This window comes from Hippopotamus amphibius, chromosome 5 (genome assembly GCF_030028045.1).
Source record: "Hippopotamus amphibius kiboko isolate mHipAmp2 chromosome 5, mHipAmp2.hap2, whole genome shotgun sequence".
In the NCBI taxonomy this organism is placed as follows: Eukaryota; Metazoa; Chordata; class Mammalia; order Artiodactyla; family Hippopotamidae; genus Hippopotamus; species Hippopotamus amphibius.
The window spans coordinates 151,329,130-151,905,845 of record NC_080190.1 but is presented as its reverse complement, the minus strand read 5'-3'; the positions used below and the strand labels follow the sequence as shown (position 1 = coordinate 151,905,845).

At 36.7% G+C, this 576,716-nt stretch overlaps 1 protein-coding gene across 8 annotated transcripts; it reads left to right on the top strand.

The window, feature by feature from the left end:
* The first annotated feature begins 244,202 nt into the window (after positions 1-244,202).
* TRPS1 (transcriptional repressor GATA binding 1) lies at positions 244,203-495,135 on the top strand. Of its 8 annotated transcripts, none has more exons than XM_057734831.1 (8): positions 244,203-244,341; positions 245,068-245,163; positions 289,629-289,788; positions 292,861-293,789; positions 306,903-308,029; positions 324,334-324,937; positions 487,003-487,125; positions 490,192-495,135. In XM_057734831.1, exons 3-8 carry the CDS (start codon positions 289,752-289,754, stop codon positions 491,251-491,253), a joined length of 3,882 nt encoding a protein of 1,293 aa, XP_057590814.1. In that variant the 5' UTR covers positions 244,203-244,341; positions 245,068-245,163; positions 289,629-289,751; the 3' UTR covers positions 491,254-495,135. The 8 variants fall into 8 exon arrangements, 7 of the variants coding, with proteins under 7 accessions (XP_057590814.1, XP_057590819.1, XP_057590816.1 ...); XR_009053706.1 differs by lacking the exon at positions 244,203-244,341 and having other exon boundaries at positions 244,651-245,163; positions 490,192-493,888; positions 494,406-495,135; XM_057734833.1 differs by lacking the exon at positions 244,203-244,341 and adding an exon at positions 287,339-287,392 and having other exon boundaries at positions 244,651-245,163.
* The last annotated feature ends 81,581 nt before the right edge of the window (positions 495,136-576,716 follow it).

Sequence of the window (576,716 nt, the reverse complement as noted above, 5' to 3'; positions counted from 1 at the left end):
ATGAACAATATGGAATTGAACGGTGCCTATAACATTTTAACTCTGTGAAGCAAACCTTGAGCTGATTAGCCCATCCTACCTGAATCGTTACTCATTACTACACATAGAAAGTAACCCTCATATTCCTAATTTGCACATCCAAACATCCTAGGTTACAGAATAAGAGATAATCGTATTTGACTGATGGGAGAGAAAAAGGCAAAATGAGATAGGTATCAGAAGAAATGATACTAGTGAATTAATTGAAGCATCAAATTAGTTCTATATTTCTATATTCCTTTAGTAATTATCGTACATAATTTTATATTTTGAAGTCAGTGGAGAACACACAAAAAGATAAACTAAGTAATAAAGGGTATAAGCAAAGTTTCCACAAAGGACTTTACACATAAAATAGATGGAAAAAAGAAGCTCATGGTTTATTCCACAGTAGTAAAGCCAACAGTGAAAAAAAAATAGAGCCCCAGAAAAAAATCTCAAAGAATTTTCTATTGGATGCCATGTTGTAGATAAACTACTAGAGATAAAATGTAAGATATTTCTAAAGCATTCGTTTCTAAGCTAATAGTCAACCCCCCCCCATTTAACAAGTATAAAACCAAACCCTACAATTTTATCCTCATAGTTGGTCATCAGTACTCAATATGGTAGGAAAAGGAAAGCATGGGCTTTGGAGTCAGTTAGACTTGAGGTGTGCATTGCGGGTTATTACTCACTAGCTGCATGAACTTTAGCAACTACCTAATCTTCCTAGTTTTGAAAACATGTATGTACACGATGAATATATAGGAGCTACGTCAAAGTATGTGAGAGGCTAAATCATGATGATCCGTAGACAAGCCTACCTGGAGTACTGGACTAGAGTTGGCACTTCAGTGTTAGTCCTTTCTCTTTTCTCTGTCTCTCAAGCCATTTTTCTTCCAAAATATAAATATGCTCTGAAGAGAAAGGGCATTCTTTTCACCAACAGAGCCAGTCTAGGTCCTTCGAAAGACCTTTTTTTAGCCATCCACTTAGTAACGTTTTCTCTTCTTGCATGTGTACATGTGCATGTGTGCATGTGTACATGTGCATGTGTGCATGTGTGTACTGGTGTGTGTGTGTGTTTGTGTGTGTGTGTGCATGCAGGTGGACAGCTGCCTGTCTCTGTATTTGTTCTTGCTGGCTGTGGGTAAAGAAAGTTTGGGGCAAAGCAGAGTCTATTTTATGCCTAAATTGTCCTAAAGTTCAGTAGGTGACTCATTATTTAATCCTGGCTTAATAGCCTACGTAGGTCCTGAGAGGCAGAACTCAAAGAAAATGAAGCAAGTGATTCATTGAAGTGACATTACTGTATTTATATGTTTCAGTTTCATTATGATGAACTACATGGCACATTTGACTGGAAATCTTGACTAGAGTCCCTCCTTGACAACACTACTGATTTGTCCTCTGACTATAACTGAGGTGTGCCCATTTCTTATGTTCAAAATAGAAATCAGAATAGTTGCTCTCTTCCCCACAGCAAGTTTTCACGTATAAATGCCAGTGATATTGTAAGGTGGAGGTCCATGATACAAATTTAAAATAACATTTTGAGCATTTCCAATGTACTATAAAAACCACCCATCTCTCTTTCTGTGTACTGCCTCCCTCTAATATGTTATTCTAGAAATATGGTGAACATGTCTTTTTTTTGGAAAAAGAAAAATAAGAATAAAAAGGTAAAAAAATAATGCTGATATATAGACAGAAGCTTGAACTGGGGAAGACAAAAACAGTATTTTGGGGGAATGATATGCTTTGATTTAATCACACCTGAGCTTGGTGCCAAACCACAAAAATAAGTGACAGTGTCACATAGTGTTTGGAAGGGTTGACAGCATATATGAACATCAAAATCAGCATCATAGAAGCACCGGGCCATTTTCCATGTTATTGCCAAGGCTGGTGAAGGAAAACAGAGCAGAAATGGCTCACATTGGAAATAAATTTCTCCATTGTGTTCAACCTGTGATGAAACACATACAGTCAGTCAGTATCCAATTACACAGCATATTCTTTGGGGAAATATTAATCATAAAATAGCTATAGGGGTCATGTATGGGAACTCCTTAGAAATGAGTATCAGTCCTAATAAAGGATTAAAGAAACAGACTTGATTGGAAGCTCTATGAAGGCAGAGGATCTTAATTCTGCTTTTCATCATGGTCCCAGCACAATGTCTGACCCATAATAGGGAATCAATGAATATGTGTTGAGGACATAAGCAGCATTAAACAGGAGGTAACTTTCAGACTCTTACTATGAAGGAGCTGGTATTCCTACATAAAATTATAATACACATAAATTGAAGGACATTAACTGAGAGGGTTTCACTCTAACATAGTTACCCCACTCATTATAGCTAGAGGAGATGACAAATGAAAGTCTGATGAATCCATTTCAAACAGCTCCCTTCCTCTCTGGCCCATGAGGTCCCCAATATCACCCTATTGTGGTCTCATGTTAGATGACTTCAGTTATAGCACTCTCCCTGAAGAACTTAATTTAATTGACAGCTACTCCTCTCTTCAGCCAGTGGGAGACCGCAGAATCTTAAACTATATCTGTTCATTGAGTCACTTAACAGAGAGAAACTGACCAGAGAAGCTTGCCCTTGCATAGCTCTCTCAGAAACTTTCATCAATAACAATGACCATGGACTTCCCTGGTGGCATAGTGGTTAAGAATCTGCCTGCCAATGCAGGCGACATGGGTTCGATCCCTGGTCCAGGAAAATTCCACATGCCACGGAACAACGAAGCCCATGCACCACAGCTACTGAGCTTGTGCTCTAGAGCCCGTAGCCACAACTACTGAGCCCTCGTGCCACAACTACTGGAGACCGTGTGCCTAGAGACCATGCTCCACAACAAGAGAAGCCATGGCAATAAGAAGCCTGTGCTCTGCAACGAAGAGCAGCCCCCACTTGCTACAACTAGAGAAAGCCTGCTCGTAGCAACTAAGACCCAAAGCAGCCAAAAATAAATAAATTAATTAAAAACTAATAATAATGACAATGACCACCATTTATTTAGCATCTACTATGCATCACATACTTTCCCAAGAGCTGTACATAAGTGGTGCTTTTAACCCTAAAATAACTTTACAATTTGGATTGTATTTTTGTCTCATTTAAAAAATCAAAACAGAGAAATACAAAGGTGAAGGAACTTGTCCAAAGTCGGTCAGTTCTTAAAAGACAGAATCAGAATTTGAACCAAAGTTTATCACTAGATTAATTCAGGGCTTAAAATCACCTGTCTTTTATTTGAGAATCTCTGACAGGCACATCTCTTGGGACAATGAAATCCTCTTCATCTCAACAAATTGCAGCTTTTCTCTTAGACTTAACACCCTCTTGAACTACCTGTCCTTCAATTTTCATTTTATTCAGGATGCCTTCATTATAATGAAAACAACCCTACTGAACTAATCAAACTGAAAAAAGAATTAAATTTAAGTGCTCCAAACTCTGCTCCATCATGACTTGAATTATTGCTGACTCTTCATGAATGTCTCATGAGTTTCCAGAGTCAAGTATGGTAAGTTAGTGCTTCAACTCTCTGTCTCAGGCACAATTCGAAACAGTGCTAATAGCATCAGGGCTCACCTCCACTTTCATCCTCCCTTTTCTGTGTCTAGTTGATGTCATTCTCAGACTGGCTCCCTCCCTATTGCAAGGCACATGACCACTGGAAAGGGGCTGCCTCTCTTGCTTTGGTTCATTTGAGAAACATGACATAACTCTAGCTCTCTCCTCCTGGGTCTATATCTGGACCTATCAGTTGTGACCTACGTAGCAATCTCATCAGAACCACATGGAGCATGGGGGAAAAGAAACAGTTTCTTTAGGGAAGAAGGGGACAAGGCAGACAGACAATACAGCTTCAGTCATAGTCTTATCAGGAAGGATGTTTAGGTAATAAAACTTTTTAGATACTCCAATGAAAGGAAAAAGAAAGTGATACACAATATTTCATTCTAAAGTCAAATTAGAAAGATGCAGGATAAGTCTCTGTTTTTGTCTTCTGCAATCCCTCTGTTCAAGGAAAAAATAGATAGCTGGTGACATATTTTCTGCTATCAAAGAAGGGGTCTTATAACACTCCACTAGTTTTTCTAGCAAAGTACTGTGCATTCAGCCCTTACTTAATACACAAGGAAGAAAAGAAAAAAGGAGGAGAGGGAAGGAAGGGAAAAGAATAGAAAACAAGAAAAGGAAGTATAGAAAAAATAGGAAAAAAAAAGAATAAAAAGAGGGTAAAACAGAAGTTATATTGCCTTATGAAACCACTGAAATTTGGCAGGAAGCATAATAACAAGAAATATATAGATGTATACAGATGGGGAATTTTAATCTACACTTATCCTTGTTGACTAGATTTTATGTAATCATAGTTTTATTTTTAAGATTAAATTTTAAGTCATTTGATAGCGTTTTCAGCTCTTCCAGGGAGTCAATAATGAGTGTTAAATTGGATTACCTACATACATCCCTTGTATCCTCTCTTCATTCTAGCTCATCAGCTGGCAAGCAATTGCAAAAGCCCAGCCAGGACCCCAAGCTCTGAACAGGAGTTGTCTTATACTCTATATTTACCCTGCTTCTTCTTAGGGTACAAACTAAGAAGTGTCACTTTGAGAAAATGTTTTCTAAAAGTCCAAACTTATCTGAACCTATAAGAACCTAAAAAAAGTCTTGGGCTGGGCTTATGGTTTGAGGTTTGAATTAAAGCTTAGGTTATTCTTATTTTATCTGCACTAGTTTTCCATCAGTAATTATACTGTTTCTGTATCTCTGTCTTTCAAAGGAGGACATTATCATGGGTTTGGATACAGTAAGAATAAACTAACCAAATGTTCTGCCCATATGTCAAAATGAACCTGGGCTAAACATGTCTACAGGTTCAAAACTCTTTAACTACATGCACCACGTATATATTTGGTTCACTTTGGTTGGTTTCCATTTCTTAGTTTCCGCAAGCTATATTTATATACCAGTAAAATACTGGTAAGATACCAGGATCTCTCAAATCCCAATATTACATACATAGCTAATCATAGGATAAGGTCACCAGTGCATTTACTTCAAAAAAGAGTATCTTCTGGATTCTTTCTTGGTGAATGAACTCAACATCTCAATTAAAATCTGTTACACTCACAACTCTTTCCAAGTGAAGCAGTCCTATCTGGGCTTCTACTAAAGGGGAGAATTTATGGGACTGTATTTTGCATTAGTTATTACATCCTTACCTCTACCTCCTTTCTACAGCCATTAGAACAAGACTGGGTAGTTGACCCTAAGACAGCCAATTTATAGACTATCTACATACCTGTGGGGTGTCTTGCTATGGTAGATGCTAGTGAAGAGATTATTTTCTTGGGAACTTAAATCGAGTAATATGGAAATAATCAATGAGTTAGCATGGAGTAATAAAATAATGGTCAGCAGTACTGACTGCTTCCAATAGAGTAGTTATTTTACTAGCATTTTCTCTTTTTATTAAATTTAAATGTTACTTTTTAATTTTATCCTATAGATCATGAACTGAAAATTTAATGAAATAAAGTCTGTTACATATGTCTGAGGTGTTGACTATCTGCAGAGCTTGCATTCAAATCCAGATCTACATCAGTACAGAACCCATGATCCTTATTATTATGCTATATTGTGAGCTGGAATTGTAAGGAAGCAGAAACAATGAAGAAGCAGATGTTTAAAAACAATATGCAGCAGAGGAAAAAAAATATGCCAATAGGTATTGAGGGAAAAATGAAGCTACAGGGTAGAAAGTCATGTTAATTTAATGATGGGCACTATCTTAAAAAGTCCAGATTAAATGTTCCTAGGTCTCCTGAAACTAAAATCTATATCCTGTTCTCATGAGGAAGGATCCTTCTGTGGCTTTCCTGCGGGGTGATGGTAAGATTCTATCCCTTAATTGTTCCTCTGAAGAGTTTCTAAGAAAAGTACCTCCATCTTTTTTTTTAATTGAAGTATAGTTGATTTACAATGTTGTGTTAATCTCTGCTGTACAACAAAGTGACTCAGTTATACATATATATATATGTATGTATATACATATATATTCTTTTTTCATATTCTTTTCCATTCTGGTTTATCACAAGATATTGAATATAGTTCCCTATGCTATATCAAAGGACTTCATTGTTTCTCCATCTTCCATATACTAATTTGTATCTGCTAATCCCAAACTCCCAATCCTTCCCTCCCCATAAGTTCCCCCATCTTGAGCTATCTTGAGTGACAGAATCCAGTGTTTCTAAAGGAAGGAAGCTAATTCAAACAGCAGACTGTTACCTTAGCAAGTCCTACTTGTCCATGAATAAGTTTGCATATTAATGAGTAAGTAAGTAACTATGTACAGCACAGTTTAGTCATAATAATTTCTCTCTTGAGTAATTAGAGGAGAGAGATTCTGCTTTTATGTAAGGAGGATTGTGTGATACTTCAGTCTGTGTAATTTAGTCATTCATTTGGAGCTGCCTGTCTACTTAGACTTACATTAGAGGGTAAGAGACTGCATTGAAAGGAATATCCTTAAACACATAAGAACATTTCAGATATATTTCAAAATATGTTAAATAGGATAGAGAATGAAATTAACAAGGTAACAGAAGTATTTTGTGATCATATAGTAGAAAAGAGACGTTCTTATAGATCAGTACTGATCTTTGAAAGAATGACAGAATGTGAAAAGTAAGGACAATGTAGCAAGCTTCTCATGAAAAGAGTATTGATTTATTTGGGGTATAAAACTGTCTTTTGATTCATGAAAAAATGATGACAATACTCAGACTCATTTTTGTAATATGTGAATTTGACAAAATAAAAGATTGTTAATTTCATGTTGTTTTCCAATTTATTTATTTGTTGAAGTATTTTGTCTTAGGTAGAATCCCAAAGTTCAGGAATCACTGGTGTAGAAGATGATTATGATAGCAAAGTTGATGGGAAGTTTTGGAGATTAAGAAGGAAATATGTAAATGAAGAGGGAATAATGGCTTCCACTGGAGTCACTCTCTGGAAATAATATATTTTTTTAAATAGATAAGAAGAAGACCTTTGAAAAGTTAGAGGCCAAGAACTTTTAAATTTAAAATCTTTTTTTCGTATACACCCAAACTTTGAGCTACCTATCTATAATGATTTATAAGATTTTTTGAGGTCTTCTTCAGATTGATTGTATTTAGTTATATTCCACATGAGTAAATAACTAAGTGATCAGTAAGGCAACACCCGTAAAGTAAACTTCTAGGGTTATTTTCTTTAAAAAGACAGGGCTAATCTTACCACAAGAGCTCATTGGCAGAATAGAGAAATATTGCCACTCCCCACTTCTTGTTGAAGTAAATATTTCAACAAGATTGATACCCATTTAAAAACAAAGACCATGAACTCCGGCAAGTGGAAGCCACTAAACCTTTTGATACATGTTTCAGACAGTTCCAGCCAAGCCTCTGAATTGTCCCAAGTCTGGGCATCAAGTTGAAGCTCAGAGAGGAAGAGGGCCTGGTTCTAAATGCAGGAGAGAATAGGAACGGGTTTAGATTTCAAAAGTACCCAGTAAGCTCTGTGGTTCTTAAAGGGCATATTTTCTCAATGCAAAAAGACACTTTTCTACCGGTTTTAAGGGGTGTTTGGATTCCAGTTATTTTCAGGTAGCTGATTTTTGCTTTGCTATTTGCCCATTCTTGTTTTTTAACCAGTTTTAAGTAGCATCCCTTGTCATCCCTTTTGTTCCTTTTCCTCATTCACCTTTCTTCTGATGTTTTAATTTATACCTCCTATAACAGACAGAATGAATGAGATATCTGATATGATTATGATTCTCACAACATTATCTTTATTGAGAAGAAAGGAACCAGACAAAATGATCCAAAATTGCATTTGAAAGGCTAACACTTATAGTCTTGGAAATAGGCATTTCACAAATAAAATTCACTTCTGACTTTATTCTGAATACAAGTTAATAATTCAGATAGGACTAAATTTGAAATTGATAGTTCAATCATATTGGTCACTGAGGCAACATTTGAGCCCTGTGATTGTCTTTTGTCATGTCTGCAAGAAAAGTGAAGTCTTAATTCTGGTCTGCCTTCTCATGGGGTATAAGCATCATTGGAACAGGGACTAACGACCCATAGAAGTCACTATAGTATTTGAGCCTGCACTTTAGTTTCCTTTAGGAAACAATTTCTCTATTCGACTCAACACTACATGTGACTGACTAGGAAAAGGAGAACCTGGTGAAGAGTTAGGTGCTACAGAGGCATAGACCTGTCTTTCAGAAGTAAGATCTAGAAGGATGAAGACTAAAAAGGAAGTCTGTTTTTCAGATGACTAGGACAGGTGATGTTGTTACGAGGAATATTTAAAAGTAAGTTACCTTATTATTAAATTGAAAAGGAAAATTATGGTAAAACCAAAAAGATAAAAAAATCTTATGTGTCTGAATTATCTAGGTGGTTTATATGTAGCAAATTTTTTGAATGTGTATATGTTTATCTGTTTGCCTATCTATCTATCATCTATCTATCATCCATCTATCTATCTCTTATATCTAATATAAATTTTGGTTTTGAAAACATGTACTAAGCTTGGAGAATTACTAAGCTTGGAGAATTACTAAGCTTGGGTCAATTCAAGCTGACCCTTGAACAACACAGATTTAAGCTGTATGGGTCGACTATTCCTGGATTATTTTTCTATAAATACTATTACAGTACTTCATAATTGAGATTGGTTGAATCTACCCACCGATCCAGAATCACGGATAAGGAGGGCAGACTACAAAGTTGTACTCAAATTTTCAATTGTGCGCAGAGTCAGTCCCCCTAAATCTCACTTGTTCCAAGATCAGCTGTCATAGAGTTTCCATTGTTGTGGTGGGAAGCAAATGAACAGGGAGTTGAGGGGGGAAGACCAGGAGGGAACAGTGTCAAGCATTTTGTCCTACAAATCGTGTGCTCCATCCCCCACCAGCCCAGCTGCCCAGCAGGATCCATGTTTCCGAGCTCCATCCGCAGAGCCGTGAGAATGAGTAGCGTGAAGGCTGTGTCTCACTTTCAGTGGCTGCGCCTCCTTCACCCTCTCAGCTCTGCCTCTGACCTCATGTGGATGGTCCTGACAACTTTGGGAGCCTCCTGTGGAAGATGGAGGAGCCAAAAGTGCAGAAGGGCTTGGAGGAGAGCCACCTGCTGATTAGAAACAGACATTTGGACCCCACATAAGCAATACATTAACTTCAATCATACAGGTCTCTTCGGAAGCATACCTAGCTCTACCGTAATCCATATCTGAGGCATCTTTTACTTGAAATTAGAGCTGGCTTGATTCAGGATTGAAAGTGAACATTCAGAATAAATCGCCCCTAAAATCAGAGAACATTTTGCCACCAGAATCCCTGCAACAGTGACATTTCTTGCCATCTGTGGTCCCCATGCCTATTTCTCTGAAGTTAGCAACGCTACACTCTGCATTCCACGCAACAAAACAGGTAGGAGTTTTGTGCTGTTGAAATGTCAAAACATAGTTTACATTTTATATTTTTACTAATAGCAGTGTGTAATGTGCAGAGAAATCTTGTGTTCCTGGGGTGCTGTTGATACCTTTTCTTTGTCTTTGAAACTTAAACTTTTTTGTTTTCTGTAAGTTTACTATTTCATTTGATTCTCCTGTTCTAGTAAATTTACAATGAAATTGTGAAAATCAAAAGAAAAAAGTAGCAATGGATTTACTACTGTCTACTAATAATGCATGACATCAACTATGCCAAACCATCAGACCAGTAATGATATAAAATTCTAGAGTTAGGAAGACAGTTACCTGAATTGTGGTTTCTATTGACATGCTGTTTTATTTCCACAAAGACTGCAATGAGAATAATGTGATTCTCAACTTGAGAAGTATTATATTCCCATGAAATTAGTACATTCTAATAGCTTACTTTGGGAATGGAAACTTCTGGGTTAGATGATGAATATTGGCCATATTGTGCATTTGTAAGTTAAACTAAGAAGTCTCACTCTTGAGTGCAGTATCAAAGTATCAAGTCAATTTGATCGGACAGTAAGTCATTCTCTCATCTTTTCTTCCTTCCTGGCAACATGTCTTTCTTTTTCTCAGTGCAATCACTTCCCATATTGCTCACTTTTAATGAACCAAAACCCTTAGCACAGCAGTTGTCCCTGGTCCAAGTTTAAATCACTTCACTTTTCTTCCCTCTCTTCCCAAATGGACTTCCTTGTAAAAACTTGTATTACCTCAAAGCCAGATGTTAGGACAACTGTTTGATATGGGAGAGAGTTAGAATGGTGCAGTAGTTCAGAATCTGGGATTAGACCTCAATTTCCTCTTATTAGTAGGTAACATTGGGGTCAGTCTTGATCCTCAAGGAAGGATCAGGAAGTGTCTCAGGAAGCATGACCAGTTAACAACTACTCACACCTCAGCATTTAGCATAATTTTCTTCAGCAGACTTCTAGTGACTTCCTGAAACTGCTTAGTGCAGTTCTTAAGTCATAGGAGACACTTAATATATTGTTGAATGAATAAATAAATTAAAATCTCCTAAGTGAGAGACTGAGAAAGACAGGCCACTGGTGGGGGAGGGGGGGATGTTTAGGAAAATAGGTCGTAAGTGAAAATAGAAGTATATTTAAAATATGTTGGCCCAGAGATGTGAAGACTACAGGGAACATCATCTCTGTCTTTAAAATTTGGAAGGCTGCGGTTTCATTGCCTTATATTTAGTCAATTATCAAATGGTAGCCAACGGCTTCTTATAGGTTCAGAGGATACAAAGGAAGAGACACAAAGTTCCTGACCACATAGAGCTCAAAACATAGTGGAGGCAGTACAGATATTAACAAATAACAGCAGGCTGTGGTGGGTGGCATATGGTGCAGAAGACGTTCATCTAACTCAAGGTAAATAGACTCTAGAAAGTGTCCTCAGGCAGCATAATGCCTGAGTTAAATCTGAAAGCTGTGCACAAAGGGAAGTAAAGAAGTTGACAGAGATGCCCTCTGGTAAACATGCTCAGTTTGCATCGTGGGTCTCCAAGTCCATGTAAACTGGCTGCAGAAAGAAGAGGAATGTATTGGCTCCCAGAATTGAAGAGTTGAGGTATCTGGTGGAGACTTCAAGAACGGTTAGGTCAGGAGACTCAAATATTATCTTCATCTCTCTCTCTCTCTCTCTCTCTCCTGCCTCTGCTGCTTACTTGGTTGACATTCTCTCTCTCAATTTTTATTCGTGGAGGCGGGAGACAACCACTGGTAGTTGCAGATGCCTCCTGGTTACCGTCTCCCGTGTCCTAGCAGAATGAGAAAACTGTGCCTTCCTAAGAGCACCAGTAAGGCCCTAGAGTCAAGCCACATTGGTCTCGCTTGTAACATGCCCATTTCCTAACAAGTCAGTATGACCACAGAGATAAACTGCTCTGCTGAGATGTCTTGGGTCCTTTGTCTACCTCTGGAATCTAGGGTGAGGTCAAACCCATCAATTCACCTGGCTAAAAAAATGAGAGTTTGTGTCAGTGACAAAATTGGGGGAGAAGCTACTGCTAGAACAAGGCAGGGATAAACATCAGACAGGCAAAAACCATGTTTATCTCACGTACACACATGCACGCGTGTGCGCGCGCGCACACACACACACACACACACACACACACAGAAAAGCATATACCAATGGGCCTTCGACATCTCCTGCATATGTATCTGTCTCCTATAACAAGCATCATTAAATATTTTCATGTTATTTATATATGTTATACATATCCTCCACATTATACCACATATCCATGCACATAAGCACACATGCACATGGCAAATCATAAATTTTAAAACATGATGAAACATTACCAATAACAGAGATGCTTTTAAAATGTCATAAATGTCATTATACATTTTGGTTGAATCCACACTAGCCAAGGCGCTTTATACTTTAATTGTTCACTAGCTGTAATATTTCTGGCTCCCTCCTGCATGGCCTACAACTATCTTTATCAGGTGTGATGGGCAGGGCTCATACTCTACATGGCTATGAGCATCCATTTGTAGGGCTCACTACTCTTTTTAAAACTGGAAAAAACCTTAAAGATCACATTGTTTATCCTCTTATTCCATAAATAAGAAATTAAGTCCAGAAAGTTTCAATACTGTGTAAAATTTACAGACTTGACGGTGAACCAGTTTCCTTAAGTGAAACACCAAATGGTACTTCTCAAATAGAAAAATAATTCCAAACCAAACCATCTCCCTCACCACTTTCTGCATGTGAAAACCAGAGAAAAGTAAAGAAGAACCAGGTGCCCCCTTTTCTGCCAATATGAAAATTCTTCATTATGAAACACCTAAAATACTATAAAACACAAAAAATAATTCATTTCGTTATTTTAAAGCAAAAGAAGACTTTATTTTCTAGTTTCATTATGAGTTAGAAAAGGCTGTGTTTATTTTAGGGGTTCTATTCAATAATGATTTATGGGGAAACTTAACCATGTTGAAAAACAAAGACCGGTACCTAATTTGTCTCTGCAAATTCTTGAAGAAATGTGACAAGATTTTTGTATGATAGAGTCTATTTCTCCTTTAAATATCAGCTAAAATATTTTTCTGTTATTTAATGGGTGAATAATTAAAATGCAGCATTTGGTTTCTGTGTTTCAAATCCTAATCAGAACATTTTATGGGACTAACTCAAATAAGGCTCCACACAGAGCTGTCGTTGCCCATGTGTCGTTAGCCACGCGAGAGAAGATTCAGCATAGTAATTTACATTCATTTACATTTATTCCAACGTAAAGTAGGAAAATAAAGGGGAAAAAGAGTAACGATCGTTGTTGGATAGTGTAAGTAGAAACAATAATAGATGGGATGTCGGTAAGAGAAATCAAAAAAATAAACCAAATATCTATTTTTCATGCTAATTTATACATGTGAAAGTTTTGCCATTTAACATGGGTATCATACTACCAATAATATTTTACTATTAAAAATTTAGTGATCTATTTTCATTTTCTCCTGAACATATTTTTGAGCTTGAGAAACTGTCAGTGAAAATATCAGATAGATATCCCCTCTAACTCTAAACATAGAATGAAATCTTAGATCTGTTTTATGTCTTGTGAATGCCTCTAATTCTTAAATCTCTGGGTTATAATCTATCCTACTAATATTTCTCCCTCTTTCTGGAAGTCATTTTAATGTTCATAATTGCCACAGATAATAGGTGTAATGTGATGTAATAAATAATCTGATGTTTTTATTCAGGGGGTTACTTCATCCTTGTTCAGAAATGAACCGTTATGCTTTGCAATGTGGTTTGAAGAGATTCTCCTTCTTTAGTCATTTATCTTTGACTTGAGTTTACACACAATATCAAAAGAAAAAAAATCCCTGTAGGCATTCACAGTTATATTTTACTCCAATTACAGAATTCTTCGGCAGTATACTCTGAAACTTTAACTTTCCGAAATGGATGTTTTTGGGGTAGATTAAGGTGACAGCTATAACGCTGCGTACGACTTTGTAGTGTTTAAAAATTCTTCCCCACGAGATAAGCCTGAAGCTGAATTTCAGCCAAGAGTCTGTAATTGCCTGAAAGTGTGATGTTTTCCATTTGTTTCTTTAAAGTTTCTTCCATTTTACCCACAGAGACAGTGTTTTCCTATTCCAAGCCTCATCTTTTCCGTAATGTTTTCCTACCCTAAAGAGATGTTAGAGAGTTTGTCTCAGAGAAGGCTAATATGTTATGACTGGGGATCAGCCAGCTAATCAGGATCTAATTACCTGTTAGATGTCTTTATAGAGCTTTTGGAGAAATATGATTGCTGCAGGTAAGCCATTTCTAGACAAGATGAACCCCCATGAATTATTAGGAAACAATACAAGCCTAATGTGTTCTTTTTTAAATTAATTAATTGGTTTATTTATTTATTGGCTGCATTGGGTCTTCGTTGCTGCACATGGGCTGTCTCTAGTTGCCATAAGCAGGGGCTACTCCTCATTGTGGTGGACGGGCTCCTCATTGCCATGGCTTCTCTTGTTGCGGAGCATGGGCTCTAGGTGCGCGGGCTTCAGTAGTTGTGGCACAGGGGCTCAACAGTTGTGGCTTACAGGCTCTACAGCACAGGTTCAGTAGTTGTGGTGCACAGGCTTAGTTGCTCTGCAGCATGTGGGATCTTCCTGGAGCAAGGATCAAACCCATGTCCCCTGCATTGGCAGGTGAATTCTTAACTGCTGCGCCACCTAGGAAGTCCTCTAATGTGTTCTTAAAAGCCAAGTTGGAAGAAATGAAACAAAAGATAATAATTGTGTTGAGAAAGTCAGCTGTAGTTCATAATAATGATTTTGTAAACCGCTTTATTGAGGTATATTTTTCATATCATAAAAAACACCCATTTCAAGTGTATAATCTTCAGTACCTTTACTGAGTGGTACCATCATCACCATAGATCAGTTTTAGAACATTTTCAGCTCCTCAAGAAGATCTCTCATGACCATCGACAGTTGGTCCCCTTTGCCACCCCCAGGTAGCCAGGAATCTATTACTTTCTGTATCCAGAAACTTGCTTTTTCTGTACATGTTATATAAATGGAATCATACAATAGATGATCTCTTGTGTGTGGCTTCTGTCACTTAGGAATGTTTCTGAGATTCATCCATGATGCAGCATCTGTCATTCTTATTTTTTTAATTGATGCATAGTAGTCCATTGCATGCGATGATTTTTAATGGTGTTGACTCTAAAACTATGTTTTTCACAGTGTCTCAAAAGCTATAAATGTTGGTGGATGAGTTAACCCGTATCTCCAACAATCGCTTAACACAAGAGGTCCTATGACTAAAGAGGGCTTGAAAACCATTGGGATGCTGCACATTTCATTCACAGAATAACTCAACAAATATTTATTGAGGACCTATTATGTAGGTGGTCCTACTGCCCACAGTAGTAGGGAATAAGGAAGGTATTGTCTCTGTGCTTATGCCCTCACCTACCCCCCAATTATGGCCCTTCAGGGGAGGTGGGCTTTAAACAAATATGTTTTGGTTAAAATTGAGATAAATGGTATTATATAAAAATAGAGGGCACTGCAAGAATGAGTAATGGAGGCATCTAGCTTCATCTGAGACTCAGAAAAGATTTCCCTGTGGGAGTTATATTTAAGCTGAGATTTGAAGGACAAAATATTTGGACAGGTTTACTAAAAATAAAAAAGAGGTTTTTTTTTTTTTCCCTCAAAGAACAGACTTGAGAAAGATTGATGCATTCAGGGAGCTGAAAGGATGCCAAGGTGGCAGAAGTGCAGCGATGGAAGTAGTGAGGGGATGAACAGGAGGCAGGAAGGTGCTCGAGAAGTGGCAGAAGCCAGGTTGCACAGGGCTTCAGGGCTACTGTAAGGATCTGGGATTTTATTTTGAGGGCAAAGTATGCCATTGAAGTGTTTAAAGCAAGAAAGTGATACGATCGCACCTGTGTTTTCCAAAAAAATTACTCTGGATGTTGCGTGAAGAATGGGTATTTAAACAACCACAGTATTGGAACAAATTGGTAGAATGAGCTCACTATTAAGGGTTTTTGTATGTCATTTGTTCCTTGATAATTAATTTATACCCACCCCCTAGAACTGTGCCTGCAACCTAATGGAGCTCTTCGAGGTGTTTATCCAAAAGACCTGAAATCAGGATCTTGAAGAGGTATCTGCATTCCAGTGTTCACTGTAGCTCTATTCACATCAGCCAGTATTGGGAAACAATCTAAATATCTGTCAATGAATGAATGCATAAAGAAAATGTGGCAGTTGCTTCTCACTAGCTATCTATTTTACAGTTGGTAGTGTATAAATGTGAGTACTACTCTTTCACTTTGTCCCAGCTGCATAACACAGGGAGATCAACTCTATGATTGGTGATGACCTAGAGGGGTGGGATAGGGAAGGTGGGAGGGAGGCTTAAGAGGGAGGGGATATGGAGATATATGTATAAATATAGCTGATTTGCTTTGTTGTACAGCGGAAACTGGCACAACAGTGTAAAGCTATTATATTCCAGTAAGGATTGAAAGGAAAAAAAATAAATTTAAAAAAATGAAAAGAAAATGTGGCATATCCATATAATGGAATGTTATTCAGACTTCATAAAGAAGGAAATCCTGCCAAATGTGAAATAAGCGAATCACAGAAGGACAGATATTGCATGATTCTATTTATATGAGGGATCTAAAATAGTCAAACTCATAGAAGCAGAGAATAGAATAATGGTTGCCAGGGACAGGGGGGTGGGAGGAGGGGGAAATGGGAGATGCTATTCAAAGGCTACAAAATTTCAGTTATACAACATGAATTCGTTCTATACATTTACATCATTTTGCCTATAGTTAACAATACCGTATGGTACACTTAAATATTTGTTAAGAGGGTAGATCTCACGTTAAATTGTTCTTACAAAAATAAAACAATATTGTTGAATGAATGAATGAATGATATAGGCAACATCCTTGAATTTAGGAACGGTGGTTTACTTTTCTTATAAATTAGAAAGGATCCTTGATGACCTCAATAATGAGGCTGTTCTCGATCATTTGCTTGCAAATATGTTTTATTGCGTCAGAGAGAAATAGGAGCTAGCATGCCAAAAGCAATGAATAACCCTGAGTTTGAGCAGAGAATACCTCCCTCTTCCATCACGTGTCACAACAGGAAAAACAGTGGGGATTCTGAGGTAGCGCATAGTCACTCTACCTCACACAGGATAATGCTAACTTCTGTTCAATTAGAAGTGCAAACCCATTCTAACCACAAAACAAAACAAACCGACAAAACAAACCATTAATTATTTAAGGAAGCATACACAAAATCAATCAGACTTTTCTTCATGTCAGAATGGTTCTGGGCTTCTGACTCTGGCTACTGTGAAACTGTATGGAGGAATGTTATTACATCATGACCGCTCCACGCCTGCTGAGTGACGTCTTCCCTCATCAATTCTAAAATTGGTTCTTTCATCTCCAAACTGCGAAATGTAAATACATTTCCCTCTGCTCTGGATCATGTGGTTGCTGGAAACAGATTCTGAAACCCACTGCTGACATATTTACCAGGAACACTAGTTATACTGTGTTCTCAAAGCAGTGAACTAACGTCTTAGGACAGCAAACCTGCGACAACCTGCATTATTCGTGACAGTTTCTCTTTTATTTTAATTTTTTAAAAGTCTCTACTTTTGACACTTCCATGAACTATTTTAGAATTTATTGTGTGAAAAGTCTTAGCTACCTACTTGCCTCCATTCATCAAAAACTTGGAATCTGTTTATCCCAGGCATGAAGTGTCCCTTTGGATTTTGACTAATGGATTACCAATGCTAATAAACATTTGGGGCAAACCAAGAAAAAGTGGTGGGATGTTTTTTAGACTCACTTCTGAGAACCTGTTAAAAATAAATGGAATCATTTAATGATTGAATGTGCTTGTTTACATTTCAAAGCTGATTAACTTAAATTTAATCTTTGTTTTCTTTCATTAGGTTCAGTGGAAGTTCTCCATCATTACTTTAATTAGATGCATTAATAAGGTTTTAAGACACCTCTGCACAGAATTATATGCAAATTCAGGAGGATGTACCCATAACTGGCGAGGTATAAGTCCCATTTCTAATGTGCTAACTGAAAGCCAGTTACATTTTTTTAGTCCTTTTTATATTCTTTTTAATGTATGTATGTGAGTGTTTGCTAGAATCAGTAAGAAATCTTAGTCCCTTTTAGTTCTCATTTGGATCTCTAAAATCTACCAAAGCTCCCAGGAGAAACTTGAGATTTTTATCTACATTTCCTATAATGAACCTAACATTACGGTGCTGAAAATAAAGACAAAAAATTAAGCAAGCATGGATTTGCTCCTGCAGGAGAGAAAGAAGGCTGCATACATCTCATAAAATTTCTTTTTAAATATATTCCCATTTCTTATTTACCTCAAAGGGACATAAAAGAGAACTTGACATTCATTTTGGAATCAGCTGTCTCTTTAGAACTGGATGAATACTTAGAAGTTTTTGAATTGGAAACCATGGTTATCCCATCTGAGATTCCGAGAGGCGGTGGATTCTTTGACTTAAAATTAAAGATAGGTGTGAAAACTTTGCACGGCTACATTTGCTGTCTGAATTACGTTATATTTGACCAATCACTAATGCAGGAATTCATATGCTTGCCTATGGAAATGATAGAGATATGTGAAAGGCATTTCAGTATTCAATGTCTTAAAGTTTGTCTTGAGCCTTAAAGGAGCTTCTAACTTTCCTTTTATTGGTGACAATTGTAGATGCATCGATGTAATTTTCTTCCATTTGAGAATTACCTTTTTCTTACACACCTGCATAACAGAACTTGAGCACATAAACTGAGATTTATAAATATGTAATTGGTAGCATACATCAGCATGAACTATAAGGTTCTTTCTTAAGAAGCATTATAGAATAAATGACTCCTATTAAAATGGTCTAATTAGTTTTAAGTATTTAACCAGCATCAACAGAGAGATTCAAAACCCAGCCTACCTAGACTGCATATTAGCTTATAATGACTTAGGAGTAATCAGCTTTCCCAGATGGCTTCACAAGAAGAGAGGAAATAAAAATAAAACAGTTTTAGAACCAGGTAACTAATTATACACAGATTATTTGTAAACAGCTTCTCTCTTTTGAACAAAAGAAATAAGCTTAGCTGAACTGAACTGAGGCTATCACTGCCAAACCCACAACAACACCATTTTCTTAGAAGAATAGTCCTATATTACGGATGTAGTGATGAGTGAGACACCATGCTGGGCACTGATCAAAAACAAACTATTTGCTCTAGCTAAGGGGCAGCTGGGATGGAGTTTGTATCTTTTTTTTTTGAAGAACAGAGGCCTTTGTCTAAATTCTGAGTGTGGTGCTGGATTGCAAACAACTGCATTCTTCCCCACATCCTTTCTAGTAGCTACAGCTTTTCAAGGAGGTCTTTGCTTCTGTCATTCTTCCCTGATTTGAAGTGTTCTTGGAATCCGTAATAAATGCAGTTGGAGAAATCGTCTGAAAATTTTGTGCCACCTTTCATATCTTCCTTGGCAATGCTCTCAGCTTCAAAGCTATTTCTGGAGTAAAATCAGACCCATGTTTGCTTTGAAGCTAACTGTATATTCTGTGAGTCAGTTTTGTTGCTCATCATTATATTAATTGATGCTTTGGAGTGGTCAGTAGTGGCTATTGTATGTCAGGTATGAGTTAGTGCTTGACCCTGGCTTTCACTTATTCATCACAAAACCCCTATAGATATTAATATTCACATTTTAGAGATATGAAGACTCAGACTTGCAGAGGTTAAGAATACACCCAAGTTAAACAGCTAATAAGTAGGAAGGCAGGAATGGATCCTTTCTGCCTGACTCCTGTTTACCCTGCTCTTAATCATTATACTACAGAAGAGAAAACATTTTCATGATCCTTACTTCTTCTATGAAAAAAACAAAAAATTGGCTGCATACCAAAGAGTTAAAACCTTTCTCCCTTCATTGTGCCCAGAATGTGCTCTGTAATCAACAATCATGTTTGTCCTCCTCCAAAATCTGGTTCATGGAGTTGCTTTGCTTATCCACATCCTGGTTCAAAGGTGATGTCTTATTTACCTGAAATTCCTTCCAAAGGAAAACTTTTGAAATGCAGCCTTGGGAGAGGTCATCTTCCACATACAATTGATTCTGCTGGGCACCAAGACTAGCAAAGTACACTATGATGATCTAGAACAACAGAAGCCTTTTAGGCATATATGCCCGACTTTGAATTCCAGCTCTGCTATACAGAACAATGCGTTTAACTAAGACTCAGTTTACTCAGTCTGGAAAATTCTAAGTGGAAATTAGTGTGTGTACATAATCTGGCACGGGATGTTTATTTCATGTCACCAACTCCATTTCTCTCCTTTGTTCTTCCTCCATACCATTCTTTCCCTGTTATTTTCCTTTTCTCTCCTATCTCTTCATTTCTCAACCTCGTTTTTTTTTTTCCTTCTCATCTTTTATTTAATATGGGGGAAGGCAGGAAAAGTGGTTTCTGAATTCTCTGGAAGTAATTCTATTTTACTACTATCTATTTAACTGCTTACTATGGTCTCATAGCATAACCAGCCTTGGAATTTTCATCTCCATAGTTTTGAAAGATAATAGATACCTGAAAAATGACCCCTAAATGGCGTGTGGTGAAAACAGATTCTACATTTCAGAGTAAATATTGAGTTTTGTCATTTTTTTCCTAACAAAATTGCATGAGAGCAATTTTCACTTCATTTGTGACTTTTGTGGAATGATCGTAATGAGAATTAGAATGTTCTATGGCCTCATTAATTTTCCCAAGGCATTCCTTAATGTCTTGCTGTACTAGTTGTATTTTTTGGAATTTTCTAGCATGTGACTATGCTTTTTCCTGTTCTCTTTCTCAACTGATAACTGGTAGGGATGGATCCACATTTTGCAGAGTGCTTTGAGAAAAAGAATACAATATTATAAAAATAAAATGGTTAAAACGTGAATACTTATTTAGAGTGAGTGAAGGAATCACAATAAATTATAAATTATAAAAATCTGATAGGTATCTCAAACATCATGAAATCCAGAAAAATAACTATTTTTTTTGTTAACTGCTTGACATATATCTGTAATAATTTTTTTAGACATTTGGCTGCAAACTTTTTGATTGCCTTTTTATTTGACAATAATTTTGTCTTCTGTAGTGAATATATTTGATTCTTTCCTCTAGCATGACAGATATTGTTTTCTATTATTGATAGTTTAGAAGATTTTGTTTCAGCTCCATTACTTTATATTGCTAATGTCGAATACCATTTAAGACATATGTTAAATTTTGGAAAAACTTCTAATAAGTTTTTGTTTTCATATATAAGCTGTAAGTTTTTAATAATGTTCCATAGACTAGCTTCTGGCCCCAGCCAATTGTTTTTATTTGGGACTGTTTGCCCTGTGTTATCGAATATCTTAAGAAAACTTTTAAATGCACATTTTAAGTGAAATTTCCTGACTTTTAAATGTTTACGTGGATAAACAAAAGGTGTCTGTTGGTTTACACTTAGGAAAATGAAAACATCACATTTTTATTTAATTTTTACTTCATATTATATTTATTTTTAATTTTATTTATTTTAATTTTTATTTTTATTGTTGGCATTTGGAGTTCTCTAGTTTTTCTATACCTAGACACTAACAGTTTTTTTAATTATATTACTTTGTACCAGTATGTAATTTACAATGCTCACATTGTCACTTTATACGTTTATAATACTCATATTTTGATGTCCAAAAGCAAATGTAGAGGGGAATCTAGAGGAGTGAAATATTATTAAGTTGGAACATGACCAACATAATCACCCACAGGAAAGGACACAGCTGGAGAAGAGCAGAGTGAAGACCTGTAAAGCATGGAGCAAGAGTTAGGATGCTATTAGCCTGTGCCTGAGAACAGTTCCAGAATTCCACACCCATTTATGAAGAATAGCAAACCAAAAGGAATGCTATTAACATGATAAAGTGTATCTACCAAAAATTGAATACCAAACAGCATACTGAATGTTAAAATACTGAAAGCTTCTCCCTGATATTACGAAGCAGGTAAGGATATTTTCTATCACCTTTTCTAGTCAACAACGTATGATGGATTTTCAAGAGCAAGCCCCATTCAATTCCCTTTTCCTCATTCTTTTCCAGGTTTTCTTCTGTATATTCTGAAGCGACTAAAGGCACATGTTATCTATGACTATCTCAGGGTTCCATATAAGCTTTCATTTGAAAGAAGGCTTTCTCAATCCAAAAGACAAAAATTTTCAAAACTATTGCTCCAACTGCCATTATTATAATGTATGCCTTTTCCATTGGAGCTAATTTCTCCAGTTGTTTTTATTTCTTTTGCTGGAATCCTCTCCTCTTTTTCTATATCCCTCTTAAATTTTAGTAATCAAATGCTCCAGTAGTGCCCCAAGTAATTACATAAACCAGCATGATTCAAAAACTCTATATTTTGAAATTACCTTGAAAATAATAATATTGTCTTCTTAATATTATATGTAGTCCATCCACTGAAGTTACCATCTCTTTCTCTCTCTCTGTCTCAGCTTTAATAAAGGGTGAAGAATATATAAATGATAAGTAAAATGTCTTCATTCTTTGCATTCCCTAGTTATCCACTGCAGCATAACAAATTACCCAAAAAGGTAGTGGCTAAACACAACAAACACTCATTAGCTCACAGTATCTGTGGGTTAGGAATTTGGAAGCGGCTTAGCTGGTTGGTTCTCATGAGACTGCAGTCCAGGTGTTGCCCTGGGCTGCAGTCACCTAAGGACTTGACTAAACCCAAAGGGTCTGCTTCCAGGATCACTCACATGGCTATTGGCTGGAAGCCTTAGTTCCCTGAGGGTCTCTTCAACACAGGGCAGCTGGTTCCCCCAAAGCCACTGATACAAGAAAGAGAGCAAAACTAGAAAGCCAGAGAAAGCCTATAACCTAGTCTTAAAAGGGACATGACATCATTGTTACTGTGCCCTGCCCTTTTGGTCACACAGCCCAACCCCAGTATGATTTAGAAGGAAATTACACAAAAGGCTGAATACCAGGTTGCCTGCTGCACCTGACAAAGGGAGTTCCCTTCATGTTTCATTTGAAATGCTCATTTTGTCTTGGAAACAGTCAAAACTAAGACAGATAAACCCTCCAAATTTGTTACAATTTATATCCACAGTCAGCGAGCCATTTTCATCAATTTTTAACAGTGATTTTCCATTTAGTAAAATAGGGCAATGCTTATTTTACATTTAAATATGTGTCTAAGTGTATCTAGCCAATTTTTAAAATCTTTTCTTTTTTTTTAATTTTATTTATTTTTTTTATTATTTTTTGGGGGGTACACCGAGTTCAATCATCTGTCTTTATACACATATCCCCGTATTCCCTCCCTTCCTTGACTCCCCCCCCTCGAGTCCCCCCCACCCTCCCCACCCCAGTCCTCTAAGGCATCCTCCGTCTTCGTGTTGGACTCCCTTTGTTACACAACAACTTCCCACCAACTATCTATTTTACAGTTGGTAGTATACATATGTCCGTGCTACTCTCTCGCTTCGTCTCAGCTTCCCCCTCACCCCCCGCCCCCTCCCATACCTCGAGTTCTCTAGTCCATTCTCTGCATCTGCGTCCCTGTTCCTGTCACTGAGTTCATCAGTACCATCCTCAGACTCCGTACATGTGAGTCAGCATACAACACTTGTCCCTCTCCCTCCGACTTACCTCACTCTGCATGACAGATTGTAGTTCTATCCACCTCATTACATATAGCTCCAAATCTTTTCTTTTAACATGGATGGATTTGATATCAGATTCCAAGTAATTTATTTTTACTTTGACATTAAAAGAGAAATGGATGAAAGTTTTGTATTTTTTCAGAATAAGTAAAATTTGTAGTAGATGGTAAGGAAAAATTTGTCACTTTGCAATCAAAATGAAACAAACAAAATCCAGACTTATTTTGAGTGAGTTAACTCAACCTAAGCCTATAGCCCAGCTACTGACTTGGACATAATTAAGTGCTAATCGCATGGGTGTGCTATTTTGTGAGGCAGTAAACCAGTTTCCTGAGTGGATAAACAAGGAGGTTGAAAGCCAAGGAGCTTAACCTATCAAGGAACTGCAATTTTCTTGTAGAAAAAGAGCAGACCTACCTGTTTTTGCTATTAGACTAAGAGTGAAAATTTCCCCAAAGTGAAAGAATGGGTCATTTTCAAAACTGACTAAGGAGAGGAGGCATTGCTGAATGTAGAAAAGTGTTTCATATGCCCACAGCCTCTACTTTGAGTACCTTCTGTAGAATTCAACAATAAATATATTTGTCTACTTGTCAAAGACTTTCTACCTATAAGTCGTCTTTTACACAAACACTCAAACTCATAAGCATTAGAGTTGAAATGAGCTAGAGAGTTCATCAGGTCTACCACCAGGTCCCCATCCCACTCACACTAAGAATTTTATAGATAAGCAAAACAAGACTCCAAGAGATTAAGTAACTTGTCCGCAGCCATGTATCTAATATAGAAGAGGATTATCATATACACACTACTATATATAAAATATACAACCAACACGGAGCTATTGTGTAGCACAGGGAACTATACTCAATAGTATATAATAATCTATAAGGGAAAAGAATCTGAAAAAGAATATGTATACATATATATATATATATATCTGCATCACTTTGCTGTACATTGGAAACTAACACAACATTGTAAATCAAGTATACTTCAATAAAAAAAATAAAATTACAGTAGCATCCCAACTCTACCCTAAAGAAAAAAAAGAGTTGTTAAAATTCAAGTTCCGTGTTCCAACTGGCTTGAAACTGAATCTTAGTTATGCACACACTATTTGATGCTGGGAGATTTAAATTCTGTGAATTTCAATTTGTTCATCAGTAAGCCAAGAAAATAATCCCACCCCACTCATAATTTCTATAAATATGGGGCAGGTAGTGGGGATACACTGACCTCAAAGTATTCTTGTCTATGATGGAGATACAGGCAAGTGCTATGAGAATACAGACCCCCAATCCAATTTGTCACAGGTAGTCACATATGAACTCTGCATAGGAATGGAAGATAGTAGTTGAGGAGAGAGCACAACATGTATGTGCAAAGGTCTAGAGAGAGATGACAGTGAGCATGGCGTGGCAAGGAATGGCAACACTGAATGAGACTGGAATACATATGGTGAGATGGGGAGTTGTAAGGACTAACAGAAAATTAATGTAAAGGGTTTAGCATGGTGTCCAGCCTGTGATAAACAATTGGTAAATGATAGTTGCTGTCACTAATTTTAATATTCTCATTACAATATTTAACATTAAAAGTACACTTGGAAATCCAGATTCCCAGTTGAACTTACCTCTGATTTCCAGTGTCTTTTTTTTTTTCCAGTATATCAGTGATTTATCGGAGGTGCTTTTCCAGTGACAAATATCTGTTGCTTGCCTGCTCTTTGCCAGGCCCTGTTCTGTTCTAAGCACTGGGAATTCAGCAAAGAAAAAAGCAGAGTCTATGTTATAATGAAGAGAAATGGATTTAAAAATAACAAACAGGGAAATAGAAAAATAAATAAAATTTCAGTCAGAAGAGTGCCATGGAGAGAATGTAAGTAGAGGGATGATGAGACTGGGATGTGACAGAGCAAGAGCGGACTGTGGGGAGGCCATGGCTCTTCAGCTAAAGGTAATCAGGAAGGACTGACTGAGGAGGTGGCACATGAACCGAGACCTGAGGTTGAGATGAAGTCAGCCAGACACAAGCCTAGAAGAAGAAGATTTCAGGCAGACGCCCTGGTTGCAATCCAGCCAGACTTGAGAAAAGAAGACCTTGCCTGAAAGTGAGGGGGAGATTGAAGGGAATTAGGAGTCAGAGAGATAAAGTTTAGAGGATATGAAGGGGTCCCGAGTGGTAAGGTGATTGGGTTTTACTTTACGTATATTGGTGAGCTTTAACCAGAGGCACGCTGTGATCTGATTTATACTTTTTTTTCTTTTTAGAACTTTTATTGAGATACAGTTAACATACAATAAACTGCATATATTTAGAGCATACAATTTGGTATCCCAATCTCCCAATTCATTCCCCCCCAACCCTCCCCGCCTTCCCCACTTGGTGTCCATGTGTTTGTTCTCTACATCTGTGTCTCTATTTCTGCCTTGCAAACCGGTTTATTCGTACCATTTTTCTATAGTCTGCATGTATCTGTTAATATACGGTATTTGTTTTTCTCTTTCTGACTCACTTCACTCTGTATGACAGTCTCCAAGTCCATCCATGTCTCTAGAAATGTCCCAGTTTCCTTGCTTTTTACAGCTGAGTAATATTCCATTGTATATATGTACCACATCTTTTTTATCCATTTATCTGTTGATGGACATTTAAGTTGCTTCCATGTCCTGGCTATTGTAAATAGTGCTGCAATGAACATTGGAGTGCATGTGTCTTTTTGAATTATGGTGTTCTCTGGGTATATCCCCAGCAGTGGGATTGCTGGGTCATATGGTAACTCTATTTTAATTTTGCAAGGAACCTCCATATGTTCTCCACAGTAGCTGTATCAATTTACATTCCCACCAACAGTGCAAGAGCATTCCCTTTTCTCCACACCCTCTCCAGCATTCACTGTTTGATTTATACTTTAAAATACAGTTTCTCAACAGTGTCACTATCTGCATTTGGGACTAGATAGATAATTCTTCATTGTGGAGATGGGACTGGCATGTGGAATTATAGGATCTTTATAGCAGCCCTGGGCTCTATCCACCGGCTGTCAACAGCAACCCCCAAGTTGTGAAAATCACAATATGCTCCAGAGATTGCTGAATGACCCAAAATGGGCAAAATTTCTCCCACTTGAGAACCACTGCCTTAACATTATACTTTGTGATGCGGTCTCTTGTAAGGAGAATTGGCTGAGGAAGTGGAGCTGGGGAAGGACAGTGTATGCAGAGACTACCAGGAGATCAGTGCAGCCGTCCAGGGAGAAAAAAGGGCATGATGGTGGAGGGGTAGAGACTGTGAGGGGAGTGGGATGTAGGAGATATATATATATATGTTGTATATACATATATGCATCTCCCACCCACCCCACACTGCATGGCATGTGGAACTTCCACCACTGGGGATGGAACCCATCCCCACTGCAGTGGAAGCACAGAGTCTTAACCACTAGACCACCGGAGAAGTCCGGGGATATACTTTGGATATATTTTGGATAGTTAGAAAGTATTTGGAGGTCAAATGGACACAACTTGGGTGACAAGTCAGCCATACATCTTAATTCACCCAAGAGTGACCGAGTTTGTCTGATTTTCCTGGAGTAATTATTAATAGTTCCTCCTTTCAGTTTCAAAAGTGTCCTCATTCAGACAATAAATTACCTGCTTATGCTAGTAATAGTTGAGTGTCAGGCCTGAGATGTCTACTGTGATTTCCACGTTATCTTGTCCATTTAAGGGCCTTTCATTTTCAGTTTTTTCTCACCTGGTGAAATAGAGAGAATGTAACAAATAAATATTTATATAGAGCAAGAAATAGAGTAATTCAGAGGAAGATAAATGGGAATAATGAACACACTAATCTAGTCATTTTCAGTGTGTTAAATATAGCTTTATAGTTTAAATTGCCATTCATTTCTGGGCTTTTTATAGATAGCATCAGGGTAAAGAGAATGAGGTGCATGTAATAGCAATGTATATATTTGTTGAATCCATTTAACGTATCAGAGAGGGTTTTTTTTTTTTTTGGTTCCACAAGTTATGTAAGATACACATATACTTAGAGATTTTACCATATGCTAACTCAATATATGGAATGTAAAAAAATGGTACTGAGGAACCCAGTGACAGGGCAAGAATAAAGATGCAGATGTAGAGAACGGACTTGAAGACACAGGGTGGGGAGCGAAGGGGAAGCTGGGACAAAATGAGAGAGTAGCATTGACATATATGCACTACCAAATGTAAAATAGATAGCTAGTGGGGAAGCTGCTGCATAACACAGGGAGACCAACTCGATGATTGGTGATGATTTAGAGGGGTGGGATAGGGAGGGTGGCAGGGAGTCCCCGGAAGGAGGGGATATGGGGATATATGTGTAAATACAGCTGATTCACTCTGTTGTACAGCAAAAACTGGCACAACAGTGTAAAGTAATTTTACTCCAATTTAAGAAAATGTGGATTTGTAAAACATTTTTAAAAAATTTATCAATTAAAACCATGTATAATCTTCTCAATCTTTCTGTCTGTGGCTAAGCAGTTGCTGGGGCCCCATGCTACTTTTAATCATGTTCAGGAGGTGTTAGTCCTCGTGTGCAATAAGAAGGACACTTTGCCAGCAGTACTTTTACAATTGATGCATTTGAGGGACCCAGAAAAGAAGAGACGAGAAAGGAAAGTCAAGAGAAAGAAAATGAATGTCTAGGCTCAAATCCATCTCCATTAGGGGAAATAAATGAATGAACAACAAGAAAACACACACACCCCAGGGACCGTATGTAAGAAATATGTCATGTCCAGGACAGAATGTTACTGCCATGTTCAGAAACACCTCTGGTGATTTTCCCCCCATTACTGTGTATTAAAGTATTATATGTGAGGAAAGGCTCCTAATTTAATCTCTACTTTTTGAAGTAGCCCTATAAATTTGCTGCTATTACCATCTTCATTTTCAGACAAAGCACCTGAGATTCGTGTTCTGGAGGACTTTATGAAAAAATAACATGACTCCTGACAAAATTCCCATCTAGGCTCCTCTAGCTCCAAAGTCTTTCTTCCATTTTCCTCCTTGCATCGTGATATTTGTGAGGAAATGTCTGTTTTGTAGTTGGGAACCTGAAGTTCAGAGTAAATGAGATGATTTGCCCAAGGTCCCAAAGAAGCTGGTACAGCAGGGGCTTGATGGGAAGTCATCTGATTCTTATTCCAGTTTATACATAAGGTTTGGATGCTGAGAAAGTTAAAACCCAGTGAGTTACTCTAGCACTTTCAACAGACTCGCATAATTTATCAGATTGATTTTTCTCAAATAGTCTCAGTATATTAAGAAAAATATTTTTATACAAACTGAAAGAAGAGGAATCATTTCAATGTCCCAACAGAAATACTAAAGGAGTGCTCATATGCAAATAGTGTATGTTCCATAGCTTGAAGCACAAGTTGAAGATTTATAGAAAACTCAGCTAACTGTATGATGATTAAACATATGAACTTTGGAATCTGAGCAGCCGGAGGTGAAATCCTGGTCTGCCTTTTTATGACTGTATCTCAGTTTGCTTATGTTCAAAATAATTATAAAACAATATTTATATGAAAGGATTGTATTGAGGGCTAAATTAGATTTTAAACAGTAAGTACTCACCAGATAGTAGCCTATACTATTTACTAAGTGTAGCCTATTTGACTACCTAGTTTTAGTGCTTTTGATGATGAAAGGGATTTTTTGGAGACATCTTGACAATGTATTCCCTGCATCTTCCCTTTTAGGTTTAAGGGAAACAATGACTGTAGACCCTTTTGGAATAATTAATACACAGATCTTCCTTTCTCCCTTTAGAATCATAGATATTTGGGGATCTCAGGAAACTTAAAAGATAATATATTGTTACTCTTTTATTTACAAGAAAGTAGCCTATGAAGTTTAGAGTATAAAGACCTGCCCAGAGACACACAGAGCATGGAACACTGGGACAGGAACCAGGTTCTTGCCCCCTTGTTCTATGTTCTCTCCCAACAAATGCCATATTATTCCTGTATAATGTGTCCAGCTTATTTATTTCTCCAATCTATTCATTTGGTTTCAACAAAATGCATTAGAGCATAAACATTTCTTTTTATTGCTGTGGTAGATGGAGTTCAAAGGTAACTCAAATTTTAGAACTGTCACTTTTTTATTTTGGCTAGCCAACCTTTCCCAGGTTACCTGTAAATATGTCAGGAAGCTAAATATATATCTCGATAGTAGGTTGGCCTAGGGGAGATTTAGTTCATTCTAATTGGCCAAGCACTTTCAATTTATTTCTACTAAACAGGCCTTTGATATGGAGAGATTTATTGCTCCTCTTTTTTCCATCTAGAAGATAAATACAGTCTTAGATCAGAAGGGGCTTCTTGTAAACTCAAGAAGGTTTCCAGATTGATGGGTTTTTATTTGTCCTAACTTGTACCGGGCTTTAGCTCTGACCCATTCAGTATGTTTCAAATATATTTTATATTTTATTTTTACATCTTCCTTAAGATGACTGACCTGTGTCTCTGTTTGTTTCTTCACTAATGTGTATGAACCGCTTATTGTTTAAACCAGAGGATTAAGTGGGGAGTCTGTATTGCTTAACAAAATTTGCCAGAAGCTGAGTAGGCCAGCTTGCTTCCGTTTACGGAAAGCGTGTGTTTTTCAGTTCATTCTGGGAAAACTTCTGAACCCATACAAAAGAACCACTTGCTGTCTTGGACTTTGGACACCACAAAGGACTATTCAATTAGAGATTCCGTTCAGTTATAACTGAAAACAGTGTTGGGTAAGAAGATGCTCATTTGCAAATGAGAAGTTGGGTAGTATTCTCTTGATAATCCCTTCTTGATCAGTTCTGTATGTGCCCCATTTTTTAAATTTCTTTCTTTATTATTTTGTTTTATTCATAAAGGCTAATTATAATTCAGTCCCACACTAACAGAGATCTTTTGAAGAATCCCTTTTCTCCCCAAGGGTCTTGACCAACTGGGTTTCCACTGTCCTCTACACCCATTTCATGTTTAAAGTTGCATTCCCATAGCAGCTTCTTCATATCTCTCCATCTTCCCATCAATGATGTGGCCTAGAAAAGACTCCAGATAATTAATTATTATCTCTCCCTCCCAGGTACTGCAGTTCTAACTAATGTGAACTCTGGTGAAGACAAGCACAGTCAAAAATACCCACCTCTATCTCTCCAACTTCACCTCTGCTATGTATAAATTAGCATATACTCTACTTCAGACCATAAGAGCCTGACTAAAGTTGTTATTCACCTGTTCAACGGACCAAACATTTGCTTTGTACATAGCATCATGAATGCAAAGATGAACAAAACATGGTCCATTTAACGGAGGAAACACGTAGCTTACTAAGGCTGGAGATAAAGCTAGAGGAATCTGGAAATCCACAGATGTTTGTGACACACAGCAATTTAGTTCTTACCCAAAATAAGATGACCATGTTTAAGAAATATAAAGATTGGGAGATGAGGCAATAGGCTTCTTATAATTTCTTCTTTTTTTTTTTTTTTGGCCATGCTGCCCAGCACGTGGGATCTTAGTTGCCCAACCAGGGATTGAACCAGCGCCTCCTGCATTGGAAGCACAGAGTCTTAACCACTGGACCACCAGGGAAGTCCCAGGCTTCTTATAATTTCTTAAAGCCCTTCCCCTTCATATATATGGTGGAGCCAAAGGCTTCTACTTGTCAGGGGTCCAATGACCACAGAAAGATTTGCTATTTCACATCTTATAGCAAGAATTTTTAGACAATTTATATCTTTCAACATCTTTCAGCACAGTAGATTTTTAAAAGATTTCATAGTTTACTAGACCTGATGAAGAACAGGAAAATAAAATATGGATTAAATCTTTTAAGTGACTTTCTGAGTCCTTTTCTTACTAAAAGAAAAATTAGCAAATGGTTTTTGAATTGCTTCTAATTCATCAAACATTGATGAGCACTTGTGATGAATTTTGTTGTACATTTTACTTAGCATGAATAGGAATTTGAAAATTAATTTGAGTTTTGCTTATAAAATGACTGCAAAAAGCTTTCTGAATGTGCTAGTAATCAGGGCATTTATTGATGATTCTTAGTAGTAAATGATGGTAACTTAACTTGTTCTAGTGTAGGTGTAAGGATTTATTTATTCAACTGATCAAAATGCAGGCAGGGCCTATATAGGTCTTAGAGACGATTAGGTCTACAGGCAAAATTTTCCTCCCAATTTCAGACTTCTTTTTTGAAAAGTAGTGCCAGAAATATTTGATATAGTTGTTGTGGTGATGATTTTCCAGGTGAATACATATTTTAAAAAAGATCAGATTACACACTTTAGATATGGGCAGTTTAATGTACCTTGATTATATCTCAACATATTTGTAAAAAGAAAGCAAAGAAGGAAGGAAGGGAAGAAAAGAAGGAAAGAAAGGAAGGGAGGAAGGGAAAAAAAGAAAAACAGGGAAAGTCCAAAACATTATTTCCCAATTTTGCCCTCCAAAGAGAGTGAGACCTGCATCCTTTGGCCAAAATCCCAAGAGCTCTAACTGGTCCAGCTTTGATCAAGAGCCATTGCTAGGTCATCATTGTGACCAGCCAGATGAAATCTCTGAGAAGACAGCCACTCCAATCCCACCCTCATGGTTAGGAAACTATTTCTCCCTCCTTCTCCTCCACCCCCCAAAACGGAAGTGCTGTTATGAGCAGAAAAAATAATATTTATGCCCCATGTTTGAATCTATGATTTTTATGGGCAAAATATGCAAAGTAAATGCCATGTCAGCAGCATTAAAGACAAGTTTTACTTAGGGGAAGGTTAGCAAGTTATATCCTTTTTTTTAATATCTATGTAAAAAATAACAAGTGATTTACAGATTTCTTTCTCTAATCAGAACCTCAAGTGTTTACCCTTTACAGTTGGACTGTGTAAGTAAAAGAAAGAGCAGCATTTAGGATCTTTATTTAATTTTACAATTGAGTATGGGAAAAACCAGTTCGAGAGTCCTACTCTTCTTTATAAATAATGTCACCTCTCCCTTTCCTCTCCCTTTTCCATTTCTTTTTTGATAGCCAGAAGCTTTAGTAGGCAAACATCATCAGACTTGTGTGAAGTGGAACTCTTCTAGATTCTCTTTCTTACTCAACTCCAAGATGCCTAATTGTAAAGATTTTTTTTTTTTTTGGACAAAGGAAAAACCGTCTACTAAAATTTCAGTGTTGCAAGGTGAAGAGAATTAATATTTAATAAATTTCTGCTCTCTTTATTACTATCGCTGAGCAATTTATCTATACGATCACATTTCCTACACTCTCTGAGATAAATATTATCCCAATTTCATGTAAGAAATGTGAGGCCTAGACAATTTATATGCTTATGAATTGATAGATTCAAATTCAGGTTTATCACCAAATCTCAGATTGTTTCATCTAATAAACAGAGAATAATTACAAGCATTCCATTTCAGATATAAAGGATTGTGTTGTCGGAGAGTCTGATGTGTAGCCTACTTTAAAAGACTCAGTTTAACAAATATATAGCAAAGTCCTGATTTATGCCAGGCACTAGGCTAGGTCCTTAGATAAAAAATGGAGTAAGACATTCTTCACCCTTCAGGAGCTCATAATCTTTGGCACGGGGCACACTGAGACTCATTTGAATATATCAAATGATAACACTCTCTTCACCTAAGAGAGGCACAAACAAGTGAACATCAAAAGGTCTAATCTTGAGAAACTCTATTCTTATTGTAAAAATAAATGTATATATATCCACTTTCCATTTCTGTTTTGATTTTTAACCTCCTACTGAATAAAATGTTTTCTGAATGACGAGGGCCCTGGTTTAGCAAATATCTTTGTTCTATTCATTTCAAGAGTAAAGGGTTCTCTTATAAAATGGATAAAAGAGTTTGAAAACTTTTTTTGTGATTCAAATCTTTCTCTTAAATGTTTTGTCACTTCAGAGAAATTTTTGCTTCTGAAGTGCTCTTTCTTTAATATTATATTAACTTACATATTTTTTTAACAATTTTAAACAAAAGCTGTCTTAAATGAAAACACAAAAATATATGGATTTCAAACAAACAATTTTACCAGAAATGTCTACTCTATTAGATTTGTGACAAATCTGGTTAAGACCTTCTAAGACTTGTATTATTGGTTTCAGAAGGAAACAATTTTTTATTACTATAAACTAGCAAAGCTATTTTTATGATCTCTGCTTGCCCCAACATAAAAATCAGTTGTTGGCAAAGCTCAGCTGGCTTTAGATGGTCCCTATGTAATTTAGGAAGTTTCCATGACACTCAGAATATCTCCTTGGAAGTTTAGTTCCACAATTAGAGATTTACTTTTATGGCTTAAGATTTCTTAACTCTTATTAAAATGTAAATATAACAGAGAAAGTAACATCTTAAACTTTGCCAGTCCAATATATACTTCAGCTAAACATATGCCTATTCTCTGATACTCAATTGCTTTAGTAAATGTACAACCAACAGAAATATTTATATATGTTCACAGAACTAAGATGTTCTAATAGCACTACTTGTAAGAGCACCAAATGAAAACTACTTAAATAATTATCAGTAGAACTGGCTTATTCCACAATGGAAAATATAATAATGAGAATGAACTGCAACTATTACAATATTGGTGAATCTCACAAACATAATGTCGAGTGAAAGAAGCTAGGCACAAAAAAAGAATATATGGTTTCATGTATATAAAGTTTAAAAAGATGTCAAAGTAATCATGGATGTTAGAATAGGAAAAGTGGTTACTCTTTGTGGAGATGGATTAATTACTGGAAGTGGATAAGTGGGAGCTTCTAGAGGCTGGTAATGTCCTATTTCTTGATCTGAATACTCATTATATATGTGTGTGTTTAATTTGTGAAAGAAAAGAAACATTGAGCTGTACCTTTTTGATTTGTGAACTTGTATATATCAATAAAATACAAAAAGAAAAACAAAAATACAAAGCTTTGCCAGTCATTATAATTTAATACCAATGAACTGAGCATTTATTTTGGTGTTTACTAAGGTGTATGCCAGAATCAAAATGTCTGAATACAAGGTCAGAATACAAGAGAAAAGTGATGCAGAAAGGGAAGGTTATGGGATGCTGTATGTATACAGACATAAAGTTGAAGTAAGAAAATGGGGATAGTGACTTGTCAAAAGGGTTCATTTCACTGTGATTCAGCTTTGAGCTCTTAGAGGATGAAAATTTATTTTAAAATAGGCACTCTCCTCAAAAACACTCCAATGTTCTATTTCCTGTCTGTCTGTCCCCCTCTCTCTCTCTGTTTCTTTTTGTTGTTGATGGATAATAATCAATAAGGCAATGTATAGTAGGAATAGAAAAGAGTTTTATTTGAGCCAAACTGAGGAGGATAGCCTGGGAGACACCAATTCAAGAAGTACTTGGGTTGTGTTGCATAGGACTACAAAATAGGGGAAGCTTATAAAGGCAAAACCACCAAATTACATAAATTGTTCATCACGAATTAGGATTAGAGCTGGCAAGAAGTAGGGTGCTTGTTAAGTAAGGGTTGGTTGGGATCCAAAATGGTTGCATAGTTACAGGGGGAGACTTTGAGACTAGCATGGCAGCTGGCAGCTAGCAGATATTGTTTTGAGAACAGCTGGTGGTGGCCTTGAGTCTGATACAGTTCAGAAAATTCAGATTCTTGTTAGTATAGGAACAGATCTGAAACCGCAGCCACAATGGCCACCCAGCTCCATGCTGAATGCCTGAAACATGGTTGCTCCATTTTGATTTTTTAAATGCATTCTTTTTTTCAATGGTTAAAGCAGATGTGCAATGCATGTTTAATAGGCCATGAACAGGCTGTTTTGGTTAGCCTAAAATTTAAGTCAAAACATGTACGATATAAGCCAGAATGACTTCCCCATACCTTAATGTGTGAAAAATTCTCCCATCACTGTGCGTGTGTGTGTGTGTGTGTGTGTGTGTGTATGTGAAAGCGAGAGAGAATTCTCCATCTAGGGGAAAAGTTCTTTGCCTCTAGTTGATTACATGGCAATTCTGTATTCTGTAGGTACTGCATTAAGGTTGCCATTTGGCTGCTTCTTGGTGCAGGTCTGTCTACCCAAACACAGCTCTTTCCAGTACAGTAATTAATGTCTTAGTTTTGAACAACTTTACAACCCCAAAGCACCCTTAAATAATCCTCACATAACTAACCTCAAAAAAAAAAAAAAAAAAAAAAAGGGAAGCAAAAAAATCAACTCAGGCTGTTCAATATCCATTCCTCAATGCAGGCAGGACAAACCTAGGCCACAGAAGCAATTGGGTCCACAGGTAAAAATTCTCTCCCCTTTTACACTATTTCTTTTGAAAATCAAGGCAGAAAATGTTTAGTATCATGATTGCAGTGAAAATTCTGGTTTAGTTCTAATTCTTATTTTGTTGTATACTTCCTGCTGTGTGTTTATGTATGCAACACCAGTCCTAATTATAGCTGATGCAACTCTTCTGTGGGCAGGGGACATTTGGTAGAAGCAAGATGCTATGCTTAACCCTTAGAATGATACATTTTGCTCTTTGATCTCTTAATAATCAAAGGTTTCTGTTGCTTCCATTCAACAAATTCTAGCTGAAGGGTAGCAGGAAGAGATCTAGCTCCTTGTTCACTTAATATAAATATTTTTCCATGTCACTAACTAGACTTAGAACTATTTTTAATGAGTAAATTTTATTCCAAATCCCAGGTTTGCCTTACTTTATTTAACTGAAACTCTATTGTTGTATCCAATTTTAATATCTAAAATTATTTTCATTTTTGCTTCTATAAAAATCTACACATGTATGTTTCACACACATTTATGGTTATTTCTTTAGAACAAATTTTTAGAAGTAGAATTACTGAATCAAGAGTTATGTGCACCTAAGACATTTGATATGTACTATTAAATTGATCAGGGACATTTTTATTATTCTTCAAGTTTTCCAAAGGGATTCATTTGGCTTTAAAAGAACATTATCAGTCATAATTGAATTCTCAAGTGCTTTTCTATATTGAATAGAAAAAGTTAACAAAAATGTTTTTTAAAGATACAGACTGTGACATGGAAACATACTGTAAAGTAAGAATCCTCAAAGATAAAATAGGTAATAGTTCACGTAGATAGATTCATAAATGATTGAATCACTGAAATTGATGTGTGCAGCTTAACAGCAATCAGTATCAATCTATAAGTAGTCTATAGTGGTATGCCACAAGAGACTATTCAGTTCTGTCTTGTCCAAGGTTAAATTAATGATTTGCCTAAGCTTGTGTGTTTGCATATTGTTTGCATGTTTGGTTTACATTGTTTGGGGATAATAACCTAAACTTTTGGAAGATCAAATTCTAGAGAGACTCAACAGACTAGAATGGTGGATAAAACTTAACATGAAATTCAACTATGATAAATTTGTGAATTATGATCAATAGGAATATATTAGCACATATGAAACAATGAGGAGCTTTATTTTACTAAAGCTGTATAAGAGGTCATTGTGAGATAGATAATAAAGTTTTTATGATTTGAGGTTTTATTACTAGATGTATAGTCTCTAGAATGAGGGAGGTGATATAGAAAATCTATTCTATGCACCTCTCACCGAGGACATTAGCAGCCTAGAATTTATTCAGAGATGAGCATTGTCTTAGCATAAGTCCCTAGAAAATATGTTTATGTTTTATTGAGTGATGCAATCTCTGGGCAACAAGAGTTAGGGAAAATGAGAAGAGAGGCAGGGAAAGAGGGAAACCTTACCAAGCCATCCGGAGCCTCACAAGAAAAACAGCCAGTTGCTTAGTCATATGGGATGTCTTTAGAGAGCTACACACAACAATCAGTAAGGGAGAGAAAGATGAACTTACTTGTGGTTCCTTCCCATCTCTTGTTTGTATTGGATTAAAAATTGTCCACAGACTCGCAGACATAGAGATCAGACTTGTGGTTGCCAAGGGGGAGAGGGGAAGGTAGAGGGGTAGACTGGGAGTTTGGGGTTAGTGGATGCAAACTATTACATACAGAATGCATAAACAATAAGATCCTACTGTAGAGCACAGGGAACTATATTCAATATCCAGCGAAAAACCACAACAGAAAAGAATATAAAAAAATTAGGTATATTTGTGTATAACTGAGTCACTTTGCCGTACAGCAGAAATAGGCACAACATTGTAAATCAACTACACTTCAATTAAAAAAAAAATTATTCTACAAAACCATTAAATGTCCTGCATTTCCAAACTGAATTTACCAAATGCTCCAGGCAGCCACTAAGGAAGCCAGAGACTCCATAGGCCTGGTTGCCTTGGCTTGGACTCTGGAGCTGCTGGAACTCTTATTGCAGTGGATGACACCACTGCTGAAGCCCAGACCCAGGGGGAGGAGGAGAGAGGTGGAAATCTTAGGAGATAAGACAATGGTGACGGGGATGGGGGCTCTCCATTGAGCAAATATCTCAGGCCCCGGGAACAGGCTAGTCAAAGTAAACATGTGGAGACACTGGATCCTACATAATCCACTACTTGATATAATTCACTACTTGAGCCACTCAGATGCATTTTCACCCTTTATCACATCCATATTCCACAAAAGAACTAGATGTTCTCACTTCTTCATGAGATGAGGGGTACAAGAACCTTCTAGGAAGATAGCGACTAGTAGAAATCTCTTAAAAAGACTTGAGAAAGTTTAGCCCACCAAGCCACAGCCTTTCACTGCTATGGCTGTACCTGGGACTCTAACACTTATTGTCATCCTCCTTTATTATTCTTCCTGGAATTTCTCACCTTCAGCCAGGATTTTGGCTGGTCTTGATTTCTTGCCAGGTAGAATGGCACAAACCTTCCTTTTCAGAGGCTGTCAATGACCCAGTCATAGTTATCATTGGGCCTGGAAACAAGAGTTCCCCTAGTGTATATTCTGGGCTCCAGACACAATTTGTTCTGCTCCCATTGTGTAGCAGCAACCTGTTTCTTCGTGTTAATCAGAATTTAGTATCCCAGCCAATACAAAATTGCCTGTCTTCGTCTACTGATTCATTGGTCATGGCGTGTAGAAGTGGCCAGGTGATAGTCTCAACTCCTGCATCAATGGGGTCATTGCTGTGTCCTCCTATGGAAGTATCCTTCTTGGGAACTGGACTCCTAACTGCAGGAATGGGATACACCAGTTGTACAAGTGGATCCCTGAGAATGATGGTGACAGGCACTGATTATCTCCTGTTTTTACCACTTGGTTCCTAGACCCATATATTGGTCTAACAAATACTTTGGTTATTTGGGACATAGCACCACAAAAAACCCACAGTTGGTTGCTAGTCATACATGACATCTTGAGGCTGAGAGACTGGGGGCGGCTTTTTCCCCTCTCCTGCCTCTTATTGGTCAGATTGCCTCACAGGATGTTCATTCTTAGCACTTCTGAGGTTTATTACCAAGCCTCTCCAGGCATGCTGAGGGAGTCGGAGTCTCTAAGGGTCCAGTAGCATAGGACCTGGGCCTTGGAGCTAACGCAGATGATAAGGAGAATTAGAGTATGCCATATGAGGAACTTCTGGAAGTACTAAGGTTATCAACTCAGAGGGTGGAATACTTAATTATTTTCACTAATTTAATATGTTCAGTCATAAACTTGGCAACTTTGGCTGAAGACTTTTTTTTGCAGACAAATAAATGTTTAATCGCATACACATCAGTTGATCATAGAGTAAAATGTCATCTCCGCTTTGCTTGATCTCTCTTTTTTTTTAATTTTTGTTTATTTTTTTATTGGAGTATAATTGTTTTACAATGTTGTACAGTTTCCGCTATACAACAAAGTGAAGCGGCTGTATTTACACATATATCCCCAAATCTCTTCCCTCTTGAGCCTCCCTCCCCTCCTCCCTATCCCACCCCTCTAGGTCATCACCAAGCATTGAGTTGATCTCCCTATGTTATGCAGCAGCTTCCCACTAGCTATCTATTTTACATTTGGTAGTGTGTATATGTCAATGCTACTCTCTCCTTTCGTCCCAGATTCCCCTCCCCCACCCCCCTGCCATGTGTCCTCAAGACCATTTTCTACATCTGCGTCTTTATTATTGTCCTGTCACTGGGTTCATCAGTACCATTTTTTTTTTTTAGATTCCATGTATATGTGTTAGCATACAGTATTTGTTTTTCTCTTTCTATCTTACTTCACTCTGTATGACAGGCTCTAGGTCCATCCACCTCCCTACAAATAACTCAATTTTGTTCCTTTTTGTGGCTAATATTCCATTGTATATATGTGCCACATATTCTTTATCCATTCATATGTTGATGGACATTTAGGTTGCTTCCATGTCCTGGCTATTGTAAACAGTGCTGCAATGAACATTGTGGCACATGTATCTTTTTGAATTATGGTTTTCTCAGGGTATATGCCCAGTAGTGAGATTGCTGAGTCACATGGTAATTCTATTTTTAGTTTTTTAAGGAACCTCCATACTGTTCTCCATAGTGGCTCTATCAATTTACATTCCCACCAATAGTGCAAGAGCATTCCCTTTTCTCCACACCCTCTCCAGCATTTATTGTTTCTAGATTTTTTGATGATGGCCATTCTGACTGGTGTGAGGTGATAACTCATTGTGGCTTTGACTTGCATTTCTCTAATGATTAGCGATGTTGAGCATCTTTTCATGTGTTTGTTAGCCATCTGCATGTCTTCTTTGGAGAAATGTCTATTCAGGTCTTCTGCCCACTTTTGGATTGGGTTGTTTGTTTTTTTGATATCGAGCTGCATGAGCTGCTTGTATATTTTGGAGATTAATCCTTTGTCAGTTGCTTCTTTGGAAAATATCTTCTCCCATTCTGAGAGTTGTCTTTTTGTCTCGTTTATAGTTTCTTTTGCTGTGCAAAAGCTTTTAAGTTTCATTAGGTCCCATTTGTTCATTTTTGTTTTTATTTCCATTATTCTAGGAGGTGAGTCAAAAAGGATCTTGCTTTGATTTATATTACAGAGTTGAAGAATCTTATAGGAGAATTTCAATAGTACATTGAGGCAAGTAGATAGACATTAACATTTTGTTCAAACATATGAGACTGTGATTCTTAGGATAGTAAAGCTCTATTTATTAGGTAATTTTTCAACAGTTTCAAACAACCTAGAAAACCTAAATGTACTTAGAATATCTTTGGAATATAGCCACCGCCAGTTAAATCCATTCCTGTTTAGTGAGATTGGATATCTGATTTTTTTCTTCCTGGGACATGGAAGAAACCAGATCACGAGTGGAAACCTGACTGGGGCCACCGGTTGAAAAGTGATACGTGACTCTAGGCAACCTCACCATTAGGACCAGCAGTCTTGGGCCACTCAGTATGGAAGTAACCAATTCCTGTAACCTTCACAATATGACCTAAAGGCACCATGATAAAATTAAATTTATGTTTGATTGACTTTGTTTCCATGTGATAATGAATACTGCAATATACTATAGAAGAGTCTTTTTACCATATTTAGTTAAAATAAAATTATTTTGTGGAAAATATTAATTCAGCTTATTTTTAGAGCAGTTACTTATAGAGCATTTACTTTGGATGCATCCCTGTAGTTGTCATATGCAGAACAGGAGATAGTACCTGTACCATAAGTATTTGTTTATTGATTGTGGATTTATTTATGGCAAGGTCTGATCCACAGTAATGTTCTTTTTCAAATAAAGACTAACTTACAAAGCAAAAAAAACACATATTTTTCTGCCTGTATATGATCTTAAAAGTGCTCTAAAATTGTAAGACCTAATTCTAAAAGTTGTCTACCACTGTAATGTTTATCTGCTTCTGTATAACTCATCACACAAGAACTTAGTGGCTCAACAGAACAACAATCATTTTATTATCTCTCATGGTTCCTGTGGCTCAGAGATTCTGGCAGGAGTCTCAGCTGGGCAGTTCTTACTCAAAATTTCTCATGTGGTTACAGTCAGACAATGGCTAAAGCTGGAACAGCAGAGCTGAAAGGGAGCAGAATAGCTGGGAATTGTCTCGGCATCTCTCCCTCTCTTCATGTAATTTTGGACCTTTTCATGTGGTCTCTTTGCATGTGGTAGTTTGGGCTTCCTTATGGCATGGAGGTCTTAGGATAGCAGGATTGCCTATATTGCATTTGAAGACTTCTGTGATGACTTAGCCTTAGAAGTCACAGAGGGTGGCTTCTGCCATAATCTATTGGTCAAAATCGTCATAAAAAAGCCACCCAGTTTCAAGAGCAGCCAGTTGATTCTACTCCTGATGGGAAGAGTGTCAAAGTTACATGGTAAGAAGAGATTGTGGATATTGTTGCAGCCATCTTTGGAAAACGCAGTCTACTACAACCATGCTCAAGTCATGAAAACTAAAAATTATCTGCTGAATTATAGGGATAATAACGTATCTATGAAAGTTGGTGTACCTCGTTGCATTCTGTAGAAAAACACTAATATGCCTTTAAAAATTAAAATAGTGCCTTTAAAAATGTGACAATACTACCCAATTTAACCTACATGTGTATGATGCTCGTAATTCCAGATGTTGGGGATTAAAAAGGCAAGGAACAATTAAGACCTGATACCCTTTTACTTCTCCCTTTATGTTCCCAAGTAGAGCATCAAATAGAGTTCCTTTTACAGAAAATGGAACTTAATCACATATTTTGATCATGACAGGTGAATCCGAAAAGCAGCGAAGAACTCTTGGCAATCTTTCATATTATGTAGTCAGAGTGATGACAAGGACGTCCAAAACAGGGGGCCTATGAACTAAATCGCTCATGAAGGAAGAATCTGCACGACAGTGTGTCAGGAGGCTGTATGGGTTTCTCATAAGCTGCTGGGTTACAAACTCACCAAAGCAATCTCAGAGATTCCTCTGGGGGGTACTTATATCTAAAAAAAGCAAAAGGAAAAAGACGACAAAGAGTTACCCAAACTGTAGGTTATTTGGGAATAAAAACATTAGTAAACATCCTTGGGTCTAACCATCTGACTGAATTCAGTTAAGGGATCAGATCAGTATCTTGGTTTTAATATCTCATCTTTCACTGTAACATGCCTAGCCCTTAAGACGTGTTTTCTTTCAGTTTCTCAAATTTGACTAGCATTCTGACTTTTCAGCTATTATGGATTTTTATGGATTCAAAAGTAATAAGAAAAAAGAATTTTCACTTCATTCCATTCCATTATTTTTGTGTTCACACAACAGATTTTTAGTAATGGAAAGAGGGTTTCTTTTTCTTTTTCATCTATGAATAAGGCTGTAGTCTCCAGTTTGAGATCCTATCAGTTTTCCCTTAGGATCAAAACATGTAAACAAACATATTGCTTCATTTAAGGGGAAAAGATGTAAATAAAGCACACAAAGAATTGGGGAACTTGACGGACTCATTCTAGACTGCTTATTTCTGTGAGGAAGATAATGTTGACTATGTGCAAATATTTTTTGAAGGATATTTTTCAAAGTTGTATTTGGGGGCTGACTCTACGAGTATAGTTATTTTGAAAATTTGATTTTTTGTTCCATTTCAGTAAAGGGAATCTCAGCCTTGATATGAACCAGTAAGTAAAAAATTAATTTGTAATGTAGATTTCTAAAATAAATCACTGGAAATCCCAGGTGTCAAAATGGGAGAATTATGACTTTGTAATGTAGCTCTAGCATTAAGGAATGATTCTTAAGGCATTTTCAATCTGCAACACCTTTTTTAAAAATTAGTAAGAAAAATGACCTCTCTTCTAATTCGTTTTCCCAACACTGATGTATTTGACTTAGCAGTGTCTGGGTCTAAATTAAGATTAGTCTCTAAAGTACCTTTTCGTGAAGGAAAATTATAATGATTTTATTACTCTTTTACATGAACTGAGAAAGGGAATTTTGCAAGCATGAAGAGGTTCTTAGAGGGGGTAATGGAGGAAAAAGAAAGAATGAAAAATGAAGGTAAAATCAAGATCCTTTTCCATTGCATTGTTTAGCTTCCCTCATCCCAGAAAGAAGGAAGGCTATTTGCTCACTTGGTTAATCTCATTTTTCCATTATCAATCCACGGGGTGTGTTTTCCACCAGTTTGAAGTTGGAGTTGCAAAATGGACTCTGGAGTAACATGAGAGAGAACAAACAAAAGGGGCTATTCTCTCCTCCCTGCCTGTGTGTCACTCCCATTAATGTCAGCAGGGATTGTGTACTCACATGTAGGAAAATGTCTGTTTGCAACTGGAATGGCTGCATTACTCTCCCCCTTACCACCATTTCTATTCATTGAAAATGGAAAGGATTCATACAGGGTATGTTTGTGTTTGCTTCAAAACGGCATTCCCTTTAGAATGGGCCACTAATGTTGTAAACCTAATTATGTTCTTTTCTCCCCCCCTACATACTAAAGTAATACAGCTAGCTTTCACTATTCAGTCTTGGCTTTTCTGTGCTCTACCACCTAAACTTGAAAAAAAAAAACAAGCAAAGCAACTGTTCAACTTCTAGCTCATTTACATTATTTTTTTAAGGCAAGCAATATAGTTGAGTGACGTTAAGCCCAACAGATTGTAAATGGAACCCAAAGTACCTTGTTAAGACACACTGTGTTTGCTGTCCACTTAAGCACTTCTTGTTGCTGGTAGTTTTCCCAAAATGATCTGGGAGTAAGTGATGTAGCCAGTGGTACTTATGCCATGGAAATAGCTGTGACCTATATTTTCATGCTTCAGAGTAATCCTTATTCTGCTTAGGGTGCTGATATTCTCTACTCACTCTTGCCTCGTTCTTTCAAAGTAGGTCCTCTTGGCATAAAACAAAGCAAGCTCTCTGCTAACATAGAAGCTGCAGATTTGTAAGCCTGCTGCAAAGATCTCTAACTTATCTTTGAGCCAAAAAAAAAAAAAAGTTGGTGTGATTAACATAATGCTAAATCTGTTGGACCTCTTGCATGCTTCAGTTTCTATCAGTGCCCCTCAATAAGGCTAAAATTATACAGTCAGGGGTTTGTTTACTTTAAAGCTGCTTGCAAAATATCAGGAGACTTTTCAAAGCATTAGCAACCAATTTAAGAGAAAATGAGTGGTAGAGGGGTCAGGGGGAAATATTTACTTTGGAAGGTCAATTGAATATTTGAAGAGAGTAACGGGTTTGGCTTCTAGGGTCATGTTAATGTATCTAGTTGTCTATTTGATCCTAAATAATTAAGCTGTAGAAGCAGGAGGTCACAAAGTTGTAGATTAGGTCCCCAGCAGGGACCATGCCTTGACATGGTTTGAACAAAAGAAGGGCTGTGTCTTGTATGTAAAGTATGGTTTGTTGCTAGGGCTGATCCTGCTGTCCCGGATCCTTAGTCTGGGCAACCAGACAAGAGATCAGAGCAATCACATCCTTCTCTGTAAAGCCATATGGGCAACGTTTGTCCTGTGATCCGTATTTTATCTGCTACTGCCACAAATGATACTGATTCTATAGATGTGGCTGCTTCAGGGAGATGTACAACCTGGTGGCTTCTGAAAGCTGTGTATCACCAGTCTTTGAGTCACACACACATTTCGACACAGTTGGCTTTCTTGAAATTGAAGTACAACCCTTAATTATGTTAGTTAATTGCAATTACTGCACTTGAATTTTATCCATGATAAATGAGCACTGGCATCTATGAAATTAACTTTTTTTTGTAGAAGAATTTGTGTTTTTTAAAGTGATTGTGTTATCTGCAAGAATGTTTATGTTATAAAAATAAGGGGGTGGGAGGTGGGCAAGTGTACTTTTCCAGTGGTGATCTTACTATATTTATGGCAGCTATAATCCTCACAGATGGACGGCTGAGTTTTTCCTTTTACACATCACACTCTATGAATTGAGTGGTCACAAACTTAATAATGATGAAAATAAACAAAATGCCGTACTTTCTATTTTGGTATTAATTTAATTATGTTTTAAAATGTACCAGAGCCAAAATCTTCTTTTCTTGCATTATCCAATTTAAAAGTCAACTGTTCAATTGGGAGTTAAATAATTTTTCAGTCTCTATCCCTTGATTAAAGTCAACTGAAACCAAAGGTTTGTTTAGTTCACAGATTTGATTTTTAAAATTAAAATCATATTTTCTGGGTGGGATTTTCCTTGCTGTTTCTATGCTATGTACCTTACTGGTTCTTTTGGGAAAGTGCAGGAAGAAATTTAAGAGTGTTTTCAGATACGAATTGTTCATGAACTCACCGTGTATCTTAAAGGAAAAAAAAAGTACATTCCTTTGCAAACTGATATTTCTGCTCAAATTTTATATATTATAGAGCTTCAAGTAAGAACTGGATTAACTCACCAAATTTTCAGTACTTTTGGGTTAGTAAACTCCAACTATGTGAAGTTCAAATTTGTGTTAATGAGTATCATCCTGGTTAGATTGGGGTATTTGGTTTTATGTAAAACAGAAAACAAAATCTCTACTGACCTCAATTGAATTCAGGTGAACAAAAGGAATTATATGGGGTTGAACGGAATGATCTTAAATTGTTTCCTCTTTTACCTCCTAGGAATTGCACTCGAAAGTGTTTCTGAGATGTTTGTATTTTAGGTATCATCCTCACCAAAAATATGTTAAGTTTTATAACAGCAGTTATTGTCATCACATAATGCAGCAAAAGAGAACTGTCAGCTAGCCTGGCTCTGGTATAATCATAATATAAAATATATTTTACATTTAATAAAGGTAAATTATGTGTGGAAAGGTAAAGCAACCTATAATTAATAGGAACTTGGCTTGCAATAGCCAAAACACATCAAAGCTCTGTTCTTTATTGACTAATGTATGTGCTCTGGGCAATCCCCACCCCCATTAGTTGGGATCTTTTAAGTTTAATAGTATAAGATGTCCATGGAAAGATTTTTTTTTTTAATAAAATGTCTGCTTGTGGCTAAATTCTGTAGGTGCCCAATGATTATTCTAGTAAGATTTTAACATACGAGAGAAAGAGAGCAGTGCATGTGTGTGTGCGCATGTATGTCACAATTTCGCACTCCTTAATTGCAAGATGAAACAGGGGCACAGATGCCTTTTATTATCAGTGATTAAGAAAACACACACGTCTCCTTGAAGGAAAATTTTGTTTGTAAATGAAAATTAGCCCCATGCACTCTGCATTTGGCACTCCTTATGCCAAGGAGGGGGGGAGATATATTTTAGATATTAAGAAGAATTATGTATTTATTACTTTTGAACACTCTCTCCTGTAAATTATCAGGCTAGAGTGCTTCTTTAGCCTGAATTATTCCTGTTTGTTTTTAAAGCACTTTAAAAGGGTTTTCATTAAGACAAGGTATTGAAAGCTTCAAGACTGGAAGAAAATTGTATCCCTCTTATAGGAAGCAATAAAAAAAAAAAATCCTTTGCCTGCTTTGAAATACATTCTAATGGAGATTGGAGAACCAGACCAGAAGTTATTACAACCGTCTTTTTTAAAATGGAAATTAAGCTGAAACTGCTCATTTTATTGTTATTCTGGTTCTAGTTGCTGCTGTTGTTGTTTTGATAGAGTGGAATCTTCCTTTAGCTCAGCCCAATGGAGAACTGCGTTTGCTGAGTATCCTTGTTACCTTTCAAAAACAGGGATTTGATGAGTTATGCTGCAAGCGGGGGTTTGGAGGAGTTTCTCGGCTGGCATATATTCCCTTTTTTAGAAACTGTGTGACTAAAGGTTGGCATAATTAGAAGTTGCGCTGAAAGTGCTCACAGATCCCAGATTCTTCCTTGCTTCCCTAACAGACTTTTGCTTCAGTTCTGCCCAAGGAATCCATCTATTACAATTACTCTTACTAGAACACAAAAATACGTTCCCCATTTTCACTCTGTCGATCTATTTTAGATAGATCTGCTCCATCTTTTACTTTTACTTTTTTATTTTGTGTAACATCTTTCTTAAGCTTTGCTTTATTTTTAATATCACTCCAGGTCAACAGAACTAAGAATATATCACGTGTATGTGAAATTATCTACATAATCTCTAGCAGAGTCATCACATTTGGTCACAGACCTATTTGATTTTGTTTTCTCTCAGTGCTATTTTCTTCCAGATGATAATCTCTGCATATGTCTGAATAATGCCTTACTGCTTACTGAAGAACTTCAAAAAGCACTGAGAGCAAGGCTTCAATTTCTGTGTATCATCACAGGGCAAGGGATTATTGTAATCCCCATTTTATAGACGAACCATTTGAGGTTTAAGTAATTTGGCCAATGCCTGGGAGTCAGTTAGACACGAAGCCAGAGTAAAACTCCCAGTGTATGATTTTGATCTTAGATGAACTTCTGTGTCTCTGAGAAGCGAGCTTGTTTTGCAGTTTTCTAACATGAAAGAACGAGGTTATTTGGTGTGACTTCTATCTGTAAAAGGCGGAACTGACCTCATAATGTTAGATCATTTCCTAACCCAGTTTTAATTCTCCTAAAGCTGCTGATATAATTGCAAGCTTCTCTTTCAGTTTGCACTTGAGTTTTCTTATTAATCAAAAAACAGCTTAAGTTAGACTTTTGCAAGGGCCAAATATACCACTGCCAAAAATTCTATCAGTGGAAGAAGTGCTGAGTATGTAGTTTTTTTCCCCCCTTGTTGTTTAATTAAATGTTTGGATAATAATGTCTGCATTATCATTCTCCCTAAAAGGTAATATGTATAGTGTAGAATGTGCTTAGGATTTTTCTTAAGTAATGGCTTCAGGATTTCTAGACTAATAATATAAGCACATCGTCCAGACCTCAGGATCTCTATGCTGAAAGCTGACTCTGCCATTCTAGAAATATTCATTTTTAAAGACTGTTTGCTATATTGCAGTAATAGCAGAATGTATAAGCCTGTGACATAGGTGATTTTCATAATGAGGAAAAAAAAAACATGTAATTGAAAGAGTTGAAGAGTTCGTTCAAGCTTTTAATTAAAAAAATAATAGTTTTGAAACTTTATAGGAAAATAGTCTGGGATTTCTAATGTCAGTTACAAGTTTCCAAATCATAAAATGGTTTTTCAAACAGAAGAAAAATTAATCAAAGTAGTAAAATTAAGACAGTCCTGGAAAAAATAAAACACTTTCATTTTAATCCACCTTGAAAATGAAGATTAAGATTAATAGACTAAATAAAAGCTTTTTCTTCTGTGTGGGACTTAGGATGTTACATAGTTGACCTAAAGATTCTCATTTATAACTCTAACTGCTTTCAACCTTCCGAATAATTTTCCTTTCAGTCTAAAACTTTCCATCGTTACTCTCAGGCCAATAGTAACTTTTTGTATTTTAAAAAATATTTAAGAAAGAAATTAATAACACTATTTTGGTGATTCTTAAAGGGGAACTGACGTATCCTCTTACATTTAAAATACTGTCCAAATAATTCAAAATACACCCTCACATGTCAAACTTTCCTAAGATTTTTAATTCAACACAGAATTATTGCTCTTTGAAACTTTAAACATATAACAAATACATTTAGGTGCTAGAAATGTTTTTAATATATAAAGTATATAGTATTTCTAAGAATCTCTAATCTGTTGATTTTAGAAACATACACTTAAACACTGTACATTCCATAATTCCATAGTACCAGAACAGAGGATGTTACAAATCTAAAAGACAGTATTGCCTAAAGGTAACGTAATTGGAGAAAAATCGTAATTGTATTTTGCCAACTTGATTTTCTCTGATTAAAAAGAAAAACTTTAAAGTTGAAACAGTAAACATTAAAGGCAATTTTACATTGCTAGCTTTAAGTGAATAATATGTAAATCAGACTTGGAAAAAAATCTTTGGTAATTCAGTCACATGTAATATTCTTTTAATATTATTGCAAGACAACAAAATGAAAGACAGAAGGTAATAGTTGTAATGTATTTGAGATTCAAATAAATAGTGTAGTTGCTATATTCATGTTCTCATTTTATGCAAAACTACTTTGAAACAATGCGTATATCCTATTTAAATAAAGCTCAATCAGGCACTTGATCACTGCATAGAAATTAAGCAGAGAAAATAATCGGTAATTAAAATGCAAGTTCCAAGGGGAAATACCTTTCAGAAGAAAGTCACAGAAGCACCTGATTCTAAAAATGCCAGGCAGTTTTCATAACCGTGAGTGCCATTTCTTAGCAGGTGGAAGTACAGTTTTTCTCACAGCATGTGTCTGTCAATAGCTTCATTATAAAGCTGGTAATATAATGCAAATTTTTTAAAAAAAACTATTAGAATAATCTCTCACTCATTCTGGTAGCCACCATTTTAATCACGGCAAATTATTATCCTTCTTTAGTGATACAACTCTCAGTTCTTCAGCTTTCTTCAAAAATTAGTGACTTTTGTAATATGTTTCTGTGAAATCCTGAAGCCAGACAGACATCCTATATACTTCTTAAAGTATAAAAAGACACTTTACAAGAATGTATGTGTTACAGAGCCGTCTAACAGGATTCATAACAATAGGAATAGAACAAAATAGTTCAGTTTTGATAAAAGTGGCCCTTTTAGTCTATCTAGTATATATGAAAACAATTTAAGATTTGCATTAAGGCAATAAAACAACAGACAATAACATTCCCTTCATTATTGTTGTAAAGTGATTGAAAAGATAAAATAAAACATCTGCCTCTTAATTTAGTCAGAATTTTATCTAAAATATTTTCTAAGCAGGTGAGTTTAAAATGGACTCTACCTACAATTTCATTTTGTGTTTAATCTTGCTTCCCATGACTAATGACTTTATTATTGGAAATCTGCAGTTCGTTGTTAGTTTCTCCTAACCCCAAAATAAACCTTGAGAGCTTTGCCCGTTTGCTTTAACATTCCCCTGGTTTGTTCTAGGGAACTTTGCATTGCACTTATCTTAGTCACTGCCCCAAAGCCTTAACCCTTCTGGTATATGAAACCTACTTTTATGCCCTCCCTTCCTAATGCTTCTAGTTCTTCTCATTTTAGCATTTTGGGAACATCTATAAAGGCTCTGTAAGTACCAAGTACAGTTAGTTGTGGCCCATTGTTCATGGGGGCCAAGTGGAAACTTCTTCCCCCAAATCCTTGCTAAACATCTATTGTAAGGATTTAAATGCATAAACCACTTTGCAGTCTACATTTGTGCTTCTGACTGTAAACCTATTATACAGATAGAACAAAGGCCCGTGTATTGGATGAAGAAATTACAATGTCCATGTTGAAATTCACCTAAGAATTATCAGTCCTGGTGCCCCCTCCTCTATACTAAGCACTGCACCCTGTGCTGTATATGCATGTTCTCCTGCATGTCTTGCAATACACAAAGTCTTTGCAGTTTTCCTCATGCCCTCTTTTTCTTGCCCATCTCACAGCTGATCCCTCAGCAAATCCTGTCTGTTCTACTTTCAAAATATATCCAGAATGTGGCTGTTTCTCACCACCTCCACGGCTAGCATCCTGGTTCAAGCCACCACAGTCTCTCACCTGGAATATCACAATAATCTCTAAGGGGTCTCCCTGCCTGTATTCTCTCCACCACAGTCCCTTCTCACCACAGCATCCAGAGTGATCTTGTCAAAACACAGGTCAGATCATATCACTCATTTGCTCACCGCCCTCGGTTGCCTGTTCATTTTACTCCAAGTAAAAACCACAATTATGTCTCTGCCTTAGTAGATCCCACACCACACTCCATTCCCCTGACCTTTTCCAATACACCAGGCTCTCTCTTAACTCAGTCTCTGCCTCTGGTCTTCTCTTTTTCTTAAAGATCTTTCCTCAGATATCATCTTGTAGTGATTCCTCAACTGGGCTCCCCACCTACAAGGCAGTCATTTTCCCCATCTTGATTCTGCTTGTCATTCTTAATGCTTTAGTTTCTTCTCTATAGCACTTAATACTCTCTAATGTATCGCACACTTTGCTATATACATTTTAACATATATTAATCATGGCTGAGCTCTGCCTATCCCAGTAGAATGTAAACTACATAAAGGCAGTGGAAGACGCCCAATAAATATTTACTGAATGAATGAATAAACACCTGTATGAGATAAGCAACATTATCACTACCTGTACTTTAGCAATATATAAATGTGATGCTTAGAGTGATCAAATAATTTGTCTCAGGCCACAAAACCAAGTGCTCTTAACTACTGCTCTGTTCAGCCTGTCAAACCAGAACAGTAATTCTTGAGTCTGTTGCTTTTCCCACTTTGCCATATAATTTCCTACATGGCCTGTCCCTGTAAGACATGAGTCCAGACAAATATAAAAGTGTGAGATAGCACTCTAGCTGTGCTGAATATAATGGCTTGCAGAGAGCAGGTATGTAGTGCATATTTGAGAGACTGAGCTAAAAGGAAGAATTAAGAATTATCATTTGGGTGTTTGCAACCTCTGTGAGAGTTAAGGGGTAGTTATCATCAAATGACTCCATTTCTTTCTAGCTGGGTAACTGGGGGATGTTCCTTTATTTCCCTGTGCTTCACTTGCGCATGTATGAAGCAGGCATAGTGGGAAGGAGTGGATGAGGTTATGGGCAGTACTTAACACAGTGCCCAGCACATAGTAGACACTCGGTGAGTTACCTTTCCACTTGCTGTTAGCATCATTATGGTTATTGTTATTATTTTAGGTTAAAGAAAATAGACTCCCTACTGTGGGCTGTATATGATCTCACTTCTGCCCAACACTCAATTCATTTCTTCTCCTCTCTCCCCAGCCACCAGGCTTTCTCGCTCTTTCTTGAACCCCTCATTTCCAGCTCAAGGCCCATCCACCAGCTGTTCCTCCAAGATTAAAAAACACCATTGCTGCCTTTTCACTCTTGAAGTCTCAACAAAATGTCTCCTAGCTTCTGAGTGTGGCTTCTTTGAGTGACCCAAACTAAAGAAACTCATATCTCCCAGCAATCACTCGCTTCTGATTCTTTTTTCCATATTAGATGTTACTTAATTTTCTTTTCTTTTTTTTTTATTGTCCATCTGTCCACCAGTATAGAAAATACAAGAGGACAATGATCTTATTTCTCTTCTTTACCACATTTCCTTAGTATCTAAAGCAGTGCCTAAAAAATATATTATAGGTGTTCAGTAAATATTAGTGGAATAAATAAATGCATGAGTAAATAAATAAGTAAATTAGGGTGCCTGGTTCAGAGTAGGACATTCGGATGTAGTAGGGCATGAAAACACATCTGACATATAATAGTCTAGGAGGTAGAAATGAGGGCTCTCAGGGTAGGACAACCCTTGAACAAAGACGTACATTTTGTTTAACCTCAGGTACAAATATTGTATGAAGCTCTTCAGATGCATCCCTTATATTTCCTTACAGCATTAAAACATGGTATTCAGAAATGGTACAGTTGCAGAAGATTTTGAGGCTTGGTTCCCATCTGTCTTGAAGGGTATGATTTTGGTCCGTGGCCCACTTTCACTGGGCTCTTTTCCCTAATATAGCCAGCATATCTTTTGACCCCCTAATTACTGAAGAGAATCTGAATCCCAATGCTTTTGAAGTACCTACAGGTAATGTGAATCATTAGAAGCATATGTCATAAAAACTGAAGACATTTTTCAAATTGCTTAAATTATAATAATTAATTTAATATGCTTCATATGTTTGGACTATATTTAGTTTCAAGCCATATGCTTTCTTACATGAAATGGAGTTCCAGATTTTTCTATTGCTTTTAAAGTACAGTATTCAAACTGGAATTTGTCCAGCACATCAAGAGTTAACTTGCCTATACTAGAGAAACATGTCTAATATCTGTAACAAGTATTGAGAATTAAAAAAAACAAAAACAAATAAGCAAACAAATGAAAACTTGTCTTTAAAAAGAAGACGCACTTCGAGGGATACCACATCCCAAGTCAGTTACTGCTACATTTGTGAATACTCACCGCATTCAGCAGCCTAAGCTTTCTGTTCAGAGGCCTGGGCCACCAACTCTGCTAAAAATATTGATATCGAAGCCTAAGATATGTTAATGTCACAGGTTCTTAGCTCTATTCTTCAGACATCTTTTGTTTTCCTCCCAAAGAATCTGTTTTACGAAAGAGCTTCCAATTTAAGTTTTATTTTTTGTCCTTAGGTCTTTCTAGTTTCTCTCCATCCTGTCAGAGGTGAGTTAGTTGTTTTAAAGTTTATCATTGCCTTTGTTTTTTATTTTGCTCAGTTTGCTTTTCCACTGTTACCATCCCAAGGCCATGTATTGACAGCAGTTAAACTGTGCCATTTGTGGCTTTCAAGATGAACCAGATACAAGGCAAAGATTGCTGGCAATTTTCACAGTGGCAAGTAAAAGATTTTATGACATAAATATAACCTGAAGTAGAAATATTCATCAACTAGCACTGACTTCTCAGACTTCAAATGCTTTTTTTCTTTTAAGAGAGTATTTAATTTGTGGCTAATCTGGCAAATGCTAAGCAGATTCATTTTAATTTGCTCTCCCTACTGCTTTCAACAATTATTGAGTAACTGGGCTGATGATGGCATGAAATGAAGAAAGACTCCTACTTTGTGAAAAGACAAGTCATGATTACAGGTATTATTAATTATTTAAATTCTACTGTGTCAGTTCTTTGACTTTCATAGACTTATATGTAGAGAAACAATGACTTCATTTTAGAAAACAATTTTAGAGATGGAATTTGTTTTCACCCTGATTCAGGATTTCCAGGGATTCTCTATTTTATTTAAGAGGAAAAACCTGTTTGTTTCAATTTGCATACTTTGGGTTACATCACTGATGTAATAACCTGTTCCACTGTCTATTGTCAAACAGTTGTGCATGAAATCACCCTGATATTAATCTAGGGAGACACTGGCAACCAGAACTTACCACCACCTGCATAGCTATATTTTGAAAGGTTCTTATTCCAAATACATGTGAATACTTGTGTGGATTTTTTTGTTTTGTTTTTGTTTTGTTTTGGTTTGTTTTTTGGTTTGTTTTTGGTTTTTTTATACAGACAAGTAGTTTTGCCACATGTGTAAATCCCAGGGATTCTAGTTGACAACATATGATATTCCCTATTCGATGTTTGTAAACTCAAATTAGCTGCAGAAAGAGTGATTTCCAGGCCAGTGTGTAACTCTGTTAACCAGCTGCGTGGACAGGATTGGCTATCTGCTTCTGGACTTGCTTTAGCTAATGTCCACTGGAACATGAGAAGAAACATAAATAATTTTTCTTTTTGCAAAGACTGCTTCATTACAGGCCAGCTGTAACCTTAATGATCAACAGCTGTAAGTACACAGCAGCCAAAAGCAGAGAATTAAAGCATAATGGAGATTTAGGAAATAGATGAATTGACAGGTGTTGGAAGGATGAATTATTGCTTAAAGTAATATATGATTTAAAGTAGAATATTCTGGTAAAATGGTTACAGGAAGAACATTCCTAGTAGCAAAAAAAAAAAAGAAGCTGCTAGTAAACCATACTTCAGCATTAAGAATTGGTCCTTATTCGAGGCGGGGGGTGAGTCAAGGAAGGGAGGGAATACGGGGATATGTGTATAAAAACAGATGATTGAACTTGGTGTACCCCCCAAAAAATAATAAATTAATTAAAAAAAAAAAAAAGAATTGGTCCTTGGTCCTCAGTCCTTAATGATTTAATCACACTTAACTCTCACGCACTGTTTTTCACAAACACTATGCCAACTTGGTTGGTGACTGACAACCCATGAGGGTAGATTTTTATTTTAGTCTACGTGCATTTGGGGAAAAATGTGTACTTCCTCTTACTTTTGAATTATTGAGTATTTTTTGGAAAAAAAGTTTCTGATCCATTTTATTTTCAAAGTTTTATTTACTAATTAGTTACACATTTTTCTGTTCAGAATATTAATATTAGAGACATAGCTTTAAAAGCTCTCATTTTTCTCAGTTAAAAGCCAAATTAATAATTTTATGACATCCCTCCGGATACTGAAGAGCTCTGCTTCAGCAAATTTCGAATATTACTAAACACTTTTATGACACATTTAAAATTTTGCTGGGCATTCTTTCTACTGTACTAATTATTTAATTAAAGGAATTGGGTACAGAATATCAAGTAATAAAAGCATTGTTTCCAAGAATTAATTTTAGCTGTACAAATGATTCTTTCTGATTTTAAAAATGTGATCTACCCATAGGTTCTCCAATTCATTTGATTTTTTAAAAGATAATTGTCTTTGTGAACATTCAATATGCAATTCTGTGTACTCCTTAAATTCTCAATAAATATTATCGGGGAGTTATTTTATGTATTATTCAAGTTCTTGCAATAAATTCTGTTCTGTAATTTTAAAGAGCCATTTGTAAATAACTATTTAGATGATCACTTTAGGTATAAAGTATTAACATTTAGGGAGAAGTTAAGAAGTAGGACAGAGAATGGCAGGGAAACACTTTGCTAATCAACTCACTGTTCATTTTTATTCTTGGAACTGCCAGAAAATGATTTATATGTATATTTTCTTGTAAAACCACAATTCATTAACTCCTCTGAGACCTGTAGCTCTGGAAATTTAAGTTACATTAAAGCTGCAGCACCTGCTTGAACTTCAATAGATTTCATCGCTAGATTCTCAGTCTCTTTTGGCAAACCTTCCGCCAGGAGAAATGCCAGCCCTGCCTTCTGACACCCTAGTGATGCCATGCTACTGTTTTATAGCATTTTAAGGACATAGTAAATACTAGAACCTCCATGGCAGCAATGGGATCAGATTGCATGAATACTCTCTTTACGGTGATGGTGACAATGATAGCATTCTCCAGAACTACCCCCCTCCAAAAAAATAGCATTCTCCTCCTCCTCATTGAAATTGTGTTCTTCTTTTATTGAAAACCTTTTTCTCTTCACTTATTTTTGCTAACCAAATTTTACAATAAAAGGTATGAAAGGAGGCACACTATACATAAATTAACATATGTTGAAAGCATATCCTTTTACCTCCCCTAACTCTTGTCTATATAACAATGAGGCTTATAATGCCCTCCTTGTTCTTGCCATTAAAAAAAGTTTACAATTCATGCTGCAGAATTTTCTGGTAAAGCCTCTGGCAAATGCATAGAGTAAATCAGCCCTGCCCTTGCCGAAGTTTTAATTTGCATGCCTGTGTCTCTGGAAACATTCCGGAGCCTTCTAAGAAAGCATTCCAGTGTCTGCCTCTGTAAGAGTCCATATGGCAAATGCCTCTGAGATCACAGAACTTTTCTTATTTAAGGCCAAACATACCCCCCTTTATGTTTGGAGTTCTCAGTAGGAGCATAACAAAGATTCTGGAAATTATGGGGAGAATAAAGGCAAAGTGGAGTCAAGAGAACGAAGACAAAAACCTATATGTGCTGATTAAGCATCACTCACGTAATGCACATCTTGGAACAAGGCACACTTCTTGCTCTTGGCTTCAGGAAATGAGAATGGAGTGGGCATACATCAGATGATGGAGTTGATTAGGTTAGCAGTTCAATTAAAATGTTTAAATGTGCCCTCCGATACACACTGATTTTACATTTATTTTACTCAGGGGGGAATCTACCATGAATGTTCTTTAAAATGAAAGAGGTAGGGATTTTAAGAGCATTTGATTTTTTGAATGGAGCACTTTTAAATGTTCTGAGTGTGCAAACAAAACTTTCAAGTGTGTGCTTCCTCAGCTCAGCCCTAAATGTAAAAGGCAGTCATACTTCTGGAAAAAATAAATCACATCAGCTTGGTCTCTGAAATGCACAATTACAATTTGGAAATCACATTTAGGACCATGTCCTAATGATGAAGGAACTTAAAGGGAATAATAAAAGGGAAGATATTTCTAAGCGAGTCTTTTTCCCCTGAAGACATTGGCGGTATCCATTCATTGCACAAGCATTCATCCAGTGTTTGCTCTCTGCTCTGCACTCCACAACGTCCGTGCTGGGGGGAAAGAGAAAATTACACCATAGTTCATCCCTTTAAACAGTCTAGTGGGGGAGACAGACATGTAATAGATGATTGTAAAACCACAAAGGGAGTGCATGACAGAGATGGCTACAGAGTTAAATTCCTCTTCCCACCACCACCACCACTAGCCTGATGGGGTCAAGGGTCTTGTGAAAAATAACCAGTGAACTGAGTCTTAAGGCTAGGAGTTAGCCACATAAATTGGTCTGGGATTGGGATGGCAAAGGAGGAGCATGAGTATGGTTTGAAGGGGAGTAAGAAAGAGCCTGGAATGCCCTCTTAACCACTCAGACTACTGCACAGCTGAGGTGTTAAAGGTCAGGGATGGAGTGAAGAAGGCTGGTGTTTAAGAGGTGAGCAGGCACGAACTAGGTGATGTAGGATTTTTTTTACTCTGTCTAGATGTCCCAGACTTCACTGTTTTTGTCATAGCTCTGCATCTCCTGAAATATATTCTTTCCATTTATCCTTCTTTTTACGTCAGTAAATTTATTTTAAAAGGAGACTTTCTGTATGTTGATCTCAGAATCATGAATTTAAAGGGGAGTGACTGAAAGTGTGCTGGATGACAGCCATGAGGAGGTTTTCAGGTGGGATGGAACGGGGGACATAGGCGTGGAGGGAGGTTAACACGTCCTGGTGTTGGTGATAGGGACCCAGGACAGTGCTAGCCAAGCAGCTGACCCTGGGGTCTGGCAGAAAGAGGAGCCTCAACTGCTCAAGCCACAGAGACAATCTTTTCAGGGAAAACTCGGTTCCGGTTCAGGGCAAAGGAAAAATGAGTCCTCTGCCAACATTGGGAGACTGTAGTAGAAGCTGTTAAATAAAAATTAGGTGTTTCAGAGGCAAGAAGCAAGGGAGGGTGGTCTACAGTCAGAGTTCCAAGTGAGGACATTTATGACAGGTGGGGACTAGAGAGGATGGCAGTCTTTGTGGGGAGCAGAAGGTATCAGCGAGAGCTGTGGACAGTGACCCAACTCCAATGGCCAAGTTTTTGCCCACTTATGTCCATTGCAGAACTGGTTGAGCCACTGGAGGCCCAGGGTGGTATCAGAGTAGAGGTGCGATGGTGTATTTTTTTTTAAATTTTTATAGGAGTATAGTTAATTTAAAATGTTGTGTTAGTTTCTGCTGTACAGCAAAGTAAATCAGTTACATATATACATATATCCACTCTTTTTCAGATTCTTTTCCCATATAGGTCAGTACAGAGTATTGAGAAGAGTTCCCTGTGCTATACAGTAGGTCCTTATTAGTTATCTGTTTTATTTATAGTAGTGTGTCTATGTCAATCCCAATCTCCCAGTTTATCCCTCCCCACCCTTCCCCCGCCCCCGTAACCATAAGTTAATTTTCTACATCTGCGACTCTATTTCTGTTTTGTAAATAAGTTCATTTATACTATTTTTTTTAGATTCCACATATAAATGATATCATATGATATTTTCAATGGTGGTTTTTCATTGCCCTTTATCAGCCCTCTCCCTGAGTCCAAGCTATAAGGGAACTTAATTCTATTATTAAGATTGCAATGTTGACTTGGCTTTTTACTTGTGTGATCTTGTAGCTCAGTTTCCTCAGCATAAAAATGGATATAATCACACTTACTTCACAGAGTTGAAGCACTTGTTAAATGAGATGATGCATATAAAGTGCTAATCAGAGTGTGTGCCCAGATTTTAGCTAGTGTTATATGGAACTTGAATCACTTGGAATAGAATGCTTCATTCCATGTTCAGTATTGCTTAATGAAGTTTTAGTGGAATATCTTTATAGAGAAATACTTAGGGCATATATTACTCTTGGGTCAGATACAGAATGCTTAAAACATTCCAGAAGTATACTGGGTTTTTTTTGTTTGTTTGTTTTTTGTGTTTATCTTTTTCTATTCCAGGCACTTAAAATTATCTATTCCAGGCACTTAGAATTATCTTTGAAAAATCAATCAATGGGACAAGCTATCTTCATGGCAATTAATTTTGACACAAGATAGAGTGTTTTATATGTACACCCATGCCTGCTTGGCAAGAGCTCCTTTTTGGTATGTTAAATACCCTTTTGCTACTACGGCAATATGACTACCATTTCACCTCTGGGGAAATACTCATTTTTTCACTCTTTGCATGACTTCCTATACAGAGTCCCTCCCAAGACCTGTTCTTGTATTACTTATATATATAAAGGAATGCTTTCCGTCACTCAGAAATACAGTAAAGCCCTCAATATTTTTCCAGGAGCCAGCTCCTAAAGATGTCTTAATGGGAACAAACTATTGGACAAGGAATGGATATTACAGATAAGGAGGATAAAAATTAGTGATGGCTGAATCCAAACGGTAATATTAAGGGAGTTATGGGACCACAAAATAGAAAGACGGATTCTCCAGGTTTCCTTGTGCTCATACCCAACATTTCCTTGCCTGTCTCAAGTTTCTCTGCTATCCTTATTCCAATTATAAAATTATTTGGCCAAATGTGAAGGGGTGAATAAGATAGAAAGTATTTTCTGGAAGCTCAGGAAGCAATGCCATTGGCTCCTGGAGTGACTGCCAGGCTTTTAGCTACCACCCTATGTATCAAATCCAAGGAAAGATACAGGAGTTGGTGGAACAGTGCACTCAACTCATCCGTGTTTCAGAGAATGCTACAATACAACCTGGGTTTCCAGAAATTATGTCTATGCAGATTCTTACTATTCTCTGAACTGGCACCTAAAAAGTAGTAAGATTTATTCTCTTTGTTTCCATCCCTTTCTTTTCAAACTTTTGATATCAAATACTTAAAGCCTTCTCAGGATTTTCTGTTGGGAAGAAAGGTGATCTGATCAATTAATTCACATTGAAATAACTGTGACTACATGAGTTTATTCTCTTTGGGGTATATTTAAGGTCTTGTTTAAAACAAAAGAAAAATATCTTTAATAATAAACCTTTAGAGAAATTGTATTGCAAGGGAAATTTCAGCCATCCTTAATTTTCACCTTCTCTGCCTATCCATAGTATCTATTTACTTTCCAATAGCCTTTCCCACATGGTCCTTCACCTATCTGTAGATAATCCTAAAGGCAATATTAAGTTTATTTCTTTCTTTTCATTTGCTACTTGATTTATGTGAAAATTATACTTAAAAGCATTTTTTCCTCGTAGTTACACCATGAGAGCAGTTATGCTAGATTGTAGGCAAAAATAAAACTATTCGTTTCAGCCCCATTCATTTTCACCTATTGTTTCTCTTAAATTCATTTCCTCAAATTTCCTCCTTTAAGTCTAATCGCATCTCATCTTCCAAGGTAATGAAGGGAAAACAAAATACAGAAAAGGGAAAAAACATTCTCACCCAAAGTTACTTGTATCTGAAAAATGAAACAGCAAAATATGTTTGATTTAATCTCAACATCAAAAATTGAATATTTGTTCAACATTTATACAATTTTATAAGCACTTGTTGATAGTGACTATAAAAATGTCACATCATGAAGACCTGTAGGCAGTATTCTTCATGAAAAAGAGAAACTAGATCGCAGAGTGGTTTTATCCTATATGGAGAAGTTAGAAGAACTTTCAGAGGAGAAAGGTATGTCCATAATCTGTTTGCCAAGTTATAGCTGCCATGTTGAAAAAGAGTGGAAATACCATCTCACTGAGGCTTAAACACCAGCTGTGTCTCTTTTAGCTAAATTCTCTAAATCACACATGAACAACAATAAAAAAAATCTTGACAAGTATCCCATCCTTCACAATGGCATTAAATAGGCGTTTTGGTGGGGTTTTAGTTCCCTAAATGCAGGCATCAGCAGCACCATCAGCTGTAATGTTCATGTTAAATGAATCCAAATAAATTTATTTCAAAGGTTTAATGGGATGCAGGGCAGGTACATGTTGGGAGACAAGATGGGGCACCCAGACCAGAATTTACACAGGAGGAAAATTAGAGAGAGATTCATATGTCCAATAATAGTTCAACTAAATCACGATTTCCCAGAGTAGGGGTCTAAGGCCAACATTGTAGATAAGTGCTCGCTACGTGGGTTTTAATGCCTTTATCTTACTCCAGTGTAGACCCAGAATCTACCACTTCTCATAACTACCCTCTGTTTTAAACAATCATCACGTCTTCCTGGACTATTGCAATGATCTCCTAACTTGTGTTCTTGGCCTCTTTTACTGAATCCTCAAAACAGCAGCCAGAGTGACCTGACATAACACAAATCCGATTGTGTCACCCTTCTACTCAACACATTGCAAAGGCCATCCGTCTTGCTCAGAGTAATACCTCACAGCCCACGCAGGACCTAGGAGAGGCTCTGTGTGTGCTGGTCCTTCATTAACTCTCTGACCAAGTCTCCTATTTCCTCCCCCACTTTTACTCAGCTACAACCACTCCGGCTTCCTCGTTGCTTCCTCTGTGCTCTCCAATTCAGAGCCTTTGTATTGGCTGTTCCTTTTGTTGGGAGCTGCACTGTCCACTAGAACCTTCTACAGTGATGGACTTGTCCCACCTCTGTGCTGTCCAAAATGCTATCCACAGGAGCCTAGGATTCACTGTATTTGTACAACGTGTATTTAGTGCCATTTTCCCTTAGCTACATTACTCATTCCTTTCCTCTTTGGGGTCTTTAATGCCACTTTACCTAAAATTTCAGCATCCCCTTTCTCCTCATTTTCTATCCCCTTCCCTGATGTATTTTTTTCATCTTAGTTTATCACTGTCTATTATACTCAGTGTGTATTAGTTATCTCTTTGCTGCGTGTTTGCCTCACTACCATGTAAGCTGCACAAAAGCAGGGAATTCTTTTTCTTGTTTTGTATTGGGGTTTTTTGTTTGTTGCATTCCCAAGAACCTAGAACAGTGTCTGGCACAGAGCAGTTTGCCCCCAAATATTGTTACTTGAATGAATAAATGACTATAAAATAATACTTTATAAAACAGACATCATAACATTTGTGTTGGTAGTGACAGTTGCTGGGGGTATTGGGGGGAAATAATAGAATAATTCCATGCCTCTGAAATTCCCTATGCTTCTGAGTTTTGCACTATCCAAGCTCAGGGAGGAACTGCTGTAATTCTAGGCACTAGATGTTCCTGATGCTATGAGTTACTGCATAGGCCTGTGTACTGCTCCTGTGTAAATTTTGCTCTAGCTGGGAATCTGGGAATACTGTCTTTCTTTCTCCAACTATTTATATGCCAATTAAAAAAAAAACTTTCAGTTTGGGTCAAAAAAAATTCCCATTACTAAAACCAAAAAAAAAAAAAAAATCCTTTAAATTTATTCTATTGAAGTGTAGTTCATTTACAACGCTGTGTTAATAATAATAAAAAAATAAAAACAAAGAAAATGACTCCATGATCACTTATTATCTTAAAAAAATCAAACCAACTCCCTCAGCTGCAACCACCTGAAAGTCTGTTATCTAACAGTATTATGTTCCCTTACGCTACACGACATAAGAAGATAGAAATCTAATTGACAAAAGCATACCTCTCTCACAAAAGTGCATAGAACTTTACTATATCCAATAAAAGTGCTGAATAACTTCCAAAAAGCCTGAAATAATACATAAATAAAAAATTCAAAATAATTCCTTTGGCCTTAACCATCTTAGCCCTCAGATGGTGGTTTTAAGAAGGATGGAAGAATATCAGTAACACACTATAAATTTCATCTGATGCTGGAAGTTATCTTGCTAAGGGAATATTAGGGGACAGAGCTTAAGATCAATTTTATTTAACTGAATATTGAATACAGTACCCTTTTTTTCTGGTTTTGGGAGAAGGTGCTTTAAAATGTACTGAATGTGCCCATGATTCTAATAGAATGGGAGGGCAGCTGTCTGTCTGCACTTTTAACCACTCCCATCCCACCCTGCCCCCCACCCAGGAAAAAAATAAAGTCTGACACACATCATCAAGCTATTTCTCCATGATTACCTGCAGGTTAAACACTACCTTCTGAAGCAGATGGTCAATTGACAGTCTAATAGAAGGAATTGTTATCCTTCCTCTCATCCATTTGAATATGCTTTGGATACTCTCGGTGCCAGCAAATTGCTACAGGTTCAAATAGTGCCCTGTGTATCATCGAGAAACTGAATAATTGAGACTGTCAGACAGCCTCTTTTCCCATCCTTTTCCTTTGTAAAGGAAAATTGTTCTACTTTTATATAATTAACGTTCAAGAACACAGCACAAGGGAATACCATGATGGGATCTTACAACTCCATCAAAATTAAAATCATAACAATATGTAAGATAAAGAATTAGCAATAAATGTAGAGTCCCCAGAGTGAAAAAAAAAAAAAACAACAAAATTCTGTTTTCACAAGTGGGCATGCTCTAGCATGAACCCCAATCCTTTTTGTTAGCCAAAAAAACAAAAACAAAAAGTTAACTTGGATTTTTAGTGGAAACTGTCACAAAGGTGAACTGTCCACCACGGTTCTATCACAGAACTGCAATTTTGTGTTGAAACTTATCTTTGGGAAATTTGTACTTATTAAAAATGGAAAATGCATACAGATGCAATGTCATTTATTTTCATACTGAAGCTTAAATATTTTTAGATTCTATAGACAGATGTAATGATGTGGAATGAGCAAAGAAAAAAAAGTCTGAGTTCAAGTTCAGTTACGCTGCTGACTGGCTACGTCATCTTTGGCAAGTTTGAATTTTGGTTCCTTCATCTTCCTACTTTATATTGTTAATTTAGAGGTTGAATGTAAAGTAGATAATGTATCTGGGACATTATAGATGCTCATAACTTATAGATATCATCATTATTATTATTATCAGTATTAGATTGTGCAAGTGGTATAATTACAACTAAAACATATTTAAGAGGATGAATTCATAGAGAAATAAGGAAAAGGTTCCACATCAAAGTGTCAACAGCAGTTAGTTGTATTTATGTGATAAAGAAGCCTTTTTTCTAGTTTCCTTCCCATGTATTTCTGAATTTTATTTAATAAATTTAATTTCACTGTTAATGAAAACAGTTGTTTCCATTTTCATACTAAAAATTCCTCCTATGCTTATCGGTATGCTCTACCAGGAAAAGATAATCCAAATTATACAATGGTTTATACAAAATATGGAAGTGCTTTTTTAAACATTTTATATTTGAGAAATGTTCAACTTAATTTGCCAATATAATTGTCCCCTTAACAGTTTTTAAATCCCTGTGAATCTGAAAGAAAACTAGTTTCAACTTATCAATTAACATTTTATAAGAATTATTTGATGAGGAAATGTTCTGAAATTTTTATAAACTTTTCTTCTTTGAAATGGGAAGTTCCTTTTCACCAAGACTGAACAAATGTCTATTCTGAAAACCACAAGATTTGAATAGAAATTCTGGGCAAACCATTCTTCCTATTCTAGTTTCTGCCTCACATCATAGCAACTTAAACTTTCCACTAACAGCAACTTTTCAATGAAACTGTATAGATTCACACACCTGAGAAAACTTCAGCCAGGGCTTAACATCACTTCATTTTTGTAAGTTTAGGAACCAAGAGTAATCATTTTTTAGTAGAAAACTTTCCATAGTGTGTGTGTGTGTGTGTGTGTGTGTGTATATATATATATATATATATGTATGTATATATATTCTTGAATGCATCCTGTCTCATAACATGATGGTCCCAGAAAAACTTTCTGCATTGATTTCTTTTGGATCTTTTTTGGTCATTTTTCTTTACTCACTTATCCACCCCTTCTCTTTAACTTGGTTTATTTTTCTTTGTTTGTTTTTCCTTTGTATAAGATATTACAGAGTGTCTTTGAGCTTGAAAGAAAAAAAAAATGGAAAGAAATGATGGAAGGAAAAAAGGCAGGAAAAGAAGAAAAAAGAGAAAGAAATCTAGGACACAAACTTTTCTTACTTCTTTCTGTTTGTGATTATCTCAGCCTTGAATGGCTGGCTAGCAAAGAGTCACATGCATATGAGAAAGCCTCAGCACAAAGATTCAGTGAAAAATTGCACAGGAGGTGAGGAAAAATGACTATTTTCTTTTACCCATACAGTAAAAAGACAAACAGGACTTCTTCAAATGTAAATCTCCTCAACTCCACTAATGATTATGAGACAGCTGTCTTCTTTGAAAAGACGCCTCCCCCTGGAAGCATCATTCCTCTCTCTGTGGCTTTCAGAACACAAGGAAGTCTTGTTTGGCCAATTGTTCAACCTTTACATCATTCTGAGACACCACGTAGCATTCTTACCCCTTCCTCCCAGAAGGTGGCAGATCGCTTATTAAGCACATAGAAGGGGGTGTATTTTTCCCTCCTCACTCCATTTATCTTTCCTTGAGAGAAAAATCTAAATGTCCCTAGTCACCTTGAGTCTTCCATAAAATGCAAAGAGCTTTGCAAATATCCTCCACAGAACCCTCTGATTTCATTCACAATGCGACACGAGAGCTCAAAGTAGTACTTTATCTGTCATTAATCCCACGGCAGCACGTAGCAATCATTAAGGGGGTTACTTACCAGCTTTCTCACCAATGCATATACAGAAAGGAGTAGAAAGGAAAGTTGGCAGGGTCCATGACAAACAATGACTGTGGCTGGGAATTGAGACCCAGCTACTCCGACTGTTGGAAAGACACGTCCCTCGTGTCAACACACAGCCCACGGGGCAGAGGTAATTTTACCATTTTATGATCTACTGTACTTGGCATCTGTTCTGGCACTGGAGACTGTGTCTATTTTGGGGGATCAGTTGTATATTCCCAGATTGCCATTTTCCTCTGCCTTGTGCTCTGTTAAATATTCTACAGTATATTATCACTTCATTTGACTTCAGTTCTTTCCTCTGACAGTGGTGCGGGCAGTCTGGACTCAGAGTCACTTCCTCTCTCAAACTCAATCTGTCTAAATGTCAAAAAGGAAAAAAAAAAAAAAGTAGAACTCTTTACAATCCCAGCAATCTGGCATTTCTGAGGAAATATTTGATAGGTGTTGCGTTTCTGAAGCTCTATTTGCTAGAGGCAGGGGCGGGGAGGGGGGACACTTGGGGTTGAGAACACTGTTGCTTTCATAGTCAGCTTTTCTGGAAAAGTGATATTTTGTTCTTAAAAACCCCAGTCACAAAAGCAGAGGCTGTGTTGACATAAAGTTTTCTTGTTTGTTTGTTTAGGACAGCTCTTCTTCTTCCAACCTTTACTCACAGATCTGAGCGATCTGGCGACAAATTTGGGCAAATGACTTGGACCACAATTTGGTAACACTCACAAAGCTGAGAATTTTCTGTGATTTCTTGCTTCTCTCCCCCACTCCCCTCCTGGGTTCTCTCTTTATCCCTCTCTCCTTTTCTCTCTTTGTATTTCCATGCTGAAAGATTGTCAAATCTAGTGACATAAAAGGACAAATCCCAGAAAAGACCTCCTGGAAGGTTTTGCCGCTTGCCTTTAGGGACAAGTGCTGGCATGAAATATTTTCAGGCTGTTTTGGACCATCCTAATTAAAGGCTATCAGAAATAAAATTAGAGATGACTTCGCTAGGTCAGCAGAATCCAGGGATCACATATTCCTCTGCAGTGGAATGGCTGGGATTAGTGAAATGTTTTACCTAAAAGGACATCTATTGAGTAACTTTCAGGAATGCTCCTGTGCTTGGAAGTGGCCATGGATTGACGAATAATGCAGAATAACTCAAGCCACACAGAGACAGGGTGTGCCTGTTGCACCACAGATTTCTTAACTTTTAGAGTCAGGGTAGCTTTTCATTCCTTTAGTTTCAGTTGGAAAAGAAAAAAAAAAAAGGAGGAGGAGTCGTCAGGATAGTCTGAAAGCAAGAAAAAGCAAGAATACTGTGAAGGAGAGAAGAGAGCAAGGGAAATAATTCTGGTTGAGAGTCCACAACCTATGTCAGGCACCCAGCTAGGTGTTCAATAGACAATAACTCATGTAACTTTCAGGCTCTCTTTGCGAGACGTTTCTCTCTCCATTTTCAAACTGGAGAAACTGAGGCTCAGCCAGAAACAACCGTTTGCCTAAGATTACAACATTAATAGGTAGCAGAGCCAGGATTTTATTTTGTTCCTCTTTATTGCCAAAGTCCATGCACTTCCCGTAACTCTAGACTGAGATCTCAAATCGGTGTTGACCAGGCTTTTTTCTCTTCTTCTACTTTCTTTAGAGACTTGCCTGCTTTCTAAGACTTGAAGCAGATTGTTAACCTTCAAAATCATTGTCTACTCATCTGACTAGCATGCATGCAAGGCAAAAGGAAAATTTATCCTGGGTTAGGAAAATCATCACTGATTTCATTTTCTCGTTCCTGAGGACAAAGGCATGTTGGTTAAAAAAAAAAAAAAGAAAAAAAGGAATAGGATAATAAATATTTTCAATTCATTTTTAATTTGAAAAAATGTGAAATACTTGTAAACTTTAAGCTATTCTGCGTGGAAGGACATTACCATTACTGTAGTCACGTATTACGAGGCATTGAAGAAGAAAGCAGCTCATAAAAATATCAGCCAAAATTATGTATTAGGTTTCAGGAGATTACCACCCTAGCTTTGAAAATAAATAAAACTATTTTTACTGTATGTTTAAAAATATATTGCCATGAAATACTCAGGATCAAATACTCAGGATCACCTGAGTTCCATTTCTGACAAAAAAGAACCTGATTTTTTTTAATGTCATCCAAATATGTTTTTGAATCAATAAAACTTCCAAGACAGAATTTCCTATTTTTCAAGTTTGGCAGAGTTTTGGTAAGGGATTCAGGGTCTCCTCCCACCCTTCCGATGTGGGGTTATTTTCCAGAAGAGCTGCCAATTGTTCAGCTATCTTCTTGGACGAAACAGAGTTGTCTGGTTCCCCTGCTGCCTTATGAGTTATTCCTTAACTCGACAGGAATAAGCCTGTTCCCTTAGACTCACATGGCACAGGCTGGATACGTGAGCCTGATTTTTTGGCTCTTTCATCAGAACTCTTCCTCTGTGGGCAAGCCTGTGTTCTGGTCGGCTCTTCTTTTATCAGAGGCACTTTCTGCCTACATGTGCCTGGGTCCATGGCTAAGCTTAGGAGTGATGGAGGTAGACAGTCATGGGGAGGTCTGACCCTCATGTTCCACACACTCTGTGACCAAAAACAAAAAAAAAATGTTTTTAAAAAGCTCCAATACCAGAGACCTTTAATCCAGTCTGGCTACAACATGAAGGACAAGCCAAGAGCAATTTACCCCCTGTTACTCTTTCCTTTCACTCTGATTAAATGTGGTCTCTTTGAATACTCTTGAGTGGTAACTTCTAATACCACACCTACACTTTTTTTTTTTAATTAAAAGAAAAAATAAAATGCCTGAAGGAACAAAAAGCCCTAGGGCTTCTGACAAAATAATTTCAGAAGGCAAATGATAGCTACAGACCCCAATCACTATCATAAAGTTAGACTGTACAAACAGAAAAAAATATGACTAGAACTTTGAATTCTTCCTGACAATATGATGTGATAAGTTTTGGACAATCTTGGGAGCAGGCATGCTCAATCATATACACACACAGATACGCATACATAAATAACATGTGTGTGCGTATTTGATGTGTATAATGTAATACGCTTAAGATGAATCTATTTAGGAGGAGAATTGTAAGTTTATTTAGGGAATATATGTACTCTGCAATTGAGTGGGGATTATGTTTTCCTAAAGCCACTGGTAGGAACATAAAGTTGCTTTATCAAACTATCATCAAACAAAAAAAGCTGCCTTCTTTATCTCTATGTCACTCAGCCAAAAAGTAGTAAAGAATTCCGTTTTGGTTGCATCTTAGGAGTTTACAAACAAACCGAAGGGGCAGGGCCTCCCCGACATTTCCATTTTAAACCTTTATTTTTTTCAGTGTGCATGTTGAAATGCGAAGACCGTAAGAATAGAAATTTATATTCCTGGTATAAGTGTGATTGATATCATTCCAGTGGTATTTTTGTTTTATTTCCACCGATCACTTGGATTTCTCTAGAAAAGCCACACTTCATTCACTAAATAGCCTCTAGCAAGGAGAACAAGAAAAGGAACATAGTTTTCTATCAGATTCACAGAAGAGGGTTCCTTTCAGGGAAGAAAGAACCCTGAAGTGTTTGCCAAGAATGTGAAATTCCTGGTGTATCTAGAGTTCAAGTGTCTTCTTGGTGATGCTTATGTAGGGAAAGGATTTGAAGTAAAAAGAAAGATTTTTTTTAAGTAGTATATATTCCAAGGGAGCTAGACTGAGAAACTGAACAGCCTCAATGATCTATGGAAAACTTAGATATACCTAAGGATTGTCACTGACCTCAGCTATTCCTGAAACCTGGATTAAGCCATTTGTAGTGGAAATCTAATTGCTTTTCATTCACTTCATTTATTTGCTAGCATCTACTAGCTGCCACAAACTGGGTTTTGTGCTAGGGATACAGGAACAGAGTCCCTGCTCTCACAAAGTTCATAAGCTAGTGGAAGAGAAAGCAATTAAACACAACACAATTAGAAGAGATAGGTAGTAAGAGAGAGATGCAATGAAAGGACTAAGTCTGGTGGGGTTTGCAGGGGGTAATCAAAGTACACTTTCTGAATAGCATGACACTGCCACTGAATGCACTAGGAAGAAAGTAGAAGGGAAAATGTGTTCCAAATCTGAGCAGGAGGAAAAAATTATAAAACCTCAAGCCACTTATTAGCTATTTATTAGCTACCTGCTGGGGACAATGTGAGATTCTAAGCAGTAGAAAGGAATCAAATCTATTCCTTACATATGCCAGTATTTGGAGTTTATCCCCAAAGGATTTTTATTGAAAGATTTTAAATAAGAGAGTGGCATGGTTAGATCCTTTTCCTTCCTTCTGTGATCAGAGACAGGTTGCTATGAGGCTTGGGGATAAGAGTTTGTACAATGGCACTAGTTCATCATATCCATTGTTCAAAGCAGATCCACCAAAGTGGTGCAGACCTGCATGTGGTTTTTGTGTCAGGATCATTGATTATCAGACAGAAACACAAAACAAAACAAAACAATTCTGCTCAGGAATTATTCATGGGTGGCTGTGGAGGAATCACATGTGCTCTACACTCTTTCAGCTTAGATTACTCTGCAGCCTCATTGATCATTTATCTCTGACTTTCTTTTGGCAACAAAGACCAGTTCCGTTTCCTCTGAGTCTGACTCAGGACAAATATCTCATCTCTCATGATACCTAGGTAAAGCCAAAAGTTAAAATGATTTTTCAGGAAAAATAAACTTTTCATGTAAGCTTCTTTTCTAATTATATTTATCATTTCATTAACAGAGTGAACATAATGACTCATCTGTATCTATTTCTTTTCCTGTTTGGGGAAGAAAAGGTGGGACACGTCTTACTTAAAAAGGCTTCAGGCAAAGACAGTTCCACTTTTGGCAGTCAGCCTGCTATTGCTTTAATAGAACACATCATTCACATTTCTTTCCTTATCACTACCAGTCTAAGCAAGCATTTGTTGCTAATATAAATTAATATTTAAATTTTTTTTCAAGTATACTTATTTTTCATAAATCTGTGTGGTGGGCTGTGCTGGTTTTTAGAATGGAATCCTCTATATGATCATTTTAAATTTGTAAATTAATCCATGAGGTGGAATATAGCACAACCTTTCAAAGTGCCCCTTGATGAACAATGTTACTTCTTATGTTTATTTTCTGTCCCAGAAAATATATTTTCTTCATTTTTTAAAAAAAAAACCCATAAAGACTTTCTGATCAAGTCAGTACCCTCTGAAAGGATATCAAAGTAATTGGGAAAGTGTGATTATGTTTGAAGGTAGAAAGTTACCTTCTAAAAGTCAGATATTCTCAGTAGCCATACTTTTTAATCAGTTTTACAAGCCATCCTCATTTGCATCAGATTGCAAAATACTGGTATCCTGTTTGCTTCATGAACCAAATATGATGATTCTTTTTTCTGAATCCTGTTTTTTTTTTTGTTTTTTTTTTCCCCCTCTGAGTCTCTCCTATGCATTTACACTACCCCTATTGATTGTTTCTTCCCCTTTTCAACTAGTTTATAATGTCATTGTCCACCTAGCAAAAATAGCTAGAATTTGTAAGACTCCATGCTAGGAACTGGGCACATATTATTTCATTTAATCCTCACATTAACCCTGAAAGACGGGTGTTACCTCTCCATTTCTTTACAAAGAAAATGAAGTTCAGGAAAGTTTAGCAATTTGCCCCTAGTCATAAAAACAGACAGGTTTACCTGAGTCCAAAGCTGATATGCTCCCTCTTCTAACACTCGATTTCCTAAAGCATGATCACTTAAACCTTGACATTTTCATGATCAAGAGATCTTCATTAACTCATCATATTGAATCTAAACTCCTCTTTGATTTTAAAAAACCTTTCCTAATTTGCTTCAGTTGAACTCAATAAACAGTAACTGAGGGCAGACTGTGTACCAGGCGCTGTTCAGGATACTAAAGATGAAAGGAAGGATGACATGTTTACTCTTCACATGCAAAGTTATTGGCCATCACTCCCTGAGCTCTTCACCTATTCTGTCAAATCAATATCCTTCTTGTGCTTCACTCTGGCCACGTTCTCGCTCACTCTCATACTGTTGTTTTTGTTTTTTTGGTTTTTTTTTGCCTCGTTGAACATTTTATTAACATGCCATTTTAATTTATAGGATAGGATTTCTCAAACTGTTCTCTTTAAGATATTAATAGGTGCTTTTAGAAAGAAAGAAAAAGAAGAAAGTTAATTTGGATACATTTGGCAAATGCTGTCAAATATTAACTTCTACTGGTTACTAACAATGATAACGACCCTACAAAATTCTCTGAAAAACCTGAAAGTAAAGAATTCATAAATTTGTTTAAGCCAGTCTTTTCCATAGTTTTTGTCCACAGAACACATTTTTCTTCCCAAATTCTTAAATTTTATTGCATTCAGAGTAGAAAATTCTTATGGTGCTTTCTCTCATTCTTCTTAAAATTTCGTTTAATCTTTTGAGTAAGTAACCCATATGGTTCAAAAATCAGAACAGTGAGAAAACATTACATGCAGATTTTTCTTTTCCATCCTGTTCTTGACCATCATTAGCCACTTTTTTCAATGCTTGTGTTTCTTTCTTTAAACACAAGGAAATCAAAACACAGATATATATTTTATTTATCCTTTTCTTAAAAAATAGCACAATATATTACATTGTATTCTCTGTATCCTGTAATGAGTTTTCTTTTGTATTTTCAAAGCATAGGTTTCTTGTGGGGCCTGATTTAAATCTCACTTCTTCAATGAGGCTTACCCGATCCTCGCTGAAATAGCTGGTGCCTCGTGGTTTAAACTCTCAGTATCTTCTTGTTTCCTATCTGATCTTTTGATCTCACCAGTGAGATGATAAGCTGTGTTGAACATGGGAATCAGAGGCACTCCTTTTTCCACTTCTCCCATACCACCAAGCCTGAAGTAATTGCTGAGTTAATCATCCTGTCTACACATTAGCAGGTGGGAGAGAAAGCCACAGAGACCTGTTGGAATCTGACTCATTGCCTAGAATTATGGGAACTTTCTCTCCACATTGCTGCGTACAAAGTCTTGTCCAGTATAATGAATCACAGAATATCACTGAATTAATTCTTCCCCAATGTGAGAAAATAAAACATCAAAAATATTAAAAAATATTATAAATCATAAGAGTAAGCATCACAAAATGTGGGCCATGTTCCTAGCTGTAACATTCCCAGCCCTTATATAAGCCAATAAACATTGTCTGCACCTATAGAACGAAAATAATTATGTATAGCTATTGAAGTTGATACTTGTAAGGCCAAGAATTAAAGTTCTTAAGATTTAAGTTACTTGAAAAACAACAACAACAACTCTTGGAATCCTCATTATTATACTGTTTTGAATCAAGCAGCTTTTTCGGAGAAATCCATGAAGATGATGGCTGGTGAGATAAATAAAGCATATTGCAATTAGATTCAAGTTCAGCAAGCAATGAATGAGTGCCCACCTTGGCAAAGCCACATGCAAAACTTGAGGAGATAAAGCTTGAACAAGACAGACTCCCTGTCTTCTACGAGTTACAGTCACAGTGCCTCCAACTGACATTAGATATTTTGTGATGAGTTGTAGAGGGGCAGAAATTGTGGCGGGCACTTGGACAGATGCCTGGGGGAGAGAAGTCTTCACATTTAGTCCCATAGAACAGACCTCATGTAGAGGACTTGAGAAAGGTTTAGGAATATTAAAATTTTATGAAACAAATAGTAGTAAAATGATGAGATGGATAACCTTGATACAGCTATGATAGTTTTACTTTCCCTCTCTCCCTTTCAATGCATTGAAACTCTGGTAAAAGTTACTCCTTGATGGACACCCCTGTTGGCAAAAAATCAAGTTTCCACGTAGACCAGGGAAAATGCTTTTCAGATTTTCTGATAATGCTATTAATTGAAATCTCAATTCTAAGTACAGAATCAAGCATCATTCCAATATCCTGCCAGGATTGCCCTTCATAGAATAAGAGAGAAGGCAGTCATGTAACTAAGCCTCAGGTTAGAGCTAGATCATATTCACCGCCAGGAGTTTCTATGTAGGATATGGGAAGACTGGCAAGATAAGCCCTTCCTCTTTTGGCCACGGGGTTCCTGATGTGCCCCTGAGGTTTCCCCGTATTAAATGGCCAATACTTTTCATTGCTTTTAAAGACACACACGATGCCCATTCCTTGTTTCTTTGCTCAGTACATTAAAAGCAAGAGGTTTTCTTCTCCTTCTAGATTGTCAAGAGAAATGAATTTAATTGACTCTAAAGAGGGCCAGAAATAAGCCTTTTAGTAATTGAGTTCTGCCATTTTTGCCTGGAAAGAGGGATTATACCCTTTCCTGTGGCTGCAAAGTAGATGTTATGCTTGAGAAGAAGTTTCAGCCATTTCAAAACATGGCTTTTCTTTCTCGGTGACCCTTCTGCACTCTCCTGTTAAGATTCTGAAATAAGGAAGTTAACAGGCTCAAAGAGCCCACTGTTTCCTATTTCTATTTCCAGTAATAGCTCTCAGGGCTACTTTGTCACCAAGACCCACAGAATTGAATGTGATTGCAGCAAAAGGTACTATGAGTAGAAAATGAATTCCTTATGTTGAAAAGAGAAAAATGTGTGGGTGCTTTAGGAAAGAGGCTGTAGACAGTGATAGACTTTTCAACAACATATTACAAAGGGATGGCTAAACTGACAGATGATTAGATGATTGACATAATTTTTGAGAGTAATAAAGCTGAATTTTCCAATTTATTATGGCTTTCATGCATTTTCCTTTTAAACTGCTGGTTATAATGCTTACCCCCAATTCTTATGTGCAATCTATTCTGATGTGTTTTGTCAGCAAAAATTCATAAAGCAATATGAACTCACATAAAGTTGACTTACCTTGTCATTTTCTTCCAGGAAATAAAAGTCCTTGGCTTGAATCTTGACCGATGATTCTTACAAACAAAAGGCACTCATGGCTACTCAGTCAAAATTGAAATGGAGATGTCATTTGAGATTTGGATGCTCAGTGACCTAATGAATTCAGAGAAAACGATTAGGAATTTGAACAATTATGTGTCATCGTGTGCCTTATATTTTAGCCTATAACATATTTCTAGGCTACCTTGTTTTACCCTTCTGCCATAACCAATATTTTTAAAATTTGAGGAGCGTATTCAGTGTAGTTGCATCCTACACAATGATTAGGTTAGAAATCCAGCTTGTAAAAGTCAATAATTACATGTAGAAAAGTTGCCAGTTAAAACCTCTTAAGTTACCCATGAAGTATAATAAAATATGTATCGTTTATACAAACAACCTCATACAATATGTGCACATATGTAATGTGTACAGTAAAGCACAGTATTTAATAGCAAATGCATTTTTTATAATTGTGGTAAAATATACATAACAAAATTTACCATTTTAACCATTTTTAAATGTATGGGTTAGTGACATTAAGTGCAGTCACATAGTTGTGCAAACATGACCACCGCCCATCTCCAGAATTCTTTTCATCTTCCAAAACTAGAACTATCTACCCTTTAAACACTGACTCCCAACACTCAAATGCCAGCAACCATCATTCAACTTTCTGTCTCTGTGAATTTGATTATTCTAGGTGGCTCGTGTAAGTGGAATCATACAGGATTTGTCTTTTTGTGACTGGCTTATTTTACTTAGCATAATGTCTCTAAGATTCAACCACATTACAGCAGATGTCAGAATTTCCTTCCTTTTTAAGGCCAAATAATATTCTGTTGTATGTGTATACCACATTTTGTTTATCCATTTATTTGTTGATGAACTTGGTTTACTTCTATCTTTTAGCTATTATGAATTGTGCGGTTATAAATCTGTGTGTATAAATATCTGAGTCCCTGTTCTCAATTCTTTCGCATATATACCCAGAACTGAAATTGCTGGATGGATCATATAGTGATTCTGGGGTTTTTGTTTTGTTTGTTTTTGTTTGTTTGTTTTTTCATTTTATTTACTTATTTATTATTTTTGGGGGGGTACACCAAGTTCAGTCATCTGTTTTTATACACATATCCCGGTATTCCCTCCCTCCCAGTGATTCTATTTTTAATTTAAGATAGCACCAGTCTGTTTTCCATAGCTGTATCATGTTACAGTCCCACCAGCACTGCACAGAGTTTCAATTTTTCCACATCTTCATCAACACTTGTTATTTTCTGGTTTTGTTTTGTTTTGTTTTTATAATAGCCATTCTAATGGCTGTGAAGTGGTATCTCATTGTGGTTTTGATTTGCATTTCCCTAATGATTAGTGATATTGAACATCTTTTTATGGGCTAATTGGCCATTTGTATATCTTTTTTGGAGAAAAATATCTTTAAGTCTTTTGCCCATTTTTTAATCAAGTTGTTTTTTGTTGTTGAATTGTAGGAAAATGGATGCATTTTTAATTACATTATATACATTTGAACAAGTTGAATGCATACGATTCCATTACAGTACATTCCAGGGAATGCTGAGTCAGTGGAATTTGAGATATGATGAGTTACTATTACACAGCCAATGCTTTGACAATATACTGGATGTTGTCAGTCGTAGAGAAAAAACAATGAGGGAAGAAGATATTTAAGTAGAAGAGGAGACAGGCAAAAACCACTGAACTGCTCATTTAGGCAAACTTTGCTGATCACCATGTTAGCTCTGATGGGTAAGTTACAAATTTAGGAAGTGAGTGACTCATTGTTCCATTCCTCATGATTGTGTTACAAGTGGTGTTGCATGCACTCACCTACTTACCATCAGTGAGCACCCGAACATATCGGGTCGGCTGGGTGAGTGTTTCAAAGTTGTTGAGCAGGGCTGACTTCTCCGTTGCTAGGCTGTGCCTCAGACTGTCTTCACAGAGCAGGTCACTGTGACCTCCAGTGTTCTGGTTCCACCTCTGAGATCTCTCCTCTAGCTCTGGAAGTCCTGCCAAACCCGCTTGACAGTAAAAAGCCTACAACAGATTAGTCTGCTGCCACCGCCGCTGCTACTGGTGCTGCTGTGGTTTCCTAGCTGTGTCCTCCTCACCTTTGTCTGGCCCCAACTTGTCGGTTCACATGTTTCTTCTGCCCACCCTGCCCATGCTCTCCTCACTTCAGCATCCCCTACAGCAGTGCTTGCAAAACCCGCCGTCATCCATCCGGAGCTCGTGTCACAAATCATGGGAACCTGTTGCAGCAGGCACTGTTGGGAACTGGGCTGTGTTCCAAAAACTGGTTGTCAGGGCTCCTTGTTACTGTTTAAGATTAAATGAGGCTCGGGGATGCTGCTGATGAAATTGTTTAGAAAGCTGGATGTGGTGCCTCTGGAATAGGTCTAGGTCCTATCATCATTAGAAGGATGGGAGGGACTTGCCTTTCAAGTCTAGGCGGATGCACATTTGCAGGGATGCCCCGAGGATGTTCTACTTTAAACACATGCAGGGCAAATCCCATTTTGAAATCTCCAAGAGGTTGTTTATTTTGCCAACACTAAGAAGGTTCTTCACTGATACACAGACAATTTTTTTGTTTAACCACATGGAAGTCTTACAGCTTTTTTCAGTTGTATCAGATACTTGAAACACTCTTCACCATATATGCCTTTTTTTATTCAACAGGCAGTTCCTGAGCACTGAGCGTGAACCAGGCACTGAGCTAGTGAAAAGGGAGCAAGGCATCTGGATGGGGGAGACTATGTGCTTTGGAGCCATACCACGTGCTTACCTTACACCCCAGCTCTGCCACTCAGTAGAGGAACTCAGGGCAAGTGTCCCCGCCCCATTAGTACTCATTAGCCTCATTTGTAAAATGGTGAAAGTGATAGTACCCTTCATTAACATAGCAAGGATTATTGGATATTGATGTGTGTAAACTGCTTAGCACAATGTCTGGCTCAGAGTAGACATTCAATACATGACATGATACTATCGCTGTTATTCTTGAATCAAGAGGTGGAAAATAAGGTTTTTACCCTCAAGTAATGCATCAGCTAGTAAGGAGACAAGCATATAATCAATTACAAGATAATCTAAGTACTATAAGGAAGATGGTGAGATAGAAGCTCTAAGGCGGGGGGAGGGGCTAATTAATTCTGTCTGGAAGCAGGGAGTATGGAAGTTTTGTAGACGGCATCTCAAAGGAGATTTTACTTGGGCTAGAACTTACACAAAAAAGATTTTGACAAATCTTTTAATGTTTTAAGGTTTTTTCTTTTTGTACTTAATGTGTTTCTCAAAATGTCCCTTCAGCCTACAATATCCTTTCTCTCTTCCATTCCCAAGCCCACATTTTATCAGTCCTCTATCCTTCAAAGGCTCTGCTCAAATGTCAAATCTTTCTTGATTCCTTCCCTGATGAATGAATAAATTAAATATCACTTGATATTTAATTTATTGTATGCTGGGGCCTAAAAATAATTTTTCTTTCAGAGAAATTTATTTTGGCCAGAGAATTGCTGTAATGGAATATAACCTGTATTAACATGAGTGCCATCAATCACTCTCTGAGATGAATATGATAAACATTTCCATTTTTGATCCAATTAAAGCTAGTGGAGCTAGAAAAAACCATATGGACTCCCTTTCTTTTTTTAAGTGGTATAAATTTTCAAGGCATAACTACCCAACTGATTCAGAGACAATAATATGCCAGTAGAGTTTGGATACAATCTGCTGATGTAACATAAAGGTCTTAGAACAATAAACGGAACCCATAATATAAGGAACTGATGGCATCAGGATTATTAGATCCATCAGGACATTTAGTAACAACCAAATGAAAGAAAACCACAACCCAGCAAGCCAGAGGCATATTAGTTGTTCCTTTCTGCTAAATAGTTCCAACTAGAGAATCTTCAGTGATAACGAAAATAATCAGTAAAGTTTACTGTGTAAACAACCAAGGCAAATTGTACCTATAATAATTCCAGAAAAATAAAACCCAGGAGGCAGTACAGAACATACACCCACATTTTTATCTCCCACCAAGTATTGCCCAAGTCCTAGCGCTGAGAATGTAAATATCAGCTATGACGGACACAGGACCATCATTCAGACATGAAATGATAAGCCTGTACCATAAAGATTCTAGCAAAAAGGCATGAGAATCTGCTGTATCTCATGTTTGGCAGCGAAGACGAAGATGTGACAGAAAGATGGAGAGTTGGGTTGTTGGGGTTAAATTAGTCATAAGAGGCAGAACTGACATTTTTGCATAGCAAATGAGTAATAAATGAATGATAGGTTGAATTTTACAGAAATCACAAATTGGATATCTGATTCTAAATGCAGTCTATTGACGTAGTTTGGCGCATCAAATATTTAAATTAATTTTTAAGTAGAAGATTTCACATGAAAATCCAGATTTCTCTTTTCACTAAAAAATTGGAAACTTGGGCACTCCATATGCAGATGTTTGTAATGCTCTTGCCCTCACTTCCTTTAAATCTTAAAAGTCTAACTTCGCAGATCACCTTACTTGCAGTCATCTAACTCTTCACTCAAACATTGCACCCCACACCCTCCTTATCACCCTTCTGTGTTTTGTTTTTCTCCATAGCGCTTGTGATCTTTAGTATGGTGCTTAATTTACTCATTTATGAAAGCTCCAGGTGGACGTGGATTTTGTTGGATTTGTTCAATGTCTATTTTTCTCAATTTTTTTCAGTGTCTAAAATATGAACATAGTATACAGTCAATAAATATGTATTAAATAAGTCCAGTAACACTGGGCCTATATTCTGCATATAATAACTGCTACAATCTAAATAGGAGCTGCTTTCAATGGGCAGGTTCCACAGAGCCCAACTCACCATCAATCCCCAGTCCTCACAGCTTAGCCCTCTGTAAGCACATAGTTTAAAAACACCAGCTTCATTCTAATCATACAGAATTCCTACAAGATTAAATGAACATACAAAATAAGTTTTCAAATACAATATACAAGACCTTGTGTCAAATGCTTTTGCATACATCAACATCTGTTTTACAAGAGAGATACCTGAGGTTCTGGTAGGGAAAATCAGTTGCATAAAAAAGGAGACCTGAGATTTCAACCATGATTATCTGCTCTCAAAGCTGTGTTCTTAACCCCTGTGGGTCTTGGAATTTATTAAGACATAACACGAGTATTTTTATCTATGGCAAAGAGAGATTGAAATGTCTTTATAAAACCAAGGCTTTATTCATCCTAAATCTAAGAAAAGCAAAAATACCAGCTCTAAGGGGAAAAAAAAAAAAAGAAGTGTTTCAGGAGATTACTCAAATATCCTTTAGTAACATCAGAAATAATGTTTGAAGTGAGGAATGGAACAAAGACACCAGATTTGTTTTCTGGAGGAATGGGCAGTTAATGGAAACATCTGCAGATTCTTCCAGTAAATTGTAAATCCACCCACCAGCTCCAGTTCAATGCAGAGCAATTGCAGAGACCTGGCCGAACTTGGTGATTCTTAGCTCCACTGTGGAAAAAGACTCCAGCTGGGTGATTTGACTGCCGATCATGCTCTGATTGGTGCTCTCACCTGATAAATGAGAAAATATCAAATGTTGCATCCCTGTTTACTCTTCATGAGTTATGTGACTTTGGACACATCTCCTCATTTTTTATTTTCCTTTGACATAAGCTTGGCTGTGGGAAAATTTCTGTTTCCCTGTGGGCCTCATCAGTTGTGAAAAAGGACAAGGGGACAATAACACTTCCTGCAGTCTTTGACTATAAATCCAGAGAGGATTTATCCACAGCCACCTCACCCCAAAACCCCATAGTAATACTTTCTGCTTCTGTTCACACTTGCTTTGCAAAATCCAACCCCAGGTAACATAGCTCTGATCACGCAAAGGAAAAGGTTGAGCTATCACTCCTTTCATTCAAGAATGGCCTTGGAGGTTGTGGATGAAAAACAACAGAAAAAAAGTAAATGGGCATCCCCAACAATATTTTGTTGTGTTGCTGCCGTCATTGCAAAGCTTGGCTCAAGTGCATGCAAATATGATAAATTGATATTCAGAGAATACAGCCACCCTTCGGTTTTCCTCCTCTCCATTTCCGTCCTAAACATGGCCCGAGATAAGAACTATTGCCTCCCTCTCATCTTCTTGCTTGACGGCTGGACCTTACAATCCCATCTCAGTTGCCCATTCTGCTCTTGAGTGAGGGTAATACTCATATTTCTGCATCCTCCCTTATATGAATGATATTGATATGAAACGAAATTAAAAAATCATCTTGTTGGTAACTCCCAAAACCTGTTTTTCTTTTTTATCTGGTTAATTGGTTATTTGGGAGGGCCAACTTTTGTTTTTTTAATTCTTTTTTGATTATACTTTTTTCAATGTTTCTTAAATACCACGATGGTGTATATGTTTTTGGCTTAAAGTATTACACAAGTCTGATGAGATATAGAAAAATGTGAAGTTAGCCCCTTTGTTATTAAACAATTCAGGTCCTGGCATGAAATGCCCCAGGCGTCAGCCACAGGAAACCTGGCATGACAGAACCTGTGGTCCTGGACAGCACAGCTCCAAAGGAAGTGCTCCGTGTGGTGTTTGTGCAAACAAGTGGTACCCCTCAGGTGATGCTAAGATGTTAAGACTGTTTAAAAAGGAGTTTTAGAAAACTTCTGCTTGATAGCAATCAAGTATATGCAGAAGCTATATAATCCCAGAATCCTGATTTTAACGTCTAAAAAAAACCCCCAAAAACCCAAAAAACAAACAAAAACAGGGAAGGGAGAGGTAATTTACTAGGATTTCTTAATCAAAATGAATAACTTCTTGGTTGAATGGCACCAAAACTTGTCAAATTGGGGTCAAATGTAAAATGCCCTGATCTTAGAACACTGAATTCTGATCCAAACAGTTCAGAGGCACCGTGAGAGAGAATCAAAAGTTAGCATCCACAGTATTAATACAAAACATATTTAAAGACGTTCTTTATCCATCGTGGTATGGAACGTTTGTTAGTTCATTAATCGAACATGTTTTTTAGAGGTGAGTTGATTTTGATATGTACCTTTTCCATGTGATGAAGAGAAGAAAGAGGGCTTTTCCAACAGAAATATTTTTATATGCAGTCTAAGTAGGTATCCTCATGAAAATTTTCCTCAATTCTGGAATGTCTAGGCCCTCACTGTGTTTGAAGATTGCCGCCGAGTGCGGAATTTGTTTTTTGCCCCTCTCCCGGCTGCCCTACATACTGAGATCATGAGGTACGCTGCTCTTTGGAAAGGAAAAGTAAATATTGGGTTGCTCTAACTGAGGTCATAGTGTCTCCATGTCTAGACATCACTAGTAACTGGTGCCTTCTAGACCTGCTGTGCTTTTCACGGATTTATAAATGTATGAATTGCTTTGTATTTGGTTGCAGAAAATGTACTGCACTTCCAGACAAGTTTGAAAATTGTGTTTCAAATCTTTCCGATAAGTCTCTGCTTGAGCTATTTTTCCCTCCACCTAAAGCAAACGGCTCTACGTAATGAATCGGTGGACAATACGATGGCCATTTTCCATATTTTCAAACTCACCAAACAAATCATTTTTACTTTTTGTAAACTAGCTATATTTTTATTCCATTGGAGCAGTATCTTTCCTCAATGGCTCAGAATTTAAATGAAAGAGAGAGTAGAAAAAGAAATTTCTACTAAAAATAGTATGAAAAACAATTGCCTGTTGTAGGAAAAAAAATGAAAGGAAATTATTTTTTCATTGTACACTTTTTTCTTCTTGTAGATGGACCATTTGCTTTGGTTCTTTTACTGCCTCACTATGTCACAATATATAAGAAAAGTGAAGTATGAGAAAAGACACAGTCATACACATATGTTTTTAAAGATAGTCCAGGGAAATAAGTCCTTATGAAAAAGCCTGAACAATTTTACAAATGGTATGACTTTCGAATTCTGTATAGTTACTTTTTTAAACTTACCAAATAATCACAAATGCAGATCTATATATGCACTTCGGCAAACAGAAAATAATTTATTACTTGTTACACCAATGTCCAAATAAAATTTAGGCTGTGTGTGTGTGTGTGCCTGGTAGGGAAAAAAAAAAATGTGTTCTAAAAAATACTCTGTGAGCCTTTGCGAATATTTCAAGACACACAGCATTTTTTTCAGCTTCTTTTTATTTTGAGCATAAGATATTCCACAATCTTTATGTCTCCAATTGATCCACATTATGTTATTTACAGAAACACATTATAATATATTCTTTGACGTTTGATTCCTGGTGATGTTTCAGTTATTTGTGTTTTTAAAATGAAAATAAGATATTAGGAGCCTACAAAACCATCAAAAAATCTACTTATACTTGCTATCAAAATTTTTTAAATTATATTGATTCATCTAAAGCTAACTGTTCTCTATAGAAATCTCTTACCCAGTGATTCTGCTTCGTTGGTTTTGCTTTGGGGGAAGAGCAAATCTACCTTCATGCCACCAGCATCATCATCATCATCATCATCATCATAGTCTTGTCAAATTGTAGTATTATTTTATTAACCAAACATTAATACAGATGAGTATTACCCTTGCCTAAGTTTCAGGAGGGCCAAACCCTAGTAATGAAGATACTTCCAGCTGGCTTTCTTCTCTATGTGCGCAGTGATTTTTGCTTTCTTGAAGGGACAGGGTGGTGTACTTAGTATCCCTATGGTGTTTCATTTACTGTTTCACATCCTTTTCCCTCTTGTTTGATGTCTATCCCCACTTTCTCTTCTTGCCCCATTTCTACTTGCCCTTCAGTCTGTCTCCTTAGAAAGCCTTCCCTTCACCCTCCTATTCCTGTCAAATCCCCTCAGTGTTTCCTACGACATTTTGTACTCTCTATTAGAGTACTGGGCATATTTTATTATATCAAGTTATTTCTGTCTCTTTCTTCTCTCTGTGAGTTTTCTAAAAGCAGAGACCTCCAGAGCCTTGCCCAGCTCGTCAATAAGTGTGAATTAATTAACCAATTAATATGTATTAAGTGAATGTTTTTAAGCTAGTTAGCATTTTGAAAGACAATTAATTTCACTCCATAAGTTATACAAAGTAAATTAAAGTTGGAACAAAGGATTGAATGTTGATAATACTCTAATGAAAATATCAATGTAAGAATCAGTAAAGAAATGTTTTTCTTAGCAGTTGAATTTGCCCCTAAGAAATGACCGTTTTTGTTGATAGCTGCGTGGGATAAGACCCTAAGAGCAAGACTGAGTAATAATAGTTATTTGCTGAGATTTAGGGAATCAAGTTCAGTTAAATTAAGAGCTTTTGTGTCCTAACTCAGAGTAGGTATGAAAAATTGGAGCAAGCACTGAATTTTTTCAGAAAATAGAAAGGATTTCAGATACTGGAAAAAAAATAAAAAGAAGGAAAGAAGAAAGAAGAGGTTTTTGACATACACAAAGGAAATTGGTGGAAGAATAGGAATATCTATAGAAATACTAAGTTTTGCCATGTGAACAAATGTTCTCTTCTTTTTCTCCATATGAAATCATTAGCAAAAATCATTATTTCTCTTGAGCATATCGTGCACTTGAATCTATATTTTGAGGGGTGAAATGCAATCATGAATCCAGTTTCAAGACTGGTATAAGACAAGACCACACCATATCTATGTTTACCCTGGTCAACCTAAGAAGCATGTTTAATGATTTTGTGGAAGCATAGAAATGCTTTGGAGTCTAAAAGAATAGGAAAAAATAAAGAATAATACTAGCATATTCAATTGTAAAAACTTTAAAATATTATATCATAGAAAACTATATATAAAATTTAAATTCACCAAGAAAATAATTGTAGGACAGGGTTAATTCATCTGTAAGAGCTCATAAAAATTCGTAAGAAAACATCAAGACACTAATATGGTAGAAAAATAAAATAAAAAAAGATGAAGAGACAGTTGATAATTAGTAAACAAACATATGGGAAAATGCTCAAACTTACTGGTTGTTTAAAAGAATGTAAATTGAAAAAAATAACAAGTACCTTTTTATATTATTAAATAAGTAACATTTTTAAGTAACATTTTAACCTTATGTGAACATAGATGTTTGCAAAGTAATATACATGCATTCTTTGCTATTGGCAGTTTAAATTGAACAACTTTTTCAGGAAAAAAAAATGTTACTTTATGTTTCAAAAGCCATAAATATGTTCATATTCTTTAACCTAGTATTTCTGGAATTTATCCCAAGAAAACCATTGAAAAGGCAGAAAATGTCATGTGGATAAAGTTATTCATGACAGAGCAGATTAAAGCTGTTGATTTTAAAAAGCAATGATATTTTAAATGCTTTAAAATTTTTTCTTTACATTATTCTAGTGTTGTATTTGAAGTTTTTTTAAAAAAAACCTTAAAGCTTATGTTTTTTAAAACAAGATTCTTCATTTTCTTTCTATCAAAAAATAATCAAGATCATTTTATTTTATTATGCAGATTTTGCTCAAAAATAGAGTGAACAAATACTATACCAATTTAAATATATCTTAGAAAATAGAACTTTGGTTTCAGAATTGTCATGATGTTGAAAAATACTTTAATTGCTATTTCTTCCATTTAATTCATTTATAGTATTGTTCTGCTTTTAAACAGAACAAGATTGGTTTTACAGTACAATGCTGAGACATTTCTAATGATATTTAGGATGGACAAGCCTTTTAAGAATCTATTTTTTATGATCAAAGAGTAACACATATTCACTGCAGTAAATTTAGGGAAAAAAAGAGAAATGAATGAAGAAAAAAATTAAATCTTCAGCCTCCTATCACCCCAAGATAAACATTATTAATGTTTTGGCCTCTATTCATTCTGTATCTGTGAACAAGAATAGACTCATAATGTGCAAAAATGTTTTGTAAACCTTTCTTTGCCTTTACATAACATGATGCCTGTTTGCATTTTGTTAAATATTCTATTGCATCATAATTTTTAATCCCTGGGTTGTATCTAAACCTGCCTTATTTAATTCAATATCAAGTGGTGAATTAGATCTGTTCTTCTAAAAGCAGAATGGAAAAAGGGAAAGTCATGCAAATGCCTCATAAAGAAAGATAAAATAATAGTAATGAAAACGTTTTAATAAAGAACACTTTTGTTCGCTCAGTCCCCTATAAGTCTGCTTTACGGAGCAGATGTCAAATGTTTTTGTTTTATTGTGATTTTTACCATAGCTCAAAAGTCAATATTCTGCTGTCAGATGTGAGCTTACATGTGAAGAATAGGAAAGGAACTTAACTAGGAAGCATGAAGCTCAGGGAATTGAATTTGCATCTAATTCACTAGGCATACATGTTTACATGACCTTTAGAAAAAGGAATTAAACCAGTTTTTCACTAGCTCTAGGCAATCCAAGTTAAAGAGGCGATTGAATCAAGAATCTGAAATACTCCTTACAAGATAGCCAGGCTAACAGAAAATTACTTTAATTCAAATATATTTCACTCTTAAATTCATAGTCGCATTAACGTGGTACTTTGAGCCTAGCAAGAAATTGGGTGTAACTTTTAGTTCTAGCTGAGTTGTTCTATGCACCATAGATTATTTTACTAAGTACAAAACAATCCTACTTCTCCCCCCAAATTCAAAAGCAAGATTTTAAAGTCCCATTTTGAAGCACCCAGATTTTCTTTTGGCACTATTTTAAATCAATTCCATAACTGTGATTAGAAATAATGTCTAGTATAAAATTGATATAAAATCAGGAAGCATAGGTTAGGGGCCAGCTTCATCATTAAATATCAATATGACATAAAGAAGTAACAATCTTTGTAAGACTTACTTTTATCACCTGTAAAAAAAAAATTGGGTTATGTAATCTCTGAGATTCCATTTAGCTCTAACACTTTGGTGTTCTAGTCTGCATTCCCCATCCTTTTTGAAAAGATAGCAAAGTGGTATCAGTATCTTGCAAGGGACCTGCTGCACTTTGCAATATTGGGATAAAATAACTAAATCTCACCTCGTTCTCAGGCTTCCTTACTAATCCTAAGGAATATATGACTAAATATGTACTGAATGAAATGAATGTATGAGTAAAATATATGTAGGGCAAAAAGAGGATTGGATTAGTATGCCAGTGCAGTATTATCTATTGCCGGCGTTGTATAAAGCACAGCTTTCTCTCTCTCTCTCTCTCTCTATATATATATATATATGTATATATATATAATTGATGTATAGTTGATTTACAATATTGTGTCAATATCTTCTGTACAGCAGACTGACTCAGTTATATAGATATTCTTTTTTGTATTTTCCATTATGGTTTATTACAGTATATTGAATATAGTTCCCTGTGCTGTGCAGTAGGACCTTGTTGTCTTTCCATTCTATATATAATAGTTTGCATTTGCTAATCCCAAACTCCTAACCCAACCCTCCCCCACCCCTCCTCCCCTTTGACAACCACAAGTCTATTCTGTGTGTCAAGCACACCTATATTAAGCAGGCATACAGTTCTCTTTCCTTTACTATATACCAGCTCCTGTATACAAAAGATTCTGACATTATAAGAAAGGCAGCAAAAAAGAGGACGGATTAGGGTCCAAACAGATGAGACGGGAATAAATGTTCCAGTTGTTAAAAGTTATTCTAGTATTTGTCCTTTTTATAAAAAATTCTATCTTAATTTCCTTTAAACATTTTACTTGGGAGAGCTGAAGAGATATGATCAGTGGACAGGGAAGGATACCAATTTGGAGAGAATTCAGAAAAGACAAAAACAACAAGCTCCATGGATTTCAGGAAACAACTGATTAAAAGAATTACATGTAGCCTGAGCAGAGACTGAGAATTTAATGATGTTTTTGTTACATAGAATTAAATTCATGCACTTGGGTAAGAGGGATGGGCAGGGAGGCAAAGCTAATGAAATTAATGTGAGTCCTGATATTTGAATCCATAGAACTGGATGAGATCACCTAGTAACTGATTGTAGGTAGATACAGATACAGATCTGTCACCGTCAACTGTTGCCTTTGGAGAGTGTGTGTGTGTACATCCATATATGTGTGTATGTATATATATATAATTTTAAAATGCAGATGTTTATGGACTAAAAAGTGAAAAATCATTATTCACTTCATATATTTCCTCCACATCTGACTCTTCTCATCACTTCACCCTGCCAAAGCCTTCACCCTTATTATTTTATAGAAATTTTAAAGGTTTACCCATTCAAATGTATCATTCCCTTCCCATGTAACTTTTTTTTGTCACTTTAATTAAGAAGACCTTTCCCACGGTGAGATCATAAAAATATTCTCTAATGTATTTTTCCAAACTTCCAGCTTTGTTTTGTCATTATTGTTGTTATTGTTTTACTGTTAGATATTGAATATATTTTTGTATATGCTATAGGGTATGGGCTTAACTTTATTTTACAGAAACATTCAATTGTTCTAACAAAGTTATTGCCCATCTTTTCCCCACTAACTTAAATAGTGTCTTTATCATTGTGTTGGAGAGTTGCTCTTTTTGTCACATCCAGCCATCTATTAACAATAGCTCCACCTTCTAGGGGAGGCACTGTCAATCATTGCTTCCACATGGTTCTCACGGGCTGTCAATGATATAATTCCATCTGCTGAGACAAGAAGGATAGTCAAGTCACCAATCCAGGTCAGTCCAAGTGTGTCTGGAATTCGAATTCTAAGAGCTGACACACCATGATGATAGATAATAAATAGAGCCAACGACCTACATTTTGCCAAAGTCAATGACCATGCTTAGCCTTTTCTCATTCAGTCTCCCGGCAACACATGACATATTTGACCACTCCTTCCTGAAATCCTTTTCCCTAGTCTTCCACATCACTGAATCTAGTTGGATTCCCACCTGTCTCAGTGGCAGCCCTATCTCAGCTCCTGTGCTCACTTCCCATCCTCTGTTATCTTCTGCATGTTACCTAGGGCTCTGAACTTGGCCCTCATCCCTGATCTATCCCCTCTTTCTGAAATGATCTTACTTATATAATTCAGAAATTTATTCTTTGCTATCACTAGAATATAGTTTCTGGGAAGGCAGAATTTTGTCTGTCTTGTTCACTGTTCTATCTGCAGCACCTAATATAAGTACCTGACACATGATAAGTGATCAAAGCATGTTTGCTGAATACCTGAAAAAGAATAAAGCTCATTAAGAAGCTGTATTTTAAAGTATACATCCTTCAACATATATATCCCTCATGCGTCTTCTGAGTATCACATACTGTATTAGACAGTGGGGCTATCAAATGACATAGAATATCATCTCTATACTTGAAGACATTATAGTTTAGTCAGTGGTCACCATAGACAGAGTCTTGAACATTATGGGAAAACCTCAGAATCAGGTGGGAAAAAGATAGGTGAGAAACTTTTCAGTAAAATATAGCCAAGATATATCCTCTGAGATTACTACGGAAAGGAAAACAAGTTAAGTCTTTTGCACCAAGATAAAAGGCAGTATCTGAGAGAAAGCTTTATCTGGAACTGTAACCATAGATGGAAGCCTCTGATGCTAAGTTCCATGACTATAGTCTCACCATTTTGGCAGCCATTAGCAAGAATGTGCCAAATGACCTAACTGGGAGGGAAAAAACCCATTCCTAAAAACACCCAAATCACATAACACTTCATTACTCAAAGATAACATCTTCAGTCATACTTTAAGTAGTAAATCAGCAAAATTATAGCAACAGGCTGGCAATATATTCAAGAACTAGAGTACAATCTGTCTTGACTGAATTTTCATTATGGACTTCAACATTAAATATATGACAATATTCATATATAGAAGTTTGAACTCTTGGTCCTAATAAGTCATTTTAAGGGCAATAAGAAGAGAATACAAACTATGCAGTACACCAGACATTGACAAAGAGCTTTACTAGGTCCTTCTACCATTCGGCTTTTGGTGTCATTTCATGTCCAGGCCAGTTACCCTTTTCACACTTACCTTCTCTTTAATCCAAGTCTCTAGAGACTCAGCCAACTTCTTCCTACTCTTTAAAACAGTTCCCATTATATGCTAAGTTGTGGGGAAATATCCTATTCACAAGAGCAACAACAGATCTACAATATCAAGGACTAAACATAACAAATATGGAAGGAAACACAACCTGAAGGAAAAAAAACAGTTTAATAAGGAGTATGAAAAAATATCTGAATCTATGGGAAAGCAAACAGACCATGGTTACATGATCTGACTTAGGTAACTGTCAATTCTTCCAAAATTAATTTATATATATTATTTGAAATTATTTGAAATTCTAATCAAACTGGCAATGATATTAATTTTTGGAACTTGAAAATTTTTTAAATTAATTAATTAATTTATTTATTGCTTGGCAGTGTTGGGTGTTTGATGCTGTGTGCAGGCTTTCACTAGTTGTAGCAAGAGGGGGCTACTCTTCATTGCAGTGTGCAGGCTTCTTATTGTGGTGGCTTCTCTTGTTGTGGAGCATGGACTTTAGGCACAGGGGCTTCAGTAGTTGCAGCACGTGGGCTCAGTAGTTGTGGCTCGCGGACTTAGTTGCTCTGCGGCATGTGGGAATCTCTCCAGACCAGGGCTCAAACACATGTCCCCTGCATTTGTCAGTCAGATTCTCAACCACTGTGCCACCAGGGAAGTCCTTGGAACCTGGAATTTTAAGTTCATCTGGAAGACTAGGTGAAAAAAATAATTTTGGAAGAACTTTTTTTTAAAAAGAGGAATGAAAGGGCATTTGTTCTCCAGCAAACAAAATTTTGTATTAATGTAAATTATATAAAATTGGTTTTGGAGTAGATGGAAGGATCTAAGGAATAGGCTGGAGAATACAAAATATGACCCATATGTGTAGAAATTAGCATATAATTATACGTTCAAGTTCATTGGTTGGAAGCAACAGCCATGAGAAGTGATTAATTCAGAGATTTTCTGAGTAACCCATGGAATGGAGGGTGTTTTAAATAAATAGGCCCCAAGAAATACAGGAAGAAGGGAAGCTCTGGGATTTTCAGTATTAAAACAAAACAAACACAAACCACAGCAACAAAAACAACAACAACAAAACCTCATGGGGTATCTCTAAGTGGTGCCATTATAGATCTTTGGTGACCACAATAAGGTCAGTGAAGTGGAAGAAAAAACACTAGGTTGGTATTGGTTGAATTAAAAATGGAAGGGGAGAAAAAGAGAGATGATAAATATAGACAACTATTTGGAGGACTCCCATTATGAAGAGTTACAGAAAAAAATGGATAGTAACCAAAGGAGACAGTGGGTCAAGGAAAGTTCTTTATTTTGTTTTGTTTTTTAAGATGTGTAATATTAAGACATGTTTGTACGTTAACGTGAATGAGCCAGTTCAGAAAGAGACATTGATAATGCTCGAGAGAAAGAGTTCCGTTATAGGAACAAGTTCCTTGGGAAGGGAAAGTGGAAGTCAAGGTTTTTAACAAGAGAGAGGACGTTTCTTTTATTTTAATCAGAAGCATGTAGAGTATATGGATTCTGATGCAAAACAGTAGTAGAATCAATAGCGGAAAGATAAAGTGGTTCTATTTTCTTCTGTGAAATATACAATTAAGTTATCACCTGAGAGTGAATCAGGAATGGGAGAGTGGAGACTTAAAAAGAGAGAGAAGGATGAAATAGTCACCCCAGATTGGAAACGTGAAAGCAAGTGAAGGGAGTTAAATGCAGTAAGATCTCCAGACAGTGCAGTAACGTGCCAAGTGAGAGCAATCAGTACAGATACATGTTTAGGGTTTTTTTCCCTTAGTATTTAGCTTCTCGCGTACAGCAATGAGAACAGAGATAGTTAGATTTAGCACATAAATAGTTAGGCTTGGATGTTTTCCAGTCCAGATGAGAGGAGAGTGTTTAAAGGAAATCAAGGTTATTTGCAAAGAGATGAATCACAGAATTTAGGCTGGGTAAAGTGGGGAATGAGGATGTGAGGAGAATGATGTGGGGAAAACATAGTCCAGTCCATAGATTGGAGGTGGCAATGAGGTATCAGACTTGCTGGAGGAAGAAGACTGGAGAAAGTGAGACAGGAAGAGTAGTAGAGAAAGCCAAAGGGTAGATATTTGACTTAAGAGATTTTCAGTTTGCTCCACTTTTTCATGTTGTTAGGAAAAGGGAAGGGCAACTTGAGTGGGTGGCTGAGATCATCGGAACTAAAAGGTCACTAATTAAAGAGGTCAGAGAGATGGGTGGGACGGAGACTGTGAACCTTCATGTCACCAGTTACAGTACTAGTGGCAGTGGTGCTGAGGGACTCAGTGAGCTGGATGCTGATGAAACTAATCAATGAATAAGGATGACCTAGAAGGAGTCCGTGGTAACGTACTTCAAAGAAGTTTTGAAGGAAGAAGCAGGAAAGAGAGTGTGGGAGCAGTGATATGAAGGAAGGGGGACACCCATGCACATGAAGCCTCGAGGGATATAAGGGTAGGACACAAATCAAACTCTGCTTAAAAGTCATGAAAAGAGCATCTTCAAAGCACAACCATGTTTCAGTTAAAGCAACAGGATGAAGGGAATGTGCATAAAATACATAGGAGATTAAAGTGGTTTATTGAGGATGGAACATGAGCTCCAGAAGGCCCAGTGGCAGAATCTGGCCAGGGAGAGAGGTGTTCTAATTAATACCCGACAGAAAGGTGTGAGGATGAGTGGCCACACCATGACCAGGCACAGAGGATGAGGTGAAAGGCATTGGCCTAAAGTACCAGGCCATGAGTATCTCAGGGTGGTCTGCCTGTGCCAGAGATGAAGAACTGAGGCAGAATGGGGCATGTAGAAACATTTTTCTTTCATTTCTCACTAGGAATTCAGTTTGGGATTTTTAGATTTGTCTTTGAATGAATTCACTGTAGGCAGCACTTACTAATCTACTTAAAATGATCATTTTTATTATAAAAATGTTCACGTTTACAGTTTAAAACTTCAAATAACATGAAAGGTCGTATGGTGAAATGTAAATGCCTCCTTTTATTCCAACTCACCCTCAGGTATACGTCCTTAAAGTAACTAGTGTTAACTGTTTCTTTATGTGTTTTTTCAGAAATAGTAAATCCAGAACCACAAATATAGTTATCCATATTATCCTATACTTCCTTTTTTCCCTTTAGTTGAATAAGATGAAATTTCTTTAATTCCTCTAACAGCATACATTACCATTCCGTTATGAGATATACCCTATAAAAAGGTATATGTAATATTACCATACTGGCCACTGTTATTCTTAAAGACTTAGAAGCATCGGGGATAATTCTGATTGAGACTGTCAATCAAGTAAAGAACTGAGAGCAAATAAATGAATGAAAATACTGCCTTTCAGCAAGCATCTCACCTACATCAGTGACTTGCCAAATTTCCCTGATACCGTCACGTATTAAACAAAGAATCAAAGCCATGATCAGGGCCAGTGGTACCGCCACTCAGAAGGAAGCACTTGCACTGATGTTAATGAAACTATGTTTTTTTCTTAATTATTGAGAATGGGAATGATGACTCATCTGTGAACTGGGATCACTTTATCTCCTAGTTTATCTCCTAGTGCGCTAAGAAATGGTACACTATTTATCCTCTCCCTAAGAATAATTTCTGTGTGTCTTATTTAGCTAAATTTGTATACTTTAGTTACGTATTCATTGCAGGGCAAAGCAATAAGAAAAATAAAAACAGACACTTCACGGTGAAAGTGCATCTGGCACTTTCTAGAACCAATGTTTCTACAAACCAGTTTTTACTGAGATACTCCCCTTTTTAAAGAATAGATGCAGTCCTGAAAAATTGATTTAAACGTGAAACTGTTTTTCCCATTGAATTTTATACAAAATGAAAAATAGTTTGCCTCATAAAATCCATAAATCTGTTGATTTTTAAAATATATTTTTTAGAGCAGTTTTAGGTTAAAGCCAAATTGAGAGGACGGCACAGAGATTTCTCCTAAGCCCCTGCTCCCACACGTGCAAAATGTCCCCCATAATCAACATTATCCATCACAGCCATACATTTGCTATAACAGATGAACATACATTGACATTAATCATACAAGTTTAATCACCTCCCAAAGTTCCCACCTCCTAACTCCATCACATTGGGCATTAGGATTTCAACCTATAAATTGGGAGAGATGAGGGAGAACAAACTTTTAAATACACGGCACCCCTCCTGAAGTCTATATGGGTGCTTTCTGTTATATTAGAAAAATAAATTCCTTTTTAAAAATTTTTATTGGGGTATAGTTGATTTACAATGTTGTGTTAGTTTCTGCTGTACAGCCAAGTGAATCAGTTATACATATACATATATCCACTCTTTTTTTAGATTCTTTTCCCATATAGGTCATTACAGAGTATTGATTAGAGTTCCCTGTGCTGTACAGCAGGTGCTTGTTAGTTATCTATTTTATATATAGTAGTGTGTATGTGTCGATCTCAATCTCCCAATTTTTTCCTCCCCCGCTTACCCCTTGGTAACCATAAGTTTGTTTTGTACATCTGTGACTCTACTTCTGTTTTGTAAATAAATTCATTTGTACCCTTTTTTTAGACTCCACATATAAGCAATATCAAATTATATTTGCCTTTCTCTGTCTGACTTACTTTATTCAGGATGACAGTCTCTAGGTCCATCCATGTTGCTGCAAGTGGCATTATTTCATTCGTTTTTACGGCGGAGTAATATTCCGTTGTATATATGTACCACCTTTTCTTTATCCATTCCTCTGTTGATGGACATTTAGCTTGCTTCCATTTCCTGGCAATTGTAAATAGTGCTGCGATGAACACTGAAATTCCTTTTTTTTAAAAACTCATCGGGCTTTCCTGGTGATTCAGTGGTTAAGAATCTGCTTGCCAATGCAGGGAACATGGATTTGATCCCTGGGCCAGGAAGATCCAACTTGCCTCAGAGCAACTAAACCCGGGCGCTACAACTACTGAGCCTGTGCTCTAGATCCCATGAGCCACAACTATTGAGCCCACGTGCCACAACTACTGAAGCCTAGAGCCCATGATCTGCAGCAAGAGAAGCCACCACAAAGAGAAGCCTGTGCACCACAATGAAGAGTAGCCCCCACTTGGGGCAACCAGAGAAAGCCCGTGCATAGCAACAAAGACCCAACGCAGGCAATAAATAAATAAATTATAAATTAATTAATTAAAAATAAAAAATTAAAAAATAAAAACTTGTTAACATTGTTATCATTTGTTTTCAGCCACTTTGAGCAGGGCTTTCTGTCACTTGTAACTTAAGTATTCGTATTGATGAAAGGAAGATGTGGGGAATTTTGATCTTCTTTAGCACAAACCCATAGTGCTCAGTGGTAAAGGAGCAACCTGGAGAAGCAGATAGAAATCAGGCTTATAAGGCCACCTGGGGCCACATTGGTATTTAGGGTTGTGTTGTTAGTACAGTAGGAATTTGTCCAAAAGTTGGGAATTGGGAAGTGATGTAATTGGTATGGAGGAGAGTGGAGAGAGACAAATGTGGCTACAGGGAGACCACACTCTAAATAATCCATGTGATGGATGCCAAAGGCGTAAACCGAGTGGTGGTAGTGGAGATGGGGAGAATTAGATGGTCATAGAATATTTTGTAGAAAGATTTATAGGCCATAAATCGTAGACTTCTCCAGCTTCAACATTTACCATTTATTTGACCAAATGGCACAATTGCTTGTCTTCATGCAATATGCTTCCTTTATGTTCTAAAGATATATATTTTTTCCATTTCCATTTTTATGGGGCCTTGGATATAGCACTTGAATATTGTGGGTCATTCTTTTTTCCCCTCCCATTAGCATCCCCTGCTCCTTCATCACACCTTCCCTTCTCCAAAGGAATAAGATACATAAAATAACAGTCGATGAAATTTGGACTCATTCTCTTAATAGTCAGCCAATATTATTTCTTAATTGCTGCAATGGTTTTTTTTTTGTTTGTTTGTTTTTTAATTCAGCAGTGTGTTTAAGGAGATAAGTTAATCCAGCTGCCAGGATGACATGAAGGGAGACATAAAAGTTATTGCTTTGGGTGCTGCTTCAGGCAACCCTCTTTCATTTTTCTTTACTGTCTCCCTATCTGTCAGAAAGGGGAAAAATATCTTTGCTGTTCGCTGATCTCTTGCACTGTCATACACAACTAACCAAGAAATAATATTTTTCTAGGTAATGTACTTTCATGTTTGATTTGATGGAATTTCATGAAGTCTTGACATGGTTTTGAAGTTCTCTTTAAAGATTTGGTGACTTTTGCGTTTCCTGAACTCCATCCGCCTTACAGAAATGCCTTCTTTCAAACTTCCCAAAAAATCTTCAGTAGCGTTTATTGCTTTACTCTCCCTAAAACCAAATAGGCCAACAGTGTACAAGTCAATGGCTTGGTAAATTATAAAGTGTGGAAATATACAGATTTGCCTCACTTTATAGAAAGACGTGTTTCTGAAAAGTTAACCAGTTTTGTAATCAATCCAGTCCTATTTTCAGAACTCTAGGAAGTGGACTATTTAAGGGAACTCAGCAGCTAATCTTTTTTGTGTGTGGAAGCTGTATCCTTTTGTAATGCAAATATTCATAACAGAATTTACCTGCTTTATTATCTAAAAGTTTTTTTGTGTGTTTTTTGGTGTTTTTATTTTATTTTATTTTTTTTGTTTGTTTGTTTTTTTGGCTGCCTTGGGTCTTCGTTGCTGCACATGGCTTTCTCTGGTTGTGGCAAATGGGGCTACTCTTCCTTTCCAGTGTGGGGGCTTCTCAGTGCAGTGGCTTCTCTTGTCGCAGAGCATGGGCTCTAGGCGAGTTGGCTGTAATAGTTGTGGCATGTGGGCTCAATAGTTGTTGCTCATGGGCTCTAGAGCACAGGCTCAGTAGTTCTAGCGCTCAAACTTAGTTGCTCCTTGGCATGTGGGATCTTCCCAGACCAGGGATCGAACCCGTGTCCCCTGCACTGGCAGGTGGATTCTTAACCACAGTGCCACCCAGGAAGTCCTAGCTAAAAGTTTTGTATTTGGTTTAGATTTTTATGAACAGCACGTTTATGTTATTACTTTTCAATGACTAGTAATTATAATGACAAAAAACTCTTTCTCATCAGGCACACAAACTTAGTACCAAGGTATAATTTCCCAAGAAAAGAACATTTCATACATACTTCTGTGCTTTCTAAAAGAACATTTCTACACTAAATTATCAATGTGGTGAAAATATCAATAATATTAACATCAATAATAAGCATAAATAGCTAATTAAGATTTTATTTGTCTAATACAACCACTTGTTTTTCACTCTTGTGAGTCTCTTCATTAAGCTATTACCACCCCTAAACAAATGAAACATTTTTAAAAATTTGTGTTTTTTTTTAAATTTCATATGCTATATATTTGAAAGCAGAAATCCAGATTCTTGACAACACATCCGTGTATGTATACCATAATCAAGGTACCATGTCATTATTTAGATAACAAATGTCTGGAATGGAAAGAAAACAGACATATGGAGAAAAAGAAAGTCTTGTGCACAGTTATATGTTACAGGAATCTGTTTGTCATATCAAAGGTTTTGAAGCATCCCATAGTGGGAAGTGGAGGTACCAAGGAAGGGTTTCTTGTGCCAGAAGAGAGCTTCTGCTCTACCAGGCACAAGAAGCCCCTTCAGAGCAAAGGATAAAGAGTGGTCATCGTAGATCAGGGAAAAGAGAATGTATGATCAAGGGAACATGATGTGAACCCATGATTTTGGAATCACTAAAATAAAGAAGAAAGTGCTGGATAACATGGGTCTCAAAAGAAAATAAGTGAAGGGCTAGAGAAGCATTTACATGAGCATGTTGCTACCATAATAAAAATTCTCAAGCCTTCTACTGTGGCATGGGGATAGGGTCCCTAAAAGGCTAAAACAAAACTTTAGAACATTAAAGCATTGATTATTTAAGATATTTCTGCTGAATATTTTCCTTCAAGAGTGAAATTTCAGGATCTTGGGCTAGAATAAGCAAAATAAAGAGAAATTCAAGTGATGATAAAATCATTCTAATAGTACGTATCTAATAAGTCAACTAAGAATGAGTCTAGTACTCACCCCTCATAAAAGGATCATGTTTTCCTAACACAAATGATATGGATGTTCTTTCTAGTGAGAAGACACTGAGGAGCTCTCAGGGATCCTCATCCTGAATCCCCTCTATCTTCTGATATGTGATCAATTTCTTAGGCTGTGCTGCATTTGCCCCAAGAACCATTTCTTTTGCTTCCACTGAGCATTTCCAAATGCCTCCAGCACTCAGATGGCTTCATCTTGCTAAGTCTAGGCAAGGCCTGTGGAACTTTAACATTTCATAAACTGGAATTTAAAACAAGAATGTATATCTGTTTAAAAAGTCATTTTAGACACGTGTACAATGTCTTATTTCAGTTAACTTAATGGATGCCCTCCAACAATACCAGATATCTATCTCCAAAGTGCTTCTGTTAATTGCCTTGAGCAAATTGTTTGACTCTACACGTCAGTACATTGTTTTCTCTTATTCTTTGGCTATCTTCTTTAAGAGCTTAAATAGTCATTCATTATATATTTATTAGAAGGCGCTGTTAATATGGTTAATAGACACTGAGGTAAAAGGATTCATAGAATGTAAATCTTGCTTCCAGGAGCTATGGTCTAGTAGGAAAAATAGGAAAGCAAAACAAGCAAAGAGCAAGGACACAGACAATACAGTAGGATAAGTGTCATGATGGCCGTAAGTACAGGGTGCAGATGACCTGCGAAAGCAACTGCAATTTTCTGTGGAAATTACTTTTAGACTTGCGAAACCATCATATATATCATCGCATGTTGAGTGGCAATGACGTTCAGTCATTAATTGCACTGTTCATTTCCATTTGAGGGGAAAAAAGAAGTAAAACTGAAAAGAAGGAGGATGGGTAAATGTAACCGGTGAACGTATTAGAAAAATGTCCCTTCATTATTCTTAACCAGGCAGTCCCTTCAGTACTCAAGTGGGATGGTTTGCAGAGATTGTGGTGACACTTATCAGATGTAATAAGTAATATCCAGGGTTGCTTCTAAAGGATCATATTGAGATAAGAAAATAACAAACAGTGAATGTAGATAGGGATAAAAGTCTTACTTTCATGCAATTAAGTTTTAATGTGGAGCAAATAAAGACCAGATACTATACTTAGTACATTCATGTTCATACTTTTATGTGTTTATGCTATGCTTCTCTACAAATGCTCAAAATGACTTTTGAAATTTCATTAGCAGAGGGAAGGATATTGCCAACATGACGAAACTGATGTGGTTTTGGATTAGATATGCTTAAACAGATTTAATGTTTGAACATGATAGGGAAATTATCGATTATGAGGCAAGAGTAGACATAGAGCCAATCACCTTAATTTTGTAAATAGAATAATATGAAAATATTGGTTTAGTTGGTTTGTACACACAACAAACAAAGGAAGTTGGTTTTCACAATGCTTGTCTCAGTGACCTAAAACTCCAGAAAGTTAAATCCAACTAAATACAGAATATGTATAAAATATTCACCCTGGGAATGGAAAAAAGTCTCTTATCTGTTGACTAGCCATATGAACTGCAGTGAGATTGAGAACTTTCATGTAGGGAAAACTCTAGGAAAAAAAATTTTTTGTCATCTTAGGAAAACACAATGCTTGTAAACCACATTTTTATTCTTTTTCACTCTTTCACTCCATCACAGGTCTTGATATGATGTAACACATTTTGTTAATTGATTTTTTTCTTCTATCTTTATCTCTCCTACTTACATTATCTGGATATTTAATTATTTTTCACTAGTGTGAACCACCTTTTAAGACAGGAGAATGAGCTCGCGATACCAGCTTTATATATGGTTTGACTTGTTCTAGAATAATCCACTTACTTGATTTGTTAAAGCCATGATACTACGATCCTTCCAGACTTAACTTTCATATTTACTAGCCATGTAAAAGAGATGCTGTTCCCTTAGTGGGAAAGGCTACCCTACAGAATGACTTCACCTCGGCCCCCCTCCCCATGGAATGCTGTAACACACACTTCCCTCAGAGGGAAAGCAATTCAAAGGTAAACAATCAGCTACCTCTCCCAGACATCTGACACATTATGTACAAAGTACCCTCAGTCCTGGAGGCTATTTTGTCAGCTTCAATCTTTAAAGTATATAGCATAAAGATTTAAAAGAGCCACCCGACAAGGGCGTGGACATGCCTCAACCTTCACTTGGCTACATTTCAAAGAAACTGCACTGGCCATCTGAGCAGCCCTGCTTTATAGTATACAGAGAAGACAAATCTTCTGATCAAGGGGGAAAAAAAAATCTACCGGACTAGAAAACATCATGGCCAGCAATGATTGTGTAACACACAGCGCACCGGAGCAGTACTGAGCAGTACTCGTCCACATAATATGAAAATGGGGTGACGTTGCTGGTTTGTTTTGTTCATTTCTTTGTTTTTTGGTTTTGGGTTTTTCTTAATCCGTTTTTTGTATCTGTAGAAGCCGAGTCTGGTTGTGATCTTTGGGGACCATGTGGTGATGTGTCATCAAGCAGTGTATCCTTTGGATAGTTTGATAAAGTTCTGTCCTTAGTAGGTTGATATCTCATTTTCTTACATCAAAACACAGTTTTATATTTTAAAATTATCCTTACTTGTAACAGTTGCGTTTTGAGTGTTTATATCAGTTTGTGCCAATTTACACAAGTCTCAAGAAAACAGTTATTGGTCTAGAAGCTGGTTTCTTAGGAATTTTTAAAAAATTTTATTTGTGTGTCAGCAGTGTTTTTGGTGATCTTTATTATGTAATTGGGCATTTATGGTTACCTCTATAGATTTTTACCAATGAAGAAACATTTTGGAGTAAGTTGTTCTTAAATAGGAAGAATCACATGAAACTACACAAGAGTATGGCGTTAGTCTCCAGCTCTCCAACAAAGCGAGCCTTGTCAACCTTCAGCAGGTATGGCCAAGCAATGTTTTGGTCCCACTAGGGTCCTCATGTGTGTCCTACTAAGTTCCTGTTTCATGCTGTTTCATCTATGTTATAATGACTGCTTCTTACTTCAAGGCCTTATGTATAAGTTTTGGTTTTAGCACATGCACTTGCTTAAAAAAAGTATTTAAATGTGAAATCTTCATCAACTGATGTCAATGGAAAGCTTAGCATTCTGCAAGGCATTTGAAAAGCCAGCCATTTGATGAGTACTTGCTTCGTTTCTCTTTGTGTGTTCAGAGATCTCCTCCTTAAGAGCTGTATAGTAATCCTTTGTGATGTAGGCAATGGAATAGATGCTTTGAACTCCTTTTGCCCAAAAGATTATTTCCAACTTAATGTCTACACTGAAAAGAGCTGCTCTATAGGTCCATCACCCCACTGCAAGCCCACAAAACTAGCAGGGAGATGACATTCAAAGAAATAATAACACAATTTCTTCATTGGATGCAGAGAGGTGCATTAAAAAAGATGTTGGTTTGGGGACTTCCCTGGTGGTGCAGTGGTTATGAATCCACCTGTCAATGCAAGGGACATGGGTTTGAGCCTTGGTCCAGGAAAATCCCACATGCCACAGAGCAGCTAAGCGCACGTGCTACATCTACTGAGCCTCTGCTCTGGAACCTGCAAGCCGCAACTACTGAGCACATGTGCCACAACTACTGAAGCCCGAGCTCCTAGAGCCCATGCTCCACAACAAGAGAAGCCACTGCAATGAGAAGTCCACACACCACAATGAAGAGTAGCCCCCACTCACTGCAACTAGAGAAAGCCCATACACAGCAATGAAGACCCAATGCAGCCAATAAATAAATAAATTAATTAATTAATTAATTATTTTAAAAGATGTCGATTTTGAAGGCTTAGACTTGGTTCAAATTGCAGCTCCTCACTTATTATCTGTGTCATCTTCAGCAATGCATGATTTAGATTTTTGGGCTCCTATTTCATAGGGATTGTGAAACATAATGCCAAAATAGCTGGCACAGTAAACAGTTTTGAAATACATGGCATTTGGGGTAGTGACTTGAGAATTGGAAAATTGGCAATAAGTGAAACATAAACTCTAACTACCCAAGAATGAAAGATGAAATGGAAACACTGCTTTGGTCTGCCGCTTAGCTAAGGTGCCTCTCATGAAAGCACGTGTGCTAGACAAGTGTTGTCCCTCAAGGGTGTTGGTCCTCAAATGCCTAAGGCTGGGTTGGAAGAATCCGTAATTCCTGACATGCATGATTCCCTTCCACCACTGTGGCTCATCTATTCTCCTGCCATCTGTGTTCAGGTGGGTTCTAGTACTACATGTCTAGGAAAAAAATTGGAGGCGTAGGTAGAGTTTATCTTTTGTCCACCCTGACTCAACCACTTCTTTGCTTTTGCCCAATTAGTCCCCTTGTCATGCCTCTCCAACATTTCCTTATCTACCTAATATATCCCCTTCAAATACTGTTTGGTTTTGTGATTCTTCATTTATGGACTTAAAAAAAACATTTTAGTTGCAAAAGGAGAATTATCAACAATAGCCCATTGGTTCTTCACCCCATTCTCAACCCCTCCACTATTTCCTATCTGTCCTTTTGTCACAATTTTTATCCACTTTCAATTTGCATTCTTAAACTTCTGTTGAACAGACATATATGTCAGTTACTAAGGCATACAGACCAAAATCAAACCAGTGCCCTGACCTCAAAAAGCTCATGTTAAATGTGACACCAAATGGTTAAAATCCATTCATGGATATTATAATGTATTTATTCAGAAAACATATACTGAATGACTGCAAGGTGCCAATTTCTCATTTTACCACTGGTAAGCGAAATGATTGCTTTCCATCATGGATTTATAATATACTGGGGGGGGGGGAGGGGAGATAAAAACTAATTATACAAATGATTATATTATTGCAAATTCTGATTAAGTGATGTAAAGAAATAACAAATAGTTTAGAGAGACTAACAAGGGAAGAGAAAAGTTAATTTCGCCTATCACGTGGTCTGGTAGGAATACATACAGACAAATGGTCATATATTTATATATACAGGAATACAGACAGGCAGATGAAGTTGGGAACTTTCACCTTTTCACCGAAAGGAAGCATTTTACAGCTTCTTTGCAGCATTGCCAGAAGAACTACTTTTGTGCTTTGGGGCCATTATTAAGTAAAATAAGGGTTTCTTGAACACAGGCACTGGCTTTGATAGTTGATTCTGTTTTCTTTATCCACTTTGATCATCTGCCTTAAAATGTAATAATTATACTCTGTTAATATTTAATATAATTTTTGATATAGTTAGATATTGGTCAATTATTTTATTAATAGTTTTCTGTTTGTTCCTCTGTGTTTTGGTACCTTGCTTTCCCTTCTCATGTCTTATTTGAGATGATTGAAATATTTTTTACAATTCCATTCTAATATATCAATTGCCTTTTTAACCTGTATTTCTTTGTATCTTTTTAATGATTGCTCCAGGGATTAAAATATACAACCTTAACTTTTCACAGTCTAACTACAATAAATATTGTATCATGCCAAATAAAATATAGGGAATTTGTTTATTCTCTCCCTTTGAAACCTTTTATTCTAAAGTTGTCAAATGTAATCAATTTAATGTATTACAATCCCTAAAAGAAAATATAAATTTTGTTGTAATTCTATGAAATTTAAATAAACTTAGAATGAATATACATAATTTAATACTTACACAGATATTTTGCTACCCCAAAGCATTTTGTTCTTCTATAAAGATCAAACGTTCCTTCTTGTTTCATTTTCTTCAGACTAAAGATCTTTTCTCATCTCTTATATTGTCAATCTGCTGTTGACAAACTGTTTAATTTTCTATTATTTGAAAATGTGTTTTTTTTGCCTTAATTATTGATGGATATTTTGGGGAGCTAAACATTTCTGAGTTGATAGATTTGTTTTTTTTTCCTTCAACATTTAAAAAATGTTGGTCCACTGTCTTCTGACTTACATAGTTTCAAATGAGAAGTCTTCACCCATTTAAATCATTTTTTTTTCTCCTATATATATCTTTGGTTTTTCTCCTGGATTCTTCTAAGAATTTCTTTTTATCTTTAATTTTTATCAGGTTGAGTATGATGTGCTTAAGTTGGCTTCTTTTTATTCAACCTGTTTGGGGTATGCTAAGTTTCTTAATGTTGTAAATGTATGTCTGCTATCAAATTTTGGAAGTTTTTGGCCATCGTATATTTAACTATTTTTTCCTGCTCTTTGCTTTCTTTTCTCTTTCTAGGACTCCAGTCACGCACATTATAACTTTTGATATTGTTCCACTGGCATTTTAGACTCTTTATTTTTTCAATATTTTTCTCCTTTTATTTCAGATTAAATAATTGTTAATGATCTCTTGTCAAGTTTACTGACACTTCAGCACTTTTATTATCTTATTAAGGCCATCCTATGAATTTTTAATTTAAGACAGAGTGTATTTCATTTCTGAAGTTTCCATTGGACTATTTTTTCATATCTTCTATTTTTCTGCACAGTTTCTAATATTTCATTCATTACCAACATATTTTTTTCATCTAATTGATGATAATTCTATCAGCTGCTTTAAAGTCCTTGTCTGATAATTCCAATATCTGATTCATCTTGCCTGTCGCCTCAGTTGATTGTCTCTTCTTTTCAGGACATTTTACATTTTCCTGGTTCTTTGTGAGGGGAATAATATTGTATTGTTTCCCAGACATTGTGAATGTTATGCTATGGAGAATCAGAATTTGAATTTTGTTAGATTCCTCTGAAGAGGGTTGGCATTTTGTTTCAGCAGACATTTTTCTTGCTTACACCTAAAGTACCAAGTCTCACTCTCACTTCCATTGAGTCAATTCCTATCTCGGTTACTACTGTTGTCCTAATTTGAGGTGCTTGAACTCTGCCTTGAACAGGTGTGTTTTGAGATATATAATGGAATATTACTCAGCCATAAAAAATGAAATACTGCCATTTGCAGCAACACGGATAGACCTAGAAAATATTATGCTTAGGGAAATAAGTCAGAAAAGAAAAATATTGTATGATATGACTTATATGTGGTAAATGATACAAATGAGTGTATATGCAAAACAGAAACAGACTCATAGTTATAGAAAACAACCTGTGGTTACCAAAGGGGAGAGGGGAAGAGGGAGGAAAAATTAGGGGTAAGAGGTTAAGAGATACAAACTATTACATATAAAATAGATAAGTAACAAGATACAATGTATAGCACAGGGCACTATACCCAATTTCCTTATAATAATTTATAATGGAATATAATCTGCAAAAATACTGAATTACTCTGCTGTATACCTGAATCTAACACAATATTGTAAGTCAACTGTATTTCAATTTAAAAAAACATATTTAGAAGGAAGAAAGATGGTGGCAAAGTAGAAGGACATGGAATGCATCCCTCTCCACAGATGCATCAGGAATACATCAAAAGACAGTAATTCCCACAGAGAACTAGCTGAACACCAGCAGAAAACCTCGGACACCAGAAAGGACTGCAACGATCCCAACATAACTGGGTAGGAAAGAGGGGAAAAAAAAAAAAAGGAGAAAGAGGAGGAGAAGAAAGGAAAGGCACGGGTCCCACACCCTGGGGTGGGGGAGCTGAAACAGAGGGGAGATTGCCGAATTCAGGGGAATGTCCTTTATCTGATGGGGAAACCCCTTCTCCAATGGGGAATTTCCCTGGGTCAGAAGGGAGGCATTTGGGACTGTTCAAAGAGGGTGAAGCGGCTGATCTGTGGCAGATGGGAAAGAGTGAGAAACATATGGAGGGTCCACACCACTGCTCAGTGTGTCCAGACTGAGACATGGGTTCACAGCTGAACAGGGGGTCTGGGAGCTGGAACATGGGAATCAGAAAACTGGTTCAGGGTGAGAAACATTGTTGGCAGTGGGGAGACAGACTGAGGGGAAAGGAGGGAAGAAATCTGTAGCAGAGTATGCCTACAGTGGAAAGCTGGGTGGTCATGGTGGTGGCTCAATACTGCTGACTCACAAGCAGAGGGGAGTAGCCACGGTTGTAGTCTCTCTCTTGGCACCTGTGATGGACAAAGGTAGGCCTCCTCTGGGCCTGGCTATCGCAGTCAGGGATAACATATGCCCCTGGGTGGGGCTGGGCTAGAGTGCCTGCAGCCAAGAGCCAAAAGTCCGCAGAGGGGCCCAGCTCTGGAGACATTCTGTTTACACCTGAGCTACCGGCTTCCCTCTGCAACAGGCAGCGCCACCACCATTGCCACCCAGGCAACCGTGACCCAGGCAGGGCGCCACAGCGGAGTCATACACAGTGTGGAGGAGCTGTGGTTGTAGTCGCTCTCTCAGCCTGAGCTGCTGGCTTCCCTCTGCAACAGGCACGACCACTGCCACCTGGGATCCTGTGACCCAGGCAGGGTGCTACTGCTCACTTGCTCCCAGGGGAAGGAGCCACTATTGTAACTTCTCTCTCCCCACATGCCGGCGCTTACAGAGGAACAATAAAGGCAGTTCTGCAGGTCGCAGAGTAATACATAAAGCCCAAGGTGGGTAGAAGGACACTTACAACTGAGACCCGAAGGAAATAGAAATATTATTATTAATTCTACTGATCGGGTCCATTCTGGGGTCAGTTCTAGCCTTTTTTTTTTTAATTAATTATGATCTTAGTCCTAAGGGACCTACATGTTTTATAACATATTTTTTATTCTATTTTTTCTTCTATTTTTATTTTTAGCCTTTTTACATCTTTCTATTTCTAGCTAAGTTTTTTGTAGTGCAGACTTTATCTCTCCTACGTTTTTTTCTTCTCTTTTATACATTTCTATTTTTTCTTTTCATATTTCCAGTGACACTATGCTCTTCTGTTGCCCGCTCTTCTATTCTTTTTTAGTTTATTCTACCTTAATATACTTATAATCAATATTATTGGTCTGCTCTGTTTCCTTGCATGATTCTCCAGATGACACACTGCTTTGGTTTTTACTATTAGGTTTGGTCTTTATCTTCGTTCTGATTATAACTGTCTGATTTTGTTTTGGGAATCTTCAGTCTGTTTGTTGTACTCTTGCTCTTTATTATATTTGATCCTAGCTTTCAAAATTTCTCTGGATATATGTTTGTGTGTGTATGGTGTTTCTTTTTTTTTCTTAATTAATTACAATCTTAGTCCTAAGGGATCTACATGTATTATAACATTTTTTTATTCTTTTATTATATTTTTCTTCTATTTTTATTTTTAGCCTTTTTATATATTTCTATTTCTAGCTAAGTTTTTTGTAGAGCTTACTTTACCTCTCCTAACTTTTTTCCTTCTCTATCTTTTATACATTTTTTTCTCTTTTCTTTTCATATTTCCAGTCACACTACACTCTTCTGTTGCCATGTCTTCTATCCTTTTTTAGTTCATTTTATCTTAATATACTTATAAGCAATATTATCGCTCTGCTCTGTTTCCTTGCTTTATTCTCCAGATGAAACACTACTTTGGTTTTTATTATTAGGTTTGGTCTTTCTTTGAGTTCTAATTATAATTGTCTGATTTTGTTTGGGGAATCTTCAGTCTTATCTGGTTGTACTCTTGCTCTTTATTATATTTGATCCTAGCATTCAAAATTTCCCTGGATTTGTGTTTGCGTGTGTGTGCTTTTTTTTGTTTTATTTCATTTTTGTTTTCTGTTTTCAATTTTTGCTGGTTTTCTCTTGGATTGTCTGATTGCATACTGGGGTTCTTCTGTCAGGTTTTTCTAGTGCCTTAAGTTCTATTGCATTCGGTATTTGTGTGTCTTGTGCATGTATGTATTTCCTTCATTTAGTATTTATTTGACTCAACACTCTGCCATTACTCTGGGGCTTGGACAGTCTTTTTTAAACCACTTTATTGCTGGGAGAAGCAACCTCTGAAGTCTGGACTACTCGAACATAAGTCAAATAGGAGGCTCTGGGGAGGGAGCACTGAATCCAGCATTAGGGAGTCCTCAGACACAGGGAAGACCATTAGGGAGTCCTCAGACACAGGGAAGATTAACTGTAGAGAATTCTCACAGAGCCCTGTATCAGAGTCTAAGACCCGGCTTCGTCTGACTGTCTGCAACTGCCAGTGCTGGACACCTCACACCAAACTACAAGTAAGACAGGAACACAAACCCATCCATCAGCACACAGACTACCTAAAGCCATATTAACCTCATAGATACCCTAAAACACACCACCTGACGTGGCCCTGCTCATCAGAGAAAAGACACAGAGCCACACATCGGAAAGCAGGCACCAGACCCTCCAACCAGGAAGCCTACTCAAGACACTGGACAAACCCCACCCCAGGGGGCAGAGAGCAGAAACAAGAGGAATTACTACTATGCAGCTTAGGGAAAGGAGACAGTAAATCCTATAAATTAGACAAAATGAGAAGACAAAGAAACACCATGCAGGCAAAGGAGCAGGAAAAAAACCCACAAGACCAAATAAGTGAAGAGGAAATAGGAAAATTGCCAGAAGAAGAATTCAGAGTAATGATAGTAAAGATGATCCAAAATCTCAATAACAAAATAGAGAAAATACAAGAAACAATTCATAAGGACTCAGAAGAACTAAAGAGCAAACAGTAATAAACAACAAAATAACTGAAATTAAAAATACTCTAGATGGTATAAAGAGCAGAATAACTGAAGCAGAAGAACGAGTAAGTGAGTTGGAAGATAGAATGGGGGAAATAACTGCCACAGAGCAGGAAAGAGAAAAAAGAACTTAAAAAATGGAAGAAAGTCTCAGAGATCTTGGTGACAACATTAAGTGCACCAACATTCGAATCATAGACATCCCAGAAGAAGAAAAAAAGAAAGTGTCTGCGAAAATATTTGAAGAGCTTATAGTGGAAAACTTCCCCAACATGGAAAAGGAAATAATTAATCAAGTCCAAGAAGCACAGAGAGTCCCATACAGAATAAACCTAAAGAGAAATACTCCAAGGCACATATTATTCAAACTAATGAAAATTAAACACAAAGAAAAAATATTAAAACCAGCAAGAGAAAAGCAACAAATAACATATAAGGGAAAATCCATAAGGATAACAGCTAATCTTTCTGCAGAAACTCTGCAGGCCAGAAGGGAGGGTAGGGTATCCTGAAAGTTCTGAAAGAGAAAAACCTACAGCTAAGAATACTCTACCCAGCAAGAATCTCACTCAGATTTGATGGAGAAATCAAAAGCTTTCCAGGCAAGCACAAGTTAAGAGAATTCAGCACCACCAAACCAGCCTTACAACAATTGCTTAAAGAACTTTTCTAAGTAGGAAACACAAGAGAAGGAAAAGACCTACAAAAACAAACTCAAAACAATAAAGAAAATGGTAACAGAAACATACATGTCAATAATCACCTTAAATGTAAGTGGATTAAATGCTCCAACCAAAACACACAGACCGGCTGAATGGACACAAAAACAAGACCCTTATATATGCTACCTACAAGAAACCCACTTCAGACCAAGAGACAGATATAGACTGAAAGTAAGGGGATGGAAAAAGATACTCCATGCAAATGGAAATCGACAGAAAGCTGGAGTAGCAATACTCATATCAGACAAATTAGACTTGAAAGTAAACACTATTACAAGAGACAAGGAAGGAAACTCCATAATGATCAAGGGATCTATCCAAGAAGAACATATAACAATTGTAAATATCTATGCACCCAATATACGTGCACCTCAATAATTAAGGCAAATGCTAACAGCCCTAAAAGGGGAAATCGACAGTAACACAATAATAGTAGGAGACTTGAACACCCCACTTACATCAATGGACAGATCATCCAAACAGAAAATAAATAAGGACACACAAGCCTTAAATGACACATTAGAGCATCTCGACTTAACTGATATTTATAGGACATTCCATCCAAAGACGACAGAATACTCTTTCTTCTCAAGTGCACACGGAACATTCTCCAGGATACATCACATCTTGGGTCACAAATCAAGCCTTGGTAAATCCAAGAAAATTGAAATCATATCAAGCATCTTCTCTGACCACAACTCCATGATCCTAGATATCAATTACAGGAAAAAAACTGTAAAAAATACAACCACATGGAGGCTAAACAATACACTATTAAACAACCAAGAAATCACTAAAGAAATCAAAGAGGAAATCAATAAATGCCTAGAAACAAATGACAATGAAAACACAATAACCGAAAACCTATGGGACGCAGCAAAAGCAGTTCTAAGAGGGAAGTTTATAGCAATACAGTCCTACCTCAAGAAACAAGAAAAATATCAAATAAACAACCTAACCTACACCTAAACCAAGCAGAAAAAGAACAACAAAAAACCCCAAAGTGAGCAGAAGGAAAGAAATCATAAAGATCAGATCAGAAATAAATGAAAAAGAAATGAAGGAAACAACAGCAAAGATCAATTAAGCTAAAAGCTGGTTCTTTGAGAAGATAATGAAAATTGATAAACCATTAGCCAGATTCATCAGGAATAAAGGGAGAAGACGCAAATCAACAGAATTAGAAATGAAAAAGAAGTAACAACAGACACTGCAGAAAAACAAAAGATCATGAGAGACTACTACAAGGATCTATATGCCAATAAATTAGATAACCTGGAAGAAATGGATACAGTCTTAGAAAACTACAATCTTCCAAGACTGAACCAGGAAGAAATAGAAACTATGAACAGACCAATCACAAGTATGGAAATTGAGACTGTGATTAAAAATCTCCGAACAAACAAAAGCCCAGGGACAGATGGCTTCACAGGCAAATTCTATCAAACATTTCGAGAAGAGCTAACACCTATCCTTCTCAAGCTCTTCCAAAATATAGCAGAAGGAGGAAAACTCCCAAACTCATTCTACAAGGCCACCATCACCCTGATACCAAAAGCAGGCAAAGATGTCACACACAAAAAAATTACAGGCCAATGTCACTGATGAATATACATGCAAAAATCCTCTACAAAATACTAGCTAACAGAATCCAACAGCACATTGAAAAGATCATACACCATGATCAAGTGGGGTTTATCCCTAGAATGCAAGGATTCTTCAATACACACAAATCCATCAATGTGATACATCATATCAACAAACTGAAGGGTAAAAACCACATGATCATCTCAATAGACACAGAAAAAGCTTTTGACAATATTCAACATCCATTTATGATAAAAACTCTCCACAAAATGGGCATAGAAGGAAATTACCTCAACGTAATAAAAGCCATATATGAGAAAACAAAAGCCAACATTGTTCTAAATGGTGAAAAACTGAAAGCATTCCCTCTAAAAACAGGAACAAGACAAGGATGCCCTCTCTCACCATTATTATTCAACATGATATTGGAAATTTTAGCCACAGCAATCAGATAAGAAAATGAAATAAAAGAAATCCAAATTGGAAAAGGAGAAGTAAAATTGTTACTCTTTGCAGATGACATGATATTATACATAGAAAACCCTAAAGATTGTACCAGAAAACTGCTAGCTCTATCAATGAATTTAGTAAAGTAGCAGGATATAAAATTAATGCACAGAAATCTCTTGCATTCCTATACACTAACAACGAAAAAGCAGAAAGAAATTAAGGAAACTCTTGCATTTACCACTGCAACAAAAAGAATCAAATACCGAGGAATAAACCTGCCTAAGGAGGCAAAAGACCTGTATGCAGAAAACTTTAAGACACTGATGAAAGAAATCAAACATGATACAAACAGATGGAGAGACATGCCATGTTCTTGGATTGGAAGAATCAACATTGTGAAAATGACTATACTACCCAAAGCAATTTACAGATTCAACTCAACCCCTATCAAATTACCAATGGCATTTTTCACAGAACTAGAACAAGAAATCTTACGATTTGTATGGAAACGCAAAAGACCCCAAATGGCCAAAGCAATCTTGAGAAGGAAATCCAGAGTTGATAGAATTAGGCTTCCTGACTTCAAAGTATACTACAAAGCCACACTGATCAAGACAGTACGGTACTGGCACAAAAATAGAAAGGAAGATCAATGAAACAGAATAGAGAACCCAGAGGTAAAGCCAAGCACATATGGTCACCTTATCTTTGACAAAGGAGGCAAGAATATACAATGGAAAGAAGACAGCCTCTTCAATAAGTGGTGCTGGGAAAATTGGACAGCAACATGTAAAAGAATGAACTTAGAACATTTCCTAACACAATACACAAAAATAAACTCAAAATGGATTAAAGACCTACATGTAAGGCCAGACACTATAAAACTCCTAGAGGAAAACAGGCAGAACACTCTATGACATACATCAAAGCAAATCCTTTTGGACCCATCTCCTAGAATAATGGAAATAAAATCAAGAATAAACAAAAGGGACATAATGAAACTTAAAACTTTTGCACGGTGAAAGAAACCATAAATAAGACAAGAAGACGACCCTCAGAATGGGATAAAATACTTGCCAAGGAAGCAACTTCCAAAGGATTAATCTCTAAAATATATAAGCAACTTGTGCAGCTTAATACCAAAAAAGCAAATAACCCAATCCACAAACGGGCGCAAGACCTAAATAGACATTTCTCCAAAGAAGACATACAGATGGCCAACAAACACATGAAAAGATGCTCAACATCACTAATCATTAGAGAAATGCAAGTCACAGTCACAATGAGGTATCACCTCACACCAGTCAGAATGACCATCATCACAAAATCTAGAAACAATAAATGTTGGAGAGGGTGTGGAGAAAAGGGAACTCTCCTGCACTATTGGTGGGAATGTAAGTTGGTACAGCCACTATGGAAAACAGTTTGGAGGTTCCTTAAAAAACTACAAATAGAACTACCATATGATCCAGTAATCCCACTACTGGGCATATACCCAGAGAAAACCATAATCCAAAAAGAAACATGTACCATAATGGTCATTGCAGCACTATTTACAATAACCAGGACATGGAAGCAACCTAAATGCCCATCAACAGATGAATGGATAAAGAAGATGTGGCACATATATACAATGGAATATTACTTAGGCATAAAAAGGAATGAAATGGAACTATATGTAATGAGGTGGATAGAACTAGAGACTGTCATACAGAGCGAAGTAAGCCAGAAAGAAAAACAAATACCATGTGCTAACCCATATATATGGAATCTAAAAAAAAATGGTACTGATGAACCCAGTGAGAGGTTAAGAATAAAGGTGTAGAAGCAGAGAATGGACTGGAGGACACAGGGTTGGGGGATGGGGAATGCAAACGGGAAACTGGGAGGAAGTGAGAGAGTAGCATAGACATATATACACTACCAACTGTAAAATAGATAACTAGTGAGAAGTTGCTGTATAACAAAGGAAGATCAACTGGATGATGGGTGATGCCTTAGAGGGCCAAGACAGGGAGTGTGGGAGGGAGTTGCGGGAGGGAGGGGATATGGGGATATATGTCTAAATACAGCTGTTTCACTTTGGTGTACCTCAAAAGCTGGTACAAGAATGTAAAGCAATTATATTCCAATAAAGAGCTTTAAAAAAATAAAAATAAACATATTTAATGGTGAGGGATAAATTCAGAGTATGGAATTAACAAATACACATTACTATATATAAAACAGATAAACAATAAGGATTTACTGTATAGCATAGGGAACTATATCCAATATCTTGTAATAACCTGTAGTGAAAAAGAATCCAAAAATATACGTAACTGAGTCAATTTGCTATATACCTGAAACTAGCACAATATAGTAAATCAACTGTATTTCAATAAAAAATGCATATTCAGTAAATATCTCATTTGAGCTATTGTGATTTTCACTCTTAGATGTTCCTCCTGTTTATTTATACAGCCTCCATATTTCTATTTACTCTGTTTTCCTTTAAATACTACAATTTGATTACAATCGCTGGTTAATGCTTTGTCTACTAATTTTCCCTTCGCTATTATTTTTATCTGTTTCTAATGACTGATTTTTTCACCTACTTATGGGTTGCATTTTCCTGCTTCTGGAATGGCTGACAATCTTTCACTGGATGCTGAACACTGTGAATTTTTAATGTTACCTTTCTGGATTTTTGTCATCTTTCTTTAATGGCTGTTGGCTTTGTTCTGAGAGACAGTTAAGTACTCACATTTTGATTTGATCTTTTGAGGCTAATTTTGATTCCTAGGCTTTGTTTGTGTGGGTGTCAAGAAGCCTTTACTGTTGGGATAATTTAGCCTCACTACAAGAACGAGCCCTTTTACAGTTTCCACTAAATTTCCAGTTGACCATGAAGGAATTTCATTCTGACTGGTGGGGACTTAATGATTCTCAGTCCGGTGTGAGCTTCTGAGAACAATTCATCTCACAGAAGACCAGTTGTAATGTTGCACAGTCTTATGGATTTCTGCCATCCACATACGCATATTTTTATTCCAGAGATTATGGAAATATTTTTCATGATTCCCTCCTCCCCAGAACTATGCTGCACAACTTCTCACTGGCTCAGACTTGATGACTTCTCAATTTCCAGGCTTCTTCTCAACTCAGCAAGACCTCTACTTTTTACTTAGGATTCCAACTTCCTGTTCCATAGCACAGAATGTGTCCCCAGTCAGGACAACGTGATCTTAAGTTTTACCTCATTTCCCCTTTTCTTTCAGGGATTAAAGTACTGCATTGCCTGTGTTTCAAAGTCTGAAAAGAATTATTTTATATATTTTGTCCAAGTTTCCTGTTTTTTAAAACGGAAAGTTAAATATGGTTCCTGTCCCTCCATTACCCCTTTAGAGCTTTTAACACATATTTACTGCAGAAGATAAGAGGTGTAGCAAACATGAAGATATAAAGAGGAGAGATGGTGTTTGTTGAGATACTACAAACCCCGTAGTTGGTCATTAGCATCATATCTCATTCAAACTGCAAAACAGAAAGATAATTGCTTAAATACATTTATTGATTGATTTCCTGGTATATTTTACTTAAAAGTTTATTAACAAAGAGTACAAACTCCAAGAATCTTCATGTTTGGCCAGGAGGTCAGTTTTACATCCCTATGATGCTAGAAGAAGAAACGTCAAGATATCAATTATCATACCTAATAAATAATATAGATGGCATTCCATACATATCTTTGATTGTCTGATGGCTGAGCAGTCAAGAATTAATTGATTTTGTTTTCTGTCTTAATAATTTATTGTAGCTTGAGATACTGGACTTAATTTAATGAAGAATAACATATAATTGTTATCTAATATCCAGCTCCATTTTGCACCTGCACACACCAAAAAAACAAAAACAAAAACAAAACAACAACAAAAAAGCAATTTCTTCAGGCCTTTTTTAAAGGTCTTAACAAGTTTTGTAAGGTAAATATGAATAAATGTGAATAGTTTCAATCACATGTACAAATATAAAGGTAACATACTATTGTGCTTTTATTTATTATAAATAGGATCATATTATAAATTTATTGGATAACCCTATGCTCACATCAAACATAAAATGCATGACTTTAGAGTGAAATTAAACTATTTTAAGCTGTATATTTTATATGAACTTTGGAATTATTACCAGATATTTTTATTTTTCAAGGTCAACTTAGACGTTAGCAAACCATGGCTCACAGGCCAAATACAGTCCATTCGCTATCTTTGTAAATAAAGTCCTGTCGGAACATACACATTCCCATTTATTTATGTATCTTTGGATGCTTTCATGCTATGACAGCAGAGTCCAGTAGTTGTAGCAGAAGCTGTAAGGCCTACAAAGCCTAAATAACGAGGTACTTACTGAACAGGAAAAAAAAAATGTATGTGGTGATAGAGGGAAGAGATTAGAAAATGGGAAGGGAATGGTGGGAAATGAGTTGAAAGAGATGGAAAGGGAATATGAAGAGAATTGTGTCCACATGGTTACAATACATATTACTCTTTGATCCTGTGCCTCACTTAAAGTTAAAAATTTAAAGATAATTTTTAGCATCTGGAAGAGAATCTAGAGAGCATTTAGACTTTTAATAAACTCCCCCAAATCCTACTGACTTCCTTCTCTCATGTGAAATAGGACTGTAATCATTTTCTTACCAGATTAATATAAGGCCAAGATGAAATAAAGAGTTTATGTGAAAATGTTTTCTAAACTCTAGTGTTGACCACCAGCAGGCACTTGATATATGTTTGGTGTATGCATAAAAGTTTTCTAGACCCCCTGGTTTTACAGAAGAGGAAACCAAGGCAGGGAGATTCGATGGACTGGGCAAGATCTCCCTGATTATTTTGCGGTGTTCGTAGAAATCAATCCAAGTCTTTCCAAGTATTTCCTCTTTCAACACCATTTACACTGGAGCCCTAGATCTCCTTCTTCTGGATTCCTCTCCCCATTGCTTAACTTCAGGCTAAAAAGGGTTTTCTCAATCCTACTCAACCTCCTATCCAGCTCATAAAAACATAGATATATTCATAGACATTTGACTTGAAACACCCATGGTCTGGGATTTTGCTTTTAATTTTTCTTTTTTTATATCTTTCAATCAGATTTGGGGTTTTTGTTTTATCTAGTTTTTTCCTTTCTTCATATCCTAGGGAATGAAATGGACAGGAAAAACATATCCTGTGGTACCCACATCTTATATAATAACATAGCATAATTAAGATGGAAACTGACACAAAGTTACAATGGATCTCAGCTGGAATAGAAACATATAGGTATGTATGCATACACTTCTACACTGGGATACATACATGCATCGATGGAAAATAGATGCTTAAATACTATTTTACTTCCTGGAAGTGACGAAGGATTAGTACTGCCCAAAAGTCAGTATCAGATCTAAATATGGCTTTTCTTAAAGTATAAAAGAAAGGCATAAGACCACTTTCTGTTAAACTATACAATGTATCTCCAGGTATACTTTCAACCATTAGAAGCATACAGAAAAATCCAACTGAAATACAACACCACCCACACCAAGGGCATTCGAAATGTTTCTCCCAGGGCAAAGGATATTTTAGTCATCTTTAGTATCTTCAGTATCTATAACCTCTATGGTGCCTGGGGCTCCTTGTAGACACTCAGTTGTTTAGCAAATGAGTATTTTCCTCCCTTGAATGATTCCTTCATTTCACTCTCCTGCAGGAATAAAAAAAATACTATATTAGTGAACAAAAGACTTTAAAATTACGTCTTTCAAGCGAACTCTTTAAAATCTTTACAGAAGTTCAAAAACATTTTAAATCATTTTAATTTGTTGTGTTCTTTCTGTACTGGGTGCCAAAGGCATGAGGCTGCCTGCCTATGCTTGCTTCAGGTAGAGGCAACTTGAATCCATCTCGTGGAGTACGCCAGGAGAGGTGAGAGGAAGTGAGAGATGGAGGTATTTCAGAACCAGATTGTACTTGGACTTGTCACAGATCTCTTTGGGAGGAGCATGGCAGCTCCAACTCTCTCCTTGCTATGGGAACAACAATAAGAGAGGAATGTCCTGACAGTTTGTGGGTGGGTGGACTCTGCCAGACCTGAAGAACCCACAGTGTTCTCCACTTGAGCCCAATTCTGTCTGAATCACTTTTGTTCCTGGGAGCAGCTGTCTTTCTCTTGGTAAAAGATAGTCACATATCCATACTTACTAAACAATAGAGGCTTGCCAGTCACTCAAAAATTATTTAGATTCCTATTTTTGGCATTAGTTGATAAGCACTTACCCCTGCAAAATAGTCAGCAGTGAGGGGTCTGCATGTGTAGAATACTGTTGAAAAGAAAACCTGTATGAAAGAGGAAGGGCTAGTATTTGGCAGTGTTATGCATGGTGTTTTTTTTTTTTTTAAGTTTTTATCTTCTGAAATTTAGGGCAAAAATAAAAAGCACAGAGAAAAAGCAGCATGAGACAAGACTTAGGAAGCTTTACAATGTAAACAGGGACAAATGGTAATACTACATCCATAAAATGAGATGCATAAGCAAAAGAGTTATCTGTTCTAAGGAAAAGCAAGTTGATTTACTTCTCTCACTTTGGAAGTATTTACTACAAGAAAATTCATGTAACAACTTTATTATTGAATGAATAATATACATTAAATTTTAATTTTATTAGAAGTATGACAAAAATTTGGATTTTGGAAAAATAGCTATCAGCCATCATCCACCAACCCAATTTTATTTTTGTGTATCATTTTAGAGTCCATGTGTACAAGTAACCATATTCTTGTCAGTAACAAATATTAAATACATATATGCTATGTAATTTTTCCATAATTCATTGAGTATGCATTTAAATCTGAACCATTTTGATGAAAAAAACTCTATATGGCATGCTTCAGGGTATTAAAAATGTTGACCGTGTTTTTCAAAATTTCATTGACAATGAATACTCCCTACCTTTCTGTACCGACGTCAAAATGCCTTTACACAGTCATCATTTATTTTGATTTATCAAATATCAGAGGGGAAAATAAATGAGTGTGTTTCTTAAGGCCATCTCATTGGTAGGTGTGGTTGGTATTCCCTGGCATGGATTTTCTAGTAGGTGGCCTGCCAAAGTCTTAAGGCTAAAAGTAATTATATCCAATGTAAGTTAGTTATTCTTTGTCAATTAAAAGTGTCTTTTCAAAGAAGGATTTGAATCTACATACATAAAAACTATTTCAAGAACAGAAGTACAAGAAGTACAAGTTAAATGATTTATTCAATGTTCAAACACAGAGTGAAAGTCAGAAAGTATTGAGCGACAGTAAGTGAAAAATACGTTGGAGTTATAAAGGCGTTTCTAGGTAAGGAATTTTACCTGTTTACATTGAAAATAGGTTGGCAGCAGCATAGTAGTTACTGAGCATTGCCTTTTTCTTGTATTTTGTTATCTTTTCCTCTACTGTATTCACTATATCCTAAGGAAAAAAATGTCATTGTATTGCAACTGTGTATTCAACTATACCTTTTATATAATATTACTTAATTTAGCTAAGTGATAATTTTTCCCAGTGTTGACTAAAACATTTCTCAAACTCTGGTTGTCAGATTGGAACATCCCCTGGTAGCACAATGATAATATGCTTTCAGTTAAATCATATGAAGTTGGGTAATATAGAAATATATTACTATATATTTAATAAGACATAGAAACCTATTTATTTTAAATTAGTATTACTTTGATAGCACTAAATTTTTGCTAAGGACATCATGACCTTCTCAAGGGTTTTGGTTTAATCCAACTAAGATTTAATAACAGCTCTTTGAACTTTCATTTTTATCATCTCCTTTCCAAGTATTTTGTTTAAAGTACATTGGTAAATTTCTTTAACTCATAACTGTAATATAGTTTCTGACATGTGCTAAGCCAGGGATGGTTCCCTTTCTGGATCTTTACAATTTGTGTAAGTTACATGTATTATGCCCTTGATATGATACAATTATCACTCTAATTAGATGCAGATGTGACTGACAATTATGGATATAGTTTCTCTTACTTTCATATCTAGTTTTAACGTGTCCCCAAATAATATGCTCCCCCTCTAAAAAAAAAAAGAAAGAAAAGAAAAGAGACCTGCAACCTTCTTTGTTAGGAAATTTCTACCTAAATGTTATAACACTATAAGGTTCTCAATCCCAATAGGATTAAAAATAAAGAGATGAACTAGACTTGTGAATCTAAGTCTTCTCTTTAAGGCCACAAAACACCCCTCTCCCCTCTTCTTTGTGTTCACACCCTTGAACTATTTGCAGGCAGTTATCACGTTCCCACTTAGTCCTTGCTTAGCCAAGCTATACATACTCTTTTAATCTTTTCTCATGCAGTAAATCAAACTCTTCCTTCTGATGTTCTCTGAACTCTTTCCAATACTTCCATATATATTTTAAAAGAGCATTCTAGTGTTGACAGTATGTCCATTGTTTCTTATTTTAGAAAGCTTTTCATGGGGCCAGAGCAACAAAGTGAATTCTTTATATAGAGTTTATTTCAGAGAGGACATGTAAATAATAGCATAATTATTACAAATTATCACTTGCCCACTTGACGATGGAGCATTGTCCCAATTTCACTTACTTTTCTACCTTTTTGGGTTATAGGAGAGATGACTTTAAAAGTCACAGTTATTTGGTAAATTCTTTTTTTTTCTCCAAATGTAAGTGAAGATGGGTTCTATAATATTTAATAATGCCTTCCAAATGTCCCTTGGTTAAGTTTTTTTTTATCCAATTTTACAGATGAAGGTCTAGTTTAGAAATGATATTTCATGTGCATTTATCTTTGCCTCCTCACATTTTATGCAGACTTGTCAGTGGTGTGGTTTTACAATGAGCTCAACATACTGTACCTTGATCCATTTAGAGAATTTGAAATTCTTTATCTAACTTTGCAGAGGAATCAAAGATTTTTATTTTACTGTACTTCACATTTTATGAAATGGAACATACAAATTTCTCTACTTTCTGCCTCCTTCCTTCCCCAGAGAAATCCAAACTTTTCCAATAATGCTTATGTAACCCAGCATCTCTAATACCATTTCAAAACATGGGCTAAAGAGCTGTTGGTCCAGTTTTCATGTCTGTGTTTGTTAATCATCCTTAATAATTTGATGTGAAGAGAGATGAGTGAGCATAACAAGGAGACAGGAGTGGACTCTCGCGTGTGAATATGGTGTTAGTGAGTGGGAGGCTGGAACTTTCCTATTCCTAAAAGAACTAATTTCGTGGATATAAAAAGACAGTGGTTCTCCAAGCCCTCTGCCTGAAGATATATAATTGTTATTATCATCATTACTACTCCATATTTGCCCAGAAAGAAGGTTGAACCAAAGAGCTGAAATCACTTGACAAAATATCTGTTGTTGAAAACGATTGCCCCAAATCTCTGCAATAGGCACAAAAGCATTGCAGACCTCATCTTACCAGCTCACTATTACTCAAAGGTATTGATAGTTTAGTACTATCAGAATGAGAGATGTATTGATAATCGAAGTTAAAACCTAAGAAAAGATAAATAGAGTAGGATTGACTGGTAAGAGAAGAGTAAACAGTTTGAAACAACGTAATTGGAAACATTAAAAAGGGCCACAGTAGCTGGTGTGTGTTTCCTTGAGTGTGATGGTGTGGCCAGGGAGCAGTTGCCCGATGACAGTTTCCATCAAATTGCAGATTTTTGGTACAGGAAAGTAAGATATTCAATTTACTCTCTGAAATTCTCAGTTTTTATCAAAATGTTTTCATTATATAGGCATAAACACAATCATATTTTTCCATAGCTCTAAAATGTGTAAAAAGACTCTAAAAATATTTTATGGAATGAAATCCCATTTCTTCAGTGAGCTGAGCCAATGAACAAAACTTACTTAGAATGTTGGGATAATTACTCATAAATATCTTCTCACTAGTCAAACAAAAGTTTTCATATAAATGCGTACAAATTTAACTAGGTAGCTATGAGCATTTCCTCTGACTTTCAGGTGGCATTTTTTTTTTCCCCATAAGCAGATTATTTGAGAACAGGGCCCACATACTTTTCAGGGAGGAATATTCTTCATTCATTTCTTTCCCTTTCTCCTTCCCTTCTTTTTCCTCCCTCCGTCTCTCCCTCCGTCCCTCCCTCCTTCTTTCCTCCCTCTCTCCATTTCTTTCTTCCTCCCTGTTTAAGGAAGAAAAGCATTATGTCCTAAACAAACTTTACAAGATATTTTATGCACAATGTACCTAAACATGAAATGCATGCACGTGAAAGTCACAAGTTTGAAGTGGAGGAGAGGAGTCCTGCTAAGATTGTCTCTTATCCTGCAGTTTGTTAATTTTGTTTTCCTTTAAAAATATAAAAGCATTTTTCTTGGCCAATTACAATCCATTTTGCAAGCATAACTGCACATTAAGAAGTAAATATAGTAAAAAAAAAAAAAAAGTAAACATAATAAAGATATAAAGAGCAGTATGGGGGTCAGTTTTTAACCTAAACAAGTAAATATAAGGAAATAGAATTCAGGTAGCAGCATGTAACTTTTTAGACACTACATGGTCTAAAGCATAATCTATGACTTTGACAAGAGTTGAAAGAATTAAATTGTTCTCAAAAGCAAACACGGATCCAATGATCATGTTCTTTCCTTGTTCACATTCTTCTCCCTGAAAATAGACACTTTGGTGTCACTTCTCTCTGAAAACCAAAGCATTGCTATTGAAATGGAAATAAACTCCAATTGTGTGTCTGAATTAGGAAAAGATTTGGACCTTGTGGATGAGAAAGTGGTCAGTGGCTTTAATTTCCTGCTTGACCTCCATTCAAGAGTGAGCTTCTCTCTCCAAGCCTCGTCTTCTGCTTTTGGAGCCATGGCTGAAGGCAAGTGTGGGTCTTCCTGAGCCATGGAGCGGAGTAGCATTTCCCTCAGCCTCTTTCCAGACTCTCTAAAGTCCCACAGCCCATGCCCCTAAGAATTTCACTGCCATTTCCACTCAGCTGGAAAGGACTCTTTCCTGAGGGGAAGAATTCTAACAACATCTCAGGGACGCTGAGTGGAAAGACTATCAAAAAAACAGACTTTGGTTGCTCTTCCCAGCTATTCTTTTTTTTTTTTTTTATTTTTTTTATTTTATTTATTTTTTTGGGGGTACACCAGGTTCAATCAACTGTTTTTATACACATATCCCCATATTCCTTCCCTTCCTTGACGCCCCCCCCTCGAGTCCCCCCCACCCTCCCTGCCCCAGTCCTCTAAGGCATCTTCCATCCTCGAGTTGGACTCCCTTTGTTATACAACAACTTCCCGCTGACTATTTTACAGTTGGTAGTATATATATGTCTGTGCTACTCTCTCGCTTCTTCTCAGTTTCCCCTTCACCCCCCGCCCCCTCCCATACCTCGAGTTCTCCAGTCCATTCTCTGTATCTGCTTCCTTGTTCTTGTCACTGAGTTCATCAGTACCATTTTTAGATTCCGTATATGTGAGTTAGCATACAATATTTGTCCTTCTCTTTCTGACTTACTTCACTATGTATGACAGATTGTAGTTCTATCCACCTCATTACATATAGCTCCATCTCATCCCTTTTTATAGCTGAGTAATATTCCATTGTATATATATGCCACATCTTCTGTATCCATTCATTTGTTGATGGGCATTTAGGTTGCTTCCATGTCCTGGCTATTGTAAATAGTGCTGCAATAAACATTATGGTACAAGTTTCTTTTGGGATTATGGTTTTCTTTGGGTATATGCCCAGGTGTGGGATGACTGGATCATATGGTAGTTCTATTTGTAGTTTTTTAAGGAACCTCCAAATTGTTTTCCATAGTGGCTGTACCAATTTACAGTCCCACCAACAGTGCAGGAGAGTTCCCTTTTCTCCACACCCTCTCCAACATTTGTTGTTTCCAGACTTTGTGATGATGGCCATTCTGATTGGTGTGAGGTGATACCTCATTGTGGCTTTGACTTGCATTTCTCTGATGATGAGTGATGTTGAGCATCTTTTCATGTGTTTGTTGGCCATCTGTATGTCTTCTTTAGAGAAATGTCTATTTAGGTCTTCTGCCCATTTGTGGATTGGGTTATTTGCTTTTTTGGTATGAAGCTGCATGAGCTGCTTGTATATTTTGGAGGTTAATCCTTTGTCCATTGTTTCATAGGCAATTATTTTTTCCCATTCTGAGGGTTGCCTTTTAGTCTTGTTTATGGTTTCTTTTGCTGTGCAAAAGCTTTTAAGTTTCATGAGGTCCCATTCGTTTATTCTTGATTTTATTTCCATGATTCTAGGAGGTGGGTCAAAAAGGATGTTGCTTTGATGTATGTCAAAGAGTGTTCTGCCTATGTTTTCCTCTAGGAGTTTTATAGTGTCTGGCCTTACATGTAGGTCTTTAATCCATTTGGAGTTGATTTTTGTGTGTGGTGTTAGGAAGTGTTCTAATTTCATTCTTTTACATGCTGCTGTCCAATTTTCCCAGCACCACTTACTAAAGAGGCTGTCTTTTTTTCCATTGTATACTCGTGCCTCCTTTGTCAAAGATAAGGTGCCCATATGTGTTTGGGCTGAATTCTGAGTTCTCTATTCTATTCCATTGATCTTCCTTTCTATTTTTGTGCCAGTACCATACTGTCTTGATCACTATGGCCTTGTAGTATAGTTTGAAGTCAGGAAGCCTGATTCCACCAACTCCATTTTTCCTTCTCAAGATTGCTTTGGCTATTCGGGGTCTTTTGCATTTCCATACAAATCGTAAGATTTCTTGCTCTAGTTCTGTGAAAAATGCCATTGGTAATTTGATCGGGATTGCATTAAATCTGTAAATTGCTTTGGGTAGTACAGTCATTTTCACGATGTTGATTCTTCCAATCCAGGAACATGGTATGTCCCTCCATCTGTTTGTGTCATCTTTGATTTCTTTCATCAATGTCTTAAAGTTTTCTGCATACAGATCTTTTGCCTCCTTAGGCAGGTTTATTCCTAGGTATTTTATTCTTTTGGTTGCAATGGTGAATGGGAGAGTTTCCTTAATTTCTCTTTCTGCTCTTCCGTTGTTAGTGTATAGGAATGCAAGAGATTTCTGTGCATTAATTTTGTATCCTGCTACTTTACTAAACTCATCAATGAGTGCTAGCAGTTTTCTGGTAGAGTCTTTAGGGTTTTCTATATATAATATCATGTCATCTGCAAAGAGTGACAATTTTACTTCTTCTTTTCCAATTTGGATTCCTTTGATTTCTTTTTCTTCTCTGATTGCTGTGGCTAAAACTTCCAAAACTATGTTGAATAATAGTGGTGAGAGTGGACACCCTTGTCTTGTTCCTGTTCTTAGAGGGAATTCTTCCAGTTTTTCTCCATTGAGAGCAATGTTGGCTTTTGGTTTGTCATATATGGCTTTTATGATGTTGAGGTAATTTCCTTCTATGCCCATTTTCTGGAGAGCTTTTATCATAAATGGATGTTGAACTTTGTCAAAAGCTTTTTCTGCATCTATTGAAATGATCATATGGTTTTTATCCTTCAATTTGTTGATATGATGTATCACGTTGATTGATTTGCGTATATTGAAGAATCCTTGCATCCCAGGGATAAACCCCACTTGATCTCTACTTCGCCGCCATCTTGAGATCTCTTTTTTTTTTTTTAAGCTCTTTATTGGAATATAATTGCTTTACACTGTTGTGCCAGTTTTTGCTGTACAACAAAGTGAAACAGCTGTATTTATACATATATCCCCATATCCCCTCCCTCTCGCAACTCCTTCCTATCTTCCATATCCCAGCCCTCTAAGTCATCACCCACCATTGAATTGGTCTCCTTGTGTTATGCAGCAGCTTCCCACTAGCTATCTATTTTACATTTGGTAGTGTAAATATGTCAAAGCTACTCTCCCACTTCGTCCCGGCTTCCCCTTCGCCCTCCCCACTCCAGGTCCTCAAGTCCGTTCTCTACATCTGCCTCTTTATTCTTGCCCTGTCACTGGTTTCATCAGTCACATTTGTTTTAGATTCCATATATATGCGTAAGCATACAGTATTTGTTTTTCTCTTTCTGGATTACTTCACTCTGTATGACAGTCTCTAGTTCCATCCACCTCACTACAAATAACTCAATTTCATTTCTTTTTATGGCTGAGTAATATTCCATTGTATATGTGTGCCATATCTTCTTTATCCATTCATCTGTTGATGGGCGTTTAGGTTGCTTCCATGGCCTGGCTATCATAAATAGTGCTGCAATGAACATTGTGGTACATGTTTCTTTTTGGATTACGGCTTTCTCTGGGTATATGCCCAGTAGTGGGATTGCTGGCTCGTATGGTAATTCTATTTTTAGCTTTTTAAAGAAACTCCATACTGTTTTCCATAGTGGCTGTACCAATTTACATTCCCACCAACAGTGCAGGAGGGTTCCCTTTTCTCGGCACCCTCTCCAGCATTTATTGTTTCTAGATTTTTTTGATGATGGCCATTCTGACCAGTGTGAGGTGATACCTCATTGCGGCTTTGACTTGCATTTCTCCTCAGCCATTCTTTATTAACGGTCACCAGCTATCAGAGGGGCTAACATTCTCTGAGCATTTAGCAGGGTCAGGCACTTGGCACCACAGTGGTTCTACCTGGCCTCCTAGCAGAAGGTGGGAGTTGAGAAAACCTTTATCCTTAAACTTCCCATCGGTGGGATTTGCTGTTTGTGCTCCCACACTCACAGGGGCAAACTGAACTCAATAATCTTTAACATTTAAAGATATTAGATAATAATATAATAACACTGTCAAATGCAATAAGCTTCAACTTTATTTTTATTTATTTATTTTTGGCCACCCTGCACAGCATGCAGGATGTGGGATTTTAGTTCCCAACCTGGGATCAAAGCCACGCCCCCTGAATTGGAAGCTCAAAGTCTTAACCACTGGACCACCAGGGAAGTCCCTTTGACTTTATTTTTAGGTGTCCTCTTTACTCAAGTTTGAAAGAAAGCAGAGAATGTAAATCCCTTTGAAGAGAACAGTCCCTCTACTATGCAAGGAATCAAGTCACATTAACATTCACTGTAACTCTGCTGCTACCTGATAATAGATGAAAAATGGTTTTGAAAGAATATCAGTAAAAAATATTTAAGGTTTCTTGCTCAGCTTAATTGTACATGCAGGACCTGACCTCTAAATCTATAATGGAAATGTTACTTTTATTTTGGTTTTCTTTCTTTAGAGAAAAATAATTTTGTTCTTTCAAAGATTCCCAAATGTAAAGCATATTGATTAAATGTGAACCTTTACCCATCATAAAATAGTACACATACAAAAAAGGAAAAAGATAGGATGAGGTTTCCTCAGTTTTTATGGATGTGTTTATTCTTAACTAATTTCTCTTGGGGATTTTGTTTCTTGGTCTTAGAAAAGTTGATTTTGTGGAATTTAGTTCATGTAGGCTTCTCAAAAAGATACCTGTCTAGTATATCCTTCACAATTGGCAGAGAATGAGACTCATACCCTTTCTTAGAAATACAATTCATGTCTCTAATCAGTAAGTTTTATTAAGAGGCTTACCTAAAGAACACACTCATAAAAAGACAAATCTATTCTCATTTGGCTACTTTGAGGGGAAATAATAAGTTCATTTGTCTTTGTTCCTTACAAGTATTTGAATATTATTAAATGTCAACTATCAGCCTCCTCCAGGTTACATGACCAACATTCTTTTTTGCTCACTTTGCCATTCACATTTGCTTAGAGTCCAGAAAAAAACTGAAACATCCTTAGAGCATAATAGTGAATTTGAAAAAAAAAAAAAAACTTTATGAAATGATTTGTTGTTAGAAATTAGACTGTTGCTGAGTTTATAGGATTTACCTATTCAGTAAACATGTCCAGAATACTTACCATATGCCAGGCATTTTGCAAGGCTCTAGGCATAAAATGTCATGACAGTTGTACCGCAAAAAATTACACTAGAATCTAAGGAATATTATAACAGAAACGTATATGACGTGCTATGAGAATATAGGGAGAGGGCTCAGTCCAGAAGAGCTGGAAATATTTTCACACAGCAAATGGCAATTGAAATTTAGTGGTAGCTCTCCACAAGACGTGAGCCTCATATGTGAAGGTAGAAATTCTAAAATACTATAGTTAATAAGAAGTGGTTCAATAAGCTGAAACATAGGCCAAGAATGTAGAAGTTTTGGGAGTTGGGACCACAAGTTTATAATGAAGACTTTGGTTGAGGATTATATACCTTGCAAAGCATTTGGACTTTATTGTGTTGGTTCAATAATGTATGTATTCATTCAAAAAAATCTTTTAACAAATATGTACTGAGTACATACTATGTGGTGGTAATGTAGTAAACACTGGAGGCACTGCTGGGAATAAAACAGAAATTCATGTTGTTTAAGCATTTACATTTTATGGGTGAAGACAGTACTAAGTCAAGTAGACAATATAATTTTAAAATAATAATATTAATATATTTGTAGTATGAAATGTGGTTTTTAGTTATTGTGTTATAAAGAAAATTAAACTACTGTAAGGAGAAAGGAAGTGACGTGAAATGGGAAGAGTGAATACAGAAGTTTCTTAAGAAAGATAACATGTAAAAGTTTATCCATTTGAAGGGAAGTAGTGAGCCTTGCAAAGGTTCTGAGTAAAGAGTATTGAGGGCAGAGGAAAACACGTTCAGGGACTGAGGAATGAATTTCTTAGATGATGAGGGACCATCGTTGAAACTGAAATAGGATGAACCTCGAAGGATAGGGCACTAACACACATTCAGAAACCCTGCTGTTAACAGGAAGATGAATGAAAATATATTCTTCTTTGTTAGGAAAAATAGCTTTCCATAACAGAATTAAAATCCTTTTAAACTGTTAACTCTAAATTCCTTTTTAGACTCATTGTTTCTTGCCTAAAATGAAGACTTTGGGATATGGATATTTTAGAAAAGACTAATTTAAATACTGAACATTTGCCTACATTTTCAGACCTTAACGTTTGCATTGGGACCTATGCATAAATGTTCATGGTCAGTATGGGTGAATATTCCCCATTTTTGACTTGGGAAAACTAGGATTTCACCGAGATTAGAACAATTGCAGATGAAATCTTGATAAGGTAAATAATGACAACAGAGTTCAAGATGTCTGGGGTTTCCTATTCTTTTGTTTTTCCTATGAAAACATGCTGCTCCTCTTACTATCATTCTCAGCATTTGTTAGTAAGTCTTGATGTTAAAATACAGAGTATTATTGGGAGACTGGGGATTTTTAAGGGTTGTTTCTGACAGCAGCTTAAAGCTTGCCTCTGTGCTGTGAATTGGATTTAGCTTCAGTTTCCGTTCTTGCTCGTGTACCTCTGGAGACATGACAAAGACAAACAGATTGACTGAAGGGACATCAGAGGCCAAGATGAGTTACCAAAGGGAGCATCTTTAGTTTCCCAGGCTCACAGCAGATTTTCAATGCAAAAGAGACTTTCACTCGCTACTTTCCCAGAGCTTTCTTTTCTAACAAGGACACTTGCTTTCTCTGTTCTGATGCTTTATGGGGTTTTTTTTTGTGGGGGGGGGGGTGGAATTCATGTGCAGGGGACGATATTTACCATGTTAAACATCCTTAGGTTTGCATTGCCTGTGATTTTATGACTAACCTTCTCATCTGTCACCTGACATTTGCCAATGAATTTCTGTTCATAACTAAAGCCTTAGACAAAGACTTGACAAATCCTCCCCACAGCAGCACCCTATCCTAAATAAAACAAGCGATGGTTTCCCATATGTTTTATGAAGTGGCACGCAAGCTGTTTAATTACAGCGTGTCTTGGGAGAAGAATTTGAAACTTCAGATTCAGAGAAAATGCCTTCCTTTTCTAGAGCAAAATGACTCCCCAGAATTCCCGTGGTCTCCAACTATACTCAAGGCAGGGAAAGATGCATCGCTGCTTCCTTGTACTGTCACAGGTAAATAAGGGAAAGGAATAGTAGCAGGTATGTTAGAAACCAATTCAGGAGTGAGCAAGGGAGCGACGGTGGCGTGTTGACTCTTGCGTGTCAGTGTTTCACGGCAATTTATGTTGAGTTCAGCCAAACGTTTTCTTCCTCTCTTCTCACTCCAAGGGCAAGCTGTAAATCTCATCTTAGCACCTTACTTCTGGTTAATGCTGGAAGCATTTTATCAATAAGTTGTAGACAAATCTATATTTGTGTTTTATGAGTTGGTTGAGTTTACACTGTCATAGGAGAGTTATTGCCACTGATGGTTTAAAATATTTGCTTTGGAAATAGCAGAGTTTGAAGAATCCAAGTTCTCACTGACAAGGAGCAGAAGAGGACGAATGATGGAGGAGTCAGAGACAGTTTGCTCTGCTCCAGGCACTTTGCTACTGTTTGTATTATACTTCCCATGGTTCTCCAGCCTGGAAATGAGAGGGATGCCTGCCTGTCAGGGAGAATGAACTTGGGCTTTAAGATAGAAAGTATGGCATTATTTTTCTACTTAGAAAGTGTTTTGAATTTGTTTTTAAAATTTTAATTAGATAAATAGAAAAACTAAGAAAGAGTTGGATTTAAGCAGTCTGTGGGACAAAAGCATCCCATGAAGAACTGTTAACCTCCTTGACAACAATAGAGAGGAGAGGAAAACTGTGAAAATACTCTTTCTTAGTACCTTCTGCTTCCTTGTTCAATGCTGAGATCATTTAAGGATTTGTGATAACAAATGTGGTCTTTAGCTCTCTCTTTCTTTCAAATACATGTATTTAAACCACACTGTGTACCATTCATTCCGCAAGTATGTGTTGGGTGTATAATATACCATGTAATATAACAATGCCAAGCAGTATCTTAGGCATTGGGAACGTAAAGATAACCCACATAGACATTGTCCTCATTGTTCCATAGCTTATAAGCAAGTGGCTAATTACTTAAAATGATCAAATACTCTCCTCTTGGGTCTGGAAGAGAGGGATTCAGGAAAAGGGAAAAAAAATTGTAGTGTAATGGTGAATTTGAAAAAGTATTAAATAAGTAATCATGACAAATAGACCTCAAAAATAATACAAGTGATTAAAAATATTGGCAAAACAAATGGCCACTCAAAAAAGATATATAAATATAATATCTACCTGACTCTGAAGTAAATGGTATTTATGTGGTCATGTGCATGCAAACACTGATTACTAATTTAATTAAAATATTGCTATAAGCATAAGAAGAAGAAGGGGAAGAGAGATGAAGTTTGGTATAAGTGATCTAAATTCTCATCTATCAAAAAGAAGTAAAAAATACCAAAATTTATACATCAAGGAATGACAAGTATATTACTTACAAATATGGAGATACATTCCAGAAAAGAACATCTAAAGAATTAAATGTTTTTTCTGTCTCAGGGACAGGACTAGAGAGAAGGCAGGGGGTATTACTTCTATAATAAGTCTGTGGTAACAAAATTGATTTTTAAAAATATGTTCACATATTGCTTTAACTAAAATTAAAATAATATTAAAACTGTGCAATCTTCCTTAGACCTCTCTCATAGCTTTTGTGAGTCTGTAAGTTTATTAATGTCGAACAGGTTTGTCGAATACAATTGATGAACTCGTCACAGAATATTCCAAGTGGTATAACCCTTTTCCATATCCCATGCTACTTATCAATTCAGTCATTTATAATAAAACTAGGAGCAAGGCCATAGGATTTCAATGGCCTTCTTATCTGTCAAGTGGTTGACAATTATAAATCAGCTTTTTGGAAGGAGAGATGACAGGCAAAAGATCACAAATATTAGAGGTGATCTAACTATGTATATGTCCTAGGACTAGAGAGAAGACTTTGAGAAGGAAATTGGGGTGGTAACTATTTCTCCAACTCTTCCTTCATAAATTGCAAATCACTTTATACTCCCTAGGGAAATGTTTTTGGAATATAGGCAACAGTTCTATTGCCCCTCACTATAACTTTGGTGATGATGTATGGTAAGAATAAATGTTCAAAATTATAGAAAAAATACATATACACATAAGCAGATTTGAAAGCTATCCTGCATTTTCCTATTGAACCAAAATCACAAAAGTGCTTCCTACCTCAACAACTGTTAAAATGATGCAAAAGGAAACAAACGAGCAAAAAATCTTAACTACAGAATAAAAGAGATACTTAAATGCAGATCTTTATCATTTATTGAAGAAGAAACTTAAACAGTAGATGATCAGTTCAATTTCAGAATTAAGGCTTGTTGCTCAGACTTTGAAATCCGACGGGTCTCAATTCAAATCCTGGTTCCACCTGGAGCAAATTAGTTCATTTAGCCTCAGTTTCCACATCTGCAAAGTGGGGAATAAAATGACAGTACTATAGTTTTGTGAGGCTTACGCAAAACAATGCCTATAAATCACATGCTGACCAAACACAGCAAACCATGTCTAAGCACAGGCAGACCTCGCAGATATTGTAGGTTCTGTTCCAGACCACTGTAATAAAATGAATATCGCGATAAAGCAAGTCCAGTGAATTTTTTGGTTTCCCAATGCATATAAAAGCTGTGTTTCACTATACTGTAGTCGATTAAGTGTGCAATAGCATAATGTCTAAAAAACAATGTACATACCTTAATTTAAAAGTAATTTATTGCCCAAAAATGCTAACCATCATCTGAGCCTTCAGTGAGTCATAATTTATTTTGCTGGTGGAAGGTTTGAAATATTGTGAGGATTACCAAAATGTGACACAGAAACACAAAGTGAGCATATGCTGTTGGAAAAAATGGTGCTGATAGACTTACCCAATGCAGGGTAGCAACAAACCTTCAATTTGTAAAAAATAAAATATTTACAAAGCACAATAAAGCAAAGAACACTCAAATGAGGTATGCCTGTATAGGGGTTTTCCTTAATTATTACTGTCAAGTCACACTATAGCGCATAGTGCAGTTTTTGGTAATAATGATAACTGCCACTCAGTGACTATCCCATTTGTACTGTGTTTTACATGAAGGTCACTAATCCTCAGGAAACCCTACAGGATTATCACCCATTTGACACGGAGAGGACATAGGCGCACAGAGGGAAAAAGGAACTTGCGCTGGGTCACACAGTTAATGTGTACCAAACATGGAATTTGAATCCAGAAATGTTTGACTCCAAAAACCCAGGCATTTTACATTACTGTTGTACATCACCAAGAATGTTGTATTTCTATCAGGAGATCAGAATTATTAAATAAAAGTGCTACATTCAAAACAGGTAGAAGTCCCTTGGAAATGCGAACAAGCTTCTAACTATGTTTAATATTAGCAACATTAATGCAACAATGCTGTTTTACAGGGGCAATTTTAAATCTGTGTCCATCCAAATTAATTAAAACAGCACCTGTCTCCTTAAAAAGAAAAATTAGGACCAATACATTGAGCTGTATATGGGAATTACTTATTTGAGCATTAAGATAAAATTTAAAGTCTACTAATATGAGTCTTTAGCAGTGTAATATATTACACAGGTATGCAGGGCTTCTGACAGCAAAGTAATTTACATACATTATTTTAATAATCCTCATAATTTTTCTGCTTGGGAAGGTAAGTAGCAATTATTTCTCAGATTTTTCAGATAGTGAAACAAAAGCAAAGGGGAGGAAAATCTTTTATATATATATCTCTCTCAATAGATCTCAAATTTTATTTTTAACTTTGGGAGCATTTGCTGTATTTGAGGATGATTATAATAAAATATGTCTCTATTTTAAGTGGGAAAATAGTAATGACTAACCTTAGAGGTATTCTCTGAGTTATAACAAAAATTGAGAAGAAGCAAATCAATTTGTGCGTTCTTCCTATAACTGCAAAAAATACCCAGGGTACTCTGGCAACTGTTTCAATCAAATTAATGACAACTCTTATCAAATAAGTCATTTTTGGACATCAACATTTAAATTGACTTGAAATGCAAGTGCTAGAACCAACACCTGAAAAGCAATTAGCCATCAGATTCTGCATCTACCTCATACTGTAAGATGCAAAGCAAGAATATTTCCTTGGGATGTTTGTTTGTGATACCAGGATCACAGCCCTCAAGTAAAAACTTGAACTATAGGGGGGCAAAAAGTCAGCATGGAACTACCACTAGTTTTATTTGAAAACTCATCATATGGTTTTTATGAGTTTTCAAACAAACTAGAAAGATGAAAACAAAATGGAAGCAAGGAAATCTGATATCCCTCATGAGTCAAATTCTGTTTGTCTGATTGTGCCAAGTTGTGCTTTACTGCATCTGTGATGAGTAAATGGCAATTTAAGTGCACTAATTGGTTGCAGAATTCTCCTATCAGCAGTTTGGTTAACAATAAGATTTAAATTAGTTGTCTGAATAGTGAATGTTGTTACAATTTGATAGAAGAGTTGTCTTTTTGTTAATTTTGCTTTGGTGAAATACAGAAAATTTCAATTTTATGGGAGAAAAGCTATAAAAACTGATTGGTGCATTACCTATGAAAGAAAATATAGGAAATAATAAAACTTTGCACAAAAGAAGAATATGGAAGTAGTCTCAACTTGTTCACCTATCCTATAAATATTTGATGAGCACCTACTATGTGCCAGGTACAGTATTGGATAAAATGATGGGCAAAGATAGACATAGTCCCTATGCTTATTACAGTTTTGAGGAGGGAACAGACATGCATCAAATAGTTACACATAAATGTAAAACTAGAAATGAGCTAAATGTTATGAAGATGTGTTATGAGAGTATATAATGGAGAATTTGACAATTTAGGAAAGGCAGAGAACGCTTCCACTGGAGAAGTGATGACTGCATGTAATCTGAAGGATAAGTGGGAACTGAGTGGACAGCAGGAGGAAAAAACCAATTTGAGCAAAGGGAAGACTATGTACAAGGGCCCCTTGGGAGTTAGCTCAGTGTATATAAAGACTGAATGAAGTTCAGTGTGCCTGAAGTAAAGGCAGAGTGGAAAGGTTATATTGTACAATTATATCACATATAATTCATGTTAAGAGCTGAAAATTTTGTTTCCGGCCCCAATGAAGTAATGGGGACTAGATACACCCTCCTACCTTAAAGAGTGATAAAAGAGATGAAAATATATGAAACGGTGATTTTTCAGATATTGCTCAACAGGCAATGCAACACAAGAATTACTACAGGAAGGGAAACAGATCAGATGGGTGCTGTGTGCCCCACCTACTGCCTAGAGAGGGTATCCAGGCTACAATGCACAGACGGAAAACCAAAACAGAGCCTGCAGGATTCTGAGTTGAAGAGACCAAGTTGAGAAACTGGGGACAGCAGAGTAGAGAAGAAAAGAAAGATACACAGAAAGGGGAGAGACACACAGCGAGATAATTTAAAAATCTACAGAAATCTGAAAAAAGTACCTGACAGCAAGAAAGAACTGCCAGAAAAGACCAGACTGGACCATACTGAAAAATCATACAAAGCCCAGAATACCACTTAAAATAGTACAAAATTTGAAGCACGAGCACTTATATAAAAATCTAAAGGAATATATTCAGAATCTCTGTGCTGTAAACTACAAAAAATGAGTAAAGAAAATTTTAAAAGATCTAAATAAGTGGGAAGATGTATCTGTTTTGTGGACTGGAAGACAATATTAATAAGATGCCAACTTGCTTTATTTATTCAACACTATCCCAATCAAAATCCCAGAAAAGTTTTATCTAGTGATCAATAAGATGATTTTAAATTTTAAATGAACAAAGGAACTAGAATAACTAAAAAAAAATTCTGAATTGGAAGGAAAATTTGGAGAACTCATGCTCCTTGATATCAAGACATTATAAATCTACAATATGACAATGTGATATGGTGAAAGAATAGGTGCAAAGATCAGTGGAACAAAATAGAAAGTCCAGAAATAAACCCATGAAAGTGTAGTCTAATTGAAATTTTACAAATTTTCAAAAGTCATTATAATACAGAAAGAATAGTCTTTTCAACAAATAGTCCTGGAACCATTAGGCATCCATTTGTAGAAAAAGTAACTTCAACACTTGCCCCACATATTATACAAAAATTAACTCAAAATGTATCAAAAAACTAAATGTAAAACGAAACTATTAAACTTTTTAGATACAACTCCAAAAGTACAATCTATAAAAGGAATCATGACCCATGGATTAAGGAAGAAATCAAAAAGGAAATTAAAAAGTATTTTGGACTGAATGAAATGAAAATGAGAGCATGACATATAAAATTCACAGGATGTCATACTTAAAAGAGAAATGTATAGCACTAAACATCTATAATAGAATGAAAAAATGTTTCTAATTAATGACCTAATATTCTATACTAAGAAACTAGAAAAATAAGAGGAAATTAAAGAGAAAAAAGGAAAGAGAGATATAAAGGGAAATAATAAAAGATCAGAAAGTAAAGAAATAAAAAACATAAAACCAATAGAAAAAAAATCAGTGAAACCAAAAGCTATTCTTTGAGAAGCTCAATAAGATTGATAAGGTTCTATCCAGACTGATCAATAAATAAGAGAATATACCAATAACCAATAAAAGAAATGAGAGAAGGGGACATTATTATAAATAAACATAAAAAAGATAATAAGAGAATATAATGAATAATTTAGGCCAATACATTTGACAACTTAAATGAAATGAACGAATTGCTCAAAGGCACAATCTATATATACTAAATAAATTGAATATATTGTCCAATACCTTCCCACAAAAACAAACAAACAAAAAAACAAAAACTTTAGGCCCAAATGGCTTTCTAGATGGATTCTGCCAACTATTTAAGGAATAAATTATGCCAATTCTACACAAACTCTTGCAAACATTAAAAAGTAAGGAATAGGGAATATTTCTCAATGCATTCTATCAGGTCGGCATTATGCTGTCAAAATTAATGATATTACAAGGAAAGAAGCCTACAAACCAGTATCCCTCATGAACATAGATGTAAAAATTTCTAACAAAAATTTGAACAAATTTACTCTAGTAAGAGTACTATATCAGTGGGGTTTATTCCCCCCAAGAATGCAAAGTTGGTTTAACATTCAAAAACACAAATCATGCCATATAACAGACTAAAAAGAAAAAAGTGTAATTATTTCAGTGGATGCAGAAAAAAGAAAACATTTGATAGAATTCAGTGTCCGTCCATAATAAACACTTTTAAGAAAAAAAAAAAATTAAGAAAACTGAGAATAATAGGGAATTTCCTCAACCTGATAAAGGGTATCATCAGAAGTCCTACAGCTACTGTGGTGAAAGATTAAATGCTTTCCCTTGAAGATCAAGAAAACCAGAGAATATCCAATCTTACCATCTCTATTCAACATTGTATCAGAAGTTCTAACCAGTGACATAAGACAAATAGAAAAGAAGTAAAATTGTCTTTATTCTCAGAAGACATGATTGTCTGCATAGAAAATCCTAAGAAATATAGCAAAAGTAAAACAAAAACAAAAACAAAAATGGCTGCTAGAACTGTTGATTTTATCAGATTTGCTTGATACAAGATCAATATCCAAAACCAACTGTATTTTTATTGTTCTTATATTGAAACAGTTGCTATGATAGCAATTAAATCACAGACTCTAACACTGAAATTCATTCCACTTGAAGCCATGTTTTACATGCACTGTATATTGTATACTTATTATATGTCTGAGTTAGAGTAGGTGATTTTATTTTATTTTTACATCTCCATGACTCAGTATCTTGTAGTTGGAAGTTTGTAGATGGGGTGATTTTAATACTGCCCTTAGACCTGGGTCAGAGAGATTTCTGCCCTGGAGCCCATCTCCAGTTGTACCTCTTCCCACACTGGGGAGCAAAGAGGACATGGCCCTCCTGGAGCCCTTGCTCCCACTTCCAGACCACACTTTGGGTACAACACCCTGCCCCAAATGGTCACTGAGTGGGCTTCTGCCCTGGGTCTGTCTTTCCAAGGGTGGACTGTACCATAGTATGAATTCTTCAAGGCCACTGGGTTGGCCCTGGGTTTCCCTTTGCTGTGGGCTGTTCAGATGTTGGACCTACAGGCTCAAGTGTCTGTGTGCACAGGCACAGACCCTCATGGTGTGGAAGGAAGATAATGGTGAGATAAGGGTGGGGAGGATGAGAATGGGCCAGCCAGGGACATAGGCCAGCTCTTCATGGTCTCCAAGGTTTCCAAGGCTTCTAAGAATCCTACATTCAAACCTGGCCTTCTGGATGTTGAGAAGTGTATTTATCAAGGGATGTGGCTAGAACATATTTTACTTTAACCATTTCTTGAAACTTTTAAATGTTTGGATCCATGGCAAGTGGGCCACATTTATACTCTTTTTCCAGGCTCTGCAAACATTTGAAGCAGACCTGTCTTTGAAGAGTAAAGCTTTAGTTGAGTAACTACTATATACCTAACACTCTAGTAGGAGTTCTCAATGATCTCTACTCTTCTGACATTTCTTGACTAATCATTTTGATTTCTCACGTACACCACAATCTCAGGTTAAGTAGTTCATTACCTCATAGTCAAACAGTTCATTTCTCTTCACCTTTTTCCATCAACAGCTCTTGTTTTTCTAAGTCATCTTCTTTCATTGTGGATTATGTTACCGTTGTTGATCTAGTAGACATTCCATTTATTTCTCTCTATGTAGTTTTCCGTTTTTTTTTTTTTTTCTCAACAGGTGCTGTTCTTTGTAAGAGAATCGTGGGGTATTTTTTCTCACTTCAATCCTGTCTCTAAACCACCAGGTTCTTTCTAATTGAAACAAGAATACAGATTTTGTTATAAGGAATAAAAATGAGTTCAGGATTTGAAAAGAAATACAGGCTGATCATATTGTCGAAAATATTTATACCTGTCGCACTGATGCATCGTCTGGCTTCTAGCAAATCAATTACAATTTATTCTGTTTATTAAAAATGGCGTAACCAGGATTAAAAACGTTTTAGCACATTGAATCCAAGATGAGCCTGTTCTGTCACATATTCTATGTGCTAACTTCTGAGAAAAGCTATTACTAATAACTCCTCAGGGGTGCATTTGAAATGTCACTTTTTCCTTTGCTATTCTCTGTCTTGTAAGTGATACTTTTGCTTAACTTTGGCTTTCTTTGGCATTGACAGTTGAAGAAAATCATCCTAATTAAAAAGTTTGGCTTTCGAGGTGAAAGAGACTGTCTCTTGGATTTCACTGAGCCTCTTTAATTGAAATATGTAAATATTTTGAGATGATGTGCCTCATTTCTGTATTTTTATTATTTGCTTTAATTTCTGTCTGTATATACCATGTTTACAGTAATAAATAATCTGGCTTTATAAGTTTGTATTAATGTCTGCATAAAGCTACCAAAAGCAGCTGCTACCCTCATCTCATTTTATCTTTTCAAACTCCTCTATCGCTTCGCATTTGTATAAATCAGTTTAACTTTCCTTACAAGTCGTGCCTTGAATGTGATGCAGGGCTTCTTAGTGATTTAAAATTTGCCATTTAGGATCAATTACTTCTTCTTTTATGTTTACCTTGAAGCTAGAGAGTATGTGTTAAAAAAAAAAAAAAAAGACATACATTTAAGAAACGTTAATAATCTTCTACAAATTTTCTCCCACCAAGCTGCAGAAGGAACAAGGTATGCCTTAACTATCATCACCATCATCATTAGCATAATGTTTGGTTTATAAATTATTTGTAAAAGAAAATCATTTCTTAGAACAAGAATCAGATATGAATCAATACTGTGGAATGGAGTGGAGAAAAAAGAATAAGTAAATCAACCTGAGCGCTGTAGGATCTATAGTTTGTAAAATATTCAGCCTGCAGACGGTTTTTTGAAAGTGAGGGCCCATCCAGTTTTAAGTATCTGAAAGCCAGAAGATTGTGTTTTTACCCGGGAAAATCTGCATCGTTCCACCTGGTTCGGGTATATTTTTACTTAAGCAGGCCAGCATTTATTTTTCCGGAGAGAAAGTGATAGATGGTGGCTTCCTGCTTCCATATGTGCTCTTCTGGGCCAGGCACAATCCAGTTGACTGGAAAAGGAGAATGTGACCAGTCCTCCCATCCCACTATTCACCCGCTGGCAGGGCTCAAGGCCTGGTGCCAAGGCTCTGGCAGGTTTAAGACTATTTCCTGGCAGCCATTGGCTTTGAGAGGCCATATGACTCTGCTTCTGTCTGCCTGGATTTTGTTCTGAATTTCTTAAGGGCTTGCTTCTGAGCAGCATCTCGGCGGCAGCAGGAGCCCTGGGATTCAGCGAAGCCATGTTAGCCAGGAACTTTGGAGCCCTGAGCTGCCCCAGGCTCCTGCCAGCCGCTTGCTTCAGGGCTTCAAAGGAGGGCTCAGCTGGAGGACCCAGGATGCTTTGCTGCGGCTGCCACAGCCCCTCTTTGAAGCACCATGGTAGCCAACAGAGAGGATTCTGTGTTACGTACAGTATGACCCTGGAGGTGCCAGCCAGCTGCTGTGACTCAGCTAAAAACAGGGAACTCGCTGTAAGAGAGAGGGCGTAAAGGGGAGAGATGACTGAGGGGGAGGGAAGAGAGGAAAAGCAGCAGGAGTTTATGATGCCCGGAGTTTGTCAAAGGGCTCAAAACACATTTCTGAAAGAGCTTTCTGGATGGGCCAAAGGAAACCCATCTCTGTGTCTCAAATGTGCTTGGGCTACATAATGTTTAATGGCCTTGGTATCTAATGAAAACAGGCGGCAGAAGGATTACAGCAAACCAAGAAAATAAATTCTCTGTCCTCCGGCCCTCAGGTGCCCTGAGGAAGTGTGTACTAATTGGCCCTTCCAGATTTCATTTTTGATCAAACACACTGATGGGAAGAAACCCAATCACTCTGTGTATAAACTTTTCTTTCTTTTTTTTCCTCTTTTTTTCTTTTTGCTTTTTTTTTATGATGTCCTTAGACCAGGAGAGGTTACTGTCTGAATTGATAATCTCAGAAGCAACTCTGAATCCAAATTATCAAGAAAATAATGCAATATGGGGGAAATGTACTTATGAAATATTCTATTATGCCACTCCCCTTGCCTCTGGACAGTTGTTTAAGGAGAAAAATTGATGCTCAGCTAAAGATAGGTCTTAAACAGCAATTTCAGTTTTATTTTGTGAAACATTTGCTAGGGTACATTGCTCAGTTCAAAGATGGAAATTTATAGACATCTAGAATATAAGATGCAAAATGCACCTTGGCTGAGAAAACAAAGGCAGGCTTGAAAAGTGCTAGAGAGGAATCATCACAGCAAGAAAGGAACAAGATTTGATTCAATCAGCATTTTAAAGCAAAGACCAAGGTACTTTCTCCTTAACGTCCCATATGAAGAAGGCGTCTCTGAGATGATGCAATGATCAGTCTGGTTGGACAGAGAAGAAAATCAAGTTTGTGTCTTTTATCCACCAGTCTTGAGGTTGTGAGTGAGAAAGAAGCTTAGGGTTAAGACACCAGAATAATCAAGTTTGCTCATGACAAGCAAGAAGGCGCGTACAGCCCATCAGCTCAGGCCTGGGTGTGTCCTATCCTGGCAGAGTTTCTAAGGTGATAAAACCTTGAGCAAGTGGTGACAGCAATCCTCTGGGAAAAACTTGGTCTCCAGAATTTCCCCAATGATTTCTTTCTAGTCGGTTCTGCTCTCATGAAACATGTCAAATAGATAGCTGAGGAAGAGAGACTCAAACCAGGTGTAAGGCTTGGATTTGTTGTGTTATTTTTTGTTTTACCTGTCCATGCCGGCTGCATAGATAAGCAGATAGGTTTGATTCAAGAAGAATAATTTTCTTCTCAGATCTAATTCACACATAAGCTTATGAAAACTGGATCCTCAAAAGGAACTTAATGGGATTTCTCAGACACTTTATTTTTTTTTAAGCTCTTTATTGGAATATACTTGCTTTACATTCTAGTACCAGCTTTTGAGGTACACCAAAGTGAATTAGCTTTAATTAAACATATATCCCCATATCCCCTCCCTCCCGTGATTCCCTCCCACCCTCCCTATTCTGGCCCTCTAAGGCATCACCCATCATCGAGTTGATCTCCCTTTGTTATACAGCAACTTCCCACTAGCTAGCTATTTTACAGTTGGTAGTGTAAATGTCTATACTACTCTCTCCGTCCCAGCTTCCCCTTCACCCCTTGCCCCTCCAACCCCCGTCCTCCAGTCCTTTCTCTGCATCTGCATCCTTATTCTTGCCCCGTCACTGGGTTCATCAGTACCATTTTTTTTTTTTTTTTAGATTCCATATATATGAGTTAGCATACGGTATTTGTTTTTCTCTTTCTGGCTTACTTCACCCTGTATGACAGTCTCTAGGTCTATCCACCTCATTACGTATAGCTCCATTTCATTCCTTTTTATGCCTGAATAATATTCCATTCTATATATGTGCCACATCTTTATCCATTCACCTGTTGATGGGCATTTAGGTTGCTTCCATGTCCTCGCTATTGTAAATAGTGCTACAAAGAACATTATGGTACATGTTTCTTTTTGGATTATGGTTTTCTCTGGGTATATGCCCAGTAATGGGATTACTGGATCATATGGTAGTTCCATTTTTAGTTTTGTAAGGAACCTCCAAACTGTTTTCCATAGTGGCTATACCAATTTACATTCCCACCAATAGTGCAGGAGGGTTCCCTTTTCTCCACACCCTCTCCAACATTTATTGTTTCTAGATTTTTTGATGATGGCCATTCTGACTGGTGTGAGGTGATACCTCATTGTGGCTTTGACTTGCATTTCTCTGATGATTAGTGATGTTGAGCATCTTTTCATGTGTTTGTTGGCCATCTGTATGTCTTCTTTGGAGAAATGTCTATTTAGGTCTTCTGCCCATTTGTGGATTGGGTTATTTGCTTTTTTGGTATTAAGCTGCATGAGCTGTTTGTAAATTTTGGAGGTTAATCCTTTGTCCGTTGCTTTGTTGGCAACTATTTTATCCCATACTGCGGGTCGTCTTCTTGTCTTGTTTATGGTTTCTTTCGCTGTGCAAAAGCTTTTAAGTTTCATGAGGTCCCATTTGTTTATTCTTGATTTTATTTCCATTATTCTAGGAGGTGGTCAAAAAGGACCGTGCTTTGATGTATGTCATAGAGTGCTCTGCCTATGTTTTCCTCTAGGAGTTTTATAGTGTCTGGCCTTACATGTAGGTCTTTAATCCATTTTGAGTTTATTTTTGTGTATTGTGTTAGGAAGTGTTCTAAGTTCATTCTTTTACGTGTTGCTGTCCAATTTTCCTAGCACCACTTATTGAAGAGGCTGTCTTCTTTCCATTGTATATTCTTGCCTCCTTTGTCAAAGATAAGGTGACCATATGTTCTTGGCTTTACCTCTGGGTTCTCTATTCTGTTCCACTGATCTTCCTTTCTATTTTTGTGCCAGTACCGTACTGTCTTGATCACCGTGACCTTGTAGTATACTTTGAAGTCAGGAAGCCTAATTCTATCAACTCTGCCTTTCCTTCTCAAGATTGCTTTGTCCATTTGGGGTCTTTTGTGTTTCCATACAAATCGTAAGATTTCTTGTTCTAGTTCTGTGAAAAATGCCATTGGTAATTTGATAGGGATTGAGTTGAATCTGTAAATTGCTTTGAGTAGTATAGTCATTTTCACAATGTTGATTCTTCCAATCCAAGAACATGGCATGTCTCTCCATCTGTTTGTATCATGTTTGATTTCTTTCATCAGTGTCTTAAAGTTTTCTACATACAGGTCTTTTGCCTCCTTAGGCAGGTTTATTCCTCGGTATTTGATTCTTTTTGTTGCAGTGGTAAATGCGAGAGTTTCCTTAATTTCTCTTTCTGCTTTTTCATTGTTAGTGTATAGGAATGCAAGAGATTTCTGTGCATTAATTTTATATCCTGCTGCTTTACTAAATTCATTGATAAGAGTTAGCAGTTTTCTGGTACACTCTTTAGGATTTTCTGTATATAATATCATGTCACCTGCAAAGAGTGACAATTTTACTTCTCCTTTTCCAATTTGGATTCCTTTTATTTCATTTTCTTATCTGATTGCTCTGGCTAATACTTCCAAAACTATCTTGAATAATAGTGGTGAGAGTGGCTACCCTTGTCTTGTTCCTGTTTTTAGAGGGAATGCTTTCAGTTTTTCACCATTTAGAACAATGTTGGCTTTTGTTTTCTCATATATGGCTTTTATTACGTTGAGGTAATTTCCTTCTATGCCCATTTTGTGGAGAGTTTTTATCATAAATGGATGTTGAATATTGTCAAAAGCTTTTTCTGTGTCTATTGAGATGATCATATGGTTTTTATCCTTCAGTTTGTTGATATGATGTATCACATTGATGGATTTGTGTGTATTGAAGAATCCTTGCATTCCAGGGATAAACCCCACTTGATCATGGTGTATGATCTTTTCAATGTGCTATTGGATTCTGTTAGCTAGTATTTTGTAGAGGATTTTTGCATGTATATTCATCAGTGACATTGGCCTGTAATTTTTTTGTGTGTGACATCTTTGCCTGCTTTTGGTATCAGGGTGATGGTGGCCTTGTAGAATGAGTTTGGGAGTCTTCCTCCTTCTGCTATATTTTGGAAGAGTTTGAGAAGGATAGGTGATAGCTCTTCTCTAAATGTTTGATAGAATTTGCCTGTGAAGCCATCTGTCCCTGGGCTTTTGTTTGTTCGGAGATTTTTAATCACAGTCTCAATTTCCGTACTTGTGATTGGTCTGTTCATAGTTTCTATTTCTTCCTGGTTCAGTCTTGGAAGATTGTAGTTTTCTAAGACTGTATCCATTTCTTCCAGGTTATCCAATTTATTGGCATATAGATCCTTGTAGTAGTCTCTCATGATTTTTTGTATTTCTGCGGTGTCTGTTGCTACTTCTCCTTTTTCATTTCTAATGCTGTTGATTTGCGTCTTCTCCCTTTTTCCTGATGAGTCTGGCTAATGGTTTATCAAATTTGATTATCTTCTCAAAGAACCAGCTTTTAGCTTAATTGATCTTTGCTGTTGTTTCCTTCATTTCTTTTTCATTTATTTCTGCTCTGATCTTTATGATTTCTTTCCTTCTGCTCACTTTGGAGTTTCTTCGTTCTTCTTTCTCTAATTGTTTTAGGTGTAAGGTTAGGTTGTTTATTTGATATTTTTCTTGTTTCTTGAGGTAGGACTGTAATGCTATAATCTTCCCTCTTAGAACTGCTTTTGCTGCGTCCCATAGGTTTTCGGTTATTGTGTTTTCATTGTCATTTGTTTCTAGGTATTTATTGATTTCTTCTTTGATTTCTTTGGTGATTTCTTGGTTGTTTAATAGTGTATTGTTTAGCCTCCATGTGGTTGTATTTTTTACAGTTTTTTTCCTGTAATTGATATCTAGGCTCATGGAGTTGTGGTCAGAGAAGATGCTTGATATGATTTCAATTTTCTTGGATTTACTGAGGCTTGATTTGTGACCCAAGATGTGATGTATCCTGGAGAATGTTCTGTGTGCACTTGAGAAGAAAGAGTATTCTGTCATCTTTGGATGGAATGTCCTATAAATATCAAAGTCGAGATGCTCTAATGTGTCATTTTAGGCTTGTGTGTCCTTATTTATTTTCTGTTTGGATGATCTGTCCATTGATGTAAGTGGGGTGTTCAAGTCTCCTACTATTATTATGTTACTGTCGATTTCCCCTTTTATGGCTGTTAGCATTTGCCTTAATTATTGAGGTGCATGTATATTGGGTGCATAGATATTTACAATTGTTATATGTTCTTCTTGGATGGATCCCTTGATCATTATGGAGTTTCCTTCCTTGTCTCTTGTAATAGCCTTTAGTTTAAAGTCTAATTTGTCTGATATGAGTATTGCTACTCCAGCTTTCTGTCGATTTCCATTTGCATGGAGTATCTTTTTCCATCCCCTTACTTTCAGTCTATATGTATCCCTTGGTCTGAAGTGGGTTTCTTGTAGGTAGCATATATAAGGGTCTTGTTTTTGTGTCCATTTAGCCAGTCTGTGTGTTTTGTTTGGAGCATTTAATCCACTTACATTTAAGGTGATTATTGACATGTATGTTTCTGTTACCATTTTCTTAAATGTTTTGTGTTTGTCCTTGTAGGTCTTTTCCTTCTCTTGTGTTTCCTACTTAGAAAAATTCCTTAAGCAATTGTTGTAAGGCTGATTTGGTGGTATCAAAATCTCTTCACCTTTGCTTGTCTGTAAAGCTTTTGATTTCTCCGTTGAATCTGAATGAGATTCTTGCTGGGTAGAGTATACTTGGCTATAGATTTTTTTCTTTCAGGACTTTCAGTATATCCTGCCATTCCCTTCTGGCCTGCAGAGTTTCTGCAGAAAGATCAGCTGTTATCCTTATGGATTATCCCTTATATGTTATTTGTTGCTTTTCTCTTTCTGCTTTTAATATTTTTTCTTGTTTAACTTTCATTTAGTTTGATTAATACATGCCTCGGAGTATTTCTCCTTGGATTTATTCTGAATGGGACTCTCTGCGCTTCTTGGAGTTGATTAATTATTTCCTTTTCCACTATAAGCTCCTCAAATATTTTCTCAGACACTTTCTTTTTTTCTTCTTCTGGGATGTCTATGATTCGCATGTTGGTGCACTTCTTGTTGTCACCAAGATTTCTGAGACTGTCTTCCATTTTTTGTATTCTTTTTCCTCTTTCCTGCTCTGTGGCAGTTATTTCCCCCATTGTATCTTCCAAGTCACTTATTCGTTCTTCTGCCTCAGTTATCCTGCTGTTTATACCATCTAGATTATATTTAATTTTACTTACTTTGTTGTCTATTACTGTTTGTTTGCTCTTATGTTCTTCTGAGTCCTTGTTAACTGTTTCTTATATTTTCTCTATTTTGTTATTGAGATTTTGGATCATCCTTACTATCATTACTCTGAATTCTTCTTCTGGCAATTTTCCTATTTCCTCTTCACTTATTTGGTCTTGTGGGTTTTTTCCTGCTCCTTTGCCTGCATGGTGTTTCTTTGTTTTCTCATTTTGTCTAATTTATAGGATTTGCTGTCTCCTTTCCCTATGTGCCTAGTAGTAATTCCTCTTGTTTCTGCCCTTTGCCCCTGTGGTGCAGTTTGTCCAGTGTCTTGAGTAGGCTTCCTGGTGGGAGGGTTTGCTGCCTGCTTTCCAGTGTGTGGCTCTGTGTCTTTTCTCTCCAATGAGCAGGGCTGTGTCAAGTGGTGTGTTTTAGAGTATTTGTAAGGTTAATATGGCTTTAGGTAGTCTGTGTGCTGATGGGTGGGTTTGTGTTCCTTTCTTCTTTGTAGTTTGGTGTGAGGGGTTCAGCACTGGCAGTTGCAGACAGTCAGACCAAGCCCGGTGTTAGACTCTGATGCAGGGCTCTGTGAGAGTTCTCTGCATTTAATCTTCCCTGTGTCTGAGGACTCCCTAGTAGTCTAGCATCCTGCATTCAGTGCTCCCTCCCCAGAGCCTCCTACTTGACTTCTGATTGAGTAGTCCAGACTTCAGAGGTTGCTTGTCGCAGCAATAAAGAGGTTTGAAGAATACTGTCCAAGCCCCAGAGTAATGGCAGAGTGTTGAGTGAAATAAATACTAAATGAAGGAAATACATACATGCACAAGACACACAAATACCGAATGCAATAGAACTTAAGGCACTAGAAAGACCTGACAGAAGAACCCCAGTATGCAATCAGACAATCAAAGAGAAAACCAACAGAATTTCAAACCAAAAAAAAAAAAAAAAAAATACCACACACACACAAACACAAATCCAGGGAGATTTTGAAAGCCAGGATCAAAGATAATAAAGAGCAAGAGTGCCACCAGACAGACTGAAGATTCTCAGAACAAAATCAGACAATTATAATTAGAACTAGAATAAAGACAAAACCTAACAGTAAAAACTAAAGCAGTGTTTCATCTAGAAAATAAAGCCAGGAAACAGAGCAGACCGATAATATTGCTTATAAGTATATTAAGATAAAATGAACTAAATAAGGATAGAAGACAGGGCAACAGAAGAGTATAGTGTGACTGGAAATATGAAAAGGAAAAGAAAAGAGAGGAAAAAATAGAAATTTATAAAATAGAAGGAAAGAAGATCGGAGAGATAAAGTTAGCACTACAAAAAAACTTAGCTAGAAATAGAAATATGTTAAAAGTCTAAAAATAAAAATAGAAGAGAAAATAGAATAAAAGAATAAAAAAAATGTTATAATACATGTAGATCCCTTAGGACTAAGATTGTAATTAATTTAAAAAAATACACATACACACAAACATATCCAGGGAAATTTTGAAAGCTAGGATCAAATATAATAAAGAGCGAGAGTACAATCAGACAGATTCCCAAAACAAAATCAGACAATTATGATCAGAATGAAGGTAAAGACCAAACCTAATAATAAAAACCAAAGCAGTGTGTCATCTGGAGAATCAAGCAAGGAAACAGAGCAGACTTATAATATTGATTATAAGTATATTAAGGTAAAATAAACTAAAAAAGAATAGAAGAGAGGGCAACAGAAGAGCATAGTGTGACTGGAAATATGAAAAGAAAGAGAAAAAAATAGAAATGTATAAAAGATAGAAATGAAAAGAAGGTAGGAGAGATACAGTCAGCACTACAAAAAAGTTAGCTAGAAATAGAAATACATAAAAAGGCTAAAAATAAAAATAGAATAAAAATAGAAAAAAAATATGTTATAAAATGTGTAGATCCCTTAGGACTAAGAATATAATTAATTAAAAAAAAAAAAAAAAAAAAAACTAGAACTGACCCCAGAATGGACCAGTTCAATAGAATCAATAATAATATTTCTGTTTCCTTGGGGTCCCAGCTGTAAGTGTCCTTCTACCCACCTTGGGCTTTTTGCATTACTCTGAGACCAGCAGAGCTTCCTTTATTGTTCATCTGTAAGCGCCAGTGTGTGGGAAGAAAGGGGGTACAATAGTGGCTCCTTCCCCTGGGAGTGAGTGTGCAGTACGGCCCTGCCTGGGTTGCTGCAGCTCAGGCGGCTCTGGTGGTGCCTGTTGCAGAGTGACACTGGCAGCTCAGGCCGAGAGAGCAACTACAACTGCGGCTCCTCCTCCCTGCATACGATGCCACTGTGGCACCCTGCCTGGATCACAGCAGCTCAGGTGGCTGTGGTGGTGCCTGTTGCAGAGGGATGCTGGTGGCTCAAGTGTAAACATAATGTCTCCAGAGCTGGGCCACTCTGCAGACCTTTGGCTCTCAGCTGCAGGCACTCTAGGCCAGCCCCACCTGGGGGCCTTTGTTATCCCTGACTGAGTTAGTCAGACCCAGAGGGTTCCTTCCTTTGTCCATCACAGTTGCCGAGAGAGAGACTACACCCGCGCTCCTCCCCGCTGCTTGTGAGTCAGCAGTATCAAGGTGCCGCCATGGCCGCCCAGCTTTCCGCAATAGGCATTCTCTGCTGCGGATTTAGTCACTCCTGTCCTCTCAGTCCATCTCCCCACTGCCAACAATGTTTCTCACCCTGAACCAGTTCTCCAGTTCCCATGTTCCAGCTCCCAGACCCCCTGTTCAGCTGTGAACCCACGTCTCAGTCCAGACACACTGAGCCATGCTGCGGACACTCCGTGTGTTTCTCATTCTTTGCCGTCTGCCACAGATCAGCCACTTCACCCTCTTTGAACAGTCCCAAATGCCTCCCTTCTGAGGGAGACAGAAATTCACCACTGGAGAAGGGGTTTCCCCATCAGATAAGGGACGTTTCCCCGAACTCAGCAATCTCCCCTCTGTTTCAGATCCCCCTGCCCCAGGGTGTGCGACCTGTCAATTTACTTTCTTCTCTTCCTCTTTCTCCTTTTTTTTTTTCCCCTGTCCTACCCAGTTATGTTGAGATCTTTGCAGTCCTTTCTGGTGTCTGAGGTCGTCTGCTGGTGTTCAGCTGGTTCTCTATGGGAGTTATTGCATCTTTTGGTGTATTCCTGATGCATCTGTGGAGAGGGATGCATTCCATGTCCTTCTACTTTGCCACCATCTTTCTTCCTGACACTTTATTTTTATTGTGGAGTATATTGTCTTGATAAGGGGCATATGCTAAGAAAAGGAGAAGAAAAGCATTTATTTTCTTTTTCACAGGGGCTCTCTTTTAAAATTCTGTTTCTGTGTGGGAAGGAATGAGTATCTCCTCAGTAGGCCTTCTAATGAGAGCTTAAAGCAAACTGAGATTAAGAGAGGACAAATTAGAGGTAAGAATGGAAGCCTCATTTCTGCTGAACCGCAAAAGATTAAAAATAGCTTCAACAGGAAAATGATATGAAAAGAAGGATATGATCAGAATAGCAGAGAAGGTTGTGAGGGAGCAACATAGAATGGGTAGAATTAGGAATTCCTCTAATTCAAAGAGTTAAAGAAAGCATCTGGTGGCATCTTCCCAAATGGCCCACCATCTTGCCATTGAAATAAGAAAGCCATGAGAAGAAATGAAGATGAGGATGAAAGGCTGGATGATATTGCTGACAAACTGGATTGATGGTAGCCCCAGGTGAGAAGGGGAGGATCAGTTGGCTGGATTTTAATACTTATTCATATGGTTTATGTGACTCATTTATTCCAAGTCCCATTGACTACAATGTAGTCCTTGCCTGATTCTGGATATTCGGTGTGTGGTTTACTAAGCAACTGCCACTCCTAGTAATTTATTTGGAAATGTTAGGACCCTGTACTGAATTGAATGGCAGTCCTTCCAGAGTGTCACCTACAACCTGTGACTATGACCTTCTATGGAGAAAGGTCTTTGCAGATATCATTGTGAAGGATATTGAGATGAGCTCATCCTGGGTTAAGATGGCCACTAAATCCAACAGCACATGTCCCTATGAGCAAAGAAAAGGGGGAAAGGATGCACAGAAGGGAAAGCCATGTGAACACTGAGGCCGAGATTGAACTTACACAACTATAGGCCAAGGAATGCCAGCAGCTTCCAGAAACTAAGAGAGAGGCAGGAACAGACTTTCCTCAGAGCCTCCAGGAGAAAACCACCCTGCCAACACCTTGATTTCAGACTCCTGGAAATGGTGAGAGAACACATTTGTTGTTTCCAGCTAGCCAGTTGGTGGTCATCTGCTATGGCAGCCCTAGGATACTAAGACAGACTCTCTTCAAAACCAGCATCGCAGGACTGGCTGTGCTGAACGTGAGATGGAGTGAAAAAGCAAAATAGATTGATTTGAGCTGATTATAATACATGTCTATGTGAATTGCTCCAGAAATTGAAGATGGATTGGTAAATCAGCTCAAGCCGTGTGTCAACTGAGCACTTACCATGTGCTGAGCACCGTGCTAGGAGGTCAGACAATAACCAGCTCTCTTGCCCTTAGGAATTTGATAGTCTAGTTGTACACAGAAAGTTTTTACAGATTACCAAAATCCCCTGGGAGATGGAAATTCATGTTTGGCCGGGGCGGGGGGCGGGGTGGGGGTGGGTACCAGCACATTGGGAATTACCAGTTCTGATATTCAACATTGATGAGACCAAGTTTCATCCTGAGAACCCCACATTGTGTCTGGAGTATTCTGGGAGGAGAAATGTGTTAATTGGATAAATGAATAAATGGGTGCATTTCTTCTTGCTCAGAAGGTAAGGGCCCCAGGTAAGATGTCAACAGCAGATGGTAAATACTAGGTGGGATTCGTCAAAGCCACAAAGTACCGAGGGGATTTTGGGATCAGCCCCAGAATTGCTCTTTATAGGTCTCTTGATTGGCACTCAGAGCTGTTTTCAAGGTTGTGGTTCCTCAACTGCTCTATCAGTACTTTAAAACTCCCCTGATTTCTTGACCCTCACTCAATTAATTGTGTTCTGAATGAACATCGGCTCCAAGGTGCCATGCGATTTCCAATGTTTAGTTTGGAAAGGACCCATGAGCACGATGGGGGAGGCGTCTCTAGAGGCTCCGAGTCTGGGAAGTCTGCTCTTTTCACAGCCGGCACTGCTGTTGGTTTTGCCTGCTGGCATACAGGAATTGGCTTTTACATTTCTTAATTTAGACACTAGCAGTATGGAGACATATATGTGTATACATTATACTTTTTTTTTTTTCCTGTCTGAGGAGAGCAGTGTTTTCTGTTGCACAAATACAGACTGCCGGCAGCCAGTAGGCACACAGAGCAACACACAACCCACAGATGCATCACTTCGTGGCATGAGGCTGGGCCCAGGGAGCTCAAGATCTTTTCTGTGATTGCTTTAGACTGTTCCTTTGTTTGTTTGTTTGCTTTTAAATCTGATTAGCAACCAGGATGTTTAAATAATAATTATGCTCATTCCATAGCAGGGGAGGTGAACCTCTTCTTTCTGGTGTTTTCAAGTGTTTGAGAAGCAACATGTTATCAGAATCCCCAATCCATGTAGCAAGTGATATAACAAACAGTGTAGCTGATAATATAGCTACACTATGTGCCAAGTGTTATGCTAAGTGCTTCAAGAACGCTTCATATCTACTTTAACAAAACGTTAAAGTCAGAGATAGTAGCCATCTCATTTTAGCAGAGGAGAGACCAGAAGCAGAGAGGCTGTCACTTTCCAAATTCACCTAATATCACAGGTCAGTTTCCCTAGAAGCAGAGCCGGAAGTAGTCACTTATTTAGGGGAAGACGGGAGCCTCATCTAGAGACCACCATCACTCTGATCCCACCCAGGCTCTGGCTCTCAGGAGTCTTCGCCTTTTTGCCAAAGGCAATTCTCTGAAGCATAGGGTGGTTGTGACCACAGTGGACAGCCGATCGTCACAGCAGGTGGCTTGCGTGCAAAGGCTGGATAAAGGGAATCTCAACTGGGCAATCACAGCATCCACTACTAGTTAACACGTGGAGGAACTTGGCTTCCAATCCTGTTTGACTCTAAAACCCAGGCTTTTAATAGTGTGCTAAACTGTAAACACAAAATTTCTTAACAGGGTTAAAAAGTGCCATGTTTTTTATCAGTCTCCAGCTTCCCGAGAAAATGCAATCTCTTATCGTTGTTACTCCCAGGGAAGATGTCAATAAAATCTCATACCTTTTCTTTCACAGTTGAAAATGACATACTCTCAGAGCTCTTCTAGGTGCTGCAGAATCTAGTGCCCACTCCTGGCCCCAAAGCTACTTGCCTTCCCTCTGGCTTACTCACAGCTTGTGCCTCCCACTTCCCTTTGGCCCCCAAGTTCATAATGAAGAACAGAGCCTGGGCAACGGCTGCATTTGGACATGTGTATCCCTGCTCCTCGCAACCAGCAATAAACAAGAAAGAGTAAGGAGAGAGAAAAACTTAACACCATGCTGTATCTAAACAAGCAATCCCAGATGGCATCCTTTATGCCTTCTGCCTCTGATAAGAAAAGATTGAGCAAAGAAAATAAGCAGCAGCTGACAAGCCATACCCAGCATTAAGACCAACAGGAAGAACAGACCCCAGGTCTGTGTTCTGTCCTCAGTCATGGCTCAGCACCCAACCCAGAGGCCTGCCCATCTTCAAACACCTTCAGCTGTGCGCTCTTTCATGGAACCAACAGTCATGGAAGCTTACGGGCCAAAGGATTTTTCTTTCTAGTTCAACACTCAGCCTGTTGTTGAAGACCGAGGCATGGAAGCAGGAAGGTCATTTACTTAAGGGTATTTTGTTGTTAAAAAGATGGAGAAGAAAGGAAGTTCACAGGCTCCTGACCTGGTCACTATTTTTCCTGAAACTCAACGTTGACTTCTCTTTAAATGTGTGTCATTCATATATGACACATTCATATATTCATATATGTATTTATATGTGTGTGTGTGTGTATATATATTCCTTGAAGAACATTTCCTGCACTTCAGTTTTTCCATTGGCAAACTGAAGATAGTAATTGTATCATGGAGGTTTGGGAAGCATTAAATGAGAGAGTCCATGTGAAGAGCTTAGCAAAATACCTGACACACAGTAAAAAATCAATGAAGTTAACACTTGCTAACATCTGTCTATTGACTCAGGTAAAAATATTGAATACCTTCTTTGTGCCGGGGACTGGGATAACTCCACACAACACGGTGTCTATCCTTCTGCAAAACAACTCAGTCCAGTTGTTTTCAAATGCCATCTTGGAATTAAACCTAACCTATGACACTTCACTATTTCAACATGGACATTGTTTATGTAAAGTACAATAGGACATGAATTTTAACAGACTCCTTCCAAAACCTAAGTCAGCAATAATGTTCATTAGTAAGAGCATGATGTTTAGATGATTCAAGAGACATGTTATAAAATGATGTGGAATACCTCAGTGTTGCCACTAGACAACCCATTTTATCCTAACCAACCAACTATTGAGGATAGTTTTTATTTTCACAATTCGATAGATGCGAAGTACTCAGAGACAGTGCTGAAATGATGCAAGAATTTTAATGAAAACCCTAGAACCAAAGGTCAAAGGCAATAGTGTAGCTTTTCACACACACGCGAAACCCAACTGGATTTGACATTCTCCCCTTCCTTACAATTCCAGATGATGGCTGAATGTTCCATCTCAGCAAGAGACACTGAGATTAGAAAAAAGAAGAATTTTCTGATAGTCAAATTCCAGAAAGCAAAGGTTAGCAAGTCATAGATGACACAAATGCATCCTTTGAAAATGCAAAAATGTAGCAACTCTTTAAAAAGAGCTTATGATAATGGAATGGAAATGAGTCAGAAATATGCAAATTAAATTCACTTGAAATATATACGTCTTTAAAAATTAAGTGATAAATTGCTTTGTCAAATGCTTTTGTGCATGATTTACCACCCGCACACCCCCATATTTAAATTCGAGTTTAAGATGCTTTTCTTAACCATGAACACATTTTCAGGAGTGACTGGGAAGGTCAGAGGGGAGGTGTTCTTAAAAATGTGAGAAGACATGGCAGAATTCTTTGTTCTGCATGAAAGGAAAAAGAAAAATGAGGGTAGTATAGCACAAGTAGAGGTAAACTAATACAACATCACAGAAATGTTAGTAAATTGGGAGGAGAGAAATGAAGGACTTACATGCTATAATGAGCCCAGTGTGAGATATTCCTTAAAAAGAGGGAGCTCACCTCATCCAACACGCTCTTCTTAGTGATTAACATAGAGCTTAGCACATGGTCCGTTCATGAAAATGCTTATTGAATACATCAATGTGCATTTTCCCCGAAATCCTCACGCACACCTTCACTGTAAGTTGTCATCAGAGATGAGCCTTAACTCTTCTAGGTACTAGGAAATGACAGTGCATTTGGTTGAGATGCTGTTCACTTTTAAAAACCTACAACAGGGACTTCCCTGGTGGCACAGCGGTTGAGAATCCGCCTGTGAATGCAGGGGGCACGGGTTCGATCCCTGGTCTGGGAATATCCCACATGCCACAGAGAAACTAAGCCCACAAGCCACAACTACTGAGCCCGTGTGCTGCAACTACTGAAGCCCAGACACCTAGAGGAGAAGCCATTGCAATGAGAAGCCCGCACACTTTAAGGAAGAGTAGCTTCTGCTCACCGCAACTAGAGAAAGCTGGCATGCAGCAATGAAGACCCAATGCGAGACAAAAATAACAAAAACAAAACTAACCTACAACATCTGATTATTTCTAGGAAGAGCTACAATCAAGCCAAGAGCAACAGTGAATCAGGGAAACTAGGGTACAGCCAAAGATGTCTAGAACTCAGAACTCAGGCTAAGACTGAAAAGAAATTGAGGAAGTCAAAGTTAAAAGTTAAGCTTCCCAAACCTAGAAAAAAAAACACCATGTCCCCAGGCTGACTGAGAGCAGAGAATGAAAAAGCCGGCACCTAGCCAGAGACAGGTGTGGCACTGAAATCCCTCTTCAAATTGCATTCATTGTCTATGCCAGTTTTTGTATATCAATTATACCTCAACAAAGCTACTTTAAAAAGTGAAGGGGACCATGCAGTGAATGGAAGCAAGGTGCCCAGTCAAGAGAGCAGGTTCAGACTTATGGCTCCGGAAACATAGCAGCCTGGAACTCAGCAAAGCCCTGACTCAGACTGGAAGCCAGGGATGACATTCCTGCTGTAGCAGGCATGGATGATGGCAAAAGGAGAGAACAGAACAGGGCCCATGGCCTCAAAGTCAGCTGAAAGATGGCAACTGCCTTTACTGGGCTGTTTCTGACCCAGGCTCTATTGAAAGCTATTGTGGAACCACAGTCAGCAGAGCTTAAAGACTCCTTGAAAACTGATACACATTTTTCCAACTATCTGTAATAATGCGTTGCTGCTCATCTGAAATGAAAGTGAGTGATGCAGGGCTTTCCAGTCTCTCCTCCTTCCTCCCACTGATTTCCTTGTCTGCACTATGAATGTGGGAATAAATGAAATGAATTTTCTTCTGCATAATTTCTCTCTGTTTGCTTAAGCAGTGATCACACATCTTTGATTTTTGTCACTGAACTTTCAGAGAACTTAGCATACACTGAGTTCACAATGTCAGTCACAAGAACGATTGACAAACGTATTTTCTCACCATTCTCGAACCACTTTGCGAAGGTAATTTCTGGGGAAAAAAAAAAGGAATGTACAACAACAGATACTCAGCAGTTATTTCAAAGAGTGTAAGACAGGAAGAACCTCTCCAGACAGCCAAACCAATTGCTGGCCCCATCTAAGCGTTCATTTGTAATTGCAATTCACGGGGGATTTCCCCTAGAATTCCTCAAGGAAAATGGCAATTCATTGTACCTTGTTCCCTGTGCTATTAGAAGGTTCTTATGATCCAAGGAAATTTGACTCTCTGGAGTTCATCATGTGTGATACTATTTCTACCCTTTGTAAGAACAACATTTTTATACATGTAAACCTTTAAAATATTTGAAGACATTTACCCAATCAGATAAACACAAATCCCCAGCCCTGAATCATTTCTTCTGCATGCTATAATACCCAAGTTTGCATATGTCATGATTTTCATGTCTCTCAATATTCTGGTTACTACCTTTGAGTATAATCAGTCTGTCAGCACCCTTCTGAAAAATGTGTCACCCAGAAATAAGCTCAATTTTCCAGGTCTGACCTAATCTGTGCAGAGAATTTTACGTGCTTTCCTTCCAGACATCGTCTTTGATGCAACTTGTGATTTCGTTAATTCTTCTGGCTGTGCGTTACCTGACTCACTGAGTTTCCAATCAAGCTAAATCTTGAGGTATTTTTTATATGTGCTTCTAGGTAACAACATTTGTTCTAATCCCTCAGTTTGAACAAAAGAATGAATGAATACAAACAAAAATGCAAAGATCTTGGAAATGATATATCTTTCTTACTGATAGCAGCTTAGCTATTAGATGGCATTCGAGCAGGAAGAGAATAGGGAAAGATTATTTTTAGAGTTAAAGCTGATTTTTTTTTTAAACATAAGTGTAGGCTAATCTTGAGTTTCAAGTTCATTCAAGAAATTATCTGGTTCACGTTTATGTGTTGCATCTATAGTGGCTCTGACTTTTAATTTATACGTGACCTCATTTAGATAACTATTTTAGACAAACCACTATCTTCAACTAGTAATATTATCCAGGCCACAAAATGTCTTTACAAGCTAGATTTCCCATTTGTTAAATGGTTTTTAAGAGTTTTTAAGCACCACTGGGAATCTGTAAGTCATTCAAAATTTCGTTGCTAGCCTTGAACACCATATAAAGTTTAAACCAAATTAGTATAAAGCAAGTGGTTTAAAAATGATTTGGGATTTTCTGACATGCTTTTGCTTAAAAACAGATTTGTTGCTTTGCTTGCAAAAAAATCATTTTCTTGAACTTTGAAGAACATTAAGAAATCAGTACCTTACATTTTTATTTTATATCATATTACTTTTCCCATTTTTGCTGGAAAAAAAAAAAGGTTGAGGAATCAAGATGGAAGTCTACTTTATTGTTTGTAAATTAAGTGAAAGGAAGTATCAAATGAAATGAATGACTAAAAATACCAAGTCTTAAGAGAAATCTGTAAAACCCTGAACGTGTGGAGGACAGCTGATATTTCCTCTTCCTGCATTTCATGAGATGCATATTTGGATCTAGAAGAAAAAAGAAAGGGGCATACAGAGAAGACAGCTTGGGACAAATGCTCACAGCTCAACATGACAAGCCTCTAGGAATTTTTATTAACACATTCACAATAAGAGTTGCATGCAAAACAATTCCTTTGGTTAACCTCGATATCAGAAATTTGGAAAGATCTCTCTGTCTCCCCTGGCCATAAAGCGATGCAACTCACCTCTACGCCCCAAGGAGGAACAAACATGGATGTTTCAACTAGAAGCCATCAGTCCCTTGGAGCTCTGTCCGTCAGTCATGCGCAGGTGAGCAAGGGGAAGGGTCTTCAGGTGAGCACCCCTACGATGGCCACCAGAAACATTTTACAATGACATCATTGTAGAAGTACGTGTTCATAAATACATTTGCATCCTTATATATGTATAAAGCAGTACACTCGTATCTACACATGCAGATAATTATACATCTCTAGGTTCAATCTGACAAAATAGGTCTATTGTGTGAGAACAAGCCATAGGAAATCTGCCTGACAGTTACAAGTATCAGGGAAGGCCTAGTGCTACATAATGAATCACTGTTGTTGAAAGAAATAGCACAAAACAGCTATTATTTCCTAGATGAAGGTGAGGCTATTCTGGCTCTTTGGGTGATTGTAAATAAATCTTTTGCAATGTCCTGGAACCCGATCAGCCAACAAGAGAAAGAACAGTTGTGAAGTTTCTAAGCTGTTTGACCACAGCCTGAGCTGAGAAGGGAAAATATTCTCCTTGAAAATCTTCTTCCTTTTACCTTCCGCATTTACAGGGCCTGGAACCAAAGTGGAACACCGCCCCTACTCCCTTTTTTCTCCTTATAAATGGAACAGAAGTGTTGTGCTCTTTACTGGGAAAAGTTCTCCAAAGGGTTCAAGTTTTCCTTTCATTTGATTGCAAGCAACACCTTAATCTGGTGCCAGGCGGCAGATGCAGTGTGATCCCAGGCTCAAACAGGAAAAGGTAGTGGGCCAAGTGGTACGAAGCCTCAGGGACATAAGAGAGCTGCAAAAATGTTGAAACAGCCTTCTCTGATGAACGGGCAAGATATGTGGAGAACGCACGGAGCCCAGCCACAGAAGCACATTCGTCTTGGGTGGAGTCTTTGGTAGTAAAAGGAGGGGTAGATGCTGACTGTCCTTGGCTTAGGATTTGAGTGGAAAGAGAGAAATGTCTATTGTTCCTTGTAATTTGTGGATCAAAACAGCTGGAAAAGAAGGGAAAGGAAAGCAGGCAGGAAAAAATGCCCATGTTGGGATCTGCTATTTAAAAAAAAAAAAGGACAACTTAGAGCAACACTGATTGGGAAAATAACTCTATGCTTGAAAAAGTTTGAATTTCCATGCCTGTGTCAACTCAAAAGTCCACTTCCCAGCCCAGTGGATCACTGATCACTGCAAGTTTCAGGGTCCCATGGAAACATGCATGTGTTGCTAAGCCATCTCTGGCTGGTATGTGTCATATTCTAGACCCATGCTCTCTAGCACAGTAGCCACCAGATACACATAGCTCTTTGAATTTAACTTGATTAAAAGTAAATATATTTTTAAAAAATTAGTTCCTTAGCCACATTAAAAACATTCAAGGGTTCAGTAGCTACGTGTGGCTATGGCTCTCATATTGGACAACCCAGAATATTTTCCTCATGGCAGAAAATTCTATCGGACTGCACTCTTCTAGAATATTGACAAGATTTGTGAATTTCTCACAGATTTCCTTGGTGAGGTATACAAGGAGAAACACCACCTGAAATGGTACCCTGAAGTTACTCTTGTGTGGAAAACTTGATGCTCCATGAGAAAAAATTCCCTTTAAAAAATATTCCATCCGCTATGCCCAGCTGAGAAAATAGGAATAACCATGAAGTTTCTGAGAAGTCCCATGGTAAAAAGCTAGCTTGTCATTGATTAACCCAAGTCCTTCCAGGATGACTTAAACACATGACCTCTATTTACAAGACATTTATTAACTTTTCGCAGAACTTGAGTTCCATGAAGCACATCTTGAAGACTTTTGCCCTGAAAGGAGATCAAGCCAAGCCTGTGCTGTCACCTGCCCACCTAGGATCACAGCAGACATTTAGGACATCCCCAAACCAGAGCAAATTGCCCAGCAAATTGACTGGGTGGGGTTTATGCTTTATGATTTTAGGGAAATCAAGTCGGCAGGTATAAATTAGAAAAGCTCAGTGGTGAACATGAAATCATGTACTTCTTAAATGTCATTCCTGGAGAGACTGACCAGATACACATTGCCCTTTCTAAAATAGGTTGCTGATTATCTACCTGAAATCGAGTCTATCATATAATCTACCCTGGCTTTATCTCCCATAATCCTGTGACATGGAGTTCTCGTATTTCATAAAATTTACTGAGCCAAGCTTGTCAAGTGGAATTCCTCGTTGGATTTCTCTGTATACATGAGCTCCAACATTCTTAATCTACTCGGCTGACAGAGACTTAAAATTTCCTAAGAAAAATAGAAACACAGTTTGTAAGCAGGCCATATGTTCTCAGTTCACTGACCCAGTGCCGGTGGCAGGGGGTGTGAGATGGGGGTTGCTGGAAGGGAGATCGTGAAGTTCGTGCTGCTGAAGTGCTTTGCTGTACTCCATGGAGCAGAACCAGGATTCCTTCTTATTCCCTCAAGTTTCTTTTCTTTTCTTCCCTCCTCTTCTTTTCTCTCTTTTCTTCCTTTCTTTTCTCGGCTTCAGTTTCTTTTCCTCTTCCATTGAGTTGGTCTGATGGTGTCATTGATCTCCAAAGGCTCTTATTATCCAGGCTAGCCTCCTCCAAGAGTACGTCAATGAAAATAAATAGCTGCCTAGTATCTCTCCTCTAAAAAGCATCCTCAGTTCCCCCTTAGAATGTTACACCCTGGCAGGTATGCTGTGCCGTCTGAACAGAGAATTATAAAGTGAAATTAATGCGATATGGATTTCTGGGTTTTCCTCTCTGATGTCTTCTCACCTGAGGGATTTGTTCTTTCTTGAGGATCATCAAGTGTAATGAGTGTTAATGCTAAAAAAAACAAAAAGAAAGAAAAAAAACCTCTGCTGCTCATACTAATGCCACTAACATGAGGATTCCTGTTTAGAACCATGTTCTTCAAGCCTCAGACTAAAAGCTTATTCAAGATGACAGCAGTATTCAGGTTAATAATATATTTGAACACTTTAACTTTAAAATGTAACATGGATTATGTCGTCAAAAGTCAGTGATGTATAGTAAGAGGAAGCTAAGTTAGAAGGTTTATGCTCATTGGCTAAATTTGTCTAGTGTTTATATTTGCTATACAAGTTGTGAGATTAGAAGGGTAATCATTTAACTTTTTTATAAGGAATTTTTATAACAATACAGAGTATTTGTACATTACCTATTGCTATAAATCAGCCAGAACCCAAGAGAAGATGTTTGAAAATATTCAATCTTTTTCAGTGGAAAGGAATCAAAGTTTACAAATAAAATCCCAGCAAAAAAATATCATTTTGGACAATATTATAATAAGGTCATTTCCCATGTGTTTTTTAAAAAATATTACACAAGTCTAAATATACACTGACAGTACAGTTCCTACATCATCACTTTAGTGCTTCATTCCGGGGCACTAATTCAATAGAACCTCTCTTCCATGAGTTGAAGAATTTTGTACTTTGGCAATATAAATAGCGCTACAATATAACTGGTTCACAAATCTTATTCATCTGTTGAAGACATGACCTGGATAGCTCTGCAATAAAAGCAAGCATAACAAAACTGTTTTGCTGGGGAAAAAAAACCCCATGGGCCAGCGAATATAAAAGAAAGCTGAAGAAGTAAATATGGTGTTGGTGCTAACCCAAAATTATGTGAGTAAATGTCATCTAAGTGGCTCTATTTTCTACTTTGGAGGCTCTCATGCTTGATGGTGAGTCCAAGCATCTTTTATCCACTTAATAAGTAGAAGCAGAATGAGTTTGCTGAATTCCTTAATGAACTAATTTCAGAATAGCCCTGAATTACACCAATCTTTTTGCTTCTACAGATTGCACCTGCCTTTGTTGTTTTGGTGACTCCCAGCATAGGGTTTTACTGTACAAAGCCCTGGAGGAGCGTTCTTGTGAGAGCAGGTTTTCTGCAATCTCCATGCACCTAGATTCTAGGAAATAGTACCCCACTCTGGCCCTCGCTTCCCATGAATCCTAGCTCTCCTCTAACCTGAAATACCTTCATCTGAGCTTTATGTTCCATGAAAGGAACGAAATTGAAAGAAAGCAGGAAATGAGAATTAGATGCTATTTTGTCCTTTCTGTTCTCAAGTCAGAAGTACAATTTATTGAAAAGAGGTTCTACTATTTCAACCTCATATATCTCCATTTCTGTCAATACATTTAGGCTCACACATATTCATTTCGGCGATTCCTCCTGTAAAAGCTTTGTTTAGATCATAGAACCTTCACTCACTCTTGCACGATCCTCAATTTGGCTCTTTTTACCTGCTCTCCATTGTGAATGTTAAGAAAACACTAAAGCATCGACCTACAGCAAATAATTAGTATAATGGAAATACATGTATCTGTAATAGTAGCCAAAAGGAATAAAAGTAAGAGAAAACACATGTCTTCTAGACTTTGCTAATTTCCTATGTGTGGGGCATTTTCACTGCACTCTTCAGAACAGTGTTTTCTATCAGTCCCAGATTAAAAATTAAGATGTTGGACATCTAATTACTAAAGGGCCTCTGCTTTATTGCCCCCCTGAGGAGTATTTATTGTTCCCCTTCTATGTGTTTTCCTTGTACTCTGTTTACATGACTACAGAGCCTTCTTTACATTCTATTACGTTTGTTTGTCTTTCTGCAGAGAGATGGTAAATTTAAAAGGCAGGGACCTTACTCATCTTTGTCTCCATCTTCTAGGATAATACCTGGAACACAGTAGACATTATGCTAAATAAATATTAGTTTGCATTTAATTTTTCCCAGTAGAGGTGTGTGTGTACGCACACACGCACATGTATGATAGCAACATTCAGGTGAGTGGTAATTTATTTTGAGTACTTACATGCACACAGACATATGTTGATCATTCATATTCATTTTGTACCCTCACACATATGGACACAGGGCAAAGGCAAAGTGATATATAAATACCATGTGTGTATAAAAATTAAACTTCAATTTCCAGCTACCAGGAGAAGTTATGTTTTATTTTCTCTAAGATACAGCATACTCTGCTTCCATGTAAATTCGCCTAAATCATGACCATCAATTTGATTCTTTACCTCCTTAAAAATTTCTGTTGAGTTCTCACAACCTACATATTAAAATCTAGATACTTTCATATTCTTTTCGGTTTAAATTTTTCCACTTCATTCGCCGTTATTTCTGTCATTCACTGATCCATGCCCCGACCTTGTTTGCTCACAACTCCAACTCTGCGCCTTTGCTCCTGCAGGACCAAAACCCAGAATATTTTGTTTCCATCTTTGTATGTCCAGATGTTACCTCTCCTGCATGGATCAGGTGAAATGCCATCACTACCTTCTGGAAGGTTTCTTGATCCACTAATGAAAAGTTAATTTCTCACCGCTCACCATCTGTAGCCTTTGCATCTCCTCTGAACTCTGACAGCATGTGTGTTGCCAGCTTATTGATCATATTGAACCAGCCTTTATTGAATATCCACGATAGTCAAGCACAGTTGAAGTGTCAAGGGTGTGCTTGTCTAATCAACGCACTCAGGGTTCTCTTTGGGAGAGACATAGCAAATGTTGGGTGGATGTACTCTAAAAGGATGTTCTTAATTTACAGTTTTATATGACCAAAAGAACAATTCAGAAGAAAGTAAACTACATAACGAGTCTATGCACAAGTTTACTATCAACCCAATTTGTACATAATATATGCTCTTCATTTACTATCTATTAACAATCTATTATATCTGAGACATATACAAAATATTTAGTGAATTATGAATAATATGCAGGCTCTGTGTGATTATAATTTAAGATGGATACGGGTAAAGTCTTTAGCCAGAAGTCACTAGGCTAAATTATCTGTTCACTTCATCCGTCAGCCTGATTTGTTTATTGCCAACCTCAGATAGCTACTTGTCCACCTCAAAGGGATCTGCATTCTCCCAGACTTTTCTTTGTTTCAGCGGCAATATTAGAATTTCCAAAATGCCCACTCTAATCTTCTCCATCTCTTTCTTAATTTTTAAATGTGAAGGGTTTTCATTGTGCTAACTACTCACCATTTCCTTAAGCAGTTGCTACAGGAGTAAGAGGTGAGGTAATGGTAGGTTTTCCATCTGAATCTCTCAGCATTTTGGCCTCTCAGACACTCCCAGTCCTGGTCTTAGTGACTTTCCCCATCCTAGGTTAATATGTTAAAAGACCCAGCTCCTGGGCACCCATGTTCCCACTGTTGGCCTGGAGGGTCTATTTCTAAGAAAGGGGAGCTGCATTAGCTATCCAAGGTGTGCACACATCTCAGCTCTAATTCAGGATCCATGTTTCCCATGTGATGGTTGCCCTTGGATACTGCACTGTTTCTTAGCCCAGGCTTCAGAGAGCAAAAGGGTTGACGAGGAAGTGACAGTGATTTGAAATGACTGCAGACAAGCCTCACTAGGGGAAAACATAAGATAACCACACTAAGGACATCCGTGTGAAGCAGGTGGAGCTGTAAATTCCACAATCTTGATTTCTATGCCAGAGGAGAGGAAAGCATCCTGGGAATAACTAGAGAGGAGAAACAATAAAAACTTTTGGTAGTTTTCTTAAATGTCTGAGCTGAGAGAAGGCAGAAAAGGATGCGATAAAAGAACACACCTACTACATTCAAGCATTTATCCCCAAAACTGCAGGAAGCTTTTTTTGCCCCGTAAGACTAACGAGCTGCACTTTTGTTAACAGTGTTGGTCTGGTTTCCAAAAGAAAGATTGGTGCTCAATAAACACTCGACAAAAATTGTTTCTTCCTTCTTATGTCTTTATTATGCCTACTCAAGATGGTATTTAATGAGAAACCCTTGCCTAGTTTTCTAAATTCTGGGAGGACCTCCTTTGATTGACATCATCTACACTTTTCCGTACAACAATGGCTGTAGTTCAGGATCTGTAAAAGATGTGGGTCCCTTGTGTGACCCCTCAGAATACACATATACACACACACACACACACACACACATGCAAATATTAGATTACCTTCTGTGACAGTTGGAAGGAAGCTGTTGGTGCCTCCACAGGAATTAGAAGGGTAAAATAATATATTCCTGGCAAAAAGCTAACAAAACCCTTTTTCATCTATGGTTGTATTGTGTCTCCCACTACAAGCGTCCCCAAGCATACCCTAGTCCTATGTTCAGTCCAGTGAGCATTTTAACTGCTGTTAACTAGTCTTACATTAAGGGCGACTTCAGACATTATTCATCCAACTGTATTACAAGAAACTTGAAGGACGGTTCTGCTGTCTTCATATCCCCTCATCACTCACCCTACACAGAGTAAGAACTTAATGAATAGTTTTTTAGTTACAATTATAGCCATAGTCTAATTCTTTCAAATTCTTCTTATTCAGGAGTTTCTTATACTGGACTGGTTTATTTGAGCTAGCATGTGTGCTCTCGTGTGCCAGCGGTGCAAAAGATACCATACTGACAGAGTGTTTCTTTAAACAGTTCTTTCATCCACCCTTTTTGTGGTCACCTTATGGCAACTCATCATACTGAATGGTTATTTACAAATCTTGAGACTGCTTTCTACTTGGTCCAACCAGTAAAACTATATTAGCATGAAAGTTGTTTGCACGCCAGTGGATTAGTTATATACCATATTTTAATTAGTCATCTTTTATCATTTATGTCTTGGAGGTGTCCTGACATAGGTGTCCTTGAGGCAGGGAGGGAGAAAGGAAGGAAGGGAGGGGGGAAGAGAGAAAAAAAGAATAAAGTGAGAAAAGGAGAGAAGGAGAAAATAGGAGGAAAGAAAGAAAGAGTGAGAAGGAAACCCTTTGTGATCTAATAGTCCCATCATATTTTATAACCAAATCTGATTATATACAGAAGGGCATGCCTAAAGAAATAAAGAGAAACTTAAAGATCCTCAGAACTTGGTCAATTAATTCTGCAGACTGTTTGACCAACTTTGCCTCAAAGATGTTTACATGTTAGAGTGAGCAGTTTGGTCATTGGTATTCAATCTACTGGGGCATGACCAGATCATTGCAAAAGATTTCTCTGAATGTTGATGTCGGTGTCAACTTGGAAATTAATAGTTAACAAAATTATGCCACTATTGCTATGAATTAACTTGTATCTTGCAGGACCTGAATAAGGTCTGTCCCTGGAAGGAAGCAGTCACTTTCATTCTTAAGTATTTATAACTGTTTTTAGTATCGGGCATTGAAAGGGTTTTCTTTGGCATCCCCCAGCACCTCTCAGGGTAACAACTCTACCAAATACTTTCAGGCACAACACAGATTGTAAAGAATGGTTGTTAAGTCCTGTCTCTCCTTTGTATGGCTCACATTCTAAATAGCAAGTACACAGAAGTTTCCCTAATCACTTTCCAAGAAGTTCATTTCCCCTCTTTCCTAAGATTATTTGGCTTTGTGTTCTGCTTTTCCTATTTCAGTGAAGAGAAACTTACCATAGTTTTCAGACTGGTTAGGGATGAAGGTTAAATATTCCTGTCTCTTAATGTTTCAGCAAACATGGGAGGGTCAGGAATTCAATTAGTCATCAAGCATTTATATCAGCCATCCGCCATGTTGCTAGATCTTAGCACAATTTAAATGACGTCCAAATTCTCTTCTTCACTTAAGGCTCAGGTCAAGAGCCACCTCTTCCAGGAAGCCTTCCTGACTTATTGACTGCTTTCCATGTTCTTTTTCACTATCATGAAATCCCATAGCACTTTTTGTTTCTTCCATATTTGTTGGCCTTTGATTTTCAGCTGCCATATGTTATTCCCTGGTTCTTTTTCTATATCTAAGATTTCCTCCCCTATAAGAGTATAATGTCCCTGGGGGATATGTATAGATATTTAACTATAAAACTATATAAATGATTTGTCTCATAAAGAAACCTGAACCTAGTCATCCAAGTGAGAGTCCTCACCTTCCAGGTAGCCACTGTGCTATGGTATTCTTGTATTGCAAGGAAATTGCCACTGCTCAAAAATATATGGGGACCTGCCCTAAGAATCTATGACCAAGCAGATTCTTTGGAATATTCCCTAAGATGACAAATCTTTGACTTTTAAAGGTGGATTTGGGTTTTGGAATTATCCAGGAGTCATTTGAAGCCTGGAATTACGAATCGTCCAGTGATTAAGAAGGTGTCACAGTTTCTAGTGAGGAATGAAGTAAGACTCTAAAACACAGGCACTGGCTTTTTTTGGGTGTTATTTATAAACCAGCTGTGATGGCAATGCCAGGGGTGTAGTGCTACATGCTTTAAAGAATGACACTTCATTATTCTAAGTGTATTTCTTCCAAAGGTGACTCATTCGAAGGAGATGGTTCTAACTTTGAACAAAATTCCTGGTCATTTGGTTAAAAAGAGAAATTGGTCCTATTGCTTCATACTCGTATATCCTAGTTTTTCTGTGTATATTTCTAGCCCAGTGTTTAGTAGTAGGTGGTAAATAGAAACTACTACACATTCTGGAGCCAGATTGCCTGGGCTTGAGGTATGCCTTTGCTGTTTCCCAACTGAGTGACCTTGGACAGGTATCCTAACCTCTCTGTGTCTCAGTTTCCTCACCTCTAAAATGATATGGTTCATTTGTATCATTTTTTTAGATTCCACATATAAGTGATATCATATGATATATGTCTTTCTCTGTCTGACTTACTTTACTCAGAATAACAATCTCTAGGTGCATCCATTTCACTGCAAATGGCATTATTTCATTCTTTGTTATGGCTGAGTAATATTCTGTTGTATATATGTACCGCATCTTCTTTATCCATTCCTCCGTTGATGACTTTTAGATTGCCTCCATGTCCTGGCGATTGTAAATAGTGCTGTAACTAATAAGAACCTACTGTATAGCACAGGCAACTCTACTGAATACTCTGTAATGACCTATATAGGAATAGAATCTAAAAAAGAATGGAAGAGACTGTCATACAGAGTGAAATGAGTCAGAAAGAGGAAAATAAATATCGTGTACTAACACATATATGCGGAATATAGAAAAATGTTACAAATCAAGCGGTTTGCAAGGCAGAAATAGAGACACAGATGTAGAGAACAAACATATGGACACCAAGTGGGGAAAGTGTGTGTGTGGGGGGTGGGGGGGATTGGGTGGAATGAATTGGGAGATCGGGATTGCTGTATATACATTACTAAGAAAAAAGATATCAAATTGTACACTTTAAATATGTGCAGTTTATTGTATGTCAGTTGTATCTCAATAAAAGTTCTTAAAGAAAAAAAATTAAAAAAATAAAAAAGAGTGGATATATGTATATGTATAACTGATTCACTTTGCTGTACAGCAGAAACTAACACAGCACTGTAAATCAAGAATACGCCAATAAAAATTAATTAAAAAATAAAATAATAAAATAAAATAAAATGGTATGGGCTTCTGTGAAAATTAAATGAGTTTACATATGCGAAGTGCTTAGAAGTGAGCCTGGCACATTGTATTCAGTAGTATATTAGTTATTCAATTAGAATTGACTAATTGGTATTAGCTATTATTATTTTCTTGTTCTTTTTAAATGATAATCATCATTTTAACTCAAAGTTGAAATCACATTTTTAAAAGTCACTTTCTACAAACGTGATCTTTTTCAACTTATATACTGGAGGACATTCAATAATATTCTCTCCAGAGGGTCATTACTTACTACCTGTGCCACTGGGTCTGACCTAACATTCTAAAGCAGGAGAACCATCAGCCTGAAGATATCATGAGTCAGAAAATCTTCGCATCACCCTGGGTGATATCTGGTCTCAGCATAAAGCAGCACACTATACAAAGTAGGAGGTAGAAAGGAACTTGGAAAGAGGCAAAATAAAATATCTGGGTTCTGGACCAAGGTACCATACATGTCAAATGGCTTTGAAATATCCGGCTGCCTCCTTAATATTCCTTCCAACATTCTACCTTTTAAGACCACAGCTCTTAGTTACTCTGCTATGTAGAAGTGCAAGACACTTCTACTACCCATCTATCCCTTGGCTTACCTCAAGCATCACAAAGGAATTAGAGGCTATAATTCTCAGCTCTCCAGTGCAGGGGTAAATGTTCCTTTCCTCATAGATCATGAAACACCAAGGACAAGCAAATCCTCTTTCTCTTTCTCATGGCCTCAGATAGCTGACCATGTGAGCAGGAAGACCCTCTGACTCTCCACAGATGGGGCAGCTGCTCCCGCTTCCCGCCACCTGCAAGTGGGTGGCCTTAAGCTGACTACCCATTAGTGTTGCAAACATGTATTGTGTTGAGTCCATCATCCTGTTTAACTTGGCATCACCTACAACCACTCCAACATTTTGTGAATGAGATGACTGCCAAATCGGTATGCTTCGGATTCAGTTACACTTAACCCATTATCTCTAAGTGCTTTCACGGTGCTTGTACTGATGATGAACCCGGCCTTCAATCTTTTTTTTTAAAATAAGACTGTCTAAGTTTTCTCTTTCTGTCGAGGAGATTGAAAGCCACGAGTCTTTCCAAAAACTTTTCAGGATCTGCAGTGGCATTTTCAGTGGGAAATTGGCAAGGGCTTATGTGTGAATGAAGACAAAGAAAGCCAGTGAGCAGTCAAAGCTCTGCAGTTGAGCGTCTGCTTGTCCACATGTCAGAGAAGAAATGTGCAAATCTTCCTTCAACTCCTAACAGAGTATGTCTGCCTGAAGCTCATGAGGTCTGATGCATTTCAGGAATTTAAACAGTGGAGGGAGAAGGGAAAAAAAAAAAACCACCCAAAGTATTAATGCAAACTTGCCTGGAAATATCATTCCTTTAACAACTGTGTGTAGTCACACCCTTCCTCTACTGCCTCCAACAGAAAATGGAAGATATGACATAGGTTGTGTCTACATGGTGCCAAGCATCTGGGTTAAATTCGATCTTGATGTTTTGATCTCATATGGACATAGGGTTATTTTTTTTAACACCATCTGCAAAGCTGACATAATCTATGTCAGCTAGGATAGTACAATCACCAGCCTGCAGAGAGTTTTACCAGATCATAAAATTTTCACCAGCCTTTCTCTCAACGACTACTGTTTTATCATCATTTTAAAAATAAAATTCATTTAATCACTTCCTAGTATAGGAAGCTGCTAATGGTTTTTGTTGAGATGGCTGTTTTAGGAGCAAGATGCATAATCACCTCGACCAGAAGAATCGGCTTTGGACAATGTTCGAATGGCCAAACAGTAGATTCTGGGATGATTAGCCAAGTTTTCAGTTATCAGCTCTGCTTTGGAGTTCTTGACAAGTCTCAAAAAAAGAAAAATACTAAGACATTAAAAGAGGTAATGATGTAAAGTAGAAAGAACATGGACTCCAGATTAAGATAAACTGGTATATGAATGCTAGTTCTGCCTTGTGGTATCTTGAAAGTTATTTAATCTCCTTAGCCATAGTTTTCCCATCTGCAAAATGGGGTTATCATAATATTATATAATAAGTTAGAGTCATTGTATGACCATCAGATTAAACGGCAGGTGCTCAAAAAACATAGTAGCCATAGTCTTTTATTTTTTTTCTTATTAAAAATGACAATATTATAAGCAAAAAGACAAATGTAACTACTCTTAAATTCCTTATCTGCTATTAGTGGTGGGCTCAAAAGATGCAAAAGACACATGGAAGAAAAAGCACTAGATAGGGTGAATTTTCAGTCAATCAATCTTCCAGAACTTGCTGTGTTGACCTTGGACAGGTCAGTTTCCTTGTTTGGGCTTCATATTATTTGTTCTCAATCATGAACAGGTTAGATCTGCTATTATCAATGTTTCAAAGGTTTTAATAGAGCTGGAGCTAGAATGGGGATGTGAATATAATTTCTCCTCTATCTTACTTTTGGATTTGATTGTGCTTAAATCAGTATTAGATACTGAAACAGGTAGAAGTAAAGGGCAACCGTGCTGAGACTTTGACATTAGTCAACATTACGACAATATTCAGTATTGCTCGGATACTTTTGTTTGTACCAAGTGACTTTATTTTAAAATCCTACCCTATGACTTCCTGTCTTCACACTAGCTTTTATGATCTGATTTCAGTTCACTAGCTTCACTGATATCCTGTGTGGAGAAGTCAACACTTTCACTCTTCTCCACCTCTTACTTGGCCCCTTGAAAAGATAGGGGAACGAGGTGGCAACTTCTAGTTTATGCAGATGTGTGTGTGTGAGTTTCAAGGAATTTCATTCTTTTTCTCCACTCGAGTGTGTTTTTCTAATGTTTTGTCTCGTGCGTGTTCACAGAGGGCAGAAATGATTAGCTTTCATAATTTTTTTTTAACAAGGGAGGATGCATCCGTTGGAAATCTGTTCTGTTATCAAAGGTAGAGGATTTACTGCATCTGAGTGGCAGAACTTCTCGTCGATTGTGTATATTTCCTATCAACTGCTTCCATGACTTCAGTCGCCAGGTACTTGATTCTTGTGTTTTGGTATCAGCATCACTGTGCTGGGATTTCTCCTCCCTCCTGTGAATTAGGGGGTGTTTTTAAGTCTATGTTTAGAAATGTCCAAACATGTTTTCTCTGACTGATATTATAATAATTCCCTGAAGAAAGGCACCATTTTTGGCTTTTTAACACTTTACTTGTTTTGATCTATCATAAAGAAACTATATTTCTTCCTTACCTTCATCAGCTTTTAAACACATTTAAGATACCAGATTGAGTGAAATAATGTGAAATATGCCACAGAAATGTGGTTTATATGAGTGATCATTTTCTTAAGCATGGGTCTTATGTGTAAAAGCATGACTAGAACTAAATTTTCTAGGCGCCAATACAACATAAGTCATTTATATGGATTAAGTAGCGAATCCATGTTTGTAAAACCAAAGAATGAGAAACAATAAAATATAAAAAATATAGAAAGTTAAATTTAAAGTCTAGAGGACTATCTCTAAGAACATCAAAAATGATTCTTGAATGTCCATATATAAAGAATGTCTGTCTACAACATGAAGTCCTAAACAAGACACTTTAAAAAGTAATTATTGAAAAAGTAATGGAGTATAAAGGCCACAGATAGAATTTAGAAGAATTCCCTACCTTAGAAGAAAAGGCAGTCTGTTACTCCAGAAGGAGAAAATAATGCAAAGTAGAGTCGTTCTCAAGAGACTAGAACTGAAGATGTTCGGCAAACTGAAGACTGACGAATCTCTAGAGTTAGTGAAATATTTACTATCATATTTTTTGCAATCATTGAAAGTTTCCAAGATGTGACTATAGCCATTTGCCTTATATCTACATTAGTCAGAAGAGTAGATCTAGCATACATGTTACCGTTGCACCGTACATTTTAATTCCTACATCATCATCAGTTTTCTTTCTCTTCAAACATGGCTAAAGACTTTAAAAGCATCTAATATTTTTCTGTGCTTTATTATGAACTGTGTTTTCATATTCTACTTTCTACTACCGTATTTTTATCCTATGCTTTTTATGTTGATTTCCTCTAGACTAACAACACCAACTTTTTGTTAGACTAAGCTCCTGAGACTCTTAAACCCCCAAGTATCAGTAAGATAACAGATAAGAGTTTACTTTTTTTCTTAGGAAAGAAGCCCAGGCAGCAGCTTTAAGTCAACAGAGTCCCTGCTCCCTGCACCGTCACTCAGGGAAAGTAACTAAGACTAACACTGCCATTTTTAACATGTGGCTTCCGTTATAGACTTCTCCATTATAGTCAAGAGTCAGGAGTATGGTAGCCCATATCGCTTCTGCTCACATTCCATTGGGATGACCTCAATCATATGGCCACATCTGGATTCAAAGAAGGCTGGGAAATATGGTCCAGCTCTGTGCCCAGGAAGAAAGGTAAGGCTTATTTTGGTCCTCCACCTACCAGTATTTACCCACCACATCATTCTCCTCCCCATACTTCTCTTTTATAGCATGAATAGTTATTCTTCTCCATCTTTCTTCACTTTCACATTATTTCTAGCTCAGATCTCATTCAATTTGGAGGTTTAAAATTGAGAAGAAATTCAACCCAGAAAATACTAAAAAGCTAATCTTGAGGTGGTTGTCTGGCGTAAATGAATTTTTTGTTTGTCATCAATAAAATGGATTAAAATAACAAACATCTCCACAAAATTTATGTGAGAAAAAGTGTAATATGGTTCTCATAATAATAAATACTAAATCTTAATAGTTGCTGAATTGATCACTCAATACAGGTAACTAGTAGATCTATTAAAACAACTTCCCTTTATAGTTAGAGAGAAATCTAGGGGTTATCCAATGTTCTTTTACACTTTATTTTGAAGCCTTTAAATATATTCAAATTCAGCAATAAAATGACATAATAGTTCTTATTTTGATATATTTGTTAAGAAGCTGCACAGTATGTACTAAATGCTTAGTAAATCTTGGACATTATTATTATTTTATAATCAGGCAATTATTTTTCCTGTCCTATTACTTGTCTTCTTTATAAATGGGTGCCAAATAGCTTAATTGAAATTAATATAGCAAGAGGGAAGCAGGTTTTAAAGCAAGAGGTAAGAACTTGCCTTTTTTAGCGGGGAGGGGGACATCTCTGAGATTTAGTTATCTCACTTTTTAGATGGAAGAAAATGCCTCTTCCGCAAGCCTGGCAGGGATACTTTGAAATCAAATGAGGTTTTGCATGTGAAAGGACTCTGAAAACCCAAACCTAGTGGCTTTCTGACTTTTATAAATTTAGTTATTTGCAACCGACCCCAGGGGTCCTTAAGGTGAATATGTTTCTAATTCTGTTTAAACACAAATTTGAATCCACGTTTCCTAACTAAAAAAGGTTCTGCTATTTTAAAAAGCATATTTAGCTACTGCCAGGATGGGGTACCTAAATCTCATAGCTAGTAAATATTTCTGAAGATAGGATGTAATAAGAGTGAGGAAGAGGGGAGAAAGGGGACTAACCCAGAGTGTCCCTCTTGCATTTCAAATGCAATCACAGATATTAATATCCTTGCATGGGGATGATGAAGAGAGATCCCCAGGGGAACTGGAATCCTGTGGTCCTGAGTCCACAGGTCCTAACCACTGTCCTCTGTGGTTAGAGAGTTGGGAAGGTGCAGTGCTGGCATGAGTCAGTCAGTCAGAAAGGCTGAAGGAAAGGGGAAGAAGTGGCCAAGGCATCAGTTGGCTTATTGGTCAGAAACACACCCACAAACCCTGAAGGCATCACTTAAAAATCATCACTTATTGCCTACTGCTTTTTACAGGGTACTTTATAAGCTATAGAGGTATCTATGGATTTAGGAATTTGAATCCCTCTGAAGAACTCTTTTGTAAATATAAAGGGCTCTAAGGTCATCCTGAAGCTTTAAATGACCCACAGTTCCTGTATTTAGAGCACACTTTAAAAAATAGTGTGGAATAAGAAGCCATTAAAAGACAAATCTTCATGTCATTTATCACATGCTAAATGATTTGGAGAAATATTTCCGTCCTCCATTCCAGTATATGCCTGCTTCTTTTTTAAACTGCTTCACCTACTATCACAGAACATTGTTTATTGAGCTGCTCCTTAGCTATGCAGCTGGAATGATAGTTGGTTTCTTAAGAAGGTGAGATTGGAAAGTTGCTGATGAAATCGCAAGGACACCAAGAGGCTTATTTGGCTTTGCCCAATTCACTCTTTATTAGTGGATGTCTTACAATCAGAACTAATCTAGTCTATAGAGAGGGCTTGTGTTGCTGCAACATTTGCCGTGCACATGCTGGAGAGAACACAATACATAGTAGGTTAATTAAAATTTTACTAAATAAACTGATGGTCCAATTTTACAATTCTGATTCTCAGACTCTTGTCTGGTTTCTACCCACTGGCATAGTAATCTGGTTTATGTCACTAGCAATTTCTCTTGAAAACCTGGATTTCCAATGAATCTATATAAATTTATGATGTAACTGTAGTACTTTTCCTCAGGCATTGATAAATGACTCTATTTTCGTAGATTCTACTTTGTTTAAAATTATTCACTTTCCTTAGAAGGATTTCAGGTTGCCAAATTTCAAGTCCCCATATTTTGCTCTTGAAAACTATTTGCTCGTGACCAGTGGACACAAAGTCAAAATAGAATACACATGACCTCTTGCTTATGAGTTGGTTACATGTCTCATTGAAGCATGATATAAGACGATTGCTTAGCTAGCCTTCATGAATATGAAAGGAGCTAGCAAGACTGGAAATGGTTTAGGAGACTGTACCAAGGACAGGAAGAGAAATGCATTGGTAGCAAAAGGAAGCTGGCCAGGATTTATGACGATTATTCTAGAGTTGTTTTTTCCCAACTCAGTGAGATCTTTGAGAAAGTCATGATGCACTACTACAAAGCCCTACGTCCTCCTGTCACTTCATACCCGTCTCCTGTATTTAGCCTAAGCCATCTCTTGCCTGGTCATCTTGTGGTTCCTCCAGCACACTAACCTGGAGTCCCTTTGACTTTGACATTCCCTTTCCTGAAAAGTCTGACCTTGTTCTTGTGGTTTGCTGCTCGCTTCATTCAGATCCCTAGTCTAACATCTCACTTTGAAAAGTCCTGCCTCTTCACTCTGCCTAAAACAGCCCCTTCCCTCTCTCTACCACTCTCTTCTTTATTCTTCTTGAAACAATTTCTCTTTATCTGACTGAAATTAACTTTTATTTTTATTGGTTTATTATTTTATGGTTCGTCTCCTCCTCTAGAATCTGAGCTCCATAGAGGCAGAGAGTTTGTCATATTCCCTACTCTACCCTCATGGTCCCGAGAAGTTCCTAGGACAGAAGAGATGCTCAGTAAGTGTGCATTGAATGAAGGAATCAATGAATGAATGACATTTTGAAGCCATAAAGCTCAAATCCTAGATTACTTGAGATCTGACATTGTGTCCTGGTCCTTAAAGTGAGGACAAGACTTCTTCTGTTTCTAAAATACTATGAGAATCAAGTAGAATTATGTATGTAGAAGGACTTATAAACCATAAAGCACTACATAAAAGTTAGTGACTGCCACTGCTCAAGCACTGTGGTATGATGCAAAATTAGCTGACCCTGAGTTCAAGGTCAGACTGCTAATGGGGGCTTTGCCATTTCATATGGCATGTGCCTTTGAATAAGTATGTAACCCTCTACACCTCATTTTCCCTCTCTACTGTGTGCGAATAAGGTGAGGTAATGTATATGCTTGCTCTTGATCTGTAAAGAGATACAGGACTATATCATAGTACCACTTGCCTGTATAGAGCAGAACCGCTCCCCTCACTGTGTTTATCCAAGGCCTCCCATGTTCACATATATACATGAAAAGGTATGCAGATGAGGGGGAAAGGTAAGCAACTTATCCTGTTGCCAGGCTGATGCTTTCCCAGAGGTGGAAAGAGAACTTGCTAAACGGATGAAGGTAAAATCCATAAATAAAGTCAAATTATCAGATAAATTTATATGCTACTGATGTCACCACGATGCCAAAACGTAACCTATTTCGTGATGACACTTTGTCTCTAAATTTGTTTTAGGTTAAATTCTAAGGTTAACCAATTCCCTGGAATTCTTCAGCTGCAAAGAGCCTGTGATGATCCTTGACCACTTTGGTTCAGGTTCAGCCATGCATGCATTGAACCTTCTTCAGATTATTTGCTCGTGCTTAAAGCACTGCATTAATCAGAGAAGGAGGCTTCAATCTTGGGCTTGTTCTCAGGGGCTCTGCAGCATTGTGTTGCCTTTGATGAAAAGCTTAAAAGGCAGAGAACAGGAAATCCACTCTGATTTCATTGTTTGCTTTGAACAGTTCTTTCTTCTTAGGAACAATGCTGGTTTGCCTAAAATGGCTAATAATCACTACTATTTATTGGACATTAATTCTGTGCCAGGCACTGCACAAAGTAGTTTCTATACATCTTTACATTTCATTCTCACACCAGTGCTCTGAAGGAGATTTTATTATCCCCATTCTACAGAAGAAGACACTGAGACTGAGAGACTCAGTGAAGTAAAAACAGTTCTGCTGTGGTCACCTAGTGAGAGGAGCAGAGCTAGGGAGAAACCACGTGAATCTGGCTTGCAGGTTTATTCTCCTAACCACTAAGCTGGAACCACTAGATGCCGAGGCCTGGAAGGAGTGTGGAAGAGAGGAAGGGAAGCATTTCACATGTCCCAGAACAGTTTTTAAGACTTCTCAAATGGTAGACTACCAACTCCATCCATTGACATTGGAAAACCAACACTTCCATTTCTCATCTGGTGTCTTTGTATATCATTACTTATTTTGTTCTCTGAAAATTTGATTACCTGATTTTGTACAATGAAAATACATCACCTTGGAATAATTGATTCAGAGAGATCATTTTGAAGTATGGACATAGTGCCTGGCATTGGCTGGATTTCAGGCAATGTATGTCATAGCCAGTTAACTAGAGTTATGCATATTTGATGTTAGCATTGTGGTTCCAGTGTGGGCTTCAGAATCAAGCTTGACCAGCTCCAAGCCCGTGATCTATGATTCTGAGCAGTTGTGGAATCTCTCTGATGCTCAGTGTCTTCATCATTTAAATGAGGGTGATGATAACTTCTATGTCATAGGCTTATTTTGAGAGTTAAGTAAGATAATGCATCTTTGATGTGAGGATTAGTTGAAATCAAGTGTGTTAAGCATTCAATACAGAAGTAGCACTCTTTTGATAAATGTCAACAGCAGTAATTTTTTTTATAAAATAGAAAAATTTTTTGCAGAATCAGGACTATCAGATGTATTTTCATGTACAGTATAAATAAGTATATACAAGTTGTTTAACCTATATATTTCCAAAAAAGATTTGAGATTGCTAGATCGATATTTTACCCAGTGACTGGCCTCTAAACAGGTCACTGCCTTTGAATATTGGGAAAGAAAAATTAATCTTTGTAGCCTGAAATCAACCTACAATTCCTTCCAGCATTTTCTCATTACTCTCAAAAACAAAAACCAAAGTCTCTGCTCCAGATTAACTAATTACTCTCAATCTCTAAAACTTATTAGCATTTTCCAGCCTAGCTTTCCTATCAAATTCTCTGCCCTCATTTATTTATTCTTCAAAGCAAGCAGCCACTCCAAAATCTCCTCTCTTTTCTCTCCCTCTGAACACTGCCAATACTAATGGACTATCTACTCAATTGGAGTTTATCATTTTTCACCTGATTTTATTAGTTGGATTTTCTTGTGGTTTTATGTGTCTTCTCTGACCAGCTAGACAGTAAGCAAACTGTCCTATAACTTCTTTGTACCATTCACATTGTGGAATTTAAGTTTTATAAATATTTATTCATTATTAAACTCTCATGTAAAATAATTGACAAGCAGTAGGTAAGGAATGAGTTCTCCTTGTCGCGGTGGCTTGGGCCAGAATCCAGGCACTTGGATAATATTTGCACTCCAGTATCCCAACTTTTGAGGAGTCAGATTTTAGTCAAACAGCTAGATTTCTTGTTGAGCAGTGCTATGTAAATAACTTTATCTTCATTTGTTGAGTTAGTTCATTATTCATTTTCAAATATCAGCCGTTGACAATTTCCAAATCAGTCAATTCTTGCAGCTATCAGGTAGACAGATTGCTCACAGGATCAAATGCTGGTGTGCCCCATTTAGTTACTACTGTATTTAATCTCATAGTTTACAGGAAGATATATAATAGCTGTTGATAAGATAATAATTTGGTAACTAAAAATAGATGCTTGCTCTGTTCAACTAGCATATCACTTTGTCCCAGGCAATGTTTTCAACAAAGAAATAAAACGAGTTTTAGACTCTTGAGAAACCTGTTTTTACACACCCACAGCTGATTCATGAAAATCCTTAAACCAATAGCCGTTTTATCAAGCTTTAAGTGCCTAAGAATTATTTCAATTATGTTGAGGTTTTCAAAAGTGACTCTTCAATTTTAATATTCTTGGTTGATTTGGTAAATGCTGAGAGCATAATTTAAATTTTGTCATGATGTTTTCAGGTAACTTAATAGAATAGATAATTCAAAAGTAGGTTCCATGCAGGCACATAAATCCACCCTTATTCTCACCTCTAAAAAGAGAAATGTGGTATTTGGGGGATTTCCTGAGATCAAATATTTTGCTGTGTTCCAGCCAGGCACTTCAGTGACAGCAAAGGTATTGACAGACTCTCAGTCAATCAACAATGGTTGAGTCTAGACAAAACTTGAGGAAACTGTGGGAGCGCCAGCACATTTTGGTCCTTACAAGAGTTGTTTACATAGCTCCAACCTTCTACAAAGACACAAGAACTTTTTCAAGGACCCCTTATTCAGACCACTACTACCTGGATACAAAACCTTGAACAGCCACCCATGGGACCAAAGAAGTTTTGGAAACCAAGGTGGGTATTCCTGATATGTTCCCACACTTCTGAAAATCCCTCTTTAATAGTATTCACTGCAATGTGTGATATTGCTTATTGGATTGTCAGTCTTTTATGCCAGGCTGCGAGCTCTCTGAAGAAATAGTCATGTTTATTTTGCTCTCTATTCTACCCCTTGCATCTCCAAGGCAGCTGGCACATGAGAAGTCCTTAGCAAATATTTGTGGAAGAAAAGACGCAGACAGGGTAAGAAGAAAATAGTGATGTGTGGGGTTAGCAGAGCCTGTTTTAGACAAAAGTGGAGAAGCTTTGTTCCATGGTCGACCTCCACTGTTCCTGTGTTTGTCGCATTTCAGGCTTCTTTTTCCCACTTCTCAACCCTGCCCTCCTATCCACCATGGCACTCCAATGAATGGGTCCTGCTCTGTACTCACAAAATAGGTAATTTTAGTGACTCAGGCTACTCAGTGTTATACCATCCCTGCAGCCTTTATTCTTAATCTCTAACCCCAAAGTGTCAATCATTAACAATGGTGTAGAGCAGAGTGGGTAGAACAGAGATTTCCCAGCACCAGATACAATCAGCTCTGCTTACTGTAAGACCGGCTATCCCATGTAGGCAAAACTTCTACATTCATTCATTCAATCCATGAGTCATTCGTTTAACCAATACTTTTTTAACCAGTATTTATTGAGCATCTGTTGTACGCTAAGCTTACTGCTGGACAAGGCCATCGTACTCTGAAAAGAAAATAGCAAACTTCTAAGGAAATGACCAAATTTCTCTTCAGGGTCCTCTTTTGTCTTCTTGAACCAGTTTTCAAGAGGTGAGGGTATAAGAGAGATCAATATTTATCCAGTCATTGGCTGAAAAGATACAAGCAAATCTTAGGCTGCTTTCAGTCTTCAAGTAAATAAGCATCACTTAAGGAAGGAGAGCCAGTTTTCCAGGCAACCCTGACTCTTCTTCACTGAGTCATCCAACAAACCTGCACTGAGCACTGGTCTCTGGGGCACCCACTGTCCTAGGCCCCGGGACATGCAGATGAAAGAGCTCCCTCCCTGAGAAGGTCACAGTCTAGCGACAGACAAGAACAGACAAAGTAACACTTATAATAAATACAGTGAGATAAGTACAGGGCAGACGTCAGCAGAGGGTTCTATGGCAACCCAAAGGAGAGGCACACAACTAAGCCTGAGGCAGCAGGTAAGGCTTCCCAGGGAATATGACACGAGGAAAGAGGGAGCAAGCCAGGTGAGAGGGTGTGGAGGGTAAGGGCTTTTTCAACAAAGGAAGCAGCAAACTCAAAGGCTCAGAGGGAAGAGAGAGCAAAACACTTGTGGGAGTGTACACTTCATTCACTAAAGTAGAGACTTACCCTGGTGGCAAAGAAAACAGCTGAAATGAGGTAGCCCAGTAAGGATGGATTATGAAGAACCTATCTGGGGAGCCACCAAAGGTGTTAGAAAGCTTATGATGTTATGAAAGCAGGCTTTTAGAAAGTCTATTCTGATAGGGTAGATTAGAGGGAAATGGGAGGAGAGGGTCTAAAGAGGTGAGTATTTTTATTTATTTGTATGCTTTTATGTTTTATACTTACTGTTGCTCTCAAAAAAGATTTTAGACTCCTAAAAAGACATACAGCACAGTGACATAAATTATTAAGTAGTTTTAGAAATAAGACAAGGGGGAAATAAAGGCAGGGATATGAAATGGGATAGAACAAAAAAAGTATACCAGGCACTTATAATTACCATCTAAAGGGGGCAAATTTGGCTCTCGGCTTCCTATGAGCCAACGATTTATTATATCTGTGAGATAAACATGTTGATCAAGTTGTCCTGGTGCTATGATTTGAATGAATATCTACTAAGGAGTCATATACAGGAAGTCAGGAACAATCTTACCTTTTGTTAAACCTTAAGATCCATGAGTATAGGGATTTTTTTTTTAATTGCTCTATCTTCAATGACTTGAAGAGTGATATATATCCAGGGAGGGATCAATAAATATTTCCTGAATACATGAATGAGATTAAATAAGCAATTATGAGTTAGAGTGTTCTCTCTCCAAAAGTGAGATGAAAGCTGGGTGAAAGTAGACCAGTATAGACTAAATCTATGGGATCTCTCAACCATTTAATCTATCAGAGAGATTAATGTTTCAACCACAATCATTCCCTGAAAAGAGAATTGTAAAACCAAACTTTCTGATTATTCTGAAATCTATCCAACCTTGCCACCTTGAGAGGAAAAGGAGAGAATGTAGACAATTTTCAATCTATCTTAATGAGCAGCATTTTCATGAGGATTTTTAGAGTGAACCAAGCAGGAGTTTTATAGAGATACTTCAAATAATGCTCTAAATTTAGGATTAACATATTGTACCAAGAAGCAACTTGAGAAAAATGAAGTATGGGTTATCTACTTCATTCTCTAATAATCTGGCATAATCTAAGAATAGCTTTTACAAGAGCTTCATGAATTTCTTCTAAAAAACTTCATGAATTCCTCTAGAAATATTATTTCTCCTTGCCAAGCCATGCCAAGTATCAGGGAGTAGGGAGTTTAGAATTAGACTCTCTGACAAGTATCTACTAGGCAGCCATTTGGTTTGTCCAATTCAGGTTAAAGCCCTTAGCCAAACTGTAGATGAAGCTGATAACATTTGAGACTACTGTAAAGCTTAACTAGGATAGTTGTCGGATATGAGGAAACTCTTTTTCTATCCAGAAATAAGCAAAAGGAATAACGTCAGGTAAACATCACTGAAAAATACTCACATATATGTTCTAACACAAAATTCTACATCATATGACATGACCAGAGTTACAGTCTGAAGAATGTAAAAGGTGGGATGTCAAGTCACTCTCCTAGGTCCTTAAAATATATTAGTAAAATACCCACAGGACACTTAGATTTGCATAATGTAACTTTCATATTTACCCTTGACACTGAGGTAACTGTATAGGTGACCTGATCAGTGGATTTATTGGTAACAAAAAAGTTAAAAGTTGTCAAATGTTGATTTAAATGATGGCTTTTATTTTTAAATAATGACCCATGGCCTCTTTTGGGGGCAAATGTTATCCAGCAGGACCAGTTTTTTTTTAAGGCCAACCTAGATCATGGTAATAAAAGTGCATCATATGCTTAAAAAAGGGTATTCACCATTTATTGACAAAGAAAATGGACACGCATCCTGATGATTAAAATAATATAAGGCTACATGACTAGAACATCAGAAAGAACTCATGCAAGTACAAGATCTGGAGGTTTAGGTTTCATTAGCTTTGTGGATAATTTGTTTCTCCTGGAGGGTCTCTTCACTAAGGGAGAGAATATAGAATGAGAAGATTTTCAGGGTCAGTGATAAAATAAATTTTAGATATGTCAAATTCTGGTGAGTCATCAAGATGAAAATGTCCAGTAACTAATTGGATATATAAATCTTGCCCTTAAAAGAGAAGTCTGGGTTGGAAATAGATAATTTAGAAGTGATCATTTAGATTTAAATCTGTGGCAATGACAGAGAGAAATCTGAACCTAGTTATTAAATATAGAAGATAATTTTGCTCTGTGAGAGAGTCACAGGTCTTCTTTTCAACTGCTTAGCTCTAAAGCGACCACAAACATTAGTAATTTATTAAAAGCAGTTTGAAGATTGAAGATTGTTACGTAAGTACTCTCAATTCCTGATACCATGTCAGGCAAAATTGGAGGTGACATTCTCAAACTCCGGTTTCATCATCTATGGTAATGAAGTGAAACAAATCAAAGGAGGGAAAAGCGTTTCTGAGAATGAGTAATTGGTGCAATAAAATTTATAGGTTAAAGGAAGGCTCAGTTCCGTGAAGACTGAGTTAACAACAAGTTTAAACAATGGAATGATGTATCATGGCATGTTTCTTATATTTGGATATGTTGGAAAGGTTGATAAACCTCCTCAGAAGACCTTGATTTGGGAATTCTGAGAGACAGAGTTGAGCTAGGACAAAATCATTGAGTCAGCAGAATGTGGTTTTTAGACCCCTTTCCACCAGCCCTTGCAGCCTCCCCTTTCCCCACACCATCTCCCAAGTCTCAAGGTCTTATTACTGGTCTAGGTGCCTCGAGTTTCCAAACAAAATGATCTGATAACCTTAGTCATTTCAGTGGATTCATTCATGCATTTATTTATTCAGCAAATGTGTATTGAGTACCTATCTACTCTGTCTCTGTGCTAGACATTGTCCTGTGTCTCAGAATATGTTGGTCAACAGATAGATAAAGAAATAAATAGATATAGGTGATTTGATGGATGATAAGAGAGAGAGAAGAGAGGGAGGGAGGAAGGAAGGAAGGGAGGGGAGGAGAGAGGGGGAAGGAAAGAATATCAGCCAGGATAAGTGATATATTAAGCAAGGATTAAAAAAGCTGAGAGATTTGAGAAGGATATTATTTTAGATATAATTTTCACAAGTGGGGATATTTGTACCTATGAAATGAGCAGAATGACATGATGGAGACAGTAATACAAAGAAAGAAAGAAAAAAACCTATTAAGACAAAGCGAATAGCAGGTGTGTGGCAGATTGTATTCTCCAAAGATGGCCAAGATAATATGTCCCATCCAATATGCTCTGCTTACATTGTGCCATTGACACTCCTGACTCCAGCAATGGACGCCGGTGAAAGTGATGCTAAGAACTTTCAAGACTAGATCATAAAATTGCTTTGCAATTTTCTCCTGTTCTCTTGGGATGCTTGCTTTTATTACTCAGTTTCCACGCTGTGAAGAAGCCCAGGCCACACAGAGAAAAAAAACAGGTGTTCTAGCCAACAGCCTCAAGTGAGTCCCCAGCCGATAGCCAGCATCAATCACCAGACATGTGCTTCGAGATGCTTCTAGGTGATACTAGAGTCACTCCCAACCTTTGAGTCTTTCCAGCTGAAGATCAGACGTCTTGGAGCATAAACAAATTGTCCCAGCTGTGTCCTGCACAGATCTGTGATCTGCAGAGCTTACGAGCATAAGATGGTTGTTTTGGGACCACCAACTTTGGAAGTGGTTGTAATGCAGCAATAGGTAACTGGAACTAAGTCCTAAAGTCCATAGGTGGGGATAAGCACTGGATATTCAATAAACACATGAGGGCTACCGTGTGATTGAGCAGAATAGCTGTGGACTGGGTGTAGGGATGAGATGGAGAGCCTGGTAGGACAGAGCACCGAAGGTCTTTCAAGATATAGGAAGGAGTTTAAATTTCTTTTTTTCTAAGTGTGATGAGGCCGCATAATCTTGTTCCTGTTAATCTTTTGAACTCTTAGTTTCATCATCAAATTAAGGAATGAAAATAATACCTACTGCTTGACAGGATTGATGCAAGGCTCAAATGATCTCATGTGTGTGAAATCACTCAGGAAAACAAAAAGCATTCCAGGCTTTAAAAAGTTTGGAATAATATGACATACAAAATTAGCTGTATTTTTAAGCAGAGAAATTTAAATACATCAAATTCTCTTTTCAAAGTAACTTTCCATTAACCGATTACACCATGCCTGCCAATATGGGATTATTGGCCAACTTGAAACATATACCAATATGTCTCACACCTGATTTCAAGCTGATGGGCAAATAAATGTGACAATATATCTGATAGATGAATGGAAAATAACACTTGCAAATCCTGCTAGGGGTGATGGTATTTATATAGAGAGAGGGAAGACATGAACTAATGTTTTGAACTCTTTTCTTTGAAAGCCACCACACCTCTCAGAAACCCAAGGAATATGGAAGCCAGTGAACTCTTCATTACTAGCTGGGCTTTTGACCCAAACTCCATGTAGAATTTCAGTGATCTAGGTTGGATTATCAGAATTCCGTTTTATTTTTACTAGATTGGCTAATGCAGATGAGGACCAAAGCCAACTATACAGGACTCTTTCCCCAAAGCCAACAACCAGGAAGAGAATTGATAGCAGTGGGATGGTGACGGATTGAGGAAGAGATGCACCTATAGTTGGATTCCTCTTGCAGAGAGAGAGAGTGAGAGAGTGCCCTGGGCCTAGACCTAGCTTGCCAGCTTCAGAAAACAAACACAGAGAGAAAGAGAAATGGCTGGAGATTGTCTCACTGGTGAGCAGCTCAGGATTCCTCACCACTCTCCCTAGGTTAAGGAATAACAAACCTGTTATCAATCAATAATAACTGTAATAATAATAACATTTATTTAATGCCTACTGCTTTGTGTGCAACACATCTAATATTTCCAATGATTTACAGATATCCAAGTAATCACTAATAATATTACTATCACCATTTTTCAGGTAAGGAAAATGAGGCTTAAAGTGGCTAAGTATTATCCAAGTCAGTTCAGCTAGTGGGTTTTGGAGCTAAGATTTGAACTCCAGTCTATTCTGACACCAATGCCCATAGTCTTAACATCTAAGATATATTTTGTTCCTAATTTCTAAAGGGAAACCACACTCAGTATATTCCAACTTTAGGTACTATGGAAGTCCTTCCCCTTTGGCATTGTGCGTCAATCTGTATAGTCACTCCTATTCCTTGGGCTTGGGGTAAAGTGCCTGAAAGTTGACTACCTCCTGTTGAGGGCAGGAGGAGTAGAGAAGTTGGGTAATGAGAAGGAAGCTTCACCAATGGCATTCAAAGACTGAGACATTGAAGTTATCAAACTTAGCCACATGAAACTACTCCAGTTTCATCATCATTGGTATAGTTGATATATTCTTTGAAATTTTAAAAGCATAATCTACTTTAGGGAAAAATAAGTTTTTTATATATATATTCTACATTCTATATTCCATAATCAAACCCGAAACAATACAGGCAGTTGTCTATGTGAAATGATTTTATACCTTTACTTTAAAAAACTTCCCCTCCTTGGTCCCTAGTGCCTGAAATCCTATCATTAGATGCTCATTCCTTGGGAAGCATTGTCAGACAGTCAGATGATGGAAACTTTTATTTTTCTTCTAGAAGTCTGACTTTGAAGACACAGTCTTCATGAATCATCTAATTCATTATATGTGATAATAATGGACATTCTGACTAGTACATGTTCCAACACAGAACTGGGTGCAGAGATCAGATAAAAGGCAGGCAGGCAGACCGTCACAAAAGAGCTTTCAAACCCATTTAATGATCAGTTTCTAAATATTTTACAGCTTCAGGTACTGCCAAATTGGGCAAAAAAAGAAGATAGTTAGAAGACATTGTAGCAGAGATCTCTGTCCTTTTTCCTGTACATATTCCCATGATTGAGCTCTTTTTGGCTTCAAATAGTATCAATGGATTATGTTTAAGTAGGAGTTAATCTTCCTTCCTTCCTTCCTTCCTTCCTTCCTTCCTCCCTCTCTCTCTCTTCTTTCTTTCTCTCTCTCGTTTTTCTTTGTTTCTTTCTTTCTTTCTTTCTTTTTCTTTTTTTCTACTGTTGAGCAATTCCTCTGAAACGCTCTCTTCTCTTGGCACTTGTGACATGATTCTCTGCTGATATTCCCCCTACTTCTCTTGCCACTCCCCTCACTTTCCTTTGTCAGCTCCTTCTTCTCTATCTGGTGCTCCTTAGGTCTCAGCTTTCAGTCCTCTTTAGCCTCAATCTCCACATACATCCTAGGTACTTTCATCCACTCCCATGTCTTTGAATGTATCTATAAAAGAGCAACCCCCACATTTATATTTCCAGCCTGCATTTCTCTTTGTAACTTCAGACTAGTGTAAGTGACAGCGTATTTGAAATATCTACTTGCATATTTCAAATGTAACATGTTTAAAAAACCAACTCTTTGATCTTCAGCATTCCTTTCCCCCAAAGGCTCTTCCTTTAGTGTTAACCTTCTCCGTAAATGACACTTCCATTCCCCAAGACACTCTTGCCAGGGGTCTGACCTGCAGGCTCCCTTTCCTACACCCCTATAAACAATCATCAATTCCTTTTGTTTCTACACGTGAAACATATTTATAATTCATCTTCTTAAATCCATCTTCACTGCCTGTGTCCTAGTCCCAATACATCATCTCTTCCCTAGATTACAGATTCCTATTAAATTTAGGGATGATTCCATGACAGGCTCCCTATAGCCATTCTCTAATACAACCCCTTCCGTTGAACTTAGAGTGATATCGAAAGTCTGTAGAAGGGAATGAAAAGTCTATAAGGAACACTGGGTCTGACAGGGGTCTTCTCAGTTTATTTCCTCACTCCTAAGAATGAGACCAAGGAAAACAATTGTTTTTTTCTTCCTCTGGGCATTTTTGAGTCTGGATGTGACAAATGGACCTGTGAGCGGCCATTTAGCAAATGTAAAGGAAACAAACATGAGAGCAAAGTTGAAACTCTGAATCTGGCAGAATCAAGAGATGGAAAGAAAACACTGATGAAGCTGTTGAAGCTCATACCCTGATACTCTGGTGAAGCTCATTCTATCTCTAGGATTGTTTATGTGAAATGATAAATGTACTTATCATTTAAACCAGTTTGAGAGGTTTTGCTACTATAGCTGAAACATCCTAACTGATAGAAGATAGACCAAGAAATCACTTTAAACCTATTATAATTATAATCTAAATGAGAGACTACAAGAGAGAAGAAAGATGGATTACATGTTGAAGAGATTTAATCAACAGAACTGAGATATAGAGGAAAGAATTAACATGGGGGAGAAACATGAACACAAAGTAAGAGGGAAAATGTGATAATCACCAAAAAGTGCAAACAAAAGACTATGGGAATTCAAGGGGGAGAGCTCATTTCTCAGAAATAGGCATTAGGAAATGCTTTATAAAATACAGATATATGAGATAGAACTTAACAGAAAATAGAATTTTGACAGGCACCAAGGTGAAGAGATAGCTGCAAGCATAAAAAAATGTATAAAGGGAACATTCCAGATGGGGAGAGTAAAGAAGAAATGTAATACATTCATAGGGAAAAAAATATTGAAAAGTACCCTGACGTTTGCATTTAGAAGTTCAATGCACTATCCATTGTGGGACAGAGCCCCAAAGTTTGAGTTTAATGTGGTGGATGATTATATCTACTGAAGGTACATTATATTTGCTGCTAAAAAATATTTCTGATACCTTTCCAGGAAAGATTCTCTTACAAAGGTGCTAATTCTGGGTTGTATTCTGAATTTGGTGGTCTGCTAAAACAGAATTAAGAATAAATTAATCTATTGTTAGTAATTTTTAATAGATACTCATTATTTCCTTGGTAGATGAGGTAAATAGTTATTTAATATTTGTAACCATTTCCAAGTTCAAGGTGACAATAAATACTATTAATTTTCCCTTACTACTGGTGTTAATTTTCTGAAAAAATTGTGATGCAGGAAGTTAAGATCTTATTTTTTTAATAGGATTAGTAGGGCCAAGATAATGAAAAGACATGTGATGCCCTTTCAAATCTTTAATTAAAATTAAATAATAAAGGTAGCATATTAAAGAGATCAATGAAATGTTGCACTTACTGGGTTAATAACAATGGATCTGAAGCACATTGAACTATATGGGATTATCAATATTTGGTCATTTGACCTACAAAATTTATCTTTCAAACAGTGTAACCTCATACCCTATTGACAAATTCTTATTTATTAACAAGGATATTATAGTTTTAAAATATACTGGTGAATTTATTCTGATTTGTAGTAAATTATTTTCATCTTAAGAGAGTTATAAGTGCTAGTGATTAAGGGCATGAACTCTGAAATTAGAGTGTCTGGATTAAACCCTGGCTCCAACCCCCACATATGCCAGTTTTGAACAAGTTACTTGACTTTTCTGTGCCTTAGTTGCCTATTCTGTAAAATGAGTACAAAAATAGTATTTACTTCATAGGATTATTCATGAGGAATAATAATTACACCTAAAGTATACAGAGCAATGCCAGGTACATGGTAAATCCTCAACAACTGTTAAATAGTAGTCACAGTAGTACTACTAGTAGTAGTATTCTTCATTTAATATTCAAAACTTTAATGAATTAGTTATTGGTTCCTATCAACTGAGTCCTATTCTTTGTTATTTTTCCCAAGATAATAGGATAAAAATAGCATCAGTCACTTGTATTTAATCTATTAAATATTACTAAATTGGAAGTTTCCCATCTCTTTCCTCAAAGGGGAGCTTTAAGTGGCCTCATTCCACACATGGGTGACAGAATGCAAAAGGTCATACAGTCTGTCCTTCTTAAACAGTCTCAATTTTCAACCTCTTCCAACACTAGACAATGCTTGCATAGTCAGGTTAACTTCATTTTATCTTCATTTGTTTCTTTCTATGATATATTGAAAAAGAAAATTATATTTCCCTCCTTTCTGGACTCTTTTCCCGTTCAGTTCACCATTTCAAATCTGACTTTTTCTGATGAGCCTGACCAAAGCGTCACTTGCAACTCACATGTAATGGAACTGTACATTTCACATTTGCAGTAAAATTTTGCAGAAATACATTAGCAAGCGCTAGTATTTTATATGAGGGAAATCAAAGTTTGGCTTCAGGAAAGGATTATATATATATTTTTTAACAAATATCTTTTTTAAAGGTTTTAAGTAATAGAACCCTTAGAAGCTCATAATAGTCATGTAATTTAATGTACTCAATTAAGGCTTTAAATAGGTGGACTTTGTTCTATTCAGGACTTCAACTGATTAGATAAGGCCCATCACATTATGTAGGGTAATCTGCTTTACTCAAATGTCATCTATTTAAATGTAAATCTCACCCAAAAGCACCCTTACAAAAACATTCAAAATAATGTTTGAATGAATAGTTGGGCACTGTGTCCAGTCAAGGTGACACATAACATGCACCATCACCTTTACCCAGAAATATAAATTTATGTGTTTAAAGACAACTGACCAGCTGGTCAGTTCCTCTACAAAGTGGCTTTTACCATGATTGGTTTTTTCTTTACAGGGTTTTTAACCTACCTTGTCTGATAAGAAACCTATATTTATAGGTATAATCAACATGGATTCAATTCTTTGACTCAGGTTCACATTAAACAAATTCACAGATTGTGTGAATACAGTAATGTTTGTGTACACAAAATTCCAATGTGTCCTTTGATGATGAAGGAAAACTATGAAGCCAAGACAAATGAGTGAGTCCACAAGTATTTATTGAAGGCTGCCATGGTCCTGATACCATGTGGATGCTGAGGAATGTAATAATGAACACCACAAGCTTGAGTCCTGCCCAAGGGCAGCTTGCAGTCTAACTGGATGTATTGCAGTGTGCCAGGCTATATAGTATCCGTCCTTTATGTGTTGTACTAGTTTTCTATTGATGTGTGACAACCGACCACAAACGTAGTGACTCAAAACAATGCCCATTTTTTAGCTTACATTTTTGTGGGTCAGAAGTATGGCCTGGTATAGCTGGATTCTCCACTTTGAGTATCACAAGGTTGCAATCAGGTATCAGTCAATCTGAGTTCTTTTTTGTAGACTCTGGAAAAAATCTGCTTCCAAGCTCATTCTTGCTGGCAGAATTTAGTTCCTGGAGGTTGTAGGACTAAGGTTCTTGCCTTCTTTCTGGCTTTCAGACAGGGGGCACTCTCAGCTCCTAGAGAATTCCTTTCAGGATCAGTTGTACCTCAAAAGCATAGCATACTCTTCATCTATCGATCTATCTATTTATCATCTATCTGTCTATCTCTTTACCTCTACCTTTACCTCTATCTCTATCTCTATCCCTATCTCTGTCTCTATCTCTATCTCTATCTCTATCTCTATCTCTATCTCTGTCTCTATCTCTATCTCTATCTCTATCTATATATCTGTCTCTATCTCTATATCTGTCTCTATCTCTCTGTTGTTTCTGAGAGTCCTTCTTACAATAAAGCAGGATTTCTCAACTTCTGCACCATTGACATTTGAGGCAAGATAATTCTTTGTTGTGAAGGGGTTGTCCTGTATATTGAGGATTTTTAGCAGCATTTCTGACCTTTTCTGATTAAATGCCAGTAACAGCCCCCTTGCTTCAGCTGTAACATCCAAAACTGTCTCCTACCACTGTCAAGTATCTCCTGGGGGATGAATAGTTCCCACTGAGAAGAACTGCCTCAGGGCAGCCAAGGATCAGATAGCTGTAGAATAAAGTGAGTTATGTGAACTTAAAAAATTCCACTCAGTCTATCCATGTTGCTGCAAGTAGCATTATTTCATTATTTTTATGGCTGAGTAATATTCCATTGTATATATATACCACGTGTTCTTTATCCATTCCTCTGTTGATGGACATTTATGTTGCTTCCATGTCCTGGCTATTGTAAGTAGTACTGCAGGACTTCCTAGATGGTGCAGTGGTTAAGAATTGCCTGCCAATGCAGGGGACATGGGTTTGATCCCTGCCCCAGGAAGATATCACATGCCGTGGAGCAACTAAGCCCATGCACCACAACTATTGAGCCTGTGTTCAGAGCCCGTGAGCTACAACTATTGAGCCCATGTGCCACAACTGTTGAAGCCCGCGTGCCTAGATCCCATGCTTCACAACAAGAGAGGCCACCACAGTGAGGAGCCTGTGCACCACAATGAAGAGTGGCCCCCACTCACCACATCTAGAGAAAGCCCATGTGCAGCAACAAAGACTCAATGCAGCCAATAATTAAATATATAAATAAATTTATTAAGAAACAATTAAACAGTGCTGCAATGAACATTGGTGTGCATGTATCTTTTCGAATTATAGTTTTCTCTGGATATATGCCCAGGAGTGGGATTCCTGGGTCATATAGTAGCTCTATTTTTTGTTTTTTAAGGAATCTCCATACTGTTCTCCATAGTGGCTGTACTTAGTGAAGTAAGTCAGGCAGAGAAAGACAAATATCATATGATATCGCTTATATGTGGAAACAAAAAAAGGGGGTACAAATGGACTTATCCAGATGTGGAAAATAAACTTGTGATTACCAGGGTGTAAGGGGGGAGCGATAAATTGGAAGATTGGGATTGACATATACACACTACTATACATAAAATAGACAACTAGTAGGAACTTACTGTACAGCACAGGGAACTCTACTCTCTACTTCGTAATGGCCCATATGGGAAAAGAAACTAAAAAAGAGTGGATATATGTGTATGTATAACTGATTCACTTTGCTGTACACCTGAAACTAACACAACATTATAAATCAAGTATACTTCAATAAAAATTAAAATTATTCCTCTCAACTAAGGCAGCTTTAAATTTTCTCACCCTATGCTATGGGGATAGCCTTGGCGAGGAACCTGTAATCAAGTTCCCTTAACCAAGACAGTGTTCTTTCCTGACAGTGCTTGGTGATGCTTCTTGATGTTTCTGATCACTGTGTCTCTCTCCCAGTCTATTCCATTGATTATATTCCTACTTATTAAATTAAAACTGTGTCCACCGTCTCTGGGATTACCTCATGCTCACCCTGACTGAAACTTTATCTCCTACCTCTTTAATTTCATCCTAAGAGACCTCTCCACTTGGTTTACCTTGGTTTGCTTCTACTGAACACAGTCAATCATCACACTTGGATTTAGTTTGATTCAAAGGACAAACATTTTCAAATTCTTACAATATGAGGAGAGGGAAGGTTTCTCATATTTTATATGTAACATCCATTTCTTTTTCTTTTTTCTTTCTTTTTTCTATAATTTAAGCTATGTTTCTTAAATGTATTTTTCTTTTTTCCCCACTAGACAAAGGGCTCTCTGGAGGCAAGGACTTTACCTTTTTCACTCCACACTAAAATTACATAGACTTACATAGTGCGTGCCTTGTAGTAGTAGTGGTCCATGGATATTTATTGAATTAAAGAAATGTGTGTCCGTGTAAGCACTCACATATACCTATATATTGAGACATGCACGTACATAAAACATTCTGAAGAAACTTTAACATTTCTGTTATCACAGAATATTCTGGCTTCATCTTTAAAGTAAGATGTCTAAAAATATACACTTAATATGTGTTGTTGTTGTTTCTGTTTGATGGGGAAAAAGGACATCTGATGGAGGCTTTTAGAGTTAATAACATGGGTGAGGGATGCTGTACTGACTTCAATGTTTAAATTCATAGCAATGGAGTTATTTTCAAAATTGGGTTAAGTCAGGGAGGCAAGCCATGTCTATCATAGCATTTCTCTCCAATACCCAGCAGGCGTATATCATTTTTTTTTTTTTTACTTTTCTAATGAAAATAAAATAAAATTTAGAAGTACATGCTTTATTTAACCAAGTGACACAAATAGCTTGAATATCTTCCTTGTAGCAGTTTTTTAAGTGCAATTGTTATTATAGTTGAATTGTTATGATACATTCAGGTATCATGATTAACAAGTACTATAAATGATACATTTTAAACCATAGCATAAATCTGTAGAAGTGAAGTAAAACCTCTCATAATTTCTTCACTCCCTTTCAAAAGTCAAACAGTTTTCTCCCCAAAAGGTAGAGCATGTGGTGCCAACTGCGATCTTATGTTATGTTACTTATTCTCTTATGCCTTGGGGAGCGCATCTCTAAAATAATGATCAGATCATTTACTGAACAAGGTTGTCGCGCCTCACACATAACAAGTGGTTAATAAGTCCTAATTTTGTTCTCTGTTGGCACTTTTAAAGGAATACCCCCTTGTTATATACCATAAAGAAAAAAAAGGGGAGGTTGCCACTTAAATTGTGAGACAATGCTATCCTTTCGTATGGTATAGACTGTAAGACATACCCTAGTTCCTGAATGTTAAAATGTGAAAAACAGTGTGTTTTATAATGAAAGATCTATATATATGTAATGTTACTTAGAAAGGAGTTGTTCACTCATTCATTCATCCAGAAGACTTTTCCTGAGCACTAATTGCAAATGGTCAAGATAAAATTTAGGTTTAGTTTCCTTTAGATTGCAAAGTTATTACTGCACTTTAGCAAGAGGTTGGAATAAAAGCTATCATTTTAACATGGTACTAGTATTAATTAACCACTTCTTTAATGATTGACTCATTTTCCCTTTCTGTGAACAAATATCCGAGCCAGGCTTTGGCTTAGGTGTGCAGGACAGATAGATGACAAGGAATTGACTATGTGCTGAAGGCATTCACAGTCCAGAAAGGAGACAGACAAGAAAACAACTAATTACAATACAATGGAATCGACTCACTGTCAGGAGAGCACAGGGAAGGGAGCAAATCCCGTGCCTGCCCCAATATACGGTGACCCAAATGTAAGGTGATTTCCCTCATTTTCACAATAGAAAGGAAAAAAGAAAGAAAATAACTAAACAATGTTTTTGACCAACTTGAATTAATAATATTTTAAGATGTTGATGAATTCGTTAAGAACAATTTCCACTATTTAATTTGTTGACCAGATTATAAAATCTCTTTAAAATAAGATATAAATTTAGCTGTCCTGTTTTTACACCATTCACATAGTCCATGAAGCAATTGTTTTCAAACTCTTCCTAGCACTTTGACATCAATGCCTTTATCAGTACTAGAGCTGCTCCTTGACCCATCAATCTGTTTTGTTTTGTTTTGTTTGGAGCTTGCCATCTTCATTTTATCTAAATTGTTAGAAGTATAGCATTTGTTTAATCTTGGTATCATCATTGAAAATTTTATCCAAAGTCTCAAGTGCCTATGTAAATAAATAATGAAATCACTTAGAAACTATATATCCATTACAAATAATATTTTTGTGATCTCCACACTGTAACGACTTCCTATATTATATTTTTAAGTGATTGTTAAAAGACTATTTTCAATAATATAATTTTTCAGGTATGATATCACACAGGACAAAAATAATTTTTAAATCTGTGTAACTGTATTAGTCAGCTTTTATTACCCAGTTTCATCGGGGGCAACTTTAAGAACCACTGCAACGAAGAGCAGCCCCCGCTCTCTGCAACTAGAGAAAGCCTGTATGCAGCATCGAAGACCCAACGCAGCCAATTAATTAATTAATTTTTAAAAAAGAACGAACCAATAGCAGTTATTTCTGCTTAATATGACTTTCCCCAAAGAAATTGTTATTCAAAATAGAAATGCAAATAATTCCCCGTAATAGAAAATACTTTTTAAAGAATTAAGGTGCCCCTCCTCTTTTTGGAAAGATGATTTTGAGCAGGAAACTCACTTTACATTCAGACATATATGATACACCTGAGACCATCAGAGGAAAATTTTATCTTTGGAGGATCTGTGACCAAGTCAGGACTTGAAGGATTGGTTGGGTATTCCTAAGAACAGAATGAAAGAAAGAGAGGAAGAAATAAGTCTATTCCATGCAGAAGGGGAATGCAGACTCAAACATAGCATTGTTAGGAAAAGATAGTTGTATTCAGCTAAAGCACAAAGTACAATGTAGATGAGAAATGGGGCATAAAACTAGAGAAGTGTGTTGATCATGTAGAGCTAATGAATTTCACTTTTATTTTAAAGGCAATAGGGACTCTTACAAGGTTTCTAAACAAACAAATGATAACATTAGATTTTCTTTTAGGTACATAAAATAGCTAAATGCCAGTGACCTCACACTAAAAGAAATTTATAATGAAATAGGTATAATGAAAGCTAGGCCTATGTAAAATGAATTTGCTCGCCACACCCATCATTTTTTGTTTCTGTACCCATTTCCCCCTCTATATCATACTCATTTTATTCCCTACTACTTACCCAGCATCCCCATACACTCTGCTGCTTCTTCCTCTATCAAAAACTTCTCTTGGAGAAAGATAGGAAACCTGTCATGGACGTCTCATTTAAGCCCACAGATGTCATGAAGAAGCTCTATTATCACTATTTTACAGACAACAAAACTGTGCCTTACAGAGGTTAGGTTTTAGAGCTAGAATTTCAGAAACAGGTCTCTGGGAACGCACATCCTTGTTCTTAAACATGGCATAATATACGGGTCTAAAACTGTTCTGACTTTGTTGTGCAAGACTGGGGAATTTACAGTCCAACCAGGGAAGAAAAACTAACAGGTAGGGAAACAAAGAAGGAAGAAGTCAAGGGTGTATATAATTTAGTAGTACATTCAATTGGAGAAATAAAGAGATCTTTGGGAGATTGAAGAGTCATGAAAAAAGGACCTTGAACATAGAACCTAGATAGGCAATGAGCAGAGGTCATGGGAAATCTGACAGTGGGAAGTGCAAGAACAGACACATGGATCTAGAATGTTCAGGATCATAAAGAGTGACTAAAACAGGGAGAGGTTCCAGTTACAGGAAATGAGATTGGATATGGGTAAAGGGTTTATGTATGAAAGACTCTGATGTCAGATAGAGCTTACACCAGATGTGCTAGTCCTTGTATGTTATGATATGCTGTAGGTTTTGATATGATGAAAAAGATAAATATCAGAAGACTCCTCTGGCAGCCATACGGAGGATGGATTAAGTTCGGGAAGGGCCAGGAGAGAACCAATAACAGGAGGTTACAGTAATCCAGGTGTGGAATGATGACAGCCTGGACTTTCTTTATCCATTATGTAAAACTCATGGCAACAGTCATGTCTCTGAAGCTTTTCAGAAAATAATACAAAAACATGGCCTTGCCAACTTGGCGATTACCAGTTTCACTGGGCAGAGGCCATGGACCAGTGAGTCACTGGAGACATTTTAAACAATGCATTCAGACAGTCTCACTTTGTATTCAGCTGCAGTATACCTGGAAGGTAGGGCAAGGTTATCATCAAAAACTGTGCTGAATAATTCTGTGATGCATAAACCAGCCACTCAACCTATAAAACAACAGCCTATGACCCAACCAGCAAATGGAATTATATGTTGAGGAAAAAAAAAGTCATCTACTGTTCTACATTCACGTCAATAGTTTCCACTAATTGAAAAAAGGTTGAGTTTATCAAGATTTAGAGAAAACAACAGTTTCCGTGGTCACTCTCAAATTACAGGGAAAATCCCTCAATTTGCTGTCAAAGACAATGTCTTTAATTTAGGAAAATGGAAGAAAAAATGTTAATGTTGTGAAGCACTTCAAATGTTTTTGGATTCACATTCTTTTTCTACTTGCTTTTTCAGAATGTTTCTGCCTGTGTGCTCTGTTTACTAATGTGGACAGTGTAATAAAGGCTCCCAGGATAGCGGTGCTGCTTCCTATTGGTATTCTAGAGGGTAGACAGAATCTACTTTAGGAGCCTATATGGATAAGCACTTGAATTTATTTAGATGCTCCTGGCATTTCAGAGAACTTAGTGCTTCTCCCTGCTTTATCCCTTTAGATCTTATAGGAGAGGCAGAACCTACGCTTGCCTAAAATAATTCACTGAGGAGCAAGAATAGTTCTAGGAGTGACGCCCATGGTTTAGTGAGTGAGGTCTCCTGAATTATTGTCTCATCAGATATGGAATCTGCACTCTGCTGTTAGTTTGCGGTCATTCTGGGAGAAAGGAGATGGAGTCACATGACCTCTGAGGATTGCAACAGGGGCAACTAGGAGAGGAAGTGGGGAACCTGAGTACTCCAGCCACAATATTTGTTCAATACAGACCAGCGCTGTCCAACAGAAATGTCACAGGAGCCAAGATGTGAGCTACATATGTAATTTTAAATTTCCTTGTACCCACATTAAAAAAGTAAAAATAAACAGGCAAAATTTGTTTTAATAATATATTTCATTTACACTAATATATTCAAACTATCATCATTTCAACAAGTAATCAATATAGACATTATTTATGTATAGTCTGTGTTCTATTTTGTGCGAAATCCGGTATCTATTTTACATCTTCAGCACATCTCAATTTGGACTAGCCACATTTGAATTGTGTAATAACTACATGTGGTCAGTGGTTACTCTGATATACCCTGACCCTTCACAAAACTGCTTGAACCAGGAAAGGTGTTCTCATTCAGAAATAAGCATGGGATGTCACTGAGATAAGTTCATCAGAGTTGAAGAAGAAAAAAGAGAAGGTGGGAAAAAAACTCAATTTTACAATCACTCTAACCCAGTGTTGAAGTTTATTCTCACTAGGAAATTCTCTCCTTGTGTGAAATGCAGACAGAGAGTTTGCAAATGAGGACACAATAACAAAGGTGAATACTGATTGATGGTAAAGGGTTCGCTGACTTCCAACAAAATGAGCAGAACAAAGACAATATAGTAAGATTTCTATAAAGTCAAATTTCTTTAAGTCAGAATGCTTCCTTTTATTTTGATTGTCTGTTTTTCCTCTTTTGTGTGTCAAGGCCATCTCTCCTATTAAATAATGGTAACATTGCAGGTAGATGTGTTTTTAATGTCTCCCATGGCAAAATAAATTTTGGCAAATGTATATTGACTCTGAACTTTAAAAATGTCTCTTGGAAATATGAAAATCATGAAAATCAGTCTAGAGACAGCTGTTAAAGGCAATAGAGACCTATTTTGGGAATCAGAAGTTCAAGTCCTGTTTCTGCTAAAAAACACCTTCAATGGGCCTATTCCAATTTTGTTATAATTGTTCATTTGTATTATATTTTAAATTGCACGTATAAGTGAAAATATACAGTATTTGTCTTCCTCTGTCTGACTTATTTCCCTAAACATAATACCCTCCAGGTCCATCCATGTTGTTGCAAATGGCAGACTCACAGATACAGAGGACAAACTAGCAGTTCAGCGGTTCAGCAGGGAGAGGAGTTGAGGGAGGGGCAAGATAGTAAAAGGGGATTAAGAAGTACAGACTACTATGTATAAAAGAAATAAGATAAAAGAATGTAATGTACAGCACAGCGAATATAGCCAATATTTTATAATAACTTTGTATGGAGTACAATCTGTAACAGTATTGAATCTATGTCATATACCTGAAACTAATATAATATTGTAAGTCAACTATATTCAATAAATAAATTCCTCCATTAATCAATCAATTAATTAATTAAAACAAAACCAAAACACATTCAATGATCTGAATCCACTCACTGAGACTTTCTGGTCCTCACATATTCATTCGTAAAATGAGAGATGTGGACCAGGTTACCACTAAGCTAGATTATACCTATGAAAGTTTTTGCTTTTATGACTCAGCTAAGATCTTTTAGTAGGGCAGTAGCAAGTTACTGAAGGTAGACAGTGGCTCCTGAAACAGAACTGGTGCATATTTCAACCAGAGGCAAATTATGTGATCCCTTTTTCAGAAACTCTTCCTTGAATGCCTATGAAAGAAAATGTGCTACATAAATAAATGATTATCAAAGGAAAGATTTGCTTCTAAAATACAACCTGTATGTACCTGGTGATGTAGACATGTAATACCTTCTGAGTCATGCCCACAGAGCTGCCGAATCTCCTGACATGACTAATACACCTTCCCCAATCCTTATGTGAAGCTACATTATGGTTTTGTCAGTGAAACTGATTGATACTTGGCTTTATCATTTTAATACTTCTATAAAATACCTGTTTAACCTGTTCTAATCTGCTGGTGAGTAGGAGTTGAAATAGTTTCCAATAAGTAAACTGAAATACTTCTCTCGATTTACTACCTAGAGTTAGAAGGAAAGGAATTGAGTTCAGATATAATATTATTTGAATATATTGTATAAAAATAAAACTGAAAATTATCCACTGTACAATAGTATTGATATTTCGCTCAAGTTAATGATGTTAAATATTAAGTCCCTGTAGAAATCTGCATAGTTTTAAGTTGGAATTCTGCTACCTTGCACTTACTGGACTTTGGTAGTACTAACCAGGATCAGTCTTCCACGCTAAAGCTTTCAAACCGATCTTTTGTTTTTAAGTGTCTTGAAAATGTGCTGGAGCCCATTTTTAACAGGCAGAATTAGCTTTATAGAGCGTGTGTGGGAGGTGGACTTACTTTTTGTTGCTTAAAGTTTGTGTGTGGATATTATTTATGACTCCAGTTCCTTTCCGTCTATGTTTTTCATGACAGCAAATAATGAGTGAATAAACGAATAAACAAAAATAGGAGTAAATTTTAAAAAAGATTGTCCCCAATCAGGGTTCACGCCCCCAAACAAATTCTAAGTGCGTCAAACTTCTGTAAAAAAAAATAAATGGAAAATATAATAATTAAAAGTGAGGGTTTTTGCAATAAAACTCTCTAAACTTTAACCTTCCTAGTCTGATGTTTACTTATTAGAGAGCACATTTCCCAATATAGACCTTTAGCTACCAAAGAGATAAATTTAGCTTGATTTCTATTTACCTTATATATATTTAGATCTTAAATGAGTCAGGTTCAACAATTTTTAAATAAAAAGTTTCCATGATTTCAGAAAGTGAGAAAGTTCCATGTAATAGTTGAGAAATGTCATTTACTAAAAAACAGGCTGATTACATTATATTTTTCCTCTTCACATTGGAGAAATAAATGAGTCTGGCCTTCCCACTGAGTAAGAATTCCATTATTTGGGAATAACATATGCTTATTATCTGAGAAAAATAGCTAAATTCTAATCATTTTAAATAAAGATGAAAATAGACAATTCAGTTCACATAATATAATTTTTCTCTGTCACACTAAATTTTTGGTGGATGAATGTAATAGATTATATATATGCATATATAGCTAAATACTATAGAAATTATGCTATTTTCTGAAAATTAAATATCTACATTTTAAATAAACCAGATTTTTTTCCCCTGAGTTACTTAAAGCAATGCCTCAATATATTTAGAATAGAACTAAATGTATGTTTCTAATGTGCCTTTTTAAATCTGAACAGATGATTCCTTTCATCTGAACAGTTGAAGATAATGAAGTCTTTTTTACAACAATAAATCTCTTCTTTGCAAGTATTTGTCCACCAGTAATGAGCAAGTTAGGCTATCTTAGCATTTGTTGAAAAATTCCACTTTCTCTTAAGCATATGAATTATGTTATTGAATCTGGAATTAATCTTACTGAAGTAGTCACATTCAGTCCTTTGTGGAAACAAGAATAAGAATAAAATATTCAATAGAACTGATTGTTTCCTTGGTTCTGCACTTAAAACTGTGTTGTCTAATACATAGCAGGACACCAAACTGTTCAACCAATAAACATTTTTTGATGAGCTTTTGTTCATGCATTTGTTCCTTCATTTGTCCTGCAAATATTTTTTGAGTCCCTACTATGTATCAGTCATTGTGTTGGACACACAGAACACATTAGTGAAGAAGACCTTAGACGGCCTCCGTCTGCATAGAGCCTACAGTCTAACATGGGGAGAGCCACGTCAAATGAGATGGATGTTATTAAAGATGAGGATGTGGAGAAGATTATGAAAGACATAGGAAAATTGAAATGAGAGTTTATAACAACTCTTTCTGATCTGAGAGGCAAAGAGAAAAAAGAGGAAGTGACATGTAAGCTAAAAGGTGGAGAATGGGTGTGAGTTAATGTTAGGTTGGAAGAAGAAAAGAGGGAAGAGACAGAGCATTTTAGGCAAGAAAACCAATCATGAGTTGAAGGTCCTCAATCCTGAGAGATGTTGGACATTTGAGGGGTAGGATGAGCATATGGAAGAACAATATAGGATGAGGTCTCCAAGAGCTAATCAGGAGGTTGATGGATCTTAGGGGCCATGATATGGGCTTTGTATTTTATCCCAAGTGCAATGGGAAGCCAGAGAAAGGTGTTAAACAGGAAAAACCAATCTCAGGGTGGAAGTGTGGAGAACGATTTGGTGGAAGTCAAGAAAGAAACAGAGAGACTTATGAAGTTATTGTAGTAGTCTCAGCAATAGTGTGGATTAGGAGCATGGCTGTGAATATTGAGAGATAGCGGAAGATCTTAGATAATTAGAATATCAACCAGTAGGACCTGGCTATTAGCTTAGCTATGTGGATAGAGATAGACTCCTAGATTTCGGGCTCGGACAACTGGGAAGATGGTGGATTTGGGGGGAAACTGGGCCAGGAAGACAAATTCAGGGAAATTCAGATGAACTCACTTTGAGCATGTTGCTTTTAAGGTGCCTGTGAGACACTCAATTGTCGATGACAAGTAAGCATTTGAAAACATGATCTGGGGCTCAGAAAAGAGGTCTGAGCTGGAGATATAAATTTCAGATTTGCTTTTATGGATGGTAATTGAAACCATGTGAGTATATGAGATTGCCTAAGGAGGTTGTGTATAGAATTAGCAGGAAAGAAGTTACAGGATGGAGCTCTGAGAAACCCCACTACCTAAAAGATGAAGAGGAGCAAGAAGAACCTGAGAAGCAGTAGTCTGAGTCATAGAAAGAAAAGCAAGAGAGGAGCCCACAGAAAAGGGCCTTTGGAGCAGAAAATTGATCCAAAGTGTTGAATTCTGTTGAGAGGTCAATTCAGGTATGTGCTGTGAAGAAGAAATTGTGCTGAGGACTTTGGGGAATACAGAGATGACAAGGCATGGACCTCACCCTCAAAGAGCTAACTAACCGGTGGGGGAAATGGGCATGTAATTAACTTTCGATGGAGTAGAACACAGAAGTGATTGCTAGGTTACATGCAGACACTTGGAGAATAAAGAAAAATTGATGTTATTGTCTAAATGCTTTTGCAAAGTTGGTTTTAAAAATGGTATACAAAAAGCATTGTTGAGGTATTCACTTTAACAACGGCATTAAGAAAAACACTGTTCTACTTTATGTATGTGCTGTTTGGATGGTACAAAGCAATCATGTATGACAAAGGAGAAAGAAATACTTTCCTGGTCAGGAATCTGAGAGTTTTTGACGTGGCTCAATAACTCAGCTACATACTAGCTTATTCAAGGAAAAGGTTCAGGATCTGTTTCTTTTGGAATTGGTTTTGCCACATCCCGGCCACTTCACAGAGATCCAGAAATTTGGTCTTAAAGAAGATTGGACCTTAAGGCAAAGGAAGATATTGTTCTTTCCTCTTCAGGGTGACAAAATGGCCCATCTGTTAAAATGCTCAGCAGTAGCTGGGACAAATGTCATAGGAACTTAGTAATTCAAAATTGGAGATAATTTGGACACACCGTAATTCAATTATTACTTCAACTATCATTAATTATCTAAAAGTTGTTCCCAAATGTCTACACATTTTGTATGTATGTTTCTCACTTTATCTTACAGTTCAAAATTTAAACTTTCAAAAGAAACAAATTCAAAAGTTCTTTTCAGTAAATACTTATATTAGCTATTTCCTTTAAATAATGATCTCTCCTATGAATTTAACATTCGTTTTCATTCATTTTCACCTGTATTTTACCAAAATTTCTGACAGTTAAGCGTGTTTTATTTGTTTTTGTTGTTGTTTTAGGAATACCTTAGTTCTATGAATGAGACATTGTTATCATATTCTTATTAATACTTTTTAATGTCATACTAGAAAATGCTTTGTGCTTAAAAGCAATGATTACATTTCCTTAAAACACTTTAATTTAGAATATTCATTAATAAACTAGAAGTTCTCTTTATTTTTATGATAAGTTGCTGAAGCTTTACAGACAGTAATTAAAATTATCAATTTAATTTAAATACCTTGAAAGACTTTGTCTTGGACATTGATTTTATAGGCAAAAGCCCTTTTGATAACCCTGATGATATTAAGATGCTCTTCTAGCCTATAACCCCCCCATTTGCTTTCTTAAGTATGTCACTAAAGAGTTATCATTATAATCGGAAAATATTTAAAGTTTTGAAAGAAACATAAAAATATACTGGTTGCCTTGGGCATTGTGAATTACTTCACACAAACTGTAGGAATCTCAAACAAATTGGACAAGCCTTTATATTTATAGGTGTATGTATTGAATCAAGTTGTAGTTCTGTATATTTTGATGAGAGTTCACATCGTAGGTGGCATTTAAGGCTCTTTTGACAGGAACAAACCAGGAATTAAAATTTATTTCCTTCCTAATATATTCTAAGAGAGTATCCTTCTTGTTTCTCTGGGAAATTTTTTATTGACGTTTCAGAGTATCTGTCATGAGAGTTTATATTTATCAGCTTGCTTAGGCTTTTAAATTTAATCCCTAGCAATTTTGTCATCAGAAAATAGCCATATTCATAACAACCCACTTTGGGTTTAATTCGCATGTCAGAGATTCAACACATGTGGTTTCCCTTGGACTCTACTGGTTTTGACTCAATATATAAAGAGTTGAAGAAATGCAGGTGCTAGACATTAAGCTGCATTCACCAAAGGATGCTGGAAGAAGCCAGGGGAAGGGGAAGCAGCAGGAAGTAGTGTGGATGGATGATTCAATTTTTGTTTAAAAAATAGAGAGAGGAAAGGATGCATGTAAACATGCATGTGCATAGGGCAGTAAGATTAGAGATGATTTTTTTTAAACCTTCTCTATATGTTCTATTGTGCTTGAATTGTTTTTACTAAAACATAGTCAATAAAAAATCTATACTGTTTTCATTCGGGAGAAAATGATTTAGACAGTTATTGAGAGGGAAATCCTTTATATATCAAATTTGAATATTTAATTATTAAGGGCAATTTTGAGAAAGAAGTAGCATTAATATATTTCTTTAGCATTAATATTCTGTTCTTACGTTTTAACATTTAAAATGACGAACGTAAACCTGAGTTGTATTGCAACTCTGAGTCTTTAAATAAGACACTCAAATAGAGCCTGCGTATGGATTTTACAGATTTTAGTTTCCAGATTTTGGATTTGAGGATGCACACTTTCCTCCATAAAGTTGAATGAAATTTCTGCAGTGTTCACTGGTGTGCACAGAACATCATTTCCAAAACTGAACTCTCCCTTCCACACAGACATCTTAGAATATTCTTCGAGTATTCCCAAATTAATCTAATCAATCCCCATCACTCTGTAATACTCCTCCTGCCTTTTTTCCCATTCCTTTTTACCTTTTGCTTATCACTGTTGCTCTTGAGCATTCTTAGGAAAACATTTGGATGGACTGGAAAGAAATTCAAGTTAGACAGCTTGGACTTGAGTCACATCTCAGCCACTTACCAAGTGAATAACCTTGAGTATCAATTAACCTTTCATGTAATTGTCTCAACTTCCTCATCTGCAAAGCAGGAATAAGAGCACCTGCCTTAAGTGCCTCATTGGGCGGTTGTGGGGATCAAATTATAGGATATATGTACACTATAAAGTGGTGTACAAGGAAAAGGTATTACCATGATCATTAATATTATTTTTAGTAGGTTCAGGAAGGCTAACAATGATCATGTGTTATTCTTTGGCTGTCTGTATCTCAGACCGTAAAAGGTAAAGCACTGAGAATTTTGAAAATTACCATTTTAGGAGAATAGATAGAAGGTCACAATTGTCTGGACCATAAAGTAACAGGGAGGTTGGAGAGAAATATGAAATATGTAAATTGAATGCATGTTTGTAAGTATGAGAAAATTGAGTTGCATGCTAACTGAATCTGTGTTTATTCCCCTTTGAGTGTGGAAATTGCAGAGACAAATTTTCTTGAGTCTATCTCAAAAGTCCTTGTGTTACATAATTTATTTCTTTTTCTATATCTTAATTTGTAAAATGAAGTTAATAATATCTAACAATAGGATTTTATGGGGGTAGTGCTTTATGGTATAAAAGAAGGACTTGGTCTCATGAAAATTTCAGTAGATTCAACCCAGCAAATATCAATTAATTAGTGATATTGTACTTGACAGGTAGAGAAACCATTAAAACATAAGATGTACTCTTCAGCCAAACACATATTCTGAAAAGTAGATAATATATACAAATAAATATGATGTGAATTAAAAAGGCAAGTACATAATGGGGGTAAAAACAAATTGCCATGGGATTCAAAGGAGGGAAGAATCATATTTGGTTGCATTAAAATCCAGAATCTTTATAGGAAGGCAGAGGGAGTGTGAGATATTGATGTGAGTAGTCTGGTTTGGCTGCCAGAAAGGGTTGTCCTAGTGACATATGACATAGACCTCAAAGGACTGTGATAAGGAAGAAGGCAAAATTCATTCATTCACTTCTTTGAAATCCATTGTGAGCATATTGTTGCCCATGCATTGTGCCAGGACCTGAGAATATGATGGGGAAGCAACTGTATATGGGCTGTCATTAGGGAGTGAGGCCAGGAGAGGGGAGCACAAGGCACCCCATTCAGTCTGGTGGGAGCTGCAAGGAGAGAGGCTGTGGTCATAGGATGTGTCCAGGGAATAAGGATATGTTGAAGAGGACACAGAATGACCAGTTAAAGATGAAAAGGCATTTTTGAACCTAGAGATAAAATATCCAGGAGCCAGTTTTGAAAGTTGCATCTGACAATAGAGTTCAGAATGAATTGAGGTGATTTTAAATGTCCAGGTGCATATTGAGGACTTCATGTGAACGTAATACATTTAATGTATATTTTTTCCTTTAATCCTCACAATGGTACTTAGAGGGAGGTGTCCTGATTCCAATTTTAAAGATGAGGAAACTAAAGTTCAGTGACGTCAAATGACTTCTTCAAAGCTATGGAGTCGATAACTGGCAGTGCTAGGATTTCAACCCTGGCATTGACGCTGAAGTCTGTGATCTTGAAACTCTGCCCTACGCTGAATCCCAAGGAGAAGGAAGTGAGCAGATAGAAACAGGCCGTCATTCTTGACCCTCGGCACTGACCAGGTGGAGCCATTCCATCTGGTTGACTCATTTTCACAGTGGGGATTTGATGAGAAACTATGCAAGACATTCACACGTTATTCATTTATTCATCCCTTTGACATAATTCTTACTATGCCCAGTGTGGTGCCAGGTATTTAGATATGAGTTGAATAAGAATCTTTGCCTTCAAAGACCTTAAAATCAAAAGAGGGGAAATATGAGTCTACAGGCTCATTTGGGGCACTGAGGTAAATGCTATGGTAGGAGTCAAGGAGAGGATCTGTAGGAAGAAACAAGAGAAGCCCCTGATCCAGTGCAAAGAAAGTCAGGGAAGGCAAGTGGAGGAGCAGCCTCCAACATGAAATGGGAAAGATAACCGGGTGCTGGCCGAGGAGAAAGCAGTGAAGGCCAGGGAGACGGACAAGGAGGCCGAGAATGTGTGGGTTACTGGTGGGCCTGTGAGCAGGTTAGTACAGCTACCTAGTAGGGTTATCCTGGTGGTGGTGAGAGAGGTGAGTTCTAGAGAGAGAATCTAGATCTTTCTGGGGCTGGATCATGAAAAGCTGCTCAAACTTTTGGAAAAATGACCCCTACACATTACTAGTGTGGGTGCAAATATAGCCAAGTCTTTAAACAATGTACTACAAATGCTTTAGAATTGTCATACCCTTTGATTTCATAGTTATGATATTTCTGGGAAATTCCATTAAAGGAAATAATTTGATATGTAGACATAGACTTATGCCCAAAAGTTATTCACTGAAGTTTCACTTAGAATACCAAATTTTATAAAAACCTAAATGCTTAACAACAGAGGGACAATTCAGCCAGTTATGGTACGTCAGTATGAATATGATACAGCATTGCTGTACTGTTTTAAGAGAGTTGAACCTCATTACTTGTGGATTCCATTTTTTTTAATTTTTATTTTATATTGGATATAGTTGATTAACAGTGATGCTAATTATTGCTGCTCACAGGTGTACAGTACGGTGATTCAGTTACACCCACACAAAGTATACGAAAGTATCCATTCTTTTTCAAATTCTTTTCCCATTTAGGTTATTACAGAATATTGAGCCAAGTTCCCTGTGCTATTCAGTAGATCCTTGTTGGTAATCTATTTTTAGTATAGTAATGTGTACTTGTCAGTCCCATAGATTCCTTGTTTTTAAATTGGCTAACTCACTAAACTTTATTTGTAAGCCCCAAATCAATAGTCATGCACTTTACAGTTGTTTGTAGATACGCAGAGAACAGCAAAAAAGTTGAGTCACCAGAGACATACATTCCCAGCTGAGGTTAACAAGGTAAGGTCCTGCCTTCTCCTTTCAACCCTCATACAGTAAACAAGGATTCTTTACACTTAATGTCCTTTATACTTAATGCCACATGTTATACATTTTTGTGCCTTTTTTCCCTTGGTGATTTTGCTATTTAAAATGGCCTCCCGGGCTTCCTAGATGGCGCAGTGGTTAAGAATCCGCCTGCCGATGCAGAGGACGTGGGTTTGATCCCTGCTCTAGGAAGATCCCACATGCCGCTGAGCAACTAAGCTCATGCGCCCCCCCAAAAAATAAATAAATAAAAATAAAAGAATAAAATAAAATGGCCTCCCAAGAGTAGAGCTGAGTTGCTGTCTAGTGTTCCTTGTTTTTTTTTTTGGCCTCAAGGCGCTGGGCTTATGGGATCTTAGTTCCCCAACCAGGGATCGAACCCGTGGCCCCTGCAGTGGAAGTACAGGGTCCTAACCACTGGGCTGCCAGGGAATTCCCTCTAGTGATCCTTAACACAAGAAGGCTGTGGTGTGACTTACAGAGAAATTTCACGTGTTAGATAAGATTCATTCAGACGTGAGTTACAGAGCTCTTGGCTGTGAGTTCAATGTCAACGACTCAACAACATATATTGAATAGGGTGTCTTTAAACAGAAACACACTTAACACAAGGTTATGTATTGATCAGCTGCTGAAGATGCTGTGACTAGAGCTTCTCAGGAATCTAACCCCGTATTTCCCCAAGGAGTAATGGCTCAGGATTCACTAATTCACCGTTAACAGCAACTCCAGGAACATAACCAGCTCAAACAGTGACTGCATATATGCACATACACACATATGTGTATATGTAGGTATACCCACACCTATGTGTGTGTATATACACAGACACACATTACTCAGATATTAATTATATATCTTTTTGCATTATAGGAGAGTAATTTTCTAATCATTTTTTATGATAGTCTATATGCCTTATGCCCCTAATTCAGAACAAAGCAAGATTGGAAACACAAGTAGAGGATCTGCTTTGTTTTAGTGACATAAATTCATAGTGATAGAATAATGCAACTAAAGAGCAGCAAACTTAGATATTTAATTCTGCTTGAGTTGAATGGCGTGGGACTAGCTAGAAGGTTCGTTTCATATTGTGTTTGGAGGAAATCGAGGGCTGGAGTCAATATGCCTTTAACCTCCCCCTGTGAAGAAGGCTGAGACACCGTCACATCATAAGCTCCTTCTCCTTAATCCTCAGCCTCCTCTATAAATTACCTCAGCCTCTGCTGATGTCACGAAGCTGAGTTGATGAATATCTCCACTACAAAGCTGTTTATATCTCTTGGACAAAGTCCATGCGGGAAGGGTGATTTGCTGAAGGGGTAATTTGGAATATTTTAAAGATAACGGAGAGGAAAATCTTTTTTGCCTTGGTGCATGCCTAGCAAAGGCCTCTGAGAGATTTGGCTCGAAAATAAAATCATTTGACTGGGATAAAGCCAAGAAAACACATATACACACAGTTTATGATGGCTGCACGCGAAACACAAGCCATGGCCCGTGGTCGCAGGATTAACTGAAGGATTCCTTCCAGGTCCAACCACATGGGCACAGGCAACAGAAGGAGATTCAGTGAGTTCTTCTAACCATCTCCTTAGGATTCTTCATTCTTGTTTAAGCAGGAAATGCCATGATGGCAGCTCTACAGTTAAGACCAGGATGGCCGGATCTGGATTAACCATGGAGAATTTTGGCAAGGAAACCACACTGTTTAAGAGCCTATACTGGGTCCATGCACAGTATAGCTCAAAGGAATCAAATAAATCGACTTCCTTTTTATTCTCCTCTTTTGTGGGAGTGCACCAGTTTGGAGGCCGAATTTGGGGAAGCCTGTTCCTGGGAGCAGATATCCGAGGGGAGATTCCCTCTGTCTTTTCTATTCCAAGTATTAGCATAATTCCTCAAGCACAGACTCTCTAAGATACCTTGAGTTATTTATTAATATTTAAAGAGGTTATTTGGCATGAAGCATGGAGTATAATTCTTAAAAGGAGCTGACAGCAGAATACATTTGTTAACTAGAAAGACATATCTAAACTTTGCCAAAAGAAATACTGTGTGCGTCGAGCACTCTTGGTGGGGAGGGTTGCTTTTCCTATGGACGTGTTTGTGTATGTCTGTCTGTGATTTTTTTGTTTCTCCTCAGTTTCCACTTACACATTCCACCCTTGTGTCTCGGACCCATTTTTGAACAAAATACTAATGATAAAGGAAAGACAGACTTGCAATGGCCATGAAGACTACCCCCCACCACCCAGCCACATCTGCTCCCAGGGCAATGTCTTCTTCTGGTTTAGGATTTAATAGTAGACCACCCCTACTGTCCTCCCATCCAACTTGTTTATATTTTGTGCATTTTCTTCATTTTAATGAGGTGATGAATAAATGCGCTTTACAAGGAAAAAGGGACTGTCAGGGCTAGAGACTGGAGCGCTCTGTTCATTCATACGGTAGGTAAGGTACAAACAGGCAAAATGCAACTCTGTCTGTCAGTAATCACACATTCGGCCTGGGGGGAAAACTCAGTTAAGTGAAGGTAGTTAATTTTTCCTCCTGGCTGCTTCATTCCTGGGCCTCTTCAGAAGGGGAGTTAGAGTTCTGGTTACTGATTTCTTTCTTTCCCCAGACCACTGACTAACACACTTTGTTTCTCCTGCAAGCTTCAGAATACCAAGATTTTCAGCAATCGGTGTAAATTCTGAAGTGTGCCAATAGCAAGTAAAGACAATTCAATATTCTAATTGTTTGAAAATGCTCTGAGAGCTATCAGAACTATCAAAATTAAATACAATTTAAAGTCTAATGTCTACGGATTCATGCTTGGGTGCCAAAGCCGTAAAAATAAAAGCAAGGAAGTGATTACTATAAAAATCAGGATGGTGGTTACATTTGAAGGGAGGAAACAGCTACAGTTAGGAGGAGGTACGTGGAGGGGCTTTTGAGTAGCTGGCAAAGTTCAGATTTTTGACCTGGGTGGTGGGTATTAAGAAGGTGTTGACTTTATAATAATTCACTAGGTTCTGTAGAAAGTTAAGTAAAATTCAGGATTGTTGGTGCCATTGGTGGAGAGACGGGACCAGCCTGAGAGGTACTTCTGGGATGCTGGCATTACACTGTTTCTTGATCAGAGTCATGGATATGTGAGTTTGTTCAGTTTGTAAAACTTCTTCCAGCTGACTACTTAGGTACGGTAGTTTTTATGGAAATTATATTTCAATCAAAGTGTAAAAATCAAAACTAGATTTCTCAAAAGACTTTAAAACAGTTATTAAGATTTCACCCCAACTCTGTTTCTACCTCCAGTAAATCTCTTAGTGATTAACAAAAATTCTTTCAATTTTCCTGAACTTTTCAGTGGAAAAGTCGAACCAACTACCAGGAATACAAGCTGTGCTCCCATTGCGGGGCTGGGGCGGGGGGGGGGGGGGGGGGGTGGGGGGGGGTGGGGGGGGGGTGGGGGGGGGTGGGGGGGTGGCGGAGTGTGGAATTTAGAAGGTGGATTTAGAGAAAAACAGTTTATCTAGGAAGTGCCATAAGACTTCCTGAGGCTACGACTTTCTATAAATACAAAACAACACTGAACAACTCAAGGCAGCAGGTCAAAATAAATATATAGTAGCTTCTCAAACTTTGACCTTGTATGTGTTAGGATAACCAAACAGCACTCAATGAGAGTGTTTTGATTTGTTTTTCAGTTTGCTGATAGAATTTTTTTTCTTTCTCTTGGTCTGTAAGGTCCTGTTAGGACTGAAGCCAACAGAGACATTTTGGTAGCTGAATTAATTTTTTTTTTCATCTATTGAGAATGCTCTTCACTGAAAGTCAAGTCAAAGTCCATTTGGGATGTAATCTAATCTTTTTAATAGCTGATAAACGGAAATGAATAGCTTCTTGGATGCAACAGAGTTGGAGCAGGTTTGAACAGCTGGCATTCTCCTTTTTTTACATGTCCATGCAAAGATAAACAGCTCTTCGAAAATATGGTATGGCTAGAGAATCAAACAAGCAGATTAGTAACCATGTTCTGATTTTTCCTCCAGCATGTTGCATGATGTTTTTTTGCAGATAGGTTTGTAAAAACGAAGAAACAGTTTTGAAAATCCTAGTTAAAAAAAAAAAAAATGACTGCATTAGAATGCTCTGCTGAAGACGAAGTTAGTGGATGCAAAGACTGTCGAAATGATAACAATAAAGAGTGTGGGAAGACTTTCCCTGGCGTCGTGAAAATTAACGTGGGCAGATTGCCTTTAATCATCACCTAAACTGACAAAAAGAAAGGGCAAGGATTTCTGAGTGACGAGAGGAAGGTGCTCTTTTTCTAAACCAGGATTACCATATAGTTCCCCAGGAAAAGCCCGGGTGAAGGTAAAGGAAATACAGTTTAGTGTAACATCCCTTAATTATTTACAGATGTTTATGAAATTCCTAGTTGTCTCATCTGTTCGGCAGGGGGAGAAACATAAATGGAAAAACAGGGATCGTATCCCTCTGTCTGCTATCAATTAAATCATCAAAACAAAATTATCATTCAAATTACAATGTATCATTTCACTTTTAGAATGTATGGGGGAAAACCATCTATGAAACAGAAATCTGTAAACCATCAAAGCAACAAAGCGACATTAAAGTTCAATAAGCAGTTTGTTCATGCATGTTTTAATCTAGTTAAAAAATGGAAACCATGTTCACGTGGTCAAAATAACACTTGCGTCAAAGGAGTCTTTGAGGTTCAATCCAGTGAGACAGGCAAACGATTTTTGTGAAACCCCAAAATATTTTCAAGAGGAGAAAGAGTTCCCTAGAGATCTGAATACGGTGGCATTAGTGGAATTTTAATGTGGGAAAGTATCTAGCAATAAGGCAAGCTTGTTAGAGGGAGAAAATATCAAATGTTCAACATCTAAATGTGTTTCTTCAATGATTATGTAATTGAGAACTGTTTTTTATTTTCTATTAATACTTACATTCTATTGTTTCCTATCATGCATATGCTAAGCTTGCTTTGTATTAAGTCCTGTTATTGTCTTGCCATGTTAAAGTAATTATCTCTCTACAAAAGAGATTTATTACCTTCATGAATCTGACCATACTCACATCTTAAATAAATTAATGAACTGACAAACAAAGAGTGCCCCATCATTCTAAGTAGCTGACAACATTTAAAAAGCAGTCACACTGCAGTGGCAAACATTTTAAAGAGATGGGCACTTTTGAAAGAGTAAAGGAAATATATTCATTTCGGCGAGTATCCTAATTGGATCTAATAAAAGTTAATCAAAGATCAATGCTACTACTCCATTTTTCTAGAATATGGTTTTGTTAGAGATCCTTGAGTTATTTTCTACCAAAAGACCATGTCACCCTGGTGTTTCTCAAGAAGCAGTTTTCTGGATTGGCTTAGTAACTTTATCCAAAACATACTGACCAGTTTGATTTAGTAATTTGAGACCAGGTATGTGGAATTTATTAAAGATGAAAAAAGATTATTTATTTATGGACATGTGTAAAGAATTGGCAAAGAAAACAAACATAGATATGTTTAAGCAAAAATAGTCTTCTCCAATAAAAGCTTTAAAAAAAGACTGCATTTCTTTAAAAAGACTACATTGTCATATTTTCAATCTGAAATGTAAGTTGACAAATCCTTAGGACTGCCAAATTATCTCTTACTCACCTAAGGAATAAAAAAGGGTCCATTTTTCCTTGTTTAGCCACATTGTTCTTCTGAATTTTTAAAAATAATTGCGGGAGGAAAATAAAACTGAAAATTTGTGACTGAAGAATTACCTCAACCTGATTTTATCACAATTGAACTATAAGAGATAGGCACAGAATTTTCTCTGAGCCAGATTAGATTACTGCTATGTTACTTTTCTTTCACATAGATACCAAAGGGTATTATTTTCTTACTAAATCTTAAGTGGATAAAATGGATACAGTAAACAGTTAAAATATCACAGGGTCAGGGATGTCTCATTTCTGCATTTAAGAAACGTCATAGGAAGCAGGAACAGTGTTTACTTCTGGGCCTCATGGATCACGAGTTTTAAAAAATTATTGAGACAAGTGGGCTCTGCTAGGTGCACAAGTAAGCAATTCCCAAACATTCATTTTTACAGTTTGACAATCATCTTTTTCTTCATGAATATGCCTCTTAGGAAAGATTTGGATACTTGATTCCAAGAGAACTTCTAAAGAAAATGTCACGAAAAACAGTAATTCCTCCAGCACACAAATGTCTTCACTGTTGTCATTTCTTGAGGATGCTAAAGGTATTTTTAACTTCCCAGATTATATTTGAGAGTTCTAAAATGTATTTGTAGAACTAGTTAACATAGCAGACCCACATTTCAGAGGCTAACTTTTCTAGTAAACAAAACGCTCACATCCCCCAGTGAAGTATACATCCTACATTTTTCTAAGCCACTTGACACAATTTTTAAGTTTTTATTCCAATAGATTATCAAGGCATTTTTGATTCATTAATAGTGAAGTGATGTTGGTTTTCTTTCCTTAAAATTCAAAACTAAATGCTTAGCTTGAAAAAAGAAAACCAAATTTCCGTAAATTTAATTTAAAAGAGTAATGTTCGTAAAGATATAAAACATATTCACTGCTCATATATACTTATTACATCTTTTTATAAGCCCAGGACACTAGGTCTTAAAGTGTAAATTTGTAATGTGTTCTATGCATTAAAACATAAGTAACTATTGCTTGCAATTAGGACGCACTGCAGTAGTTACTACCTGCTCTACGTATCCTTGTATTTTATCATCATCATATCATACAGAAAATTTTCCGGACACTTGTGTGCTAAGTGCATTATGTGCATCATTTCATCTCTTTATTTAGCTCCCACTTCCAGGAACGTCTCATAAAATCAGCACCTGATCAGCGATGTCTTAATGTGAAGGTGGCTCTTGGTGGGAAGATTTCACCTAACAGAATTGGTCAACATATTTAACCTCACTATTTGAATTAGCGGAAAAAACAACTCAATAATTTTGTTCCCTGTTTTTTCCAGTGCGCAGTGGAAAAGGAGATATTGGTGGGAGGAGGGGGTGGGGAAGAAAGAGGGTAAAGATAACTGCATTGGGAGCAGTAGGAGAGTGGTCTTTATTTAGGCTGGAGGGAATACAATTATTTTCAAATATGATACTTATTTTCATTATAAATTTCTCCTTACATGTAGAAGAATGCAATTCATTGTGAATGCTATTTTCAGTGAGTGTTCAACAACTGTACTACTGTAAAATTCAAACATACACAATACCCTGTATTCTGAGGCCTGTTTTAGAACTGCCATGTATTTCCCTCCCAACTAAAAGTTACTTCTTTAGAAAGGAAATCCTCCAATGGTAGCAATATTTTCTTTAAACTGTGTATTTCAGTTTTGATTCTGCTGTGTAACTTTAGGAGAAAGGCAGCACCTGAAAAACATTCAAACTCCATTTTATCTTTCATGTCATTTGATACTATTCCACACTTCCAGGAATTCATTTTTGTTTTTTATGTTCTTTCACAGATGAAATAATTTTAAGCTGAATTGAGCTTAATTTTAACCTTTCTGCCAAAAAATAGAGCTTTTTAATCTCCCCAAGTCAACTTTTTAAACATGCTGATTTCATATTTCTTAGGTAATTTAGAAGTGGCAATTTATGGATGAAAATTTATTACCGAGGATAGGTTTTCTGTTACTAAAATTTCCTGATATTAATCTCAGTACAAATAATTTTCTAAGAATCCCTTTTTTCCTTCTTCCCTGTTTCATTTTTATCAACTATTTTGTCTCATAATGATACTCCATAAATATTCTTGGGTAAAAGGTGCCGTGTGAATGCAAATACGCTTTCATGAAACTCTCCTCTACCAAAGTGAGGTGGGGGAACATTCATTATTCTGCATGTCTTGGAAGAGGATCATTTCCAGAAGTGACGTGATGCCAGTGGCAGGAGTTCACGCGAACACTGGGCTCTCACGCATTCCCCATTTCAGCACTCCACTAAGAATGCTTTCTAATAAGTCCACCTTTGCCAGTCCCTTTCCATATATAACTTGGTTTTAACATCCTTTAGCATTGTTGTCACCTTTCATGAGTTCAGGGTAAATATAAAGTTGTGTGCTTCCAAACTAGTCTGATTCTGTCCTGTAGCAGAATTTAAACTCTACCTGGACCACTCATTTTAAAGAGGCTGTCATTAAGAAGATGTTTTTCCTTTGTAAAAGTTTCAAATGGGCCCAGCATGGTTATTTAAATCCTACAATGCAGTATGAATCTTTTTTTTTTTTAAATGCCATCTACAGAAGAAAAGGAAAGAAAAAAAGAGAAAGAAAGAGAAAGAAGGAAAGAAAGAAAGAAAGAAAGAAAGAAAGAAAGAAAGAGAAAGAAAAGAAAGAAAGAAAGAAAAAGAAAGAAAGAAAGAAAGAAAGAAAGAAAGAAAGAAAGAAAGAAAGAAAGAAAGAAAGAAAGAAAAGAAAGAAAAGCTGTTCCTTTAAGATACAGAAGATCTTTGGGGGCAGTCCTCACCCATTCAAAAGAATGTAGGTGTGGAGAATTAAACACTGTTTCACCTGGAAAATTAGAGGAACTAAATCCTTAAATTGTAGGAGCAAATTATATAATATATTTTTTCTATCACAAAAAAAATATGCGAGTCAGAAAGTAAACTGTTCAACAGAAACTGGTTTACGTTTGTAACTTATTTATTAATTCTTCTAAGAGTATCACCTATTTGTTAAGTCAACTGAACCAATCCCGAAATGCATTAACTTAAAGGGAACATTGGATATCACAGTAATTTAATAAGGTTCATTTTTCTGTAAACTAAGTTATTCAACGTTATGGTTTCTCATAGGGAGAAACTTTTAAAATCAGCTGAATTTGCCTACATGCAAACAGTTTTGAGGATAAAACAGTTATTTAAAAACAAGAGAAATTCAGTCTGCTTGCAGAGAAGCAAGTGTAGCATATTTTTTTCCTTCTTCTAATCTTTCCACAGGTCATCAATCATGAATTTTCCCTGGTATGTTGCCGAAGCAGGGAGTGAAATGTGCAGCTGTGGGTCTACCAATAGGAGGGTTTCCCGTACCTGCACATTTTAATAAGTCATCTAAACACAGCCAGAAGGAAACCCAAACTTTGTTTTTTTACCTCATCTGTGATTGTAGCTGACATCAGAGTGTTTTGGCTGAATGTATTATTCACTTCAAATAAGACGCCTGCATGTTTAAAATGAGAAGACATAGTTTAAAATTAATAACATTAATAAATTTATAAATTAACAAAGTCAATTATATATTTTGGACATTGCTATAAGTTTTATTTTTCATCCTTTTTTTAAACATCTCAGTCCCATTAACTCTGTGGCTTTACCTAGTACTTTCTGTGTTTTGATGTCTTCTCCTCTTCATACTTGGCATTTATAATTATAAATTCGTTCATCAAAGCAATATGACTGGCAGGTAATGTGATATACTTTTGCATGTTTCCAGATAGTAAAAAATTAGGGTATTTATCTAAGGTTCGTGAATAAAATGTGCTACAAAGACAGACAAGACTTGAAAGCAACCAGTTTCTAATTAATTTCTTGAATCATTCTCTGCCACTGTTTCTGAAAGTGGTCCAAGCCTTCAAAGCTTATGCTACATTTTTCCACTAAAAATGTGATGGCAAATTCATAGTCTGCCTTCAAGAGGCTGGTACACTTTTTAAAAGCGGAAAGTGGAAAATTTAAACATGTTCGGTTTAACTCAGCAAACAATCACGGAGCATCTGTAATATGCAAGCGTTATCCCAGGCACAGCAGAGTACAAAGGTGATGAAGATATGGTCCTTCACCTTAAGGAGCTTATGATATATAAAACCAGGAAATAAACACATGGAAAGAAATATCCAGGAGCATATGGGGAATATCATAATGAAAAGTAAAGATGTTGCAGATCCGAGAAGACTTCCTGAAGGAAGGGGCCCTTGAGATGACTCTTGTATTATTGGTGTATTAAAATCTGTGAGATGTTATGGGATGGCTCTGGAGAGGTTCCCAGGTGGGTGCTAGGTCTTTAGAGGAAGAAACATGGATTTTCTGCAGTGCCTGAGAAGGGCTTTAAGCAGCAGCCATAGATTGTTTTCCAGCTCACTCTAGAGTCAACATAAAGGGTGGCTGACGTAAGAGGACAAATATGGAGGCGATGTACCCACTGCCATGTTTAAAATAGATAAACCAACAAGGACCTACTGTATAGCACAGGGGAGGCTGCTCAATATTGTGTAATAACCTAAATGGGAAAAGAATTTGAAAAAGAATAGATACATGTATATGTGTAACTGAATGACTTGGCTGTACACCTGAAACTAACACAACATTGTTAATCAACTTTGCTCCAATATAAAATAAAAGTTAAAAAAAAAAAAGTTGAGTGAGGAGATGATTCCAAAGTATGATCTGCAGACAGCAGCACGGGCATAACCTCCTCCCGCTCCACCCAGATCCTAACGAATCAGAATCTCTTTGATCGGGATCCCCTGGTTATTTATGTGCTCACTGAAGTTTAAGAAGCACTGATCTAGACTGATGTGGGACTAGGGGATGGGTTAGAGTTTGAGAGCTATTAAGAAGGAGGAGCCCAAGTCTGAAAGGGATGAGAGGCATTGCTGGGGTCTTGCGTGCCTTCCACTGGAGGCTCACACACTAATGAACCATAAGCATGAGTGTAAATGATCTGGCTTGTGTTCAAAGGCTGGAGAAACAGCTCAAACACATTACAAAGCACGGGCAGAGTAAAGAACAGGTGACAAAGAGGATATGGGAGAAGACATTTTTAAATTTTAGCAAAGCAGAATGTGAGATAACTGGGAAATTCAAAGGGAAATGTCTGTTAGGAGTTTTGATTTACGTATCTGTAGATCTGAGGAAAGGTCAGGATAAAGCTAAAGATATGGGATCATCAATCCATTTTTGGTTGTTAAAATCATAATCCGGGGACATAATCACATGGGGGGACTATGTTGACTTAGAAGAGCAGGGGATGCAGAGTTCCTGAGGACAACCCCGACTGAGAGAACAAAACTAAGAGAGAGAAGTCAAAGATTCCTGAGAACATCCAGGAGCCCAGGGAAAGGAGTATTTCAAGAGTCTGTGTTCAACAAATTCCAATGCAGCAGGGTTCCAGGAAGATTTATGTCTACGGGACTTGGCAATCGTTTTAGTTCGAAAGCTGGAATATTAATTTCTTAAGGAGACTCAAATTCACAGTCTTCAGCTAGCTAGCTCATATTACTTTTATAAGTGAAAGAGAAATCATTACTGAGTCCGAGTCAAAAATGCAGTCTATGTTGGTGGTTTTATCCAGTATTTAATTTTCTTCCTGACATTGAAAATTATATCGGGTTTCAGTGGGATTCTCTAAGATGACACTTGAAGATCTAGGTGCGATGTAGCACCGGTAGCCCTAAAATCCTTTGGGGAGTGAGTCACACTCTAAAAGTTAATTTCCTGGCAGATTAGCTGGTAGTGCAATGTTAGTTGTAGTTAGTGTGATCCTGAATATGGGATTTGAAATCAGGCATGTCTGTGGTCAAAACCCATTGGTGTCAATTCCTAGCTATGCTGTATGTTTTCTCAATCTCATTTTGCTCATCTGGAAAATGGGATGAATAATGTCTGTGGAATCACTTAATTATTTAAGGGAGAGAGAGGGGGAAAGAGGAAAAAGAAGTCCTGCGATTTGGCAGGCTCACTCATCCCCTCCTTCCCACCCCTATAGAATCACATTTATGTTGTGACTACTACCAAAAGGTAAGTATAATGATCTCATCTTGAAATTATTTGGAAAATTATAGCTTGGATGATTATCAGGGGGGCAACATAATAGCTGCAATGCTATTTAATATTTGTAATATCAGAAATATTACAGATATTAAGATTTAGAGACCTGGATGGAAATTTCAGGTTCCTAACTAACTAGGTGAGCAATAGTCACTTATCTAACATATATGTAGCACACTCATTGTAAATCAGTTCTTTGGTAGGAAAGACAGAATGTAAATTCCATGAGGGAAAGAATGGCGTTGTTTTAATTCGTTGCTATAACTTAGCATATAGTAAGAACACTCAAATACCTATATTTACCTGGGTCATTAAGAATTTTAAATTTTTGTTGTAGGTCTGAATTATTGTACAGCTCAATTTTATAAAATGGTATCTAGGGTTTTTTTCTGCTCTAAGACTCCGTAATCACAGTCAGGGACAAAATAAAAGAGATAGACAACTGTATGTATAAATCAGAGCAGAAACAATGAAACTGTTCCTATAGTTCATATAATTTTTATTAGGTTGTTGGGACTGGGCTGCCATTGATAGCCCATGTAAAGAGCATTCAGCTTATATTTTTGTGTACCTACTGTGTGCTAAGCACTGAGAACTGGTAAACAACCTTGATATAGGCTTTGCCCCCATGTGATCTATAGATCACCTTTTCTTCTATTTCCCTGTACCCCATGGCATTACATGTGAGATGGCTGGTCAGGAGTTAGCCTGCAGTTTATAACCATGGTACAGAATTAAACTAATCTATGCTAGAGCTAGTCCCATTCCACTGATTGTTACCAAGAGACAGTGGTTTGCAAAAGGTGCATTAATACTAGAATAATTTCTTCCTGACAACTACAGTTGTTTGAGATAAATAAAACAGAGTACAGTCTACCATTGTAGCAATCAGCAACCTGACCAAGTAGGGAGAAAGTATGCAGGCAGGCAGAGAAGGAAAAAGAGAAGTAAATAAAACCACACAGAGGTAGAATCACAAGGGCAGTGAAAGAGCAAGGGTGACATAAGTCATGTTGACAGCCTACTTGGACAGAGCCTGATCCAGAAGAATGTCTTTGCAAGCAACGGGTTTAAATCCCATGGGCTGTTGGTGAATGTTTAGTTGTATTTCCTGGTGTCTGGTGATAACCCCTTGCATACAACCCAGGAAGATATTCATCACTATGTATATAAGCCTTTCCACAATTTATCAGTCCTGCTTTATTTTGCAGACAGTATTTCACATATGTTTAGAAATACCATCTCATAGCTATTCCTACTGGTTGTGTTACTATTTGTATAATTTTGTTACACAGTGACGATTTTTAAAGTGTTTTTAAAATTTTTGTTTAATTTTGAAATGTGATTCCATTTCTTATTTCTATAGGTTTCCCATTTTTAGGGTAATGACTGAGTAATTACATTTAATTTGTCTAGATTTTCTCTTGAAAGATGTTAACAGTAATTCTCTAACCTGAGAAATTAATATTAATAATATTACTCTTGTTTTTGATATACAAACATATTGTGTGCATTTGTAATTTATCTGTAACAAGTTGAAGTTTTTCAACTATTTTGTCTGAAAATACACTGTTTTGGCAGATGTTTATATACAAAAATAAAGTCACATTTCTCTGAAGCATTAGCACTTTATAGCAAAACTCAAAATGTTTTTATATATATGGTTTAAAAAGTGATGTAGTGAAAGTGCCTATTTGTATGCGTAGCTGCTAATTAATGTTTCCTTAGACTGAGAGTAATACATAAAAGTGTACATATTGACATGTATTTAATACAGGCAAACCTGTGTAAATAAATCTATTTAGCCATATGTTAAACAATCAATACATATTATCTCCTAAATACTAAAAAGGGAAACCCAAAATACCCTGTAACCTGTTTACAAAGTATTTTAAGGCCCTGAAAACACTGGTTCTTCCAGGATCATGAAACCTGAGCACCAGGTAGATTCCCATGTTTTACAGGACCACATATCCATTATTGCCCTCATAGAACTTCAACCAACCATTATAAAATCTGCAAAGTTTAGAAAAACAAATTTTCCTTCTTGCAGGATTTTTTCAAAAGAGGACTTTTAAACATAGAAAGTAAAAATCACAAAAATGGGCATATTTGCTAATAAAATCCAAGAACTTGATTTTAAATCAAATTTTATTATTTGATTTGAAAACAAACCTTTCTCCTGATTTTATAGCAACTTTAACTTTCAAAATAAAATTAAAGGAAACTATAGTGATCCTCACATCACTTAAAAGGAACAAAGTGAAATTCAGATTTCATCTTGAATTGAGCCCATGTGATTTTATGTGAGGGAGCTCTCAATTGCCATAGTATAAGAAAATCTCTATACACTGATTAATATTATTAAGACTTTCAATTACTGACGATCAGAGTGCTGAAATTAAAAATAGATTTTTGTTGTTCTTGCTAATGTTACCATTTTATTTCAGAACACGAACAAGGAAGGGTTATCCTCATTGCTTAAGAAAGATGTTGTAATGTTAACAGGCAACAAAAAAATAAGCAGAACTACTCAACTTCTTTTTTTCCAGCTTTTCTATCAAGGAGCTTGATCTTCAAACTGGAAAAGTTAGAACAAACATCGTTAAGAGGGAATTGAATTCCAGAATAGATGAGGAGATAGCAGAAAGTACCTAGCACTTCAAATGAGTTCGTCTCCTTATGAATAACATCCTATGTCAAGTCTCCTTATGAATAACATCCCATGGTGCTGAAAGAACTAGCAGATGTGGTGATGAAACCAGTGTCAGTAATATTTAAGAAATCATGGACAACAGAAAAGGTGCCAAAAGAGTGGAGACATGAAAATATCCCAGATCTCTAAAAGGGGTAAAAGCAAAGTGCATCAACTACATGTTGGCAAACTTGTCAGCCCCCAGTCAAATTCAAGATTATGTTATCAAATAGATGGCTTATACGTAAGTAAGAAAAATAACTCATTAATTACTAGAAGTCTTCATGGGTAACCTAAAAACAAATATTGCCCAGCTCACCTCATTTCTGAATTTCATTACAATGCGCTATTAAATAAAATGATTGTCAAAAACCATAACTCAAACCAAAGCAGTGGGGTATTTTAGGTGATAAAGTTATTTACTAGTTCAGGAGAGTTAAAAATGTATATATCAAGAGCTGCCTGAAAAGGACTTGTGGTTTTTAATTGCCAACATGCTGTGTTAGGCAGCTGTGTGACAGACAGTGATGCTAAAATGGTGACAACATGGTAGGGTCTATTAATTTTGGGTGAAGGAAAACTATTACCATTGCACTTACAGCTAATCAGAGCTCATCGTGACACTTCTTGTTTTCAGTTTGGGGGGCACCAACATTTGGAGAATATTGCCAAAGTGAAGCCTGTCCAAACAAGAGTGAAAAAGCTGATGAAGGGCACTTAGGAGTAGCAAACCACCGAAGGACTTAAAAAGATCGAAAGAGTCATTTTCAATGATGTAAGTGGGACACGGTCGTGAATAGATTGTTTTGAGCAGATCCAGAGTCCGTAGGCAGGAACAATTGGTGGATGTTGCAGGAAACCAGGGAAGAGGTTTCTTTCAATTAGAAATACCAAAAAATGATTCTGCCTATCTTATGAAGCAATCATTTTCCTGTCTCTCTCTGGGAGTGTTCAGGGAGAGACTGAATAGAACAAAGGGATTTCTACATTGCTTGGGCAATTGGTCAAGTTTTTAGATTCTTTTCAATTCTATGATTATTTGATTCTAAGTATTTCTCACTACTGCTTAGTATTCTTTGGATATTAAAAAAAACAGTAAAAGAAACAGAGACAAAATATCTTGAATGGTCTCCAAATATTTAGAAAATGTTGATTGAATATAGTAGTTTTTCATTAACATGAAGAAATGCATTCAGATGTCATTATACAAGATATCCCAGAAAAAGTTTTATTTTAGCTTTCTTCTTTGGCATAGGCACAACGTTTATGTCATCTTAACGATGAATATATGTTTTGCCATTTTATCTGATTTGTTGTTATAAAAGAAACATAAGCTGTACACTTACACGAGCTCAGCATCATTTTCTCTTTACTGATTTAGTTAAATACAGGTTGCAAGACTGCTAAGTGAGCCTTTTGTGCTAAAAATTTATGACTGAGAAAGTAGAGTCCCAACCAAAGAAGACTAACTGTAGCCACAGCTCCTGACAGGATTGAAATAATTTGATAATGTGAAAAGTACAACCATATTTACTCTGTTTCCATGAGCTACTCAAATTCAGCCTGTATAGTAAGATATGTCTACACAAGTGGCATACCTATAAAATTTTTCGACTCCTGACTCAGGAAATTTGCATGTTGGTTAAAGATAAAATCTTTGAAACGTATATTCAAATAAATGAGCTATGTGCAAAAAAAGAAACTGTCTCTAAAATGGAGCACTCTCTTGAAAAATGCTAATACCTCAGTGCATATTTCAGAGGGAATAGGAAGTTTTAAGATATGGAAAAAATTTAATTTTCCAGTTAGAAATACGTGAAGGTTCTCCTTCAAAATTAGAGAGAGCAGTTCTATTGTCTTACAAATCTTGCTCACTACACCATAAATATTTAATATACTTAACTATGGACTGATAACATCAAGGAATACTTTTGAACATATGCAAAACATAAGCAATTTAGCTAACATGACTTTACATATTCATTATATAAATTTCAATCCTTGTTCAAATTGTGAAGTAATTTAATCATCATAATGAAGTACTTACAGGAGAATTACTCTATTGGCAAAAGTTACTATATGTAGTTGAATTTTGAAAATAATGTTGTACAGCAAACCTCATATATAATACATCACATTATAACAAGAATTCATATATGCCAAAAGGCAAATTAAGACCCACCCACCCATTTCAACCCCTAAGCCTATATGAACTATGCACAAAAAAGAAAAAACTTGATGTACCTCTTTAGCCCTTGTTTTGGGCAATACTCCTAAATCCTATATCCAAACATTGTAAGCGATTTCATGGTATTTCAAAAATGAGAGGAGTTACTACATATATAATTTTAAAATTAAAATAATCAAATAGATAGGAACAGAAGAGCAAAAATCTTAAGGTATAAAATCTTAGAAAACAGAATAAAAATGTAAGAACAAATTAGTTTTAGGAAAAACATAGCATTGCTTAGAAGAATACCAAATGAGATAAAACATAAGATGAAACATTTATATTTTAGAAAAGCATTAATTTTCCCTTCCAAATAAAACTTGCTGAATTAGTTAAGCATCAGAAAAAAATATATGAAAGAAAAAGAGGACAAAACACAAAAAAATGTTCAGAGTATATTTTGTTCTATAAAGGTATTTAAAGGGGATTACAAGTATATTTTCTTTTAGCATCTTAAAGTTTGAAGAAGGGCATCTATATTAATGGAGTTTGCAGTTGGATGCCAACATTATATTAAATTGTCAACACTAAGAAGTGTGGTAAAATATGAATGCTCCTAAGGAACTGGAAATGGTTACAGAAATAATGATATAAATTAAAAAAATATAAAGCACAATGTCTATGGAAAATTATTGAAAATGTACTATTCTGCGGTGAACCTGAAAGATACTTAAGAATTCTCATAGATCATTGGTTCCCTTCCTTGGGTCATGACCCAGATTAAGGTTGCTGAGGGTCTACAGAAGGGTCAGGAAGGATCCTCAGGGGGAAAATGTGTTCCCTGACCTCCTGGATAAACAGAGAATGGCACAGGGGAAGGAGGTGTATTTTGGTTTTCTATCCGCCCCTCCCCACTGTTCCCTCCACCCAAGGAAAAAGGAAATAAAGGGAGGAAAAATAGGGTGCTGAGAAGTCTTTCTCTGGGCCATCAAAGCTGGCAACCAGTATTTACAGATCAACATCACACAAATACCTTCTTTTCTAGAGCTTCTTTTCTGTCATCCACAATCCTCACTGCCTACCTGGGACTCAGGGAAGCCAATGACCCACAATGTTTTATTGCAATAATCCTTGTTATGTATTAATCTCCATACAGCAAATAGGTGGAACTCTTTTAGTAACTTTTTTAGTCTGGCCAATGAATCCATAATGATGATCAATTTATAGTTTCCTTAAGAGAAAATTGAGAAGCAGAGTAGTAGATGATAGAAATTGAGGGAAAATAGTTGGTTCACAAAGAAATATACTGAAGTCCGAAAAGGAAGCAGTGTTTTTTTCTTTCTGGGATTCAAACAAGGAAATGCGGAGCAAATTTGATTTTTCTGAATGAGAGCCAAAAACAACTAAAGTAATGAAGAAGCTCCAAGGATACGTTGGAGGAGAAAAAATGTGTCAGTTAAGCTGCAGAAAGAGGAGCCTGCAAACAAATGAGTGTGGCAGGCAGTTCAGGTGACTGGTAAGAAGACCACTGTAACTAACACTAAAAATTTAGTTTGAGTAGATGGAGAACTATTTCCAAAAGATGCATCTAAACATCTAAGCTTGGATATAGGCTTTTAAAATGATGGATGGCACATTCATTTCTTCATAAGATGCAGCTAAAACAATAACTTAGTACTATACTTTCAGAAATGAACCGCATAATCAATTGCTATTTCTCTAACAGCTAAGACTTCTGTTCTCTTCACACTGAAGAAAGAGGTAATTTCAACCTGATCATTTTCAGCTCTGAAATTTCACTTTGGGTGCACACTGCCAACTTGTAGACCATCTCGGGGGTTTGCACACTGTAATCAGGGTTGCACTGTTCAACATCCTTTTCCTAGAACAATAAAGCCCTCTGTACCTTTTCAACTTGTCACGTTTTCACTGCATTATAGAATTTAAGCAAGCTTTGAAGATGAAAAAGACTGTACACAATGCTTAAGTGTTACTATTATTATGATGATGATGATACGGTCTACAAGATGTACAAGGGCATTTTGGGATGAATGTACTATGAGTCACAAAGTTGCAACTGAAGACAGCTGTTTGATTGCTCCTTGAGAGAGTGGAGTTGAACAAGCCTGAATATGGATGATTTCATCTGGCTTTATAAGACTAAACAGAGCACAGGCAGTTAGTTGGATAATATATCTCCAAGGGAAAGGAGAGTGTGTGTTATTCATCTCTCTGCTGTAGCATATATCATGCTCTTGCTTATAAATGCCAGATAGGATTTCTGTTTCCGAAAGGTCAGATTATCTTTAGCGTGGTGACCTCACTCTTTGGTCATAACACATAAGCTTGCATTTTGTTGTTATCTTTAAACTTGAGTTGTTTTTCATTTTCTTGTTTTCTTTTATTTCTTGCCACTCTATTATCATTCTTGTGTATTGATATTTTCCTTTACTGTTTTCTCCTCCCATGGGAATGAAGAAAAAAGTTACTTAGAACCTTGGCTAGTATTTATGAGCTCTCTTGCTACTGTAAAGTATGGAGGCAAAATATGAATTAAAAACCTACAACCCACGTCATGATTCAAGACATAAAGAAATGAAGAGTGAAATAATTATATAAGGTTATATAACAAGAAATGCCAAGGCTATCATGTGGTCAATTACCATATGAGTCATTTAGACCCAAAGGACTAGAGATTTAGGCATAGAATTTATAACAATATATTAACCTGGACTAGTAAAAGTTGTAACAAAGAAATGGGGCTTTCCTAAAGTCATAGTGTTAGGAAGACAAGAGTAGGAATGACATTTTAGACTGGGATGCTGAGACAAGTCATAGAGGTGGAAAGGAAGAGGTATTTTTCATGGAATGGTATGCTTGGGATAAAGAGCCTATGGAGAATTTCTGGGGGAAAAAATTGGGAAGTTTGCTGGAGAATGATTTAGACAGATGATGAGTCCAGATTAAGAGATGAAATTTCATTCTGAAAGCCTAGGACAGTAAATATCATGGTGTCATATCTGATTTATTGTTTGATCTATAGATAGATTGATTTGTAGAGGATGACCTGAAATTTGTGTTAACAAAGACTATGAATTGGCTCTAGGAAAGATTTTCAAGATTCAGTTGGAGAGAGTGTTATGAACGTGGACTTAAATGTAATGGCCATATGGATGCAGAATACACACTAGTGTTAACCCATCTGTGGGCGAAGCAATATGGAGTCACTGAAGATTTTGATAAGAAGAGTAACTGGTCTAAAGGGCTTAAAAATATTTCTTTAATAAATATGTAAATCTGGATTAGAGAAAGAAGACAATGGAGCAAACCAATAAGGCATGAGATAGAGGGGAAATGGGTGTAAGGAAGGAAAACCGATAGGAACAAATGACATGATAAAGGAAAAAAATCAATAAAGTCCGATGACTGGCTGTTTATATGGGATTCGGTTGAGAACGAATCAAAGACAAATACAGTTTTGAGCTTGGGTGACTGAGAGATTTTGTCTAATAACTTAAGAATGTACTTTTTCTTGTCATATGCCTGTCTGCCTTGTGGAAACTGGATCTGTGGAATCTGGGTCATTGAGCAAATGAATTGTTTATCCTGACTGAGTAATACTCAAAAATAGAGTGGAAGGAATAGGGGGAATGGTTGATTGATAGACTTGGAAAAAAAGAAAAACATTTCTAAGATAGAGGTGATATAATTGTTGATAATATTTGACTGGGAATTAAAAAAAAAGAATACATGATTTTCAGTGGCTTATATTGTATTAAGTGAAGGGTGAATGTATACTCTCTTGACCAAAATGCATTACAGGGGTTGAGTGCGTAAGTTCCTAAAAGGCATAGACCACATAAACTTTTGATAACAAACAGAAGTGGGAACTCTTTGGAGATCTCCAAATTAATGATTTCGCTGAAAAGAAAAGTATTCACTTGATTTTTTTGTCCAGAGGTGGTCCGATGGACTATGTGAAAATGAGATGTTTCATCTTCAGATCACACAGCTCATAAAAATATGGTTTTTCAAATCAGAAAGTTTTCTTAGTAGGACATGACACTTTGGGTAGTACATAAGCTAAGTTAGGCACCAAAATACAACATTTGGGAAGACTATCAATGAAGAATTGGTCAAAAAATACTCACCAAGAAGAGCAGTGAAACTAATTCTTCTTCCTCAAAATGTATCATTGACTCTACCTTATATGCAGCACTGTCTCAAGTGAAAATATCCAAGGTATAAAAGGTCAAAATTAGTGGCCAAATACTATTGTTTTGCTATAGAAACATTCATCAAAGTTTTAGTCACACACTCCCATAATATGCTTAAATGAATTTTATTTGTAAGAATTTGTTTTAGGAGAAGTTGTGGGAAAGCTATTTGTGTTAATTCACATTTTTGTTTTAATTTGCTAACTTTTGAAAGATGTCTTTCAAATCATGGATGTAAAGCTGTGCCACGTGATATACAGCTTAAAGTCAAATGCTGAAAGAGATAACCTACTTCTCCAAACGCTTGACATATCTAAGAATGGCTTGAACTCGTGTGACATATACTAACCTAGAAATGGATGGAGGAAAATATCATAGCACAGGAACTAAATATGGTCTGTTACTTTTTTTTTTTTTAACTAAATGGCTGTGTGAACTTGAGAAAATTACTAAATTTCTCTTGGTTTTCGTGCCCTTAACTGTGATGGGACGAGATTAGACTCTACGCTCTCTCATGGAACTAAATTTTGTGAGGTTTTACTATATGGAATCTATGTAGGTGACCACGTAGGCTGAACAGAAACCCATGAACTTTGATTTTGAACCTTACCAACAGGAGAAAGTCAGGAGCTAGTGGCTGACTGCTTTTTATGTGCTGCTACATTCCTTCACTAATACATAGAGAAAAAATCTGAGAGGAATAGTAAATGTCGACTTGATTATAGAGCCCTAGCAACTCTGCAGGATCAAGGTTAGCCGCCTCAGAAGGTATGAAATTATATAGCCCTGCCCAGTTCCTCCAAGTGTCTTCAAAATAGTCTTGGTTCCCATGGGCACTTTCATGCCATGCTGGTAAGTTATAATCAGTGCTTTTTTTCTGGAGACGATTTGGGCAATATGAACCAGAATATAAAATGTGTACACCCTGTTTCCCAGCAATTGCCCTTCTAAGAATTTCACCTAGGAAGATAACCGTACATGTGTGAAATGTTTATGACAGTGTGGTTTATAATGTGAAAAATTGGGAACAATCTAAAATTTAAGAGATGAACACTCTACGTAGCCATTAAAAATAATGATGTAAATACAATGGAAAAATATGGACATTTTATCAAGTATAAAAGGAAATTAAAGACCCAGATGCCTAATATACCATTTATGAACAATTTTGTATATATATAATGTATATATGTTATATATACATATACATATATATATATAAATGAATTGGCAGGATTTCAAAAAATTTTAAATTCTTTTTTGAAACTTTCCAATAGTGCTTGAATTTTTTACAATCAATATGTATCACTATTCAAAACCAGTAAAATGAATAAAGAATAATATTGTCTGCTAATGAGCTGGAAAGGAATACAGAAGAGAACCTGAGTAACATCTACACCTGTGATGAGCATGCTTTTTGGATCATGGGGAAATTGTGAAATATTAAAACTGGGAATACCCTTTTTTTGTTTTTAGAAAACTCTTCAGTATTAGGAATTACAATGTCTGTATCTGCACTTAAGTATTTGTTAAATCATTGTAACTAAAGGATTTCCCTTTTTTTCTGGCTTGAAGCCTCTGAAGTTATGTACCGATTGAGTATTATACTATATGATAACTTTGCTCTAGCTTTGAAGGGCAAAATTTTGTTGTGATTTTTTTAAGTTAGTATGTTTTGTCTTTCCTTGATAATCCTTGTGGGATGCTTCTTTTGCCTGTTCAAGATTTGAACCCACTCTCACTATGTGAATCTTTGTAAGGAGTAAAGGAAAGCCTCTCCTTACAGAAGCTAATCATGTGAGATACTTGCTTTTATGGTATCCTTAGAGAGAAGGCACAGCCTCCCCCATCAGACACTCCTGTATCAGACTTTAACTAAGGGACTATAACTGCAAGAAGAGGGAAGTAAGGAGGGATACTCTTTCTTCCTTGGAGGCAGAAAGAGTGGTGATGGCTACATGGGCAAGATTCTGGGGGCAAAGGTGCCAGCTATGCTAATGTCACACCTTAGGATCAGTGGTGTAGCAGAGATTTTTTTTTTCAGTCTAGTGCTGAAGATAGTTTCAAGTGTTATTTCTGAAAGCTAAGCTTTGAGTTGGTTTTCAAGCTCTCCCAATGACTGAGCTACTGGGAACACTTGTAATAAATTTATTTACTTCTTAATCAACCAGTCAGCTTGCAACTGAGGACTCTACCTGATACATTCATACTTCTCTGCTTCCCATCATCAAATGTACACACATACCTGTTACCAGAGGGCATGGATGTCCTCCCCTATTCAAGGAAAAGGATAAGCTACAGATGCCATCTGTCACCATCTTAAGGACTTGGCTTCTTATCTTATGCCCTCTTTTACCTGCTTTATCAATCTCTCCCTCTTCACAGAATCTTTCCCTGTGAACATGCAGACATGTTGGCAGATCTGCCATCTTTAAAAAAGATGTCTTGCCCTCACCCATATTTTCGAGTAACCAAGCATCTTGCTCTTTAATTGCCAAACATCCTAAAAAGGTTATCTGTTCACATTGCTTCCAGTTCCTCACCTCTGACTCATTCCCAGTTCTCTCCATGATGCTTTTGGTTCTCATCATTCCACTGAAACAGATCGTGACAAGGTCTCCAACAACTGACATACAATCTAACTTACATAACTCAACCTTTTAGTTTTCCCTTTCTTGCAATATTTTCATTCCTCTTGGATTGTTTGCACCTTGGGTTGTTTTTGTCCCAATCTCCTTTGCTGGTTGAAAAGAAATGTTTGCCCCTAGTTGATCTCTATAGTCTCAGTCCTTGGTGCTCATCTTTTCTATAATTTTTCCAGAAATAATGTGATCTATTTCAATGGCTTGAAATGTCACTTGTGTATGGATGATGATAATGATGAGATATGTGTCTATATCTATCAATATAGATCTAGATACATATGTATTCTTTCCTTTCCGGATCTCTTTACTGTGAGTTCTAGATGTCATATATCCTCTTGAAAATCACACTTGCCCCACTAAAACCTACTCCTTCCCTAGCCTTCTCCAGCCTAGTAAATGGCACCATCATCACCCTATTTGTTCAACTAGATAAACTAGAAGGCATCCTTGCATCCTCCTTTCCTCTTATTTCTCATACTCAATCCATCAGAAACACCTACTGATTCTGCATGTGAATTAACTCTCAAGTCTTCTCACTTCTCTGGCCTCTTTGGGCACTACCCTTATCTCTTACTTAAGTACTAAGTACCCTGATAGTCCTATAACCACTCATGCTTCAATTCTTGGCTCCAATGGCTTTTCTCTATAAGATCATAAGCTCTATGACAGAAGGGTTCTTGTTGGTCTTGAATTCCTTGCACTCAGTCCAGTGTCTTATAAATAGTAGGTGTTTGGTAAATATGTATTTAATGAAAAAAAAATTCATCAATCAATTGATTAGCTTCAGCTGGCAGCAAGTTGAGCACTAACTTGTTCCAGAAAGCTGAGGGACAATCAGCAGATGGTGATATGAATTGGATTTGGATGCTTTATAAATCAAACTAAAATCCCCATTGTCACAGCTGCCAACTAATGAACTTGAATGGTAAAATGGAATATTCAAATTAGGTGGACTGAGAGGTACATTCATGTTAATGATATTGCAATTTATCTCATTTGCAAAGGAAATTTCTCTTAAAATAATTTAATATATCCAACTACTATTAATTAACTGATTGATATGACAAATAATTACTGAGCACCTATTATATGCCAGTTACTGTTACCAATGCAGGAATCCAGCAGCAAACCACACAGAAAAAAACCCCCACACTTACAAAGCTTATAACTTATTTAGGGAGACAGACAAGTCAGGAAAATAAGTAAAATTCACAGTGTATCATATACTGACAAACATGGAGAAAAAAGAATAAAGCAAGAAAAGAGGGTGTAGCATGTGGAGAGGGATTTAACATTTTGAGTGGCCAGGGAAGGCCTTGCTGGGGAGCTGACTTTTAGGTAGATTCTTGGATGAAGTGAGGGAGAGAGCCGTGGGGATATTCATGGGAAAAGCATTCCAAACAGAGGGAACAGCAGGTGCAAAGGCCCTGAGGAAGTAATGTATTTTCATATTAAATGAAAATCAAAGAGGCCAGTGCTAGAGTGGAGAGAACAAAGGTGAGGGTAATAAGAAATTAATTGAGAGGCAAATTGGGGAGTGGTGGTGGGATTCTTTCAGTGTTACAGCGAGGGCTCTGGATTGAAGGCAGAATGATGTGGGAAGCTATTAGAACACTTTGAATAGAGGTGTGTTACGTGATCTGGCTCAAGTTTTAACTGGATCACAAAATATATTTCACTTTGATTATCTTGCAAAGTTAGTTGAGTGATGCCAATATAAACCAGGTTCAAAATTATCTTAATTACAGAGCTTGTACAAATATTCATTACAGTCATGTACTTCAGAGCATGTTAGTTATATGATTTTCTGATACTTTGGCCCAAGCAAAAAAATAAAGACCCAATAAAGACAATGAAATAATACTCAAGAGCACTTATAGTACTTGCATTTCTTTATTTTAGAAAAATTAATTCTAAAAAGAAAAAGTCACTTGATAAACACAATGTGTATATGATTGACTAATTTTTAGTGAATCTAAAGATTATTTTTAGCCTAGTAATTATACAACATCACTAAGTATAAAATATAATATGAAATATCTTAATTAATTTTTTAGGGACACTCTGGGGCCAGACTGCTTACTTTTAAATCCTAGCTCTGTCACCCACCAGCCATGAAATCTTGGGCAAGTAATTTCTCTCTATGCCTCAATTTCCTTATCTCTAAAATGTGAATAATAATAATAACTCCTTCAAAGTGTTGTCTTGAGAGTAAAGGACTTAATGCAGTGCCTGACACAGAGTAAATGTTCTATAATAATAATTTTTATCATCATTATTATTATTACAATTGCTTATTTTAAAGTTGTTGCATTTAAGAGGGAAACAATCACATGAACGAATCTTGAAAGACACCTTGAGGTCTAACATTTTATGATTTTTTTGGACTAGAGTAAGATTATGTTGCATCTGGCCTCACACCACAGTTTTATTTTTTATAAACGATATTTCATGGATAAAATGGAAAATACAGATTAGAAGATTAGAACAATTCAAATATTTTACTCATTTAACAAATTTTTTAGGTTTGGCATAACATCTGGAGCCTAACTCTCTTGTGCTTTTAGTGTTTCAAACATTGTCACAGAATAACCTTGTTTTAATATGTGCTGTGTTTACAGGTAAACATAAAGTAGACACCATCAGAGCCACCTTGCATGGAGTTCAGTAATAATGAAATACAGCGTAAGGGGTTGGTATTTAATCCCTATTAAAAATGATAACAGAAAGATCATTTGAGTCTGTCTCCCTTAGATATCTTTCGGACAATAACCTTCTTTTAGTGCTGAAAGCTTATAGATGTGATATATGTAATCATCATTCACACACTTAGGCTAACACTAAATGTAAACCTCTTGCACCAAACAGATTTTTTTTCTTTTCTGTTATCGTTTATTACAAGGTACTGAATATAGTTCCCTGTGCAATACAGTAAGGCCTTGTTTATCTATTTTATGTATAATAGCTTGTATCTGCTAATCCCAAACTCCTAATTTATCCCTCCCCCTGCCCTTTCCTCTTTGATAACCATAATTTTGTTTCCTATGCACCAAACAGATTTTAATCTTGTCCCTCATCATTCTGTGACACTAATAGCTTAATATCAAAACTCCATCCCCACATGTGAATTTGAATTCCTTGGTCATCTTCTTATGGAGACTTTCAAATACCAAAGATTATCAAAATATTACAATAAACTTTTTGCATAGTTTGTGTCTTACTTCCTTCAGCATATTTTGAATGGTATTATACAAAAAAACCAATATTAATTGTTTTATTTAATTGTTTCTATTAATTCAATAATAGTAACTTGTGAAGTCAAGGACACAAGTATCAGGGTGAGTCAAAAATTATCTGCACTCTGGCTGTAGAATTTACTTTAATTGATGTTTAGAAAAGACAAATACATTATTTTTCTCCTTGCTTTTCAAAACATTTTGTCCATCTGTCAACAAACTCTCACATTCCCTCATTAAAAAGTGTTTTAGGCTGAGCTGTGAGCCATACATGCAACGCTGTCTTCACTTCTTCATCAGAAGTGAATCTTTGTCCTCTTAGGGCTGCTTTCAGGGGACCAAACAGGTGAAAGTCTGATGGAGCAAGATCAGGACTATAGGGAGGATGCTTTAACACCTCAAAACAAAGTTTTTGCAGAGCATTGACAGTGTGAGCAGAGCTGAAGCCTAAATTTCAGATTAAAAGCAGAGGACTGCTATCCAAGGGCATTGTGATCTTGCATGACAATCCACGTCTGCACACTTCTGTCCACACTGTTGTCCAGTAAAATGTCAACCTATGCAATACAGTTTTGGGTAAAATATGAAAATTTATTTGTTTGAATCTCTTATAATTGGCTAGAAATGCAATTATAATTTTTTAGATTCCATAATAATATAGTTCTGTGACACCAGTTCACATTGGTTTAAGCCATAAGTAAACTGGAGAACTCAGGGATGAAGGCTAAAGTGGTGTGTAATTCAGGGGTCCCAGCAATGTTGCAGAGCCCAAATCTGTCTCTCCATGTCTAAAGTCTGTTTTCTCTGCATTCACTCAAATCTTCTGTGGTGACAAGACAGCTGCAAGAGCTCCACACTCGCATCTTCTCAGGATCAACTGTCGTGGAATGAAAGATCTAGATTTTCTCTTCAATTGTCCCCTGAGATTCCATGGCTCTGACTCTGTCAGGTTCCTGAATGTGAAGCTCTGATAAGCAAGGCCGGAGTCGGATACTTGGTTTCTTGCAGTGGGTCATCCTTATGGATTAGAAACAGGGGCTTCTCTTCCTTCAGAGGGAAACGCAGTCTTTGCTAGTGAAGAGAGAAAGGTTGTTGGGAGCTGAAAAATAGCAGATACTCACCGCAAGTGGGGACAGACAGATAGAAAGACAGACACACACACACACATAAACACACACACACACACTTCGTATCTTCAAGGTTAAGTGTCAAGTCAAAATCATAGATTTTAATTTGAGTTCCAGTTCTGTTACCAGAATGAAAATATAGTATAGCGGGGCGTTAGACCCTTGACCCAGCTAGTTCTACACTTGACTACATGTGACTTTGGCTATGTCATTGCATATGCTTCAGTTTCTTTATCTATAAAATGGAAATAATGGGAAAACACTCTACCTCAGAGTGTTTATTCCAATTAAATGAATTAATAGATGTGAAATACTTAGAGCCTGGCACATAACAAGCCCTGCACGAGTGTTAGCCATTATTATCACTTAAGTGTGTCCTTGAGCATTGCAGTCATTCACTGTCTAGGCCTCTGTCTCCTTGTTTGTAAAATGAGAGGGAGGATCTCCCTTATAATGGAAAGTCAATGCTCCATAACTCTGTGCTTTCAGAAGCACACCCTCTAAATAGTCCTTCCTAAGAAAACTTTGAAGCAGGAGGCCAACAGCCCAGCACAAAGGGGCTAAATTTTACCATGACCTCAGTAGAAATTACATAACTTTCCTCTAATTATATTCTGAATGAGAAAAGAAACCCACTGTCGAAAATATGGCTGAGAAATATGTATCTGTTAGAATAGCTTGTATGCAGTTGAGTCATAAAAATATCTTCATAAAGCAGAATGATCCTCAGTGCTTCCCTCTCCTCTATCAATAGAGTGTCATACTGGACACACGGCTAGACACTGGGCAAGATTTTAAGTTTTGACTAACTATGTTAAAAGTCATGGTATAGTATTCTTCTGGGCAGTAGCACAGAGCATATTAATCTGCACAGATTGTTCAGCTGTACCTCAGAGAATGGGTTGTTTCTAGATGGTTACTTTACGTTTCATTTCTACTTTTGTGGTCTAAAGATAGAATTGCCTTTACTCATCTAATATAAGGTCAAGATATGAAGCAACCTGTCTTTTCAAGTAAAATGAAATTTGGTTTGAAGTACCCCAAATCTGTGCTGGATTCAACTTATACACCAATTAGAAACTCACAGCATAATTGAAGTAGTAGTTGCATTCTTCATGTGTCTTTATGTTTGAAAGAGAATAGGAGATATGTTTTAATTATGTTTCCTTGTTTCAAGGGCTTCAACATACTTCTGAATATGTGTATATGAATATATATTTATTGTGCTATGATATTCTGTGTGAATGGTTAAATAATTGGAGTAGGATCTTGCCCAGGATTGCTTCTAAAAAAAAAGTTAAGATTAAGAACATACTAGGTAGTACTGTCTAAAAATTTAAAGAATAATAGGGAAAAAAGATAATTAATATTATCATTTAATAAAAAGCTACTCACAGTGATCATATGTAGGCGTCATCTGTAGCCCTTGGCATACCACTTATCTAAAGACCTCAGATATTTTGGGGGGAGGTGAATAATACAGCTAGAAGTTTCAAATATTACCAATGTTCTCAATCTCTAAGTTGTGAATTTCTTGGGGCTCAAGAAATTCCCCTTATTCCCAGGAGTCTTACCTTGTTTATCTTACTGACTTAATTAGCTTTGAACTATGAGTGTCCGTGCTTCTCTTTCCAGACAGAGCTATCTCCAGAGTCTAGACTAGAGCAAATTGGAACAATTGCCCAGGGCTCTGCTCTGCTGGGGAAACCCAGCAGCTGGGGCTGCTGCAGCAGATTTGTGGATGCTGTCTATGGAGGAAGGGGGAGGGCATGGGAGTTAATGCAATAGAGCACAATGATCAAAGACAATTATTACAGTTTGTAGAGCATCACCTACCCCCAACTTTTGACTACCCCATGAAAATGCAGCAACCCCAGTGCCTAAGCACTGCAAATAAATGAACTTGCCCCCCATAGCTGAACTACCTTATTCCCAAAATTAGTCCATGCCTTCATGCATTCACTCAACTAACCTTTATCAAGGTCTTTCTTTGTATCTTCACAGCTGTAATGAATTATTTAATATATATCATCGTCAAAAGGTCACTCTCTCATTCTTTAGTGAAGACAAGAAACACATGGTGTCCTTATTTTAAATGTATTCTCAGGCCCCACCTCCATTCACTAGGTGAGGACCATACATTTGTACTTTTTAAAAAATCACCCAAGCTAGTTTAAGAAGTACTTAATTAGACCATAAAATCCATAAAGTGGGGTACATATCAGCTCATTTACCCCTGGGGCACCCAGTACCTAACACAGTGTCTGACACAATAGTCACTCCACAACAGTTACTCAAGATATGTTTAACTTTATTGAATTATGATTTATTGAATTATAAGGACTCTGCTAGACCCTAGGGTACACAGCTGATTTTATTAGAGTCCAAGAAGATAACACGAGGTATACTCAAAGAAAAATTTGGAAAGTGTTTCATGGAGAATCATTTACAAAGTCATGGGCAGCGTTTATGGACCCCAAAAGAGGTGGCGAAACATCCAGGGCCTCAAAACCACCAGAAGCAGCTGCCCCTGTGCCTAAAATCACAAGGGGTAAGGGTGGGAAGGCTTATTACCAGAGCCCTATATGAGTGTATCCACGGCAGAGGGGCTGCCGGACAGGAGCGAGTCAAGGGAATAAGTACCTTGACGGTGTCCCCTCCCATTCTCTGAGCTGGTGACGTCATTGGTCAAATCCCTCCAGAATCCAGATCGCAAGGAACTCCAAATGGTGAAGTGATTCTCCTCTCATGGCATAGAACAGAAAAAATGTGGAGTGTTGCTTCCTTCCAGAAGCTGATAGTTTACTGTCTTCTGAGCAGTGTACAAGTACTAATGAACAAAGTTTGGAGTCAAAGTAATAACTAATACTCCTCATTTTTATCATCAGGCCATGTCTATGTGGATGTCTGTATACCAGACTATTCTAATTGTCTAGATACACCAAGGATGAATCAATTGTGTGAACACCAAGATGGAATGTTAACTAAATGGATGTTTTCATTTACCAGGTGGTCATACACTCACAGACACATGCACACGCACACATACACACTTCCACGGGATTCACGTGACCTTGTGAAACGTGATCCCTGTGAGAACCTGGCTGTTTTGATCTATACCCTCAATTAAATATCACACGGGTTTGATAAATTAATATCTGGAAAAATAAATAGCTATCAGTAGATTGACATATGCTAAAATGACTCAATATTTTTATGTTAATAAAAAGAAAAACCATTTAAAGAATGTTTAAAGCGATTACCTCTACCTTCTACAACTATCCTAATGTACACTTCTGGCTCCTAAAACTACAGATAATCCCTTACCATCTAAAAATTCTCAGCTTTCAGCCTCATTTTCTATACTGCCACATTTTAATGCCTAGGATTTAGTTAAAGATCATTTAATTCACTATTTTTAGAGCAACATGGAATTATGAACCCAAACTTAACAATAATGAGGACAATATTTCAGAGCAGGACAAACGTCTCCTCTGATACAGTGCCAAAAGTATGCTGCTGAGATGAAGACCACCCTGAAGCTCCAACTGGCACAAAATGCATCAGTCCATATGTATTAAAGAAAAAAAGAACAGAAAGAAAGGAAGAAAAGGCCACATGGAGCATTCGAAACTTGCACTCCATAGTGTGTTTCTAAGCAAAATGTAAAGAGCTTGTTCCAACCTCTAAATTCACTTTAATAGATGTTACTGAGTACCTATGATTCGATGATCTTCTGCCCTCAAGAATCTTACAGTTTAGCAAAGGAGGTGTTTCGGTCAGCAAACGCCATTACACAAGTCACTGTGTTGAATCGCTACCTAGAGAGAGAAGCGAGTCTATGAAAGCTTACTTCCTGCATTGCTGATTCTGATCTGGAATTTGGGAAGGCTTCATGCAAAAGACAGAATCTGAGTTTGATCCTAGAAGAAGGCAGAGTATTCAGCATGGAGAGCTGGCGTGAAAGGGCCCTTCAATGCCTTCCAAGTAGAAGGTGGCAATAAGGATAAAACAAGGCATTTGAAATGTCACGTGGATCTGGGGAAGGGCACAATCAGTGGGTCAGGAGAGTGTGGAAGGACAGAGTGAAGAATGAGGCCAGAAAGGTGTTCGGGACTAGGTTATGGCAGGACTTTGAATGCCCTCAACCCTTTGGTGTTATTCTTTTGGCCGTTGGGAGTCACGGGATTTTTTGTCATGAGGAATAAAAACTGCAGAAGGGCAATGATCTGATCTGGTAGCTCTGTTAGATAGTGGACAGAGGGTGAGAGAGGAAGGAGGAAAAGCTCCATGGGATGTCTTGGGAGAGACAATGACTTTTTAATTTGGGAAAGGTCCATGTGGATGGAAAGAAAGGTGGTAAGAGGTACAAAAGCCTTTAGAAAGGGAACAATGGGAAGAGTGGGTAACTGGTTGGATGCGGGGCCCGTGGGGAGGGTATTGCCAAAGATGTCAAATGTCTGAGGTTTCTGGTCTGGGTGACTCATGCCTTTAACAGAGATAGGGTTTGTCTATTTCCTTCCTCCTTCCATGTTGTCTCTCTTCATAGCCTCGTCTTCCTAAATTATGATATTCGACATGTATAATATTATTCAGATTCACAAGTTTGAATTTCCAATGGAATACTTCCGTTTGAAATTTAGGCAAAATTGGGTGTTGGGCTTGTTTATATACAACTGAGAGTTAATTGCACAAAATGGGGAGACTGAATGGGATGAGAAAGTATCACAGCAGAAGATCCGAGAGCAGAAGTTAGAAATATGGAGAAAATTGGAAAACACCTACTTTTCAGGGTCAGATGGTGAATCTGGGTTAATTCAGATGTAAATGTTCTCTCTGATGTGAGGCAAGGGAAGTGAGTCCAGCTATTTCCCGCAATGGCTTGGTTTGGATACACAGTGCAGAGCTAGCCTATGTAATTCTACTTTCAATCCAATGGATAGAATATAGTTGGACCTTCATAAAACCTAATGAAAAAGCAAGAATTGTTATTCTTATTCTCAGGCGCCCAGGCAGGGATTTTGTGTGTATGTTTATGTGCATGCATGCATGCTGTGTGTGTGTGTGTGTGTGTGTGTGTGTGTGTGTGTGTGTGTGTGTCTACACCTCAGAAATTTGTTTCCTCTTTTAATTAAGTAAAGCCCATGTTTGTTGGCTTTTAGGGTGGGCTGCAAGGCCCATCTGTTTAACTAGGCAGTTGCCTGATATTGCAGGGGGAGGATTGGCAAGTTTAAGTATGAATTTGAAAACCAGATACAGGCTATTTAAAGCTGAATTTATCTTTAATAAATTCACCCAGAGGTGTTCAGGAATAGGTAGTTTGGAAAATGATCATAATTTGCGCAGAAGAGTGTTTTTTTTTTTTTTTTTTTTTTTTTTTTTTTAAGATGGAGTGGTGCGTGATTGCAAGAAGAAAGGAATTCAGGGAAGTTCATCTTTGATACACACTCTGTTGCTTCAGGTCTCGCTCTAAAGGAGGGCAGCCTGCTTCAATAATTGCTTTTGATATGCTGGAAGGCAAAATGGTCTTCCATTTCCTATGATACAGTACGGACTTGAGAGCAAATAATACATGAATATTTTCTTGATAGTATGTGTTAAAGCAGTTGGCATTTAGGACCAAGGGTTGTCAATCTTTGAGGTTTCTGAAAGGAATTGCAATTTATGACGTGTTAGAGTAAACAGTTGGATTACATTTCTGAAATACGTGTTCCATCAGGTAAAATCATTGTGATTACAGGCACTGAAACTGTAAGTAAGTTATGTGCTAAAAGGTTGAAAATGTAAAACAAGTATGCTTGTGCTTAACTACTAATCCCTCTTTGTATCTCTACTGAGTAAACTACAAGAAAAGGGGGAAAAAAGAATGTTTAAAATAAAAGAGAAAAAAGTGTATTATGTAATTTTGATAAATAAGGATTAATACAGCTCAAGGAATTGTTTCATCAGTGGTCCAGCCATGAGACAAAATTCCAGAATTCAAAGAATTAAGAAAGATTATAAAGAAGCTATTTTAGTTGGAAGTTATTCCTTGTTTGCTTTTTAAGATTTCTCTTAATTTCTTCTTTATTTTCTGACATATCCTACAAAAAGGCAGGTTGTCATTTTAACATCCAGGCTCCTTTGTTCAGAAATGCATTGCAAATAAAAGCAAAAGAATAGAATGGTTTTAAGAGCTTTGCATATGTTTGACAGCAGAAGATAATAAATGTAAATAAATCTTTAATATTCCTCTAATTCAGTTTGTGCCAAGCAAATGTCAGGACTATAAAAACAAATCAACAAACATTTGAAGGAAAACAATATACATAACTTATTTTATATATTAAAAACAACTGTCAAACAATTATGACCTCATGTATTAGCTGGTTGTTTTGAAATATTCCTACTAGAATTAAAAAATGCTAATGCCACGAGGGCCTTTGAGCTTAAACATATTGTGTCAATCAAGAGCATATGTAATATATCTAAACCATGAGGTAAAAATTTTCTTCATAAATTATTTCATAAATAAATAATTTGCTTGAAAAAGTTTACAAAAAATATCTGTGCTTCTATTAAGTTCTCTACAGATCTTCTGTGGTTAATGTAAATGGATTGATACAGACAGCATTTTGATCTGCTGTATATTCCAACTCGAAATACTAAGAGGAACATGAAGAGATTCTTCATTTCTCAGGCAAACTTCAGCAAAATTGAGTCCGTGAAACTTCATTCATTATATTTTTAAGTGACCATGAATTTGTTGGCTTAGTACCTGAAGTGTAACTTTATCCTTTCAATTAAAGAACATAATTCACCCTCAGACCTTTGGCTTTAACTTTTTATATAATATATAATTTGGTGTACACCTAATGGTCAAATTTTTTATTATTACAGGTGGAAAAACACCAGCCATCTCGAGGGTTTTGTGCTTGCAAAAGCGTGTAATTTTAGTTTTTTGAACCAATTTAATCAATGATTGTTTCATGTGAGTACATTTACACTCATTTGACGACTGCCTTAGATTTGAGGGTGACAGAGAGGAAGATCACTTCCCCTTTTAACAATACCATTTAAATCTTGGGGAGCAGAAGTATACTAAGGGACTAATCCTTGTGGTAGATTGTACTATTTAACTTTGCTGCTAAGATGCTATCGCCTCAGTTTTTATCAGTTACATACAGCTTCAGCAGTTTTGGGTGATATTAACCCTTTAAATACAAATGGTTTTACTATTCAAATATATATTTCAAAACTTATTCTATCTAATATTTTTAGTTAGTCATGGCTAAAGAATGTTTCACTCAGATCCTTTTTTTTTCCTGAATAAAAACGCTCCTCACTGTGTCGTCCACATTTCTATAAAAGTTGGTAAGCTAATTTATGGCTTAAAAAAGAAAATAAAGTTCTGTATTTAATATATAAACACTTTTTACAGTGGAAATTGGTGGTGGACAGTATTAAATGACTCTAGTGTAGAAATATGCAGGTGGTCATTAGTAGCCGACTATGAGATTTACTGAAGATTTTGATATTAATTTTCCCTGCAAGCTGGACTACATATAAATCTAACTCTGCTCCCAAATCCATTTAAATTGATGATAACATATGAATAACTCCATGCACATGAGATTCATTGTCTGCTCACTCCTCTAGGGAATATATTGTTTGCCTCATTGTAAAACTGTATTTTGACTACTCTCTTACCTGACAAGTTTCTCTATTGCAAAAGTACTATTGTTTCTCTACTCATAAAGAGTATATGGGACACGACACTAAAATTGTGGAACAAAAGTGGTACAAAAAGGAGTCACATATCTGCCCGACTAGGTGTACTAAGCAGAAACGAAGACCTTACAGAAAAAGCAGTAAGGTTCTAAAGAGCACGTACTTTTTTTTTAATGATTGGCTTTTTCACTTCTGATAATAGTATGTTTCAAAAATATACTCATCTTTTCTCTGAAAAGATGCAAGAATCATTTAGCGAAAAATATTTTGGAGGAAATTACTTCATATTCAACTCACAGATTCATGATTTGTACCTCTCTAAAACTCTAATTTTAATCATTTTGTAGTTTGGAGAAGGAAGGATGCTTCTCCTTTTAGCACAAAATTAGTTTAAACTGACTTTCACTAGAGGAAAAACATGCCACTTAAAGTTATCCCACTGAAGAAAATGAAGTCCAAAAGCCCAAGAAATGTTTACTTAGTTTTTAACATCTACTATACTTCAAATCCTGTCTTGGTCCTCTTTTATGCATTGTTGATCTTTAGAAGTTAAAGAAAAGAAAAAAAAAAACAAAAACCTCTTAAATTCAGTAACTTCATGTTGAGAGAATCTTATTTAACAACGAGAGTATCCAAAGATGTGAATTGGTAAAAAGAATGCCATGCTTAATTCAGAATTCCTTATCTGCTACTAAAACCCCAAAGAGCAGCAGGTATTAATCTTGCCGCATTTGAATAATGTTCCCATTTTATCTATTTTGTAGTACCTTCTTTAAGCACCCATTGAGCTTGGAAGCTTCTCCCCAGCTCAGAAAACCATAGCAACCTCAGTTCGCACTTCTCCAACTCCGGATAGAGTTCAAGTTGCTCCCCTCAAGCCCTCTTGCCATCAAATGGAAGGGAAACCCTGACCGCCAACTAGGTGTCCTAAGACTTTCACGTCCTAGAAAAAGGGAGGGGGAGGGGACACACACACAGGCGCGCACACACACACACACACACACACACACACAGGCACACACAGACAATCCTGCGTCGTTTAATTGGGAGCGAGAAGGGAAAGTAGCAACCGAAAAGGTAAACACTTTCAGAGTTCTTTTGATTGTTCAAGAGAGCATCTCCGAGCGTTTGGGGAGCATCCGTAGGGCCGCTGCGCACCGGCCCCCACCTGCCCCCCCTCCCCCCGCCACTCCCCAAGGTAGGTCCTTGTCTTTATCACATAATTCCTAAAGCTTGCGGATTTTTCCTCCTTTTCCAGCCCGCACGTTCCCACATGGGGGTGGGGGAGGAGGAGGGGGGAGAGGCGGGGCGGGAAGGTAGCCGGGTCCCTGCACCGCGCAGCTCTCATTCGCGGCGCTCCGACTCCGGCGAAGTTCTCGCGCAGCCGGCGGGCCGCAGCCGGGGCCGGTCCGGGCGGGCGGCGGCTGCGGCGGCGGCGGGTGCTCGGAGCCGGGCGGGGCGGCGGCGGCGGCGGCGGCGGCGGCGCGGGGACGCGCGCTGTCTCTTTAAGGGAGCTCGGTCTGGGGTGGCGCTTTCCTCCGCGAAGGCTCCTTTGATATTAATAGTGTTGGTGTCTTGAAACTGACGTAATGCGCGGAGACTGAGGTCCTGACAAGCGATAACATTTCTGATAAAGACCCGATCTCACTGCAATCTCAAGCGTCCTCTTTTTTTGGTGCTGCTCCTTTCTCCAGACCCCGCGTCCTCTCGATCGCTCTCTCGCCTTCCTATTTTTTTTTTTTTAAACAAAAAACAACAACCCCCCCTCCCCTCTCCCACCCGGCACCGGGCACATCCTTGCTCTATTTCCTTTCTCTTTCTCTCGCGCGCTCTCTCTCTCTTTTTTTTTTATAAGGGGGGGGGAGGGAAGGGAAAGGGGGGGAGGCAGGAAAGACCTTTTTCTCCCCCCCCCCAATAATCCAAGATCAACTCTGCAAACAACAGAAGACGGTTCATGGCTCTGGCCGCCGCGCCACCATCTTTCGGGCTGCCGAGGGTGTTCTTGACGATTAATCAACAGGTAAGGAGGGGAGGCCCGGGCGGGCCGCGGGGCCGGGGGCCGCGGGGGGTTCGGGGGGCGCGGGAGCCCCTCTGCCGGGCCCGGGGAGCCGCGACGTGAGCACTGCGCCCGCGCGTGTGTGCGCAAAATGTGGGCGATCGCGAGCGGGGAGCCCTGGGAATTAAAAGTGACTTTCTTTGGGGGAAAAAAAAAAAAAAAAAAAAGCTGAGGGAGAGTGTGCAGAAAGCCAAGCGCAGGCTTCTCGGGTTTCACATGCATTTTCTTTCTTCCTTTTTTGCGCGTGTGATTTCTTTCTTTCTTTCTTCCCTTCTGCTCTCCCCCCCCCCCCCCCCCCTTTTGGTGGGTCTGAGGCGTCTGAGTCTTAGAAACGAGCGACTTCAAACTGCAGTAGCCCTTGGAGTCAGGAGGGTCAAGTTCAGCCGCCGGGGAGGAGGAAAAACAAATCCCCATTTGCCAAAAAAAGAAGTTTCAGGCCGGTGCCCCCTCCCCCTCGCAGCCCCACTCCCCCTCGCTGTCTCTTTCTGGCTGATTTTAATTCTCTCCTACCGGGCGCAGCGGAGGAGCTGGGGGTGGTTGGACCCGAGGGGCCGCCGCCGCCGCCGCCGCCGCGAGTTTTCTGGGGCTCCTGACAAGCGGGGAGCAGACTAGGCACCAGCATGCAGAGTAGTAAGTTGAGCGAACTCGGGTGGATCGGGAGGGTCTCAGAGAGGGGCCTTCGTGTGGTCCCCAAAGTGGGAAAACAGTCCAGGACTGGCGTTGGCTTTGAAGAGTTTGCAAAGCCAGGCTTCAAACTTTTTCCCCTTAAAGGCCCAGCTGGGCTGGAGATGGAGGGTGTCGCATCCCCCCGATGCACCCGCCTCTGCGCCGCGCAGGGCAGCTTGGCCGAGGGGTCTGTGCCCTGTCCGTGCCATGTGGCAGGCCTCGCAGCCAGGGCGCTTCCGTAGGGGCTGAGGAAGGGGCAGACTTCCTCTGCGGTGCGGATGATGCGCCCTGGGTCGCGGGTCAGCGGACACTGGCCGGTGATTAAATGCCTGACAGCGGTGGGACATCCAGGCGGGCGCTTCGCCTTCTGTCTAGTTCCTGTTTGGGTTCTAGAGAAACGCATCTTTGAAAGGCCGAGGCAAACACCGCTGTCCCTTCAAATAACTACGGGATTATAGGACCCCATGAATAATTTGAGGGTGAGGCGGAGGTGAGAGCCGTTTGAAGTGCAAAGCTGTTTTTGCGGCTGGTAAAGCTTTTTTGTTAGTACCTGTGTGAGATGGTGGTGTTTCCCCTTTTCCCCAAGGGAAGTCAGTAACTGTTTTATGGCCCGAAGACTCTAAAACAATTTAAGTTAGAGGGCAAGAGGGACTGGTGGGTTTCAGAGGGAATCTTGGATGTATTAAATTTTAGGTCTTGCTTTACTTCCTCATATCTTTTTAGGCCTCAGAATTGATCCTATGAAAGTTTTTGAGTAAGAGCGATGGATCTTAATGATGAATCAGAATTATTGTAGCATATTCATCCTTACCCTATTTTGGAAAATCACAGCTAGAGTTTTAAGTGAGGTAAGTGAAATGAGAAGCTTAGCGGAGAAGTTAAATCGCAGGCCAGTTAGGCCTATTCATTGAACTTTTGTAGATTCATTGAACTTTTGTAAATGCACCAGGTGAACAGGAAAGGGTCTGAGAGCACAGTAAGTACAAAGGGAAAATACAGATAGGGCCTGAGACAAAATCACCAAGAAATGCTTACTCTAGGCCTGATTGTTGGCTGACAATTTGATTGTTCAAAGACAAAAACAAAAAAGGAAGCTTCCAACCACTTTTTGAGTCCTCCAGCTCTTAAGTTAAAACCTATGGATCTTGCTGGCATCGTGTTACTTTTCCTGCTGGTTTTAGGAAAAGGTGATCATTTAGAAAAGTCTGCCAGAGTGAAAAGTGCAAGGGGCAGCAAGGGAAAGTCATGCGGGCGGCCAGTTCTTGACGTGGACAAAATGAGAATGAAAGTTTCTGAACTCACTGTTGTGAAGTTTCTTACATGCTGCTACTCATTTGCTTAGACCGCTTTCTCAGATATTCCACCAGTTAATGTATGAAAGCAAACTAGCTCTCAAACGGTGTGGGCTTTTTCTCTTTCCCCAAGTATGCCAGGGTTGTGAATAAATACAGGGTTTGTATGGGAAGATGAAGCGTTTCCTGTAAGTTGTGATGCTGACAGGACAGTCTGGAAACGATACCAACATTTTGAGGATTTTTTTTTTTTACCTTTAAGTGAAAGTTTATTAATGACGTGCTTAATCTTAACAAGTCAAACATATCGTTCTTAAAGCTTCTCTGTCTTCAGATTTCATAACTTCCTTTTAAAGCTATACCCTTGGATGGAAACATCTCTAGATTCAGTTAAATATACAGGGCCACCAACGTGCTAAAGTTTGACGATTATTTCTGGATATTAGTAATGTGAAAATAAAACTCCTGAAGGGGAAATAGAGTTTTAGTGCCAACATTATGACTTGATTTCTCTAAATGTGAGGCATTCCCAAGCTTTATTAATACTCTGTTGGCAAAGTATTATCTACCATCGGCGAGCTGATGTTTATGGCTTTCTGATATATCTGTTACATGTTAGGAGATGTGTGTGTAGCATACTTTTCCACACGTAGTAACGAAGTCGGACACTCTCCAAATGGTGGAACATAGCAAGTTCCTTGCAAAAAAGTTAGTCACTCTTTTGAATTCACTCTTTTGAATTTTAGTCGCTGTAAGGGTCTTTTCTGCTTTTTAGATTTTGTCCTTTGTCTCTTAAAGGTAACATTAAAAGAAGAAGATAAGTGTCATAGTAGCTGGAAAATCTGACTTGATTTTAGAGCTCAGCATTTTGAAAAGTAGAACTTTAAAGGATTTTATAAAATCTTCTACAATCTTGCTTAAAAATAGGTTAGAATCCGTATTAGTGTGCTAGTCATAAGTGAGTTACACATGGCCCTGCCATATTTTCAGTATTATTTTTACTTTTCTTTTAAATCACGTACCACTCTTGAGTTTACTCTGATTTCCACAGGGCAAGTCTTGCTAATACACACAAGGAAATCTTCATTCATAGGGAAAATCTTCAAAGCAGGGAAATGAATGCATCTATGGAAAAGCTGCCTTTTAAGATTCTAGTATTTTAGTGATGTTTCTGTTATTATTGTTGTTGTTATATGTAATGTGTGTGCGTGTGTGTTGTGAAGAGAGAGAAGAGAGAGATCGAGGGAGAGAGAGGGAAGAAATACCGACCACAATTTGCAATTAATGACCTGCCCATTTGTATTAAATACCATAGGGTGGTAAGCTTTAATAAACTCTGGTCTTACCTTCTTTGTTGGAGTAAATAAACATTACTGAAAGTTTTCAAAGGGCTTGCAGCAAATTGTTGTTGAGCTAGAACTTTATTTTGAATTTGAAATGAGCACAGATATTTATAACCAGCCTTTACATTTTTTTAAAATACACGTATGTAAAAATTTTTTTTCCTTCAATACCCCCTTTGATAGCAAACAATAATGTAACAACACTAAGCTATTGTGTGTAAAACAAAACAGACTTTAAGAAACTTTAGGGGCAGGTGTTTATAATTGATTTAGAGGGAAAATTATTTTTGTAATAAGTGATGCACTTAAAATAAAATGACTGGTGCACATTAAAACATATTCTTATTAAGATATTCTCTGGTGTGTAAAATGCAGCCATTCATTCAGCAGGCTGACAACTTTCCACTTGGTATTTGCCTTTGCTTAATTTAGTTTCCGCAGGACAGCTAGTGTGGTAGTCTGCATCTGTTTTTGGCAGGCTTAGAAAACTATAAACTCAGACAGTTCTGTCCCAAATATTGCAGCTCACAAGTTACAATCAATTCGATAAAAACAGGCAAGTTTTATGGACTTGCTTTCTGTTGTTCATCCTTGGTCAAGCTTTCAGGTAACAGAGGTTTCTTTCTCTTCCCCTTTTTTGCTGGGTATAAGTACTAATAGCCTTGATAACTAATTCTGAGTCTTGTTTACTCATTTAGCTTCCTTATTTATTGCTGATTGAAATTTGGGGAAATGAATGACAGCATGTCTAGACTTGGATTTACTTTGATGGTCCATGTGATAACTACATTCATCTTTTGATACCACCATACAGAAAGAAGTGAATTCTTTGTTACTGTTCTAGATATGATTTATGGAATTGTAGGGTCCCCCTTAGATAAAATATGAAGAAACTCTTCGAGCTTTTATCAACTTAGAACTTCAGTCTGATTCTCTCTGGGCACTTGTAATCATTGTGGATAGAGAGTATTAACACACTTTGCAATTCTTTACGTTGAAAAAAACCGAGAAGAGTTTTTTTTTTTATAATTGTTAAAATAGTTTATCTCCGAAGAGCTTTAACCAGTAGATTAAAAGTAAATATATTAAAATACCAAGTAGTGTTTTATACACTGTTCAGTAGCAAACAGTTTTGCGGAGGGAATAACCACTTTTAAAATTTTATCCTTGGGTGTAAGTGGGTCTTAAGCCATTTGTTTATTTGTAAAGGATATTCTGTTAATTATATATGACCTTTATAAATAATGTCTTTAACGTTGCTATTATGGTCACCTGTAGACTTGTCCTGTCACTCAGTGGTTCTCTGATCCCTGGGAACTGAATCTGTTGGCCTTTGATTTGGTTCTCTGATGGGTATAATAATGTAGAACTTGGTTTAGGTTAGAAAGAGGGCTTTGGGCTTACGGAAATCCCTTTGCTGAATTTGCGGAAGGATCTTTGGATGAAAATGATCTGAATTGTTGAGTTAGTTAGATGAAGAAGCCTGGCTGGTCGCTGCAGCTGTAGTAGCTGTTATAGTAGCAGTGTCCACTTTTTGTCGTTAAACTTTTATTTTTTTCCTAAGAGCACAAATCCAAGTAGCAAAAGGGAAGATGAAATTATCTATGTACTTCACATTTGAAGCATCAGTGGAAATCATTTTCTGGCTCAAAGCTATGATTGAAGTACAAATAACGTCAAAATACCCCAAAGACAGACATGAAGGATACGTCTTTCATTCCTAAGTATGTTTCATTAAAAATAAGGAAGAAAACTTTTAATTTTTAAAATGTTTCTAGCTCTTTAAAAACCTGTAGTAAATACTTTACAAGTGGCTAGACACCTTCCCTGGTGGTTTAGTTTATACAAGCAGGAAACTTTCTCTCCTACTCTTTCTCTCTCTCTTTCTTGTTTTCTTTAAACCAACTGACGTAATGCCAAACTTTGCTTTAAAAGAACAGACAGAAGTAATTGGTAGCTTTTAACTTTTAATAATGTTCTGGATTGGTTTTAGTGGCCAAAATGCCATTTAAAAAAAAAAAAAAAGTTCAAGTAAGAACGGGCTTGTGGCCTGAGGAAGAAAGCCTCTGTTGATGCAGTTATTTTTATTCTGTTTTTCAATCTGTTATTAAAAATCTTTCCTGCTGAGCCCTGCTGGATTTCTCCAATTGCTCTCTGTGATGGCTGGTGCATTTCAGGTTACAGTAACTTAAACAGTTTTGGGGTTTTGGGGAGAGTGGGTATTTGTGTTGCGTTATTTCTTTTTTATTTGGGAAAACATTTTGTTTTTGTTTCATTTGAGATGAATTAATTAAGATTATCAATGGCGACAGGTCAATGAATATGTTTATATAAAGAATGCTACACCTGTTAGCAAGAGTCTGAAATGTGGAAGTTTAATTGTGACATTAATCATTTTTATGTGCAAAAGGAAGGAAAATAGATGAAACTTTACAAAAATATATTTTTAGGTTGAAAGCGTTAATTCTAAGGGTCAGTTTGTTTCTATGAGTGGCTGTTTCTTTCTCACAATTTTAGATGACAATTTTTAACCCTATTATCACAGAATGTTTTTAGTTTCCCTTTTTTTTTTAAACAGTCATTTTCTCTCTTCCTGGTCTTGTATAGGCAAACAGAACTTTCTCCAGTTAAGAGATATCTTGGTGATGTTGGTTAACATCAGGGCAACTTTAGAAGCTGGCAAGTGGGAAAATCTTTTTAGAGGGCAAATAGATTTGTGGCAGTTTTTCCTTCCTTGGAGAAAGACACTCCACCCAGAAATGGGGCCCTATGCCCCGTTTGGTGGGCCAGAACTGACTATTGACATTTCTGGTAGGAATTGTTCGTAAGGTTGAAATCTTATGGTTACTTGTCTTGGACTTGGCTTTTAACCCCAAATTTGTTCTGAGGGTTTTCTTTTTTCTTTTTTCCCTTTTACACAGAGTGTGTTTTAGAAATGATACATACTGAAAATTAGGTATCACACAGATACCTTGAAATGTCTTTTAAGGCATTTGTCATTATCATAAAAAGCATTCCATACTCAGGGCAGTTGAAGAGTCCCCTGCGTGGAAATTTGATGGTTTTGATTTACCTTGCGTTTTTCTCAGTTTTTCTTGTGAGAACTACAGGCTTCAGTTTAAATCAGAGGCATTCTTTCTCTGCTAACCACTCCTTTACATAAGGATGTGTCAGGAAAAACTGTAGGAACTTAAGGTATAACTTGTTCGCATCGGCATGGGGAGAGTATCTGAGAGTAAGTCGATTTATTTTACTTTTTACAGTTTTCAAACCTAAATTTCAAGTGATGGGTCTCTGTCATTACGTTTTTATTGAATGAATGTTGGTTTATTACTGCAAAACTGAGGGAACGGTAATAAAGTTTGGCAAGAAGGGGGGAAAAAGGCAGAGGGAAGTGTTTAGAGTTGCAATCCTTTAATATCAGTAGTTTGTTTACTGTTCAGTGGTGGGGAGGGGTTGGAGAGGCTTTGTGGAAGATGATACAAAAAAAAAATCCATCATTTGCACATATGATCCCCTCCCCTTAAGGTTTACTTAAACAATATGTTTGGGTTTTGCCTCCAACCATTCCGCGCCACTTCTGCTCCAAGAATCCACCACTATCTTGGTTCCTGAGCGATTAAGGATGACACTTTCTGTTAAATAATGAACTGCAGTATTGTTTGAACAAAGGTAACATATTTTGATTTGTGTAATATTTTGGTAATTAGCAGTAGGATGTCTGTAGTATGAGAGGAAATCTAGCACTGTGAATGCTTACAAATGCTTGAAGTATCCACGGTATGTTTAAATTACTGCTGATAAGTGTGCATGCTATTTTGTTGCAGGTGTGTTTTATGTATGTAGTATTTGTGGATGGACAATATGTAGATACACCTTGATGGTGGAATCCACTTTGCTAAATGATTAACTCTACGCTTTAAAACATGAATCTTTTAAGGAGCTACATGACCTACTTTATAAAGTCTCGAAGTTTGAAATGAGTTTGGAGTTTAAACATAATGAAGCCATCATGATCATAATACTTATACCTACACTGAATTTACTAAGAAATGTAAGAAATGATAAAAAAAACTATACATCAAAATGCCACCTTTTGGTGTATTTTAAGAAATGCTTCTGCAGATAATTTTTTTAAAGTCCCAAATTTCTGTTGAGAGGAGCAGTTAAGTGACAGTGCTTTTTCTGAATATATCTTGAATATATCTTTTTATGGAATAGCACTTTATAGTTAACAATTCTATCATCTTAAAACGTTACGTAGAAATAATATGCAACATGTAAAGACTTTGTACTATGAACCAATGCGTTTATCCCTAGGGTGATGGATTCTGTGCGTCACCCAAATGTGATGCTATTTTCCAGGCTTGTAATACTGGTTTTGAGGGTTGCTGTATGTCCTGTTTCATCAAGCAACACAATACAACAACTTTGGTATCCAGGTGATTGACACAGTCAAAATAGGTTCTGGAAAACGTTCTAAATACTTTTAAGTAAGTTGGAAGTTAACTTATGTATTCAATTTATTTAACACGAATAAACAAATGACTCACTGTCAGCTATTTAAGCTTTCTCTAACAGTTAGTGTCAGAGGGAAATATACAAGTGACCATAGTTTATTTTCTGATTCTTTTTTCCTTTATTTGATGGGAGCATGGTTTTCTTATTTGCATTTATAATTGCTTAATCTGTAAATCGTTTGTATCCATGATAGTAGTATAGTATTATAAAGAATAATAAACGTATTCATATTACCTAATGTATATGTCCCAAGCTTTAAAAAAGCATTCATATTACATTGTTGAGTATTACAGTAACCAAGAATGAACCCAGTATAGAATGATAGGTACACCACAACTGCTATTTAGACCTTAAATGCATTATAGTTGTAGAGAAAAGAGATGAAAAATTTTAAGATTTTTGCCTCAGAATTTTTTTTTTTCACTTGTAGAATTTGGGCAGAATTTATGAAGCTTACAGATCAACAAACGTTTTTACTATAACATGTGTTTCTTGATTAGATGCTACAATATGGCTTTCCGTGAATCCTTGTGAATCACTATTTCTCTTTCTCCTTATAGAAGCATGTATTATATCTGAGATCAGATACAGCTATAAATAGTGTAAATATATACGGCAGAAGTTAGTTTGTGGCATCTAATTTCTCTATTACATGATACACTTCATGTGTAAAGGGATCAAGCATTACTAATCTATTTTAGCTTCATTTTTTTCTCTAAGCTATGCACAAGTGCAGCATATGAGTTTGTGACTTCATATTAACTTCCAGGGTACATGTACATGCACATATCTATATTCTCACTCATACAGAATGTTTTCACATTACAGGCATCGAATGGAATTTTAACATAGTACATATTTTTTTGAAATAATTTAGTCTTTGTAATATCCATTTTAATTACTTAACACATCCTAACACCTATCTGAGGGTGGTTCTGAAATGAGAGCAAGAGTGGCAAAACAAATTAAAACCAACTTCTACTTGTGACTTCTTTGTGATGTCTGTATCCACACATCTTTAGCTTTGAATGATGTAGAAATAAATATATCATCCTGTTTTTTCTCTCAATACTATTAAGTAGTTCCAAACACACGAAAGTTCCTAAAAGAGATTTTGGCATTTGTTTCTGCTTTACTTTTTGATACCATTAAATATTTTTGAGATGAGAATCTAGCTTGCTTTAATTTTTAAATTACCATTCAACTGATGGAAGTTAAGACTGGTCTCATATATATCTATATATATCTATATATATATATATACACACACACATATATATGTAAAACTTTTAATCAAGGCCCATGTTATTAAATTTTCTCAATACATATTAGTGTGTGATTGTTGAATAATGAATAGCTCTTTACCAGTTATTTATAGATATATCTTTGAAATTGTTTAAAATCATGTATTTTTCTGTATTTGGCTGCTAAAATTTTATGTTAATAGATTGATTAAATTATAAAGTGAAAAAACACAAATGATTATGTTTAATACTGTCTTTATTTTTCGAAGTATATTTTTTAAAGATTATTGCAAATTTTACTCCTCAGGTTTGCAAACTTAGGTACGTTTTAGGAGCTAACTTTAGGTACAAGTGGCCAGTGTAAGCAATTACACGTTTAAGAAATGAATAATATGAAACCTCATTTTCTGTAATTTATAAGCAGATAGGAAGGAGATGTTTCTCTTTTGCATTTAGAACGAATTTGTGTTACATTCATTGGATGTAAGATGTAGTAAATTACTTTAAGATACTCACTGTCATCTAAACCTCAATTACGATAAACTGCTTGTTTTACTCTGTCCCATCACTGTTTATTCTACTTTTAAATGTCTCGTTCTTAAGACAATTTATGTTGCTGAAAGAGTGCCCTCATTATTTACATTTTACTTTTTCTCTGTACTTTGATAAGCTTTAAATAAGAAAGCTGTCACTCAAGATTTCAGGCCAACAGTCAAAATCATAAAGTACACACTTTATGTGTAAATGTTTGTGCGTGATCTTGCATGTTCACTTGGTCAAACATTTAACTCTTTGGCGTTCCACGTATTTGCGTACACTCTGTACACACCTGTCTTCTACTTTTTACTCTCAGAATAGTTCAGTGTATCACTGTTAACGCTTAATTATGTATATACATGCCTGTCTCAGTCCCTGAATAATTCTAGTGGCAATAATAAAAATTAAAAAGTGAGACCAATGATGATTAGAAATGGGAAACAGGGGGTGGACATTAGTGCAAGCAGAGTTTCCCTCCTTTTTTGCCATTTTCGGTTCCTATTTAAAAAGATTCATGTATAGGTATCTGAACAGAAGGGGGACTTGGATACTGCACAGTCCAATATGACATAAGGAACTGTTGTTGTGTATGGCTTTACTTATTTATATATTTTTGACATGGAAGACTCTGACGTCTTTGCCTGTGGTACTTGGGAATTTTAGATAAACCCCACAAGGGTCCACTGCATCAGTTCTGGCTTTCTGTGACAGAAAGCATCCTCTAGCTTCTGGTGCGCTACTGTGCTGTTTCCCTTCAGGAGTGGAAGCCCTGTAAGTTAATTTGGCATTTGAAAGCACGACTAGAATTTTTCCTTTTTGAAAATCCTTGGATGGTTTTCAGAGGAGTAAGCAGAGATCATGGGCAGCGAGATGTTGTTCGTCTCAGGATGCTAAAGAAAATTATGCTGAGAGCAAGCATGCTTCCTCAGGATTATTCTGCCATGCTTTATTGCCATTTTTTTTTTCCTCTTTGGGATCTAATATTTCAGGTTTTGGAGGAATAAGGATTTCTCCTTTCAGTGGAAAAATGTGCCAGCTCTAGGATTTTTACTTCCATTTCTTTATAAAGTTTATATTTTTTGGGGGGGAGGTGGAGCGGCATAAGAAGAGAAGAACTTATATACTGTAAAATAATAATTTGATTTTATTGTTTGCTCTTGAGCAGGCCTTTGCCATTCCATTTCTATGAGGAAATGCATCCAATGAAATTAAATAAAGTTGTGGTATAATTCTGCAACCATTGTAAGCACCAACTGTGACATATTTCTGGCAAAAAAATTAAGGCAATTTTAGTTACTCAGTGCTTCCACCAAACTCTGTATTCCAAGTTTATAAGTGTAAATTTGATTGTTTGATCATGGATGATGCTTGAAATGAACGTATCTTGATTTAGGGAAGAGAGTACTTAAATTATGCGCACCATCAATAAGCTTTAGATTTGCAAGAAATAGAAGGCCAAGTATCATGCTTTCAGCCCTTGGAGATCTTTAGTAAAGAGTTTTACTTATTTATGGTAGCTTATATTCAAGCACAGACCGTTTAACATATTTGTGCCTTGAGCTGTAGTGAAGTTCAATAAATGACTGCATTTCCATCAAGGTTTGGGGAGTAATGAACACGTAGTAGCCATGACTAAGGATGGTTCTGAGGTTTGGAATTTGTAACTGAGCTTTAGGAGCTCTGACATAAATATTAAATAGGTGGAAATACTCAGTGATCACCTTTTATAAAAGTTAGTTCTGTCTTTCATGTCTAGAAAAATATAGCAGTGAATGTTTGCTTTTTGTATGTTTTGTCTCCAAGCAGAGGAAACTGACAGTTTTATGTTTTAAGTGCTGAAAGTTGTTCTTGGCTATGCAGCCCCTGAGTTAATCACTGAGATGTTAACTTGATTTTTTGTCTTTAAAAAGTTTTCAGAGTTTAAAGCGAAATATGCTTCCATTATTTCCAAATTGACATCCTGCATTCTGGATTGGTTTTTAGAGAAATGTTTTCCAAATTCTCTTGGATTGCTTGAAGTCCACTGATTTTTGAAATACTGAGTTTTGCTTTTTTAAGCTTTTCAGAAAGGAGAGGAAATACTTTATCTTTTTAGGCTTTTCTTATTATAGAACCCTTATTATCTCCCATAAAATGCACATTAATTTTGCATTCATTTTTTTATTCTTGTGTGTGTGTATGTGTGTGTGTTTGTTATCTTTTCAGAAACTCATTTTGAGGTGTCAGAAATTGAGAGATCAGCAATTTGAGCTTCCTTGCCACACTTTCCTAGGATAAGATATTTTGGTCATTTCTAAGGAGTCACTGCAGAGAAATTGTTTCTTATGTCATTTGCACACTTTTATTTCTACTTTAAACAAGAGTGGTATTAGAAAACCGTATATTTATTCCTTGAGGTTAATTGCAAAAATTATGAACAGAATAAAATAACATGACATTTAGTTGTTTCTCATTTGCGTCTTAGGCAATTTGTATCTAAAAATTTGATTGATGGAAAAAGAAAAAAATATTTTAACCAGCTTTGAAATCAGTGTAAGATATAAGATAGTCCTATGGAATTTTCCAAAATTAGTAAGAAAATATGAAATATTTTCAATGCACAGGGTTAAAATTAAACTGCATATACAGTGGAGACTTTAACCTGACATATTTTACTGTAAAAATGTTTTAGTATAAAGAAAAATTTCTCTGGTTTTACCTGTATTTTATTTTTTATTTTTGCAAACTGCTTTGCTTAAAATGATTGGCATCCTTAAATTATAGTTTTGTGTAAAACAAATAAGGCTGCTGCTCTAAAGAAGCAGCAGCTCTGCACATTCATCTTAAAGACTATTTTGAAATATTTTCTTTTGGAACAAGTGCATCAAGCCCTAAAGAAATAGATACCAAATTGCAAACTAGTATCCTGAATACATCACCCAGCTATTCACTGCAAGTAGGATTGACTCTGAGAAAGTAGATTATTTCCATTCCCAGTGCAGTGTGTTCAACAGTATTTTGGTGTCTCCACTGATAGAAATGTGAACATTTCAACCAACCGCCTCCTTGTTTGGTTACCATGATGTCAGGTGAACATTTTGCCAAAACTTTTGGTCCGGTGTAATCAAACCCTGTTGTGGAATTAGGCTAATCTGATGATTTCAGATCATGTTTAGTGTGTTATTTTGTAAAGATACTTTAAAAAAATTTACCTATTTGGAATATAATGGAAGAGCCTGGACAGTGTTTTTAGATTTAACTCAAAGCCTCTAGCTACAGATCAAGAAGGACAAAATTCAGCATATATTTCTTCTTTTCCTAATCTAGGAGAAAATGGAGCTTATTTGCATAGACACTTTTGTAGAAATAGTTGATCGATTTTATTTCGGCAAAAGATGACTGTACAAAATTGGAGCAAACTGTCTGAGCCTGACAATAGGTGTGCATTTTAGTTTATTAGCTTATATCGATAAAACCATGTACAAAAGGAAACTAAGAGAAGAATAAATTTCATCTACTTTCTGAGGTTAGATGTAGAGTGAACTGCTTAGTCTCTGAGAGCATTTTCTTAGCTCTGTGCCCCCATCTCCTTGGCAGGTGGGTACATTTCATCGTGCCCACGAGTGTGTAATGTTCTGCTTCCCGAGTACATGTGCACATGTGGATCTACTCTTGAGAGTCTTTTAACACTTTTTTATTGAGGAAGAGTAGATCCTGGCCAATGAAACACTTCTTTCCTCAATGGCTGAACTTTCCTTGAATGGTCTGTCTTGTATCTGCTGCTCAAGTTTAAATTTTGTTTCTTTGTTTTTCTTTAATTCAGGTGTTTTTCAGAGTGACCATAGGATCCTGTTTTATTTTGAGTGATAGAAGGGACATGAGCTCTATCCATTCGAGCAGACTCATCTTATTTTACAAAGGAGAAAACTGACAATTAAGTTAAGTGAATTTTCCATGATCACACAGCTAGTTAAATAAAGAACAGAACTGGAATTGGTGTCTGATCACCATCCTCATTTGTTGAGGAAATCTGCCTAATATTTGCTATCCATTCCTCTTTATTTATCCTTTTGTAGATGGATGGGAGAATAGAATTAGAGCATTACTTATTAGTATGCACTGGGGAATTGATGATCATATAATAAATCAGTTGGTACATTCCATATTATTTCTCTGTCAATACCTTATGAAGATATAGGAGTCAAATATTTAGTCTAGACGTTACCCTGGGAGGTTAAAACGTTACTGCAGAAAATCTAGGCTTAATATTTCTTTTAAATACCTGAGCTACAGATGCCTCTTTGAGTTCAACGTATATAAAGTCCAGTTGGTATTAAAGAGTTGGTTATAAAATGATCATTAATAAGAATTTAACTTTGTATTATTATTCTCCTTTTAACTTAAAATACCAACATTTATCTATTTTGAGACCAATTTTTTTAAAAAAGCAATCCATTTGAATTAAGGATTTTTTTATCTTCCATGAAACTGAGAAACTGGACTTTTCTTTACTCATAACACCCATAAGCCCCTTGGCAGGTTGAAAATTACAGACAACATCTGCGAGATTAGGCCTGAAATGTGCAATTAGTTATTAAAACGTGGTTGAGAAACCATTTGTGGCATTTTACATAGACTCCTCAGCATTTATAAAAACAAATTAACAAAAGAATAATGAAGGAACCTCATTTGTTTTAAATGCTTTTCTTATCCTGTCTTTTGAATGATAAATTTCAGCCTATGTGTAATGAAAATAAGTATTTTAAAACATAAATTTAATCTGTATTTTTTTAACGTTTCTTTAACATTTCATTTTTATCTGTGACCCTGCTGTACAATATGGATGCAGTTAACATTTCTTTATTGGTTATAGTTAAGCTAATTTTAATCATTTAATCTGTTGCATTGGAAAAACAGGAAAAAAGTCTCTATCTTTTTAGACATCTGAGGTATTTTATGTAAATTTCTTGTTTCTTTTTATCTTTCAGTCCTAATGGCTATATTATATAATTTAAAGTGTTAATGCAAGGCCCCCATCAGTGAAATTTGTGATTTATACTCCCCCGCCAGCCTTTTCATTTCTGTTTTAAAGAATTGTGGTGAATGCCATGCAGAAGGGTATTGGACCCAAGACATCCCCCAAACTCTTTCAAAAGACAGCTTCACAAGTGGCTTTGGAAAGCAGGAGGAGGTGTGTCCACCCCTGAAATGGGCTGGTTTGGTCCAGGGTCTGTATTTGAACCCGTGTGTTCAGTTGCAAGGTGAAGATACCTGTTGGTCTGGCTTTTGTTTGTCTGGGTTTTCTTCTGTTTGTTTCTTAGCCAGAGGGCAGACTTGTTTTTTTTTGTTTTTGTTTTTTCTTTTTTTCTTTAAATACAATTATTTTGTTTCTTTAATGTTTCTTTCAGGTGAAAACCCTTTGTAAATGGCTGTGGATAGTTCTTCCTTTAAAAGGATATAGTTTGCTTATGGAAAATTATCATATTCAGTTATTTAGAAATAAGTCAGAAAGTGATGGAATGAACTTTAACATTAAAAAGCAATTCTTCTTCATGGTACACAGTGTACCATGTGTTCTGTCCTTAAAATGGATAAAGGAATCATTTCAACTGTTACGCTGCTCCTCCTACGTAAAATCTCTTTCTTGGTGTAGTGAGCATACTATATACAAAGGCTGAAAACTTCCGTTATTATTATATAAACATCTAGGATTTTTTCCCCCTTCTCTTCCTCTGACTATTATCTCTATGTAGTGGTTTTTTTCATTTTCTTTCTTTTTTTTTTTGCCCTGGCTGTAAATAACAATTTAGCATCCAGTGTATACCTAATTGGACCATAGGAAACACCATCAGTGCCTGTCTTGCCCTAGTCTTTCTTCATGATTTTCTTAATGTTATTTTGGAATTTATTTTTCTACTTGATTCCCTATATTCCAGGTATCTATTTTTCTCCTTTGACTTTAGGAGATTGGAACCTTATCCTGTACTCTTGGCATTGCAGATCAAAATAAATTTAAAGTGGCTCTTACTCTGAGCTTTGTTTATCAGAAAGTACTTTTTTGTTGGCTTTTAAAACAGATCAAATCCAGATAAGGTTTAAATAAGATGAGTTTTTATATTTCATTTTTTCATTCCACTTATTAAGGGATTTGCTTTCCTGATACATCAGTATACATTTAATTTAATTTTATTACCCTGAATTAAAACTATTCTCCCGAAATATATTCCCTTACTTTTGGTAAACGCCTTCTCAAACAACTTTAAACCATTTCATACTTGTTCTCACGGCACATATTTGTGAACAAAAACCATCCTGGATGTTTTATAGAAGATAGGTAAATGGCATTTATCTTCTGCTCGTTTAGATTATAATCCAATTGCAGTTGTTTATGGAGTGTTCTTGGAATCTAGGAAAAGTTCACTCATAATTGTGTAGCTAATATGTGGTTACTGAAGTTGAGAGATAGGTTATGGTTTAAGAACTGGATTGATTTTAGGTAACAGTGGACAAATAATGAATTTAGTTTCCTTGACAGTTTAGAAAACTACAAGGTAAAATGAAACAAAAGGCTACTTTTTATTTATTTCCAGATGGATTTCATCTTGTATTTGGCATGGCACAAAGTCAAAATGTTGCTTTTTGAGATTTATTAATTAGAATGTTTCTAAGCCTGATATGGAATCCTGTCTCCTTTTTCAGATAAAAGGTAAACCTACTCATATATAAAAATAACTTTAGAGTGGGGAAAATATTGAAAGCCTGAATCTGGGGCTCTTTTCATGTACATCTCCATTTTTCAACTAAGTGAACTCTGCCAAGACTCCTCCGTTTGTGGACACTGCTGTATTGAGGACACCAGTAGCCTTGTGGCAGCCAAGCCCTATGGTCTTTCCATCTGACTGCACCTCTTAAATGAATTTGATGCTGCTAACCATTCTCTTGAGTATCTCTCTTGGCTTGGCTTCTGGGGCACTGCATCCCTGCCACACTTGTTCTAGTCTGTCCTTGACTTTCCTCTTAATCTCTGCAATTTTCCTTGAGGATTTTATATATATATATATATATACATATATATACTTTCACCTTTTGATCTGGATGAAATCATTCCAGTGCTTCATCTCTAGACCGAGTTGACTCTGAGTTCGGATATTAGTGGACCTCAAATGCCTAGGTCCTTGTTTGATAAACCTGTTTATCATCATTAGCTTGGTATGCAGGACCCTAAACTCTGCTCCCGATTTCCTAGTTCCATCTTTACAATACCATATGTTCTATCCTTAAAGTAGTATTGAGTTCCAGAATATTGCCAAACCTACGTTCCTTCACATTCTTCCCTCTGAAATTCCTTTCTTTCATCCAGTCTTAACTATAGGAATTCTACCAATTCCTCAGATGTTGACTTTTGTATTTCTTCTTCCTGAAGCCTTTCCATTTCCTCTCACTGAGATTTAAACATCCTTGCCCTGTGCTTTCACTTCTTTATGGCTTTAGTATAGCCCATACTAGAATCCACTTGGCATTGCAAGTGTGAGGAGAGTAAAAGCATACAACAATTTCTGTTCTTTTTTTTACAATACCTTGGATACAGTGTTTTCTCAAAAGTGTTGCATTAAATTGGCACTTAGAAGAAGAACACTTTGGCCAGAAGAGCATAAGACTTTTAGGTGTTGAGAAAATTGTGAAATTGGGTTGTCAGGTTTCAGAGAGGAAAAGGATTATCTGATGTTGCATAATTCATAGACATTTTTTGAAGTCTGCCCTAATGTATTATCCCTAAAGTGTCATACCGCTGGTTACAACTTATATTTTGCAACATGCTTTCAAATTCTATCTTTTACTGATTAATGTCCTTGAACCAAGTGTGATGGGGTCAGTGAAACTGAGGCAAAGGGAGGCCCGAATACATTTGCGAACTAAAGAAAAATGAAAACCCAGACCACCTTGTGCTTTATTGATATTGCAATTGAGGTACTATGGAGTAATCAAAGATGCAAATTGATAAATGATGTGCCCTTAAAACAGGAGGGATAACAATGTTAGGCTCCATGGTTGTGAGTCAGGAATGTATAGTTTTAACTTCCATGTGTTGGTCAGCCCAAATGTTGTGTTCTGATATTTGTGGTTTATGTATTGGCTGCATGGTGAGAGTTAATAGTAAGTGGCTGATGCTTAGAAGCTAAGGGAGCAAGGATGATTTAGACCTTTAGAAGATCTAACAAGGATGTTGATGAATAGGGTTTGTCAGGAGCTGAGTAGAACCATAAGTAATGCTGCTTTGGGAAGCTCAGGTTTATGGCAATGAGAGGGTATTGAACCCCTCTTTGCTCTTTTTAATATTCTTGTGTCCTTGAGAGATGACCAATGAAATGATAGGTGAATAATAGCTGTTGAGACATTTCTCATGTTGAAACAAGAGTGTCTCTGAATGCTTGATTTTTACGAATCACTGTAATTTCATCTTAAAAGCCAAGGAACGATTTTTGAAGCTTTTTTTTTTTTTTTAAGACCATATCTTTGGCCTTCTCTCTGTAGTTTTTTTTTTTAAACCAAAAACCTTTCTTTTATCTGAGAATTGGGAAGTCCCTTTGATTTTATATGTGAATCTGTTAAACACTTAAATATTATCTTAAACAGCTCTAGAAAATTATTAATTCTTGCTGTTATTGTGTATTCCCAAATCTGTATGGACCCGGAGCCAAGGAGAAATCAAGGAGAGAATCTATTTAATGAATTTCTTTACTTCTAAGACAGCTCATTACTTGTAGGACTGGTATTTGTCTATTTCTTCCTTAATAACAGAACATTCCAAAGCTTCCTAGAAACCTTAGCTAATTGCATCTTTCAAACATAGTTTTCTGATGTCACCTTGTGTCTATCAGCAACTTTTAAAATCTTTGAAGGAGATAGTTGGAGTTTTAAAAGTAATCTCTGAAATTTACGAACTATTTAAGTGACAAAGCGTTTCCTCGAAGAGTACATTCTAGTTAATGAGTAGGGGCTTTTAAATCTTCTGTACTTTTCCACAACCGAAGGGATGCATACTTTTGGTTGAAAGTAAGTAGGCGAAATTTAGTCCTGCTGGTAGTCTTGGTGGCTTAGAAGTCTCTTTATTGCAGTTTCATAATCCCTGACATGCCTGTCCAGCTCTCGTGTCTGCTAAATACAGAAATAGAGGAAGGAAATGTATGTTTTGGCTCCATTAAAATGGAGCTTATCAGACTGTATGTAGGAGGAGTGGACTTTGTTGAAGATGCCTCTATTTGCCAGCTGGATAGCATGTGCCCTGGGTGAGTTTCCTGTCTGCTAAAGTTGTGTGCTGCCCTTTAATGATGGGAAGGAGCACATTATTAAATGGGTTGTAGTGTTTTCACTTGTGAAAATCAGGGTGCAGAGGGCATGCAAACTTTGCCCAGAGGCTGGCCACAGTTTGCATAAAAATGAGCGACCTGTAGGAACAACTGATTTGGTGGATGCGTGGCGATCACTGATCACTAAAAGAGAAATGAGAGCCACCACCAGCCACAGGTGAGTTAGCTTTTGCAGGGGAAAGGCTGCATCCCAAGAGGTTACTTTTCCATTAGGGGCCACCTGCAAATGATGATAATGGTTCACAGTTGTCAAGCACTCTGCTTCAGTGGCTTGTCTCCACTTGAGACAGGAACTGCTGTCATCCCCATTTCTCAGGGAAGTTTAATCAATTGCTTAGGCTACAACAGGGAGCAGTCCCAGCATCAGAATTTGAACCCGGGCGGTCTGGCTGGAGTGCTCAGGCTTGGTCAGGTCTACTTTATTTCTCACCTAGGGTGAACAGGGATTTGAGATGCTGTATGTTCCGGGGGTTTTTAAACCCTAGGTGACTGTCATAGTAGCTCTGTTCCATTTGGCTTTCTTCTTAAGTCCTCATCTACCTTTGTTCATTGTTGGAGAGGTAAAACCATCGCCTTTACATATGACATTGTAAGTCTGGTTTTCGTCATAATTCATGTTCAGCTTGTATTCTTTCTATAGCGATAGCTGTAATCTCCTGTTAAAAAATCTATATTAGTCTAAGTGACTGCCTCTTCTTGGCTCCATTACAGCAAAAAGGCTGTGATCAGCAAACTCTTGTAAGGGGAAGTTGTTGAATGACGTGGGGCTGTGGTGCTGTCCTGGTAATCCTCTGGGCTTTGTGTTTCTTAAATAATTTGCACTCCTGGGTAACTGCCCCTGCTCCAAATGGGGTCTTGACAGGGTGGCTTTCTGACTCGGCTTCTGTTTGTTACACACACATAAAAAGCAAAGGTTGGATTGGGGTGAGACATACAAATAAACAAACAAAACCTTTTGTCATCTAAATATTAGCCGATTTGTCTCTGTTGGATTAATAAAAAAAGTAATTTATATTTTATGAATGAGCTTTAAAAGCTCCAGTGTGTTCTGGTGGTTAGTACGGTCCCAGAACTAAAAGCCAAAAGTAAAACTGCCTTTTTATTTTGAAGGAGAACTAAAAAAATCAGAAACGCAGATCAGTAACAGGAATAGGATTCCATTTTCTTGCAAGGGCTTCTCAAGAAGCTCGAGGCAGAGGGAGCTGCTGGTGTCTGGGAAGGAGGCAGCTTGCTTGCTCTCTGGGGCCCTGCCTTTGAAGCTGCAGCAACCGACCGGAGCTTTGTGTGTGTCGGTGGCGCTCGCTGTCGCCTGCGCCCCGGGGCCGCTGCAGCCACGCGTGCTCCCCACCGGGCTGTGGGCGTGTTGTCGCAGGAAGTCCTGCGGGAGCAGCCGCGCTCGCCGCCCGGCTTCCTCGCCCGCTGCCCGGTGCGCGCAGCTCCGCGTCGCGCCGCCTCCCCGCCGCCTCCCCGCCGCCCTCCCTGCGCACCCTGCCCGCCCGGGTACCCGCGTGAGCCCGCCCGCCGCCCGCCCGGCCTTCCTCCCCTTCCTTCTCGGGCATCTTCCGCCTCCCTGCCCTTCTCCCCACTTCCCAACTTGGTTTCCTCCCTCCATGAACTCCTTCTCCTGTCTTGGTGTCTCCTTTGCTTCCTCTTCTTCTGCTGCCCCTTTTGGATACGACGCTCACATTTCACTTCCTCCTGCCTGCCCATCCCCAGATGGGTTTTTCAAACCCTCAGCCCTGTTTAAATCTTCTGATTGACTTGTGATCAGTGTGCCTGTGCAACTGACATGGAAAGACAGTCGCCAATGGAGATAATTGAAGTTCTCGTTTTTCATGAATTAAAAAAACAAACAACAAACAAAAACTATTATGAGCCTTTCAATCAGTTACATACTTTCTCATACAGAGTTTTCAAAATGCTGCTTAAACCTCTGTTTCTGATATTTTGAAGTATGTGTAGGGTAGATGGAAGGATTGGATCTCCTGTGTTCTCAATCAGAAAGCTATGAATTTAGGTTATAATTTAGTAAGTCTTCATGAACACATGAAGCCTTTTTGGAGTGCCAGAGGCTTCTATTTTATTTTTGGTGTTCTGGGAATTGAGGCCTTTATATTTTTCTTAAATTACAGATTTGGAGACAATTCCTCCACATGGACCCTATCAAGTTTTATCCCTCTGCACATTATCAAGTTTATTTTTTTATTTTTTTTATCAAGTTTATTTTTAAATTAATTCTTCTTAGAGCCATGCTTTTTATATCCTCTCTGTTAATTTCCTTTTCTGGAAGGCCATATTATTAAGGCCGTATCATGAAACATCAGTACTTTTAGTAAACCTGCTCTTAAATTCCCTGTTACAAGAGATATTTAGTAGGGATTGACCTTTATTGATACATGTAATTTATATGTTTGCTTCATTTTTGCCTCGATAGTTTCACTATAGTTAATATATAGCTGAATCTGAGGGGGCCGTTTTAACTTGCAGATGTAGGATTTACATATTGATACCTTGGTTAATTTTAAAATTCAAAAAAAAAAAAGGAAACTTAGATCCTTCTTTTTAACTTGTAACAGATTAATGTCTAGTATTGAGTTCCATAGGGAGAATATGTAAGTTGATACCGTAAATTGATTTCATAAGAGTATGGAACTAGAGATGTTTGATTGAAAAAAAGTTGGCCCTTAAATATGTGAAGTGATTGAATACAACACATCTTTTAAAAGTAATATGTTGCAAAGAAAATGATAATCTTATGATAAAAATATGGACACCTACTAAACCAGTTATTGGCAGGTACTGTTCTGTCCTCAAAGTTCTTAACTAAGTAATTATCCTATGAGAACAAAGTACTGAAGTCACAGCACCAGAAGCACTGATTCCCATGTACAGATAATAAAGACTGAGTCCACCATACATTTTTCTTATTGTTGGAACCACCATTCGTGGAGTTAAAGAGGTATTTATTACTTCAGTGGTCATAAATGTGCATCACAATATTTTTTAACATTTTTGGTGGTTTTTTGTTGTTTTTTGTTTTTTCGCCTTTCTATTATCTGAGGACTCTGGCCTATTTCCAAGCTTACTTGTTCACCAGCTATGTAGATTACAAATTAAAGACGTTTCAGCCACCTCAGTGTCTTCAGGGACATCTGATTGTCTGGAATAGGTTTCTGTCCAGCTGTGTTTGGAAGATCCATAGGTTGCGGCTGTGTTTTCTTATCTGTGGAGTGACTTTGTTGGAATAAAATCAGAATTAGAGTAAATCTCTAACATCTCTAGTTTACAGCCTCCCCATCTATAGGCTGTGAGTAATATTACTTGGGCTCAGGTTGTGGGGTGAGGGGAAGAGTCGATTTAAATCATAGATGTAGAACAGTTTAGGTGAATGCCAAAGGGCTGTGTAAATATTTATTATAATCATAATTGTAATCTTTGTTCTGTTTCTAATCTTTATAATTTTCATATATCATTAACTATGGGAGTACCCATGAGATTGTTCAAAAATGGTATTTCTGAGGCCTTATTTTAACTTTTAATGTAAAGAATTATATTTAGGGTATATGCAGAGTGGAGATCTAGCTGTCAGATATTATAGGTAAGAGTGGCATCAGTTTATTTCAAAAGACTAGCTGATATGGTTCCCTTGGAAAAATATATGCCTTAATTCATCAGTTCTTATGTTTGGATTTCTGTTGTCTGAACTTTGGTATTCGAGGCCACTCTGAATTGTAAAAGTTCTTGAAAGAAATGTTCTGGGGTTATTTTTTCACATTGTCCATCTGTGCTTTATTCTTTGGGTTCTTAATGACCTATGCTATCATTTTGATTTTAAATCACATTTGTACAGATACTTAAGTTTCATACGTGACTTTTTTCTTTAATGCATGAGTTTTTGAAACCCAGAGATTTCCTCTCATAGCATACATTTCGTATCCATTTTATGACATTTCTTCCTCTTCTCCAAAATGAGTCTTACAGAATTCCCCTTCAGAGTTAATCACTGTTTTATTTGTCGATAGGTTGTGGTAACTTGGTCAGAATGCATCAGACCCTTTCCTGAGGAGTCGTTTCTCACAGATAATATTTTGTGATTCTCTCTGGACATTTCAGAATTTATCATTTTTTTTCCATATATCGGATATGTGCTACATGATCATATACACTTTGTGAATAAAAATGATTTGTTACTGCTGAGGTCACCCAGTTTTTCCACAGGAGAATAATAAATAGTCACATGATTTCATAGCCACGGTAGGTTGTATTCCATGGTACAGTGATTCTGAGGCGTTATTTGCAACCACATGTCCTAAGTTTTCAAGCAATGTGTGTGTGTTCTCCCTTTTTTTTCCTTCCAAGAAGTAAGCTTTTAACGTCTGGGATAAAGATATTATTTATCTGCAGAATTTGTCGATTAAAAATAATGAAATGATTAAAATTAATGAAGGTTTTTTTTTTTAAGGTTAGGAACCCAAAGCATTTTCTTAACAGAGACACATAAGATGCCACTAATATTTTCTAGGGGAAATTACAGTGAGCCACTGGAATTGTTTTTTATTTGATAGAAAAGAGATCCCTACTGAGAGCACTAATCCTACATTTTTGTTGGCAAGTGCTGTTGTGGAATTATATTTGGAATTAAAAATTCACAAGTTCTGAGTAGGGGCTTGCAGGTTGTATTGATGAGGTGACTCAACTTTCTCTTCTTGCTGTGCACGTTTTCGCATAATAGAGGAAGTTTTAGAAATCATTCAAGAATTTCCCAAATGGGACTTTCAGAGGGTCTGAATGATACTGAGTCTCTGCAAACTTCTTTATCATTTTGACATGGTTCCCTTTTTACTTTGTGTTCTGCATTGTGTGACTCATCCCTGTATTTGTATTTGTATTTTACATTGTATTTATGATTATTATGTATGTATATAGTGTTTGTTAATAAGTATGTGTCTGTTTAAAAATACTCATATTCCTTAGGCTTTGGAAATTAAGGAAACCGAAAATGGGACTTTTCCCTCTCCACGTCATTTTTTTTCCTATACTGTACAGATCTTCAGTAACTGGAAGCCATTTCTATATCCTGGTAATTTGATAACCCATGTTGAAATGCTTTTGTTGAGCTCATTGTAATTCCATGTGATTCTGATGAAAGGCCTGTGAAGGTATGGATTGAAAGAATGAACCGTAGTTGGTCCCTGTAGAGACCCTGCTGCCGCTTTTGGGCCATCTTTAACCTGGCACCCACTAGTGTTTTTACTAAAATGGAGTTTTTCAAAATGTAAATGATGTCACATTTGAAAGCGATGCCAAGAAACAATGTGGCAGTTTCTAAATTTTGTGAAGCTAAAATCCCTGCTTACAAGAAAGAGTACATGTCACAGATGAGTAATTAGTAATGACTTCAGTTTAACAGGAAAAGAGCAATTCCCATATGCTGACTCTAGTCTCAAACAAAGAATGTTATAGAAAGATTGCACAGTATTTAACAAGCTGTGAGTTAATGTGACAGTGTCAGTGGATCTAGTTCCAGAAGGATAATCACTTTACCATATTTCTTCAAAAATATTTAAGTTCTACAGGAAACTTGCTACCAGTGAATCCAGACTGTTCCCCACTGCACCCCATCCCCCAATTTAGGCAGTAATGCTGAGTTTAGTTAAACAGCTTGCTCAGGACTGCCTGATCCTGAGTACCTGGATACGTAAATAAGTCTCATTGTCAGACTCTGAACCTCAGAGGCTTGCCTCCCGTGTAAGGGAGAATGGGTATAGAGCAGAGTGTTACCCCTTGAACCTTAAGCATCCAAGACTTGGTTTTCAGTACAACAGCTCATCTCTTCCTGAGAGCTACGCCCCATTTGAACATAGACTGTATCCTTCCACATCAGTGGGCACCTTAGAAGTTGGGACAATGAAGTAAAGTTGTATTGCTTTCAGCCCTTTGGAACATGTACTATGGACAGTCTTTGATGTGATCGATTTATTTTCAACAGTTCATTTCCAAGGCCTTTCCCAGAGACTTGGTCTCTTATGTATTTTCATATTGGCACTTTGATTTCCTTAGAGCTATGAGCTCTATCAAACGGGTGGGTTTAATTTTGAATTGTAGGCTTGACCGTGTCCCTTTAGAGCATAGAACTCACTCATCATTTTGCTGTTACAAAGATTCTTAAAGGCAGGGATGGAGAGGAGCTGGCAAAGAGAGGAGAGGGTGTTATTTCCCTCAGTGATTTAGAAAAAAGTGCATATTCTCTGTCAAGGAAAAAGGTAACCCTTTTCAAAATCAGAGAACATGGTTTTATCATCTCGGTGATGAGACTATTTCTCTTTTTCCAGTTAACATATATAGTTGGATATTAGGAGAGGGAGGTATGTAAAATTAACAATCTATCATGAAGAATTTTTACGAAACGCCTTTTATAAAGGATGTTTTATTCTTTGAAAGCATTTATAAACTTGATAATTAAATGAGATGCAGATATGATTATATTTAAATAATGTTTCCCAGTCTGTCTATTGCTTAAGACATTCCCTGGTAATAGACTGTGGAATTAGGTGTTTTGATACTATAAATATATATTCTATTACTGCTGGGTAGTAACTGCTACAAGAAGTTAAGGGCTCTTAATTTGTTAAAAGAGACGATGCTTTTGTATGTAGTGATTACCTCATGAAGTGACATAGGCGGCAGACATCCTGCTGCCACTCTTTGATTTACCCTGTACTTCTAATACGCTAGCTGTTTAAGAGAGTCGCTGACTTAAAGCAAAAAATTCAGTGACTTTTGAAAAAAAGTGAAAACGAGAAATATAGTCAAATTTGCTTTTTTTCCCTTATCTACCCCCAAATGTTTGGCTACCTCCTTTTTTAAAAATCATATAATGACTGTGAATTTACGTGTTCAAGAGGTACATCTTGACTCCCAGTAGATCCTCGCATCTTGATGTCAGTTTTCATTCAAAGGATGTGTAGAACCCACTCTGTATGCTGTCCGTTAGGAGCCTGGAGTCTAGCAGGGAAGAGTGGGACGGGGACCAACAGTTACGCCACATTGCCTTTTACAGTCTCTTGTCTTATGCATTTAATTTGTATCTGCTTCTCTTTTCATTCCCTTTAAAAATAACTTTGTAGAATAGACACATTATACGTGTTTTACAGGCATAAAGACAATACAGGTAAACTCGAAGAGGAGAAAAACCTGGCTGTAACCACTCCTGATTGTGGTTTATATGCTTCCGTAATCCTTTGAATGTGTGTGTAACTGTGTGTGTTTAAGTATGTGCATTTCTCTATTTATCCTATTCAGCCTCGAAAAAGAGGCAGTTTTGCCAGGGGTTGTTTTTGGAAGTACAAAGAGATCTCTGCCCACAACTTTTTGCAAGGCCTATTACTTCAAATCTGAGAACAGTGTGAAATTTTCTGGCTAAAAATGCAGTGTGGCTTGTGCCTGAGGGTACCTTCCTGGCCTTAATACAGATTCTCAGGTCACCTTATTTCATACCCTGTGTTCGATCTTCAGATTTTCTGCTACAGTCTTAGAGGAATTGTTTTGTTTTGAATGGGCACAAAGAAGGCTGATCTCTGCCTAAAAATGACCTGATTTTGGAGTGTTCCTACTTTAAAAACAAATTCCATCTGGATGTAGAAGAACTGGGACATTTGAGTGGTGACTAGGAAATAGCGCTGTAAAATGATATTTTAGATGGACCTTTAGTACTTAAACCTGAGGTCTGCCAAGTCTTCCTCTGTGTAGATCTGGCTTGAAATCTTTATTTCAAGGTGTGTTGTGTTGGGGTCTCCCTCGTCATTTTAACTACCGACTTCCGTGGATCAGAACGTACTAGTTGGATCGTTATGGAGTTTCTGACCAGGTTCCGAGTGAGTTCCCAGTGGGACTATGAAGATCTGGGATCATTTTGGAAGGCTTGCTTTTAAGTTACTTTGGAAAACTTCATAAAAGCCTGAAAGTCTAAGAACTGAAGCGTTAGAATGGATTCAGGAGAAACAGGGCTAAAATGAGACACTTAAGTATGGGCAGGCAGTTCAGAAACAAATCGGTGTCAAGTAGCTAGGTTAGTTAGCTGATTAACTATTTTTGTCTTTTCAGTAAGCTTCAGAAGCTTATTCACTAAATTTCAGTAACTCCAACGAAGTCCACTCAACAGATATTTACTAAGTAGCACCTACGCATTTATGGATACTGTACTTGGTCATGAGACTATCAATATGAACGACCAAAGGAAAACACTGCCTAGGCAGGGATTTAAAGTTGGAAGCAGATACATAAAATATTAATAGTAATAACTCCCGATTTGAACTATAGAAAGATATAGTGACACATAAATGCTTAAATAATTGAGTATCATTAATGTTTTGCAAATGTATGTCAGTAACCCCATCCTTTTATCTGAACTGGTAAGAAATCTCTGATGATTTTTAAAAATTCATCTTTCTTTTATGATCAGAGTTGACATATAGTTGATTTTCTTTGAAATACATAATGTTCTTCATCTTTCCCTTTTCTTCAATGTGCAGTTCACACCACCTCTAGTTTAGTTTTCCTAATCTCTTCTATTTGGAAACTTCAAGTGGGTTCCTGTTTTCTACAAGTGCTCCAGCCTCATCAACTGGGATGCAAGATTCTATCTGACTAACCTTTGCAACTACATATTTGAGTAGTTCAGACTCTTCCCTTGACATATTTGTATTGGAGAGTAACCCTTTGTTTCTCTTACATCCTGTTTGCTGCAGTGCCCTTTTCTCTTTCCCAGAGCTGTCCATTTCTTATTTCTTCTCAGGATCATCTTCACTCTCATCTCCCTTAAATGTTTCCACTGCTCTTGACCACATTACATTCTTTTATCATGAGTGAAGTGAATAGTGGAAATAATAATAGTACTCGTAAAAATAATAGCAGACATTTAGGACTTAACTGTTGGCCTCCAAAGGGATTTATTGTTTGCACTGCTGATTTGGGTGCGTAATCCTATCTCATCCTGTATTGTTACTGAGATGCTTACTATGAACTTTCTTTCTTTGACAGAGGGAGCTCGTTTCTTAGAAAGCAATAATTTTCTGTTAAATTTTCTTCTTCTTTTGGTAATCAGCACTATTGTTTAAAGTATAGTATGTGCTCAATAAATTTAGACTGGATGAGTGAATTAATTGATTAGAAATTTTAGTATGAAATGCCCTTGCCCGTAAGCAGAACGTATATATGATATTCAGTGTTGCTGTGGCACCTTATTTTCCAACCTGATGAACCAGAATCGTTGTTTAAGCCATTAATATTCTGCATTCGTGGCAGAGTAAACAGGAACTTTATTGAGAATTAAATGTATCAACTTTTGCTTCATAACCAGAATATCAAGCTTTTGGGAAGACACTAGTTTTCAATAAATTATATATATATGCGCATATCCATTAATATATAAATGAACATAAATTAATTCAGAATATAATGATCCTATTTCCAGGATTGTACTTAATTACTTATGATAAGGAGCAATATAAGACCATTGGGACTATTTTTCAGATGGTAAAAAAATTGCATCAAAATCAGAGACAATATTTTTAATATTAAATTATTTTTATCTCAGTAATGCTTTTTCATAACATAATTATATAGAAGTTTTATCCATATTCCAGTAGTAAACACTTTAAGAGTTTATCTAAAGTTTTGTGAACGTGGATGATAAATTGTGTACTCTTTTCAGAAAAATAGGAATTTCCCACAGGATTTATGCTTTAATCCTTTATTTCACAGAACTGAAAATTTTAACCAAATACCACTGAAACAGCTAACACTTCGGAACCTCCTTCAGTTCCGTTAAGAAGCCATGTTTTCTCTTGGGAGAGAATGGCCTTTTCCACTTGCTCTTTCTTCTGCCCTACTCCCTCAGTTTTCTCTTCTCTCCTGGCCAACTTCTGCTCTTTCAGTTTGCACTCATTTTCCCCCCTAGAACCCTTTCTTGTTAAACCAGATCCGGATCAGACACCTCTCTGCCCTGGTTTTCTTTTCTCTGGTTAGACTGGATGCTCACTGAGGGCAGGCTTCCTGTCTGTCACCCCCCACCCCCAGTTTATTCTCAGCACCTAACTCAATGCCCACAGAAACACAAGTTGAATGAATAAATGTGATGTTAATATATTCTTGAGTATAAGCATCAGTAATCATACATATGGTCATTTTTGTCATAGTTGCACAAAAAAAATAAGATTTAGTGCTAAATGGGTACTGATGCCTACAGGTACATTTGACCTTGTTGCTGGGAAAGATATTACGGTAGTATCTTGTTTGGGTTATCATTTGCAATTTTTTCATGAGAGTGAAGTGAAGGATGCACAAGGGGATAAATTATGAGACATTTTGACGACTAACTTAATTTTTAAGTATAAGTTACTGAATCAGACTAAGCGGTTCTCTTTCAAGCAATATTCCTGGTCATCAAAAAATATTCTTGAGTAGTGTGCTATCTTTTAACTTTGTTAGCACCATCCGAAGTATTTGATGTATTTTTTTCACCATTCATACCCCAGCCTGTGGGCCTTACTTTCCAGAGTCCGCCTAATCTTTTACCTCATTTGGACCATACTAATGATACTTTGTGAAGGAGAATTCCAGTTTTATTTTCATAAACCAGGACAGGATATCTGGGGACCTACAACCTGTTTTCTTTTTTTTCCTCCAGAATATGTAAACACTTAGTAGGCTACAATTTTCTTAGAGACTGCTGTCATGTCTCCCTTTTAATGTAACTTGTTCTATTTCAACCTTAAAACAGGGCATTCTTAATATGATAACAAGATTAAAATGACTATATCACTCTCAAGATATATTAACTTTTTCATGAAGTCATTTGGTAATAGCATTTTATTTTTTGAACAGGGCCCTGATTTGTAGCCTAAATAACCAAGGCATCATTTGTAGGTGTGAAGATAACAATAATATTACCAGATCCCAATATTGTTTGTTTAGGTGAACTCTGCAGTAATCTGATTTTGAAATAACTAGGTAAAACCGTCATCGTGAAATTTCATGTCACAGAAAGTTGAAAAGAATCATGGAAGCAGTTAATTTTAAATAATACAACACAGTACCACTGTTTTCTAGGCATTGTGTTGCTCCTGTCTCAAATAGCTTTTCCCATCCATGCCTCAACTTGTTTCCTGGAGTCAACAGGTAAATGTATAGAGTATTAGTGCTTTACATCCAGGAGGCGTATGAAATGGGGCCAGCCAACCAGTTCTTACTCTGCTTAAACCAAAGGTTTTAAGCTCATTTAGGTGACTATATTCTTGGATTTTATGGTTCTCTTTGAGAAACTTCATGAAATAATCTTGAATTATCATACCACACAAACCTGGAGTGATTTCCATAGGATAAAATATGATTGTATTATATTCCTGCTTGTACCTACAAAACAAATACTAAATGTCCCAAGAAGTACATTTAAGAAATACTGCTTTCAAGTTTCTTTGTTAACGTTTGTGTGCTGCTTGTTCATTCTTTTTTAGAAGCCACGTGATAATAGAAGCCAAAGTCTTAAAAAAATATTAACCAGGTGGAAAGTTTAAAACTGATAGAATTTTACCTATTAACTTATCTTTTTTTTGTGCAAGATGAGAAACATTATTCAATGCATGAGATGGAATACCTTATAGCATAGACTGAGAGCAGCCACTTTAGATCAAGGTAGAATCTGCCACACTTCATTTAAACAGGGCATTTATTCAGCCTTGCAAAAATACTCAAATTTTGATGTGTGGATTCTCTGGAAAAGCCACAGTATTGTTTGATTGGCTGTTTTTCATCTGTTCCATCCAGTCTTCTCGGGTAAGTGGGCTACTTTAACCCCTTTTCAATTCCAGTTTTTTTATTTGTTAAAATAGGGCAAATAGATTCCTCGCAGGTTTCAGTGAGGACTAAATGAGAAGATTATGTGAGCCAAGAAGCAGATGGCTGGTACATAATAGATACTCAACAAATATTTGTTCTCTTCCACCTTCACTTAGCCTGTCTCTGTGGTCTCCTGCATATAGTGTGTTAACAACCACAGATATGTGTCTTTGCTTTTGCCCCTTTCAGACACCCCTCCACCACCACCAGAGTCCAAGACAGAGATTGCTCTCCTATTTCCTTGTATGTTATCTTTTCCTTTCTTAGGGTGTCTGTTGCTTTTTGCTCCTGTTTTTACCTCTGACCTCTTTTTAAACCTTGCACCCTTTCAAATCTCTTTTGCCCAGAACTCTTTATGTTCTCCTCCCTTCCTTTCTCTTTTCCTCTTTCTTCTACTACCTTGTTGCCTACTTGGCACATTGGGCTCTTTGTGCCCTGCAACGTGGCCAGAGTGGCCAGTGACAACATTCCACTCCATTGGATGGCTTGATTTGCCCATTAAAATAGCAGCTGAAGGATTCCTCTCAATATATTACTCTGTGGTCCCTGCAGAGCAACTGCTATTTCATTGAAAAACCATACACACACATACACACACACTTCAACTTTTTATCTGAAAAATGTGTAAATCACAAGTCTGTACTTCAGTGAGTTATTACAAAATAAATACACTTGTGTAACTATCTCTCATGTCAACAAAGAGACATCACAAGTGCCCTTAGGCCCCGTTGTTGTGCCCCCTCCTGTTCTGTTCCTTTCCTTCCCCCAGGAGTTAATCACTCTCCTGACAGCTCACACTTTAGATTGGTTTTGCTTGTTTTGAGACTTTGCATGAGTTAAAGCACAGCCTTCATAATGCATTAAAAGTATGCATTCTTTTATGTCTGACTTCTCACACTCAGCATCCCATTTGTGAATTTCATCCATGTTGTAGTATGCAGTTTATTTATTTTTATTGCAGTGTAATATTTTGTTGTATGACCGCACATTCCATTGTATGTTGCAACTCTTAAACCTGTTCTGTTGATGTACGCTTGAGTTGTTTCCAGTTTTGACAATTCAGATAATGATGTTGTGAGCATTCTTGTGAACGTGTGTGTGTGCGACTGTGTGCAAGAGCACGCGTGCGTGCGTGAACTTGTGTGCATGCATGCATTTTTAAATTGAACTTCTGGTTTTATGTCATTCCAGATGCTTTAAGTTGCTAGGAGTCTGATCCAGATGTTTGAGAATTTTATGTATTCTTTTATGTTCCAGCCTACTCCTTTAAAAGACACACATTTATCTGTTTTTTTACATTATGCTGTTAGTACAGAATATTTTGTATATTGGAATGTTAGAGGATACATGGTGAAAAATTTGTAAATACAATTTATATATATAAATGCATGTAGTTATAGTAAATATTAATATATATTATAAATGCATTAAATACCACATGGTATTCACATTTAGAATAGAAATAATCATACAGGTATATGAACTTGTAAAATTCATTTTACTGATTACGGTAACATTATTATAGAATTATTATTATATAGAGTGTGCTTAATTTTTTTTGCCTTTAAGAACTTTTGAGGTATAATTGACATACAATAAACTGCGTACATTTAAAGGGTACAATTTGATTTTTTTTCTTATTAGTAGTGTATATATGGCAATCCTCATCTCCCAATTTATCCCACCCCACCCCCGCTTTTGCCACTTAGTGTTCATGTGTTTGTTCTCTACATCTGTGTCTCGAGTGTGCTTAATTTTAATGAACCTTCCTGTATGGAATTCAGTTCACAAATATTTTCAGTATGTAAATTTATATAGGCATATATAGGACCCAAGTCAAACCAACATAGTTGTGTGATTCACAGTTTCAAAATATAAGTTTAATAATTCTTATTTCTCATTACTTATGCATTTATTATTCTATGATCATGGATACAGAGCTATGATATCTGATTCTTCGTTCAGCTTAAATAATGTCAAAATTAATACTTTGAGTCCCTGTATGTCTTCATTTGATTTGTTATTAATTATGTTAATGAGACAACTGTAGCAATATTATAGCTATTATTCTAGCGAGACTGTCTAATGTCAGAGACGATTCAGGCCTTCCTTGAAAAGATAAACATGATGCAAAAATTTCTGGGTGCTAACATCCATCATCTATCCAATAAGAACTTTTGTGAGTGTCTACTCTGGGTAATAGGCTAGTCTCAGTGGGGAGGGCCATGTTAGTATCATTGAACTTTTAAAAAACTTGTATGTCCCTTACCCTAATATACTACTCTATTTCTCTCTAATAACCATTATCATAGTATGCCATTGTTAATGATGGAAGTGTGTTGTAGCCTCTGAGATATTTAAATATATAAATTAATTTTTTACCAATTTTTATTAACATAGTCACATACCTGAATGGATATATGTTAACACTTTGAATTGACATTAATAATATTAATAATGGTATTTTCTGGTCTGGAGGACTTCACAGTCGAGGGAGGTAGCCTAAAGCATAAACACATAATTACATTGTGTTGTAGCAGGTACTTAAAAAGGAGACGTGTATGTTGCCGCAGATGCTAGTGGAAAAGACTCAACTTTTGCTCGGGGGAATTGTAGAAGTGAATTCACTTAGAGACTTGAATAATTTGGTAACCTTAGTGATGTGCATGGTGTTAGGAGGAAAATTCAAAAGTTAGGATAACCCAGTAGTCCATGAGAATGTTGGGAAGATACAAATATACAAATATTTGCTTGACACAAGTAGAGAACCAAGAAAGTACATCAAGTACATTTGATGGTAATCTTTGTAAAATGGTAGCTAGTGGATTTTATTCACTTGTAAGTTTCTTAAAGTGCTGTCACTTTTATATCTACAAATGCATTGCTTAACTGTGGTTCATAAAAACATTAGGCAGTTTGTGAGAAATGCAATGGTAAACCAAGCTTGGCTTTAGACTCCTTCAGACCTAACTCTTCCATGTATTAGGTCTATGACCTCAGCAAGTTGATGAACTTTTCTAAATCTTAGTCGCTTCATTTGTAAAATGTAGATAATAATAGTATCTTACTTTAAAAATTGTTGTGAAAATGAAAATCAAATGAGATAATACACTCTTGGCATGGTGCCTGGCTCATGGCAACGATAACATAGGAAATTTTCGATATTAGCTAAAAATTTAGGTTATGATATACATTAACATTCACCATTGTGAGCCAAAAAAAAAGCCTAGTTCTGAATTTTGACTTCTTTCAAAATTTAATTAGATTTTGAAGGAATTATTTGTAAAACACCTGAATCTGGAATTATATAAATAGATATTTTTTCTTTTACTCTATTGTGACCAGGTGTCCACAGCAAGATTGACGGAGAAAAGCAATCACTAATTGGGGTGCAGGTGGTGAAAGTCTTTTCTAAAGGTGTGTGTGTGTGTATGTCTGTGTGTGTGTGTTTAGGTAGATTCTTTAAATTTATATTGAACTTAAATGTGAAGATCGAGTGCATTAGCTGTACAAAATATTTAATGAGGGAGCTAATTTCTGCCCTCAGTGATTCTGCAGCCCCGCTCATATGCATCATATCGCGGTTATTTCTTGTTTGGTGAATGATAAAGGAGGCGCTATGGGGCCCATGAATAACCTGAATATGTGGTCATCCTCTCAGATTTGGCCCTTACTGTGACCTCACCACTGTGTCTGGCTTTGGGTTTAAAATTAACTTCAAATTAATTCGCTGTTTCACATTTACTTTGGCGTCTGCCCAGCCTATTTCTAAGTTTATTTTTAATCTTTTGTTTTCATCTTTGGGGGTGGGGGAAAGCAATAGCAATAAAACAAAATTCAAGAGCCCATGAAGCAAGAGCCTGGGATTGGCAAGGGTGAGCTGGGGAGACCCTCCTCTATATACATCGTTTCTCTTCTGCATCACCCAGAAACACGAACCAGACTCTTAAAGCTATGCTGGAAAGAATGCAGTCGCAGACTCAGTCCTAAAACACGTGTTTCCTGACTGTGGTCCAGGCATTGGTTTTTTGTTCTTTATTATGGGTACAGATGAATCCGGAAGCAGAGACTGAGTTGGGGGAATGGGATTTATTAATAACCAGAGAGGAGCATGTGGGCTGGATGTATATTCTCTGGTATCTTGAAGCAGTTGAGAACTACTGATGCTACTGTAGGGTCCTTCAGTGCAGTCCTGGATCATTCTCTAACCTCTTTCCACACACCATAGTTCCCTAAACTCTGCTGTATTTCTGTTCCTAATTTTAATAAGATAAATTTTGAGTTATTATTTAAAAAATGAGACAAATTTATTATACAAGGTGGTAGTGCTTTATTTTATTTCAGTTTTTTGGGGGGCTGCATTGCATCTTCATTGCTGCTTGGGTTTTCCTCTAGTTGTGGTGAGCAGGGACTACTCTTCGTTGCGGTGCACAGGCTTCTTGTTGAGGTGGCAGCTCTTGTTGCGGAGCACTGGCTCTAGGCATGTGGGCTTCAGTAGTTGTGGCATGTGGGTTCAGTAGTTGTGGCACACGGGCTCAGTTGCTCTGAGACATGTGGGATCTTCTCAGACCAGGGATCGAACCTGTGTCCCCTGCATTGGGAGGTGGATTCTTAAGTTGATAGTGCTTTAAATTGATTGACTGTAGTGGACAGCATTAGAAAGAATAATTGAAAAAAATAGTACTTTCTAATGCACTGATATCTGTATAAACTGTTTAGCTCAAAGATAACATTGGGCTTATAGCCATACATGCTTATGCATATGTGATTTGGACATCAGAGATCATAATGTGCGTTGATGTTTATCTCCTGCCTGTTTTTCCCTTGGTGTTCTAGCGTGACTCTGACTCTCTACCATTACACATTCTTTTAAAATACTGAATCTAAGTCTTTCATAATAATAGATCCTGATCTTTTAATGTTGATAACCATGCTGGAAAAAAAACCAAAAACAAAACCCTTCAACATTGTTGACTTCATATCAAAGCATCTTAGTTTTCTTGCCAGATTAATGAAGGAATACTTATTTTGTTTAAAAACATTACATATGCTTTTATTTAATATATTAAAATGTTACATATGCATAGCACAGGAGGACAGTTACTGTCCGGTGCAGTGTCTCCCACTGTGCTCAGCAGAACGTTAGTTTTGTTGGTAAGTGGCAGAATGTGACTTAAAGCCAAATAAGATTCGGAAATTCCAATCTGAATTGAACAGACTCCCCACTGTATAACTCCCAGGACTTTACAGAACTATAATCGCTAACATACATTGTGGATCTTTTGAAGAAGGGGTATAAAGTAGACAGTGTCCACTAAACTTATTTTGACCGAGGAACCTCCTTACATTTCTTTATTTGAAGCTAATATCGTGGAAAGAACATAGAGAACATTCTTGAATTTCTTGTCATCTGTGCTTAAGTAGTTACCATAGTAAAATTCCAGGTAGAGCTTAGCTAATTTTCGGGTGAGCATAGGAAGAATGTCTAGAAATAATGGTTTATTCAAAAAAAAGTTCCTACAGCCGAAGATTTCTAAGCCTGTTACCTACCCAAATTATGAAGGAATTCTGTGTTACTTTTTTTTTTTCCTTCATACATAAAACTTTTCTCATCCTAGGAGTCAGGAAAAAGTGGTTTAACCTATTCCACTGTCAGAAGTTGCTTTCCGGTTTTAAAATACTCTCCGTTTAAAACAGGACCAGTTTTCTTTGAAAAACTTCAGTGTACTTAACAAAAGAGAAAAATGATTCCAACCTGTGTATGTATAATTTCCCTTTTCTTAGATGGGAAAATGATGCTAAGTTGCTTACATTAAACGTTTAGCAATAACTAGAGGAGTATCTAAACCAAATTTCCTGTCATTAGTGTGTATTCATTACACAGTGTGAAAGATATTCATCAGTAGTGTTTATTAACTTAAATGAACTTTTAAAAAATACAAGGGTGAGTCAAAACTTATCCACACTCTGGCTGTAGAATTTATTTAAATTAACTTTTAGGAAAGACAAATACATTGTTTTTCAACATAATCTCCTTACTTTTCAATACACTTTGTGCATCTGTCAACAAGCTTTCGTATTCCCTCATTAAGAATGTTTTAGGCTGAGCTGCAAGCCACGGATGCACCGCTGTCTTCACTTCTTCATCAGAAGTGAATCTTCATCCTCGTAGGGCTGCTTTCAGGGGACCAAACAGGTGAAAATCTGATGGAGCAAGATGAGGGCTATAGGGAGGATGTTTTAACACCTCAAAACGAAGTTTGTACAGTGTCGACAATGTGAGCAGAAGTGTGTGGATGTGCATTGTCATGCAAGATCACAGCGCCCTTGGATAGCAGTCCTCTGCATTTAATCCGAAGTTTAGTCTTCAGCTCTTCAATAAGCATCTCACTGTAATGAGCACTATAGATTGTTGAACCTTTTTCCTGATAAACAACCAGTACTGGCCCTTGAGAATCCCAGGAAACTTGTAAGCATCAATTTTCCAGCTGATGGTTGACTTTTTTTTTTTTAAGCTCTTTATTGGAATATAATTGCTTTACACTCTTGTACCAGCTTATGAGGTACACCAAAGTGAATCAGCTGTATTTTTACACATATCCCCATATCCCCTCCCTCCCACGACTCCCCCCGACCCTCCCCGTCCCAGCCCTCCAAGGCATCACCCATCATCGAGTTGATCTCCCTTTGTTATGCAGCAACTTCCCACTAGCTAGCTATTTTACAGTTGGTAGTATATATATGTCTGCGCTACTCTCTCACTTCATCCCAGCTTCCTCTTTGCCCCTCACCTCCCAACCCCATGTCCTCCAGTCATTCTCTGCATCTGCATCCTTATTCTTGCCCTGTCACTGGGTTCATCAGTTCCATTTTTTTTTATAGATTCCATATATATGAGTTAGCATACAATATTTGTCTTTCTCTTTCTGGCTTACTTCACTCTGTATGACAGACTCTAGGTCTATCTACCTCGTTGCATGTAGCTACATTTCATTCCTCTTTATGGCTGAGTAATATTCCATTGTATATATATGCCACATCTTCTTTATCCATTCATCTGTTGATGGGCATTTAGGTTGCTTCCATGTCCTGGCTATTGTAAATAGTGCTGCAGTGAACATTATGGTACATGTTTCTTTTTGGATTATGGTTTTCTCTGGGTATATGCCCAGTAATGGGATTACTGGATCATATGGTAGTTCTATTTTTAGTTTTTTAAGGAACCTCCAAACTGTTTTCCATAGTGGCTGTACCAACTTACATTCCCACCAACAGTGCAGGAGAGTTCCGTTTTCTCCACACTCTCTCCAACATTTATTGTTTCTAGATTTTTTGATGATGGTCATTCTGACTGGTGTGAGGTGATACCTCATTGTGACTGTGACTTGCATTTCTCTAATGATTAGTGATGTTGAGCATCTTTTCATGTGTTTGTTGGCCATCTGTATGTCTTCTTTGGAGAAATGTCTTTTGAACTTTTTCCTGGTCGGCAATTGAGGATGTTTCTATTCCATACTCTGCCGTTTACTCTCAGGCTCATAGTGATGAATCCATGTCTCGTCACCAGTAATGATTCTCTTGAAGAAACTTTAACCTTCCTTAAAGTATCGGTCCAAATTTTGTTTGTAGATATCTAAACGCTTCTGTTTATGCTCTTCTGTGAGTTCTTTCCGTACCCATCTTGCACAAACTTTTTGAAACCTAAGTCAGTCAGGGATTGCTTCATTTTGAGGTGTTAAAGCACCCTCCCTATAGTCCTGCTCTTGCTCCATCAGACTTTCACCTCTGGTCGCCTGAAAGCAGCCCTACGAGGACGAAGACTGAGCTCACAGCTCAGCCTAAAACATTTTTAATGAGGGAATATGAAAGCTTGTTGACAGATGGACAAAGTGTATTGAAAAGCAAGGAGATAATGTCTAAAAATGATGTATTTGTCTTTTCTAAAATAAATTAGAATTAAAATAAAATTAAACAAAATTAAATTAAATTAAAATAAATTCTACAGCCAGAGTGCGGATAATTTTTGACTCACCTTCATAGGTACTAAAATAAGCAAAGATCTCTGGCCTCTTGGAACTTATATACAGAGCAACACTCAACTTACTTTTAATTCCCTTTCATTGCCTGTGTGCATTTGCTGATTCCTTGTGATTTTTATGCCTTACCTGGTAGGTACTCATTGGACTGTTGATCTCAGATGGATGGGACCTTTTAAGCTGCTTCCTTTGGTACCCTAGGGATGAGAAAGTGGTACCTTAGTGGTTTGCAAGTTACTCACCAGTGTTGTAAGCAAGAACTGTTGAATACGATGGCACAAATTTATGCTCCCAGTCACCTTGCCTATTTTATATATATATATATACACACACATACATATACATATATATGTTATGTATCAGATATGACATTTGTTAAATATCGTATTTTAAATATGATATTTAACACACAGATACATGTGTATTTAAAAATATGTGTGTGCGCTCACATGTGTGTGTGTATAAAACCATTATAAGCTCTCAATATCCTTCATGGGAATTGTTTTAATCTTGTATTTAGCTTGGCCATCTTTAAAGAAATGAGCAAAAACTTTGCCTAATACACTTGGTTAAACAATGCTGTGAAGACAGCATTCTTATTGAATTGTCATGGAATGCATCCGTTAGAGTCACCGTGTTATACATGCATGTTAATTTACCAAATGGATTTGCAGTGACTGACACAGATTTCTTATGGGAGGACTGAGACAGCTGTGTTAGCCAGTTACATGGCTGGATTGAGGTAATAATTGAGATTTTCTTTACAGTTGAATAACAAATTGGAAAACAGTGTAACATCGATAAATTAAAACTACCTTTAATATACAAAGATTTTTTTGGCAAATGCTGGGAAGAAAGTCAGAGGCATTCCTACAGAGCACAGCACTCATTATTTTTGTTATAAGTAGAAATCTAATTTACATACAAATAAAATGTCAATTCCCATCATAACCATCAAGATAAAGAGATGCACGTATACTTTTACATGAGCTATTCTTTTTGAATTTAAGTGCTGTGTTTGGCTCTTTGCCTGTGGACCAGTTGAAATAGTCTCCGTTTAACAAAGAAGAAAGGATAAAGTTGAGCCTGGGCCATGCACACATGCGAAATCTGATTGGCCTGTTGGAATCAACAGTTGTCATTGTAGATTATTTTAATTGTTTTCCTTGGAGAGGAAAACAGAAGAAAAAAAATGACATATGTATGGGCAATGAATGGTAACGTTTTTTAATTTGCTTAGTAAAATGGTGATCTTATTCAAATCAGAGTTTTTAATACATTTGCCTCTTAGCTGTTATGAGGGGAAACATAATGCCCCTTTCTCTTTGATTTTCCCTAATGTACACTTACTCTGTTTTAGTTATTCCATTTAGTGAAGTAGGCACAGGCTTCATTTTTTCAGATGTATCCTACAGTTTCATTTAGACTTCTAGTGTAAAGCCTTTAAAGGCAACCCCCCCCCAATTAATTTTTTTATAAAGGTAAATATTTAATGAAATTCTTTCTCTGAGATGTATATGGATACATGGATACTCATTTTGGCAAATATGACATTATTACTTATTTACCAGACTATCTCCTTTTACCTAGACTAGTACATTTGAAATGAGATATTGAAGATATTGAGAGCATAGCATGGTGAAATAAAAGCCTAATAAAATGTGTTTGGGCCAGGATCAAAACTCTTTGAAATCGGATATCTAAATAGTGTGCATTTTATCTCAGCAAGGCTCGGGTTAGTTCTAGTGTCCAGATGACTATTAATGGGCTTTGTGCTCTGAAGCATATGTTAATAGAAGCGATCATTATGGATTAATTTGATGTGAATTAATAAGAGATTTATTTGATGGGAGTTGTTTGAAGGTGATGACATTTAAATCTCAACAGGATTTAAGATGTCCAAAAATACCTTTAAAGATTCAGGAATAATCATTTCAGAGAGAGCAAATCACATGGACATGGATAGCGAAGAACAGGATCTGACATTGGGCTTGAAGTTTGAAGCAGTTTACAGAAAAAGCGATCTACCATTGAAGTATTGCCCTGGAATCTGAAGAAATAGAAAACATTTAAACTCCTTCAACAATTCTTGGGTTTGTGAATTGGATAAACAATGTTCTCTTGCATTTTATAGTTCACTTAAGCAATCTGATTTTGATCTGTATATATGGAGCAGACAGGATTCAAGTTTTTTTTTTTTTCCTAAACCAATGAGCAAACACATATGTTCTTTAAAAACTGAACTTTATATGTTGTTCATATGGAAGCTATCTAGTTTGCCATGAGCCCAAGATTCGACCTTCCTTTTATTTTGCTATCACTTGCTTAATTCTTTAAATTCTTTGTGGGGGACTTTTGATCAAAAGAAATAATTTTCTTTTTTTCTTCTTTCTCTTTAATTTTTTAAATAAAAGCTACATGAAATGTGTAATTAATAACTCAGTACTCTTGGGCTGTTGATACAAACAAGCCTGCAAGAAACATACATTAAGGAGAAGACTATGATATCTTTTCTGTTTGTGCTACGCTTTGATTTTAAACCCTTGAAAGTTTTATTATCTGGAAAAACAATAAGAAAATGTCATCTGGTATTATATATTATGATGATAAGAACTACTACTTATAATAAAAATCATACTCAGTGGAATTAGAGTTTGAGGTCAGATTACATAGTCTTGCTTCTCTATCTTTTAGTGCTGTTCAGGTTTTATATATATATAAAGATGTGTGTGTTTATATATGTGTGTGTGTGTATGTATATCGATTTACATACACACACATGTATATATGTATGTATATACACAGAGAGAGAAAAATTATCAGTTGAAAGTGCACCTAGTTGAAATTATTATTTGGAAAGGTACTCGAAAGTTTTAGTTTTTTTTTTAGAAAGAGGGGCTCCTTATAATTATTTCTTTACTTTTGAAAAATATCCTTCCTCTCTTAAAATGATAACAAATAATAGCACTGAAGTCCTCTTGCTGGATGTGTTTAGCATGTAGCTTTTGGTGGATATACATTTGTTGAGTGAATAAATGAAAGTTGGAGGAAATGGAAAACAGTGAATGGTAGGTGTCAGTGGTATTTATGCCACCCTTAGTTGTTGATGGCTTAATATTTTGTAGTCTTTCAAGGAAATTGGGTAAAGATTTTCCAAGGTAAAACTAAAGTGCTTAAGCTATTAACCAGAACCATCATAGAGTCTTAGAGGCAGAGTGCAGGTTAGAAATAATTTATTGTAATTCCCTCATTATACAGATAAGAAGAGAGGCTTTGAGACGGGAAGTGGCTTGCCCTTGATTACATCAGCAGGTGATTTGAATCAGGTTCAAAAAAAATGGATGTGTGATTTGTGTACCCTTCTACCTTCTTAGGTTTTGATTCTTTACTCTGTTTAGGGTCAAGATGCCACAAAGAACATAGAATTTATATCTCTTACCTTCAAGGAGTTTCTCATCTAATGGAAATAAATTCTCACCCTCATCTGCATTGGATGGTTGTGTGATCTCAGCTCTCTTTTTAAATTACTGTGATGAGTGAAGTGAGTCAGAAAGAGAAAAACAAATATTGTATATTAGCACATATGTGCGGAATATAGAAAAATGGTACAAATCAACCAGTTTGCAAAGCGGAAATAGAGACACAGATGTAGGAACAAACATATGGACACCAAGTGGGGAAAGCGGGGAGGGTTGGGGGCTAATAAATTGGGAGATTGGGATACCAAATTGTACACTCTAAATATGCAGTTTGTTATATGTGAACTGTATCTCAATAAAAGTTCTTAAAAAATTTTTAGAAAAAAGTTATTTTGCCACACTGGCAAAAAAAAAAAAAAATTAGTGTGACAATTAATTTCTTTGGTGGGATAATTCATTTGATTATCTATGCAAGGTTATTTGAGCAAGTGTATTTCATAAATGTATGTGTGTGTACATATTTATATGTGTACATATTTATGTATTCATATAGATGAAATAAAACTAAATAATAGTTTAAAATATTTGGGTAATAATAGAAAACTTAGATTCCTTTTGCTGTGAAGGTGCCATTCTGAGATAAGTCACAGTCGTTTATAGAAAAATTTTTTCTTGTATATTTAAACATTTTAATCCGTGAGATTAAAGTAGTTACCAGAATTATACTTTAAGCTGTAATGCTGGTTGTTTCCACTGCATAAACCTGTCTCAGTGATACTGTAACACAGAAATAGTGCAGTACCCTATTGCCTTTTTATGATAAACTTTTTTACTAAAAATGCAAAGAAAATTTTTAGATTTAAGTTTTAGTTTAGGAGCAAATTGAGATTTTTGCAAATGGAATGTCTTATATCTCAGTAATAAAAATTAATGCAGGTAGAGCTTTTTAAGGAAGCTAAGTCTATTTTGAACCTGCTTCACTGTCCTGGCACATGATATGCATTCATGTGTGTGTATAGGTGGAGGATGATGTAAACGTGGGAGTGCTCCCTGTTAGCCTCCGCTCCCCTAGCCAGCCCCCGGGTCGCTTTTTATCTTATAATTAAATACAGGACTGAAGTTTGCACTTTTGAGCCTCGTAGTGCTCATTTAGATTCTTCAACTCCTTCTTGTCCAGTTCACTTTTCGTTCATTTTTTTGCCCAGTTGTCTAAGTGGTTGTCTGTAGTGAACCAGCTGTAACTGGCATTTTGAACTTCCATGGCAGTCAGTGTGACGGATATTGCTGCATAATAGAATGAAAAAGTTTAGAGTTGCCAAAACTGATGACTAAGGCTCACTGATATGATTATACACACACACACACACACACACACACACACGTGTATGTATGTAGTACATGTTTAATTATATTATGACCATTAATGCAATATCTGCCTCAATAATTTCATTCAGATAATAAAAAATGATGATATAAGGGTGGTTGAATGCTGGTTCAATCATAACTTTACAATCTTATCTATCAAGAGTGAAAATATAAGACTGTTAAAAATAGCTAAAAAGATAACACATATAATAATATGAAATGTTTCTGTAACTTTTGGTAAGGAGTACTTGGATCTGATGCAGAATTCCTGATAGCATGGAAATAGCTCTTTCCTCAGCCTCATGGTATATATACACTGGTACCGTCAGTCTGGAGGAGACTGGTTATGGGTACCACTCCATGTCTTTAGCTGTGACCATGCAGCATTGGCAAGTGCACTTTGTATCTTTTCCAGAAGCAGGCCCCTCTGTGATTACTAATTAACATGTTTTATCCCCATCCCAGTGTAGGTAAGTATTGTGGTCCTTAAGGTTCAGGGGGAGTTCAAGGTTAACTAATTTTGCCAACATCACAGTCTGCTGTGAAAGTGACTTCTATAATCTTTTATATCATGTTCCTCCTTCTCCTGCTGCTTTATTAAAACCCAGGGGAGGGAGAAAATCTTGCTCAAGATTTACTCATGCTTTTATCAGGTGTCTTTCAAGGCGCCTGCGGTGCCAGCGTATTAATATATTTTAGGTGTGATCCATTAAAATATGTTTACATCATTTAGGAAGGAAAATTTTTTTTGTTTTGTTTTGCAGATGTACAGATCAGCTCTCAAAATGTCTTCTGTGTCTTCTGAGCGTCTTCTAAGACAATTGCATTAGCCCTCCTGCTAGTTGACTAATAGAATTAATAATTGTAAAAAAGCACTCTAAAGCCACATGCCTTATGAAGTCAATGCTGGGTATGATTTTACAAGTATGTGATCTATTTTTTCAAGTGAAAATGTTAACTGGAAAAGTTCTTGGCACACAGTACAACGTCATGCAATCTGTTATTTGTCTTAGAGATAATAACTTGAGGGTGGGTCTAGTCTTACGGTATCTAACTTATGAGTTGTTTGGGGAGTTTCTTCCACTTAAAAGTATTGCAAATGTGCTTATATTTACATAATATGTCATTCTGAAAAATTATGGCGATATAATTCCAGTAAAAATTATTTTTTCTCTAACTACTTCAAAGTGTAGTCAACTAAATTAACCACGATTTTTTTAAATAAACTGAAAAGAACATACCCCTTCCCCCCACAACAAAAAAAATAAAACCCAAATGACCTTTCTGATACTTCTTTGAAGTTTGAGCAGTTTAACATTCTTTGCGATGTACATTATTAAGGGCCCTATTCAGTGAGTCATATGGGTTGTAAAGGTCTGTTCTTGGGTGAAAGAAAGAACTGAAATTTGAAAGGATGATAATTTAATCAAATCATATTTTCACTCAGTCACTATAGATGCTGGCTGAGTAGTTTTTAAACTGTGACCCATTACTTTTCTTCATGATGATAAGAGATCAGCAAGATCCATTTTTTTTTATTTTGGAAAATACATTCATTTTGTTCAATTATTAACATTTATATTTGTTCATTTCTAAGTATTTTATCTTCATTCCCTTGCTATGTAAGATCTTGCTGTTTTTCTCATCACCTTGACCTTAATATATGGGCATGAACCATTTTCTTTTCATTTGAATGGAAGGATAGCCTTAATGATTGGATTATTTCATCCTCTTTTCTTCATGAATCCTGCCTTTCATGTATTAGAGTTTTATCTTTTCTATGTAGTCTTATTTATTTCATTTTGGTGCATCACCATTAGATTTTATTTATATGATGAAGGAAATGTTAAAATCCAGTGGAAAAACAAACAGGAAATTCTGGAGGGAAAGGCATGAAATGCTTTACCAAATCATCACATTTTTGTATGTAGGAATAACTGATTCTCTGTAAACTAGTATTTCCTTTTCTGTAGGCCAAGTTAAAACAGTATATTTTGTACTCAAACTCTTATATTTTAGGCTATAACTTATTTCTTAAGATTCCCTTTTATTCTTTTCTTTTTCCCTTTCCTTTTTAGTTTTCCCTTGGACTCCCAGTAAAATTGCCCTCCAACTCTTCCATGTGTTGGTACAAGTTCCCAAGTTCTGTCTCTTATGTCAGAGAAGTAGAGGTCTCCTAACATGTCAAGAGCAACAGATAAGACATTAAAATACAAGCATTAGAAGTTTTTAATGCAGACATTAAAAGTGTCCCATTCTTTTAACCATGGTTACTGGGCTTAGTTAATTTTAGCAGCCACTGGTAATGACACCAAGGTGAAGACCACACTGCATCCCTGGCCCCTGTGCCAAGCAGGTTCACATGCCTCATGACCATCACCTTCACTTGAAACTCCAGTCTTTCATCCTGTAAATGATTTTTCTTTTGGTTGTTGTTCTCCTTCCAAGTGGAAGATTCTGTGGATATTTGATGATTAACATTCCGGGCGTATGAGAAGAGCAGTGTACTCTCTTAAGTACAGTTATACTGTTTTTGACATTATTCAAGAAAGTGAATTTTTTACTCTATACCCGATTCCTTATCCTGAATCTAGTGTATTATCTTGGTTCAGTGATTCATATCATACAAATTTTGCTTGACCAGCTTTTCAGAGGCAAAGATTTACCCATATATCCCAAGCCATTGTGGGAAATTATAGATGAGAATGACTGAAACATGCTATTAATTTGAATTTTCTAAGGACATTCTGGATAATCATGGTGTAACTCACTCTGTTAAATCTGCCCTTGTGGTAGCGTCAGCTAGTGAAGAAAGCTTGGTTTATTAGTCAGTCACAGGTGGACTTTTCCAAGAGACAGTTGGGGTGATGACGTACAGAGCCCTTGCAGTTTTTCTGCTGGAGAATTAAGGAACACAGGCCATGAACGTCAGTTCTCCAGAAGCCTTTGTTACTGCATTGTTTTATCGACACGATGCAATTTGTTTCTTATCTCTTTTATACCCTTAGACTCCCCACGGTGTTCTTATGTGGACCTTAACTTGAAAGGCACAGTTGAGCTAGCATGTGAAGGTGAATCATAGGAAACTGCTAACAGTTTGCTATGTTGAGCTACAAAATGACAATGTCACATGGTTCAATTGAATATTTTACTTTAATCAGTTTCCAGTGTGCTCCTGATGATGGGATTGGTACTGTTTCCCCCACATTTTGCCTAGAAACCCCCTGGGCTTGGGTCGGTTCCCATCATACTGGATGGAGTCCTGGTAAAACCCAGCCTGGCCACTATGATGTGTACCAGGTCCCCCTTCTTTCAGGCAAGTCCCCCAAAGGGGGCTTAAAGTAATTTATCTGTACGGCAGAGATGAACCCTCCACTCCTGAAAGTAAAGGAGCCGTTTTCACTTTGTTTATAACATGCTCTTTCTGTCTTGACTATGAGGATATTTTGGTTGAAACTGTATTTATATCTTGGTTGCACAGTGTGTAACAATATCGAGTTTCACTTTATAGTTGTTTATATACACATATACATATCATATAAACACATAATATATATTCTATAAACATAAACATGTATATATTCTATAAACATAACGTGTATGTATTACACATAGTATATAACATGGATAAATATAGAAGCATTTATCTATCAGCTCTAACTGAAGAAAGAAACTGAGCAAAAAATGTAATTGTGAGGCAAGATTAATAGTTAGAATAGACCTAGTAATAAGAATTAATACCTTGCTAGTCATAAAACCATTTAAAAATAATAGATGAGCCGCCCTTTGTGACACAAATAATTCTAAATGTAAATTGTTGGCTTCAGTCTCAATTCTTTGCTATTTTTAAAACTGATCTTTTTTTCCTGGAGAAAATTTTTTATATGCCTTAAAAAGCCTTGAATAGACTAAGTTAAATGTTCTAGATTAGATTACAATTACATGCCTGCACATTTCAAATAACCCTGTATCTTCCTTTTCCTTGTATTTTTACAGATATGGTCCGGAAAAAGAACCCCCCTCTGAGAAACATTGCTAGTGAAGGCGAGGGCCAGACCCTGGAGCCTATCGGTACAGAAAGCAAGGGATCTGGGAAGAACAAAGAATTTTCTGCAGATCAGATGTCAGACAATACGGATCAGAGTGATGCTGCAGAACTAAATAATAAGGAGGAACATAGCTTGCATGTCCAAGATCCATCTTCTAGCAGTAAGAAGGACTTAAAAAGCTCAGTCCTGAGTGAGAAGGCTGGCTTCAATTATGAAAGCCCCAGTAAGGGAGGAAACCTTCCCTCCTATCCACATGATGAGGTGACAGAGAGAAATATGTTGGCTTTCTCATCTCCAGCTGCTGGTGGAGTCTGTGAGCCCTTGAAGTCTCCTCAAAGAGCAGACGCAGATGACCCTCAAGATATGGCCTGCACCCCATCAGGGGACTCATTGGAGACAAAGGAAGATCAGAAGATGTCACCAAAGGCTACGGAGGAAACAGGGCAAGCGCAGAGTGGTCAAGCCAATTGTCAAGGCTCAAGCCCAGTTTCAGTGGCCTCAAAAAACCCACAAGTGCCTTCAGATGGGGGTGTAAGACTGAATAAATCGAAAACCGACTTACTGGTAAATGACAACCCAGACCCGGCACCTCTGTCTCCAGAGCTTCAGGACTTTAAATGCAATATCTGTGGATATGGTTACTATGGCAACGACCCCACAGATCTGATTAAGCACTTCCGAAAATATCACTTAGGACTGCATAACCGCACCAGGCAGGATGCTGAACTGGACAGCAAAATCTTGGCCCTTCATAACATGGTGCAGTTCAGCCATTCCAAAGACTTCCAGAAAGTCAACCGTTCTGTGCTTTCTGGTGTGCTGCAGGATATCAATTCCTCAAGGCCTGTTTTACTAAATGGGACCTATGATGTACAGGTTCGTGCTTTGTATCGTGATCTCTTTGTACAGAAAAAGTTGTTAGTCAAGAAATGTGAATTTTTACGTGTTCAAATCAAGCTCCCAATACCAAAGGGGTAGCCTGCTCAATGGACGCACTTTGTAGCTGTTTTATCCAAATGTGTATTCAGAGTTATCTTTAGCCTCTCATCATGGAAAATAATCTCAACATTTCTTTTAGGCTGGGGAAAGTCTTCCCATGGAATTAGCTAGGCTTCGTATTTCATGGTAATTCGATGTTTTCGGGAGTCTTCCAAAAATGGCACTAATCTTTATGGTTCTACATGATAGTGATTCATGCTTTGTTCTAGTTTTAGATTATAAATCTTTTGCTATAGCCTTTCCTTCAGGGAGAGTCTTTCCTGTGTCTTGGATGATTTTACACTCTGCCAAATTGGACCAGATTTGGGTCACACTGATGGTTGCAGAGATGTACTACTGAAAAGGCAACATAGTTGCAAATAAAACTTTGGAAATAAAATTTTACATTGATTTAAAAAGAAGCCAATGTGATTGTAAGTACTAGGGACACCAGAATGACCTTGGTGTGGACCAATAAAGCATTCCTTCCTGAATTTAAGGAAAATCATAATTTATGAAAGCATTTAGTAGCAATTTAGATTTCTACTTTTATTAAAACTGGCATACCTTTTTGATCTACCCTTTCTGTATTAGTTTATGGCATATGTGAGATGAAAAGATATATACCATTTCAAATAGAATGAAATGCAGAATGGACTCTTAAATAATGTATTCATTTTGTTTTAGCAATTTTAGTGTAGTTGAAACTGATGATCATCTTGAGAAAGTGTATTAGTTTCTGTTATAGTCTGTAGATTTTTATTGTATTATTAGGCCAGGGATTTCAAAACATATTAGGTTTAATATTAACCTTCTTTAGGAATCATTAGAAGAAGTACCGGAGAACTAATGAAATTGCATCACAGTTATTTGACCGCCTCAATCCCTGAAAATATCAGTCATTTTTATCAACTCAGTAGCTACAGCACATTTGTTCTATACCTCTCTTTTGACCTAGTGCCAATTAAAAAAGGCAGGCAAAGGGGTTATAAATAACAGATAGTGAATATATTTTGCAATACTTGTAAGAAGGATCAGGAGAGGTATTTCCAAGTCCTTTAAAAATGTCAGGATGGCAGACTTATCACTTTAAGGAAGATATAAAGAACTCCTAAAAAGCCAGTTTCATCTTTGTAAAGCTCTCCAAATTCCATCTTACTTTGTGAATTTCCACAAATAGAATGATTTCTGTGGCGCAGCAAATTAAGCCAACATAGTTATTATGCATGAAAGCTACATGCTTTGAACTGCTGTCTTATTAGAGATCATTTCACTGTCTTATGTCAGATGCACTCTGCTGTCAAACTATGATTGGAAAGCAAATACGTGTTTTAGATAAAAGGGTTAGCAGTGAATAATGTCCGTATGTGACATGGTGTTTTATAATTAGCAAGGACTATGATGTTAATACCTGGATTTCCGGCCGGAGTTTCAGTTTGTTCACTCTGGGGACAGCTTCTGAGGGAAGCTGGTCTGGGCTGTCAGGAAGGCTCTGAAACGGAGATTACTAAGGGCCTATAGTTGGGAAGAATTCCGATTTTTAAACACACTTCCATTTCCCCCAAACAGTTATTTGTTAGGTTCCTAGTTATTTATAGTAAAGTTTATGTTTGGGTAGAACGAGCTGGACACTTTTCCTGGGCAGTGATTTTAGAAATAAAACAGATGTGGGAGCTATCTGAGTTTGAACTAATAGAACTGGAAATAAAACAGCTGATCTTAGACTCTGCTGTCTCCTGAATCCTTGCAGCAGCGACCAGTAAAGAAGACAGAAATGGTAGGAAATCGCATGCAGGGAGATAATCTTGTTAAAACCAGGGGGTTTTTTTGTGTGTTTTTTTTTAAAAGAGAAATAATATGGCTAAAAATAGCAAACAGCGATCTATGGAAAAAGTGAGTGATTCAAAGAAACAATTGGAGAGAGAAACAAGCCTAAAGAGAGTTAACTTTCTTCAGTTTGGGAAAAGCACACTAACTGTACTTTAGGCCACATGCTCATCTTGAATGCCTTACACACACACCAGATGTTGATGCAGAAACATGTCTGAAGATAAATAACGTATTAATATTTTTATGCTGAAATAAATATCAGACAGCTTCCCTATATGCATAAAAGCACATCTGAAATCCCCTTTTTTACCCACGTTTGTGTTGCTGAAATGCTGTTTGAGAGGTTCTTTCCTCGGCATGTGAACTGTGTGGAGACTAAAGAGCTGTGGGAAGTAAAATGCTGACTGTAGAATTTCTTTAATGCAGTTTTGTCAGAAATTGATAGCAAGTTAATGGCTTGTGTGTATTTTGATAAAAAGATGTTGGTAAATACGAGGATTACAGGCAAATAACATTCCATTCCAGGAATTATTGGTAACAATCTGTAATTTAAGCTAGTTGAAGTAATAGATGAGCGATTCATTAATCTTTTTCAATTAAACTTTTTTTTTTTTTTAACATTCAGGACAGTTGGTGGTTAATGATAGATTTATGGCATTTTAGGCCAAGAAAAAAGGAACAGAAGCCAGAAGTAGAGGATTTAAGAACTCTGTGGCTTTGATCTATATTTTGGTTTGACATGGATGGTTTTAAATAATTTGAACTGACTTGAGTGCAAACATGAGATACATGGTTGGGGAAAAAGAAGTAATTTAAACAAATTTTAAGATTTCTAGTTCCAAGTTCAGATTATTAGACAAATATTTGGCGTTAATAATTGAAGTTTAGATATGCTTGTACTGACAGTATCCACTTCCGTGTAAATTTTATTGCACATCATGAAGTCAAAGAATTACAAATTTGTAAAAATAGTGTCTTTGTACTACATAATTGACAAAGCCCTGGCCAGATAATGGAGGTCAGTTGAAAGGGTCATCATAAAATTAGGACAGTCGTTTCTGAGTCTGTTGAATTCAGATCCCCCACACCAACATGAGGTAGCATACCCAGCCCTGAAATCAGAAGAGATATCCATCTTTACCAAGAAAAAATAAGGAAAGATATAATGGCTAGCTTCGGACTCATTGACTTGACCCAGATGTTAGTTTCTCAATTATTAAATTTCCCCTGTTTGTTTTTATCAATTATTATGCTTACATTTTTTTAAATAATGGATGTGGCATGGTGGCTAAGACTTTCATGTAATTTTTACTACCTATATCCAGCTTTTGAGGCTCACATATAGACCAATAATAGGACAAGCGATTGAGTTCTTCAAAAAGTAGTTACAGCCTCTTTCTTTTTAATCGGCTTTATTATGCTTATATTTAAACCATCGCCAAATGGAGGCCTGTGTTGTTAACCGCGGACTTTGCTGTTTCATTAGGGCTTAATGTGCGGTGCATTAGGGTGTTTGCGTCATCTTTATGGGGGAGCTCTTAGCCCTCAGATCAGGTTATAAAAGTCGGAGTCTTGTCAAGTTGTGCTTCCCACGGGAAAGTGTTTAAGCTAGCCCAAGTTTATAAATGCTCACGATATATATGTTGCCTTTTCATATTAGGAAACCTTTCCTGTTATTCAGCATTATTCAGGCCTCTAAGGAGGGAGCTACAGGATTTTAGCCCTGAATGAAATTTTAAGGTTAACCGAAGAATCTCAGTGACTGTCTTGTGTTTGAGCTAGGAGCACTGCATTTCTGTTTTATAAATATTTTTTTTATTAGAGTTGCACAATACATCACGTTAGAAGAAGGAAGAACAGATTTTCGAGCTAGGAAGTCATCTTTTGTATTTGCATTTTCAACATACTTAACTCTATGAGCTTTCTAGAATCTTAACATGTGCCAGTACATTCATTTGAACAGAGAGTTACAATTTGGGGAAAAAAAGAAAAATCCAGAGAACGTTCATCTCATTTTGGTCTATTTTGACTTTTCTTGAATTTTAACCTCCAAATATTTATTTTTTGCCTTGCTGTTTCCTTTGATCTGGAGCAGGAGGGAAGTTGTAGATCTTAGCAGGTTCTGTTGCTTTGGTTTTCTGAGTTGAGGACAATTGCTCTTTAGAGAAACTGGTGAATGAGGCTTGAATCGCTTCACACTCTCTCTCGAGTACAGAATGTTTGGCATATGAACCCATACTTATTTTCAGGACCCTATCTCTTAAACCAGTAATAAAGTGTGCAAAATAAAACATATGCTCACCCTAAGGCCATAAAAGCAAAGCAAAGCTCTGGCATTTACCGGGTTATTTCCATCATGAAGATAGCTGAGCTGGAGCCACCCGGGTGGAATAGAGTAGTTTGACCATCCTCGCTAATCCTTTTACCTGTGTGATGGTTAAACCTCCATTTGGCTTTGTTACAAGAGGGTCAATACGATAAATGTCAATCCCTCTTTGATTTTCAGTTTATTTGCTATTGTTTAGAGAACATGTATCACTTCCTTGAATATCTATATTTCTCTCTAGGCAGAATGTTTGGAAGAAGGAATCATAGTTGTCAGTGCATTCAATCAAATTTAGCATTATTCAACTCTTAATAAAAATTTTATCCCCAAATGGCGTGTTCTGCTAACCATATCAAGTCAGCAGATTAGTCAGTGCTTTTTGTTTCTTGGGTCGTTGTAATTACAGCATACATGCAGCTGTTGGAAACACAGATACATAAGTAGAGTGCTAACTCCAGGAAAGTTGGGAGAAAGAGCAATTCTCTTTTATTTTCTGATTTCCTTCATGGAGTCTGTTTCTGAAAATCATTAGACCATAGACTTCTTGAATTCTCCATCATACGATTCTAAAGTTTAAAGTCAGTGTTATGCATATTCAGAGTATCAGAGAAGGCTTTGTTTAATTTTAATTGAAAATCAAATATAGAATTTATTTGTCCGTATTACTTTAAATTTGATCTATCCTTTTATTTTTTAGCTTCCATAATCAAAATTACGTGTGTCCTGTTTTTTCCCCCAATTTTGGATTCAGTCCTAATAACAGCTAGCATTTATTAAGGGTTTCTTATGTGTATATGTAGATCTAAGCTCTTTACATGTATTAACTCATCTTCATGAAAACCCTTGAAGCTAACGCTACTATTATGTCCATTTAAAAAAATGAGGAAACAGGCATAGAGGAATGAAAGTAACCTGCCCAAGCGCACAGAGTTGTGGAAGTGGGGTAAATGGGGTGTAAACCAGGGTAGATAGGCTACAGAAAGCTGTCTTAACAACCACTATGATATATGGCCTTCCCAATTGTTTTCTGCAACTAGAAAAGCAATAGAGAACAGGCCAACTGCATGTAAGGGAGGAGATATAAGACTGGTACACCAGGGCTGTTTGATGCATACTCTGTGAATCACAAAGCATTTGGAGACTTCAGCGATTTCTTTGAGATGATCTCTTATCTGATCCCTGTAGTGTAATGCTGCCTTATTTGAACTTACTAGCTTATAATTGAAATCATTGAAAAGAGGATTAATTTTGCTGATTTGTCTTTTTTTAATTACTTTGATTCATTTTCACTGGTACTTTGGCTACAGAAACTAGTTCTGATAGAGTGGGTAAGGACCAAATTTTGATTTCATAAATTAAGGACGCAGTGTTTTATCCCCACATTAAGGGACGCTTCATCCATGTGTTTGATTGACTTCATATTCCCCTTGTTTGAAGGACTTTGTTTTAGGAATTTATGATTTAATAGATGGTCTGAGGATTGTATTCCCCTCTTTTGATTACTAGGCACAATCTAGGTTGGTTTTTCTATGAAGATTCAATTTTAGTATATGTGCTGCCGAAGCGAGCACTCTATGAAGATTCAATGTTAAAGAGATGCACCAAGTTTCCATTTATGTTCTCCAAGGCTGTGTAATTAAGGTTTTATTCTTTGCCTACGAGTAAGTAATGGAATGGGTGTGGAGGCAAAGTCAGAGTGCTTTTAGACTGTCTAACTTGAGTGTACTCATTTTCCCCAGCTGTATTCAGAGCTGTGTGAGGTCCCCGGATGCTGAAAGTGAAGAAAGTGGGGTTTACCATGGGGAGTTTGAGAATTCAGAGTCTAATGGTCCAGCAATTCTCCTTTAATATTTAGATGACCTGTTCATGTAAGATTAAAGAACACCTGCATTCCTTTGTGAGTCCAGTAACATATTGAGAATCTTATAATGTACAGTGGTTTGTTCTAAGACCTGTTTTTCCAGCTGATGGGCAGGTAGCTCCACCTCGATATTCCAGCTGGCATCTCAAAGTCAACACATGTAGAAGTAAAGTTGTTAGCTTCTTCCCTAGAACAACTCTGTGTTCCTCCTTTTTTCTAGACTCCCATTTTCAAGTCAGTCAGGCTGGAAATGTCAGTGCCCCTGGATGTCTTTCTGATTTGTATCTGTCCAAACAGTGGAGCGATTTGTCCTGTCTTTCCTTCTTCATTCTTTCCCCAGCACCACCCTTAATGTTTACTTAGTAAATTCTTAGTGGTTTCTTTACTTATTTTCTTTCTCTTTCTGTTCCCTTCTGTTCTCTTCCTCTTCTGTTCTCCCTTCCTTCCTCCCCTTTCTCACCTTCCTTTGGTTTCTGTTTCTTTCCGTTCTTTTTCCTCCCTCTTTCCTCCTTCCCTCCCTTCCTTCCTTTTTAAAAAAATCCACTTGGAGATCAGTCTTCCTGTGTTTTGTAGGAAGTATAGGTCTGCTTTTTATAAAAAAGTAGATCATTTTAATTATACTTGTATAATTCAATGTAGACTCTCCATTAAGACATCATTTTCCCAAATTCTCTCACCCCCAAACTTCCTCCATGTTTCCTGGGAGCAACATGCACTGTTTATCTTCATTTATGTTTTACTCATTTTGTTTCCTGCACCTGAAAAGCCTTTCTGAGATCACTGCCTTTGAGGCTCATCCCAAATGCCAACTCGTCAGTTGTCACCTCCTCCTGGAAGCCTTTGTGGACCAGTCAGTGTAGGTTAGGTGCTTTTCCTCTTTGTGGCCATGGAACTTGGTACATCTCTCCGCAGAATCACATATTTCACTGTTGTCATCTATTTACCAAAGAACTTTCTGCACTAAAAAGCAGACATGTTGGGGGTTTGGGACTTTGTCATTTCTTTGTGTCTCCCCAGTGCTTAGCACGTAGTAGGCATGCCACAAATCACCCTTCCCTGGAGGAAGGATGTTCCACAGTGATTCAACGCTGTTTTCCCATTAAGACCATCTTTAGAACAAACATGCAATTATTATTTATCTCCATTATGAGCCAGCGGCGACGGCAGATCAGATGCAGGAGAAGAGCGCTATGGATAATGTACTCAGCCTTATCACCCACTTGCACTGCATTTTCAGTTTCCTTTTGCATATTTTCCCCTAAAAGATTATCTTCTAAATTAATGAGACCAACTTTAAGGTTTACTGGTTTTCTATCTGTCCAAATTCCAAATAACCATAGAAAATTAGATTGATGTTATGCTGAGTAAAATGAGAAAACCAGTTTGGGATAGAATGTTTATTACTGTAATACAAAATGTTTATTATAAAAATGTAGATAATTAAGGCAGGGCAGTATCTTACCCTTATATTTGACCCTCTACCAGCTTAAGTTTTGGTCCTCCCCTCCTCCCAAAAATTAGTTGGCTCTTATAAATCCAAATGAAAAAGATGTTTATGGGATTTATTCCAGCGACACAAATGTGATAGCATGCGACTGAGCTGATTGCCATTTAATTAGATTTGTTATTAAAATTTTTAAATGCTTAATTTCCATCAAAGTTACATCATTGAGGCACACCGTAGATTCTGCAGTGTTTTTTGAAGCACTGTACAATGCAGAAACATTCCCTATGTAGATGAGCACATTGATTTTGAATTTAGTTATTTTCAGCCAAGATGGGCCCTGACAGATTTCTTTGCGTTATTTGTGACTTCAGTATTTGAACAGTGATTTTTTAACAAGCTTTTTTATTGTCAAGTTTTTACTTTTTTGATGATCAGCCCGTAACCTCAAGTCCTTTTAAATTAGTACCCTCCTAATTGTCTCTGTTGCTATCAATTACAGTACTTGAAAATGAACCACATCTGAGGAAGAGTTTGTGTTTAGTTCAAACAACTCTTTTTGTTCCATTGAAAATAAGTATATGTGCTAAAGTGTCATTTTAAGAGTTCTGAGGCTTTAAAAGATCTTTCCCTTTGACATAATCTTTTAGATACTATTCTTACTAGTTTTTGTTCCATATAATTAGGAGGAAAGAGCTAAATTGAGGTTAAAGACCTTGAAAAAAGCCAACCTTTTATATTTTTAACTTCTATAGTGAAACATTTTTGTGAAAAGCCATATGTAGATAGATTATAAATGAAAGACATGGAACAAACTGCATGGACGGAAGAGGTTTTAGAACTGAGGTTAAAATAAAATAAAAAGAGATCATAGCTCTCAATCAGTGAAAAACAAAATTTGTTCTTTTTCATGCCTTAGCAGGTGTCTCTGTATAATCCTGTTCACAAGCGAATGACTCCATAGTTGTTTGTTTTTGTGTAAAAGATGCAATTTGTCCCATGTTTTGAAGAAGCCCATATGTCAGGTTGAGTCGATGAAAGGGCCATGAATTAGTATAGCTCCCGAATCCCAAGTCAGTGAGAGATTTCACATCTCCAATAACTAGTTCATGCATTCAACCGAAGTGTATCGAGCTCCTGCTTACTTCCAAAGATGAATGAAATACCATTCCTTCAGTCCAAGAAGGGATGTAAATGGAAGCATTAGCTTAGTAACAACAGAATTGAACTTTTCCATTTATAGCTAAGAATGCTAGGGGTGACAAATATTTGAGTTTGACTTTACCACTTCCCCTTCTGTTTAGTCTTTTCATTTCATTGGCAGGAGAAATTTAAAGAGATAGTTCATTTTATTAAATAATAGTCTCATCCATGTGAATAAGATTCTAAAGTGTGCTGTCTAATATGGTCTTCACCAGCTACGTGTGGCTATTAAAATATCAGTTAATTAAAACTAAATTGATGAAAAATTCATAAAAATGACTTAAATTTAAAACAATCAGTTCTTCAGATGCACTAACTCTGTTTCAAGTGCCTGACAGCCACATGTGGCTAGTGGCTGCCGTGTTGGACAGGGTAGACTACAGAACATCTCCATCAGCTCAGAGAGTTCTGTTGCACAGCACTGATGCAGACTTTTGCAAATACTTTTGGATGCTTGATCCTCATGATAATCCTATAAAATGGCAATGTGGATAGTATTATTTATAGCCCCAAAGATGATGAAACTGAGGTGCTACGGGTTAAATAATGTGTCTTTCTACAGAATTTAACTTGAGAACTTCCCTTGGGAGCAAACAAATGCAAATAAAGATAAATACAAATGGATAATGGATTTTATCTACAAATTTTGATCTTAAAATGTAAGTAATTTAAAAGCAGAGGTGTGATCTAGCTTGTTCACTATTGTATCCTGATATCCGTCACAGAGATTGGCACAAGCTAAATACCCAGTAGCTTCTGTGTGGATGAATGAATAGGTATATTTTTAGTCCAAACAGAATTTGCAGTTTAATAGGAGTTTTAAATGTAGATGTCTGTATCAAAGGCACTGCTGGATCAATGGGTTGTCATTAAATTTCTGGTTAGCAAAAGAAGAAAGATTGAAGTTTATACTCTTTTTTTCTGCTTGTGCTCTCTTTTTAAGTATAGCCATAGCTAGGGAATAAGTTTTTTTCTATTCCTTGCTGGGTTCAACCATTTGGAAAGTTTGAAATAATTCTCTGCATGTGGAGGTGCTGTTTCCTGGCAATAAGATTAAATAAACTGTTCCTGCAAAACATTGATTTTGCATTAACTGTTCTTGCTATGTATTTGGGTTTAACCTAGAAAAGACTTGTTTTAAGTCAACATTTGTGGGTCATGAACATAAAATGGATACGGTCTAGTCTTAGGTATGGTGTCCTAAAATAATAAATTATGTTTTATTTCAGAATGCAGTTAAATGATCTAATGTACGTAAGTCATATTTCACCATGACTTGAGTACATTTCTTATAGAGATAATATTAAAATGGCCACAAACATAACCTTGACACCTTATTTTTGAAAGAGAAGAGGAATAGAACACTGAGTAACTACGTTTTCCATAGTTGGCTTTTATAATATGTAAGATATTTAATTCCAATATTATATTAGCTTTTAATAATATGTAATATTAATATGATTAACTGCTATTTACCAGGAAGGCAAATAGGTAGTCTATACAAGTGTCAGTATTTTTGTTCTTGCCATTAAATTAGATCCTTGTGTTGTTTGGTTGCTTGGGTGGTTTTTGAAAGGGCAGTGGGTAGTCTGAAAGCGCTTTTCAGCATGGAGTGTATAACCATGAAAAGCATCCTGAACAGTGGAGTTGGGTGAAGACACAACTTTTAGACACATAGACACTGCCAACTTCAAAGATTTAAAGCAGTTTTCACAGTAGCTTAGTTAATCCCAGACCAAATTCTTTACTGGCAGTTTTTGGTATGAAATGTCCTCTTCCCCTGATAGTAGTCTTTCTTAGGGTGGATTTTCTGACTCTTAAAGTTGATGTCAAATACTGGAAGGGATGTTGTGATGCTTCATAATAATTTAAATTGACTTCAAAATCATAAGTTTAGGGCTTTCTTAAGACTGTATGTGCTCTTTGCTCAGCCTTCACAGTGTGGACATGGAACATGAGGCTTGAAGATTGCAAAATCAAAGAAATAGTGATGATGTGTCGTGGTTTCTCAGGAATCCCTGTTCTACAAGCAGAAGTTCAAAACTTTCTGTTAAGGAAACTCAGCAACTCTGAAGCAATGTGGTAGCTCAAAGAAGCAAATTTCCGTCTCTAGAACTTGTACACTGGCTCTCTTTGCTCACATTAGAGAAGGTTGGGATGGTTCAGAATTTGCGCCTTTTGATTCAAGTTGAAGTTGCTGAACCAAGTACCTGAGTAGGTGGCATCCCATTGAAAGGTTTCATTTTGGTTTTGAAAACAAGGTTTCTTCTCATTTCTAGTGAATTGGGAAACAGACAGAAGAATTTTGCAATATTATGCATTACATTTTGGTGCAATTTTTAAAATTAATTTATTTATTGGCTGCGTCGGGTCTTCGTTGCTGCACAGGGGCTTTCTCTAGCTGCAGTGAGCGGCGGCTACTCTTCACTGTAGTGCGTGGGCTCCTCATTGCGGTGGCTTCTCTTGTTGGGGAGCAGGGGCTCTAGGCACGTGGGCTTCAGTAGCTGCGGCACATGGTCTCAATAGTTGTGGCTTATGGGCTTAGTTGCTCCTCGGCACGTGGGATCTTCCTGGGACAGGGATCGAACCCATGTCTCCTGCATTGGCAGGCGGATTCTTAACCACTGTGCCACCTAGGAAGTCCCCTTGGTGCAAATTTTGTTTGCTTTGGTCACTAAAGTGCTAGGTTAGAATGGTGATTAGACTTATCTTGTGTGGTCTGGCTTTGACATCCTTTACACCAGTGATTAATTGCCAGGCTGCTGCCTGGGAGGGTGCCCCCATTCTTGCCCTTCTGATTAGATGATGCTCTGATTTCAGCAGACTGAAATCTGGGTGTTTGCAGGGTGACTATACACATTGTCTAAAGTGGAACATTGTCATCCTTTGATTAAGGGCTGCAGGGGACCTACATAATTTATTATCTTAATGTACAGTGAATGTTGAGCTGTTGATGTGTTCATGCACATTTCCTCGAACTGTAATATTGGAAGTAAGTTTAACGGTGGCCCCCAGTGAGGAAGCTGTTGGCCAGAGAGGTTAAGTAATTTGATCCAAGTCACACTTCTCTTTAAGTGGCAGAATGGACTTCAATCTTAGTCCTGTACAGTAGAGAACAACCATGTCTCTCACTGCACTAAAGGAATATTATTTGCATATTAAGTAGAACCTTTTAAATGGTTTTGAGATGCTCGAGACTTTTCTCATGGAGTGGTTTAGATAGGAGCAGTGATCACACGTGTCATTTTTGAGCAGCTGTGGAAGAAGGAAGAACGCGATTATGCCACGTGCTTAATCTATTACATCTGGTTGCTGGAAAAATTCAAAAATTCCCTGATTGTTGAAAGAGGAAATTTCTCCCCCATTGGAGCATTTCTGTCAAAAACTTTTAAACCACGAATTTCAGCTGCTTGGTGGTGGCACTTAGTTAAGCTGCCCTGTGTGGTGCATGCAGACAAGAGTTTTATATAAAATGCCCTTTGAAGGCCCTGATTGCCCTAACACAATACACAATTTTATAATTTTGTATGGAAAACAGAGCTGTGGTGATTTTTATGGTGGAATTTATTTTAGGCCTTGACTAGTCCCATGACCCGCTCATGGGAGGAGCTGAGTCTCTGCTATGAGACAGAGTCATATTCAAATAAGGCCCTAGCAGGTTTTTTTCATTCCCTTTGTCCTAGATTGGGAAGCACTTTAAACTCCTTACACTGGTTTTCCTTCACCAAAATTTCAAGCCCACCGATTTCATGTTACTTTCAGTCTGTGCATGCTTGGGCTTTAACCATAAGCCATTTTGTGTGGTCATTTAGCACCTTTATATTACCCAAAAGATAGACTTCATCTTTGCAGCCTCATTGCTGTAGGAACTGAACAGAGGACTTCCTTGGAGGACGCCCGCGTTGAGTAATCTCTGAGCAACTGCCTCTGGTTTTGACAGCAGAAAACTTTAGCTTTGTGGGAAGAAATCCCCATGTGATTTGGTTGTTTCTCTGGGCATGGGATTTGAAGGAGGCAGTAGTAAAACTCTTTAATTGAAAGTCTTCTTAGGTTTTCTTTAAAAAAGTATATATTATAAATCCTTTGAATTAGTTATAGTACTTTTGTTACTTACCTTCATCTGATACTTTGGCCAAAAATGTTTAACATAATGAGCCTCTCATAGAGTCACTGTTGAGTAATGAAGAGTGAATTCCTTTGGCTCTGATTATTCAAGTGATTTCATAATAAGCAGAAGTACTATTGTATTTTTTGATGGGAAATACTTAGCAGTGTCACCTCCTCCCTCCTACAGAGAGCACCAAATTAATGATACCTTTAAAGTAACATCCATTTCTTCTATGCCAGGTCACTTCAGGTGGAACATTCATTGGCATCGGACGGAAAACACCAGATTGCCAAGGAAACACCAAGTACTTCCGCTGTAAATTCTGCAATTTCACTTATATGGGCAACTCGTCAACGGAACTAGAACAACATTTTCTTCAGACTCATCCGAACAAAATAAAAGCTTCTCTGCCCTCCTCTGAGGGTGCAAAACCTTCAGAGAAAAACTCTAACAAATCCATCCCTGCGCTTCGGTCCAGTGATTCCGGAGACTTGGGAAAGTGGCAGGACAAGATCACAGTCAAGGCAGGAGATGACACGCCTGTTGGTTACTCAGTGCCCATCAAGCCCCTTGATTCGAGACAAAATGGTACAGAGGCCACCAGTTACTACTGGTGTAAATTTTGTAGTTTCAGCTGTGAGTCATCGAGCTCACTTAAGCTGCTAGAACATTACGGCAAGCAGCATGGAGGAGCACAGTCAGGCGGCCTTAACCCAGAATTGAATGATAAGCTCTCCAGGGGCTCTGTCATTAATCAGAATGATCTAGCCAAAAGTGCAGAAGGGGAGCCAGTGACCAAGGCAGACAAGGGCTCTAGTGGGGCAAAGAAAAAGGACTTCTCCAGCAAGGGAGCAGAGGATAATATGGTCACGAGCTACAATTGTCAGTTCTGCGACTTTAGATATTCCAAAAGCCATGGCCCCGACGTAATTGTAGTGGGGCCACTTCTCCGTCATTATCAACAGCTCCATAACATTCATAAGTGTACCATTAAACACTGTCCATTCTGTCCCAGAGGCCTTTGCAGCCCAGAAAAGCACCTTGGAGAAATTACTTACCCATTTGCTTGTAGAAAAAGTAATTGTTCCCACTGTGCGCTCTTGCTTTTGCACTTGTCTCCTGGGGCGGCCGGAAGCTCGAGAGTCAAACACCAGTGCCACCAGTGCTCCTTCTCCACTCCCGACGTGGATGTGCTCCTCTTTCACTATGAGAGCGTGCATGAGTCCCAAGCATCGGACGTCAAACAAGAAGGCAATCACTTGCAAGGATCGGATGGGCAGCCGGCCGTCAAGGAAAGCAAAGAACACTCATGTACCAAATGTGATTTCATTACCCAGGTGGAAGAAGAGATTTCCCGACACTACAGGTAAGCCGTATGGGGAGGGAGAGCAATGGCAAGAAAATGATAGAGAGTATCCAGAGGGCTGACCCAAGAATTGTTGGCAATGATTGTGGTGATTTGGGGCAGTTATAGAACGAGATCATGTTCTATGAGATTATAGAACTGCAGATTCTATATTGGTAGATGTGATAACCACAGATGTTAATTTGATCACTTGATTCAAACTGTTTACTCTTATGTGTCATACCTGTTTTATACTATCTACTGAATATATTTTAAAATTTGCAATGATGGTGATATGGCTGATGGTTTTACCACAATTTGTTTATTTGTCCTTGCTAAGTGTGACCCCATATCCCATGATGTTTGAAGAAACAGCTTCCAAATGAAAGATGCCGCTATGATATATACTATTCTCTGTTCCAACTGGGAAACAATCCGCTTGAGAACATGTTGCTCATTTTTCTTTTAAGATGAAATCAGACATTCTTTTAGTTTCAAAAAAATCAAGCAACATCCTCATTTTGCGTACAGACAGTAATGTGAAGCAGAGAATCCTGTAATATGTGTAACTTTGGATTTCTGTATACTTGAGTGAGTAAAGCAGCTGACGTTGTTTCAGATCTGTAAATAGATGTAGGGTATATTAGTGTTCTTCTACTTTCGTCCTATTCTCGGTGTAGACATTAACTTTCCCAATTAATCTTTCATACTTTCTGGAGATGAGTTTAGAATACATATCTTTATTTCATTTATGTATTCATTCCTTAACTAATTAACTCCAAAAATACACACAGTGCCAGGCATTGATGATAAAGGAGAAAAGAACGTAAACATAGTCAGTGCCCGTATGCAGCTTAGGGTTTTGTAGGGAAGATCATAGCAGATCATTACAGGAGTGATGAGTGCCGCGAAAGATGAAGTGGAGACCACTGTGTTTGGATACAATGACAGCATAGCCCAATATGGTAAAGGAGGAAATGTCTCCCTCAGGAAGGAGCATTTAAACTGAGACTGGGTTGAAAGTAGGAATTAGTTCTGCAAAATCCTGGTAGTATAGAGCATTCAGATATTACTTCCTGAATAGTGGTTACTTTCTTGTTATTATGCCTCTAAGCATCAAAGTAAAGGGCTTTATTTACTATTTTTAAGGGCTTTTCCATATGCAGACCCAATATCCTAGTTTAAAAATCTAGTTAGTTAAATTTTCATATCCTGAGATTTTAAATAGTTCCTCCCATGCTTTTAAAAAGTTGTGTGTTAGTACCAGTGTGTGTATGTTTCCTCAGTCACCAGTAATGAAGCAGTTTATGTCCAACAATAGGCTAATAATGTTAGATGTTAATTTGAAGGGCATCCTAATGTTCACAGTGAATCTAAATGCTCAGAAAACACTTCCTTGAGATTTACACTGTTTAATTTATAAGGTCAGCCCTGGGAAAGACACAGTCCTGCAATCAAATATGTGTTCACACTTGCAGTGAGTGTTTCTGGCTCTTTTGATGTTAGCTGCATACTAATTTATTTCTGGGGCAAGCAGACATGAGCTTTCTTCTGAGCCTTGTTAGTGTGTATACTGTGCATGTACATTTCTTAAACAATGTAAAAATTAGATAACCCATTCCTTTATGAAGGAGGAGGTTTTTTTCATCATGAAGAAATTAGCCAGCACACACGCAACACACACACACACACACACACACACGCATGTAAATACCAGATCCCTTGGATGAGTGGCTTTTTTTGAGGAAGCTGAGGCCATTGCTTGAAAACCTGGCTGGAAAAATAGAGATTCCGTATGTTTTGGTTAAACAAACAAAAAAACTCCTAAGAAATAAAATATTAATAAAAATATTACTGAATAATCTCAGAGTTGAGTTAATATTCAGTAATGAAAGTAAGCTCCAGAGGGAAGACTAGTCCTGTTTTGTTCACTGCTGTATCTGCATGATTTAGTGTAGTGCCAGGATGGGTGATGGGTGCTCAGTGAGTACATTTGAATAAATGAAATCCCCGTGAGATTTTGAGTTCACAGCAGTTGTAAATAAGTTGAAATCTCCATGGTGAGTTTTAATTGAATCTTTGACTATTGTATGGTCTTGGAACCCTTCTGAGGACATACAGAATGACAGTACATTTTGAATTTAAGTCAACCTCTTGGTATTTTATTAGATTAAAGATGATTAGCAGCACTTGTCTCTAGGGCATTATAATCCTCTTTCACTTATTCTTAAAACCTAATGTAGTTTGTGTGATCCTAGGTCTTTTAAGGTGCTGAGTAGTTTATCTCTGATCTGTTTGAGTTCTTGTAGAAATATTTCAAATTTGGAGACTTATGTTTCAGGAGTCACAGCTTGGTGAGAAGTCTAAAGAAACTTTACTGAAAGTTGAACAGTGGAGGCTCCAGGGATATGAAAGGAAATAGTTACATAGATACTGAAAACTTAATCTGCTATCAAAGTACTTCCCCAAAATGGTGCATTTTGAAGATAGCATAAGAGGAGACAAGTTTACCACATCATAATACTTTCTAGTTAAACTTATATTTAGTAATATGATTCATGTTGGGAAACTTCTACCATAATTCTTTTATTACTGTGTAATATTCTAGGCTTTTGAGTACTTTATGTACAAGACTTACAGTGTAGTAAAAAGATAGCACAAACGGAGAGCTATACAATGTGTGAAGTCACATAGCTATAAAATACCTACAGCTGAGAAGCAAGAGAGTTGATTTAGAGCTATCGGAGAAAAACCTCAGTGTGGATTTCATTCCATAGGCATTTTCCTAAAGAACCAGGTTTAACCTGAGTTGAACTGCCACCACTATCCAGTTAGTAAGTGAGACTTGGCCAGTTCTCCTTGCTTTATGTTTCATATTTACGTATGATACCCTACGGTTCACACCATGACAGAATTGTTATATTCCACTCATGAGTGTGTTTCTCACACTCCATTTCTTTTATTATATATTATTTAATTAACCAGTGTACCCATTCTCTAATTGACTACCATTCTCCTCCTCCACATTTTCAGTGTTATAACAATGTTTCTGGAGTTGTAGGAGGAATATCTCCTTACAAAGCAACTATACCAGATAAAACATAACTTCTTAGTGACTTGTTAGGCTTCCATGAATTAAGAGAAAGTTCCGAAGCATTTCTCTTTGCTCCTTCACCAAAAGTGAGCTAAACCCAGACTGGAGAGAACAAGCAGGGAATGCAGGGTTGCATGGGCGGGGGGGGGGTGGGGAGGGAATGCTGACATCGATGCTGTAGTTATGAGGGTGAGCCAAAAATTATCCGCACTCTGGCTGTAGAATTTATTTTAATTAACCTTCAGAAAAGACAAATATGTCATTTTTAGACATACTTTCCTTGCTTTTCAATGCACTTTGTCCATCTGTCAACAAACTTTCATATTCCCTCATTAAAAAATGTTTTAGGCTAAGTTGCAAGCTGTGAATTCACTGCTGTCTTCACTTCTTCCTCAGAAGTGAATCTTCGTCCTTATAGGGCTGCTTTCAGGGGACCAAACAGGTGAAAGCCCGATGGAGCAGGATCAGGACTATAAGGAGGATGCTTTAACACCTCAAAATGAAGTTTTTGCAGAGTGTGGACAGCATGGGCAGAAGTGTGTGGATGTGCATTGTCATGCAAGATCACAATGCCCTTGGATAGCAGTCATCTGCGTTTAATCCAAAATTTAGGCTTCAGCTCTTCAATAAGCATCTCACTGTAATGAGCACCTTGATTGCTGAACCTTTGAGCCATAGCTGATTTGCAAATGATTTACCACATAATCCACTGTCACTCATCTCTTTGATAGAATCATCTCATGTACGCCCCATTGTTGTCATCAGCCATGGATGGGGACAGGTGTCCAGCCTCTTCTTGATGGCTAACACTTGTGCAACCTTCCTTGAACTTCTCTATCCATTCATACACACTTGTTTGCAACAAAACACTTTCTCCATACTGTGCACAACATCTTTGATAAATAATGGCACCAGCTATACCCACAGACCCAAAAAATTAATCACTGCATGCTGGCTCCTCTTTTGTGCAAATCACAAGTGGGGCATAACTGATGTAGCACGTTCACACCTGCACAACAGTGACTGGGGAGATAGTAGCTTTCAATGGAAAGCACTGATAAGACAGTGTGGCCAAGAGTGGTTTTAATGTAACTGGAGTGCGGATAATTTTTGACTTTCTCTCGTATATTGAGACTAAGCCCACAGTCACTGACCAAGAGAGGGTGTTCAATCTGTGGGTTTCCCTCTAACCTGGCACCTTGAAAGTGGCTAATGTGATTCGACGTTTCTGCCTTCCTCTGACTCCTGTCAGAAGTAAACACAAATTTGTCTCCAGGAAAATACTCCAGTTTTCACCTCCATGTTACGTATGGCTTAAAATAAACCTTATATGAGCCCCCCCCCCCATTACAACAGTTCACCATATAGGCGGGGCTGTAAATCACTATATGTGAAATCAGTAGAAAATGCAAATAGTAGCTTTAGATACCCAGGAACTTCAGATCACTAGTTTTCATTTAGAAAAAAATAATTAGTAAATGTTTAAAGAAATGAAAATTACACTAATAAATTGATCAAGCTACATGAGACTATGAATATCCAGGAATATCCAAAAAACCCAACATTTTTGAGTGGACAATGTAATTATTGAAATTTAAAACATATGGATAGGTTAAGTAACAGATTAGCAAATAACTGAGAGCAAATGAGTTAATCAGAAGTTAAATATGAAGCTATTAGACAGAATCATTATAAGAGGGAAAGGGGATGGAAAATATCAAAAGCGGTTATTAAGATATGGAAATACAATAAGATGTTCTAACATGAATCTAATTAGAGTCCCAGGAGAAAAGAATATTGAATGGAAGGTAAGTGATCAGTATTTGAGGAGATAATGGCAGAAGAGATTTTAGAACTGATGAAATACATAAATACACAGATACAAAATAGGATAACTTACACTAAGCAGGACATGTAGACCTTCTTCCACTTATGATGGGTTTATGTCCCAATACATGCATTGTAAATTGAAAATAATGTAAATAGAAAATGCACTTACTATACCTAACCTACTGAACATCATAGCTTAGCCTGGCCTAACTTAAATGTGCTCAGAACACTTACATTACTCTACAATTGAGCAAAATCATTGAACGCAAACCCTATTTTATAATAAAGTGTTGAGTATCTTATGTAATTTATTGAATACTGTACTGAAAGTGAAAACCAGAATGGTTGTCTAGGTGCAGAATGTTTGTAAACATATTGGTTGTTTCCCCTGGTGGTCATGTGGCTGACTGGGGTCTGGGGCTCCCTGCTGCTGCTCAGTATCATGAGAGAGTATCCTACCACATATCCTGCATATCATTAGCCCAGGAAAGATCCAAATTCAGAATTCAAAGTACAGTTTCTACTGACTGCCTATGGCTTTTGCACCCTCCTAAGGTTGAAAGTCATAAGTCGGGGACCATCTGCATACAAATAAATTAAGTTAGAGACATGTTGTAGTGAAAATCAAAATGCCAAGGCAGAAAGGTTCCTTAGAGCAGCTGAAGAGAAACAACAACTCAATGATGCAGAAAAGACTATTCGGTTAACAGTAGAATTTTTATCAGCAACAATGGAAATTGGAGGATGGAAGAATACTATTCATAGTTTTGAAGGAAAAAAAAAAGTCAACTTAATATTGTCTTCCTGTCAAAACTACCTTCCAAGAATAAGAGCAAAACAAACAAACAAACAAACAAAAAAGAATAAGAGCAAAGACATTTTCATATAAACAAAAGACCAGGGAACTGTAAGTAAGTCTAAACAACTATAGCATGCCTAATTTATGCAGTTAAGAAGGGATGGGCTGAGATATTGGGCATCACTATTATGTGAGTTTGCAGGGAGATTGATCAGAGGTAAGGTGTTCTAAAGTGCTTAAATTGTCCAGAGTTAGTGAGTTAGGACTTTGTTATGTATATTTTGATAACTTTAGGGATCACTAATGAAAGAGTAGGAAATAAGTACATAACTTCCAAAGCTACAGAGGAGAAAGATGGACAACAAAATAAAGAGCACCCATAAAAATCTTTTTTTAATGGCAAAAGAGGATACATGGGAAAAAGTAGACAAATAGATTTTTTAAAGGAAGATGGTTAAAAAAAATAAAAGTCCAGATATCAAAAATCTTAATGAACATGTGGGGATTAAACTTTCCACTTAAAAGATATTATCAGACATAATAAAAAATAATATTTACCTATAAGCTCTTTATAGGTTACACACTCAAAGCGCAAGGCTATAGAGAGTTTGAAAGAACAAAACAGACTAAGTTATAGGAACAAAGATAAACCAAAGGAAAATGAGGTAGCTTTATTAATCTCATACAATTTAGACTCTAAGACAAAAAGCATATGCAGGAAAAGTCATTACTAGTGATAAGAGGTTCAGTTCATCAGGGAGATATAATAATTTCAAATATATAAATATAAATAAATTTATATGCAAGCAAAAACTGATGTAAAATTATATATGCAAAGCAAAAATTGATCAAAATTTACAGGGAAAATATGACAAACCACAATCACAGTAGTACAATTTAGGAAGCCTCCTTTATTAAAGGTTGAACAGAAAAAAAATTTTCAAAATATAAAATATTTTGAGCAACAAATTAACAAACTTTATTAATTAATTAATCAATTTTGGCTACACTGTGCAGATTGCAGGGTCTCAGTTCCCTGACCAGGGACTGAACCCAGGCCATGGCAGTGAAAGCCTGGAATCCTAACTGCTGGGCAACCAGGGAACTCCCTGTTGTTTTTTTGTTGTTTTTTTGTTTTTTTTAAACTTGACTTAATTTTAAAATACATAAATTCTACACCCAGCAATTAGAGAATGCACATGCTTTTCAAGCAGATATAAAATGCTTATGAAATCTGACACATACTAAGCCAAAAAGAAATCAGATTTCAAAAAAACAATATCATATAGAACATACCCTTCTACTCAGTGTAATTAAATTAGACCTCCACAGCAGAAAGATAAGGATAGATGAAATTACATAAGGCAAATATTAACCAAAGAAAAAAATGAGGTCAATGTATTTACTCCAGAAAACATAGATGTTAAGACAAAAATATTATAATGGATAAAAAATTGCCAGTACTTATGAGTTTATAAAGTGAATTTAGCAAATTCTGGCAATATCAGATGCTCATATTCCCAAAGACCACATAATTTCACTCCTCAGAAGAAAACTTCTTGTGTGGGAGCACTAGGAGATGTGCAGAAACGTTCAAAGTAGTATTTTTTTAAAGAGCAAAACAACCAAAACAAAAATCAAAAACAAAACAAGAAAAAAACCTCAACTATCCATAAGAGATTAGTTAAATAACTTGTAGATTTTTCATACAGTGGAATATTATACAATAGTGAATTTGAATAAATGATAATTGAATACAATGTGGATGTCTTATAAGTATAATTTTGACTGAATAAAAACAAATCAAAGACAACTCTTTGTAGCTTCACACCATTTCATAGAAGTTCAAAAACTAGCAAAACAAAATAATATACATATAATCATATATTTATATATGTATACACCATATTCATTACATTCATGTATTTATATTGAACTGTACCATAAATATTATTTCCCCTCCATAAATATATCATTCTCTCTCTCACTGTGTATATATATGTGTACATAGACTCTCTGTCACTCTGTATCTCTCTATAGATAGAGTATATATACATATATCAATCATATTTTATGACTATGATTATTTTCCGGTTTTCATTTTTTGTTAAACCTAGATATGAATGTGTATATATGTGTGTGTACACGTGTGTGATTAACATTACACAATAAAATTTCAAAATAAAAATGAGGCAATAATTCTCATCAATACACATAGCCAATAAATATTTGAATAAGTACTCAACTTCCCTTATTATTAAAGAACTACTTGAAAATCAATGATATAGTCATTATCTACCTACTTGACTAGAATGTGGGAAAATGTACATTTTTTTGGTAGTGTAGGTGATGACAAGTGTCTTTTCGGAGATTTATGAATCCGTTAAAATTTTTTTAAACAGTGTTTGAATATTTTAGTTGTAAAATATATATCTCAGGCTGAAGGAAATAACACTGGATGCAGTAGCTGATTAAATTAAAGTAGCTACTGCGCGATTTCTATCTTAAAAGAGCTCTGGAAAGGAACATGAACTGTGTGTTCTGCTAGTTCTGAAGAATAGATTTTATGATAAGCAATTAATTATCAACACATCGGAAAAAGCTAAGTACACAGTGCATTAGTACAGAGTTTCTAAAAGGGTGAGTACCAAGATGGTTACATCTAGATTTGTGTATTTTATGTGTCATGTTCTTTTAAACAATACCTAATAAATCATTTGCCAGTAAAACCTTGAAATGGACATCATAGTTCAAGTTGAAAATTCTCATGGGAGACAAAAAGTTACCCAGGGTATTATAGTCCATCAAGAAAATAACCCAATTATACTACCTTTATTTCAACACTTTATTTATTAGAAATTTCAGATTTAATAGTCCTGAAGACTTTATACAAGAACAGTTATCGAGTCTTGGAATAAGATAAATTTTAGCCATGATTTACGTTTCATTTCATGTTATATATATTTTATTTCCCATTTCTTGTTTACTTTCTATTTCATGGGAAGATTTACCTTTCTGTTTTGAATGTTTGGTAGGGATATCTTCTTTTTGAAAGTGAATCATAAATTGAGATTTTTCAGATATGACATTTGTTGTGTTTTCTTCTACCATGTGAAGGTAAAATCACCCCACACCCTTCTAAAAAAACACCCAGTTACTCCAAATGACTAAATACTCGTGAGATTATTTCAATTTAAAAATACAAGATGAGTGGATTGAATGGAGTCTTATTCAGAATTTCAGCTTTCCTTAGATTATATTTCATAGACTACTCCTTCACACTTGACTAAGGCTGAATATTAAATTTTCAACTTTTAAAAGTTGAAAATTTGATTGATCTGGTTATCCACCTACACATCTGTAATTCTTTTTTTGTTTTTGTCCCTTAAATACTCTTTTCACATGCTTTTCATTCCAACATTCAACAGTGTCAGTAACCTCCAGTGCCACACCTGTAGACTCTTATGACACAAAAAATGACATTGTATTAGTTGTCACATATACTGAACTATATTTAAATTAAATCATTTCATTTACTCCTTTTTTGTGACAATTTATCTGTAGGTATTTGTTTGCATGATTACCAAAAAATACCTTTGAAGTCTTAATTGATTAGTATTTATAATTTATTCATTTACTTTGATGTCCATTTAGTCATTGAAGAGGAAAAACTGTGGTTAAAACTACTGAAAGTGAAATACAGTTATTCAGTAAAGGAGAGCTTTTTAAGTGATGGCATAAGTCTTCAGAAGTTAAAATTTAAAAGAGAAAAAGCATTACTTAGAGCTGACTCCACAAATACTATGAGCTGTTTGTTATGAAATCGAAATATAGAAATATTATCAGAATAGAACAAAAGACTAGCATCTTTTAGCTGATTTTTTTCTAGAATCTAGAAAACCTCGGTTCTTTATGAATTATGAAAATAATATTTAATCTCTACTAATGAATAAAATGCTACTGCTAGGATAAAAGGCATTGAAATATGAATGGATCTGAAATAAATGCTTTTTTATAGCACATGAAAATTCTGTCAAGTAGAATAAAGAATAAAACATCTTTTCTCAAAGAAATTTTATGTCACTTGAATTAAGTACAATTTGTTTTTTTCATTCAGCTTGATGTAGTTTTTCTCTGGAGGCAAAACACAATCAAAGTTGATTGTGTTTGTTGTCTGAAGTATAACATTGGACAAATTGAGATTTTATATAAGTATATCCCAAACATTGCATGGGACATACTTACACTAGACTATTATTTGTTTATTATCAGAAATTCACATTTAACTGGGCATCCCATGTTTTTATCTGGCAAGAATAATGGTAGGGAGACCTAGAGAATGGCATCTTTTTTTCCTCAGCTAGCAGGACGAGAATGTTTGCTATCTGGTTGGCAGCAGGATACAGAATTTAAATTAATGCAAATACATTTGCAGTGTCTTTTACATTAGTTTGGCTTCATGTAGCTACAAAGTTCTAGGAGTTTTTAAATAATGAAGAGTTTATTCAGAGGACCACTCAAAATATACCATCTGCAAAATATCTATTTCTTAATATTTCTCTGCTGCTTTATGACTCTACATATTAAGTCTGGCGTTCCCAGAGCTGTAGTGGTTCATTCCTTTGGTTATTAACTAGATATTTACTGACTGTCTGGATGTCCTGGGTGGGAGTGGAAGGGATACAGAGATGTGTGGGCTTTGATCTTGATTTTCAGGCAATTACAATATAACATAAAGTAAGACCCACATGGTTATTTGGTAAATGAGAGCTTTTTAAGTGATGAAATAAATCTTTTTATGCCATCACTTAAATCAAAGGCCATTTTAATAAAATGCAATATGGAAAAAAGTCCTCAGAGGAAGACAGAATTTCAGAGTAGCTCAGAGGATGGTAGGTTTACTCTTGGGTTGAGTCATTTGGGAAGCCTTTATGGATGAGAAGGTAGTTAAGTGGGTCTTGAGAAATGAAGAGAAAATTCCATGAACATTTTGAGGTTTTGATATTAATGTTGATAAAATGAAATGCCTTCAGTAGGTTAGAGCAGAGTCCAAACTAATCTGTTTATCACTAACTAAACTTTTATCCTTCAGTAATGTTGCTTATACTAGGCGTTAAAAAATCTTTTTTATTTTGGGGGGACATGGCATTATGTTAAAGGTCTTTTCAGTTATTATTGAGAGAGTGACACAAGTCAGAGAATATACCCAAATCTTTCAGGAACTAATTCCTGAACAAGCTAGTAACATTGCACCAGCTACCAAACAGCATACATGTAAGAGTAACTGTGGACACGAGCTAAAATCCTGCATCATGCCCTCCATATATGAATTGACTTATCTGTACTTTACATTCTTATTTTACAGAGCAGGGATGGAAATCGTTACTTTGTGTGATTGTTGTAGGATAATATATATAAATGGCCTAGCACTAAAGAATACTGAAAGAGGATCCCCAAGCAGTGAAATAAAGAAGATGAATTACTGTTTGGGGACTATGCTTGACAATGTCATGTTTATAGTTTTAGCTTATAAAGCTGTTAGGGTTGACTCTCAGAGGTGGGAGTATGTGCTTTAAGAGGCAAAACAATGTTGCTCATCATAAAGAATTCATTTGGGAATGTTCTATCAAGTACTGAGTATATATACTGAGAGTTCATTCCAATCTAATACTCATTTTGACGTATTTCTGGCCATGGCTTCGTGACTCTTGCTATTTATGGTATGGTCTGGGAACCAACAGCATCAGCATCATCTGGGATTTGGTAAGACATAGAGACTATTGGGTACCACTCCAGACTTCCAGATTCAGAATCTGAATTTTAAAAAGATTCCCAGGTGATTCATGTTAGGGTTTAAGAAGCAGCACTCTAGATGTTAGCATAGGTGATTGAAAAGTTCATGTTGCTCTCAGCTTTTGAAAGTACAGTAATGTTGTCTTTTTAATATATTTCCTATCATTTATTTGATGAATATTATACAGAGAAAGAAATCCTTCAGTACTCTAGTATATTATGCAGCAAATTGCCTTTTCTGCTTCACCTAGTGGTGTTCAATGGCCTGGAAGATGGAGCAGTTTAGCAGTTTACTGCTTAATTGTTAAGCTGTACTCGCTTTTCATTAATAGGAGTCACACCCAGAATCTTATGATTCTGAATAACAAAGAGATTAAGGGTATTACCTGTGTTTTATTAGAGTCACAGGGAGTAGAAGATGTCTTGAGTTTGTTCATTCAGTTGTTTTGAACCAGGGTATACCTACTAATGTAGTTTATGACTGGTCCCTGCATGGGTGTCCCCTGAAGACCTTGCTAAAAATTCAGATTCTCAGGTTATGCCCAGGAAACTCGGATTTCAATAGGGCAACCAAGAGGCCCTGGAATCTGTATTGCTAAGAAATTCCTTCAGTTGCAGCACTACACGCAGCCCAATTTGCAAACCATTGTTGTAGTCTCACTTCTGTCAGTTAAAAGACCTTTCCCTTCCCCTCATCTTTTCAGTTTTTATCCTGCATGTTTTCATTGTTGATATTGTCAGTAATTTCATTTATTTTTATATTAAAACATTTTTATATTAAAAAAATTAAGCAACCGAGGATGGAAAAAATAGAACATCAGTCTAGAAGGTAGAAGCCCTGTATTCTTTTCTTGATGTAGACTAAATGGACAAGACACCATTTCTTCATTATACTTATCTGTAAAATGGGCTTTATACCTCAGCGGAATATGAGATCACATATGTGCGAGTGCTTTGAAGTCTTCAAAAGAGAAGGTGTGTGTGTTGAGCTTGTTATTGCCACCTTGTTTTAATATCCTTCCTGTTAATATGTGTTTTTCTTTTCAACATAAAACCCGGTTCTCACCAAAAACTTACCTCTGCAGTTTCTGTCTCCTTTCTGCTCTACACCCATCCTCGCCGTCCTCTGCATTCGGACAGTCCTCCAGCACTTGTATCATGGGAGATTTTGTCTTGATCAGTCAGAATAAGACCTTCTCGGTGGGCAGATCAGAACAGCTCTTGCTGAGACCCATAAGGAGTCAGGGAGTTGTCCGTTGGGACAGGAACTTGAAAGCAGAAAACCTAGAAGCCCCAGACACCTTGTGTCAGAGTGATACGCTGTGATGAATTCATTGCCTAGACAGGACACACCCAGAAGTCTCTGTATATTTAGGAGGACATAGTCAAATACTGGGTAAAGGTTGGATGTGTTCATCTTTATTTGGTGAAGGAATAGGTTGGCTCAAGGACATTTCTAGATTGCAGAGTAAGTAGATATTGAAGGCACATAATCTTAATTACTGAGATATATTACTAGATGTATTATGGTTCTAAACCACCTTACTGAATGTACTTACAAAGCATCCCTACCTCTGAAGACTTTAATAATATTACACAGGTAATGCCCTTTCTGTCTTTGTTATTCAGAATTTTAAGAGTATGGGTCTGGCTACTATTATTGAAAAAAGAGTAAGGCTTGACAACTGCTAACCTGCTCCATCTTTCAGGACACAGAACACTACGAGGTGAAGCAGAAAAGGCATAAAATATATTCTACTTGGTAATGTCTTAAAACAAAGGGTCTTCTAGGAAATAAACGTGGTTTTAAGAAAGATATGTGTTATGCTTAAGGTACATGGGGGAATGGAAAAGAATGATACCAAAATGCCAGTTGGTAAGTTTCAGCTCCTTTGAATAGAGTACAGAATGCAGATTCACACAGAAGGGGGGCTTTATTTAATTTTAGTATTTATGTTGGTTAACTCATACTAGATGCACTATTTTCATTTTGCAGGTAAGGAAATTGAGGCTGGTTCAGTAAATTATCCAAAGTCACATATATAGTAAAACACAGAGCCACACTTGAAACTTAGGCATTCTGGTTCTAGAGTCTAACTTTTAAGTGAACTAAATTGCTCCTCCAGTAAGAACTGTGAATCTGCTGTTTTAAAATAATTTTGTCGTGTGGTACTCTAGAGTCTTGTACTTCTTTTCTTATATGTTGAAACTTTCTTCTTGTTGCCCTAGAATTACTTGTCTTTATTTCTTGAAATAATGTCACTGTAATTCTTGGGACTGTTTGTCCTTCGGAATTTTTTTGTACTTTGGTAGAAGTAGCAGTGGCCATTTATAATCTTAATTTATAGGCAGGGATCCCTTCACAGTTTTCAAGCAGAGATACCACCATGTCAGGGAGACCGTAAACTCACTGCCACAGGGGGTAGTGAATTCATTAGAAGTGACTTGGGGTGAAGGTGAATCAGAGCTTGTGAATGTGCTTCTTGAAGGTTGTTTGTTTATGTTTAATTTTCATGACTGAATATAGATTATGTGGTATATCTTCAGTAGGGTATTTCCTGGGTATGATTTGACCTTTAACTGTTCTGATAAATGCATTTTTATCTGTCTGATCGAGCTTCATAAAGCTAACAATTTGGGGGTACAATTTTGAATTTAGGAGTTTGTTTTCCATTGGATCATACTCAAGTAGTTATGGTAGGAAGGTAGGAAGGTTCACTGAATGAGGTTCCCAGAGGCTCTAGGTGCTAGATTTTGAGTCTTGTCTGTTGTCCTCTGTGACCTTAATTCTGTTTTGCGTTTTCTAGCCTCAACTTTGGTGGCAAGTTTCCTACTTGTCATGCTGTATATTCTCTCCTTAAGAGTTAGGCTTCTGTCACTTGAGAAAAATGCATTTTAATATTGTATTTTTATGGTCAATTCATCATCAAATTATTTATCATTTATTGTGTTTCCTCTTGTTTTATCTTTACTACTTCATGAAGAAAAAGAGGAGAAAGGATTGAAAATAACCTCCTGTAAAAATTGAAAGTTAAATATCCATATTTATTCAACCAAATGTAAGCTGTTAATGATAAGAAGATAATCACATACCAAATTAAGTACTCTCAACAAATATTGGCTGAGATTTTGTTACACGTCTTAATACTTTTGAATTTTGCTTCCATAAAATAGGAATGTTCTTTTGGATTTTCAGCCATCAGACAGGTTTCAGAATGAAGTTGTCCAATACAGAAACCATTATAGTCCCAGAATGATTAAAGCGCACATATAACTGTGCTACTCCTCTCTGGTTGTAACCTTGCAGTTGCTTCCCTTTCCCTTTGGAAATATCTGCCTCCTCGCCATGGTCCACAAAGGTCTAGATAATCCTCCAGCTTGTTGATTATTATGCTTCCTCTTATTTATTCCTCTCAAGCATCAGTGGCCTCTTTCAGTATCTCAGACTCACTGGAATGTACTGCCCTTTCCGCTTCCTCCTTCTCCAACAAGGATAGCTCCTTTTCATCCTTTGCTTTGATATATCGCCCTCTTAAAGGCCTTCCAGAGGACCTTAAGCAGCCCTTCCACCCCCTTCCCATCCCATCCATTTCATTCTTAGCACATATGACACTTTGTCCTTACATATTTATTTATAGTCTAACGTGCAGCTTGTCATTCCTGACTAGACGCTAAACACCAGGTGGACAAGGACTACGTGCCTTGTATCCAATGTGTACCCAGTGCCTGGTGAAGTAATATTGTGGTGATTATCTACAGATTACATATGGGCATACCTATTTTGCAGTAGCTTTAAGTAATTGCTCTCAAAACTTATTTTGTTACTTTAAGTTGTAACTCCTAACACATTATATCAGTGGAGTAGCGTTGCACGTGGTTATTGAATTAGAGAGCCATACAAGGTTTTTACAGTTAAAGAATGTATGCCTTGTTTGTGTACCTTTCTGGTATGCTTTTTAGGGTACAGTGCCTCTGTTTTTCTTTGTTAATCAAACATTTGTCTTCATTTAACAGTTACTGTTCTGTCTTTAACAGCAGGAGATGCTATGAAATCCAACAATAAGGTCTTCTTGTTTTATGCCTGATAAAAAGAAAACACATTCACATACATTCTTTTAATGAATATGTCTGTACAGCACCTCTCATGCTGCTTGGCACCCAGTAGACACTCAATTTGTTGAATGTTTCTAAGTCCTTACAAGATTTTGTCTTAAAAACACATCTTGAGCTTCTGATATATCTTATTTACTAGATTATGTAGCTCAACTATATTTCATTGATTAAACAAATTTAAATTTTTTGATAGAAAATAACATTGTAATCAGGTAGAATTTTAATATATGTAAAAGCTCTATAGAGCATTCAGCACTAGAAATGTATGTATATTTATAGTGAAAAAATCTCAGTTTAGTTTAAATAAGCAGAAAGAGAAAAGTCCATTGATGAAATCAGGCGTAAAAATTTATGAATGTCTATTAAATAATATGGAATTGATGATTACCCAGTCACGGTAAAATGAACAGAGCAAGTCCTTCCATAATAAAGCAAATCAACCAGTTTTAAATGTGACTTGGCTGGAGTGTGTGCACATAAGTGTGTCTGTGTGTGCATATACCTGCTATTGCTAATATAGCAAACGGGAATATTGCATTCCTTTCCAGTTAATTACATGCCAGTTTCTGGGTGTTGAGAATATTGTGTTTCGTTCTCCCTATTACATTACAGGAGATAAAATTCAGGTGCTTGAAGACTATTTTCTTAAGCCCTTTCGAATGCTAGATTTCGAGTGACGGTTTTCTTTTTCTGCAGGAGAGCACACAGCTGCTACAAATGCCGTCAATGCAGTTTTACAGCTGCCGAGACTCAGTCACTACTGGAGCACTTCAACACTGTTCACTGCCAGGAACAGGACAGCACTACAGCCAACGGTGAAGAGGACGGGCATGCCGTATCCACCATCAAGGAGGAGCCCAAGATTGACCTCAAGGTCTACAGTCTGCTCAATCCAGACTCTAAAATGGGAGAGCCCGTTGCTGAGAGTGTGGTGAAGAGGGAGAAGCTAGAAGATAAGGACGGGCTGAAAGAGAAAGCTTGGGCTGAGAGTTCAAGTGATGACCTTCGCAACGTGACTTGGAGAGGGGCGGACATCCTACGGGGCAGTCCATCCTATACCCAAGCAAGCCTGGGGCTTCTGACCCCTGTGTCCGGCCCCCAAGAGCAGACAAAGACTCTAAGGGATAGCCCCAATGTAGAGGCTGCCCACCTGGCGCGCCCTATTTATGGCTTGGCTGTGGAGACCAAGGGCTTCCTGCAGGGGGTGCCCGCGAGCGGAGAGAAGGCCGGCGCCCTCACCCAGCAGTATCCTGCATCCGGAGAAAACAAGTCCAAGGATGAATCCCAGTCACTGTTACGGGTAGGAAGGTTTAATTTTTTTAAATAATCCTTATATCTTGAAGGGAAAACGGGGGGAACACACCTCCTCTAGAGTCAGTATCATGACTTACCAAGTGTAACTAAATGATGTGTATCAGTCTGGGGATTTACACTTAATAAGACCGAAGTGGTAGAAAGCAGCTCACGTGCGTTTGTGTGTACTCTACACATACTTAATCGAGTGGGTAGAAGTCACTTGTTTGTCACTGCTCTCAGCTCCAATCGAATGTTTGTTAATCATTCCTGGTGATTATGCAAAATGATGAGGCCGCTTTTGGAGAAGGAGACTCAGAATCCCAGAAGGATGCACATCTGTTACATGAAACTAACGAAATGACTTTTAAATTTTAAGGTGGTGTGACACAGTCTATGGTTAATAAGGAAATTAGCAGAGATTTAAATCGCTAAGAATGCAGAGCCCTCGGTGAGATGTTAATACAGAAATGTAGTGTTTTTAAAACTCACAGGGTAATTATGTACAAATGACAATGCTTGTTTTATTGCCAAGAGGCGGGAATAAATGAGATAGACTTAAGTGCGAATGGTGTGAAGAGCATCCTAAGAAGGGAACCATGAGTTTTATATTATCGGACTCTTGTAGGGAGAAAGACGCAGTCCTGTGTGGAAAAAACAAAACAAAAGCTCTGTAAGATAAGATCCTTGCTTACTCTCTTCATGCTGTGTCGACTGTGCATTGTCAAGACATATCTTAGATTTTGAAAATTCAGGTGCTCCCAGTTGAGTGATGCTTGCTTTTTGCCTAAGGCACCACCACTTCAACATCTCACCTTGACTCTGAGAAAGTTTTGAGCTTTCCAGATGATTTCAAAGCTTTGTTGCTGCATGGAAGGTAGATTCAGAAACCAGCTAACCTTTACAAAAGAGATGGTTAGGAAATACAATTCAGGCAGCCCAGTGCTTTGACCTGGAGGTTAGAGACCACTGAGTTCTCTCTGGATGTATTCTGGGGAGAAAAATTACACTTTCCAGTGTCAGCTAGGCTACGCTGCTTTCATTTGGTGCAGATTCTCTGAAGCCTATCTGTGCTTCTCTGGTTTTCTCTAGTGGAGTTGAGAAACGCCCCTTAGAGGAGCGCAGTTAATTATAAAAGCTGTTACCTTTCCCATCTGCAGTCATGCCCTGGAGCTAAGAGAAGGGCTTGAGTGCAGAACAGGAGATGCCTCCCTGTACACTGAGAAACAAAGAATCCTTCCTGCCGGAAAGGAGCAAGTTTATCATAATTAACTTTGAAAGAAGAGAAATAGTTCCTGTGGTTTTCAAGCGGGTGTTCAAGTTAGGGAGCTTCTTTTATATGTTATGCATTTTTATCATTGCAAATGCTTATCATTTTCTTAGCATTGCGGGACTCTTCTGGTCTCAAGTAGCGCTTATGGTTTTTGGTTGTAAGGCAGGAGTGACGTGTCCTCTGATTTTTAAATTTCATGTTACATCTTGAGAGCGTGGTGGAATTGATTGCCTTACATCCGTATCACTAGAGCTCCCCACTGTTGTTTTTTTTCCACTTAAAATTGTTTTCATCCGTGACATCTTCATTTGATACCAAATTGTGTGGCTCTTTTTAGACTGTTTCTGGAACGTTACCTTTCTGCCACCATTTGAATACACTCAGAATTTGGAATAAGCAGTAATTTGTGAAGTAGTGTAGTCTAAAACCTGAGCAGGGTAGTTCTAGTCTTTAAGCAGCCTGAGGATGATAATACTTTTCTTAAAAAAATATTGTTTTTCTCAATTCCTCCACTTCCTTAATTCCCGGACTTCAACTTTTTGTTGCATCATTTCAACTGTCTTTTCAGTTCCTCCACATTAGCTGCTGAACTAGGAAATCTTCAGCAAGATGCTGCTTAACTATGTTCTACAATGACTATCAGATTTCTAACTGTAGGATTTGTGATACTTAAAGGCCATAACCTACTAAATTTTGAGAGCTGATAAAAAAGTGTATATATATATACATACATGAAGTATTTTAAAGTGTCTTGGATCATTCTTCTGTGATTTTAGTAAAATTTGAATCATTAACATTTACATTTTCATTGCATTTGAATAGTGCTTTTTTGCAAATCACCTGTTTTATTGGACATTTGAGATAGGAGGTGTAGCTGATTTGATTTTTTGTGAAATATTTAGTATATTAATTGAATTTAGAAGTTTTAAGGTGCACATATCTTGCTGATAAGTTTTTTAAGGTACTTGAGAGAATTAAGAGCCCATTCTCATTGTGATTTTGACATGAATTCTACTTTGGTGGTAGAAATTGGTATTACTAATTTATCATGGCAAATACATACTTCTTAGTTTCTTCTGCTGCCATCAGTCAGGGGAAACCCAAAGGAATATTGCCATCATATTTACTAAGGCAAAACCAAAGTACTTTAATTTTGTAATTGTAGAGGTCTACTTGATAACAAAAGTGTCCCATAAAAATTTATAAATACACAATCGAAACATGCAAATATGGTTTACATGTTTTAACTGTAACAGCAGTGGTCTGTGTAAATATATATCACGGAATGTAATATTCATGTTAGAGTTTAAATAGTAGAATGGAACTTGAAATTAATTTGCTGTTTGGCATATTTGTTTCAAAATAGTAAGCAATTTAAGAAATGGAAACTGGTTTGAAAAGCAATTTTTTAATTAGAGCGTCCAATATAGCATTAATAGAGCAAACATCCTTAAAAATACGTTTATACATGCAGTTTCTAATACTAAAAGTAAAAACTTGACTGTCATCTTTGACTACTGTGCAGAGTGATATCGAGAATTAAGTGTGGAAAATGTGTCCAACAGAAAATGTTAATTTAAAATAGTTTAACACTACACTGCTAACTAATGGAAACATTTTTAAAGAGTATGCTGAATGGAGTTAGGGTCATGACACAAAGCACATTATTATAATATTGCTTTCAGAATATTAGTCTCTCTGATACATGTTTCTCACTGGTTTTAGTTATTAAATTTTGCTGCACTTAAAGTGAGGAAGGAAATATAAGAATCACAGAGAAGAGCTCAAGTTTCAAAATATTCATTAGTTTTCTTCACTTCTTTTTTCTTTTCCTTTTTTTTTTTTTCCATAGGTCAGTGTTTGGCTTTTAGTTTTGTATCCAGTGGCAGCTCATTTATGTATATTTTCATTTGGTGAATGTCTTCAGATTTCCCTTGTTACTAGTATGGAATTGATCTTGTTATAAAAAAATGCTAAATTGTGTATGTGACCTGTGTTGATGGTTGGGCTTTGAGTATGGCAGGGGACACATTAACATAAGCTTCATCTTGTAAATGGATTTATGAAAATTAGGGGTTTTGTGTGCATTAACAGTATTTCTATAAAATCATTTTTTCTTCTTTTTATGAATAGAAGGAAATAGAAGCCCCTTTAGACACTTTGCTAGAAATAGTCCAAATTTATATGTAAACTTTAATTGTTCCTCTTTTATAACTTCTAGAGTAGATCTTATGAAACATGAATAAGCTCCTGAAAATGTTTTGAAAATGCAGCATTTAAATTTGGCTCCGTGAAGAGGTTAACATCTTTAATACTTCCTTGCTAAAAGCAAAAGTTAATTGGTTTTGTATATTCAGACAGATGTTCCTTTCTTATCTTAAACTAAACAGTTTAGGATAGTCAGAACTCAGTATAGTCAGGTGCTCTTTTCTGATCAGCTTCTTGTATAATTTTTATTTTAACAAAAGTATTTATTTGGTAGCGTTTTGTGCAGATGTAACTGTATTTGTTTTATTATTTCCTGGTTGAGAAATTCTAGGTTTCATTCTTGTAATTAATGTTTTAATTGGATTTTATAACACAGAAAGCTTTAACTGATAACCACATTAAAAGGAACCCAACACCTGTTATTGAATTTCACAAAGATTTTGCCAATATCAAATGCATTTTTTTGTTTTTTAATGAAACGCAGAAGTATAATTGTTTAGTTGGCAAATCTATACTTTATGTGGTAAACTTCTCCATGTCATGGCAGAACAGAATGTCACAGTCAGATAACTCATAAGCTCTAATTCTTCCATCAGTTCAAATGCCCTACTTATCAGTCCACTTTCCACATGCACCTAGAGGAAAAATAAATCTCTCTGCGATTGATTTCAGTTTGCAGTGTAAGTTTATTTAGGGGTTTGTCCGTTTTAACATGTACATTTTGCACCGCTTGGTTTTGGCAGAGATGTTTGGCCATGGTCTGTGGAGTTGAGTTTCAAGTTCTGGGAGTTGAGATCCAAGTTGAGCCATTGGCTCAAAGAAAGGGCCTTCCAGAATCCCGTTCATCTGTCTCCTAGAGAGGATCACGATGCCAGCCATCCTCCCAGGAGTGTTGCACAGCTTAGTTAATTAATGTTTGTCAGGCCATTTGAGATTGTCAGATGCAGGGTTCTAGATAAGTGCAAAGTAGTATGATTATTTGTTCATTTTGTAAATGTGATACTAGGACAGTACAAAGCAGATGTTATTTCCTTCTTTCTTCAGCGGCGTTAAATTTATAGTTTAAAGATTGTTGATACCGGACAGTCTATTGAGATGCAAAAATGTTCTTTTGGGGACAGTCCATTGGCAGCCAAACAGACGTTTAAACAAGCGACATTGTTGAATGCCTTTACAACCATTGACAGGAGATCTCAGGAACTCTTTTTAACTAAGGATGATCTCAAGTGAAAAGTCTGGTATTTATTGTTTTTGCTTCATGTTTAATGAAAATAAAAGCAGCTATCATCTAGGTACTATTGTCTTAACATAGTGTTTATGTACCCAACGATTTTCCTGACCCCATTTGAATTTTTTACATTTGCATATATCAAATACCAAAGAGAAAGATCTATACCAGGAAAAATGGGAAGTATACACCTCCCTAATCATTAGCTATGAAATAGTAGTTTCTAGGCCATGTTGGTAAAGTTTCTCTTTAGGTAGCTGTTGATATTTATTGTGCCTAAGAATAAAATATTAAAAACTATTTACTCTATTCATAGAGTAACAATCCTTGTACATCTCTATGCTTCTGTCCTATAGAGATGCATTTCTCTTGTTACCTGTTAGAAAAGGGTATGATTTAAATTCAAATATATAATAGGTTTATTTTAAAAATAACAATCATCCATCCACTTAGTTATATTTAGTAGTGAACATGACCATTTTAATTGATTTTATTAAATAAAATCTAGGTAGCTTTTTCCCCCTTTATCGGTTATTCATCTTTTACATTGGTATACCATATTTGACAATAGATCACTACTAAAATCAAGTTGATAGATATATGTTTGACCAATGGGATTTTCTGTTATTCTAATTTCTTTCTTTTAAGTCAGCTCCCCTGATTCAAGTGTTTTTTTTTAAAAGCACATTCTTTGTTCTTTTTTTGTAACCTAGGCTTTTTGTGAAGTCTGGCATAGTTCTGCTGGCCCAGGTTTCTAAGGGAGGGGAAGCAGATGTATCTTTTAGTGAATTGGGCTGTAAGTTTGTAGTTGCTGTGAAATGGTATCCTTCAGCACGGGTATCTGTTAATTATTTCCTGTATAACTATCTTTTGCTTGGCTTCCTTTTTTTCACAGACAGCATGAGTCAGAAGATAACAGGGCCCAAAAAGAACCCTATTGTTGAGTGTTCTTAGATGTTGGAAGTGAAGAGTATATAGAAGGTGGCCCAAGTTTCAGGAGCACAGATGCAGAATGATTCAAGTGTGTCAGCCGTGAGCGACACAGCTCTGATGTGAATTTAGTACTTTTCTGGCAAAGTCCAGTCTGATGGGTGGATTTAATAGAAGTGTTAATTACCTAAAATCCAGGAAAATATTTTTATCTTGGATTTCTGTGTGTTTTGTTATTTGCTCCCACCAAAAAAGTAAATATTGTTTCCATTGTCATATTCATTTATACTCCCTTCCCTTTGACTCTGTTAGTGTACTTTCATTAAGTGTTTATAGACAAGGACGGGGATTAATAGGATGGTCCACCAGTAAACTCAAGGAGGCTTGGCAAGCAGGATACTGCCGCGTGTAGCTGTGCTTCTAGTTTAAGGAGATGCAGATAGTTTCAGTGAGGTTCCAAGAACCTATTTCCTTCATTTTGGCGGAGTAACAGTCTCATTTATAAATGCTTATAATTAACTATAATTTATAAGTAAAATAGAATTGGGATTATGACATTTTGGAAAAAATCCACAATACTTTATCTTAGGGCATATTTTTTGTTGTTATCAGTGATTAGGAGGAAGGCAAAGAATCTTACTTTCGTTTTGTTTTTGTAAGTACAGGGCATTTGTGATGTGATAAATTGAGTGGTATCATCTCTCATGTTAGGATGATCAGATAGCTCACACATAATTTTATATGTTAACTTGCCTTTTTAAAAAGAGCTTTTCAATTTCTAAGACTTAATTTGGGCATATTAATTATGAAGGCGATGAACCATTTCATGCCCTGGAAATTTACCTATCTGTAGCATCATGATTAACCAGAAAAAACTAAGGGTATACAGGTATATTTCTAAAAGACAAAATACACTGTATAATATTTAAATGAGAAAATACATGGCTGATAACAAATGGTGTCCCTGTCCAAGTCACTGTCATCTAAATGGGTCATTTTTAATATACAAAATAAATTCACTCATAAAGAATGTTTGGAGAATAATATCCTAGAAATATTTAATTAAGGATAACTATTAAACTAAATTGATTTATTTAATGATGAATGCAGATAATTAAGGAAAAAGCAAATGATAATCTTTAAGAGCTATTTCTTATGTATGTGAAATACGACAAATGTCCAATAGCCAGATAATGGTGTGATACACTTCCCTCATATTACATATGCAGCACAGTTTATTTTCTAGAGAAATTTATTTCTGAGTACAACCCATGTTCTTAAGCAGAGTTGAGTCATATGTCTTAAGGGAAAGCTGTCAACTCAGATAGGCTTACCTTCTTTAGGGGAGAAATCTCTCTTTTTTACCTTGTTTTCCTATTGCCTCCATGGATGATGTTTTTACTATGCTCCACAGTTTCCCAACACAGTTTTTGTCTTCCTTGGATGTGTGTTGGATCTGGTGGGTAATAGTGTGGGCTTTGAGGGAGCATAAGAGAGAAGAACTTGACTTTTCTCTTTAAAATATGGATTTTAATGATCTTTATTTTTATTTATTTTTGAAATATTCACATTGATTCCATTAGAAAGTGTTTTTCTTTCATAGGATTTTCAGAATGTCAGATTAGAATAGTCTTTATTATTTCTTAATAACGTGTTAAAAAGGGTCAAGAATATTTTCTCAGTTAACATTGAGTTTGTGGCTACTCTAGGCTAAAAATACAGAATCTCAGGCCATTCTTAACCCATCAATGACATTTATGAAAACGTGCCCTGATGTTATTTATATACACAAGTTAGGTCAGACTTGTATATGGGAATCTAAAAATCTACAAATATTACATTTGAGAGAGCTATTTGCTTTACTTAAAATTAATCATTTGCTTTAATAAAAAAAACCAAAACCTCAGTATGGGACTTTTAAAATTTCTTCCCTGATACCTGGAAAAAGGAAGATGTTTTTATTTACTTATAACTTTTTAGAAGCCTGTCTGTTTTGCAAAGCATGCTACATTTGAAGCAATGTTGGCCATATTTTAGAAGATACACTTGTTTGGTTAATCTAATTCTTCTTAATGTCAGGAATTTACAACCTAAAATTTTCTTGGTAATTCAAGAAAATCCGTTATTTCACCTGAATTATATATCTGATTCAAAGAAATTTGGAGGTTTTTAAAATGTGGATTGTTGAGATGATCAGTCTGTGGTCTACAGATTAACTATCCAGTTAATATGCCTCTCAAAACTTTATGCTATAACATATATCTCAGTAGGATTTTAAAAAAATCAAAATTTAGAGCTTGTGTCAAATTCACATATGATTTAAATATTTTTCAAGGTTCCAAAATATACCTGAATTATTCTTTAGTAGTGTGCCCAGAACTTTGAGGTTACAGTTGGGTTTGGAGGTGGGTATGTTCCACCTTTCAAGCCTGAATCACCAGAGGTTGTGATTCAGGCTTGACAGGATTTTATTTTCCAGTAAAATTATATTTTATGTTTTCCTTTTACTCTTCCCTTGTGATGTAGTGGAATGAGTAGTGGATGGGAGGAAAAGAGACTTTGTGTTGTAGACTTACTTACTTTGTGACTAACTAGCCGTGTGACCCTGGGTGAGTCACTCAATCCTGATGTCCTGTTTCCTTCTTTGGAAAATTATAGAGATAGAAGCATGTAATTGCTCACATCTCTTTAAAATTGCAAACTCTGGGGCCAAGAAAACTTTCTATAAAAACCTTAAACATTTAGACCTGTGAATTGATACCTGAGGCAACTTTAAGACAAATATCTTATATTTTAGACTAAGTGATGGTAGTGTCCAAAGAGATATCATATATTTGATGTACAAGTTCCTAAGTCAGATTTCCCCTAATGGTTGAGAACCCGTAAATTATAAACTGTCGTGGTCTGAGCGCGGGCTGGAAAAGACTTTCCAGACACAAGGCAGAATGCAGGGAAGATAGAGTTTGTTAGTGAGAAGGTCGCTGTGTAGAACAGTGGGCCGACTTCCTGGTAGCCAGGGAAAGCCGACCCTGCGCATGGGTTGCTTGCCTGTTTTTATAGCCAGGGAACCTGCAGTTAGTTATCTGCTGACTGGGCAGAGAATGTATACTTTTAGTGTGCTGAGCGGGAGAAAAATGGGGCAAATGTCTTTCCTTATATGGGGTGGGCAAGGGACATGACATGCTGCTTGGGAAAGTTTGGGACATTGCAATTGCTGCATTGCACAGAGTGATAGGAGTCCTGTAGCTCTTTGTTCCGGCAGTATTGGCCTTTTGAGTCTATCTTGTTCTTTGTCCTTGGAGCACACCACATTACCCCCTCTCTTTATTTAAGGGGCCAATACTTTGGCCCTAGTGGGTACCCCGCTCATGTCTGTCTATCTGCCTAGCTCCCTCTCAGGTGTCCAGGAACCCTTTTCATAAGGGAAAGAGGCAACAACCTCTCTGGCTGCTTCCTGCTGAGTAGGGGCATCATAGGGTCCTGGGTTCCCATTACCTGCTCTCTGTCAGGGTACACCTAGGGAGAGGTGGGGGCTCCATGGAAGATGATGGCAGCTCTAAGTTTTGTCTGGCTGATATTCTCATTGCATTACCATTTGGAGGTTTGTTTGTTGTACCCTAGAAGAGACAAACTTAACAAGGAGGTTAAAAATACATGGCCCAAAGATCAGTAGAAGTATGAAGGCTGCTACAGGACCTAGGAAAGGGGCTAGCTGGGCCCAGATATTAGTCTCGAAGTCCCACCAGTTGAATCCCCCTGAGGCTCCTTTCGTATAAAACCCGCTACCTCTTTTAATAATATCCCAAAGGTTAGTTTGAATTTTGCCCAATTGGTTGACAAAAAAGCAGCATTCCTCCTTTAACACAGCACAGGTCCCACCTTGGTTAGCTGTTAGTACGTCTAAAGCTTTCCTATTCTGTAAAACCACTCCTGCTAAATAATTTATTTGTTCTTGTAGAGTGTTAATTTGAGCTGCTAGGTTAGTAATCTGTTGCGTGAATTCGAGAGAGAGCTGTTGGGCAGTAAAAATAGCTGAACCTGTTGCCATCCCAATGATCATCTCTAGGACTGATATTACAGTGAGGGCTTCTCATTTCCGTCTATATGATTGAGAGTACGAGGGAAGCGGGATACTGTCATTTAAAAGGGTAAGGTTAGGAATAGTGTATGTAAGAGTACAAGCCCCCATCCAGTTGGCCGGAAGACATAAATATGCATTAGATCCACAGGGGAAATAGGTGTGGTTTGTAGGGTCCAAGCAGGTGTCTAAAGTGATGTTGAAGTAGGGTTTCCCCAGATGAGTACGGGAATGTTCTGTGCCCTCATAGGAGGTAGCTAAAATCATCCCAGCTAAGGGAGAGAGGCACGCAATCTTTGAGGGATGGTGGGAGAAGTTGTAAGCCCAATTGAAAGAAGGAAGGATAGGGTTCCACCCTATGTCATAGTTCCCAGGTGTCTTGAGTTTTTTGCAGTCTTCTTGCTTAATATTAAAGGGTTGGAACCAAAAATTATGGCTCTGGTATGGACAACTTGGGGATGGTTTGGGGCAGATGGAAGTCCCAAAATAGCTAGTCTGTGTCCGATTGGTGGTGACATTAGGAGGTTTTGGAAAGTAAATGTTGCAGAAAGGAGAATCAAAATAGTAAGTATGGGGATGGTTTGTTATGTCATCAGTTACAAGGGAAACCCATGTTCAGTGTGTGTCTATTGCTAACTTAGTCAGATATTTCTTGAGGGTTTGATTGGCTGTTTCCATCTTGCCTGACACCTGAGGACACCATGCTGAATGAAGATAACTGATTTGGCGGGCCTTGCTGACCCCTTGGGTTATACCTGAAATAAAGGCGGGGCCATTGTCTGATTGTAAAGAGTGTGGTAGCCCGAACCGGAGTATAATATGTTCCACGAGATGCTCTCTTGGTTTTAGTAGGGAAGGCCTCTACCCATCCTGTGAAGGTGTCCACCATGACTGGGAGCTATTTGAAGACTTTACAAGGGGGCATATGGGTGAAATCTATCTGCCAGTCTTTTCCTGGCTGGTTCTCCCACCTTTGGATCAGATGGGATAGCAGGGGAGGTTTTATAGCCTCCTCTGGGTTGGCCTGACATATACATTGGAGGATGAAGAAGATTCCTTTTCCTGTGAATATTGTCCCTATGAGTCTGTAAAGGGATTTGGGTCCTAAATGGGTAGCCTGATGAAGGTGGTTCAGAATCTTCCATTGGGAGGCTTCTGGTAGAAGAATTTTGCTGTCTGGGCTTTATAGCCACCCTTCAGGGGTTAGAGTGAACTCACAGTTCTGTCCCTCTTTAAGTTCTTATGGTGAGTACCATGGGGTCGAAGACTGTAAACTTGGGATCAAGGGGGCCTGTAGGACATTTTGGGCAGCCCTTTTGGCCTCTCTATCTGCCATATTATTTCCTTTAGTTATATATGATGGGTCTTTTTGGTGTGCCCTGCAGTGGTGATAGCTGTTTCCTTAGGGGATTTTATGGCCTCTGATAGGTCCAGGATTTCTGTTCCATGCTTGATTCAGGTGTTATGTGTGGTTAGAGTAGGCTTCGTGGTGGTTGTTAAGGCCACATTTACTGGAGTAAATGATAAAATAGCTTTGAGTTTTGTTAAAAGGTCTCGGCCTAACAGAGATGTAGGGCAGGTCAGGAGGACTAGAAAGGAGTGTGTGAATAATGTATTTTCAAGAGAACAAGGTAAGGGAGGTATGAGACGGCCATAAGAGGGTTGTCCGTCTATCCCTGTTAGGAGGATCGAGGAATGGCGGGTGGGACCAGAGTAGGAAGTCAGGGCTGAATAAGCAGCCCCAGTGTCAATCAGAAAGGATATAGTAGCCCCTGCCACATCCAGGGTTACCCGGGGCCCCTCCGTTCTTATGGGGAACATAGGGGCCTGTAGATAGAGCCCTGGGCACCTTTGGTCATCCACATCTAGGAGTCCCAGCTCTAAAGCACAATCTGGTTCCTGCTCCTGATAGTCAGTACCACCGCCAGGGGCAATTGGCCTTGATTTTGGCCCAGGGGGCCAGGTCCCGAAGTACCCCAGGTGCTGGATGATTTGGGTGTTGGCCTATCCCCTTGAGGGCAGGAGGGACAGCTCCTTTTCCAGTGGCCCTTTTGGCGACCGTAAGGGCATAGGGTATCGGGTGGCAGGGTGCCGCCGTTCCTGACAGTGCGCCCCTGCTGACCGCACTGGTAGCAGGTCAGCGACAGTCTCTGAGAAGAGGGAGGGATTCCCATGGTTCCCTGTCATGGGAGGGACTGAGGAATGGCAAGGGCCATATACTGAGCATGTCTTTTTAGTTTTTCTTCCTCTCTTAGTTCTCACCTATTCCTGGAAACCGCCTCCCTGTTGTTAAAGACCTTGAAGGCCGTGTCAAGTAGGACAGAGAACGGGGTTTGTGAGCCCTGTACTAATTTTTGTAATTTTTGTCTCATGTCAGGGGATGCCTGGCTTCTAAAGTGAACTGCAAGTATAGTCTGACCTTCAGGGGTCTCAGGGTCAAGGCTGGTGTATTTCCTCATAGCCTCTGCTCATTGGGCCTGAAAAAGGGCCGGATTCTCAGAGGGTTCTTGTGGAACTTCTCTGAGTTTATTATAATTGACAGGTTTGATGATTGCCTTTCTCATACCGTCTAGTAGACAGGTAAGCATGTAATTTCTCCTAGGGAGCCCTCCTGTTGGCCCGTTTTCATTTGCTTGATATTTCCACCCTGGGTCTGCCTGTGGGACTGCTTCTGCCCCTGTTCAGTTTTCGTTATGATTTCCTGCGTGTGCCTCGTCTGCAGGCCTGAGCCAAGGCCTAGATCCTAGTCTTTTCTTCATGTGTACAGCAGGTAGTTAGGACTATATGAATGTCTTGCCAGCTTAGGTCAAAAACTATGGTAAGGCTTGAAATTCCCTGATAAAAGTGGAAGGGTCCTGGCTAAAAGAGCCTAGTTTATTACCCTGGATATGAGAGAGATCAGACATGGGGAAAGGGACATGAACTCTCATAGTACCTAGGTCTCCATTAGCAACCTTTTGTAAGGGAAGCATATTGGAGCCTGCTGTGGAGCGCTGGGCTGTCCGTGTCCAAGTGTTGGGAGGGGAGCGGTGATTTGCGTCTGGGTATGGGGGTGGGGGTCGGGGAGCAGAAGGTTGAGGAGGTGAGTGCGACCGGGGACAGGAAGGGTCATCTAAAATATCTGATAGAGGGGGAGAGGGGCAGGGTAGTGGAGCTGATGGGAAGGAGGAGGGGGAGGACGAGGCGATAGAGCGGCGGTGGAGAGACACGTGCGACAGGAGCCCCTCAGGCTGGGATTCTGACCAAAGGCCATGAAGGCCTGGATGTATGGAACCTCAGAATCCTTTCCTAGTTTCCGACAATGGAGATTAAGTTGGAGGGTTGTGTTATAATTTAGTGTCCTGTTAAGAGCCCATTGTTCTTAGTCTCCCAGTTTGTCTTGGGGCCAAGCCTTGTTGCAAAAGAAAATGAGCCTCTCCTTTTAGAGGTTGTCCGGGTCAAACTTCTTCCATTTCCTGAGAATACACCCGAGAGGTGAGTCTAAGGGGATAGACATGTTTGACCCCATTCTTAGCCCTGGTGCCGTAGAATGGGGGAGGGGTACTGAGCATCACTGACGGGCAAAAAGGCGTCCCCCTTTGTCTCAGGGATGTCTCCGCGCGGCTGTGGCACCAGAGAGAAAACCGTGCAGCTGAGGCACAAAATGCCAACGGTCTCAGCCGTCGCGTCTGACTGAGAGAGGTGGCCCTTGAGCAAGCGTGCGTCCGTGGCACCTGTGAAAGCAGACAGGGGAGTTCCCGGCGGTTAGCCGGGCATCAACTCACCGTTAGACGGTCCTCAGGGGTGGGAAGAAGTCTGCAGGCTGGTCTAGAGGTGGTGAGATTCTTTGGAGTCAGTCCGGGCCGGAGGCGAGGAGGCAGAGGTCATAGGGAAAGAGGACCGAGGATCCCGCCTTTGAACCCTAGCGAGGAGGCGGCGGCCGGGGCCCGTGGGCTTCATGTTTTGCTTCCACCACTACGTGCCTCGCGTTGCGCGGACCTTGTCTTGCGGGGGGCAGACGCTCTAACAGCCTGGTCTGTCCGTGGCCCCCTTATCCTCTCACGGGAGTCTTCAAGCGGCGGGCGCCCTAGTGGCTTTTAAACGCCTGACCCGTGCCCGCACAATCTCAGTTGGCTTCGTCCTCAGTCAGAAGGAAGGCAGAAGGCCCCTCACCCATTCCGGGCGGCAGTTACCGGGGCGAAGAGAACCGGGGGGCCTCTGGAACCCACCGGGGTGTGGCCCCGGCCAGAGCTCCTCTGTGGCTTCCACAGCCACCTGCCTGTTCACACAGGGTCCCAAGGAGTGAGGAGAGGAAGTGGGGAGGAGATCTTCCCCCAGGAGAAGTTCCCCGTACGGGCCCCCACATGTCGTGGTCCGAGCGCGGGTTGGAAAAGAGTTTCCAGACACAAGGCAGAACGCAGGGAAGATAGAGTTTGTTCGCGAGAAGGTCGCTGTGTAGAACAGCGGGCCGACTTCCTGGTAGCCAGGGAAAGCCGACCCTGAGCGTGGGTTGCTTGCCTGTTTTTATAGCCAGGGAACCTGCAGTTATCTGCTGACTGGGCAGAGAACGTATACTCTTAGTGTGCTGAGCGGGAGAAAAACGGGGCAAATGTCTTTCCTTATATGGGGTGGGCAAGGGACATGGCATGCTGCTTGGGAAAGTTTGGGACATTGCAATGACTGCATTGTACAGAGTGATAGGAGTTCTGTAGCTCTTTGTTCCGGCAGTATTGGCCCTTTGAGTCTATCTTGTTCTTCGTCCTTGGAGCACACCACACAAATATGTCACAATACAGTCTAAAATCTTCCACAGGGGCTTATCTTATACAAGAAAGCTCATTCTTTGAAAATAACTTTGTTTCAAAGAATCATTGCTGTAAGGGGCCACTTATGAATGCCGATAAAGGAAGTCTGCACAATGAGAAATAAAATAATTCTGGTGAGAATATGACACGTTTAAAGTCTGTTTCCTCAGTTTCTTGGCATTGAGCGACGATGCCTGTTTTGTTCACAGTCAGATGTTCAAATCAGAATTTTGGATGCAGAAACTAATTTTAGTAGGTGGGGTGCAAATTTCTTTTGAGTCCATGAATAGACTCTAATCCCAGCTGTTTCATTACAATTATAAAAATAAAATTGGCTGTGAATCATTCAAACTCTGTTTAATGGATGTGAATAATTCAGTTTTGTCCCACTGAAATCTTAAAACTATAAACCTATCTTAGACTCTTTATGCACCTACTGCATCAATATCTCATTATTCATATATGAATTATTTGAAGTATTGGTGGTCAGGATGAAAATGACTATATTTCCACTCAGTTCCTGTGGGTTTCAGGAAAGGAGGTGGCCTCTAGGGTGGGGCTGGTGATAAGAAAGAAATTGGGAAAAGTCTATGAAAAGAGAAAAGGATGTCAAATTAGTATTTGTTGGCATTTTCTTTCCCATTAAAATGTATATGTTCATTACATACATTTTAGAAAATATAAAGAAGCAAAAAGAAGAAAATGACTAAATACTTTACTACATCCCTTTCTGGACACACACACACACACACACACACACACACAAAGACATGCACATACAAACATAGACTTATATGTTTATTAGTAAATAGCCTTCAATTTCACTTTATAATAAATTGTAAACATTTTCTCATATTAGTGTTTATTCTGCTATATCACATTTATTGACTTCATAGTATTTTATTGTGTATTGTTCTAGTTGTACCAGAAAAGACGATTATTGATTCCTTGTTGTCAGATGTTTAAGTTACTTCCAGTTTTTGCTATGGTAAATAGTGCTGCGTTGAGTATCCTTGTGGCTAAATAATTGTGTCTTGCTTGCAATTTTAAATTATTAGAACTGGCTTCCCTATAATCAGGTTCCTCTATGGGGTGATGCAGTAGTAGAGTTTATTTTCAAGTATAGGTCACTTTACCGGGCTGTGTGTATATATACATTTGGGAAATGGGAAAACATTTTATTGGTGAGAATTGCCTCACAGTGGTAGCTAAGAAATGGAAGCTCCAACATTTTCTGTAAACACTATTATGGGGGAAAAGTTAGTATGACGGTTTGAATAAGGTACGTTTCTGAAGCACCAACAACAAAGATTCAGTGAAGTATCTATTTCACTTTTGTAATCAAAAGATTCCTTAGTCACCTTGACATTCAAAGAGTATTTAAATAGTATAGTGTACTGAAATGAGTCTTACAAGGTAAATATATATGTATATATATGTATATTTAATGTATATGTGTATGTATGTATTTTATAAATATATGTATTTAATATATAAAGGGGTTTCACTGTCTCCAAAAAATTCTTAAAGTTCATATGCTTTGGTGATCACATAAATTTGATGCCAGCAGCTATTCAGTGAAGGTCTTGGCACACACATAACTCTATTTTGAACTATTTGAATTTATTTTAATTTTCTCAAGGTCGTTTACATAGTTTAAGGTAAGGTAAGAATGAAACTCAGGTGTTAAAGGAAAGTGTAGAAGACCATTCTAAATCCGTTTTCATTTTCTTTTTCAAGCATCTCACTGCTATATGTAAAGTCCTTTCAAAGACTAGAAACTCTTTGTATTTATAGTTCATGAGATTTGTTTGGTGGATTTGAATGCATAATTGATTGTATCTAAATTTAAATACATTAATACTCAACTGGGTTCAGGTTTTATTTTCAAAGAACCAACATGTGTTAAACCAAACTAACCTAGACTCAGACTTGCAAGAAATAGAAATCCAAAGTAAAAGATAACTCTGTAGAATCATTCCCTGATGTACTGGTCTCTAACTTTTCTTGTCCCACAAATAATAATTTAGCATCCACTTTGTTTCAGGAACCATGAAAGATCCTGAAAAGAGTATGGATATAAGTAAATCAGAGTTCTTGCCCTCAAGTAATATACAATCATGTATAGACAATAAGCTAAGTAAACAGACAATGATAATAAAAGTAAGTCTTCCATAAAAGGGACAAGGAGAGGAGAGCAGTGGTCTTTGGATGTTTAAAGAGGAACAGATCACATTCAGTTGAGTGATTGAAAACAGTTGTCATAGAGTTTTCTGAGATGGTTTTGAAAAAAAGACTAGGCTTTCTGCAAGTGAATATGACTGCTTGGAGGGCAAGCTCTGTAGAGAGAACAATGTGAGTTTAGCTGAGAGCATTTTTGGGATATAGATAAGGGAAAAGCTTGATCAAAAGGTATGTGCAGTCTATTTACAATAGCCAGGACATAGAAGCAACCTAAATGCCCATCAACAAATGAATGGATAAAGAAGATGTGGCATATATACACAATGGAATATTACTCAGCTATAAAAAGGGATGAGATGGAGCTGTATGTAATGAGGTGGATAGAACTACAATCTGTCGTACAGAGTGAAGTAAGTCAGAAAGAGAAGGGCAAATATTGTATGCTAACTCACATATACGGAATCTAAAAATGGTACTGATGAACTCAGTGACAAGAACAAGGATGCAGATACAGAGAATGGACTGGAGAACTCGAGGTATGGGAGGGGGCGGGGGGTGAAGGGGAAACTGAGACGAAGTGAGAGAGTAGCACAGACATATATATACTACCAACTGTAAAACAGATAGTCAGTGGGAAGTTGTATAACAAAAGGGAGTCCAACTCGAGGATGGAAGATGCGTTAGAGGACTGGGGCGGGGAGGGTGGGGGGGACTCGAGGCTGGGGGGGTCAAGGAGGGGAGGGAATACGGGGATATGTGTATAAAAACAGATGATGGAACTTGGTGTACCCCCCCCCCCAGAAAAAAAAAAAAAAGGTATGTGCAGTATAGTTCGGGGTGGGGGGTGAGACCTAACATATAGGTTAGGAGAATGTCCTTAAATGCTTATTTGAAATTTTTATTTCAGAAGGAAATAGGTAACCATCACAGGATTTAGATCAAAGATATCTTGAACAAACCTTTAACAAGGTTAATATCTATCCCATTTTACATAGGATGGTTTGGAAGGGAGTGGATAGGTGGCCAGAATTGGGATAAAGGAGATTAATTAGTAGGTTATTCCTTTACCCTATGACTGATAACAAAGGCTACCCTAGGATAGTGAAAATGAGAAATTATTTTTGTAGATATGCTAGATGTAGAATATTCAAGAGTTGGCTTTGAGTTTGGATGATGGGAAGAGGAGACTAATAATAGCTAACATTTGATAATCACCAACTATGGTTCAGGCTCTCCTTTCTATTTGTAGTAACTCATTTAATCTTTGCAGTGACTCCATGATATAGAGGACATGTGTAATTCCATTTTACAGAGGAAATAGAACCTCAGAAATATTAAGTCACTTGCCCAAAGTCACCCAGCTAGTAAGTGACTGGGTCGTGCTAGACCATGTCCATATTGGCTGGCTTCAAAGTCCACAGTGTACTAAATTGCTTTTTGATGAATGGTAATGCCATTAGCAGAACTCTAGCATGAGCTTTTTTGTGAGTGTTAAATAATGAAGCTCGTCTTACACCTACAAAGTTTGCAGGGCATTCAAATGAAAATATCTAAAGGAAAGCAAGAAATGGTATCTCTTATAGGGTACAGAGGAGGTGGAATGACTTCTAAACTAACCGACATTTCTTTAATCGTTGAATTTATATTGAAAGCCTGGTTTGTACAAAATATCCTAGGAGTGATAGCTCAACATGGGCAGTCTATAGACACTGATTCTTTAAATAATTTATAAACCAGTCTGGGAGTTAATGTTCAGAAACATGATTATGGTATAAGGAAAGGAGTGCCAAGTGCCATGGAGTGGAACAAACAAAATGTAATATCTTATTTTATTTAATTTTTAGCATTTTTGATTGAAGTCTAGTTGATTTACAATGTGTTAGTTTCAGGTGTACAGCAAAGTGATTCATATATATATATGAATGTGTATATGTATTCTTTTTCAGATTCTTTATCTTTATAGGTTATTATAAAATGCTGAGTATAGTTCCCTGTGCTATACAGTAGGTCCTTGTTGGTTATCTATTTTATATATTACATATATATGTATAGTATATATATAGTAGTGTGTATATGTTAATCCCAAATTTAATTTTTTTTAAGAGGAGGATATTATCTCTTCTAAATTGAGCCATCAAGAAAGGCGTACTGGAAGAGGTTGCTTATTGGTTGGTTCAAAAAGAGTTGGGGTTTGAATAGATGGTGATCGATGGGGCAGGGGATTACTGGGATGCAAGAACGAAATAAACCAACAAAGAACTTTGGTGTTTGTAAAACTCGAGGAACAAAGTACAAAAGTCTAAAGATAATCCAAGTCAAAGGTGAGCTTTGTAACTCCAGTTTAAAAAAAACCATAGTAGGTAAGTTGTGCTCTAGAGAGACAGTTACTATTTTGACATTTATGAGATTAAATTTTAAGATGCTCTGTATATGGCAAACTCTTTTGTTAATTGATAGGACTGAGCAATTTGCAGAAACATGCATACCTCAAGGATCTTATTATTTGCATGATAAACTCAAAGGAAAGAATAAGTTTTAGAGCAGAGTTGGGTTATTTAAGTCAGTCTGAAGTAAAAATTTAATAAATTCTTTAACTAGTGTTAATAAGCATCAGAAAGTTATTTTTAACATATATATAGTTTACATAAGTGTATGTATAGTACATATGTAAACTATTCTTTTATTCAAATATAAATTAAAAATAATTCTACATAAGGCCATACCATGCATAGGATCAAAAGAAATATAAATGAAAAAAAATTTTTGAAAACCTGTTTAAAGTGTATGCCATACATACTATACTAATTTGATTGATTCATTATATTTAAGAACTATTGTATTTTAGGTTTATATATTGGTATTCTGATTTATTCACTAATCATTTCTCTTAGCTTTAATCCCTTGGCTCATTTTCATGTCCTATTTAATGTCTTATTTAGTCATTGAGAAGAAAGAGAAATCCTTGCTTGTAATATGTCACCTGTTGTTTAATGGCTAAAACTGTTACATATCTTAATACTGTATTACATTAAGTCATTTTAAAAGCACTGCTTTCCCTTTTGTTTAAAATTCCTGCAGTCCCTGGGATATTGGTAGGGGGTTAATGGAAGTCTTGATTAAAATCTCCCAAGCTTCAAGGCTTTCAGTTTTTGTAAACAATTTGGATGTGAGAGATAGGCTTATGTCTTTTTACTAAGTCTATCCATTGATTTAATGTTAAGAAAAATCATAAGCTTTTTTCTTTATTTTTTTGTAATATGTATAAATTCAAATGCATTTAAAAAATCAACCACAGTCCATTGTGGATCACAGAACTCATGGCAGTTCTTTCAAAAATTCTCTGTAGACACAGCATCATCATTTAAAAGTAAACGAGCTGTCTTCAGTGTACTGATTTTCCATTATTAAAGATAAGCCTTTTATGTTTTACATCTCCACTGCTTCTAAGAGATTCTTTCTACACTTGCAGGACCGTGAAGTCTAATCATGACTTAATCAATCTCACTTGCTTCTTAATTGCTAACCAAACTATAGGTGGATAAAAGCTCTGAAGTAAAAATCATAATAAGTTGAGGTTTACACTTGGACCCACAAGCTTAGATTCATTAATTATCCATCTTTGTGATCAGCCCAAACCGGCCCTACCTTTCAATGACTGGACCGTGACTGCGCAATATTCAGGTTCAGTCAGATGTCTTAGTTGTTCTATATTTAACATACCAGATGAGTTTTAGCCATGGCTTTGAGTTGGGATTCCCATGGAATTGAGTTGGCATGTCTGTCCTTGTGATTTTAATGTATGAATTTCATTGCAATGTTGTGATATTCTCTGGACCTGAAATTGAGATCCACTGAAGTATGTGTGTGTGTTTGTGTGTGTGTGTGTGTGTGTGTGTGTGTGTGTGTGTCTGTCTGTCTGTCTGTCTGAGGTTTTTCCTCTGAAAGCAAGGGGTATTTGGACAAGTTTGGGACACAACAGAGCAACGATATGACAGAAACAGCAAATACCAAATCTTATAATTTATCCCTTTGCGAATTTTTCTCCCTTAATAGATTGTGAGCTCCTGAGAGAGAAGGGCTCTGCCACTTTTATATTTCTATTTCTCATCGGCCCTGCCATACTGCTCATCTCTTAGGAGGTCTAGAATCAATACATACTTAATTGAATAAACTTCTATGAGGATATATGCACAGTTTTAAAATTTGGAAAACCACCTTTTAATTTCTGTGTGAGCCTATAATACTGCTTGTATAATTTTTACCATTAAGATTATAATTGCAGATATTAATATCTGAATACTCTTTTTAGGGCTAAAGGATTAGGTAAGTTATTACTTACATGTAATTTTTTCTAATAGCCTGTAAAGTATAATACTATTTGGTGAGTTGTTTACCCTGGGTAAAAATATCATAAAATTATATAGTTTGGGGTTTATATTTTATAAAATTGAGCTTTACTGGACCATTTATAAATTTGAAAATTTTTCTGAGTTATCTGGTGAAACAGATTTCTCAGGGTTGACAGAGTTTTTTGATACAGGAATCTAGAGAAGTAATCTGCCAATGTGTTTCTAGGCTGAAAAGAGTTCCAGTAAAACCTGTTTATTTTTAATTCACTTATCCAAAATTTATTTTCTTTGTGTAGATTCTTTTTTTAAATAATAACTCTAAATCCCATTTTGGTTGAAATAATCTTTTGTGCAGCTGTTGTTTTATAGAGCATGATACTGAACACTGCTGAATCTAAAATGTGGGAAGAAATTTCACTATTCAATATTCTGCACTCTTCCCTCGAAAGAAGGGAAGCATTTTAGAACATTGGGTACTGAGTTCAAAATAAGAGGGAGTGGACAGTGGGGCCATTTATTCCAATAATTTTATAATCAAGTCAGGGAATCAAAGGCTTACAAGACTAGAAAATGTGATGTGAAGAAGAGAAAGATAGCCTGAAGTGTCCCATTTGCTAGAGACAAACCCAGAAAGGAGAATTCGAAAGCTTTTGTGAACTCAGGTGTTGTATGTACTACAAACCCAAACTCATCATCTTAATCTCCTTGTCTAGAAGAAACGAATGAAAGTATGGGTTGTGTCTGTGGAATTGAAATCTATAAAGTCAGGGAGCTTTGTTCTTCGAATGGAGTTCTTGTTTGTTGTCTTGATCCTTTAGGGAAGTAGTAGAGGGAGAGGAGAGAGAAAGGGTATAGCTGTATGCAAAAGAATGCTTGTGAATTACCCTGTTCTTCTTAGCCCTGATGTTGTTAAATTGTGCCTACATTATGGTATGGCTCTGGTGCCAGATTTATTGCCTTTCAGGGTTGAGGAGAGGAAGGATTCATGGAGAAATAATCAAAATCAAGAAAGTCTTTTGCTGTAGTCTTGCTCTATACAGTCGGTTATTTTTGTCTGGGTGGTTTACAGAGATGTAACTCCTTCAATCATCTAAATGTGATGTAGTAAAAGTCATTTGCAGGAAGTGAAACTCCACTTTGTTACTTTTTTTCCACTCAAAGGCTAATGTGATTAGCTCTAAAACATTTGTTCATCTTTTTATTCAGTATTCGAACTATGCCTATGGAAGACATATGGATTTAAATAGTACTTGGCTTACCATCTGCTGATAAGGGAAAGTGAGATGCTAAATCAGAGTGGCAGGAAAGTCTATTTCAGTAGAAGCTATTTCGATCTGAAGTACTGTAGGCAGTCTTACAGAGTATTTTAATTGGGATTATATTCATGTGTGTTGGTAAAAGGGGTATATTTGCTGGTATGGCTCAACTTCTATAATCATTAAATTTATATATCAGTTTAGAGATGTGGGGCAATGCAAGATTTTGATCCCATTAATTGTAGCCTTTTTTATAGTCATTTGTGCGAAAACCTTTCTGATTCATTTATTTTAGAGCATGGTACGTTTTATATCTCATGCCAGAAATCAAAACATAAAACATCACCTTTTCAGATAAATTAATTAGAAATTAAAAACCACAATTTATTATTTTAATACAGTGCTCATTTGTTGAAAATTTTTATTGTAAACTGCATTTTGAAGACCCAATTTAACCTTGGGGAGATTAGAAGAAGAAAAAGAATATCTTTTTATGATGATAAAATTCGGAAAAGTCTATAATTGTGTCATATGTATGTTTCAGGTTAAAATTTCGAGAATGTAAAGTCATCTAGGCATTAAGAATTCTAGAAAATATACTATAATTTGAATCACATTTAAGTATATGCATATATATGTGTGTTTATATAATATACATATGTATATAATTTTGATTAACATTTATACCAGGTTTATTTTTGTTAATAAATAAAGTTTTCAAGTTAATCTGTCATTCTTTCGTAAAACATATGTCTGGCACATCACTTTTGGTTGGAGTAATGCAGGGGTCAATAACACATAGTTTCTGCCTCCTGGGAGGAAGAACAGTAAAGGGTACTTCACTATGTCCAGAGGTATGCCAAGAACCTTCACAGGCATCATCTCAGTTAATTCTCTGAACTGCACTGTGATGCTGAACATTTGCAGCCCCACTTAAATGAAGGCACAAAGGTATAGAGAAGTTGAGTAATTACCCCAAAATAACACAGCTAGTTGAATTAAGTTTGAAGTTTATGTAGCAAGATCCCATTGTTCGTTGGGCTCTGTGCTGAGTGCTAAGTACAAGATGAATAAGACAAAGTCTTTGGCCTTGAACAAAATCTACAAGATGACAGAAACATAATAGGGTGATTTTTTTATGCAAAGCAGAACGTGCAGGAGCAGAGAAGGTGGTGATGAGGGCAGGTCTCTCTCTTGGCCTGGCAGGTCCTCAAAGACATACTGGAGAAGATGATGCCTAAGCTGAATTTTGGTTTGATGCATAAAGATGGAACAAGAGGCCAAGGAATCACAGCACATGCTTGGTGCTGGAGTCATGAACATGTGTCTTAGCAGTTTATCTAGAGCGGCGTTGTGTAGTCCAGTAGGAACTCACCACATGTGGCTGTGGGGCGTCTGAAATGCTGCTAGTCTGAACTGAAATATGCCAAATTTCTGAGACTGGGTGGGAAAAAATCAATGTTAAAACTATCACATTATATAATTTTATATTGATTACATTTTGAAATGATAATATTCTAAATATATGTACTCCACTAAGTATACTTAACAAATTTGCTTTGATTGAGTGAATTTGACTCACTGATTTAACAAATCAGAGATGATTTGATGTTTTGGGAACTTTAGAATTTCTGCATACTGTTGCTTCTGTTGATTTTTTTTACTTTTTTTTTTTTTTTGGTGCATTTGAGTTATTGAATTGACAGATTTTGGATGCGTTGGCCTTATTTTGGGCACCTCATCAGTTTATTTCCACAGGAAAATATGAGCAAGGTCCTGAAATTGTATACATAGTGCATCATTTCTTAGAACTAGTTTCATTTCAATTTGGAAACTTTGCATTTAGTTTCTTGCAGGTAGGTTTATGGTTCTTAAAATATTTAAGACTTTCTAGTTTGCAATAATTGCTATTTTGAACTTAAATATTTTCTAAACTTTTTTTTCTGCAAAAGTATATTTTTTTCAAGACATGCCACCTCAGAAATTTCTGTTATACTTTGTTTGGTATCAACTTTTTTCTCCCCTATCATGGAAATTTACTACATTAGTTTTCTTTACTAAGGAGCTCATTAGGTCTAATTGAGAAATCTAGAACAGTCCATAACCCTGAGATCTCACAATGTGATTGGCAAAACATGGGTAAGCACTGCAGATTCTCCTGAGAAGCTCTCCTTCCATAGATTATGTGATGCAGCTTGGAACTGAATGAACCCCATTCAGTCAACTTTACCGGATTCCACAATCAGGTCTCAGACATAGAAAGTTTTTCTCAAAAGCAGGTATTATATTTATTTTTGTAACCGTTCACTCTTAGAAAGACCACAGTTAGTTAAGCAGCACAATAGTGTCATTGATTTATTACAAACCACCCCAGAGTTACTGCAGAGTTAGTCATGTCCTTTTTATATATCAGAGAAGAGCACTCTCCTGTCTCCTTAAGTGAGGAAAAACCAGGTTGCCATGTCAATATTTTAATGTTGGTGATGGCAGATGGCCCAATCGCAGTAAATGCTTTTCTCATTTTCCCCCCTCTTTCTTTCCCATCCCCATTCTTCCTTTCACTCCCTTCTTTTTAGCTGTTACATTGAGTAATTCTATAAGTACCCAGAAACTCCCTTTGCAAAGGAATGATTTGAGACAGTATTTGAGAGGAATTAAAGCCTAATCTCTTAGAACTAGAAAATCATTGTACCCATTGTTCTCATCTCTGCCCCATCGTGAACACTGAAAAAGGAGTCATTTAACTCTGCTCCACAGCCATCCTGAGATAGTTGCAGAAAACACAGGGAATCATATCCACGTTGTGGATTCTACAGTGAGAACAGAAATGGAACCAAGGATCACATGAGAAAGCCACCTTGGTAGAGAGAGGTGTCTGCCATGCGCTCTCCTCTTCTGCCCATCTTATGTAGGTGTGACCTGGTGGGTGGAACCTTTCTTAGCCAGGCTACGTCCCTCAGGGATTTGGAAGATTTTATGTTATCAAGCCAGTTAGAACTTAAGTCACTGTATCAGTGTACCAAATTCTCTTTATTTTCCTTGAATATGTTTCTGAATATATAGGAAGACTGTCTTGGATGGAGAGTTACTTATCTTTTGGAAAAATTTTGATTTGTAACTAAACCTGGGCAAACCAAAAATGTATGACTAGCCCAGATTTTATTATCACTTCTGTAGCTGTCTTACATTTTTACAGATAGTCAGAGGATCACATTGCCGTGACTTCGTGAAGAGTCATCATCCCTATTTGGAAGAATGAGTGGCAAAAGTGATGACATTCTGTTTCTTCTCACTGTTTTCTGATTTCTGGAGTACTGCCATTCTCCACATTTCCTCTGGCCTTAAGAATGCCAGCTGGCTATTTGAAAAAAGAAGAAGAAAGAAAGAAATACGAAAACAACAACAAAAAACCAGAAATCGAGGCTTAGGGACCCTGGACGCAGCCCCTCCCTTGGTGCCCTATAGCCTTGAGCTCCCTGGCCAGGCTTTTTCTGCTGTTTGGATACTCTGCACACCTGGATACTTGCCATTTTCTGTTCTGCCAACTGGCCTTGGGCAATAGATCAACTGTTCTCCTTTTCACTCCAGGCTTGGAGGAGCAGAAGTGTGGCTTCGTTCCACATTTCTGACCTCCCTGCTTTGGGGAAGTCTTGTTGGAGACTTTATTTAACGAAGCCAGCCTGTCTGTAGATTGCTTACAGGCAGCTTTTCTGATCATCTGCTAAGACCTTAAACAAAGGGGCTATATGACATGTAGACAGACACACACACACATGTGTATGCACACACAGATTTGTGCCAGTGATTGTATGGCTAGATACGGATGCGCACAATTCAGTATGTCCATTTGGCTTGAGGATCGCATTTGACCATGTACTTGCCAACACGTGTCATACTGGAAGTACACCTTATAGGAAAATAAAATTGCAAGATTAGGTAGTCAGTGTTGTTCTTATGTGAACTTAAAAATTCCTTCCTTTGGAAGTTTCAAGTAAATGTTTTTGTTTCTTTTAATTTGGTGTGATAAAAAAAATGTTGCCCTTTGGTGAAATCAGAATTATGGAGCATATGATGCTTTTCATTTCTTGGTGCTGTTATTTTTACTACATCAAATACGTATTTCAGATGGCATTGTGAATTACCTTAATTGTCAGTTCAGTCCGTAAACCCATGATTCAGTTATATTGCTTTTGCTCATAGGATCGTTTTCTCAGCTAGTGCACCTTGGAAAGACAACTTCTGCAGTTTCCACCAAATTACAGCAGCCGAGACAATTGGGTGGAATTTTTTCTTTTCGTTTTGATTTACTTTGTGGTACTTTGCTTTGTAGTACTTTGGTGAGCTCACTAACATATGTATGAAAGCACAGGCTCATGAAACGGAAAATAAAATCAAAACAGGAAACTCCAGTATGTTTTGTAATAAAGAAAACAAAAACGCATTGTCATTTTTTCCAATGCAATTAAATAAAAAAGAGACCGCTGATATTACATTAGTGTCTGCACTGTGAACCCTTCATCTTCATCCACTTCTTTTGACAGGTTTGTATGCTGTCAGACTTTACCAGCAGAGTACACAGTTGGGATTTTGAAAATAGCCTTTGAATCTTGTTGTAGGCCAGCCTGCTAAAAGATGGTGTTGGAGGACCCACTTGTGAGCGCCTTCTGAACTTAAAAAGAAAAACACCTGTGCTGTCAGCACTGCTTCCAATCCAACAAACAGTTCACATTGTTATGCGTCATTAAACTACTTTCTGTCAGCAGGAGTCTTTGTTTCACACCTGAGGGTTGTCAGGTCAGAAGTCAGAATAAAAGCCCAAAGTCTCAGCTTGAATTTCAACAGCGAAAGAAGATGAGGATTTTTTTAATACCAAGCCAATTTAGCGGTCCGATGTGTACCCAGGGGCATCTTATACCCACGTGGCAATGACGTGTTAAACATTATTTTTTTCCCTAAGGATCCTCTTTCACTCAGCTGTCTTCTAAAAACCCAGATGTTTATTAGAAACCTCTATTTATATATTAAAGAGTATAGAGAAATGTTTGACTGTCCTTGGTATGACCCTTTTCTCAACATTCAAGTCTATGTGCCATTATTGAGAAACCTGTGAAAGTTACCTCCAGTGGGGTTATGTTCAAAATACACCATGGGTGTAGTTGGTGGTCAGAGAAGTAGCCTTCCTCAAATGGACGGAACTGTCTCATCAGTTCATGTATTGTGGCCCCTTGCTGTAGCAAAACATGTTCCTCTCATCCAAGCCTGCTGCAAGAATGGACAGAAATCTTGGGGTCCCAACATCATGAGGGGGTTGGTTGAATTCAGCATCTTGGCACCAAAAACTGGAAAGAGATAATTGATGGCCCATACGGTGTGTGTAATGGGTACTATCAGCTGTTTAAACATACACCAGTTATTTTCAAGCTTTCCAAACCCATCTGTCACCATATTGTCCAGTCACATGAAATGAATTGTCATTTCTCTCTGTATAAACTGATATAGTTCTAATTGATTTCTGCTTCAAACTTTTGTGTAAATAGACTTGTGTCATCAGGCTCTATTGTTTATTTGTTTCTGTGGTTGTTTCCTCTATCAATAATTTATTGCACAATTTCTGCATATTTGAAAAAGGGGGAAAAAAATCAGGTATAGCCAGATGGCCACATCATTAGAAAGAAAGTGTTAAAGACACTTGATGCAGGATTAAAAAACACCTTGTAAAAACGACAGCATAGCTTCTTTTCCAGTGTGTACAGTTGAGTCAAGAAAAGCATAGTACGTCTTTATTGTAAATCCAAGGAATATATCTCATAGAGTCTCGCTGAATCGCTGATATTTTCCTCTTTTCTTCTTCACAATGCAAAGTGTGATTTGGCATAAATTCCTGGGCCTTTCGGCAATGTTGGCCTGCTCACTTGGTACCTGGGGAGAGAGGTGTGAGCACTTCTCTCAGAGAGATCTGCACACTGTGGCGGATGCTTCCAGTTCTCTAGAGACTTCTGTGGGGCATTAGGAGGTGTGTAACCGAAGAGGGAAGTGCACATATTTTTTTTTTCCAGTGGTAGTAAAAGCAGCAGATTTCTTAGTAACTGATTCACTGATTCCTGAATATGTTTTACCTCTGGCAATGTTAAATAGACCCAAGATTGCATTGGTTCCCCTAGGAGATATATACTCAAGAAATACCCATTATTATTGCATGAGTTATCATAACACCTAATACCTCAGCTGGAGTTTAAGCATTATGACAGTTAGGGGACTAAAGTGAGTACAGTAAAGACTTGGGAGGGCCTGTGAATACAGGTTAAAAATCACGCAGTTGGATCCCATAGATTTAAATTATTACAGTAAATGCGTATGGTCACTTGGAAGCGTTAGATTTTCCAAGTAACTTAACAAAGAGTATATCATTCTCCTTGAATTTCTATGAGTTTGTTTCTTTCTCTTTCGCATTTGCATAAGAGGAAATGAAACAGTTCAAAGTTTTAATTCCGCCCCCCTCCCCTCCAGCTAAACCACGGGTTTAGTGATTATCAGAGGAGACTTTTATATTATGTTGTGAGCTCAGTTCCCTGGCTGCAATTCACTCAACCTTGACGTAAACCTGAAATAAGTACTTTGTAAGGGGTTAGCCTTTTGTGCTGGGTGTGTGAGAAATCCTGCTGGACCAGGTTGGTTACAGAAAACAGTGTCAAGTTGCCTTTCCTGAGGGGTGTATAGGAAGTGCAGACAACAGAAAAGTAGGGGGAAAATTTTTTCCAAAGCACACCCTTACCCCCCATTTCCCAAAGGCTTGTTGTTCACCTTTGAAGGACTCCCAGTCCGGTTTCGTGATAAGTATGTGTTGGGTGGGTTATTTTTGCTTTTTTTTTTTCGTTTTCAGAAATTTCCAGTCATTGCTAGTGGGTACAGTATGTCAGTACAGTAGACAAGAGTTCCATTCACAGAACCCACATTTTGTGTGGTGCTTGTTGAGGCTGGTTGCCTTTCATTTAATCCATTTGATCGTGCTATTTGCCTTAAGTGTTCACCAACCTTTAATGTAAATCCTAGCCAGTCTAATAAAACTAATGGAAAGAGAGAGACTGCACAGGCACACACACAGGAACTGTAGGCATGCCTTCACTGTTTATGTCTGTGTTGTCCTAGAGCATAGACAAATTATATATCTCCTCCCACCTTTGAAACATCTACTGTTTTTTTCTTTTAATTTTTTTTAAAGCAAGTACTTTGTTGTTTAGAAAGAGATGTATATTTTCTTATCAGTGCACTGCTTTGTACTTGGAAACTGTAAAAAAAATTCAAAATTTTGTTTAGTCCTGAATACAGTCTATTTCCAGTTAGCCTGAAAGTTGTTTGAAATAAATCATGTTCCTAAAATCCAACCAAAAAATGTTTTTTCCCCTTATATAAACTGCAGCTCAGTGTTGGTGAAGCAATTTTTTTTTCTTTTGGCAGTCACACTGACCAACTGATTGAGTTTCAGTTATTTTTAGAGAAAGAAGAGGGAATTATTCTTTGATAAGTCCAATTACAGATTTCTAGTAAGTACCAACACTAAAATGTGATTTTTTTAATGAGAAACTTTTTAAAAATAGTGATCAAAAAATATATTTTAAAAAATCCACAACAAAAGTAAATAGCCATGTTCTTTATCCATCAGAACAGTCAGAGTAAAGGGGATGTTGAGAGCTTGAAAATATAGGGAATGGTCTCTCTGTTTCACATAAATACTTTTAAAGGGTCCTGCTGAGTTAGGATTTTCATTTTTAATATCATTGAGTTACTTTAAAAAATCATAATGTTTGTTGAGAGTATGAATTGTACCTGCCTGCAAAAAAATACCTTCTCATAATTACCTTCTTTGATCCCTTTATTATTGTTATCAACTTTTTTTTGTTTTTTTTTGTCCACGCTGCTAGAGTCTGGATGTATTGTCATAGCTTGTTACTCAGGGAACACTTACACAAGCACCAAGAAAATTTAAATCCTTTTTTGTAATTAAGTTTTGAAAAATATTTTCATATTTGTTGATCAAGATCTGCACATGATTAAGGCACTTGGCTTCCCTTCCCTCAGCAAGCTCGGTTTAGGTTGGTAAATAGCAGGTGTTTGTTTTTTACTAGCAATTGAAGACCTTCTTAGATGGTGTATATATTTTTCAGTACTTCAGGACATGCTTGGGAGTATTGTTAATGGTGATCAGAACAGGTTAGGTACTTTTCCTTGTTTTTCTTGCTTTCTTCCTTTAGTGTGTGATTTGAGCCAGGAACTGAAAGATGTATATTGGGTGTGGGTGGGTCTTGAGACGTTATTCCTGTTATCCTTCTCACCTGTAGCCAATTTCATTGAATCCATTTTATTCAAAAGGTCACCAGGGGTAAATTTTATTTTCATTACTTAATTTGTGTTTTTGTTTTTTATATGCCCTCAAAATTGCACCCCATTTTGCTACTGGGGTTCTGCAACAATTGAGGAAAAAAATAAAAACAAGATAAAGGAAGTTGGGGGCAAAATATCACCTTTCTTCTGATAGAGCTAATATAGAAGAATGTTGCTTGTCCGGTATTCAGACAGGCTTCCTAAAGTTGAACCACTTGGCCTTGTACAAATAGCAAGTACAGTGTGTGTGTGTGTATGTGTGTGTGTGTGTGTGTGTGTGTGTGTGTTTCTGTGCAAACCACAGAGTATATACAAATATCCAAGATGAGTCTTGCCTTCATGGTGTTTTTAGTCTATTAGGGAAGATAAGCCATGGCACAAATGACCAGAATATAGGTTAATATTTGGTAAGTGTCAAAAGCAAGGAATAGGCATTTCAAAAATAGGTCTAACATTCACGCTTATCTCACTTTGCACCATTCGGAGTTTTGTTTATAAAATGTTTTGAAACATTCAGATAGAAAAAGGTCGTGTTAGTACAAAGTAATCATAGCATGATTAATGTTAATGTTACTTTAGTCTTTATGAAAATAAAGCTGTGCCTTTTTGTATCTTGAGTCTTAATAGATGTGTTAGAGGTAATAAGGGGAGAGAATGTTAATGTCAAAATGGTAAGGAGGGTTAGATTCCTTCTCCTGTTTTTTAAAAAAAAATTATTGGCATGTACTTGATTTACCGTGTTGTGTTAGGTCCTGATGTAGAGCAAAGTGAATCAGCTATATATCCTTCTTCTTTATCTCCTAAAGCAAGCTTTCTGCATTTGGGCTGAGGGTTTTTTGGTGTTACCAACTCAGCAGGGACTTTTTGTCTGTTAAGCTGATGGTTCTTAATACTTGTGTGGTCAAAAGGGGAGTGAAAATAGTTATTTGTTTCCTCACCACACTGTCTGCCAGGTAGCATTGTGAAAACATAAATATGCATATCACTCCAGGGTGTTTGTCCAGTCTAGTTTCTAAAAGGCCGCAAGTTCTGCCTAGAGTTGATAAAAGTAAATTTTATAACGTAACAGGCAGTTTACACCAGTGTACAAATTATTTTACCCACTCACGGTTGTCAGCATTTCTTTTAACTTTTCTCACAGTGCATGTAATTTTGCATTTGGGACTTCCCCAAAATGGATTCAGCAGCAATTCCCTGGAATGTTCAAAATAGTTCAAGTCACAAAGTAACCTAGATATTTAAATGGCCCCTTTACACCTTAGCAACGTGGTTGTTATGATTTTTTGAAAACAGTCTTTGTTTCTTTTCTCTGCTAACTCCTGGCTTTAGTCAGCAAAGATTCCTCTGCCTCATTAATGTTGTAAGGGCTCTAAAGAAAATTTTTCTCCATGGATTGCTTTTGGGACAGGCCAGATATTGATCGCTGATTTTAGTGCTTATATTTTTCTGACCCATTTTATAGTTAGATTTTGAATGCCCCACAGCAATCCTTTTTCTATCTTTGGGAAATGATTTATATAAGTATAAACTATTACTAAAAGAATTCTATAAAGAGACTTAAAAGGCTGCTACCCATCACTGGCTGTTATTAAAATCAACAGTGTGATGATTCAGTTTCATACTAAGGATATACACACAGAAATTTAAAACAAAACTGTAAGATTTTTTACAGGAATTTGAATTTTTTTTAAGTGTTTGGAAATTGATGTCAAACGTTATTTTATTTGTAAACATGGCATTGCCCTAAAAATAATGTCCTAATATGGCCTCAGATAGGTTGATGATGTATTTATTCACACATTCGATAAACACATATCAGTGTCTACTAAGAGATAGTTGGGAGTAAACCAGAGAGAAATATCCCCGCTTTTTTGGTAGTTACTCTGTTTCTTTACATCTGAACATTTAAGGGTAATAAACATAAAATATTTGTGGTACGTGAGGCTTAGGAATAAATCAGAATTAGCTCACACCTACTTAATTCTTATTATAGTCCTAAAATTGACACTTTATGAATTTAGTGTTATCCAAAGAATAATTCAGTATGAAGAGGAATATCTAGATTTAAAATGTTAAAACCTGGTTTTATAGTATAAGGCCAGTAAATAACATGCTCTCACTTTTGTATCAATACTCCAAGTACTGCTGGGTAACATATTGATATGTGGACACCAACCATGGAAGATAATAAATACGATATTTTTATTCATATTAATAAACTGGATAAAATAAACAGTTCAGACATCCTCAGGTTTTCAGAATGGATTTTGTCATACATAAATATGGATATATTTTGCAGCGCTGAAGAATTAGCATGAAGGAGTAAAAGCAGGCTTTATCTTGAGATTTTATACTGTTTAGTAGATTTTAAAACATGGGTATATTTTAAATAAAGCTCAAGCTCTGGAAGACCACAGGTATTCCAGTAGGAACGTTATCCTTACAAATTAAATCTTTAGGTAGAAAGTCTTTGTAAAAACAGTTGTTTTTAAACTCACCTCCCTGTCCTTTTTCCTAAAAAAAAATCATATTAGCATTCCAAAGATTCTTTATCGTTTTTAGTGCCAGCAGTTGTTTTTACATTAACATGGTACTTTCACTATATCTAGCAGGTTTGATTCTAGATAATTTGATAACCCTAAAAGCACATGCAATCTGTCATAAAAATATGTTACAGAAATATATTTTTACGGATTTGAAAAATCTTAATTGTACAGAACTCCACTGACTAGATAGATGGTGAGAAAAAAAAAGCAGTGATTAAGTACAGGCCAGTAATGGAGGAATATAAGTCCATAAAGTGAATCTTATGCTACCATGAGTGTTTTTTTGTACTTAGTTGCTAAAATGCTTTGCAGCGTGGAGAAATACTGAGGAACAAGGCTCCTTATGCCAGACTTTAACTTTGGATTCCATGTGAATCTGGTGCCAGGGTGCCTGTGTGGCACAGGCTGTGCTCTTGGGTCTGGTTTTCTCTCTTTCTGGGAGAGCTGGAATAGCTGGGTTTAAACATTGAGTTGCCGTTGTTTCTCCTCCTCACTTGTTTTCTGATTCCCATGTATAATAATCTAAACATTCAAGAGCTTTCATTAGAAGCCAGTAGGAAGTTTTATTTTATGAGTCTTTCCCAGTGTTAACAATAAATGACTGTCTTTATCAATTCTGTAAGTTAAATTACTCAAATATTGTTTACCATCATGTGCCCATTGATCCCTGGTCATAGGCTGTAGTTTACAGACTACCCCAGAAATTTTAAGTATATAACACTTACTCTTTCATTTGTGTCAGTAAGAAGAGCAAAACCATTCCTTCCTCTCTGTTTTGTGGATTGAGTTTAGGATTGCCCTCATGGTTAGGAATCTGGTTACTTGAGTCCGCATGTTCGATTTACTTGGTCATCCCCACTTAATTATGCCATGATTACTAATATTACATTAGGATCTAGAAGTTGTGCTTTTGTATGTCTTCGTGTCACTGACAAACAGAACAATTTTAGAAATATGTTACTCTTCCCAACTCTGAGATGAAAGGCAGACAGTAGTTATGATGCTTGAAATATGTGCTGTGACTGGGGGATAGTAATAGCATTTTCTGCTTAAGGGTCGTGTTTGTGCATCTTCTTGGATCTGGTGCACGCTTTTATATTTTGGGGGGGGAAGGACAAAGTTTCAGTGTGTTTATCATTTATCCTCCTGTGAATTTGAGACACATGAACATGGGAAATAGGGTCTTAAGTAACCAGTAAACTTCAGTGCTGAACCTGTCCTTTGCATGGGCTGACATATTAATTACTGGGGTCCCAGGTGCCAAGGCTTTGATTATAAGCAGCTTGGAAATGTGGGATGTCAGTGTACTTAGCATCATAAGAACTTTAAGATGCCACTAGACATGATTGAATTTCTGGCGATCCTAGACAGAAGATTTCCCATATTAATTAGGTTACCAGATTTGCCAAATGGATGTTTGTGTGTGAAGGAACAAAAAATATTAGGAATATGATAACAATAGGATGTGCTTCTTGGCGTAAGAAGCATGCAGTCTGTTTTGGAAGGAAGAACACAGGCCCATGGATTGGCACAGGAATGGCAGTGGCCGTCCCTTTTGACGGCTATGGTTTCAGTGCACCATATGAATGTGGAAAAGACACAGAATAAAGGACATTGATTTTCAAGACCTCTACAATTGACTGTGGGATTTGCAGCGAGGGTCAGTCCTACTAACTGGCAACGGAGGCATTGTAGAAGTAGTAGTAGCCAATATAAATAGGCTACTTATGTGTCCGTGAAAAGAAAAGTTGGGGACTCAGAATATCAAGGTTTTTCAAAGCAACCATTCGGAAAAAAGTATACCCCGCAGTCTCTCCATTATAAAAATATTTTGGCAACTTGTCGTTTTTAAAAAAATCTCATTATTCAGAAGACAAATTCAGAACTTTTGGGGGAAAGCCATAGTAGCCAATATGAACCTTGATACCTCCAGGTCGCCAGTACACTGGGTGTTCTGTCTTTGAATGGTTAATCTTTTTTTTCCCCCTAATGTTGTAAACATTTATTTAAAAAGTACTGAATGGTTAATCTTTTACTATCTCTATGTGAGATCAGCACACGGAGTGGTTGGAATATATCGAGATCACACTTATTCTTTAAAGTTCTGTGAGAGGTTTAAGCGTCGTCTTAGCAGGTGTTGTGTGCTGGCTGCTGGTTTGCATATGAGGAAATAGGCGGGTATAAGCTCCGCCCACCTGCCCATATGCTGATGCTGTGTGTCGTTATCCTGGCCCCGTCAGCCTTCTGCTTCACATGGTCTTGTCTGAAGAGTATGTATCAGCAAGGGTGGGCGGCGGGGATAAATACATGCCAAACAAATCTGATTTTTAAAATCCACGGAAAAGGTCACTAGTGCTTGAGAGCATATTGGAAACGTTATGAATAACTGTGAGTTTTCCTTTCTCATTTTTAACAATTACAAAAGAACTCCTGGTGTTGAAGGGAGAAACACAAATGTTGAAGTAAACTGTTTCATTTACCCTATATGCTCCTACACTTGGAACATGTAACCTGGTAATGAGAACTCCAATTGAAATTCTACTTGGTATTTTCCTGAAAGTTTTAACAGCAAGGTTAGCAGAGAAGAATGGGGAAACAAAACCTGTGTCATTTTAACTAAATTGTTGGTTTGGAATCATCCATTTGGAAGAGCTGTACCTGTGAAAACTCTGCCTGTTGTACTGTGTTTGCTTTTGACAGTTAATAGCGTCTAGGGTTTGGGTGTTTAGGGAATGAGACTCCCGGAGATCTTTTGGGACGAGATAAGAAGGTATCTGTAACCACGAAGTGGAAGAATAGCTCAGTGTTTGAGGTGGAACCATTTATTTTCACCTCTTTGCCCTGTTTCATTATACTCATTATCCAGCTGGTCTCCGTCTCCCTGGTCCTTCCTTTGTCCCTCTCCTCACCTACCCCGGGCCTCCTGTCTCCCCGGTCACGTTGTCACACCTCTCAGAGGGCCTTCTCTGAACCTGTGCCATCTGGAGCGGCCGCCCCTTATCTCAGAGCTCCGTTGACTTGCCTCTTTTTCTAATCTCTTTGGAAGACTTATCTCTTCTTTTGGCCTCCGCTCTGTTAATTTATTTCTGCTTCTATTATTACGTTGATAACTCACACATTTCACCAGACACTGAGGGGTGTGCTACTGAACTGATGTGAATCTTTAATTCGAGACAGCGTTGCCGTCCTCATTTGCCATAATGTGAAGCTGCTTTTGCATATTGTAATACTTGTAGGCGTATCTCAGTTTAAAATTTAAAAATGAAGTACAGTTCAGGTTTCTCAGCTTAAATTGGTCGTTTTATTTGGCATGTTGTTTTATCATGTTTTTGGAGTGAGATTGGTTCTGAGAAAGGGGTGGTTGTTGAATTTAGGGCCATAGAAGTGCCCTCCTACAGGTGCCTTGGGTTTGGAATGGGGCTCTGGGTGGGGCTGGGAGGTCTGACCGTCCTGTCATTTTAAAAAGCTCCGTTTTAAGACAGGCAGGGCTTCACCCTTAAGTCTACTCCGAGGGCTTGAGAGGAAAAAGAATCCTCTCCTATTATTCATTAATGCCTAGGAATGCTGAGCCAGTTTTACAGATTTTCCTTCGTTTGTTTACTTTGCATTAACTTTAAGAATGCTTTTGAGGAACTAGTTAAGTGAATGAGAAATAACATATAAACACTCACATGGAAATCTTTATTAATATTCCATACTGTTGAACACGCCACAATATTAGCATTATTTCTTTAAAGATGTTTTCCTAAAAGTAGTATGCAAAGAAATTTTGAGGATTTTAGGAGAAAATTAGTGCTTAATAAAGTCTATAAATTTAGAAATTGAGTTTAGCAAACATTTAGTTATCAATCTGATAATAAGTTTATTAAAGGAGTAATTGTATAAGGAAGATGGTGAACCCACAGTATTCCCCACTTATAATCAGATCAGAAAATTAGATACTGTTCTCCAAAGGCCAGCTCTTATTTGTTAAAGGATTCAGTAATTCTAATATGAATTTACTTACTCCTATGCTGCTGTGAAAATGAGGAAAAGCAGTCAAAGTTTCTGAATATCAGTAATACCTATTGTCACAGTATTTTAACCTAGAAAAATAAATGGATTGAAAATTAATCCACTTAATATATGTAGTAATATTTACATTTTCCTAAAAATGTTGTCTATTTTTTATTGCTATTTTCTTATAAAAGTCACCTCCACATTAAAGAGGAAAGTAGAATATTGCAAAATAACATATATTATCATAAACTATAAATAGCAATAATGGCTTCCTATTCTAGAAAGGTTTTAACAGCATATTAGCCTAAACTTCATGTTGGTGTATTAGTGTGTTAAGTAAGAAAGGAAGAAATATGAACTACTTTTTGAAGAATTGACATATACCTGTATTAGGAGTGAGTTAAATATTAGGAATATGGACTAGTCTTTATTCATTCATTCCTTATTTATTTTAACGAACAGTTTTTAGAGCATTTCCTCTAAATGAGCCAGACACTGATCCAGGCATTACAATTACAAGTTGATATATACAAATACACAAAGTCCCTGACCTTATAAAGCTTACATCACAATAATCTTTGTCAAAGGCTATTTGTTCTTAAAAAAGTATTTACTCAACTATAACAATGTAATAGAAAGTATATTATTTTGGTATTATTTAAAAATAATTTTTATATAAAGTTACAATTGTCCCTTTACCATTAGGACACGTGCTTCGAGTTCTTTTTGCAGTAGATAGAAGCAACACACTTGTAAAGATCCTTGTACTCTCTGGGACACCTTATTTCCCTCTTAGATGGTGATGCCTTCGTATGCTTCAGCATCTGGAACCAGGGTGGAGGGGGTGTAGTCTGTGACCACTGTACTAGGTCAAATTTAATTAGTCATTTCTTGGATGGACCTTCCCCTCTGGATATTGCCAGGATTAAAGTTTGAAGGTGAGAGTACTTTGAAGAAAAAAAAAAAAGCGCTGACAAATAGTGTGTCTTCAATTAGTTGTGTAAAAGGAAGAATTTAAGCTTTATAAGAACTAATGGGAATGTTTTTTGTAACAACCAAATTATTATAGAAATTAAAAGAAAAGTGTTAATGGTATAGCTTAATGACCATGCAGTTTGTGGGTTATTTTTAGTTAACTGTATAAAAGTTACTGTGCTGCAGTTTTGAATTAAAAACCCTAATTTATTTCTGTACCCTAAGAAAGGGATGTATTACTGTAAACCGCTGTCATCCACTGTGTAATATGCTTAGAAATTTCTGTTGAAAAATTATCCTTAAAATTCTTAGCTTAACATGCGTTTTATTTTACACTCATGGTAACTGATCTTTGTATGGAAGGTAGCAGAATTATTATTTTCTTCTGATATGAACAAAAAGTGATAGTAGCAGACAGCAGATCAGAGTGTATCCAATGTGTCTTTTTCTTTTTTAAAGAGAGATGAAGTAATTCTCCCAAGAAATCCCAGCATTTTTGGATTATAAAGCACATTATGTAACTTCATACACTAGCATGGATGTCAGACAGATTCTTTAATTTTTTTGGAAAGGCCTTGTAGCACACTTAATCTGCAGATCCTTTCCGGGGGGTAGAACTGTATCCTGTTAGATTTGGTGACATAAAGGTCAAAAGATAAACTGTAAGTGATACCTATGTTTATTTTTTTGACAGTGTTAAATTAGCAACCCCTCAGACCTCTCCTGGAGAAGTACAACCTGAGTAATTGAACATGTCACTAGGGAGTATGCTTGGTTAAGCTGATTCCTATTATGTTGACTTGTCAGGGGCCAATAATTAAAGCTGAAGAGCGATGCTCATTAGTGTCTGCAAGATGATTCAAAGAGTAAGAGGGAGAAGTCCTTGAGGCACACCTGCAAAAGGCAGGCGTTGCATGGAGGTGAGAGCAGACGGATTGGCTTGCTTTTCTGCTGTGTTAGCAATCTGGCTCTAAAAGGGATGCACTAAATTAAGTGTTGCAAATGTATTCTCCTCAACTTCGATTTTAGAATGCATTTTACTTCTGTCTTTGAACATAATTTTGCTCCATGTAATCATATTCTGCTCGATTATGTTTTTAATGCTATATACGGTGTTTTAGAAAATACATACAAGTCTATTCAAGAGCACTTTGAAAAAATTTTATACGAGTAATCATTTCATTCATTTTACTGGAAGCATCATAATAATCAAAATCTGCTTTGCTTCTTTGAATTCTCAATACCCTGCACGTAAAGCATGTGAGTTATCCAGCTTTGCCAATAAAGGCTTTAGCAGCATACATTTGTCACATTTACTTTGCAAAAACGGAAATTTTTAACGTATATTTAACGTGAACCAAAGCACATGTACGTGAGCTTTGGCTCTAGAGAAACCTAGAAGAAAAGGCTACAGAGGATGTGTAGAATTTAAATGTGTTACAACTTGAGCAGCAAAGCTGTGGGCTTTTCTGGAACAACCCATACTTTCTAGCACTGGAATGATTATGGGAACTTGAAGCATAAAGCCATGAAGAGCTTGTATTCCTCTTCTTTCAAAGTTTGCCTTCAACAGGCTCAGGTTTTGCAAACCCATCATGGAATCGTGGAATGCCCTAATATTTTTGGAAAATTAGGACAAATAACTTGTTGAATATTTTTTTTCTATAATCTGGTTTGAAAAAAAGAGGGTTTTGAACTGATGAACTGGCCTTTTTGTTTCCAGTGTTGTGTCTATGAAATCCATCCTTCACACTTCAGCAGGAGGGATGCATGTGTCTTTTACAAGATTTCAGAATGAAGGCTGAAGTCTTTAGCTTAGCACAGGGGTCCCCCATGTTATGTATCCTCAGGATTCAGCCTTTTTGAGGAGGCTCTTTGTGAACCCGAAGTTTGTGGAGATTGTATCACTGAAAAGCCATGTTAGAATGAAATTATCTATGTTTCTCTCTCCTCCAATTGAAGGGCAGGGCGCTGATCATTGTTGATGTTTTCATGCATTAACAGCAGTTGAAACTCAGTACAGGTTGGTTAAACTTAATTTAGTCAAGGTGCAGAAGAGACCTTCAGGGATAGTTACATATTTCCAAGAATACCAAGGGCTTTAGAAGTCATGTAGAACAACCTCCTACCCAATGCCAAGAATTCCTTACATGATGTTCTCTAACAGATCCTTGCCAGGCTTGGTAGACGATTCCCTGTATTAGAGAGATTATTGCTTTGCAAAGCAGCTGTTTCTAGATTGGGCAACTCCAGTTAATTACAATAATACGTAGCAGTTAAAAGGGCTGTACTGTACATGAATTTTCACTAAGGCGTGAATTATTATCAACTCCCTTTTAGAGATGAAGATGCTGAACTTCAGAGAGGTTGAGTGACTTACCCGAAGTCCCACAGCTAATTAGTGCCTGAAGCTGGCATGAGGGTCCAGGTGTGTCTGACTTAAGAGTTGGAATGCTTGGCTGCTAAACCCACAGCACAGCTGCCCTTCTCTCTGTTGTCGTTACAAAGCTATTTTTGATTACTTTTCTTTCCAAAAGCCCACTGTGAGAGATTTTTAAAACTCCACAAATCGTGTGTTACCACTAGAAATCATTCTTGATATTTTTTTTTTAACAAGGAGAGATTTTTGCAACATTTGTTACTCATCCAGGCTTCTGAAGTCAACATTGTCCATCAGATTGTTGTGACATGAAAAGCGCTGCCCAAAACAAGCGGCTTCCTTGAGTTTCTCCAGTAAAGCTATAATTTACATTTAATACTTCGTGTATCTTAAGTCTTACTCTGAAGGGCTGCTTTTAACAAGGTAGTATACGGGAAAGTCTACTTGACGGAGATTCCTAAATCTGTCCTAAATAGCTGGAAATACTTGGGTGAGCCACACAATGGAAGTATAGTTCTTTTACTGTCAAATGGAGGGTGGGGGAATCCTTTTCTACCAATCTTCTAGGGTTGATATTAGAATAAAACGGCCTATATATGAGAATGCTTTTTATCAATGCATGTATCGAAACCTTTTGCTCTTCCTTAGAAGTGTCATATTGGAAACATAATCAATAAATATTGACTCTTGTGACAATGGTATAATGCTAAATACATGCTTATTTTCATGAAGAAGATTGACAGTGCGTGAATTTAAAAAGGCTCTGTCCAAAGCCTTGAGCATTTTTTCTTAAAGCTTCCTTATAGTTGGGGGAAGGATGGAGAGATATCTAATTACACATTTTGATTTTTTTAATGAATTTATTGATTAAAACTAGAAACGGCTCAGTTTCTACATTAACTCATAAATTTCAAAGATTTATCTGCGATACGAGATAAACGGATTACATATTCTTCTCAGTATCTCATCTGTTCCTTTAAAAAATGTTAAAGCACCATTGAACCAATTTTTACAGTACTATTAATCAGTGTAATCAGTATTAATACACTACTTTACCAGCTCAGTGCCACTTGTCAGTAATATGACAGGGCAAATTTTACATCTTCTTCACAAAGGCTTTCATCTATTGGGGGGAGAAAAAGGAGATCAGGATTTTAATTGTTAGCAATCAGAAGCCTATGTGATTGACTGGCATTCTGAACAAAACACATCAGAGATTTTGCTGGGAACATTTTTCATCCCTTACTAATTCTTTTATGAATTTGAATATAGTCTTATTTACCAATATCTTGAAACTTTAATTATAGACCCACTAGAAAGTAATATGCCTGTTAGAAAGATGAAAGAATTTAATGTTAGAGTTCAGGGTTTTCAAATGTGGTTTCAACCTGCCTCCTTCCACCTTATGTCTTGATTTGTAGATTTCTGAAATATATGTTCTGCTTCCTCAATCCTCCAAATGACTCTTACTGATTTGCTTTATAATAGTCCCACTTTAAGACTTGATTTCTTTGGGTTTCAGCTTGGTATGAGTGTTTTCTGTGAAAATAGAAGTGATCCTTTGAGGAGTGACATGTTAATTTATTTCTAACGTTTATACCTCAGCACAGTTTAGTTTTTAGGTAATTAATTAGCTGTTCGAAGCACAGAACACGATTCAAGAGAAAAGTCCAGTTGAATGCAATAGACAAGGAGTGATGGAGAGATGGCTAACATAAAGGCTACCACTTTTCAGGGGTGAAGCCTTTACTGGGATGACAGTAGATCCAGATCTCTTCACAGGGAATCTGATGGGAGAAAGCAGGGAGAGAAGAGGGGGCCAAGAAAGTTCTGATTTTCCTGAAGCTGATTATGATGATTGCTTCCCATCTGGACCACTTAACAGTGTGTGATGCTTTTACTGACCAGAGGACCAAATCCCTTGCTTAAGATCCCAGAACTAGTGACAAGCATTCACACCCAAATCACCCTGCAGCACAGCCCATGAACTTAAACCTCATGCTTCACTGGCCCAGTGAAAGCTAGAGAGACTCATTGGATGGTTTCAGTTTAGCACAGAGAATAAAAAGAAAGGGAGAAGGGGAAAGAGGAAGTGGAGTCATCTTTTATACTCTTCCTTCTTTGATTAAAAAAAAATAGTGATACTTAGAAAGTCATTTTAACAAAGTATGGGTAATAGAAACATCTTTTGAGGGTTTGCTGTTTGATATGGCATTTTCATGATTTTATCAGACATGAATTATACTATTTGATGTATTTCTTAATATAATTAAAAAGTAAAATTAAGTAAACGTCCTGTAATTTGGATGCTAGATTAAAACCCTAATTTCTAGGAAATTATAAAGTCAGTGATAAACTTCAAATGCAGTTGACAACTATACTGACAGTTTTATTATTTAAACATTTGAACTGGGCCTTTGTGGGGAGAGTTAACATGGGATTTGGGTTTTTTTCTCAGAATTATTTAGTAACTTCCTCTTGTCTGTACTTGTGGACATCTGCCCTTCTTTTCACCACCCTAGGTCTAGATCTAGAATGAACCTCTGCTCTGTGTTTAAAAGTTAGCAAATTTCAATCAAAGTAGAAGTTAATTCACCTCACAGTCATGGCGGTTATGCATGCCCAAGTTTATGATGTCTGTATTAAATAATTATAATTGTAGATAATTTGAAAAAATTTTAAACCAATTTATAGAAATATTAAGTTAGCTAAACATTAAAAACTCTGTATGTGTTAGCTATATTTTTACATGCCAAGATCATTACATTTACATTTCTTTATCCAGTGGGCATATAGTGTTTTCTTTTCTTGAAGCACTAAGGATAAAACATGTCAAATTCAGAGTGACTTACAAAACAAATACTGTTATGTAAGAGCTATTATATTTCTGAAATTAAAACAAATAGCATCCCAAGTGTCACATATATACATTATAATACTGATTTGATTGTTAGAGGAAAGTCGCTGATTGGTATAAAGTTTTTATGTTTTTTTGTTTGCTTGTGTTGCATTTTTTGTGGGTAGCAGTGGTTCTTGTTCAAAACATATTGCAAATGTCTTTTAAATATATATGTATACATGCATTTCGTTTATACATAAATGTGTGTATTACATGAAGTGATTTAATTTTATATTACATATATATTTCAATTTGTGACATTTTATTTCTTTTGAAAGTTGCTTTCTGCCTACTCTTGGCATTTTCTAAATAGGTTCTGGCATATAAATAATGTCAGGTCAAGTTTACAATTTGGACAATTTGAAAAGGCTTTTTTGTTTTTCCTTAAGGGAGAGATGGTAATAAATTAAAAATATTATCATGGCATTGTTGTTTACATACATTTTCAGATTAGAAAATGTCTTATTTTGTTTTAAGCTTTTATCCTATTCTGTGATATCTGGAGATAAAAGACCGCAAAATTGCTGAAGTGAGTTGTAAATATGTGCATTTCACTCATATAACTTTGTATTCATTTTCACTTCTTTGAATCTATTCTTGAAATGAAACAGTGAAACCATTTGTCCTAAAACTAACTTTGTATAATGGATTTTAAATGTATAATTAAAATATACTCTGAGGTTGACTGTTGAGAGATCTCCTAACTGAATCATCTATAACATGCATAAATAAATACTACCCAGCTTTAATATAATCATTTTTAGTAAATATAGAATAATGTATAGATCTTTTCAGTTGTTTTTATTTTGGCTTTAGTTTCACATAGTTTCAAAAGTAAGATAACTGACATCACTGAATGTTTTCTGGTATTTTAATGACTGTTTGTTCTTTAAGATTATTAAATAGTGTCTACCAGTCATGTTCAAGGCCCTTAGGCATAGTGAAGAAGAGACATGAATTATCTAGATGAGAATTAAAGACGCATTTAAGAACACACAGTGTTAACCACTGAATAAGCTTGAATTCTTTGACCATCCAGTCAAATACTGCTGAGTAGAGGATAGAAACGTATAATTCATGTGCTTTAATCATACAGGTTACCACATTGACATCAGTAGAAGGAACTTTAATATTGGATCCACAGAGAGCAGCATCTTAGGTTTCTTAATTTCAGCATACTTACTCATCAAGATGTTATTCTTGTGTTGGACTGCATGCGCTAGAAGTAGTTTCTGAAAGAGTGAAAAACAGTGAAAGCATTGTGAGGAAATACCTTCTCAAATCATGCATAAGCATCCGCTTTAGAAATTACATATAAGATCTGCAGATGATGAGATTGATAAAGAGGATTTTGTTTGGAGAATTCTCAAAAAAACACAATTTTTAAAAGAAAATCCTCTCATTTTTAAGGGACCGTACGTAAGCATTTAGATATCATGTTATCGTTTATCTGTGTTTTCAAATGGCTGTATTTAATGGTAAGAACTTTAAACAATATATGAAAAGATGGAAACAAAGAGGTTATTTCTTCTTTTTCTTCTCCTTCCTCTCCACCCGCTTCCCCTTCTCCTGCACCTCCAATTAGGTTCACTTACTTGTAAGTTCTGAAGTTTTGTGTGGTTCACAAAAAGCAAAAACCAAGAATCCCGCAGAAGTTACACTTTCCTGGAGAATGAAGTGATTAAATGTGAAAAATGAGGCATTTGAACTAATACAGATGTTAAAGCATTAGTGGACTTCAGTGCCTCTGTCAGGCAAAAATGGTTGTGCTTAAGTTCATGTTGGTCTAAATAACTGGATGTTATTTAAATATTGTCCATGAAGTGGATTTTCTGAGGTTGCTGGATGCCTGTTAATTTTACTGAGTAAAACAGGAGAGTACAAATTTTAGTTACTCTTTTCAGGTATAATTAGAAGAAATTCTTCCTGCACTGGGATGTTAGCTATAACACGAGCTGGCATCTCAACTGATGCTGGGGAGATATAGGAACTAGAATTCAGTGCCTTCCTGATACTCCCACATGTGTGCAATCCAGCATCATGCAGGTCATGCTTACAGAGTTCCCGAGGGACAGGTGGGAGAATATATTATGTATGAATTCATCAAAACTACACAGCAATCGCATGAGTTAGATACTATTGCTCCCATTTTACGAATGAAGAAAATGAGGCCTGAAGAAGGCAAGGGGCTACTTGGTGATGGGCTGGAATTTGAACTTGAGATTTGGTACCAGATCTTTCCTCTTAAGCACCAGTCTCTTCTGCTTCCTTCCCATTGTTATAGCCACCAAAGTGATGCTTCAGGGATTGAGAATTATTCCTCTTTTGGCCTGAAGTTTCCTTTAAATCCTCTGATATCTTATTAGGATTTTATTTCACCTTTAAGGTACATTTTTGGTTCATTTTGCCTTGATGAATTATAAGTAACGATTTGAAAAAAAAAAATCCATGTCTTACTGTTGAGGATATTTGCATTTTCGTGTTTTATTATTAAGGGCCATGTCAGTACTGTGTTGGATGGGAGCATCTAGAACATAATGTTGGGGCAGTTTCAGGGAAATCATTCCTCAAATTATTTTTGTCACAGAAAAACCTGAGGATTTTATAAGATGAGTAAATGATCTACACACTGATGAGAGGGCCCTTTTAAAATCCAAAATAAATTAGACTCAGTTATCTTGAGGCATCATTTCATTTTTGCCTCATTTTAATTTGACCTCATAGTGCATGGAAAGAGAAAAGGCTTTTGGCTTTAAATAAGTTACTAAAGTGAGTCTTAATGAAGAAAAAAAATAGAGTCACCATTTTTCAATTTGATAAAGAGTTAGCCTCAACTTTTAAAATCTATTTTGGTAAAATCTTTTTTTTTTGTTTGTATTCACTTGCGTAAATTAAAAGACCTAGTATTTAACACAAAGTCAACACAGCTTTTTCAAAAGAAAAATCATAGATGGCTAAAAAATTTTAAAAAGGAATTTTATGGGGTCTTTGAGGAACTAAAAGTCTTGGCAATTTTTAAGTTATTCCTAATCTTGAATGAAACAAAATTTACAAAAACTTGATATTGGATGTGTAACCCAGCAACAAAAGCAACAGAACTCACATAAACTCAAACTTAATTCAGTCCTCATCACCTCAGTATGGTACCCTAAGATCTTTGAAGCTATCCTTTCTATTGATATAAAACCATGCCTGCCTCCATAGGAGAGTGGTGATGGAGGTAATAACAGCTGTACAACTTGCTCATTTTCCACACATGCTATCAGTGCTATTGAAAATATCGAGTCTTTTTTTTTTTTCTTCCCTCTCTCTCCTTTGGACCTCCACATCCCTTAGGACACCAACCTGCTTCAGAAACTGCTATAATGACTTCATAATATTGTTTGTGTCAAGCTTTCAGAGAGTATAGATTCTCTGCTTTTTGCAAATAATAAATAAAAAGGCATAGGTTTTGTTCCTGGTTTTTGTTCAGTAAATTGAAAAGAGAAAGCTAGAGCTGGTATTTTTCCTTGCGATCATTTTGGAGTAGGTCATATTGTGAGACTTAAAATTGTTTAATTATAGCATTTGACAGTTCTCTCATAATAATAATAATAGTTAGTATTTATATAGCCCGTTTCATCTTCAGAGCATTTCACAAGCACTAATTAATTCTCACAACATGCCTGTGAGGTAGGTAAGTATCATCATCCCCATTTGACAGATGTGAAAGTCGATGCAAGCAAGTTAAGAATCTTGCCATAGGCCATAGTGGGAAGTCAGAATCTAAAACCAGTATACAAACACAGGAGTGGCTGGCGCCTAAATCCCCTTCCTTAGCCCTAAATTAAGCCTCCTCCCTCTTCCTCCCCATCTTCACATCTTCTTTTTTTTTTTTTTTAAGTCCTGGAAGGGACTCTGTGTGGTGTTTCCTTTTCAGTCTTCTTCAAAAGTAGTTTTTTTAACACTGCCCCAGAAATCAATAAATCATCTTAGTATAACAGCTTTAAAGACCTAGTATGTCTAATCAGGATATAAATATTTCGGAAAGTCAGGAAATGAATTAGGTTTGGGTGCAAGAAAGGATTCCAAATTACATTTGTCTAATAAATATTGCATCCATAAACAGTAAAAGTAATGATAGTGATTAGTTAACAGTATCAAATAAAACGTTCATTTAAAATGAACCTGACTGGGCATTTTTGTGTCATCCTGACTGATGTGTACACAATCCATTCTTTGAAAAAATCAAGGCACTCATTTGAATTGTAAATTGCCAACATTGTAAATTGTAAATTGCAGGAGTCTTATTGTGCTGAGATGTGACAAATTACAAATGGAATATTGGCTGGGCTTCCGTATTCGTGCATTTCTCCTCCACGAGCTGCTACTGTCATCATTAATCTCTTTTGCAGAAGCTGCATAGAGAATGGTTCTGGACATGGAAAGGACATTAAGTTGCATTGTTGGCCTTTGCAGGGCTCTGTGTGGCTTCTCTGACCTCTAACTTTTCATATTGGTGTAATTCAGTGCAATGCTGCTCATGTTGGGCCATGCTGTGTGTGGATGTAAGAGGTTCTGGCACAGTTTATGCCTGGCAGCTCACTTAATAAATATTGTGTTACAGTCCAGAATTTTGACTATACTGTGTCAAATATATCTTAAAATAGAATATGGTCCTTAAAAACATCTGTATCAGAATCATGAAAGGTATCAAGGATGAGTGGAATCTTAGTCCAGTCTCTCATTTTACAAGTGAGGAACCTGAAATTGAATGCTGATTGGTTTTTGGATATGAGGCAGCCTATGTAACTGTCAGAGCTAAGCAGTGTAGTGCTTTCAAGTGGAATGCTTGACCTCTGTACCTATTTAATTTTTCTAATTGTTGCGTTTTCATCTTAAAACACAAATAAATTGTGCATATAATTTCGGAAGCAGGTCTACATATAGAGGTTACATTTTTGTTGGGCAATGTAAAATGGTTCTACTGCCTTGGCATAACCCATGAAAATTGTTTACAGTAGAATAAAGATTATTATAGCTTTTTATTTGTACTGGTTCATAGTGAAAGCATTAATAGATATTGAGTGAAGGTGAAGTTGAAAACTTTGCTCTATGGTGATAAAGTAAGATGGATATAAAGATGCAGATGTAGAGAACGGGACTTGAGGACATGGGGTCGGGGGACGAAAGGGAAGCTGGGACAAAGTGAAAGGGTAGCATTGACCTATATACACTAACAAATGTAAAATAGATAGCTAGTGGGAAGCTGCTGCATAACACAGGGAGATCAACTCGATGATTGGTGATGATTTAGAGGGGTGGGATAGGGAGGATGGGAAGGAGTCTTGGGAAGGAGGGGATATGGGGATATGTGTGTAAATACAGCTGATTCACTTTGTTGTACAGCAGAAACTGGCACAACAGTGTAAAGCAATTATACTCCAATTACAGAAAAAAGAAAAAAAGTACAGTAGAAACCCTCTTAACCCATCTCTATTTAACCAGTGCTCCCTGGATCCTCTTGCAAAATGCATCACCTGGGGAATTTTCTCTCAGTCCAGTGGTTAGGACTCCGAGCTCTCACTGCCAAGGGTTAGAGTTTGATCCCTGGTCAGGGAACTAAGATCTCACAAACTGTGCAGCGTGGCCAAAAAAAAAAAGAAAATTAAAAAAAAAAAAAAGCATCACCTGGTGGCCACAGCATGCTGAGTGCCTCCAGATAGTAGACTGTATTCTGTAATGTAATCTATTGACACTTCTGGAACTGCTAGTTGACTTGTGTGTCTATCAAGAGTCTGTAGGGATTGTTCCAAACCTGTTATGGAATTTAAACTTATTATATATTTTTAAACTTATATTATAAATAAATGAAATTGTATATAAAGGTATTACATCTGAGAATGAAAAGAAAGTTCTTCCATAACGGAACGTGAATGCTTTAGAAAGATTTAATAAAGTATATCACTTGAAGTATCAAATTAAATGTGGGTGAGACGATTGTAAAGATTAGGGAAAAGATCATAAACATTCCGAAATCTTAAAGGATCCATTAGGCACATGGGTTTATGTAAGAAAGACAACTTGGCATCTAATGCAAAGATTGGCAAAAAATACAGTTTATATGTTTTAACATATGACAAATCATTTAATTGACTACTAAAATAACCAATTAATATAAAAAATAACACTACACATGGCACTTTTTAATGATTCCCCTCTTCAACTGACTTTTTCAACTGTGCTGATCACTCAGCCGATGAGGTGACCTTTACAATGAAGATCAAGAAATGCTACTCACTGGTCTTCTTTACTTCATGTGCTTAAAATCACCAGTCATCAGCTGGTTGTTTTGAGTGTACGTAGCTTTATAATATTACTGATTTTAAAATATCCCTTGATATTTACATTTTCTTACAAATTATATACATTGCCGCTAGTATTCTGCTTTGACTATAACACTTTTGTGTTTTAGAATATTGGTATTGATTAGAGTGTGCATTATGCTGTTTTGCTATTTTGTACAAAAACTTAAAGATGTTAGTATTTCTTCCCTGATGGAGTTGATAATCCAAGAGACATCCAACCAGATGATAAATGCTAGATTCTGAGAGATGAAGGGAGATTGGCAGTCTGAGGAATAGAACAAGCATACTGCAGTCGAGAGGTGGTGTGTGGAATTTGAAGGTTTCTTCTGCCAAATGGTACCCAGTTTTGAGGAGTGAGAGAAACGTGATTCCTAGGAGCAGATTTTCAGATGCTAGATGATGGATCATTGAGGGCATGAATTATCCAGGAAAATGAGAAGCTGGGAGAGGTTGGGATTAAACATAAAGGTTTGGAAGTGGTGGCAAAAATTGGATAAATGAAGCTAAAAAATCCAGGGATATTTTTGGAGGCTCTAGATGGGAAATTAGAGCGAGATTGATCCTGATCCCCTTACTTGTAACCCTTACCAGTGAACCTGTGGTGCTGTGTTACGGACAGCTCTTTGCTGATGCATCTCCTGCAATGGAGCGAGGAAGGATTCTTTGATTCCTTTTCCTTCTGTTTCTAATATCTGAGATTGTATAGGCCATCAGTAAATTTCAGCCAAATGCAGCAACAAATCAGAAACTAGAGAATTGTTTTCACATACTTACTTTTAGGTTGACTCACGTGTTAGTTTTAACACGGTGTGATATTTATAGGCATCTATAATTTAGTATATGTGCATTTGTTTTTTTTTTTCCTTGTGGTTTCCTTTGATGCAGATCTTCGTGGTAAGTGAATGCTTTACTTTTTTGATTTTGTGTTGGAAAGATTGGTTGAAAAAACAAAAGCTTAAATTTAGAAGAACTGAGCCCAAACTATAGATCTGCCTCTTACTAGCTCAGTGGCCATAAACAGGTTACTTTGGATTAATCATCTGTGAAATAGGAGTTATTATTCCTGCCTTTCAGTATTTTTAATACTTACAAATATAAATGATTAAATTAGAATATTACAAGGCATATGGTATCTGGTACATAGTATGTTCTCTGTAGATGTTTTCTGATCCTAAATATTGCTCACAGAGAAATGAATGCATCTCAGGAGAAATATGTGGAAGCTCACTTTTTTATTTTCTGAAATTATGGAGAATTTGACACTTGTTTCCACTCTTAAACATCACTTCCTCATGGTCATTTAGGTAATTGCATTATCTTCCTTATGATTTATATATATATATATATGTATTGAATATATATATATACACATATACGTACTTATATGAATACATGACAAAGAAAGACCTGAAATACTGCGATGTACAAAATGGCAATACTAATGCAATTCATGAACCTCTCCCAAATTTGCTGGCAAGACAGTATATAAAATGTGTCATGTGCACATCTTGTTCATAGAACAAACAAAATAATTCTTAACTATGTAATAATATACAGTATTAAATCCTCCTGGGAAAAGAGTTGGTTTTAAATACTTTGAAAAGAAACTTTCAAGTTAGTGATTTACACAGTTAATTATAAACAACAAGGCTTGTAATTAAGTGTTGCCGTTTTGGGTGGAATTGGTTTCACCCATCGCTAATCCGTCTATCCTTGTCTTTGGCCTTTGAGAGATTACGGGAAAATGCACAGGATGAAAAGTTTAACTTGTCAAGTATAAATTTAGATGCAAAGTCCGGAATATCAAACACCGCAAGTGATAATTATCACCACCTGGAAATAATTTGTACCGCTGAGTTAGTAGAGAATTCTCCCTTTCTGCTGGTGGGGAGTTTTTAACCTCCTGATCACTGAAGCACTCCCTGCAGTTTACAGTGATGTATCTTGTGGTTCATTCCCAGTAGTCAGCATAGCACCAAGCAATTAGTAGAACACTGGAGGATAAGTGTTAGCTTTGTAAAATGTGACTAAGATTAAACCAGGAGCAAATTAGAAGCAAGGATGATCGGCTGTCCAGTTTTTAAGTTACTTGAAGTCCATCCAGCTCAGTTACCTGTTACTTCAGGTTTCAACAAAGCCTGGACCTTTTGTTTAAACAAGGAATCAAAAATTTTAAATGACCAGATTTTACGGAAGGTATTTTACAGACATATTTTCACCTATGTTAAAAAAATCTTTTTGAAGTCATGAGATGTACCTATTTCATAGAGACAATTTGGAGTCCCAAAGCGTGGAGATCAGAGAATAATTTTTTTAATAAATAAATATGGATTTTAAATACATTTTGTGTAGTGGACCTACTTAGACTTAGTTAAGAGTTGAGGGCAGGGGGCAGAAATTGTTTTTATTCCCTGATGGTTTTTTATATATGATTGAGTTTCTTAGCTTTATTGAGTTTTTGTGATTGTTAGTGGGATTTCTGTATAGCCCTCTGTAGGCAAGAGTTGATTTTAAAATTTTTGACTGCTTGTGTTTAACAAGATTTGATTCCCATTCTCAAACATTTACATGTATAATTCTGAGAACACATTTTATTTAGCACAATATAGTAAACAAAATGAATCATAACTATGAACATTTCCAAAGGCCTTTCTTGAATAAGTTTTTATAAAAAGAAAAACTAAGCTACATATGAAAGACTTAGGAGTGGAAGAACTTTAAGTGTTTGAAGTTAGCTTCTGAGTTGATTTAAAATTATATCTGGCCTTTTCTCTTTAAGATAAGATTTTTTTAAGGAGTCATCTAACAGAGAATTTAAAACAACCTACATTTATCTGATGAGAGGGAGGAGATGGGGAAAATCAAAAATGTGTGAGCTGCCTCTGTAGCTCTGTGGTAGCATTTATTCACGATATATGATGTGACGTGGAAAGTTTTGCTAATGTGTCCAAACAAATTGATTTTTCTCCAAAGGCAATTTATAATTTTATTTTAATAGATTTTAAAGGAAGGACCTTCACAAGGTAAAATCTGACCTTTGAATTTGTGTTAATATTTTATACATCCGTTTGTCATCAGTGAGAAGGAAAGAAGCTTCAGCTGTGTTTAAGAAGCACTCATGTGTTGAAGCTCTAACCCCCGCCCTCACTTCCCGCCTCACAACAACGTGATGGTATTTGGAGATGGGGCTTTTGGGAAATAATTAAGGTTAGACATGGTCATGAGAGTGAGGCCCTGGTCTAAAGAGATTAGTGCTCTTATAGAAAGAGACACCAGAGAGCTTGCTTTCGCTCTGCGTGCATACCTACAAAGGAGAGGGCCTGTGAGCACAGAGCAAAGGGCAGCTGTCTAAAAGCCAGGCAGAGAGTCTTCACCAGAAACTGAACTCTGCTGAATCTTTGATTTTGGACTTTCCAGCTTCCAGAGCTATGAGAAAATAGATTTCTGTTGTTTAAGCCACCCAGGCTATGCTGTTTTTTTTATGGCAGCCTGACCTAAGATACCAGGTTCAGAGGGAATTTAAGATGAAAATTACTTTTAAATTGACCAAAGAATATAACCACTTTCAATAGTGAAGAAGAAAACTACATGCATAGTTGGTAGGAAATCTTTAGTTTTTTGTTCTACTTATGCAAGCATTATATCCTCTTGACAATTTGAACACTTAAAATATTTAATTTTGACTTATTCACTGTCTTTTGGAAAGCTGTTTTCAAAAAAGACAAGTTAGATAGAGGAAACAGGGCCCTTAAAATTCGGTCCTGTTCAGTGTCAAAGCTTTCACATAGGTACTCCATGTGTGACTTTATAGATGGGTTGTTTTTTTTTTTTTAATATATAGATGGGTTTTAATCATTGGCAATATTTCAAATATTGGGGCTCAGTTTCCACTGACTTCTCTTCACAATGGAGTGGGAAGGTATGGGGGAGGTATAATCATATAGTGGACAACCTAGCAGATAACCTCACAGTTTAAGGCTGTGAATCTTTCATCTTTGAGCCGTTACTAAGCAGCTAAAAGTTTTATCAAGCTAGAATTTACTCTCCCATCCTGGCGTTCATCACTGTTGCTGCAATATAAAAAATTGGAACATCCAGTAAAATTAGAGAGCAGAAAACAGAACTCCTCACTTTGTTTCTTTATCTTTACTCACATCTCGCATCCAAACAATCACTGATTTGTCTTCTCATCCACTGCTTTGGTTTAGACCATGTTCTCTTTTTTAAACTTTCACAACTGGTGAACTTCTCTTGCTTTTGGGTTCGCTCTCTGTAATCCGTCATCCACTCTGCCAACGGGGTGATCTTTATGAAATCGGATCATGATCCTGTTTTGCTCTTGCTGAAAGCTGTTTACTGCCTTCTTATCGAAATGGCATAAAAACCCCTTTGTGGGCTGGCCACTCTCTTCTCATGCAGCTCATCTCCTGACATCCCCCCTTTCATGTTTTGCAGCCCAGTGAGATGAACTCATTTCCTTATCAAAAAATTTAATCCCTTTTTGTGTGGCCAGGGATACTAAGATAATTAACACACTGTGCCTGGGTTCTGAAAGGTGGTGGTGTGATCGTATTCATGCTTTAGAACTCAGCCCAACCATTCACCATCAAGGGGAAGCTTTCTCTGACGGGTCCTACTGTTAAGGTAATATCTCTGTCTATGGACCTTACTGATAGTTCTAAAATTGCACATATTGTCTTTAGTTGTTTACAGCTCTATCACCCTTCTAGACTGTGAGCTTTTAAGACGGGGGCTATGCCCTAGCCATGTGTTTCTGATACCAAGCTTAGTGCTTGACTAAAATAGTCTCTTAATCAATGTTTGTAGAATTGATTGTACTAGAAAATGCTTGAAGAGCGTGTCTTTGGGTTGTAGCTTCTTCACCTATTCTCTGATTTATAGTGTATGTCAGTAAAAGTGTTTGGTGTATTCTTACCATTAATGGTAAAAATTACACTCCAATTTCAATTCCACCTCCTTCCTAGACTGTATAGGCTTGTTTTAGAAGTATTGACCCAATTGTAGCTAACTTCAAGAAAAAGTCATGGTTCATAAATGTACTATCCAAGGTCTGATTATCTAATCTGTGGATTATTTTGTATACTTTGTGACTCTTCCAACATCTTTTTTTCAGAAGCTGTCAACCTCCTCAGTGTCCGTAACCTTTACACTCCTTTCTCTTCAGCTTTTTGCAGGCATGCGATACCTCAGATTTCATCATTCCATATAAAGATATCTCCTTAAGACCGAGAACTCAGAAACCCCAGTCTTTGACCACATCTTCCCATTTTTTTCTTTGACCTCATCAGCTTTCTCAGTCTTTCTGAAAGGATGCGCGGTCTATTCATCATCAGATGTTTTCATGCTCTTTATCCCCTGCTGGGCCTCTACATATGTTTATACACCTTATACTGGTCTTTATTTGATTGCTTTTGGTTTTTACAAATGAGGGTCTTCTCTTTGTTCTACCTGTTTCAGTTATCCAGTCTAAACTCTCTCATTTTTTGTAAATAATCACGGCTGTTTTATTACAAGAGCTTCTGGAGCTTCATGTCATCCCATTAGGAAGAGGAGCTCTCCAGCTTCTTTCTGGCCCAGCTCTTTAATTCCTTTGCTCTGTTCTCTCCTGACTTTTTCATCATTCCTTCCTTTTCAGTCTTCCTTTCTACCAGTCCATTTACATCTGCATAAAAATATATTAAATTATCCCCTTATTAACGTTTTGTTCTGAAATTGTTTGGGCTTTTTGTTTTTTTCCCTTCAGTTTCCAGCCTCTCTCATTTTGAGAGATGTCTGGAGCTGAAAGTTTCCTGAAAGTTTAGTATCCTAGTTAATGGTTCAGCAAGGCCTATGTCATCAACATGTTACTTGAACTGACTAGTCTGTTAGGTGGCCCTACTTACAGACATCTTTGGTTACAAGAATCCTTTGCTATTAGTTTAACATTGATGATAAGATAGGAACTAGACAGCCTAATGTCCTCAAGAAACCTTCTCTGATGATTTCAGTCTACATGATTGTTTTCTTCTCTGCCTTTCTTTCAGTGCCTATCTTTTGCTAATTCAAAAAATCACTCAACCAGAAGTTCTTTAAGCACCTATACGTTTTCATATGAATATTAAGTACATAGTCTTTAGGGCAATTGCCATGCTTAATAAAGGGGTTATATTTCTAGTATCTTGATATCACTTCATGTTCTCACGTTGATATGCACGTGTATCCAAGTGTGATGAGCCTGATCATTCCAATTCTCTTCCTACTTACTGAGGACCGCGGAACTGATTTGTTTCCTCATGCTGGTTAAATGCTCTTTCTATGCCAGCTCCCTGGGTCATTCATGCCTAACTTTTCCCAAGCAGACTGCATGTTCTACAACTGTATGTTCTTTGATTCCTCTTATCTCCTCTAAAATATCCAGCACAGTACTAAATGTGGAGCTGACACTTGGTGATATATGTCATGATCCTCAGGAAATATCTAAAAACAAAGTCAGGTCACATAAATGTTGATATGTTCTTTGTGATGGAATATTATGATGGCATTCCAAATCAGGTTTTCAGAGAATAATTAATGACAGAAAATGGTCGGATTGTGAAACTTATTTAAAAAAAGAATGCTTCAGAAACTAGTAACTGGAGGAATTTTTTTTTCTTTACCATTGACATTTCCAGATTAGGAGGAAACTATAGGAATCAGGTAAGCAATGTCAGCTTTTCCTTATGTTATTCTTTCTTTACCCCTGCCCTCATAGATTTCAATGCCCACTTAAGTATTTATGCTGATTTAAATTTCCTAAGATCTTCTATACACATCTTCTAAAGCATCTTTATATGTCCCTGCCAGTTGCTGTTAGGTGTCTGTTTTTGTGTGCTTTGTATCCTGTGAATATTGAGGACTTGGGCTTTCTGCATGCTGGTTTACCAGATGCTGAAAATTAGTGTTATCAAGTGACTTACCTGGCATTGATCTCTGATTTTCTACTGTCTTGGTCAACATCATGGGTACTGTTTGCACAAAAATAAATACACCAAAGACTTTCTGTAATATAATACAGATTTCATGCTGTGGGAATACCTTGTGGATGTTTCCACTCCCACATGAATGGGGTGCAAAATTGGTGTGAAATCTTTCTGCAGGGTAAGCTTTCTATTCTTATTCAGGAGAGTTAGTTGTAGACGTTTACTGCATGAAGATGTCCTATAAAGGCACTTATTTTCTTCCATATAAGTTAAATGCTTAAAATGTCTCTTCTTTACCAATTGAAGATCTTGCCTTTTAATCACTATAAAAAATATGGGGACACTTTTAATAATGCAAATATATATATGTAATTTTCAGTGTATATGTTGTATGGGCAATTGTTATTCTAAAATTTTACTCAGATCAGATTATTTAAAGCCAAAGTAAAACTTGGCATAGGTGTTTGAAAGTATACTCTTAGGTTTCACATATTTGCTCACCTGACCCCTCTTATATGCACCATTTCTGTGCTTTCCCTGCTAGAAAGTTCAGTTATCTTTTATTTCATGCTCATTCTTGCCTTAAAGCCAGTCAGCCAATATGTCTGCTTTCTGCCCATCTTCATATCCGTTTCCTTTTCTTCCCTGTGTCACTGCCCCAACTTGGTTCTTTTTTTTTTTTTTAATAAATTTATTTATTTATTTATTTAACTATTTATCCATTTATTGGCTGCATTGGGTCTTCATCGCTGCACGTGGGCTTTCTGTAGTTGCGGCGAGTGACAGTGAGGCTACTCTTCATTGTGATGCATGGGCTTCTCATTATGGTGGCTTCTCTTGTTGTAGAGCACAACTCTAGGTGCGTGGGCTTCAGTAGTTGCAGCACAAGGGCTCAGTAGTTGTGGCTCTCAGGCTTAATTGCTCTGCAGCATGTGGGATCTTCCCGGACCAGGGATCCAACCCCTGCCTTGGCAGGCAGATCTTAACCACAGCGCTGCCAGGGAAGTCCCCACAACTTGGTTCTTAATCATCTCCTTCCTAGCATTGCTTCCTCAGTAGTATAACTCACTGTCTCCAGTGTTATTGTTCTTAATTCCGCTTCTTTACATATGTTTTTTAACTGTCACCATTCTGTATGTTGATTTGCACTCAATATTTAACTGCTCTGTGTTATGTGATTCCATTCTCATTTCACTCAAATCCTATTTTGAAATAGCTTTTACAAGAATTATAAGTAAATTACTCATTGCATCACCTTTGTATGCTGCATGTTGTATCATCTCTACATTTGAATAGTATTAGATATAAAGCTCTAGTTAACTTTTATAGGGGTTAAAGTGATTAGTGGCAAAAGATCTACCTGTTACCCAGACCACTGTTTATCCACTGGGTTACTTTTGAATTTTGTTTTTTATGTATCATTTATCCCCCTTGGATTTTAGCACTATTCTGAGGACAGTAGCTGGATTAATAGTTGTCAGTGAGATTGAAAGTATCATGTGAATGTATCATCCAGATATTAAAGTGAGGTCAAGAGTGTTTGAATCTTTATTATTTAAAAATGAAAGTCGTTTTGCTTCTGTATCGTTATGGAGTCAGACTTTCTTGTTTGTAGTCCTGACACTCTTCCTTCCTGTCTACAGAGAGGCTTTACTCTCTGAGTATTGTGAGGATTGAAGGCATGTGTATAAAACTCACTTTAATGCAGTGTCTGGTGAGGCTGAGTGCTCAATGCATGTTAATTATTATTGTAATCAATTTCCTATCATAAAGAGATATGCATTAGGCTTACAGTTACTTAACAAAAGATTAGTGTAACAACTTTTGTCACTTGAATTTCCCAGCTTATAAGTTATCAAGTTTAGTAAAGAGTTAGCTTTGAGTTTTACTTTCCCGTAAAAGGGCATATTTGTCTTTTGCGTTGTGTATTTGGGTTATTTATTTACTTGCTTCTTCAGTGATTGCAGAGAGAAGATGAGTAAGAAGATACTTAATAGCAGAGAGAAGATGAGTAATACTTAAAGCAGAGAGAAGATGAGTAAGAAGAGCCAGGAACATTTTAAACTATCATTTTGGGGGTCTACCAACAAGTAATACTTATGCTTTGATTTTCCCAGTTTTACCTATCCATTGAAATCTAAGATGGCTGGAAACAAAATTGTCCTTATTTCCTGGTAAAGGAATAGGAAGGCTCTAACTTTGGGTGCCTTAGTTAGATTCTGACACTTTGAGAATGGATAACAGTGACCATTTGATTTTTATGTAGAGGGAACCGTTTATCTCAACTCTCTTAGCTCAAAGGAGGTAATGTCAGCTGAAATACAATACCAGAATGGCTTCTTTTTATTAATGCTCAGTTATCTTGAGCATTTGCGGAGGTAAATATCTCCTCATCTATTAACTGCGTTTTTTTTAAGTTGACTTTTCTCCTTAGGACCATTTTCAAGTGAAGGTATAATTGGCTAGTGAAAGGGACCTTTACCTCATATAGTTTAAGTTTTATTTTAAATTGCCCATTAGTGTATTAGAAACAAAGTGAAGGAGTACAATTATAACTGTCCTTTTATTCTCTTTGTTCCAAGCCTGCCACTGAATTTTTCTTTCCTTCTTCTTTTTTTTTTCTTTTCTTTTTTTTTTTTTACATAGGAACTCGGCATGAAAGATGTGGGGAGGTTGAATGCACTTTTGGTTAGATTATCAGACAAAGTGTGGTTCTTAAACATTCATTTTTTTGATTTCAATAGTGAACAAAGCCTCACATATTTGGGGTTAAATTATTTCACTTTCTGCATGAAATATAATTTTGCATATCTGAAAAATAGGTGGTGATATACTTCTCTAAATGATGTCATTCTTATGCAGAGCACACATTTCCTTAGGAGACTAGAGACTAGAGGATAAAGATTTAAGTGACTGCTAAAAATTAAAAAGAAGGCTGAAGTCAGAATGAAAACAAATGGCTGAGGGTTGAAATCTGTCTTTACATCACTTATACAATCAACACCTTCTCCTCAAACTCTTGAACCCACAAGTAATGAAAATTCAAATTTATTATGAAAGCTGATATTCCCTGGAATACTTGGATACAAAATGCACAGTCTTCTTACATTCCCAAAGGGTGCTGGACCCTTGGGAAAAACGCATAATATACACACTTTGGAGCGTAGGTAGGTAGCTGGAAAAAACTTGTAAGAGGAAGCCTCACATTAATATCTCTTTCCTATGAATTAAACCATTCAGATTCTCTTTACTAAAAATTCCTTGGTAGAAGACCAAATTTGAATTATTGTTCAAAATTGGGCTACTGGGCAGTGTTTCAAGGGTCAGTTTTGCAATTAATCGTTATGTGACTAGCTAATTTATTGCTAGCAGAAACAAATAGTCTGGTTCTTTGCCACATAATTTAAGGCAGGGCAAGCTGGGGATTCCTTTTCTAATGTACTAGAACTAATGTTTTGTCTTTAGCAAATAGTTTATTGCCTTCTCTTAAGTGAGGCATGCATTTGTGATTTTTAATTGTGATTTTATTATTTTTTAAATTTCTAGTACTAAGCTCATAGCCTCTCCTCTCTCTTCACTCTCCCAGAATGAGTTCTATTAACCCCCTTTTAACTTTGTTGTCTCTGTTGTCCAAATTATAGAAGTAGTGTATTGCTGGAAAACAGAACAAAGAGAAAAGAGATTCAGGCTCTTGAAAGATAATAACCTGGTGCTTTATTTCTGTGTTACCTACTGGTTCAAAAATCTTCAGATTAGAGAAAAATAGACCCAAATAGAGTTCATTATAGCATTACTGGTATAAATTATATGACCCAGACATTTCTCAAGTATTTTACATGTTTCCATTTTAGCCTGATTTAACCTGATATTGTAAAGTCTTTGCAATTAGTTTCCTGCCCCGCATTATTTCTCACTGTTTACTCTGACAGTTGCACCATAACTATTTTAGGTAAAAGATTTTGCTTAATAGATGACTGTCATTGTTGTTCTTTAAGTTTTATCTGTTAGTCATACCAAACAAATGAAGCCCTATTTTGGTTTCCACTCCTACAAATCCTTCTAAATTTCAGTACATTTAGGCTCTCCTTACCTCTACTCTCCAATACAGTTTTCTGTGATATTGGAAATTTTTTATAATCTGTGCTGTCCAAATACAATGTGTCTGTTGCACCAAAGGGAATTTTTAATTATATTTAATTTTAATTATTCCAAATTTAAGCAGCTGCACATAGCTAGTGGCTACCATACTGGAGATCACAGTTCTAGAAAAGTAATCTTTATTATCACTGTTTCTATTATGTGTCCACACTACTGAATTCATCATGTACTTTGATCTCAAATTAAAGCAATATGGTAGGTTTATAAGACCTAATCTCAGTCTCAGACTAATACACATTTCACAATCTTTTAATCGTCCTTTAGAAACAAAACACTGATGATCTGTGTAACACCTATGATATTTGTATCATGTAGTTAAATGTAATTAAAAAATGGAAGGTTCTTCCTTTCTGTTATACCATTTGCTCTTTCTTTCCCAGCCTCTTCTGAGATTTTGCTTCATCAATTATTTCGGCTTTGATGTAAGAAATGGGCTAAAGAGCAAATTGTAAATTGTGGCAAATAGTAATTGTCTTATATTTATTGAGTAAATGAGTGCCTTTCGCCAAGGTTACGGTTAGTATTAATTTATGAAATGCAAATGAAGTAAATTACAGTTTATGATGGTCGACTCTCATGATGTCTTTTATATATTTGTGAAAAAGATAAGTTATTATTGGGTTTTAAAAAGTATTGCTGTATTTAATTGAATTATTTTCATCTTGAGCAATGTATAATTCACATATGACATGATAGGTCAAAATCCATATCACGTGTTTTGCATCAGAATTTTGAAAATAACTGTGAAGGCAACATAAAAGGAATAATTATTGCTGTTACATCATTTTTCTTCCTTCAGAAGATTTGATTCTACCCACTCTCCCATGTTACTAAGATGTTAACAAAAATGAAAGCCATAATTTTCAGGAGTCTATCACATAATCAGGCTGAATGGTTATTACTATTATACCCATAAACCCATAAAATGTGTTTCTGTTGCTATTTTCCACCCCACCACCACCATTTTTTAGGAGGAAATATCTTCTATGCAGGCTTAAGTGGGCTGTGCTTATGAGCAAAATCTTCACACCAGGATGGGGAACTGTGTGTGCCTGTTAGAATACAGATTCTGCTTTTCTGGTTTCTTGATAACGCAGGCAAATCCCTACTGTATCTGAGTTTAGAAGTCAATCAAAATTGTACTTGAACTCAGTTCGTAGAGCACAAAGTTAATGGTGTTTTCTCTCATAGGCTTTCTGTGTTTTATGGGAAATTTTTGAACTGTATACAGCCCCATGTGTACATGGGAAGAAGAAAAGGTCTGATTTCATTGAATCCAGAGTACACCAAAATACCTAACCAGAAGATTGTCCTTAATACTCAATTTCTGATAAAATGGAGAGATTTAATGCTCAGATTAAATGCATCAGATACTTTCAAAAGAGTTTGAATGCATTTTTATCTTTAATAAATGAGCTTCTGTATATTGGCAAAAAACAGCCTTTAAAGGACAGAGTTGTTTGAACTTAGGACTCCTTCATTAGAAGCTATACTAAGATCTGCATAAAAGTTAGAGAAATTCTAAATTTTAGAATGGGAGTATAGCCACTATAGTAAGGTTACTGAAAGCTATAGTCAATTTTGATCACTGGTCTGAGCCAGTACTATTTTGTTGATGACCTTAAGAGAGGTATTGGGTGCTAGTTAATTTAGTTGCATTTGTATACCACTTTTCTTCAATGTAACCAACATTTTGATGCCATCTTTATATTATTTGAGAACTTCCTATCCATTGTTTACTTACTGCAGATTTGTGTTTGAGAGGAGGAGTTGATAGTAATACAAATGGCATGTGCCTCTTCTAATTTTATTCTTAGAAATATGAAGAAATGCAACCAAAACAAATGTTAGGATTATGTGAATTTTGCGGTATGAAACAATTCAGTAGTCTCTCAGCCAGTGTCGGTTATTGCTGAAGAATAGACAATAAAATGCCCGCTTAAAGCCAAATCCTCACGTAATGTATATACTTAGCATGTGCCTGGGCAGGTAAAATAAATTTTACCCACTTATCTGATTATTTTAATAACCTGATCATAGTAATGATTCAATAAATCCAATTTTTATAGCTTTTTTAGAAGCTGGAATAAAAGGAATTTTCTGGACTTAACAGTTTTCTTGGTTATGAAAATATTGTCATATAAAGGGTCCTGATAAATGCATTCTTTTTTAAAAAACTGGGGGATGGACCATTTTTAAAATAATTTTAGTAGGAGAACGGAAGATTCTTTTATGTATCTTGAGTATGGCAATAACCTTCTTAACCATCCAGTGCCAGCAATTCATTACAATTCACAACTGATTTGAGTACCATTCCCGGTGGTTCATCAGTGAGCTGGAAATGAAGCCTCCTCATTTACTAGCTGAACCTTAACTGGAGACTTACCCGTGTACAAGCAGCTAACATTATTATGATAACTCTTTCAGGTAGTGATTTTTTTAGGTTGGCTTTGCCGTATATTAAAGCCCTGGTCTCTAGAGAAACATCCCAATATTTACAATGGGATTTTAGTGATAGATTAGTGGTCTTTCAAACTAGAGTTTGCATAGAGTTTGGGACAACTTTCCAAGTCGCTTGCAAGGACAGTTTTAAGGGGCCTGGTTTCTAGATAGTACATATGCTTTTATAATCATTTTAGAAGAGAAAGGGATAGCCATCACATTTCCAAAATCTTAGCATGATACCTCTCTCTAGTTTATGACAACCTCCTGGACACCATACAATGGGGTAAGTCAAACACTGGTCTTCTTGGATGCTTCTTAGACTTAGCAGAGCACCTTAAATCTTTTAGCTTCCTGCTTTTTCCTGTCTTTTACATTTTTAGTGTATTTTCTGCCATGTAAAGCTTACGTATATTGGGCTTTGTTGGAATATTCTGAGTACAGTCTCTTTTCCCCCTGAATTTAGGATCTGATCTCTGAAAAGTAAAATCAAAAGGGTATCAGAGAAGCTTTGGGTGACTAAGATAGGACCAGGGTGCCTGGGAAACAGTAGCTGGGCTACCTGTTGACCAAAATGACAGTACAAATTTGTAAATAAACATAGAAGTAACATAATTGTAAGGAGCCAGAGATCTTTTAGAATCAAGGGCATGCCAAAGAAAGCTCAAAGCATAGAAACTTATTCTGTTGAACAGAATCTGTGATATCTGGATTTATTACAAAGAAGGTAAAAAATAACCTTTTACTAGCTTTTGCTCAGAGCAGACTAAATGCTCTAACACCAGTTTATCATTTTAGCAGAGATTAAAAATAGATCTAATTTTACATTAATGTACTATACAGTGGCAAAGGATTCACAGGCTCCTTTTTATTTTATATTGTTTTTTATGAGTAAGTCTATCAACTTGCCAGAGTTTAACACATTTTATTACCTTTTCAGGCTCGTTATTTGCTGGTATTATTCAACCAACTCAAATAACGTTTCCTTCCTTCAACTCTTACACAACTTATTGCAGACACTCAAGTTTTATCTTTTATTATATTTGGTCATATTATGGAGCAACCAGACACTTCACTTTGGAAACTACTTTCTATTTTTTTATTATTTCCCCTTGGTAGATAAAGAACGTATTCCATCACTTGCTTACACAGTTAGACTTTTCTGCCACTGTTGCTTATATGAAGTCTTAATCACCCATATCAACTATAACATTTAACCAAATTAAGTAATTTCTGTTTCACGGAGAGTGCTAAGAGGTAGATTTGAGATGTGGCTATTATTCACAGTCATTTTAGTAGATTTGCAAAGCTCACAAATGCCATCACACAGTCTCCAGCATTCACGTTCATTGACTTTACACTTTTGTTAAGTGGAAAATAGAAATACCTATATTAAAATGACTCACAGATATAGCAATGCTAACATTTTGACAGATTGATGATCAGTTTTGTAATACCCTGTCTTACTCACCAGTTATCTAAAGATTCCTCATTAACTCAATTATGTTTAGCCTGACAAACTGCAGAATGTAGTTAGTATTGATATAAAAATATTTTGGTTGAACACAGCTTTACATTTTTCACAATCCTAGACATAATGTTGGAAAAATTTTAACATTTAAATTTAAGACAGCAATGAAACTAGAGTCTTTAAAAATAAAAACAATGTTTTATTTGTTAAAAAATTTGTTAAAAAAACTAAATTTTATAAAAAAAATGAAATGTAAGCTTGAATTATACTTACCATCAATAATATTAGGGAAAGATATGTAGTATTTTCAAACCAAAATGATCACAAAAGTCATGGTAATCTAAAACTGTACCTCAATTATATAAACCTGGATTTATATTCTTATATAAAAATGCTCTGAGCTAGCAGATTCTATGAAGTTTACACTTTTCTTCTTAAAATATTAGCTCATTTAAATGTTAAAGTTCATTTTCTTTATTTTCTTAGAATCTGAGAACATTAGAATGAATGTCATACATCTCTCAAAAGCGATCATCCAGAACTCATTTAACTTAGACATTATCATATAATTATTAATACCCTCTGGATATAGGAAATTATTTATTGTATAAATTTACAGAAGTTAGTGAAGTCCTTTCTTAGAGAAACACAGAAACACAGAGAGTTTTCAGCTTCAATTCTTCAACCTCAGCTATGGGTCAAGAGTAAATAAACACAAAACTCACTGGTAGAGATCTGAAATTGTTGTTCTATTTTCTATGGGTATGAAATATGTTCTTGCACAAACAAATGAACATAAGAGACTGACAAAACAGAATTTCTGTTGTCTCACATCAAACAGAGAATAGAATCCGAGTACTTAGAGATCACCAAGTAGTCAGTAATAGGGTTCCCTGTCATTGGTATCTCCAAAAGGGAATAATTCCTTTGTAATGTGCACATCAGAACCAGAACCAAATAACTTGGCCAAGAACCAGAAACAAAACCAGAAAGAGAAACAAAGAACTATGAAGGTAAAGTTTTGTTGTTGTTTGGGATTCACTCCTGGGACCAAAAAAAAGAGTGCCTTTGGAAGGTGAGTCTGCTTGGGTATCTCGTTGGAATCTCCCAAACTGTCAAAAAATAATTTCAGAAAAGTTTAAAACAGCATACTTTTACAAATATAGGATAAACACACGTTAAAGATTTTTTTAACTTAGTAAGAGAGCCAGTAAGATGGCAAAGCTGCTTTGAAGGAAAATTAGAGGAACATAAGTTATATAGTCCCTCAGGAAATACATCCTGACTTAGGAACAAGATAGTTAATAGTGTTCAATAGGGCAATGGAACCGTAACCTTTGGGGTTATCATTTCTTTTGGAGAGAAAATTAACATGTAATTTCACAAAATCTGAGCCTTTAATTAATAGTAAAGAGCAAAGTCAAACGCAGGTACATCTCCCTAGATAGTTCAGTAAGCCTTGTGTGAACCTTTAAATAATCCCCCAGTATTGTAATGAAACCTGCTCCTTATTTTGCCTTATTCCCAAGTTTTGGATAATTTTTCATAATAGGCTAATGGAGAAAAATTTTTAGATGTCAGCTTAAAAATGTGCATGTTAAAATTAGGTTTTCAGTTTTTTTAAGGTCTCCATAAACAATAAATTTGTCTACTGAATAGGCTGTTCTTACTGTCTACACAACGGGTTAAGTGGTTTGACTGAGAATCAAGAATCTATAGCTAGTTATGGGAAGTAGAGTTGAAAGATACATGATCTGAGATGAGTCAGGATAACACCCAGTCTTGTGATCTTTCTTCCTAACTTTTCCTGCACCTTAGTCTGTTTCTTCTGGTCTCCTAGTGCACAGTGTATGTCTGTGCATGTATACAGAGCATTCCTGGAATTTAAACTTAAGGATAATCATCTTGAAACTGCTGACAGAATAAAAACCCCATATAATTAACACTGCCAATCACAATCAGGACATATATTAATGTTGCTGTTTTAAAGTGTTTCCACCTTTTCTGTTGATGAATTAGCAAAACCATCATGATTATGTTGACAGTGAAGAGGTATGTATATGAATCAGTGTCTAGAATCTAGATGTGTGTTTCCCTCTTTGCTGAGTTGAATAGTTTAGATGGAATCAAGTGGGAACTAGAAATACCATGAACTGCTGCCAAAATATAGTTAGGAATTTTATAAGAGGCATTTCTTGAAAAGCACAGTCTAGTTTTGTGTTTAATAATTAGTATTTTTGAGTTTTGGAGAAACCTTTTATTCATTATAATTGACCCTTCTTTTCTTTTGAAGTGTCATAGAACCTTACTCCTTAATCCATGTTTTTAATAAATATGTAATTCAAGTAACATCCTTTATTTTGTTTTGTTTTGTTTTTAATTCTTGTTACATTATCATAATTGTTGTCTGCAGAATGTTAGGCAAAGCTTTAAAGTTATAATATAGAAAACATTTTTATGTCTACTGGATTTCAGGGCCAAATAATGTAGTATTTTTTGTTGGCTTCATGTCTATTGTGTATTTAATACATTGGAAAGAGCAAAATGCACATACTTTTAAATTGCAGCTCTTAAAGTTTTTATTTAAACCAATGATCATTTATAGAAATAAACTTAGAGTCACTAAATAAATTATCCTGAGAGTCTTTTTATTAGATTTTAGTTTATTCCAAGCCCTTAACTGGAACATGATTTCTAAAGGCAACATATTTCAAATTTACATTGTGGGTTTCAAAGTTAATTAAAAATTTAAGTTCAAAGGATTACTCTAATGAGCATTTATGAGAGTAAATCCTCCCTAGGAATATTGTTACGAAGTTATAGTCATCTGAAGGATGTGCTTCTATGTAGTTTGTACGATGTATGCCTTTATGACTGAAATTTGGCTGATTTTTCATGACACATTTGGTTTTTTGGGTTTTCTCCTGTCAAGTTCACTGCCCATGAAAATACTACTTTTAAGTTAACAATGACAACAACAACAAAATAACAAGCAGAGAAAGTTGAAATATATTACTGTAAAAATAATACATCAAAAAGTTTTAATGGACTTTATATCATACAGTTTTGATGGACACGAGTACGAATGTACATTGAAATGGTTCCTGCCTTTTAGGAAAATGCTGCATAGTGACACATAACATACATGACCTTGACAATCACAAAAGGTCAATAGTATTCATGACTGACATTTTTACACGTTATATCTGTGTATGAACAGCTATTTGTGTCTGTCGATGTTATGAGAATATGTTTATATTTCTATCTGATTATTTGAATTTGGCGGAAAGTACTACAAGGAAAATATCACCATCGCTCTTCCAATCTATTAATTTTTTATAGTAGTTTTTGATGCCTATATCATAGTTTATTTAAGCAGCCGCAATGCCCCCCTCCTCCCCAAGTGTCCTTAGCACACTCTCAGAAGCTTAGACCCAATGTCAAGAAACATGATAGGTGGAAGAGAAGCCAAAATTCCCTGAAATTAAGTGCTGTAATCTTGCCTTTTAAAATGGAAATTAATCTATTAATTTTTAATTTTTTTCAGGTGGCCATACTGTTTCTTTAACTTAATGACAAGTATATCCCCTGTCCCTAGTAATTTTCAATCTAGGGTAGATCTAGGTTTTGTGGGACCTTAATTAAAGCTTATAAAATTTGGAGGGCCTCCTTTAAGAAAAATAATTCATAATAATGGATACACCATTAGGCTAAAAATGAATATTTGTTTAGAATGAGAAAGGAAATCACAGCACACTGTAGAATTTTAAAAGTTGACAAGTCCCATAACTATCATGAAGATCTAGAAAAATAACAATATTTGTGTTAATTGTCTTCCTGACCACCTCTCTAATCCCTTTCGCTTACATTTTTGTCTATATGATCTTTGAACACCTCATCACATGACAAGAATTTTGTAACATTTTCAAGAGAGAGAATAGTTTTTGCTTTACCCCGGATAATCAAAATTTGTTTCGTATGAATGATATTATAGGATATTTCCTTTAGCTTCTGCTGGATTCAATCTCATTATGATCTCTTGGAGTCATGCTAAATAGTCAAATAATAATCATAGTTAACACAAATATGGGTCTAAAAACAATCTCAGAAGTAAGTGCTAAGTAGTTCAACAACCAACGAGGCCAAAGAAAAGAGGTCATGGTGAAGAGCAGAGAGTCTGGAGTCAACTGACCCCGGGTTGAAACTGATGAAAGATTGTCAGGTCTTTGAGTTCTCCGTCTCTGCAAAGTGGTCTGGAAATCAGAATTTGGAGCGTTAAACTTTAATACAGTTAGGATACCAGACATGTTTAAAGTTGGTTTCTTTCATGCAGAAAGATACAATATTTAGTATATCATTACATTAATTCAAACCACTTATCTGACTTTTTTTCTCTATGTATTGAATCGTGGAAGCATCTTCTCACACCTGTTGTTATTGTTTTAATGCTGTCCTTACTAGTTAGGTCTTCAGAACCCGTGTGACATCCTTTGGCATCTTTACTCTGTCTCATTTTAATAGCAACTATTGTATCAGAATTCTGTGAGAAAAAGGTCCTCAAGTTGAGAGCCTTGATCTTCTTTCCTCCTATGGGCAGAAAAAGCAAGTATCTTCCAGGGAAGGTGTGTGTTTATGCAGAGCCTTTTGGGGGCTTTTTTAAAAGTGAAGTGCACGATTTGAATAAGAAAATAATTAGAACATCTATCTAAATGATAATAAGAACTCATTGAGTACAGACTGGCACTTTGAAGCTTATGGGAAGAAGTAGAGTTCGTATTTTAAAACGATTTGTTAGAAATATCAAAGCAGAAATCTTTCCTGTTTTTGACAAACAAGGTGATTGTTCTAGATTTAGATGAACAATCATATATTTTCATTGAAAAGCGCAGAAGTCTCCAGTTATCTTCTTGCATTAGGGATGTACATGTCAAAGACTATGGAAAATGATTTTTTTTAACCACTTCCTTTCTCCTGCAAAGATAAGAATGAAATAGAATGTTCTTCCCCACCCTTTGCTTTTTTAAATGTAGGATTCCATTCATTTTTCAGGCTCTCTATAAAATATTTATAAAGTTGCTTCAGTCAGTGATGTAACATTATATAGTAAAAAGAACACTGGACTGGGATTAAGAATATCAGTGTTTTAGCCTGAGCCTCAAATGACGGTGTTCATACTTTCCCCTTGATGAGCCTCAGTGCTCTGCACTCGAAAATGGGACTAATTATATATACCTTGCTTACTTCTACGTTAGTTGTGAGGATCCAATGATAAAATATGTGTGAAAATGACAAGCAAATTGCAATTACTAATGTCATCCCTGCAATGGCTATTGTTATTTAGAGAGATTAGCAAGACATTAAACAATGATTCAACTTTTAAATCCTGTTTTACATGATTTATCATTCATCATGTTCTTTTTTTGTTTGTTTTTTGTTTTGTTTTTTGGTCGCACCAAAGGGCATGGGAGGATCTTAGTTTCCTGACCAGGGATCTAACCCACACCCCCTGCGGTGGAAGTGCGGAGGCTTAACCACTGGGGAATTCCCGGATCATGTTCTTTGTTGAAGTAAAGTTAAGTTCTCAATGGCAGCATTTCTGACATTTTAGGCCAGATCCTCCTCTTTTGTGAGGTGATCTCCTATGCATTGTAGGGTGTTTGGCAACACCCCTAGCCTCTACCCACTAGAGGCCAGTAGCACCCTCCCTCCCCAGTTGTGACACTCAGAAATGGCTCCAGACGTTGCCAAATGTCCCTTTATGACAAAATCGCCCCAGATTGAGAGCCACTGGAGTTCTGTAAAGTGGAAGGTCTTAGATCAGTTGGTTATTAAACAGGCAAAAAAAATGGGTTAAAGCAAGCAACCGTTGAAAATGTGAATACCTTAAGCATGTCATTGCAGCTGAAACAAGCAGAACATGTGCTGAAATAGAAAGTTTCTCTGAGTCAGCTCTACTGATTGTAGTCGTACCTCCTCTTTTCTCCTAAACCAATCATGTGTCTTTTCCAGTTTTGGATATCCAATTTTTAAAAGTTGGATAAAAACAGAAAGACAGTTATGAAATAATTTCAAGGTAAAAGTTGTAAGAGAGGAAAAACAATTTTTCCTCTACCCTTCCCGGTCTTGGATGAGACCCCCCCTGTAATAAAAGACAGACTAACAAGGGGAAAACAAACAGAAGTTTAATAACACGTAGACCTCCTGTATACATGGGAGATACCCAGGAAAACTAAGTAACTTCCCAAATTGCCCCAAATCATTACTTTAAATACCATCTCCAGCTAAAGACAGAAGATGTTGGGGGGTGGGGGTGGGGGAAGTGGGGGAGGAAGCCAGTTTTGAGAGAAACCAGGAAAAGCACAGTAAACAAGGCAAAGGTTGTTGTGCAGATTCAAGTTCTTGCCTTCTGCATTGATCAGTTTCGGGAGATTCAGTGTCATTCTTCCCTTCCTCCAGAGAGACACCCCTATAAATAGAGATTTCTCTTGTAAATATAAATACCTTTTACAAAAGGATAGCTTCTACTCCATTTTCAGAGCTTCTTCAGTGTTTACTGTTTAAAGAAAAAAACAAAACAAAGAAACAGTACAAAGTAATCCGTACACCAAAGAGGCATGTTTTGGAGTGGTATATTTTGCTACACTTTATCCTCTAGATTTTATAGTGTTTTTTTTTTTTAGACATATCTTCTGTATCCAAACTAATGTTAATTTTATGGCAGCTTGTCTTTTTTAAGTCTTTTCAAAGATTTTAAGTTACTTTTCATAAAAGTATCAAATATCAGTTTCTTTAATTTCTTAGGCGTACTGACTAGAGGTCTACATAAGATATACAATTTACAGACAAGTATAAAAATATATTTAAGATCCAATACTGAATATTTTAGATTCATTTGTTCATTTGAAGCTCACATAATTTCAATACCTGTAGAAAAATTCATTCATTCTCTAATCAGATATTTTAAAAATGCCTGCTGCCATCGTTTTCTTCAAAATTTGTCTTAACACTGTTAACACATTTATAATAAATGGGTGTGGGTGTGTGTGGGTGTGCATTTCCTTTTTCCCTCACTGTGTATACCATTTGGTAATGACAGTGGATGTCGGTATAGTGTATCTGGTAATTTTTAATGATGTGCTGTAGTAAGCTTGGATTAAAGGATGCTTGCCAAGGTTATTTGTCCTACACAATATCGTTGGGAAGACTTTGGCAAGTTTTCAGGGAATCAGAGAAAACTGAGTTAAAGAAGACAGTGGTCTGAGAACCCAAGTTGATTTTTACTCTGTCAAGTAACGAGTGGTACCTGACAGGCAAGCTTTAATGTCTATCACCTAACGTTGGCATTCTGTTTTATGTGGTAACTAGCTACAGCATAGGCATAGGTACGTAAAGTCTCCTTCGTTACTTTATAAAGATATTTAAGGCATAATCAAAGGTGAAACAGCTGCTTCGTTTTCTACCTTTTTGTACCCACAATTGCTACACAATAGACATTTCCTCATATTAATATTCATATGAAAGAATAATCCTCTCTTGGTACACATGACTTTTGACATTTATGTATTTGTTAATCAAAACCAGTTTATTCAAGGAAGAATATAAAACAACATTTAGAGCATCTTATAATTACAAAACGTGTGATTCTATAACTATGAATATGAAACCCTTTAAGCTTATTAAAAGATTCATTACATCTTGATTTAGGTCAGTTACGTTTTAAAAAAGGTTGATTTGTCTGTGTAGACTAGTGCTACGCGCCAAACTAGTTACATTTAAAGTTATAGGAAAAAGACATTTGACATTTAATTCAATTTATTCTTCATAGGAAAATGCATAGAGTTGAGTAATCTGCAGATTATTAAATTCTTTCCACATAAAATGGTAAGCTAATTCTAACTTTTAAACTAAACTTGTTAATGTCACTGCATTAAGTTTCTGGATCTATTTGGATAATGACTCTCAAAGAGGAGTTTAGTCTTTAAGAATGTCAGATCTCCTTGACTTCTACAAGATGTCTGTCAGAGGGGTGACAACAGTAAGATCTTAGTGTCATTTAGGCAACGTAGAAGACAAAAGAGTTTGGGCAGTGAAGATATGTCTTTGTATTCTAGCTTGACTTTCTCCAACTTACTCCATGGCCCTGGAAAAGTTACCTCATTTTTCTTGACTCCTCAACAAATTTCCCTTATATACCAGCTTAATTATATCAAGTATATATTTGTATGTACTTGCATGTCATCTCTGGAGATTCCTTTTAGCCTTTGGCTCTACTACTGCTTGTCATACAAGAATCACATTTTTAAAAAGCCATCAAAATATATCCTGTTTTTCTTATATTGAAATTGACACATGATAATGTAAAGATCTTGTGATGGTAGACATCATGCATTTGAACATGAGAATATTAATGGAACCGCAGTCATTTCCTATCTTTGCCTGAGAAGTGATTTTTCCTATTCAGCTGTTTTTTGTGTGCCCCCTCTTTATTTGAAAGGCTCAAGTGGAATGTGTTTAGAATTGTGGCATAATGTGTACAAATGAGAAATAGCATCAGTATGGCAAACTCAAATCACTGTATAAAGTAATGATAATCATAATAATTTAAGGACATTTTAAAAACTATTAATTATATAGATGAAATTATTAAAAATCATAATAGCTTGGACCATGGGATGGACCATGGGATAAGAAAGAAAGGAAGGGGAAATTCATTTTAAGCATGTGCTTCATCTAATAAGAACAAATTTTAAACACTCGTTACACTTACTGCTGTATTTTCAGTGAAGATCCTTGAAGCAGTCACAATAGTTTCACTCTGATTTTGCGTTTGATTTTTACATCAAAATAGTATTTTTGTTTTTGCTTTATTTTTAACATGTTCACCTCCTTTTCTTGTTTTGAGGTTCTTCATATGTTGATCTGTCCATTCAGTTTAATTCTTGATAGGATTTATTTTCAACCGGTTTCTCATATAAGTAGGAGGTAAGTGGCAGTTGTGAAGTAATTGAGGTCATGGCTCTATAGAGAAAGTATTAAGGCTTGAGCCTTGCATTTTGGAGACACTCTGGGGCTTGGATAACTTAGCAAGACCAAGGCAGCTCACCAGGTCAGGGGAGGGAGCTGAAGGCTGACCCTGAGTGAGTCAGTCAGACTGTGGAAAGAGGTCTCAGACTGCGGAGTGGCATGTGACAGGGCCATTGAAAGAGAAAAAATTAGAAAACTCACACACAAAAATGGACTTTAGGTTTCAGAGTTCTAAACTCTGATAACAAAGTCCCAAAGGCAGAAACGAAACCTCCGAAAGGGAAGGAGAGTGAATTCTGGGAAGAGCAAGGGAGGGTCGGCCGCTGCGTGAGCAGGATTGACTTGTTTCAGGAAGAGGATCACTGTGGACATGAGGGAAGGGCTTGGGCTGATAAAAAGTGCTCTAAAACCAGACTGTGGTGATGAGGTTGTGTAACTGTGTTCTAAAACTCAATTATGGAAGAAAGACAATAGGCCTGCAGAGGCCATCTTTTTTGGAAAAAAATTTCATAGGGAATTTGTGTAAAAGGGTGTGGATACAAGTGTTTTCATTACCTGTGTCTGGATCCACAGTTAGATTATGGACATCTTAGAAACAGGAACCAGGCCTTATTCATTTTTGTGTGTGTGGCATTCCCATTCCTTACAACAGCATTTGGGACAGAGCAGTTAGATATTCTGAGAGATGAAATTAAAATTAATTAAAATTCTCATATATATTGGGATGTGTTTGATGCACTAGTAGACCAGCCCTATTTGGACATTTGTGTAAGATATGTCATGTTTTTATATGACATACAATAACTTTACTTTTCCATGCATATATTTATGGAATTTAACATATGCACATAAAATTCAAGGGAGCTAAATTCTGACCAAAATCTAAGGCTATGGTATATAATGACAAATAAGTAAAATTATTTATTATACATATAAGTGTATATATGTGTGTGTGTGTGTGTACGCATGTATATATTGTATGTATGTATGTGTGTGTGTATATATATATGTGTATATGTTTAAATTTTTGGTGGAGGCAGAGATAGAAAATATAGTATTCTCTGACCAAAAATATGATCATGATTCATTGAACTTTTTCACTCATGAAAATAGCTTCTTTAGCTCAGAAAAAAAATAAAAAAGAAGTGATGCATTTATCTTTCACATCCATATTGGAGGGAAGGACGGTATAGTTATTTCTGGAAACAGTTTTCTGAGAACAATGAGTTTCTTCCCGTCGTGATGGGCTCCATTTTAAATTATTTTAATTTATATCAAATTCATGAAGAAATAGGGCCAAAGTTTGAATTTATAGCCTGCAGATTTCCATTTTTAAAAACAAAGTAGTTCCTGAGGAATGCGGATTTTTTTAAAAAGGCAACTAAAACCTCAAAAATTCTCTCCTTTTTGTCTTCTGATGCTTAAAAAAGTACATGAACATACTGTTTTTAAATTTAGGCTTTAAAAAAAATGTCCTCATGCTGAATTCTTGTTTGCCAAGTTTCAGCTTGGAGAGAATTTTTATAGCTTTTATAAACCCCTGAAAATAGAAAATTTTAAGTGGAAATCCTTACACACCCTTAGTAGGGGCCACAAATCTTGCCACCTTTTGAGAATGAGGGTAACTTTTCATTGTTTAAAGATGGCAGCAATGACTTGTAATCATAGTTTTTCTAAGGAGGAAACTTTTGTTTAGCTGTATATATTTTTTTTAATTTTGAATGATTTTTTTATTAGTTATCTATTTTATAAGTATTAGCGTATATATGTCAACCCATCTCCCAATTCATCCCACAGCTGTATGTTTGATATGTTAAATTTTGCATGTGATATAACATTTAAAAATTTTAAAATGCGTCTGCCTTCAACCAAGTGTAATTTATGTGTAGAAGCCTTTGTCTTATCCATCTTGTGGATGCCACATATAATTTAACTTGTTAATTAAATATATCTTTTGATTTAACTGTTAAATGTGGTTTAGATTCACTTTGGAAGTTGGATTTGTTGTGGTCGTATTAATCATGGCTGAATATCTTTGGAAGTATAAAAGATCCTCTATGAAAATCTTTGTCCTGTCTTTTTTATCATGTAAACCTAAGGGTCCTTTGTTCTTTGGGGAAACCCAGAATATGTAAGGTCTTTATTGGGCCCCAAATCTGTGTGGGGATTTTAGGCCATTGAAACCCAACGTCTCACTTCCAAAGTGATAACATGTGTTACTTTACTGCAAATAGGGATCAATTTTAGATTGGCAACAGAAAGGGAAAGAATAACTGATTGAAACTTTGGGCACAGAGGACGTGCAGTGCTGGAAAGCAGATACCCAGCAGCGAGGGTTGGTCATTTTTCCATGGACCTAAACAAAATTGAAGACATACTGCCAAAGACCAATCGAATGCATGCATACTATTTTGGTTACCTACCTCCCCCCCAAAAAAAAGATTCCCAAGTAGCAATATATATTTATTTTGAACAAAACCTGATAGAGCAGAATGTTAGTCATGTAGAAAATTTCTAGCCCTCTGCTAAGTTTTGTTGTAGCAAATAATTCAGATTGAAAGAGACAAAAGTCCTTGCTTTTCCTGGTACATATCTGTGGTTTTTGTGTTTCACCGGAAAGACAATAATTTCAGATTTGGCAGGAGGTCTGCTTTCTAAACTGACATACATAGCCTTTGGCACAAATGGCCCTAAAAGAAGACCAGTTTGATGAAGGACAACGTTAAAGAAAAAAAAGAAAGTAAAACAAACTACTCTAATACTTAGTCCTTGAAACAGGTGCATGAATTAGTGATGCAGTATTGCTTGACTACATCCTTAAAATCCTTTACATTTATTTCTTCAGTTGAGTGAGGCTTTCTAACATCTGTATCTGGAACTAATTCTGATAACCTTGACATTCAAAATGGAGATAAAGAATAGATAGCTTTCCTCAAAATGCTTCAATATGGAAGGAGAAATTATCTAATATTGATAAATAAAGCAATGTGACATCTGTGTTGAATTCTGAATCGACTTGTTGAGCTGTGTGAGAGGTAAAAGGTGGACTTATTTTCAAGATGTGAAATGCATTGGGAAAAGCCAAGGTCAAAGCCAAAACAGGCCTCCCTTGCAAAAGATTTTTGCTCTTAATGAAAATCTCTTTCAATAAGAAATTGACAGTTGAGGAACAATGTCATTGTCAGAAGTTTAACACTTTTCTTAGAACCTAAGAGACAAAGTCTCAGAGAACCGAGTTGTATTAATAGCTACTTTAAAATTTATGGCTTGGGAAGAACAGATTAATAGTTTTTGGAGTAAAGCCTGAATTATAGAGGGGTGACCTGAGCTCTGGCATCTGTGATCAATGAGTTCAGTGTCTGCAACTGCAGGATTTTAAGAACTCTTTAAAGGTTCCTCATTGGCCACTGAAAAATGCATCACAGAGGGGAAATCTGTTACAAGCCAAGTTTTATATGATGTGTTTATGTAGCTATATAGGTCCAGTGTTTCTTGAAAGAGGAGAAGCGAGGGGTAGTGGCACATGGTGGGTTGTTTCTAGATCTGTATGAGGGGATGTGACTGAACTGGGCTTTGCGGAAGGATGAGGGGGAAGACTAAGTGGGATGGATTTGGTATAGTGTGGATACTGCAGGAAGTTGGAATCTAGTTTGGATCTAGATCTTTCACTTTAAGGAAACAGAGTTGAAGACACAGAGGTAGAAACCTTGCATATCAAGCTAAATGTATTGAACTTTACTTATGGGTAAAGCCATTGATGTTTGCAAATGAGAGTAATGTTCCATGCAGGTTAACCCTGCCATAGTATTAGGGGAAGGGAGCAGGACCCTGGAAACCCATTTGAATAGCAGGTATTACTGATATAAAGCACAAGCAAGGCAGCAGAATGGGGGCCACGGCGTTGGGGAGAAAGGCAAGGATGTTTCACAGATGAAAGGAGAATTCCCAGGACTCCAAGGCGCACTGTATATTGAGTAAGAGAATGCAGGGAACAAAAGATCCTTCAGATTGAGTTCCACTCACTAGGATATAAACAGGTTCCTTCTCTGTTTTCTGTAATTCACTTCTTTTGGAAATGGATCAACTTCTTTTAAACTTCCCAAGTGAAAATTCAGTTTTGGTTATTTTTTTTTTTCTTCTCTGTAAAAAGAACTTTAGCCTTGAAGGAACAGTAGACTGCACTATAGATGATAGAAAGTTGACAATACTAACAAAAATGGAATTGGGATTGTTAGGTTTAATAGTTGGCCTAAACAAATATGTTTCACCTGCTGTGTGCCACCAACATTGCAAGGTCCCGTGGTATTTATCAAGCCCTTGCCCACACTATCAGCAAATTCCTTGTTGACAGAGATCTGTATCTTGTCTCTGAATTCTTAACCGTAACCTCATACCTGGAACCTAACAGATGCTCCATAAATGATAATTAAAAATAAGTGGAAGCCTATCACGATGTCCAGCATTGATTGGTTTCTCATAAGCCTTCTCACTGGAATGGGCCTGTTCAGTTGGGAACTCTTCTACTTCTTTAAAGAGGTGATGAGAGTTTGGCTTTGGGGAGAACATCATGTAGCTTCCTTCAGCATTGCTCCTCTTCTATGTGGTCATACCTTGAAACATTTATTACTAGTCCTTCGCATGCTAGGATTTTCAACTCAGCATAAGGAGTTGCTGAGAGGAATTTTAAGACATAAAGGAGAATATTTAATGGCACAGTGTTTTTGTTTAGTTCAAGAGTAAAAAGGGCAGGCCCCAAATGCTGCAGAATTTAAAACTTGTCTTAGAAATGACCAGTCTTTCCAGGGTATGCCCGACAATGTATCAGACATAAATCCTCCCAGGAAAGTAGATCAGGAGTTGGAAAGCATTTGGACTCACTTGCAAATGGCTGTGGCCTCAGAGTTCTGCAGTAGTGAGCTAAAATTCTAGAAAGGTCTAGGGTCGGAAACCATAGCAGAGTTACAAGAAAAGGTTTTCTAGCTTCTGTTTCTTATGCCATTCAACAAGATTTAGAAGGAAATGCAGCCAAATTTAATGGTCGTTACCTGATGAAAAACAGACATCCTTTGGTTTATCCTCATGCAGTACCACGCAGGACTAAATGCAATTAGAAGACTCCACTGAGGCCAAGATGGTTGAGGAATCACAGAAAAACTACTGCATATGAAATATGGCCTCACTGTGTTAGGTAACCCATGCGTTTTCAAAATAGTATTACAGGAAAAGTATTAGAGCAATTGACTGTGTTGTGAAGAGCACATTAGATTCATCAGCTGAGTATAACATTAAGTCAGCATTTTTCAAGAAATTTGGAAAACTTTGCTTTCAGTCAGCTCCTCGAAGAATGGAGGAATTCCTTAAGCTGTGCATATACATTCTCTCTGAATATGCTACCCCCTTTAATCTTTATCATGACATTGTTTTTCTCAAAAGAAGATTCATGCCATCTACATTGATTCCTTTATATTTGTGATATATAATATTCTTTGTTTTTAAAATGACAGATTCCTTGTATATCTTTATAGTAAACTTGGATTTAGTCCTCATGTGGAACCATACAGTAATTTTTTGCATGAACTGAAATACAGGACCTATCTATCTAATTTAAATAAATATGGTAAGGTGGTCATTGCTATTCAAGAGAAACTAATGTTTTGTTTTTTTATTTGGAGAAGGCAAGTTATTAGCATTTTTTTCCAAGGAAGAGAGTACAAAACTTGTAATCAGAACTTGCTTTTGAAAGCTAGACCAGCTCTTCCCAGTATATCAACAGTGGAAAGGCAATACAATTTAGTAACTTAAGCAGTCATTAGGATTCACAGCCTAAGCAGAGGCTTCACCCTCAGGCCAAACCTATCGTAGTTGTAAGAAAATGATTTATGTGTCGTAATAAACGTTACTTCTCAATCTGTTTGCTTGTTCAGTGGTTGAGGTCCCAAAAGAAAAGGTCTATCTCAAATTAGGACTGGCATGTATTATCTGTCAACTTTATATAGTACTGTAAAAGTCATTCAGCTGACAGTAATATTAGCAGAATGTTTTATAGGTTTTGTACTGTGTGAAGCTTTGTATGGGTGAGGAGAGGCGATGGGTCTGTGGGGCTCTGCGGTCCGGGATAAAGTTGCGTGTAGATGAGTCGTTTCAATGCTTCTCTGTAAATGAACATCTGGCTCGCATATTGATTCCATGTGTGAAAATGAGATCAGCCCATATAATGACCAGAATCAATCAGACTTCAGCTGAGGAGTAACATACACTGGCCTTGATTTGTTAGACAACCAGAATTGGCAGCACCTTGCATAATTTGGCACCAATTGACAAAGATTAGGCTGTTTGGGGGCCTGGGTGGTTATTAATTTGAAACCCCCCTTAAATATTTTGCAGAGTAAAATCAGCTGTAACTTATTTGTCCCAACCCCCTCCTTTTCATACTAGCTCTAATTGTTTTAGACAAACAAGTGAGCTTGCGGCCTGTTCACTTTACACAGGAAGACATGAATTCTTTGATCCATACAATATTCTTTAGCTCAACCTTGGAGCTATTTACTGAGGAGATTTATTTGCAGACAGACAGTAGAACAGTTCTTTGTGAGCAGAAATGAGTACAGCTTCCATGGGTTTTCGGCTCACGTTTCTGCTACTTACTTGTAAGAGAGATAAAACTAAGCCATCTTTATTTTTAACCTGAACCATTCTTTTTTTTTCACATTTATAAAAACCAAATTAGACTCTCGACCTTCCCATTTTCTCCTCACATTTTACAATTATTAGAGCAGAGATCGAACCCGGAGAATGACCAGATACCATCGCATGTTTGCGCTTTGCACAATCGTGAAGAAAAAAAATTGTAAGATTTGAAACAGGACAGATGTTGATTGTGAACATTTTACAAATAGGTCTCACTTCTTAACTTCTGGGTACGAAGGAAACTACCTGTGTTGTATTAATAGTAGATATTTAAAGAAAAGAGATAGCTGTAATCGGCCAAATGTAATTTTAAAAATTGATCTTTGCTGCCAGTTTTAAAGATACAGACTCATTTACTTTGAATTTAGGTCGTCTTATTTAGGTAAGTATCTAAACCAATATTTAATTTTTTCTCCAATTAAATGAGTTATCTGAACAAAGCCTCTCTAAATGCTTCATATATAATGGGCCAGACAAGGTAATAGTAACAATAACAAGACAGTTCGACAAATATGTCTTTTTATCTGCTGTAAGATATGAGCTCCATTAAGACTCCTGGATTTCTACTTAGAGAAATTTGATTCACAAGATCAGTTCTAGGGATAATTCTCAATTCCTAATTATCTCTGACAATTTATTACTAAACTATATTCTCTTTTGTTATCTCACAACTTCATTTGCTGGAGCTCTTGATAACCGATATATAAAAAGTCTTCTCCCTGCCTTAATTTTTTTTCCATACAAATTTGTAAATTATAATTTAAAATGTGTTTCTAGAGAAAAGTCAGGATCTTCTGATTTTACCCCCTGGTCGCTTAGGTTATCAACATCATATATGGCATTCTTTCCTTTACTTTTTCTTTTGAGTAATTGACCCACAACATTTTAGAAAGCTATGAGAGGCATCATATAAATCTTTGTAGTTGATTAACAAGATAAACCAAAACTATTTTGGTTCATCTCTCACTGGAAAACCAAAACTATGTTGACTCCTAAAAAAAAATCATATGTTAATCAAAAGTTTTATTTTCTAAAATACATTTTTAAGTCATAGATTAATGTTGATAGATTTTCTGATTTTCATTATACTTTTGAAATGTACTTCTTTTCACCTATGTAAAAGTTTCCAAATAAAGAATTATAACTTTGAGAGAAAAGCATTTTCAGACACTTAAACATGCATTTTTTTTTTTTTTTAATCAGGAAGCTTTTAAGTCTAAACAAGTCTGTAAGTCCCAGTTTTTCAGAATCTTTCAAATTGCCTCCATAAGGCTTAAGACCTAACTTTGGTAAACAAAAGTTCCTAAGTTTTTGCCAAATGCTTTACAAAATCACTTTTTAAGAATAATGTCTAAAGACATTGGAACCAAATTCATACCTCTGGTAAGTAATTTGTTATTTGTTAAAAATAAAAGGATTAAGAGAAAGTTTTAAGAAAGAATGCTTGTATGTATAGGTAGAAATGGGCAGGCCAAAAGGCTTTAGAATTTCAGACCATTAAATAACACAATCACACATAACACTTATTATAGAAGATACCCTATCAAGACGTCACCTGCAATTGACATTTTAGAAAAAAGAGAAATGTGTGCTTGTCTCACACATTAAAACAATTTCGGCACACGTGAATTTTCCTGTCTCTTACGACTAGCCTCAGGTAAGAATTCTTGCGTATTAAAAATATTACCACCGTGATTTCAAAGTGAGGCCAAGTCCTGTTAGGGGAATGTGTGATAATTTACCGTCCTGTCTGCACTGTAAGTGAAACCATGTCAACAGCAGCCGTGCTTAAACATGGTTTTCGTTATATTTCAGACATGGTGTGGACAGCTTTATATTTCATAAGACACTTTCTTGTCTTTTTGGTACATTGGTTGATTTGGCATAATTCTTTCACTGAAATCATCCATAAACACTAATTGATAATGACTAACCTTCAGAGCATTCTACCAGATATCCTGAGGAGGACTGTCTTGTTTTCACTTTTACTTACAGAGGCTTATTGAACGTGGTAAGATGTACTTTTTGCCTGAATAACAGATGACACGACTCTCATCTTGGATCTGATGGCATGTATCTTGTGCCTTAGAAAAATGTCAGCCAAAGTCCCCTACAAGATGAAAGATTTTCTTACACCTGAAAAAGTTCTCATTTTTACTTTATTTCAATTTTATTTGAGAGGTCACTTGAATATATCTGAACTGTGAATGAATTCTTGAGGTAGGTGTTCATGCATTTCAAAAGCACAATCTTTGGGGGATTTCAGAAATGAATATGCCTAACAGATAAGAATTTCATGGAAAATGACTCAGTGCTATCAGTATCACTCATAACCACATGGCTTGACCTATGCTAAGAAAATTATTTCCCTTCACAAGATTACTGAAGCTGCCTATTCTACCACTTGGTTTCTTTTGTTGTTGCTGTTGTTGTTTAAACAAATGTATTTAAAGGTGGGGAAAGAACCAGCTCTCCAGTTCAGGGCTTTGGGTTTTGTGCATGAGAGCAGTGAATGACGTGAATAAAAAGTTGTTTAAGTCCTAATAATGGAGGGGGTCTTGAATACACTGAAGTCATCTGAACTTTATGTTTTAGGCGGTACGAGTCATAGCTCCTGGCCTTGTTCTGCCCATGTATCATTCAGTAGCTTAAAAAAAAAAAAAAAGAATTGTGGACAATGGTTGTTTTAGTTTGGGGACTAGTTGGGTCGTCCCCAGACATTCCAGAGTTTCTCAACCCATTGTGCCTGGTTCTCATTTCTTTTGTCCTAGGATATCTTGGGCCTTGCAACTCTTCTTCCCACAGGACAGGCTAAAAACAAAGTAAATATATATATTTTTTTCTTTTCTTTCTTTCTTTTTTTTTTTTTTTTTTTGATAGTCTAGGTAAGACCTAGTAACTTTCTGAAGTGAGAGCATTGTAGTGGGGTTGACCCACAGGATTTGGTGACCAATTGGCAATGAGAAGGGTTTGGGGGATGATGAAAAGGATGCAAGGAAGTTATCCTGCCTGAGATGGGACTATAAGCAAGTTGTGATTTTACAAAGGCTCTTGGAAAAATATGTAAGTTGTTGTCTATAATAATAAGGATGCATAATTTTCATCTACCATCACAATAATACCAAACAAGGGAAAACATGGTTTTCATTGCAATAATAAGTTGGTGGTACAAATTATATTACCATGTTAAGAAAAGAATGTTTGTTCTTTTCTGTCAACCCAGAAATAACTCCAGAATCAATCAAGATGATGACAAAATGCACATTATTTGTAGGTTTACATCCTTGCTAATAGATGAATACATTTTGCCACTTTCAGCGTTATTTTTAACATCTTCATTTTGTCAACGTGAATTACAATTTTTCTAGAGCTGAGGCAGCTTCAAAAAGCCTGACCCAGCCATCTAATTTTTAAATAAAACTGAACTTTGTCCTATATTTTAGTTTGGAGACTTATGCTCTAAGATACCCTATGTATGTACATATATACATATTTTACCCTATATTTTGTTCTATTTCAGAGTATTTAAATTTATTCCATTGTGGTTTATCAATTATTCCTAGTAATTTCGAAAGAGGCTTTGTCTTAAAATGTAGAAAATAAAGAGAGCTTTATCCAAATCCATGATTAGGTTTGAACTGTTTTAACTATTTGTGTCTTTTTTTAAAATTTATTTAATGGCAGCCTTTTTGACAGCCATCACTGAACTGTAGTTGAATTGTCTAGTAATTCACCTGCTTTTGTGTGGCATCCTGTCAATCTTAGAATATTTTACACACAAAGAGAAATGCCGTCCGGTTGGGTTTTAGCATGATGTAATGAATCAAGGAAGCCAGATTATTTCTGGTATTTACATTGAAGACTTATGAAAATAAATTATCTACTAAAATCTTCACTGTGAGTAATGATGAAAATGCATCTTACTAATATTAAACAAATGAGATGCCATTTTAAAAATGTGTGTACATGTTCATGTATGTGTTTATAAATATTCTAAGCATGATTAATCAACTTACCATTTTGAACATTTTCGCTACTGTTTCTAGTTGGCTATTCAGTGCTTGAATAATTCATACACCACATTTTGTGGAGCACCTACTGTGGGCCAGACACAGTGTATTGTTTCTAGATATTTTATTTCAGCTCTGGACGTTGGTGTGTGCCTGGATACCGATAAGCCTGGGTATCAGAGAGCCTGTGGGTGCTTTGACACCTCAAGCCTTGTAAATATCCACATTTCTGTTCTGTGGCTTCTCTTTTCCTATCCCTTGTGTTTTGCCCAGATCCTGCATCAAAGAGATAAGGGGGAGGGAGTCAATGATGGGTGGTAATAAGCCTTTCATTATTCTAGTTTTTGAAGTTAAGGCTGGTTAGTGCCGAGGCCCCCAAGGTGTTCTTATCTGCTTTCAGCTGCTGGATTCTATCCTCTGTGGACTTTCTCCAGTTCTGATCACTGTGCTTTAGAAACTGTAACTCAGAGGAACTGTCGAGACTTAACTGATCTTGCCCTGATCTTGTGACTGTATTTTGCTCTATCAAGAAAAAATGGACTCAAATCTGCAGCATATCCTAAGGGAGTGACATTTTTCTAGATGATTCCATTCTTAACTCACTTGTAATCCATATAGGAGAATTTATTTCCCATATAGTTAAGTATGTGTTGACTCTATAATGCCAGGAAGGTAGACTTGAAAACCTTTGCGTGATAGTAAATCACTGAAAATGTTAGGGGGACAAGATTTCTGCATTTTAGGATTCTGCCGGCAGTGAGAAAGGTATCCAGATATGAGGAGGCCAGTTAGAAATCAATTGAAGACCTGAACTAAGGTAGTGCAGTAAATTTAGAGAGAGGTGGTGTTTCAGGGAAATTTAAGAGGTTAAGTTACCTAGCATTGGTAAAGATTAGATACATTCTGTACCAAAAAGGGAAAATGACTTCCTATTTTTCCCTGACTAACGGTGTGAAAAGCTGTACCATTTACAAAGATAGAGAATTAAGACGTACCAGTTCTTTTGTGTGTGTGGATGGGTGTAAATCATACTGGTGATAATGATATTGTTCGCTTGTCTTTGAAATTCATGTTTGGGTCCACTCCTTAAAACGGTAAGCAGGTGAGAATGTGGCTCCAGTAGATATTTTTGTTTTGACCGTACAGATTTGGAAATTAGGGGTACTTAAGTACTAGTTGAAATCATAGGCATAAATGAGATTTCTCAGGGTTCAAAGCTCCCATTGGAGTTTGTGGATACCTAGGTTACAGCAGTTATACTATATCATCTTTTTTATTGCACGTTAATCTCCCCACTAGAAGGTAAACATCTTGAGGCCAGAGTCATCTTTCTTCCTTTTAACGTTTCTAACCCCCTACCATAGTACCTGGAACATGGGCAGGTATTCAGTTATGTGTTTAGTGAATGAATAAATAAACAAACATATGAGTAAACCCAGGAAGCATAAAGTGAGAAGGGACAGTGAGGAAAATACGGTTTGGAGTTGCAGAACTAATTCCGAAGAGTAGTCTCACAAGATTGATGACAACTAGAACACACTGTAGCCAGAGGGGGAGTTAAGAATTCGCAGCTCCTGATCAGAAGGCTACTTTAACTCCCGCACCTCCGATTCCATGAGAAAGAGCAATGGAAGAAATTACCCCATAAGTATATCTATACACACATTGGGAAGATGTTTGGTTTCATACGCTTGAAATTTGGGATTCTCTGTCACTGTCAGGAACATATGCCACAACTGTACTATATGGGCATTAAAACCAAGTTCGTCATGTGTTTGTATTCAATTTAGCTGAATACTGATGACCTCTTATGTCTTTCCACACATTGAATGGTCAACTGGCAGGAATGTTTTTAAAAAATACTGTTTCTACATCTGCGGAAATTATTTGAATGTACAAACATTTAGCACGAAGCGTGAAGCTTCTTACAGAATTCAGTGAGGATGTATTTAATAATACCACGCCAAGCATTTAGTTAGTTGCTGTTGCAGTAGCAGTGGTTGATAGCTGAGACAAAATCCTGCTCTGACTATTTTATAATGACAGAAGGATGACAGTGAACTTGTTTAAGTAACTTAAGAAATAAATCCAGCATTTCCCTTCATGTCATAACCCAGTGTCACAAATAACTTCACACGATATCCTAGCTTCCTATATTCTGCCCAATTGTATAAAAATATCTTTACACTGTCTAATCAGTTATGTTGCTCAGACACAGAAAACAAGCTCAATAATTTCTCTTAATCTGTGTTCACTAAAATTTTTTTAACCTACAAGAACACTGAAAGCAGCATTTCTTCTGCCCCGAGGAAACAGTATGGAAACACTTCAGATATACTGACTCCATTTCTAAAGAAAACTGTGTGTTTCAGAAGACACTCCTAACTTATGGTTTTGATTAAGGATTCTTCTTACATTCTCATTGCTTTTAACTTTTTTGTTGTTTAGAAGTAAAGCCCCATCTATAAAAGATCTCAGTTTGAAAATTTTAGACTTTTAACAACTAGAAACTTTTGCCTATAACAGCTAAAGTGAATGTTCTCTTGAGATTAGAAGGCACACAAGCAAAAGAAGAGGGGGGAGTCAAGGAGCAGAAGAAACCTGGTATTAACACAGAAAAGCTATTGGCCCTGGTAAGTCTTATTTTTGTGTATCATTACGAAAACAACCAAAAATTATTCCGTTTTCCAAAGAAGCAGGGCATATTGATTCATCAATAATACATACATATCACGAACATAGCACCTTCCATTTGCTGAAAATTTTTGCTCAATAATCTTCAAATGTGTTATAAAGAATCAAGAAGAATTTTATTGGTAGATAAATTGTGGTACATTTGAGTCAGCTGCTTTTTGTTATTTATCAACGTAATTTCAGAGTTTAGAAAATAACTGAGAAGTGTATCATCTCTGAACCTACATAATCCTTGTGTCAAAGTAGCTCTTCATCCATTCCTTAATTTTTTCTTCTCTCAAATAAAAACAGTAATACTAATAATTATATCGCAGGTTCTGCTTGAGACATAAGAATGTTATCGAATGCCAAAAAATATTATATGGTTTCTGAGAACTTTTATCTTTTTGGTATATAAAGGTGTTTCATTTTTCAACAAACTTCAGTATTGTAATGAGTAGGCTAAAAGGGTAAATATTTCTAGTTTATGTAATTTATTCTGAGGTCTACCCCACGTGCCAGGTGGTAACTACTTGTGTTAGAAACAGGTTGCTTTATTATAACTTCGGTAAACAACCAGGACTGGCTCATTTCTGTCTGGGGTTTTATGTATTTTCTTTTAGTGACAAGAAGTATATTGTGATGAATCATAGTTCCATCAATGCTGGCATTTCCTCAAAGAACTACATGGCATGAAGTTCCTTTTGGGTTTTCAAGCAAGGCTTGGTTTTCTTTCCTTTGTGTAACATAAGCCCTTTGTTTCAAATACATTAAACTCCACGTTACATGACTCATATATTCATGCCTTCTATGACGTTTTTCTGCTTATCAAGTCCTAACACATAAGTGAATTCTCCAAATTCTGAAATCACGCTCCAAGCTTAAAACTGCAAAAAACAAAAAACAAAACAAGACAAAAAAAAACAGCATTTTGGGGGTGAAGTGTTCATAAAGTATTTGATAAAGTACCTAGTTGAAGTCAGTGAATCAACTGTAATTTCTTTTGGGACTTTGTTGATTCTTAGTATCATAAGGTAGCAAGCAGTATACATTCCTCTTCCTCCTTTCACCTGTCTTATGTTTTTTTGTTTTTGTTTGTCTTTTTATTGAACGTATGACTAATATTTCTGCCTTGCTAGTGATGTTAGATGACCTTCCCTACCCTTCACCTGTGCCTTTCTCTTTTGATGTCTCCAATCTGCTGAGGACTTCGGAGAAAAAAGAATCTGATCAAGGACGCAGTCAGTTTTATTCTTGATAAAGGCATGATTTTCATGTTTCCTTCTGTCTGTTTTGACTGAGAAGCTTTTATTATCTTTTGGACATTTATCTTAATTTTGGAGAGAAGAATTTATTTTCATCCTTGATTTTGAACTTCAAGATTATTATGGAGAATAGGGCTAGAGAACCAATATCATTTTCAATCTTGGGATCGATTGTCTTCTCAAACAGTAAGACTTTGCTTTCAGAAGAGCAAAGACCTCTCAGGTGAAGCACATTTCACTTACTAATTTTCATAATAATCTGCCAGCCTTTCTCTGTAGTTCTTAAACACTGGCTTCAAGTAGCTTAGTATAACATAGACTCAGGGGGTGGAAGCATGCCTAGGGTCATGAATTCTGATTTCCACTGTTAGATACTTAAACTCATTTGTTACTAATCTGATGCTGTTCTAGGAAGACACTGGGGACACGAGTGAATTAAAAAATCCTCAATTTTATGGGCCTCTTTTATATGCTGAGACATCACCAATAATATAAGTTCTTTTCCTTTGAATGCTTTTGTTCCTGCTCAGATTAAGATCATAAAGTTAACTGAAAAAAACCAAGCAATAGTAAATGCTCTTCTTGGTGAAAGTCTTTTCTCCTCTCTTATCTGTACTCTAGGAACATTTGTATCTCTCTTAATGCCTTTGGCAAACTCATATTTATTGTAAATAAAATTTTATAAATCTTCAGCTTCCTAGATTCTGAACTCCTTGTAGTCAGTTTCTTAAATTGTAGTCCATCTCTTAAATATCCCCATATTTCCTATAAGGTTTTGTATAGGGAATAAGCTCAGATATTGGTTGAGCTCAGCCAGGCTTGTAGTTCCTTGACAGCATTGAGAATGTCTTCTTTTTTTGGTGCCTATGGCATCTATTAACACTCAATAAATATTGATTTAATATGTATTCAAGTAATATTTTAATATCGCAAGAATGCACCTTGTTGGCATATGCCAACCATCAAAACCTAAGCTTACAATAGAGGCCTTTTACAAAGGCTTATTCATGTACCATAATTTTAACCTCTGATATTTTTGTGTCATGTATATTGTCAAAAATTGAGCAAGCAGATGGTTTGTCTTCTTTGAAACTGAGCAACATGAAATGGGAGAATTATTGTTCAGGCCACATGATTATTCCCCAAACAGAACTGGTAGAATTATCCCTTCCCTTTCATCACTTTTTCTATCTGGCTTCTGTATAATTTCCTCTGTTTTTCTCAAGGACACTGAGCCCATGATCTCTAGACTTGATGTAAGCTGCAAATATCATACATGAGAGAAGGAGGGAGTGAATATTTTCTATGGCACAAATAAGCACTCAATTAGATTAGTACTTAGTAGTTCACGTAGAGAAATATTCTGTTAGCAAGGCGAAGATAATATTTGATGCCTATATTTTTACCTTCATTTTCTAATGTTGTATCAGCAGGTCTTTTCTTCCCCTTGCTTAGTACCCATGGATATACTACTTGAGATAAAAGATATTTTTGAGATTGACATTTGGTGATTTAGCATCAGAACTTTAAGCAGCAAAATTTGGGGTGGGAGGTGTGTATATGTGTAAAAAATACATTTTTATACACACAAAATATATTAAAAAGTGTGATCTAAAATTGAGATACAAATGTTGGAAGCTGCTGTTATAATAAATATTTATTGAAACTCCATGTATGTGCTGCTAGTCAGTTTGAAAATGTATACTCCAGTGGGTTTGTTGTTGTTGTTGCTTTTTCTAATTATGAAGTTGGCATTATCTTTTCTTCACAGTATTGAAAAATTCACCCTACCTCATGTTTTTTGTAAGATCTGACCAGAAAAATTGCTGACAGCAAGTTTTAATTTACTAGATTTTCTTCTCCCCTGGTTATCTTGTAGTAAGTGATGACCATTGTATTTCAGGATGAAAAAGCCCAGTACTTGCATACTTTTTATGCAAACAAACCTTGTTATAGGATATTAATCACAAATAAAGTCTCTATCTTCTTGCTGCCCAGAATGATATATATTTCTGTCTTTTAATATCAATGTTGATATCGAGGTAGCAAATTAGTTACCCATTCGGAAAGGAAAGAAAGTTTATGCAGATGTAGGCTGTGTTTTTTATACTTAACAATTGCTTGTTATATTTAAAGCCTTTATTACTTATCGTCATAATACAAGAACTGGAAAATGCTTATTTCCAAGGTGATCCATCACTTAGAAAGAGCTAGGGCTTTGGAGATTAAATAGGTAGATTCAAATTGTGTTCTGCTAATTGGTACCTGACTCTTGTTGAGAGTTTCTTAGACTTTCTTAGTTGCAGTTTTATTTTCCACCTAGTGGAAAATTTGTGCATGATTATTGTAAGGTCTTTCAGACACAGGTTTTGACATGTTGTAGTTGCTCAAGAGATATGGCTATTAATTTATTACATGAGTCATGAGAAACAGTGGGAGGAGTTGATGGGGTGGCGGTGGTGGGAAGAAGACTCTACGATGTTGGATCATTGACTTTACTATAAAGTGACAACTGGAAATAATCATCCGAGAAAGGAACTAAGGGGCTCCAGATACCCCCTTTTTGAAGATACCCCAAAATTGAAGAAACACCATGCTCAATTCAGCTTAAAATTTGGGCTCTCTATAGAGTTTTGTTTCAACAGTGTGATCAGCTCAGTATAATCCAGCACTTGGGATAAGCTGGTCCTCTGGTTTTTCCATAGCCCTTTCATAGATTTTTATTTCATGTTGCACAGGTGATGGCGAAAGATGTTTAGTAGCTGGGAAGGTAAACCAATACCATTTTGCATAAGCAGTCACTCTCGTGTAAAGTTGTTTCATTCTTCAAATGGAAAACACTTCAATTTCAAATTCTCTAGGAATAGGAAAAAGTTTCAATAAAATTCCATTCAATAAGTGGTTAATTTAAGCCTATGTTATTTTTTCTCCTCCCGTTTCCACCATAATTTAGCTTTTATTTTTCTGACATAAGATCTCTTAGACTATAGGACAGGTTTCATCACAGAAGTAAATAACAGCATGTTTCCTTGGGAGCAATTGAACAACAGACTAAAACAGTACTTACTGTTTTTTGAAAGTTGTGTCAGATTGTCATGGTAATACAGAGTTGCATTATGTTGTCATAGCAACCAGAATTATAAAACGGATTTAAAGAGAATGAAGAGATACCCCTTGGTGTTGTGACTCCTTTAACTTTAAAGATTTTATTCCTCCTCTACTTCCATTTATTTCATTTCGCTTCTTTTTTGTAAAATGTGGAAGGGGAAGCGTGGCTAGAGAGAATAATGGGAACCCACCCATACCTCTTCCCAAATGAAGAGTTGCAGCATAAAGGCTTAAGTCGTCACATGCTCCTTGAGCCAGGTAGAATTCAGGAACCCGGAATCAGATAAACTGCTGTGTCAAGCCGTCTCAACCCCAAGCGGGAGGAAGTCTCACTCCAAGTGGGTTGAAAAGGTATTTCATCTTTCTTTATGATCATTCATGGCTTTTCTCTCAAGTAAAAACATCCCAATCTTCCTCTGAACAAAAGCATTATTGAGCTTCAGGAGCTGATTCATCAGCTTTATCAGGCTTTGGGGAAAACTGTTTCTTCTCTGTAATTAGAATGATTTCGGTCATTAGACTTGTTCAACAGGTTAAACTTTGACCCTTGAGGTGAAAAACTAATTTCAATGCTAAACCATTTCCATTATTCCACAGTGAGGACCAAAAAAAAAAACTGAAACTTTACAAGGCAGTTGAGATATTTGTTGCTGGAATACGTGCAATGAGAGATTCTACAAATGATAGCGACTGAAAAAAATTACATTTGTTAAACGTAAAACTTTGCTAGAAATCAATTGTTCTAAGTATGTCTTCTCTTAGCTCAGCCCTTACCCTCTTGGCATAAGCAGTTTGCTCTCATTCTCTTTGTTGCTACATTGCCTCCTCTCAACTTGCTGTGTAACAAACTCTGCAAGTTGCAGCAAGTTTTAGGCATTAATAGTGGCCAGGTAGCATAATACTATTTTTAATGAATGTCTGTTTTCTATTCTTCACCGTGCTTTCTTTGGAAAGAGGCCCACGAAACAAAGTATTAAGAAAACACACTGCTGCCCTGGAATGTGTGTATTAGCTGCAGATTATTTCCTATTAGCAGATTAGCTGCAAGGCTATTGGCTCAGAAAGGTCTTTGAGAGTATTTTGTTTTGTAACTGATTCAAGCCATGGGAGAGAATTGCCACCATGATTGGAAAGAAGAATTAGCTACTGTTGCCATGGACACTGGAGTTCACAGTCCCATTGTTAAATCTAGTGCTTGAGAATGAGATGCCCCAGCATGAGTTCAAGCTTTGTTAATGAAATGATCGCATATATTTTTTTCGGAGCTGTGACAGAATCTTGTCAAAGATATGTAAAATACATTTGGGCTACAGAAATATTTAGTTTCCTTTATAAATCACTGTTTTCCACTAAAATAAAATACTTCTGTGCTACAGCACTCCATGGTAACTAATACCTGCATCTCTTTAAATCTTTAATTACCTTTGTAATGCATAACCATTTAGAGCATGTCTTTGAAAATCATACTTTGTTTAAATATATAAAAATGACATTAAAATTCAAATGTTCAAATAATTAGAAGATCTGTACCAGTATGCTTTCTAACAATATAAATAGATAATAGTATTATATGTGAGGTGTATCTTTTAAAAATGCCTTTATAGAATCATGGAAATCAAAGCTGCCAATATGTTTTAAAGGTGGGCTGTAGACCATTGATGTGACATAGAGTAGATTTTAATTTTTAAAACTGGAAAGAAGTTGTGAAAGTTAAAGACTAGTGGCTTATTATGGTGATGGGGGAAAATCTGTGAAGTTCAAAGAGAAAGTGACAAAATGTTATCAGTCCCAGACTTCTGCTAATAGTCCAGTCAACAGATATTTAAGTGCAGGCAAGAAGCCAAACATAATGTTCCACACTTCAAAGAGAGCTTGTGGTCTTAACCAGGCTTTCTTTTTTTGTATCTTACTCCTCCTAGCCATCAAAACCACTTTTGTTCCATTTTCTTCCCTTCATAATACTGTTCTGTTCATTTACTTTCAGAGAGATGTAGATTCAAATCATGTTTCTGCCACTTACTTATCATGTGACTTTGGACCAATTAATTGTCTAAGTCTCGGTTTCCTCACCTATAAAGTAGAATGACGAGCACCCACCACATAGAGTTTCATGGATTGAATTAAACAAAAACGATAGTTAGTGATGCATGGTGCATGGCTTTCAGTAAATACAATCATTTATTTACCAAAAAATTCGGTGGCTCCTATTTTTCACAAAATGCTTAGATATTCTAGCCATGAAACTTGGCCTCATAAGTTACTGCTGACTTATCTGCCTCTCTGAATAACTTGTGGAAAATGTACCTAATTATTGTCCCAATTATCCCCCAAATGTATTTCATGAACATTCTCACCTCTGAGTCTTTGCTTAAGCAAAGTCCCTTTTCAGGAGTGCTCTTCTTTTCTACCTAAGGTCACTATTTTCTTTAAGATCCATAGTCTCTGAAGTAATTCCTAACTAATCCAGCCTTCTTCCCCACCCCCCAATTTTTTGTTTCTCAGCAGTTTTTGTCTTCAAAATTTTAAATATATATATATATATATATATATATATACACATACACACATGTATATATTAGAAGCCAAGTGAAAACTGGTTTGAATTTAAAAGACTCTTAACCCTTTATAATCATCAGGCCTACCTTGGGGTATTTCATTTATCAAAGAAACATCACACAAAAGGTATATCCTAAGGATATTAGCTTTCCACAAATTTCATTTATTCTAAAAACTTGAATTGACTACTTTGTGTTTGGCTTTATTCTTCGTTGCTACAGCTGTAACAGGTTGGGTTAACTTGTCCTCTGGACATTTATCATTAGACAGTGACTCTAACGGCAGCATCGCTGCCGGGTTCTCCTCGGCTGGGAAGGCGTCATTGTCAAGCGTTCCATGATTCCTCTCTCTTGGCACTGTGGGGGGAGAGACTACAGCCAAGCCAAAGCTGAAGGACAAAAGCAAACCAGTAGTACTTCAAAATGAATTGAGTGACAATACAATGTGTTACTGGACTGTACATACTCTCCTTCCAGTGGCATATCTTAGAATCTAAATTGCATGCAAATAACTCCTTTCTTTGGAGATAAAATCTGGCCACTTCAGCTACCTGTGACATTGTGAAAACAGAAAGAGGCAAAGGTCTCATCAAAGTGGATAGTGAGTAACAAGGTTGCACAAAAAGCAATTGGAACCATCTTCTGCAGAGTCTTAGCAGTGGAAGGTCAGGTGCTTTTGATACTTCATTTACCTTCCAGTTAGCACTTCAGAAGAAGAGTGTTGTTAAACCACAAACTGACATCCTGAATAATATACAGAAGAATTTTTCTGAAAAAATTAAGATTGAGAATGTATGTTCCAGTGTTTTGTTGTTATGTCTTTACACCATGTGTAGATAATGGTGGAATTAGATTGTTGAGTACAAAGGCTTCCACCAGGTTTGTGCTCAAAGAGCTGCAGTCTTTCCTCAGTTTAATCTGGGTAAAGGAGCAGTTGCCTTCCAGTTTACATAATAATAAGCCAACACCCAAAATGCTGGAAGAATTTTTTTTTACTCCTTGATAGTAACGTAAAGGAAAGATTCGTTAGAAGATAATCACAGTTTCGAATTCCATGAGTTTAATTCTGTGGTCCGGGACAATGGAATGATGTGAGCAGATCATCATGCGACTGTTGGCAACAGCAATAAAAGACAAACACGGGTTTTGAGAGCAGAAAGGTAGTTCTTTGACTCAAGAAGGATAGCAAGCAAAAGACTGAAATATGTCAATTGCTGTATTAAATGTACAGCCTCTTCTAGTAGAAATATGAATTTATACTCTGGAATTCCGAATTGTTAGACTTTTATTCACTAGCTCTATTAGGAAAAGTGTTATTTTTGCATGCAGAAACATGCATTACACGCATGTGCATGTATATAGTGGGTTTTGTATGGATTTTATGGTGCAGATTATAATCGAAAGATTTTGAAGAAATGTAGTGGCATAATTAACTATACCTCTTTATCCTCATAATAAAGATATTTTAAATTATCCCCACCTTAAGGAAAAATTGTGACGCAAAGAGTTATTTTACAGACTTACTATTTGCTTATTGTAATTTCTGGATTTTATGAGAATTGAGACATTTAAGAATTCCCTATAAAACTTGATGTTGCCCCAATAAAATGCCCTTGTTTTAGAAAGATAAAAAGGTTGTTTGACAGAACCTCCGTATGTGCCTTGCACTGATATCTATATAAAAATACAAGTGTAAAAAACAAAAGGGAATGAAGTGTAGAGACAGCCATCGGCCAAATTCCACAGACGTTATTTCATCCTTTTTTCTTCTACACTTACATTTAGGTAAAAAAGGGAAATTAGAGGATCAGTAACTTTTCCCTAGCAGAGGACAGAGGGACACAAAACAATGCATCTTTTTGTACAGCATAGGAAATGGCTTTTTTAAAAAATTAACTTTAAGATGGATCAAGAAACATTAGTTTCTTATGAGGAATTAATTAGCATAAGAAAATAAGAAACATATTGCTGGAGATACAAAACAGTGGTAAAATATCAAACACTTGTTGTTTGAATGTTTTTAAAAAACAATTTGAATGTTTCAGAAAGTTGTAACTTTAAAGAAGCTCTTTTAAAAAGCCAAATTCATACTAACAGGGATTCTAAGAAAAGTGTATTTCTGCTAACATTTACTGTCCTCTTCAAAATGTCATAAGCACATTTTTTTCTTCCTGCTTAAAGCCACACTTTGCTTTGAAATTAGAATATAATGTGTCCTCAGAGCATAATAATTCATGATCTTTTGATACAAGTAAATGAAAACAAAATGTACACTCTTTAATTAATGCTTAAAAATCTAACTCTTTATTAGTAAACCAAGAAATATGTGATTGTTGAACCAAATTCTGTCAGACAATGGTAGGCTATAAACTTTTTTAATTAGAAAAGATTGAATGCTACAGAAAGAATTCTGCATCTTTTCTAAAAAGCAGAATGGGGAAAAGATTTAATTTGTTTTTCCTTAAAAGTTTGTTGCTTTTTAAGAGTAGGAGTCAACCAGAATTTTAGTTTTGTTTTTTGTACGATGGGAGTAACTGGGCAATGCGGCCACACGAAAATGAAATAGGAAAGTATGTTCCCACATGCTGTGATGAAAAATGCTAACATTTTAATAGCATCCCATATATCTCATCTGTTTCTAAATGAAAATGTATGTACCATGTAATTCACTTGAGACTACGTATGTATCTGAGTTTAGACAGAATGGGAGCAGGATGTGGAGGGAGGCCAAACTAAGTCATATAGATGTTTCTGTAGACAAAGGGTGCCATTATGATGGGGTGAGAGTAAAAATCATCAGAGTTGTACTTTTAGAGGACAAGAATGTTGTCACTATTAAAAAAAGTAGAAGTAGTTGTGACCTACCAAAAAGAGTATGTAGTTATTTTTATGAGAACATTTTTTAACTATTGAAACATACATACCCTAACCTCACTTGTAATAAGCCTCAATGAATTATGAGCTGATTATTTTAATTCTGAATTATCCTGTCTCTATCATTAAATATCTTGTTTTCTGTCTTTGGATATGAATTCTCCAAAGCCATCTTGAATGAGGAGGAAAATTTTAGTCTAAGATTCAAGAGGGGCTCTTTTTAAAAATGGCCAATTTCTCCTGGTTGTCTTACTTATACTAAAACTAAACATAATTGTTGGGTCACCATGCCCCTCCCCCAACACATACACAATGACAATAAAAAAAGAAAAATAACAACTTTTTTAAATCGAGAAAAACATGCTTTGTAATCCTCTGTACGAATGGTCCTAAGTGGAGTTACTTTAGCTCTGCGCCTTGTTCCTAGCACTGAAAGTGGGAAAGAAAATAGCTACTGGCTACATTTTGACTTTTAGATATGGCTTTAGATTCTCTGATAACACTTCTGCTGTTATTGTTCGTGTGTGCATATATATATATATATATATATATATATATATATATGTAGTTCTTTCATTTGTTTCACTGTTATTTGTTCATTTAAATGTTGAACCATGACAGCTATTACAACTTTTATTATTTTTTTATGAGAAAAAATGACATTAATTGATAATCACTTGGCCAGTCACAGTCACAGTTAAGGAAAGGTATCATGTCATAGACTATGAGGTTTACGTGGGATTGCTGCTGGGAACATAGTAAGCCATACATTAGTGTATCCTGAAAGGGGCTAAAATGTGTCCTTTGCTACTAATATTACCGTGAACTGAAACGCGGCATTAGGAATAGTCTCCTTTACTGTGTATGTCATTTTTACCACTTCATATTTTTTGAGCAGATTTATGATGGTGAACCAGGTTTTCTCAGTGTATGAGTAATTAGGAAGTTGTGGAAACTGAGAACAGTAGCATGCATTTTCGTTAATACTGAAACTGAGATGTACAATCTGCAAATTTCACTTTACGCAAGCAGTTTTTGTTCTCTATTGGGTTTATCCTAAAGAATTAATTTTCAGACTCATTTTTTTAGCAGAAGTCATTCATGTCAAATCCATGGCTGTACTTGGGTTATAAGTGTTTCTCCATATGCGATAGGGCCATATTTCTCAATCTTTTTAGTCCATGCCCTTTTTTGATGAATATGAAAACCCTCACCTGCTTCATCAGTTGACTCTCCATCCATGTTCCAGTCGAGAACCACTATTTCTGATGTTTAATAAACATATGAAAACACAAACAATTCAGTATGAATTTTGAAAAAATAATCCATCTTTCTTGACTTCAGATTTAACAATAACATCTCCCAATCTGCTACCTTTGTTTAATGAAAGATAGAAATAGTGTTTCCTTTATAGTGTACCTTGATCAATGGCTGAGAAAGTGGTATAGATAGTGTAGTCATTAGCAAATTTTTTAAAAAGAGCAAATAATAAAAATAGTTGTTTAGGACTTCCCTGGTGGTCCAGTGGTAAAGAGTCCACCTTATAATACAAGGGATGTGGGTTCGATCCCTGGTCAGGGAACTAAGATCCCACATGCCGCGGGGCACCTAAGCCCGTATGCCACAACTACTGTGCTCACGGCCTCAACAAGAGACGCTGCACACCACAACTACATAGTCGATGCACTCTGGAGCCTGTGCGCCACAACTAGAGAAGAGAAAACCCTCACACCACAACTAGAGAGGCCACGTGCCACAACAAAGAGCCCGCGTGCTGCAACTAAGACCTGATGCAGCCGAAAATAAATTAAATAAGTAAATAAATAAATAATCTTTTTTTAAAAAATAGTAGCTTATTCATACATAGTGATTACTCTCTACTGTGCTCTGTGCTAAGCACTGCACATATATTAGCTTATTTGTTCCTCAGAACCATGTGAGGCAAATACTATTACTATGCCCATTTTATCAATGCAGGAAAAGGTACAGGGAGGTTTGTTTCGGGTTTATTTTCAGGCTCTCTATTTCTTTCATTGGTATTACCTTTTCTTCAGTCTTTCGTGCACAAAAATTCAGATTGTGCTTGACCCTTCACTCTCTTTTGCCATCTCTCATCTGTCTTCTTTCTTGTTTATTCAACAATGCGAGGCTTTGCAACAAGTAATCCACACTTAGTGCTTTCTGGATTTACATGATTTGTCTGCTTTTTAACTTTCTGCTTTTTCCCAGAAGGGAAACTCCTTCAAAGCATGGCATTTGCCTTGCTCTCTGCTGTATCTCTAGCACCTGCGATGTGTCTAGCACATAGGGCGTACCCATTAAACACTTGTTTGCATGAATGGATTGCAAAGGTTCCACTACCCTCTAAGGTAGATATAAGCATCTCACAGTGTGATGAAGAGGGCAGTGGCATCTAGTCTTCTTTCACTTATGTTACAGTGAATTCTTCTGTTTCATCCCCACTGCTCACCATAGGCCTCTATCCTTCTCTTTTGATGTAGTGCCTCTGTCTATTACCTGGTCTTCCTGGTGTCTTTCTTCTCTCCTGTTCATCCAGCAGTTTCTGCCAGGATAATCTTCCCAAATCATATCATGTTCTGGCTTAAACCCTCCTGATGACCCGTGCTGTAACTTGGGTTATCATTGAGCTATTTCTTATGTCTGCCCCTTGTTCCCTCAGCTCCACACTAAACTCTGGCAAGGATAATGGCAGCGTTCTCTACCATTCCTCTCCAGAGTGGCTGTATACAGTATTGATTAAATCAGTTGACATTATATAGTAAATATATTTTTGTGTATAGAAATCTATTCAGGAAGCATGGGATACATGAAAAAAACTAAAGAAGCATATTGTTTTCCTATTGCTGTGTAACAAATTACAAATTTAGCAGCTTTAAGATACCACAGATTTATTCCCTCACCATTTCTGTAGGTCAGGAGACTGGATACTCTGCTTAGGGTCTCACTGCACTGAAACTGAAATGTCATCTAGGGCTGTAGTTTTCACCTGGGCTCAGAGACCTCCTCTGAGCTCAGTGGCTGTTGGCAGAATTCATTTCTTTGCAGCTATAGGACTGAGGTACCATTATCCTTCTAGCTATTGGCCAGGGACCACTCTCAGCTTCTATGGGCAGTTTCTTGCCCTCTGGCCCCCATAAATGTTTACTTTCGTCTAGGCAAGTTGGGCTACATCTCTCTGACTACTTCTTCTGAGACCAGCCAGAGAAAATTCTTCATTTTTATAGGACTCACGTGATTAGGTCAGGCCCACCTGAATATCTCCCCATCATGAGGTCAACTGATTTGCAACTTTACTTGTATCTGCAAAATCCCTTCACAGCAACACCAAGAATGACTAGAGGAGGTGTGTGTCAGCCAGGGCCAGGGGTCTTGGAGGCCCGTTTTAGGATTCTGCTTATTCCAAGGAGTTGCAGATTCCATAGTCTCAAAAGGAAATGTAATTCTAGAGGTGATGCCTCAGGACAACTGGTTCTTCAAGGTTGGTGGTATATTCTTCATTCAGCCGATATTTCCGGAAGTTCTCTTAGAATGCATCAAGCATCACTCTAGGAGGTGTTGAAGGCTCTTTCTGTGACATAAAATTGGGAAACTAATATAGCATCGTCCCTCAGATACCACATTTTGAAGATGGCATTGTAGAAAATATCATTTCCCGGAGAAGTGATACATTTGTGAGGTTATTTTAGTTGAAGCTGAATAGCTGAAGTATTCTCAAGAAGAATACTGTAGTGATATGTTACAAAGGAAATAACATGGAAGCAACACTCCAAAGAACTGAAAGGAAACAGGACAAGGATTTAGGAAACCTGACTTCTTGTCTCTGTTTGCTCCTTGTGGGCAATCTTTGAGATGTCTTTAGTATCTTGATACTATAGATATTTCTTCTTTTGTGGGACGTTGTAGTGACTTGCTTCTCCCAGGTTAGTGTTATGAGACTAAAAGTTGCAAATTTATATGAAATATTGACTATTCTCACTTTTATTGAATCTTCAAAAATTGAATATTAGATACTTAACATGAATATAGAATGAATATAGACATATTGTGATACTGTGTTTACCTGTGTTTTCTCTGCCAGAACCTTATTTTAGGCTTAAGCTAAAAAAATACATGGCATTATTAATCGTGTTAAGGATGGGAGGAATGCTTAGGTTTTCTAGCTGGGAAGTAGTCTGCATGGTTTTGAGATATGTTGACATTGGTTTATTTTAATGAAAAAAGATGCTTTCACTGTATAAAAGTTTTGACTTCTGATGACCCTATCCCATTCTATAGCAAGAATAAAATTGTTAAATTTTTCTCCAGAATTATAGCATTACAGTGATTAAAGGGGGGAAAACATATTTTACAAAGTCAAACACACACTTTTCCATGAGGGAATATTTGAAAACGGGAAATAGCCTCCCTTGTTCTCAAGCCTCTCCCTGTTTTTGTCTGGAGGAAATCCAGTTCTTGTCACTTATATGCCTTTCAAACCATCACTCATTTTAGAGGCTCCTGTGAGCCAATTATAGTGTTATTTCTTTGCTATTTTAAACTGCATGTATGAAATGTGCAACCTGGTGTATACTTGTACCTATAACTGGCTTACAATTTTAGGAAAGAGGTAGGTAGTGCCTTTTCATGTGTACCTGGCAGTGTGTATCTACAAAGGTTTGGGAATCAGACAGACCAGAATTTGAATATTGATTCTGCTGCTCATTAGCTGTGTGAACTTAGGCAAGTTTCTTAACCTCTCTGAGCTTAAATCTCTTCTGTAAAATGGGGATTGTTATTTCTTTACCATGGGATACTTAGAATGAAATAAAAAGGCATGAGTACCTAACACGATGTCTAGGACGTTCTAATCACCAATACTTATCATTTTCCACCCACCTCCTCCCTTCCGTAAGTCATGGTTACATGTCTGTTGGTGGTAAACTCTTTATTCATTAGCAAACAATTACTGTTTATTCTGTGTTAGAATCCGTATTGGGTTGCATAAGACATGGCCTCTGCCCACAAAGAGGGCAAGACCAACTTCTATGCAAGAGCAGCATATATGCATTTAAAATTCAAGACATAAATAATACTCATGAAAATGTCAAATCGCAACTGCTTATTGCAGAAGATATTACAAGTTATATTGATCACATGGAAATAATTACATTAGTCTTCTTTCTGGGTTTTGCCATGGCTTTCCATTCATTTTGGATGCAGTTAAGGTGGGGTTCTTTTATCTGAAATGCCCACAGGATATGGATCCTGGCTATTGAAGTTATATTCTTATTTCCTTTGCTGTTAGAACTCTGTTGATGGTCAACCGAAGCTGTTTTCATACTCTCTCTAGATTTGATGTTTGATGAAAGCAGCCAAAAAGAATTCAAAGGAGTTACCTTGCCTTAGGCACTTCCTTCTACTAAATTAAATTGATACTAAAAGGCCCATGTTTATTCAGTTTTGACTTGAAAGTAGGGAGGGGGTGTGCTCTCCTAGTAACAAGATGTTTGCAAGAGAAGATGTGGCCGTTACTCATGATTTAACATACTGTTTTTTGCCTTAAATATTTTAGATGTCCTTAGTAATTGAGGCAAGGAAAACTGCTTTGTAAAGTGCAGAATTAATTCTTTATTACCATAAGATTTTGCAAGGTCAGAATTGATCTGCACATTCAATTATGATTCATGGAATCAGTTTTCATATGTAGGCTAGGTTTCATCTTAGGCATATCTAAAATGTGGCAAGCTAGGACGATAAATGTCCAAACGTGTGTATGTTTACCCTCATTTGAAATTGTGTTTTTTTTTAATCCCCATTGAATGGTTAGTTTTCATTTAAAGCTGATATCAAACAGCAAAGCTAATGACCTGATTTGGGGAATGGCCCAGTGAAATGTATCAGTTTGGGGTCCTGACTGAGCCCCTTATTTGTGCTCAATCATTACCACAAGGATTCTTTACCTCCTCTGTGCTTCCTTAGCATTTTATGAGGCACATGAAAAGCACTATCCTATCCTGCCCTGTATTGTTTATCTGTATCATTATACTTTCTTCTTAATCATACTGAAATTTCCCAAGGACCATCTTTCATCTGTGAATTCGTCATAGTGCCTTTTGTAGCATCTCATCTGAAGTAGAATTTTTCTTAATCGGAGCCTTAAGGGGAAAGCTTGATATTTGAGCTATACCGAAACATTTTAGAAAAACTCAGAGGGAGGGAAAAAAAAAATCACTTTCTCAGCAGATATATGTATTCAGGTTTCCACTGTGTTCCTGAAAGCAGTTCTAAACATAGTCAATTTCTGTTCCACAAATAGTGATCCTCTTTATTTGTGATGAGCCGACAGGAGCTTCTTTAAATGGTGAAAGTAGTTGCTCAGATTTTTGGCATGAATCGAGTTCTCATAATAGTTTCTGTGCCCTAGTTTTTGGAATGATCTGGTACAGTTAGATGAGGCGCTTTCGTGCTTAAGTTATGAAACAATATCGTTTCACTTCCAGCATATTCTCCCACCCTTGGGATTGTTAAGGACAAATAAGTAATATAATTACTCAGTATTAGAATTTTTGTGGGAGAATGGTGAGGTTGGTTAAGATCAAAGGACTGTTTGGGGTAACATGAGGGATTGGTAAACTGCACTACAAGCTCCACTGTTAGCACCACAGAAGTTTTGAGACAAATCGAAATTTAAACACCGTGTGTTGGATGAATAGTACTTGACTAGGGCACCCTTTGCTTTTTAATTTGTTTCATTAATTCTCAGCAGCAGTCAGCCTTTTGAAGAGCAATTTGTAAACCTGAACTTTCTGATCTAAAAATGGGCAAACAAGGGATTTCCCTGGTGGCTCAGTGAAGATTCCACGCTCCTAATGCAGGGAACCTGGTTTCGATCCCTGGTCAGGGAACTAGATATCACATGCATGCCACAACTAAGAGCTTGCATGCCACAACTAAGGAGTCCGCCTGCCGCAACTAAGACCCAGTGCAGCTAGCTGAATGAATGAATAAATAACAAAAAATTAAAAAAAAATAAAATAAAGTGGGCAAACAAGTCAAACCTATATGTGTCTTATTTACCAAATAGTTAACCTTTTTCTGGGGAAAGGGGATGGTACTTAGAAAAATATCAACAGCAAATAAGAAAAAGCAAATATCAACACATTGAAAATGATAAGCCTAACCTGATATTTCTCTTCGTGATGGTGAAAAGGAGCATAGCATTTGTATTTTAATCTAAAATACTTAAAAATATTTTGTTGTAAACCTTTTTCTAACCAATGTTAATAATTCTGTCTACTTATCTCAATGGTTGAAATGCACATAAATTTAGTGTTCTTATTGAATCAAATCATTAGCATGAAAAAATTACACAAGAGCAAGTCCTGTTAACTAATTATGCTAGATTGGCACTTCAGAAGAGGTTCCTCACATATAAGTATTATCATTTATAAAAAGGAGTCTTCAAAGAAGGCTTCCATTTTAAAACTTATTAATGGAAGAATTTTTTAAAAATAGATATATATGTATGTAGACATTGTTTCTGTGTATAATATATGCATTCTTTACATGCATTCATCTTAAAATGAGAGGTTATATGCATTAAAATATATTGTTTCCCAGTCTGTTGGAATGTTCCAGATAGATTTCTGATCTTTGAAAGCATTAAGTAGAATAAAGGAAAAAAATGAATCAAAAGGGGGAAGATAAAATAAATCTCTCCCCAGATAAAAACTCAACATACCTAGAAGACATCAGGTTTCCCACGCTTTATAAACATTGATCCTTCATATTGAAATTAGCCAGCCTCAGAATATAATCTAGAAACTGACATTTCCCCCTCTAAACTCTATAAAAAAATATAGATACTCGGATAGCCAATTTCATGTTGAGCTCTTGTGTTTAAATGTCCTAATAATAATAGCTACCACTTATTGAGTTCTTTATGGTGAGCGCTCTGCTAAGTGTTTTGTATAGTATTTCATTTAATCTTCCTTTTAAAAGCTATAGATTAGGCAGAGCAGCTCAGAAAGGAAAAGTGAATTTCCAAAGATCACATGATTCTAAATGGAATCAGGATTTGTGTTCCTGGTGGTCTGACTTGCATGTTCATCCTCAGTTTGAGCAAAAGAAAAGCTCCTGAACACGTTTAAAATGCATCGTCTATATAAAGGAAATTGAAGCAAATGCTGTGAAATTTGGGTATATAGATATGAATCAAACTATATCCCTGTGACCCTGCTCTCTTCCACCTCTCTCAGCTGTTTCTGGCCTCTGTTTCTTTGGAGAGTGAAAACCATCACTGCCTCTTACCAGTGCAAAGTTATCTAGTCCTTTCTGCCCACACTACTCTGAAGACTTTCTGATGCTGTGATCAGATGTTTTGGGAGGAATCTTCTAAGAAATATACTTGGAGTTTATGTCATGTTTTCATTGATCATTTTTCTGGCTTCAATTACTTACTAAATGCAAGATCTGTGACAGGTTCACTGCTTGCTAATATAAAAGCTTCTCTTTGCTACTCATTTATCCCTTCAATATATATATTGATATCCTGGCTGTCAGTGGTTTGTGATGCCATTAAATATAGAGACATGCATGTAAAAGGGGGTATATTAGGGATAAGATTTTAGAAAAGATCAAATTCTTCAAGAAATTTACAGAAGTCTTAGGTGTTTTGTGTCTGTGAGGTTTTTTTTTTAACACTGATTGTCTTCATTCTTAGGATTAGATCATAAGTAAACATTTCACAGGGAAAGGAGATTTTTCTTCTTGATTTTATTTTTTTCGCCATACAGACCACTGCATATTTTTTGTGTCAGACGGCTCCAGGCCAGATACTTTTCCTCTATAGAACTTTGCCAACTCAAAAGAATCTTTAACTCACTTAAAATTTTCTCACCTGAGTTAGTGATATCTGTCCTGTTGTGCCTCTTACACCAGACCACAAGCTATGTAAAATCAACATTTAATTCACCCATAATCTTGGGTAAGTGCTCAATTAGTGTTTGTTGAATCGGGTAGTTATTATTCTAAGTAATTGCTAAGTAATTGTGTAAAGCATACTTTATTTTTAGAAATTGTCTTCTTAAATAACTTGAAAACATAAAACTCAAGTCAGGAAATTATGCCTGATTTATTATTTTATCTCCCAAACACTAGGGCCTTGCATATAGTGTATGTTGAAAAACTGTTTGTTGAAAGTTAGCTGAATTACATTTTTTTAATTAATTAATTTATTTATTTATTGGCTGCATTGGGCTTTGTTGCTGCTTTCTCTAGTTGCTGCGAGCGGGGGCTACTCTTCATTGCGGTGCGCAGGCTTCTCATTGCAGTGGCTTCTCTTGTTGCAGAGCACGGATTCTAGGTGCATGGGCTTCAATAGTTGCAGCATGTGGGCTCAACAGTTGTGGCTTGTGGGCTCTAGAGCCCAGGCTCAGTAGTTGCAGCATGTGGGCTCAATAGTTGTGGCTTGTAGGCTCTAGAGCCCCGGCTCAGTAGTTGTGGCGCATGGGCTTAGTTGCTCTGCAGCATGTGGAATCTTCCCCAGACAAGGGCTCAAACCCATGACCTCTGCATTGGCAGGCAGATTCTTAACCACTGTACAACCAGGGACGTCCATAGCTGAATTGCATTTTTAAAGTAGAATTTCCTAACACATCTCCTGTGCTCATGTAGAAAATCTCACTGTTCCGCCTGCAAATACATAAAACGCAAACAATGTGAAAGGGCTAGTAATATATCTAATCTTTAAGATTCAATTTATAATGTGCTCAAAACATTTTTTTTGGAAAATGGATATATGGCACTAAAACTGAGCCAGTAAAATTCAAAAAATGAAGAAATACAGATGACCAATTAAGCGTATTAAGCAAGTTTCATTTTCATTATTGATAAAAGGAATATACATTTGAATAAAGATGTAATTCTATTTTTCTACCACATTGCATAGGTACAGACTAGTGAGTACTTTGATGATGTAAATCGGTATATATTTTTGGAGGTCTATTTAACAATACATAGCAGAATTTTAAATCAGCATACCTTGCTAGAAATCCTTCAGGTCCACTTCTAGTAACGTAGTCAAAAGAAATATGAAACCTAGATGCTCTTCACATATTGTTTATATTAGAGAAAGAAAAGGGAAAAGAGAGGAAGAAGGAAAGAAGGGAGAAACTGAGGAGGATTGGAAGCAGCTGAAACTTGATAGCCTGAACTTTGCTAAATATACTATTGATACCATAGCATGGATACCTATGCACACATAAAAAAGGACGATGTAGACTGCTGTGTATGTATTGACATGAAATGATGTTAAATGAGAAAAAAAGTGTAGGTTGAAGAAACAGTCTTTATAGTAAAATCTTACTGCCTTTTGAATATTTGCTGTGTGATATAGGAACTAGGGATACAGGGTTGAAAACGAGAGATCACATACCGATAGAACTTACTACTATGTAACTCTGAGCCTAAGGAGCTCACGGTGGCTAGTTTATGCTCAAAAGATATGACTTGGTTCCAAAATTGTGGGTCTAAGCTGGGGAAGCATCAATGTATCTACAATACTGAAACGTATTGGAGTTCAGTGGTTAGAAATTCATTCCTGTGGTAGAGCTTCCACATCAGTCTTCAGTTGGAATTTCTTATCAGCTGGGAGGAAGTCATGGGATGGTAGTTGAGAGATGCCTAAAAATCTTCCCCTAGAAGATGATAATACAGAAGCAGTTCTAGGCACTTGAGGGCCTCTGCAAGATGTAAAGCAACCCCCTAGTCCAGAGCTAATGATGTATAAGCCATTAGAAAAGCACAGTAGGATATTGGTACCCACTGGCATATCTGTATTTTATGCAGAGAAGATACATTCCTTAGTGCTCTTGTCACTTTCTTTCTATAACATATTTATTATAAATGCATTAATCTTCCAAGTTTTATGCTTTCTTCCAAATCAATTTTTTTTTCTAAATCCATATCTGGAAATCATAAATGGTGCTCTGATATTTCTGTGACACATTTCTCTCAGTCTGTTCAAGTGTTATTTCACTTTTTTAACCTAAGAAAGGATGTGGGTGCCAAGGAAACTATTCTAACCAACTTCAACATTACTGTGTTTCTGTAACAGAGTCTATAAAATTTAAGGTTACTTTGTGATGTGATGTTTTTGATAACGGTTATAATTGTATTTTTGAAAAAATGCAGGCATGTGAAGGAATTATTTTCTTTATAATATATTTATTAGCTAGAGAAAAAGTAAGCATGGATGTGTGGTAAGCACCCTCTGGGTCTCATTTCAAGGATATTTTCAGAAATAGAGGGTAATTTTCTTTATTCCCTGTTAAGACTTTGGATGGGCATGGTATCAGCTGCAGCTCCCAGTATTGTGTGGTCCTCTGTTTTGCTTGATCGTGTTGGTCCTTTTGAAACTCAAACATTTATGAAAATTCATAATTTTGTGCAAATATTGAAGACCTAGATTTGCAGAGTCTATATAAAACAAGAACTGCTGCTTGCTGGTTAGGCAAAAACGAAATTTCCGCCTCTCTCTTCCTTGCATTTTTAATTAGAATTACTTGTTTGTTACAATATGATTTTCTTCAAAAATAGATGCTCTGAAGCAAAAGAGGAACCACAGGCTATATGTTCAATAGAAGGTTGATTAGTTGGCCAAACTTCAGTAGTGGGAGCCTGCCATGCTTCCTAGGGAAACAGTTCCTTCTGTGAAGTTTATTGTGCTAATTACTAGTCCCAACTTGAGTTCAGTATCGCCAGCAATTGTTTTAGGGCTGCTTTTGAATCAGCTGCAATGGTTCATGCCTATTTCCTTGTGCTTAAGCAATAATGTATTTTCTGAACATCCCTTTGTGGTAAAGTGTATTTTATCATTAAAAATCTACAACTTTGTGTCATCTTATTTATTTTTTCTTTTTTTAAACTCTCCCTGCTTCACGTTTATTGAGCTATGAGCTAGAGCATATCACAGATGATAAATATGGAAAAGGTGGTGCACATGAAACTCTTTCCACATAGAGTGGGATAGGTGACTACGCTGAATGGTAATAGACAGTGAGAAGCATTCCAGGGAGTATTTTTATTGTGCTTATTGATAAGGTAGGGTCCTGGTATTAAATGATAACTATTGAGATAGCACTGCTAAAGTGTATGACTGGGGTGAAATATAAGCTGGGAGTGACAGAACCTTGAAATAATATTTGCTTTAAAAAAAAAAAAAAACTATGTATTCACCCTATTACCATGTCATTTATTAAGACTGAACTGCTTTCTTGTCAAATTTCCTGGACCTAATTAGGCTTTTGTTTTGTGTGCAGTACCTTTAAAGGTGCTGATGCAGGTATGATAGTTTCCAAGAAGAATTTCAAAATGGTACCAACTAATTGCAAAAGTAAAGCAATCCAGCTTTCATAAGAAAGGAAAAGGAGAAGGAAGTAGGAAATGTGCATACGCGCATGTGTGTTTTCTTTATAATGAACAGAAACCACGAAAACCTTGTAAAATTACTTGCCGTCATCCCTAGAAGTTATTCGATTTCATGCTAACTTTATAAATAGTAAATGACTAAATTTGTGTTTTATGGCAAGAAAAGTTCATAAAATAATGCTTTTGTGATGGTACTCTTTTAAATACCATTTATGCATTTTTATGAACCTGATTTTTCACTTAATCCTCTGCTTTATGCAGTTAGAGGTTTAAAAAGTCCTGCAATAAAAAGTTATTGTCTTTAGCTTTCCATATTTTGGTTCAGGAAGAAAGCAAGTTCATTCTACACTTAATTTTAATTTCCTTTTGAATCTTGGAAGCCATTACTGTTTTTCTTTTTTCTTAGTGACCAGAGAAGCCTGCACCATTATGGTCTGCTATTTTTATAACCTATGAGCAAAGAGAATTTTTATCTCTAGTTTTTTAAGTAGAGTACTAAATGCATATGCACAGCTTTTAAAATAGTCCCCTTCCCCATAGTTGTTTTTTTGGTTTTTTTTTTTTTTTTTTACTTCTTTAGGTTTTCTTTGTTTGAAATTGAAAGTTTGCCTTGACTTTCCATATACAAATTACAGAAATACTTTATTTCCCTTCATATTTTGATAAGTGAAATTTAGGCACTGCTTAGTTGGCAGTACTGTTGTACATTATATTACTCACTTCTGCTTACTAATGAGCCACTTTTAAATAAAGATACTTTTCACTGTTCTAGGAGGACAGTAAAGAACTAGTCTCTCTTCTCACTGATAATGGAACAAGAGAGAACAGTGTAAGAGAGAGAAATACACAAGCCAGTTCTAGAATCGTGTCAATTGCTAGAAGGGGCATTGCAGAGGGCTGTGAATTCTCCCCTTCTAGGAATCCCTCCCTTCACCCTTTCCTCCCATCCATCCATCCCATTGTATGTTGTCATGACTCAGTGGATTTATTTATGGTCCTAAACAAAGTCAGAAACAGGCCTTTTGAGGTCCTTTCTATCATTATGATTGTACGGTGATGGAAATAAGCTGTACGTTTTGTGAATTATTTTTGAAAAGTTTCAGTAATTTAAAATTTCTCAGCTGATTTTTTCTTTTCTTTCTTTTTTTGCGGAGAGGGAGTATATATATTTCCCCATGGGTACCAGCATTTTTCTAAGTTATTTTAGTAAGATATTGTAATATTAAGCTCTTGTCAACCCCTAGTGAACAATTTTCAGTAAATAGCACAGAAAATTCTGTTACTTAGAGGATTCCACATAGCCAAATCATGAAAATAATTCAAAATTATTTATTTAAAAGCTAACAGTGTAATGACTCAGTTCTCTGAATTACGGACAAGTATCACAGAAGGGAATATCCCATGCACAGTATGGTTACACAATTTATAGAACAGAATGTTTCATTTAAACCTGGCATCTTTCTTTAATGTTGGATTTGCCACTCGTAACCGAAATGATTTTGAAATTCCCGTAGCAGAAAGTTTTGCTTCCTTGTCTCTCAGAAAGGCGTATTTCTAGCACTGAAAATCAAAACACTTAGAGCACGAAGTCAGAACACATAGCTTATTCTGGACCATGTCTCTAAATATTAATGTAATTTACATGAATCACACATAACATATACTGCCCCTTTGTGCTAGGAAATGCCACACTTTTTATAGCCATTGCTGTACAGCTAGGATAATAGGAACCAAAGTCGTAAAACAGTAATTAATATACTTTAGAAGTGAGCTGTTTTATTGGGTAAATGCTAATTAAGGATGATAGATGGCAGTGATTGAAATAGGCATAAACCATTTGGTCAACACAAGTGAAAGGTCAGGTATCATCTTGAATGCTTTCATTAAGGAGGCCTTCCTTCCCCCCCCCACCCCCCTTTTAAATATCTGAAGAAACATGGAAAGAAAGATCCACAGTATATAAAAGCACAGCGATGTGTAGTGCATATCCGAGGGGTCTGAGGGTGGGATAGATATGTGTAAAAACTTTTGATTACTCTGACTCCCAATGAAGTTGCATCATTCTCTGCAAACAAATAACACTAGTGCTTTCTGACCCTGGCACAAGTCAGTCACGTCTTTATGGGATTTCTGCATTAATCACAGGAGCACAGCATTGTTATGGGGACTCCAGCTGCCCACATTTAAAGCAAAGAGTCTATGCCCAGAAATGAGCTCTGCAAAGTTAGAAACTGGCTCCAGATCAGCTCCATCTAATGGAATGCTTACTATCTATGAAATTATCTGTAATACAAAATGAAAGGAACTTCGCCAGAATGCAGACTAATAAACCCTAATGCGTTCTCACGTATTTGGCATAGAGAATATGAGCTGTAGATATGTTAGTTATTAACTTTAATTGGGTAGTTGCCCATTACCCATTTGGTTACATGTGTTTACCTTTTATCTTTCTTGCATGATATATACTGCTCTCATTATGTTTAATAGAAAGATTCTTCCATTTCAGTGGCTAATGTTAAAATATCTCAAATGACTGGCCTTTGGTAAAATTACATTCACCAGACAAAACAAAGTCACTTTTTTTCCTAACCAAACTAATGCCTGATTATAATAACACACAAGTACTTGTTATACTGTCCGTATTATATGCATAACATTCATAGATAAGCCTATAGTTAGACAACAATCTTTTGTGGAATTGTATGCCAACATGTATAATTATATTCTTGGTATGTAAAAGCGTGCATTAAAATGTTTCAATAAGTGCAACATAAGAATAAGTAAACAGAATTCTGTATTTTCCAATATGGGTAGTGATCAGATCTGGCACAGAATTATTTTCATTGTTGTATGGTATCATTTCTCACTTCAATGTCTTAGTCCAGTACTGGAAAGGACATTGCATTTAAAGCAAGTGTGATTTAAGATTGCTGATCTACAGAACATTCCAGTCTCTGAGTAGGAGCCCTAAAGAAAATAAGGAGAGAAGTTCTTGAAGTTGATATTCCTTGTCACTAGAGAAGCAAAGAGTAAAAAGAGACATCGTCCTTTAAAACCCTATCCTTGTCACCCAATCATAGACAGAATCAAGCTGTCAACAACCAAAGCACGTTCAAGGCTGTACATGGAAATATTCAGTCCGGTTTCAGTAATAACCTTTTATGAAATGAATGGAGAGATTTATATTTCAAGAAGTTTTCAAAGGAACTGGACTAGGGCTGTAGCTAGTGGGAAGCATTGATGTGGTATAGTGGTTAATTTTTTTTTTACTCCTGAGTACATTGATATATAACCCATAGTTGAATGGGTTTCCAGTCTTTAGAAGAGAAGTGATAATATCATTGTGGCTATATTCATTTGGGCATTATGGGCAAAGGCATAGCTAGAAAAAAAATTTTCCTTAAGTAGCCAATTTACTGAAGACATCGGGCACTGTCTTCTTACCACCAGTTAATGACGTTCTCGTTAATTTGTAACTTGCACAATATCTGTTCTTGCTTTTGCTGCCAAGCATACTGCAGATCAAGGAGCCTGTTATGCAACTGTGAATAAGAATCTTGGGCCACTTCACACTGTTTCATCTTGTCAATTGGGAGTTTTGTTTGGTTGTGCATGTGTGTGTGTGCACATGTGTGTGTGTTAACTACAGTCTGATGACTTTTAAGCAAATGAGTAATGGACTCTGTATATCCCCTTTTCAAAATATATCATGAGTTCTTTAATTTCTAATTGCTCCCTGTGTGCATATGTGCTTTGGGGGGAATGCATGCACGTTACTTCTGCTTTTCAAAATGATGGGCTAGCAAGGTAGCCTCTCTGTTCTACTCTTGCATCTTTTGTGCTCTTGAGAAGTATGAACCTTTTTTCAAAGTCCTTTCCATTTAGCTCGGGCAAGGGTTTTTACTGTCCAGTGGAGAGTCTCTCTAATCTGAAAATTCTCCATAACCACACAGTTCATACGTGGCTCATGTAAGGCTGGAAACACTGCCTAATTTTTCCACCCTGTCCTTCAAAATCTATTTTATCACTACTGCCGCTTTATTCTGGGAGTCAACATTCATGCAGTTGTACTATTTGCTTGTTGCCATGTGCGAGGGAAATTATTTTTATTCCTAGAGCATTTCTCCCTCCTAAAATCCTGTATTAGATTAAGCAAATATTCCGTTTATGTAAATAAACGTTTAATTAAGCAGAGTCGGTAACACTGTCAGAAACAATAAAACGGATGATTTGTCAGAAATAAACTGCAGGGCATCTGATCCTTTGAAGATAATGGAAAGTTGACTATTTAAAAACATGAATTGAAAAAACATATAGATGGATCTTGATGAGTTCCAGTTACCCAAATTGCTGTGGCATGAGTATTTTGGAAAGTAAAACTCGAAAACAAAAACAGAGGTCTAGTGTGTCACTTCTCATCAGTAAAGTGTTCTACGGCAAGTAGTAGTAGAATCTTCATGGGCAATTTCTATAGGTGAGAAAACTCTAGAGGGTGAGCCATGGAGGAGGATGGCTGGGTTATTCTTGTCTCTGTGATACAGCAGGACCACACTTGGATATCATTTCCGCTGCACCCAAGGTTACAACAAAGGTTTTCCTTCAGTCAGAGGAAGAAGTTCAGTTATGATCAGCCTGGAAAAGAATGATGACACTTCTCACTTAGGTAGCAGAGGAGGTTTAGGTGTGCTCCAAGCATGGGGTTATTTACACAGCGAGGTAAGTGTAGTGATAAGGAATGTCATGTGTAAGGCTGGTGTCTTATCCTGTTGAACTTTGGTCTCATTTCCCGGAGTGACTTTATAAGGTGCCAGCGATCACATTCCATTGCATCCCTTTTCTGTTAACATCATCTTCAACGCTGTACATCTAGCTTATCCTTCCTCTTTTTTTTTTTTTTTTTTTGGTTTGTTTGTTTTTCTGTGTCTTTTACTCTTTATTTCAAGCTCTCAGATACACATATGTCAATTCAGATCATAAAAAAGTGTTTAGAATAAATGGGTTTTATTTGTATATAAAGAGCAAATTAGGAATATTGATTTTTTTTTTTTTAACTAAAGGCCAGATTCCTTTTGGTCAAGAGATTCCTCCATTCACACCTCTGTACGACTGACTTGCCAGCAAGGCAGCGTCTCTGGACCAGTTTTTGTCACACAGCAGGTTTTACCATCACTGTGTGCTTGTCACTGCCTTCCACATGCCAGAGCTGCTCTTTTTAAAGGTGAGGGGGGAGAAAAGGACACTATCACTCTGTATGAGGGAATCAAGCAACGTCAGATGTGATTTTTTTGTGTTGGAACTTCTCCAAATTTTCAGTAAATTTGTTCTGGTCGTTTCCTTTATGTAAATGGTTTTTGGGAGAACTAAGAAGCTAATATGGGAATATGATTCAAAATTTAAGATAATTCAAACCTGGCTTCAAATACAGGTCTATGGTGAGATCTTACTAACCGTTACAGCATACGATTACAATGAGAAAAATTTTTATTCAATTCTGAGGGGAGGTCTATTAAAGTGGTGCATAATGTCAGAGCAGTTCTCTAGAGATGAACTTTTTTATGGTAAAATGAAGCAATGTAACATAATGCAAATCATACTACCATTACAAAAAGGAAATTAAAGTTGGAAGAATCTGTCCAAATATTGTGAAAGATGAGGAATCAAACTTTATTACTTTATTTTTAGAATTCGCAGCGACGTTCCACTGCAGAAATGCCTCTGGGCATTTGTGAAATGGGAGGGAAAGAAAAAGAACAGTCCTACTAAAATGCCTGTTCCTTCGGCCCTCTGCCCCTCCTCCTCGCTTTTGTCCCGCTCCTTCCTTACCCTGACTGTTCTAGCAGAACAAGGCTAGATCCCCAGCCAGTATCTGTCCGAAAGGGTTTTGTGATTTCAGATGTCTCCTAGAGTGTAAGCTCTTCGGCATACTAATTGTTTCTCCTGTTGAAACTAGATTGGGTTTCGTTAGAAACCCTTCATCACTTTGTTGAAGAGTTTGCATTAAGGTTTCAGAAAAATTCTCAAATTCTCAAACACTTAGGGAAAGGGGAAAAAAAGCGCTCGCCTATAATACATTTGTCAACAGTTTCCTTTTCCGAATATATTATGACAGAGTTTATGATATTACAGAGTGATGTTTCCTTTTAACCTTTCAATCAAACTACTGACATCATTTTCTTAAAAAATACTCGTAAAGTAAAATCAGCAATAACTGCTGTTTATGTTTACTTTTTGTGTCACACAGGTACTAGTAAATTCATTTTTTAAAAGTTTAAAAAGTGAAGCGGAAGTGCCTTTGCTTACTACTTTCTTTGTCCCCTCTTAGTTACTGAAGCCAGATTATAATTTATAAATTAAAACTAAAATATTGAGGAGATAATGTACAGAGAGTTTATGGGTTTAACAGTTTGTGGGTTCTGGATTGAATTTGAATGTCTAAGCAGAGTTTGTGCTATGTGATTGTGAGTAACTGCTTCTGTAGAGGTAGCCTTACTGATCTAAAGTCACAAGCTCTGCATCTCCACCCTGAGTATAGTAAATATCTCAGTGATATTTTTGGTTTTAAAATACATATTTAATTTTTAAATCCACTGTAATAAATATCAGAGACTCCAATTAATTTGATCAGTTATTGCTTTTCTATAACAAGACTATAGTATATGTGAGCCTTTATAATCTAAGATAAAATGAGCCCTCATCTTTAAGTAGATTTTATAAATGAGAGCCCAAAGCTTCTATGTCATACTTGATTCTTATGTGTGCAATAATAAATCATACCTTTGCACAGAAATTAGATCTGTTCCAGAATAATATTGCAACAGCTCAGTTTATATCCACAAGTTCAGGCTTAAGAATATTACTGAGGGTGGTTTATGTATCTTTCCTGTTTTACATATACATATGTATTATATATATTATATATAAAATGTAAATATTTTATATATATGGTGAATAGGTGTATATAAGAGAATACACAAAGACATTTATTTCTGTATAATTTTTTGAGAATTTCAGGGACTTAGAACTCAAAGCTCCGTCCTAGTTGCCTCGTGCTTCAGAATTCTAACTAGCAAACTGTTGCTTTCGATGGTTTCTGTTGGCCAAGGCAGAGAAAGCCAAATGTATTATAAAAATTTATATTGAAAAATGTTAATAATGTGTTTAAGCGTTCATGTTTGATGCCTGGAACTGTATTGAATTGGTTTTCAAAAGCATTTAGAATTTTTCTTAAACCCTGGAGAAATGCCTTTTGAAATAGTACCCTGATTTACCAACAAAACATAGCAATTATAATAGAACACATTGTAAAGATTTTTAATTTTCCATTTGTGATCTTATATTCTTTGGTGGTTAAGTCTTTAAAACCCCAACTCTAAAGTGAGATTGAAAAGTTCTTAAGAAAAGAAATCTGTTGTTACAGAGTCTAGAGTGGGAGAGAATAATTACACATAGCTTTTTGATAAACAGTCTAAATTGTGCTTCAAAGGACAGATGTGGCTTTAATAATCTGAAACATTTGCATTTTCAGATTAAACTTTGCTTGATTGCATTGTACTTGATATGTATACTTAAATCTATATGTTAAACGTTATACTTTGATATAGCACATCTTGTTTGACTTTGTTCCTATGATCTGACAAGCTTCATTATATAATAAACTAGTTTAAATAAATCTTAAAGACATAAAAGTGTTCCTGACAGTAAGGAAAATTTAAAGCACACAAATGATATATCGGTTAGATGTTCCAGAGAGAGTCGAAGTTTTTTCATTCAAATCTTTGAACATGTGTTTTGAATAAAGCTGTAAGGCATTTTCCAGTAACCAGTGTTGTATTACAAAAATGAGTAAAGTAAAACAAAAGGAAAACATGTTTCAACATTTTATTCAGTATCGTCACATATTGTTGCACATTTCCTGCTGGAAGTCAGTGTGACATTTGTAATGCTAATTTTTCAAACCTAACCTTTTATAACATATAAAATATTACTGAGAATATTGTGCTCCTGTCAGACAAGCACAAATAATGAACTACTCCATCAGAGTTCAAATGGGTTCCTAATAGTTTGTGTGCATTTATATTGCAGCTCTGATGTGAATCCTTCATTATAATTTTTGAATTTTTCTACTAAATCCCATCTAGGAATAACCAATGAATAAGCAGGTTACAGAACATTTGACCCAATAGCGTAGCCTTTTTATACAGGGTCGAAACTGGGAAGTAATATCACTATAGTTAAATTGATTGCCAGAGTGGACAAAGCATTTGGATAGTATAATCTGGTGATGTAATGAATGAAAAAAAAAAGCAAGAAGTTTACTTAAAAGTAGGAAATTCCATGCTCTATTACTAGGCCTTTTGCTGTTTGTTTAATTGAAAATTAATGACTTAGCTGACTCTGAAGTACAAAAATATGTCAGGACATCTATTTGGTTATTTTGCTTTTCATAATAAACAGCTGTCAGGTGCTAACTACATAGAAGTAAGGAGGCAAAGTATTGAGCATGTGCAAACAGTTTCAATATTTAAAATGCCAAATTGGGGAGAAAGATACTTAAAATCAAGCTATGAACTAATTTAGAGAACGATGGATATAATTTATTTGAACGTTATATTTTGTTATATATTTTAGTAAAATATTAGCTTTGGAACAGAATCTAATTTTGCGACGTTGTACTTTGTAAGCTGTCGTTATTAACAGTCCATTTCTACGAAGGGAAGCCACTTCTGAAGTAAGGAAAATGGAAATTTGATATTCAAGCTGGAGAATGTTCCCTTTTTACAATGTTAATTTATGAAGCTGTTTCAAAATTTAACATTGTCTTAAAATTAAATTGTTTTGAATAATTGATAGCCTGAAATCAATGAAACACTTTAGCCTGTTCCTTTTAGCAAAGCTGGGAGCTCCTCTAATGAGGGTTTCCAGGTTGGCCAGCCTGGGGATGGGTATTTGGTTTCATACACTGAGTGTGGTCAGCAGCTGGCCAGACTCCCTCGCGCCACTCCGTGGGGTCCCCAAATCTGACCTCTGAGGTTAGGGGTATTTACGTGAATTCTGTCATTGTTGTGTCTAGGAATTTAGACAGACAGAATTTATGAGGAGTGTGGCAAAACACATTACTTTTCATTTCACTCTTCCTCTGAAGATAAAATAGTTAAGTTTCTTAGAAAAGAATGAACATATCTTTTCCTCCGTGTTTCAGTTCATTATACTAAATTTCATTTTTATATCCAGCCGTTGTTTTTAGGAGCTTATGTTCAGTCCATGTGAGGGAAATTGCGGTTGTCGAGTAGGTTTCTACCTTAGCTTTGTGGCACGTGGCTTCCACAATTCATGCCCTGCTTCAATATTTGTAAGGGAACACATCTCAGCAGCCAAGCCAAAGTCAATATCATGAACTCTCTGATTCAGATGGTGTTTCAGCTTGCACCAAGTTTGGTTATAGAAATGATTTTATTGCAGCTCACAGCAAGATGGAGAGAGAGCAGGTGTTACTGCCCTTATTTTATGGATGAGAAGGTTGAGGCTCAAAGTGGGTGAACATTTTGGGGTAGCAAATGAAAGATCCCACATTTAGTCAAATGTGGGCACCATCGTGGGTTTAGTGTATGACTTTGGGCAGTGTCCTGTCTGGTTCATCACACTGTATCCCCCGTTCCTACTTTATGCGGAATGATGTTTCATAGGTGCTCAAGAAGGACATCAGATGAATGAACAAAGACTAGAAGCAAGAGAGCCTATCTCTGTCGACTTCCACTGCGGGTATAGCCCTCTAGGCTCCAAAACGTGTGTGTTCTTTCTCGAGGACGTGCGTGCATGCCTCTGAGAGGCTTCTGGAGATGATGAAAAGGAAATAACTCTTCCCTTTGTAAAATTTTGTTTGTGAACCAAGGATTTAATAACAGTTAACATTTTTTGTGCCCTCATTATGTGCCAGATACTTTTGTAATTACCTTCATGCCGTAATTCACTTAAGCTGAACAGCTCAATGAGGTAGACACCATTGTCATCTCCCTTTTACATATGACTGATGTACAGGGGAGGTTAAGTAACTTGCCCAAGGTCACAAAACAGTAGCAGTGGTTCCAGCTGTGGGCACTGCATTATGCTGTCCCTTGCTACCTTATACATTCCCAGTCTGTTGGTTTAAGTCATCATATGAAGGCACAGTGACTGGTCACAGTGATTTTTCCACTTGGTCAGCTGCTAGATAGTCTGCAGAGATCTCTTGTCCTCTGTGAGTACTGGAGTTGCTTGGGAACTGTCTTATTCCTTAGGGCCTGTTGTGATGACCCAGGGCATTGTTGAAACTTTGGGAAGCAGATGTTTCTTCAGGGTACCCTCATTATGAAATTTATTCACTTCTGGCTGTCAGCTTTGCTCTTTGAGGACGGGAAAGATACACATCAAGTTTAGGATCGTCGCTATGCCTTGGAAAGGAGAAAGAAGGAAAGTATTCGAAACAGATCAACAGGAGGCTTCTGCTCCACTGATAGTGGATTTGATTTGTTTGCTTGTATGTATGTTTTTTGTTAGCTTAAGGTTAGGATTTGTTAGATTATGCTTTCATTATGTTATTTTTATGTTTGTTCAAAATCATTCCTAATTTTAAAAGAAATTTAGGAATATAAACCTGGACCTATATAGACAGTTAATAAACATCTTGAACCTGGCACTGATGACTTCAAGAATAAAGTTTGTACGGGCAGATTTTAATTATAACCTGGACCAATACATATTCTCTTTTTTACCCCTGTAACTGAGGTTTGTATAAATTACTCAGTATGGACTTAGAAGGAAAACTTCATAATATTTTTACCTCAGAAGGCCCTTAGAGACCAACTAGATTGAAAAAATCTGAGGCATAGAAGTATTAATTGACTTGAGAGATACCACAAAGATAGTTGGTTCAGGTGTTCATTAGTTCGAGAAACTTTTATGGAATGCCTACCATGGGGAAGGAACCTTAGGTGTTTCTGGGAACATAGATGAATAAGATAGTGTCCATGAGGGATTCATGGTCTTTAGAGGGAAGACATCTGAGTAAACAAATAATTATAATGCAGACTATTAATTGCCTTAACAAAAGATGGAATTGATAGTCTATTTCTACCAATCACCTATATATCTACCTATGTATGTATATAAGTATTTATCTGTCTCTATCATCTGTTTATCCTTAATACATATAAAGCATTTAGTGCAGTGCCTGGAACATAAAGAGTTCTTAATAAACAGTATTTGTGTGACCTGTTACTACCTCTGATTCCCAGATTTTTCATTGTGTTCTATAGCATTTAGAGAGAATTCTGCCAGGATTGCTTATTCAGCCCTTATGTTTGTGAGACTATGAAACCTTACTTAAAGCACTCAGGCAAAACTGTAAACCACTCTCCTTTTGCAGAGCCTTGTAAATATTTCTGTAGCTATACTTATTTGACCATAATTTAATTATTTGTTACATAATTTGGCTTCAACTAGAAGATAAACTCATTCATATCAGGCACTGTCTCTTACTTATTATGTATATGCTCATGGCTTAGAATATAGTAGGTGATCAATAAATAGCTGTTTGTTGCTTGAATGAATGCATCTTACAAAGGGTTCAGCCAGGTGCATGGGGGGCGGGAGAAGTGATAGAGAGGTTAGTTGTCCAAACTCCTTCTTAGACCTTTCTTTGAATAAAAGCAATTTTGAGGGTTACAGAATGGGAATATCATGGTGTCAGTTGTAAGGCTTGACTTAGTTACAAAAGCTTAACTCTTAAAAACAGCTCATTTCTAGATCACGTGACTGGCTCCTTTTATGATTCTTCCACCACGTGATGTCCCTACCATCTAGTAGCAAAATTCTGCTCTGCAATAATGTTCTTGCTCTAGTAAATATAATTTCTAATGCATTTATTATATGAATGTAATATAAGGAGAAAGATATCTAAAATGTAATGTAGATGTTTTATAAACCCTAGGGTTGTACAGAAAAAAGTAACCTGACTCTTGGTTTTAACTCCAGAGAAACTTGAAGTTAAGGTTCAAATAGCAATTTTGATTAGATAGGGTGAGCTTCTTACTGAATTTCCAATAAGATGATTATGTTTGGAACCTGCTGTGGGGGGGGTGTGTGTGTGTGTGTGTGTGGTTTCACATACTGGATAAACTAAGATATTGATGATAATATTCAGAAAAGGAAAAGTATTTAATCTGCAGTCTGATCATAAATTTGGCTGAGCAGGTGATTATATTTAGGGATTTGTGGTTCACTCACTTACCAATTTTTTATTGAACACCAACTATGTGTAGGTCACTGTTTTAGGCACTGAAGATAGATATTAGGCACTGATGTAAACAAAAGAGAGAGAGGTCCCTTCCTGCTCAATACCTTTCTGATATTTTTAAAAATTCAGTTATTAATGGGTATCTAATGTCTTTGACAAGAACTCACTAGTGCGTTATTGAAGTACATATTACATATGCATTTCATACATAATTCTATATTGCATATATATCAGTTTTTTAAATATCTGTATATGATTGGCCACATTTTTGCACAATTTTTACTTACTCTACTGATGTGCAGAAAAGGCATGGATATCCATTGATTATAACTCAATATGCTCACAAAATGCATAACTTCAGGGTCTGAATTTGATTATGCTCTACGTAAGGGAAACAATCAAAGTAGTGTATAGGGATTTCTTAGTGTAACTCCATTAAAATCAGTGTGGACTCTGCACACCTAAACACCTGTTCACAATTCAAAACTTCAGGCAGGCAGTTCTACTTACAAGATCACTAAATCAGCAGTCTAATAGTCTTTGGGGGTCATAGTTTTATCATCTCACTTGCTTTCTCATTTAACTTTGTCATTATACAAACCCATTATTAGGGGTAAGAAAATGACACCATTCTTTCAGCCCAATGTGATTCTGGAGGTGTCGATCCTGTTTGAAGTAAGGCTCAAAAACTAGATAAATTGGAAGCTATCTTAGATATACCACAAATTGGAACTTTGGGAAATATAGTGAACTGCCATCTGTCCTCAAATATGAATTGGTTAAAAAAGAAAAGGTAAATTTTAAAACTTCTAAGACTTGTGAACAAAATTCATTTTTAAGCTGTGAATCTTTAACGAGTAAACACTTATTTTGGCCAATGGCATTACAATGAATTGAAATCCATTTGGAAAACCAACAGCAACAAATTAATTAATTGCTTTCATTCACAGTGACTTTCAGGGCTCTTAAATTTTAGGTTTTCGTGGACTATATTTAACTCTTAGAGTGTTTTAAGTTCTTTTCCATTTTTAGAATCAGATATGCTGGTATTTTACCTTACATTACTGCAAAGTTTTATTTTCTACCATGAAGAAAAAATTTTTAACAGGGTAAAATGTAAACAAGGCAATAAATGGGTATTTAAGATTTTTTTTAGGATCTTAGCCTGTAAACTATTTGTCTGTTTACTGTAAATTACAAGTTAATTTTATCTACTTATTGGTTAATACCAATACTTGGCTTTATTTTTGAACAGTTAGCTTAAGTTAATAATATGCATTGGAAGAGCACGAACCCGCATTAACAATTCCATATTTTTTTAAAAACTGGCCTTGGCAATTAATTTAATAGTATTATCTTTTATTGTATTTAAAAAATAGAATTTAAAATAGTTTTGAAATGATGTATTTTCTTTTTAATGGTGAATAGTTCTCAATTTCCATAAATGATTTTAATTTAAAATAGAATTCTAGATGTCTGCCATAATCAAGCAATACTCTGCTCTTTCAAAACAACACCTTCTAAGTGCTAAGTTCTGTGTTCTTATATGCTTCCCTGGTGCTGGATGTCATACCAGGTGCTGCCTTAATGCTCACTAAATAAGTAATTACTCGTGTTCTAAGACTCATCTGATTGATTTTCTACAAGTGTATTATTAAAATTTGAATTGAAGTTTGGCAACATTATTCACTAGAATCATAGCCTATGAGAATGAAGGGATCGTCGTAATTTATCCAACCCTGTCTGTTTACAGATGAGACCCACAAAAGTGCAGTGAATGACTGTACTTCAGTGAATCCAGAGTGCAGCATCTGGATACTGGGCTTAGATTTTGCCCATTTCAGCTGGTCACTTCAAATTGTTGTTAGTGATATGATTAGAGATTAGTTAGAGATTTATATATATTGAGAAGACTACACTATGGTGTCTCTTGTAAATTAGCTGTTCATTTAAGAGAGATCTAGGTTCAAATATGCCATACACCATTTACAAAACAAAATTTTCTGAGCAACTCAATAGTGTTTCTATTTTTGGAACCCTGTAAACAATCTAAGAGCACAGCCTCCTCTGAGCCATCCTCTGAGCTACCAAGTCGTATCCCTAGGGAACCCCCTCTTTGACTGCCCCCCTTCCATTTCCTCACATCCACTCATTGAACATCAGGGTTGAAAAGGAACTTAAAGTCATGTGACTTCATGCAGTGCCAAAATTTCTCTTGAATTTAACCCCTCCTTTTGGTTGTCTCATTGTCGCTGCTTAGTCATTAGAACCTCACAGACTTGCTAAAGGGACGGCAAGTTTTACTTCTCCAATTCATCATCCGTGCTTCCCACAAATATATGTGCCTAAGACACAAACAGGATTGTACTATACCCCTTAATTTCTCAAAACCCTTTAATTGTCCTCCTTGTTTTAAGTAATCACCACCAACGCTTTCACTGAGCCACTCCGTCCCCTGCTCCCCATGGGTGCCAACCCACTGCCCTTCCAGCTTTGACAGTCACTGAGCTCCTCTCGTGTTGGGCAAGCTAGAACACCCTCACCATTCCCATCTTTATAAATGTTGAATCTGACCCAGACTTAACGACATGTTTGGTTTTGTTTTTGCTTTTATTTTAAGCTTTAAAGTAAAGCTACCTATATTTTAATTGATCTAAATTAACCTACATTGTTTACCTTTTAAAGTAAAGCTACGATGCTTTATCTAATCAGTCTAAATGAACCACTTCCTCTTCTTTGCATCAGCACTGTTTTGGGTGCACACTGTACTTTCTCTCTTCGTGGCTTTTTTAGGACAACAGTGTTTTAGCATTACTGTTCTCTCCATAGCTTTTGAATAGTGTGTTTTCTCCCCCACTAGAATGAAAGCAAGAATTTTTGTCTCATTTTGTCTCATGCTCTGTCCCCAGATCACAGGATAGCTTACAGACGCTCAATAAACACGTCTTAGGTGAAGAAATAAGTTTGCTCATTACTAGATGCTGGATTGCACGGATTTGAATAGAACACTTCTTGAAAAAATATATTTCCATGTACTTTATGAAGATTTTCCTGTCATTCTCTTAGCAATTTTCTAAATAATAGATGTATATGATCTAAAATGGTGAGAATTTTGTTATACCTAAGAAAGAAGAAGTATGCCCATGCATGTTTCTTTGAATTTTCTTGGGGAATAAAATAGAGGAGCCATATATTTTCTTATTTCTTTATGATTTGCTTAAAGATATACTAAGAAGTATTCCAGACAGTCTTCCCAAATTTACTGAGAAATATTCCAGACAGTCTTCCAATGCATAAATCGTAAGGTGACCATTGCCAAAGTGAGTAGTTTGGGCAAGATGTTAAATTCCCTTCATTTCTAAAATATTTTGAATTTATTTCTTAATCCCCAACTATTATTAATTTGAATACTGTAAAATACAGGGTAGAAAACACATCTTAAAAGTTAACAATATCTTGTAGGTTAATTAAATACTCAAAATACAATTCAAGTTCCAGATCAGAGTAAGAATTTAGGAATAAAAAGCAACATCAAACCTAAATCATTAAGAAAGAAAGGGCTAAAAATTACAAAGTACCGGAGGGATACCCTGAGAAGTTAAAGCATATAATTCAAGGTCAGTGAGAATAAAATAGGATGTGTGCAGAGGTTCATCATAGGTTGTCTCATTTTTAACCTAGAAAAATTTGCAATTACTTATAAAAATACATCGTCCATCCATTATAAACTGTGGAAAAAAGTATTTTCCTCTTTCAAAAAGAAGCCATATAGGATAGAAAAACAGAATTCCAGCTTTGGAGGAAAAAGAAAAGACCCAAATCTGAAGCTTAGTAGATGTATTAGCTAAGTCTCTCAGCTTTGTTTCAAAATCTGGAAAATGAGTTTAGTTTCACCTGTTTAAGTTTGCTAATAAATGCTTTGGTGTTCAGCCAGGATTCCCCAAACTATCTTTACTGTGTGAGCCTAGTGGAGCCCTAAGAATTCCATCAGACCTTCTCCTTTCACAGCTTCACTTATACTTCATTATAGACATTGAGCATCTACACAAGGTCAGAAAAAATGGTTTCACCAGTATAAAAAAGTTTGAAAACCCCAGAAATAATGTATATAAGCTAGAAATTAGCATGCACTCATAAATTACAGCTTCCATTATTTGGTGATACATCTATTAAATGTTAAAAACATGCACCTCCTGTTAGTAAATCATAGCATCTCAGGTCACTGGACAAAATGTCTCACAGAGGAGCACATCTCATGTGGAATTAAGCCCTGATTCAGGCATTGCTACATCCTAAGGTTTTATAGTCACTTAAATTTCTTTTTGCCTTTGTTGCAACTGGTGCCATTAAATTAGATGAGTGTAGAACTGGGCAGTGAGAACAACTATAAAGACTACTATGTGCTTTAAAGTACAAGAAAAGTAATGTGAAAATACAGACAGATGTTTGGCATCATCAAAGCTAGGATTGAATTCTCAAGACCTTTAAAAACACAGAAGAACTTGCAGCAAATGATGGTGTTTAATTTGATCAAGATACTGTAAATGTTCTTTAAAAAAAAATCCGTATGCTATCTGGAAGCCAAAAGCTTAGAGACCTCGCTTACATCTCTACGAACTAATCTAGTAATGGATGATAATGAAAAATTGGGGAAATGAGAATGTTTTTAAAGTATACAAAGTTTAAGGTGAAACGTTTCTATTGCAAAAGATTCATGCATGTAACAATTTTGGGGAAGAAGGATCTTCTAAGGTTCTTATATTCTATTATGTAGAATTTCTTTTCTTTGAAAATATATTTCAAGATAATTCTGTGAATTTCATGAAAATGACACAATAAATTGAACTCAGCAAGCTTCCACCTCATAGACTTAATTAATGAGGAGTGTTACAGGATTTATAAATAATCCAATCCATCAAAGCCCAGTGATAATAATATCACTGTTGACTACATCAAATTGAGATTAATCAAGCATCAGTGTCTTGGGCTCTGGGAAAAATACTAAGTAACAGAGCATTCTATCACTGCAGTAGTGTGAATGCTGATGAAAGAACTGGTGGTTAGAATCCTCTTGTGGAATTAAATATGTCAAAACAACTTATACACAGTGGAGCTTACTTTGCATAAAAGCCAAAAAACTTGAAAAACTTAAAAGACAAACAGTCATAGCATGGAAGTACAGTAGTACAAGTGGAATAATTTAAAACATTACTAGAAAACTATTTGAATGTTTTTAAGCCAGCCAGTTTGAAAGGCTGTATCCAGGGTGATATTCAAAATATTAAATAGACAGCATGGCAGGCACTGATCCGTCCAGCAGACATGCTGTGTGGTACCTCTCCATCCAGTGTAAGTGCACACATGGTGCAAAATTGTAGGGGGTGGGGAGGCGTAAGAGAAAGTAAGTAGACCCCAATATCCAAAGATTCCAGGGTACCATCCTAGAGTTTCTAACCTAGAATGAAGCCCAGGCATTGATTTACTTTTTAGTAGTAACCAAGGTGATACTCACAAATAGGAGTTTGGGAACGACCAGATTAGACACCCTCTTTCAGCGTAACTCAGTTTGAGAGACCAAGTGAATAAATTCCCTTGCAAGTAAAGATTTCTCTTACAGGCTTCAGGTGAATTAACTTGGGTAGGGCCAAATGTATACACCACAATAAAAATTATCTCAGTGCAAACAGCAATTCATAGGTATTATGTAGTCAAATTTATCCACATCAATTGCCCGTTTATAGTTTGAGTACTTCAGAAATTGGCAGTCTTTCATAGTTGATACTTCAGTATGTACATGGCTCTGTGCAGGTGTTTTGAAAACCAAGTTCATTTTAATGTGTCTCTCGTAGTTACTGTTGATAGAGTTGATGTGGCTTTCCCAGGATGCCAAGCCCACAATGGGTTTCACATTTTGAACTAGCTTTCAACTTTATCTAAGACACGTGATGAATTGTCTGAAGGCAGGTGTGGGACAAGTTCACTGAGATATCTACATGTGCACACGCTCTCTCACACACACACGCAAACACTGACATGCTTATTAGCGAAATTGAGAAACAGATCCGAAATCATGGAGGGAATCTTTACATGGTTAATTTTGGTTTTGTGTTTTGCCGGTTAACACTGAACTGATGTGACTACATCCAACTTGAGGTTTAGGAATTGGAGGTGAAGGACATGTACAATTCTATGATGGCTAATACTCTTTTCCGAATACCCACTGAGCTTTTTTGGTTTTGTTTGTTTTGTTCTCTCTTAGCCTAGGTTTGTTAAAAATCTGTTTCCGTATTGATATATCTAGAGTGTTATTAATGGTGATGCGACAGTTTATATGTCAGGCTCTTGAAATGATTTAGGTAAAAGAGACATTAGTTTCCTCAGTTTCAACTAAAATGATAAATTCTTACATTACATCTGTGCTCAAGGAAACGCCACTAATGTCATCTCATTTATATAAATACTTGTCAGGTGACTGCCTAATTTTACAGGCATCTGAGCCTTCGCCAAGCATGCCAAGGCCATGGTCCTTGGAAGTTTCTTTGTATTTCAGTCTATGGCATCAAACACAGCTCCCCCCCCCACCCCACCCCACCCCCGCCCTGTACAAAAAGGCGGTTTGAATGTTATCACATCAAAGGAAAGATGCCATTGTCTGTGAACTGTCTTAGATCTGTAAGAATAAATCAATTATGGGACAGAATTCACTTGAGGTACCATTATTCCAAACAAGAGACCCCTCTCCCCATTTCCGTCTCAGAAATGTAAATATATAATATATAATATATATATTTTGTGTGTTTGGTGAAAAGATACCAGTAAAGTGATAACATCTGGCTGGAGCAAAACGCTGCCAGCTAAGGAATGGTTTCCTCTCTGCGGGTCTGACCAGAGTCTGATGTTGTACAGATGTGCACCCAGGCCTGACTGTAAAAGTTATAAACATTGTCATAACATTGTTCGACTTCTCTAGTATTTCCTGTCTTCTGCTTAGCACTTTATTACTAAGTCTGGCCCGCCGCCAAGTGAAATGCAGGGAGTTAGGGCCTCTGGCTTGAAATTTAAAACAAGTCCAGAATTCATTGGGTTTAATTTGATATGCGAACTCTGATAACTCACACTTGTTAAAATAAAGCCGCTTACCATTCAAGTTAGATTTACACAGCTTTGAGAGAACACGGGAGAAGAGGGGGAAAACACATTTTTCAAAACTTTAATATTGGCTTTTAGCTCTTGGTTTTAGAGGTGGGGATGGGGGAGGGAGGAGGATGCTGAGCAGGGAACAGCTGATTCAGAAGCTGGACAGCTTACAGCAAACTTGTGTTCATTTCCTGTATTAGATGCAGTTCCCTGGGCACAGAATGGGCCTTTCTTTCAACACTTCTGAGCACGTTCTTTCTCTTGGCTCATTTTCAGATTAGGAAGGCCACATGAGGCTCGTTGCCTATACATCATAACAAAATGGTGAGGTGAAAACAAACGAACGCTACACCACCCGGCTGTTCTTCTGCAAAGGCTATCTTATGCCAGGGTGGAACAGAACATCACTGAAGCACCAGCATGAAGACATGTTAACCCAATTTTTCCTGTAATGTATACATGATTGATTGGCAATTTTTGGACCACAGGCTGTGGTTAGGATTACATCAATCAGGAAGCAGTAACTCTGGAGGGACTTCCCTTAAATGATCTAGTGTTTATTGGTGAAAGTGGTTGCATTTTTTGCTGTCTGTTTCTTTCATGTGTTCATCAGTTCCATTCTTGTTTGACATGTGGTATCCGTGCATGAGATAGGTCACTTTTTCTCCTTTTATCCCTGTTAGTCTCTTAAAATGCAAGATGACACACTTAGCACTGTGTCTGGTACACAGAATGCACACATTTAAAAAAGAATGAATTTTGAATGAATGAGGAACAAACAAGGAAACAAGGATACGTTTAAGTGTGCGTGTGACCTGAGTTGGATTTTATGCTCTTCAGAAGTGGTTCAGATCACTCTGTGAATTAACAGCATGCCAAAGGTTTACCTGGAGAGCATCACTGACTTAAATAGAGCACTGAACGTATAAATATATCAATTAACATCAATATGCAGTTTTTAACTTCCTTCCATAATTATATTACATCATGTAGCCCTAGTAAATAAAATTAAAAGTAAATATATGAAAAAGAATAGGCTAGAGGAGGAATTTGCGGGATACTGGTAGTCCTCGACGTTCAAACAACACCAGACTTTGAGGGGTAATAGGAAAAATTTCATCTGCAGTTTGCCATCTGAGTGCTCATTACTGTCTTGGTTATTTTGTGGGTTTCCATGATGGTCTTGAAAGTATATAACCTGCTCTGTTCCCAAAAGGATGTGTTATGGATCTATGAAATTTTTGTAAGGTGCGAATACTAAAAAACTGTCCCATGGCTCTGCTGTTAATTTGTTTTTATTGAGGGGGAGGCAGGAATGAGGCCCATGTGAGCATGACCACTTTTCCCTGCTCTGTTTTTTCACGTGTCGCGGGTGTTCAGGGATGCACGGGTGACACATGAGTTACAGTTCATAACTCTGGAGCAGAAAAACGTTCCTGACGCAGATCTTCCAGGCCATCAGATTCTAAACTTATAAAACGGAAAGGTAGAAAAGGGCAACATCTGTACTGTGACTTCAAGTTCAAGGTTAAAAGTTATTTTCAGAAGAGTCAGAGCATTAACTAGTGATTTTGTGGACGCGGTCCTCACAGAATCATTGGCGCTTAATTGTATTATCTAATTTTTGGAAATGGAATGTAAGGCATTTGAAAGTTAAATAGCGTGAAGAATGAAAAGCATGTTCAGAGCATTTAAGATGCTCGCCGAGGCCTGTGCCACTCATAGCAGCTCCTGCGGACATAGAAGGATTCTGAATACCGATCATCTAATCACATCAGGTTTGGAATTCAGTTTCTGGCTCACATCACGATCAGAACAGATGTTTCCCAGGCTGCATAGGTGGGTGCAAGAAATGAATTTCAGAAATAACTCACTAAATTTATAATCAGATTCCTGTAAGAAAACTTTGGACTTATACTTCTCAGAATTTTCCATTACACAGACTAGCGGCTCTGAACTAGGTATGCTTGCAGATAGAGTTCATCACATTCCCATAGACTCTGTTTTTTTTCAAACAAGAAATTTTCTCACTTTTTTCCTCTTCCAAGTACTGGGTGTATGTGTGTTTGTGTGTGTGTATTTTTTTTTAAAACACATATTACTTTGGCATCTCTGAGTGAAGACAACATGCATTTTAAAGTGTTATGTGTGAAGTTCAAAGTATTTCCTGTTATTTGGGACTGCTGCTTTGACCATTATTTTTCTTCCAACAGTCTGATGGGAACCCGACATTAATTATGTATGCCTTTATTGGAATGATCAAGTGAAACAGCGAGTTGGTGTTTACCGATCGCCTTTGAATATTAAGTAGGCAGATAAGAAAAGCTCACCTTAATATCATGCTCTTCATCACCAGTAGCTTGTTACAAAAGGAATATGTGGCAAAGAATACAGACCAAAACCCATGAAATCTTGGTGTGGGGCCAACAGACCTCGAGTTGGCTGCTGGATTGGTAAGAAAGCAGCTTTCTGCTGTCAGAATCAACATTACTCAGACAGTTGCAGAAGCTCTGAAGGCTTTGGATTTGTTTGCAATGAGAGATTTGTTGTGGATTTTTAACAAGGCTCCTGTGTGTGTGCCATGCTTAGTAAATATTGGCCTTCAGGGTATTTTGCAGTCACGCTGAATGGGCTGTTAGTTTCCCCAAACTGCAAAGTGAAGAAAATCCATTTCCCTGACTTTGTTGCCACTGAGATTGCATCATAAGTTTTGCAGTACAAAAGCAAAATTAAATCTAGCAAAAATCTTTAGAGCACTGGAAAAACGATCAGGAAAGAGAAAGATACCTGTGATCATATAAACAAATGGGCCTAGAAAGGATCTATAGAAGTATTTCATGGTTAAATTGTTCAAACTAAAGTAACTGAATCATTTTGATTTCTTTAGAATGGGGGAAATGAATATCATAAGTATTATGACTAATGTAATCAGTTACCTTTTCCAGTAGTATTACAATATGTTGAACATACTTTTCAAAGCTTACCAAAATTTATTTTATAAAAAAATAAATTAACCAGAAATAAGCTTGGTAGCACATATGTGATGAGGCTTCCAAAAAAAAAGAAAAAGAAAACCAAAAACAACTCAGCCTGTCACCAAATGTTTTCTTCTCTTATATACAAATTCTATAGAGGTTTCCCTCCAGCAAGTGAGTCAATATTGGCAAGTATGTTGCAATCAGGGATTACTTGCTATTTTTTAAATTGATATTTAAAACTCACTTTCAAAGGGTGATCAAGTTCTTATAGTTGGTCTTTAAGAAGAAATTTCAGGAGAGATCACAGTTATGTAAAGCACAAACTAACATTGGAGGTCCAAAAGTTTCATCATAATTGTTCAGTGGTGAAGAGGTCCAAAAAACGAAGTTATCGAGCAGAACTAGTGTGCTTATGTATACTTCATGTTCTTTTAGAAAGTGATCAGCATTCCTATAGAAAACACAAACTGTAGCACCTAAACTCTCAAAATTGTGATAAGTTGGGGATGAAGAGATGTATTTAGAGACACCCACTTGAGCATGGATTTTAGGAAACTTTCTCTGGCCTACATTTTCTGCCAAAGAATAACCGGAAAGAGGGTACTTTTCCATATGTTGTCCATTTGGCTGTCAGCGCTTGTTCTGAGGAAAAAGGAGCAGGGTCTTGAGTGACTGCTGGGCTGTCTTAAAGTATGGTAATGAAGCTAATTAGGAGAGATGAGAGCCGAACTAGATTTGTGAAGGCAATTATCCATCTAGCTTTTGTGCCACGCTTTATCTTTATCAGATCCTTCTTCTCTAATTTTGTCATTTCTCAACCATCACAAGAATAATGAAAGTGTCTAAAGCAATATGAGCAATGTGGTTGGCAGAAAAGAATACAAATATAGTAATGAAATTCTGTGAACCTGCTTTCTATTTCGACTCTTCTGAAATAAAGATTGGGAGCACGGCTAAGATGGTTCTTGCTAGTATTTTTGTTGGTTAGTTTACATAGATGAAAATTAATTGTGCCTTATTATCATGAGTCGATATATCTTCTTTGGTGAGTGATCATGGCAAGTTAGTAATTTAATGTAGTTGAAAGGAAAAGACATCAGAGGCTTGCAAAGCAAGCATAAAATGTATTCTCTTTTATGTGATTTAGAAAGTTGAGACATTTTAGTTTCTGTTTTCAAAGGTTTAATACATTTTAACTTTGACAACAATTATGAAAGTAAACTAATGGACTCAGATCTCTACACAGCGATTTCATAGTGGATGACATTGAACATACGTTTCGTTTGTTCTAAGTATTTAATCACAAAAGTTAACAGTTAAAATAATTGTTTAAAAAAAACTGCTGAATTATTTTTGGATTAGTTCTATTGACGTTTCTTCTGAGATACATAAAACATGGCATTTTAAGAATATCACATTAGCTCCAAAGTGTGTAATTGTAATTTTAACCCCCTGCCCCCACCCCCCCATAAAAGGAAACCTCGAATTATTGAAGATTACACTAAATGTTTAAAAGGTTACAAACGCATAGAAAAAGAGATCAGACTTGTGTTTACCAGAGGCGAATGGTGGAGAGAGGGAGAATTGGAGGAAGGTGGTCAAAAGGTACAACTTCCAGTTATAAGATAAATAAGTACTAGGGGTGTAATGTACAGCGTGATGGCTGTAGTTAACACTGCTGTGTGGTATACAGGAAAGTTGCTTAGAGAGAAAGAGTCTTCATCACAAGGAGAAAATTTTTTTTCTTTTCTTTTTATTGACTCTATATGAAATGATGGATGCTAGCTGAACCTTTTGTGGTAATCATTTCATGGTATATGTAAACCAAACCATCATGCTGTATGCCTTAAACTTATACAGTGATGTATGTCAATTATTTCTCAATAAAATTGGGGGGGCGTGGCTTGAGGGAAAAAAAGCATTGGCTTAATCCAGTAAACCCCAAGCTGGGTTTGATTGGTAATTGTTTATGCCCACATTACGTATGGGCATATTTTTAATGACTTTTGGCATATTTTATGATACATTTCCTTAATTCTGTCTTTCATACAAAGACAGTGAGCTTCTTATAGGTATAAAGGAAGAACTGGGGGGGGGGGGGGAGGGTGTTTTGTTTTGTAGAATTAATGGGAAAAATCTAACAAACCAAGAACAACATATAGACAGATAATCTGAATTGCCAGTTTTCCTGCATATGAAATTCCATTACCTTCAAGTAATTCAATAGCAAATCTCATCAAAATATGAGATAAAATCTACTCCATTTTATCTCATGTTTCAATGATCACAAGGCTAAGATACTAGGGGGCAGGTATGGGGCAAAGGTGTAGTAAGTATAGGTTTAATAAAGAACTTGTAGTGGGACTTGGACTCAGTCATAGTCCAACTGAAGCTGAAGGACTTAGAAGGACTTAGAAGTGACTCAGACTTGAACATGACTGAGAATCACTAGGGGACCTTGTTAAAAGCACAGATTCATAGACCTTATAACTAGCGATCCTGATTCAGTGCGTCTTGAATGGGGCAAAAGACACCACATTTTTTTTTTGGGGGGGATACACCAAGTTCAATCATCTGTTTTTATACACATATCCCCGTATTCCCTCCCTTCCTTGACTCCCCCACCTCGAGTCCCCCCCACCCTCCCCGCCCCAGTCCTCTAAGGCATCTTCCATCCTCGAGTTGGACTCCCTTTGTTATACAACAACTTCCCACTGACTATCTATTTTACAGTTGATAGTATACATATGTCTGTGCTACTCTCTCGCTTCGTCTCAGTTTCCCCTTCACCCCCCACCCCCTCCCATACCTCGAGTTCTGCAGTCCATTCTCTGTATCTGCGTCCTTGTTCTTGTCACTGAGTTCATCAGTACCATTTTTAGATTCCGTATATGTGAGTTAGCATACAATATTTGTCCTTCTCTTTCTGACTTACTTCACTCTGTATGACAGATTGTAGTTCTATCCACCTCATTACATATAGCTCCATCTCATCCCTTTTTATAGCTGAGTAATATTCCATTGTGTAGACACCACATTTTTTAACAAGTGCTCCTGGGTGATTTTGATGCCGGTGCTAGGGTGGACCACACTTTGAGAAACACTATTCTAGATCAAGAGATTTACCATCCAGAATATCAGGGCAAGGCCAAGTGGTGAAAGCAGGGAGGACAACTGAAGTTGAAGCACAGGAAGGCACTGGAGGAAAGGAGAAAGGAGACCTGAATCTGCAACCTCAGACACTACATTCTACCAGATCAAGCTGTATAAAAGGGCAGCTGCCTAAGGTTTGATCTGTAATTCTGCTTTGTTAGAATGAGATTTTGTAATCCCCATAACTGGTTCATGGTCATCATCTATAAACTAGTTCTAGCATTTGGGGATTCTAGAATAGCTGTGGATAGAGAGAGTAGGACTGAAATTGGGAGGATGCTCACATCATGGACTGAAAAATACAAATGATTAGAAACCACAGCAGGAGCGGGGAACCAAGAATTTTAGAGGAGGAAAAACGAGGAAACTAAATTGATGTAAGTAAGATTCTTGCTCCTAACTAAAGCAGCCTTCTGCCTCAGGCCCAGGTCACTTTCCTGGTTGTTTTTGAAACAGGAACCAAACTCAGTACAACTAGATGGGGTCCTGCAGGTGGAAGCGAGTAATTGGAAGCAGCTGGACAGGTGAAAAGTGTGAGATCAGGGGAAGCAGTCGGTTTCGGGGTTTGTTTTTTTTTTTTTTTTGGCTTGATAGGAAACAAAGTCTTTTCTTATGGGGGAAACAATGAGTAATAAACATGTCCTAGTAATGTGTACATGGCACATTGCTTTTTATATAAATGGTGTTTCTAAAATAGCTTAAAAACACTTACCCAGTTGTAGTAAACATTCCCATTATACACATCCTTACATTTTTTAATGAACTCTATATAGAAATACTTGGCACAGGTGAAGCGAAGGGCCACTTATATACCCACAGCCAACATCACAACATCAGCATGTGTGCAAGCCCAATGGTCATTTTACAGCACTTTCATCCAAATTCAGAATTAAAAAGTAGTCAGTGTTTGAAAAGAAAAAAAGTTCTGCAATGAAAAATGGTATTTACTTAATGGGAAGCCATCATGATAAATATATGCATCCTATATTTATCCATCGTTTTATGATGAAAACTTGAGTGAAATTGTGGTTAATGACATGCTGCGTTTTATATTAAAAACCTTATGCATTGATATTTATTTATAGGTAAAGTTCTTAAGTCCGTAGTGGCAGTGTAGCAATAATGTGTTATTTTAGTGATTCTTCTCTGGTAACTCTGTCTCCCTTTACACAGTTTTAGCCTTTTGAAACAGCCATGTTTTGAAAGAAGATTGTCTTTAAGTTAAATCAGTGGCCTCCTTTTCTTACCTTTAGAAATTGAGCCTTTTAATTCTTCTCAATTCTTTACTGAATAAAGTTTTGCTTATTAGTTCAATTAAAAGTCATAGTTTCTTGCCTCCTAGAACTCACAGTCTGATACATAAAAAACACTTGATTTTTTTTCATTGACTCTTTTTGTTTCCTTAAATGAAGGAGGGATTTTGGTGCAATTTTAATTCCAAACATCTCTGGACCACCTTAAAGAGGAAGATAATTTCACGTGCATGATTAGAGAGGAGAAGGATTCAGCAGGACTCACTGAAGGGAAGTTTGGGGGACACTGAAGAAAAGGATAAGTAGAGAGAGAAAATAAAATGTTTACTTAGCTGGCGAGGTCAGCTTTGACAGTGTAAGAGCGATAAAGCAAGTTGCCTGGAGCTTCCTTGGAAGAAGTGCTAGAAGCCACTTTTTTAGCATTGAAAGCTTCTTTAAGTCTGGACTCTTGGGCTGGGCTTTGAAGGTTACAACAGTTTCAGAGCTTGAGAGGAGGTGAGAAAACAGTATATGAAAATGCACTGAGCTGGGAATGTACAAGATCTGTGTGACAGAGTAAACTCGTTTACCTGGAGGGTTCAGGGAAGGGTGGGGGAAGTTAATTGAGGAAGCTAATTGAGGTTGTGAAGAGCCTTAAAATGTGGAACAAAGGATTTTGGAATGTATCCACTGAATTGTGAAAAGATGAAAATTATGAACAAGGAAGTGACAGATGTAAGATCGTCTTCAGATAATTAATCTAGAAATGGTACTCATGGTGGACTAGAAAGCAGTAGAGGCACACAAATAATGAGAAAGAGGAGGAACCAGTTGTGGATACACAAAGATTTTCTTTAAATAGTTATTGGGTTTTGATGTGATTTTAAAAAGCATGATTTAATTGAATAATTGAGCACTGATGATTTGCAACACATTTTTTTAAATGACCCCCCAAAGGTGTGTCCTCTGTCCTTTATTAGCTCATGGTTTAATGGAAGAAGTAGCCATGTGCATGAACACTACAGAAAAAGTATACTTGAAAAATGTTAGAACTACCAACAAATTAAAGTGAGAGAACATAGGAGACACAGAGCAATCTTCTTGGAAGAGGAGGTAGAAGTGTTCTGAGCTGGACCTAAAACGATGGATAGGAAGAATTTAAGTTGGATTCATTCTTCATTCGTTCATGCATTCAACAGAACTTTGCTGAACGCCTGCTCTATTGCAGGTACTATGTTGGACACTGAACAGGGTGGTCTCCATCAGAAAAAATAAAGGCTGGCAAGTACAGAGTCTGAGTGAATGGCATATGACCCTAAGTGGATGGAGCTAAGGGGCAAGGATGGAGGGAGTTTTTAGAAGATGAGATGGTAAAGATCAGCTAGACCAGGGAAGGAAGGCGGGTACTCAGTCATGTTGTTCACTGAATGATGGAAAATTTTAAATGTTTTTTTTGGGGGAGAATGAGAATCCATCCATATTTTAGATCTATTGAAGGCATTGTAGACATACATTTTAGAAAGGTAACAAAATATTCAAGTTAAAATATTTATTTACCTATAGATTAGGCATGGCCATACATTTTAGATTATCATCATCCAAATGGCTGGACCAGTTAGTCACGGGAGGTATAAGAGTGCTAAGTTTGAATATGAGGAAAGGACTGAAGCCTAAAACTGGAGTTATAATAACTATCATTTATTGAGTACTTATCATTATCTAAGCACTGAATTAACTCCTTTACTCCGTAAAACAACCTGTCCGTTAGGTGCCATTATTATACCCTTTTTAACAGATGAAGCAGTGGATCAAGGTGAGTTTAAGCAACTCACCCAAGGTCACACAGCTAACCAGGGTCAGAGACAGGATGTGAATCTAGGCTGGCGGGCTCCAGTACCTCCAGAGTACGAAGGCAGCTTAGAAAGCAAAAGCCAAGGATAATTAATGTCAAAGGACTTGAAGTTATCATGGCAACATTAAATGCTTATGGGAGCTATGTGGGTTGTATAAATACTAAGGCTCAGAGGTCCTGTGGAGAAGTGGCAAGTACAGTTTCTAAAAGAGGCAGTCACAGCCACCTCCAGCATGTCTTTCTATGAGAGAAGATGAACCTAGCAACATTGGGCTTTTACAAATACCTTTAAAATAGATTTACATGAGATCACCCAATTTTTAAATATTGATAGCTAATTGAAGTTTTCCTGTTACCCTACCTTATGTGATCTACCTGCCTCCCCCAAACAAACAAATAAAAAACACAACCTACTGCCAGATTGAACCATCTGTTTACCGGAAAGAGAACTCTAATTTACAACAAAACCCTTTGAAATTTTCACATACATTACGGATGTATTCGTGAAGCCCCCTATTTCTTCTCAAGGACGGAGTTAGAGGGTTTTCAAATATAGAACTCACTACAGTTTCCCATTTTAGGTGAAAATTCATACCAACTTTTCTCCCACATTTCTGCAAGGAAAAATTGAAAATCAGATGTATGTTTTTCCTTCAGAAAATCAATGGGTGAAAATGTTTGTTGCTGCCCACACTGTGTCATCTGCTCAGAGGATTTGTTTATATAATACCAGTGAATCTAAATCTGACAGTTGAAGTCAGTGCTCCAAGTTTCCAAATACCCACATGCCTTGCCTCATGTAGACTCAATAATGGACTTCACTCCAGTTGTTTTTACTCCATTTTACCCAGAAAAGTTAAAATATTAGTGATCCTATGGGTCCATTCTTAGGCTTTGTGAACCATGGTAAGAAACTTGTGCATTTATGGAGAAGTTTAATAATAATAAAAGCTATAAAGTTGTGTTAGTGCTTCAAAGGGAATAACATCAAAAACTTGTGGAGAAAAGCCACAGGCTACCATCAACCTCAACACACACACACACACACACACACACACACACACACACACACTTGGTTGAGAGACCTATTTTGGTAGAATGAAGCCTGGTTCACCAAAGAAGAAGGATAATGAGGCCATTTTTCATTATTTTCCCACTGGATTTTAAAATAGTTACCTCATAAAATAAATAGTTTAAGTTTCCACATTACTTTTGCCTTTAATCTGTGCCTCTGGTGCAAATAAATGAGTGGAGATTTTTATACTCCTGAAGGTTTATACAGAGGCAAATATATTAAAAAACAAGCATCCAAGGTAAGTATAATTTCTTACCCAGAACAGCAGCGTACAGGATGCTCTGGTCAATAGAGGGAAGACGCTTTATTACAATGAATCTATTAGTAGGTTTACTTTTAGAATAAAAATATTTGCATTGTTCAAGTAGGTGCTATGCTACCCTATAGCATCTTCACAGTGATATGTTTCTCTAACTTGGACTTGGTCTAAGTGGAAGGCCTTAAAACTGAACTGGGCTGCCCAAGCAGAGAAATGTGCATTTGGAATGTGGTTTCTTTTGGAAAGGTTGGACCCAAACTGCTTTGAGATGAACACCAGCAAGACGAGGAAGGCATTAAAGATCAACTCTAAGCTTTTATAAAATTAAAAAACCCATGCGCTAAGATTAGAAATAGTTTACTGTCCTTGTTAAGAGGCAGCTGAATGAACCTGGCTATCTAGCTAATAAGCAGAAAGAAGAGTCCACCCTGGCAAAGCTCTAATTACAACCTCTGAACCTTTCAGTAAGTTTACAGCTTAGAACATCTGAGTGATTCTGCCTTTTGAAAGCCATGTGAAGTTAGAAAGGCGGCCTAATTAAAACAAATCTTGGATAAACCACTTCACGGAGATAGAAGTTTGATGGTTGGATATATCAAAAATTGTTACCAGATGTTGTGCCGAGGCCTTAACAGTTTAAAGATCATGAGGTTGTTTTTTTCTTTTTTTTAACAAAGCAAAAATATTCTAATTGATGTTGTCAGCAGGAGTGAGACTAATATGCCTGTATTTGATTAAATAATAGTTTATTTAACATTCATTGTGGCCCAAAATTGGCCAAGACAAAAGTCAGAAAACATTTTAGCCAGAAGACTTAAAAAGAAAAACACAACAAACTGACAGCACTGTGTAGGTAACTCTCAGGCACTGTGGTTTGATAATGTCAATCCTAAAACTGTTCTTACCCCTTATTGTCAGATGCCATACCCAATGTACTCTGAAGCAGTCCCTCAGAATCTCTTCTTTAATGTATTCTGTATTTTCCCAAAAAGAAAAAACCTAGGGGACCAATACAAACTTACTATAAGACTTATGGCTGAAACCCTGGAAAGCAAACATCGTGTCTTTTTCCATTATAAAAATGTAAACATCTGTATTTTTAGGAGTTATGTGTGTTATGTAGACTGCTGCTCTGACTCTCACTGGGGTGTGGGATTTTCTCTGTATAAAATAGAAGAGTGTAAGACTCACGTGGTCTTGTAACAACTTGCAGGCACCTTTTCCTGATTACATGATAGGAGCACGTAACTGCTTCCTTCCTCTTCGGTGGACAGCTGTGCACAGCTCTCAGATGAAACCAAGCTTGTCCTCCTTTTGAAGAACATGGAATCTTGCCTCAGCCCTTCTTTTGACTTGAGCCTATCCTCCCCCTTTTATCTTCTTCTTCCCAGGTACACACCTTGCCTTGCACCAATGAACAGTGAGGCAATACCTTGATTTTTCCAGAAGAAACATTTTAGACTTTTACTTGACATAAAAATGTAAGAACTTGTCTGCATACCGTACTGGGGAATGGATGCATCTTTAAAAAAAAAAAAAAAAAAGTATTTTCCATATTGTGGTCAATGCCCAAGCTCTCACTTGCTCTCCATAATACACAGAGGTCTGGATTTTCAAAGTAAATTGCATCTTACTCTGTGGCAATTATGAGAAGACAACTACACTAGAGGGTCATTAATCATTTAAACATTCAAATAAAACTCAATGTTTCCTTTTAGATCTAAAGTGCAGCCCATAACACAATCGAAAGAACATTAATGGGAGAAGGGAATGAAAAGACAGAAAACAGCTGTTGCTTCCCGGGCCAGGGTGCCCTGGGCTCTAATCAGAGGGTGAGACACTGTATACAGTCAGGGAGAGGACTCTGCTTGGTTCGCTCGTTTCCTACCGTCTTGAGCTCTCTCAGTTTAAAGGAAGTTAGGGTGGATGTTCTTACATGTCATAACACTGCATTTCTGGACATTCAGCAGAAGAGACCAACGGCTGGAAGGTTTAGTTTTCCAGCTGTTGCAGAGGAGTGTTTAAACGTTGCTTGTTAGCTGCAAAGTGCTAATAATAACGTAAACAGGGTACAAAATGTCCTCCGTGGCTAATGAGCAAAAGCTCTGCTCTTTAAATATAATGTTTTTGCTATGAAAATAAATTTCAGTTTTACCAGCGGTTTACTTTAAAAACAAACTTGGTGAAGACCTGAAGGACGTGACACAGTTAACCAAATGTGTCCTAGATGATACCACGGAAAATAACTTACAGGCCAATTGAAAAACTAATGACTCCATCCTGTCTTTGCTCTATTTGCCATTTTAACAAGTTCGGTTTCTTTCCGTTTGATACTCTTTAAAATGCCTTGACTTTCTGGTGTGATTTTTACTTTCATGCCCATTTCCCATGTCCTAATTTTTTTTTTTTTTTTAATCTTGTTAGTGTCCCTGAAAATGGCAGTACAGAGATCATACCTTCTTTTTTTTTTTTTTTTTAGTTGAAAAAAAAAAGTGAAAATTGTGAAAGAGGATAACAATTTGCTCCAGTCCAAAAACAGTCCCAGGTAGAGCCAGGCTAGAATGGGGGTCTCCAGACTCCCCAGTTCCTGCGCTTGTCAGTATCCTGTGCCAGGAAATGGAAATCACAGCACTTACCATCCTGAAAGGCTCACTTCTTGCTCCCCCATGCCCCGTGGGTGGTGAGTTCCATTCCTAGTTTATAGAAACGATGACTGAAGCCAGTAAGGAACTCGTCATCTACACTCCAGCTCAGGCACTTTGTTGACTGTCTGAGCTTAGCAAAAGAAACACATCTAATGCTATCTCCATCAGCAGTTAAGACCGTTTGAATCCCTCCCCTCAAACAACAAAAGACAAACCTGGAAAGAGTGATGTGCATTTTACTGAGTATTCAATCTGTTAAGAGAGGGAAATCAACATTAGTTCATCCTAGGGCCTCATATACTATGACTGTGTCTTATGTTAGGTCGGATGGGTCACCGGTCATTGCATATCTGGATCATGTTTTATGCCATAAGTTGATCCTGAAGTACTTCTTTTATTGGGAAATGAAGTTTTCCTTAGGATCATCAGTGTATAATGCCTGGAACTTGAGTAGTCTGAAAAATGACAAATCAACAAAACAAAGAAACAAGGAGGGAAGAGGATGGGAGAAGGGAGAGACAGGGAAAAAGGAAGACAGGAAGAGGGAAGAGGGAGAGGAAATGTGAGTCTCAGAGCTAAGGAGATTACTCCTCATCATCTAGGAAAAGATTGAACTATTCATGGATTACTAGAGCTGAAAGGGACCTTGGAGATCATTTGTTATTTACACTCTCTGCCCTTCCTTTTATATAAATACATAAAGAGGGAAGGAGGGAACTGATTTATTGAACAACTTTTATGCAGCTGGCACAACGCATGTAGGATGTTCTACATGCATTTTATTTGCAATCTTTCAGAATGGTTGGCCACTTGCTTTTTTTTTTTTTTTCTGAGTCAGAACCTAGTCAAAAGCTATCTGATAGCTTTATTAGATAAAGCACTTATCAGGTCTTTGCTTCTATGGCTTCCCTGATAGCTGGTGAGTAGCTTGAGACCATGTCTTTTACAGCTATGTGACTGTAGTATCAGCATGGCGCTGGGCACAGGGCAGATACTTAATGAATGGTTTTAAATATTAATGAATGAGTAAATGAATTACAGATAAATATCACCCAATTATTGCGTTTAGTGTGTGTCCTAGTCTTGGTGCTTTTGCCATCCTGTGCGTGGAAGACTTCGTAGTGCTAGATTTACATGTTTTTAGCAGTAAGTGAGCCTTGCACTGGTTCTACTTTTTAGACTTTTGAGTATCTTTTGGATGATATTGGTTTGCTTTCATTTAGATATAGAGAAAAATATGCCACATTTTATTATTTTAGCCTTAATGTCCTCATGTAACACTTATAAAATTCACTTGCTAGATTATAAGATGCTTTCAGTTCATAGAGGAAGATAGAACTCATAGCTTTTCTTTACCTTAGGAAGAATATATAAAGTACTCTTTAACTCTGAATTATAACCCAGACAAACTAGAAACATGCCCAGTGATACAGAATTCAAACAGAAGCGTATACCAACTCCTTAATGATGTGAAGAGACCAAAAGTTGAAACTGATAGTAGTTAACCTAATATTTACAGTGTAAATATGAGAGAGTACCAGAGGAGGTATATATTTCTCCCAGTCCATTTATATACCTCATATGAAAGAAGATAACCTTTCTTCTTGTTCATATAGTTATTCATTCTTTCTGGACGATAAGGATGATACTTTTGTCAATTATTTTTTTGACAAATGTGCCAATGGGAAGTTATTGACCCATTAAATACTTTTTGATATTTGACACGGGGTAGTAAATACATGCATTCAGAAAACAATCTGATGTTAGTTTTGTCATCATTGTGACATCTGAAAAGCTCTTTTGGTCTTTCAAGTACAGATAAACCTTCAGGAGAGTTCTCAGATAAGCTGTACACAAGGGTTTTGATTGTGAACTAAGGAAGTGGCATGGATGGAGTCTCAGATCGTTAATTATGGCATCTGTCACAGGGGATATCCTCGCTTTTTGTGCCAACAACGTTTTGCCAAGTTCTTCTAAACAGACTCTTTGGTGGTATAGTGATCACTACACTAGTTTCTCAGTGTGGCTTCTGTAAAAAAAAAAAATAGCATGGATCGATTTTGTAAAAATAGGTACATGAGAAGTGTAAATAATGATGAACTCGTTCAGGGATTATTCACACCAGAGAAGATACTAGATGGCACGGACAGACTACTCAGATGTGATCAGTACTGTCTCTACTTAAGTACAGATGCTCTACTTACTAAAAGACTTCTCTTCTAGATAAATAACATGCAGATGATTGTGTGTGTGTGTGTGTGTGTGTGTGTGTGTGTGTTTATAGAAGACACATGTTGTTTTATATTTTTAATTTTTTAACTCATTTTTAATTCCTTACTTCTGGTAACAGTCCTTAATTTTCTTTTGAGAATCCACACTTCCCTCACTTTTATTTCATCTAGTTCAGATGAAGCTGATTTTGCCCCAGATTCAGGGCTTAAGTGTGTGCTTAAATCTGTGTTACTCAGGCAGGAAGCTTATTAGAAATGCTGAATCTCAGGTCCCACCTCAGACCTACTAAATAAAAATCTACATTTTGATAAGATCGCTGGGTGATTTGTAACTCACATTAGAGAAACTGCTCTAGACCTAATAAACCAACTGAGGCATTCCATCCTATATCCCACCTGCCATAGTGGGACAGGGACATGAACTCAGTTTGACCAACAAAGCCCCTATTTGAGGACACTGGGTTGAGCCAGCAGGAAAGTGGACCCAGTGTTTCCCCCTCACTTGTTCAGTTGAGCATATCGCTCTCAGTGTGCAACAGTGATGTTGCCATCCAGGGACAAGGTCTTTGTGAGTAAGACTGTAGTCAACATATCATGATATCATTTGAATCCTGGTTAAACTATGCCTAAAGTCAGAGTTTTTCCCAATTTTCAGTTGCATGAGTCAGATTTATCTTCATATTGATCTGGTTTGGGTTGTATTTTCTGCTACAAGCAACGGAAACAAACTAAAAGATGCAATGATGAGTAATGATTAAGAGCTTATTCAAATCCACCACCTACTTGCATGGTCTCCTTAGCTGAGAGAGAGAGAGAGAGAAAGGAAGGAAGGAAGGAAAGAAAGAAGGAAGGAAGGGAAAGAAGGAAGGAGGAAGGAAGGAAAGGACGGATGGACAGAAGGACAGAAAAAGGAAAAGAAAGAAAAAGATAAAGAAAGAGAAGGAGAGAAAGAAAGAGGAGAGAAAGAAAGAGAAAAAAAGAAAGGAAAGAAAGAAAAAGAAAGAAAGAAAGAAAGAAAGAAAGAAAGAAAGAAAGAAAGAAAGAAAGAAAGAAAGAAAGAAAGAAAAGAGAAAGAAAGAAGAGAAAGAAAAAGAAAAGGAAAGAAAGATGAGTGTTTCACAGTTCGCATTGCTTGTAGCACTTAGAAGCAAAGGAATCATAAAAGTCTTGGGATTGAGACGTGTCTCCTTTCTTGCCTGGTTCTCTTAATTGCTTCGTGTATATTTACCTTACCTCCCCTCAAAATTATAAACACTTCAAAGGCACTGAACTTTTCTTACATGAGGTGATAATTTAAAGTAATAAGACGTTTATAAATAAACATACCAGAACTTATACAAGTGAGTGTAGGCTTTCAAAACCACTACCTGAGGAAGCTGCCAATTTATTCAGGTTTTGCTGACTTTGGAGAGAACATTGTTGTAAGTCTTTAGAATAATGATCAGCACTGGTTTTTGAGCCATGAGGTCACACCAGTGAGTTGCTAGTTACATCTGATTTGTACTAAAGTGACACTCCTGGGACTGATGTTCAACCTGGTCAGAACACAATCCTGATTGACAAATGTCAGCCCTGTGTCCCCAGAGCTGAGTATCCCCCAGTATCCCAGCTCCTCCCTGAGCCCTCCTTGGGAACCACTGCCATCTAGTAATGAAGGGGCAGAACCTGGCCTCATGGAGGGTCCCCCCAAATTCTGTTCCTGCACTACAGCCAGTGGGGTTCTGATTCTGATCAGTGTCCAGGCCATAGGAATCAGTTCCATGTTTTATTATCACCCTTGGGTACCGCCGAAGTGGTTCTGCCATCTTATTCATCCGCTTTCCTCTGAGCAGATTTTGCCTTCATTCAGAAATGAAATTGACACAAAAAAGTAGATTTTTCTACTGCTGTGAGAACCAGTATAATGAATGTTATGACTATATACCTCAGAGCAACTTAGAAAGTAGAATTATGAGTTTAGGTTCAGAGGCCTCGTCGTCTTTGTATGATAGAAAGTGACTAGCAGTTGTATTCACAAATAAGAGATGAATAATCTGTAATGAACTAGTAAATAAGAGCATGTTTCTCATGCTCTACAGGGTGTTGTAGTGACTTGAAGGGTTTGATTTCGTGGTAAGCAGAGAGTTTTCATTTCTTCTGCTAAAAGAGGAGAGGAGGCAGAGTTAATAGAGAAGAGAACTCCTAAAGGAGAAAATCCTTCCTTTATTGATTAAATATCAGGCATTTAGACTGTGAGTTTTCTCCTTTCCTGCCTGTGACTTCTGCAAGCCAAGAAGATTTCAACAGGTAATAAACATTCAAAGAAATAAAAAGGTGGAGAAGGCTGTGCGTTGGTTGTTAAGGAAAATCTAAATCGACTTAGAAGGAAGGTAAAGGAAACCAATGTTTATGGCTTGGACCAAAGTGAATTTTATTTGGAGTTCTAATGGAAAATTATACCAAAATCGCCAAGTTAAAAATTATATATTTATCTAATAATAGAAGCATGTCCAATCATTTAAACTACAAGGTGAAAAATAATTTTCAAAATAATGATTTTTGTAATAAAGTGATAAAGGCTTTTTTTTTTTTTTTTACAAAACAGTGTCTATGTCATGATAATCTGGTGTAAATTATTTTGTTAGACTATTAAAGCAAAACCTCTTTGCTAATATTCAGGAATTACATTACAACAGCATATTGCATAGTAAAATAAAGTAAAAGAATGCATCAGCTTCCAGAAGCCCCTCTATTATAAGTGAATGTTGTTTTCAGAATTTGTTTTGAAATATGAATTTCAGAACTATAAGTAGAAGACAGAACTTTTAATAATTTTATTATATCTTAGACTTTCAATATTACATTCCTATCACAGATTTGTCTAAATTTTTTTCGTAACTCAGAATAAACTATTTAGAATCACCCATGTAGAATATACGTATGTGTATACATGCACACAAAGGTAGGTGTGAATACATATATCCTAGGTTAATTACTCTGCTATGTATGGACATTAATTATGCATGCTCAGTTATTAACAGCAATAGAAGACAGTGTTATATAATAATCATTTTTAAAAAATTCTAAATCTACTCAGATGTTGAAGAGATTCTGACAGCAGGAGCCTTAAAGAGCTGCCCTGAACAAAATAGACACTGCTTTCTTTCAGTGTTGAAAAGGAGAAAGGTAACAATTATCCCTGAGACACTGGAAACAGAGTTGTCTGATTTTTTCTTTTTTCTCTCAAATGCCTCCATCTCTCATAAAAAGAACAGTGTGCTTGTAATGTGCTAGGCAATGGTGGACCTATCAGAAGCAGTACTCAGATAAACAGATAATTAATGTATTAAAGGTGTCGTTGAAATTAAGAATAGCTTTCATATGTGCTTTCAGTACTGTGCAACAATTTATTATTTGTCTGAGGTGCTTTCTTGAATTTTAAGTCAAGATGCCATGTGGAGCCAAGGTAGAATGTAACCCTTAAACATAACTACCTCTACAAGATTAAACTTGATACAGAATTAAGTAGGGGTAGAAACTGTGATTATTAAACATTTGTTTTGCCCCTCCATTTTTCTTCCATAAATCTGATGTTCCTTTTTATCATTAAGAGAATTCTGAGTCCGATCAGTATTTCAGTTGAATCAAACTATTTAGTTGCTATGTTAAATATATCTGTCCAGAGGTATTTTTACCGTAAATTACAATTCCCAATGTGCCTGCAAATTATTTGCCCTGTTAAGAACTGTAGAAAAACATTTCCCTGAAATTGTCTAACTTCATCCTGATTTGTATTTAGTTTTGAAAAATAAAATCCCGCAGAGAGCCTCCCTAACAAGTTTAAACATTTTCCAGTTTGCAGTGAGCATATAATGGCATGCACTCAGTGGTGGGGGTTTGAAGATACGAAGCATTCAAAGGAATTTTTTCTCCGTTTTAATAATCATACCTCCTTATATTAATGAACTCAATTCACTGTGATATTTTCGAATTCTTTCTACATCATTTCTTGAACTGGTCATAAGTGTTTCTAATACTTTAGTGTTCTTTTCTAAGTTTCAAAATGACTCGCTGAGATAGGAACTCACATTATTTTTCTATTTTTGATCCCTCCCTTCCCCCACTGTCACCAAAGAATACTTATGCTTTAGTAAATCAGTCTATTTTCATGCTTTCTTTAAAAAAATAAAAAAGTTAACTTCAAGAAAGAATAGCACAGCTGTTCAAGATGTCATATCTTATAAAACAAACCTATTAGGAAGGTCAGATCCTGGAAGGGGTCAAGTTAATGATATAAGTGGAATAATTTGGTCATTTTCTGAAATTTGTAAACCTACAAACATAAAAGCCCTGCATTAGGTTGACTAATTAGCTAAACCTCTACTAACGGTGATTTTCTTCTTTAAAAGTTAGGACTTTTATGTTTAAGGCACCCCTTTTTTTTACCTTTTTTTTTTTTCTTTTTGGTAAATGTGAATTGCTTTGAATTTTAGTCTGGTAGCGATCAGTCCATTGTGTTTATTTTTGAATTACTGCCTTCATTTGGGATGAATTTAAAGGAAGATAGTTATTTCCATTTTTATTTTGCCAAAGAAATATACACATGGGCAATAAAGCATATATATATATATATATATAATTCTCTGTATATATATATGTATTCTATATATTACATGTATATATGTATAAAATTCTAAGTATATATGTGTATATATTTATATATATATAATAACAATTAATGAAATAAAATCTTGGAAAATATGTAGAAAAAGAGGGATGACCTAAGTCAGATGTAGCTACTTAATTTTTCCTTCGGAGCGTACATAACTTTTTGGAGCATGTAATATCTACAAATTCCTTTAATCATACATAAATTATTAGTTCTTCATGGAAACTGCCTGCTGATTTCTTGTTTCATTGATTCATTAATTCTGCCATTACACTTTTTCATCAGAGATATTTTATCTTCTAACCTGTTATAACCCTTTAACTCAGGAAAGAAGAATAGCTTTCTGATTTTTAACAGCAGACATTTTAAAATATAAGACCACCAGTCCCTGAATTTTTTAAGTTAATAAACTGGAGGACCTTGAAACCACTTTTTTTTAAAGGAAATATATGCATGTATTCACAAAGATGCATAGTTTAAATATATGTGTGCATGTGAATATATTCTCTCTATATATGTGTGTGTATTTTATTTATATATATTTATATATATATCATAAAATAGAGGAAGTCAAATTCCAAATGGTTGTTTATGGCCATAAATTTATCCAAAATTACTTCTTGTGCAAAGATTTCTAAGTCTTGATCTACATAAATGTAAGTGAATCAACTTTGTATAATCTATGAATTAAATATCCATTGTCATATTCTATGATAACATATATAATCTGTGTTATCACAGCATATGAAAAGAAGAAAACTACGTTCAGCTAGGATGAGTAATATTCATAAGGGAACTTGACCTATAGTGTACTTCTTTATGTTCTAGAAAATTCCAAAAGCCACTGATTCCTTCCCCAAATTTCCCCCTAGCTTTTAGGATGAGAAATATGTGTCTTTGACAGACTCATGAAACTCGTGTAAATGACTAAGTCACCACCAAACTGCTTTATGTAATGAATCCTTAAAGGTCTTTTGGAACACATTCAAAAAAAGAAGGGAGGGAGAGAAGAGAGAAAAGAGAAGAGAGATATTTCTAGTTTAAAAATGCGTAAGTAATGTTATAAACTTTCTTTAAGACAGTCACCTATATGTGAGAGTTTTAGGATCACTCTTCATACTCTTCATTTTGTAAAAATAAAATAAATATGAGGTCCTTCGTATATGTTTTGCTCATATTGTTTTGCTATAGTTATTGAACTTTATATGTGTAAATGTATGTCCAAAGCTCATTCAGTTATTCAATATCTTCTAAAATCTAATATCTATTGACACTTAGTATCTTCTGAAATTAAGAGAGAAAGAAGGAATTTGATGCTCGCTGAGTGTCTGATACATGTTAAGCATGGCAACCACTGTTCCCTCATACATAATTATATTTATGTTAATTGAGTGTGTATGTGAATTGAGAGAACTCTAACATAGTACTAAAAATAAATCACAAAGTATTGGTATCTTACTTTCCACCTAATAAAATCAATAGTTATGAGGCTGACATATAAGACACTCTCTTAGCTACTCTTATTGCTTTTTTTTCCCCACTGTCTTTTTTACAAGTAGCTAATTATATTTATTCTCAACTCTCCAGGAAACTCATGGAATTTTTTCTCTTTAATCTAACAACATCATTGGTATTTTAGTTTCATTTATAAAATATTATATTGCTTTAATGAAAATAAAAGTAACTAGTGACATTTCACCATGTGTTAGTGCTGAAAATGTTTTAAAGGATTCATTTGTGTATATGTGTATTTGTACACATGTATATGTGTATGTGTCTCTCTGTATGTATATATACATGTATACACAAATACACACACCAACATAGGTCACTTCTACTAGTTTTGAAAATTGCTCAGCTCAAGCAAAAAAAGCTCATTCCTTTTCTCTCCTGTCATATAATGCATCATTTAAATATGGTGCAGAATTTATTAATTTTCTTTTATGTTTCACAAAAAATTTGAGTCCTATTTTCTGTGATATGACTGCCATTTATATTTCACGAATACAGCTGCATTTAAAGTCATAACACTTTGATCATAGCATGTATGTGTATGTACACATACACACAGATTTTAACAGACTGTTTATAAAACTAGCAGTATCCTCTCTTCTATAGAGGTCAATTTAATTAAGTTGTCGTTAATTAAACACCTACTGTGTGCAATGCACCAATAATACAAAAGATTAAAGAAAAAAAAAAGGCCCTTCCTTCCAAAGTCCCCAGTCCCTTGGGAGTGACTTGCATATGTAAATGATTGGAATCCAGTGCTCTCTCTCCTGTACCTAAATGCTGAGAAAGCATAGCTATTTGATGATTTAAGACAATTCAAAATATGAATTGAATTCTAAGGCAGAATTGGCGTTCTAATGTTCCAAAAGCTAAGCTTACACGCTAACAACAGAGTACCTCTTATGAAGAAAAAGTGGTTTTGATATACTTGGGGTAAACTTGTAAATGTCGATTAGTACAGGAAAACAACTAAACCATTTTGGGGATCTCTTTTATTTTTCTTTTGTGTGTTTTAAATGTCAGCTTCTCTATGAACCTTTTTTTCAAATATTTTTAAGAGCTTAGTAATTGACGGCATTTCTTTTTCATTATTATTCATATTACTCCACAATAGGAAGAATGTAATTGCTTGTAGGCAAATCACTTAAAAAAATTAATTTGGGGTTATTTCTTGCTTTAATTTATTTGCATCTTCTGCAGGGATTGTGGACAGTTTAATAATGTCCATCCAGGGAAAAAAATAATGTCAACAGAAAAAGAATATAAACATGAGGGGGGGGAAATAAAGTATTGAAAACATTCATTCAGTGTTGTAATTTCAGAGCCCCTCTCATGAAATAAAATCTCCCTCACCAGGAGGCTTGTGTCTCAGGATGTGCAGCCAGGCCTCAGTACTGGTTTCCTGATATTCTGCTCATTGTACAGAATGTTAAAGTATGAAATGATTTTACCTGTTCCTTTTGGTAGGAATGACTGAGGGGTCGTCTCTAGAGAGTGTTTGATGCGATGAGGTAGTTCTTGCTTTGGTACGTGATACAGTGTGATTAACAAACTCCAGATTGCACAGAGAAGTGGGTCCGAGTACAGTTATTAAGTGCAGTTCCCTACCCAAGAGGATGTATTGTGTCGCGCCGATATGGCAGTACTGGAGGGGGAATATATCCATCCATATAAAAGCAAAGACAATCCTTGCTTTCTTCTCGAGCAGCTGCAGCCGGTCCCACTAATGGACGTGCAAAAGCAGAAACGAGCAGCGCAAGGTATGTGTTCGTTTTTACAGATGGTACTGCAGACAAGTTGGTAATGGAAAAGGAAGTCATGTACGTGAGCCATTTGGCCATGGAGGTGGGGGGCGGGGGGCGATAGCACAGCCCGATTACAGTACTTTCCTGTGTAATTGACCGTGTGTTATTGAAGAAGCAGATTTCCCATGAAAAATTTCAGTTATTACAAAATTACATCATTGTTGTTAAGGAAATGCATAATTCCAAGTTGTCTTTTTAAAATAATGTCATTAAAACTTTAAAACTCAGCTTAAATTTCCCTGTCTGCGCAGGGCCTCTACAATGAAATTATCTGCTGGAGTTGGGTTTTTACCTGTAACAGTCACAGAATCCTTATTTAAAGACACATCTTTCATTTGAACAATGACAAAACGTATTAGGTACCTATTTTAACTCTTGGAAAGGTGTACTTAAATACCTGATTTTATGGGTCCTGAGGAAGTACAAAGTTGAATAAGAAATGAGATAACATTTTAAAAGAGTTATTTATAGATTCAAAAATTAAATGAAGTTTACATTTGTTTCCCTTGGTTTCCCCCCACCCCCCTGTGTATTTAAAAGTCACAGAGAATGAAATGGTACAAGAAGTATTCCCAGTATAGTCTTGTAAAGTATTTAGTTATTTAGGTCAAATTGCATATTTGGTATGAGGATCTCTCGTTGATACGTTTGCAGATTTTTAACTGTTTCAAGCGTCTGTATATTTAGCTGTATTTCCATAAGTTTTGTGGTTGTTGTTAAGTAGAAATAAGCAGCAATTACCATCTTCCTACTGAGCAAACTATGTGCTATGTTTTAATGTCTGATCACAGCTGAATAGCCTGTAAAACATGTTTATAGAGTTAAGAATATTTTAGTCTTTGCTATTATGTAATGAAATGGAAACTATATCACACATGAAAAGTATCAGAGTCAACTCCATAAGTCACTGAAGAACATGTACTTTTATGTCTAATAAAGGGGGAAATGTTTAAGGGAAAATAATTATAAATATTTTATATTATTTAAATCTGAAGAATTTGATAAAATAACCTCGTTTTTCAGAATTGGCAGCATTTTATTTTGAATAATGAGGATACCACACATTGCAAAAGGTCTCTACCAAGGAACATACATACATATAAAGTAAATCCAGCAAATTGTTACCTGAACATGTGTGTTTACGGAATTTTTCAAAACCCCAATACCATTTTTCCTGCCCCATCTCTAGCTATGGCGAACGCGAAGGAGTTCATGCTGGCATTTTTAGGGACTAAAGTCAGTGCACTGATTTCTGCTTTCAGACAGAGGCTTTTTTCACATGTAATTTTTATTCTTATTTTTTGAACAGCAGAATCAAAAGTCATGCACTGCACCCACCAATCCCCCTTCCCCACCTTTACCCCCTACCCCACCTCTCCATCAGCCAAATGCTGCTTCCCTCTGGCCTAGACTGTATCTAACAACCTCAAAACAGATCACTGCCTTATCTGATCAAGGATGAGTCATTTCTTTCTGGTACCTCAAAACTTGCATAATTTGATCAGCTGTTAAAGGATGCTTGAAGAGATAAGAGTTCTTCAAAGCCAAGCTATGGTGAAATATTTTTGGTAAAAATTCCCCAATCACTTCTTTAGTAATAGGGCCTGAAACATGGTTAAGAACTATGGCTCTGAAGTGAGGGACACCTGGGTTTGTATCTTAGCCCCAGTATTTAGCATTTGAAAGTGTTTCAAAGCCTCAGTTTTCTTATCTGTAAAGCGGATAGAATAACAAAAAATGACAATAATAATAGTAATAATAATTCCTGCCTCTTAGGTTTGTTTTGAAGATGTCAGATAATGAAACTGAGCCTTTAGTATATTATCCTATGCAAAATAAATACGTGATAAATATTAGATGTATGATGGTGATTATTAAAAAAGGGACAAAAAGTAGTCAAACGAGAGACTTCTACCAGATAATTGATTCAAAAGTGGTTTCTAGAAAAAAGTCTTGTGTTTTTGCCTAGACTTGGAGACTAGGATGTATTTTTTGACACTCGATAAGTCAAAGAACCATTCCCAGTCTTTTACCTCATCAATAAAGTGAGAGAGTAATAATCCTTGGTAATTCCTTTTGAATCTGAACTGAGGTCATGTATGTCAGGAGTTCTTAACCTTGAGATCCATGACCCTCAGATCCATGTGAAATCTGTGGATACATTTTGTGAAGGACATTCTTTTGAACAGCCTGGAGTTATTTGTAAAATATTTGACATATTTTTTATTATCTGGGGAGAGTGTCATACATTTTATCAAACGAGTTTATGACTCCCGAGAATGTTAAGAACCATTGATGTAGATGTAAATGCCTGGAGGATGGTAGCACTTCGTGAACCAGTTATTATCTGTTAGCTAATACAGAAAGAATTACTGAGTATTATCTGTTCTTTTCTGTTTCTTTCAAAATGACCACATGATCATCAGTATCATAAAAGCAATCCAACTTGGGTAATAAGTAGAATACCTCTATTTGTTTCTTAAATTAAGTGCTTAGAAGCCAAACCTTTGGAACTTTAGGCTTTTTCTAGAACAGTCCCTATCACCAAGATTTTTCTTTTCTATGATATGAAGAATTCCCATAATAAATGGTTGCTAAATATATTAAGTAAAATGTGCAATAAACTTTATAAATCAGAATCAATTCTTGTATTCTCATGCTGAAGTTTACTTAAGAGGTGCCGAAGTTAACTGTGCCTCCAAAAAGCCTTTTTTTTTCCTTTTCAGTGTCAGATTTTGGCACTGGCATAGAAGAAAGTCCCTGTAGAAACACTGTCAGACTATTGTTGTAGCTGAAGGAAAGGTGAAAATGGATCTGTGATGGCAGAACTAGAAGCAAAGAGAGACTTGAGCAGTTCTTTTGGCAATAATGACTTTCACATGGAATGAAAAAAGACATTGTAGACATAAATCTTCAACCATATTTTCAGCTGTCCAAATACATATTGCTATAAAGGCAGAACATTGTAATGGAAGGAAACAGCATGGGTTTAGAACTCCAAAGATCTGGGTTTTTCTAGTCCTGGTCTGTTATGCAATTTGTGTATGACATCAAATGTTTGCTTTGCTCTTTTACCAAATATGGGGTAAATCAAAGTATGGAGATGGGGGTCCTTCAGACCTATGTAATGGGTTATATATCTGTGTGATAAATTTCTAAGATCTGAAGATTTGAAGACTCCATATGAATAATTTAAAGCATGGGATTTACCTGGGGAACTCATTTTCTGCAGTCCCACTCCACGAGTCACCAGTTGCGTCTCAGAAGAAATGGAGCTAATGTGTTTTAACATGTCCTGATATATTGGGCAACTCCTTTGTGGTGACGTGTCAGTGGAAAGGTCTTAGGCACATTCGTACCTGGGTACAGTGTATGATTACTGGGGTATGAATTGCCTCATGTCCTGGAACAGAGATTGTTCCATCACTGCTAGCCAAGGATGTCAGTTAAGTTTACACTGGTCTCCATTAGCATTGCTGATGTGTTGAGGAAGTGAGTTTAATAAGCAGGGTAAACAGGTTTTGTTTCCAGACTCTGAGATAGGTGATTATAAAATGGATGCTTGGCTGAACCTTGTAGAGTCTCTTCATTTTTCTGGCAAGAAATCTGAGGGCACCGAGGGCTGTTTTAAAGCAGGCATAGACTTGCTGTACAGCCCATTTCAACTGATTCTTCACGATTTTATTTGGAACAAAAGTCAGCCAAGGTATTGGCATCTATTGCTTTCTGCTGGCAGAGCTCTTTCGCTGCTCTTGCTGAAATATCGGCCAGCCTGTGCTTCTGATAAAATTCTGGCTATTAATTTAAAGGTGTTCATTGTAAGCCACCATCTGTTTTAAGTGGTTTTAGGTGCTGCATTCTTCATATTCTGTAGGGCCTACTGGTGTGTAGTCAGCAGTCAGTTAATTCTTAAGGGGGGAAGTGGGAGAGAGTGGCCTTCTGTGTCTCTCAGTGGTAGTAGTGCTAATGACTAAAATAATATTTATCATTTATTCAACAATTACTGAATGCCTATTATATATGACAGTCATGAACACATTATTTTGTTTATATCAACTCTTTTGGTGGTTAATAGGGCATTGATATAGATAGGACATTATTACTGACGGGACAGTAAGCAACAGTCTTGTTTCTGAAATGACTAGACTGTTACCCATTTTTATAAAGGAGCACAGAGAGTAAGCCCTCTGATTATTAGATAACTTTCAGCCTTTACATGAGACATTCGTGGGAAATGCTTCGGTTTCTTCAGAAATGTTTCCATATAATTTACATGAATTAAACTGTCAGTGTTCATGAGCTGTCTGAGTTTGTATCACATTAACTCAACACGTAGTATGTTTTTAGCAGAGTGTACTGGAAACTCAGAGATTACAGACCATGTCTGCCATTGTACATCACTGTAATCCCAGCTTCTAGCACAGTGCCAGGCACATGGTGGACATTTAATAATTATTCCCAGAACTGAACTGAATTAAATTTACCACTGAAATTTTATTACTGCGAAGTTGTACCAGAAGGTTCCATCTGTGTATTTCCCTAAAATGAAGTTTTCAAAGGATTCTTGATATAATCAGATAAACATAGAAATTATTTAAAGAGTTAAAAATATTTGAGGTACATCCAGACTAACAGCACATATATCATATTTCGGATTGATTTGATTTAAAATAGCTAAGATATAAAACCATAAAAAATGTGAGTAAATACTTTGCCTATCAAGGCTTGTTAAGTAATTACATGGTTTCAGTATGGTTCTTATTCATAGAAAACTATTATAAAGGATTATTTCTGCACAAATACCTTCACCAGTGGGGACTTTTAATATCTTGGAGGTAAATATCCATGTCTCTAAATGTTAAGCCACTGGAATGAATAATTCAATCAAATTTACTTTTTATTGATCAAATGAAATCAGTTCTACGTTAATAATGAAATTTGAAAACCTTAAAATGTTTGTTTTTGGCTGATCAAATAATAAAGTAAGCAATAAAAGCAGCTGAACCAACTTAAAACTTTTTTTTTTCCACCCTTGTTCTTTTCTAAAGACACATCTGGGTTTACCAACACATGTGTCAGGGCTCAACACAGAGGGATCTGTAACTGACTGAGGATTTGCGCCCCCTAAAAGCAAAACTAGAATCCGAAGCTTCGAGAAGAATTTAATGATAATGATACCATACAGTGGTTAGCTGTGAACCTAAAGACTAAAGCTTTTTTTTTTAGTTAGTTAGTCATTACCCTTCTTGGTGCACTCTGCAGCAGGAAAAGAAAAAAATTACATTAAAGTGTACTTATATTAAAAGATGAATGTGTCATTTTCTGTTTCAAATCTTGGCATGCATGATTGTCCAAATTCATCACCTACATTGCTGTTGTGAAAATCTGTGTGGTGGTTATAATGCATTTGAAACATGGAAAGGAAACAAGTGATCCAAAGAATTCTCAGTTATTGAAAAGCCCTTGCAAGGCCAATCACTGGTCTGGCCTCAGAATTCCTTGCAATTAACTGCTGTTACCACCATCTTTCGTTTTTCACACAGGAAGTTACCAGCCAACAGAAATCACGTGGAGTCCACACAAATGCAACCTAAAAGTTAGTGGGCAAACTATTTAAACTTGACGTTAAAAGCAATCAGTTCCTTGTTGATTCCACAATTTCCTCTGTAGACGTTTTCAGTTGAGATGACTTTCAGGTAGATTTGGGTTTTCGGCCGACCTTCCTTCACTCTCGCCCTCCGTTGAAACCACATAGAGGTAGAAGGTGCACTTAGAGAAGGCCAGGGGCAGAGGATGCCATACTTTGTGTAGTTTTAGATGTGTAAGAGGACAGCTTTCCTTCAGCCAGAAAGGAGCGCCTCTCAGGTATGCCACTGGTATTATCTATTAGCTACTTATTCCTGTCATTTCTTTTCCCAGAAGTGTCCTTATCCATATCACTCAATTCTTGTCACTCCTGCACAAAGTCATGGAGGTACAGACTATTATTTACTCTTAAAAACAGCTTGTAGGAAAAGGAGAAACAATTTTATTATTTAAAACATGCACATATAGAACCATCAGCAATGCATGACTCCAATGATGTATATATAGGAGAGCTGGAGCTTTCTTCCACCTGACCTTGTATCCTCGGGACCTCGCAAGTACCTGGCTTTGGCTGTTCTCAAAAATAAGTGTGGGATGTAGGATTGGAAAACTAACTCTCTTGATTTTATTATCTACAATATCATTAACCATCTCTGCCGAAGTGAAGATAAATTTGTCAATCCAAATGGGAGACGTTTTAAGGGAATATTTTTTGAAAACCTTTTTGCAAAAAGAGGCGTGACTACTAGTGATAAAAGTAATAGCAAGAGATGATTTTCAACTTTATTAATGTTTAGCCGCTCAAGACAGAGAGCACTGTCCTAGGTGCTTATCACTTAGATTATTTGATGACTCTTAGAAGACATGATTTCTGTCTTTAACATAGTATAAAGGAGAATGACAAAATATTTTAGAACTCCGTTATGCCTGATAAACTATGAATGAAATAAGGTCTTTAGTGCCTTTCTTTCTCTTTAACAAGCTTGTTTGTTTTTAAAAAATGGGGCAGGGGAGACGTCTACTCTGCTTCCTTTGGCACCAGACTGCTTCTCAGCACTCGATTGGGCTAAGGATGTTGGTGACTTCAGAAGGGAAACCGTACTCCGTCCAGTTAGGTTCTCACTGGGTGTCAGGGCTTTCCTCTGCATTGTGATTGAGAGAGACGTGGCATGGTCTACGATTCTGTGGGCTCACAGCAAAGGACATTGCCCACTCCCCCCACCTTCTCTGCTGCTTCCAGAAATTCCACGTGCATCAAACATAAGGTTCTACAGTGCTTACCAAAGTGATACATTTGTTTAGATGGGAGGTAACTTAATGTGTGAAATATTTCTCACCTACCTCCCACTCTCCGCCCCTGCACAAGCACGCTCCTATTGAATTCTAGGTGTGAACACCTAGATATTTCACTCTGACTCAACTTTCCATTCTCATATTTGATAAGATTGACACAAATGAAATACATGTTATAATACCCCACTCTAGGCTTTAAGCATATCTAACATGTACAATAAGTAGATTAAGGAGATAAGAATGAAACTAACAAAATTTTTTTCTCTTACAAAAGAAATACAGTTAAATCCCCTTGATGGATAGCTAACTGTAGTGCTTACTGCATCCTTGGCATTGTTTTAATTACAGCCATTTGTCCACATTAATACTCTCAGCAGCTCACACTTTAAAGATTGGGACATTTAAGCATTGCCAGGTTAGGTAACTTGCCCAAAGTTGCACCCAGCAACTCAAGACAGAGACATGTTTTGAATACAAGTTGTCTGACTCCTAAACCTGATTATTAACCCCCATGCCATACTGACTCCAAGTAAGTGAATCCAAACTATTCCTGATATGTTTAAAATAAGATACGGTTTACCTAAAATATACCAGCCTTTATTGGCGCCTAAGTGCCGCTTAAAGCAAGATATGCCTGTGGAAACCAGTGCTGTAATTTCAGGATTTTTCCCTCGAACTAATGAAAGGCATTTTCTTTGCAAGAGAATTAAGCACAAAATTGTGCAAGGATCGAAGCGTTCTCTGAAACCAGGATTACACCCACTTTGGCATGCTGTGTCAGGCAGCCTGGGCATAAGGAAAGAAAAGCAGGCTGCAGTGAATGGTTATACATTCAGATTTGAGCCTCAGCCATATATGTGGGTTAGTTTCCAAATGGACATTTACATTGCCTTTATGTGAATCAAATTGGTGTTTATTTGCCAAACGTGTTATTCAGATCTCGGAAAAAAGACAGCATGGCCGCAGGGAAGTTTCACAATTATAACCTAACTAGGCTCCCCGACTTACCTTGAATAAAGGGGGCCTCAGAGTGTTTGATAAATACAACTTCTAATAGTTCACTGATTTGGGGAAAACAGTAGTCTGTACTTTTGCAGTAGATCCCAATTGGGACTTTGAGGACCAACACCCAAAGTTTTCTGTTGCTCTTATTGAGATTGAGAAATGTATAATACATTCCTGGTCCTGACTGCTGGGGGTGGGGGAATAAAGAAAAAAGGGGAGCCAGAGATTATCTTTGTGAAAAATCTCACTTTTATTACATCACCTAAAGTAGCACAACCTGCTACGCTAATGAAATCGTGTTCTTGGTTGAAAAGGGCAATTGTTAGCCTGACTTTGTGCTCACTAAAAACATTCCCCCGATCTTGTTAAATTATTGCTCTCATTTCAGATTTTTATGGCTGTGCAGCTTACCAGTCCTCATTTCTTTACGTTTCATTCATTTTCCTTGTATTGGTGATTAATGGAGGATGTCGAATGTTAGAGTGAGCAGGCATCAGCAATTGCAAGATCATAATTAGTTTAGCTGACGAGGGCCTCTGATAGCACTTGCATCTGGATGGAAAAATTACCCTATAGGGAACTGGCTGCTCACCAGGTCTTTTTAGTGATACATTGTGAAACACCCGATGAATCAAATGCCCTTTCAATGCCAAGAAAGTGTTCCAGTCTTGAAGCCAAAATTATGTCTGCAGAAAGCTTTCCATTTGAAATGTATCAGAGTACAATTATAACCATTGTATTTTCTTGGCAGGGATACCACTCGTCTACAGTATGGACTCAAGTTAAATAAATTGCCTACATTTTATGAATCCCTGAAATTTTGACTTATAGTGTTTGTAATTTTAAATTTATAACAGAATTGGGTTCCAGCAAGACTTTTTCCACTCCTTATCTAACTTGCATATTTTATCATTAAAGCCTTTGCTTCCTAGAGAAAGGAGAGCAGAGTTGCAATTCAGGCTGTCTTTTTTTTTTTTTTTTTTTCAGCAGGAGAGTTCCATTTCCTGCCTGTTAGTATTTGCGCCTACGAACACAGCCTGACTTTTGTTTCAGTGAGAAGTTTAATGGAATCATTACTTGATAGCGAGAATGGAACAAGCAATACTAATGATCTACTTTTAAATATTCTTGCATTATTTTTGAATCTGGTGATTAGAGAATTCAGCCCCCTGAAATCAGTTTGTGTTCAGAAAAGCCTGTGATTTCCAAGCCTGAGTCAAATAAAATAAATAAATAGCCATTGATAGGACTATGTTGTCTGGCTTAAGCAGGCCCCTCATAAGAATTCTCATTAGTAATACTGTACTTCTAGTTGGCAGAAGTTTCTGCTATTCCTCTCAGCTTTGGGAGATAGAGGGTGTGTTCTCCTTCAGATTTTACAATTGCAAACCAAAACTTAGAACTGAGTGTCTTAGAGTCTCTTAATACTTATGTTACACGAATGAGATCCAGAAAGACACACATCAGGTTTAATGGTAAGTGGTTTACGTGCTGCGTTTATTACAAGCTCGACTATATTTTAAAGCTCAGGTAGCCTGTGCTCCTCCTTTTCCAAAGTATATTCAACGTATTGCCAGGCTCTGTCTTTTGACTTTTGTTTTGACATTTTTAAAAGGTATATTTTAGGGTTCGGCATTTAGGAGCCATCATTAAAGGCACAAAACCCAAAGTTCAAAAAGTTAAAGCTGTTTCTGCGAAAAGCCTTTGGTGTTGCACACACCTCATCCATCACTGTACGGTTAATTATAATGAAAATCAGTGGTGCCTATTAAACACAATTGAACCTGACCTCATTATGGGCAGTGTGGTTTTATACTGTCATTGTTGCTAGTCTAAAGACAAAACTCCTGGGTTGATTTGGTCTAACTCCACTGATCATGTGACTCACCTCTGACCTTGTGTTTTTTTTTCCCATTTCAGAGGCGTAGAGGCTCGGGTGTTTTTTGTGCCAATTGCTTGACCACAAAGACCTCTCTCTGGCGGAAGAATGCAAATGGCGGATATGTATGCAATGCGTGTGGCCTCTACCAGAAGCTTCACTCGGTAAGAACTTGTTAGACTGTTTCAAGAAAAGCTTTATAAAGCACCCTGGTCTGTGGCGTGATAAGTACCATTCCCTGGCTTGCAGTGCCTGCCCCTGCAGAGTTTAATCCAGTCGCTTTGAGTACACATGTGATTTATGGTGGACCAGCCTTAGATGTTATGGGGAGATACATTTGAGATCATTAGTAATGCATTATGCTTCTTTTGATATAAAAGAGGAAAATGATTGATTCCTGGGAACTTCACGTAACAGATATTTGAATTCGGTGGTCAGAATTTGGTCAGAATTCGATGAAATTAATTTCGGTCGAAAGGAGAAAACTTAAAAGTTCAAAAGTACATAAAAAGTTAAAAAAAAAAAAGAGGACTCTCCCATGTTCTGTATAAAATATAGGGCGGGGGAAAATGCTTATTTTCCAGTTTACCGTTGGAATTTGCAAGTGTCATTTCGGCTGCTTGAGGGACTAGAGGTTGGACACATTCAGAAGAGTGGTTCTAAACTGGAACCCAGGATGCCAGTGCTCTGTAGTGCTTCCAGTGGTATCTGAGGTATCTGAGGGCTTGAAGAGCACACAGCAGAGCAGAGTAAGGTGCAAAAGTGCTTTGTGTTTTAAAATCTCTGGGCTGACTAATTTCTAGGCCTCTCTGAGGTACTTCAGTTATTTCTAACCAAATTGTACGTCGACTCCTCTAATAAAATTTGAACTCACAAATCTCCCATCTTTATATGCATTTGATTTCCTGAAGGATTTTTTTTTTTTTTAGTTTAGAAAGTTTATCTGCTGACCAGAACTGCCTTTAAAAATAGGAATGCCCCGGGGGGGAGTCAAGGAAGGGAGGGAATACGGGGATATGTGTATAAAAACAGATGATTGAACCTGATGTACCCCCCCAAAAAAAAATTAAAAAAAATAAAATAAAAAAATAGGAATGCCCCACTTAGTAAACAGAAATCTATTTCCCTCTGCCTTTTTCGTTTTGTTTGGCATCTTACCACAGCTCTTAGCACCAGCCAACGAATAGATTACAGCTATGGGGGATACAGTTTTAGACAAAATGTCCTCCTAAAAGGACCATTGGAAGCACTCTTAAAATATATATGCTGCCAACAATACTAATTGGTAGTAAACTGTAAAAACCATAGTTATTAGCATGAAACTAGTAGGATTCCCCACCACCCACCCACCACCATCACCTTACTGTTTTTCAAACTTCACCATTTAAGCACAGCAATAAGCTTCCATTTAATGGGTACTGACATTAATAATTTTAATTGAATGCAGGCCAATCAAAGGCCAAAAATTAATGAAACTACTACTCTTCCAGGTTATGGTAATTTAACAACTGAGATATAAACTAAACTTTTTTTTTACAATTATTTTAATATTCCTCTCTCCAGAGATGAGATGTTTTCAATTTTAAGGTTTTTAAAAAATCATGCATTTAAATACATAAAGGTTATGCTCACATTTCATGTCAAAGACTGCCACAGAAGTTATGAAAGTTTAAAAAAGGTTTTAATGCAAATTTCAGGTTTCTTTAGAAGATAGAAATTAACTACTGCATATTTTTATAATATGAATATGTGCTCTTTAGAAACCTAAAATTCTGAACAAAGTAAAGGAACATGAAATATCCAAGGGGATGTGGCATTTTCATTCTGAAATGAATAATTTGATTGTCAGTAATAAGTGTGTCATCCTTTTTCCTTCAAAATATCTTTGTGACAATAAAAACATTCCAAAAGGATTTGTATTTTAACATATAAAAAATACTCTCTTGCATTTAGCTGCATCCTTTCTAGGTATGATTCACAAATTATGTATTGCTTATATTCATATTTTATGCAGAGATTACTACCTGATTTCAGTGATCTTTTAGAAGAATCAGAGTTTAGCCCATTAAAAGATTCTCTTAAATTTTTGATCTATAAATATGCATTAATTTATTAAACATGTTCTCCTGAGTTTATAAATCAAAATTAGAGCTCTCATTGCAAGTAAAGTTTTTATTATAGTCTTATCTATGGATTTTAGTCATGTAATATAAACACCTGTTGAACATGTATGTAAATACCAATCATATAATACTTCAGCTGAGCGAAAGCATTCTATTTAAGTACAGAGTAGAATGACAGACAGGATATTTGAACCAGGCCTACAAATAAATTTAGATTTTCAGCAGAAAAAAAAAAGCTTCACCTGTTAACAAGTAAAATCTTCTATAGTGAGTACTTACATAATTACAGGAAAAGAAATATAATTACCTGATATGTTTCCTTACAATTCTGTCAGTTTGTCTTTATGTTCTGCTGTTTAATATCGTATATTCACACTTGCAATTATTTAGAAGAATGTATGTATTAGTCAGCAGGGGCTGGCATAACAAAATACCATAGACTGGGTGGCTTAAACAGCACTTATTTCCACACAGCTCTGGAGGCCAGAAGTCTGAGATCAGGGTGCCAGCATGGTTGGGTTCTGGTGAGAGCTCTCTTCCTGGCTGGTAGAAGGCTGCCTTCTCGCTGTGTCCTCATTTAACCATATTTACCTTCTAAAGACTTTATCTTCAGATAGAGACACATTGGGGTTAGAGCTTCTACCTATGAATTGGAGACGGGTGGGGGTGGTGGGACATAGTTCAGTCTACAGTTGTCATCAGAACCTATGTCCCATGTTACTATATTGACATCTTGGTGCATGACTCAGAAGCTGAGAAATATTTCAGAAAAATCACCATTTCTTCGAGACACTTTCTTCACCGTTTTATCACAAAATAATGCAATTCCAAAATCTATTGAGTTTGGAAAAGCTGTTTTCAAGTAGATTAAAGTTTTGCAGTCCTCCCTGTAAAGATGGGCATGATTTAATTAGGGTAAAATGATGTGCTTTGCTTACTTCCTCTGATCCTGCTTAGGGCAAAAGGAGGAGATTTAGTAAATCTATAGCATAAAGCCTATCTTGGCTTTGAACTTAAGCATGGTTTGTATTTGTGAGGAATTGTTAATGCATTTTAATGTATTTTTTAATGTTTTCCTTTTATGTATTGTGTGTGTGTTCCCCGCAGACTCCCAGGCCTTTAAACATCATTAAACAAAACAACGGTGAGCAGATTATTAGGAGAAGAACAAGAAAGCGCCTTAACCCAGAGGCACTTCAGGCTGAGCAGCTCAACAAACAGCAGAGGGCCGGCAGTGAGGAGCAAGTCAACGGCAGCCCCTTAGAGAGGCGGTCAGAAGATCACTTAACTGAAGGTCACCAGAGAGAAATTCCACTCCCTAGCCTGAGTAAATACGAAGCCCAGGGTTCATTGACTAAAAGCCATTCTGCTCAGCAGCCAGTCTTGGTCAGCCAAACTCTGGATATTCACAAAAGGATGCAACCTTTGCACATTCAGATAAAAAGTCCTCAGGAAAGTACTGGAGACCCAGGAAATAGTTCATCCGTCTCTGAAGGGAAAGGAAGTTCTGAGAGAGGCAGTCCCATAGAAAAGTACATGAGACCTGCGAAGCACCCAAATTATTCACCACCAGGCAGCCCTATTGAAAAGTACCAGTACCCCCTTTTTGGACTCCCCTTTGTACATAATGACTTCCAGAGTGAAGCTGATTGGCTGCGGTTCTGGAGTAAATATAAGCTCTCCGTTCCTGGGAATCCGCACTACTTGAGTCACGTGCCTGGCCTACCAAATCCTTGCCAAAACTATGTGCCTTATCCCACCTTCAATCTGCCTCCTCATTTTTCAGCTGTTGGATCAGACAATGACATTCCTCTAGATTTGGCGATCAAGCATTCCAGACCTGGGCCAACTGCAAATGGTGCCTCCAAGGAGAAAACGAAGGCACCGTCAAATGTAAAAAATGAAGGTCCCTTGAATGTAGTAAAAACAGAGAAAGTTGATAGAAGTACTCAAGATGAACTTTCAACAAAATGTGTGCACTGTGGCATTGTCTTTCTGGATGAAGTGATGTACGCTTTGCATATGAGTTGCCATGGTGACAGTGGACCTTTCCAGTGCAGCATATGCCAGCATCTTTGCACGGACAAATATGACTTCACCACTCATATCCAGAGGGGCCTGCATAGGAACAATGCACAAGCGGAAAAAAATGGAAAACCTAAAGAGTAAAACCTTAGCACTTAGCACAATTAAATAGAAATAGGTTTTCTTGATGGGAATTCAATAGCTTGTAATGTCTTATGAAGACCTATTAAAAAAAATGCTTCATAGAGCCTGCCTTATCCAACATGAAATTCCCTTCTTTTATTATTCTTTCTTTTGATGAGTAGGTTACCAAGATTTAAAAGTGAGACAAATGGTCAGTGAGAAAAAAATGGAAGGTGGTAAATAGTCCTGTTTTAGAACCTAGTAAGTCAAAACCATCTTGGTGAATGTGTACTATGGAAACCATCCATAAGAAGTATCACCAGACTATAATTATTATGTTTATAAAGAAAGAGATCAGAGCTGTCTAGAGTTTGGAAGGGTTTACATGTTATGATCCTAAAGCAGTATTGGGCTGGCCATTGGCCCATTTGTTCAAAAACCCATCAATTGTTGCCTCAATTTCGAAGAGTCTTGAAATCCTAGGCGGATGAGGAGAAATCTAATCTCCAGGGCAGTGAAAGGAAAATGGCGCCCTCTTAGATGAGAATCCTCTCATTGATCATGTTTCGAATTTAGACCTAGAAATGCGAGCTGTGGTGAGGCTTGGGGAGAGAGCGGCGGAAAAGTGACAGATGGTGGCACAATGATTTTGGCCAGCCCTGCCTGTACATACACATGCACACCCTCTCTGAATATTTTTGTCCTTTAGATGTTCAAATACTCCTTTCAAAAATAGTCCTCTTGTTTGCAATTTAGGTTCATTTTGTCCAAATATATACGCATTTTTGAAAACAATGTCCTCAGTGCTTACGTAGTAATTTTATTTTAGCCAGATCTTTCTTTCTTGTATGTGATGAACCAGTTTGGGTTTGTTTTTTTAAGCTTCCTCTTGGTCACTAATCTCACTTGGCATGTCCTAACTAAAGGGATCCCCTCAGTTCAAAAGACTAGATGGATGCAAAAGTTCAGACCATGGGCTTCATTGGTTTAGAACACATGGTATTTCTCCACAAGGTAACCTGCTGTATTTATTTATTTTCTTTTGGTTTAAATATAATTTCCAAACTTTGTGGCCAGGCAGCGTCTAAGGTTACATTACCACAGACTGACAGTTGGTATATCTACCAATCAATCCCTTCATTAGATTTATACAGGTTTAGTTAAGTAGCATTAAATAGGATTCTTAACAGTTTGTTCTTCATAGTACTTTTAATACTTAAGGCTTTGTAAAACTATCCATGAAGGGAAAGCCTCAGCATAACTGCTCAGGGAAATAGGGCTAAATAACTGAACATTAAATAATTGGTTAAAGGTGCTGTTAGTCGAGCCTCAATGCTTGCTACACGGATGTATGTACAAGGACTGACTTTAATAATTTGCATTATATTGTCCCAACCAGTAGTTTATTTTTTGCCACGGAGATGTAGAAGATATTACAAGCTACTGGATGCACTGTCAGATTAACTTATTTCATTAAAGAAGTTGGGAGAACAAATAGGAAAAAAAAAAAAACCTTATTTTTCTAGTAAATATTAATGTATTACATTTCAAATAATGGTGCCTGACATATTGAATAATTATTTTCTACAGTGTACGTATGCAACAAAGATATTCCATCATGCATTAGAGTCAGTTCTGGCTCTGCCTAGCTGTTTACATTTGCAAATGTAGCAAACAAGGTAATGAAGCAACTATTTCTATTGCGGTAGATATCTTTTGTGTGTGTGTGTGTGCATTAAAGTTGTAAACGGTAACATGAAACAAATGAAAGTTCTTGATATAATGGTATGGAAAACAAGAAGGAAATGAAAATATTTTTATGCCTACTTAGGAAAAAAAGGGTAGCACTATTCATTCCAAGTACTTTTTTTTTTTAATTTTTAAGCTCTTAACTCACATTGTTATGCTTAAAGTGATAAACATATATCCTCTTTTTATTGCTTTGTCTATGTTTCAGATGAAACATTTCAGAAATTATTTTGATAAGTGCTGCTGGAATCTGCAGCGCTGATGTTTTATTGCATTCTGTAGTCGCATTTGCACTCCATTTTTACAGTAATTCGCAGTTGCTTTGTATTGTTTTGTTTTGTTTGGGTTTTGTTTCTTTTCCACAGTGCCAGGTCTTCGTTTCTTCAAGTTGGATGGCAGGTAGAGTTCAACCAGTTTGTGACTGTTGTAGTGAATGAAGTTAAAAGTGTCTTTCTGATATTGTGTTGTCATTTCCATTCTTGCATTTTTGTTTTCATGTAAAAAAAAAAAAAAGAAAGAGAAAGAAAGAAATCAGGACTAAGCCTTCTGCTTCAGTTTTATTTTTAAAGGGTCCTATTCTGATCTCACCTGTCAAGTAGCTCTAATATAATTCACATGAACTGAGATAAAGAGGTGGAATGAGGGACTTTGGCATTCAAATTATGTGATGTCATTTATCTTTCTTAGGAATTCTGATGAATGCATCTCAAAATGTACAGGCAGATTGGAGAGGTGGCAATTAAAGATCTAAACAAGAGGAGATTTCCCAAACAACAAAACAGTATTTAATTTTCTTAGTGAAAGGACTAGAAACAAAGTGCACTGTGGCAATCCTCAAGCAGCGTGACGTGTGGACTGCTAAAATCAGAAAATACCTGAAGTTTGGTTAACTTGGGCAATAGTACAGGTATGACTTTTTGGGCAAAACTACTCCTTAAGCAGTTTCTCCGTTGTGTCAAACACAAGTAGGTTGTTCCTTTTTGGTATATATGTCTTTTTTTTCATCTGTTTTTGTTTTTTCTCTCAGACAGACAAGTAGTAATGGTTAGCACTGGAAATACATATCACTATTCTTGGAATATTTATGGTCAGTCTACTTTTGGTAGAATATTCTTAGATAGCGTTGACACAATAGATCTTATTCCGTATTCCTCTATTATTGATTATGTTCTTTTTTTTCATATTTTGATGGAGAAGAGGTTGGGCTGTTAAAAAAGATGCAAATTTATCACAACACTAAAATACCCCTTATTTTTTTGACTTATGAAAGCCTTTGTTCCAGCTCTCAAAATACATTACAAAATTGGTTGGTATCTTTGTTTTTATTTGGGTTTAAGATTTCTGAATCATTGTGTCTTAAATTGTAATTTTAAATAAGCTATTTAGGTACTTAACCTTTTTTTTTTTTTTTTTTTTTTTTTGAGGACTTTCAAGATGACTTAGGAATTGCCCCTCTTGGAAAAGGCTTTCCCTGTGATAAAAACTATATGCCAGCTAAAATTGTATGTCATTTAAAAATTATAAGTCTTTTTAAAGTATGTGTCCGTATTCTGAATTGGGCTTCGGCTTAAACCTCAGGCCAGGACCAGCTCATGCATTCACATTCTCCTCTTCTCACTCTTTCTCTCTTCATCTCTCACCCATATATTCATATTGTTGTTTGGGATATAAAAAGCATAAAGAGCCAGCCCACCTCAGAGGATTGTGGATTGAGAGACACTACATGACTCTAAGTATATGAGAAAAGGATGGAGCTCTCACGGTTAACATGTTAATAACTCTGTAGTTCAAAAGGAAAAGAGTGTGCCCATTCTTTCTACATGACATATTGAGATGTTCTTTTAAAAAATCAACTTTTAAGATAGTGATGTTTTCTTCTAAACTGTTCTCTTTTAGTAAAGGTAGATTTTAGAAAACAAGCATGGGGATTCTTTTCTAAGGTATTAATGAGAAGAAGAAAAACAAGTGATTATTTTTAACAGCTTTGTTGAAGCCTGTGGTAGCACATTATGTTTGATTGCACTTGTGCACATAATCTATGATGATCCAATGCAAATACAGCTCCAAAAATATTAAATGTATATATTTTTAAATGCCTGAGGATATACATTTTTCTTAATTAATTGAAGAAAATCAGTACTGCTACTAAAATAATGATTACCCTCCTCCTGTGTGGCTGCAAAATATCACAATGTGACCTGTCTTAAGACCTCTGAATTGCCTGCCTGTTTAGTAAGTGAACGTGAACACAATTCTAGAGGGAGAAGATCTGACATCCCACGGTAGAAGCAACTTTTATGCCGTATGCCAGCTTTTTGCCTAAAGTTTACTTTGAGCTCACAGCTTCCTGTCTTTGGGTTGTGAGCCATGACAAAAAAAAAAAAAAAAAAAAAAAGGGCAAGACATCTTTGGTGAGCGAGTAGGTGAAAGCTTGCTGACTGTCCTAGATCACAGGAGAAAATGGAGGAATTGAAATCCAACCTGAATATAAGACTAAAGATGCTAACCAAAGGTAGGTACTACTAAGTGGAATTCTATCAGCAGGCGACTGTAAATGAGAAGAGGATAGAAAGACATGCACTGGGACTTTGAAGGGCTGTGTTATTTTCCCAAAGAAAGACTTGGCCAAGGGCAGAAGGCATGGCTTCTTTGCAGAGCACTTCCTTTTGGTTTTCCATTAGCGTTTCATAGACAGTGGACTCATAGACGTGTTCCTGCTAGCGGTCAATGGTTTAGAAAGCATCCGCAGTTATCTGCAGGAATTAGGACCTCTGGAAGATGTTAGGGTTGAAGTGTGTCAAGTCAGGGATGAAGAAAATGTGAAATTCAACATTGGTCCACCACATGGAAACTGGATAATGTATGTTCATGTGTTGTTCTCTTGAAAGAAAAGGTAGAGCTAGAAGCTTCACTCCATCCTACACCAGAGAAAAGCAAGAGTAACCTTACACGGAAATAACCTTTAGCCTTTCTTCATCAGAGAAAATGATCTTTCAAGACCCGTGAGTCCCAAACTGGATCCTAATTTTTTACCCCTGGTTTTGTTTTTTTTTCATTATATGGCCTGCAGCAAATCACTTTTTTCTTTTTGTGCCTCAGGTTCCTCACCTGTAAAATGGAAAAATATATATATTAATAATAATAATATTAATAATAATAATAATGGTAATGTAGTACTTGTTTGTAAAGCACTTTGAGATCCTTGGTTGAAAGGCACCATGGGAGTGCCAAGTATTATTATATGGCCAAGGGACTTATTTAAACTCTCAGTTCCCAAGGGCCAGGAAAGGTTGGGGTCATTTTTATTAAAGACGAGCTGTAAATATAATTAGGCAGCCCTATAGCATTGACTACGAAGAGGCAAAACTGTTACAAGGCTGATAAAACCATAGTTTCTTAATGGCTACCAACAAGGCAAATATCACAATAAGAGATGCCAAATTCCTTAGGGTGACAACATGAATAATTTGGGGGTGGGGGGGGTGGGATGGGGTTGGAAAACATCTCAAAATGCCAATGTAAAAGTCACAGCAATATTCACCAGCAGAAAATGTCTTTCATATGGAATGATTTCATGTTGCTAAGAAAAAATTCAATTTGTAGTCCTGATTTGAATATTAGAATGTTGGCTATAATAGTTCTGTTCTTACAACACATGGAATTTTCTTTTGTTTTATTTAATTTTGTTTTCATAGTGCATGTTCATTTCTACTCACAAACATGTTCTTGGTGTATTTCTTATGCAAACAATCTTCAGGCAGCAAAGATGTCTGTTACATCTAAACTTGAATAATAAAGTTTTACCACCAGTTACACATAATGGTGTTGGTATGTTTATATGGGCTTATCTATGTAGCAATAGGAAACTCAGACCGTTGTAACATATAGACGGGCTCTGATGAATTGAGACGGTGAAATCAAATCACCATTTTCAAAAAATATGACTAAGATTGAAAAACCCTGGATTCTCTCGACTTGTTTTGTTTTGCTTTGCTTTTTTTTTTCCTTTAACCAAACAATCTCTTATTGATAGATTTTGTGTAAAAAAAAAAATTATACAAGTTTCTTTAGGAAGATTAACAATAAAAATTGTGTTTATTTCAAAAACACGTATTGAGTATCACGTATTGAGTGTTGAATATTGGGTAATAATTATGTTATAATATATAAAAAATCCTCCTTTGGAAGTCTAACTTTGAATTCAGTTTAGTATACCCACGTGAATATAATGTGATAAATCATCTCAAGAAGTTTCTATTAATATGTTATATGCCTTGTGTGTTGGCTTAAGATGAAATTAATCAGAGAGGTTTCCTGAAGGTTGATTTGGAAAGAGGCAAGAGGCAGAAGAAAACCAGGTAGGCGAAGAAGACTCACCCAAATGTTTATGACCAGAGGGAAAAACACAAAAAGGACAGATCATAAAGTATACAAATAATTGCTTACTTCGGAAGATTTGTTTTGAAAATTTCAAATTAATTAGTATCTACTCTCCTAGCACCATCTTCACTTCTCATTTCTGTGACCCCAAATTAACAAATCCTTTGTTTTTTCTAGCTCTTTCTTTTCTCCCCTGTTTTGAAAACAGCAGAGTTAAGGCTTTGAGGGGCTGATGAGAATGGTCATAAGTTTGTTTCACAGCTGGAGGCAACATTCTCTAGATAAGAGTGTAGCAGGAACACTTAATGTGATTTCTTTTCCTTATATAGAATTTGAGTCTTCTCTCAGGGAAAACTTTTCAGATAAAGTTAAATACACTGTGTTCTCCCCCAGGACTGTCAGAATCCCATTCAAGAACTATGTGCCGATCAGCTCTTTACCATCGTTTGAGGGGAGGGAAGGAGAGTGAGTCAGTGTGGACATCCCTCCCTCACCTTTGGGTTTCCCATCTCAGGGAGGGTAGGGCTGGGGTCAGAAACTCAGTGCCCAAAAGGAGCAGGCAAGTGGCCTGTGTGGGTGAAGCCAGCTGGGGAAGACTTTGGGAACTGTATAAAGGTAGCCTTTCCTCAGCTCTAAGGATATTGCCAAGCTGACTTGTGTTCCCAGATGTGCAGTTTTCCAGAAAAACTGGACAAAGGGAATTTTCTATGAAATCTAATTGTGAATGTTAGTGACTAACTTTTTTTTTTTTTTTTTAAATACTGCAAGCCAAACAAAACACTTGTTCAGAATAAATTTTACCCCTAGACAAGCAGAGTGTGACCCCTGGAGCATGAACAATAGTGAACTCTGGTAACTGGCAGGGAGGAAGTTGGGCAAAGGGCTGAGGTTAGCTGTGGTTCCTCTGGGTTTTGTTTCGGGTCCCAGGGCACCACCAGCTCTGCCAGGAAGCCCGAAAGCACTGTGGCAGCAGCACCTGCCTGACTCTTTCGCAGCCAAATTTGCTTAAAACGAAAAACATTTGCACAGAAGAGAAAAAAGCCCTAGTTTTTGAGCATACTGCTAATTATTTTGTACTTTTGTTCTCCATCTTTGTAACCCCAAGTACGATTTTTCTTTTCTTTCTTTCTTCTTTTTTTTAACACACTGGTAAGAACAAAGAAATCTCAAAAATTATTCAAAGTTGCTAAAGTTAATGTCCAGTAATGTCCCAGATGTCCTTGTTTTTCTCTCCAGGTCATATTTTAGAGTAAAAACAGGGCTAGAAAAGTAAAAAATAACCGTAAATGAGAAGGGAGGGGCTTTTTTGTGTTACGTAGAGTTGATCATTTTCATGAATAAAGAATTTAAGTAAAAATAAGTAATTTGTATATGAAATCTTATTGTTAGGTTTATAATACTGTTCTCCAACATATTCAGGATATCAGTTCTGAAAGCCATTTTTCATAAGTGTTGCAGTACAGTTGACCCCTGAACAACATGGATTTGAACTGCACCGGTCTACTTATATGTGGATTTTTTTTTAATAGTAAATAACCATAGTACTACATGATCCCTGATTGGTTGAATGTGTAGAGGAAGAACTTCAGATATGAAGGCATCATGAATATGCTGGCCAACTATAAATTATGGGTGGATTTTCAAGGGTCAATTGCGTTTATATAAAAAACCTTATGTCAGGTAACAACCCATTCACCCAACTTCCTGCTCGGTAATTAACAAATTAACTTTTTTCTTCAGGTAAGCAGTAGATCGGGAGAGCAGAAATTCTTTAAATTATTTCCATAAATAGAAGGTATATTTCCAAGTTAAAATTGCATAAGCACTAAACTGTAAGCAATTTCCCAGGAATATTTTTGAACTCAAAATCCACCAATACATAACAGGCATTTTCTGCGAATTTGTACCATCTCTTACGTGAAAGTAATGTCTTCCCTCATCATGTTACACATCAGTCAGTTTGGGTTTTTTTCTTTTTCTTTTTGACTGCACCACATGGCATATGGGATCTTAGTTTCCTGACCAGGAATGGAACCCATGCCTCCTGCAGTGGAAGCAGGGAATTTTAACCACTGGACCACCAGGGATGTCCCCATCAATCAGTTTTTAGAGTTGGTGTAATATGCAAGCAATGGTAGTTTCTTCAGAGCTTCAATTTCCTTAGATATTTTCTTTCTATATAACATATATTACCTAATGAATCAATGTATCCTAAAAAGCATACATACACCAGTGAATTTACAAAGCTCCATTTGATGTCAAGATGGTTTGTTTTCTATGATTTTTTTTTATAATTGCCTTGATGATTTTTTTTCTAATGATCACTATTGTTGTTTGTCGGTGATGACATGCAGTACAAACCCTGGCTTCATGTATTCATTCAGCAAATATTAATGGAGCTTTTCCTATGTACCAGGGATTATTCCAGGCATTTGGACTATCTCAATGAAAAAAAAAAAGACCAAAATTCATGCTTCTATGGGAGGGAGAGCGATGAAAAACATACATACACTATAAACAAATGATAAATGACATTTTATGTTAGGAGGTAATAAATGCTCTACAGAAAAAAGTAAAGCAGAATTAAAGGGAGATGAGTGGTTAGATGTCATATTCAATAAGCTAAACAACAGTTCAGCTCTCATTTGAGCCAAGACTTAAAGGAAGGACAGGTAGAGTGAACAGCTGGTGTAAAGGCCCTGAGATGAGAAAGTATACCCGGTAAGTTTGAGTTAGAGCAAGGAGGTCACTGTAGCCTAGGCACAGTAATCTAGGGGGAGAGTATTTAGAAATTCACTCAGAGACGAAAACATTGAGGTGGGCATAAACGATCATTTAGGACACTGTAAGCCATCTCAAGGATTGTGGCTTTTATTCTACGTGAAGGGGGACGTATTTTCATGTTTTGAGCAGAGGAGTGTTACTTGATTTGTGTTTTAATGGGACTCTACTATGCTTGGAATAAATCATGGGAGGTATTTATGGAATAAATCATAAAAGGAGAGAAGGCAGGAGACAGATTGGAAGCTAGTTTAGTAATTTCTGCAAGAGATGTGAGGAGCGGAAGAGCATTTAAAATTCCAGAGATCATTTGAGAAAGTAGAACAAACTACATTGCCCGGATGTAGCATGTGAGAGAAAGAAGAGTCAGGAATTATGCTAAGATTTTTGGTCTGAGCCACTGGAAGAACAGATTTGATGGGTCAAGTTTGGTGGCTGGAAGGAAAGGAGTTAAATTTAGGACAAGCAAAAAATCCAAATAGAAAGGTCGGGCAGACTACTAGGTCTGTGAGTCTATAGATTTGGGAGTTGGAGAGGCATTAGCATATATTACGGTATTTAAAATTGACATTTGCTGAGATAATCTAGGGAGTAAACAATTAGAGAAGAAGATATGCCCAATATTTGTAATCAGGCAAAGGAGACACTAGTGGCAGAAACTGAGAGAAGAGCCTGGGAAGTACAAGGAAAATCAAGGTATCTTGGAAGCCAAGGAAAACAAAAATGTATCATGAAGGGAGGGAGTGATTGACCTTGGAAGATACTGCTGATAGCTCAAGTAGGATAAATACAGAGGATTGGCCCTTAGCTTTAGCAACGTGAAGGCCACCAACAGGCTGAGCTATATAATGTGTAGGGCCCAGAGCAAACTGAACTTGCGGGGCCTCCTTGTTCAAAAATTAAGGATTTCTGAATGGCGACATCAGAGCGTTACATGAAGCTCAGGGCCCTGGGCAGCCGCGCTGGTTACCTGCCCATGAAGCTGGCCCTGATCTATGGTGACATTGACTACAGCAGTTTATTTAGAGAGGTGGGCGTGACAACCTGATGGAGTAAGAGTAAGAGAATAGGAAGAGATGTGGAGAACTGAGTGTAGAAACAATTTGAGGAGATTTGCTGTAAAAGGATTAGACCGAAAAAAAGGTGATAACTGACAAGAGATGTTGAAATCAGTAGAAAGTTTTGTGTGTGTGTGTTTTTTTTTTTTTTCTGTTTTAAGATGGAAGAAATAAGAACATGTTCCTTTGCTGAGTGTGTGTGTGGCGGGGGGTGGGGGGGGCTTATTTAGCTTCAGGAGAGAGGAGAAAATAGTTCTTTAATAATTTCCTTAATAGGTGAGTAGATGAAAGGAGCTAGGGTCTTAGGCTCAAGTGGAGAGGATGGCTTTAGAAAAGAAAGGAATATTTCACCTTCATAGTCACAGTTGGCAAAGCAGATTGTGTAGACACAGATGTCCGTACATGTGTGAATGTGATCGTGGAGTCCCCAAAAGCTTGATTTGCTTGATGAAATGTTTTTCTTGTGGCACTGATGTTCTGTTTATTACTCTAGTCAGAACTCCAAAGCACTCCATTCAGAAACAAGGCAATTTATACATTAAATAAGCAAAGATAGTTTCCTTACATCCCACTGGTGTTTGGATATTTGGATAAATCAAAAAACTGTCACTTGACTGAAGACGGTATTTGAATCTCACTTTAAAAACGGTTTCTATAACAATTTCCCCTAACATGTTGATTTTGTCTAGGTAGTTCAAAGTGTTATTTCTCATTTTCTTAATTCTGCTCTTAAAAAGACAGCATGCACTTAGTATGCTAATAAGGAATACCACAGGGAGTATAGCATTCTTAGTTTCTCTTAATACCATCTTATAAATTCCTGCAGATACCCCCAATAAAATGCAGGTTTTTACTGTTTTTCTTGTGACTGTGATTGATTTTTTTGAGTGAATTAATTCGTATTTGTTGAGTACTGATTCTGGACCCAGAACTGTGCAAGACCAATGAAAGACATAAAAGAGGTTTAAAATTGGTGCATACCTCTGGATTTTTCCACAGATGTACAGGCGTACCCAGAGATACTGCAGGTTTGTTTCCAGACCACTGCAATAAATATTGTATAAATTGAGTCAGATGAATTTTTTGTTTCCCTGTGCGTATAAAAGTTATGTGTACACTGTTTTGTAGTCTAAGTGTGCAATAACGTTATGTCTAAAAAAACAAGGTACATACCTTAATTAATACTTTATTGCTAAAAAATGCTAACCATCATCTGAGCCTTCAGCAAGTCATAATCTTTTTGCAACGTAACATCAAAGATCACAGCCCACCTTAACAAGTATAATCGTAATGAAAGAGTGTAAAATATTCTGAGAATTACCAGAGTGTGGCACAGAGACACGAAGTGACCAAATGCTGTTGGAAGGACGGTGCCAAAAGAGTTGCTCATGACAGGGTTGCCACAAACCTTCAATTTGTAAAAAACACAATATCTGCCAAGCACAGTAAGGCAAAGGGCAATAAAATGAGGTATGCCTGTACAGCGATTAAGTTTTAAGCTTGCTTCGTTATAAATCTTTTCTCATTTGGGAGTATTTTCTGAACTTTAGTTGTTGCATTTCAATTCATTGTTGGTTTTAATACCCTTGACAAAAAGTCTTCCTATTATCTTAATAAAATTTTATTGAAATTTTAGGAGAAACTCATCTATTATTCCCCTATGACTTTTAAAAATGAGATAATATATTCAGTGGAAAGGCTTTGGTATTTGATAACAGTACAACTTTTAAGTAACTTCTTAGTTAACAGTGTAACTTCTAAGAAAGCACTTCAGGAATGACATCTTACCTTAGACATCTAATGGGGTAAAAATCAAAACTTGAAAACTGAATTGCAGTGATGACCCACAGATGTTTTAGACAATGAAATTGGTTTAGTTTTTCCTACAATGTATAGTTCTTTAACTTGTAATCCAGCAATCAGCCAATGCAATTTTATCAATGCGTTTTCCTTGCCAGCAGCATCTGTCCTCGCTCTGTAATTTAGCAATCACACTTCCTGCACGCTTGCACACATTAAGCTAAGGCAAGCCGCTCCATAGGCAATGGCAAGTCTTTACCATCATTGGAAAGCACAGTTAGAGTAGGTTGCCCGATACCCTTACATGACTGACCGATGATGGCAATTTCAGTATTCTCAAATGCAGTGGAAAATCTTCTTTTTTGAATCGATGCCAGCTGGCCCTGATTTCCCAGACAGTCTTACATTTAAAGACCTCAGTTAAGCTTTCCTTGGTATGTTTGGTTGAAGCTGTCCACAGCAAAAGCATGGGGAAGCCTTTCTCACTTGATGCTTTGTGTCCTTGGCCATCTATTCTGCTCTCAAACACTATCATCTTACTATAACCTTAAAATCCAAAAGGAAATGAATCGTCATTTGCTTCTAAAGACACTGGATTCTTGGTGATGCAGTTTTCTTTGCCATTTTAAACCTTATGTCATGAAACTAGTTTGATATGATACAAACGTAACCTCCAGGAGCATTTTCTTTGATTGAAATCAGTGGCCTTAACTACTTAACAGACTCTGAGTAGACATATTTTCATTTCAATTAATTAAGTTTCAAAATAAATGCATCACTTTAACAAGGCCCACTCCTGAATGTCTCTTTGCCAGACTATACTCACATGCACTCAAGTATTGAAGCTGCTAAAACTTCCTCTTTTTAACCTTCCTGCCCCCAACCACTTTAACCTCAAAAACAAACTCTAAAATGTTTTTAAATCAACAAGAATTGTTCTTTTCAAGACAAACACCAATATGCAGCTCTGTTGCCAGTTGAATTCAGTCACAGAACAGTCTTTTACATAGAATTAGATTTTTAATATTTCTTAAAGGTATAAATACCAGAGTAAAGAGTACTGCCTATTGACACACACCATTGTCTGTGATCATTTTTGATAATTGATCATTTTAAGATGGACTAAGGAAATATGAATCAACATCTTATAAGCATTAATACATTGAGTCATGTTTTAAATTTCTTTGGTCTGAAAGGAAGACATGAAAGCTAACAAAAACAACAAAAAACTACAACATTAAAAGTTATTTTAACTTGCTGACTCCTATTTGGGGCACAATTTTCATGGAATTCTCAGAAAATTCTTATAAACAGTTCCCATAATATCAAAAACTTGAGGTACTAATAATGAATGTTTTGGATCCAATCAGGCATCAAAGAGATTATTTTCCTTTTTTAAACTATGTTTTTTCCCCTAAAGGCATGTTTGTTTGTTGACTATGTTTATTAATAGAAATAAACACATGGTGATACTTTGCATTTTGGCAAGTCAGTTTACATATCATGAGCCATTTACCACTTACCAAACATGCAAAGTTTACAAAAGCAGACAACCAGGGCAATCTACTCTGTCTTACTATAAGCATGAAGAGCAAAGCCTGGCTGGTTCTTCAGGGCTTCTATATAGATTCTTTCACACAAAGAATTGACTCTCCAGTTTCTGGGCACCTGTTAGTTTTCTATTTTTCAGATGACTAAATCAACTTGGCCTTATCCACAAACATTTCTAGAAATTCTGTTGGTTGTGGGCACCATCTTTACAGATGGGATCCTCATGTACCGTGTTGCATCGTAATGGGTTTGGTGGTAAATAAAATAACTAGATCATTATTTAATTTTCAGATTATCAAAACATAGCTTCAAAATGTAACAAATAACAAAAACATCATTCTCACAGGCAGAGCGATCACAAGCAAAAGTTTTAATTAACTCATTAAAGAGTGAAGCAGCAATATGACAAAGCTGGTTCAAAAAAGGATATGAAAGTGAAAAAAAAAAGAATGAAGAAATAAGATTGCTTAATTAGATGCATATGTTTCATGTTCTATTTGGCAATAATGATCATAACCTTTTGGGTTATCTTCATTACTGGGTAAGAATCATTGGCATCTCTTCTGGACACAAAAAAATAATTGTGACTGATCATTTTCCTATAAGGTAACTTTATAGAGATGTAAAATCGTTACATTCTCTTGGAGAGTAGAATGATAATAAACCTTAAGATAATAAAGCTTTTATTTATATCATGCTTAATATGGCCTTGAAAGTTCAAGCAGTTATTTTTGTGCCATTTCCAAATTTGGTTATTTTTTTCTTAACAAAATATAGAAAAATCTGAAAAAATTAAAACATTTTTATCTTTCCACAATTTGTACTTTCTAAAAATAACAGTTAATTCACCCTGTGAGTTATGAATTACAGTTATATCAAACAACATGAATGGAGTTGTTTCCAGAATTATAATTTAAATTAAATTCACTCCAATTTAAGTCTGAGATTACTCAAGATTTCTTTGATCAGTTATAAAAAAAATTCCATATGGAAAAATATTATAAAGATGGAAACTAGGGTATTTGAATTATATTTATGGGGAAACATAAATAGGTATTTTTTACGTTTGGAGGTGAGTGACGTGTCATGGAAATGTCACAGAAGACTAAAATTCAGGAGAACATACCTTCTCTCACTGTATATTTTCTAAATCATTATAGCTTCCTTCTTTTCCAAAGCACAAGGAATATACCAAAAGTTCTCCTTTGGACAGAGGATATTTTTAATATTTCTCTTCAGAAATCACAACAAAATAATTCTCACACCCACTATTATTTATTTATATCTCTGCTATTCTAGCCATTATTTTTTAAATAAGGGATTGATGCTACAGATGCTAATTACAGACAATTTCTCCTCAGACTACTTGCTTTTGGTCTATTTCAGAAAATGTTTTTATATCCACCAGAAGAGGGCAGGGAAGGGAAGAGGAGGTAAAACTATACTGGAATAACTTTGCTGCTTAATCAGAAAAGACAGAGCTCATTTCTTCTTTGTTCTTAGTTTCTAGCATTGTATCCAGTAATAGCAAGCATTCAATAAGCATTTTTCAGATAAAATGGAATCACTTGTTAATGGCACTAAAAATGTCTACTGGGGAAGAGGCGTTAACAAAATAGTAACATTTGGGAAATATTTGGGAATTAAAAGTCTTTGGAATTACTTTCCTCTTTTCAATTTAATACCTACTAAAACTATTTGAAACATAATAATCACTGAATAAATACTTATTGATTAAATCATGAAGGGTCAAGGATTGGGTGTATTTAAGCAAGGACTTAGAATGCAGGAGAACAATTTATACCACTAAAATGTATATGTGAGAAACTGCAAACCCAACTTTGTTCTCGACTTTTTCTTTTCTTTTTTCTCTAATTGAAGTATATTTGATGTACAATATTATTTGTTACAGGTGTACAATATAGCGATTCACAGTTTTAGAGGGTATACTCCATTTATACGCCACACAGCTGCCAAGTAAACTCCATAAAATGCAAAGCTGACCTTGTTATTCACCTCCGTAAAGCCTTTGCGCTTCCTGCTTATTTTACAGAATAAAACGCAAGTGTATTTGCATGGTAAAGCCTTCGATGCCTGGCCCCCATCAATCTAGACAGCTCATCACATGTTACTCCCTGGGAGAACTACAGTGGTTCTCATTTCACAAACACAGCAAGGGCGCTTGGAGTCTATATCACGACTTGTGATGTTGCCTATGCTAGGAGTGCCCTTGCCACATTTATTTGCCTGTCTTCCTCATTACCGAACTGTCAAGACTCAGATCAGGAATAGTCTCTAGCACGACTTCTCTGAACAGAGTACGGAAAATTCCCCTCCTCTGGACTTCCTGGCACACGCCTCTCTCTTCACTCACACCATACTGATAGTCGTTGCTACCCTAGAGCCACACTTGAAATGTGGCCAGTGACTGAGCAGCTGATTATTTTAGTTTATTTTATTAAAATTAAATTACCACATGTGGCTGGTTGCTATTGTACAGGGCAGTGCAGCCCTAGACTCTTCCCGAAAGGGATTTTATGTGATGCTGCTGTGCCGTAGGGAAAATAACACCAGGAGCTTATTATCCTTTCTTGCCCTTTGTTTCTGTGTAAAAAGCTCAGTAATTAATCACAAGCACTTTATATTTATGTGTATTAATGTTATAAGCATCGAAAAGGGTCATTTTTTTAAAAAGACATCATTTTGACTAATTTTTAAAATAATTTACTTTAGCAAATATATTAAAGTCACTTTATATTATAATAATAAGCTCCTGCCTCTGTAGTCAACTGAAATATGCTTTACTCCATGGGCCTTTTTAACCACTGTGAAAAATTGATTACACTTCATTTGATCTTGGGTTTATAGTATCAGAGTATTCATGTCTTTCTGGACGTTATTAGTGGTTTTATAAAACAAGGAGAAGGCAAAAGCTGTGAATAATTTTCAAACTTCAACCTTAATTTCAATATTTTTAAATTTAACTGACAAGATAATTATCCCAGAAATTGTCCTAACTAAATGATTTGTGAAACTATGATTGTCCCATTAAAATGACAGAGTACTCAATCAGAAGAGAAAAATGGTTTGGCCCTATTAAACAGGTTCTTTATATTATTATCCACTTCTCCTTTTGAATATAGACAGCTGTGTGTTTCTGGGTTCGTGAGGAAAAATGTCACAACCAGAAGATGGCTATTATTAACGCAGAGCAGTGAAGCAGGGGGTGAAGAGTACAGATTCTATGGGGAGATGGCCTGATTGGAATCCCACAAGGCTATGTCACGTTGTGGTGTGATGGAAACCATTCAGTTGCCCACTCTCGACCTGTTACTTCATCGGTAAATGGGGATGGTAATTTGACCCGTCATGCTGATCTGGACTGCACCACAGTAAAAACACACGCATCTGAATTGTATAAAGCAACAGATGATACTTCTTGCTAACACTACACGCTCATCTCAGATCAGCTGGGGGTTCTCTTCGCCATCATGCTTACTCAAGGACCCAGGTAGAAACCGCAGTCACTGTCTGGAATATTGCCAGTCACATAGCAGAGGGGAAAGAGTGCAGGAAGGGTGTCTGCAGCAAGTGCGCTCACCTAGAAGTGACCCACATCACTTCCCCTCATAAATCACCGGGCAGATGCAGCTCCAAGGCCAATAATGCAGTCCTACCATGTGCACGAGTGGGCGGCTAAGACATTCAGTGGCAAGGCTCTAATGATTACCACAATAATTATGCCTATCTCGTGTACTAGAAAGTCATGTCGCACAGATTACTTAGAGCAGGGACCTGAAGTAAGTTATTTTTATAAACTAACTGAAGAGTAAATGCATGAAGTGTGACATTCAATGATTTCAATTTCATGTCAAACTAAATGATGTTAGGGATTCCAAGTCTGCCAAAACCAACTAATCTGAGGGAAAGAAGTTGATAAGATATCCAGAATGTCAATACTTTATGTCCATCAAGTATGATTGATTGATTAATTGATTGATTTTTAAAGCTCTTTATTAGAATATAATTACTTTACGCTGTTGTGCCAGTTTTTGTTGTACAACAAAGTGAATCAGCTATATCTATACATATACCCCCATATCCCTTCCCTCCAAGTATAATTTATTTTAAAAGGATACGTCGAGTATAACTCTTTCATGTAAAAGAATGGTCATTTATTCATTCATTTGTACATTCAACAAATATATACAGGCCCTGTGTTAAGTTCTGGAGACACAATGGTGAACAAAACAGAAATGGTGTTTGCCTTCAGGGGAGATTTGATGTTAAGTATATCACACGTAAACAGTTACTTGGGATTGTGATACTTGCTACAGAGAACTTCTATATAGGCAATAGAATCAATGATAAGTATCTAGGAATTTTACAATCCTTTAAAGTATACTATATAATAATGCCTTTATCATACATACATTTAGGTATTAAACATCAACAAATCTTATGGTCTGGGGAAGTCCTGGCAGTCCAGTGGTTAGGTGTGGCCAAAAAAATTTTTTTTTAATTTAAAAAAAATCTCATGGTCTGGACACATACTAAGCACCAGAAATAAAGACATTATTAAGGCATGATCCCTTCCTTCTTCAAGGAGTTCATGGTCTCCCTCAGAAACTTCCACTTAAAGAAATAATCTTGATATGACACAACAAATACCACGATTGAGATAAACTGAGTGAGTACCTAGGACAGGGAACTATCCTCTACTGGAGGAGTGAACATGAGAAATAGTTTCTGGGAGGAACGTACACCTGAAATCAGATTTGGTATATCATCAGGAGCTAACCAGAAGAAGATGATGAAAACCATCCCAGGTGAAGCATGTACAGAGACATGAACTTGGAGATGAAAATTGTATATACGAGGAATTACAAGTAGTTCACAGTGCTTGGAAAGAGGAAGTGGTATGAAGTCAGCATGGAGATCCTGCTAGGCCAGGTCAAGGATTATCTAACGCCATGCTGAGTTTGGGCTTTACACCAAAAGCAGTAAAGAGAAATTAAAGAAGTTTAATATAAAAGAGTGCAACTAAATCAGATTTGTATTTTATAAAGATACCTCTATTAGTTGGATGATTTGATGGAGGTTGAGGTGGGGGGACGACAGACCAGTTAACAGTCTTTTGCAGCCATGACTCAGTAGGATTTATTTCAGGAATGCATAGGTAATTCAACATACAAAAATTAGCTAATGTGATTTAGTACATCAATACAATAAAGGGCAAACACCATATAATCACCTCATCAATGTAGAAAAATCATTTGACAGTACTCAACACCACTTCATGATAAAAACATTCTACATACTAGGAAAGGAAGGGAACTCCATTGACACTAAAAGATCTAAAAACCTACAGCTAGCATCATATTTAATGATGAAAGATGATTGAATGCTTTCCTCTGAACATCAGAAACAAGACAAGGATATCCACTCCTGCTATCTCTATTCAACATTGTACTGGAGCTTTAAGCCAGGTCAATCGGGCATGAAATAATATAAGGAACACCCAGATTGGAGAAAAAGAAGTAAAACTATCTCTATTACTAGATGACATAATCTTGTATATAGAATATTCTACTGAATCTACTAAAAAAGTTAGAACTAATAAATAAGCTCAGCAAAATTATGACACAGATATACAAAATCAATTGTATTTCTATACAGTAACAATAAGCTACCTCCAAAAAACTAAGAAAAAAATTTATTTACAACAACATGAAAAAGAATAAAATACTTGGGAATAAATTAAACACACATGGAGCAAAACGTATGCTCAGAAAACTACAAACCAAATTTCTGAAAGAAATTAAATATCTAAATAAATTGAAAGATAGCCCGTTTTCTTGAATTGAAAGACTTAACTATTGTTAAGATGGAAATACTCCCCAATTTGTTCTACAGATTTAATGCAATTCCTATCAAAATCCAAATTGACTTCTGTGCAGAAATTGACAAGATGATTCTAAAATTTATATGGAAATTCAAAGGACCCAGAATAACCAAAACAGTCATGAAAAAGAACAAATAATTTAAACCTTCCAATTTCAAAACTCAGTACAAAACTACAGAAAACAAAACAGTGTGGAATTGCCATTAGGATAGACAAGTAGATCAATACAATTGAATTGAGAGTCAAAGAATACACCCTCACATTTATGGTTAATTGATTTTCAATGAAAATGCCAATATAATTAAATGGGGGAAATAACAATCTTTTCAACAAATGGTTTGGGGATAATTGCAGGCAAAATAATAAAGCTGAACTGCTACCTCGCACCATATACAAAAATTAGCAATAACTCAAAATCTATCAAAGACATAAATGTAAAAGCAGAAACTATACAATTCTCAGAAGAACACTTAGGTGTAACTCTTTATGATCTTGGATTAGGCAATGGTCTTAGATAGGCTACCAAAAGCACAAGCAACAAAAAAAAAAGAAAAAAAAAGATAAAATGAACAGAGTTATCAATGAGTTGTGAGACAACTTCAAGAAACCTAATATATGTAAAATTGGAGAGGAAAATGAGATATGAAAAAATATTAAGGAAATAATATGTGAAATATTTTCAAATTTGATGAAAACTATAAAACTACAAATTCAAGAAGCTCAATCAATTCTGAACGCACAAAAAAATGAAGAAAACTACACAGACACATAATAAAATTACTTAAAAACATTAATTTAAAAAAATGTTTAAAATAGCTATAGATAAAAGTCAAACTATGTACAGTTGCAAAGATAAGAATGATAGCAGATTTCTTGGAAACAATACAAGCAGAAGACATTATTTTAAAGATGTTGCTCTTTAAAATAATGAAAAAAAATTGTCACCTAGAATTTTATCCTCAGTGAAAATATTTTTCAAAAACCAAAGTGAAATGAAGACTTTTTCAGACATCAAATAGATAAAACAAATTACTAGCAGACTGGCCTATAAGAAATATTACAAGAAATCTACCAGGTGGAAGGAGATGACAACAGATGGAAATCTGGATCTACCTAAGACATGAACAAAAAACAGATGGAAATCTGGATCTACCTAAGACATGAACAAAACTGGGAATAGTAAACATGCAAGAGAAAGCAGGTTGCTGTGGTTGGGATGGGTCTCAGGGAGGAAATGGAAAGAGATATTATAATGAAATTTGAGAAAACTTGGAGGGTGGTGGATATGTTCATTATCTTTATTATGGGGGATGGTTTCCTGAGAGTATAACTTGCCAACACTTAATAAATGATATACTTTTGCTATGTGCAGTCTATTGTACGTCAATTATGGCTCAGTAAGTCAGTTAAGTAAACAGAAAAAATTTTGAGTTGCCAATGAGATATTGGCAAGTAGACCAGATTTAGATTAGAGCAGTACAAGTTAGCTTGTTAGATATAAGCGTCTGTAACTTCAGGGAAAGGACTAGATTTACAGAGTTGTTTGTGTTCTTATAGCCTGTGAATTGAATGAGAGCATCATGTTTAGAAGCCTGAGTTCTGGATTCAGTCAGCCTGACCTTGAACAGTGGCTTTGCTACTTACTACGCATGTAACTTAAAATTCTTCTTAACAATTCTCTATGCCTCATCCGTAACTAGGCAGAATAGTAATGTGGATATCACAGATTCATTACATGAAGTCCTCAGTAAACGCTATAGAAACAACAGCAACAGGAAAGTCTTGGGAGTGGATTTGAGTTTACCTAGGAAGCAACATATTAGAGCAGTGTTTCATAGCCTTTTTCATCACTGATGTCCTAAGGAGACTTTTTGAAGACTTTTTTTCTAATCTCAGCCACCTGGTGAAATTATAATACCACAGTTATACTATATATCTGTTTTTCTACTGTGGCCTTTGGAGAGTCACAAATCAGTGTAATAACTGCAATATTTTCCCTCCCCAAGAATCAACTTTCATTCCCTTGGGGAAAATATTCTCACTTCCCACTCCAAGTTGAGAATGAATGGATTATTGGAAGATGCAGATGGGATCATTACCTTTAAAATAAAGGGTGGAGGGTAAATGGCTTAGGGGTGTGACTGAATTCATCAGATTTTTTCTAAATAGGCCTGAAACTGCAGAATAATTAAAATAACTCAGAACTGTAAAATAAATGGTGCCATTATTGGCCTATACATACATATTAACTATAGATAAATTCTACCGATTAACTGTGTCTTTTTAGATGTTACACGTGAAACAAATAAGACAGTGCCTGAAGACAGTCTCAAAGATGATAAGATCATTTTGGGTTGACAAAACAATGTAGACCACAAGAAACCCGTCTCCTAGCACAGCATTAATTCATCTACTCTCCATTTCAGTCCCCTCCCAACGTAGCACTAGGCCATAATTCATTTTATCAACAAATTTTATTAATCCATTTTATCAACAAATAGTTATGGGTGTTTATTGTGAAAATTAAGACAGTTTTTCACTTCTGTAAATAATAATGCAATGAGCATCTGTATATATAAAATTTCACTACATTCCTTTCAATGTTACCAAAGCTTTCAACAACATTCCACATGAAAATGGTAACTATTCTATTTAACAAAATTAATTGGTACATGGGCAGTCTTTGTGATAGCTCACAGTTTTCAGCAAGTATAATGGACTGATAGAATGGGTGGCAGTGGTCAAAATGTACAAACTTCCATGTCTGCATCTCCATTCCTACCCTGCCACTAGGTTCATCGGTACAATTTTTCTAGGTTCCGTAAATATGTGTTAGCATACGATATTTGTTTTTCTCTTTCCAGCTTACTTCACTCTGTATGACAGACTCTAGGTCCATCCACCTCACTATGAACAGCTCAATTTTATCTCTTTTTATGGCTGAGTAATATTCCATTGTATATATGTGCCACATCTTCTTTATCCATTCCTTTGTTGATGGGCATTTAGATTGCTTCCATGTCCTGGCTATTGTAAATAATGCTGCAATGAATATTGTGGTACATATATCCTTTTGAACTGTGGTTCTCTCCGGGTATATGCCCAGTAGTGGGATTGCTGGGTCATATGGTAGTTCTATTTTTAGTTTTTTAAGGAACTTCCATACTGTTTTCCATAGTGGTTATATCAATTTACATTCCCACCAACAGTGCAGGAGGGTTCCCTTTTCTCCACACCCTCTCCAGCATTTATTGTTCCTAGATTACCAGCTTGATGCTTTGTGAAGACTTGAAGGGATGGGATAGGGAGGTTGGGAGGGGGGCTTGGGAGGGAGGGGATATGGGAATATATGTATACATGTGGCTCTTTCGCTTTGTTGTATGGCGAAGACTGACACAATAGTGTAAAGCAATTATACTCCAATAAGGATTTAAAAAATGTTACAAACTTTCAGTTATAAGACAAATAAGTCCAGGGATGTAATGTACAGCCTGGTGACTATAGTTAACAACACTGGATTGTATATTTGAAAGTTTCTAAGAGAGTAGGTCTTAAAAGTTCCCATTACAAGAAAAAAGAAATTGTAACTAGGTGTGGTATGGATATTAACTAAACTTACTCTGGTAATCATTTTGCAATATGTGCATATAACAAACCTTTATGTTATACATGTAAAACTAATACAATGTTACATGTCAATCATAGCCCAATTATAAAAAAGGAAAAACACAAGCTTTGCGTTTTCCTTTTTTATTTGTTAAATTGCTATCCCTATTTTTTTTTAGCATGGTAGAGAAGTGATTATTATGCTTTAACACCAGGGAACTGGTTAAAAACATATTAAATTCTGTGATAAATGTGCATTCTGGTGTCGTGGTTTGGTAGCAGTCAACTGTAAATGATATAAGGGTATGAGAATATTTCTTTATGTGTAAAAAGGCTCTGTAAAGCTCTTTCTACAGGAAGACAGACATTTAAATATCTTACGTTGATACAAGGACCTTCTACTAGAAAAAGCTTGAATTCTTAGCAAATTACAGATGTAGAAATCTCGCAATATGCACGCACCTCTGAGTAGCTGGGCAGGAGAATATCTCTGTTGCTTAAGGATGGAAGAGGAAGATGTGAAACCTAGAGAAGATCTAGAAGATTATCTAATCACTTGCTCCACCTCCCTTATGAGTTTTAACCAATTGCAAAAAAGACACAATAAGCCAAATGTTGGTTAAGCATCAGTTTTATCATCCAAATTCCAAATTCACTGTTCATCCTATGTGGGAAGATAGTGGCATAGGCTTAAAGGGAAATGAGCCTGTTAGCTTCTTTTTGAATTAAAAAATCACCTACACAGATAAGAGACTTACTTGAATTACCTGCCCAGTCAGAGAAGGAGATGCTAGAACAGCGATGGTAGAAATCTGGATAATTGGTGAAAAAAAGCCATTCCTGTTTTGCCCAGCTCAGTAGTTCTCAAAGTGCAGTCCTTCGACCACAGTATCAACATCACTTCTGAACCTGTTAGAAATGCAAACCCTTGGACCCTAACCCCAAATGACTGAATCAGAAATTCTGGGAATGGGGCCCACAATCTGTTTTACCAAGTCTTCCAAATGAGTCTGCTGCTCCTCAAAGTTTAAGAGACACTGGTCTGCATATGGGGAATGGAAATGCAAGACTCACATGGTCCCTGGGACAGAACGCCAGTCCTGCCTCCTGTGTCTGAGAAAAAGTTACCCACGTCTGGAACTTGACCAGTGGCTATTAGGCTCTCACTAATCAGGTGAATTCTCTCTGCTTGATGGAGGAGAAGTGAAAAGGAGCTCACTTCTCTAGAGGTCAAAGTGGGAAGCTGAGAAAAGTTATTCTAACTGGGAAGAAATTGACTGTTTATCTGAATCTAAGGTAAACTCAAGCACCAGTCCATCAATAAAATATGAATGATTTAAAAGGCTCCACTACTGTATGAATTTGCCTTTCATTTCTGGCTACTTTGACCAGGATTCTGAAAGATACATGATCTTGTTTTCATTGATAACACAATATTACTTGTAAAACAAAACAAAGCAGGGCTATCCCTTGTAATTTCTTCTGAAGCTTGCTCGAATATCTAAAATATATTTGAATATTGCAAAGTCTTCAAAGTTTAATATAAAGGTACTTGTTATGCCAGTGAGTGTCAATTTAAAAAAAAAAAGAAGAAAAAAAGTGTATTCATTCTAAGTACACAGAGAGAAACCAGGAGACAGGAAAAGACAATAGCCTGGATAGACAAACACACACATAAATTTTTTAAAACAAGCATTTTAAGCCAATATTTGCACATCACTCCTCCATCAAATATTAAACTAGCAGTTTCTTAATAGAATGAATGAGGGTTCATCCTATGGTAAAAGATGTTACTGAAGAACAGTTAAGAAAAGAAATAAAGAAAAGTAAAGTAAAAATACTATGAACTTAAAATTGAATAATCCCAAGGTTTGTTTTTTTTTTAGCAGAATGTTTTTGTTCCATTAGACGCTAATAGGAATACGTGTGTGTGTGTAGAGAGCTTACTCTCAAATAAGTTTGAAAAACACTAATTTAAGCAAAGTGAAACAGCTTCCTGCTTTGTACAACTTCTCAGAGGCTTTAGATGTGCTAATGTGCATTGAGTTCCCCAGGTGTGATATATAGCATTTCTCAGACTTGTGTCACTATAGAACACTTCTTTATCTATATACCTACCGTCTCTGATCAGAACCAATGTAGGAAATGGTGACCCATTTTTGCTAACTCTTAGTAGATGTTTATATCTCTGCAGGCTTCTTTATATCAATATGGAAACTTTACCATTTCCTAGATCATTTGAATTCCCAGTTGACTAATATAAATAGTTATTGACTAAATAAGTGAAAATTAAGAATACATTTTACACAGCTTATTCATCTGTTATCACATCTGGGTTTTTCAGCCTTACTTATATCCTCTCTTCTTTGCTTTTTTGGGTTTAGAGTATATGAAATTGATTTTACACTCCAGTTCAACAAATATTTATTAAATACTTACAACAGGTTCAAATGCAAGTAAATACAGATAGATGAAATGCAATAATAAAACATCTTTCTTAGGAGTTACAGCATGGGTGAACCACATCTAGATGCAGAACCAGTGCTGCAAAGTGCTTCACAATCAAAATCACATAGAAAAAATATTTTATTTGAAATGTTACTATCTACTCTTAAAGTAGGGCGATATATATGTTTTTTAATATGAAGGATTTTATTCTCCTATCCTTCTTCTCACTTCATCCCTTCAAGCAGATAGTGAACTCTTTACCTTAGGGAAGGAAAGCAACATGTCAGAAAGTAGAAAAAAGTGGTATCTTCAGGGCTTTTGGTTTCTAAACATGTCAATCCATTAAAGAGATTTTGCTTAGTGCCTTTGAAGCAAGCAAAAGAGTGAAGTTTTCTGCCCTGGATGGAAGAGAGATGGAGCAGAGATACTGAGGGGCAAAGCATCAGAAGAACCTGGAGGAAAGAATCCTGTACTTGGGAGCCCAGCAGAGTCCAGGGCAGCGCTAAGACCTCAGAAAGGTGTCCTGTGTCTGGGTAAAGAGCTGTATGGACAACTTTTCAGATATTCTCATGCTTTAGCAGGGCTGGAAGACAGCAGGATTATTTCATGGCCATCAAGGCCTATCTTCAAGGACTGGTGATCTGCGGGTCCTAGGAGCTTCAGACTTCTCCCAATCAAATGCCTTGACATCATGTAAAATCCTCAAACCTAGAAGCCTAAGGAAAGCAGAAACCCCCAAATAACTAAGTTTCTACAATGCCAACAAGATGGGAGTTTATATTAATTGTCACTGGTTTAATTATCCAAGGAAATGGAGGCTCAATACCAGTGTCTTTATGTGGTGGCCATTCTTGAAGTCAGGATGATCCAGGGAGGCCCATTTAGGTTGCAACTTAGTGCTGGAGAAAGTGGCGGAGATCAGAGCCCCAGACAAAGGGGCTGAGATCTGATCAGGACTTTATGCTGGCAGCTACCTTTAATCCTGTCTAAGAATCCAATTCGCTATCAAGGGTAAGTGTGTGGATTTAAAAGGCATGCCAAGCAGGGGCCATGTAGAACAGTTATCTAAATCCATCCCGCTTTAGTTGTATTGAAGGCATTTGTTTAACTTACATTTCTTAAATCTTATAGGTACTGAGCTATGCACAAGAATATAGTATGAGACATGCTTTATGGGAAAGGCAGACAAATTAGCAGTTATAATCTTTTGTGATATATGCAGGAACAGTGAGAAGCTCTAGGTTTTGAGGGTACATCTATAACAGCATGAGAATATCAGGGATAGAAATGATGAGAGCCTTGAGCTGATTCTTATAGGAGAAGTAGGAGTTCCTGAGGAGGGCACCAGAGCTTCAAGCAGAGGATGAAACATTTGCAAAACAAAGATAGCTTGGGACAGTGGACAACACTAGGGAGTTTGCTTTCTGTGTGGTGTGAAGTCTTTTTTCAAGAACTACTAGAGAGAAGGAAGTCAGGCAGCATGAGTCAAATCATAAACAGCTTTAACATCTTCATGAGTTAAGGATGTCTACTCAGGTGAAAAGTCTGACTCAAAGAATTTTAAGGAGAAAACTGATGATCGGATTGATGTTCCAGAAAGATAACTCCAGAGGCAAAGTAGAACATTTAGTAGGTAGAGAGATAAGTGTGGGGACAGTAAAGTGGGAGGAACTTGCATGGTTTAGGGACGAGATGATGCTTTCTTAAATGAGAAGAGTGAACATGTGAAATCAGGGACAGAGCTTTGTGGCTGAATTGTCCCAGCTGGGGTGAACAAGGGATTTCAGTAGAGAAAGGTATTTAAATTATCTTTTACATTTCTGGCGCTAACTGGAGAACAGAGAGTGAGAACTAGAGAGAAGGAGGAAGGGAGAATGTGGGCACCGCTATGTGACTTACCCTGGTCAGTCTGGGTCCCAGCGTAAAGACCAGGTGAAGCAGCACTTCCTCTGGACTGTGAAAGACATGATACGTCCCTCTGGATTTGGGTGTTGAATAATATCACTGTCTATCTTCAGTAGATCCTGTTGAAGATTTCAGTAATATTTAATTTCTAAAAATATTTCCCATACGGGGATATGTGTATAAAAAGAGATGATTGAACCTGGTGTACCCGTCCCCCTCAAAAAAAAAAAAAAAAAAGAAACAAAGGCAATAAATATTCAAAACGCAAAAAAAAAAAAAAAAAAAAAGTAGAATTACCAAGAGAATAAATGTTAGTAGTTGTGAAAACAAAACAAAACAAAACAAAAAATTTTCCCTTTTTAATCTTTACATACTTTAAAAATATTTAAATAACATAGGCATTTATAAAATAAAAAGATTAATAAAAACTTCTCTTTACCTCTCCCCTGGAAACCCATGTTTCTCTCCAGAGGTGACCACTGATAACACTCTTTTTTTTTTCCTTAAAAGAAGAGGCAGAGAGGGGGAGATGAGACCAAGAGGAGGCAGGTTTGGAGGAAAGGAACAGAATTATTTTTTTTGGCCTCACAGCCTGCAGGATCTTATATAATTCCCCAACCAGGGATCAAACCCAAGTCCCCTGAAGTGGAGGCGTGGAGCCCTAACCACTGGACCGCCAGGGAACTCCCACTGATAACTCTCTTCCACACATTTTTGTCAATGTATTTACGTATAGGTAACGCACATGTAAACGCAAACACATAGATTTTAATCATCCTATAATACATATCTGTTATCTGTCTATTTCTATCTTTTCCTTTTCTATTCCTGTTCTAATTAATCATATACCTTGGAGAGAGTCATATATTAAAATATACACTTCTTTCTTATTCACTTAAATCTTTGCACAGGATTCTGAGAATTTATCATAATTTAACTACTAATCTATCGATAGTTATTAAGTTTGATTTCAGTTTTTCTGCTTAGTAAGCAATATACAATGATCATTTTCCATGCTTTTATGCACACCTGAAAATGTGTTTCTCTAGATTAGAATCCTGAAGTAGGATTACTGGGTCGAGTAAGCACATTTTAAATTTTCATAAATACTGCCAAATTGCCCTCCACAAAGTCTATTCCCATTTATATTCTCATTAATAGTGTATGAGTCAGATCTTTTTCTTACTTTAATATTTTCTCTCTGTTCTCTTTGCCCAACAGCTCAGATTTTTGCTGTACAGGTATCTTGCATTGTGAGTTTAGGTGGTGTGTGTGTGTTCGTGTGTGTGTGATGGTTGAATGGGGCAGGGTGGGAAGATTTTAAACAATCCTCATTTTCTTGCCTTGCATTATTTGTAAGGAAATGTTTCCCATCATCTTTGTTAAAAATTACTATATTATCCACAGTGCCTCATTACAAAATCTTTTGCTATGGAGGGGATCATTATGTCCTTAATTCAATACATACTCAATATTTTATATCCCTTCAAGAGCATTATGGAGATTTTCACATCCGGTGTGCAGCTGACATACTGTCAAATAGAATATATTCCTCTTCCACATAGAAGGTCAAATCTTTGAGGCGTACATTCATAGAGTTCCAGTCAAGCTGAACCTATTTTTATATCTAATAGATAGGGGACAGATTCAGCTCAGTCATTGGGAATCTCTACTGATATGCAGAAAGCTTGTGACAAAGTTCTCTCTGGTTCCAAACATGAGAGTTAAGTGGAAATTTTACTAAACTGACTTTTAATTGCCAAATGCTCTTGTCTAAGCTTAGTAGCCATAGGTTTCCAGGCTTTTAAACTGGGTTCTCTCCTTCCCCAAAAGAGTGCTTCACGACCAATGTTTCCCCAACCATCTTACTCCTCCTGTCTGCATGGCTTAAGGACCATCTCTCAAGACTCCATCTAATGAAGAGCCACAGTGGGTTAACCTGGGTTCAAGTTCTGCACTGCTCCTTTTATCACATGTAATTGAGATTTAACGGGCTAAAATATAGGTATCTAGCTCTTTGAATTCTATTTTGTTTTTAGTCACAGTTTGAGGCTGGAATGAAAAGCCAAGAGCATTCATACGATCCCAGTGTACAAAACTGAGCCCAGTTATGGCTGACAGCTCCTCTGCTGTGCCACGCGTGTCCTCTCTTACTTTTTGCTTTGCCGTGCCTCATGGATTTTTCAGAGCCTGACACTGCAGATGGTTTGGAGATTATGTCTAACCACCAATTGATCTATCCAGGCTGTTCCTACTTTTTAAATGGTTAACTGAGACCAGTGTAAGCATCTCATTTATCAGTCTTTTCTTGGTGAAGGGTAATTTTTCCTCTATTTTCAAAATAGTCTCTATTCATTTGGTTGTCAAGTAGTCCTCCCTGACTATGGGCAAACAGGTTATTTATTGCCAAGTTAACATTCTCTTTGCACAGGAAACCACTGGAAACGTAGGTTGGAAGCTGAGTCCCATCATCTTCAGGATCATTAGCAGCAGTGTCATATTTTGTGGCTGTCAGCCTCAGGCTCTTAGCATGGTAGAGGGGTCATCCTTTGGGGAGAACATAATGATCCCAGAATGCTGGCTGACAGGGTCTTGATCTGTACTTTTATTATGTTCAATTTATCAGTCTCTTTGGAAAGAATTGACCATGGGACTCTTTGAAAACATTTGAATCTTTGGATAAAAGCTCAGAGACAGGCTATTCCTACTTCCATTAATTTCATAATCAATGATGTCAATTTGTCACTATTAATAATGTTTCCACAACCACTTTCCCCAGGCTTTTCTGAACTTAAAAGCTTCTAGATAAACTCCTCCTCCTCCTCTTCTTCCCCCCCCACCCCGATCTTAGTTTTCCTCATTCTGCTGACTATACTCAAATTTACTTCACTTTTTCCCAGCCATCAAAACTTTTTTTATGATCTTGCAGGAATCACAGTATAGTTTACAATACCCAGTTTAAGATGAAATTTTTGAAAGCTGACAACCTGAATTATGACTGTCTGTTTTTAACTTTTTACATTTTACCCATGTGGTTAAGTTTAGCTTTTTGGATTTTCTCATAAAAGCAATATGTAAGCTTGTTCTTCAATTTACTGAGAAATTCTTTTTATGATATCCCAAGTCTCTCCAATCCTGCTTGTCTGATCTCTCTTGTACATTATTAAAGCAAAACAAAACATAAACACTTTTTTGTATTCTTATATCTGAATAAAAATATAATTTACTAAAACTTTTGAGTCTTGAAGATGGCTAAATGTGAATTAGTAGGTGATACAGGTTAATTCTAGTTTGCCATCAACATGCCTGGGTTGGAATACTGCACCTGCTTTGTAGCTTTGGGCGAATTACTTCATCACTCTGGGCTTTGGTTTCGTTATGCATAAATAGTACTATTAATACTAATTTCCTAGAGTACTTTTAAGAATTGTGACAGAATGCTTGCAGATTATTTAGCATAGTGCCTGACATAATAGGATCCCAACACGTTATCTATAATAATGATAGATAATAACATCATAATGTTGATATATAAAATATCACCATAATGGTTCTACTATAAAAATATGCCATCCAGTAGTATATTTCTAAGTTCCTTTGGCTAGATTTCCCTCTAGGATGCAAACAGGAGTAGGCTTGCAGGTCACAAAAAGCCAGGAAGCCATACTGCCCCTGCAAGCAGCCTCATTAGGACAAAGTACAGATGACAGCTGTGTAGGTACTGTAGGAGGAGGAAATAAGAATATTAAGGAGTTAGATGAGGAAAGGAGAGGAGACTGGATATCTGCGAGTCTGCGAAGGACAAGAGAGAAACTGAGGCAGATGTATACCTAGAATAAAGAATTCGGGAAAAGAAATAAGGTAAAAGGAACTCAATTTCTAAGCAGAGAGACTGGGACACAGGAAAAGGTGTTCTGCATCAGATAAAGAGATGGACTCAGATGTGGGCTGGATCCAGGGAAGGCTCTGGGCTGTTCTTGCCTGCACAAGACTTGCTTGGAGCAGGAATCCACACTTTATTCCCTAAAAAAAATTTGTTTTGATTCCAAAAGGCAGTTAGAGTTCAATATTTTAACAAAGAATTTATGGAAAAGACCAAAGGCTTTACATTGACTAGCATACAACATTTCATTCCAAAATTCTCCTTTTCAGTCTTTCTCCCAAAGCCACGCTTCAGTTTCTGGCTTCTCCTGACCCCTTCCTTCTTCATACCCACAGTCTCTAAGAGTCTCCCACCTCCAGTGGCATTTCTCTCCTCCCTTCCTTTTCCTTATGCAGAATAACTTCATTTCATTGGTTCTGCCAATCTCCCAGCCCCACGCCCATCCCTTAATACTGGAAGTAACCAGCCAAGAAAGGATTCTCCAGGATCTAAGGACTACATTTTTTGTCAAGTAGAAGGAAACATAGCAAATGACTTCTTTTGATGACAATTTTTTTGTTTCCTGCCAAAATTAAGTTACTCTGTGCTAGCTTTTTGCTTTTACAAGGTGGCTTTTTCATACCATCCCCATGAAAGTAGATGACAACTGCCAAGCTCCATACGTGGGCCCCAGGCCTACAGACCAGTAGCAGCAGTAGCAGCAAGTGACAAGAGAAGATGAGCAGTTCCAAACTGTTTGTTTAACACCCAGGTTAACTATTTACATTTTACCCACGGCCCCAGATTTTATCCAGAATAGCAACAGTTCTCTCTCCCAACACACCCATTCATTTAGCCATGAAACTGTAGGTGAATTAATATAAATTAATATAATTATATATAAATGGATATATAAGAAGCATGTGCTTTATTGAAAATAAATCAGTAGCATCAGGGTTATATATGGACAAGACATACAGCATACAACACAGCCTCAAAGCACAGGTCAATCTGCCTTTTTTTTCCCCAATGGGAATAGAGTTATATTTGTCAGAATTGTTGTCATAGAGCATTATTTATAAAATCTTGAGGGTGTTCATTTTATAAGATTCTGAAATGTTATAGATTCTCTTTATTTAATTAGTCATTATTTACAAAAGTTTAAAGGAGGCTATATGTTGGACTGCCTTCTATACCAAATCTAACTCATGGTTTCTCACCAACCCCAAGCTGGACTTCTTCCAAAGTGTACTGCCTCACTAAATGACATCAATGTCTACTCAGTGCGTGAGTCAGAAATGATCTTACGGTAGCTATAAGATGGACTTGGAGGTTACTTAGATTCCCAGTGAAGTCTGTCATTCCTCCCCCAAACCACACACCCATACTCATGTTCGTATACCACCTGAGTAAAAATGGTGTTCTGGCTAGGGAAAAATGTTATCAACACAAGTTTTGTTTGTTTGGGTTTTTTTTTTTTTTTTTTCCTTCCAGATCTTCAACTTTTCTTTAATTTTTTTTTAAATTTTATTATTTTTTAGAAATGTTGCCACCACAGACATCTATATCTCCATTCCTACTTTTTAAAACATCTTTGAATTATCTTTTCATTACCTCGACTTGCCTCACCTCTACTATGAAAGCCTAGAAATAACATCAGCTTCACCACACCTCCTAACTCTTCTTCCGTCTATTTTCCATAGACAACCAGTTTTTTTTTTCACAAAGTTAATCTCATCATGTCTTATCCCAGGCCTCCACACCTATACTTCTTTGTCAAAATTCTTTCTTTGCCTCCCTATGGTTCTTAGAGTATAATCTTAACATGGTCTCCAATGCCTGAGGTGAGCTGTCCCCTAATTTCCTCCCTAGCTTCATCTTGTCTCATCCTCATAATCTTTCTTCCCATCCTCTGGGACTACTGGCCTTCTTTTTGCCGCAAACATTCCATACTCCCATCTATTACAAGACTTTGCATATGCTATTCTCTCCTCCTCAAATGCTCTTCCTCGTGCCCCTTAGATTTTTTTCCCCTCAACCACCTCCTAATCTTTATTCAAATCTCAGCCCAGGCATCACTTCCTTAGGGACAACAATTTCTTGATGCCTTTTACCATGCCTCTAGCCTTTGAAGCAGTGATCACATTTGTAATTTCACATTTATTTTTTGATTTTTTACTTAAAGTCTTTCTCTGACCTTAGGTTGTAAACTCCATGAGAGCAGAGTTAATAAATGTTTGGTTTGTTTGTTTAATCATTGTCTCCTCTGCAGCTAGTAGAGTGCTTGGAAGTTAAATATGTAATAAAGAAAAGATGTGTTAAATGACCATACGGAAAAGATATGCTTGAAGTCAAAATTTATTCCCACTGAATAACTTAGCTACTCCAGCAGCATAAAACTACTTTGTTTCTTCTCACACACACCATAATATTTTTTCTTTTTTTGCCATTATCCATGCTGTTCTTTCCCCACTAGTTTTCTTTTCTCTTAGCTTGGCTGACTACTATTTATCCATTAAACTTAGAATTATCTCTTCCTGAGGACTTTTCTGACTCTCCTAGACTGAGTAGTTAGCCTATCTCTGTATTTTCTTAACAATCAATAAATATTTCTGTTGTACCAAATACATTTCTAGTTGCTCAGATTAAAAATCTTGTTTCATCCTTGGCTCTTCAGTAGCTCACATAAAATTCACCAACAGATCTTATAGGATCTGTCTCCAAAACATCTCCAAATTCCAAATATAACCATATCGTATGACTTCTGACCCTCTAATCCCTATCAGCATCCAATCTGCCATCTTGTTGGTGTTATTGCAAAAGCCTCCTGAATCCTGGGTTCTACTCTTGTTCCACTACCATCCATTCTCAACCTAGGAACAATAGTAATCATTTTAAAACAAATTATACTAAGCTCAAAAATTTCTGATAATTTCCTATATCATTCAGAATAAATCCAAATTCCTACAATATGGCCACTGATGACTTTTGACCCCTAGCTTGTATGCCTTTAAGTAAGTTTCCTCCCACGTTGAATAGTGCTGACCTATGCAACCGTTAGGATGTTGTAGAAATAATGGTATGTGACTCCTGAGAGCAGGTCATAAAGACACAGTGGTTTCTGCCTTACATTCTTTTAGATCACTCTTTTTCTCTGGGAAAGCCACCCACCATGTCCAGAGGAATATTCAAGCATCCCTATGGGGAGGTCTATGTGGTGAGGAAGTGAAGCCTCTTGACAGCAGCCGGCACTGAGACCGGGCAGTGAGTAAGCCAACCTGGAAGTAGATCCTCCAGTCCCAGTGAAGCCTTCAGATGACTGCGGCACCTACAGACATCTGACTGCAACTTTCTGAGAGAACCAGAGACAGAGCACTCCGCTACATGACTTCTGGATTTCTGACCCACAAAACCTTTGTGAGATAATCCGTATTGATTGTGTTAAGGTGTTAAGTTTTAAGATAGTTTTTAATGCAGCAATAGCCAACTGATACACTTACTATCATCAAAAGGACACCCATGATACGACCTACCATTCCTTCACTAGCTTCAACCCAGTCTAGCTACATCAGGCTTTTCCTGAAACCACAAGTGCTTCTGTCTCAGGGTCGTTGCCCTTGAGCTCCCTTCCCATTTCAGGTCTTTGTTAAAATATGACCCTCCTTGACCATCCCTCGCCTCCTTTTCTGTTTTGCTTTCCTCCACAGCATTGATTAATATTTGACACGTGGTAGGTATATTTTACTTTGTTGTTGTTGTTTCTCTCTCTGCATAATAAGGTAAGCTCTGTGAGAGCAGATTTTTTGTTGTTGTTTACTGCAATCGCTTTAGCACTTAGAGCAAAGTCCGGCAAATACTGAGTGGTCAGTATATATTTTTTAAGAGAATTAATGTTATAGTATTCTGAGTTTTTGTTTGCTTGCATTTTTTCCCCGCTTGATTCCCCACTCCTTAAAGTCAGGCACTATATCTTATTCATCTTTATATTTCTGTCATCTATATGGTGACATATGGAATAACAGATCCATTACTAAAGTAGAAAAAGGGGTCTGAGTTATTTTTAGAGTTTATACCACAGAGAATATTTTAAAAAGTTAAATATAAGTTTAAAAATGTATAGATTTAAAAATACTTTGAATGAGTCAGTGATCATGTGAAATCAGCGAAGATTACTTACAAACAATTAAATTGCACAAAAATTGAATTTAAAAAGCAGCCAGACCAATTTATTAGGTAGTCTTAAAATCGATTGCATTTGAACTCAATAATACATTAGACGTAGAAATTAATTTCATTGTATTTTAATCCTCTTTGGGATTTTTTTCCCTTCACTTGAGCAGGTTGTATCTACCAGTTTGAATGAAACTCCTTTTATAAATTGTCAAACTAGAACTCATTGAAAAATATAAATTTTCTGATAAACATTTTTAACTTGGAGAAAATTTGCAATTGTATAATCATTTTTCTCCATAATTATATTTTTGTATTTAAATAGTTTCGACTTAGAAACAAGTTGAATTATACATGTTCGATATTTCTTGTATGATTTTCTAACCATTGTTAATTATAAATATCACAAGTGGAAAATCAGTCATTGTAGATTTGGATCTCCCAATCTATATGCCACTTTCTAAAGACACATTGTAAAAGATAAGAACTGTATTGTTTCATAGAGAAAAGCTACATCAGTGTTGAACAAGTCCTGATAAATGAAAGAGCTCAGCTGACTTATCCAAAGTCAAATATGTAGTTACAGGCGGAAACACAGCCACAACTCAGCTGTCCAAACTCATTATTAATTGTTTTGCTAGCTATCATAGTCTGTTTTCTAAAGTGTTAGGGGATGTTGTATAACAAGGGTATCTCCCTTCTGGGAGTTCAGGATGCCATTATGCGAAACAAACTCATTACTAAGAAAGACATAGGAAGAGGGAGAGAGAGAGAGATGGGAGGAGGGAAATTAGGCATATACATAATTGAGCTAAATTCTGCAACATTAAAATGCAAAACTCAGAAGTTGCTGCCATTAATATTCACAGACAATTTAGGGCTGGAAGCAGAGGAGGGAAGTGGTTCAGTAGGGGGTTATCCCATCTGGCTCAAGAGATGTGAGATGCCCAGGAGATTGTGAGGACTATGGGAGGAAGTGTATAGCCCTAGCTAAAATTTTGTATTATTATATTAGAAAAAAATAGGTACAGTCCTCATGAGAATTCACAGAGAATTATACAGGAGGTAGTGGAAATAAATATGTTATTGCTAAGGAAGCATAATAGTTTGGTATTTACTAAATTTACTCACTTGGGCTTTTGGAGTCAGACAGTTCTAATACTTTTACCATTGAATATGATGTTAGCTCTGGGTTTGTCATATATAGCCTTTATTATGTTGAGATGTGTTCCTTTTGTACCCAATTTTGTTGAGTTTTTTATCATACAAGATGCTGAATTTGGTCAAGTGATTTTTCTGTATCTGTTGAAATAATCATATGATCTTTGTCTTTCATTCTATTAATGTGGTGTTATCATATTACTTTATTGATTTGCATATGTTGAACTATCCTTGCATTTCAGAGATAAATCCCATTTGATCATGGAAGATGGGAGGAAGATTATGGGCCAGAGCCAGCGGTGTGCACCTACTTGGCTGTGGGGCCACCAGCAGGTGCCTGTGTAGTGGCAGGGCCAGTTGCAGCCACACACATAGCGGCGAGGGCTGGGGCCAACTGTGGGTGCACTAGCAGCTGTGGAAGCTCTAGCTGCCGGGGTTCACTCCTGTGGTCGTAGGGTCTCACCATGGGCATCTGCATGGCAGTGCAGGCTGGTGACTGATTTAGGGCGGTGGGCTACAGGTTGACAGCTGGAGGATGCAGGCAAGTGTTGCGGGTGAGTGACAGGAGCCAGGGCAGAAGCTGAGCTTACAAGCCCACTGTGGGAGCCTTGGCCGTCAGAGTGCAGGCTCATGGCTGCCGATTCTCTCCCTCCCAACACACACACACACACACACAATGTTGAGGTCCATGCCAAAAGCTGGCCAAGGGCATACTGGTGCACAGCTGGAGGGACTAGCCCTGAGCATGCACAATGGTGAGGGTCAGCCACAGGGCTCAAGGCTGCCGTCTTCCCTCCTGCAGCTGCAGAAGCAAGAAATGGCTATGTGCTGTAAATCCTCCCAGGCTGGGAACAGGGGTGAAGGAGGGAGCTGGGAGGGACTCAGGCTGGCGTTTGAGATCATGAAAACCTGTGAGGCAAAAGTGGGTGAAATCCGCAGAGGACATTTGGCAGCTATGCTGACTGCTAATTTCTTCAGTGGTGAAGCTGCTGGAGTTCTTGGCAGAGCAGGTAACTGGGAACCTCAGTCACTCCCACTGTGTGACTGAGGTGCATCTCAGCTTTGATAGTCTCTGGGAGGGGTGAAACCAAAGCTGGGCATTTGTGCAGTGCCTGAAAGGCTTCAGAAGCTGGACATTGACCTATTCTCCCTTTCCTAGGGAGGGAAATGCTTTCTAGCTGGGAAGTTCCCCCTTGGTGCTGAGTAGTCCCAAGTGATTATGCAGGCAAAATGAAGCTGTTCATTCTTCGTTTTTTTGTATGGTTATTCTTAGGTTTTTAGTTCTGCTGTCTTATTGAAGTTTCTTAAGTGGATTTCTGAGCTCTCCCAGAGCTGTTTTTGTTCATGGATAGCTGTCTAATTGTTGATCTTTGTAGGGGTGTGGAGTCTAGAGTCTTTTATACTGCCATCTTGGTGACATCTTCTTGAATTCAAGTTTATTAAATCAATTTGCTCATTATCTTGTAAATGGGGAAAACACCCAACTAAAATGTTCTTTATTGTACTAAGTTCACTATTTATACATTTATTTTAGAATCATAATTGGAAAACTCTTTAAATAATCATCTACTTATGAGTCTAGCTCATATTACTAGACAATAATCACCTCAATTTGAAATATAGGTAAATATGTGTCTTAAAGCCTAGGACTTGATTTTAAAATCAACTTGTGTGTGGTTGAGCAACTTCTATGTGTGGTAGAATTGACACCTGTATGATCACCCTTGACCATGGGGGCATGAGAACTGTTGGGTGAATGCTTTCCCCTTCCATTCCCTAAGGGGACAGTGCTGAGATGAATTTTATAAGGCTTTAGTTAGGGTACCATGGGATTAAGCACCCGTGACTCACTTGGTAACACACACTTGAACTGGTTATCAAGAAAGCACACTTTTTTGGGCATAGAGTTTATGTTTGGTAGGCTTTGTATTTTGACATTTTTGTCTGTTTAATTATTTTGATAACTACTCTTGGATGTGTTTAATGTAAAGCATTTTGTTTCCTAATCTATAAAACTATTTCTTAAGAAAAGCTGTTTAAAAAATATGGATCCAAGTATCTCAACATGAGATTTTTTTTTTTTAAATAGTGGATATTCCAAATTCTAGTATCTGGGGGTGCAAATATGTATTATATGATAAAATATTTTATGCAGATAAGCAAATGCAACTAACCTATTTTCAATAATCATCTGTCCCTTAGAGCTGGCATAAAATTTTACATTTTATTTGATCAATACTACCACATTACGATTCTTGCCCTCTTTTCCTTCAAAAATTTTAATAGTTTTTATGCCTTTCAGAAGATGAATAGATTTCATTAACACTATTCTTTTTGTGAAATAATAGTCTTAAAATTAGCCTTAAAGATATATTTTGAAAGGCTTAGCTGTTTAGAAGAAATATAGTTTCATCTTTGATTTTAAAGTTGAATTTTAAAAAGGTATTCACTATACTTGTTCAGAAGTTCATTCACTTAATCATCCTACACTCCACTTTGATCACAAATCTAAAAGTGACAAGAAAGTGAGTTGAGTTTTGATCAATTTAAGAAAGTACAAGTCTGGTATGAATAGTTTCATCCCCAAATCTCACATTCTCTACAGCTATAAGAAGTATTGGTTATTGTGATGTCTTTGAGCAGGGGTGTCAGATAAAATACAGTACACATACTTAAATTTGACTTTCCAAAATATTTTTAGTACAAATATATCCCATATTCTGCATGGGACACTCAAATTTAATTAGGCACTATGAACTTTTATTTGTCAGATCTTGCAATCCTACCTTTATATGATTTTTAAAAAATGGCTATTTTTATTGAGTATACTTGTATAATATGTCAGCATGGATTTTATGAATCATGAGATGCTAAGCCTTCCACCCTAAACAGGTAAAATAAAAGCTTGATAGTCACAGCATTTGTAGTAAATAAATATTGTGAACTTCAACAATATTTAGCTTCAATAGTGTAGTTCTAAGCCAACTAATTAATACCAAAAATAAACTTCTTTTTTTTTTTTTTTGCAATTTAAAAGTAAGACTTTTTTCATGAATTGGATGGGTTGGCATCCATTTGGCACTTCCCTACTGACCACAGTAGGGTGTTGGGGCGAGAGAGGTGTTGGATTCTTGAAGGTAGTTACATCTGTTAGAACTCAGTTGTGAATTTGCCTTGTAATCAATTTCTTCAAAGTAGGTGTTTTCAACATCATTATGAAGGTTACAAATCAAGGATTAAATTAACCCCTGCTGCAATGCCACACACTGTGTGGGTTCTCCTTACCATTCATTCCATTTAATTGGAAGAGAAATTTCAGCATGTGGCTAGATCCGTTACTGACTTGCAGTGCAGTAAAGAAGTCTTCTGGGAAGTCACTATTCTAGTCATTTTGTTTTACTTTTTTGATAGAAAACCATTTGCCTCTAAATAGTGGAATTTAGCACTGTTTTTTTGAACTGAAACTAATGAAGTCTCTGTTTTTCTACTTGTAATTCAGATCTCTGGGAATAAGGAAACTATTTGCAAATATTTAGCACCTGCACCTCAATCTTTCATCTTCAAAAATCTTATTTTTATTTAAGAGTAGAGTATATGACCAAGAACAACAGTTTACAGTCTTCACTTGATTAAACAAAAACATTCATGGAATTCAAGTGGTTCCATCTTAAATAGACAGTTTAGACTGATGCAGTGTGGAAAGGATGTGGAATCACAGAAGAATTAATGTGAAGTATATGATTTGGCACTAGGAAGGCCTTATGAATACCATCAATTTGAGATTTTTTTAAAGCATCTAAATGTGTTTACACAGCTGGATATTCAGTTTCAGCTTGATCTCTTTTCTTCATGTTTCCAGGTTATTTACAAATGTGTTTCCCTCAGCTTTTTTCCTTTACGCATTTTATTTTCCAAGTTTAAATTTTAAAAGCTCAGATAGCAACATAATATTGTGAAATACTTTCTGGGAGTTTTGTTTATTGTTGTATTATCAGTATTTAAAGAAAGAGAGGCATCTGGAACATAAACATTTTTTTAATATAATCTTACAGCTTTATCTAATTAAGGAAAATAAGAATTCATTAAAAAAAACGCATTTCCATGTGGATGATTAATTTTTTTGTATCTTGGATTAGTGTTGACAATATTCAAATTTCAGCAATATTCTGAAATAGCAACTCTCTTTAAATTTATATTTTTCTCTTTGTATATCTTTGATTATTGCCAGAATTCTTTAAAGTTAATCTAAAGTCAGTGCGATGTAAGAGATGGAAAATGTGATGTGAATTTTAAAGATCTCTGTCCTTGTCCCAGGCCCAATTGCTGGCTGTTTGATTTAGAGAAGTTATTTAACCTCTCCATGCCCCAGATTTCTCTCTTGTGAAATGGAGTGTTATTTTTCAACTGCCTTCTTCATTTAGTATCAGGAGGCCTAATGAGATAACGTGCCAGAATCGTTATCCTGAATCATCTTTTTTGGGAGAACGTAAGCTCACAGGCACAAAGGCCAATCCATGTGGGCTGGATAGAAGCTTTCCTGCTCCATTAGTTACATGTAGATTGAGAACCTGCTGAAACTATTCTTGGCCACAGAATCCACAAGGGCATGCATATACACGGAACAGGGAAGGGCAAAGCTCTTGGAAATCCAAGAAGGGAAGGTAGTGTAGTCTAGGGGCAGAAAAATGATTAGAAATCCACAAAGACCTGCATTAAAATATATTACCAGCTGCAGTAATATATGTGTTGTTCACTGATGAATTTGTTAGAACACTGCCTAGCACATAACAGGAGCTCAATAAATATTGGGGGTGGGGGTGATGAATGAATTACTCTGAGTTTATTTCTCCTGATGAGCTAGAATTCTTCCTCTAATTGACCTTTAACGGCCTTTTTTTTTTTTCTTTGTGCTTGAGAGGAATCTTAGCTTGCAATAGTATTCAAATGCAGTATTTGCTTTACACCAGATTTCTTTGGTGTAATTGTCCTCCTATTAATATGTGGTGTTTGTCTTTTCCAATATGCTTCAAATCTACCTATGACTTGAGATGGTTTCTATATACTGTTCCTTTACCTCATTCCATAGAAGGTTTGTCCAGTCATGTAGAGCAAGAAATTCTGCTTTAATAAACAAATCTGTTAGCAGGCAGGCAAATAGAATACCTTGCAGCTGGAGCTGAATCTTTCCCTTCAGTTGAGAATAAATTTGCCTGAATAGGTGACTGTGGACAGAGCTGGAGGGCACATCTCTCTTTGGGCTCCTGAGGAAACGTGTATTCCCTGGCACAAAGGGGAAAGTCAAACTTTCACATTCTTCCAAATGGAGAGGAGTGCATTTTTCCCCTTTACTAGTGGTTCCCAATCTGTTTTGGCTTGGGGCCCACCACGGTCCCCACTTCCTGTAATGTACTTTTACTAGAATTCCCATGGCAGTTGCTGCTCTAACTTTTTTTTTTTTTAAAGTCCTCTCTCTGTCTAAAGAAAACCTTGCTTAATAAATGTGTAAACTTTGCTTTGCTTAAACCCATGTGTCTGGCTGATGATCACATCATCTTTCCCAGATGATAGCCATTTCATGACTTCACAGCCTCCCATGCACCCATGCACCCCCTGGGGTCTGCTTCCATACACTATCGTGAAATGTAACTCCGCTTTTCTATGCCAATTTTGCAAGTTCATTTTTCCTTGAGATTTGTATATGGTATGTCTGGCAGCCAGTAAAGGACAAAATAACAAATTATGGGTCAAAGACTTCTGCTTCTGGCATTAGGGCAGACCAGCTAGACAGAGAACGCGCTCTCAGTATCAAACACCTAAAAAAAAATGCTGGGTCAAATATTAAATCTTATTAAAGGCCTGGCTGCATGAGCAGTAAAATAAAGGAAATAATCAGTGCCCAGAAATGTTTAAGTCCAGATGTGTAAGCAAGTACTAGGTTTGGCATTTGCCTGTGAGCAGCTCTGATCACTGGTCTAGAGCAAGTTATAATAGGCACATGTTAGCAGAGGAGAGAGACAAAGCTGAGGGCCCAGGTTAAAGCGCGAGAGAGCAAGGTGAAACCTGAATAAGATTTAGACACCAGAGGATGACATATATATATTTTTAGAAATTTATTTTATGTATGTATGTATGCATGTATGCATGTATGTATGTATGTATTTTATTGCCAGTATTGGGTCTTCGTTACTGCACACGGGCTTTCTGTAGTTGCAGAAAACAGGGGCTGCTCTTCATTGAGGTGCATGGGCTTCTTATTGCCGTGGCTTCTCTTGTTGTGAAGCACAGGCTGTAGGCTCGAGGGCTTCAGTAGTTGTGGCTCGCGGCTCAGTAGTTGTGGCTCTCAGGCTTAGTTGCTCTGAGGCATGTAGGATCTTCCCAGACCAGGGCTCAAACCTGTGTCCCCTGCATTGGCAGGGAGATTCTTAACCACTGCACCACCAGGGAAGCCCTAAGGGTGACCCATGCATACTTGTCTGTGCCAATGTTGACTCTTGGTGGGAGCAGGGAAAAAGAGATCTTTGAAGATTCCTAACCACAACGTGGCATTCACAAAGGTTTGCCGCTGGAATTTACACTGCTTTTGTGACCACTCCCCACTCCCTGAACGACTCCCTTTCCCCTCTAAAAAGCTGAAAATTTAGCTTAACGTAGTCCTAGGTTGCTACTGCACATTTAACAGCAGGAACATACTGGGTGTTGCCAATCAGAACTAACTGTTGACCATAATGTAGTATACCCACTCCATACTGCCAGCATTGTGGAAGGAATGGAAGGTCCTGGGGGTGCCGGGGCTGTCGGTGGGTGGCACTCAACTGTCTCAAGGCAGCTGCTGTTTACCGGTTGGCATTGCCATATTTGGTTGTTGAGTGATTGATGTAGGGATATCAGCCTTAGCCTTGCTAAGTCACTCAACTGTTCAGTCTTAGTTTCCTTCTCTTTTCTGGCCTGCTTACCTTACAGGGTTATAAAATAATGTCTGTGAAAACACTTTGTGCAAAAAAAAACCCCCAAAACAAGTAGCAGTCAGTGAATGTCCGGTTTTTACACAGTTTTGCTTCAGTGTACCAGGTAATGCTTTATGGTCTGAAATAATTTAGTTAGTTCTTCAGTGTGCCCAAAGTGGAGGTTCCGTATGATTTTCTCATCTGAATTTCTATTGGTTGAGTAGTGCTTGCTGTTAAAGGAAATGTGGTGAAAGATGGTCAGTAAAGTACACTTTGGGGAGAAATTTCACAAAAGCATCACTCTCTCCTTGGAACAAAGCTCTCACAAGTACTTGGAAATGGGGATGAATGGTGGAGGTGTTAATCAGGAAGGTGACAAGTCTGATGGTGGCAGTCTGGGGGGGAGGACCTTGCTGAAGAGGCGCCAATACCTTAGGAGCTGCTGTGAAGACCAAAGGGAAAGCTGCTAAAAGGAGTGGTGAGTGGCGTGGGTGAGCAGACGTTGGCTTCTCTCCTCTACAAAGGAAGAAAAGAGATCAAAGGGAAAGATTAAAGCCCATTAAAGGAAGAGATATCAAGGAAAGGTCAAACATTAAACCAAGGAACAAAAGACCCCAAACGTCCCGGCTGCACGTGGACTGAACACCACCTCTAGGATTAACCAGGTCAAAGCAAACGTCTTCTTTAAACTGTAACCATTTGTTTCCTTTTGTTGCCAGGAAGTAGGGTCTGGGTCATAAATGGGGGTCATCCAGGGTGAGGAAGTAAGCAGCCGGTGACTGCCTGGGTCAATCAAAGGAAGGCTGCACTGGTGCAAAGTACAAGGTAAATGGTGACGTCGTCATCTAGTGAACCCGTTCTCATTGCTGGGGCAGGCTTAACTGTTTCAAAATTTCCAAATAGTGGTGTCCTGAAAAAGCAATGGAGTTGGAAGGGTGCAGTTGCAGGAAGGGACTCGTGCCAGAGAACTTGTCTTGAAAAATGCTTCTGAGTAACAAAGACAAAGTTTCTATTTAGATTTGCTGCTCTTGCTTAAAAAAAAAGGTACATTATTCTACATATATTTTTACTCACACTTGACATAAGGATGAGAAACTCAGTTGTTCCTATTAAAGGATACTGAAGAAGCTGGCAGAAACTATGAGAGAGCTTAAGCTCTGCTAATCCCTCTCCCTGTCCCCCCCTGCACCCCCATGCCACCACGGCTCAGAGAGCTAGAAAAGGAATGAGGGGCACCTTTGTGTCCCTGCCTGAATTAGCATTATTTCTCTCCACCAGTCTATTTTTATACATTGGGCTTCTTTCCTTTTTTTTTTTTTTTTTTTTTTTTCTTTTCACAGTCCCTGCAACTTCTTCATCCTCACCTCCACCCCCCAAATTCTGAAAACCGATGACCATGATGGCTTCCCTACCAAAATAATTTTTAAAATATTATGGTGAGAGATAAGCCAAGGAAGTATTAGGAGATGAACTGGCCTTTCCTCTCAGTTTCTATGTACAGGGAGCTCTCATTCAGGGGCCTTCACACTTGGATTTGAGTTTTAGCTCTGCTGTTTATGAGCCATCATATGACCACCAAGGGTCTTAATTCTTTCCAGCTATTAAATAAGGGTTTGGGGCTTTAACAGTGGACCCAGTTGCCTCCGTTTCTCCTAAATATCCTGAGACTAAATCATCCATGTGGGGATGAGAGTTTTGTTTTGTTTTGACCCTTTAAACGCGAGGACAGCAAAATAACATATATTTAGCATAGCTTCTTCTAAACTTATCTCTGGTGGGCCAACTGAGTTTCCCAAAGGTATTCCAGCCTATTCTATTCCTCAAAAATTTTAATTAAGTGTTAGATTAGATCACACTACCTGAACTTCCCAAGTCATCTGTACTTCTTCAGAATTTTTCATCATATTTTTAATTATTTGTTTCATGTTAGAGTATAAGCTTGTTGAAGGTAGAAACCAAGTATATGTTTGTTGTTCATCATTATAGTCCCAGCACTTAGTGCCTGGTGCATAGCTGTTACTCAATACACATTATATAAATAAATACCTGAATGAATGATTTTATAAATGAATGGGATAAACATCTAAAATCCAGTAAGAGTTAATAGTCTTCAAAAAAATTGACTGCTTTTGTTATTTAAAGCCTGTTAGAAATAATTATCACATTCACCTAGAAGGACTGGGACTCTGGCTGTTTGATGAAAATCTTAAAGAGATAAGGGAATATTTATCTCAGTAGTTTTTACTTTCTGCCTGACTATCACTAATCTCTGTGGATCTCCAGTGTCACTTAAAGTTCAGAACACAATCTCCATCTGATTATCCCTCTGTTACCTAAAGGCCAATGTGGTGGCATCTTTAGCATCTTATTGCCGCAGGTACCATTTTATAGACAGTCCCAGTCCAATCACTAACAACCACAGTGATTTAAAGTTAATTTGCCTTCATGACCTATTTATGTCAACCGAGGTCGTTAACTCTCCTTTGTGACATGGCTTGGGTTGGTAATGCGATATTCTTCTGACATATGAGCTATCTGAGGAAGTCTGTTAGCTAATTTCCCAAGCTCTATTAATGTTTGCAAGTTACTATATTGTCATCAAGGAATTATTGATCCTTCACTCTTCTAGTATATATAACCATGAAACTGTTATCTGTCCTGGTGAGGTTCTTTTGTTCATTCATTCACAGCTTTTAAACACCTGCCAGGCACTACAGGAACAGTAGTAATTATTATAAAGTTTCTGCCCTCAAAGAGTCCCTGTTCAAATGTCTAGTGGTAAGTGTGGTTGCATGGTCAACTGGTCATTACAATACAGTTGCTGAATGTTATACTGAAGGTTGATCTAGAGTACTCTGGAGCACATGAGAGGAATACATGACAAAATTGGGGAAGGGAACACTACAGGCTTCTCAAAGGAAGTAGAATCTGAGAAGCAAGTAAGATTTTGTCTCTTGCTTTCAATTCATGCTCTAAGAGTTTAATCTTCCATTGCCAAACAGCTCACTGAGGTATTTTCTTTAAGTAAATAATTCCTTTCCTAAAAGAAATTCTAGTATTAATTGTCAAAACCATGTTTTAAGAGGCTACTCATTAGTAACTGAATAATAAAGAAGTAGAGAAGAATGGATTTAACATGAATTTGCTGGAGGAACTGCGTGTATGCACGTGTGTGTGTGTTTGTGTGTGTATGTGTTAAGTGTATCAAAAAAGTGACAGCCAAAAGCAAAGAGGAAGAAGTATGCATGGTATATTTTATGAAAGAATGAGTAGACTAATATGTTTGGAAAGGAATACCTGAAGTATTCTTTCCTTCAAGGAGTACTTTCAGATAAAGTTTTAAAGATCAGTCTGGGCCAGTTTCTTCAAAGGTTTGACCACTGACCATCAGAAAGGAGTCTGGATTTTACATGCAGGCATTTGGACTTATTTTTGAATGAGTTATTACACTCCCATTCCATCCAGCTGCAACTCAAGGCCCTTCATGTGCATATGAGGTCCTTCATGATCTTTCCAGTTTTATCTTACTGAGCTATTTATACTGTCAGCAGCACACCACTTGGTTTCACAATTACAAACCTTTGCATATGCACATCCATTAATAGATTCTTATTCAAAGTCTGGTCTTGCAGTATCTGTGTGAATATTTCACTGCTCCTGCTCTTCCTCCTCATCTGCATTAAAACAAATCTTTTGTACACTTTATTATCTTTGAACAATATAATATATGATTATATTCATTTTTTGCATATATATTGTCCCTAATAGAGTATAAGATACAGGGGGCCAAGCATCCTTCTTTCGTTCTCCTTCTCTTCTTCCCCCTCTTACCCCTCTTCTTGTCCTTCCCCTCCTTGCCTTCTTTTTCTATTTCTTCTCCTTTTTTATTCCTCCTATTTTGACACCTCAGATCTAGCTCAGTGCTAGAATTATAGTAAATTCACCTTAATGCAGTCTTTCACTTGCATTAATCCGAAGTGCTATGAAACTATGGAAAATTTACAAAACTTCACCGAATGTCATTTTTCTGATTTTTAAAATGGAGATAGAAATTACTTTATCCAACTATCTTGGCTATTAAATAAGTATGTTGATTGCTTAGGACAGTAGCTTGTGCATAAGATACATTTAAGTCTGTTTATCTGTTAGTTATTAGTAGGATGTTAACTGAATGTAATCTCATAGATATTTGGTACAATCTTGGAATAGTGCTGCAATTAAAAAAAAACCTTAATTCTATAGCCAAAAATAACTTAAATCTTTTACATATATTTCTGAGAGAAACTCAAAGGAGACCCAGAAATAACCCACCACATGTTGTAACATTCCTTTTCCTTTCCTTCCTGATATTTTCAAAGCTCATAGACACTTCATAGATGCTCTCTCTTCAAATCACTCAAGTGGGAGAAAAATTAAAAGGGATATTTGACCATCTATAGTACCATTTGTCAATTTGTGTCTGTGTGTTTATATATCCACATGTATTTGTACCTTCACCACCACTGATCTTTATCTGATTATATGGGAAGGTGCTAGAATAACTCAGAAGAGGTAAAATCACTGTTAAAAGAAGTGATGGGATAGAGTTTGACTAGGCATACAGGCAAGTGGAAGATATTACAGGAGCTCAGAAACAGAATGGACAATGTTAAGGTAAAGAACAAAGAGTGATCGGACATGTAAGGGACAACGTGTAAAGTGGCTGGGTGATTTGGAAAAAGGTAAATTAATTCAACATTGCTATTTAAACTGAATTGTCTCCAATACCACTCAGAGGGAATGTGGTAATAAATAATTATAATACAGAGTGAGGACCATGAAATTAGACCTATCAGATTTTCCTAGATAGTCAATGTGTTTAGTACAGAGACGGTAGCCCATGGTATCCTGGATGCTCAAATTCTGTGACCTTGACAAGTCAGATCTCTAGATCCAAACTTTACAAATTAATCACAAAACACCTTATGCCAGGATGTGAGTGGGTTGGACCCTCAGTTTATAAGGGATTCAGCAAACATCAAAGCAACATAAGGTTTGCATCTTGTCCAATTATTTTTCTTTAAAGTCTCCATGCTTTATTTATGTACTTAGAGTTACCAGAAAGAATACAGGCTGCAGCAAATATTTTTTTAGATAAGTATGTATGAAATGTTTCATGGTGTATACTTACACTAAAAGTTTGTCTCTTGCTTATCCAAAATTAAAATTTAACTGGGAATCCTGTATCTTTTTTTTTTGCTAAATCAGACAACCTTACATATCCTTACATATTTCATAAAGATAGGAGTTTATAGTATTTAATAAAGTGATTCACATGCCCAGTCAGGTGTTTTTTTTTAATTTAAAATGAATTATAAATAACTTCTTTTAATATCCCATCCCCGACCTCATACATGTACCTACTGATTGAACAGGAAAAGTACACAAAGAATGTTAAGGTATTTTAGTGAAAATGTGTAGCTTCTCTTTGCTAATGCCTTTGATGGATGTGATTATTCTTTAAAATAACTTCATTCATATAACATTTTAACAAAAACAACAATGAAAACCTGACATAAAAATCTAGTTTTAAATAATCTCCTTTCCTGAAATCTATCGCCTATTACTCAAAGCAGCTTTCTTCAAACAGAATTGGATCACACGCAAAAAAATAGACAAGTATTCTGTGTCTGAAGGGAGTTTTAAAAAAGCATGCTTTGTCTTAAGGATAGTTTTGATGTATTATTCAAATATTTGACTTAGATAAATAAAAGATATGAACATGGAATTCTTCAGATTAATACATTTCTTAGGAAAACATTCCCAACTGGAACTTTAGATTTGAGTAGGGAGTAATTCAGTGTCTTCCTGTAATTTCTTATTGTTGCAGGGCTAAACAATTTGGCCAGGAAACAGTTCAGAGTAGATGCAATTTCTCTCCATGTCTTATACTGAGGCTCACCAAATTAGTTTCAAAAATGGCAGTGCAACATTTTGAAAACAGGGCATGAGGAGAATTTCAACCATCTATCCTTGGTTGAAAAGAAGATCTTTACAACTAGGTAGATGCCTTTGCTTTGCTGTGCTTATTAATTTATTATATTTTAGGAATGTGAAATAATTATAAGGATTATAAAAATAGAGCCCACTGATTTTTTTTTTTTGGATAAATTCCCTACATGTAGAAAGGAATTACATTATTTTTTTAACGGATGGCAAGCTTGTATAATTAGTGGGGAAATCTGTTATCTGTATGACAGAAGGACAAGGATACCCATTTAATTTCTCTGTCTCTAGTGGAAGTTTCAACATTTTCATTAAAAAAAAATATGCAAGAGCCAAGACTATTCTTTGAAAAAGCTTTCTCAGAAGTTCACAGAAATGTTTCTGTAATTCAAAAAATAAAGTTAATACATGAAAAGATATTTTTATGATTGTCTTTTCACTGTTATAAGAGCATTCTTATGACTTGGAGAGGTAGTGATGGCAAGACGTACAACTAGATAGTAGCTATGAAGTAAATAGGCTGGCATATGGTAGGCACTTGAGAAATGTGGATACAAGGAATGAATGAATGATTATGCTGATGTTTCTAGTATATTGAGTTGGCCAAAAATTTCGTTTGGGCTCCTCCAAACTATGTTATGGAAAATCCCAAACGAACTTGTTGGCCAACCCAACGTACAAAAATATGGGAAAATTTTTATTGATTTAGAATTTCCCCTTTTAAAAAGAACTGCATAATTTGATAAACTACTTGGAATAGAGGGATGAGACCAACAGGGGAAATGATTGAAAAAAATATATAACAGCTGCAGGGCTTTTGTTATCCTGAATGGGGTACACAGGTTGAGGGTAAAAGTTAAATTGCTCAGGATGACTGAGGAATTTTTTTGTTTTTGTAAAATTGATAAAAAGGAAAGCGGAAGAATGACAAATAGCAGTAGAAAGGACTAGAAATATTTAACTGTGAAATTTTTGTTATTACTATTGTATGGAACAAGCTATTCCTGCACTTCCTTATGAAATTTTCTGCAAAATATTTGCTTTTCTGTTTAATGTGTTGTGGAGTTGGATCTATCCTGGGAATTGGTCAAAGTGCTAAATATAATTACAAGGTAGGAATTGTGTAAGAAGTGATACCTGATGGCCATGGAGGACCTATACATCTGGATAGGAGGTAAATCTCTTTACTCATTTCTTTGCTCAGAATTAATCAATGGCTGTCCATAATCCACAGCAGTGATTTTTCAAATTAGGTGGAAAGGAGGGGATGCTGTATCAATCATCTGAGACATTTTTCAAAACACATATGGTAACCATGTGTATTTAGAAGAGGGTTCCCATGTGATTCTCTTATTTTCTCCCCGGAGCCTTTGTCCATTTGTGAATGACTGACATATAGGATAAAATTAAAGTTAGCATAGTATAGAAGGCTGTCAAGATGTGGTCCACACTTTTCTGTTCAACATTACCTGGCCATTTATGCTTCAAGCTTAATACTCCAGAAATAGGAAACAACCTATACCTTTGGTGTCCAGCCCTATTCTTTTCTTTGCATTTGCAAACGCTGTTCTCTCCTCTTGGAATATCCCTTTTTCTACTACCTCTCCCAGTCAATGCCTGTGCATACTGCAAGTATCAGCTCCCTTTTCCTGTAATACTTTCTACCTTAGTAGTTAAACATGCTATTTGCATATCTATTTGTCTAAGCTTTGAGACTTTCAGGGCTGAGATTGTGTCTTTCTATTACTGTACTCTCAAGGGACATTATAGGGCCAAATACATAGTAGATTCTTAATAAATATTAGTTAATATTGAATGAAAAATGCAAAGAATAGAGCTTAGGGTTAATGGGATGGTGATAAAGGCAGAAACACTGTTTCTCTGCTGCCTATTTTATTTCCAAAAAAGCATCAAAATAAACCCTATAAGCATATTTGTGAACTCCAACCACTTACCTTTTTAAACATTTCATAGATCCATGTAAGATAAATGATGTGATATAATATTTTTGTTTTCATAACTTGGGATGTAATAGGTTGGCTTATACTTTTCTCTCTATTTAAAAGGAGACCAAAACTGCTATTAAAAATGACAACCACTTAAAAAATCTATGGTTTTTTAAGACATTAAGCCACCTCAGAGAAGACTTTTCTTGGAGACATTAAGAATCCATGATTCTTTTTGCCATAAAAGAGAACCAACAAATTGATATGTGAATGGAGGGGGAAATAGGGTCAAGAGAAAAAAACAAAATTAATTGGAATATTATATTTGCATAGTGTTGGAAATGATTCAGTAGGCGAGAGAAGAAAATGATATGAGGAGGAGACCGGAAAAGCATGGGAATGAAAAAGTAATGAGTAAGTATAGGGGTTCACCTTTAGGGAGGACAGGACTGAGCCACCCAGATTGATGGTCCGTGTTTAACCCCAAAGCCTAATTTACTGTGAGGAAATGCTACTTCAGGCATATCCTGAGCTTGAAATTAAGACTCTGATTCTAGCCACACTGACCTTGTAGACGGGCCTTGGGTAAACTGAAAGACAGGTCTTGGGTAAGCTGCCAGACTGTTAGCAGTTCAGGCCTATAAATCGGTGGGAGAACCCAAGTTATATTCAGCACTGGGGCAAGAGGCTCTGCTGTCGACAGCCCGAATACTGGACGCCAAGGAACTGTTGTCACAGAATGTCATGGCGCGTTCCTCATCACCAATTGTTGTTTTCCCAGTAGAAAGAAATTTGACTGGACTTTTTTTTTTTAAATGAATTTATTTATTTACTTATTTATTGGCTGCGTTGGGTCTTCATTTCTATGCGTGAACTTTCTCTAATTGCGGTGAGCAGGGGCTACTTTTTGTTGTGGTGGCTTCTCTTGTTGCAGAGCACCGACTCTAGAGTGCAGGCTCAGTAGTTGTGGCGGACGGGCTGAGTTTCTCCACGGCAGGTGGGATCTTCCCGGCCCAGGGCTCAAACCCTGCATTGGCAGGCGATTCTTAACCACTCTGCCACCAGGGAAGCCCTGGACTTTGGGACTGGTTGTGAATTGTGCTCAGCTGATATGAAATCTTTCAGTAGAGGATGGAGAATGTACTAAATTGCTTCAGTGATATATTTCGGTGTAGTGTGCCTGGATATTGCCAGCAGTAGGCAAGAAAATTGGGCTACAGAAGCTCCTGTTTTCAACAGTGACGCCATGTGTAATCACATTAATGAACATAGCAACATGTGGGACCCTCTGGTGGGTAGATTACATTTTTTGTTTTTTTCTCTTCTTACTGACAGTAATAACCAGGAATTAGTAAGCACTTCCAGGGGACTGTTAAATGCATCACAGAAAACAATAGGAAGAATCAAAATTTATCTAGTATGGTATCTTAGCTCTTTTAATGCTCTATTATGTAAAACGAGACCTCATTTTATACGCAAAGTTGATGAAACAGGATATATAGGTTACAGACATAAGTATGTCACACTGTTCCCTGTGAAGTTCACCATCTACACACATATAACAACAGATTGTAAAGTTAAAATCTCATATATTTATTCTACTGATAGCATATATATAGCTTATTCTTATTCCATCTGAATACCGTATGGGTGTAGTGGAACTGATGAAATATATATAACATTCTCTACTGTTCAAGCCAAAACAAGTGAAAATTTATTGTGAGTTTATAAAGAAGAAACAGTTGAAAGACATTTAAATAATTACATTTTTTGCTTCCTACTGTGCTGATTTATAATCTCAGTAGACGTGGTACCTTGAATAGTCTGGGGACTAAGTGATGATTATGTATACATTTGAATTATAAGTTTATAAGCTCATAGTCTTTATTTATGTTATCTTTGACATCTTCAGAATGGGAAAATAACAAGTATATTTGTAGTGCTAATTCTCATGACCAAGTGTAGTTCTCAAATATGTTGAAGAGGCTACAAAACTATCTATGAGATTGTATGGAGCTAATATGTTGCAAAAATGGTATTATTCTTGTTATATCATCAGCTGGAAGAAAGATTATTGGATGTGGAGTCTGAGACTTGAGCTCTGGTCCTGATTCAGTTTATAAGTACTTGTGCAAACTTTGGCAGGTTGCTTCTTCTAGATTTCAATTTCCTGTATGTAAAATGAAGGTGTTGAACTTGACAATCTCTAAGTTTCTTTCCAACTCTAGTGGTCTGAGGATGTGATGTATCCATTCTCTCCTGTTGCATGCATTACTGCTAACTGGCTAATGTCCAGAGAGGATCAGAGTTTTGCTAGACTCAACAAATATTATTTTGATATATTACATTTCCTAGGAAGAACAATAGGCTTTCATTAAATAAACAAATCATTAAGTGGAGACCAGTTCACTGAACATAAGCATAATCTATTTGCTGAACACTATGAGATATTAACAGGTTTTAGAAAAAATAACTGATCCAGCAAATATTTTTACATGTATCCAAGATTTCATTCATTTGCCTTATGTATTGCTACCTTGGCAAAATCCAGGGTATAGAAATCAACTCAGGGAGTAATAGACAAAGATATTCTACTGATAGAAGACAAAACAGTTTATGGATGAATTCTCTAGGCTGCCTTCCAGACATTTACTTGAGTATGAAGAATCTGATAGATAAAGATAAGAAATAAATTTGTCCTATGACATATGTAGAAATGACTCTTTTTTCCTTAACATCGCTCTTCTTCTCAGCCAAATTAACTTCTTTAATTTAGAACGGATCTTAGATATTTTTAAGTAGCAGCTTATGAAACCATTAGACAGTTTGATGTATTTTCATTATCTGTTCATAAAAAGAATAGTACAACCTCTATTTGATACTTCTTTCGTTATATATTACCTTTGAAGGAAATTAATCACTTTTTCAAAAACTACTCTTAACTTTATTCCAGAAGCTCTTGGGCATTTAGGAACAAAACAAAAATAACATTGGACCTTAGTCAAATTATACAAGGAAGTCAAACTTGGGGATAAATGTCTTTATTGTGTGTTTTTTTATTGTGGGTTTATTTTTGTTCTTTTTTAAAACAGTGAATTGTGCCTTTCATTATAAAGGAATGCATACTATTATGGTTTCATAAGTAATGTTAATTAGTTATCCATATACATGTTGTATGTATCCATGCTGAATGTTATTTGATGTGCAGAATCAGAGCTGGTTGGAACTTTGAGATGAAAAGCTTAAGGCCACCCAACTTGAACTAGTAATTACTTCAGCAAATAGCTATCTGCTTTCGTTTAGGAAATGTGCATTTGAGAATACGCATTTCAGTAAATTTTAAAAGCAATTTCTTAATGCCTACTCCTTACGAAAACAAACACAAATTTAGTGTGAAATTGTGAATTTGACTCTCACACAAGTATGTCATGTAGTAAAAGGGATGACCTGTATCTTACAAAGATGGTCCAAGTTATATCCCCAATCTCATTCTTTATAGAAAATCTAGCTTTCTGCTTAATTAAGAAAGTTGGGGATGAATTAATATACAACTTTAGCTATATCCACCTCTTCAAAAATGGCAGTGTGTTAATCTTTCTACTCTGAAAGATCATTTCTTCATTTTTCCTATTATTCAGCTCAGAGCTTTATGTGTTGCCATTTCAGTAACTCTTTGCCATTATAAAAAATACTTGTTTTTTTCTCACACCTCCTAGTAAAACCCATTCTTCATAACATCCAATTGTCAGTGCAGGTACCACTGAGAACATTTGAGTATTATCAGAGATGGTCAGACTGGCGAGCACATTGTTTCCATTATTAATACGGAATCACTATTTCAAGTGGGTTTTGAATAGTGCTTGATGATTCTCTACATTTTTCCAGTGACATATCTAATCTGCTCTTTTCTATGGACATTTTGTACATTGTCCATCCTTTTTAAACACTCTAAGCACTACCTCCTCCTTGTCACTTTTCAGCTGACAACACAGCCTCCTACAGAAAATCCTTCCATTCGCCACTGCCAAACTAGAGATTTGCCCATATTTGCTTTGATCATTTCCTCCTCCTCCCCAAGAAAACTAAGAGCTTTTACTTCTTTTTAATGATAATTACTTCTCCTGGGTTGGAACTTTGGATCCAATTCCTTCCTGCCTTTTCAGGAACTGCACATGTCACTCTTACTTTATCAGCCGTATGTGTTCACCCTCCCTTTCTCAAGGGAATCCTTCTCACTTTTAAACATTCTTGAGTGCCTTCAGTTTTAACAAATAAACCACACAGGACTGCATACCTAGTTTCCATTATACCTCTCTACCCCTTTCCAGCCAATCTTCTCAAAATAATTATTTTTACTTGTGTTCATGTTTTTCTCAATTTCCACTCTCACTCCCACTCACTATGGTTTGGAGTCTACCCCATCATTTCACCTGAACAACTTTCGTTAAGCTCCTCAATGAATTCCATAACAGTGGTAATAGTAGTAGTATAGTAAGAGAAGAAATAATACTAGGAGTAACAGGATGAATTGCAACATGGCAACAAGGAAATCCTGGGCAGTGAGGAGATGAACATTTGAAGGTTTGTCTCATTGATGTTTTCCCAGTAATGGGTGTTAGGGCAGTAGCTAAGACTAATTTTTGCTGAGGATAAAAGAATTGCAGTGTGTGGTGGTGGTGGAGGTGGTGGGAATTAATTACTTAATTACATTAGTGTAAAATATTGAAGTATGAAGTGAGATAAGGAGTATACAAAGCAACTTTCCCTAAGTGATATATTCATATTTATATTTGTAAATATGAATATTTTACCACATATTTGTATTTATAATAAAATATTAGCCCTATTTTATTAGGTTTCCATTCTGCTTTCATTATTTTTTCCTATCTATACAAAGACTGAAAAAATTTATAGGAATATAGTACAATAAAAATATACTTAATATAAATATAACAATGAACCATTAAAAATATGGCTTTATGTCAAAATATGATTAAGCACAATATAATTAAAATATGGCTTTATAACATAATATGATTTAAAATGATTGTATTAATTTATCTATTGGAAAATTGTTGTTCAAACAGCTCTTAACTGTTTACAGTAGTTGTTTGTTGTAAAACTGCCCATAGAAACCTGGTACCATTTCTATTCTCTCTGCCTATTGTGTGAAAAACTACCAAAATGAGTCTTCATACAAGAAAGGAATTTGGAGCTAGAAATGGAGGGAAGGAGTGCTAGACTCTGAGCAGTGACCATATATTGTATCAAAAAGAATTTATTAAAATACTAATTATGAAATACTTTTAAGATTGGAAGGGAAATTTAAAATATCAAAAACATACTTTACCCAGTTTTCTAAATGTATTACTACTTTATTCATTTACTCAAATAATGGTTCCAACCCTTCTCTTATGCATAATTTCATCATACTTTTGGGATGAATATTGCTTGAATGTTTATTTAGTCTCTTTTGGGTGTGAGGTTTATGTTGGGGATGGTGGAAGGGGAAAGGGCAGGGAAAACATGTGTGAACCAACATGATCCACTACATATTACAGTCCATGTAAAATTTTAGTACAGAATTGCAGGGAAGAGTTACAGATGATGGAGAAAAATTATCTTTTACACTCACTAAAAATCTTTGAAAAAACAGACAAAAAAGAAGGGTGAAAATTGTATCTTCAGTCATACAGGGAGGTGGCTCTAAATTCAAAACAAAAACTGCATAATACTACACTATTAAGTTTGAGTATTAATGAAAGAAGGTACTGAGAGTTGACACGGTCTTTCTCAAAACGAGAGCATAAAAATATTTTCCTAAAATTGCAAAATGAATCTACATAAGGATCTATTTATTAAAATAATGAAATCCAGGAATGTGGGTGACCCAGAAGGTAAGTGAAAACCACTCCTGTAAAACCTAGTTGGAACCCATAGACTGGAGAAATGATGGAGCTGGAGGAGCAAGTATGTGATGTAGACCCATGATGCAATTCCTGTTGTCTCTGACGAGTCAGGGCAATTAACACTGGAAAACCCACAACTATCAATGACATTTTTTTTTTTTTTTTTTGCTTGTGTAAAGTTTGATACAGGTTGGGCAACTCTTTTTCACTTTTATCTTTGCAATCTGGAATAGGTCCTCTGAGGAAGTGACACATATCACTCCTACTCACAACATAGTCATTGTAAAAAGCCACATCTTCCATTTTATCTGCAGGAAGGCTGGGAATGTGGGGGAGGATGTGGATATTTGGTGAGCACTAGTTCTCTCTGCCAAAACGACAGTCTTTAAGCAGAAGGACAGTAGAGAAGGGGAAGAGGAGCAATTATCACGACATTTCAACAAAAAAATTGCCTGTAACTTAAGTGGTTCTAATTGAGATGCACTAACCTCTTTGGTGGAGAAAAAAGAATCAGCAGGAAGACATAAGAGGAAAAGAAAGAGAAGTTTGGGTGAGAAAATATTCAAAAGGAAAATTTCTGAAATCCTGGGTCAGAGCTATGGTGTACACCTGCTCATATTTTCTTGCTTCACCCCACATTGTGCTCATTCAAACATACGCAACCATCAAAAGGGCAAAGCACCAGAATTTTGCGTGGATACCACATACACCAGATTTTGTCTTTTGGACCTCAGCCACACTTTGTCTTTCTATAATTTTTTCTGTATTTCCAAGGGCTGGAAAACTGTAATCTTTACTTCACAGGCTCCCTTGTAGGTGGATTCCACTGTGGATCTTCCAGTAAGAGGTACTGCTAGGAGATGAGAAGGCAAGAGGAAAGGAGAGGACAATTTTTGTTCTGTTATTTTTTGTTCTGGCGAGCAGTATTTTGCAGGAGACTGGGGCCTCCTGCAATAAAGGTATTTGCAAGAATATTGTGGTGGGCAAATGCAGTGACTGCATTGACCTCAGCAGTGGGAGCTCTAATTACAGCAGTGACAGAAGTGTCACTCCAGTACTCTCAGTGGCAGCACACTTATGGGCTTTGGGTAACACTATTTTCTTCCATTTGCTTCTCCAGCCCTAGAGATGGAAGTGGTTTCCTCTAGTTAGGGATCTCTGCATTACCATCACCCATTTGCTTTTCCTGTCCTTTTAATACATTTGTATTGGAATACACTCTGTTTGAAATATCTGCAGTAGTGCTCACTGGATGCTACCCAAGATGCTGCAAAGCAATAAAAATTTAATGGAAGAAAAAAAAAACCATAAGAAAAAAGCAGAAAAGTCACATGAAGAATAAACATACATCATAAAAGAATTTACCCAAAGACACAGAAGAAACATTCTGACAAACTTCTTCCAAGTTCTTAATTAAATGGTAGGTGATGTGATTTACCTTAAATTAACTGCTCAAGAAAGAGATACAAGGGTTCAAAGATGAAGGCAACACAATCAAAGAATACACAAAAGAAAGGAAAAAAAACTGCAAAATTTATTAAAGAACTGGAAGAGAAACAAAATGATACAGGAAGAAAATCATATTTGGTGCAGTAAAACAAGTTAAACACAACTGAATATCAGTGACAGAATCACACAAAACAAAATCCTAGAGAAGAAAACTATAGAAATAATAATAGAGAGATTTTGATATGGAAGATAACTTGGACACTATAACTGGTAAAGAAGACAGCAGAACAAATAGGACAGATAACAATGAAAATTTTCCTTAAGGAAATATTCCTGCAATGAAGGAATACTTGAATCTTCAGATCAAAAGGAAGTCAGGAAATACCGTGGTAGAGTTATTCGATGTCAATAATGAAGAAAAAAATTATATTGCATTCAAGTGGGGAAAAAACAAAACAAAACAGGTCAATAGGAAAAACTTAGACTTACCAAAAGTGCACAGAAGGACTCAATATCAGAAGTTAGCAGAGCAACATATTCAAATTTTTCAGGGGAGAAAAAACACTTTATTCACAAATTTTTTGTTTTGCACCTCAGGCATAAAGGGTCAGAAGAAAATTGTGTGAAGTATGGAAGGATTAGAAAGCACCCACGTATCTTTCTTGAAAACAAAATCCTTCAACCAAGAGATGAATCAAACAAAGAATCTTGGGAAGAAGAAGCTATAGAAATTGAACTAGTGGAGATTATTGAATCTATTTAAGTAGAGTAATATCATTATAACATAGCTAATAAAATCTAGGAAATTTTTAGGAGGAAAAATAAGAAGGAAGTATAGAGAGACTAATTTCTTTATTTTTAGATAGTCAATAGATATTGTATGAATTTAAACAGTAGAAGAAGAAAAATAATTTTCCCTTTACCCTAGTAGGCTCTTGGCTGAGACCTCTACTGTAATAAAAGACAGGTAAACAGGACAAAAATAAACAGATGTTTAATATCATGTACACATCATGTTTACATGAGAGATACCCAGGAAAACTGAGTAACTCCCTGAAATGGCCCAAGTCATCACCTTAAACACTAGCTCCAGTCAATGACAAAAGAAAGACATTGTGGGGGAAGGGGGTGTGTAAGTGAAGCCAGTGATGGGAGTTTACCAGAAAAACACAGTAAACAGGGGATGGTGTTATGCAGATCTAAATCACTGCCTTCTCCATTGATAAGAGCTTCTAGAGACTTACTCATCCTTCCTTTCCTGGTACAGAACAGGAGACATCCATCCAAGTGGAGACTTCCCTTACAAACGTGAAATAGCACTTACAAAAGGGTAACTTATACTTGGTTTTCAGAGTTTCTCCTCTGTTAACTGTTTTTAAAAAAATAATCAGTTCAAAATAATCCTTATGCCAAAGAAACATATTTTGGGGTGACAAGTTCTGTTCCTCCTTCAGAAAACATAGTTTAAAAATTAATAACATATCTTGGGGGCTTCCCTGGTGGCGCAGTGGTTAAGAATCCATCTGCCAATGCAGGGGACACGGGTTTGAGCTCTGGGCTGGGAAGATCCCACATGCCACAGAGCAACTCAGCCCGTGAGCCACAACTACTGAGCTCATGTGCCACAACTACCGAAGCCCACGTGCCTAGAGCCTGGGCTCCACAATAAGTGAAGCCACCACAATTAGAAGCCTGCACACCACAGCGAAGAGTAGCCCCCACTCACTGCAACTAGAGAAAGCCCGTGCACAGCAAAGAAGACCCAATACAGCCAATAAATAAATAAAATAAATAATGATAAGTAAATTTTAAAAATATTAAAAAATTAATAACATATCTCATAATTTTTTTTATATCTATGTTATAAAGAAAGTAATAGGTTTTATAAAGGAGTCACATTTGTAAGCAAATAGGGTAGGGGGGTCCCAGAGAAAGAGATCCAGACATAGCTTTCTTGACATAAGAGAAGCCATTTTTGGCCCAAGCCACTTGGTGGTATAAGCCTGGGCACAGTGTTTACCCTTGAACTGATGTCAGTAACTAATGATCTTAAGGTATTAGGGAACCATTGATTGAAACTGCCCACCTTGGCCAGGCACAATGGTAACCACTTGCATGAGTTGTCTCACAACAGGCTGTCCTGACTGAATGTGAGATGGGCCAAAAGAAGCGAAGGAGATGCCAGCCCATAATATTGTCCTACCAACCAACCAGAATCCTTTCTATTTTTTTAATTTTTTTTTGGCTGTGCCTTGGCTTGCAGGATCTTAGTTCCCCAACCAAGAATGGAACCAGTGCCTCCTGCAGTGGAAGTGTAGAGTCCTAACCACTGGACTGTCAGGGAAGTCCCCCAACCTCCCAGAACCCTTTGTGCTGACATCCATCTTGGCTGAGGGATTCACACACCAGCAGAAAGAGATTCACACACCCTGAGTCAGACCAAATATGGCCCAAGCGAGATGACTGGCCAGAGACAACCCAGAAACTAACCCTGTTACCATAAAACCTGAGACTGTGAGCCACGTGGCAGAGCAGTTCTCCTGGGTTCCATTACCCTGCTGCTCTCTGTCTGGGAGCTCCTTCCTAATAAAGTCTTTTCATTTGTCAGCACATGTGTGTCCTCGGACAACTTGTTCCCAAGTCTTAGACAAGAGCCCACTCTCTCCCTTCCTGCAACAAAGGGAACTAAAGGACAAACTTATCAAGCAAGACCACTAACAATACCAAGAGTAACAAATCAGTTGTAAAGACTCCCAATTCTATTTCAGTGGTGAAAATTAGCCGAAAGCACTGTCTTAAGCTGTTTTGCAGAATTTAAATCCCCCATCAGGCGCTCAACCACCAGATCAACTGGAATCTAAGGGATGATGACATTGACCTTTTCTGACCCTCATTACTTCAATCAGCTAAAGATTGGACTCTGTCTACCGCCCAAGCCCCTTCATGAATATGCATGTACCCTTATCTTAAAATTTCCCCAGTCTTGCTGCTTGGGGAAACACTGCTTTGGGGAAAATCCCAGTGTTCTCCTTACTTGCTGCAAGTAATAAATCCTCCCTTCTCTGCCTTGGTTGTGTCTTTTGACTTGACACCCACCGAGAGGAGGAACCTAGTTTTTGGGTAACATAAACCCAAGTAATAAGAATTTTTTCAATCCTTCAGAAGCAAAGGGATTTTTCTAAAATATAAAAAAGAACGAGGGAAATTTTGAGACCTCCATGTAAGTAACCTTACTTTAATTATAAATCAAGCCCGTAGGGAAAAAGTATCAAAAGAAAACAAAACAACAATCATTCACACACGTTGCTTATTTGTAAGGTCTTTTTACCCTGTTATGGAGAAAAAGCATAAGATTAAGCCAGAGAATTGGGCACATAAAAGTGACTGCTACAGCATATTGAGAGTACCCAAATGAGCTCTAACAAAAATTCCAGTGATAGAAATCCACTTCATGTTCCAAGGTTCCTGCTGGGATGACATTCTTTGCATTTTGTTAATTTGGGCTATGTTATACGATGTTCCACTAATGAGTGGAATAAATGTATCTACATGGTTAAAACCAAACCAGGGATTTTAAAATATTTAATTATTTAGAGTAGTACATGAAAGACTGGGAACATTTCCATTAAAACCCACAATGTTGACTGGTTTAATACCAAACTCTAAATATTTCTTTTAGGATAAATCTAGAAAATCAGAGCAAATGCATATTTTACATGCTTAGATGGTTTATATTCACACACACACACACACACCCCCCACACACAAAGAAGAAAGTTCAGTGCTTTCATTCCTTTTGTTAACCTTTGCTCACAACTACCAGAATGAAAATTAAAGACTTTAGGAAACATTTAGTCTATAATTTGACCTAATTTTTTTTATCATTTATGAATAGAAAAAATTTTAATTAAGTGAGTATTCTTGTAGGCCAGCCAATTCATCAACACTTTTAGAAGCATAAAAATCTACTGTACTAATAATCCCAAGGCTGAAAGGCTTTTACATAGAAAAAAAAAATGGATCCAAAGGAATTATTACAATTTGCCTTGTCAAAAATCCATTCATTGAATTGTGTGGAATGAAACATAATGACTTCTTTATGGGTCTAATAGCCAAAAAGTAGTATGTTCATTGAAATATGTGGTTACTTATTACACTAATGCTCAAGTACTTCACATATATTTTAACATTTTTACTTCATTTATTTTAAATGTTGATGAAGAAGTTACTCTGAGAAAAAAGAATGAGGGATATGAATACATTTTATTAAAATAAAAATCCATGTAAGTCACAAGGAATAAGAGGAATCTAGATTTTATTTTATTTATTAATTGAACTCAGAATATATAGTTCTCTTAAAGGGAAATGATGCTTTCTCAAATATTTTCCTTTCTGTTTTCCCTATAGATAACTCTTTGTGTGTGATGTGTGAATAATGTGTGTAAGTGGGAATATGTATTTTTTTTTAATACATATGTTGGCATTTTTAGCCATATTCCCACCAGTATAATACCATTAAGTCTTAGGGAAAAGATTTCCTGTTGGATTGATAAACTTTTTTTTCCCTGCTAATTCCATTTAAGGCAAATTTGTATTTGTATCTCTATCCAACTATAAAGTCTGACATATTGGAATGGTTTACTTTCCTATAATTGAATAATTGAAATGTAAAATAATGTTTCCCAAACCTTGCCAAAATATTTACGTGTAACCCAAGAAAAAGGAAAAACATTTGAAAATTTTAATTCAAGGGTGTATAAACATGTTTATTTTTTATTTAACAAACATAGCCCTAATACTATTTAGAAAATACATGGAAAATGAAAACCACAAAGAATCTGAAAATTTCTATGGAAGTATTACTTTAAATTCCAAGATATTAAAAAAAAAACAGGGTAATCAATTAAAATACATGACTTTAAGTTAACCTTCATGTATTTTTTATTACTCCATTATGACACTACTGTCATCCCTTGGTATCTGCAGGGGATTGGTTACAGGACTCTGAGGATACCCAAATCCACAGATGCTCAAGTCCCTTATAAGAAAATGGCTTGATTATCTGTCTACAACCTAGCACAACCTCCCATATACTTTGAATCATCCCTAGGTGACTTGTAATACCTAATACAAAGTAAATGCTGTGTAAATAGTTGCTGGTGTGAGGCAAATTCAAGTTCTGCTTTTTGGCACTTTCTGGATTTTAAGAAGAATGTTTTCTATCTGTGGTTGGTTAAATCCATGGATGTAGAACACACAGATACAGAAGGCCAACTGTCTATCCATCAGGGTAGGCTAGATCAGAGATTGGCAAATTAGGGCCCCACAGACCAAATTTGACTCACCAACACTAAATGTTTTTGTAAATAAAGTTTTATTGGAACAGAGTCACACCCATTCCTGTATATTTTTCCCCCTATGACTGCTTTTTCAATAGCAAAATTGAACAGTTGCAACGGAGACCTCATGGCCTGCAAAGCCTAGAATATTTATTATCTGACCCTTTACAGAAAAACTTTGACACTTCCTGGGGTAGGCTGTGCTGTAGGAATAAACAGTTCCCAAGGTGATGGGTCTAATCATAAGAACATGCATTTATCACTCACTTTACATGCCTAAAGTGGGTGGGCATGTGTGCTAAGGCAGGGTCCCAGGTTGACAAAAGCTGCATCTTGATACATGCTTCTAAGAGCAGGGGAATTGCGCTGGGGCTCTTAAAACTTCCATCTGGAAGTGACACATCAATTCCTCTTGTACTTCTTTAGCCAAAGCAAGTCAGAGGACCATGCTTATCCTCAAAGGGAATGGGAAAATAAAATCTTGCCACATATCCGGAAGGAAAACTTGAATATTTGTGAATAGTCCTCCTAATAAATACCACATAGGAATTATCTGTACAGTCCAAAGGGTAGTTATCAGGATAGTTAAGAGGTGACAATAATTGGCCTGAAAAACTAACCATGAATCAGAAGTTTAAAATAAATTATAATGTGTGTAGCAGTTGTAAAAGAAACTCTATTATTTACCTTGCAAGGAAAAGGTTTAAATGCATCCATGACATATATTTATAAGAAGATAATATTACATATTAATTATTAATCCACATCTGTAATGATTTTACAATCTATACTGTAAATTATAAAGAGGTGATTAAAGATGTTGCATAAAATATTTAAACCATGTGGTGGATATTGCTATTTCATAACTGTTTAAAACTTTAATGAAGGCTGAAATAGTTTTCTAGATCTATGTAGTAGGCCGTGGGTAATAAACTAGACAAAAGTTAGATAGTCAAGTTATCAATTCTGCTTACAAGCATACATTTTAACACCTTGCAAATTTTCAGTGTCATTAATGCAGTAAACATAACATTCTATTATATTTTATAACACAAGAAAAATAATCAATTTAGTTAATTTTTATACATAATTTTAAAGCACAAAAGAAAAGCTGATTGCCACTTAATAGCCTATGTTGTACTTCCATTCATCAATAAATTGTTAAAATGAACATTGACAATAGGACTATTTATGTTCATTTTTTTTCATTCATTCAAAACTAACTATTATGTTGAAAGATTACATCTCTATAGAGTGTAACTTCATAGAAACTCCTTAGAAAATAACTTTTCTTCCTCCATCCCCATTATAACTGGCTGATCAAACTCACTCTGTTGGGTTTATTTTTTCCCACATCTTGAGTGAAATTTTGAGACAAATCTCCACTATTCTAGTCATTTTCTAGTCATTTTCACCTAATAAAAATCCTCTTGGCATTTTCAGTCTCACCCCCAAAAAGTCTCGTTTTGTAACTATTGTTTTCATGCCAGTGTAAAATTAGAATTCTGAGCTTAATAGGAAATTGTTTCTTCAGCTAAGATCTGCTTCAGGCTGGAACCTGCAGGGGGATGGGGAGTTTTCCTCTATCAGCTTTTCCTCTTTCCTCTTCCACCTTCTCACCACTAGGCTGTCTCTGTCTCTTCCAGGATTAGAGACTGGGCAAGTGTAGGAAGGTGATGTGAGATACAGGAAAAATCCTCCTGGAATTATTCTCTCATGAAACACTTTCATTGCTTCTGCAGACTCACTGGGAATGTTCTTTCACCCTAATCTCTTGTGATATGATTATTCATCTTTTCTGGTTGGGCATTTTACCCTGTGCATGAGGGTCTACCTCTTATGTTAAGGTCATATAATCATTTCAGGAAGTCCTCCCGCAAAGAATGTAAAATGATTCCAGGCTGGCAAGAAATAGCCATTCATCCTTACTGTCAACACAGCCCAGGCTGATAGCCATGGCCTCTTACAATTCAGTTCCTCTGGTGTATTTCAAACAACAGTCTTGTGTGCCGCAAACTCTAAGGACCACATATTAATCATTACAGTGTTGTTCTTGGAGCTCCTTCCATAGCTTAAAGTTGAAAGAGAAGAACTCTTTCCTATATCTGATTCTTTTCCAATATCCCTTTGGGGCTCTTCTTATGGCTACTGGGCAAGAGTCCCAAACTGGTCTTTGGCCACTATCTTTGCAAGTCCTGCTTTGGTGGTCTAGGAGGTCACTAGAAAGATGGGCTCACTTGCAACCTGTTCTTTTGTTCTAGGCATTAAGGAGCCTCAACTAAAACAGAGACAGAAAGGGTGTCTCTATACAGTGCACATGTGTATGTACCTGTTATATGTCAGATATTACATCAGGCAGAGGGATGCACAGCACAAGGTCTCTCCCTTCACATGAATGATGGAGAACAGGGTGACAATCAGAAAAACATGATAAAATAGCTTTTAAAATTGCATTAAATGCACAGAAAAAATCACATGGGAAAATGATAGTGTATAATGGTGAATCTGGATTAAGGTGTCAGAAATGTTTCCTTGAGGAAGTCACAAACATGCTTATTTAAAGATTAACATGAGGGAGTGAGAAACATACGGAGGGTCCGCAGCGCAGCTCAGCGTTCCCGGACTGAGACATCGATCCGCGGCTGAACGGAGGGTCCAGGAGCGGGAGCGTGGGAACCGGAGAGCTGGTTCAAGGTGAGAAACATTGTTGCCGGTAGGGTGACGGACCGAGAGGACAGGAGGGAGGAGGTCCGCGGAGAGGAGTGCCGGTCCCTGAGAGCTGCCCGGCCATGATGGCGGCTGGAGGCTGCAGGCTCTCGGGCGGGGGGAGTAGCCACGCGCATAGCCTCTCTCTCTCTTTAGGTGCCTCTGCAACAGGCAGTGGAGAGCCGCCCGGGGGCCACCTAAGACGCTCAGGGATAACAAGCACCCTCAGGCACTCGGGCGGGGCTAGATTAAAACCCCTTGCAACGCCAGCAGCAGGGAGGCTGCCGAGAGAAAAAAAAAAAAACAACAACAACAGCAACAAGAAAAAAAACCCGAGAGAGGCCCAACTCTAAGACTTTCTGTTTACGCCTGAGCCACCAGCGTCCCTCTGCAACAGACACCTCCAAGCCCAACTGAAACAACAGTGCACCACTGCTCACTCACTCCCAGGAGAAGGAGCCACTATTACCCTCTCCCTCCCCACACACCGACGCTTACAGATGAACAATAAAGGAACCTCTGCTGGTCACAGGATAATGCAAAAAAACCCAAGGCAAGGAGAAGGACACTTACAGCTGAGACTCTAAAGAAACAGAAATAGTAGTATCAATACCTATTGAACTGGTCCATTCTGGGATCAGTTCTGGATTTTTTTTTTTCTTTTTCTTTTTCTCTCTCTCTTTCTTTTTTCTTTCTTTTTTCTTTTTCTTTATTAAATACGATCTTAGCCCTAAGGGATCTACGAGTTTTATAACATAATTTTTTAAAGATATTTTTTATTCATTTTTTTTTCTTTTTTTTTTTTTTTTTGCCTTTTTATATACTTCTATATCTAGCTAAGTTTTTGGTAGTACAGACAATATATCTCTCATACTTTCCTTTCATCCCTATCTTTTATACATTTCTATTCCTTTCTTTTTATTTGCATATTTCCAACCACATTACACTCTTCTGTTCCCCTTTCTTCCAGCCATTTTAAGTTTATTTTATCTTAACATACATATAAGCAACACTGTCGGTCTGCTCAGACTCCTTGCTCTATTCTCCAGATGACGCACTGCCTTGCTATTTAATATTAGGCTTTTGTCTTTATCTTAGTTCTCAGTACAGTTGTCTAATTACACTCTGAGAATCTCCATTTTCTCTGGTGGTACTCTGGCTCTTTTCTATATTTGATCCTAGCTTACAAAATCTCCCTGGATTAATGTTTGTATGTGTAAGGTGTTATTTGTTTGTTTGTTCGCTTTTGCTTTTGTCTCTGATTTGTTCTGTTTCAGTTGTCAATTTCTGTTGGGTTTCTCTTTGAATATCTGATAGCACACTGGGGTTCTGTCAGGTCTTTCTAGAGCCTTATGTCCTAACGGATTCAGTAATTGTGTGTCTTATACATGTATGTGTTTCCTAGACTTAATATTCATTTAATCAAATACTTGGACATTAGTCTGAGGCTTGGACAGTCTTCTATAAACACCTCTATCACCAGAACAAGCAACCCCAAAAGTTTGGACAACCATGAGGAAACAAAGAAACACCATGCAGGCAAAGGAGCAGGAAAAAAACCCACAAGACCAAACAAATGAGGAGGAAATAGGAAAAATGCCTGAAAAAGAATTCAGAGTAATGATAGTAAAAATGATACAAAATCTCGATAACAAAATAGAGAAAGTACAAGAAACAGTTCATAAGAACTCAGAAAAACAAACAGCAATGGATAACAAAATAGCTGAAATTAAAAATACTCTAGATGCTATAACCAGCAGAATGACTGAGGCAGAAGGAACGAATAAGTGAGTTGGAAGATAGAATGGGGGAAATAAACGCCACAGAGCAGGAAAAAGAAAAAAGAATAAAAAGATTAGAAGACAGTCTCAGAGACCTCAGTGATACCATTAAGCGTACCAACATTCGAATTATAGGCATCCCAGAAGAAGAAGAAAACAAGAAAGGGTCTGAGAAAATATTTGAAGAGGTTATAGTGGAAAACTTCCCCAACATGGGAAAGGAAATAATTCACCAAGTCCAAGAAGCACAGAGAGTCCCATACAGAATAAACCCAAGGAGAAATACACCAAGACACATATTAATCAAACTAACGACAGTTAAACACAAAGAAAAAATATTAAAAGCAGCAAGAGAAAAGTAACAAACAACATATAAGGGAAAACCCATCAGGATAACAGCTGACCTTTCTACAGAAACTCTGCAGGCCAGAAGGGAATGGCAGGATATACTGAAAGTCCTGAAAGAGAGAAACCTACAGCCAAGAATACTCTACCCAGCAAGAATCTCATTCAGATTTGAGGGAGAAATCAAAAGCTTTCCAGACAAGCAAAAGTTAAGAGAATTCAGCACCACCAAACCAGCCTTACAACAAGTGCTAAAGGAACTTCTCTAAGTAGGACACACAAGAAAAGGAAAACACCTACAAATACAAACTCAAAACAATTAAGAAAATGGTAATTGGAACACACATGTCAATAATCACTTTAAATGTAAATGGATTAAATGCTCCAACCAAAAGACACAGACAGGCTGAATGGATACAAAAACAAGACCCTTCTATATGCTGCCTCCAAGAAACCCACTTCAGACCAAGGGATACATATAGACTGAAAGTAAAGGGGTGGGAAAAGATATTCCATGCAAATGGAAGTCAAAAGAAAGCTGGAGTAACAATACTCATATCAGACAAATTAGACTTGAAAGTAAAGACTATTACAAGAGACAAGGAAGGACACTACATAATGATCAAGGGATCCATTCAAGAAGAACATATAACAATTGTAAATATCTATGCCCCCAATATAGGAGCACCTCAATACATAAGGCAAATGCTAACAGCTATAAAAGGGGACATTGACAGGAACACAATAATAGTGGGAGACTTGAACACCCCACTTCCATCAATGGACAGATCATCCAAACAGAAAATCAGTAAAGACACACAAGCTTTAAATGACACATTAGACCATCTCGACTTCATTGATATTTATAGGACAGTCCATCCAAAAACGACAGACTACACTTTCTTCTCAAGTGCACACGGAACATTTTCCAGGATAGATCACATCTTGGGTCACAAATCAAACCTCGGCAAATTCAAGAAAATTGAAATCATATCAAGCATCTTCTCAGACCACAATGCCATGAGACTAGATATCAATTACAGGAAAAAACCTGCAAAATATACAAACACATGGAGGCTAAACAATTCACTCTTAAACAACCAAGGAATCACTAAAGAAATCAAAGAGGAAATCAAAAAATATCTAGAAACAAATGATAATGAAAACACAACAACCCAAAACCTATGGGATGCAGCAAAAGCAGTTCTAAGAGGGAAGTTTATAGCAATACAGTCCTACCTTAAGAAACAAGAAAATGATCAAATAAACAACCTAACCTTACACCTAAAACAACTAGAGAAAGAAGAACAAAGAAACCCCAAAGTGAGCAGAAGGAAAGAAATCATAAAGATCAGAGCAGAAATAAATGAAAAAGAAAGGAAAGAAACCATAAGAAAAATAAGTAAAACTAAAAGCTGGTTCTTTGAGAAGATTAACAAAATTGATAAACCATTAGCCAGACTCATCAAGAAAAAAAGGGAGAAGATGCAAATCAACAGAATTAGAAATGAAAAAGGAGAAGTAACAACGGACACCTCAGAAATACAAAACATCATGAGAGGCTACTACAAGCAACTCTATGCCAATCAATTAGATAACCTGGAAGAAATGGATACATTCTTAGAAAAATACAATCTTCCAAGACTGAACCAGGAAGAAATAGAAACCATGAACAGACCAATCACAAGTTCGGAAATAGAGGCAGTGATTTAAAATCTCCCAACACACAAAAGCCCAGGACCAGATGGGTTCACGGGCGAATTCTATCAAACATTTAGAGAAGAGTTAACACCTATCCTTCTCAAACTCTTCCAAAACATTGCAGAATGTGGAACACTCCCAAACTCATTCTCCGAGGCTACCATCACCCTGATACCAAAACCAGGCAAAGATGTCACAAAAAAAGAAAACTACAGACCAATATCACTGATGAATATAGATGCAAAAATCCTCAACAAAATACTAGCTAACAGACTCCAACAGCACATTCAAAAAATCCTCCAGCATGATCAAGTGGGGTTTATCCCTGGGATGCAAGGATTCTTCAATATACACAAATCAATCAACGTGATACATCATATCAACAACTTGAAGGATAAAAACCATATGATCATCTCAATAAATGCAGAAAAAGCTTTTGAAAAAGTTCATCATCCATTTATGATAAAAGCTCTCCAGAAAATGGGCATAGAAGGAAATTACCTCAACATAATAAAAGCCATATATGAGAAACCAAAAGCCAACATCATTCTCAATGGGGAAAAACTGGAAGAATTCCCTCTAAGAACAGGAACAAGACAAGGGTGTCCACTCTCACCACTATTATTCAACAGAGTTTTGGAAGTTTTAGCCACAGCAATCAGAGAAGAAAAAGAAATCAAAGGAATCCAAATTGGAAAAGAAGAAGTAAAATTGTCACTCTTTGCAGATGACATGATATTATATATAGAAAACCCTAAAGACTCTACCAGAAAACTGCTAGCACTCATTGATGAGTTTAGTAAAGTAGCAGGATACAAAATTAATGCACAGAAATCTCTTGCATTCCTATACACGAACAATGGAAGAGCAGAAAGAGAAATGAAGGAAACTCTCCCATTCACCATTGCAACAAAAAGAATCAAATACCTAGGAATAAACCTGCCTAAGGGGACAAAAGATCTGTATGCAGAAAACTTTAAGACATTGATGAAAGAAATCAAAGACGACACACACAGATGGAGGGACATACCATGTTCCTGGATTGGAAGAATCAACATCATGAAAATGACTGTACTACCCAAAGCCATTTACAGATTCAATGCAATCCCCATCAAATTACCAGTGGGGTTTTTCACAGAACTAGAGCAAGAAATCTTACGATTTGTATGGAAATGCAAAAGACCCTGAATAGCCAAAGCAATCTTGAGAAGGAAAAATGGAGTTGGTGGAATCAGGCTTCCTGACTTCAAACTATACTACAAGGCCATAGTGATCAAGACAGTATGGTACTGGCACAAAAATAGAAAGGAAGATCAATGGAATAGAATAGAGAACTCAGAAGTAAGCCCAAACACATATGGGCACCTTATCTTTGACAAAGGAGGCATGAGTATACAATGGAAAAAAGACAGCCTCTTCACTAAGTGGTGCTGGGAAAATTGGACAGCAACATGTAAAAGAATGAACTTAGAACACTTCCTAACACCATACCGAAAAATAAACTCCAAATGGATTAAAGACCTACATGTAAGGCCAGACACTATAAAACTCCTAGAGGAAAACATAGGCAGAACACTCTATGACATCCATCAAAGCAAGATCCTTTCTGACCCACCTCCTAGAATCATGGAAATAAAATCAAGAAGAAACAAATGGGACCTCATGAAACTTAAAAGCTTTTGCACAGTGAAAGAAACCATAAACAAGACTAAAAGGCAACCCTCAGAATGGGAAAAAATAATTGCCTATGAAACAACGGACAAAGGATTAACCTCCAAAATATACAAGCAGCTCATGCAGCTTCATACCAAAAAAGCAAATAACCCAATCCACAAATGGGCAGAAGACCTAAATAGACATTTCTCCAAAGAAGACATACAGATGGCCAACACACACATGAAAAGATGCTCAACATCACTCATCATCAGAGAAATGCAAGTCAAAGCCACAATGAGGTATCACCTCACACCAGTCAGAATGGCCATCATCACAAAGTCTGGAAACCACAAATGTTGGAGAGGGTGTGGAGAAAAGGGAACTCTCCTGCACTGTTGGTGGGATTGTAAGTTGGTACAGCCACTATGGAAGTCAATTTGGAGGTTCCTACAAAAACTACAAATAGAACTACCATATGATCCAGTCATCCCACTCCTGGGCATATACCCAAAGAAAACCATAATCCCAAAAGAAACTTGTACCATAATGTTTATTGCAGCACTCTTTACAATAGCCAGGACATGGAAGCAACCTAAATGCCCATCAACAAATGAGTGGATCCAGAAGATGTGGCATATATATACAATGGAATATTACTCAGCTATAAAAAGGGATGAGATGGAGCTATATGTAATGAGGTGGATAGAACTACAATCTGTCATACAGAGTGAAGTAAGTCAGAAAGAGAAGGACAAATATTGTATGCTAACTCACATATACGGAATCTAAAAATGGTACTGATGAACTCAGTGACAAGAACAAGGACGCAGATACAGAGAATGGACTGGAGAACTTGAGGTATGGGAGGGGGCAGGGGGTGAAGGAAAAACTGAGACGAAGTGAGAGAGTAGCACAGACATAAATATACTACCAACTGTAAAATAGTCAGTGGGAAGTTGTTGTATAACAAAGGGAGTCCAACTCGAGGATGGAAGATGCCTTAGAGGACTGGGGCGGGGAGGGTGGGGGGGACTCGAGTGGGGGGAGTCAAGGAAGGGAGGGAATATGGGGATATGTGTATAAAAACAGATGATTGAACCTGGTGTACCCCCCCCCAAAAAAAAAAAAAAAGAATTTAAAAAAAAGATTAACATGAGTTAACCTAGTCCAAAAGTCCTTGATGGGTACCCCTCTTTTCCTCAAAAGAATCTTTTACAAAAAAAAAAAAAAAAAAAAAAAATTGAATTTCTAATAGACATTATCCAGCCTTATCATGTGGCTTTCATCTAAATGCTCACCACTTTGTGGTAATGAGGTGGCTGTTTTGTCTCCAGTATCATACCCTCCAGCGCCATTCTAGGCTGGAAGAATGATAACATCAAAGGGTGAAAGGGACACATCAGTTGAGCCTCTTCCTTTGCCATGTCTCCCTCCTAGAAGTTCTTCCATTTTTAAGCCATCCTTTCCCACTGACACCTCATTGAGTAGGACTTGGCTCTTCCTAGCAAAAAGAAAGATCATGAGATTTAGCTGTTTTCCAGGAGGGAGGCAAGGAATATTATTGACATACACAGAATCAGGTAAAGTAGAGTAGAATAGATATTAGAATGGCAGTAAATAATGTCTGCCACTGTATTGAGCCATCCATTCTAGCTTGTCAAAATCAGGTTCTAGTTCTTTTCACACCTGTCTTTGAGATTTCTCTATCAATTTCCTCTCTACTTTTTGTACTTTCCTTAAAAAAAAATCTTGTTTTCTTGGGGCTATTTTCTCCATCATAAAATCAACACAATAAAAACCTGTATTTACGAGTACATAACTGATTATTTTTTGTCTCACAGTGTATTCAGAAGGATAAAAAAAATTAAGGTACATGGTCTGGAGAAGAGAGGACACAAGGAAGTAGATTATTATAAATAATTATATTAATGATTGAAGTCTACCTGGCTCTATGCTTCTATCAATCTATTAACTGTCCTATCTATCTCTCTAGTATCTATGCCATCTATTCAATTTACGTAATTTTATAGTATAATACTGCTTGGTGCAATTGAATACTCCAAGAGATTTTGAGAGATGACTCACATGGGTTTAACTCTCCTAGTTACATCTAGTCAGTCCAAAAAGAAAACAAAACACAAAACTATATGCCATGGTTTTATGTAAGCTATGAGATGAGATGTATTATTTCATATTGTCCCATTTTGTTAAAATTAGAGACCTAATTTTAATTATATTGAGTGGAAATGAAAAGTAAAAACATAAATATTTCAGCAAACATATATTGGTTGCCTCCTCTGAATTGTTCCACAAAAAGCCCTCTCAGTTCAAAATTTGTATATTAAAAATGGTATTTGCATGGACATCAGAATTCAAATTTATTTTTAACTGAAAATTTTTTGTTCTATTTTACTTTGAAAAATGTTGAACACATTACCACAACTAATGACATGTTTACTTGGCTAATGCTATACCTGTGAATATCCCTAGAGGCAAATACTGTTTCATTAGTATTTATGACATAAACAAAGCTCAGTATAAATGAAAGCATCAATAAAACCATTTTCCTAAGCTAAATTTTTGACTCTAAAAGTCATCATTAGCCAAATCCATTCCTCTGATTTTCTTTAAGCAAATAATACTCTTCAATTTGAATATATTTTCCTGGCATGTGGACCAACGTAGATAAATTAGGCAGTTGGTTGTATTAAAATCCACAGATTATAGTCTGCCAAGACTCAGATAGTGCCATATCATCACTAATTAGCCGTTTGCAACATAGAGTTGAGTAAACGAAGATATCAAATGTGAAGCTGGGTTATTTTAAGTCGAGTTGAAATGCAAATAAATTCATTTATCCAATCAAGAAATATTTACTAGGTGCCTACTACAAGGCCAGAACTGTGCTAGGAATGATGGCAGATTTCTAAAAAGTGATAAATGGACCTTATTATGAAGAAAATTGTAGCTGGGGAACCAGTAGTAAAATATCTGAAAGGTTTGAATTGAAATACCTACTTGTAATGCTAATACTAGCGTAACAAAGAAAAACAAACCTGACTTCATATTGAGTCTAGTCCTTTAGCTCTAACCTTTGTGCTCTGTTGCCTGTACTGGGTCATGCTGGCTCTGCACTTTTTGTAAACAAATGTTGCCCATAGCTTGAAATATACAGGATAGCTCCTTCTCCAGGCTCTGACCTTTAAAGTTATAACACTTTTCCATTCACACAGAGCTAAACAGTTGCAGAACAGAGAATAACATTTGCCTTGTTGGAGGTTTCCAGGAACATTGTGACCAGACCTACGAGGACAGCTGCAAAAACAAAGGGTTCTGGCACCAAGAAGTTTGCAACAATCAGCCACACACTCTCCCCTTTTAGTATAAAAGAAACCTGAATTCTAACTCAAAATAAGGTAATTCTTTGGGACACTAGTCCACCACTTTCTCTGTCTGCTGACTTTCTGAATAAAGTCTCTGTTCCTTGCTCCTACACCTCATCTCTCAATTTATTGGCCTGTTATGTGGCGAGCAGTATGACCTTCAGATCTGTAACACCAGAAATGCCAGTAGTGCTAGGACCAGCTCTGATACTATTTCTACCACTATCACGACCGTACCGTAGCAGTAGCAATAGCAGTAATACTAAAATCCTGTATATACGGGGTCTTTACTGTATTCCAGGAACTGTACTTAACATTTTACCTAGATAATCTTCATTTCTCACAACAAGCCTGTAGATATTTATCATTATTAATCCCATTGTGCAGATTGACAAAAGAAACCTTAACAAGGTTAAAAGTAATTTGCTGAAAGTTACATGCTTAAGAATGAGTATAGGTAGAATTTGAACTCAACTAGCTGACTGCATGTGAAATCAGGGGGTATGCCCACAGGCCATCAACTTCATCAACTTTTCAGTGCTACATTACAATACTTCCTATCACTTTTGAGTAAATGTGTAAGGCCCATAACTGGATTTTCTGGAAAAAGTAAACTAAAAACTGTAAGTGCCAAAGTTTTTAAAAAATGGAATGTAATTTTGAGGGTGGCATTTCTAAAGTGATTTACTTTATTTCTTAAATACAAATGTAGAAGATAATTTAATCATTTCTTAAACAGATAGTTTAATCTGCTATATATTATGATAGTTTTTATTTTCTTTCCTATCAGAAGACACTTTTGCTGCAGTGTGACACCCCCCCCCGCGCCCGATCCATCTTCCCCTTTCTCATTCAGGGCTTTGACCTCACTGGGCTCTAAGATATCAGATTCAATGTTAGCAGCATATGGCTTCTCTTGTTGTGAAGCAAGGCTCTAGGCACAAGGGCTTCAGTAGCTGTGGCTCATGGGCTTAGTTACTCCATGGCATGTGGCATCTTCCTGGACCAGGGATCAAACCCGTGTCCCCTGCATTGGCAGGCGGATTCCCAACCACTGCGCCACCAGGGAAGTCCCTGAAAAGTTTTGAAGGGAACCGATTTCTATTGTCTCAACTTTCATATGTATTCTTCACTAAAACTTATTGCTGGACTTTCCTGCAGTTGATATGTTGTCTTTTCTGCCTCTCCTTTCATGATTGCTTCCCCCCCCCCTCCACTTATGAAGATAAAGCATCTTGAATTTTCTTTGGTGCTTTGCTCCCACATGTAAAAAGATCTAGGGGCCCCCAAACAAATGGACAGTTTGTAGGATGTCAATGAAACGTCCTTTATACAAAGCAACAAAGCTCATGGTAGGGTGTCCTAGATTTCTCTCCCTTATATGTGTGTATTTAGAGGGGGAAGAGTGATATGAGAAACAACATACTATGGTTTATATCAGGATGTTCTGAATTAAGTAAGCACAGGGTGAGACAATAGGAGCGATGATTTTTTATTGATTCAAGCTCTGCCTGTTCCATTCATTGACTACTGTCAGAGAATGCATTGCTCCTGAATGAGAATACAGTAAAAGCAACACAAAGAAAGCTTTGGTAAGAAATACTCAATGCTATGTGACCTGTTTAATCTAGATGACAAATTCCTGGAAAGGGTCTCTGTCTTATCTACTTTAGAATTAGGTAATCAGCAGTGAATCATTGTCAAGAGAAATTATATGCTTATCTGAATAGAAATACTCATAACAAGTTAGCCCTTTTCTGGCAGAAAGTAAATCATATTTTGCTAATGAATCTCACAATAAAGATTAGACTTTCCAATTAGATTATATGGCAAGACATTTAAGTAAATTCAATAAACTAAATCTGCAGCTTCAAGGTTTTAAAGAGCATTTATTGAAAACATGTGAAAAGATAAAACTATTTCATTAAAAATGTTGCAGTGGCAAATTTATTGACATCAACAATAACTTTATTTCCTCAACTCTTTCTTAGTGTTAAAAAAGTGCCTCTAAGTTAGAGATAAACAGGTATCAATAATAGTCTTGATGACTTTTTACAGCATCTTTATGTGCTTCTACAAAATTGAAACAGTGAATGACTTTATTATTAGAGTCCAGATAACAAATCATTTTGCAAATTAGATGTTGTCCAGTTATTTGCTTTAAACAAAGTAAAAGGAGGAGTTAATTCAGTTATTATCTGATTATTAAACAATTTTTATAATAGTTCTCCATAGGATTTTTGGCATAAAACTTAGAAAGAGATTTTTTTTTTAAAGGGTAAAATGGACATACAAAATTCCTGCTCCCATCTACTTGTTGTATCATATAGAAGGTTTCTCATAAATAACGTATATCATGAAAAATAAGGTAGGAGTAGATTTATTCCTGTTACAGTGTAGTGATAAATAATATTAATTCATATATTTGTAACTTAATTGGAAAAATCCTCCCCATTCATCCCATTAAGTGATACATTTTCATTGAAATGTATTTTTGGTTATCAAAATTGATAATATTTTTGAGTGTTTTGCTATGAGAAGCTCTCTCTCTCTCACAATACACACACACACACACACACACACACACACACACACACACACACGTCAAATATTCAGTGGTTCAAAACCCAGAAGTAATTGTTATTTAGTGAACATTCTTCAACCATCCTTGCCTCAGCTGCCTAGTATCCAACTCTACACTCATCATAGGTGATGACTTTATATTTTCTTAATGATATTTTAAAGGGTACTTTTTATTTTGCTTACAAAATCAAATCTGTATGTAAATTCTTATTTTACTCTCCCTGTAACACATTATTCTGTTCCATGTTTTTTAGTTGACGTACCTTAGGATATGCTCTATATTAGTCTGTAGAGACATAGAGAGAGTCACCCATAGACTTTTAAGCTGTACAGTATTCCTTTAAATGGTTATACCCTGATCTAAGTGGACTCATTAATAACATTTTTTCTATTTTTTTTTAACTTAAAGCTTCATGATCTTAGGAAGTCAAAATAAAATGGAGAATTTCAACTTATATGCATATTTTTGTTACAATGGCATATGAAAAGTTGTTTAATAAAATACTTTCAAGCATAGTATTTGCATTACCTCAGAGTAGGTTCTGTAGTGAGATTAGAATGAAAATAGATGATAAAATGGAGTGAGTAGATAGATTTAAGTGAGTAAATTCTTTTGGTCCTCTCTTTCCGTCACTGCCTCTTCCACACAAAAAAATAACTCCTTATGGGCTCTACTAGGAAATAATATATGGAAATAATATCCATTGATTCCTTGGAATTATGTGATGATGGGCACCATACTTCTACATTCCCTTCCCAAAGTAAAGCTTTTTGTTTCCCTGTCTATAGCTTTTCACATTGGCTAAAAATAAAGTGACAGATGTATGGTTCTATGTTTTCTATGTCTTCTGCAGTTTCATGAATCTTTTAAAGATATAGCTTCATGGTTATCGGTTAAATGGCGGAAAGTGTTTTGTTTAGTGGTAGGCTTTTGGAGGAGGAATTGGTTAAGAGCCTGATTCTTCTGCCAAGCATCTCTGATTTCTTCATCAGAAAGGTATCTGTCAAATTTTGAATGCTGTTTTTTGGCAGGGTTTGACTACACAAGTTTGTGGGCAACTTAGGTGAACAGATGGTCTGAAAGAAACCAAGAAAATTTACAAAGGGAATTTAATGAAGATAATATGACAGAGAGGATGAGAGAGCTTGGGCATGAAGGAGAGAGATGTAAAGTAAAACCTGGGGCAAATTTATGGAAAGTTTGCAAAGCACTGAAACCACCATGGAGGCCCAGGGTTTGTAGAACACAGTGGCTCAAGTAGGAACAGGTTTTGTGGCTTAGGCTCCTGCCTGGGATGCGATTACATTTTCCCATATAATTAGGCACCTAATTGTGTTCCTACACTTAGTGGATACATTTACAGCACCATGTAATTGTGACATTTCAGAGTTCTTCATGTGGACCTACCACCTCTTATATATCAAAGGCCGTATTTAATTGTTGAAACTATTTGTGATGTTTTCTGACTTGCTCTGACTAGATTTTGCATAATTTAAAAGACAACTTAAGACTGCTCATTCTAAAGAGAATCTAAATATCAATGTTTTTTATATCTCACCAATTAGCTCACAAAGGTGTTGAACATGATCAGCTCTTCCACCAATGCAGAAAATGAGAGCATTGGTCAAAGGACGCAATCCTTTTAATGATCAAACTATTCATTAGGAAAAAGATTTAAAACATCCCTGCCTATTGTAATCAATAGTTTCATTTCTAGGAATTTTTTCTAAGGAAACAAGTAAGAATATGTATATTTAAGAAAATTAGAGAAATAAAGAGAAATAAATATAACAGAAATAATAATCACATACTGCCATGTTGGTTTCTTCCTCCTTCTCTCTCTCTCTCTCCAGAGATATAGCTAAGTATGGGAATTCCCTGGCAATCCAGTGGTTAGGACCCAGCACTTTTACTGCCAAGACTCCGGGTTCAATCCCTGGTAAGGGAACTAAGATCCCACAAACCGTTCAGCCAAAAAAAAAAAATTATATATATATATATACATATATATATAAATATATGTATTTATGGCATTATAAGGTCAGACTACATAAATATCAGTTTACTTGACTGTCTTCTGCAATGCCAAAATGTTTTCTTAATTTATTTTTTATTGACTCTTATTATGATATTGCACAGCATTCACTTACTCTTCCATCAACTCAAAAATATTTACTGAGCTCCTAGGTTGTGGCAGACCCTATTCTACAATCCTAGGGCCGTCAGTCTATAAAACAAAGATCTTTGACCTAAAAGAGCTTACATTTTAGTGGGAGGAAAGAGGGAGACAGAAGGAAATACTCTTGCATTGCTGAAATGAAAGTAACTTGGTCATAACGCATTATTTATATTGAAAAATTTCTAAATCGTTTAATAACTCACAGAGGGGGTGAATAATAGATTTGAGATAGCAGAAGAAAGTGTCAGTGAATTGGATTCAGCTCCATAGAAACTGTAAAATTAGAAAATCTAATCTGAGAGTTTTTGCCTTTTATTGAAAAATTTATTTTCAAATATAATATAACTAGGTGTTAATTTTGATCCAATTTTCTGATATACTACTAGGTGCAGGGATTATAATATTAACTAGATATAATCTTGACCTTTTTGTGATCGCAGTCAAGTGAGCAAATACAGATCAGTAAGAAAATATTTTCAACACATGGTCTATGAAGTGCTATGATAGGGTAGGTTAGGGTATGTTATGAGAATACATAGGAAAGACACCTAACCTAAGCTCAGTAGGTAAAGGATGGCTCCTCAAAGGCAATGAAGTGTAAACCAAGATGTAAAGAATGATTATGTACTAGTCAAGTGAAAAGGGATGCGTAGGAGAAGAGCTGCCGTCAGAAAGTGCAGAAAATACAAGTGCTCAGAGACATGGTATAGTAAGATAAATTTAAATATTTTGATGGTTAAAACTTAGAACTTAAGGAGAATAATTGTCAGAGTTGAAGGTGGAGAGGTAAATGGATTGAGGAACTTTCCTAAATCTTTCAGAACAGATTAGAGATGTTTTATATCCTGTGGGAAATGGGAAGCCAAGTGCTTTTTTGCTTTCTTTTCTCTTCTTTTCTTTGAAAAGCAAGGAAGGAAGTGACATGATTAAGTTTAATTTTAGAAATATCAGCCTGATTGTTGATGGACAACACAGGGTCATAGAGACCATATAGGAAGCTGTTGCAGAGAGATGATAATGGTGGCCTGAATTAGGAAAATGGCAGTGAGGATGAAGAGAAGTGGGCAGATTTGAGGGGCAGATTTTAGGGTCACTTAAAAGATAGACAAAATTTAGAGATTTTTTAGATGTGACAAGAGAGGAATACAGAATATGTCGTTTAAGATAGTGTACCCTCTGTTACTTGATGATACTGAAACATCAGGGAAAGTGAGAGATTAAAAAAAAAAAAAAAGAATCAATGTCATTGTGCCAAATTAAAAAAAAAATACTGAATCAAGGCTTGTGGTTTTCATTATTTTTTAATTTAAAATGTTTTCTAATTTCCATTGCAATTTCTTTTTATCCACTGTGTTATTTAAAAGTATATTTTTAAATTTCTAAACTTATCAGGATTTTCTGCTATTTAACAAAAACTTTAAGTCACTGGTAACTGTGGGTTTTCCAATGTTAATTGCCTTGACTAGTCAGAGACAATAGAAACAGTATCATGAGTTTTTTTAATTTTTAAAATCATAGGGTTTTCTGCTATGTCCTAGTTTGGAACATACCCTATGTAATTTTCAATACTTCTATGTTGCTGATAATTGTTTTATGACCTGGTACACGATCAATTTTCAGCAATGTTCCTAAAGTACACATTCTAATTATGCTGTTCAAATTTTCTATATATTGAATTGCCTTTTTGTCTGATTTTCCTACCAGCTGCTAAGAGAGGTGTATCAAAATCATCTGCAAAATGGCACATTTATCTCCATGTATCTATCAATTTTGACTGATATAAATTAAGGTTATACTATTATTGCATACAGATCTAAAATTGAGGTATCTTCCTGGTTGATTGATTCCTTTTCATCATTATGAAGTGACTTTTAATTCTACCAATATTTCTCTGCAAGGTCTGTCCTCCCTGACACCATTCCAGCTTCTTTTTATTAGGATTTTCATGGCAATTCTTTTTCTAACCTTTAACAGTTACTCTTTCTGTATTATGTTTTATATCAACATTTTTCATAATCTAGTTTGGCAATCCATGACAACTAGAATATGTACTACACTTATATTTAATATAATTTGTTATATATTAGAATTTAAATCTGTTTAATTTACTTACTCTGGGATTTCTTGGAGCTTTTTGAATATTTGCAGTGATGTCTTTAATTAGTTTTTTAAAAATTTCAACTATTTTCTCCTTAAATGATGCCTCTATTTGACCCTCATTCACTTCTTCTTCTGGATTTTCATTAAACTTATGTTTGACTTTCTCACAGTAGTCTCTCTTTTACCCTCCCTGTTTTCCATATTTTTGTCTCAGAATATTTTCTTCTAACTTATCTTTCAATTCAGTAATTCTCTCCTTAGCTGTATCTAGTTTCCCTTTACAACTTGTCTAATGAGTTATTTATCCCAATATTTTTTATTCTAGAAAATATATTTTGTTTTCAAATCTTTTATGTCATATCTTATAGCTTATAGTTTTATAGTCACTGTTTTAGTTCTTTAAATGTAGATACGTAATATCTGGGCTGAATATTTCCCAAATCTGATTTCTCTGCAAGTTTGTTGCTCTTGTTTCTTTTTTTTGCTGGTTCTTGCTCATAAAGTTTACTTTCCCTGTGTGAATCATCATCAATGGCTGTGTGTTGCACAATGTATTTGATAAAAATCTTTTCAGAAATGAAATGAAGTCTATAATGGAAACACTTTTCTGCAGAGAAGACTGACATATGTTTCTGCTAGGAGACTATGGTCACAGCCTCCAGTACTACTTTAATACATTGTCAAGGTTTAAAATACCCCTTAAAAACATGGGAAATTAAAATCTGAGTATAAATCCACATGGAATATACTATTTCTGATTCATCCTCACCTTAAAAGTATAGTCTATTCAGCTGAGTTTCCTGTTTAGCTTTCCACCTTATAAATGACAGCCTTTGATTTCTGTCCCCTTCCTTTGTGAAGCTGATGAAACAAATATTGTAATTTTCCTGGCTCAACAAATCCTCTTGGGACAAAGCAGATTCCAAACCAGCTTTCTTCCCTTAGTCCCCAATTTTCCTTCTCTTTTCCTAGTAATTCTTTACTGTTGTGCTGCTTTATTTAAATATTGTTGACTATGCATGTGTATGTATGTGTGTATATACATATATATATATATATATACCAGAGATCAGGAATACACTTACAGACAATGAAAGGAATAGATAACAGGGACTTTTTGTGTTTCTGAAAATTTCTTTGACTATGAACCTGTGTCAAGGCTGCTATTCACCTGACTTGCATAAATGGTTTACAGACAGGATCCATTCTCACTGGTTGCTACTGAGTTTGGCATCATTTTGATTAAGCATTATCCATATTGAATGGATTGTTAAATATGCTTAATATTGCCTATTTCCTCTGCTGTTAAAAAAGAAAACAAACTATAGCTCCCATACTATAAAGTTATTAATGCAAAGATGTTAGGTAAGAAAGGAAGAAAAACATTAAAATCTTGGTTATGTCAATTTTCCTTCTGTGTCTAAGGACACATCAAAGAGAGGTTAACTGCACTGTAACAACAAACAATGCAATAATTGCTATGCTTAACTCTCTCTCTCAGAAAGCACTGCGGGGATTTTCACATAGCCTCTGGGATTTTACAGATTTCTGTACAAATTAGAAGTTAGTCTTTTACAAAGGAAGGTTTGGACTTTCTTAATGGCAACATTTCAACATACAAATTTTAAGTTTTTCATGATTTTGTTGCACTGTTTATTCATTGACAGTAAATAATAGATCAAATCCTGCAGGGAAACTCCTCCAGCAGTCCTTGGAAAATAATTGCTGACCTTATATATCCATCTAAGTATCTGAAGTTTACTTGCTATTTGACATTGGGAATAGTTCCTTGAAAGAGAACACAAATACACACAAAGTTATAAAGGTAAAACCTGAGAAAAATGTAAATGTATGATTAGGTGTATTACAAATTCCCACCTAAAAGAGAGATGTAGAATGAGAATAATAGGAAAGCTGTTGACCTGAAAGAAAGGTAACATTTTACTTGAATTTTGACCTTGTTGCACTTGTGGGAATTTCTTTGCAATGGAGATTTGTGGGATGTTGTACATCATAAAAGCTGTTTTAATTCAGTAAATGATGGTTGTGATATTATCTGCACATGTTTAGAATTAAATTTAGAATAACTCCAATAGTAATTGCAACTGTATTCAAATGTGATTCTTTTGGGGGGAAAATAGTAAAAAAATACAAGGACAACAATGAGAATATACACAATTTAATTGAAAACAAAATATTATGGATGGGGTATAGAATCTTTTTCAGTAGTGATATTGGTCATGCAACATAACAAACATACTCTCCATAACATACTCTTGACTTTTCTTTTTTTCTTTTTTGGCCACTCTGCACAGTATGTGGGATCTTATTTCCCCGTTCAGGGATCAAACCCGTGCACCCTGCACTGGAATTGTGGAGTCTTAACCACTGGACTGCCAAGGGAAGCCTTTCTCCATAACATACTCCTAACAGTAAGAATTTATCTACTTGTTGATTTGTCTAATGCTTTCAGTATATAAGCTACATAAATTATGGGAATGAATCATTTAAAAAATTACTTTAGTTCTATCAGTTGCCTGTTAAGACTTAGTTACTCTGGAGAGTTACATCATTTGAAAGTCTCAGAAAAACTCTGAATGGACATTAATTTAATTTGCTTTTCTCAGATAGCTGAAAAATAATTTCCTTGATAATTTCTCAAAATAAGAGTGTTATTTAGGTCAATATTATTTTTCCCTTTTGTAAATAAGTTAACTAAAATGTAAGTGCATGAATTTAATTATTTAGGGTTTCAAAGAAAATTGCTGACAAAGCTTGCCTCAGAACATCTAGGGTGAAAGAATTCCCAAAGGGGAAAAAAGCAAATGAGCAAAGTGATGCACATTACCTAACAAATGGAATGCGTGCACACATGCACACACACAAACACACACACACACCTCCCCAACAAAGGTCTATTCTGGGCACTTGATGTATAATTTGGGAACTATAGTGGTTCATTAGGTAGAAAAAAACTTATTCAAAGCAGAAAACAGTGCAAGTATTGTGAGTAGGTCTTATATCAGAATGTCAGGGAAGAAGAAATTTTCCTTTATCCTTCTAGGTTCTTTTCTCTTATCTAAGAATTGTGTTGACATGAG

Excerpts from the sequence above, each read along its gene's own strand:
- TRPS1 (XM_057734831.1), top strand. The coding sequence starts at position 289,752 with ATGCCTTATGAAGTCAATGCTGGGTATGATTTTACAA. Across the intron at positions 289,789-292,860 it reads TGCTGGGTATGATTTTACAA|ATATGGTCCGGAAAAAGAAC; the intron begins GTATGTGATCTA and ends GTATTTTTACAG. Across the intron at positions 293,790-306,902 it reads ATGGGACCTATGATGTACAG|GTCACTTCAGGTGGAACATT; the intron begins GTTCGTGCTTTG and ends CTTCTATGCCAG.